General features: G+C 39.9%; 4 protein-coding genes, 1 non-coding gene and 2 pseudogenes across 13 annotated transcripts; 5 read left to right on the top strand and 2 right to left on the bottom strand.

The window, feature by feature from the left end:
* Positions 1-38,490: 38,490 nt before the first annotated feature.
* On the top strand, positions 38,491-167,252 carry Nars2 (asparaginyl-tRNA synthetase 2, mitochondrial). 5 transcript variants are annotated; one of them, XM_046442076.2, is made up of 14 exons: positions 38,493-38,946; positions 42,234-42,343; positions 45,121-45,241; positions 49,421-49,561; positions 55,907-55,987; positions 90,422-90,516; positions 126,193-126,325; positions 138,209-138,307; positions 138,423-138,460; positions 141,909-141,975; positions 145,291-145,428; positions 161,908-162,005; positions 164,230-164,256; positions 166,208-167,252. In XM_046442076.2, exons 1-14 carry the CDS (start codon positions 38,806-38,808, stop codon positions 166,350-166,352), a joined length of 1,434 nt encoding a protein of 477 aa, XP_046298032.1. In that variant the 5' UTR covers positions 38,493-38,805; the 3' UTR covers positions 166,353-167,252. The 5 variants fall into 5 exon arrangements, with proteins under 5 accessions (XP_058434553.1, XP_058434554.1, XP_058434552.1 ...); XM_058578570.1 differs by lacking the exon at positions 161,908-162,005 and having other exon boundaries at positions 38,491-38,946; XM_058578571.1 differs by lacking the exons at positions 161,908-162,005; positions 164,230-164,256 and having other exon boundaries at positions 38,491-38,946.
* Positions 48,156-48,316, bottom strand: LOC124091099 (apelin receptor early endogenous ligand-like; annotated as a pseudogene).
* A 17,120-nt stretch (positions 167,253-184,372) lies between the features above and the next one.
* Gab2 (GRB2 associated binding protein 2) lies at positions 184,373-384,979 on the top strand. Of its 3 annotated transcripts, XM_058578566.1 has the most exons (11): positions 184,408-184,529; positions 282,017-282,179; positions 318,476-318,776; positions 355,075-355,318; positions 373,613-374,187; positions 375,956-376,050; positions 377,170-377,434; positions 379,061-379,151; positions 379,402-379,504; positions 380,576-380,701; positions 381,548-384,979. In XM_058578566.1, the coding sequence occupies exons 3-11, from the start codon at positions 318,515-318,517 to the stop codon at positions 381,689-381,691; spliced, it is 1,905 nt and encodes a 634-aa protein (XP_058434549.1). In that variant the 5' UTR covers positions 184,408-184,529; positions 282,017-282,179; positions 318,476-318,514; the 3' UTR covers positions 381,692-384,979. The 3 variants fall into 3 exon arrangements, with proteins under 3 accessions (XP_046298028.1, XP_058434549.1, XP_058434550.1); XM_046442072.2 differs by lacking the exon at positions 282,017-282,179 and having other exon boundaries at positions 184,373-184,529; XM_058578567.1 differs by lacking the exons at positions 184,408-184,529; positions 282,017-282,179 and adding an exon at positions 264,013-264,137.
* Positions 222,734-238,827, top strand: LOC131424107 (non-histone chromosomal protein HMG-14-like; annotated as a pseudogene).
* On the top strand, positions 343,411-343,515 carry LOC124091270 (small nucleolar RNA SNORA44). Its single transcript, XR_006851316.1, has one exon. It is a non-coding gene; the product is annotated as a small nucleolar RNA SNORA44 (small nucleolar RNA).
* A 1,320-nt stretch (positions 384,980-386,299) lies between the features above and the next one.
* On the bottom strand, positions 386,300-409,750 carry Usp35 (ubiquitin specific peptidase 35). 2 transcript variants are annotated; one of them, XM_046442069.1, is made up of 11 exons: positions 409,428-409,750; positions 402,859-403,541; positions 401,756-401,888; positions 399,453-399,582; positions 398,947-399,048; positions 397,200-397,358; positions 392,757-392,950; positions 391,094-391,187; positions 390,134-390,240; positions 388,534-389,809; positions 386,300-387,479 (listed from the first exon to the last, which is right to left on the bottom strand). In XM_046442069.1, exons 2-11 carry the CDS (start codon positions 403,529-403,531, stop codon positions 387,312-387,314), a joined length of 3,036 nt encoding a protein of 1,011 aa, XP_046298025.1. In that variant the 5' UTR covers positions 403,532-403,541; positions 409,428-409,750; the 3' UTR covers positions 386,300-387,311. The 2 variants fall into 2 exon arrangements, with proteins under 2 accessions (XP_046298025.1, XP_046298024.1); XM_046442068.1 differs by having other exon boundaries at positions 409,452-409,750.
* Positions 406,647-430,358, top strand: Kctd21 (potassium channel tetramerization domain containing 21). Of its 2 annotated transcripts, none has more exons than XM_058578568.1 (2): positions 406,647-406,822; positions 427,541-430,358. In XM_058578568.1, exon 2 carries the CDS (start codon positions 427,571-427,573, stop codon positions 428,351-428,353), a length of 783 nt encoding a protein of 260 aa, XP_058434551.1. In that variant the 5' UTR covers positions 406,647-406,822; positions 427,541-427,570; the 3' UTR covers positions 428,354-430,358. The 2 variants fall into 2 exon arrangements, with proteins under 2 accessions (XP_058434551.1, XP_046298027.1); XM_046442071.2 differs by lacking the exon at positions 406,647-406,822 and adding an exon at positions 409,967-410,015.
* Positions 430,359-453,946: the final 23,588 nt, after the last annotated feature.

Below are 453,946 nucleotides of genomic sequence, written 5' to 3'. Positions count from 1 at the left end.
CAGGGAGGCCTGATCTTGTGCAGGCTCAGCTCTCCTGGCAGAAGCTGAGTTGCAGGTGTGTGGCAGGGCCTCGGCAGCCCCAGATTCACCCCCCCACACCAGAATCCCACTTTTCTAAATCTGCCTGTTGTTCTGAGGACTTCTGAACCCGCAGCTTCGGCAGAAGGACTGTTCCAAGCTGCCTCTGGACGACCAACACTGGAGACTCTGGCCTTACCATGTGGAAATAGTTTTCCTGAAGTCTGGAACTAATTTTGAGAAGTTTTTTTCTCAACACTTTTGTGTTTCTAACACTGTATTCTTGACTGTGTAAATACCAACAAGGCTGTAAATAAATGCAGATGTAGATACCTTCTAGGAAAAAAAAAGCATAAAAACAAAACCAGAAGTGATCCCGTGTAGCCTTCGTTGACAAATAAAAGAATATTTTGTGTTTAAAAGTGTTTGGTGGCCTCTGTTGGGCATAGTAGCTCTTCTCAGGATGATTGGGAAGAAGTCTCAGTCCAAGGTCCCACAGTCACTTGTAAACCTTCCAGGTCACAACTGTCAAAGAAAGGGACCTCCAGAGGGTCAGCACAACCCCAAGTCTCATCTTGCAACGAGCCAGGACAAATGTCCAAGCACCTCTGACACAACCTTGTGCTGCACAGCCCAGGCTACATCCTGCCCCACCGATGCCCTCATTGGCCTCAAGGACAGACTCTGAGGGGCAAGAGAGTCAGCCCCTGTCCTGGAGAGAGAGCCAGCACTCCACCACCAGGCACACTGCCATGTCCACTGTGCCACTGTCTTCCACAGGGTGCTGCCCTTTGAAAATAAAAGGATACACAGTTGTCATACGATGACTAGTTAGGAACTAGAACCACACACAACTTGGGAGGAAAGAAAGGAAATTTCTTTAGCATTGGGGTTTTCCCCTACCCTGTGTTCTCAATGGGGTTTTGTTGTTGTTTTACTCTAAGGTGGTTATTATAATCACAGCATACAGTAGTGTTTTGTTTTTTGTTTTTAACATGCTTTTCTCACTTAACCTCATACTTAATCTATCAGTCCTAGGAATCAGGGAGGACAGCTGGCTGCTTAGAAAAGTACATTTACTAAGCCTATCTCCTGGTGCAAATGGCAATATTGTGAAAATTCAAATAGATGTCTTTTGAGGGCAGAAGGCCTTATTTCGCTCCCTTGGCCCAGGACCAACTCACCACCAGGCCCTCAAGGAAGGAGCTCCAAGCTGCAATCCCCTTCCTTCCATGCAGGCTGCAGTGGGTGACCGGAGGGGTCCTCCAGCACCACAACCCAGACCACTGCACTGTGGTGGTGCCAGGAGGCACCAGCAGTGGTAGGAAAAACCCTGCTTCAAAGAAAGGGACCTCCAGAGGGTCAGCACAACCCCAAGCCTCATCTCGCAAGACAAATGTCCAAGCACCTCTGACACAACCTTGTGCTGCACAGCCCAGGCCACATCCTGCCCCCAGTCAGGCCAGACTGGGTGCAGACATGGCTCCAGCACTTAGAGATTTTCAGCAAGTCATTTAACCCCTGTATGCCTCCGGCCTTCCGTCTACATGCACGTACCGTGGTGCTTGAGTCCTTTAAAGGAAAGAGCACATTGCTCAGAGGTCATGGATTTGGCACATAAGTTCAGTGCCTCCCCACTTCCCACCCTCACCCAGGGCAGCCACCCACCCTACATGCCCACCTTTCTAGTATTCTTTCTACTAACAACACTGCTCCTCAAACGTAGGTCTGCATCAGAATCACCTTGAGAGCTTATTAAAGCAGAGTTTCTGGGCCCCACCCCCAGAATTTCTGAGTCAGTAGGTTTGTCCCAAGATTTTGCATTTCCAGCGGGTTTCTAGGTGATGCTACTTTGAGAATCATTACTAACTATACTACCCTTCAGGCTGTGTACAGAATAAGCTGCTTAGCCTGGCACTTCAGATGCCCTTAGCCAAGGCAACCTACCACTTCCACCAATGGGGAATCCCAGGCCCTCCTCCACCTACCTCTCTTGTCCCCACCTACACCACACTTGGCTTCATGGGAGAGTGCACAAGCCCCAGGTACGCAGTTTCACACCTGTGGGCCTTTGCACACACTTTTCTTCAAACCCAGATGAAATAAACTCCCAGAGCCCTCTGGTAAGTCCTCCCCTGACCCCAGAAGGCCCTCAATGCACATCTGTTAAGGGCCTGTACTTTTTCAATACTGGATTATTCAGGGCCTAAACTTCTCAAGGTCCACCAAGGCTGTCACTAATCTTCCATGTGTCCTCAGCACCCAAAACAGGTTACCAGCAGTGTGTCACCTAAGGCCAGCCTTCCCTTTGCCTTAGGGGTCCACTCCTTCTGATGTATCTGAGAAAGAAGGGCATCATCTCCTGTATGGAGGCCTGGCCTCCTCTTAACTAACTGTTCCACCTTGCTCAGCTGCTCTCTGGGCACAGCTGCTGCATCAAGGCCTCCAAAAAAGAAGAAGGGGCAGAGAACAAGGCAATCTCCTTCCCAGCATGCCCCAGGTCCTCATATCCCTCCACTGGCCTGCCCTCAAAGTTGGGACTTGCCCAATCCACTAGAGGCCTTGGAGAAAATTATAACATGTAAGGAAAAAGACTTTAAAAGTGAGCACTAAATGTATCTTTTCCCATATCTAAAGGAATATCGAAGAAGTTAAATCTCTTGACAGTGGTCCTCCACTTGGTCACACCCCACACCAAACTTGTTCCGGTCCTCATGCTGGCACGTCTATGGGAATTTCTTCTTCGAACCCCCATATTAAAATCTCTCTTCACCATTTGGGAAACTATCCCTGCCCAAGGGCTCACCCATGTCCTACCAGGCAACCCAGCATTTACTTCTCAAGCCTGATCAGTTTAGAATAAGCCCAGGTGGGCTCCAGCATCTACCTCCCTAGATCAGTGCCTTCCAAGGTCTCGTAGGCAATAAGAGTTGCAAACACATTCCACATCCTTTCCAGAGTCCAACACATATGTTGGAGATTCATACCTTGCAAGAATAAATATCCCTTCTCAGGGAATAAAAATCTGCCCTGTAAGTTGCAAGTCCATCCGATCCATTGGGACTCAGTAGCAGACCTTGTATGTAGATCTTTCAAAATGTGCTCCCTCCCAGGACCACCAGATATATAAAGGGCACCCACTCCTGGGCCAAGATCCAGCAGAAATTTTGAAACTCCTTCTGATGAACACCTACATTCTTTTTTTTATTTTTTAATTCTAATTTGTTACATATGACAGGAGAATGATTACAAATCATATTACACATATAAAGTACAATTTTTCATATCTCTGGTTACATACAAAGTATATTCACATCATTGGGACACCTACATTCTTATATAGGGTAACAATCTATATGGTATGGGAGTGGAAAAAATAGACTCATTCTTACAGATACTTTTATTATATGACTGAGCAGATGGATAGATGTAGAGAGAATGTCTGATGCATGAATAAATGCCAAATCCAGCCCCTCGTCAAGGCTTGAAGAAGTTGTAGTTAATCAACTGTATGTAAGACAGCTCATCCCAACCAGCCTTAGAAGCCCTTAAGATATAATAGGACCTTTTGGTTATAAATATCATCATCCAATCAAAGTCTAGAAGGACTCAGAAAATACTGCATTACCAAGGTAGGAACATGCTTTGTGTCACTACTTGAGAAGCCTAAGTGTCCAGGCTTGCCAGAACCCAGAAGTCACGGGGAGAGGGCAGAGGCCCAGTTAAGAGGCACCAGAAGTGTGTGCACCATCTTGTAGGTGTGGAGTTGCCAACTGTAGAACCGAAGCAGGGCAAGGATGGCAGGGCCTCCAGCAGCCCCAGGGAAGGGTATAAACTTGATGGTGTGGGGATACTGGGGGGATGAGAGGAGAACCCCATCAAGGGGCAGGCCTAAACCCCAAGGGGAGGTGGGCTCCAGCATCTACCTCCCTAGATCAGTGCCTTCCAAGGTCTCGTAGGCAATAAGAGTTGCAAACACATTCCACATCCTTTCCAGAGTCCAACACATGCGTCCAGCCAGAGGAGCTGGAGGGGCAAGCAAGGCAAGACTTCTAACCTGACAGAGAGATACCTAGGGGTGCACATTTGACTGACAGGTTTGATTATAGGAAGAACCAGGCCCTGGGGACCTTAAGCTCATCCCCTGCCACAGCCTTGATTCTATGACAGTGGGCTCACTCATGCCCTAGCTGCCATGGCTTAAGTTCTCCCTGGCAATCAGCCTCTGGTGTGGGCTAGAAACTCAGACTCCAGCTAGCTCAGGGGTGGACAGCAGGGGAAGGGGAGTGTCCAAGTGCTAAGAAAGTGATCCCAACAAAAACCTTTTTCCACAGGGCCTAGAAAAGAGAGCTCAGGATGGGCTGGGTGGGGAGAGGAAGGCATCCTAGAAAATATTCTTGGGAGAGGTGGGTTTAGTGGGAAGGGATTAGATAAGAGGGGAAGCCATTCCAGCAAAAGGAAGGCATGCTGCTCATGTGGGCCTCTGAACCCGGCTCCTGTGAACCTAGTCCAGGGACACACGAAGTCAAAATGTCCCAGCATGCCTCAACTTTTTCATACGACAAAATACACAGAGGTTGATGCTTACGTGGAGCATAAGCCCCTCCCGTCCCCGCACATGGGTGTCTCTGGGTTTGGTTTACCATAGTTGGCAGTTACATGCAAATCCCATCCAGTAGCAATGCCTCCTCCTTTTCCCCACTCATAAAGTATACCAGAGTACAAGTGAGAAAGAGTGATCATATTACAGGGACAATTTGAATGTTCCCCTAATTCATAACAAAAGGAACTAATTTGCAAAGCAGTACTTCATTACCCAAAATGACTTTCTTCTGACACATTGCATCAATTTATAGTAAAGGGGACAACTGCTAACTCCTCCCCCCCCACCACCACTTTTTATCTTGGGTGGGGGCATTCCCCCAAATAGACACTGAGATGAGGATTTGTCCCAAAGTTAGTTGTTGGGAAGTGGTCCCGGGAAAAATAGGTAGACTGATGAAAATGAGAGACAAGAAAAGAGGGCCAACCAAGGGAGTGAAATCAAAGCCCCAAGACAGTAACTTCAGCTCAGCCCTGAGGGGAAGTTGTGGAAACAATCTAAGTCACACCTGGGAGTTGTCCCCATCCGCAGTGGGCTGCAGTCATTACACCTCTGCACCTGTCAGTCATCAGTTAGGATGCCCCACCCCATGGCATTTCCCAGGCACTTCTGGTTCTCTGTGCTTAAGCAAAAGGAGCTCCTGCAGTCAAGGGACAGTCGGCCTAGAGATTTGCAGGTGGGGCTGTGAAGAACGAAAGCACACAGACTGCCTTCACCCATTTCCATCAGGAGGTTGGTAAGTCCTATTTCCTGTCTCATCATGGTAGGCATCTATTAAGTGCCCATTACCCATTAACTAATGAGGGATGAAGCTAAGAGAATAGGACACAATAATCACATGCACTAAGTTAACAGAGGGCAGAACCCCACCTGTTTTGCTTACCAGTATATACTGGCACCTGGCACAGGAAGTGTTTATACATGTCATTTGGATCAACGGTCACCACATCTCCCCACCACCCAACCCCATAGTAGTGATTCTGTGATCTAAAAGTTTCTCCAGGGCCTCCCAACTTTTCCTTTTCATTCCTTGCTTAACTCTATTGACACTGCCACATACTACAGAGTGCTCAGAAGGAGCACTCTCATAGGGGGACCTGCTTCACTGAGCAAGGGCATCCCAACATCGGCCTGACCTCCTTGAGCAGATATGTTTCTGAGGCCAAGCAATGTGACTCCCTGGAGCCAACTCAGTAGGCACAGGAGGTGTGGGCTCTAGACCCAGGTGATTTCTACAGCTAATCTCGGTTGAACTCGCAACACTGTTTGTGATTAGTATGATTACCTTCCATCTTTCGGATGAGCTGTATGTTCATGATTTGTGCTAGTAAGTGATAGATTCAGATTTTGAATCCAGGTTTTCCTAACTCCAAGTTCTAGGCTATTCATCTTATGCTGCAAAGCTAGGAGTCAGGAAATGTTCAACGTGAAAGGTTTCATACACCAAAAATCTGAGAATGAACAAGCACCTTTCAGCAGGTCCCTGACAACAGACACAAGGCTCACCTGAGTCAAATGCCAGGGCCAGCTGCTGAAGGTGAGACATTAAGGGTCACACAGGACTCTATGCCCAGAAGGGCCTAGCTTTCAGTTTACTGCTCTGCTCTTAAAGTTCTTAATTTTTGAACAAGGGATCCATATTTTCATTTTACACTGGGCTGTGCCATTTATGTAGCCATTCCTGTCCACATTGCTTACCCATCATGAACAAGCTCTGAGCACTCTAGGACATGCTCAAGGATCAGAGGCGGGGGGTGGTCCCTGAAACCCCTAAGAGGTGGGAAAGAGATGGGCAAGAAAGCCCTTACACATGTTGCATGAGGACTGAATAAAATCAGCAGAGATTTTCCTTCAAAGCCAGGCCATAAAATGCCCACTTAGTAAACATCTAATTCCATTAAAGTGATAAAGACCTATGAAAAGTCTTCATGGAGGTATAGGGACAGTGGAACACAAAAAAGCTATCAGCCCATTTTGCTACGGGGAGGACCAGGAGAGGCTTCCAGGAGGAGGCAACACCTTGAAGAGAAAGGAATGAAGGGCATTCCAGGTGGAGGTGTGGTGGGTGGCTCCAAGGTGCCCTGTGGGGTAGCTTGACACATCTCATGAGTGAGGCAGAGAAGAGGCCTGAGTGTCGAGACTGAATGTGGACAGAGACCACACAACCATGTAGGCCTATCTGCCTCCTTCTCTCCTGGTTTTCATGCACATTCTCCTAGGTCAGTCTCCATCCCAAAATCTTACCAGACGGCTGGAATGTATTTAGATGAGAATGCTGATTCTCTTCAGATAGCTGTTTATCTGCGGTTCCCCTTACACAGGATTGCAGTTACATGAAGGCTTCTTCACAGTGACAGCACCACCTAGTGGTTGCCTGCCATCCTTTCCCATGTCTCCAGACTGTCATGTGGAACTGGGTAAGATCATATAAAACCATAACGTCCTACCCGGCTCCTACACTTTTAGGATTCGGTCCACCTTTACACACAAAGGCCTTTGACCTGCAAAAGAGTCCCAAGGTTAAGCAACGACTCAAAAGACACTCCAGAATCACTATGCACACCAGAAAGGAAAGGGAGGAAAATTAGCTTCAGAGGTCTCTTCCTCCTCTGCCTCAGTGCTTCTGATCCTTGGGCCACTCTGAGAATCCTTCAGTTATGAAGGTGCTGACCCTGGAACCCCATGCAGACAATTGCAGAAGCCCTGCTGAGCCTGAGATCAGAAGAAAGTCAACACAGCACTGACTCCTCATAGAACTCAGAGACTTATATCAGGCAAACAATCAATGACAATAACCAGGAGGTGGAGGAACTGCTATTTCTTGAGATTTGTACCCTGTACCAAGCAACCGCATTAGGCCCTTTACATATCTTGCTTGCATGCATTTTACAAGTGTGTTAAATCTTTCTCAAAGTGAGGCAAGTTCCAGATGGCACATAATATGTTCAATATGCCTACTGTGTGCTAATTCCTCTAAATGCATTTGCTCATTTAGTCCTCAACACCCTACAACAGAAGAGGTATTCATATCTCTATTTTTCAGGTGGAGAAACTGAGACACATATGTAAGGACCTACAGCTGGCAGATGGAAGAACTGAGATTTGAACCTAAGCAATCCAGTTTCAGGAATTAAATTGCTATTAATCATAGTGACATGACCTGGGTCATGACCCAGGCTACCTCCTAGTCTCAGAGACAAAAAGAAAATGTACAAATATTGACCAGGGAAGAAGACTATATAATTGGATGCTCATAATACATTTACTTATTGACTCCTTTCAGTAAATTCTCCCTGATTGACATGTTACATCAGGTGTGGTAGGTGCATAGATGGGGAAGAGAAAGTGAGACAGGTTAGACTTTTGCACAGGTGACTCAGGATGAGGTGAGAGGTGTTGAGACTTTGGGACAAGAAACAAGATCCAGGCACAGTGAGCAGGAAGTGCTCAGAACCTGGTCTAACTGGGTCTGAGGACTACCTCTCTGCCTCGGCAAAATGTTAAAACTTATTATATCTAAAAAACTCCAACCATTCTCTTCCCTTAATTTAATGCCGCCTCCCAAGGAATAAAAGAGAAATAAATGCTGGCTGATGGGTGGTCAGGCAGGGATACAGCTTGTAGCAAAAACAGGACTCTGTCCTCATGGTGCAGGACTCCAGGTAGATGGACCAGAGCTGCCACCTAATGATCAACTGTGCACACTGCACCAGACATTTCCAGGGTCCCGCTTTCCTGCCCAGGTGCAGAAGGAAGGCCTAAGATAGCTGAATCCTTTGGTCCTTAAGCAGTCTTGAGAAGGGGACTAGTATCTCCCTGTTTTGCAAATGAAGAGGAGAATGAGACTCTGAGAGGTGACATGAGGTAGTAATAATTTTCATTTACCATTTGCCAGACACCGTGCTAAGCACTTTACATTCATTATCTCATTGAATCTTCTCTAGGATCCCATAAATACAATTATTTACCCCCTTTTTATTATTTATGTCTCTAAAGACCATTTATTCTATAATAGTGCCCCCTTCTTTTTGATGCCATTTACTCGGAGAAACCAAGTCATTCTAGAAAATGTCTCACGACACAACCTGGATTCAGCTGATAGCTCATCATAGAATCTCTTCACTTACCTTAAGCCCACATATTTCCTATATGCTAGCATGTAGCTCTAAAAGTTTAATTAAATTCAGGTTCGATTGTTTAAGGCAAGCTTAGTACATATGCACTTTCTCTTATATCTGATCAGGAGGCACACAATGTTTGGTGGTCCTAGGTCTACTGTCGATAAGATTTCACAATGTTAAAGCCATGAAAAAATGTTGACTTTCTAAGATTAGTGTTCCCTTATTGTCTGGAACTCTTCCTTAAAGAAGAATTCAGGTTCTGAGTATCAAGGAAGATGGAGCAACTATAAATCCTCTACAGAATACAGACAGCCGCTCCATGAGAACTCTGAAAAGCAGACTGTAGCAGCCAGATTGGGGAAGAAGACCAGAACATGGAGAACCACTGAATCAACAGTGAGTTGACCTCTTTTTTTCCTTCTCACCCCCACTCCCACACAGAGCAGTTGAGAATCCAGAAGTGGGCGCCCAGAAGCAGCTGCTATTTGGGGGCTTGAGGAATAGGAAAGGGGCCTCTTGAGAACAGCAGACTTGGTGGCAGAGGCCCACCACTCATACAGCTCTAAGAAAGGGAAAGCTCCTCTCTGATCAGAAAGGGATAGTCTCAAGAGCACAGGTGAATCTCACTACATCTTTTCTCTTTACTCTCCTACAAATTGGCCCCAAATGAAAGTGCTATAGTTGCAGGAAGTGCATGTCAGAGGGTGGTCAATAAAGGGGAATCTTTGGAAAGAAGAAAATGTCTGGGAGATGATGGTGACAAATGTGCTCAGAACAGTGAACCCATAAAATCATCTGTGAATGCCTAGTCTCACCCCTAGGCATCACCTGCTCAGATCTGACCTAAGCAGTATACCATCAACTTTGAGAACTAACCTAAGAAATAGACCTTGGCCCACGTCCCAGACTGGCAAATGGGTGGTATGCATGCAGAACAGATCCAAACAGCCTAACAACATCTTTAAAAAACAAACAGACTATAAGGCCACAGTCTACAGAAGGTTGATCAGAACTTGTGACTGAACTCAACTTGGTCAATTGCTGGCTTAGAAATAAATTTTCACTAGAACGTAAATAATATCTTTCTTACAATATTTAAAATATTTGAGATAATTAGCATATGAATAACTAGAAAAATCTCAATTTAGTCAATGTTAAGATAACACAGATGTTGAAATTACCTAACAAAGATTTTAAGGTACCTACAAAATAAGGAAGTGCTACAAAATAAGGATGAACATTTTTGAAGCAAATGGAAAGATAGAAGGTCTCAGATAAGCAATAAAAATATTTTTAAAAAGTGAAAAAATTAAAAATTGGAAAACACATTAACCAAAAGTTTAGCCTCAGGACGCTGAGGCAGAAGAATTGAAAGTTCAAGGCCAGGCCCAACAACAACAGAATGCATTACAATTCATATTAAACACACAGAGCACAATTTTTCATATCTCTGGTTGTATACAAAGTCAAGTCACATCCTTCTTGTCTTCTTACATGAACTTAGGGTAATGATGACCATCGCATTCCACCATCTTTCCTACCTCTATGCCCCCTCCCTTCCCTTTTCCCCTTTGTCCTATCTAGAGTTCATTTAATACACACACACACACACACACACACACACACAGCATATTATGGATCAGCATCCTTAAATCAGAGAAATCATTTGGCATTTGGTTTTTTGGGATAGGCTAATTTCACTTAGCATTATATTCTCCAGCTTCATCCATTTACCTGCAAAAGTCATGATTTTTTGCTCTTTTAATGCTGAATAATGTTCCATGTGTATATATACCATATTTTCTTTACCCATTCATTTACTGAAGGGTATCTAAGTTGGTTCCACAGTTTAATTATTGTGAATTGTGCTGCTATAAACATTGATGTGGCTATGTCCCTGTACTCTGCTGTTTTTAAGTCCTTTGGGTATAGACCAAGGAGTGGAATAGCTGGGTAAAATGGTGGTTTCATTCCCAGTTTTCCAAGGATTCTCCATACAGCTTTTCAGCTCCTGGTTGTAGCTCAGTGGTAGAACACTTGCCTAGCAAGTGTGAGGCACTGGGTTCAATCCTCAGCACCACACAAAAATAAATAAAATAAAGGTATTGTGTCCATCTACAACTAAACTTTTTAAAAAGAATAGCATTTACAATATCTCCAAATATATAAATCCAATAAAACATTCACAGAATCTCTGTGATGAAAACTGTAAAACACTGTTGAAAGAAATCAAAGAACTAAGCAAATGAAAAGGTATGCCATGTTTAAGGAATGAATGTTTCAAATAATAAAGATGTCAATTATTTTAAATTGTTTTTAAATATAATGCAATTTTGATCAAAATCTCAGCAGGATTTCTTGCAGCTAGAGATGAGTGGCTTCCAAAATTGTATGGAAGGCAAAGTTGAAAAAATATACTACATGAATATATAATTTTACTGAGAAAAAAAAATTGCATATTATAATTCACTCACTTCAAGCAATTTTATAAAATACTTTTTTAGAAGTTGATGGACCTTTATTTTATTCATTTATTTATATGCAGTGCTGAGAATTGAACCCAGAGCACACATGCTAGGCAAGTGCTCTTACCACTGAGCCACAACTCCAGCCCCCACTTCAATCAATTTTTAATAAATTTGCCAAATTATACAATCAAATGTTACTTTTTAAAAATCAATAGTAGAGATTGAACCCAGGGCTTCACACATGTTAGGAAAACACTGAGCTGGTTCCCACTCCTTTTATTTTTTATTTTGAGACATAGTATGGCTAAATTGCACAGGGTAGTCTTGAACTTGCGACCCTCCTGCTTCAGCCTCCTGAGTATCTGGGGTTATAGGGATGCACCAGCAACAATAAGGGGCTGGGGATGTGGCTCAAGCGGTAACGCGCTCGCCTGGCATGCACCAGGCGCTGGGTTCAATCCTCAGCACCACATAAAAATAAAATAAAGATGTTGTGTCCACCGAAAACTGAAAAAATAAATATTAAAAAATTCAACAATAAGAAAATAACCCACTTTTTTAAAGTGTGAAAACATCCAAGCAGGAATGTCACTGAAAAGGTATATGACGGAAATGCAAATTGAATCCATATACCTATAGGAGTACTATACACCATACACCTGTTAAAATGACTAAAATAAGAAATACTGAAAATACCAAGTCCTGGCAAGGATGTTTGTGGAGCAACTGGAATTCTCATAAATTGCTGATGGGAATCCAAAATAGTACAGCCACTCTGAGAAACAGCTCAGCATTTTCTTATAGTTACAGTGAGACAGGGCAAACCACTTGTAGAAATTTACCTTAGAGAAATGAAAGTCAAGGAAATGAAAGCTAAACCTGTGCAGGTATGTTTATAGTAGATTTATTCATAATTGTCAAAACCCAGAAACCACCCAAATATCCCTCAGGACAGAATGGATGATCAGACCATGGTGCCTCCATATGATGGAATTCTACTCAGTAATAGGAAGGAATGATGTTGATACTTGAAACTACTTGGATGAATGTGAAAAACATGCAGAGTGAATGAAGGCTAGATCAGACGGTTACACACAGAATGATTCCATTTATATGATATTCTTTAAAAAGATAAAACTGTAGTAACAGAGAACAAATTAGTAATTGTTAGGGATCAAGAGAAGGATGTGACAAAGGGATGGTAAAAGGGAATGGGGTGAGAGTGGGCATAACAGAACAGTTCTGCGTCTTGATTGTGGTGGTGATCAGATGAATCTATTCATATGGTAAAGTCTACAAAACTATACACCCAAAAAAGGCCCACTTTCACAGTACATTACTCTAAAAACTAAAATATTTTTGAAAGAAGCTGAATAGCAACTCATGTTGTGAGTTCTAATCTGGTATACTATTCAAAATACCAAAGAATTCAACAAGGAAAGTTTCTATTTATTTAAAGGACTACTTTTATAAATTGCCAGTATTTACACGGCAGCCTGGTAGATGTATGGCAGAAACAGCCCATCTCTCTGTCATGCCCCATGTCTGATTTGGGCAGCCAGTTACCCCAAGAAATAAATAGTCTGGAGACTAATGGCTAATTAGAAACATTGCTCTCTATATCATTAAACGCCTCTTGGCATTTTGCAGACTAATCATGAATCTGGGGGAGCCCAAGTTAATGACCCTGGGCTGAAACCTCTGAAAGTACAAAGTAAAAGAAATCTTTCCTTCTCTAAAGTTATTTATCTCGGATATTTTGTCACAGTTACACAAAGCTGATGAGCACAAGTGATACCAGCCTGTTTTCCCAGAGACCCCTATTATCACATAATGGGCTCATGATAACTAGTAGGCAAGCCCACATAGTAAAAGATGAGAATGAAAGTCAAATGTGAGGCGGGTTCCCAGTCTTATTGTTTGGCAACTGAATTGTGCAGTGGGCAGCCTAAGTTGATCAGTTTCATAAAGCAGTTCTTCAGAAATTAAGCACCTGTTTGAACAGTTCTTAAACTATCTGGGTTGTGACTTTGTACAAGATAGAACATGTGGACTATCTCACTTAGCCCCTGACACATACCACATGTACAATAAATAGTGGTTGCTATGATCACTGCAGTAACAGCTTCAACCTATGGAAGGGATTTCACAGGGTGGGTTGTGAGACACTGGACTAATCACACACTGAATCCATTGTTACCTTAATAAAGCTTTAAAAAGGAGAATATGGGCTGTGGGTGGAGCTCAATAGTAGAGCATTTGCCTAGCATGTGTAAGGCCCTGGCTTCAGTCCCCAGCACCCCACACACACACAGGAGGAGACTATTCCCCACTGTTTGGGTTGAATTTGGAGTGGAAACCAGGGATAAATTGAAAAGATCTCATTGGTTCATTCTTATGCTGATATTCTGTGGTCTTGGATTTAGAAAATTTCTTGGATGAACTGAGAAGGTAGGGACTAACTAAATGGATATTCAGCAGTTATAAGGGTGGGATCCCTGGTCAGCAAGCCTCTGGAGGGTATAGACAAAGTGTCTCATTTATTTATAGCCTGGTAACCAACACAAAATCTGGACTACAACAACTGCTCAGCAAGCAATTATTACATCTGTTAATAACTTCTACATCAAGTTCAACAATTGCTGAGGTCACCAGTGGTCCCCGTTTAGGATACCTTAGACTGAGAGAAGAATTATTGTATCCCATAAGCCTTATTTTTTTTAGAATTTTTTAATATTTATTTTTTAATTTTTGGCGGACACAACATCTTTGTTTGTATGTGGTGCTGAGGATCGAACCCAGGCTGCACACATGCCAGGCGAGCACGCTACCGCTCGAGCCACATCCCCAGCCCATAAGCCTTATTTTTGTTTGTAAAATATAAACATTTTTGTGTAGAATAACCCCATCATCCACTTTCAGCTTAATCTGATGCAACTTTTGTGTTTATTTATTTTTTGGATTGGGAATTGAGCTTAGGTGTGCACTACCACTGAGCTACATCCCCAACACTTTTATTTCTTATTTTGAGAAGGAGTCTCACTAAGTCACTGAGGCTGGCCTAAAATTTGCAATCCTTCTGCCTCAACCTCCTGAATCACTGGATTACAGGCATGTACTACTCTAAAAACTAAAATATTTTTGCAAGAAGCTGAATAGCAACTCATGTTGTGAGTTCTAATCTGGCATACTATTCAAAATACCAAAGAATTCAACAAGGAATTCAACCCGGGCTGCACACATGCCAGGCGAGCACGCTACTGCTTGAGACACATCCCCAGCCCATAAGCCTTATTTTTGTTATGGAGAAGTGACCCAAATGTTTGTAGCTACTGCTGTATTATCTTCTCTCTCCCAGCCTGCACATATGGCCCATGCATAATCTCCACCCCTGTCACTGTGGCCCAACTCCAATGCAACATTTATTGAACATCTACTATTACAAGTCAAGTTTTATGAACAACTTACCAAGAGAATTATTTTATTAAAATAAAACCTACCTACTAAGTACAAACTGAATACTCTTATCAAGCACAGATATTGTCAGTGCAGCTGTATTAGTTGCAGTTTTCCCAAGGCACAGAAAGACTATAAGGAATTATGGAAGCTGAAGTGTCCCAAGATCTGCAGGGCGAATCACGAAGCTAGAGAATCAAGGAAGTCAGTACTGTTGTTCCAGTCTGTCTGAAGGCATGAGACCTAAGAGACTGATAGTGTAGTTCCAGATTCAAAAGTGGCAGACTCAAGCCCTAAGAAAATCTTCTGTTCCAAGGAGAGAGAGCATCACACATTGAATGCTGATTTAGAGCACACACACCCACTTGTAGAACCTTGCCCTATCCCTGCAAGGTTTTGCCACCTAGAGAGCACTGTATTGAGTCTTCTAAAAGGCCATTCCAAAGTCCCATCCAGTTTCTTCAGGATGGTGGAAACATAGTAAGACCAGTGAATTCTATGAGCATGAGCCCGTTATTGTACTTTATTTTCTGTAGAGTAAGTTCTTTGATCAGAAGTAACGTTGCGTGGAATACCGTGACCATGGATAGGGCATTCTTAAGTCCACATTGTTAGTTTTGGTAGAAATAATTCATGCAGGGAAAATAAACAGATACCCAGAGTCAGGGTATTCCATTAACAACAGAATGCTGCTCGTTCCGTGATGACAGTGGTCCAATGTAATTAGCCTGCTATCAGGTTGACTGCCCAGTGAAGGCTGCGGTATCAGGGACTCATTGCTGGTCTCTGCCGCCGGCAGATTGGACACTCAGCTGCAGCGGTAGCCAGATCAGTCTTGATGAGTGAAAGTCCATGTTGTGGAGCCCATGCATAATCTCCACCCCTGTCACCGTGGCCACTTGTTCATGAGCCCATTATGTGATAACAGGGTTCTCTGGGAAAACAGGCTGATATCCACTTGTGCTCATCAGCTTTGTGTAACTGTGACAAAATATCTGAGATAAATAACTTAAGAGAAGGAAAGATTTCTTTTGGTTTGTACTTTCAAAGGTTTCAGCCCAGGGTCATTTGGCTTCGCTGTTTGGGGGCCTGTGGCAAGACAGAACATGTGGCAGGAAAGGCCTGGTGGAGGAAGCCTCTCACCTCCTGGTAGCCAGCAAGCAAAGAAAGAGAGGCCAGGGGTTCCAACATTCTCTTCAAAGGCATTCCCCCAGTGGCCCAGCTTGGCCCCACCTCCTAAAGCTTCCACCCCCCAACAACAGCACCACAGGCTCGGTGACCAATCCCTTAGCATAGGGGCCTGTGGAGGACATTTAAGATCTAAACCCTAACAGGTAAATCCCAACTACTTAATTATTAAAATTCTCCTTGCTGAGGTTACTCTCTGGTGAATATTCACATAGCATAAATATCTTCACATTTTATGCCCATTAAAATAGGTCTATCTCCGAATTCCCTTGTCACCAATTTTCCAATCATAGTTCTTCAAATCACTGGTCATTCAACCAGACCTTGGTTTCCAGCCCAGGAGTTGGTATACAATCACTTATCTGACCATTTTTTTTCTTCCAAGCAAAGTGAACACTGAGTGCATTTCTTGGAGTTCTGTCCATCGGGAGGACTTCCCTTCAACACTGTCCTTCAGGGATGTCCCAGAAAAGGGACTGTAGCACTGCAGTTCTCTACTTTCAGGGGAGGTCTATATCTATAAACCAGGCCCAAGTTTCTCTTCCTCTGTTAAATAATTGTAGGGAAGACTCCATGAGGCCATACGTGCAGGTTGGGAGAGAGAAGATGATACAGCAGGAGTCACAAACATTTGGGTCATTTCTTCATATAATTTATTTATATCTTCAAGGCCCTGATCAGGATCAATCATGTATCTATTTCTTTCATCTGATTCTGTTGCATATAACCAACTTTGTGACTTGGTGCATCTGCTATCATCCAGTTTGTGATCAGCAGTTCAGGTTGGATGGTTTGCCGTTGACACATGATTAAGCATTCAGTCTCTCTGGACTGCTAGCAGGCCATGAGATGTTTCTTAAAAAAAAGAGTAGTTGCTGGTTGTGGTGGTGCATACCTGTAATCCCAGCAGCTCAGGAGGCTGAGGCAGGAGGATCAGAGTATGAAGCCAGTCTCAGCAACTTATTGAGGCTGTAAAGCAACCTAGTGAGAGCCTGTCTCAAAAAAAGGCTGGGAATGTGGCTTAGTGGTCAAGCGCCCTTGGGTTCAATTTCTGGTACCAAAAAAGTGTGTATGGGCGGGTGAAGAGTAGTTATCCAAACAAGACAGAAGAGATATGTATGTTATGTATGTGTTAATTTGCTCACATAATGAAACCACATCTGTTACAGCAGCTGCAATTGGAAACATCACCTGGTTAAGTGTATAATTCACTGTCATTCTCCAAGATTCATCTTTCTTCTGTGCTGGCCAAAAAGAGCTAAATGGGGATGTGGTGGGAATCACCACGCTTGTGTCTTTCAAGCCCTTAATCATGGCATAGTCTCTGCTATCTCCCCAAGAATGCAGTATTGTGGTTTTTTTTTTTTTTAATTGACAGTAGAATGCATTTTGACATATTACACACAAATGGAACACAGCTTCTCATTCCTCTGGCTGTACATGGTGCAGAGTCAGTCTAGTAGTGTAATCATACATATATACAGAGTAATAATGTCCATCTCATTCTACCATCCTTCCCATCCCCACAGTCTCACCCCTCTCTCCCCTCTACACAAACCAAAGTTGCAGCATTGTTTTTGATTTACTATTTTCCTAGGCAGAGGCAGCTCTAATGGCTTCCTTTTGGCCTTTCCCACCATAGTAACCTTCTGTCCACAGGTTAGGAAGCCAAGGTAGGGCTTCTGTCAGCTGCTAAGCATATCTACTCCAATTACGCATTCTAGAACATGGGGAAATAACCACAGGGTGTGTTTGAGAACCACCGAACCATTTTGATATAGACCTGACTTCCATACCCCACTATTCTAACTATAGATCACAGCAAGGTGGGTCTCCTGATATTAGTGTCAGTTCAGAACCCCAGAGCCCAGTAATCCTTGATGGGTTTGATTCTTCTATTTCTTCCATGCACAGTTACTCAGGTAAAAAGCTATAGGCCCTTTGGGGGAAGGTCAGAGGAAAGATTAGCAATATAAAATTCTGGCAGTGCCCTTGAAAGTCCTTTCAAGGAGACTCAGCCTCCCTTCTTTCAAGGGGTTCTGGGTCTATAAACTGGCTCAAGTCTGGGAATTGATAAAGGGCCATGTTTCTCTGTTTTTTTTATAATTCAGATTAGACTTTTGTTCACTTGACTTAGAACTTTTCTGCTTACATAAATCAAGAAAAAAATTTAGTAGACTTCCTATCTAGCTAATGGAACAACTAGCTAATGGAATAAGCCTGTGTGAGTCAGAACTATTCCAATCACTGATTTGAGTCTGCTGTTCACTCTTATAACCACTCCTTACATTGACTTTGGTGGTTGAATGCCACCATTTGGTTGACCCCTGCCACCCTGATATAAATCTTGTTGTGTAGAGTAGCCTTATCACCCACTTTTAGCTTAGTCTAATTCAGCATTTCTTGAGCACCTACTATTGCAAGTTATTTATGAACAACTTAATATGAGAGCAAAGTATTACAAGAAAACCTATCTACTAAATATGCGTAAAACATTCTTGTCAAAAAAAGATCTTATCAATGTATGCTTACTTAGTTCTTCCTCTCCTTCACAGATAGCCCAGATCAGTCTAGGGGTCCTCAGCAAATTCTCAGCCTTCTGACTGAGCACAAGGGCCCTTGATTTGGTAACATTTTCCACTTACTCCGGGACTATTCATAATTGTTCCAAACCTCAGGTCCCTGGGTGCCATCTAAGCTCCTGACCTTTACATATTTTCTCCTTGTCACCAGGTTCTGAACTAAAGCCACACAATTGGAGATGCTATTTGCTCTGGTTTTGTAGCTCTGGTTTTCCTCCCACCTAATGCTTACTTTTCATTTGACTTTCTACAAAAGGAAAAGGGGAATGACTCTAGATTTCTTGAAGGGATCAGACCCTTTTACCTTCAGAACTCCTTTTATAATGTCAATATTTTAAAACTTTCAAACTAAACTGGGCAGATTTTAAGCAAGTTTACAGATTAGGATCTTTGCAATATGTTGCCATTAAATGTCAGAACTGGATAATGTCAACATTAATCAAAATGGCCAGCTAAGGATTGAAATGATGTGAAACTACTTGAGACCTAACATTCAGGAGGTAATGTTGCATTAGCAGATGTCAACGTTAACAGCATTAGCTAACTAAACATGGAACTTCCTGGGCATATGGAGGTTAGCTGGCCAGCATCAATATTAATCATGCTTTAGACAGTACACAGACAATCTATAAACACCCAGTTTGCATCAAGAAAGAACACTGGTTTTAGTTTCTTCTATTGCTGTTGAAACCCTTACCACATTTCTTGTCATACTTGAAAGAAGTTCATTGACTGTGTCCCGTCTATATTTTGTATATATTTCAGTGGTTAAAATTTACTACCACCTATTCTGATTATTTGCTTATCTGTTTCACTTCCACATTAATGTGTAAGACTCTTGAGGATTTGTGATTTGCTAATATCTGTAAGCCTACTGTGAAATAAGTAGGGAGCTTAGGATAAAAAGGGCTTGGGCTAACACCCACCATTCTATTCTGCCTCTGTGAGTTTGACTGTCTTTGACCTCACATCTAAGTGAGATCATTTCTTTCTATGTCTGACTCCCTTCACTTGGCCCAATGTCCTCCAGGTTCATCCATATGGTCACAGATGACAGAATTGCCTCCTTTTTGAAAGGCTAAATGGCATTTTATCGTGTATATATACCACATTTTTTAATCCATTCATTCATTGGTGGACATTTAGGTTGATTTCATAGCTTAGCTATTGTGAATAATTCAGTGGTGAACAAGGGGGTGCAGATTTTCTTGACATACTGATTTTATTTTCTTTTGGATATGTACCCAGAAGTTTAATTGCTGGAACATCTATTTCTTAAATTTTTAATTTTTCAAGAGAAACCTCTATACTGTTTTCCAGAATGGCTGTCCTCATTTACATTCCCCTGAATAGTCACCAGGGTTCCCTTTCTCTCCATCCTCACCAACACTTGGTGTCTTTTTTTTTTTTAATATCTTTATTTCATTTTTATTTGGTGCTGAGGATTGAACCCAGGGCCCCACGAGTGCTAGGCAAGCACTCTACCACTGAACCACCACCCCAGCCCTGTCTTTTGGTTTTTGATAATAGCCATTCTAACAGCTATGAAGTGAAATCTCATTATGGTTTTAATTTGCATTTCCCTGATGACTAGTGATGTTCAGCGTTCTTTCAGATGCCTCTTGGCCATTTGTGTGTCTTCTTCAGGGAAATGTCTGCTGCGGTTCTGGCCCATTTTTTAATCAGGTTATTTGTTTTTTTGCTATTTATTGTTTGAGTTCTTTTTATATTTTGGATATTAACCCTGTATCAAATATATAATTTACAGAATTTTTTTCCTGTTCTATAGTTTGTCTCTTCACTCTGTGGATGGCTTCCTTTGCTGTGCAGAAGCTCTCTAGTTTGATGTCATCCCATTTATATCTTTTTTGCCTTTGTTGCTTATGCTTTCTAGGTAATACACACACACACACACACACACACACACTCACACTCACACACACTGTCCATACTGTTATCACAGTACTTCTCCTGTGGTTTCTTCTAGAAATTTTAGTTTCAAGATTTACATTTGAATCTTTAATTCTTCTTGATTTAATTTTTGCATATTGGGTGAGATAAGGGTCTGATTTGATTTCTGTGTTTGTGAATCTGCAGTTTTCCCAGCACTGTTTTTTGAAGGGACTGTTCTTTCCCTGTTGTCTGTTCTTGGCATCTTTTCCAAAGATTGATTGACTATAAATGGGTAGATTTATTTCCCTCCTATTCTATTTATGGAGCACTTGTATTTTTTATTTTTTATTGGTTCTTTTTAGTTATACATGACAATAGAATGCATTTTGACATGATTATAAAAGTATCAAATATATCTTGTTCTAATTCAGTCTCCAGTCCCTCTCCTTTCTCTCCCTTCTCTCCCCTCCCTGTTCTCTTCCCTCTACTCTAATGCTCTTTCTGCCATTTACCTATAGTTATGTTTTTTATTAATTTCTTGTGGATGTACTAGATGTTGAAGTTCATTATGGTATATTCATATACGTACATAGGGAAGTTATGTCAGATTCATTCATTCCACTGTCTTTCCTTCCCATCCCTGCCCTTCCCTTCATTCCCCTTTGTCTACTCCACTGAATTCTATTCTTATTTTTTACCTACCCCCTATTTTGGATTAGCTTCCAAATATCCAAGAAAACATTCTTTGGTTTTTTGGGAACTGGCGTATTTCACTTAGCATGATAGTTTCTAGATCCAGCCATTTACCAGCAGATGTCATGAAGTTATTCTTCTTTATGGCTGAGTAATATTCCATTGTGTATATATATACCACACTTCTTTATACATTCATCTGTTGATGGGCATCTAGGACTCCATAGCTTAGCTATTGTGAATTGAGCTGCTGTAAACATTTATGTGGATGCATCACTGTGGTATGCTGATTTTAAATCCTTTGGATAGATACTGAGGAATGAGATAGCTACATCAAATGATGGTTCCATTCCTAGTTTTTTGAGGAATATTCAGAGCACTTATATTTTTAAAAGGCTGTAGAAACAAATTTAAAACACAAGAAATATATGTGATACAGACTGTAAGTGGCCTGTAAATCCTGGAATGATTACTATCAGCCTCTTACAGAATGAGTTTGTCCATCCTAACCTAGAAACTCAATCAAATGCAACTTTTATTTATTTGTTTGTTTTTATTTGTAAGATACCTCCTGCAGTGTACTAAGTAGTTCTTATTGTGTCACATTGGAAGGTATAAAATGTCTCATCTCTCTTTTAATGACACTAAAATCAATCATTGATTTCAGAGGTATTAACCTGATCCATTCCTTATGAATTTCCCTATAAATATTTCTTGTAATGGTTTTAGCATTCATTGGTGATTGTTGCCCAGATATTTCATTAATGATTGCAAAATAGTGATTCTCTACTTCCTCATTCACTTCATTTTTATTAGTTGTAATATTTTAACATAGAGTAACTTTTCATGAGCCAGGTATGGTGGCATACACCTGTAATCCTAGCAGATCAGGAGGCTAAGGCAAGAGGATCATGAGTTCAAAGTCAGCCTTAGCAACTTGGCAAGGCCCTAAGCAATTTAGAGAGACCCTGTCTCTAAATAAAATATTTATGACTATTTTTAATGTTATCTAAGTAAAATTTTAAAAATGGCTGGGGATGTGGCTCAGTGGTTAAGAGCCCTTGTGTTCAATCCCTGGTATCAATAATAATAATAGTAATAATAATAATAATAACTTTTCATGAAACACAGTTCAGGAAAGAAAAGACAAATGTTTGTTTCTTCCTTATTATTTATCAATTTTCAGAATAATGAATTGGTGTCTTTAAAAAATTTCTCGGGGCTGGGGTTGTGGCTCAGTGGTAGAGTGCACACCTAGCATATGTGAGGCACTGGGTTTGATTCTCAGCACCACATAAAAATATATAATATAAACTATTGTATCCACCTACAACTAAAAAATATTTTATTAAAAATTTCTCAAAGTGGCCAATTTTAGATTCCAAATTTTTTTGTGTTTGAAATATGCAGTATTTATGATTCTTAAAAGTTTATGTATTTGATATTTAAAAAAACAGCAGATGTTATTTGTATATATCTGTATGGATATACAAAGTGCTCCAACTCTGGGAACCCCTTAAGTTTGGGGGTTTTTTATTCCTTTGACAAGGCCTAATTGGTATTTGAGAGTTTTCTTGCTCTTTGACCCAGCAAGATGTCCCACTTTATACATTTCCTGTCTCAGACAATTAAGTGGTAATTTCTCCAGCAAGCCCTAGTTCCATTGGTGGCTCCACTCAGGCCAACTCCATTCTACTGGTCTGTTAATGTCCCAGACACACCAAAGTTCTAACGCCGGTGGTCAGTTATCTGTTCTCATCTGACTTGACCTGTCCATGACTTTCAGCATGGCTAATCACAGTCTCCTCCTGAAAGTGCTTCTTCTACTTGGTGGCAGACATGCTCTCCTGACTTTTTCCTCCCTCGTGGGCCTCTCCAGGGTCTCCTTTGCTGATTCTTCCTCATCCTCCTAAATTTCTTAATATCAGGTTTCCCAGTGGTCAGTACTGGAGCCTTTTTCAGTGTTTATCTACATTAACTGTTTTGAGATGTCACTAGTTTTATGACTTAATGTCACATTTATGTGCCAGTAACTGTTAAATTTGTCTCTAATCTAAGCAAATCCCCTGAGACTTATATATCCACCTGCCTACTAAACTTCTCCACTTGGATAACTAAGATATCTTAGACATAATAGGTCTGAAAATAAGGTCTTTGATCCTGCCACCCCAAACCCAACAAAATTTTGCTTTATCTGAGCCTTCTTTTTTTTAAACATATCTTTTTTTTAACCTTTATTTTATTTATTCATTTATTTTTACATGGTGCTGAGGATCGAACCCAGTGCCTCTCATGTGCTAGGTGAGCGCTCTACCACTGAGCCACAAACCCAGCCCTATCTGAACCTTCTTAATCCTGTAACAACTTCATCCTTCCCTCCATATTCAGTTCAAAATCATGGTGTCATCTTTGACATATCAAATCCTTTGAAAACTTCAAATAAATAGACTCTTTTCTCACATCCCACATCCAATACCTCAGGAAGTCCTGTTGGCTGTACTTCAACATGTATAAGATCAGAGCACTTCTTAAGACCCTGTGTTAGTTTTTCATCACTGCAACAAATACCTGAGAAAAACAACTTAGAGGAGAAAAGATTCATTTGGGCTCATGGTTTCAAGGTTTCAATCCACTGTTGGTTGGTTCCATGGTTTTGGACCTAAGATAGAAAATCATGGAGGAAGGGCATGGTGGAGGAAAGCTTCTCAGCTCATGGCAGCTAGGAAGAAGAGGGAGGGGGGAGAGATAGATAGAGAGAGAGAGAGAGACAGAGAGAGACAGAGACCAGAGGCAAGAATACCTTTCTAGGCATATTCCCAGTGACCCACATCCAAGCTCAGCCAAGTTCCACCTCCCATTTCCACCATCTCCCAGTAGTCCATTCAACTGTCAATGGATTAATCCACTGATGAGATTGTAGACGTCACGATCCAATCACTTCCCAGAAGCTCTACCTCTAAACATCACTAAATTTGGGATAAACTCTTTAATACATGAGTCTTTGGGGGAGGATAGATAGATAGATAGACAGATAGAAATATAGATATAGATATAGATATAGATATAAATAAAATAGAACTCTACTGCTACAACCCTGTGCAAACCCTTTCTCTTCTGGAATATTCTAGTAACCTCCTAATGCTCTCTGTTTTTACCCATGCCCCTCCCCTCCTAATCTATTCACAATATAGCAACCCTTGTATTTTTATATAATATGCACCAAATCGCGTTACTGCTCCTGCTGAAAACCTTCAGGTGGCTCCCCAACTTGCTCAAACTAAAAGCCAAAGTCCATCTTATGATCTACAAATCCCTAGGTACTCTGGCTCCTGGTTATCCCTCTGACCTCTACTTCCTGCCTACCCCTCTCTCTACCCATGTTACTTAAGTCACAGTCCTCTTCGTGGCTGTCCTTTGATCTTACCAGTCATGTTTCTCTAGCAGGGCTTTTCAGCTTATTTCCCCTCTGCCTAGGACACTCTTCCTTCATAATTACTCCTTACCTTCTTCAGATGTCACCTTCTCAGCAAGATCTTCCCAGTTACTCTATTGAACATTGCAATTCTCTGAGCATTCCCCAACCCCTCTCCTCATTTTAACTCCTCTCAGTATCTCTGAAGACAATTTAACACACTGTGTGTGGGGGGTTTTGTGTTAACTGTCTCTACTACTAGAAGGTATGTTCTGTGAGGGCAGGGATTTTTATCTAGTTTGTTAACTGCTATATGCCCAGACACAAGAGTGTCTGGGAGGAGTAAAAAATAAGCATTTCCTGGCTCTGTTGGTTCTATACAGAGGGAATGTGAATTTTAACTTGGATTTCTATGAAAGCAGTTATATATTCTCTACCGAATTTCCATCTTGCTTCACTCTTGTCAGAAGCAGCTTGTGGTACTCAGGATTTTTTTTTCTTTTTTGTTTGTTTTTTTATAAGAGGAGGCTTCTGCTTCATAACCATCACCTCAGAGCTATTGTGTGCCAATTCAGGTCTCAAATGTATTCACCTCAGATAAAATATCTCCCCTTGGGCTGGGGATACAGCTCAGTTGGTAGAGTGTTGCCTCACATGCACAAGGCATTAAGTCCTGGTTTCAATCTCCAGTATATATATATATATATATATATATATATATATATATATATATATATCCCCTTGCAGTTTACATATGTCACCACCAGGTGTCAGGAATGTTTGATGAATGCTCAAGAAATTCAAGTGGTTCATTTCCACAGATACACATTATTAATAACAGCAGTATTTTATAGCAAAATATAGTGAAGCATATTTCCCTGTTAAAATAATTAAACTATATCTGAGTATTCATCATTTTATTTATTTATTTTTATTTTGTTTTAGTTTTTTAAAAGTACTATTTTTAATTTAATTTTTTTATTTTTAAATTTTATTTTTTTTAATTACTTTGGGGGCAGGGTACTGGGGATTGAACTCAGGGCCATTCGACCACTGAGCCACATCCTCAGCCCTATTTTGTATTTTATTTAGAGACAGGGACTCTCTGAGTTGCTTAGCGCCTTGCTGCTGCTGAGGCTGGCTTTGAACTCCAGATCCTCCTGCCTTCCAAGCGGCTGGGATTACAGGTTTGCACCACCATGCCAGGCCTAAAATAAGTACTATTTATTTTAATAAAGAGTTGATCATAAAATTTCCCAGATCTAGGCATTTGTAGTAATCATTGAACAAAAGAACCTCAAAGATCTTTACCCCTGTGGCATTCACATAGTGATTAAAAGACTCTGGAACTAGAACACCTAGGCTCAAATTGCATTGTTACTGCTTACCAGCTAAGGGACCTAGGGCAAGCCACTCAAACTCTTGCCTCTTAGTTGCCTTAGCTATAAAATGAGAATGATGAAAATACCTACCTTTGGGGCTTACTGATTGCATAATCATGGTTTATTGTAGGCCTAATAGATATCATTCGCTCATTTTAACAACCCCGTGAATTAAGTATTACTATTATTTCACAAAAGTGGCTCACCCCTTCCTTACCTATGAAAGGGAAAGACCTTGCCCATGGGGAGCCGCCTAATACATGGCAGAGCCAGGATTTAATCCAGATCTGTCTGTCGGTGTAGACGGGCCAATGTTTTTTCAGTCTGTTCACTACACAGCCAACATAATACAGTGAGAATAATATTTTTTGAAGTAAATTTCAATTGAAGTTTAACATATATCTACACAAAAGCACACAAATAAAGAAATTACTGAGTAAGAACACCTGTGTATCTATCTCCCTTCCAGATCTAGAAATAGAACATTGCCAGTACCCCAGATATTCCTCATGATTTCTCCCATCTTTCCTCAAAGTTAACTATTTTCCTTGTTTTATCACCATGTTTTTTTAAATTTTGGTGGGATTTGCTGTTACATGTTCATACATGCACACACTATAACAATACAGTTTGGCCAGTATCACTGCTGAGAACTTTTGCCATTTTGTATACTGCCTATAAATGAGGCATACAGTATGGATTCTATGAATCCAATTTATAAGAGATTCTATAAATCTCTTGTGTCTGGCTTTTCTTTACACAACTTATATTTATGAGTGTCATCTTTGTTAGGGTACACAGCAGTCCTTTATACATTTTCACTGTATTTACATAAATATACAAGAATTCACTCTCAGTCCTTCTTTTATTTGTGAGAATGAGTACTATGTCCATCCTTGGTTTAATAAAAATCTACCCTAGATTTTTTCTCTATTTACCATCCAAAGAAGGACCTTACAGCACTTCAACTCCATTTACTACCTCCTTGCATTTTGTACCACTGAGATTATATAGTTTAATTTATTTTTAGCCTTGCAAGAAATTCTTACATTGTTCTACACCTTCAATATTTTTTCTACTTTTCACCCTTTCCCATGTTCTTTATTTCTTCATGACTTTTTTTTTTTTACTTCTATCTTGAGAGTATTTTCCTTCTACACAAAGAACTACCATTAGGGTGGGACTAAAGACATTGAATTCTCTCAGTTTCTGTATGAAACCCCATTTATTTCATCTTCACTGTTGAAGGATATTTCTAAATTATAGAGGTCTACATTAGCAGAAATTTTCTTTCAGAATTTTAAAGACACAGGGCTGGGGTTGTGGCTCAGTGGTAGAGTGCTCACCTAGCACGTGTGTACGAGGCCCTGGGTTCGATCCTCAGCACCACATAAAAATAAATAAATAATATAAAGGTATTGTGTACAACTAAAAAATAAAATATATTTAAAAAGAAGAATTTTGAAGACACTACTATTGTGTTTTAACTACATCATTTCTGTTGAAAAGTCACTTGTCAGTCTTATTCCTGGCTCCTTCGGATTTAATGAAAGATTTTAAGATTTCCTCTTTTCCTTTGGTTTTCAGTAGCTTTATCACATGACTAGATGTGGTTTTATGTTCATCCTCTTTTGGATTTATAGAAATTCTTGAATCTGTATTTTAATATCTTTCATTAGTTTTGGAAGATTCTTAGATATGGTCTCCTCAATCTTAACGCTGAGTATGTCTTTCTCTCCTCTCCTTTTAGAGTTTCAGTTACATAAATATTAGACTTTTTCACTATATCACATATGTTTTCCAAGTGGAACAATGAAGCAGAGATGTCTGCAAATTTAACAAGTCTAAGGAAATTACCAACCACTACCACCTCCTAAGCATTATGTCCTCTGCTTTCAACACTCATGAGTTCGTCGAGTTAGAAAATTCTAATCTGGAACCACATGGAGAAGAGAATTCTGAGAGTTCCTAGCTATGGATAGGAGCTGTAATGGCATTTGACAGTGTGTAATAAAGCACAGATGAATCCTTGTGAAGTATTGCTCTAAAATTAGACCTCAAACTGATGGGTAGAAAGAGCCAAGAGCAAGCAACAGTATATTGGTACAAACTGTAGCATTAATTTCAATACTTTCTTAAGCCTTCCACTATAACTATGAAATATGCCTATTTATCTTCTTCTTTCAAAAGGGGTAGAGGCCCTTTTTTCTCAAATAAGTCCAATTTTAAAGGAAAACCCTATATTGCTAGTGTTGGATATATTCACAGTATCAAAACTGTATTTGAAGGCAAAAAACCTTACATTTTTTCAGCTGTGTGTTAAGATTCTATATCATTGATTCCCACAAAATAAGAGGAAATGTTTATATCCCCCAAGGAAGTATATCTGAATCTTAAAGAATTATGACTTACTTTTTAAAAATTTTTAAAATTTGTTTTAATTAGTTATATGCATAACAGTAAAATGCATTTATGCACTTTGATATACATAGATGAGACGTGATTTCTCATTTTTCTGAGTGTACCTGTTGCAGAATCATATTAGTCTGACTTACTTTTCTAGGAGGAATCTCAAGGACTTTTGAATTCTTCCTCTCCTCCCTTCAACCACCATGAGCCAGTGTTATTAGTGAGTGTGTCTTATTCGGGGGGTTCGGTGGGGGAAAGTAGCAAGGTCCAATGTTCTACATAAAGGTGAAGAGAGATATATTTAACCAGTTTATAAGTTATTGATTGTGTGCAAGAAACTATCCCAAAACTTTTTTTTTTTTTTTGAGGGGATGGGTACCAGGGATTGAACTCAGGGGCACTAGACCACTGAGCCACATCCCCAGGCCTTATCCCAAAATTTAAGCATTAAAACAAAAGTAAATATTTGCTCTCCTCACAGTTTCTATGGGTCAGAAGCTAGTTATTGGCTTAGTTTGGTGATGCTGGCTCAGGGTCTCTCAGGAGGTTGAAGTCGATATGTCAGTGGGCACTATAGCAATCTGAAGGCCTTGGCTGGCCTAAAGGACTTGCTTCTAAGATGTCTCATGCATGAATCTGGCAAGATGGTGCTGACTGACAGGATGCCTCACCCCGTGGGCCTCTCCACTGGGCAGTTAGATATTTGTATGACATAGGACCTGGCATCCCCCAGAACAAGTGATCCAAGAGAGCTAGGCAGAAGGGGTGGTGTGTTTTATGACTTGTCATCAGAAGTGACACACCAACACATCTGCAGTATTATTTTGGTAATACAAACTAGTCCTGTGTGATTAATATTATAGAAAACTACACAAAAGTGCTAATACCAGGAGGCAAGGATCATTGAGGACATTGTGAAAACTGACTACCACAACCAGTCACTAAGAGAAGTCAACCAAATAATATAATTTTGTAGGGCTCCATCCAAATTGGCAACTATTAAAATATTACATAAATGTGCATTGTATCAATGCCTCTTAACTTTAATTTATGATTTGTGTATCTATATCATACTTTTTTTGTGACACAGACTCTAGAATGGAATGTTAAATTGCTTGATCTAATGTAATGAAAACTGAAATTTTTACATTTTTATACCTATCAACGTATATGATTCTGAAAGTAAAACCTGAAGAGGAAGACAAATCAGTTGTCAGTCTGTCTGCCTATTGCTGTTCTGAGGGACTGGCAGAATTCAGGAAGTTCTATTGTAGGAATAAATTTATTAAAGGAAACTTCCAGGTCTCTGAATTCTTAGGCATTACTGTTTATGTGGTAGAATCAACTAGCCATCTTTGCTCTCATACAGTTTTCACAGGAAGTTCAAACGAGTTTACAAAATAGCCAATCTTTTTTTTCTTCTTCTTGACAAACAAGGGCATAACATTATTTCCCTTTTGTGTTTATAAAGGCTTACACAATTGTCTGTGGGTACCGATGGCTACCCGGATTCTAGGAAAACCACTCTTCGGATTCTTTTTCATAAGGACAAAAGTGTCTCACATTTTGGAATTCACCGATTTTAAACAAGGCGTATTCTTTTTGCAAAGATATCCTCCATATTCATGACATTACGTAGCTAGAGACACATATACTGGGAAAGTATAATCCTTGAGAACATCCCTAAGTGAAAAGGTTGTTTTCTAAGTTAACAGAAAGTGTAGTTAATGCAGTGGCATACGTGGGTCAGCATATGCCGGGGTGCAGACAATAAGGAGATGTGTGACTATAGACAATTCTTAAACAAAAATAAAAAGTCAAACTGTTCTCACTAAAGCTATAAAGTGATAAAGTGTTGTTCCCTGACAAAATATCTGAACACGTGTGGATTTTACTATTTCTGAAGAATTTTCTTCTTTTTCATGTGTAATGCTTTTGGAAACTTTGGGGGGGAAATTGTCCATTCTTTTCACCTCACCCATCAATGCAAAAATACTGTAAAACATAGGCATAATAATAAAAAAGACTTTCCCAGAAAAGATACTCATTATGAAATCATGTACGCAGTAAAGACACATTTTCACAAACCAGTCTCAACCTTTGAAGTTCTGTATAATCCAAAAGAAAATATGAATATGAGAAGATAAATTCAGGTTTTGCTATCTGCTATATACGATTTTACTTTTTCTGAATTATATTATTTTATGGTTTGAAGTCTTAGAGGTTAATCACACAAAAAAAATATTTGCGAACAGCCAGATTCGGCCTTTAGCAATGTACAATAAAATTCCAAGATCACCACATAGAAGATCACTAACCAAGCAACAGAAAAAATATGTAAGAAAATAGATGTTTAAGTGGGAAAAAAAGAATTCATTTTTAAAGACTGAAGGGGAAATCACAAAAAATGCTGATTTTACATTGCCAGAAGAAATAGAAAGGGCCACACATGAGTATCTCAACTAAAGCAAATGATAAAATAATGTTGAGATTTGCTATCATTCAGCCATTTTCTCAAATTTACCATTGTAAGGTTGCCCCACAGAGTGGTTGAAGATTTTTGCAATGCATATAACTGAAAAGAGCTCATATCTAAAATACATACCTAAGAACTGAGATAGATCAGTAAGAAAACCAATATAAGAAAAAAGATCCCTTTACAGAAAAAATGGGCAAAAGCCTTAAGTAGTGAATTCACCAAAGAAGAAAAACCAATTAAACACACAAAAAAAGGTGCTCAGCAAGAATAATAATAGGTGATGTACAAATTAAAGCTGCAATGAAAAAAATAACTACAGATATGAGTATTACCCCACCAATATAGCTAAATTTAAAAGTCTAATTCAGACAAGAGGGTATAAAGCAACAGAATTCTCACACAATGGATAGATTCTTTGAAAAAAGTTTGGCTTTTTTAATTAAAATGGAAATTTGCATATCCTATAATTTAACTCCCAGATATTATTACCAACTTAATTGCATATGCATGTATAATGAGTTATACACAAAAATATTCATAGCAATGTTACTCTTAATAGCCCTAAACTGGAAACAGCCTAAATATCCACCAACAGATAGAAAATAAATTAGGTTATTGCTATGATTTGAATGTGCATTGTCCCTCAATAGTTCATGTACTAAAGAAAGGTTCAGGCCCTAGTGTGACAGTATTAAAAAGTGGTGAAACTTTAAAAGGCGAGGTCTAGTGGAAGATGGTTAGGTCATCATGGGGATCACCCACAGAAGGAATTAATTCTTGTCTTACTGAGTAAGTTCAGTCTTGAAAGAGTGAATTGTTATAAAACAGCAAGCCTGGCCCCTGAATCCCTCTCTGGCTTCCAACTTTATCTATCCTCTTTCTCTCATACACACTCTCACCATAGTGTCATCCAACGTGCTATGACATAGCCAAGAGGGCCCTTACCAGAAGTCAAACAGATGAGGCTTTCAGTCTCCAAAACTATGAGCTAAATAAACTTCTTGTCTTTATATAATACCCATCATGTATTTTGTTATAGCAACCAAATATAGACCAATAAAATTATAGTCATAAAATGAGATGATATGTAGCATGAAAAAATGAACAATCTACAGTAGTCCTCCCTTATGCTGAGGGATATATTTCAATAGCCCAATATATGTCTGAATCCACAGACAGTGCCAAACCCTATACATATTATTTTTTTTTTCAATCTGATAATAATATGGCTACTAGGTGACTAAGGGGCAGGTAGTATATATGGTATGGATACTCTAGACAAAAGGATGATTCATGTCCCAGGGATGGAGCAGGACTATAAGATTTCATTTTGATCCTCAGAAAGGTGTGCAATTTAAAACTTATTTCTGAAATTTTCCACTTAATAGTCTTGGATTGTGGTTGAACAAAGGTAACTGAAATGGTAGAAGGTGAAACTGCAGATAAGCTTGTGGACTATTGTATAGCTATAAGCAATGATATAGTTAAGCCTCATGAAAATAATACTGAGCAACAAAATCATGCACAAAATAACAACATAGTGTAACATATCCATTTATATAAGCTCAAAGCCAGGCATAATGTTTAGTTTACATACTTGGGTTGTTAAACTATAAATAAAAACAAGGAAATGATAATCCAAAAGGACAAGAGAGTAGGAAGTTGTGAATATAAAGAAGAAGGGGTCAGAAGAGTCCCACTGACAATATTCTTTACCTTGACCTGGATGGTGGTATGTAACCTGTACAGTTACACAGGAACTCATTTTGTAAATACCCATTAGCTATGCACTTATGTTTTATCAATTTTTCTGTTATGTGTGGGATAATAAAAACATTTAACCCCCCCCCTTAACCTCAGCAGTGAAAACCCAGTGCAATTATTTTACAAATTATCCCAAATAATAAGGCATAAATTGGTGTGCTTCACACATGAACCTATTTTAAGAGGATATTACAATTTACTTTCAACCCCATTATAGGAAATGCAAATATTTACCAATGAGCCAGCCAATTAATAGGTATCCAAACTTAATTGCACAAAATTAGAATTTGTAACCAATCCATCTACTGGCAATTTATGACCAGTCATGCAATATTTAAGTTTTAAAGAATGATTTAAAAAACACTGGGCACGTCCCAGGAGCAAGTATGTTTTCTTTAATCTTCACTAATTCACAGAACATTACTGAAATATATTTTCTAAAATTTTTAGGCTTTTCTAAGTATATAAGTACCATGATTAGCAAAAGTAAGGTGGTCAAGATTAAGACCTCAAAATGAAGGTGAAGAGAGTGATTAAACACATAAAGTAACATTCAATATATTTTTAAAATAAATTTTGGTCTTAATCTCATTTTATTTCTAGGCTTTATCCTGCATACATAAGCCATGTATGTACAGCATGTTCAGCACAGATTGCAACAAGGTGAAATTGAAAACAACTTAAATACTCACAGTAGGGAAAATAGTTAAATTAAGTATAGTTTTCCGTATAATAATGTAGCATACGTCTATCCTAAATAATACAGATGTTTTACATTGAGGTAAAATATAGTAAGCAAAAAGATGTAGAACAAGTAGATCATATTTAATGGTAAATGTACATATGCATACATATATGCATATACACACATATTTTATATGTCTAGAAAATTTAGGTAAAGATTAATAGTAGCTATCATCAGGAACAGTACATGGAAATAGGGCAATAAAGGAACTTCTTTTTTATGTCATTTGTTGCTGCCTAAATCTTTTTTTGTTGTTTCTGCAGTATTTTTATCAAAATAATAATAAAATTTGTTTAATTTTTTTCAGAGAAAATATTTTAAAATTGCTATATATAAAAGTACCATGACGTCTGTACTCTGAAATAACCAGAGGCTGACTAGGAGACTGAGGCTGCAGCCTTATTCTACTCATTGGTCCAACACGGTATGGTTCAGGGCAGTGGTTTTCAAATTCTTTCTTTGCCCATCTACAGAAGAAATATATTTTACATCTTGTCTACGAGAAGCTTCATCAAACAGCAATCACTAATATTACCTGAGATACAGACAGATTGTTTTTGTTTGGTTGGTTTTGGCTGTGCTTGGGATTGAACCCAAGGCTTCATACATGCTGGACCACCACTAACCACTGAGCCACATTCCCAATACCTTCCTATTCTGCTGGTCAAAACCCACTCATTATATTAGCTTCTGTTCTGTGGAAAGTATAAAGCATTCCAACCAAGGGTTTTAATGTAGACTGTTTTTTTTTTGTTTTTTTTTTTGCGCCCATTCTGTTGAATGCTAACTGTAAGAGTCTGATTATGATGCTGAATAAATGTGTCCTTTAAAAAAATACACACCACCAGGAGACTGAGGCAGGAGGATTGCAAGTTCAAGGCCAGCCTTAGTTCCTTAGTGAGACACTATCTCAAAATAAAAAATAAAAAGGGCTGGGGATGTAGTTCAGTAGTAAAGCACCCATGGGTTCAATCTCCAGTACCAAAAAAAAAAAAAAATCTACAAAATTGATTTGGTGAATCATCATTATGATTTTACTATTTCAATATGTAAGCCTACTACATCAAGACCACAGTTTTAAAATATTGGCTTAAGGGGGCTTGGGCTTATGTCCAGTTTAATTCTAAGTCTTATATCTAAAGAAAATTGAGGTTACTAAAATGCAGAAGGCTGGAAGGGTGTGGTTGGGTGTTGTGGGGAATGCAGAGCCAGCAGAGGGAAGGACTCCTTCTGTACTCAGAGGTCCTGCTCCACTCACTCCTCTCTGATGTTTCCCTCATTCACAACCTAAAAGGCAGCTTAACTGTAGGTTGCTACACCTTCTCTGAATATACATTAGAAGTTTAAAATAATGGTGATGGTGATGAAGATAACGTAGTATAAGAAAAGAAGTTCAGAGTAAGGGCTTCCTGAAATCAAGATAAGGACAAAACCCAATCACAGAGTAAGCAATGTTTCTCAAGGTAAGTCAGAATCAATTGGCGGGAGACCCAGAAATCTGTATTTTAACAGCCCTGTAGGTGATTCATATTCATATTCATTCATTCTCTCCCTCTCCATTTTTTATTTTTTTGCAGGTGATTCGTATACACTCTGAAGGACTGTACCTAAAAGAAATGTACATAAAAGAGATGAAATTAATCCTGAATGTTCTGTTTTGGAATTCAGACAGAGTTGGCTAATGACATTTAGAGGACTCCCTAACTCTAAAATGAAACTTGTAAATAATAGAGGGTGTTCAGTTAGATAAACCCAAATTTCTCTATGACAAATTTCACAGAATGCTTGTTATTATGGTCAACAACCTTGTGAGGGCAATCTAGAGTTTAAGTGACTGCACATAGGTTCCACGGTGGGTCCAGGATTTCTGATTGCCAGGCTATTGTTCCTTTCCATTATGGTATCCAAAAAAAGAAAAAAGAAAGAAAGAAGGAAAAGGAAGGAAGGAAGGAAGGAAGGAAGGAAGGAAGGAAGGAAGGAAGGAAGGAAGGAAGGAAGGAAGAAATTTGTGTTTAAGATGGAATTTTGTGAACAAAAGAAGAAAATCAAAACATAAATATCTGAAACACTGAGATACTCTCTCTGACCCATCATTGGCAAAAGTTAGAAAGTCTGACTATGAATTCTCACTGAAGGTGTGTAGCTTTGGGAAGTGTCATAAGCCTGCTGGAGAGTATATAAATTGGAGCCATCATTTGAGAGCAATTTGGCAGTACCCAATAACACTGAAGATGCATAGACTCTAGGCTTTGATCCAGGGAAAGCTTTGAAATGTATCCAACATGTTTATTGCCATGTTCTGTGATGAAAGGGAGATCCATTTCCACGGAATGTGAGCTTTCTTAAATTTGAAAGATTCTAAGAAAAAATATACGACTTTATAAATGTTAAAGTAAAAATTTATTTAGAAACAAAAGAACAAATTACAGTAAATTTATGAAGTAAGTTAAAATGAAACCTATCGTGCATAAGCTGATTAAAACATTCCCAGAGCTGATGAATAACACTGATACTATTTGTTGCATACCCCCCAAAGTATCAAAGAATAACATATGGAAGAATAACAATAAGGACATTTCACTTCTGTTCCTCACCCAGGACCCTTCACAGAGCTCCACGGATCAGAGAGATCCATGGGGAGAGGCTGGTAGGGCTTCTATAATGGCAAGTTTTCTTCATGTTACAGGGGGAGCAATTCAAGGGTTGTCTAATCACTGAACAAAATGGACCAGTGTATTGACTCTGTAACCAGACTGCTAGTGTAACTTGCTGCAAGCTATGAAATCTCTCTGAACTTTATTTTCTCCTACCCCTGGGAGTGGTGCTTCTAACCCTACTTGAGAGAGCCATTGTGATGATTAAATATGATAATACATCAAGAGTTCCTGCCACATAATAGGCATTCTATTTTTAAATATTTATTTTTTAGTTATACCTTTTTAAAATATTTTATTAGTTATTGCTGGACCTTTATTTATTTATTTGTTTATATGTGGTGCTGAGGATCAAACCCAGGACCTCACACGTGCTAGGCGAGCACTCTACCGCTGAGCCACAACCCCAGCCCTGTAGTAGGTATTCTATAGCACACTAGTCGTCATTATTGCTAATAGGGCAAGATATTCATTTTAGAAACGTCATTCTGACTACTGTCTAGAGTGTGATAAATCTAAACACAAAGATGCAAATCTAATATTGAAAACTAAACAAGAAGATACAATTTGATATAGTACAAGAGATAGGTGGTAGTTTGAACTCAGCACCAGAAGCATGAATGCTATAGTCAACTTTCTATATGCATATGTATTTTTTTAATTATCATTGCTGATTTTCAGATTCACCCACTGATTTCCCTTTTCTTTACCATATTACTAGGCTGTAGTTCCTGCTTACAAAATAACCCTTTGGCTTAAACAAGTGGGGAAAAAGAAGTCAGGATTCCCACTGAGACTTAAACCCCAGTTCTTTAAATGCACATCATCCTGTGGGGTGGGAGAGAGAGGGGAGAATGAAGGCAAGACAGAAAAATGTCCCGAGAAAAAAGTGAACCAATTCTTTGCTATGTTTGAACATTTGGAAAGGGTAGGTGTAGTTAAAAACAAGGTTTGCAATGGGATGCACATCAATGTGGGGAACATGCCTTGTTTTCCAGGTTTTTAAATCAACCCACCAAAGGCATACTTATTTTGTTAAAGCCCATCACTCCAAAGGCAGTAAGTTTCCAACCTTTTCTTTTTTCAAGGTTCAAGAAGTGTTCAAGATATTTTCTAGTCTGTCTTGAGAACAGTTGTACAATACTTTATCTATTTTTATTTATTTTGTGGGACTGGAGATTAAACCCCGGGGAACTCTATCACTGAGCTACAACCCATCCTTCCTATTTTTATTTTGAGACAGGATTTCTCTAAGTTGCCAATGCTGGCCTTGAAGTTAAGATCCTCCTACCTCAGCCTCCTGGGTTGCTGGGATTATAGGCATGTACCATCACAACCTGCTTTACAATCCTTTTAAGCTATTTGTCCCCTTGACAACTTAAAAAAAATTTTTTTTTAGTTGTAGATGGACACAATACCTTTGTTTTATTTATTATTTTTATGTGGTGCAGAGAGTTGAACCCAGTGCCTCACATGTGCTAGGCAAGCCCCATCTCTTAACAGCTTTTCCAGTTTATCTTTGGGCAGGAAATTTTCTTACTATCCATCTGGTAAAATTCTGATCCTTCTCAAAAATTCAGCTCATTTACCTCCTTCTATAGACTACCACTTCCACTCATTGCATTCATCTACATGTACTGGTTTATTTTGCAGTGATCTTTTTCTGGCCAGTCTCCCTTTCTAGACCATAAGCTTTTTAAGGGAGGGATCACTGTTTAATTTCCACCTTGAAATGACGTGTAGCATGAAAGTTTAGTGCATAGAGTCAGGACTTTTGGGTTTAAATCTTGTATCACTGAACAGGTCATTTATTCTTTCTCTAAATTTTCTTATCTGTAAAATGCATATAACAGTGGCAACTTTGAGTAATTAGTTCTCACTTCTACCTTTTATTGTTTAACAAGGTAGAAACATTTTTCACGAGCTTCACTGAGTTATGGGGAAAATTATTTTTTGGTATAAATTTAGAATATAGCAGAATATATTAAAGGGTCATTGTTTTCCGATGAAACAGATGCAGATAACTGTGTTGGAAAAAGGAGAGACTCAAGATTCTGGCAGGCAACGCTTGTTATTTCTCCATTCTGTCTCCATCATCGTTACCCCCTCATATCTCCTCTGACTCCTGTATTCAAGGTCTCTTTAGTTCCTCTTAGTTACTTCCTTTCATACGACTACCTTCTTCAGAAAGCCATTTCTGATATCCAGCTTGGGTTCTGTAGGCACCTGATCACTCTTTTTCATAATTATCTATTTGGATGTCTGATACCACCCAACTGTGATTTGATCAGGGACAGTGTCTGATTTTCTTCTGAGTTCACAACTCAGGAACGAATGACACCCTCGGGTCACTACTCTCATCAATTAAGTCTTCTGGATGCTTTCCCTCTGCATCAGTCACTCCTTGCCTTTCAAGTGCTCTCAGTTTTCCTTGAAAGCTTTAGGAAAGAGACTCTGAGACTTCACCCCAGCTGCACTCCCTTGCCCAGTCTGAAAACGCCTACACCAGGTTCTGCCTTAGCTCCGCCCCATCTTGGCTCCTGACCCCGCCCTCACCTCCGCCCCGCCTCCTTAGTCGAGCACACAAGTACGCATGCTCCGTTTTAGCCCTTCTTAGCGTGATGACACAGGCGACGTTGACGTGGTAACGTAGGGCCAGTGGGAGCGTAGATTGCAGCCGAGGGGTGTACTTTTGCTAGTAGTGCGCGGCAGTGGGTCGCGTGGTCCGCCTAGGCGCGCGGTTTGGTTTTGGCACTTGCTGAGTGTGCCTGGAAGTGGGGAACAGAGACGGTCGTTGGGTAGAGCTGGGGGCTGCAGCGCCTGAGGACAGGGCTGCGGCCGTGTATAGGGGAACAGCTGAGAAGGAGGGCCCTTGCCGGCAGGATCCGAACCCGCTGTGGCCGGGGCTGGTCCCGCGGTGACCTGGGGCGGCCGCGAGATGCTCGGGGCCCGGTGTCTGCTTCGAGCCCTGCGCTCCTGCTCCACTGCTCCCTGCCCCAGGCATAGGCCTTCCGCCAGACTGAGCGTACGGGACGCTCTCGGGTCCCAGAACGCGAGTGGGGAGCGCGTTAAAGTTCAGGTGGGTGTGGGGAAAGGGATTTTTCTTTCTTTCTTTAGGGACTTATGTGGCACATCCACACCTAGCGTTACTTTGTGTTGTTGGGTCAGACAGAACGACCAGCAGAGAAAAGTTAGAAAGTATAGGTATAGCGCGAGTTCCTATTTCTCCATTTCCTCGGATACCTGCCGTTACTTTTTGCAAAACTGCTCTAGTGACTGTGAACTTGGTTTTCAAGATACCTGTAAACTTGTTATTCATTCAGGAAAGTGTAAGCGAACAGGGCCCCTTTCTCTTTTTACATCTCATGATATCCGCGGGCATATAGTGGTTGCCTTGCCCTGGCCTCTTGAGGGGAGAAACTTTGTCTTACCTGACTTGATGTTGACGTGACTGGCAGTAAATATTCGTTCTAATAAATCGGGGCTTTGATTCAGCTTTTAGCCACCTTAGTGCCTAAAATTGGGCCTGCGTGTGATTTATGTTTAATAAATTAGGAGAAAGAGTGGAATGTAGCAGTTTGAAAGAGCCCTGGGGTGAAGGTGTGTAAGTTTAAATCTCTCCCACTAAGTAACTTGTTAATTATGAGCATGTTAAGCGCTTAAAACTTAAGTTTCTTTTTATGAAAACAGATAATAGTCCCTACTTTATGGGACTATAAAGAGTAGCCCACAGTCAATAAATGTTAGCCACTATTATTTCCTTCACTCCTTAAAAGAGCAGGTTAAGCAAGGTAGTTGACTGCTTTTCATTAGATTACTAAAACACATTGATAACAGTTATTTTGATATCATCATATATCCTTGCTGTTATTATGATCTGCTCCTCCATACATTTATTTGGGTTTCATATTCTTCCCATGATCCAATTCAAAAAATTGCATGTATCAGTTAATTTAGAATGTATAAATGACACCTTTTGTGTGCTGGTCAAAAGAGAAATCAAAGATGGAAAGAACAGAATTTAGTGCTTACCATCTAATATGGTAGATATCAGCCACTTGTGGATTCGAGCACTTGAAATGTGATGAGCCTGAATTGAGATATGTTGGAAGTTTAAAATACATAATAATTTTGAAGGACAAAAAAGATTGCAAAATCTCTATTTTTCTCTCTCTAAACACACATGCACACATGTGTGCATGTGTGTCTGTCTATGTATATACATCTGTGGGGCTTGTGTTTTTTGTTTATTTGTTTGCAGTACTGGGAATTCAACTCAGGGCTTCACACATGCTATGCAGGCACTCTACCACTGATACATCAACCGTTTTTAAAAAATTAATTTGCCCAGGTTGGCCTTGAACTTGTGATCCTCCTGCATCAGCCTCTTGAGTAGCAGGGATTACAGACAGACATGTGCCACCATGTTTGGCTTCAATATATTTAAATATTGACTTCATGTTGATAGTATTTTGGACATAATTGGTTAATAAAATAAAACTTGAAAATCACTAATGTGGCTCACATTATGTTTCTGCTGGACAGACCTAGTCTTCAGCAGTGTGATTAATATTAATGATCAATATAAGAAGCTGTGAGAAAACAGAGATAGAATTCCTCCTATGAGTAGGTAAGGAAGACTTCTTGTATGGAGTGACATTTGAACTGTGTCCTGAAGGATGTATTCCCCAGATAGAATAATCTAGGATGGAGTGGAAATTGTACAAGGATGTGTCCCCCAAGCAGAGGAACTGGGAATGGGGTAGAAATATCATTCCAGAAAAGTTCATTGAAAAGAACATAAACTTGAAGTAATAACTTGTATTTGAATCCCAGCTGAACTTGTGTTTTAACTTCTCTAAATGTTTCTTCATTTCAAAAAAAGATAATTATGGGACTGGGGTTGTAGCTCAGTGGTAGAGTGCCTGCCCAGCACAGTGAGGCACTGGGTTCAATCCTCAGCACGACATAAAAATAAGTAAATAAAGGCATTATGTCCATCTACGACTAAAAATAAATTTTAAAAAGATAAATATAACCATGTCATTTACTTCTTGCGATAATTAAATAGCATAATATTTATAAAGAACTTTGCACATTAAAAAGTGCTTAATGAATGTTGAATCTTACTAACGAGTAAAAAAGAAGAGAGCAGTGCTTTGGAAAGTACTGTTGATTGAGCATGCCCAAAATGCAGGTGCCTTTGGGAAAGTGTGACGAGGTGAAGTACCTTGTGCATGAGGCGGTGACAATTTATACTATTCATTCTATGGAGCCCTCACAAAGATCAAGGGCTTTCTAATCAAATAGACTTGGGTTCAAGTCTAACCCTTACCAGCAATCTTCAACAAATTACTTTCTCTGAGTCTCAGTTTTCTTGCTTATAAAATGGGTATGACAATCCTTAGAGCTATTATGTGAAGGAATGAGACACTATATGGCGATAGTAAAACATTTGCAGAATTTCAGCTGTGTACTTGGCAATCACTTCAAAATAAGTAAACAGTTTTCTTTCCCTTAAAGCATTATGGATATGTAAGTAAGTGATAGAGAGCTTTAATAAAAGCATCTGTAGGTTATGGCTACAACAGAGAATGGTCAATAGTTTTTCTGGTTAGAATCAGCTCTTGTTTTTCGTAAGCATGAATGTCAACCTGTATTCATTTACTTTACATTTGTGGGACACTTCACAATTGTTTGGTGTCTACTAGAAAACTAGTTATTCCCTCCTAACTCCTATAGTAGTTAAATTTAATTTGGGCATATCTGAGAGAGCTGTTTTAGTGTTACTGGCCTACTTAAAAGCATCTCTCATACTCTGATGTACCTATCATTTAAATTAAGACTATCTTTGAATGTTTGTGTATTACTTAATATGTGTTCATAATGAGACATTTGGGGGAGTTTTTTTTGTTTGTTTTTTTGGTACTTTGTGAATGAATAAAAATCCTGTAAAGATATTTCTAGTCTATATTACATAATCTGGGAATTTGATAAAAGGGAAAAGGCACCAAGATGTAAACCTTGTTATTTGTCATTGTCATTAGAAAAGCCAATATTGAAGAGATTGGTTATATAAATTACATACATCAACTTGATAATATTTGGCAAAAGTTGAAAATGATGAGCTTCATTAACAAAATAGAACAAAAGGTAGAATGGCAAAGGGTGTATCTCCCTATAAGAAAAACCATTTAAAATTATTTGTGCATATTGGTAAACTGAAAGCAGTTCATTTTACGCAGCTGATAATGTTAAGGCAAGATTGATTTTTTTCTTTCATTTAGCTTTCTTTGTATGTATAAAGAAAATATAGAATGTTTTAAGTATTTTAAGCTCACATATAGAAATCTTTCTCTTCTTTAGGGATGGGTTCGATCAGTCCGATCCCAGAAGGAAGTCTTGTTCCTACATGTAAATGATGGGTCGTCTTTGGAAAGCCTTCAGGTTGTTGCCGATTCAAACTTTGACAATAGGTAAGTTAAGTTTTGAGTCCTTTGATTTTTTTTCTTCTTCTCTACTGTTCCCCGCTTCTCTAATCCAATATTCACATTGCCCCTTTGACCTATCTTCCTAAACACATCTATGAAAAATAGCTTTGAAGAAAGTCCAAGTACTTGGAGTCAGTATCCTTAGCTCAGGCTTCTCCTTCTCTAACATCTTCACATGCCTGTAACCCGCCCCTCTACTTTCCATCAGTTTTCCTTCTCTTCTTGCAGCTCCTCTAAGCTGTTCTGCTCCTTTTTACATTCAGGCTTCTAGTCTTGTTGCCACTTCTGCCTAATAAACCTCTTCTTCCCTGTCTTTCCAATCCAGTTTAGCCATCATCATATGTTCCCACCCCTTGACTGTGGTAGGTGACTCTCCTCTTTGGTCCCATACATTCTGTGCCCAGCTCTGTCCTGAAGTGTATTGTATCAGATGGTAATCAACTGAATTATTATTGGATTGCTTCTTTGACTAAGAACTCCTTGAAATTATGAATGATATTTCATTCGTTTTTGTGTTCTCAGCTTCTGGCACAGTGCTGACAAAGTTACCAATTATTGTTTGTTGGATAAATTGAAGAAATTTATATGATTTTGTTGTCGGATGTTAAAACTAACACAATTTTTTTTTTCCCCTAGTACTGGGGCCCACTACCACTGAGCTGAATACCTGACCTTTTTTTTTTTTTTTTTTTGATACTAGGGATTGGACCCAGGGGAGCTTTACCACTGAGCAACATCCCCAGTCCTTTTTATTTTTTATTGTGAGACAGTGAGTTGCTGAGGGTCTCACTAAGTTTCTGAGACTGGCCTTGAACTTGTGATCCTCCTGCCTTAGCTTCCTGAATCACTGGAATTATAGGCATGTACCACTGCACCTGGCTTATTCCAAACCCTTTTTATTTATTTATTTTTATTTTGAGGTGAGGTCTAGTTAAGTTGCCTTGGCTGGCCTTGAATTTGCACTCTTCCTGCATCGGCTTCCCCAATAGCTTGGATTACAGGCATGTGTCATGGTGCCCAACAAAACTAACATCATTTTCATGTTAGGGTATAAGTTATGAAGAATAGAATATTATACTAATTTGTTAAAATAAGAGTGCTTTGGTATTCCAAACATGGTTAGGATTAATTCCACATATTGAATAGGCTCATGGGTCTGAGACAATAAAATTGTTCGGATGTGAAAAGTTTGTAATTTTTTTGATAATATATATCAGTATGGCAATTAAATGGGTATGTCTAATAGTATCTAAATTTTAGAGATTCTGGAAGATGACTACCCACCTCTTTGAGATATTCTCAATGGCCCCCAGGAGAAAATTCATCATATCAATTAGTGCATATGTGAAGTCAGAGCGTCTTAAAACACTTTCAGATTTGGTGTAAGATTTATCAGGTTTTCTCTCCTTGATGTAATGGTGGACAATCTTAAGTTATATAAATTATATATGGATACATTTTAAAAGGAAACAGTGATTTTGCTGAGAAAGAAATCGGAAAAAACCATTTCATTCACAATGACCTTAAAAGATAAAATACTTGGGAATTGATCTAACCAAGGAGATGGAAGATCTCTACAATGAAAACTATAGAACACTGAAGAAAGAAATTGAAGATGACCTTAGAAGATGGAAAAACCTCTCTAGGTAGAGTAGAAGACCGAGATTGAGAAGGAGGAAGGAGGGATGGGAAAGGGGAGGAAATGCAGAATGATTTAACAAAATCACATATGTGCATATATAAATGTACCACAGGGAATTTGGTCTCTCTCTGTGTGTGGAAAGCACCAGTCAAGGATGGATAATAGATGAGCAAGGGGAAGATTTTAAAAAATAAATTTTAAAATATTAAATGTAGCCAGCAAACAAAACTGGGGAATTTCCTGATAAATTTAGTTTGATACAGTTTATTGTATTTATTGTATTATATTTTAATACAGTTTATTAAGGTTTTAATTTATTTTTAATACAGTTTATCACAGCTTTTATAAGCATGCCCAGTCATCCACAATGCAGAGCCATACCAGAGCATTTATCATATTTATTGTAATTATGAAATGTTAGAACTGGAATAGATACATAATCACTTAGTTCACTCTCCTTCTTAATAGATAATTCTTAAAACAAATGAGTGTTCATCACTTTCTCTAAGAGTCATACAATAAATTTGTGGATAAACTTGCACTAGAACATAGACTTACTACCCTGAAGGTAGTCTGTGTGCTCAAGACCATCAGCTGGGTAAATTAAATAAATTGATTAATTTTAAAAAATACATTGTAGAAAAAGTACATGTACTTTTAATTGTCTTAGAAATAGTCTCATGTAATTTTTACCTGGCTTTCCCAAGGATAACATGTTGCTATAGTATGTTCTCAAAACCAGGGAATTATCAACAGAACTACAGACCTGATTTGGATTTCATCAGACCTTACATGTAATCTACAATATGTTAAAAAGCATTTTGACCAACTTATATTTGATACAGATAATTATATAACTTCTTAATTCTAAATAGCTATATGTAAATCCTCAATTTCTTTATTCCCATTTAAAAATGTATGGAATTCATTTTTAAGATTTGGATATACCACAGAGCATCCATAAACTTTGAAGATTCTTTAACTCACTTGAAGGTAAGTACTCTATCATTAATGTTCTAATAGCAAGATTTATATTAAGACAGAAGTTATACTTAATAGCAAGATTTTTATTAAAAGAAAAGTTATATATAATAATATCTTGATTTCTTTGTTATTATAGAGAATTGACTTTTGGGAGTTCTGTAGAAGTCCTCGGGCAGCTGGTACAAAGCCCTTCCAAAAGGCAAAATGTGGAACTGAAGGCAGAAAAAATTGAAGTTATTGGAAATTGTGATGCCAAGGTATGCTTTTGTTCAGGCTATTTAGGCTTAATTTAAAATAATAACAATCTGTTTTAAGTGGGATTATTGGAAAGATGGTACTTAGAACATTTTTCAGTTATGCTTCCCTGATAATTGAAACAGGGCATAGATCCTGTAGAGATAGTAGTAAAAGTATTACAAAGATGACTTAGTCTTATTAGAGAGAGTTGAGCATTAATCTGTGCATCTTTAGTGCCTGTCACAGTTGAACCTCACAGTTTTTATAAGCATGTCTAGTCATCCACAATGCTGGATATAGCCCATACCAGGGCTACGAAGTCCAGTTCTTCAGTGGCATTTTAAAAGGAAACAGTGATTTTGCTGAGAAAGAAATTGGAAAAACCATTTTATTCATAATGACCTTAAAAGATAAAATACTTGGGAATTGATCTAACCAAGGAGATGGAAGATCTCTACAATGAAAACTATAGAACATAGAAGAAAGAAAGTGAAGATGACCTTAGAAGATGGAAAGACCTCTCTAGGTGGAGTAGAATACCGAGATTGAGAAGGAGGGAGGAGGGATGGGAAAGGGGAGGAAATGCTCAAATGTTACTATTGTCTACCATATTGGACAGCATAAGTAGAGAACATTCCCATTTTTCACAGAAAGTTCTACTGATAGTGCTGACCTGGAATGTTGTAGTGCTGAACAGACAAGAAATTCTATATTAATGCGTGTTTATACCTGTTTTTGAAGACTCTGTTAGTGCTTTATATATATATAAGCCTGGTAAAGAGGTTAGAGGGAATAAAATAAAAAGTCATCAATCCAATTCTTTAAATTTACAAAGATGGAGAAAATAAGGCCCACCCTGGTAAAATTGGTGGCACATCTGAAATTTATTTTCTAGCTATTTGACTCCTCCTGTCTTTGCCATAATTACCTTCAAATGTTTAATATGCAAAAAAATGAGAAATTTTAAGAAAATTGCATCATTTAAATTCATTTTGGTATTTTAGAATAATAGGAAAAATTAAATGTAAGGAAGTAAGAAAGAAAATGGGCTAATTTTCTTTTAAAATGTCCTTCTGAATTATTTTCCAAGAAATTACAATTGAAAAATTGTGAAATAATTTAGAAATCGAGAGGAATTGAAAAGGTAAATATTTTTGCTTTTGCTTTCTTAGAAGGATCTATGATTGTTAAAAATTTACTATGTGTTTTATTGTTCTTGAATTATTCTCCCTTGGCTTCTGTTGCTGTTGTTACCTTCTCCTTGCCTTGTTTTTCTTTCTTTTTTTCAAGTCACCAACTGTTTTATTAAGCAATTATTAGGACCAGAAATCTATAGCCATTAATTACATTACTAAGACTGTTTTTTAGCTGTTTTTCTTTGCATATGAGAATTTATACTTGAAAAAATATAGGCTTTATTGAATAAGATGTTTCTGAATTGTAAAAGTATTTTTTATGCATGGTATACAAATGAGTTTATTTTAAACATAAATAAAATTGACAATAGTTTATATTTGTAGTCAAATGCATTTGTGGAAAGGAATTATAATTCATCCAGAAAATTATTTAGGAGTTCTCCATTAGTATCTAGTTTAAATAATGAGATAAGACATTTTGTTTATGTATAAATTTAACTTCAGAGCCTTATTAAGTACTTTCTATCCCAAAGACACTTTTAAATAAACTTTTATAGGCAAAGAAACTCCATGATATTGTCAGATTTTTCTATATCAATTTTTTTGCATATGAATACCAAACTTTAATTTTAGCAAAATAAAGTTTAACGATTTAATGGCTTCTCTGAGTCTATAATGTTTACAAAGTAAAACTTTTAGGCAGGGTATGATTTTGTAAACTCTTTACCTGGAAGTAACTTAAAATTTTATGGCACTAAGCTAAATTTCTTTCAATAAACAAAGATTAATAACATATTTAACCACTTGGGAACACCTAGTTATCAATACAATTTAGATCTAGATAGGATAGTTTCCTTTTGAGGTAATCATATTTCTAAATTTCTGATTTGTTGTTTGTAAATCTCACTACCACAGGTTAAGCAAAGCTTATCAGAATGATGAACACTCACCTATTAGATACAGATATTTCCATGTTAGGGTTTCACTGGCATAACTGTATTTTTTATGTAAACTAAACCAGTCTTTTTAAGGAACTATCTATACAAAATAATCAAGGGTATGAAACAACCTCCAAGGAAACAAACTTTGGGTTCTTACAATTGCATGATGAGGAAAAAAATTGAGAAATGAACATTTTAAAATAACATGGACTACAATTAGTACTTTATGCTTTCCTCTAGGACTTCAAATGGAGATTACTCATAAAATAAAAATCAGACTTTTATAAACACTAAAATCTGTCATATATAGATTGGTAACAACTAAGCTTCTTTCTTATTCTCTCAATATAAATAATTAATGAATCAATAATTTTCTTCCTATTCTGAAAACCAAGACAATGCAGTTGATTTTAGATTTAGCATTTATGTTTTTTAAGAATCACTCAAACATATACAACACTAATACTTTCAGAGACTCATAGGAATATGAAAAAAAAATTTTAATTATCGCAGTTTTTACCTTTAGAGAGTTCTAAGACTTAAAAAGATGGTTTTCTTTTTCATCAATATAATAATAATGTATAGAAAAAAAGATGAGAGATTTTTGTTATGCAAGCAAATAATTGTGCTTCAGACTGGAATCATTTTTGAATATGTTGTTTTTCCTCTAATTACAACCAGCAAGAAGGCAGTTTTGTGAACTAAAATATCATCCCCATACTTTCAGACAATTCTTTTTTGTATGATGAAGCCTAAGCAATCCCTCTATAGACACAGCTCTTTGGAGCAGTTGAAATCTCTCTTTCACTACTCTTCTTCTGGTAGACACAGTGAAATCAGCTGTAGAAGTCTATATCTCAGGGGAAGGGAGTTCATGAATGGAGAGGCATACATCTCCTCTAAAGGCAGTTGTATCTGTGCAGTTTTCTTCTCAAGGCCAAATTAGCTGGTGTCTGTCTGTTGATAAGGAGACTCGTCATAAAAATTAAAAACACAAAATAATTTGTTGAAATCTCATTTTCCTGCCACACGCAAGTGGAGCAGTTGCTCTTAAAGTAAACAAAGCAATCTGTAAATAGTCTCTGCAATCTGTGTTTCTGTCCTCACATTCTAATGACAAACCTCAGAGAACTGCCAGCTGCATTTTCCAGAAAGGTTAATGATCACAGCAGACACAGTTACGGTACACTGTGCGGTGGTCAGAGACTCCCTCCTCCTTCCCTTCTTCAGTTCAGCGTCATTTAAAGTATTTAGGCTTTAGGGATTCTGAACCCCCAACAATCCCAGATATATTCCTGTGGCTACATTTTCTTCTTGGCAAGCATGTTTTACTTGTTTCTGCGTACTATAAAAATCAGTGTGTGCACCAGACCTAAAAAGACGAGACTAAAGCAGTGTGCATGTGTAGCTCTTATTCAGCTTTTGTATTATCTTTCTTTTGAGTCTTTGGTTTCTGTCTGAAAGGATATGACTTTTTAATCTTATAAGTGTGGACATGGAGAAATATTTCAGGTTGGAGCCTTAAGTTCCTTTAAACTTTTTTTGTAGATTTTTAGTACTCTGCTAAATGAAAGATAGCTGTTGACTGTTCCTCATGTTCTTAGACCCAGTGACATGTTGATAAACAGTAATAAATTGGCACTAGCTGATATGATTGTGGGTTTTCAAGACATTTGTGTGATTTTAAAATTGAACCCCAGCTGTGTGTGTACAATGGTATAAAACGTAATCTTTAATATCTACAATATTCTGAACTCCTGTGTGCCAAACAGTGGATTGTTTTGCATAATTATATGCTTAACCTCTATTTGTAAGAAGTCACAGACAGCTAGTGGATAGAAACTTGGTAAATAATAGATAAGCCTCAGTGATATTAATTAATTTAGCTAATAAATACTAAAACTGGCTTCAAACCCACATCTCTCTGAATCCATCCCACCATTCTTCTACCTGGTAAAAATTATGTGGGCTATATAATCTGTTATATTAAAAAATAAAGGAGGAAAGCATCTTATTTTCTCTGAAGCGTTACTATTTAGGAAATGCTCTGGAAACTGGTTTTATAAAACAGGTTTTTTTGTTTGTTTGTTTAGCTTCTAATTTTTTCCTTGTTTATTGGCAGGCATTCCCTATCAAATATAAAGAGAAGCATCCTCTGGAGTACATGAGACAATATCCTCACCTTAGGTGTAGGACTAACGCTCTGGGTTCTATATTGAGGGTTCGCAGTGAAGCCACAGCTGCTATTCATTCCTTTTTTAAGGTAAGGTACCCTACTTCCAGGTATTCTGTCTTGTGAAGAGGTTGGATAATTGTAACACTGGAACATTTTCCTGAAAGTTCTGTTAGTTGTTTGTTCCAAGTACCTTTATTTATTTGGTTCAGGATCAAATGTCACAGGTGTACATATATAGTTTAAGAGCTTATTAAGGAATAAATGCTGTAAATATTTAAAGTATATAATCTGATAAATTATGAACCTATGAAATCTTCACCACAACTGAGATGATGAGCATATCCATGACCTTGAAAGTTTATGTGTCTGTAACATCTTTATTTTATCTTCATTTTTAAATGACACTTTTTCTGGATACAGAATTCTACATTGACAGGTTTTTTTCTTTAAGTACTTCAAGGTTGCCATGATACGTCTTCTCATTTGCATTACTTCCAATGAGAAATCTGATGTCATACTTATCTTTAATCCTCGATGCACGCCTTGTCTTTTTTTCTTTGTCTGACTTTAAGATTTTTTCTTTATCATTGATGGTTTAGTCAGCTTTTTTTGCTACTGTGACTAAAAGACCTTACAAGAAAAATTTTAGAGGAGGAAAAGTTTACTTGGGGTTCACAGTTTCACAGGTCTTGGTCCATAGATGGCCAACTCCATTGCTCTTTGCCAGAGGTGAGGCAGAACATCATGGTAGAGGGTGTGGCAGAAGAAGGCAGTTCAGAACAGGACAATCAGGAAGCGAAGAGAGCTTTACTCGTCAGAGAAAATATATATCCCAAAGGCTGTATATGTGACCAGTGACCTGTCTTCTCCAGCCACCACCCTACCTGCCTATAGTTACTACCCCATTAATCCACCTAAATGGGTAATGCACTGATTCAGTTAAGCCTATGCATAGCCCAATCTAAACTTTCTTGCATTGTCTCACATGTGAGTTTTTGGCGGACACCTCATATCTAAACCATAACAACTGTTTTGGGTTTTTTTTTATCAATTTGTGATGTGCCTTGATGCAGTTTTCTTTGTTTTTCATTCAGGGTTTATTGAATTTCCTCGATCCTAAGTTTATCATCTTCATGAAGTTTTTTTTTTTTTAGCAGTATTGGTACAAATATTTTTCTGTTACTTTCCTCTTTTGGGAACTGAAATTATCCATATATTAGTGCATTGATGCTATCCATAGCCCACTGATGTACTTTTCTTTTTTTAAAATCCTTTTTTCCTGTGTTTATTTCTTTTGGATATTTTCCCTCCCTTTTTGATGGTTTCTGTTGGTTTTTCTTTATGCTTACTAATCTTTTTTCCTATCCAGTGTATTTTTTTCATCTGAAACATTATACATTTCATATTTATTTTTATTTATTTATTTTTAAATATTTATTTTTTAGTTGTAGTTGGACACAATATCTTTATTTCACTTATTTATTTTTTTGTGGTGCTGAGGATCGAACCCAGGGTCTCACATGTGCGAGGCCAGCGCTCTACCACTGAGCCACAACCCCAGCCCCTACATTTCATATTTAGAATTCACTTTGGGCTTTTTTATTATTATTATTATTCCTTTTGTGTCTACTTAACTTTTTGAGCATATGGAATACAGTTTTAATTTGAAAACCGTTTTTATGTCCTTTTAATTTTAACATGTCAACTATGGGTCAGTTTTGATTGATGGATGGATTAGTTTCATGGCTTATATTTTCCTGTCTTTTTGCATATCTGCTGATTAATGCCAGACATAGTGAATTTTACTTTGGGTGCTGAATATTTATAAAGCTTCTTGAGCTTTGTTCTGGTATGCAGTTGTTAGTTGAAAACTGTTGATCCTTTTGGGTCTGCTTCTGTTTTTTGTTTAGCAGGTTTGGAACAGTGTTTAGTACTAAGTATTTCCTGCTACAAAGTACTATACCTAGTGCCTTATGAACTGAGTTTTTCTAATCTGGCTTGTGAGAACATCCAGCCAGCATGTAAACACTGTGTGCTGTTCCCTCTAATTTTTTCAGTTCTTTCCCCAGTTTTGGATAGTTTCCTCCATGTAGGCACTCACCAGTTCTCTACCTAATACTCCTGGGTGACCCTCTGCAGATCTCTGGAGTTCTCTGTCCAGTTCTCTCTTCTTTGATACTATGTCCCATGAACTTCAGCCACATTGGTCTCAACTGTCTCTCCTTGAATTAGGGATTCTTCTGGGCTTTACCTTATCACTGTCTCTCTATGCTGTGACCTGAAAGAGCTCAGTATCATAAGCTGGCTGACTGGTAGGGCTCAACATTCGCTTCCCATCCCTTAGAGATCAGTATCTTTTTTTTTTTAATATTTATTTTTTTAGTTGTACACAATACCTTTATTTTGTTTATTTATTTTTATGTGGTGCTGAGGATAGAACCCAGGGCCTCGCATGTGCTAGGCAAGCGCTCTACCACTGAGCCACAACCCCAACCCCAGATCAGTATCTTTTATTGTCTTATATCCACTATCGTGAAAATCATTGTTTCATCTGGGTTGCTTTTTATTTTTATTGTTTTTTTTTTTTTGCTTTATGATTGTTTCAAGTGGGAAAGTGAATTCAATTCCTGTTTCTCCATCTTGGTCACAGCTTCCCTTGAGCTATATCCAAATTCATGCAGTCCCAGTCCAGCTGTAGCTCACCAAGAGAGTTCATGCTCTTTAAAAAGCTCCATCAGCTGGGCACAGTGGTGCAAGTCTAAGTTTGAGGTCAGCCTCAGCAATTTAACGAGGCCCTAGCAATTTAATGAGACTCTATCTCAAAATCAAGAAATAAAGCTGGCACAGTGGCGCATGCCTGTAATCCCAGCAGTTGGGGAGGCTGAGATGGGAGGATCAAGAGTCCAAAGCCAGCCTCAGCAAGGGCAAGGCGTTAAGCAACTCAGAGAGACCCTGTCTCTAAATAAAATATAAAATAGGGCTGGGGATGTGGCTCAGTGCCTGAGTGCCCCTGAGTTCAATTCCTAGTACCAAAAACAAATACATAAAAGTTAAGAATAAGAAGCTCCATCAGAGTTAATTTCTGTTGAAACTGACAAAGAACACCATGCCTTTAAGGCACCTACTTAAAGAAAAATAAATCACATTATACAATGTTATCCCATTGTAATTTGAAAGAGTCTGTTTACATATGCTCTCAGACTTTCTTATGCAACTTCCATATGGCTTTTCAGTAGTGCTGAACCACACAAACATAAAATCTGTTCAGATCTAAAAATATAGTGTTTCAACAGTTGATAAATATTTCAACAGTTGATAAAGTGGACCTGCTTTAATACTGAAACAATTTTATGGATTTTTTTGGCCACAAGGTGGTAGTATTGGCAATCCATTGACAGGTTAGACTTCACCTCCTTCATACATTTCTTTATTACTTGAAGCCTTAACAGATATGCAAATAATTAAATAAGAGGATAAACTAGAAAATGTAAAGTAAGAAAAGTGCTTGAAAATAATTTGAATTTTAACACTATTGGTGATAGTTATAAAGGTAGATACTTTTTGAGTGCTATAAATGCATTTTTTAATTGTCATGCCCTGAAAAATATAATCCTGATACGTCATTCTATGTTATCCACTTGTATGTGAGACATTTAGGATTGACTTGTTTAAAGTAGTCACTTGTAGCGCTCTAGGACATATAAAATAATAATTACATATCATCTATTTGGTACAGTTTCTTCTACTTTAAATTCCCTAAAAGATGTTAAGCTTTAAAATGTAAAATTTTCATACATTTCAAATTTATCAATAAAAATTGAGAAATGTAGGAAGAAATAGAAACTTGAGAGGTACTTTAAGTTAGGATGTTTTGAAAATCTAGAGTTATCTTTTGGTTTTAGTATTGAAAATATTTTGTATTTAACTTGGTTTGCTCATAAAATTGATACACATGCCATGTGCTAAAACTTGGCTGTCTATGGTCCTCAAAATGTGTCATTTAGAAGAGCCAAATTTTTCAAATAACTGAAGTTTTTCTCTTTGGGCCCATTTTTTTGTAAGTGTTCCTAGAATGGATTGTACGCTTGCCTGTCTTTTTCAAATGAAGCAGTAAAAGACTGCTGTGCCTTTCAGGGCTTGTCTCCTCTGGATGGCAGTCCTTCAGAGCCTGCCATGGAGTGGAGTGGTTTTAAATCCCTATGTTGGATGGCCTGTGTATTGGAGTGCCTGTGACTGCTTTTTATGTTTTTTTTTTTTTTTTTTTTATGGTTTTTTTTGGACTCCTCTTGCTGTTGATTTTTGTTGCCAGTGGCATGCTAGTGTCTAGCAATTACTGTCACATTTCTGTTGATGGTGATTAAATAATGATATTTATTTCAGTTAAGTGTAAAGGGAAAATATCCACTAGTTTTCTGAGTGATGTGTATGGGCCTTAGTATGTGAATTTTGTAGTTTTTGGATACTCAGAACCTTCTAAAATACCTGTTTCTAGAATGTGTATCAAATTGTTTCAATCTGGAGGTGGCAGGTGGAGTCTAACAATTGGGTAAAGCATTTACTTCCACTTTTGGCTCCTTTTCTGGCCCTCATACCTCCATTTAGAAACCCCTTTGCTCTGGGGTGGTATAAGTACCTAATACTGGTAGCCTCTCTAGAGCAGATACTGACAGCATTCCTCCTTTCCTTGCACTTGACTTTCATTTTATCTGTTTTTCCTCCCACTTTCTCTTTTTTGGACTTTGTGTACACTGCTGTATTGTTCTTCCTTTGTATTCTCATCTATAGCTCTTTGGTAATGTTAGAGACTTCGATAAGCTTTGCTAGCAGCATTAAAGCTTAAAAAGCTATAGTGACCCATTTTGTAAAGGTTTGACGTTAAGTATTAAAAATGGTTCCTACTCCTGTGTGACTTTTGTTTTGAATCCCATAATTATTGACCTCAGGTTTACAGTGCTGTTCCTGGTGGCATTTGACCAGTTCTAACTTTGATAATTACATTCAGCAATTAAATTTTCTCCTCTCGCTCTACCTCCCCTTCCCCACCCTCATTTCCTTTGAATTTTTCACTTCCTTTCTTTGTTTACTCCACTCATGCTCATAGTTGCTTACATTCATGTGGAATAAATGATTCATGTTCATAATTCTTGGCTCCTAGGAGATAAAAATTTTATGAAGTAATGTTATTGATTGTATTTCCATGGTTCTCTATAATGTGCTCTGTGCAGCACTTCTAGGCACATTGCTCTCAGGTTAAGTACATATTTGAATACTTTCTGGGGCTTAATTTATAGCTTGACTATTTAATCAGCCTATATCATAAGTCATTGGCTAAATATAATTATAATTATAAAAGTTCATATTTGGGAGATCCCTGACAATGCCTGGAGATGTTATATTCTACTGGTGATAGGCAGAATTTAGCATAGATGTGAGTGTATTGTATTGATTTCAAGGCTAGAATTTTGCGTTAAACACATGCTATTCTGGCTTTGTATTACAAATTTATTTTTAGCTACCTTCTACATCTATACTGACTATAACCTTAGCCTTCATACATAGTCACAATGAAAGAAGTGTAGCCTTGAAGTTGATGGGTTATTTCAGTCCTACTAGCAACAGCTTTTGTGGTTTACTAATGGAAATAGTCTCAGTTTTGATCGGAAGAACTGCCGTTGGGCGCCTTGGTGATGGATGGACTTGATGCTGCTCAGAATACTCTTCAGGCCAAGGAAATACACTGTCTGTGCTACATGCAGTGCATTGTGCCATAGATCGAATGACAGAGACTTCCCACTAGTCATTTCTGCCTCTCTTGCTGTGCATTTCTTTAGTCCCTATTAGCCTTAATTTTTCTTTTTGATGGTTTATCACAGTTGAGGTTTTATTCTCACATAACTGAACTTCATATTGATCTCTTTGTATTCCCTGAATAATACAGGCAGCATTGCTATGCATTAACCTTGGTTGAGTGTGTGTGTGTGTGTGTGTGTGTGTGTGTGTGCGCGCGCGCGCGCACATGCGTGCATGTACATGTGTGTTTGTTGAACCATCACCAGTAACTTAGAGAAGTAGAAAATGGAGGGAATAGCAATACAGAGCCTGGGCGCGGGGTTACAACCTTGGCTTAGCCACTGACTATTTATGTGGCTTTTGGCAATTTACTAAATCTCTCAGGGACTCAGCTTTCTTATCTTTGAAATAAAGATATTGGAGAACTTAATTTCTAAGTCTGTTCCAAATCGAAAAAATTTTGTGCTTCTGTGCGTAGTAAAATACTCAACCATCTTTCAATAACCTCATATTTGGAAGGTTGGGGGGATTTGATGTGGCATTCTCAGAGTTCCATTTTAATAGTATAACAACACAGTGTATATTCTTGGAATTTTTTCATGTGCAGACATCTTGAAAAGAGTGTTTTTCTTTTCCTTCCAGAACAGTGGTTTTGTGCACATTCATACTCCAATAATTACATCCAATGACTGTGAGGGGGCTGGAGAGCTTTTCCGAGTTGAGGTGAGTTCTATTTCCCATCTTGGAAAAATATTGTTGTTTGATATTTTTCTCCTGAGGGTTTGTTTCAATTTATTTATTTATTTGTTTGTTTGCTTACTTACTTATTTATTTATTTTTGTAGTGCTGGGGATTTTGCATTTGAGGCAAGTACTCTACCAACTGAGCTATATCCCTAACCCCATTTTAAATTTAATAAGAAGACCATAGGTAGCACCTGAAATTGATTGTAGTAATTCTTAATATTCATTACAACTGCTCTGACTCCCTATCCTACTAGCCATATTACTAATACTGTGACTAAAAGGAGTAAATTTTTAATTTAGTACTCTACTTGCTTTCCTTAAGCCACTGAAATGGTTAATTAGAGAAATTTAGAGATTAATAAGGATTATAAGATATTCTGCAAATTCAACCATCAGTTGATGCTTGAACATAAATCATGTTTTTAAAGATGGATAAAAGGGCTGGAGTTGTGGCTCAGCAGTAGAATGCTCACCTAGCATATATGAGGCACCAGGTTCCATCCTCAGCACCACATATAAATAAATAAAATGAAGGTATTGTGTCCACTTACAGCTAAAAAAAGTATTTAAAAAGATGAATAAAATAGAAAAGTATACATACAAATATCATTTTCTTTTTCAGATTCTTTTTAAAAAATTACATTTTCATAAGAAATGATTTGTGTATATACCCCATTAAGGTTTTTAGTTTAATTCTTTGTTTAACAACCATTTTGGATTTCCTACTATGTGTCAGGTACTGTCAGCCTGCCCTTCTTGCAGGAAAAAAAAATTTCCAACTTTTCTTATAGTCAGTTGAAAGCCTTTCATTTATTAGTTTTACAGCTGAAAAAGTCATTAGCTAGTCACATACTGATAGACAAAGAGAACTAAATTGATGAGTTGTGCTTTTTGTATTTTATTTATTTGCTGAATTCTTTAACTCTAGTAAATATCAAGGTGGTTCTTTAAACATTCGGTTGATTTTATTAGCTGACAAGATGTGTATATAACTGCTTTCTCAGTTTTAGGGCTTTCTGGCTCTTGATAACCATGCTTTCTCTTTATATTTTTGAACAAAGTTTTCATTGGAAAAAGTTGTCCTGACGTATTAAAGTCATTATTATTAGGAATAGTAATCAAATGTTGTCTTTCTTCATACTTGAAGAAATCTGGATGGTAGTTAACCTTCTGGAAAAAGCAGAATTAAAAAACCTGTTGAATGTTTAAAGTGGAAGTGTTAGCATCCATATATGAGTTCAAAGAAGTTAGCAAATGACAAAATAATAGTGTATTCTAAAAAACATTCTTTTCTAGGTGTTTATTTTCTCTTTGTGAATATTGAAGGGAAGAAAAATTACTTAACCTTAAATGCATTTCATGATCCTTTTATCTAAACTATGGAATGTTAAAAAACAGAGAAGCAAAAGTATAATTTCAAGGAGTTTTTACAAATAATAAGGGAATTTTAAAAGAGACCCAAATTAAACAAACTTAAATAATGATAAATTGGGAGATAATTTCTATACTACCAGGAAAATTTAAGTAGATCTGAGTGATTACAGTCTGTGTATTTTGATTGCTAAACAACCAAAGGAAAGTTACTGCATAAATACGAATAGGAAGAGGAAAAAAATGTATTTCTAAAGCTAAATAAATGAAAAATGAAGTTCATATCATTTCAGGGCCAGAGAGAGGAATTTTACATAATGGAGTTAGAGTACTAGAAAAGACATGCTCTTGAATTCATTGATCCTACTATAGTCAGGGTCTAGATCAGATTTCAGCATCTGTGACTTTTGTGTTATGTATGGCCTGCTATCTTTGTTGCTTTCAGAAGTTCAGATACCAAGACTCACCTTTTGCTCTGCCTTTGTAAGCAGTATTTTTTCTTATTTTCACCTCATACACCTTACACACCTGTGTCCTTACAAGATTCATTCTTAATTTCCTCCTGGCTACTAGTAGAGGCATAGGGGTATGAATGTTGGCAACCACTTTTAGGGAAGTGGGTCTGAAGAAGTGGAACTTTTGTATTTAAATTCTTGAATTCTTGCTTCTCTACCAGGTGTGGTGGTGCACAATTGTAATACCAGCTATTTGGAAGGCTGAGGCAGGTTCAAGGCCAGTCTGGACAATTTAGCAAGAAGACCCTGTCTCAAAAAGAGCTGGGGACATAGTTTAGTGGTTGAGTGTCCTGGGTTCAATCCCCAGTAACACCCCGCCTCAAAAAAAAAAAAAAAATCTTGCTTCATTTAACAGCCTTCTTTTTTCCTGTGACAGCATTGAAGTGTCAGTAATCATTTTTAAGATAAAAATGGCTAATAGAAATTTAGGTTTGAGGGTATCAGTAAGAGGTGACCTTAAAACCTTAAAAAGTATAGTAAGAACTTAAACTTCTAATACTCTTATTGAGAACTGAATATATGCCTTATCATTTTTGTTTTCTTTTCCACATTTCCTCATTTACGACTGTGGATATTAAGATTTGGGGACCACTGAGTAGCTGTAAGAAGTCACATTCAAGGCATTTATTTGTTTTTCAGCAGACATTTGATACCTCTGTGTTCAAGTGCTATGCTAAATGTTATGAGGGATAGAAAGACGTAATTGAGGTTCTGGCCTATAAACCTGCTGACTTGGCAGGATTTGATAAAGTAAGGAACATGCTTTTTTTTTTTAATCCTTGATATTATTTATCATGCATTTATTATTTGTATACTTTTTCCTCTTTGTCTTAAGGTCCTAGCTGAGTTTCCAAAATTATGATTGGTTTTTACAATCCTGAAGCAACTATAGACTGTTCCCAACTTAGGATACTTCAACTTACTGATTTTTTAATGTCATGATGGTACAAAAATGATAGGCATTCAGCAGAAACCATACATTGGTTTTGGTTTTGTGGTGCTGGGAATCGAACACTGAGCTACTATTCTCCAGCACAGAAACCATACTTTGAATTTTGATCTTTTTCCCAGGCTGTCAATACGTGATACGAATACTCTCTCATGATGTTGGGCAGCAGCTGCAAGCCACAGTTTCCTGTCAGCCACACGATCTTGGGGATAAACAACGATACTCTACAATGTACTATGTGGCTCAGCTGTGATGTTCAGTGTATTAGGAGCATTGAATACATTTTCAATTTATGGTATCTTCAATTTATGATGGGTTTATCAGAGTGAAATGCCATCAGAAATTCAGACATATCTGTAATTTGTTTCTGAGAAGATACAAGAGAAGGCAAGAATTAGAGCTGTGGCAGATTAGAAGTTGATGAGGAATAGGTGAGACTATATATATTTGAGGTTACAGTATTACCAATTATAAATGATATGACATCTATAGCAAAATATTGTCAGGGAGAATTGAGTTGGTCAGAAAAATCTTCAAAATGAACATGTGATTTAATTATATCTTAGGAAAGGTATTCCCAGTAAGGGGAACAATGTGAGAAGAATTGGAAAGTTAAGTTGAGCTGAAGGGGTTTTATTAGACTCTGAGTGAACAGATTTGAAGGTTCATATTGGCAAATTATAGAAAATAAAGGTGGCTAGCTTTAAGAATGAGGTTATGGAGCAGTTTGGGGTTTTTTTTGTTGTTGTTGTTAGTTGGTTGGTTGGTTGGTTGTTGTTGTTTAAGGAAAAAAATGTTTTGAGACATGTTTTACATACTATGACAGTTACCCACTTATATCTATACCACTCCCTAGTTTTTAGTATATCCAGAAAGTGGTGCCAGCCATTCACCACTTTCTAACTTGAAGGCATTTTCATCACTCCGAAATAAGCCAATGTATTTATTAGCAGTCTCTTCTCATTCTTACTCCCAGCTCTGACCACAATGCTACTTTCTATAGATTTGCCTCTTCTGGAACACCTCATATAAAGGGATTCATATGACATATGGTCTTTTGCATCTGACATCTCTGATTTAACACAGTTTTTGAGGTTCATCCATGTTGTATATGTGTCCTTTCTTCATTCCTTTCTATATCAAACTGGTATTTCATTGTGGGGATGTACTATTTTTTTAATCCATTTATCAGTTAATGGACATTTGTGGTGTACTACTGCTGAGAACATTTATGAAAAGATTCTATGGATGGAGATAAACATTATCTCGTTTGTTTTGGAAGAAATTTAGGGGTAATATGGTAACTGTGTTCAACATTTTGAAAAATTTCCAAACTATTTTCCAAGGAGGCTATACCATTTTACATTCCCACCAGCAGCATATGAGGGTTCTAATTTTGTTGTATCATTGCTTATGCTTGTTATTTTTTATGTCTTTGATTTATAGTAATCCTAATGAATGCAAAGTGGTATCCCATTGTGGTTTTGATTTGCATTTGCCTAATGACTAAGGGTGTTGAGCATCTTTTCACATTGACCATTTATATATCTTCTTTGGAGAAATATCCAAGTACTTTGCCCATTTTTTAAATTGGGTCCTTTGTCTTTTTGTTGTTGATTGAGTCACAGGAATACTTTTATGTATTGAACATACAAGTCTTCCCAACCCTCAGCAGTGTAAAGGCTGTGATGTTGCCCTCAGGCACAGGCTTGGTGTACCCACAATCGCCCAGAGATGGCACTTCTTTGGACAGGGTTTCCTTTGGCTGTTTCTTCCCCTGACCACATGTAGTGTGATTGCTCCAATGTTTTAACAGTGTCCTAGAGCATAAACTTTATCTCAAACTGGATCCAGTCAATTTCAAACTCCTTTAAGGGGATAGTTTTCAAAATCAGTGTGTGAGATTTATTGTGACCTTGAAAGGGCTCTTTAGCTTTTCCAGTATGTCTCTGGCACACCAATAGATCTACAGTTTAACCTTTATCTCCAACGGATCTGCCAATCTCTGATTACCTTTTACCAAATCACCAGTGTTGGAGAGAACCCTTCAGTTAGAGAAGTTTTCCACACTCTTTTGCAAATAAAGTCAGTGCCTTTGAGGAGGGATCCAACCTCTATTTTATGGCCTGATACCCTGCCCAGGCAAAATCTTAGAGCCAGAGCTCTAATGCTAGAAGCATGGACAGTGGATGATTCTCTGCGTGACATCTTGATTTAGAAGCTGAATACTCAGTGGAGGGGGTGACAGCAGCCCCAGGTCTCCTGGGCTTGCCTCTGCTGACCTGGAAACCATATCCCATGCATGGTCTGGGGACAGAGCCTTCCACCTGGGATTGGCGTAAACAGAACCTTTGTTCTTGGCTATATCATCCTGGAGTGGAGTTTCTGTCATGCCGTGCTGTGAGGGGATTAGGAGGGAATGGGCTCTGGCTCAAACAAAGCAGACACCTTAGTCCTTATCAAGTTTTAGTAGATTTTCCTGAATAGATATTTCTTTATTTACTGCATGCTTTTAGGATCATGGCCAGAGAATTTAAATGTCTGTTGTTGTTGTTACTGTTCATTTTTACCAGTTTCACAGAGGAATGGGTCTGAGAAGCTTCCCACACAAACATACCAGAAATTAATGGGTCAGTTTTTGAGCCGGGTGAGGTGGCACACACCTGTTACCCCAGCAACTCTGGAGGCTGAAGCAGGAGGATCACAAGTTCAAAGCCATGCACAGTGAAAGCAAGGCTTTAAGACAAGGCCCTCTCTCTAAATAAAATACAAAAACAGGGCTAGGGATATTGCTTAATGGTTGAGTTGAGTGCCTCTGAATTCAATCCCCCACCTCCCCACACATGCACACAAAAAGACTAGTCATTTTTTGACTTATTTTTACTACCAGGATCCTCAATTTCCTCACTTGCAAAATGTAAATAACACTGTATTTATAGGTTGTAAGGTTTAAGTGGTTGATATGTATGAAAATTTCAAAGAGCTAATTAAAAATAAGGAAAATAGTATACAAGATCAGGCTGATGTAAACACTAGCATTTCTCCTTTCTAAACGAGTGTGCATTCTAGAAATGATAGTAAGAAGTTACCACCCCTCAGGAATTTGGGTTGTTGTAAATTTTATGGAACATATCATGTTTTGGATTCTGCTTGATGTTTTCACTTTTTAATTATTCTAACCCATTTTCTTTTAAACTTCCCCTCACCCCTCCCCTGTACTGGGCCTTACACTCTTAAAAACTTTTTAGATGATATGTAGGCTAACACAAGTCAGACCTCTTCTGAGAAAAACAAAACAAATAAACCACTTTTTTCAGCTAACATTAAACTCTTTATCTCCAACTCCTGTTGTACTCTTGTATTCAGTCACAGTGGCCTGTTTTAAGATTCCATTGTTTTTCAAAATGTTTCTTATTCATCACTTTGTTTCCCCATCTAGATTTTATATATGCTTCTTTGGGGGAAAAGCTGAGTACTTCCTAGAACATATAAGTACTTATTGATTGATATCTCCCCCACCCCACCCACGTGTCTGGCCTTGAACTTGGAATCCTCCTGCCTCAGCCTCCCAAATCACTGGGATCACACACGTGTGCCACTGTGCTGAGCTAATTAATAATTTCTAAAGACTGTTTTAGTTTTGCAGAACTTTCAACTTTAAGATTAGTCATTTTCAATCCTGTTGAGATGTCTGTTTCTACTAAAGAGGTTCAGATTCTACATGTGAAAAATGCCTAACCCTTGAACATGTTGAGGAAGATAGACTCTCAATTACATTAACCCTGGGGCATGGGGTCTACTCTTTTATATTCTTTGAATTTTTATCCTATTCATATATTACTTTTAGAAAAGATAATATATGTATAAGGTACACAATTCAAAAGTGAGAAAAAAAGCACAAAGTGAAATGTCAGATTCCTCTCTTCCCAATTCCCAGCTGTCCTGTTCCTCCTGTAAGTAATCATTGTTAACTATTTCTTATTTAGTCATCCAGATATATTGTTTGCTTACACAAAGATATACAAATCTTTTCATATATTTATTTATTACATATATGGTAGCTTACTAATTATAGTGCTCTAGGCCTTCCTTTTTTTATTTATCAGTAATTCCTATTGCTCCTTCCAAGGGTGTGTTTTGTTCCTGTGTATCAAGACATGTGTTTTAATGCATTGACCATATTCTTTTACTCATGGAATTTTGTTTCCATTCTTTTAATATTATCAGTAGTGCTGCATTGAATATTATTATATATACTCAATTTGCACATGAGTGAATATAGTTATAGGGTTCTAAAAGTAATTACTCAGAAGAGATATGTATTTTATATTTTGATTGACGATTTGTTCTTTATAGAGCTTGTACTAGTTTTTATTACTGCCAGTAATACATGAAGGGGTTATTTATATGAGTCAGCTTTCAGAGTATGTTACCAGTTTTTTAAATTTTTCTCAATTTTAATTTGATATGTTACTTTTTAATTTAATTTATTTATTTATTTTTGTGGTGTTGGCGATTGAACCCAGGGCATTCTGCATGCACTGCAAGTGCTCTACTACCTGACCTATGTCCCCAGCCCTATTACTTTTTAATTTTAAAAAAATTTAATTAAAAGAGGAAAAGAAAATACCACACTGGATTCAGAGAAGCAAGTTTGTTTTCTAGGACACTGAAAAAAGAACTGACTCAAGAAGCTATTGTGCTCCTGACCATGTTGTGTTTTTGCCACTTCCTCTGTGAAGTGAGAATCTTGTGATTTAACACCATGACTAAAAGAGAAAAAAGCCTCAGATTATGAACTGATAGAGCCTAGGGCTACTTCTTTCCAAAGACTGAACTATTTCTTCCATTCCACATATTCACCAAGTGGAGTACATTCTTAAAATGATTCAGCCACAAAACTGGACTAAAATTATAGGATTGATTCATCCTATATATATTTGTTAAGCCTCCTTTTTTTTTTTTTTTTTTTGTAAAAAGTACTGTGCTAATGCTCTTTGATTTACAAAGTTATTTCCATTTTCCCTCTCAACAATGTGAATTTATATTTTTAAGAGAAAAACAAGATCCTACTATAGTAAATGCCACCCAAACAATGTGAATGTGAAAGCTAGCCATATTAAAACCAAACTGTGAGCATTACAAGGATATATTTTAAGTCAAATCCTTATAAATATAAAAGATACTATGAAATCTGAATCTATTTATCCTTGGGTTCATAATTTTAAAGTACTTCTTATTTTATTTAGACACCAGCATTTAACCTGAGAATAGATCTAAGCTAATAGCAATATCCAACATTGTTATAGTATGTTATTAAGTCAAGTAATACTTGCATATAATTTTACTATCATTTGTGTTGCTTCACTCATGTGTATGTATATTATACATATCATATATAATATGTAATAATATATAATGTGTATGTGTGTGTGTGTACCACTAAACAGAAGGAACTTATTAGCTGTAATAACTCAAGGAGAAAAAAGAAAGAAAAGTAACATTTATTAAATACCAAATATATTTTAGATACCATGTCAAGTTACTTTATTTTACAGATAGATAGTATGTGATCTCTGCAGCAAGCCTTTGAAGTAGGAATTATTTGTCCTTCTGGGGGTCAGAAACAATATGTTTTCCTTGTATATCATACCTAGTATACTGGTAGGTGCTATAGGTGCTCCATAAATATTCATTGATGGATTATCATTGTTGTTTTAGATGAGGAAACAAGGTTCAGAAAAACTTGTCGAAAGCCATGCAGTAAAGGGCACAACTGTATTTTAAACAAAGTCTATTGTCTGTAGAGTAAATAGATAACAGACAACTCTAAAGAATGAGTGCCTCACTGAAATAAAGCTTCCTTGCTCTTTCTTTTGGGTCACTCTTTACACATAGCCTTTTATATTCCCAAGGGAGAAAAGATAACATTTACTCAGCCTACTGATGGCAGCCACTGTACAGTACTACTTTTGTTTGGTTTGGTTTTTGTTTTGTTGTGCACAAGTAACCTGTTATTAATGCTTAACTCATTTGTATTAAATATTGTAGATCTCTCAAATAATGCAAACTGTGTAGACAGTTTAGAGTACATACCTATACCAGTATTGAACTTAAGAACAGGGATATTATTAGTACCTTTGATCCCCTACTTCCCCATTCCATCTCTCTTCTCCCACTATCTTGAATTTTGTGTTTATTTTTCACATGCTTTTTCTTATTTTAAAAAGTTTTATCACATGAATATACCCCTAGGCTAAATATTTAGTTTTGCACATTTTTTAGTTCATACAAATGGAATCATAGCTTTTGTGGTGAGGTTCCCCCCCTCTCAGTACTATGTTCTAATTAAATCAGAATCGCTGGAAATAAGACTTAAGCATTAGATTCTGGGTGATTTCAGTATACCTTCCATGGTGTACACAGGGTGGGGGAAGTGCATGTTCTTAACTTCAGCTTTACTAATAAATAAATCCAAATTTTCACAGGAAGGGAAGAAAGAATTTAAACTCCCACCAGTAGGGTATGCTGTTCCACATCCTTGCCAACATCTGCTATTTTCAAAGTCTTTTAAATTTGCTAATCTCATGGGTAGAAAAAGGAACCTTAGTGTGGTTTTAATCTGCTTTTCTTGGATAACTATTGAGATTATGAATCTTTTCTTATGAATATTGGCCATTCATTTCCTCTTCTGTAATATTTTCTGTTGGGTTGTCTTTTCATAGAGATTTGTTTTCACATTCTGGATATTACTAATCTGTTGTTGATGGTGTTATGGCAGATGTCTTCTCTGAGTTTGTGCCTTGCCTTTTTCTCTATACTATCATTTAATGAAAAGAGTTCTAATTTTAAATGTAATCAAGTTTTAGTCTTTTATGGTTTGTACTTTGTTTAAGAAAACCTTTCTACATTACTTCCTAAAGTTTTGTAGTTTGTATGAATATGAATACATAGGTCTTCCAGTTTACCTAGAATTGAGTTTTGGATATTATAAGTCTAATTTTTTTTAAATGGATAACTAATTATTTCAGTACCAGTTATTGAATAGTTTACTTCTATCTGGTGATTGGAATGGCCAGCTGTATCACAAATCAAAATTCCACTTATGAAATATGTCTATTTCTGTATGCTCTGTTGTTCCATTGGCTTATTGGAATATCCCTGTGCCATTAGCTTACTGTCTTAATTGTCATTGCTCTTCGATAAGTCTTGATGAAAGGAAGACAAATCTTCCCTCCTTATTTTAGGAGTTTCTTGCCTATTCTTAATTCTTTCCCCTCCATATAAACTATGGAATTTCTTGTCAAGCTTCGAAAAACCCTATTTGACCTTTAACTGGAATAATATGGATTGTATAGAACAGTTTGGAAAATGTGGTGTTTTAATGGTAATGAGTCTTCTATCTCTGGACATGATATATCACTTTGTATACTTAGGTTTTCTTTAGTGGTTTTTCAATATAGTTTAATAATTTTCTTTATCAAGATTATTAATATCTTTATTATATTTATTTTCAGGTACTTAATATTGTCTTTTGGTATAAATGTTCTGTGTGCCGGGTATAATATTCAATATATGTCTATTAGAAAAAGGGTATTAATTGTATGATCAAATCTACAATGTGCTCACTGATCATTTTTTTTAATATTTTATTTTTTAGTTACAGTTGGAAACCTTTATTTTATTTATAATTATATGGTGCTGAGGATTGAACCCAGGGCCTCACACATGCTAGGCAAGTGCTCTACCACTGAGTCACAACCCCAGCCCTAATTTATTTTTATTTATTTATCTGTCAATTATTGATCTGTTATAATCCTTTGGTATGTTTTTTAGTTTTTTCTCATAGTGTTTGCTCTTTATATTTTTGAGGCTATGTTGTTAGGTAATGCAAGTATAGAATTGTTTCTTGATTAATCATCCTTTATCATGTAGTGGCCCTCTTTTTTAGCAATATTTTTTGCCTATGGTTTATTGTCTGATATTCATTTAACCATGCCAACTTGTTTGTTTCTACTGTGCTGGACAGCTGAACCCAGGGCTTCATGCATGCTTAGGCAAGTACTCTATCGCTGAGCTATACGCCTAGCCTCCAACTTGTTTTGATCAGTATTTATCTGACAATTTTTTACCATCATTCTTACTTTTCTTTTAAACCTTTCTTTGTCTTATGTTGTAGATATGTCCTGAAAACAGCATATAGCTCAGATGCTTTTCAAAATTAAATCTGAATCTTTGCTTTCTTGTTGATTTAACTTAGTCCTTATTGTGATTGCTTATGCATTTGTTTTTTTATTTAGCCATCTTATTTTGTGCCTTTATTTTAAAATAAATGCCCCTCCTTTTTTTTTTTTTGTCTCCTTTTGAGTAAATTAAAATCTTTTTTTAACTTCACTTCCTCTCCCCCTCCCCACCTTAGAACACTAGTGATTGGGATAAGGGAAAGGGAGAGTTTAAGGCAATGATTCTCAATATTTTTTTGGTACTATGGTTTGAACTCAGGGGCACTTAACTACAGAGTTACATCCCCAGCCCTTTTTTTTTTTCCCCATTTTATTTAGAGACAGGATCTCACTGAGTTGCTGAGGGCCTTGCTAAGTTGCTGAGGCTGGCTTTGAACTCGTGATCCTCCTGCCTCAGCCTCCTGAGATTATAGGCATGCACCACCACACCTGGCAATTCTCAATCTTTTTTTCTTCTAATCAGTTATACATAACAGTAGAATGCAGGATAGTAGAATCAACTTGACTGCATATTAAATTTACCTAGGAACATTAAGAAGTATGAATATCTAGATACTACCCCCCAGAAATTTGTATTTAATTGGTCTCAGATGCAGTGTGAGCATGGAAAATTTAGAAGCATACTAAAATGCTAATAGAAAGTCAATATTGAAAATATTAATGAACTAAATTGAACAATAACTAAATATAGACACAGAATTGATAGGCTAGGTGATTGTGATCAATACCTTTTTTTCTTCTCAAACTTCTAGCTTCTTTGCCTTTACCAATGAAGAGAATTCATTAGCTAGCTAGTTAATTTTTTTTCCTATTACATAGTAGTATGCACAAATGAGTATTGGGTCCTCTGTTGAAGTTTATAGGTTTTTTTTTGTTTGTTTTGTTTTGTTTTGGTGGTGCAGGGGATTGAACTCAGAGCCTTGTGCATGCAAGGCAAGCACTCTACCAACTGAGCTATATCCCAGCCTTTGAGAAGTTTATTTTAAAAATTGTTTAATTAAAATAAGCTGGGCCTCAAGAAATGTACAGTTTTTTTTTTATCCACACAGAATAATTAAATATTTAATTGGGTTTTACCTTTTATAATAGTAATTTTACAGAATAATTTATACAGAATAATTAAATGTCAAATCATGATTTGCTTTTTGTAAGTGCTTTAAGAGAGCTTTCTGACAAGGAAAAACTAGGTACTGGGGTGATCAGAGAGATGTCCACAGGACCCTTTTTGATGTTTCCATCTTTGATTTTTGTCTCAATTTTGTCTTTTACTGTTTCCAGAATTAGCCACATTCACCCCAAATCCCTTTCAGAAAGTTAAATTAGTAGGAGTTTGGATTGTGGTAAGAAGCAAGCAGATAAAATGAATTATTGGTGCATATCTAATTCAGTAGTTCTAATTAATATTGAGTACCTAATATGTTGAAAATATAGTACTGAACAAAGTACACAGAAGTCTTTTTCCTTGTGAAATGTACATCCTTGTAGAAGGGAAATAAAAAAATTAAAAACTAAAATAGAGAGTATGATAAATTTTGTTGTCACTATCTCCAAAGATAGCTTCCTAGCTAGCATACTATGCTTCCTAATATTTGTACTCTTCTCTTGTCCCCACCTACACTTAGGTTGGGCTGGTTTTGTATATCCTATAAAACATGGTAGAAATAAAGTTTCCTTGTCTAGGTCATAATCCCCACAGCTTCTTCCTTTGGTCTTCTGCAACATGAGTTCTGGGAGCAAGTCACTATCATATGAACATTCTGGCTATCCTGAGGCCATCATCCTTTGAGCACACTCAGACTAGTCATGTGGGAGGCTGTGTGGTCACATGCCTGGCTAGCCACGAACTGTTTGAGCTCTATCATCTGAGGTAGTACACTTATGATGGGAGAAGTTACTTTGAATATCTAGCTCATTAGAGGAGCCTCAGATGACTTCATTACCAGAACTCATTTGAGTAACCACATACAGAGAATCCATGCAAGAACCACCTTGCTAAACCCAGGTAATCCACTGAATTGTGAAAGGTAGTAATAGCAAGACAGTAATATTGTTTAAACCACTATTTTAGGAGGATTTTGTTTTACCAGGCGGTAGGTAATCAGAACAGATAAATGAGTAGTACTGTAGAGAAAAGTATACTGGGAAAAAGAGATTGAGTGGGGAGGGCATTCTAGTTTAAATTGGGTGGTCAGGGAAAGCCTTGCTAAGATGTTCAAACAAAAACGTGATGATTTGAGGAAGTAAGTAGTGTTGGTAACTGGGAAAGAACATTCCAGTTAAAAGGAGTAGCAAGGGGCTGGGGTTGTGGCTCAGTAGTAGAGAGCTTGCCTAGCACCCATGAGGCCCTGGGTTCGACTCTCAGCACCACATAAATAAATAAAAGTATTGTGTCTATCTACAACTAAAAATATATATATTAAAAAACTATTTTAAAAAAAAAGGAACAGCAAGTACAAAGTCTCTGTGCTAGAGCTACCTGAAAGTTTCAAGAAATAACCTCAAAGGCAGGTGTAAATGGAGCATAGTGAAGGAGGGCAAGAACAGTGGGAACTGACGTCACACAAGTATGGTCATACACCACCTAGTGATGTTTATGTCAGAGACATACTACATATATGATCTTATAAGGTCTCATAAGATTATATTGGAGCTGAAAAATTCCTATCACCTGGTGATATCATATTGTTTATGGTGATGCTAGTGTCAACAAATCTGCTGTGCTGCCAGTGATATAAAAATGTATTACATATACAATTATGTATAGCATAATACTTGGTAATGGTAATAAGTAACTGTTAAATGTTTTATGTATTTACTATAAGTTATTTACGCGTATACTCCTATTTAAAAAAAAAAAAAAAACATGTTTGCTGTAGCTGGGCACAGTGGTGCACACATAATCCCAGTGACTTGGGAGGCCAAAATCAGGAGGATTGCAAATTCAAGGCCAGCCTCAGCATCTTAGCAAGGCCCTGTCTCAAAGTAAAAAGGGGCTGGGGATGTGGCTCAGTGATTTAGTACCCCTGGGTTCTATCCCTAGTACAAAAAAAAAAAAAGTTAGATGGGGAAAAAAGAGGCCACTTCAGGTGGTCGAACTATGTCATCCAGGTTTGTAGAAGTATACTTGATGATGTTTGCGCCGTGATAAAATTGCCTAACAACATATTTCTTAGAATTTGTCCCCGACATTAAGCAACAAGTGACTGTATAGAAGGTTGGAAATATGTGCAGATTCATGTTCAACTTTATTAGGTGCAACACTTTTTAAAAAGTAACAAATATATTGAAATAATTCCTTTTTTCTCTAAAGATGAAATATCAGTATATATCATGAATTTTTTGTACCCATAAATAAAAGTACAGTGCTTACTCCTTAATAAAAAGAAGAAATAAAGTACCAATAATTAGTGTTTTTCATTGTGTAGAAGAATATAAGTAATCTTTATGTAGAAAGTTTATATAGTTGCTAACTGACAGCTATAAATTAAGGCTCATTATAGGTGTATTATGTTGGTATCTCAGATAGCATGAACAGTTTGATATTGGTAGTGAGACTTTAAATGGGGGATAATTCTTGATAGAATTCTGTGTCCAACAATGTATAGCTTTCCCTTGATTTTCACAGAGAATGCATTTTGGAAAATTCAGATTATATTAAAAGAATAAAATTCATGTACTTCACTAACATGAATGCTCCATGGGATATTTAACACTCAGTACCAACTAAATTCCGGTAGCTCTTCCCAGTTTTGACAATCAAAAACATTTCCACTAGGAACAACATTATAAGAACTTTAACTGGGATAGGAAGTCTTTGGAATGTTCCAAATGTATTAGTTCATTTTCTCTTGCTAATAACACAATACCACAGATCAGGTTAGGAGAAATTTATTTGTACTCATGGTTCTGGAGTGAGGGGTCAAAGGGTTGCATCCAGTGATAGTCTTTTTGGCCTTTTTGCTACAGAGTCCCAAAGTGATGCAGAGCATCATCTGGCAAGAGACTGAGTGTCCAAGTATGTTTGTGTCTGATCTGTCTCTTCTTTTAGAGCCACCAGGATTCTATCATGGTGGCTCCACCTTATGATTTCATTTAATCCTAGTCACTTCCCAAAGGCCCCACTTCTAAACACCATAGTGGGATTTAGTTTCCACCCCCTTAATGGGGAATCACATTTTAACACAGTAAAACTTTGGAGATTCCGTCAAACCATATCCAAATCATAGCAGAAGCAAAGTAATACAATTACTTATATTTTAATGAGATCATCCTAGCTGCTCTATGAAGAATAATTTGGGGGCAGTGAGCAGGTACAGAAGAAGAAAAGCTAGTTTAAAAAGTCTATCACTGTCAACCTGGTGGACACTTATTTTTGGCAGAGCTGAAGCAGTAGATCCTAAAATTTGGTTGGATCCTGAATATATTTAGGAAATAGTATATGAATATCTGCTGCAGTGGCATACTTTTTGAAAATTTATCTTCATTCCTGGCCTACATTTCCCCAGAAGTAGTAGTTGACTAGTTCATCTCTGCTAGAGGTCTTTGAATCTTTAATGTGGAGACAGTTCTTCTATGAATAGTTGTTTCCATTGCTAATTAAAGTAGAAAAATAGATCTGGGTTTGTTTTGTTGTTCTTGTTTAACTTAAACTTTGATGTTGCTTTTCTGGACATTAGAATTCAATTAAGTTGTCATACATTAAAAAAAAAAAAAAAGAAAATGTCAGCTGCATAAACACACACAAGCCTACTGAGCTTATATTTGTTAAGGCCAGTGCCAGATATAATTATTTGTGGAAATGGGGTTTTGTTAGAAATGGGGCATTTATTTTGTAGGAAGTATTTCATGGTAATATTGACTTCAGTAGATACCTTGATCCCCCCAAAAATTATAGAAATCTTTAAAATGGTAAAATTTATTACAATTTCTTATAATGGCTTATCCTTAAGTACCATAGCCAGAGGTGAAGGACAGTCAAGCCCTTCTATTCCATAGATCAGTAATTTACTTTCCTCCATGAAGCAAGTGCAAGAAAATGATGTTCTTGTAGTAACTGTTGGTTGAGATTAATTTTTTTTTATATTTGGGGATAGTATAGAGATAAGGGTTTAGCTTTCATAGGAAAAAATTTGATACAAAGATTCAGAACGCTTATTGTGGTTTTGTTTTATAGGTATTTATTAAGTACCTGTTGTGTTCAGTTAAGTACCTGTTGTGATTTGGGGACATAACTCTGCAAAGTAGGTTTCCCTTTTCCAGAAAAAGGCTGGGAAATGTGACTGTATCATATCTATCTTTGTCCTCATGTTATTAAAAGCTTGGTCCTTGTCCCAAATGCCAATGAGGACACAGTTTTTAGAAAAAGGAAAAAGAAGGTTTATTGCTTTACTAGCAAAGGAACAGTGCTGAGGATTCTTGTCCTAGAAGCTCTGATTCTCCTCAGGCTACATTCCGCATTCTCCCTCTAGAGTTGTAATTCACTTCTTAACTTGGGATAAAACCGAGGTGTACCACGACCAGTCAAACAAGTGCACAGAAGTTAGTCAGCAAGTTGAACTTGTACTTCTACAAAATGTTGCACCCCCAAAGGGAATCCGATGAACAAGCACCCCGATGAACAAGCACCCCGGGGCATGCAGTCAGTCCACCAGCATTTATCCCTAACAATCACTGCTCCTCCCTCCGGAGAGGAAGAGTTCAGGGGTACAGTCAATGTGATTAGCTAATTTCAAATTGGAGCAGACCCAGAAAAGGACTGAAGTTGTGACTGGATACCTGTTAGAGAATTTTTAAATGGCTCCATTCTGACTATATGGTTTCCCTAACTTAAGATGGCTCCATTAGCATTACAGGTTTAACTTTGATATAAAAGAAAATATATATATTACAATTCCCCCCCCCCCTTATATGATCTATATAAATTCTTTGCTTTAAATTTGGATAACATCTTTTGATATTTGTATTCAACTGTATCTAGTACAGAAGGATTTTTTTTCTTAATTTTTTTTTAGTTGTAGATGGACACAATACCTTTATTTTATTTGTTTATTTATATGTGGTGCTGAGGATCGAACCCAGGGGCTCATGCATGCGAGGCAAACACTATACCACTGAGCCAAAGCCCCAGTCCAGAAGGATTATTTTGATGTGAGACTGGACTTTGGTGAGAGCTGTTTCCATCAGTAGTTGAATAAGACCTCCCATACATGGTATTATGTAACATCTAACTATAGTCATGACTCCCAATGATACAGGTGTTGAGAATCAGGTTCCAGTCTTATTCCTTCATTGTTGAAGATTGAACACCCCCCCCTCCCAGAAACATTGAGGCAAGAGCAAAACGTTTTATTTAAAGGATAGATTTTAATCTCCTTTGTTCTCATACCCCCTACTCCCATCCTGCCTATAGGACCCAAAAGATAGAATGATCCAAGGACAAGAACAAAGCTGCCCAGGGGTACAAGCAGGAAGGGAGTCACCCAGGGGCTTCTCATTAACAACTCCTTATAGAGAGGAACAATTCCCTGGAGGCAGGTAACCTTGGTAACAGGTGGAGAAGGGGGAAGTACTCTGGGGGTATTAGCATTTTATTTCCTCTTGAATCAGCCCCCATCTTCCTGATGCAATTATTTGTTATCTACACTGACTATCCTTTTGCCCCTCCACCAATACAGCAATTATTGGGTAATAATAAATGTGATTAGTTCTTTACTTATCATTCTGTTAATTTCATCTATTTTTTTTGCAATTTCCTTGAGTTTATCTCATATAATTAATTATTCATTGTTGATTATGTTTGATTAATTAATCCAATTAACATTTTTATTATAGATCACCAAAAGAGAACTGATTCAAAACTTGCTGCTGATTCCTGTCTTTAAACTCTTTAGGAACCCCTTGAGGAATTTTTTTTTTTTTTTTTTAAAGAGAGGGGGAGAGAGAGAATTTTTTAAATATTTATTTTTTAGTTTTCGGCGGACACAATATCTTTGTTTGTATGTGTTGTTGAGGATCGAACCTGGGCCGCACGCATGCCAGGCAAGCACGCTACCGCTTGAGCCACATCCCCAGCCCCCCCTTGAGGAATTTTAATTAAATCTATAAAAATATGGGGATCAAATGACCCTGGGGAAGAGATTTATTTGATCTGAGAAAATGCCAGGGTGAAAGAGATAGCCAGTTGAACCAAAGTGCAGGTTCCACTTCAACTGACAGGTAAAGTCTCAATACCATCAGACACTGGCTCAGGCTATAGCAAGCACTGTTTGATTAGATATCTTCTCAAAGTATTGGCTTTCATTGCATCCAGATATAGTTCACCAAGAAGGTCAGTTGCACCCCCCCCCCCCACACACACACACAGAAACCCCTAGAGAGGCATGAGATGTAATTGGTTCCTAGGGAAGGAGGTCACGTGATCTTTGGGTGCTCTTGCTTGAGGCCCCTTAACTGCTGGGAATATCTGTGACACAGTTTTGCAAGAGTTCTTTACCCAGGCCATGCAACTCATGCCCGTAGGGTCTGAGATCCAGCTAGCCGGAATGGGACCATTTGAGCTTCTGCCCTCCTTGTTGTGCAGGTTTACAGTCCCTTTTATTTAATGCACTAACAGAATATTTAATCCCTTCCATTCAGGCATTTGTCTCATTGTACTCAATTTCTACTTTCAGAGTTTGTTGTAAATCTTTTACTTCTAAGTGGTAACATCATTATTAGATTTCCAGAGATTAATTTCCAGAATATGCTAGACAACAGTATTTATTTGTCCCAAGTAACTGCCTTTGATTATGTGAATTTCCACAGGGAAATACCTGACAGGCATCAAATTTAACAACCAGAGGGAAGGTAGTCTGGGTTATATTGATGATCAGTTTTCAGGATGTGATTTTTCCATATCACTATGAACATTATTAGAGTCTTTTCAAAGTGAATTTGATGAAACCTGGAGCTGAGATCCGTTGTTTCTCCCTATTAGAAATTAAGGCTCCCTTTACTTATGTGTAATAAATCCAACCTCGTTCTGTGGTCTGAACACCTATCTCAGTCATGAGCAGGACTTGGTAGGACCCTTCCCAAGCAGGATCCAGTTTGTTTTCCTTCCAAACATGGATTGGGATGTGGTCACCTGGCCAAAGTGGGTATGCAGGGAATTCCAGAGGTCGTATCTGCGCTAGGAGGTTCTATAAATCTCAGAGATGACAAAGTAGAAGAGAGATCTAATATATATAATTTTAAAGAAGTTGATCCTTTGTTTCAAAGGTGGGGAAACCCATTGTTTTCCCTAAATATGGTAACCCATGTAACATTTCATATGGGGTAATCCTACATCTTTTCAAGAAGCTGTACTAACTCTTCTTGGAGGGGGGTCAGCACTGTTTCTTCACCTTTTGTTTTGCACAGCCTCACCCTTGAATCCTGGGGACTCCAAGCTCCTTTTCTTCTTTGTTTTCTCTTTCTCAGACTGCTCAGCAGGAAAGCAGATGTTTACAAACAGTCTGAACTAACAACTTCCTTTCTTTTTGCTCAAATACTTTCCAGAATAAAACCTTTCTCAAGACTGAGAGTGGGTTTTCTAGTTAGTGAGTGTTCTGGAATATAATTGGACGCTTATTTTAAGAACAGTTACTTTTATTTGAGAAGTTCAAGTACACCAAAATACACATTTGTGATTAGAAAGTATGAGAACATAAGCTGGACTATTTGAAACTATTAGATCAGCAATAGGCCTACACTTATGGCTTGTTAATAATTGGAAAATCTTGAAGCTAACATACACAGCAAAGTAGAATGCCTATTTATTGAGCCTGTTTCCACTGGCTTTAGTTTTTATATTTGAGATGGCAGTCTAATGGCATGTCAGGACAATTCATTTAGCAAAGATAGTAACCCAATTTGTAGATTTCTTATCCACAGCTTGAAAACAGGAAACTACCAAACTGAAAATCTTTGGGGACTTTATGGCAGATTTAGTCCCTATGTTTTGTTTTATACAGAATCTGTGCTTTGAAATAATACACTTTTTAAAATATTTTTTAGTTGTAGTTGGACCCAATACCTTTATTTTATTTATTTATTTTTATGTGGTGCTGAGGATTGAACCCAGGGCCTCGAATGTGCTAGCCGAGTGCTCTACTGCTGAGCCAGAATTCCAACCCCTGAAATAATACACTTTTTAAAAAAGATAATTTGATGGGCTGGGGATGTGGCTCAGCAGTAGCGCGCTCGTCTGGCATGAACGGGGCGCTGGGTTCGATCCTCAATACCACATAAAAATAAAAAATAAAGATATTGTGTCCACCTAAAACTAAAAAATAAATATTAAAAAAAGATAATTTGAATACTGTGGATTCATTTCATGAATACAGGAAAAAAAATATAGGAACAACGTGGTATATAAAAAAGGTAATTGTAAGGGCTGGGAATGTGGCTCAAGCGGTAGCGCACTCACCTGGCATGCGTGCGGCCCGGGTTCGATCCTCAGCACCACATACAAACAAAGATGTTGGGTCCGCCGATACCTGAAAAATAAATATTAAAAAATTCTAAAAAAAAAAAAAAAGGCAATTGTAAGACTGAGAAACCTGGACTCTACTACAGATCTTGCCAAAAAATAGTGGTGTATGACATTTGGCTTAACATTTAATGCTTATTACTCTCTTTTAAGCTTTGGTTTTGTTTTGTTTTTGTTTTAAACCAATGGGAAGTTGAAGTAAGGTCTTATATAACTCAAAGGTTCTTGAATTCTTTACTATCTGCATCATGAAGGTAAAGCCTCATTATAAGCACTTACCTGGGATCAAGAAAGAAAATAGGGGCTGGGGATGTGGCTCAAGTGGTAGAGCGCTCGCCTGGCGTGCGTGCGGCCCGGGTTCGATCCTCAGCACCACATACAAACAAAGATGTTGTGTCCGCCTAAAACTAAAATAAATAAATAAATAAATATTTTAAAAAAAAAAAAAGAAAGAAAATAGAATATTCACAGGTGATGTGGAATACACAGATGGTGAGCATTCTCCTTTTCCTTCATGATCTTTAAAGGAAATTGCAGATTAAGATGAACTGAATGGTAGCATGCTATTTTGATTTTAGCCCTCTTAGGTTTCTGTGGCATGCTTCATATTTATATATTTTGTTCTCCACTTTTCCTCTCTAGGATTGTAAATAAATAGAGTGAAGGAAAAGGTGAGAGTGAGGGGACAAAGTAGAAGTTGGAAAAATCAAAAGGAGATAAAATATGCTGTGAGTGCTTTGATGATTATTGGGTCAAGTAAATTTTCCATTGTTGATTGTATTCCACTGCACAGCTAACTCTGCTTGCTCTCTCCTTGTTACATTTTATATGAAGACAGTCAGATTTGTGTGGGTTTTTCTATTTCATTCCCTTGAGATCATGAAACTACTTATCTATATTTGTTCTGCTATGAGAACAGATAACTGGAGGGCAATTCAAAATATTTATTTACTGTTTTCTTGGGAATTTTCAAATAAAAAAAAAGGATTTAGACCCCTGTGATATGAAACTCACTGGGCTACACACATTTTAAAATTTCTGCTTGTTCTTGGTTTTCCCTTTCTTGACTGCTGTTTTCTGTCTTCCAATGGCAAAACAACTTACCAAAGTTTTTTTCTGTTGTACATGATAGAGAAAGGCTGAACTAAATTGTATTGCTCCTAGAAATTTTATATGACCAGGAAAAGTTAGTTAAGTCATAGATTAAGATAGAAAAGATTCACAGGACTCTTAAGTAGTCCTTTGTATTGGTTTACGCCGAAAAGTCTCATCCAAACAAAATGCATACTGAAAATTATTATATAAATTAGATAAAAGTAATGGCTGTCAGGTGGCTCAGATCTGTGTTGTTTGATTGATTTACTCATCACCTATACAGACAGATGTCTGGCAGAACAGGAAAAACTTGAAAGACTGCAGTCTAAAAAGTCTTGTTTATTTAGGACTTTGAATATATTGCAGGACATCTTTGACTCCTGCCCACTAAATGCCCCTATAAATTCCTAATTATTTTCTAGGAAACATTTTCATCATCAGTGAGAAGCACTCATCCATAATCCATCCCCTGGTGATTTACCCAGTTTCAAGACTGTATGACTACATACTGACTTCTACCAACCTTTTATCTCCAGTTCCAGCCTCTATTTTCTGAGCTCCAGATTTATAGAACCAATTGCCTACTTGACATTTTCCCATTGATGTCTAGTGTGCATTCAGAATTAATATGTATTAAATAAAACTCTTGATTCCTTCCCTCCAAAGCCTCTTAGTCTTAACTTCATAAAAATGACTGCTATCTGTTTGTTTGCTTACGTAAAAAAACCTAGAAGTCAAAACGTAATTCATGGTTCTCTGGCCTGTCTCCCCAGATCCCACATCTAATTTATCATTTAATTTTTTTAGGGTTCCTTTCTATAAAAAATCCTTGATCTCTCCATTTGTTTACAGTATTACCAGTCTATTTCAAGATGCTCTTTACTTGCCTTTTGATTGATCTCCTACTTACAGTCTTATCCCTATGTTCTCTGTTCTCTACTCAGACACTAGAATAATCCTTTATGCACATTGTGCCACAACCCTGCTTAAAATATTTCAGTGGTTGCTTGTAATTCTTAAGAATCAAGCTCTTTATCATGATCTTTAAAGGCTCCAACTTGTAATTATCTTGTTAGTTTACCTATTCACTTTTTTTCCTTCCCATGAGAATGCAGGCTCTTTGAGAGTTCACATCTTCTCTTGTTTGTTCTTTGTGTGTGTTGGTGGTGGGGGAGGTTTGCTGGTGAACTAACCCAGGCCCTCACACATGTTGAATGTACCTCACTGTACCACTGAGGTGCATTCCCAACCACAACATTTTCTGTCTTAATCATTGCTCTGGCTCTCTGAAGTCTATTATAGTACTTTCATGAATGAATGATTGAGATATACATACATACATATATACATACACACGTATAATAATCTACATATGTGTGTGTGTGTGTGTGTGTGTGTATAGATTATTACAGAAGCACAAAGCAGTTTTATGTTTTCATAGCCCAAGCATGGACTTGGGGTTGGGAGGTTATTTTCTTAGCGGTAAGAGAGCTTCATGAGTAAGTGATCTCGGAACTAAAGTGTTGTGGATTTTTTTGTTGTTATTGTTTCCAGTGGTGGGATTGATACATCCCAGGCAAGCACCCTACCACTGAGCTACATCCCCAGCCCTGATCTGAATCTTGAAGGACATGCCAGCATGAATAGGATAGCGGACTTCTTGGTAGAGGGATTATGTACTATATGTACTATGTGCAAAGACCCAGGGATCAGTGAGAGTTGTTTTGTTTTTGTTTTTGTTTTGTTTGTTTGTTTTTTGGTGGTGCTGGGACTTGAACCCAGGGCCTTGTGCATGTGAGGCAAGCAATCTGCCAACTGAGCTGTATCCCCATCTGCCAAGAGCATTTTCTAACTGAACATCACTAGAGTGAAGAATGGAATTAGAGAAGGATTTGCGAAGGTAAAAGCCAGAAAATGCAGTTCCTGGGATGCCAGTCCAAGAGAGGCTATGGGGAAGAGGATTTTTATACTATTATCAAAGTAATCAAAATTGCAGTTTTATAAAGATTACTCTGGCAGTAGGCTTGAGGTTTGATTGGAAGACCATAAGACCATAATTTCTTTACTTGGACATGTATTTGTGAAGACTTTATTTTAAAATTTGATTATGTTAAACTCACTTTTCTTTCTGGTGAGAGAGACAGATGGTTTTGGTACAGCACTTCCCAAGATCCTTTTATTTTTTTTAATATTTATTTTTTAGTTTTAGGTGGATACAATATCTTTATTTTTTTTATGTGATGCTGAGGATCGAACCCAGTGCCTCACGCATGCCATTTGAGCACACTACCACTTGAGCCACATTTCGAGCCCCCCAAGATCCTTTTATACTAAAACTTTATGGTAGGACCTCAAGGTGCTTTTTTTTGGTGGGTTTTAAAAATTATTTATTTTCCATAAAAACATTTTAAAACATTACATGTTAACATGTAATAGGTTTATTATATTTATTTTTAAATGAAGTAATGGATATTTAAAATTAGGAGAATTTTCAGATTTTTGAGGTATTTTGTGATAGTTACACTGTACTTCAACAAATGGTAGTTTCTTGGGGCTGGAATTGTGGTTCAGTGGTAAGAGTGCTCGCCTAGCACATGCGAGGCCCTGGGTTCAATCCTCAGCACCACATTAAAAAAAAAAAGTAAGTAAATAAAACAAAGGTATCATGTCCATGTACAATTAAAGAAATTTTTATTTAAAAAGTGGTAGTTTCTTAAACATTAGTTACAATGTTTGAAGAATGGTATTGTTTCATGTATTTGTACTTCCCATTAATGTCTGGCACTATAGAAGCCAGCTGATTCTCTTTTTGTATGTGTATACATGCATTCAGTCTCTTATAGTATGTTGTTTTGGTTGGAGTATATTAATATAATCATATAGATTAGTTAGAAAAAGGAGTACTCTAATTGCCCTTTCAGATTATGGTAGCTATTTTGTGATAACTACACTGTAACTCAACAAATGATAGTTAGTTACAATGTTGAATATACATAACTTACTGATCTGTCTACTGGACATTCTTCAGGCCTAGAACACTCTTCCCATGACTTAGTATCATGAATTTATTCTGATCTTTTCATACTCTCTCTGTTACACTGAAATCCTTTGGTCTAGTGTATGCTTTGGATCTTTCACCTATACCTGATTTTGTAGCATCTTACATCGATTATCTGAATTGTGGAGAATTTCAGGTGGTGACACATCTCATATAATATTAAAAAAAAAATCACATTCATAAACATTGCTTTGCACTGTCATCAAAAATAAAGATTAGGAAGTTATCAAACTCACAGTGATGAGTTCACATTTTCCCAAATCTAGTTGTCAGCTGTTTTCTTTGAAATGATAGAAGACTCCCTATCGGTCATTTTTGAGAAATATCCACTTAATATTTAAGATGGAATAATCATGGTAGGAATGTTAGACATTCTTTGAATTAAAATTGGTATTTCATGAAATGAAGCAACTCGCTGCAGTCTCATCTCAATCACACAGGTGCTTTTACTTGATAAAGGCATCTGCAATAATTTGGATCTGGAATGTCCCCCAAAGACTTATGTATTAAAGGATTGTTTGCCAGTCTGTGGCACTCTTAGGAAGAAGTTGAACCTTTGGGAACTGAGGCCTACAAGAAGGGGTGTGGAGGGTGAGGGGGGAATGGCCTTGAAGAGTATGTTGGAATCCTGGCCCGTTTACTATCTCTTCACTTCCTGGCCACCATTAGGTAAGCAGCTTTGCTCTACCATGTGATGCTCTGCCTCAACACAGGTCCAAAAGCAACAGAGCCAACTGACCAGGGTCTAAACCATAAACCAAAACCTTTCCTCCTTTTAAGTTTATCTCAGGTATTTTGTCACAGTAACACAAACCTGACCGACACATACCATCATACTTCATTTTGTAGCACAAGTGTTTTATGTATACTTCCTATTGTGTTGCACCAAATATTAAAAAGATATATAAGAGACAGTATTTGATAAAATTTATCATTGAAATGGCTTCATCAAATGGCTTCTTAAGTGTAACTGGCTTTTTTATTTTTTATTTTTTCATTTTGAGTACATGATGGTACATGATGACTATACCTGTAGTTTGGTGCCACTGCTTTGATTTGAACAGTTTTATCCACTATTGTTGCATCGTCAGTGTAAATGTCAATCCAATAAAAAAAGACAGATAACTTGTTAGTTGTATTATGACAATGGTTTGATCTCATAAATTTCCTCAAAAGGGTGTTGGGAAATCTTAGACATCTACAAACCATATTTTGACAGTCACTATTTTGGTACAGTGTAGTGCAAAATCTTATGCAGTGCTGTGGCAAAGGCCATTGGTATAACCACTTAGGGAAACAGGCATAATGCTCATCAAAGATATGCACACCATATGATTCCACAAGTCTATTCCATATAAATACATATATCACTAGACATTTATGAAATGTATACAGCAGCATTAGTCATATTAGTTTCAAGTTGGAACAATTCAGGTATTTAGATATCTACCAACAACCACATGGATAAGTGATGTTTAACTATAACTTTTTCTGTGCTGGCCTTCCTGAACACTAGGCAAACACTCTACCATTGAGCTTCATATAACTATAAATTGAGAGCGAATTAAGTAGATATAAAATAATGCATACTTATGTTTGCACTTATATAAAATCAGAAACAGAAAATTAATATGAAGTTGATGGTCAGGTTACCAGTTACCTTTGGGGAGGGAAAAGGGATAGGGAGGGGTGTCAGTTTTCTGGGATGTTGTTTTTATTCTGTCTTGTCATCTGAGTTATAGACATAAAGGCTATATGTCTTTGTGATGAATCATTGAACCTTATATTGTCTTTATTTTATCAACTAGAAATAATTTGTAGGATTTTTATTTACATTGTGGCAAAATTACATGTTTTAAATTCACAAAAATGACAGTGTATTATGTATCTTGTTCTGTTTCCTTTTTTTTTTTCATTTAACTTGTTGTTTTGAAATTCTGTTTATGTTGTAGATACATTTGTCACCTTTAATTGCTGTAGAGTATTGAATTGTTAGGTTTCTGCAACATTTCATTTACACATTCTCCTAATAATGAACTCTTAGTTGTTTCCAGTTCTAACTTACACCTAGAAAAAAAATCCTGTGATAGTCTTATACATATTCCCTAATGGATCTGTATGAAAATTTTATCAAGGGTAAGGTGTGTGCAGTCTTAATTTTATTTAAGAATAGCAGTACTAGTTTATACTAGTTTATACTCTACCAGCATTTTCTGGAGGCCACCTATTTCCTGTGAATTCGTTTTCTATTGCTTGGTAACAAATTACTACAAAGTTAGTTTCCCAAAACAACATCCATTTATTTGCTCTTAGTTCTGTAGGTCAGAAATCCAAATTGGCCTGGCTGGATTCTCCTGGGTTCTCCTCTTTCAAGGCTAAAGCATCTGGCTGCATTCTCATCTGCATCTTGAAGTTCTCTACCAGACAGACTTAACTCCTTTTACTAGCAGAATTCAGTTCTTTGCAGTTGTTGGACTGAAGCTCCTATTTTCTTCTGGCTGCTGGCCAAGTTGATCTCAGCTCTTAGAGACTGCTGTCAGGACCTCTTCATGTGTTCCTTTCCATCTGAGCAGCAGAGTCATATCAGATCCTTATCTTGCAAATCTGTTGCAGTAGAAAACTTTGTACTGTTAAAGAGCTCATGTGACTAGTTCTGGTACACCCAGATAACCTCTGGAATCTTGGAGTCATCTGATTTGGAATTTCAATTAAATTTGCAAAATCAATTCATATCAGTAATTGGATTGGTATTTGATTAAATAGCCAGGAGGTGGGAATCATGGGAGCATATCTTAGAATTCTGCTACCATATTGAATTTGCACCTACAGTTGATATTATACAACTTTCTCATTTTTATCTATCTGATGTATACATTTTCTTAAAATATTTTCTTTTAATTTGCATTTATCTGATTCCTGGAGAGTTTGAGTTATTCTTCATATGCATCTTGATCATTTGAATATTCTTTTCTGTAACTCTATTTTCCCAATTTGGGAAGCAAACATTTTTTTTTTCTTGTTTTCTTGGCAGGTGGTATTCCTATATCTTCTTAATCACTTGCCAATTTTAGGTGTTACAGATATTTTATTCTTAAATCTATCATTCTATCCCTGTATCTTTCTTCATTAAAGTCCTTAGTTTTAATGTATTCAGATTTGTCAGTATTTTGGTTTATCACATGTGGTTTTAGGAACTCATTAAAGAAATCCTTTCCTTGGCAGTCACAATTTGGGTACTTAATTCATTCGTTTTATTATTTCTTCATTATTAGTGAAGTATTTAAGATCACAAATTTAATATTGTAGTCCTAAATTGTATATTTGCTATTCTAGGTTAGTAGTTTTTTAACTTCTCAGATTCAACTGTTACTTTTTTTTTAGACAAGTTCTGGCTATTTTGTCAAGGCTGGCCCTGAACTCCTGGCTTCAAGCCATCTTCCCGCCTTTGCCTCCACTAGCTGGGACTGTAGGCCTACACTACCACACCTGGTTAATAATTATTCTTTTATGTACACTTTTCACAAAGTTGAGGTAAAACTCAGTTAACATAAAATTAACCATTTTAAAGGGTACATTTGTGGCATTTAGTACGTTCATAATAACTGATAATTACCATCTCTGTTAAGTTCTGAAACATTTTAATTACCCCAAAAGAAAACCCTTTGCCCATAAGTAGTCACTCCTATTTTCCCCTCCCCTTAGATGACAACTCTTACCCATGTGTCTCTATGGGTTTGTCTGTTTCATATAAATTAAATCATATCGTTTTTGTCTTTTATGTCTATCTTCTTTCACTTAACATAATGTTTTCAGGGTTCAGCCATGTTTTAGTATATATATTTAATTTAAATAATGTATAAGTGTACATAAATTCCTTCTGTGGCTGAATAGTATCTATTATTGTATATACCACATTTGGGTTATCCGTTTTCCACTGATGGATATTTGAGTTGTTTCTACCTTTTGTCTACTGAGAATAGTGTTATTACAAATATTTGTGTATAAATATTTATTTTAAAACTTCATTTTAATTATTTTTTATATATACCTAGTAGTAGAATTACTGGGTCACAGTAAATATATTTCAACTTTTTAAGAAACCACCACTTTTTTCCCTGGTAAACACACTATTTTACATTTCTAGTTTTATTCCATTGTGGTCAAAGAAGATATTTTGTGTGATTTTAATTTTTAAAAAATTTTTGAGACTTTTTTATGGCCTTGAATATGATCTGTCTTAGAAAATGGTCCAGGTGCATTTGAAATGAGCATGAATTCTGCTGTTGGCAGGTGAATTCTTCCATTTTTAAGTTCTTGGTTGCTTTAAACCTTTAACTGTTTTTTAGAGTGCCCACAATGTCAGCTCTTTTTTTTTTTTTGGGGGGGGGGTGCTTTAATGTAGTGGGATAGGTCTTTAGAGCTATTTACTCAACCAGTTTTGCTGAGATCACTCTCAGTAATTACTTTTTAAAACAAATATTTTTAATATTTTGCAATTAAGTTTATTTGTAGTATAAGGTAATTCATCACATAAATAGAATTAAGGACAAAAATTACTCAAGTCAGCTCAATAAATGCAGAGAAATTCTTTGACAGAATTTGGCACCCATTCATGATAAAAGCACTGAAGAAACTAGGGATAGAAGAAACCTACCCTAACATCATAAAGGCTATATATGATAAACCCAAAGCCAACATCATAGTGAATGGGGAAAAACTGAAAACATTTTCTTTAAAATCTAGAACAAGACAAGCCATTCTCATCAGGCTTATTCAATGTAGTACTAGAAATAATTCTAGCCAGAGAAATTAGGCAAGACAAGAAATACAAGGGATAAAAATAGGAAAGGAAGAAGTCAAATTACCATTGTTTACAGATGGCATGATCTTAGAGTAGATCCAGAAAGCTACACCAAAAGAATGCTAAAGCTAATAAACAAATTCAACAAAGTAGCATATTAACAAAGTCAGCATACAAAAATCAATAGCTTTCCTATGCACCAATTATGAATTTGCTGAGAAAGAAATCAGGAAAACAATCCATTCGCAACAACCTCAAAAAAAATAAAATAAAATACTTAGGAATAACTCTAAGGATGTGGAGGTACTACAGTGAAAACTATAGAACATTGAAGAAAGAAATCAAAGAAGACCTCAGAAGGTGGAAAAACTTCCCATGTTCATGGATAGACAGAATTAATATTGTTAAAATGTCCATATTTCCAAAAGCAATATGTAGGTTCAATGTGATCCCCATCAAAATACGGATGACATTGTTTGTAGAACTAGAAAAAACAGTCCTAAAATTCGTTTGTTAGAAAAAAAGACCCAGGATAGCCACAGCAACTCTAATACCTGACTTCAAATTATACTACAGCACTATAGAAACAACTGCATGGAACTGACATAAAAACAAATATACCAGTGGTATAGAATAGAAGACATAAAAACAAACCATACGGAATCAATCATCTGATCCTTGACAAAGGTGCCAAAAACATACATTGGAGAAAAGCCTTTTTAACAAATGATATGGGTAAAACTGGTTATGTAGAAGAATGAAACATTTTCCTTATTTTTGACCCTGCACAAAAGCAACTCAAAATGGATCAAAGGCCTATTAATTAAATCAGAAACTGTGCAACTCCTAGAAGAAATCATAGGGTCAACATTTCAATATTCAGGCATAGGCAACAACTTTCTCAGTAGGACTCGGCTCAGGAAATAATGCCTAGAGTTAATAAATGGGTTGACATCAATAAAAAACTTCTGCACAGCAAAGGAAACAATTAAGAATGTGAAGTGGGGACCTACAGAATAGAAGAATGTCTTTGCTAACTACACTTCTGAGACAGAATTAATATAGAATATATAAAACTCAAAAAGTTTCACACTAAAAATTATAAGCATGGTGGCATATGCCTGTAATCTCAGCAGCACACAAAGCTGAGGCAGGAGAACTGCAAGTTCAGAGCCAACCTCAGCAATTTAGAGAGGCCCTGAGCAACTTAGCAAGATCCTGTCTCAAAAAATAAAGAGGGCTAGGGATGTATCTCAGTGGTTGATACCAAAAAAAAAAAAAAAAAAAAAAAATCAAATAACCCAGTTAATAAATGGGTAAATAAACTAGACAAACACTTCTGAAAAGAAGAAATGTATATGGCCAACAGATATTTGAAAAAATGTTCAATATGGTTAGCAATTAGAGAAATGCAGATCAAAACTATACTACAGTCAGAATGGCAAAGATTAAGTATACAGACAATAATAAATACTGGCTAGGTTGAGTGGGAAAAGGTACACTTGTACATTGTTGGTGGAACTGCAGACTAGTAGAACCACTATGAAAAGCATTATGCAGTCTCCTCACAAAACTAGGAATGTAACCAAGTATAACATAGTATAGCTGTTCCACTCCTCGGTATTTTGGCAAAAGAACTAAAATCAGAATGCTATAGCAGTACAACCACCTCGGTATTTATAGCAGCACAGTTCACAATAGCTAAATCATGGAACAACCTGGGTGCTCATCAACAGATGAATGGGTGAAGAAATTGTGGTATATACACAAAGGAATTCTACAACCATAAAGAAGAACGAAATTAAGGCATTTGCTAGCCACACTCAAAAACTCAAAGGTTGGGGCTGGGATTGTGGCTCAGTGGTAGAGCGCTCGCCTAGCACGGGCGGGACCCAGGTTCAATCCTCAGCACCACATAAAAATAAAGGCATTGTGTTGTGTCCATCTACACCTAAAAAATAAATATTAAAAAAAAAACTCAAAGGTTGAATGTTCTCTCTCTTACGTGGAAGCTAGAGTGAAATAAAGGAAAGGAGGAGGGAAGGAGATGATATAAAAAAGATATAGGAAAGATCAGTAGTGAAGAAGAATCTGGTGATCAAGAGGCAGAATGGAGAGATGGGAGAGGGGAGGCAATGCAGAATGCATTTTTTTTTTTTTTTTTTTGGTACTAGAGATTGAACCTAGCAGGGTGGCATCCCCACCCCACCTCCTTTTTTTTAAATTTTGAGACAGGGCCTTGCTGAGTTGCTTAGGGCCTCGCTAAGTTGCTGAAGCTGGACCTTAAACTTGCAATCCTCCTGCCTCAGCCTCCCAAGCCACTGAAATTACAGGCTTGTACCACCAAGCCCGGCCAGGATGAATTCTTTAAAAATCATGTTATGTGCACATACAAATATACCACAGGAAATTTCACCCTTATGTATAAGTAAAAAGAACAAATAGACAAGTGAAAAGAAATCTAGCAGAGTAGAGGAAAGAGAATAGGGGAGGAGAGTGAGGGCCAGAGGGAAAAGAGGTGATTGTGAACCAAAATCGAATCCAAGAAAGAAAGAGAGAGAGAGAGCGCTACACTGAGTCCAGGGGAGAGAGGAGAGAAGTGAAAGGAAAAATACTAGGGAATGATACTGGCCAAATTATATTGTTTTATCGTGTTTTACAAATATGTAACAACAAATTCCACCATTAACTACAACATAATAAACCAATAAAAATATGGAAGAAAAAATCAATTTAATAATTATAAGATAGAAAAATAATTTATAATAACATAGTTATTTCAATGATAAACAGTCACACATAATCTTGGGAGGTATAATGAAGTGGCATTATGTTTGTACCCATTTAAAAAAAATATTTTGTTTTAGTGTGGTTGGACACAATACCTTTATTTTATTTTTATGTGGTGCTGAGGATCAAACCCATGTTCTCCATATGCTAGGTGAATACTCTACTGCTGAGCCACAACCCCAGCCCTGTTTGCACCCATTTAAAATGGTTAAATATATAAGATCAGAATCCATTTTGTACTAGTGCTAATAAGTAAAAGATTAAAATCTAGAAATAAAGACCAGACTTTTTTAAATGTACAAGAAATGACAGAAATTGCTTTAAGTAAATTTGGGATAAATACCCTATTGCAAATTATAGACCAAAGAAGTGAAGGGGAGAGGGTATTATAGACTTACAAAGTTTTCAGGACCTTATTTGGAAAGCAGTTCTTCAGTGAATAATTAGTTATGAAATACCACAGAACATAGCTTTTATTTTGAGGTCAGTTAGTCTTGAGTATATAAGTCCTTGAAAACAATATTCTTTCATCATTAATGGGATCTAAAGTTTTTTGTTGTTATTTGAAATTCTACAGATTGAACCCAAGAATCTAGTACGTGCTAGACAAACACTCTGCCACTGAGCTACATCCCCAGCCCAAAGATGGACTTTTAAAAAATAATTTATGTATAGGATCTCTAGGGTCAATAGCAAAGTAAGTTTGAAAAAATAAAATGAAAATTTTCAATTGGTAATATTAACTGTACATTTCTTATTTAAATTCACACATCTACACATAATATGCAATAGTTTTAGAATAGCCAGTGAAATTAAATGATACCTTTATTTCATGTGTTTCCATAATTTAATGTTTGGTGTTAAGCATATTCAAAGGAGTCCTATGTTTTCTATTACATACTTAAAATCGACTTTATTGTTTAACTTCACTGTTACACTAAAACACTTTCAAATAAATGTGCAGTTTAAAATATGAGATTAGAAAATTTTGCTTTCTTCCAAAAAAGTAGTATGATAGTAATAAACTTGATTCAGAAGTTTTCTTAACTATATTGTTTAAATTGTACTTGGACCCCAAAATAGCTTTGTTTCTAAGCACACCTCTTACAAATGTTGGCTGGCTTGTTTATTACCTTTTTCAAATGGAATAATCATTCTCTCTATATAAAAGTTTATAAATGCCTAATTGCTCATTGTATCCTTTAAAGATTGGGTTAAATTATTTCTACTTCTTAACTGCAATGAATATTTAATAGAGCTTAATCCCTAGGTATCTGTGTGCCATTGATTGATTCCAAGACCCCAAGGATATCAAAATCTGAAAATGCTCATGTTCTTTATATAAAAATATAGCATACATTCACTTATTACCCATGTACATCCTCCATATACTTTAAATCATTTCTTAATTATTTATGACACCTAATGTAATGTAAAAGCTATGTAAATAGTTATTAAACTGTACTGTTTGGGGGATGATGACAAGGAAAAATTGTATGCATTCTGAACAGATGAAAGTGTTTCTTTTTCTGAATATTTTCAATCTGAGGTTGGCTGAATCTGCAAATGCAGAACTTGTAGATACAAAGGGTTGATTGTAATTTGTTTATAACTTTATAATGTGTTAACAAAAATCTCTGTTAAAAGCACTGTCACTGTCTTAGTAATGTGTTCCAAAGGCTATTTCCTTGAGAAAATTAAGCCTCAGCTGTAGGTTAGAAGTTGGAGAAATTATGTAATTCTTTGCATTTAAAATTATAAATTTAGAAACTCTAGCCTTGGTTTGCCCCTTAATCAGAATCACTTTTTAATGGAGAAGTATACTTTATAACAAAGGTACCTCATCCCTTGGTTTTTGTGTTTTAAAAATGTGGGGCAAAATTTACATGACTTTCGTACTTTCTAAATAGGCATTTTCTCTTTTAGATACGTGCTGAGAACCACCTTTATTTTCTTGAGAATGATCAGTCCTTGCATTGGTTGAATTGCACTGATTTTTAGTTCTGGCATGTGTGTAAATGTGAAAAGTAAAGCAAAATATGTAATAGCTTTCTGTGGCTTATGTTTTTCCTTTGCAGCCTTCAAGCAAAATAAAGTTACCTGAGGAGAATTTCTTCAATGTTCCTGCTTTCTTAACTGTATCAGGACAGCTTCATCTAGAAGTGATGTCAGGGTACAGAATTTTATTTTCTATTTTCCTTGTGCTGATTGTGGTTTGGGTGATGGGAAAATAGTGCTTCCCTTCCCAGTGCTCATACCTAAAAATTGAAAATAGCCTTTATAGTCTACTTGAATTTACCAAAAGTATATTTAGATTGACAGTTTGACAAAATCCAGGTTTCTTGGTTTAAAAAAAAAAATCCATATTAGTCTAGACTTTTGTTTTTAGTAAAATATGGAACACTGAAAATGTGAATTTGGGATTTTTTTCTTTTTACTAATCCATGTAATCAGACTTTAAGTAAAATTAATAATATGTATGGAGATAAGAACAGTTCATAATTCACATCTGAATCAGGTATTAACCTGTTTGACTTAGAAAAAGAAAGGTACCTGAAACAGATAGAAGGAAGCATTTTTTTTTCAACAAGTGGTTTAAATAAAGAAAATTTACCCATGGATCCATTGTGAGACCCATTAACAAGTCTTTAAAATAAGATCAAATTAATTTTAGTCACTGTTAGACCTCTAGAAAATCATTGTATTTCTTTGGGCTCAACTTCCTTTTCTTAAAACAAGGGATTAAGCAAGAAGATCTTTAAATCCTGTCTAAATCTTATGTTCTGTGATTCTGTAGATAGTTTATTTCTTTCCTTTTTTGGAGGGAGGTTATTTTGTTTTGCTGGTATTGAAATTGAACTCATGGGCACTTTACCACTGAACTATATCCCCAGCCTTTTAAAATTTTTTATTTTGAGACAGGGTCTCATCAAGTTGCTTATAGCCTCACTAAGTGACTGAGGCTGCCCTTGAACTTGGGATCCTCCAGCTTCAGCCTCTTGAGTAGCTGGGATTATAGGCATTTAGCTACCAAACCCAGTTGTAAGTAGTTTCTTAATGTTGACCAATAAGTACTGCTTTTCCTATATGAATCTTTGTTTTCTGACATAGGGATTGGGACTTAACAGTCTTTTCAGAAAATAGCTTGAGTGAAAAGAAAAGAATCTTTGTGTTCCCCATTGTTTAAAAATGCACAAGTGGGAAAACTTAAGGGAAATGTAATAAAATAGACTGCATGTTTATATCTATACATACTTTATGGGCAGGATGGAAAGTCAAGGGTAGAACAAAGATGATCTTGAAAATAACATATACTTAAATTGTTTTTTACTTTATCTTTGAGACAAAAGTTATTTGATAATTCCATGTAGTTTTACCAGATTACTATCCAGAAAAATTGTTATCATAATAGCTCTGCAAGACTAGGATTTGCAGGGCTGGCTGATTGTCGGTAAGGTGATGTCAGTCATATCTTAGAAAGCTTCTTATGCCTGTCAAAGTATAATTTTTAAAAATTAAAACCATCACTGATACAAATATAAGTGAACATGTATCAAAGACTTTATTTAATTAGTTAATTGCTTAGGGAACAATGAAGTAGGCTGTTTCAAATAGCACCTAAGGTGCTCCATATTCATAGGCAATTTAACATCTGGTGGAATAAGATTTCTACATTAGTTACAAACTGGTTGATGTCCTACAGACCAGTAGATCCTAGCCATGGGGATCATCTCTTCTCCCTGAAAGAAATGGCTTTCAACTCTAAAGGATAAAACTTATAAGTTAATAAGTAGCTTCACTTAATCTAGGATATTTAATTAGTAGTAAGTAGAAGAATAGAGCGAGTACATTCCCCTAAGTAATTAAATAACCTTTGAATGGGTGTGAATCCCCACATCGTATTGAAAGGACATCTCTGTTTTCCCTCCACATTTTTTAATTGGTGCATTAGTTGTATCAATTAATAATGGGATTTGTTGTTACATATTCCTTTGTGCACACAATACACAGTATAACAATATAATTTGACCAGTATCACCCCCAGTACTTCCCCTCTCCCTCCACACCTCCTTCCCCAGCCCCCTTTCCTCTTCTGATCCATTGGATTTTCATGAGATCGACCCCTATCTCTCTTCACCTTTTTCTCTCTAGCTTCTGCAGATGAGAAAAAACATACAACCTTTAACCTTCTGAGTTTAATTTATTTTGCTTAACATAATGGTTTTTAACTCCATCCATTTTCTTACAAATAACAATTTCATTTTTCTTTAGGACTGAATAAAATTCCATTGTGTATATATGTTCACCACATTTTCATTATTCATTTATTAGTTGATAGACATCTAGGCTGGTTGCTTAGCTTGGCTGTTATAAATTGTGCTGCTGTAAACATGGGTATGCATGTATCACTGTATCTGACTTTAATTCTAATTACTGACTTTAATTCTTCAGATTAAATATCAAAGTGGTATAGCTGGTTCATATGGTGGTTCCATGCCTAATCTTTTGAGGAACCTCCATACTGATTTTTATAGCGCTTGTATTAATTTACAATCTAACCAACAGTGTAAGAATGTTCTTTTTCTCCACATCCTCTCCAGCATTCATCATTGTTTGTATTCTTGATGACTGCCATTCTGATTGGTGTGAGATGAAATCTCAGTGTAGGTTTTGTTTTTTTTAAGTACTGGGGATTGAGCTCAGGGCCACTAGACCACAAAACTATATCTCCAGCTCTATTTTGTATTTTATTTAGAGACAGGGTCTCACTGAGTTGCTTAGCACTAAGCTATTGCTGAGGCCGACTTTGAACTCTAGATCCTCCTGACTTAGCCTCTGGAGCTGCTGGAATTATAGGCGTGTGCCACTTTGTCCAGCTCAGTGTAGTTTTGATTTGCATTTCCCTAATTACTAATGATATTGAACATTTTTTCATATATTTGTGGTCAATTGTATCTTTGCAGAAGTGTCTGTTTAATTCACTTACTCATTTATTGATTGGATTATTTAATTTTTTGGTGTAAAGTTTTTTGAGTTCCTTATATATTCTAGATATTAATCCTCTGTAAGAACAGTAATTAGCAAAGGTTTTCTCCCTTTCTGTAGGTTCTCTCTTCACATTCCTATTTGCTTCCTTTTCTGTGCAAAAGCTCTTTAATTTGAAAGACGTCACTTTTTATACCTTTATTTTATTTATTTATTTTTATGTGGTACTGAGGATCAAACTCAGTGCCTCGCAGATGCCAGGAGAGCACTATACCGCTGAGCCACAACTCCAGTCCCAGAAATCACTTTTTAAAAGCTGTCCACCTTTTTGCTTTATGTCCAGTGTTTGGATAACTTTTTTTAACCACCTTTCAGTATTCATTTCTTTATAAGGTACCCTGTTGATAACCAGAAGTATCATAAAAGGGGAAGATGTAAATTTACCAAATACTTATTTCTGTAGTATGATACTATGAATATATTAAACATGCCTCTTTCCCAGCAAAGTGACCTGAACTACAAAAGAGGGTACAGTGAAACTTAACAGAGTATTAAACTGGTGAATTATTAGGTCTTATTTTTATAATGTGTTATGAGATTTTTCTGATAATGTCAGTCATACGTTCCTAGTTTAATAAACATAGTTCTGGGACTATTAATATAAAGTATATCATGTTTCTGAATAATGCATGATTTAATATGTACTAAGAGATTGTTGGTCCTTTTCCCCTCCGCTTTGTTTTTTGTTTAATTTTATTTTAAAAGACTTTTAAAATGGTATAAATGGTAGTTAAATTTAGAAAGTTAGCATTTTCCAAAAGGTCATCTATGTTAGTTCGGTGGGTTTAAGGCTCCTTTTTGAAGTTAATTTTTAAAAAGTTTTAAAAATAAGCATTCTGTTTCAGAATAATTTTAGATAACATTCAAAAGTTGCAGAGGTAGTACACATTTTATATAGTACCCCCTACCCACTTTCCCCCATTACCATGGTGCATCTGTCAAAACTGAGAACCCATTATTAGTACATTACTAGTAACTAAATGCCAGACTTTATTTAGATTTCACCAGTCTTTCTATTAATATCGTCTTTCTTTTTGGAGGATTCAGTTCAGGGAACCATATAAAGCTTAGCTCTCTTGTTGCCCAAGTCTCTTCCAATCTGTGACAGTTTCTCAGTCTTCTTCTTTATGACCTGTTGAATGTACCCTAATTTGGGTTTCTTTATTTTTCTCATGATTAGACTGAAGTTATTTTGGTTTTTGGAAAGAATGCCACAAAGTGTTCTTCTCATCGTCTCAAGGAATATGTGATATACATATGGTGATACCTTACTTACTTGCAGTAGTGTTTGTTTTGTTTCTCCCCTGAAAATATTTTATTCTGTGGAAATAAGTCTCTAGGTCTTATCTCCTCTCACTGGGGATGGAAATTTGGAGGGTGGGAGATGGAATTAACTACCAATTTGTAGAGGGGGAATATTTGAAATTCTGTATGGAAGACTGGTTATCTCTTCACTTTTGTTTATTAAGTTCATTTACATCAGAATGGACTCATGTATATTTATTTTATAGTTGGGTTATCATTCAGTACTGTGTTATTTACTTTGTTGCTTAAGCCATTTTCACTTTTAATTATTGAAAACTCATGCAGATTGACTCTTGTGTCCCTTTGGCATTCGTCTATCCTGTCAATACTTCCTTATTCTCTGATATCACAGGATGCCCCAGTTTGTTGTTGTTTTGTTATTGTTTCTTAGGTTTGCTTACCTTTAAGCATTATTTTCTTTCCTTTCTTTCGCTTTGCTCCATCCTCAACTCGCTTCTCTCTTTTCTTTCAAGAGTTGTCATATCTACACTGACACATCATTATCACCCTAAGTCTGTAAGTTCACATTAGAGTTTACTCTTGGAGTTGTAAATTCTGTGCATTTTGACAAATCTGTAATGGCATGTATCTGCCTCTATAGTATTGTACATAATAGTTTCACTACCCTAAAAATTCTCTCTCCTCTACCTAGTCATCCCTCCCTCCTAATCCCTAGGACCATTGATCTTTTCAGTGTCTCAGTAGCTTTGCCTTTTCTGTTCTGTTATGTAGTTGGAAATTTAGTATCTAGCCTTTTCAGGTTAGCATCTTTTTCTTAGTAATATTCATTTAAAGTTCTTCCCTGTCTTTTAATTGCTTGATAGTACATTTTTTTTAGCACCAAATAATATTCTGTTATCCATAGGTAACACAGTTTATCCGTTTACCAATTAAAGGACATCTTTGTTATTTCCAAGTTTGGGCAGTTTTTCCAGGTTTATTTTACCTACCCTGGCCCTAAAATCAGCCATTTCTCTAAGGACCATGGTTTCTTTTATTGGAAACCAAGATTTGATCACTGGATATTCTTTCTACTACTGGGGTTGGTCAAGGGCAGTTACTGCTTTTGATTACCTCTCAGTAGATTTAGCTACACACACACACACACACACAGAGTTTTGTTTGTTTGTTTGTTTGTTTCAGGGATTGAATCCAGGAGCTCCTAACCACTGAGCCACATTTCCAGCCCTTTTTATTTTTTATTTTGAGACAGGGTCTGAGTAAGCTGCTTAGGGCCTCATTGAGTTGCTGAGGCTCACCTCAAATTTGTGATCCTCTTACCTCAGCCTCCCAAGTCACTCAGATTACAGGTGTATGCCACCACACCCCGCTTTTTTTTTTTTTAATTAGAAAACTTATGTTTTATTTGAATTCTTATAAGTGGAAAGCTCATTCTGAGAGTCAGTAATGCTCTAAATTGCAAAACCTGTTAAGAAATGTAATAAAATATCCTATTTTTTATCAGTTAAAAACAGAATGAGAGTATCAGCCTCATGTATTTGAAAGAATTATTTATTGTTTCTTTTTTTCCTCAACTTTATTAAGAATTTTGTAAGAACTTAAAGATAGTAAATCTAGTAGTAATTTTTATACTGCTTTATGGAGAAATAATTTACATAATATAGAATTCACAAATCTAAATTGTACAATTCAGTGGGTTTTCTCATTTTTGTAGTTGTTCAAATATCACTATAATAATTTTAGAATATTTTTACCACCCTCAAAAGAAACTTATTCCCATTAGCAACCACTCCCTATCCTATGCTTAGTAGGAGTCACTAATCAATTTTCTTTACAAATTTGCCTATTCTGGATATTTGATACAGATGGAGTCACACAATCTCGTAATTTGTTAGATAATGTTTTCAAAATTCATCCATGTTGCAGCATGAGTCAGTACTTCGTTCCTTTTTATTGGCAAATAACATTCCATTACATGAGTGTATCATGTTTTGTTTATTCCACTTATCAGATAATGAACATTTGGATTCTTTCTCCTTTTGAGCTATGATGAGTAATACTGCTGTGAACATTGAAGTAGAATATTTTGTGAGGATATGTTTTTACTCCTCTTGGATACATAGCTAGGAGGGGAATTTCTGGGTTATATGTTAACTGGATTTGTAACTATGAGCAACTTCTAGACTATTTTCCCAGTAGCTGTTCCATTTTACAGTCCCACCTACAATATATAAAGCTTCCAATTTCTCTACATCCTTGCCAATACATAATTATTGTCTGTCTTTTATTTCTACCCTGTTACAAAGGATTTAACCCAGGGCATTCTACCACTGAGTTAAATCCCCACACTTTTTATTTTTAGACAGAGCTTTCTAAGTTGCCCAGGCTAGCCTCAAACTTGAGATCCTCCTGCCTCAGCTTTCCAAGTAGCTGATATTATAAGCATGTGCCACTATGCCCCACATATGTCTTTTTTTATTATATCTATTCTAGGAGGTATGAAATAATATTTCACTGTGGATTGGATTTGCATTTCCCTAATGATGTTGAGCATCTTTTCATGTGCTTATTGGCCATCTGTTTCTTCTTTGGAGAAATGTCTGTATAAATTCTTGGCTCATTTTTAAAATGTGGTTGTCTTTTGTTATTGAGTTATGAAAATTTTTTACATATTCTGAATACAAGTCCCTTATCAGATAAGTGATTTGGAAATATTTTTCCCCATTCTGTGGGTTGTGATTTTACTTCTTGATGTTGACAAGCTCAAATTTTCATCCTCACATTTCTGGGTTTTAAAAGCACCCCAGTGACTCTGTGAGCCCAGCCAATACAACTTACTATTCATCACTTCCATTCTTGAACCTGGAAAATATACTAGCTTTTTTTTTTTTTTTTTTTTCTTTTAACCATGGATTTACCCTGAGCTACATCCCCAGTCATTTTATTTTTTATTTTGAGACAGGTTCTCTTTAAGTTTCTTAGGGCCTGGCTAAGTTACTAAGTTACTAGTCTCAATTTACAGTCCTCCTGCCTCAGCTACCCAAATTGCTGGGATTTCAGGTGTGCACCACTGCACCTAGCCTGTGCTTAATATTTTGACTTTATATTTCAAAACATATTTAATAGTTCTATTTCCTTATTATTTCTGGTACTTGCATTCACATTATTAAAATGGTATGGTCCAAGTTCTTGTTGCAAATTATTACATGATGCCAAATAACTAATTGGGTGAAAAATACTTTTTTGTCCTTTGAAAAGTGTTGTTCATTTAACAATTCTTGAGAAAATTCATTTAGGTAACCATTATCCAAAGCCTCGTCGTATATGAGTTTTTACTTACATAATTAATTTTAACATCTTTATTAGTGAATAGATTGTTGCTGTCTATTTGCATTCACTTTCTGATTTGTCTAATAACTGAGATGTTATTCTTTATCATTTTTTCTCTTTGGTATTATTAGTGAAAAATAAAATATCTGAATTTCCAATTGTGTTCTGTGAAAGCTACAAAAAGTCTAGTTATTGTATATTCAGGCTTTTCTTAAACTTTCTTGAAATATGACATAATATTTTGTGTAAGGAAACTGAAGACAATAAAGTGGTAATAGCTTATCTCACTATTACATCTTCTTGAGCACCCATCATTCTAATTAGTAAATTATTTTATTTACTTTTATTTTAATTATTTTAACATACTAGGAGCAATTAATGAGTAATGTTGAAGTCATTCCTAAAATCATGAACTAGTGAGATGTTTCAAGATATAAGAAAAATAACATTTCTAAAATCCCTTATGTACCTTAGATCTATGAAAGGATTCAGTGGGATTTATTCTACTTTTAAAATCCTAGAGATTTCTGTATTTTCCAGATGACCTCTTTAGTGGCTTGGATTGTGTCCCATAAAAGGATAAGTCCTAACCTGTAAATGCAGTCTTATTAGTAGAGTTTTTGTAAATGAAGATGAGATTATATAGGATTAGGGTGGGCCCTAAATTAAGGCTAGTATCTTTTTTAAAATTTTTTTATTTGTTTTAATTAGTCATACATGACAGTAGAATGCATTTATGTACTTTGATATACATAGATGGGATATAATTTCTCATTTTTCTGAGTGTACATGTTACAAAAATCACATTGGTCGTGCAGTCGCATATATATATAAAAATGTGTGTTTCCTTCCCCCCTCAACTCCCCTCCCTTCCCTCTACCTAATCTAAGGTAACTCTGTTCTTCCCTAGTTTCCCACCCCCTTAATTGTGAATTAGCATCCACATATTAGAGAAAACATTTGGCCTTTGACTTTTGGGGATTGGCTTATTTCACTTAGCATGATATTCTCCAACTCCATCCATTTATTGGCAAATGCCATAATTTCATTCTTCTTTAAAGCTGAGTAATATTCCATTGAATATATATACCACATTTTATTTATTCATTCATTTAAGTCCTTTGCGTATAAACCGAGGAGTGGTATAGCTGAGTTAGGTTAAACAGAGGTTCCATTCCAAGTTTTCGGAGCAATCTCTGTACTTCTTTCCATAGTGGTTGTACCAATTTGCAATCCCACCAGCAATGTATGAGTGCACCTTTTTCTCACATCCTCGCCAACATTTATTGTTGCCTATATTCTTGATGATTGCCATTATTTGATTAGTGTAAGATGAAATCTTAGATTAGTTTTGATTTGCATTTCTCTAATTGCTAGAGATGTTGAACACTTTTTCATACATTTATTTTGAGTTCTTTATATATCCTAGAGATTAATCCTTTTTCAGAGGTACATGTGGTAAAGATTTTCTCAAATTCTGTAAGCTCTCTTCTCACATTATTGATTATTTCCTTTTCTGAGAAGAAGCTTTTTTAATTTGAATCCATCCCATTTATTGATTCCTGATTTTACTTCTTATGCTTTAGGGGTCTTGTTAAGGAAGTCAGATCCTTGGCCAACATGGTAAAGAATTGGGCCTACTTTTTCTTCTATTAGGCACAGGGTCTCTGGTCTAGTGCCTAACCCACTTTGAGTTGATTTTTGAGTAAGGTGAGAGAGAGAGGTTTAATTTCATTTTGCTACATATGGATTTCCAGTTTTGCCAGCACCATTTGTTAAATAGGCTATCTTTTCTCCAGTGAATGTTTTTGGCACCTTTGTCAAGTATGAGATAACCATATTTATGTGGGTTTGTCTCTGAGTCCTGTATTCTGTACCATTGGTCTACACATCTAGTTTGGTGCTAATACCATGTCATTTTTGTTACTGTAGCTTTGCAGTATAGTTTAAGGTCTGGTATTGTGATGCCTCCTACTTCACTTTTCTTGCTAAGGATTGCTTTGGCTATTCTGGGTCTCTTATTTTTCCAAATAAATTTCATGATTGCTTTTTCTACTTCTATGAAGAATGTCGTTGGGATTTTAATAGGAATTGCATTAAATCTGTATCACGCTTTTGGTAGTATGGCCATTTTGACAATATTAATTCTGCCTATCCAGAAGCATAGGAGATCTTTCTATCTTCTGAGGTTTTCTTCAATTTCTTTCTTTAGAGTTCTGTAGTTTTCATTGTAGAGATCTCTCACCTCTTTTGTTAGATTGATTCCCAGGTATATTATTTTATTTGATAGCTATTGTGAATGGGGTAGTTTCCTAATTTCTCTTTCAGTGGATTCATCACTGATGTATAGGAATGCATTTAATTTATGGGTGTTGATTTTATATCCTGCTACTTTGCCAAATTCATTCATTAGTTCTAGAAGTTTTCTAGTGGAATTTTTTGGATCTTCTAAATATAGAATCATGTCATTAGCAAATAATGATAGTTTGAGTTCTTCTTAACCTATTTGTATTCCTTTAATTTCTTTCTTCTGTCTAATGGCTCTGGTTAGAGTTTCAAGGATTAGGTTGAATAGAAGTGGTAAAAGAGGACATCCTTGCCTTGTTCCAGTTTTTTGAAGGAATGCTTTCAATTGCTGTCTGTTTAGAATGATGCTGGGCCTCCTAGCTTTGAGGGTCTGGATTAAGAAATCTGTTGAGATCCAAATTGTTTTCCCCTAAACATAATTTGATTTTTTTCTCTCATGGCCTTTAAGATTTTATCTTTATTCTGTTTATTAGTCATTCTCATTATAATGTATCTTGGTGTGGGTCTGCTGTAATTTTATATATTTAGGGTCCTGTAAGCCTCTTATATTTGATTTTTCCATTCCATTTTTTAGGTTTGGGAAATTTTCTGCTATTATATCATTGAAAAGAGTGTTCCTTTGGTTTGTATCTCTGCTCCTTCATCAATTCTGATAACTCTTGGTCTTTTCATGTTATCTCATAATTCCTAGATGTTCTGTTCATGGTTTCTTTTCATCTTCTCTGCATAGACAACTCTACTTTCAAGATTATATATTTTATCTTCATTGTCTGAGGTTTTGTCTTCCACGTGATCTAGTCTGTTGGTGATGCTTTCTATTCAATTTATAATTTGGTTTATTGGTTCCTTCATTTCGAGGATTTCTGCTTGGTTTTTTTTCACAATCTCTAACTCTTTATTGAAGTGATCTTTCACTTTCTGTATTTTAATTTATTTATTTGTTTGTTTGTGTATTTATTTATTTATTTATGTTTTGTAGTTGTAGATGGATAGAATGCCTTTATTTTTTTTATTTTTATGTAGTGCTAAGGATCAAACCCAGCACCTCATACATGCTAGGCAAGCTCTCTACCACTGAGCTACAGCCCCAGCCCCTCACTTCCAGTATTTTTTCTTTTATTTCACTCCTTATACTATCCTTTAATTCACAGATCAGTTTATATACATTCTGAACTCCTTCTTGGACATTTCTTCTACTGTGTTATCAGTGGCTTCTGTGATTGGAGCATCTTGGTTTGTTTGGGTAGTTTTATTCCCTTGTTTTTTCATGTTGTTCATGTGTTTTCCCATTTAGCAGTATGGATCTAAGGCAGCACAGATTCTACCTGGTAGATCTATAGTGTCCCTGAAGGTTTCCAGTTCCTTGCCTTTAATGGTGAGACCAATAACAACAGTACCCAGTATAACAATATATAGCCTTAAACCTAATAGCTCCCACTAAGGCGTCTACTGCTTTCTCACATTAAGCCAAAATGATGAGTTCAATTAACTGTCTATAGTATAAACAGAAAATTTGCTAAAACAGTTTACAATTTCAAATGGTGGACAAGAGAACAGAAGTAGCATAGTACGCAATTTTGCAAGAGAGGAAGAGAGAAGCTAGAAGCAAAAATTCACAGGATGAGTGGAAGAGGCGCCAACAGAGATTGGCTGTTGGTTGGAGAAAAGTTGGAAAGAGAATCCAAGAAAACAGATAAGTGATAGGAAGAATACAAACTAAGAGAAAAAATTAAAGATATAAAAATAAAAACAAAAATGCAAAACAGCATTCATATATCCTTGTCCTCCATATACAGATGCATAAAAAACACCCAATATGGTAGATCCAAATACGGTAGAGGTTAGTGAATAGGAAAGTAAAATATAATAAATCTTGATGGAAAGTTGAACTATCTCTGTCAGCATTCAAAAGTTTGTCAGCCCTGTCTCTGACATCTCATGGGATCACCAGGCCCAGATCTGCCCTCGGAGATCCAGTCACTATCCCACCAATCTGGGCTTCAATACCTCAGGCTCGGATACAATGCAGTCCCAAGATCTCAATGCTACCCCTATTTGCAGAGAGACCACCAGGGATACACTTATGCAAAGGAGCAACCCTGAGATTCAGTAGCAAGCCAGGGGCCACCAGCACTCCTGCAGGAAGACCCCAGGCACCTCCCAACCTATAGGCATCCCTGCACTGGACTTGCAGGTCCCTGCTGGAGTCCCCAGACTCATGCTGTTGTGGTGGTAAACCTGCTGGTACCCTGGCCCCAGGCCCTGGTCAGCGCCCCAAGATTGCAGCCCTGTGCAACCAAACCTGGAGACTGCCCAAGTAGCAGTCCTCTAGGCAGTGGTAGCAGCGGTAGTGGCGGTGGTTGGTGGCAGCAGGTGGTGGGTCAGCAACAGTGGTACTGAAACAGTGTCTGCAGCAATGGCTGCAGTGGTGGCTGCAACTGTAGCTGTGAGGGAAGTGTTACCCAGGCGATCTCTGGGGGGCGGTATCGGTATGCGTCTGGGGCAGCAGTGTGTGCAGCTGCGTGGGCAGCAGCATCCAGAAAGAAGTCCTTCAGGTGACCTTGGGGAGGCAGCAGCAATGGTAGTAGCTGTGCAGGCAGCAACTGATTGGAGAAGAGACCACCAACTGTCAGCAGTAGCCACCTCAGAGATGGGATTGGAGGTACCATGGGCCGTGCCCAGAGAAAAGAAGGCTAGTATCTTTATAAGAGAAAGAAAAGAAAGATTTGGATACAGAGACACAGAGGGGAGAAGACCACATGAATGTATAAACAGGGATTGGATTGATGCCACCTGAAATTAGGAAGAGGCCGGAAAGAATTCTTTCCTGGAACCTTCAGAGGGAATATGACTCTGCCAACATCCTGATTTCAAACTTCTATCCTACACAGCTGAGGATATAAATTTCTGTTGTTTTAAGCCACCCAATTTTTCATGGCAGCCTCAGGAAACTAATGCAATCTCTAAGAGTATGTGAATCATGAAATTTTATTTTTTATAAATAATTTGAAGTGCTCAATAAAGAAACTCAAAACTTTAGAATTGGGTATAATGGAATCTGGCAAAATGCTTAGGGTTAAATTATGATTAATCTGTATGTTGGATTACTGTACAGCCTTTAACATTGGTGAGAAAGTCAGACTGATGGCCCATGTCTGTAATCCCAATGGCTCTGGAGACCAAGGCAGGAAGAGTTCAAAACCAGTCTCAGCCACTAGCGAGGTCCTAGCAACTTAATGAAATCCTGTCTCAAAATTAAAAAAATTTATAAAGGGAGCTAGGAATATGGCTCAGGGGTTGAACACCCCTGGGTTCAATCCCTGATACCAAAAAAAAAAAGAAAAAAAATTGTGTTTGATAAAGCTTTATAGCATGTATTTTAAAAAGTCATCATGGTTCCAATTTTTAAAATTGTGCATATGTGTAGAGGAAAAAAGTAGAATGAATGTACACCGATTTTCAACTTGTAAAAAGTGGCTTTGTATGCTAAATTTTTGTTTCCTTCCTTGAATTTATCTTTTCCAGATTTGGAAAATTAGCATTTGTCACTTTCTAATCAGAAGAAAGAACAAAAAAATAAAATAAAATAAAAATAAAACCGTTTCTATTGGAAAGGAGTAAATTAGCTTGGGATTTGGGCTGATTTCACTCAATTTTGATTAATTAGTAGGTTTGTGATTGGTATGAGCAATCCTCAACTCATTCCCTTGGGTTTGTTCATTAATTCAGATATACTGAGCTCAGAAGCCATGAAACATTCATATCTAGTATGCTCTGTTAGATGGCTTTGGTGAGAATATCAACATGTGTACCTGAGTTAAACTGAGTTACTCTTATAAGGGTACCCAGCTGCCTTCCCATCTGTTCATGTCTCTTTCTCATTCTTCACCCACTTGGTACTTTGTTCATTTATACTTATTTGATTATCAGTACCTTTTTGTTGTGATTCATGCCTACATTTTCATGCATATCTCTCTTCTAAAGCTCTACAGCATTAGACTGCTTTTTCCATATCTGCACATTCCTAAAGGCTCAGCTGAAATATGCCTTCTTGACACCCTCTGTTTTTTTTTTTTTTAATGGAAATTATTTTTCTTAGCCAGGCATGATGGTACGTGCCTGTAATCCCAGCAGCTTGGGAGACTAAGGCAGGAGGATTGCAAGTTCAAAGCCAGCCTCAGCAAAAGTAAGGCGCTAAGCAACTCAGCAAGACCCTGTCTCAAAATGAAATACAAAATAGAGCTGGGGATGTGGCTCACTGATCCAGTGCCCCTGAGTTCAATTCGTGGTACCCCCTCCAAAAAAAAAAACTATTTTTTTTCCTGCTCTCTTAATGTACCCACCTATTTCATGTCTTAAAAAAAAAAACAAAACAAAAAAACTTCCTCTTGTTTTTAGTGTTTAGCCAATTTGGAGGTTTTTTTCATATATGATTTTCTCATAGATTATAAATCCCTTGACAACATTTTTCTTAGTTCTCTATCTTCATAATTCATAGTTAAATAGTAGATACTCAGTTTAAATACTGTTAAATTGGATTCATGAAACATGAATTCTCATTCTTAATACTTTTCTCTGTTTCTACTATAAGGTTGAACTGACTGTAATAGTTCAGAATGAGTTAATCATTCCTTTTCCTCTTTTCATGGAGATGCTAGTGCCATGAGACTGAGATCTTTAATTACCCTATTCCAAATTGTTCTATTCCCATAGCTTTTGTTTCCTTTCCTGATTGTATATGAATAATCCTGAAGCTTCTTTATGCTGATCTCCTGATGTTGGGACCTTGAGACACAGAGATTTCATCTTTTAATGTATTATTTATGTTAAAAATGCACCCAATTTAGATATATACATGAATTAGAAGATGTTGGTATAAGTGACCCTGAAATTTAATTCATCATTACCTTGCCAATATTATATTTTTGTATAATATAACCAGAGGATGAGCATTTCAGGGAGATTGATTAGCAAGGGCAGAGGCTTTTTAGTAGGCATTGTTAGCTTTCTTGAGTTCAGGTACAGAGAATGCAGAGGTTTGAGTTAAATGGGTTGAATGTTGCTAAGTAAATTTAGTGAAAGTAGATAAGTTCTGAAGGTTATGATAATGGTGAGGAAGTGATAGAGGGATGCAGGGTGATGCTGGAACAAAGGTGCACTTAAAGAATTGGTGGTCTTCTTGAATTGTTGGTGTGGAAGGGCTAAAGTGAAAATCTGGACAACTATAAGGTGTTGATCAAAGAACAGTATTGTGAAGTTCGTATCTCTAACATGGACTCTTTGCCCAACTATCAAACTATAAATTGAAATTACTCTTTTTTGTTTTTTTTTTTCAATTGATGGTTGTACAAGCTTCTCAAATTCAACTCCTTTAATTCATTATCATAGTCATACAACTGTTTTTCCTTCTGAATTATTTGTCTCAGGAAATGGCATTACTAACCTTCCAGTTTTGTCAAACCAGATTATATGGAAATCATTCCAAATTGTTCTATTCCCATAGCTTTTGCTTCCTTTCATTAAATCACTTCTACTTCCCTTTGCTCCAGCTGTCTTAAACTGCTTGTAATATTCTAAGCACATCACCCTGTTTCACGTGTGTGTGCTCCTTTGCGTAAATTCATCTGCTGCCTTGACTGTCCTTTCCCCATGCTTTTGTCTAGCTTAACTACTCCTACTCATCAGTGCAAACTCAACCTAAAAATGATTACATCCAATACTCCATCACCACCATCTCCTTTTTCTTGTTTAAATGCTTACCTATTTTATTTCAGTGAAATCATTAATTTATTTCTCTAGCTTGGACTTCGGGCTTTTGAATATAAGGACTGTGTCTTATTTGATTTTATAACTATTACTTAATACAGAATAAAAGCTACCTATTGGAAAAGGATTTCTATCAACTATCAAAAATATCAAAATTATCATAATAAGATTATCTTCCCATTAGCCTGTAAATTCTGCTAACTCTATCTTGTTCCTCTTTGTCTCTGTTTTATTAGTACCACATTGCCTTGTTCAGGACTCAAAAATCAATCTCAGTTCAATTTAGCATTTATTGAAAATCAACTGTGTGCTAAACACTAGGCTAGATGCTGGGGTATAGAGATGAATAAGATAGATGTTATCCTAGCCTTCATGACCATATGAGGAAGATGGACATTAAATAAGAAATTAGAAGTGAGGTAGTCATTATAATGAAGGTTGTCCTAAGGGCAAGAGCAGGTGGCAGGGAACTTCACCTTGTCTAGGTTGAATTGAATCGAAAGGCAACATTATCAGTAGAATGATTTTATCTAAGTGCATTGTTAAATGTCTCTTGCATTTTATTACCACTGGCTATTAAATTTGACATAGATTCTATTGCTTTTGTATGCTTAACACAAAAGAAGTTCAGTTAATTCTCTCCCCATTATTATAGAGCATTTCATGAAATAAAATCTGTTATCCTAGTACAAGTTATTTGTTTTGGCTCTGGAAATGTCTTTCGGTACTTTGATCATGTGAGGCCCATTATCTTTTAATAAATTATATTTAGCCAAGTCATCAAAAGCTAGAAAACTGTGTAACTTTTCTGTCCTGTTTCCTTATCAACTTCAGAATACATAGACTCTTTCATTAAACTTTATATGAAAAACTTGTGACTTTGTATCCTGTCTGACTTTAGGAAAACTGCCAGGAAAAAGAAGGATCTGAATATCATGACCTAAGGAAATAATTTAAGATTCTAGGCGTGTTTATCATAGGGAAGACAGAGGGGAGACATAACTTGATAGGTGTTAGAGTGTATTTGGTAAGCTTCTGAGAGAGCCTTGTATGCAGACAAGTAAATGATTTCTTTAAGAACAATTTTATTGAGATATAATTCACATACCATAAAATTCACTCTTTAAAAGTATACAGTTCAGTAGTATTTGCTGTGTTCATAAAGTTTTATAATATCATAGTCATCTAACTTTACAACATCTTCACGACTCCACTGAATGTGGAGTTTTTCTAGATGTTTCTCTCCACTGTCATGAGGGTTCAATTTCTGTCCTTTTGCAGTTGCTAATAAAGTGACCATTTATCAAAAAAAAAAAAAAAAAAGAAATCCTGTACCCATTAGTTGTCACTTTCCATTCCCTCATGCCCCCAGGCCCTGGCAAACACTAGCGAATCACAAACACTGGGAATGGGACCCAGCAATCTGTGTCTTAACAATCCCTCTAGGTTTGATACTAATTATGAGAACCGCTGCATTAGAGAAAGACTGGTCCCTGGTTGCTGGGAACATCTGGCTTACAGCCATTCTGGTGGGAAGAGTGAAGGAGAGTTGACTGTTTTATGTGGAAATTCTTCACTGAATCTCCAGTTCCCCAACCCCAGTGTCACCAGGGTTCTGTGTGCAGGTCACTTCCCTTCTGCTGCAGCATACTCACTCTGTATTCCAGATAACAGCTTCCATGCTTTGCTACATTGCTCATCATTCAGCCATCTGTTTGCTGTCCTTCAAAAATTTATTTAGATCCCTTGTATACTGTTTCTTCCTTTTAAATGCTTTTTTTATTATCATTATTTAAGGCTGTCTCAGAAAGGAATGAATATAAGTATCTATGCTTAATTCCTTATTTTAACTTAATTTTTACTATCTTGAATGGTATTAATTTTCTTCTTGTTACTGGTTAGCTTACACACTATTTGCATGATGATTTAGTGTCTCTGAATACTGTGTTAACTTTAAAGTGTCTGCATACTGCCTTTGGAAGTCCAGACACAGAGTGCTGTACCCATTTCTACTATGGAATTCCTTTGTGAATGGGAATACTAACCTGCCTTTTCTCTGCTTCAAGTGCCTGGGAGAATAGCTCCGTTTTTCTGTTATTCAGCACACTGAGATTAGGTTAAGCAGAAAAAAATATATATATCTAAAGGAGTGAGTGCATTTTAAAATAAGCAAATTTTATGTGAGGTTTGTGTTTGTTTTTACTTCCCAGCCAGTCCTTTGAGTAGTGGTAGAAACAAAACTCTTAGAACTCATTGTGCATGAAATACAATACCCATTGGTGCTGTCTAGAAGCAGATGCAGGTTACTATAGTGAGACATGAAATTAATCTTTAGCAATCAGATCAATATGGACAGTGATTGGAGCTATAAAAAGCAAAGCTAATGTTGTTACTTCTTTCAATTTCTGCTTAACCTTGTCCAAGTTCTGTTTTGCTCAGGTAGTTTTAGTTACTTTTTAGGAGAAAGAAAAAAGAATCTGTTTGTTGCCTGTTTGCAGAATTTAGGTCAGATTGAGAAAAGAATTTTTGTCATTTTGACATTTTTTTTTCCCTAGCCTGTTTTCTTCTGCTAAAAATAACTATGGTTACTCATTTACTCAGCAGTAATTTGGGTCTTCAGCTAAATGGTGTATAACTGTATTGGACACTAAGAAGGACATTAAAAATGTTGAATGTTCCCATTGATGGGGATGTGGAGGGTTACTCGTGCTGTTGTGACAGTTAAGTAGCTATTAAGATAATGTTATCCCTGTCAAAAAGTACCGATCTTGTCCCCCCCCAAAATGGTTGTTAATTGAAGTGAATGCAGTCAGGGAAACTTAAATTGGGATTCTGGCTTCTTTATCTCCTAGTTTTATAAGCTTACTGTCTGAGCCTACCCTTTCTAATCGATTAAAATAAATTATAGAGAGCTATTGTGAAAATTGGACACCAAGTAAAGTGTTTTATCACAGTGTGGGCAGTGATTTTAGGTGCAGTGGCATGTTGGTTGACACAGTGATGATGGTAGTGATGAATCCTGGAACCTGGAAAACCAGGGTGAGTACAAAGAACCAGCAAAAGAGAGAAAAGAGAGAAGCTAAGGTGGTGTGACTAGGTGGAAATAGCTGAGGCTCAAGGTGTTTTACATCAATTAACAGAACTGGAGTTGACATGAAGCAAAGGTTAAGCCAGCCAGGATTCAGGACTCATTAGAAGGTTTAACCAAACCAGAGCCTGGAATGAAGGAAGGGGTGAGGACACAGAAATCAGATACCTGTGAGAGTTTGAAGACTAAGTCAGAATTAAACTAAGAACTAAAAGCAGATTAAGGCATAATCGTTTTTTAAATTTATTCATTTATTTATTTATTTTGGTGCCAGGGGTGCTTAACAATTGAGCCACATCCCCAGCACTTTTTATTTTTTTAACTTATGTTTCTGGTGGTGCTGGGGATCGAACCCAGGGGTGCGTGCTAGGCAAGCACTCTCCCAGCTGAACTATATCCCCAAGGGCACAGTCTTTTATAACAGCAAGTCAGAGGAGCTCCAGTGGCTCTTTCAGTTAATGTGCAGTATTTATAAGAGCTGGTCAGATATGTTAGGTGTCACTGTATTCTGGATTTTTTTTTTTTCAAAGGAGATCATTGTTGTTCCCCCTCTAGGGCTCCTAGGGTCTGACACATCATCTTTTATATTATAATTGGAACAAAATTAGGATTTGTATGATTAAATAACAGGAAAAAACAGTGTATGAATAAGCTGTTCTTGTTATATATTATTAATCAGCTTTATTGAGGTATACTTTATATTCAATAAAAATGAACCCACTTAAAATATATAATTCAGTAAGTTTTTACAAATTTATAAACCTTTGTAACCATTGCCATGATCAAGATACAGAATTATTTCTGTCACCCTAAATTCTTTTCTTCTCCTTTGAAGTTATTCTTCCTCCTACACCCTTGGCCCTAAACAAACCCTTGTCTGTGTTCACTCTCAGCCTAGATTAGATTTCCTTTTTCTAGAATTTCATATAAATGTAATCATACAGTATTTATTCTTTTTGTATCTGGATTCTTTCACTCAGTATAATACTTTTATACTTATTTATACTTATTCATACTTACTTATAAATATATTTATCCAGCAGGTTGTTCCCCTTTTTTGCTGAATATTATCCCACTGAATGGGATAATAATAATCTGTTGACTGTTCATTTTATTTTTTGCATTTTCATAGTAAACGTTCACCATTTTAAACATTATAAGTGTACAATTCAGTAACATCAGGTACATACACAGTGTTAGGCCATTTACCACCACACACACACAAAAGCTAATGAATGTGTATTTGTTTGAGTAGGTAATACATACACATATAAAAACGTCTCAAGCATTTCAAGAGTGTTCCTTGTGTGTCTGTTACATCTGGTTGGTTAGTTGTATTAAATACTTTTTCTTCTGTCTAGCTCATCTATACATTATTAAGAGGGGGAATTGAAGTCTCCAGCTATTATGGTTAGTCTCCCTTCAGTTCTGTCAGTATACTTTATATAATTTTGATGGGCTATCATTAGGTGTGTAAATGTTTATAATAGTTATATCTCCTTGTTGTATTGGACCTTTTATTAATATAATAATGCCCTCAAAAGATACATATATACATGACCCAACACTCTTGTAATCTTTTTGGATTTAAAGTGTATTTTGTTTGAAATTAGCATAACTACCCCCAGCTCGTCTTTGGGGTACTATTTGTATGGAATTTTTTTCCATTCTTTCACTTTCAGTCTATTGGTATCTTTGCAGCTAAAGTGAGTTTCTTGTAGACAGCATACACAGATAGTCCCTGACTTGTTTGCTTATGGTTTTTCACCTTGACAATGGTGCAAAAATAATACACATTCGGTAGAAACTGTACTTGGAATGTTGAATTCTGATCTTCTCTTGGACTAGCAGTCATTGCTCTCTCGAGGTGCTAGGCAACACCAATGAGCTGTAGGTCCCAATCAGCCATGTGATCAAAGGGTAAACAACTGGTACTCTACAGTGTTTTGTGTTGCCAGCATTTTCTGGATATAGGCATTCAATAAATTATGAGATATTCATCACGTTGTTATAAAATAGACTTTGTGCTAGATGATTGTACCCAACTGTAGGCTAATATAAGTATTCTGAGCATATTTAAGGTAGGATAGGCCAAACCATGATGTTCAGTAGGTTAGATATAGTAAATGCATTTTCCATATATGATATTTTCAACTTACCGTGATTTTATTGGGATGTACTAACCTGATCATTGTAAGTTGAAGAGCATCTGTCATACTTTTTAAAAATCTATTCTGCCTGTAACTAATTGGAACAAATTTTAAAATCCATCCTATTAATTTCTGACTTGATTAAATAGTTTAATCTATTTATATTTAAAGTAATTGCTGATAAATAGGCACTTGTATCATTGTACTATTGTTTTCTGCATGCCTTAGAGAATCTTTGTCCCTTATTTTCTGCATTACTGTCTTCTTTTGTGTTTAAAGTTTTTTAATAGTGAAATATTTAAGTTCTTTTCTTGTTTGCTTTTGCATATTTTCTATGAATATTTTCTTTGTTGTTACCATGGGGATTACATTTAATATCCAAACAATGTGTATCAATCTAATTTTAGTAACAGAGACTTTGCTTCTGTAACAGCTCTGACTCCACCTTTTTTGGTTGTTATCATATCTTAAACATTGAGTCCTCAAACCATAAAGTAGTAGTTACTTGAGACACATTAGCCTCTTAAATTATGTAGAAAATTTATGTAAATTTATCAACCAATTGCAATAATACTAGCTTTTAACTAATGATTTCGTTTCAATGTGCTAGTCTCTTAAATCATGTAGAAAACAAAAAATGCAATTATAAACTGTTACTACCCATGTTCATCCTCATTGAGATCTTTATTCCTTCAGACTACTTCAGATTACTGTCTACTTGCATTCCACTGAGGGACTACCTTCAGCATTTCTTACAGGGCAGATCTAATGGTAACAAACTTCTACCTTTTGTTCGTCTGGGAATGTTTTAAATTCTTTTCATTCTTTGAAGTTTCTGCCAGATACAAAATTCTTGTTTGACAGTTTTCTTTCTTCAAACACATTGGCCTACTCATTTCCAGCTTCCAGATCTTCTGATGAGAAATCTACAGATAACCATTTTTTTTCTTTTTTTTATTATTAGTAGTTCAAAACATTATAATCTTTTTTGTATATAATTATTTTATTTTTTAGTTGTAGATGGACAAAGTACTTTTATTTTATTTATTTATTTATTTATTTATTTATTTATTTATTTATGTGGTGCTGAGGAATCGAGCCCAGTGCCCCATGCATGTGAGGCAAGCGTAATACCACTGAGCCACAACCCCAGCCTTGCAGCTAATCTTAATGACCAATCCTTGTATGCAGTGAGTTGTTTCTCTCTTGCTACTTTCAACATTCTCTCTTTGTCTTTGAAAGTTTAATTATGTATCTCACTATGGGTTTTTCTAAAATCATCTTAGTTGGAATGTTAGGCTTCTTGAATGTTTACAGTCAAATCTTTAATCAAATTTGGGAACTTTCAGCCATTATTTCCTTCTGTCCCCCCACTCCTTCTGAGAGTCCCACTCACACATCATGATATCCCACAAGTGATGGAGGTTTTGTTCTCTTTTGCTTTTTTTCTTTCCATTATTCAGACTCCATCATTTTCATTATCTTTTCTTCAATTTTGCTGACTTATTCTTTTGCCTCCTCAAATCTGGCCATTGAATCCCAATAAGAAAGTTTTTTCATTTCAACTGTTGTACTCTTTATTTCCAGAATTTCCTTTTGTTTTCTTTTTAGGTTTCCTATCTCCTTAATAGTTGTCACAAATTCTCTTAGTTAAGTCTTTTTAAAGTAGATCTGTAATGTGATTTACTTTCCTTTTCCCCTGTACTAGGGGTTAAACCCAAGACCTCACACAGGCTAGGTAAGCAATCTTCAATTGAGCTAGATCCCCAGCCTTTTTAAATTTTTTTTATTTTGAGACAGTCACACTTAATTGCTGAAATTGGTTTCAAACTTGAAGTCCTCCTGCCTCAGCCTCCTGAGTGGCTGGGAGTATAGTCATGTGCCACAAAACTCGGCACGGTTTGCTCTTTTTTGTTGTTGTTGTTATAGACTGTCTCTGTGCCAAGGGTCAGTGAACTTAGTCTTCCCAGGCCTGGACCTTCCTATGGACAGGCATGAACACTTTCTAAATTTCCCCACAAATGTAGTTGTTTTTGAAAGCCCAGGTTTTTTAATATCTAACTCCCAAAATGCTAAAAGAGAAAAAAATGAAAGGAAGAGAAAGGGAAATGGTCCTTTAAATCCCCTGAAAGTCATATCAGAAGAGAGACTTGCAGCATTTCAAGAAGGTGCAACAAAGTAGCTGCCTGACTCTTTGTATCTCTGTGATCCAAACCAGCAGTCTGGGATCCAAGCCCAGATTCCCAGTATTTGGAGGACAAAATCCTTTTTGCCTACTATGGCTCCCACAAACCTCTGTTGCAGAAACACTTGCACAACTCCCTGCCTCAGGGTTGGGAGTGGGGAATGGATAGCTGCTACTGTGCTAAAAGCTAAAAATGATGGGGATTAACAAGTTTACTATCCTAGCCTTTCACCTTCAATAGATACCAGAATTCCTAAACAGTAACTGCAGACTGATTCTGCCATTGCTATTATCTAAGTAGGTAAACAGATCCTGGTGCTTTTTATTCCACAATCTTTCCAGAATCCTTTCTCTTCCTCATCCGTTGATAATATTTGATTGCTTCTAGTTTGGTAAATTATAATTAAAATTGAATATTCAGGTACAATTCTTTGTGAGCACATATTTTTTTATATTCCCCCAGATAAACACCTAAACATAAACATTGCTGAGTTGTATGGTAAATTTATGCTTAACTTCATAAGCAGCTGCCCGTTTTCTAAAGTAATTATATTCTTTCATGCCCATCAGCAATGGAAGATTTTAGAGTGAAAGGCAGCACTGATAACAGTTATTCTGGGGCATTTGTCATAAAGTGAAATGTCCTGGGCAAACCAGAACCTATGGCCCCCCAAAGATGATGAGTAGAAATAAATTAAATTTCTGCCTTCACTAGTGTTGTTTTAGTGAGACACTTAATAGAAATGCCTTGTAGGGTCTAGTAGACATACTATAAGAAATATTGCAAAAATTAGATTTTTTAATGTAAAATAAAAGGAAACTTCATCTTTGCTCCTTTAGAAGAAATTGCTAATGAAGGAACTTATTCATGGTTCTTTTGCTTCTCTCTCACCAGTAAAAGCTGATAACATATAAGTTTAGTCACCTATATTGGTTGCTATTAACATTATCTTTTATTTCTTTTGAGGTCACCCCACACACTATATCTTCCATGATATATTATACCCCCCCAAAAATAAAACGAATGTTTTGTCACATGAAACAGGTACATGGTACAGATAAAGATATGTGTGTCACATAAATCTTTACAATTTGGAGAATGTGCAGAACTCTAGCAAACCTTATTTCAGGTATAAGAGAGAGATTTAATATGTGAATTATGACAGAACCCTGTTTTTTGTTTGTTTGTTTCAGAAACATTTATTAGTGACTTTTACTTAGTTTCTTCAACTGGGTAATTATTCTTGGATTTTCTCCTGATTCTACCATGGGATAGTATGAAATAAAGTTCAATGAAAAAAATTGAATTCTAGGCAGAAGTACTTTAGGGACTACTGTACAAAGAGTTTTCTCAGAAATTTTCTTTCATACTTCTCTTAGCCAAAATATGTATTTGATTTGATAACATTGATATTTTATATATAGCTGTGGAGGGTTAAGTGTAACTTGGGATACATCCAGAATAATAGCTCAACCCAGAGTCTCTTGACCCTTTGTATAGGTCATACCATGATCCATATCATTAAGAGTATTTTTAAAAGTATTCATACAGCATTTACTATTTCTTTGTATCATTTGAAGCCATATTTATAAGTAAAACCAAATCAGAAGACAGAGGCACTAGCCATTTTATTATACATCCATCCTGAATGTTTCTTCTCAGGGGAACCAGGATCATTGGAGAATGGTAGGTTCATTATCATCTTTAGAGATAATAAATAAGATGGTTGTTAGTTTGCCTGTGGATGAGTTAAGAGCTCGGAAAAGCCTGATTCTGAGAATTTTTATGCATATTGATGGAAAGTTAATGAAAGCTACAAAATGTCATTTACTGAATATTCCTTAGGTATGCATCAGTACCTTTCTGAAAGACAGCCATTTTATCAGAAGAGAGAAGCTATACTTATAAACACACACACAAAAGTAAGACATGGGTTCTGTAAAGCACAGATGGCGGGGTGCAAGGGCAAAGAGGTCTGGCATAGTAGTGGCTATGAGGAAAATCAGATGTATATGACTAGGTCCTGGAGCAAATTCAGACGCTCTTCCCATCAACTCTGTACTCCATTAATCTCTTTCCTTCTGACCCAGTATCTGAACACTCATTTTCTTTTAGTTGATTATCTTCTGCATTGTTGAGATTTCAACACTCTACTTCAGTGCTGGGCAGTAGAACTTAAACACATGATGAAACTGCTCTATATGGAAGCCACTGACTGACTGTTGAGCACTTGAAGAATGGACAGTGTGACTGTCATATTTCAAGGAACTTTAATTAAATGATTCAATTCTAACTAAATTTGGAAAGCCATATATGGCTAGGAGCTGCCATATCAAACAATGCAGATCTGGTTGGCCTTGGTCAGGTATTTAAGGTATCTATGTCACATGCATTTTGGAGGTTTCTGTTGCCCTTATCATAGTAACCATGTTTGTTAGACCTAAGTTCCTAATATGTGTTAATATTTGTTGAATTAAATCAAATGGACAGACACTAATAAAAGAAAGTTAGGAAGCTTGAAAAACTTGAATAGTAGCCTGGTAAATACTTTGGACACTGATACCAATGCCTGCCCTTTACTTTTATTGTAATTTTGTCATTTTACTTTTTTTTCATTCCGTTTGCTTGTTCTTTCTGACTTGTTTTGGTGTCTACATATTATGTGAACACAAAATTAAAACTTTTAAAATACAGAGGTAAGATATTAATGTTCAACATCAGGGCCCCTCAAAATGTTTCATTTTCTTGGTGCCTTGTATGTATTTTCCTAATCCAATCCTTTTCCTTCCCCTGAGAACTTGTCCCTATCCTCATGTTGCATTGAATCATTACTTTAGTTTTTTTCTGTAGTTTTGTCACGGGTGTTTACATCTATGACCAGTACATTTAGTTTGAAAGTTTTTTGATTTTACATAAATAGAATCACTGTTTTCTTTGGTAACTTATTTTATTCATTTAACATTATAGTCCTCACAACATGCTCGTCGTTTCATTATGTTCTAAATTATATCCATGTTGTATAACCTGTTATTTTCACTAATGTAGAATAAATATTTCTTTGTGTGAATATGCCACATATTATTTAGCTATTTTAATACTGGTGGATGTCTTGATAGTATATACCCAGTACAGCTCTGAAATCCCTGTGCGTGTCACTTGGCACACAGAACAAGAGTTAGTGCAGGCTTCAAAGGATCATCTCTCTGCTATGCTTCATAACCAGTGTCCTAGTTGTCTTCTTTTCACCCCCTTCCTTTACCCTCCTTCTTCCCTTTTCTGCCTCCTCCTTTCTCTTCCTCTCTTCCTCCTTTCTTTCTTCTTCTTTTTCTTCCTCCTCCAATTCAAGGAAAATGAATAGGGGCTTTTCATGTTTTATTTCTGTGGTCTAAGTACGTCGTTAAAAGCAGTTTGCCTATTTCTAGACTGCCTTAGTGCCTTTATGCTTTTGTGTTCCTAAACCAAGCTGTTGGATTTGGAGTCTGTCAAGAATGTTAGAAAATTTTCATTCTGTGCAGATGGTACCACTGGTATGAAATAACACCTTTGTATTGATTATTTGTGTCTTTTAATTATAATTGGCAGTTAGAATATCTAGATCATTGTTTCTCAACTCTGGGCATTAGAATGTCCCAGGAGTTTGCCTTTTTTTTTTTTTTTTTCTTTTTCCTTTGTTTTGGGGAGAGAGGGTATTAGGGATTGAACTCAGGAGTGCTTTACCACTGAGCAACTCCCCAGCCCTAATAACTATTATCCATTTGTTGAACTATTTATATAGTTGATATTAGGTTAAGCTTTTGACATTTTATTTTATTTCATCTTTATAATAACCCTTGATAGATGTGTACTTAAACCCATGTTTGCATGGAGAAATTCAGAGACATTAAAGACTTGCTTAAGTTGAGGAACCAAGAATTCAACTTAGATCTTTAATACCCACTCTTCATCACTACCCTAACCTTAAAAACTTAAGAGTCCTGGGGCTGAGGTTGTGGCTCAGCAGTAGAGCGCTCACCTAGAACATGCGACGTGCTCGGTTCAATCCTCAGCACCACATAAAAATAAATAAATAAAATAAAGATATTGTGTCCAACTACAACTAAAAAAAAAAAAAATTTTTTTTTTAAGTTTAAAGTCCTGTGTGTGAGACTTGAGCCCCACAACTGTTGATGGTTCATGGCCATAGTCAGTTAACTATCTACTTCTCCAGTCTCATGCCTCATAAAAGATAAATCCTTAAAATCTTTTAAACTTATAATACACATCAATGTTTATAGCAGCTCAATTCACAATAGCTAACCTAGGTGCCCTTCAGCAGATGAATGGATTTAAAAAAGTGATACATAACACACACACATATGGAATATTACTCAGCCTTAAAGAAGAATGAAATTATGGCATTTGCAGGTGAAAAGATGGACCCAGAGACTATCATGATAAATGAAATAAGCCAATCCCACAAAACCAAAGGCCTAATGTTTTCTCTGATATGCAAATGCTAATTCACAGTCTGTGTTGGGTTCAGGGGCTAAGGAAGAATAGAGTTACTTTAGATTAGGTAGAGGGCAGTGAAGGGAGGGGAGGAGCCATAGGGCTAGAAAGGATAGTACAATGAATCAGACATTATTACCCTATGTACATATATAACTAGGTGACTGGAGAGATTCTACATTGTATAATCAGAAGAATGATAAATTATACTTCATTATATATAATGTATCAAAGTGCATTCAACTGTCTAACTAATTAAAACAAATTTTAAAAATGTATACAAAAAAATGGTACACATACCTAAATTAAAGTATTTACATATTGTTCTCGTTTACATGTAGTCCTCAGGGAAAGGGCCACTAAATGTAAGAAATATAAGGGATAGTCTTGACATGAATAGAGTTGAATAGACCTTTTTGGAAAGGTGATTTTAATGCTTTCCTGAGACATGAGGATAAATATTCAGTTAAGACGGACAGTCAGCAAATCACAGCCTTTGAGAATGTGATTTTTAGGCTGGGGAGATAGCTCAGTTGGTAGAGTGCTTGCCTCGCATGCACAAGGCCCTGAGTTCAATCCCCAGCACCACAAAAATAAAAATAAAACAGAATGTGATTTTCTGAGGCTTCCTGTTCAGTCAGTCCTCTGATGAGTCCACATTGCAGCAATGATGCAGTGGCACTTCCATCTGGCAGGAGCCAAAGAATCATGTGCTGCTATGTTTACATAGAGTAGACTTAAGGTGATTTTTTTTTCTTGTGGTATATTATATTTTCTCAAAAAAATAAAATCTCTCCTAACTAGAGAAGCTCACCCGATTTAGTACTTTTCAAAGATTTTTGTTGCATACAGACCAGAAGTTAAAATATGGGCAGCCATTGAGAGATCTGATTCTGTTATCTTCTAATGCCTCCTGTGAACAACTATTATAGAGAGCAGCACAACTCCTTGTTTGGTTTGTTTGGAAATGGATATTCTGTTAACCATTGTAATTCTTCTACCCTCACCCTCTCCTAATGCTGCTTGGGGATCAGCATATTTTAGAGAAAAAAATGAATTGTTTACTTATTTGACAAATAATACTTGTCCAGTTGTTCATGGAGGACACTATAAAGAACAAACAAATAGATGTAGTCACTCATGAAATTTACAATCTAAAAGAGAAGATGAACAATCACATCCATACTATATATATAAAGTTTCCATTTTAAAAGGTGCTGTGAACAATGGAGCATAGTATTATTAAAGAATATATTGGGAGGATTGACCGAAGAAGGTTGGAAGAAGATTGAAGCCAAATGGACCTGGGAGAACATGAGTTCAGTTTCTGATGAATGGAAGGATCAACTAAACAGATAAACAGATACACATATCTGGAGCTTAGAAAAGAGGTCTGAGCAGAAACTAAATTTGGGACTGTATGAAATCATTGGTTAAAGCAGATCATTTAGGGAGATAGTGTCTAATGAGAAAAGAGAGTTTTTGAAGTTTTGAAGAATGCTAGTGTTTAATGAACAGCTAGAATGAGATATGTGTAAAGAAGGTAAAGAGGTCAAAAAATAGAAGGAGTGCTGGGGCCTGGGCTCAGTGGTAGCATGCTCGCCTAGCATGTGTGAGGGCCTGGGTTCCATCCTCAGCACCACATATAAATAAATAAAATAAAGGTATTGTGTCCACCTACAACTAAAAAAAAGAAGAAGAAGAAGAAGGAAAACTAACGAAGTACAATATTTCAAGAGGCTGGAGTATTTCAAGGAGTATTAAATGAAATCCACTCACTCCTTACCATGGCATGTAGGAAGGCCCTGCATGTTCTGGTCCCTTCCTGCCTCTCTGACTCCTCCCTTGCCACTCATCCTGCTACTGGCCTGCTATTGTCTCTTTGCTGGCATGTTTTTTTCAGTTCATCTCAGAAGTAGCCAGCCTTCCAGCCCCTGAAGCAGGACTGTTGTCAGACCCTATCAAACTTTGAATTTCATTGTGCAATTAAGATTATGTTTTAATAAAATATTAAAAACAGGGGCTGAGGTTGTGGCTCAGTGGTAGAGCGCTCACCTCACATATGCAAGGCCCTGGGTTCGATCCTCAGCATCACTTAAAAATAAATAAAGTATTGTGTCCTCCAACAACTAAAAAAGAAATATTTTTAAAAATATTAAAAACATGTTAAGCCAGGCATGGTGGAGCATGCCTGCAATCCCAGCAATTTGGGAGGCTGAGGCAGGAGGATCGTGAGTTCAAACCCAGCCTCAGCAACTTAGTGAGGCCCTAAGCAACTCAGGAGACCCTGTTTCTAAATAAAAATACAAAAAAGGTCTGGGGATGTGGCTTGGTAGTTAAGCACCTCTGTGTTCAATCCTTGGTATTAAAAAAAAAAAGGTTAAATAAAATGAATTTTGCAGAATTGTTTAGCAATAATAGTAAAAAAGATTTTTCCTATTTTCTTTTATTTAAGTACAGGGCATTTAACACGGGGACACTTTACCACTGAGCTACATCCTTAGCCCTTTTTATTTTTTACTTTGAGACAAGGTCTAAGTTGCCTCAGTAAATTGCTAAGGCTGGCATTGAACTTGCAATCCTCTTGTCTCAGTCTCCTGAATCAGAACTTTTTCAACTTTAGAATGCATCCTTCCTAAGGCTTCTTAATATGAATGGTTGAAATGTTGAAGGCCACATCTCTTGTATGCCTTTTATAAAGTATATCAAATAAAATCAAATAAAGAAATAGGAGAAAACTGGAAAGGAAGTACCTGGAATCCACTCTAAGGCGTGTAATAATAACACATGACAAGTATGTTATGGTATTGATACTGATAATCCAGTGGACACAAGACAATAGTAAAATAGATGATCATTTTCTAGATGATGGGAAAATCACTCCACAAAGACTGTTAACTAAAGCCATGAGTTCTCTTCAATTCATTGAACGTCTTACTGACATGACAGTAGAGAAGTAATACAGAGGTTGGGGTACGGAAAAAGTTTTTGATCAGTCTTATGCCAAGTAAGTTCTTTCCCAGATAAAGAATAGCAGTTCCTCTATTCTTTCAGAATATGAAGCTTAGCTCTTAAATATCAGGTCCAGAAAGAATAAATGGCCAAACAACCAGTGACCATTTTAAAATAATTGACTGGCCAACTCAAGGGCTTCATAAAACTCCACACATGTAAGAAGGTGACTTTTATATAGAACACTTTGTCATTTTATTTTTTATTTTCCAAAAATCCATTTTTGTAGCTTTCTTGATTGATGCGTATTGAATGTAGTTTTGTTATCTTCAACATTGACGCCAAGCTCATGGTCTTTCCTTTTATAGCTTTCCTTTCTCTGTAATTTGGCAGAAGAATGGTTTTCTGGTGCTGTTTTCTTTTTCTGCTGGTCTCTTCTCACAGCAGTACTGGCCTTCCACCTGGCTTCGTATCTTGTTTTAGAAATAGGCTTTTTCTCAGATTTTATTTTAAATGTTGCTATAAGCCTTGCTACAAATGGTTCTCATGTCTGTAGAAGACTGAACAAAAGAAATCTGCATATATTAAAACAGAAGTGGGGTTGGGGTTGTGGCTCAGTGGTAGCGCTTGCCTAACACACATGAGGCACTGGGGATTCAATTCTCAGCACCACTTAAAAATAAATAAAATAAAGGCCTTGTGTCCATCTACACTAAAAATATTTAAAAAAAAAAAAAAAACATAGGAGGGGCTGGAGATGTGGCTCAAGTGGTAGCATGCTCGCCTAGCATGCATGAGGCACTGGGTTCAATTCTCAGCATTACATAAAAACAAAATAAAGATATTGTGTTCACCTAAAACTAAAAAATAAATATATTTTTTAAACGAGTGGTTTTTCTATGGACCTAGAAACAAAATTATTGCAAAAGATACTAGAGTCAATGCCAAGCCTCCCCATCCCCCATGCCTATAAAAATCTAAAGACTACAAAGACTAAAGACTTGCTAAAAGTTACAAAATAGTGATGAGAATTTATCATTCTCATTATTTTTATGAAGACAACACATCCTAGAGAGCTATGATTTTAACACATAAAGCAAACTATTCATAAGGCAGGGAAATATACCAGACTACTTATCTTAGTTATCTTTGAGAAGGGAGAGTGTACTATGAATTTTTCCTTCTAATTTTCTAAGGTTTGTTGTTGTTTATTTGTTAGTTTGTTTACTGCAGTTTTTTTTAAATTTTTATTTTTTTATAACTTTATTTTATTTGTTTTTTATGTGGTGCTGAGGATTGAACCCAGGGCCATTCACATGCAAGGCAAGTGCTCTACCACTGAGCCGCAACCCTAGCCCCTAATTTTCTGAGCTTTTAAATGTTTAGTTATGAGCATCATTTTTGTCAGTATCTAATCAAGGCTGTAAGCATGGGAGTAGATCTGCATTTGAGTCTGCCTCCACCCTTTAACTTAACTGTGGCTCTGTGACTTTTGAGAAAGCTTCTTAACCTCTGTGAATCAAAAGTTTCTTACTTTGGAAAACAGAAATAGTAATAATACTTTAAGGAATCAACTATGAAGGGGTTAGCTGTAAGGTTTTGACATTTAATGTCTGGCTTACAAGGATGGTGGCTCTCTACTGGTGATCACAACTTTTTTGGGGGGTGGGGGGGTTCCAGAGATTGAACTCATAGGCACTCAATCCCTTGAGCCACATCCCCAGCCCTATTTTGTATTTTATTTAGAGACAGGGTCTCACTGAGTTGCTTAGCACCTTGCCATTGCTGAGGCTGGCTTTGAACTCTTGATCCTCCTGCCTCAGCCTCCCCAGCTGCTGGGATTACAGGCATGAGCCACCGCACCCTGCAGTAATTACTACTTTATAATAGTACACTTGATGCTGATGTAGGGTGATAATTATTGAATGGGTTAAACATTGTTCTGCTTAAAGACTGGATGCTAAAGTAGGCAATTTTCCAACATACCTTCCAGACTATTTTTTCTTTCTGTTAATTCAAAAGAAGCACTGTGGTCATCAGTTCTTACTCGATTACAATGTTACTTACTTCAACAATAAAAAGAGGCCAGGTGGCGCATACCTGTAATCCCAGCGGCTGAAGCTGAGGCAGGGGGATCACAGGCTCAAAGCCAGCTTCAGTATTTAGTGAGGCCCTAAACAATTTAGTGAGACCCTGTCTCTAAATAAAATGTGAAAAGAAATGGAAATATGGCTCAGTGGTTAAATGCCCTTGGTTTCAATCCCTGGTACCAAAATAAATAAATAAAATAAAAAGAAATGAACTGAAAAAAAAAAGTGTTACTGAGCTCTTGAGTACCTCAGTCAGTGCCTGCTATTTACTATAATTAAAGTAAAAATTCATAATACTCTTCTACATTTTATACTGGAGAACTTGCCAAACATATCTAGGGAACCATTGTTAAATTTTAAAATCCCTATTGCTACTCATTCTGGAGCTACATATATAGAATTGCCATGTTGAAGCAAATGCCCTTATGCTTTGAATTTGGAGTTCTTGTATGAAACCACTATGTCTTTGTGCCTAGTACCTTAATACAAATATCACTCTTGAATAGCATTCTCATTAGCCTTCCTTGTATTTCAGAGCCTCCAAAGTAAATTTCAGCTATACCACATATGTATTTATGCCCTAAAAAAATTCAACACTTTAATGTTAACATTTATATATACAGTTTCTTACAACGTAGTACCAATAATAAATGCCATGTTTTAAATTTTGATATACCTATTGCTAGCCTACTTATAGATGTCATAGTCACAGATTGGAAACCAAAGGCCATGTAACTTTTGATTTTACTGTTTGGGACAGACTGAATTGATTGACCCATTTTTAGGTATCCATTTTAGGTTCCCATCTTAGGTACTGAGTGACAGCCCTAGTAAGGTGTATTTGAGTATTTTTCTATATTTGTAACATTGTTGTTTATGAGGATGTTGTGCTTTTCCACTTGACAACTGAGGAAGCCCGTCATCATCATTAGTTACTCATTCATTCAGCATGAGCACCTGTTTTATCTAGACACTGGAGATGCAAACATGAATAAAACATGATGCTTATTCTGGAAAATTTCATAGTTAATGGAGGAAGGGAGATATTTTAAAATATAATTACATTTCATACATATCTATATGATAAATATATGAACAAAGTATTATATACAGGAGGAAATAATGAATTTGGGATACATGGTCAGGTTTCCAAGAAGTAATGACATAAAAGCCCAGTCCTGAAGGTTGGATGGGAATTTGCCATTTAGAATGAGAGGACCCTGGCATGGTGTGCACACCTGTAATCCCAGCAGTTCAGGAGGCTAGGTAAGGCAGGAGGATCAAAAGTTAAAGCCAGCCTCAGCAATTTAGCAAGGCCCTAAGCAACCATCTCAAAATAAAAAAATAAAAAGGACTAGAGATGTGGCTCAGTGCCCTTGGATTCAACATCGGGTACCTAAAAAATAAAATATATAGAGAGAATCAGGGGACAGGGAGTACTGGATGGAAAATGGCCTTTGCAGACCCCAAAGGTGCAGGAGCATGCTAGGTGAGGGAGGAAAGGCTACATGAGGGGAATCCTGAGTTGAAATCAAGAGTTTGAATTTTATCCTTTTGGCAGTGGGTAATCATTGAAGATTTTAAAATTAGGGCTGATATAATCAGATTTGAGCCTGAAAACTCACAGTATTTTGGGCCAAGAGAAAGACAGGTGGCAAACATCAGTCAAAAGCTGTTTATTTTTTAAGCAAAATACAAGGGTTTACCGCCAACAGCAGCTGTGGAGATAAGAGTGACTAGCTTTGAGAGAATTTTCAAAGTGTAAACAATTGAGTTTTGTAATCAATATGTGGGACATGTGGGCAGTGGGGGTTGTAAGATCTGGCCTGGATGACTAAATAGATTAACTGAAATTAACAGCACTGGAAGAAAGGTAAAAAGAAAAGCAGAATTATTATTTCGTTTTTGGAAATGGGACAAACGTTTTTATTTTGTACAAGATAAGTTGTCTTTTCAGGAACATTCTAATAAGCAAGTCTGTGTCTGAATCTTGGGGAAAAAGTTAACCATAGTAATATTTCTGAGTTCCTACTGTTTTTTTTTTTTCCCTTAAAAGCTAAAGTTCTCTGAGCTTAACCGATTATGATCTCATGAAGGTGGCTATAGAACCAAATGTAAAATAAAGATATTGTGTCCACCTAAAACTAAAATTACTAAGCCCCTTACCAACTGAAATGAAATTTTGAAAGAAAAAAAAATCTCTTAGTTATTTCCCAGAATATCTTAAAATGAAACAAAACTGGTATGTTTATTTTTTATATAAAACATCTGTTTTCTGCACTGCTTACTGATCTTAGTTTTACTTGCCTAATAATGAACATATAAAGAGTATTCCAGATAATAGCTGAGGATCCCAAATTTCTTGCTTTGTTTCTGCAAAAACAAAATTTATAATTAAGTCCTAAGAAATATTTCTTACTTCGTATATGCTTGATCTGATCTCCATTTTTTTGCCCTGTCAAATATGAAGAACACTAAAATGTTCAAGAATGGAGATGTGTGTCTACTTCTTTGGGGGAATTTAAAATAAGGTTTGTTTGGGTTTTTGTTTTGTTTTCATTTGGATGGTTGAGCTGTAGTCTTTTTTTAAATCCAGGGGATAGACATTTCTTCAAAATCTGCCTCACCCCCAAATTTCAAGGGTCAGATTTCAGCATCTATTGGAATATGTGGGTGGTTATGAAGGGCTCAGATAGACTTGGGAAAAGGTAAATTGCTGCACATATCTGACATTTCTTTTTTCATGTATTTAAAAAATAAATTTGCACACCTTATTCACAAGAAATTCTAATTTTTTGTGTTTCTATCTAGAATTCTCTGTGTGGTTTCTTGGGTGGTGGTATTTTTCCTTTACTTTGATCTTGATTGCTGTGAAATGTAGTTGCCTGCTGTTTAAGGCAGCTGCAGTAGGATGCACCCAGAAGTGGTTGTGTATCTATATTTAGAAAACCGTAGGGTTTGTAAAGCAGTTGCAAATTCCTTTGGGATAAAATGGTTTCTATAAATGTAACATTTTTAATGAAACTATTATTATCACCCATTAGAGAAGTAGAGAGCTAATATGTGTGGGCTTATGAACATGACAGAGGTACAATTTTTTTTAAGAGCTCACAGAGTTCTTTAAATATTTAAAATTAATCATGTGAATCCTATTTTCATGATCTTCATCTTGAATTGCAGAGCTTTTACTCAAGTGTTTACCTTTGGTCCAACATTCCGAGCTGAGAATTCTCAGAGCCGGAGACACCTGGCAGAATTTTATATGGTAGAAGCAGAGATTTCTTTTGTTGAGAGTCTTCAAGATCTCATGCAGGTAGGTACACAGTTTTAAAATTTCAGATGTCTGTGACATTATATGGTTCTATGTATTTTTTATCCTGGATTTCTGTGAATTACAGATAATTATAAGATAAAGAAGATGGAGAGCTATTATTAATTTAATAAACATTTACTGACTGCCTTTACTGTAATAGCTGAACATATGAGAGTCAGGTTTAAGTTCCTATCTCTGCTCTTCCACTTGCTATGCTATGAAGTTACCTAACCTTCATAATCTTTAGCTTTCTCTACTGTAAAAGGAGAATAATTGTAGTTATTTTAAAAGGTGAAAGAATGTATATAATATAAAGCACCTAGCATGATATCTAGGAAATAAATATGCTTAGTAAATAGTAGCTCTTATTTGGTAGGAAAATAAATTTAAGACATCTGTAATATTTCAATAAACATCTATAAAGTTATTTTAGAAAAGATCTATAGGAACTGTCAGGGTTCATTTGAAGGGGCAAGGCACAAGGTTGGAGAGAGTCAGGAATCAGTTCATGAAAGACCTTGTATTTTAAAGCCATGCTAAGGAGTTTGAACTTTGTCCAAAAGTAAAGGAGAAAATGTTCTAGTTGGAAAAGGCATGATCAGAGTTATATTTTATATAAATCTCTCTAAGCCAGATGCAGTGGCACACACATGTAATCCTAGCAGCTCAGGAGGCTGAGGCAGTAGGGTCACAAGTTTAAGGCCAGCCTCAGAAACTTAGTGAGACCCTGTCTCAAAAATCAAAAATAAAAAGGGCACTGAGTGTGATAATGCAAGCCTGTAATCCCAGCAACTCAGGAGGCTGAGGCAGAAGGATTGTAAGTTTGAGGCCAGCCTTAGCACTTCAGTGAAGCCCTAAGCAACTTAGTGAGACTCTGTCTCAAAATAAAAAATAAAATGGGCTGGGGATGTAACTCAGTGGTATAGTACCCCTGAGTTTAATTCCTAGTACCAAAACAAACAAACAAATTGATTTTTAATCTAGTTTTTTAAGCATTGGTGATTAATTCAGAAATATTGTGAAGCAGAAAGCACAGAGTCATTTTATTTGGAGCATTTTCCTGCACTACATTTGCCGGTATTGTTTCAGATATATTCCAACGTAAGTCTAGGACTCATAAATAAGAATGGTCAACCCCAGAAAGATGGACAGTTCAGCAGCTTTAGATGGGATGGACATGAGAGAGGAGGTAGATTCAGTGCCATTGTTCCCTGAGGGTTGTATAACAGCTACCTAAAACAGTCCTAATTTATACCCACTGTATATTAATTTACCAGTTTTCTGTTTTATGGATCTTGCTGTTATGCTTGTCTTATATATTTTTTTTAATATTTATTTTTTAGTTTTAGGTGGACACAATATCTTTATTTTACATTTATGTGGTGCTGAGAATTGAACTCAGTGACTCATGCATGCTAGCCGAGTGCTCTGCAACTGAGCCCCAGCCCCTTGTCTTATATTCTTTTAAATTTATTTCTAAATTTACATACATAAAAATTCATATTTTGAGGAACACTGTACACTTCTCTAGTTAGAGAAGTTCAATCAAGATACAAAACAAAAAATTTTTTCAATACTGGGGATTGAACTCAGGGGCACTGTACCACTTAATTACATCCTCAGAAACACACACACATACCCCTTTTTTTCTTTATTTTTGAGACAGGGTCTCACTAAGTTGCTGAGGCTGGCCTTAAACTTGTGATCTTCCTGCCTTAGCCTCCCCAGTAGCTGAGAGTACAGATATGTGCCAAACAATTTGGTCATTACAAAATGACTCCCTCTTGCTGTCATTTTATATTCCAACCCTCCTCCTTCTGGCAACCACTGATCTGTTGTTCCTCTAAATAATCTTGCCCTTCCAAAATGTCATATAAAAGGAATAATTACAGATTTTTTTACTTTGTCTTCTGTCACGTAACATAATTATATGAGATTCATCCATGTTTATCAGTTGTTTGCTTCTTTTTCCTGCTAGGTATTCATAGTACAGATGCATCTCAGCTCATTTATCCTTTCACCAGTTGGAGAACATTTGATTCAGTTCTAGTTTTTTAAAATAATGAACACAGTTGCTGTAAACATTCATATGCAAGTTTTGTATAAATATAAAGTTTTCATAAGTTCCAGGGGTGAGATTGCTAGAAAAGTGTTTGGTGTTTAATTTTCATAGGAAACCAATCTGTTTTCCAAAATGACTGAACCATTTTGCATTCTCACTTGCAGTACACAAAAGTTTTGCATTTTTACTTCCTCACCAGCATTTAATTTTTTCAGGTGTGTGTGTGTGTGCGCGCGCACACGTGTGTTAAGACATTCTTATAGCAATGTGTAAGTATCTCATTGTGGTTTTACTTTGCATTTTCCTCATGCTCGTTGATGTTGAGCATCTTTTCATATGCTTATTAGCCGTCAGTTTATAGTCTTTGGTGAAGTGTTTGTTCAAAATGTTTTATTGGATTTTTGTTTTCTTATTGGATTTTGAAAATTCTTTATTCCAAATAAAAGTCCTTTTCAGATATATCTGATTTGCAGATATTTTCGCCCAACTGGTGGCTTGTCTTTGCATTTTTTTAACAGTGTCATATATAGAGAAAAAGGCTTTAATTTTTATGAATACTAATTTACCAGTTCTCTTGCTGTTAACGGCATTAAGAATGGTTTGAAGCCAGGTGCAGGGATGTGTGCCTATAATCCCAGCCACTCAGGAGGCTGAAGTGGAGAATTGTGAATTGGAAGCCAACCTGGAAGAAAAGAAAAAAAACTCAAGGTCACACAAGATTCTCATGATTTCTTCTGAAAGTGGTATCATCCACATTGTTGTATGCATCAGTAATTCATTTCTTTTCATTGCTGAGTAGTATAATATGTATGTTTTTACCACAGTTTGCTTAATTTATATATTTATATATTATATATTTATATATATATAATTTTCAGTTTGGGGATATTATAATAAAACACCTGTGTACAGTTCATGTACATTTATGTATAGTTTTTGTGTGTGCATAAATACAAGTCTTTATGTCTTTGCAATAAATTTGCAAGAGTGCAATTGTTAGGTCATATGTTTAATTTCATAAGAAATTATGTTATTTTCAGCAATTTATTGTACCAGCAATGTATGAATGTTCTAGTTTTTCTACATCCTTACCAGCATTGATGTGCTCACTGTTCTTTTCTAGGTATCTATTAGTACCACATTGTGTTTTTGATTTGCATTTTCCTACTGGCTGATGATACTGAACATCTTTTCATATACTTATTTGCCATCTATAAATCCTCTTCAGTGAAACGACTATTCATGTCTTTTATGGACTGTTTTGTTTTCACTGTTGAGTTTTGAGGGTTCTTTATATATTGTAGGTACTAGTTCTTTGTTGGATGTGTGGCTTCCAGATATGTTCTCCTAGTAAGTAACTTGCCTTTTCATTCTTTTAATTTTGGTGAGCTCTTTATCTTTGTTTTTTAACAGGTGGGTCATTGTATGTCTAGGTATGATTTTCTTTGAGTTTATCCTATTTATAATTTAGTGAACTCCTTGAATATGTCTTTAGCCATTTGGGAAGAATTTTCAGCCATTACTTCCTCACATGTTTTCTGTGTCTGTTTTCATCTTCTGATACACCAATAACACACATGTGAGGCCTTTGGATATTGTCCCGCAATTCTTCAGTTCTCTGTTCGTTATTTAATCCATCATTTTTCTTTCCATACTTCAGACTGGGGCATTCAACTAATCTGTCTTCAAATGCACTAATTCTTTCCTTTGTTGTCTTCTTTCTGCTACTTTGCACCTTCAGTGAAATTTTTATTTCAGATGCATATTTTCTCATTTCTTTTTTATCTCCTGAGAAGTCCTATCTCTGTTCATCTAAAGAATGTTTGTTTACCTTTATTTTGTGGAAGGTGGTTATTATACCTGCGTTAAGATCTTCATCAAATATTTTCCAAAATCTGGGTCTTCTGTGTGCTTACATCAGTGGATTGTCTTTTCCTCTTAGAATTCATCGAACTTCTCTGGTTCTTTTTCTGTCTGGTAATTTTAGACTCTATCCTAGATATTTTGAATGTCATATTCTGGGGCTCTGGTCCTGCTAAAATCCTGTGGAAGTGATATCATTTTGTAGTGTTGTTTTATCAGTCATTAAACCTAGGATCAGTAACCAATAAGATCTGTAAGTTCTGTCTCACTCTCTGTTGGCATTGGTTTCTATGTCAGTTTTCAAAGTCTTTGCTATGCTATTTGAGTCTGTCTATTGCATGTGCCACTCAGCAGTTACTCTGGAAATTGCACAGTGCTTTATACTGTAGTTCCTTGTTGGAAGGCCACCCTGTGCTTCTTTGGGTCGGTTGCACATGTACCATGCTTCAGGGTGAACCCTGGCTTTATGGAAGTTCATACACAAAATTAGGGGTCACCTTTTCCTGCTGTTCAGAATTTCCTTCATACTTTCTGGCTTCTTGAGACCCCTAGCTCTGGTTCCTCTAGCCAGAAAGACAGATTTCTTTCACATTTTTATCCTTCACCATGTTATTTCCAGGTGACTGTGGTCATCCATAATTAATTAGTTAGAAGTAGCAAGAGTAAAGGTGCTTAAATTAATGGAGATTCCCACATACACATTCTCTAAACAGCAGGGTCCTCCTCTCTCAGGTCCTATGATTAGAGAAGTGGGTCTTTGGTATTCCACAACTGGGGCTGCCTTCAAGATAGAACCAGAAGAGAAAACAAAGAAGAGTAGAATAACAACGTAAGATTTCCCTGTAAACAGTAAAACACGGGGACCTTTTCCCAGTTCTGTGGGAAGTAGCAACCTTCTCTCAAAAGTTTTGCTTCCCATGCCTGCAGACAGTTCAGTATTTCACTCCCAAATGAAAGCCAGAAGAAGGAAGAGTGGAATTGGGAAAAATCACCTTCACTACAGATTATTATTTAAGTCAGCCCATCACAAGGCTATCTATCACTGTTTACTTTTTTGAATCCTGAGGCAGTTGCTCTTTGTATTCTAACTGGATTTTTAAGTTATAATGGGTTAGAAAGATAGGGTGTAGTCAGCTTACTATAGTATAGCTAGAGAAACAGCCAGATTGAGAAACAAAATGGCTTAATTATGAATAATTCCCCTTTTTTATATTCCATGCAAACAGAAACCAAAAACAAGTCACAGTAGCTATTTTTATTTCAGACAAAATAATCTTAAAGACAAAAGCTGAGGGGCTGGGAATGTGGCTCGTTGGTGGTAGAGCCCTTACCTAACAAGCATGAGGCCTTGGATTCAGTCCCTAGTACCACAAAGAGACAGAGTCACTACATAATGGTCAAGGAATCAATTCAACAAGAACATATAACAATGGTAAACATATGTTTACCTAATACCAGAACATCCAATTTTATAAAACAAATATTAGATCTAAAAGGAGAGATAGTGTCCAGCACAATAATAGTAGGAGAGTACATCCCTCTTTTATCAATGGATAGCCAGTCAAAAAAATCAACAAAAACCAGAGTTAAGCTATACTATAAATCAAATGATCTTAACAAAGAATTGTAAAACATTTTGTTCAATGTCTGCAGAATCGACATTCTTTTCTTCAGTACATGAAACATTGTCTACAATCAGCAAGTCTCAACATCATCAAAAAATTAAAATCATATCTTCTCTGATCCAAATGGAATAAAACTAGAAATTAACAAAAGAAATGTCAGAAACTATACAAAATTCATAGAGCCTTATCAACATGCTACTGAACAGTGAGTCATTGAAGAAATAAAAATCTTCAGATTCTTGAGAAACAAATGAAATGTAAACATGATATGCCAAAACATAAGAACAGTACTGAGAGGGAAGTTCATAGCAATAGATGCCTACATGAAAAAATAGAAAGATTTCAAGTAAACAGTGATACGTATTAAGGATCTAGAAGAAAGTGAGCGCAAACCAATCTCAAAATTAATAGAAGGAAAGAAATGCAAAGATTGGAGCAGAAATAAATGAAATAGAGACTTTACAGATACAAAAATCAACAAATAAAGAGTTGGGTTTTTTTGAAAAGTAAACAAAATCAACAGATCTTTAGACATACTAAGAATAAAAGAACCAAGTAAATAAAATTGGAGATGAAAAGAAGACATTACAGCTGATACCACAGAAATACAAACTGTCATTAGATACTGTTTGGAACAACAAATTAGAAAACAAATTGGCTAAGTTTCTGAACACATTCACCCTACCAAAATTGAACCATGAAGACATAGAAAACTGAGACTAATTACTAGTAATGAGATTGAGTTGATAATAAAAAGTCTACCAACAAAGAAAAGTCCAGAATCAGGTGACTTCATTGCTGAATTATATCAAACTTTTAAGGAAGAACTAATACTAGTTCTTTACAAATTAAAAAAAAATTGAAATGAATTTTTCTAAACTCTTGCTATGGGGCCAGCAACACCCTAACCCTGAAACCAGTCACTCATTCACACACACACACACACACACACACACACACACACACCTGACAACTGTAAACCATTATCCCTAATAAACTTGAATGCAAAAATTCTAAATAAAAATACCTAATTCATGGGCTGGGGCTGTAGCTTAGAGGTAGAGCTCTTGTCTAGCATGTGTGAGGCACTGGGTTCGATCCTCGGCACCACATAAATAAATAAAATAAAGGTACTGTGTCCATCTCAACTAAAAATATTTTTTTAAAATACCTAATTCTGAATAAAAAGTTAGCAAATTGAATCCCAAACCATATAAAAAGAATACTTACCATAATCAAGTGGAATCTATTCCAGGATGCAAAGATGGTTCAACATATGCAAATCAGTAAATATAATACATCACATCGACAGAATGAAAGATAAAAATCATATGTTCATCTCAGTAGATACAGAAAAAGCATTTGATAAAATTCAACATTACTTCAATGCAAAGACTTTGGACAAATTAGGTACAAAATAAATATTATAAAAGCTGTATATGACAAACCCATACCACTGAGCAGGCAAAGGCTGGAAGCATTTTTCCTAAGGTCTGGAACAAGACAAGGTGACTACTCTTATCACTCTTATTTGACGTAATATTGGAAGTTTTAGCCAAAGCAATTAGTCAAGAGAGAGAAATAAAGGGCATACAAATAGAAAGGGAAAAAAATCAAGGTATCCCTGTTCACAAATGCTATGATTCTATATAGAAAAACCTAAAGACTCTACTAAAAAACTACAAGAACTGATAAAATAATCAGTGAAGTTGCAGCATAGAAAATTAATGTTAACATAAGCATTTTATATGCCAGTGATGAGATTGCTAAGAATAAGATTATGAAAGGAATCCTGTTCACAATAGCTATAAAAAATAAAATACCTAGGAATAAATTTAACCAAGAAGGAAAAGGACTTATACCAAAAAAAAAAAAAAATTTGCAAAACTCCTATGGAAAAAAATGACACAAAAAATGTTTATGTTATTTCCATGTTCACAGAGGAACAATTAATATTATTAAAAGGTCTATAATTCCCAAAGTATTTACATATTCAATACAATCTTCATCAGAATACCAATGACATTCTTCACAGAATTAGAAAAAATAATTCTAAAATTCATGGAAGCCCCAAAGACTCCAAACAGGCAAAGCAGTTTTGAGCAAAAAGAACAAATCTGGAGGTATCACACTTCTTGATTTTAGACTACACCTCAAAACAATAGTAATAAAAACATGATGTTGACATAAAAACAGACATACAGACCAAAACAGAATTGAGCATAGAGAAATAACCCCATGCATCTACAGCCAGTTGATTTTCAGTAGAGGTGCTAAGAACACTCATTGGAGAAAAGACAGTATCTTCAGTAAATCATGCTGAGAAAATTGGGTATACACATGCGGAAGAATAAAACTAGATCACTAACAAAAATCAACCCAAGCCTGGTATGGTGTCATATGCTTGAAATCCCAGCAGCTCTAGAGGCTAAGACAGGAGGATCACGAGTTCAGAGCCAGCCTCAGCAATGCAAGGTGCTAAGCAACTCAGTGAGACCCTGTCTCTAAATTTAAAAATACAAAATAGGGCTAGGGATGTGGCTCAGTTCAATCCCCGGTATCAAAAGAAAAAATCAACTCAAATTAATTAAACACTTAAATGTGTGGGCTGGGGTGTTGCTCAGTGTGGAACACTTGCCTAACATATGAGGCCCTGGGTTCAATCTCCAAACTTAAATATAAAAACTGAAACTAGCAAATTGAATCCTACTGGAAGAAAACTGGGAAAAACCTTCAGAACATCAGGATGGGTAAGGATTTTGTGGACTAAACTCCAAAATATAGGAAATAAAAACAAAAATAGGATTTTATCAAACTGAAAAGTCTCTACACAGCAAAGGAACCAAGCAACATAATGAAGAGACAGACTACAGAATGGAAGGAAATATTTGCAAACTATATACATATGACAAGAGGTTAATATCCAAAATATATAAGGAACTCAAAAGCTCAGTAAGAAAAAAGCAAAAAACTCAATTTAAAAATAGGCAATAGACCTGGATAGAGATTTCTCAAAAGAAGACATATGATGTCCAACAGAAAAATCATCAGGGAAATGCAAATGAAAACCAGATATTGCCTTATCCCAGTAAGAATAGTTAGGGATAAGGAGGGATGGGGAAAGGTTGACCAGTGGATACTAAGTTACAGTGAAATAGGAATAGAAGTTTGGTATGGAATTGCATATTAATGGTAACTAAAGACAATATAAATTATGTAGTATATGTCTTAGAAAACTGGATATTGAATATCTTCACCATGAACAAATGATAGATGATTGAGAAAATAGGTATGTTTAACCTGATACAAACATTACACGATATATACACATATTGGACAATCACCTAGCACTCCATTGTCATATTCAATTTTTATGGTTTTTTTTATAATAAAATATTTCTACTTTTCATTCTCAGAAGTACCCCAGTTTGGATAATTTGTTACATAATTACACAAAAAGTTCTTTGATTTTGTGAATTTTAATGCTAATCTCCTTGAATCTAATAATAACTAGGCATTTAAATCAGAAGAATATTCAAGTTTTGGTGTCACTGATTTGCTACTTGAATCATTGTACTCTACTGTTGGTATTTAAAGCATACACTGTTTGATGATTTAAATAGAATACAAACTTTTCCCCTAAAGAGAGAAGGAAAAAGTATACTGCCCCCAAAAGTAATGTCCCACTTCTCTTTTTCTTTTATAAATTATATTCTGTGGAAATTATCATCTTAGTGAAGAGTAGTCTCATAAATATTAAATCAGAATGTTGTAACTCAGAGTCATTTCCCCTCATGAGTTACAGAGCAACTAATAATAACTGTTTAGTGCCATTGAGCAATACATTTTTAAAACATCTTAAAGTTATGTTAACTCTTCAGTTGAGTTTCTGTTTTCATCAACTACATTTACAGAGTGTAGTCTAAAAGTCAAGGTTAGGGAAGTCAGTTATACTCATTTTCAAATGGGTGTTTACTTACTGCTCACAAATACACAAATTTAACTTAACAACCTCAGTGATCAGAGTCTTCATTTTTATAAACAGGTGTATTGTGTTTTAGTCAGCTTTTTCACTGCTGTGACTAAAAGAACTGACAAGAGCAAATTTAAAGGAAGAAAAGTTTATTTGGGGGCTCGCAGTTTCAGAGGTCCCATCCATATACAGCAGGCTCCTTTCCTTGGGGATTGGGGTGAGACTGAACATCATGGCAGAAGAGTGTGGCAGAGGGGAGCAGCTCACATGGTGATCTGAAAGCAGAGAGAAACTCCACTCACCACTTGCCAACTAGATACCCCAGAGGCACACCAATAATCTACCTCCTCCAGCCACATCCTACCTGCCTTCAGTTACCACTCAGTTAATCTCATCAGGGGATTAATCCACTGATTGGGTAAAGTCTCTTGTAATCTGTTCATTTCTCTTCTAAACCGTCTTGTACTTTCTTATACATGAGCTTTTGGGGGACACCTAACATCCAAACCATAACAGTCCCTTGACAGTACAGGTGTACTGTCCAATCCAGCTTCTTTTTTCCCTTCCAGTATGTGCTGGCTTTGTTTAGTAACTGAGGAATATAACCCATCATAAATTTCTTTATCGCACTTCTGGACTGGTAGGTGACATAGGCTTAAGGTAAAGAACCTTTAGCATATGACTGGTCTTCTTTCATCAAGTTATTTCTTACTGCTATTCTCCTCTCTGTTGATTTCATCTGATTTTCTTTATTTTCCTCCACTGGTTTAAATTCTATACATTGTATTTCTGTTATTGTAATAAATAGCTTGTTTTTTATGAGTTAAACATCTGGAGGGCCTCATGGGATCTCACTGATTTCAAACCAAAACTTTTAGTTTTTAGCTTTGGATTTTTATTTTTTGGTATAGGGCATTGAACCATAATGCTAAGCATGTGCTCTACCACTTTGATTAAAAAGATTTTAGACATATCTCCATTCCACAATTATCAAGAATATAAGCAACATTGTTGGCAAGGATGTGGGGGAAAATGTGCACTCATACATTGCTGGTGGGACTGAAAATTGGTATAACCACTATGGAAAGCAGTATGTAAAGTCCTCAGAAAACTTGGAATGGAACCATCATTTGACCCAGTTATCCCACTCCTTGGTTTATAACCAAAGGACTTAAAATCAGTGTTTTACAGTGACGCAGCCGCATCAATGGTTATAGCAGCTCAATTCACAATAGCTAAACTATGGAACCAACCTAGATGCCCTTCAACAGATGAATGGATGAAGAAAATTTGGTACATATACACAATGGAATATTACTCAGCCTTAAAGAAGAATGAGATTATGGCATTTGCAGATAAATGGATGGAGCTGGAGAAAGTCACTAAGCAAAATAAGCCAAACCCAAAAAACCAAAGGCCAAATGTTTTCTCTGATAAGCAGATGATAATCCATAATGTGGGGGTGAAGGAACTTTGAATTGTGCGGAGGGGAATGAGGGAAGGGAGGTGGTGTGGGGGTGGGAAAGATGGTGAAATGAGATAGACATTATTACCCTATATACATGTAATGATTACATTATTGGGATGACTCTGCACCATGTTCAGCCAGAGGAAGAAGTTGTGCTTCATTTGTGTAAAAGATGTCAAAATGCATTCTACTGTCATGTAGAACTAATTAGAATAAATTTTAAAATAAAAAGAAATATCTTCCATTCCAGTTACTATTTTCTTCTCAAAACAAGTTTCTCCCATGAGGCTTCTATGGATACCCTGGTAAATTTAATCCTAAATTATATGATGATTCATATTATTTTTACTTTATGCTTTATACCAAACAAAAATTAAACATTGATGTTTAGATATATCTCATTGCCTCTCGGATTTTAAAGTTTACTTCATTTACCAATGACTGACAGAACCCCTTTTCAAAATGTTCTTATACTTCACAACAGTTAATACTTCTGTGCTTCTGTGAGCCAGGTACTAAGCCAAGCCTGCTACATGGATTATCTCATTTTAATTCTCACAACAGTCCTGTAAAGTAGGCACTACTGTTGTCCTGATTCTACAAGTGAGCTTATAGATATTCAGTTGAGACATAAGTCAGTTAAAACTGTTCATTTCATATCTCACTTCAATACCAGTATTAAAACTGTTAGCACAAAATTCAAACTTCCTTTCCTTTTTTCTTCCTCTCTGAGAAGAAATTGAGCTGCCTGGAAAACTGAACTATTTTGCTACAGTATTTTCAGGGATTAAGAAGATTAATGGATTTATAGTCAGTGAAACCTGGAGAGCGGTCTTCAGAGGTATTTTGTATAAGTTGTTCACTTCAGGCAAGTCTGTGTCGTTTTCATTAGATTATGGAAGGACTCTTCAAGACCACAACAATGACTGTTCTTTCAAATTGTCCCGAAGATGTTGAACTCTGTCACAAATTCATAGCTCCTGGACACAAGGTAATTAGTTTTGTAGATAAAGCCTGATAAAGCTGCTCTCTAAGTATCTTAAATTACACATAATGAATATAATTACATTTTGAAATTTTTTTCATTTTTGTCTTTTCTTACCAAGGACAGATTAGAACATATGCTAAAAAACAACTTTTTAATGTAAGTAGACATTATTCTTTTTCTGAACTCTATTTATACTTTATCATTGAATTTATCACATTGAGTTATAATTTTTTTGTTTATGTATCTGTTTCCCACACTCCCCAAATTTGTGTCAAGACTCAAGTTCTAGTTATGTTTATAGCTCTTATGTCTGGTTTATTTATAGTTGATAATCAGTGTGTCATGAATAAATAAATTAATAAGTCATGCCAAGATAAATTAACATAGTAATTAATAAGCTATGTTACTACAATTCAACTTAAGTAGTCATTCTTTAGTACCTGTCAAGGATTTCATTGGAATCTCTATCCAGGACCCCCTATGGATAAAAAAAATCCATAGATCTCAAGTTCCTTACATGAAATGGCATAGAATTTACATAAAACCTATGCACATCCTCCTGTATACTTTAGATTACCTCTAGATTACTTATAATGCCTAATATGGAGGCAGGAAGGATACTCTACCATAAGCAACCACCACAGAAATAGAATGATTAGATCCCCAAGAAATTCTAATAACAATAGTGACAATAGGATGATAAAATAATATTTTCACATCGTTGGTTGGGGAGAGGATCCTTCACCTTAGAACTAAAATCCTGGACCTTAATATCATGTGACACCATATAGTGAAGTTGAAGTGTGTTAGTTGAAGTGTTAGTGTTAGTGTCCTAGTTGAAGTGTGTTAGTCCTTGTATTATTTGGAAGGAAGGGAAAGATACTGATTAACGTAGACTTCTTAAGTCAGACAATACTTTCGAAGTGTTAAGAGTGGGCACAGAAAGTGTAGTGGGGTGGTGACGGTGTGTTGGCAGTGAATATTCCATTAATGTAATGAGCGATGAGATGGGAAGTGGTCTGTATGGCGGTGCCCTCCCTACTGCCGTCATCACTCTGGTTGCTTCATGCTCCCCAAGGCATGGATTCTGAAGTTCCTGTACATTTTAGGTATAACTGAATCTACCTGTGACTAATCCTTTAATGTGAGCAAAAAAAGGGGGAGTTGGCAAAAGAAAGAAACTTGTCCTTTATGTGATCTACACCATTAATTGTCTAATCCATGCAGACTCCACATGGCCTGTATCATTTTGAATAAATAGAATTCAGTGTATCCTTCAGTTAAAACTGTTCTATATCAAAATGTGTCAAGGGACCTGTACAGTGAATTTATCCCCTATGCAGTAGAAGTTCAGGTAGGATTCAATTCTTTTACATTTCCTTTATACTATTAAAAGATTTCGAAAATATATAGAGTACTTATCTTATTTATTTGCTCTCAATTTATTTGTCTTTGTGAATTTAAGGCAAAGAAATGTCAATGAGGATGGGGGATTATTGGGGATTGAACTCAGGGGCACTCAATCACTGAGCCACATCCCCAGCCCTATCTTGTATTTTATTTAGAGACAGGGTCTCACTGAGTTGCTTAGCACCTTAGTTTTGCTGAGACTGGCCTTGAACTTGGGATCCTCCTGCCTCACCCTCCCGAGCTGCTGGGATTATAAGCATGCACAACTACAGAATGTCAATTTTAATCTCTTTACCTTGGCAGTTTTACTCTAACAATTTTAGAATAGTGTCTTGTCTTCATTCAACAATGAAAAATTTGAAATATGAAGATAGTTTGATGCTGTGTCATGCTATGTCAAAATGTCTCTTTCTCCTTTCTTCATTGGAAAGCACATTGGAAATGGTCTCTAGAAAGAAGAAATATTTATACATATTAAGAAAAATAGGGGGGCCAGGGTTGTGGCTCAATGGTAGAGCACTTGCCTAGCATGCATGAGGCACTGGATCCAATCCCTGGCACCACATAGAAATAAACAAATAAAATAAAGGTATTGTGTCCATCTACAACTAAAAAATAGAAAGAAAGTAAAATAGGGGGCTGGGGTTGTGGTTCAGTGGTAGAACACCTGCCTTGCACATGTGAGGCATTGAGTTTGATCCTCAGCCCCTTGTAAAAATAAATAAATAAAGATGTTGTGTTCATCACTAAAAATATTTTTTTTAAAAAAGGAAAAGGGGGCTGGGGATGTGGCTCAAGTGGTAGCATGCTCGCCTAGCATGCGTGAGGCACTGGGTTCGATTCTCAGCACCACATAAAATAAAATATATTGTGTCCACCTAAAACTAAAAAATAAATATTTTTAAAAAAGGAAAGGAGGGGCTGGGGATGTGGCTCAAGCGGTAGCGCACTCGCCTGGCATGCGTGCGGTCCGGGTTCAATCCTCAGCACCACAAACAAAACAAAGATGTTGTGTCCGCCAAGAACTAAAAAATAAATATTAAAAAATTCTCTCTCTCTCTCTCTCTCTCTTTAAAAAAAAAAAGGAAAGGAAAGGTATTGTGTCCACCTACAACTAAAAACAAATATATATTTTTTAAAAATAGTAGAGAGAGTTGATGTAGGCCACTAAGGAAATCCATTGTCAGACTATAATTTGAACTTGAATCTTTGCCCTAAATTAAGGTGTGGGAGAATTAGAACAGCAATATTTAGAGTCATTTTGACTTGATAATGGAATAGTAACAATGTTATAAAATCTTACTGCTTCCCCTTTTGACTGCTTTTAATATTTCTCAGTGTAATTGGTAGGTCATATAAAGTAATTGATGAAATAGAACAATAGAATGTCTAAGCAGGAAAGAACTCCAGACAAGGTAGTCCAATCTCCTTTTACAAGTATGAATACTTAATTTTTAATGTTTGTATAGCATATTACAAAAATTAATAACATGCTTTCACTGAGTTGAGGTGATTTACATAGCTAGTAAGTGGTAGAATCAGGGGAAGAACTCAATGTGTTGATTAAACATATGAAACTCCAAGTATCTTAGCAGTTGAAAACTTAGATTTTGGAGTTAAGAGATCAGTGTATATTACTTACTTTTTATGACTGATGTTTGGCAAGGTACTGATCCTCTCTAAGCTTCATTTTCTTTTCTATAAAGTACTAATTTTTAAATTCTACTAAACACTGCCATCAACATTATTACCTTAGATATTACCTATAATTTAATATTAAGTTTTAATTTGAATAGAATTTTCATCTTAAACATAAAACCTATTAAAACATAGCTTTGGGGATTTTATTTATACTATAAAATGAAACTCTTTCCAGTTATTATATTACCTTTGTGTTACTGTGACCAAAATACTTAACAAAACCAACTTAGAAGAGGAAAAGTGTATTTTGGTTCATGGTTCCAGAGATTGAGTCCATGGTCAGCCAAGTCCATTGCTTTGGGCCCAAGGAGATACAGAACATGATGGCAGAAGGGCATGATGGAGGAGTGCAAATCCATTTATGACAGCCAGAAAACAGAGGGAAAGGGGGGAAGGGGCCACTGGGAAGTTGAGCCCTTCTAGGGCACACCCCCAGTGACCCACATCCTCTAGCTTGAGTGTTAACCTTTCTCTGCTTTTATTTGTTCTACAGCATTTCTTACACGGAGGCCATAGAGATCTTACAGCGAGCATCACAAAACTTTACCTTCACTCCAGAGGTAGTATTGTAATGTGTGCATGTGTGTAATATATTTCCCTCTTATTGTGTGGTAGTACATGCCTGTAATCCCTGTGGCTCAGGAGCCTGAGGCAGGAGGGTCGCAAGTTCAAGGCCAGCCTCATCAACTTATCAGGACTGTAAGCAATTTAATGCAACCATGTCTCAAAAACAAAAAATAAAAAGGGATATGGGATGTGGTTTGATGATAAAGTACCCCTGGGTTAAATCTCTGGCACATAAAAGAAAAAAAAAATTCTTCAAAATAAACTTATTTCTCTTACTAGCAACATATAGTATTCATTCTTCTATACCTTTGCTGGACCTTGTTAAAATACTTAAGATGAAAAAAGTATAAAATTGTAAATTGAAATAAAATTGTAGCATTTGAAATAGCAGTGCCTGAAGGATTACAAAGGAGTATACCAAGTTGAGAAAGATGAAAATCCTAAAAAAAGAATAATAGTCATGTAATATTACTGTGGAAATCAAATGGTTAATTATTTCCCAAAATTTATTCTGAATGATGTTAAAAGGTAACAGATAAAAGAGGTTATATGATGAAATAAGGTTAGTCAACATATTAACCAAGTTTCTTTTTCAGTTGAACTTTATAGACTTAATTTTGAGCCTCTCCAAATAGCTCTTTTGGGGGAGGACTGGGGGATACCAGGGATTGGATTGAGGGGTTCTCAATCACTGAACCACATCCCCAGCCCTATTTTGTATTTTATTTAGAGACAGGGTCTCCTTGAATTGCTTAGCACCTTGCTGAGGCTGGCTTTGAACTCACAATCTTCCTACCTCCCAAGACACTGGGATTATAGGCCAAATAGCTCCTTTTTAAGAACTCCTTCATTTTTAACACTTAATTGCTTCATGTTGTATATATTCAAGGTACACAAGGTGATGATTTGACATGTATGCATGATGTAATGATCACAATCAAGTTAATGAAGATATCCATCATCACCCACCCTGTAATTTAGATCCCCAGAATTTGTTCAACTTATAACTGAAAGTTTATACCCTTTGAATGACAACTGTTCATTTCCCTCAGCCCCAAACCCTGGCAACCTCTATTCTATTCTTCATTTCTGTACAGGATCTCCTTTATTCTACTGGCAAAAATATAGGCCTAGAGAGCCCCAGTGTTAGAGGCAGTGTCTTTGTTTCTATTCCAGTCCTTTATTCCTGTACTTTAAATATTACCAGGCAGGTGCATATGCCTCTTCTTCATCTACCACTGCTGCCTCCTTCTACTGCTCCTAGCACTGTTCATGTGTGCCTTTGGTGTGGACCTGGTTCCTCTTTCGTTAAAACAACAACTGAAGAAACTCTGGAACTTGCCATGGCTGACAAAAAGTCCAAGAATGAACTCAAGACTATAACAATCATGTCAGTTTGAAGGTGGCAGGAGAAGGATGGTTCCATGGTGTGCAGTTTAAGATTAAGAGGCACAAACCATTTAGGGAACTGGTAAAAGCCTATTGTGGACAGGGTTTTTAATGAGGTAGATCATTCTAGTTTCATGAGCAGCAATTAGTGAAACACACCTACATAGCTGGAAATGGAGGATGGAGATACAACTGATGTGCTTCAGCAGCAGGCACAGGTTGTCTACTAAGAAGGGAACCTGCTACTTTATTCCAGAACTCTGTTCTTACAGACCAAGAATACATTCTCAATCAGAAAATTGCAATTTGGTTCCAGCATGTCCTGACTACTACAGTATTGTTTTCTCTATTCTATTCTTTTTTCCCCTTTCCCATTCCTTTATTGTACATAAAGTACTGGTGTCCTTGAAGGAATACGTTCCTTTTTTTTTTTTTTTTTTTTTAAGTAACTGGACAATAGTATGTTTTGGTTGGCATCAAATGGAAATATGATAGGGAAAAATATTGATTCCGTATTGGTTCTGTGAAAATACCTGTTTTCTCCATTACTGGTATGCTAATTCAACTCTTTATATTTGAGTAAGTTATTTTGCTCTCACTGTTTTCACAACAACAACATAAAAAGCTTTGTATACTTTGCTGGGTATGGTGATACACACATTGGGTATGGTGATACACAAATGTAATCCCAGCAACTCTGGAGCCTGAGACAGGAGAATCACAAGTTGAAGGTCAGCCTCATTAATTTAGCAAGACACAGTCTCAAAATAAAAAATAAATAGGTCTGGGTATGCAGCTCAGTCGTGGAGTTGATGCTGGATTTGATCTGCAATACCAAAAGGGGAAAAAAATTTTTTTTACATGCCTTGTTTAATTGTTAGAATTTTAGTGTTTTTTCATTTGTCATCTTAAAATCAAGAAGATTTTTATAACTTTTTAATATGTATTTTTAATATGTAGCTGTTAACATGTAGTACAATTTGTCTTTAGTAGTAAATTGCAATTGAAAAAAAAAAAAAAAAGCCTAGGTAGTTTTACTTTGAAGTCAAGCATGTTATTGTTTAAATAAATTTCTTGTTTAAAGTGAATAAAGAATAAAAGAAAAGTTACTGCCAGACAAGTGGGAATAATAAGGTAATGTTAAGAATGTAATGCCTTTGTCCTCAAATATCCCTTACTCCAGTTCCCTCCCAGATGTCAGATGCCTTTGTAAGTTTTAACATAACTCTGCTAGTTTGATTTATAATCAATTAATTCTTTGTATACTTTTAGTTTAAAGTTTATCTCACACCCTAGAAGTTTCACAAAGTCAGGAATTGTAACTATTTTCTTACCACCATATCTAATATCTAGATTTTAATAAGCACATTAGTATTTGCTGAGTAAATAGATTGAACAGTGCTATTAAATATTCATCAAAGTGCATCTGATATGAGTTGACGCTTTTATTAAAAAAAAAAAAAATCCCAAGAGAGACCATCTAGCCAAAGCTGGGCTCAATATTAGGAATTTTATCTTCCGTCATTTAATTTCCTGAGACTTAGGAACAGTGACTATGGGAGAAGCTCAAGGCAATATTAATAAAAACTAAAATTCTGAAGTCAGTTTTATTCGTCTACAAAGTGTACTTTGTTTTCTTGCCTGTGCTATTCACCTGCTGAATGCTGCTCCCTGAGACAGACAGAAAGCTTGGTGTTTTTCTGTGGGTTCAGCTTTCATCCCTCCAAGCCTTTGGCTGTTCTTTTTAACAAGTATCTTTCTTTAGTTTAGTCAGCTGTGTAACCTCAGCAGACAGCTCTACACATCACCGCGCCTCGGGGAAAAGAAGCCCTTGGAACTGATACAGATTATTTTGGGGGGCTTTATTGAGTATTTTAGCTCTGCCTTCTCCCATTATCATTCCTTTTTTCTCATTACAGTGGGGTGTTGATCTACAAACTGAACATGAGAAGTACCTGGTGAAGCACTGTGGCGACATACCAGTCTTCGTCATAAACTATCCGTTAGCACTCAAGCCTTTCTACATGAGGGATAATGAAGATGGCCCTCAGCACACAGTAAGAAGAGATACTAAATAAATTGGGGTGCATCATCTCAGAGTTTGGGTTTTCCCCTTATTTAATTTCATTTAGCTTTCGGCATATTTTTAAAAATCACTCTTTCAATATCTCAAAAATGATAGCTTTTCAGACTGGGGCCACAGCGTGTGCCTATATCCTAGTGATTTGGAAGGCCGGGGGCAGGAGGTTCAAGTCAGCAATTTAGACCTTGTCTCAGTATAAAAAATAAAAAGGACTAGGAGTATACCTCAGTAGTAAAGCAACCCTGTGTCCAATCCCCAATACTGCCAAAATTTTTTGTTTTTGTTTTTTTAATATTTTTATTTATTTATTTATTTTTAGTTGTAGTCGGACACAATCCTTTATTTATTTATTTTTATGAGGTGCTGAGGATCGAACCCAGGGCCCTGCACATGCTAGGCAAGCACTCTAGCCCCAGCCCCAGCCCGTTTTTGTTTTATAAAGGCACCTCCTGACAAGCATTCCCAAAGATTTTAGTGTTCTATTAAATTAAAAAAAAAAAAAAACTTGTTTCTATCTCAAGGTGTCCTTAGTTTAGCAGATGCAATTGTAGGGGGAGGTTTGTTTTGTTTTGTTTTTGTTTAAGTGACTGAGAAGTGGGCTTAGGACACTGTGTAGTCATGCCAGGTCTGCTGCGGAGTGTGGTACTGAATAAAAGACTCCTGGGAAGAGAAACAGGCTGGGCAACAGATGATATAGCTTTGGTGTGATCAGGCAGAGGAGCAGGCAGCTTCATTGGAGTACTTTGGTCTGGGCTATAAAAAGAAATAGTGAGGGGTGACTATGGAGGAATCAAGGAGTTCTAGGCAGAGCCTCCTTGTCCAGATCTCACAGATCTCATCTGTGTCTTCTCCATCTGCCTGTAGTTCCTCTGTCTCTGATCTCTACCCTTTTTTATTCTCTGTTCTTTTCATTCTTAATTTTAGTTGCTTTTTATTTTTCTGGTTTACTTTCCCCTTATTTCTCTTATTCTGTCTCTTTTCTCTCCTTTACAAAATTAGCTATAATATAAGAATATATTTTGACTTTTAAAATATTTATTCAATAGGTTATATTTAATACCATTAATTATAAAGGTCTGTGAGACAAATATATTTATTTCAAATTAGGCCCCAAAACTAAAGTTTGCTATCTGATACTTTTTCTGTGCCTGTCAAATACTTGTGGGAAATGAAGGTTAAGCCCCACTAGTAAACAAGATGCCCCATCTTTAGTATACAAGGTTATCTGAGTATATTTCCTGTTTCTCATATAGTATTAATAAAACAGTTCTAGCTATAATTTACTAGATTGCTGTGAGTCACGTACTATCATCTCATCTCAAAATCCTGAAACAACTAACAACTTTGCCAAGAAACTTAGTTTCCTCCATTTTATAAAAGAAAAACTACAGCACAGAGAGACTGATTGCAGTTCAGCCCCCTACCCTGTACCAACACCCTCCCCCCCCCCGCCCTCTCTCCCTCCCTCCTCTCCCCCTCCCCCTCATGTAATATCCCTAAATGGAGTACTTTAAAACTCAGTTCTACATCCCTTTAGGTTCTCTGCTTAAGACTTTCCTTCTCTGTAAACACTTTCCTGGGTTACCCAGCCACTTCGAATGTTCCTTTTCTAGATTTCTGCAGTGCTTAAAGAATAAATAAAACTTTGTAGCAATGTATTTTTCATAGTCTCCTTATAAGTTTTTCTTTCTCAAAGTAAACTCTCCTTCAGGGTTTTATAAAACTACACTATCTACTGCTCACTACTCATTCCCTCCAATATGGTTTCTGCCTCTATCATGCCACTAAAGTGGCCCTTGTTAAGATCAGAAATGATCCCCTGTTAAATCCACAGCCTTTTTTTTTTTGTACCAATATTGAACCATAGGGGCACTTAGCCTCGTGCCATATCCCTAGCCCTTTTTGTATTTTATTTTGAGACAGGGTGTCACTGAGTTGCCTAGGGCCTTGCTAAGTTGCTGAGGCTGACTTTGAACTCTGATCCTCCTGCCTCAGCCTCCCAAGTTGCTGGGATAATAGGCATAAGCCACTGCGCCCAGCCAGAGCTACTAACTTTTAATCCATCATAACCGTTAATACAATTGTAAGTTTGTGTCTATGTGCATAAATGTTTAATCACTCTTTTCTCTGTCTTGAGGTTTTCTTTTTCACTCACCAATGTAACCTTAGGACCTAGCGTAATGCCTGGGACATAGCAGGTAATAATATCTAATTGGTAGATGGATGAATGGATAAATAGAACCAAACACAGTTTTAGACACATAGTGGACACATAATCATGACTTGATTTGCTAAGGAAATTGGTAGGAAGCTTAAAAAAAAAAAAAAAAAAAAAAAGCTTCTACTCTAAATATTGTTAGTGATGACAACACAGTATAAAGGAAAAGTCTAATGGCCCTAGACTCAGACACTCTTAGGTTCAAGTCCAAGGTCTGTATAGTATCAACTATTTGATCTTAGATAAACTACCTAATCTCTTTGAATTTTAGTTTCCTGGCCTGTAAAAATGAAATGATATTTTCTGGAGTTCAAAGGATTAAATTAGGTAATATATGAAAAGTACACGTAGCCCAGTGTTTGGATGGTAAGTAATCAGTGAGTGTGAAGTTGTCTGTCATTACCTTCTAAATTGTGCTAAAAGCTTTATTGGAATATTAGCATCATAATGTTTGCATGTGTTGCCATATAACATGTTGCTATATAATGAGAGTTCTTAAAAGCCAGTTCTCTCAGAGACTGCACTCACACACACTTCTTACCTCAGGAAATACTGTCAGGCCTTCATTATAGCACAATCTTTCCGGTAATGTGGTCTGAAACTATGAAAGCATCACAGTGAACTTTTGTGTGCTTCCACAATTCATATAGTACTATGGTATACAGCTTATCATTGCTAAATTATTCAAATATCATTTAGTTAAACTGTTTACATTAGCCTTAGATTATAACATATCAGCCACCTAGATTTCTTATCATTCTACTGGTGTAAAGTGCCTGCTTCTACTCCATGTATTCCATGTTTTTTTTCAGCAATGAATACGTAGACTTTTGGGCAGATGACTAAATTCTGGATTTCTCTTAGTAAGGCTCTAATTACAGGTTGCAGATAGGGTTACAAGGGTTTCTGCAAGGGATGCAATGCAGTCTTAAAAAATAAGAAAGGTGTGTTTCATCAGTGTTTTCTCTAGGAAATCAAAAGAGAAAGCTAGGAAAATATTTAACCTACACATGGAACTCTGGGCTAAGAGGTAATACATAGTAAAATTGTATATTTCTACAGTTATAGTCTTTCTTCTTCCTTTCCTCCAACCCCTCCAAGAAAAAAGAAAAAAAAAAAGAAGATATGCACTGTGGGGTAATGAAAACTACCCCAGAATGAGAGCTGCTAGTTCTAGGTTTGAAATCCAGCTGTTATTACTCAAATGTATTACCATAGATGAGTCTCTCCAATTGTCCATCTGTTTCTCCTTCTGTAGAATCAGAGGATTTGGTTTGATTTCCTGTAAGGTACTAACCATCTTTAAGATTCTCTGAAATCATGTAGTCTTAAGTTTTTCTTCACTGGCATATATAAGGATATCTTTTAAATTACCAAGCATATTTGATCATTTGAAAGAGACAGATCAAGCCAGGCACAGAGGTGCACTCCTGTAGTCCCAGTGACTTGGGAGGCTAAGGCAGAAGGATCACAAGTTCAAGGCCAGCCTCCAAAACTTAGCAAGACCCTGTCTCAAAATTTAAAAAAAAATAAAAATAAAAAATAGGGGCTGGGGTTCTGGCTCAGTGGTAGAGCACTCGCCTGGCATGTGTGAAGCACTGGGTTCGATCCTCAGCACCGCATAAAAATAAATAAACAAACAAACAAAATAAAAGTATTGTGTCCATCTACAACTAAAAAAGAAATTCTTTTAAATAAGTAAATAGGGCTGGGATGTAGCTCAATGATAAAGCACCCCTGGGTTCAATTTCTAGTACCAATAAATAATAAGAAGAAATATACTTTGAATTATAAAGGTAAGAAATATAAGGAGGAGAAGTATGTTTATGTGTAATAGACTTTTACATTTCTTGCTTATCTACTGATATTTGTCTCCATTTCAGTCTTTCCATTGCTTCAGCCAAACAACTGTTTAGTTAAAGCAATCAAGATAAAAGTGAACATAGATGTCTTCTAAGCTTTCTCGTTAAATAAGAATATTGAGGAAGCTGCAATATTATGAAGAAGAGCAAAGAAGAGGAATTCAGACAAGTTGAGAAATTATTTGTATCATCTTATTTACCTAAAGAGAAACTGACTTTGCAAGATTAGAGAGAAAATGTGTTTATGGTTATAAGAAGAAAATGAAAGAAAAGATGAGCAAAGTAGATTAAACTTGAGATTCCAAATCGGCATGTTAGAGAGTACTTATTATCTGACAAGTATAGTATTGAAGCATTTGAAAGAGGAAAATTTAACATTTGTTGAGCGTATACCATGTGCCTTTAATCCCTTTCTTACAGAAGAGGCCTTTACTTCTTAGCACTGTGCTGTAGTCACTTGTGCACAGTCACAGAGCTAGTAACTGTTGGAGCTGAGATGGAGAGGCAGGGATGTGACATGTTTGATGGCCTTGCCAGAACACTGATATTTTTGGAATATTGTTTGGAGGAGCAAGAAAAGCAGTAGGTTACAGCCAGGAAATTTAGGTTTTGCTCATTTGTCCACCACTTAATCTTTCTTAGTTGCAGTATTCTCAAGGGATCGTATTCCTAGTCTCATTTGTTGACAAGGAAGTGCAAATTAAAACCATAGAAAGGTGCCACTACTTACCAGTTAGAATGGCTAAAATAAAATTGCCTATGGTTCCAATTGTTTGTAACAGTATTAGAAGATAAAACTTTCATACACTGCTGGTAGAAGTATAAATTGGTCCAATCACTTTGGAAACTCTTTGGCAGTAGCCATTATTAGTCAATTTTGTATTACTGCAATGAAATGCGTGAGGTAGCTCTCTTATAAAGAGAAAATGTTTATTTAACTTACAATTTTGAAGGTTTAGAGTCCAAGATCAGGTAGCCTCATTGGTTTGGCCTGTAGTGCTACATGGTGTGGTACATCATTGTGGGAGCACATATATGAACTAGTAAGTGGTCACATCTTGAACATCAACAGAAAGCACAGGTGGGGCCAGGCTTTACACTAACCTCTCACAAGGATTACCAAAGAGATCTCGCAAGAAATACCTCATTCCCTTAATAACCTTAGGACCTCCCACTGAGCCCCACCTCTCAAAGGTTCCACCACCTTTCAGAAGCATCAGAAGACCAAGCCTTTAATCACAGTGGACCCTTGGAGGACACAAACCATGTTGAAATCATAGAACTTTTTTTTAAAAAGAAACATTTACTCTTTAGTTGTAGGTGGACACAATACCTTTATCTAATTTTTATGTGGTGCTGGGGATCGAACTCAGTGCCTCACGCATGCTAGACCAGCACTTTTCTTCTGAGCCACAATCCCAGCCCCAAATCATAGAACTATTAAAGCTGAATATTTGCATATTCTATGATTCAGCAGTTTCTCTCCTGTTGAAATGTGGACCTATATTTGTTCCACTGTGAGTAGTAGCCTGTGAGAAACTGAGTAAGAAGGCATCCAGTTGTGTTTTCATCAATATTTGTAAATGCTCAGGTTGGGGGAAAGAGAAGTAGCAGAGGAAAGGACATGACATGTTTTCCTGCCTTTGACTTAGCATAAAAGAGGTTATGTGATGAGAAAAGGATAGTATTCCCTTCCAAATGTATCAAAAAGATCTTGTTCCTATCTAGCCTATTTGTTGTTGTTGTTTAAGTCAAAGGATCTGAGTTTTAGTTTTGGTACACCTATGTTCACCAAAATACATACAAGACTATTCATAGCAGCCCAGTTTTATAGCCCCACTCCAAGGAGTGTGTACTATCAGCAGTAGAATAAATAACTCACTTATGGCATATTTATATAATGGGATACAGCAGTGAGAGCAAACACTCAACCATGTAATGAATTTCCCTGTGTTGAGGCTGATCTGCATCAAAATAGCTAAGTCTCAAACCAACAGATGCAGTGAGGAAGACCCTTGTCAATAAACTATTGCTACATATATCCACATGACAAATGTCACAAATACAACTTTTGGTAAAAGAAACTAAACAAACAGTATACACTGTATAATACTATTTACAGAAAGTTGAAAAATCAGCAATATCACCCTGTGATGATATTAGACAGGAAAGAAGTTACTTTTGGTAGATGCAGTAACTGAAAGAGCATGAGAAAGACTTTTTTGGAAGCTCATCTTTTTTTCTTTTTTTAAATTGCTTTAATTGGTTAAAAAAAATTATTGTCCTTTTTAATTATACATGACAATAAAGTTCATTTTGATATTACTATACAAGCATGGAATGTATCTTGTACTGATTAGAAACCCATTCTAATTGATATACACGATGGTGGGATTCACAGTGGTGTATTCATGTATGTACATTGGAAAATTGTTTCAGATTCATTCCATTGCCTTTCCTTTTTCCTATCCTCCTCTCCTTTTTCTTCATTCCCCTTTGTCTAATCTACAAAATATCTGTTCTTCCCCTTCCCCCCTTATTTTGGGTTAGCTTCCACATATCGGCAAAAATATTCGACCTTTGGCTTTTTGGGACTGGCTTTATTCCTTAGCGTGATAGTCATCCTGTTCTTTCTTGATGTAGGTGATGATTCATAGTGTGTTCATTTCATAAAAGTCGATAGAATATATACTTGTTATTTTTATGCTTTGTATACTTTATTTTTATAATGTACATGTAAATAACTTAAGTAAAGACGTTTACTTTGGAAGGGAATCCTATCCTTTTCTCATTACAGGCTTGTTGTGGAGGTAAGATGAACAATGTTTATAAAATTGTTTTGCAAATTAAAACTATAAAAATATTAGAGAGTGAAATTTTGTGATAAAGATGGCTAGACAAGAGGGAACGAATTATGGAGAGGTTGGAATGTTTCATATAGCCTAGGATCCATCCAGCACAGTAGAAAGGCATTGTATTTCCTTTTTCTTGATGGCAAGATGATAAGATGAAGCTAACAAGTGGTACACAGGAGAGATTGAGGAAGGAGGGGACTCTTAGAATATGGAAAAGGAAAGATAAGATCTTAGACAAAGATGGTGAGGACAATGAAAATGGAGAAAGAAGTAAAACTAAAAAAAGATATTTCGGGCCTGGGTTGTGGCTCAGTGGTAAAGCACTTGCCTAGCACGTGTGAGGCACCAAAATACAATAACAAACAAAATAAAGGTATTGTGTCCATCTACAACTGCAAAAATATTTTTTAAAAAAAGAAAGCTTTTAAAAATAAATAAATAAAGATATTTTCAAGAAGTAATCAGTGAATCAGTGGACTCTGAAATAAACTGGAAGTAGAAAAAAAGTACTACAGGAAGGAATCATAGGTGACTCCCAGAGGTCAGACTTTGATTCTAAGAGTGGTGCTATTTATAGCAATGTTTATTCTCTCAAGGGGAAGAACTCATGTGAGTTTGTGGCCCCAGCTAATTTTTTTCTGCTGGCTCACTTGGAATTTAGAGCTCTCTAAGGAAGAAGGAAATGTGCAATTACCTTGGCCCTGAGGAGAAGGGAGTATGTGTCTAGGGGCAAGGTGAGAATTCTGTTCCTTTGAAGCCATTAATTCTTTGCAGTTTTGCACATTATAAAATGTTTGCCTCTTTCAGGCCACAGAAGTAATACAATTGACTCTCCATTCTGCCTGCCCAAGTCCATCTTCAGTCATTGCTACCTACAGCCCATCTTCATCTTCTCACTGAGGCATCTGGAAGGCTCTTTCCTCATTGTACCCAGTTGTTTTCAGAGGGAAAATAATGTCTATATCAGAAGGTAGAGAAAAGTTCATAGAGTCTGAGACCACAAATGTGTTTCCTTTGGTTTATTTAGCATTCTTTTTCTTTTGATAATTGAATGTAATGTTACTCCATCATGAGTAGTAGCCTGTGGGAAACTGAATAAGGAGGCATCCAGTTGTGTTTTCATCAATATTTGTAAGTGTGCTCAGGTTGGTGGAAAGAGAAGTAGCAATGGAAAGGACATGACACTTTTTCCTGCATAAAAGAGGTTATGTATCAAAAAGGTCTTGTTTCTATCTAGCCTATTTGTTGTTATTGTTGTTTTAATTCAAGATCTGAGTTTTATTTTTGGTACATTGATTGGATTCAAAGAGTCAGAGTCAGAAGGGAGTATCATAAATAGAAACCAGGGTTTGTTCAGATTGAATACTAACAGAAACTATTTCTAGACAGCATGTCACTGCAGCTGTGTGACTTAAGCAGAATCAAAACTCACACCCAAGGAGGAGGATGTGCCAAGAAGCATCCCGGGCCTAAAAGATGTAGCCAAAGTGAAATAGGTTTTGTTTAAGGTAGGGGAAATTAGGGGAACGTTTTACTACCTGGGGAGAGTGAAAGGATAGCAGAGCCAATGTCCTTCCATTTATTTCAAGTCTCCCAAGGAGCATAGAAAAACATTAGAGCTTTTTAGTTACAAAAGTGCTCAGATTTGGTCATCTTTAAATTAAGAAGGCATTTCACTATGCAGCTGGTGAATTCTCTGATGACAGAGCTTGCTCTGGTTCCTGTTCCTTATAGCTTATTATTCCCAGTAACTACCAGACCCACAGCTATACTATTCATATTTTCTGGTTCTACCTTCTGTTCCATTTGAATCCTATATTTTTCTTTCTTTTTTGGTACTGGGGGTTGAACCCAGGGGTGCTTTACCACTGAAGGAATCCTATATTTTTTCATAAAGTATGGATGGCCTTTAATTCAAAAAAACATTTAAAAATTCAAGGTCGTGGCTGATTTGGGGGTGTGATGTAATGAAATTCCAGAAACCTCATTAAAGACTAACATAGGAAGATTGAGTTACTTTGCTTTTAAACAGGAATGTAGACATATGCTTATATATGTATATTTCCTAAAGGAAGTTTCGGACACTTGCAGCTTCATGCTCCAGAGGAAAGATGGCGCTATGACTGGCTTAAGACTTGCCCTAAGAGTGGTATACAACAACCGACTGGGCAGAAAAGGAATGCTAACAGTAGTCCAGTTTTAGAGTCACCTTTGCAGGTGGCTGATTCTCTAAGCACACTGAAATTGCCTAGAAGAATCATTAGTAGTCAATCAGTATTTTTTGATAGTGGCTATAATCTGTATGATTATTCATCATACTTTATCTGTACATTTCTAGTGGCACTTAATAGCATAACTATGAATCATGTTTCTGGTTAGTTATGATAAAATCTAATGTCTACTGCAACACTTTTATTCATCCATGAACCTTTCCTACTTTACCTCATCAGAATTAATTCCTCCCATCTGCACTGCGTGGTCAGTATCAGCCTCACTTAAACCTCAGAACTGCCAGCCCATAAAGGCAAATTGTAATCCCCAGCAAGTAGCCAAGCCAGCTTGCTTATTGCCAACCATTTTGCATTCATCCAGCCTCCCAAACACTTGGCAAACCACATCCAAGTTTTTCTCATCACTTCTCCAATTTGTATGACTCCCTCCACATTTTGCATTTTGTGTATACTTATATCTTGTGTTGTATTGTATCTGTATGTGCCTTTTATCTCTGCTCGAGCCCTTGGAGAAACAGGTAGTGTCTGAAATAATTAGCCCAATAGATATCAGGAAGAGATACAGGCAGAAGAATCCTACTTGGAATCTCAGTCCTAACTGAAAGATATGGAAATTTGAGGGGATCATTCTAATAATCTTTAGAGAAAGAAGTATTTTTTATATCATACCAGAAGAAAATGAATCTCTGTATATACAAACTGTGTTTTTATTTGTAGTTGAGATATATATAAAAGGTCTCAGAAAGTGGAGGCTTCTAGATAGATTGGAAGAGCAAAAAGTATTAGAATATGGTTGAGGGAAAGTAAACTTAAGTAAACGAGGAAAGAAGAATCATATATTAGAAGAAGAGAGGAGAACAAGGCCTTTGTGCATTTTTTGCCCCACAAGTAAATCTCTACTTGCTCAAAGAGAAATATTTGTGTTTGGTCATAGAACGTTTGAGGCACTATAAAGGAATGCCTTAATTAAAAGGTACAAATGTATGTATAAAGAGGAAGCAACTTCACTAAGTCATAGAAACATAGAATTTCCTCCACTTGAGTTAGGCATGGTGGTGCATGGCTATAATCCAGGTAATTTAGGAAGCTGAGGCAGGAGAACCACAAGTTCAAAGCCAGCCTAAGCAACTTAGTGAGACTGTCTCAAAATAAAAAACAAAAGGGGCTGGAGATGTGGCTCAGTGGTTAAGTGCCCCTGGATTCAATCCCTGATCCCCCCCCCCAATTTTTTTTTACCCACTTCAGAATTTTCAGACCATCTAGAAGAAGGACATAGATGACAAATGTGTTTCTCTTACATACCACAAAATTAGTGTCAAGTAAAGCTACAATAGTGATATGGAACTTTTGTCTTCTAAAATTTTTATTCAACTTAAATATTCACTTTGATAAGTTACTTCAAACTAATAAGTATCTCCAAGACGATGTGAAAGAAAATAGATAAACTGACATTCTGGTCTTAATTCTAAGGGATAAAGAAGAATTTGCTGGGACAGTAGAAGTAAAAGGGTCCAAGTAAATGAGGAAAGAGCAACATGGCAAACTCTTTTTCTGTACACAAATAGTTTCTACTTGTGCCTCAGAGATTATATTTCCGTGCCCTGTTGACATGAGCTTGCCCTGCTGCATGATGAGCCAAAGTGACAATTGTACATTACTTCTAGACGAATGCTTATAGCATATAGTCTTCCCTGCTCTTTTTTATGTCTGCCACAAGACTTCAGAAAGAGGCTATTTTGTCAGCTTCAGGCCAGGATGGAAAGGTTAAAAAAAAAAAAAAAAAGTTCATTGTTGTAAACTAGTGATTCTTTTTTTTTTTTTAGAGAGAGAGAATGTTAATATTTATTTTTTAGTTTTTGGCGGACACGACATCTTTATTTGTATGTGGTGCTGAAGATCGAACCCAGGCCACACGCATGCCAGGCGAGCGCGCTACCGCTTGAGCCACATCCCCAGCCCCCAAAACTAGTGATTCTTAATCAGGAATTATTATGTCTTCCTCTTTCCAGCCTCAGAGGACATTTAGTAATGCCTGGAGACACTTTAGTTCTCATAACTAGAATAGGCAACTGGCATTTGTAAATAGAGACCAGTTATATTGTTAAGTATCCCACAGTGGCCCAGACACAGTGGCTCATACCTGCAATCCCAGCTACTCAGGAGGCCAAGGCAGGAGGATCACAAGTTTGAGGTCAGCTTGGGCAACTTTGACCTTGACTCAAAAAATAAAAGGGCTAGCTGGGTGCAGTGGTGCCCACCTGTAATTCCAGCAGCTCTGGAGATTGAGGCAGGAGGATCAGGAGTTCAAAGCCAGCCATAGCAAAAGAGACGGGCTAAGCAACTCAGTGAGACCCTGTCTCTAAATAAAATACAAAATAGGTCTGGGGATGTGGCTCAATGGTTAAGTGTCCCTGATTTCAATCCCTGGTACCCAAATAAATAATAAGGGCTGAGGATGTAGCTCAGTGGTAGGGTACCCCTGGGTTCAATCCCCAGTACTGGGGGTGGGGGATAGAATCTCACAGTGCATGATTCAGGTCTTCACAACAAAGGAGTGTATGGCCAAAAATGTTACTAATGCTGAGACTGAGAAACTCATGTAAGCTTTAGAGTGGTTTTTGTTATTTGTTTTGTTTTGTTTTTTAGTGGGGAGGGAGTTGTTTTGTTCTTTGGTTTGGGTTTTATTTTGTTTGTTTTGGAATAGGTAATTGAACCCAGGGGCACTTTACCACTGAGCTATATCCCCAGTCCTTTTTTATTTTTTGAGATGGGATCTGACTAAGTTGCTGAGGTTAGCCTGAAACTTGTGATCCTTCCAAGTCACTGGGATTATAGGCATGTGCCACTGCACCTGGCACTTTGGAGATTTTGTATGATGACAGTATAATCTAGCCTATGCTGATTAATACAGCAACTGTCACCTTAATTTTAAAATAGCCAAAGCAGAAATAGTTGGATATAACTAATTATGTAACCTAGTAATCAGGAAGGCATGATAGGAAGAAATTTTTTTTTAAATTATGTATAGGTCAGGCTGGGGTTGTAGCTCAGTGGTAGAGTACTTGCCTTGCATGCATTAGGCCCTGGGTTCGATCCTCAGCACCACATAAAAATAAACAAATAAAAATAAAGATATTGTGTCTGTCTACAACTTAATTTGAAAATTTTTAAAAAATATTTATGAGTATCAATCATACCAGGGCATAAGATTTTGGTACTAACTCAAAAGGTTCAGAAGTTTCCAGTTCTACTCTAGTTGCAAATATTCCAGATAAATAAAAACCAGACAGAAAGCTATAAAACCAGTATAGTTACACAGTGAATTATCCCATAAACCCAAATGTTAAAAGAGGTTTATAATCAAAGAAAAATAGATGTCTTTTAAACTTCTTTAAAAATAGCATTTAAAAAACTAAGATCCAGAATAGCCTAACTTTCTGCCAGAAGTACTAAGATCCCAGAGGAGTTTTTGTTTGTCTTAGTTATATTCTCAGCAAGACCAAGCAAGAAAGGGTTCTCTTGTTTGATGCTGAAGGACTACATAGAGAAAGCAGAAAAAAATGTCATTCATCACTTCATCAGTGGCCGTTGGCCTCTTATTTAGCTATATAGCCATTGGCCTTTTATTTATCCATGTCTCAAAGCAAAATATTAGGAAATAAAGATGCCAGTCTTTCTGTGTTCATAAAAACTCCCTTTGGCCTGGTGCAGTGGTACATGCCTATAATCCCAGCAGCTGCAGGAAGATCACCAGTTCAAAGCCAGCCTCAAAAAAATCGAGGTGCTAACCAACTCAGTGAGACCCTGTCTCTAAATAAAATACAAAATTTGACTATGGATGTGGCTCAGTGGTCAAGTGCCCCTGAGTTCAATCCCTAGTACCAAAAAAAAAAAAAAAAAAAAAAAAAAAAAACCTTTGGACTTTCTCCTTTTTCTAAAAATTGGAGGGTCCTAGTAGAGACTAATCATATTAAGTGTGCAGCCCATGAGAATTGTATCACATTAGTCATGCTCTCTTGTCTACCTGTCCACAGTGTTGATTGGATTTAATTACATGTTTATCATGTCTCAGTCACCAAACCCAAATTTTTAACAACCTGGATGATCATGTAGATACCCAGGTTAATGGAATTATTGCCCAATATCAACAGGCAGTGCTGCGGCAGAGCAAGGACCTTTTTATACTCTTAGTCCTCAACACCTCATTGAGAGGCAAGAGATTTAGTAAGAGTAGGAACCATTGGTGAATCTTTGTTCTCTCTCCCTATAATTCAGCCTCACGATGAGAATCATACCTGATGTTTTCTCTTTAATGATAGTAATGAGGATGAGATATACATCATTGGGAGCATATTCTAGAGTGATTCTTTATTAATCTCAAATGTCTGTAAAGTATCTCAGTCAACAGTTCTGAAATCAAAATGGGGTATGGTCTAATGGTAAAGTGTGACAAAGTTTAAAAAAAGAAATTACAGTATCTGTGACATTTAAAGAATGAAATATTTTATGGATTCCTAATCTCATTTGTTGCACTAAACCTTAGTGTTAACACCTCAGATTCTTGGACTCTCAAAAGCCCCCAAAGACAAAAGCCCCCGAAGAATTGATAAGTCACAAAGTAATACACATACCAAACTAACATTCTAAAACATTAAATGTTTCTGGTAACTAAGGAAATACAAACTAAAATATCAAGTTGTCATTTTTCTTTACCAAAAGTTTTTTGAGGAGCTGGGGTTGTGGATCAGAGATGGAGCACTTGCCTCACACATGTGAGGCACTGGGTTCAATCCTCAGCACACATAAGATAAATAAATAAAGTAAAGGTATTTGTGTGTCTACAACTAAAAAAAATTTAAAAAGAAAAAAAAAGTTTGTTTTGAAGCTGGGCACAATGGTGCACACCTGTAATCTACTCAGGAGGCTGAGGCAGAATGATTGCAAGTTCAAAGCTAGCTCAGCAATTTAGTGAGGCCCTAAGCAACTTAGCAAGACCCTGTTTCTAAATAAAATATTTAAAAGGGCTGGAGATATGGCACAGTAATTAAGTACCCCTGGGTTTATTCCCTAGTACCAAAAAAAGAAGAAGGAAAGGAACTTTTTTTTTAATATTTATTTTTTAATTGTAGTTGGGCACAATACCTTTATTTTACTTATTTATTTTTATGTGGTGCTGAGGATTGAACCCAGGGCCTTGCACATGCTAGGTGAGTACTGTACCGCTGAGCCAAATCCCAGCCCGAAATCCCACAATACTACAATCCCACTGTATCACAGGGGCAACACAATTAAATCATATTATGTACATATCAATCTTTTTTTGTATCCATGCCTAAAATTTATCTAATAGTCTCCTGTTGGTGTACACATTAATTTTTTATTATTATAAGTAATGCTGTAATAAACACCCTGTGCAGAAATCTTTTTATTCATCTCTGATTATTTTATTAAGACCAGTTCCTAGAATTGCTATTGCTGACTCAAAGCATATTACATTTTTAAGGCTTTTGATTATCTGTTGCCAAGTTGCTAACCAGAAAAGGTTATATCAAGTGCATGAGGGTACTGATTCATCTATTCTCTTATCTATATAATTTATATTGTTTTATCTTTGCTAAGACACTCCAAAATAGTATATCATTATTTTAATTTGTACTTCTTTGATTGATAATGAAAACTTACTATGACCTAATGAAATACCACAAATTAAAGAAATCTCTTAGCCAGGCATGGTGGTACATACCTATATTCCCAGTGACTTGGGAGGCGGAGGCAGGAAGATTGCAAGATTTATGGGCAAATTTATGAGATCCTGTCTTATAAAGTGTAAGAAAAACAGGGCTGGATTCATGAGTGAAATACTCCTTGGTTTAATCGTCAGTACCACAAAATAAAAGAAATGTCTTCATTGTAGGGACTAGAGGTACATATATCTCAGTGGTGGAGTGTGTGTACTTGGCCTTGATTTTAGTCCCCAGCACCAAAAAAGGAAAAAAAAAAAAAGAAGAAAATTCTTTATTGACACACTATTTATGAGAAAACAAATATGTACACACACGTACATAGCAGTTTAAGTAAATTGTGATATTTCTAAACCATTAAACTATATACCTATGTAACATTAAATATATTTTTCTCGACATAGAGAAAATATTCATTTTATAATATTGGCAAAGCAATTAGAATGGTGAGTTTTTAAATGTAATTTGGTCTCTAACTTACTCTTCTTAAATGTATAAAGAAAAAAATCCTGAAAGGAAGTAGCCAAAATGCAATTGCTTCTTCATAGTGATAACTGGGTTTTTTTAATATTTACTTCTTTTAGTTGCACACAATACCTTTGTTTTTATTTATTTATTTTTATGTGGTGCTGAGGATCAAACCCAGAGTCTCACATGCGCTAGGTGAGTGCTCTACCACTGAGCTACAACCCTAGCCCAAAGCTTTTTTTTTTTTTTTAAATACTTGTAGATAGACAGCATGCCTTTATTTGGTGCTAAGGATTGAACCCAGTGCCTCCTCACACATATTAGGCAAGCGTTCTGCCACTGAGCTTCAGCCCCAGCCTAATACAATAGAACAGCTTTTTTTTTGGTGGTGGTGGTGCTGGGGATTTAACCTAGGGCCTTGTGCATGCTAGGCAAGCACTGTACCTATTGAGCTATATCCCCAGCCTGATAACTGATTTTTTTTATAATTTGTAACTTTGAAGGTTTTTAATTTTTATAGTGAACAGCACATTTGTGAAGAAAATACACTCTTGACAGGAGGGGAGAAGAAAAACTGACCACCTGCAACTTGTGCAGCATTGTTTTGTTTTGTTTTGTGGTACAGGGGTTTCAACCAGGGGTACTTAACCACTGAGCCTGAGCCAAATCCCAGCCCTATTTTATTTTATTTTGGGAGAACTGGGGGTTGAACTCAGGGGCATTGACCTCTGAGTCACATCCCCAGACCTATTTTGTATTTTATTTAGAGACAGGGTCTCACAAAGTTGCTTAGCACCTCGCTTTTTGCTGAGCCTGGCTTTGAACTAGCGGTCCTCCTGTCTTTGCCTCCCAAGCCACAGGGATTACAGGCATGCATGCCTGGCTCTTCTATAGTATTATTCTAAAGATAATATTAAACATTTTATATTTATGACAGAAACAGATGTAAATAAGACACTGGTAAGCAGTAAAATAGCCAGTTATAAAGTTGTCTAAAAACACATTCCACTTGCTTGAGTAGCTGTTGCTGGAACCACCTGAAAATGTAATGCTGAGTATGACAATTTTTCCTGTTTAGGTAGCTGCTGTTGATCTTCTTGTTCCTGGAGTTGGAGAGCTCTTTGGAGGCAGCCTCAGGGAGGAACGGTATCACTTCTTAAAGCAACAGCTGGCCAGGTATTCTGACTTAAAAGAAGGACATGTCAGAAACTGGGATAGAGTTACCCAAAGATAGTTACAGAAAGTACCAGAAACACACATGGGACCTACAGACCTGGATCTCAGATTCTATTGCCTTAAGCAAGGTGTTTCTAACCTATCTGAGCTTCACTGTCTTAAAGACCAAACAAGCCCACAGCAGTGTTTGCCTGTACATAGGTGTGGAAAGTAGCCTTTTTAAAAATTAATGAAAGGAAGAGGGATGTTTCCCCCTCAGAGCTTGTCCTACATTTTTCTTTTCCCTTTTTACGTATTTTTAGTTATGAATGTCAGACTCCCACGGGAACATAAAGACAGATCAAACCAGGAAAAGGATAAAGATGGAAAAAGAAAATTACTAAAAATATCTGCAAAGCTAGCACTTGGAATAAGCAGATTTCCCTTCTCAGGTTGTCTCCTCTATATGGATCTTGATTTAGCTATTTGAATAACTTTATTTTAAACTGCTATTGGAGACCTGGGAAAGGGCTCCATAAACACATAGAAAATGTTTTGGAGATGGGAAGGAGGGAATCATATTTCTAATTGAACTACCACTCCTTGTGTATGCATGGTCTGCCAACAAACCACAGTGACTTCCTAAACTAACCAAGGTTATAAACCTCTGTTTTCCATGATTTCTACTTTGCTCTGCTAACCTTTAAAAAAAAAAAAGAAAAGACTTTCCCATGTCTGTATGCTAAATCCTTCTTTCCAGATACTACTAGGTTTCTTTACAACCTGGGAAAGCCTTAATTGTTTGAAAATATCCTATTGAATTAGCCATTTGTACGACCTCTACGACCTCTTTTCCAAATGGAGAAACGCTTTAAAAGTTGATGCTTTTCCAAGATCCCAACCTGTAAATCTCTTGGGTAGTGCAGTTCTCCGATTCCTATCTTCTGAACTGCTCTGCTATGTTAGGTTCCAACAGAAGTGGGGTAAATAGGTTCTGAGAAGACCCTTTATTACCTGTGCCCTCCTTACTCCTACTAAAGCATTAGAAAGTCCTGGGAAAGTCGTAGAATTGAAGTGAAGGTCATATTTTTAGATGGAAAGTATTTGAATGTTCACTGAGGTTTTTTTTAATATTTATTTTTTAGTTGTAGTTGGACACAATACGTTTATTTTATTATTTATTTTTATGAGGTGCTGAGGATTGAACCCAGGGTCTTTGCCGTGCAAGGCGAGTGCTCTGCCGCTGAGCCACAATCCCAATCCCATGAGTTATTTTTTTAAAGCACAGTAAAACTCACGTGGCAAGAAACCTCATCTGTTGAAAGATTAATTGGTCTGGTTTTTTTTTTGCTTGCTTCCTTCCTTCAGGAAACCTTTCCTCATAACATTAAATGTTTACCTAATATTTGATACTGTCCAAATTTACCTTTCCTAATGAAGTAGAGATATGTTTCCCTATATCAGGGATCTGTCTGTGGCTGCTGTTCTTATTTTCTATACTTTTGTATATTACATTTTTCAGCATTCTCATGACTCAGATACCCTGTGGCTTTTTTAATGATCTAAGATCAACTTTAATGAGCACAAAGAACTTAAAATGTTATCCATTTTTCTCAAGTTAAACAAGAAACAAATTGAAACAATATTATGAAGGCAGCCTCAGAATTATTGTTATTGCTTTAATAATGAGAATGAAGGTTTTGTCCATGTGTCCTTTGTTCATTCAGGTCTGCTGGACACCTTAACTAGTTATAATAGTGTCATGTCATTTTGTTTTGTTTACAGTAAGCAGAATTGAACACAGGGGCACTCTACCACTGAGTCACATTCCCAGCCCTTTTTATTTTCTATTCTGAGACAGGGTCTTGCTAAGTTGCCCATGTTGGCCTCGAACTTAAGATCCTCCTGTCTCAGTCTCTGGGATTACAGGCATGTGCCACCAGAATTGGCCTAATTATGACACGGAATAAGAAGCTCATTTCAGATGAATCTCTTCTTTGGGGTTCTATTTTCATTCTGTAGCACCTGTTGTTTGTACCACTTATTGAATAATACCTTGGGCTATTGGTTAACTTACTGTAAAGTTTCAGCTTCTTGACTCTGTTGTATAGAGAGCACGGGCTTTGTTGTTTACTTCTTTACAAAGAGCTCTTTATACACAACTCAGAATAAATATTTGACAATAATACATTTATGTATATTTACTTCCATTGCTTAAAACAATTCTGTTATTTTCCTTTTATAGATCAGGACTCACAGAAGCCTACCAATGGTAAGAATGAGACCCTTAATGATTCTTACTCTAGCCACTGAGCTGAGCATTACATAGAAGAGTTTTTATTTGTATTTCCATGACCCTGAACAGGAACTCAGAGTGTAGTCATTTCCTATTTTATGTGCCATGTGCAAATAAAATCTGTAACTAATCCCTCAAATTTTGTAGCATCTCTTCTATATCTGGTTACCCTAGAATCAATATAATAATAATCAGACATATATACATTGGCAAAATTTTTTCATAGAATTGAATTTTTTCATCTATTAATGCAAAGGCAAGAAAAATGTAATAAACTGAATCCCTCTGCTGAATGCAGTTTGCAGACATTCATGTCAGTGGTTAGATATCAATGTATGAGAAATTTAGAGACATCTGAAACTATTACTAGACTTCTAAGAGCCATCAGGTCCTAAAGGTATTCATGACAAAGTTTGGTATGCTTTTCATCTCATTTTTTTTTTCATAAATCGGAGTATACCCTGTCTCTGTGCCTTGTAAACTTAAAATGAATTCAGCTATCAAACATTTTAATTACTCAGACTGTGTTTCTTTCCTTTATTCCTTATAGTTCTTACCAATCTGGAGTTTATGCTAAATAACCTCTGGCATATTGTTCTTTCACCTGATTAAACTCATCTAGTTACAATTCATCTTTTATTTTAGAGATATAAGTTTTAATCTTAACTTCTTAAAATATCAATACATCCAGCCATTATTATTGATAGTGGAAAATAGATGATAGTCTTTATTCTTAAGGAGACAAATGGCTATCAGCTGTGCTGCTTAAGTTTTATTGTGGAATTGATTTACAGATCATTCAGGAAATAATAAACTTAGTTTAATTTATATTATATAGCCCAGTTTTCCCACCAATAATAATAATATTTGTAGTCTTTCTTTTCTTCTCTTCATAAAATAACTTTTTCCATACTGATATATTGAAATCTGCATTTCAGTCATGTTTGTACCATTTTTTAGCCATGCGGTTGTAAGTGGGAATAGAACATGCTAACGTATGGCTATCTGAGGCTGTCTAGCCTAGCAGAAAAATGATTTGGGGTGTCTTTGCTGGGCCTGAAGCAAAGAACTAGAAGTTTCTTTTTTTTTCTTTGGGGGGGGGGCTTACTGGGGATTGAACCCAGGGACATTTAACCATTGAGCCACATCCCTAGTTCTTTGTATTTTTTATTTTGAGACAGGGTCTTGCTAAATTTCATAGGGCCTCACTAATTTGCCACGGCTAGTCTTGAATTTGCAGTCTTCCTGCCTTAAACCTCACAAGTCTCAGGGATTACAGGCAGGCACCACTGCACCCAGCTTAGAAGTTTCTTCTTACTGAAGCCCTCAAGAATATACTTTTGTTCCTTTAAACAATCTTCATGTAGTAAGCATTTACTCTAGAACATTCTCTGAAGATAAAAGGCTGATTAAGACTAGTGCCTGCCTCTGATATAGCTTACAGTCAATCAAGGGCATATCTTTCTGTTATATGTCAGGTAAAACTCTTCATTCTCCTGCATGTATTGAACAATATGATTTGGATGACAGGGAGGAACAAAGATCATTAGCAACATAACAAGATATGGAAGAGAAATATATTTTTAAGAAAACTAGTAAAGCTATTATAAATTTCCTGCAGCCTCATGAGGCAAGTATTTTGTATATAAGTACATAAGTAATTTAACAAGAAAAAAGAAAACAGGTGACCAAAATCCACAACTACACAACAGGAACTACTGCTGCCTGTCTGGGTAAACTTGTATAGATAGATCACTTTAACTTCTCTGTTTCTGTTATCTCTGTGGAGGGGAAAGACTGGTCTGGTCTACCACAATGATGTGGACAATAACAAATGGTTGCAAAATACTTTTGAAACAAAATTGTAATCATAACATTTGATTTCATATAGTGCTTATAGGTAAAAATTCTTTGTTTTTAAAAACAGGTATTTGGACCTTCGTCGGTTTGGATCTGTGCCACATGGAGGATTTGGGATGGGATTTGAACGCTACCTACAGTGCATCTTAGGAGTTGAAAATATCAAAGATGTTATCCCTTTTCCAAGATTTACTCATTCATGTCTTTTATAGCTGAAAATTTAGTTAAGGAAAAGTACCCTAGGGCAGAGGCACAATACTTGAACAAATATGCAAGCAGAGAATACATGTTTGAACTTTAGAAATGTGGATTTTAATATATAATTATTCTGGGTTGACACAGTGCCACACTCCTGTAATCCCAGCTACTTAGGAGACAGAGGCAGGAGTCCAGTCTTGGCAACTTTGTGAGACCCTGTCTCAAAATTTTAAAAGATGGGGAGGGGGCTGGAAATGTAGCTCAGTAGTAGAGCACCCTCAGATTTAATCCTCAGTACTGGAAAAATAAATATATAATTATTCTGCCATAAGGTACAAAATGTTAAAAAACAGAAATGATCATGATTTTCTTAGAAAGCTGAGAGCGTTTCCTGGAAACACAAGCACACCCAAGAAGGGTTAATTACAGCAAGTGAACTTTCAAATCCATTACCTCAATTAAGAAAAGAGCAAGTCACCTGGATGCTGAGTCAGGAAGATCACTTGAAGCCAGACTGATCAATACAGTGAGACCCTGTCTTAAAAATAAATAAAAGAAGAAAGGAAGAAGCCAGGCATGGTGGCACAAGCCTGTAATCCCAGCACCTCAGGAGGCTGGCAGATCACAAAGCCAGTTTCAGCAAGGGCGAGGCACTAAACAACTCAAGTGAGACCCTGTCTCTAAATAAAATACAAAATGGGCTGGGGATGTGGCTCAGTGGTTGAATGCCCCTGAGTTCAATCCCTAGTACCCCCCCCCAAAAAAAAAGGGGAAGAAATTGAACTAGATGGTCTCAAAGTTCTTTTCAAACTCTAAGATGAGAGCATATTTTACTTTAACTTTAATCAGTAGATTACTTCCCTGTGTGACTTTTGAGAAACAACTAGCAGCTAAAAATAAAATGTTGGATCTTTTCTCCCTTGCTGTTTAATCTGTGATAAATGCCTATATTGTTCTCTGTGCTTTTCGGGGGATTCACTCATTTAACAAACTTGCTATTCTGAATTAAAATTTTCTTTCATTGGGTTGGGTAGAAAAAAATCACATCTAATAAATTTGATCTTGCCAGGCATGGTGGCCCATGCCTGTAATCCCAGCTGTTCGGGAGAGTGAGGCAGGAGGATTACAAATTCAAAACAGCCTCAGCAATTTAGTAAGGCCTTAAGCAACTTAGTGAGACCCTGTCTCAAAATTTTAAAAAAGGGCTAGTGATATGTCTCAGTGGGTAAGTACCCCTGGCTTCAATCCCTAGTTATTAATTAATTATTTATTAACTTAATATTGCATTAAATTATTTTGATATTGTATTAAAATATTTTATCACCATTCTGATTAGATGTTTATAACTTTTTGATAATTAATACCCTATCAAAAATTTTATTCTTAAATTCCTCTTGATCCTTTCCCAGTGAAGTTTGGAAGAAAGATCTCTTATACCCAGGATTGGAATAGAAATTTTGCTAAACCTAAAGGATAGGTAATTCTTGGAGTCAAAAAACTGGCCTGGCCTATATGAGACAAGCATTAATTTGGGAGTTTGAAACCTGACAATCCTAGTTCTTTGAATAAGCCACTTACTCTGTATATGCTCAGGCATAATTTTCTTCACAGAGTTGATACAGTAATCACATGAAAGTGTGTGTGTGTGTGTGTGTGTGTGTGTGTGTGTGTGGTATTTAAAACTGATTTGAGAACTGTGGGTGTAGCTCAGGAGTAGAGAGCACTTGCCTAGCACGTGGGAGAGCCTGGGCTACACACACACATACACACCAAAGAAAAAGCTGCACAGACATTTTTAAGACTCTTGTGTTAGTCTTTTAGTCTTCTTTGAGTTGCATTTTTATGGACCTATAGCAAACTGTATGTTCAGTAGAATGTTTATGTACCAAGTAATTGTAAAAGGGCATGCATGCCTGAATAATGAATTTTCTAAATCTCATTAGATAACTTAGATTATTTCTTAATGAGTTTGTGTATGTAATTTTTCTTAACCCAATTCAAAATCAAACAGTTGAAAAGAAACAAATTTCAAAACCTTAGGGTGCAAAGACACTTGAGATTGTCGAGATTGACCTGCCTAATGCAGGTACCTATATGTACCTAGGCAACTGGTGGTTTCTGCATCTTCTTGACAGAACTCGGCATCCTACAAAATTGTTCATTCCATTTCTGAATCTAATTGGTAGATTTTGCTGAGCTAAAAGTCTCAGCAAAATCAACTTCCCTGGAACTTTAATTCCCTGGGTTCACATACCAAGTTAAGGAAAGAATAAAAGGGATAATTACATTATGTATAAATGTGGATGTGTAACCGATGTGATTCTGCAATCTGTATTTGGGGTAAAATTGGGAGTTCATAACCAACTTGAATCTAATATATGAAATATGATATGTCAAGAGCTTTGCAATGTTTTGAACAACCAATAAAAAAAATAAATTAAAAAAAAAGGGATAATTAGTGTTTCCCTAAGGCTTGCCTTAACCATAATTATAGAGAGAAATTCATTTGTTTATTCAAAAAAATATATTTGAGCTTATATGCCAAGACTGTACTAGGTGCCAGATAAACAGTTATTAACAAAACAGAAATGACCTGTCTTCATTGAATTTAGAATGTATTGGAGAAGATTCATAATAAGTAAATAAATGTATTATTTCAAAATGTATGCTAGAAAGTTATATTTAAAAAAAAAAAAGAACAGGAAAAGCATAGGTAAGTACCAGAGAAGACATCTCTGAAAAAAGCAGTATTTAGCTTTAAGCCTAGAGGATAAAATGCAGAAAACATTTGCAACATCAGCCAGTATTGATTTGAGATTTAATTCTTACTTGATACTGTTAGTTTTTTGGAGCAAGGTTCACAGCATTCATGGACTAGGCAGCTGGAGGCACTCTAGTTTCTAAGGCCATTAGGAGTCACCTTCCATGACTTTTGAGAAACCAGACAGAATTGTAAACTTCTGAGCATCTAAAATAAAGTGGTGGGAAGAATGCTGAGTTAGACAAACCCCTAGGTTCTAGTCTTTGCACCACCATTAGTTTAGTAGTGAAGCCTTAGCCAAGTGAAATAATCCTCGTGACCTCCAATTCTTTCATTTTCACTATAATTTTGAAGTATATAATCTCTAAGGACCCTTCTATCTCTTAATGTTCTATGAATCTGTGCTGTACATAGTCCCTAAAAATAATTGATTTAGAGTCTAACCTTTAGACCACATACAATCCCACATAGTAGTACATGCACAGTCTCTGAAAATGTATAATTAAGTTGAATCACTGAAAATTGAACAATAGACTTAAACTTGTTCAATGTATGTGGGATGGGAAAAGATCCTTCTCAAGACATCAATATATTGTGGCTTGCCCCTAATGAAGCCTTCAGTATTTCCAAAAACTTCATGTGTATTCATTCATTCTTTGCCTTGACAGTTGATCACATAGTGATCAACTTAAAGTTATCTAGTTAAAGCCAAAACTTGCCACCTATAGCAAGCCTCAGTACTTCTATTTCACCAATAATTTCGGTGGCGGAGGGGGGGGGGCAGAACTGATGTCAGACAAAGATGATCAAAATGAAACTGTTGCAGGCAACATAATAGGAAAAATTTCAAGTGTCCACTCATCAGCTAATTATGAATATCTAAGTTCTAAATGTAAACAGCTCTGTATAAGTCTTCATATAAACTATGGGTTTAATCAAGGACTGTTTATATTAGTGCTTCATGAATTAAAAAGTTATTTGAAGGTAAATTGGTTTTTCACTTGGGTGACCAGTTTCCAATAGGATTCTATTTTCCCAAGATTTCCAGGCATTACCCCAAGATGGTAACCCCAGCAATCCAGGTAAGATTACATTTCAAATCTTAGAAATGTTTTCTCCACCATTAATTCCCATCCCCATTTCACATTTTGTCGTAACTTTCCATCTGGTCTCTTGCCTAGGGGGAAGTTGTGTTGTCATGTTTTTTGATCTGACAAGAACCTACTTGTGTGAATGATCCATTCCAGATCTAGACAACTCTTACCCTCTGACCAAACCCAGAGCCTTCGCCACAGGTCGGCAAAAGAACTGTTTGACCTTTTGTCCCTCTCAGACAGGATCTGCCAGAAGCCTCCCTCTAACAATGTTATGTATTCGTATTCTCTATAAATTGAATCTGAATATTCAAGCATGACTGAACAGGCATGGAAGATGCATTTGGTGAGATGGATTAACTACCCATCTTTAAATCTGTTACTTCAGATAATTATAAATGAAAGATGCATATTTGGATTAGATTGCTATTTATTCATATATTTATTTAAGTAATTGGTGAGACACGAACAAAAAAATGCAGAGTTGAAAGATTGGCTTGGATTGAAATGATAAGAAATGTGTGAGGTATTTTGGCTTCTGATCAATATTTGTATTCAGTCTGAAATCTAAAGTATGTATAATAAAAGGAAAATAGGTAAGAGTAATATCCAACTGTAATTTCTTCCCATTTTATAGTCCAAATTTTAAAATAGGAAGGACATTCAAGAAAATAGTGCTATGCAACCTTGATTACTCTCTACTAAAATGATTCAATAGAACTTGAATAAAACTGTCTTGCCTAGGAACTGAGGCACATTGGATAAGTGTCTCAAATTTTTTTAAATAAAGGACTGGGGATGTAAGTCAGTGGTAAAGTACTTCTGGGTTCAATTCCCAGTACCCCCTCCAAGTCCTTTTAGATCATGGTCAACACCCCTCCTGGAACCAGCTCATTCTAGCATTGCCAGGAGCCCTGTATTTCCCATCTAACCAACAAAGGCTCCATTTAGCTCTTAACACAGCTTGGTTTGGAGTCCAGTGAATCTACAGCCATTATTAGCATGGTGGGTAGTTTCCAGATGATCTTTGGAAAGAAGCTGCCAGAAGTTTAGGTGGTTCCTAAACTCATTCACAGAGCAACTCATTGAATTAACGTAGTTCATGACTCTTCAATAACTTTTGCTTCACCTTTACTGTTTTGTAATTGTTATTAGTAATGTGACTATCACTTGGACATTGCTTTTCAGTTTATAAATGTTTTTCACATATTTTCTTAATTCATAGGACAATGTATTGTGGACCTTGCTCTTTTGTATTTTATTTTATTTTTTGGTACTCGGGGTTGAACCCAGGAGCACTCAACCACTGAATTATATCCCCAGCCCTTTTTTATATTTTTTTGAGACAGGGTCTCACTGAGTTGCTTAGGACCTCACTAAGTTGCTAAGGCTGGCTTTGAACTCGATGATCCTCTTGCCTCAGCCTCCCAAGCTACTGGGATTACAGGAGTGAGCCATAGCTCCCGGCCTCTTTTGTATTTTAGTGGGGTTGAAATTCATTTGGTTTAATAAAGACTAGGTTTTGTAAAGAATGGAAATCCCTGATATTGAGAGGAAGTAGACTACAAGTAAAATTCACCTTCCCTCAGCCTCCAGAGAAAATGAAAATTGAACTTTCTCATAAACAAAGAATCTTGCATCTTAAGTCCTAGCATTTACTGGACATATTACATAACACTTTGGCCTCTAATTTCCTCATTCTTTGTAGGGAAAAGGGACTTAAGAATGTGAAGACAGATGTTGATTGAGCCCAAATACATTCTAGTAATGTGAAACACTAGGAATAAAGATAGCAGTGAATTTAATCATTATGTCTTATTTTTTTGGCCTCAGTTTTTTAATTACCCTTCTCTAAAGGATCACCCAAATATACATAGAACTTGAATGGGACTTATTAACATACTTACCACAGTGATAGACCTTTCGTTTTCGAGATAATACTCCGAGAAAGAAACTTGACCGACCCAAATAGTAAAAATTTTCGTTACAAGTACCTAGAACAGTATTTGGCAGAGCCTGAGCCAATCACAGCCATAACTCTACCTTTTCTGCATGATATCTCAACAAGAATTGCTGGTTTGCTATTTTCTTAGGATTCTAGTTTTGAAATTATCTCTTAAAAAAAGATAATTTTCAGGCTGGGGATACAGCTCAGTTGGTAGAATGCTTGCCTTGCATGCACACTGCCCTGGGTTTGATCCCCAGCACCACCAAAAATAATAATAATTTTCCTTCCTCTACCTATAATATATAAACAGTTCCCCTCTATTTCCCCCAGAGCTTGTGAGTAGGAACTTGCCATCTTTAGAGGGAACTTCTCCATCCTCAGAGAGCTCTAGTGGTTGGGAACTTTTACTGAAAATGACCAGACCTACCCTCTATAGCACACAAAAGTAGTAAGTTGAAAACAGCACTTTTTTCTTTCCAGCCTTCTCTAGTAGAGAACCTCTGCAGCTGCTTAGTTGGACAGTTTGTCCTTGATTTGAAAGGCTGCACCCTTCATGTTACTCCTTGGGCAGTGTGTCCTTAAAATGCCCCTATTAGACAGGCCCACACTTGTAGTGCCTTCTACTCCAGAGGCTGAGGCAGGAGAAGAAAAGTTCAAGGCCATCTCAGGCAATACAGCAAGACCCCCATCTCAAAATAAAAAAGAGAACAGAAACTTAAAACAGTCCTTTCTATTGGCAGGTGAAGCCTTCCTCCCCTGTTCACTCAGCTGCTGCTCAAATGTCCTGTGGTAATTGTCTTGATGTTAGAAGAGCTTTGAAGTCTCCAGTGCCTCCTTCCTATCTGCCTTACCACCTGTGGTGGTTGTTCCACTTCCTATAAATACTGCTAAAGAAACTTAATTACAGTTTCACAGTGTTCCAGAACAATTCCCAACACCCTTGTTAGGATTTAAATGAGTTGTCCCCCCAAAAGCTCATGTGTGAGACATGCGGAGGTGAAATAACTGGGTTATGAGAACTGATGCATCAATCCATTTAAATGGATTGATGGTAACTATAGGCAGGTGAGGTTTGGCTTCAGGAGGTAGGTCACTGGAGGCATGCTTTGGGGGCTTATATTTTGTACTCCTTAAGGGAAGCTCTCTCTTTCTGCTTCCTTGTACCAAGTCCTGAGCTGCTTTCCTCCACTGCACCCTTCCACCATAATGTCTGCCTCACCTTGGGTCCAGAGCAATGGAGTTGGCCATCTATGGACTGAGACCTCTGAAACCATGAACCACAAAATAAAATTTTCCTCCTCTAATTGTTCTTGTCTGGTCTTTTGGTCATAGTGGTGGAAAATGCTGACTAAAACACTCCTTCACTTGAGGATTATAGAAACGGGCTTGGATCATATACAGACAACATAAGATATTATTAAACCATAGTAAGTTCTTTTCACTGAAAATTGCCATTAATACCTACATCTTCTTTGCAGTATCCCAAATGGCAAGAGCTGACTCCTGTTGTGTTAAGATATGGCTGGCCAATCGTCTTTTTAAATGTAAATTTCATCTGCTGCATTCTGCATTTCAGGATTTTACATCAGGAAGTTGTGAGGTCATATTCCTTCCAGAAAATGTGGTGAGTATTTGGTGTCTTGGAAATGGTACTAGACATAGAAGACCCTAGCTTAAGTCTGACATTCCACTTCCTAGCTGTATTACTCTAGGCAAGTTATTTATTCTCAATCTGTATATCAATTTGCAAAATGATGATAGAGCTTCTCCTACAGAGTGTTGTGAGAAGCAACAAAGATTGTGTGAAAGGGTTTTATAAACCAAAAAGCACCGCACAGGTATAAGTTCTCCTAAGGGAGACCGTTTCAAAACTAAAAATTAAAAAAAAAAAAATCTGTGTGAACAAAGATATTTATTCATGTTGAATGAAATAGTTTACAAGTATTAAAAATAAGAGAGCTATTAGGCGCAGTGGCACATGCCTGTAATTCGAGCAACTCAGGAGGCTGAGGCAGGAGGGTCCCAAGTGTTGGGGATGCAAATCAAGTCAAGATGGCGCCTGGCACTTTGCCAGGAGGAGTGGTTTGTGAAGCAACACCATGGAGCCATTAAGATGATGAGGATTCCTTATTGGCTGACTGCTGTATCTAGATGATGTTAATTAAGTTAAGCGGTGTGTAATTAGTTAAGTATATATACCTCTTCTGCCTGGCAGAGAAGCAGCTCCTGCTACCTCGGGTGCCCGCTACTTTGAGTTCTCGCTCAGTTCCTGCCGAGTTCACTCGCAATAAAGTAGTTCCTGCTTCAGCCTTCAAGTTGCTTGTCACCTCTCGGTTATTTAGCCCAGCCGGACTACGGCACACAAGTTCCAAGCCAGCTTGAGCAACTTCACAGAACACGGCTTCAAAACATAAACAAAAAAAAAAAGGGCTGGGAATGTAGCTTAGTGATAGAGTGCCCCTGAGTACAATCCCCAGTACCATTAAAAAAGTTGAAAAGTTTAACAGAAATTTAAATTGCAAATATAACAGTATAAAATCTGTATCATAGATTTGAATATGGAAAAATGAAATCAGCTGTTGCTTGTGCAATGGCACAAGTGACTTTCTCATTAAATCTCTTAGCTCTATTCAGATCAGTGAACTTTAATTGGACACCTCACTATGTCACTCTCACTGCTAGATTCTGGGAATACAGAGAAGTAGGACTTGCCTCCTCATCTTAGGCACTCTCATTTCATACAAACTTTGGCAAGAGTTTACTGTGTATAAGAATCTGGATGGAGGTGTGGCTCTATACTTTTATACCCAGCCTGCGGGAGGCCCTGGATTTGATCCCTAGCACTGCAACAACAAAAATCACTGGGGAGCTTATTAAATTTTCCAATTACCCTGTTCTCATCCTAGAAGGTCTGATTCAGTAGATCTGGGATGGAACAGCCCATAATTTGCATTTTTTAAGTAAACAGTCACCCCAAGTAACTCTGGTGTAGGCAGTTTAATTCGGCACTGAGAAACCTACAGTGAGGTTTGGATATTTTTTATGGTAAAGTACAGGTAATAGTTACACAAACATCGTGATCCTTGAACAAGATACTGTATTTGATTGCTGTCTGTACTGCTGAGCAGGTTAGGGATAGTATTGGGAAAGCCAACATGCAGAGGGATTCCCTTGGGAACTGGTAGTATGCAGAGCCTACCACACTTCTCTTCATTCCCTTTCCTCACTCTCCACTGCAGTGCCCATGTTTCCCTCTCTCTGCATGTTTCTCTCCCCCTCTGGTTCCTCCTCTGCAAATGTCCAGGTGCTTCCTTCCTTTCTCCACCCTCCCCCAGACATGTCTGTTTTAATGAAAACAACAACAACCTTTCATTACCAACTCAGGCTGGGTAATGTGTCTCAAAGAATAGGAGTGGGCTGTTGGTTGATCAACAATCACCAAAAAAATCCCATGTGGAAACTTTTGTGTATTTATGTTTCACTACCACTGACATTTTTCCAGTGGGTTAGCAGCCTCAACAGAAAATTTTATAAATTCCCCCGTATAGATTGCTGTCCTGCCTGTAGAGTTGGGGTGTGTCCTGCACCCTGGCTCAGTACTGCTTGTCTCCACATGCTGTGAATGGTCTTGAGTGACTTTCTCAGGCTGCACACCTGTCACCTCTTAGTCATCCAGAATTAAAATGTTAACAGCTCTAATCGCACTGTCTGAGGCTACAGGACTTTATTTCAAGAGTGGTGACACTCCAAAATGCAGCTAGGACATCTATATTTTCACATGTTAGTGTTTATGTGATTTGGACTTGAGGAAGCCAAGGATTAGACAATGCCTTCCAGACTCGCTCCTCTCCTACTTTCTTGGCACCTTGGGCTATTCCTAGTAGTCTTATGCTGCCATCTTCTCAGAGGTAGAATGTTCTTGGGTTAAATCCACTGCTCAGCAATAATAATAATAATAATAATAATAATAATAATAATAATAATAATAATTTTAAAATAAAAAACATATAATTTCAGTCCCCACAGAGTTGGTTGATAATTTTTCTGATCTCCCTTGATCATACCTCTATTATAGCATTGCCCACATACAACTGGGACACCCACCTACCTACTTGTCTTCCCAGAAAGATCCTGAAATTCTTAAGAAACTGGTCTTATTCAATCTTGGCATTTCTGTGCTGCGTTTGAGCTAGTAGGTTCTCAGCAATTCTTTATTGAGAATTGAATAATGTGTACATAATAAGCATTCCTAAAAACATGTTTTAATATAAACATATTTTTATTTGAAAAGATACTTGCAGCTTTTAAGTCTTTTTGAAGTTTTGAGTAATAAATACCCAAAATGTCCTAAACAAAGGAAGATGGGTTTTGTTGTTGTTGTTAATGCCTATTAAAACTGTTTCAAGCTGTCTACTTATTATCAAACTGAGCTTCCTCTGGGAATTCCCCAACTCTTATCATAGCCAGTGGATCCCAGCAGACATTCTGGGGACCTGAGCTTTCTTTGCTGAGTCGACTTGGGTGGACACCTGGAAAACTTAGTTGGAACACACAAGAACTTTTGCGCAACCAGGTACTTCAAGAGACAAAGTATTCTACAAGAGAGAGGGGAGACAGAAATGAAGGCAAAATGCTCAGAGATGAAAAACCATATGGCCTGAGACACACACAGACACCACAAGCAAACTCATCGCCTACCTTTTACCCATGGCTATCTCCTGGTTACTATCCTTCCTGAGGCTATCAACTTATTCATGGGCTTCATGGGACATACCTCACTTTCTTACCAAAAAATTCCCCACTTGGGCTTAAGTGAGTTTGAAATGGGTTATCTGCTTTTGCAACTAAAAAAAATATGAATTAGTACACTGACTTACAAAAAGAATTTCATTACTTTTTTTTTTTTCTTTTTAGTCTTCTAACCTTTTTGTCATACCCTCAAGTTATCCCGGGACATGTTAATCAGGAAATTATTTAGATGGGGAATTGCTGATAAACTAAGGTGCAGTAAGAGGGTGACTTCTTTGCTTTTTTTTTTTTTTTAATATCTTAAGACACACATACACACACACACACACAAGAATGAAGGCTTTATTTACAGCAGGGACTGCATACGTATCAGAACTTTTTGGAATGATACAGCCGGATTAGAGAGGTTTTGAAAAACTGACACATTGGCAGTTTCCCAAAACATCTACTTTTGAAGATTCTGCTTTTCAGAACTATATTAAGAATGGCCTTTGTCACAGGTCTTAGCAGTGTCTCAGACCAGCCAAAACTAAAAACTGGAAGAGACTAAATAAACAAGAGTGTCCCAAGAGCAGCCCAGACCTTGCTATTGGCCTGGTGTAAACAGTGATGGCCAAACCCATGCAAGCAGGATAAAGACCTTGCTCTTCAGAAACGGTTCCAAATGTGTGGAGGGCTTTGTGGACCACATTCTTTCAACCCTGGTATGCCACTCCACCAGTTTAGTACTCAACGTAATTATTTTTGGAAACAAGCATGGAAAACAGGAACTGTTGACAACTCATCTGGATCAGGAAATTTTCAGAGAAAAATCTTCAGGCCTTTTCTAGAATGTTATGAAAATATTAAATTATAATGATTGCTGCCAACCTATTTCTTACTACTCTAGGAAAAGAAAACAACAACAACAACAAATACGTTTCCAGCTCTCGTGAGTCAACCCTGACCCCTGACCCCTGAAGATGCTAGCATACAATTTGACTGCAACCACTTTCCTTTTTTAGTTAATTGTGTTAAATGCGCCTCATAACTTCTAGTCCCAGTGGTGCTGTCATTTAGAAGGGGGCAGAGGGGAAGCTGTTTTAATTCTGGCTTTTGTTTCAGTCACTAAATGTAATGCCACATGATTGTTGACCCAACAGTAATCCAGTTAAAAAACAGCCTTCAGAGTTACTACATCGTCAAAATTAACCCTGATTACATCAAATTATGTTGAAACAGACCACAGCTGTTTGCCCTGTTGAAGCAACTGCTTGGGAGCTCCTCCCAGAGATACATCTGAGTGTCAGGAAGATACATTTTGGGTTTATTTTTCTTTCTCAACACAGATGTAGAAGGGAAACACCCTGTCCTGTCTGGAAACTGAAAAAATCACCTTCATTCCCAAAAAGAGGGAATCCAAGACCTTTTGTACAGTTTTCTATGAAAATGGTATAAAAAGAAGGAGTTTCAAATCTGTCGAGTATTGCCCTTGTTAGAAAAAAAGGGAACTTACTAGAAATAAGACAGTTGGATTTTCCTCAGTGGAGGGCTTAAGCTGGCTCAGCCCAGCCTGTGAGAATGGAGGGTTCATTGGAGGTATTTTGTAATCTTGTTTAAAATGACATTATTAAAATTAAATTATAATTAAAATGAAAAATAAGTATTGGGGAAGATGTGGACAGATTTGAACTCTCAGATATTGCTGGGAGGGATGTAAAATGGTGCTGCCACTATGGAAAGTTATTCAGCAGTCTCTTAAAAACTTCAGCATAGTCACTCTTATGACCCAGAAGTTCCACTCCTGGGTATGTACCTGAAGAAAACTAATAACATGTATTCACACAAAAACTTGAACCAAATGCTCACAAGAGCATTCTTAATATCCAAATAGTACAAACAACTGAGATTTCCATCAACTGACAAATGGATAACCAAAATGTGCCATATCCATTTAATGGAATATTATTCAGTCATAAAAATGAATGAAGAACTGAGAAGTGCTGCAATGTGGATGAACTTTGAAAACATACAAAGTGAAAGAAATCAGACACAAGAGGCCACATGTTGTTTGATTCTGACTATGTTGCATGTACAGAATTGGAAAATTATAGAGACAAAAAGTAGATTAGGGATGGGGATGTGGCTCAGTTGTTAAGTGTCCCTGATTCATCTCCAGTACCAAAAAAAAAAAAAATAGATTAGTTGTTGTCTGAGGAGGGGATTAGGGGAGTGAGGAGTGAGTGGTCATAGGTACAGAGTTTCTTTTGCAAGTGATACAAATGTTCTGGAATTAGATAGGAACCACTGAATTGTATCATTTAACATGATTCCTTATATGGTAGGTCAGTGATAGCTCAAAAATTAAGGCACATAAACTTGCAATTAAGTAGGTTATATTAAAAATAAAAGGAATAAGCCAAGCATGGTGGCACACGCCTGTAATCCCAGCAGCTCCAGAGGCTGAGGAAGGAGGATCGCGAGTTCAAATCCAGCCTCAGCAAAAGCACAACTCAGTGAGGTCCTGTCTCTAAATAAAATACAAAATAGGGCTGGGGGTGTGACACGGTTGTCAAGTGCCCCTGAGTTCAATTCCCGGTTATTTACATCTGCTGTATCTATCTTTATGTTGGAAATACTAAACAATGGTGTGCTGCTGTGCATCTCCTGACTGTATTCAGTGACATTAAGTTGATAGCTTGAAATTGTCCATTGGGGAGTGCAGTGGGGTGTGTATACCACAAAAACTGGCTTATACTATAAGTCAAGCTACCACCACCACCAGAGAGCCAGTTTTTAACCATTTAACAACACCTGACCCTGGCTGTGGGTCAGGAAATTATCTTCCATAAGGGATACCTGTGATAGAAACACAGTCAAATGAGATGATCACCTGAGGCCTTTGGATCCCCTGCAAAAAAAAAAGACCAGCAAGTCTGCACAGCCATGTTATAAGCAATTGATGCAGGAGGAAAAGGCATTTCTGGACATCTATCAGATGAGATCACTTTGAATTGGAGACATAATTTCTCCAGCTTTGCTAGATATGAGGGATTCAGTGCTAGAGCTGCCATTCAACTGTCACGGTGAAGCCTGATGTTAGAATAACCACAAAGGTCCTATTCTTGTTCCCAAAGAAGAGAGTATCAGTGTAGGGTTTGGAAATCAAAGGTCAACAGAGTTAGCTCTCTGGAGCCTTAGGATAGAAGTCAAAAGGTCAAAAGAACCAGGTTTTTGTTTTGTTTGTTTTGGTACTAGAGACTGAACCCAGGGTCACTTAACCACTGAGCCACATCCCCAGCCTTTTTTATTTTTTGTTTTGAGACAAGGTCTCAGTAAATCACTTAGCATCTCCTTAAGTTACTGAGGCTGGTGCCAAACTTGTGATCCTCCTGCCTCAACCTCCAAAGTTGCTGGAGTTACAGGCATGAGCCTCCAAGCCCTGCAAGAGCCACTGTTTTGGAACTTCCTGAGTGTTACAGCCATCTTTAAAAGTGGTACCACATAGGATTCCCTCCACCTGCTCAGCCTTTCAGTTGGGCCAGTAACTATGTTGTAAACATGCCAATTGTTTATAAGTACCGTCACAGATACTGTTCTCTGGTATGGATGACTCAGGGTTCTGGACACTCCAGTGGGCCACAGCCCTCATCTATTATCCTTTAAGGGTTGATTCCTTTGTTCTCACAGACAATTAATGATCCTTTATGGTGTGTCTGGCTCCCTTGCTCGAGGCTCTATGGATACAAAAACAAAGAGAACACAGTCCTGCCCTCAAGGAACTCATAGTTTGTAGACAAGAAAACTGAACAATTAAGTAGGAATGGTAAGTTTTAGGGAAAAGGGCATTGACCTACGTTTCTAGTCCAATTTAAGCTAGGAGTTCTTTCTACAAACGAGAGGCCAGAATGCACAGTGTAGTTTGGAGCACGGAGGCACTTTTCCAGGGGCTTTGATAGTCTGTTCTTGGAAGAATATAACAATTGAGTTTGCAGCAGGTTCTGTGCAACAGTGATGTTCTTGCCCTCTCCAGTGTCAACAGCAATGTCCTGGGAGCCTAATTGCCACAGCAATTAGCACTGGTTCTGGTTTTCACAAAGAGAAATTGGGAAAGTGGACTTACTCAAACTTTTTAAGGAAGTTTATTTCCAAAATATTTCCCACTCATTGTAGTTTCAAGTAGTTCAAGTAGACTGTTTGCAGCGACAGATAAGGAGGAACACCAGTTAAGTCTTTAACCACACCTCAAGCCCACTTCCACATCTCATCTTCAGCCTGATGCCGAGTGTTAACTTGAGTAAGTCCCAAGGTACTTTGATGGAGGGAACAAGTGGTCTCAAAGCAACCAGGAGGCACACACAATATGCCTGAGAGGTGAGTGTCCTGAAAGTCACCAAATGAGATGGATCAGCAGGTCACACTGACTTTGGCAAGCAGCCCTCAGCTCTGAAATTGACCTGTCAACTAGACTGAAAGGGAGAAAAGACAGAAGGGCTAAGACAGAAACATCCATCCCCACCCCCAGTCCAATCACTGACGTCAGGCCTGGAGTAAATGGTGTTAATCACTCCAGCCTGGTGTGCAGTTGAGGACAGCTCCCTTTCCAGCCCTCCCAGCCCATTTCTGGGAGCAGTCCACCAGCCATGCACCTGCCACTCACCACAAACCCTCAACTCTGAGACAGGCACGGATGCGGGTTGTTGCTGACGACATTCAAAGCCACACTGCACTCTTTAGAACCTAGGCTTTGTGGAGAAGGGGGAGAGAGGAGTGACTAGGAGCAGGGCAAAAGTGGTACCCATGCTTTCCTCCCAGGAGGGCATTTTCTCTAATCTCCTCAATGCTCTTCCCTGTAAGATGGTCATTTCCTGGGAATTTAATGAGAATATAGAATAAATGGCCCAAAGCACTCTTGGAGCTGGTCATTAATTCCCCCAGGAAATACCAGTGGTCTCTAATCAAAAATTGCCTACATTATAGGCTGGCGATACATGTCCTTACAGATTGTGGGGGGCTGTCACCCCAGATGTTTCCAATAGATGGCGCCCACTCTCATGTAAATAAATCATTCACATAATTTGTTTTCCATTTTTCCAGGGAGGGGAAAAAAAAAAAAAACACCCAGCAGGGAATGGAGAGGACTTAGTAAAGGTCCAGACAGGAACGTTCTGTTCAAGGGCTGTTTCCAGGTCTGACACGCCTCTCCAGCTCAGGAGACTGAGCCACTCCAGCCTATAGCCAGGGACCTCAGCCACAGTCTTTGCTCTCTGTGCAGCCGGAGCAAGGCAGCATAGTGACGAGGAAGGGCAGGTGGAGTGCGGGGCAGAAGAGCCCCTTTCTCTGACCTTTGGGAAAAGATGGGGGAGAACATACTCTGTAACTGTTGCATTCCAAAAACATTAAACTTTTCTCTTTCCATACAGAATTGGGAATAACAACACAGGGTCTTTTACCAAACAAAATCAGACCCTAAAGAGTTTCTGGCAGAATGCAACCTAACCCCAGCTAACTGTCGCTGAACAGTTTCCCAGTTTGTGTTCTGAATCATATAACTCTCAGAGGATATGTAAAAGAAGACTACTCTCCCAGGGAAACACAGGGCATATGTCTGTCTGACTTCCATCACAAACCTTAGCTGCAGCCAAACCATGCAGATTTCTCAGACTGCAATTCTGGAGACTTGGCACCATGACTCAGATGTGAATGAAGTCAGGATTGCTTTATTTTGGTTGGGAGTCACCGCCTCCTCATTAATTTGGAAGACAAAGTATTTTGATGTTGAAGGTCCTTAATGCCAGAAGTTAGACATGGCCGTTTTCTGATGGTGGTCCTTTGTGTTTGGTTTAAGGATACCTAAATTAAAAGGTTTAGGGAGCTTTTATTCCAGTCACACCTCGACTGCCAGGAGGTAGTGCAAGATGCTGGTTCTCCAACTGATCTGTCTCCAACACAATTCCCTACTGATAATATGTGTTACTGTCCAAGTATAAGAAGTTAGAGGAGGATCAACCTTTATTTTAATGTATTATTTGCGGTACTGGGGATTGAACCCAGAAGCTCTCTCCCACTGAGCTATATCCCTAATCCTTTTTATTTTGAGACAGGGTCTTACTAAGATGCTCAGGTTGGCCTTGAATTTGTGATCCTCCTGCCTCAGCCTACAGGGTCACTGGGATTACAAGCCTGTGCCACCACACTCTGTAGGGACCTACCTTTTAATGCTGCTTGTAAAGGCACTCTGAATTAAAAATGGCTCCTGGGACTGGAAATGTAGCTCAGTGGTAGAGCGCTTGCCTAGCTATGCCTGAGGCCCTAGGTTCATCTCCAGCAGCACCAAAAAAAAAAAAAAAAAAAAAAAAAAGAGCTCCTAGGGGAAAAATATTTTTAACCCTTCCCCCGAAGTACTGATGTTATTAGGTGTTCACTTTCACACACTTTTGAGTTAAACCTCACCGCAAAGCAGTGAGAAAGGTATCATTATATCTCAATTTACATATGAGAAGTCTCATAGGTAGCCTGTGTCCAGGAATTGAAACTCTGGGAATTTTTACTTCAATTTCTTGTTCTACACCGACTTGCCTATGACTTCTCTAGGAAATACATTGACTAATTTTTGCTTTGGCGCTGCAAATCATACGAATTTTCTTTTGAATCCTGCTTTCCCAGAGGCAATGGGGACAGAGCCAGCTGGACTTTGTTCCTGGCTATAAAAGGCTCCCAAGTTATCGGTAGACAGTAAAGCAGTTCTTCACTTTGAAAAGCAGGTGAGCAGGACCCTCCTCCCTTCCCCCACCTGAATTAGAAACTTTGCTTTGTATTATCTCTTAGACCTTAGGCTATCTGTAAAATAGGAATAATACTGCCTGCCCAATTTGTAGAGGTGTGAAGACAATCAAGTAAACAAGGGATGTAAATACTCCCCATACTTAGTAGGTCGGCTTCCGTTCCTTCTCGAACCACCCGGGTGGGTGCAAGAGTTAATAAACTCTCTGGGAAGCAGGTCACTAATTTCAGCCAGAACCTGACCTTGCTGAAACCTGAAACTATAGGAATGGATAAGTAACACAAGCAGCGCTCCGAGCCTTTCTCTGAAGACCCTCCCTGTAAAATCGACGTGCGAGGCAGGGTGCACAGCCTTCACACACCCCACCACCACGACCAGGGGCGAGGCGCTAGAGAGTGCAGCTTTGAGGCTTCAGGAGAAAAACAAGACCCAGGGGGCGTGCTGACTGGATTCCCGCCCCTCCCGGCACTCCGGCCTCCCGGGTCCCGCCGGGTGGTTTGCGTCTGAAGGCCTCTCTCCTGGGGGCGCGGCGGGCTGTGGGCGTGGCGAGCGCGCCGGCCTTCCTGCTGGGGCGCCCCCGCCGGGCTGCCTGGGAGTGCGGATCGCGCGCGCGGGGGGGCAGAGCGGGCGCGCGCGGGGCAGTCGGGCCCGCGCCGCGCCGCCTCGTCCTCGCCCGGGGCCGCGGGCCGCCCTGCCCCTCCCCTCCCCCGCGAGCTGCGCACCGCTGGCCGGCTGACCCAGCAGCCTGCGCCCGCGCCCTTGTCCGCGCGACCCGGCGGCGGGCTCCAGTCGGCCGTCAACATGAGCGGCGGCGGCGACGTGGTGTGCACCGGCTGGCTGAGGAAATCGCCCCCGGAGAAGAAGTTGAGGCGCTATGTGAGTGCGGGCGGCGACCGGGCGCGGCCGCCTTGGGGCGGGCTGGGGGCGTCCCGCGGCCTGCCGAGGGACTGGGGGCTCCCGGATACGCCGCACGCCGCGGACAGAGCGGACCTGGGGCCTCTGGGGGGGCGAGGGGCGGCCGGCGCGCCCCGCGGCTCTGGGGCGTGTGGGGCACCTGCACACCTGTCACAGGTGCGCCGCCGAGGGGCGGGGCGGCAGGTTGGGGCGGCAGCTCCTCGTCGGCTAGGCGGGTGTGTTGGCGGCACCTCCCCAGCCAGCCTCCCTGTGAACTCAATACTGTATCGAAGTTTGTATTGATTGTTTTTGGAGAACGAGAGAGTTGGCTCCCGGGATCGGGGGACCATGGTAGCCCCCAGTGGATTCAGCCTGCAGGATTGGGGGAGTGGGCGGGAAAGGGGGGCGTAGGCTGTAGGGCCGCGCCGCCCGGCCCCACAAAGGGCTAGGCGCCTCACGCCCTCTCCCCTTGCCTTTCTCCGCCCGCCCCTCCCGGGCGGCCGCCTGCTTCCTTCCAGTCCACAGCCGCCGCATCACGGGCAGCGTCAGCGGCATGTGCAGCCCTTGTATTAAGTGACTCATTTGTTTGTCCCCCTTCTTTATTCTGTATGTCTCTCACATACGCCGCCCCCCCACCCCGCCCCACGATGGTGACACTGCAGTTTGGTCCGTGCTAACTGGCCAGGGTTTTGTGTTGTGCAGCCCTTGGCGTCTAGGGTCGGGAGAGATCAAGGTTTTCAGTTGCCAGGTGGTGCTAACCGACAGTGTTTACTGAAATTGCTGGGACAGCCTCTCCCCTCTAGGTGAGAAACTGGCAGCATCTGGGGAAGGTGGTACAGACTGGAGCTGAGCGGTGTAGAGTTCTGGCTCGGCACAACCCAGAGGATGTCTCGCCTAGTGAGGTCAAAGTACAAGAGGGTGCCAGTTACTTAGGCTGAAATCGGTCCTGGAGTACTCTCAGGAATTTCGAAATGGAAGAAGGTCGCTAAAAAGTGCAAGGTCTTCCATCTTCTCCCTCCTCGCTTCCGTGAATGCCCTTGCTATACTGACTTGTGGGGCTGTACTCTGGGGATCACCCCCACAACCTGGAAGTGAGCTTTTGCTTTCCAGCTGCAGTGCATCAAGGGAGCTCTGAATACACCCTGTCCTCTTGTCCCTGCACCAGGGGCTGACCCTGGGGGAGAAGCTCACCAGTTTCCTGTCTTTGCTCCTTAGATCAGAATCAAGGGACTTCTGGCCTCTGGTCTGAGGAAGTGACATTCTGTTTTTCAAAGGAAGTGTTGTTGTTGGGAGTGCTTGTGTCAATGAAATCAGGCTCTTGCTTAGATCATTTGCTGGGAAAAAAACTAAGGATTTAGCACGTGACTTTTGAAAGGAGGCATAGATTTAACATAGTAGGGTGAGGCGGTGTTTTCTTCAGTTTTAAAGCTGATTTTCTGGGGTGCTGATGTAGCCCAAGTATTATAATTACTAAGAAACTTTTTTTTCTTGTTTAGAGGTGGATCAGATCATTAGGCAAATTTAATTTTTTAAATTAGGGGTAAGAAGGAGTAATTTGCTATTAACATTTTTATAATTTTTTTTAAAAAACTTCGTTCTAAAGAACTTCCAAAAAGTATCTGTAAAAGTAGATTCCATACTAGCTAGAGGAATAGAGTGTCCAGTTAAAAAAAAAAAAAGCCATCCTTAATTCTCAAATTAGAACACTACCCTAAAGAACCTTGAAACTTTGGTTTTGAAACAACTTGCAAACAAGTTGACGCTGTATCTATAATGATGACTGTTTCAACTCTATTACCCAGACTCAGTGACCCATTTCTTGGGTATTTATTTTTGCTCAAAAACAACTTTAACTTAAAATAACCAAGTTTAAAGGCTTTTGTGTTAAGCATCTTTTCACCCATTGGAATTACCTGACAGCTGGCGTCATATGATGACCTCAGCCTCTCTCTTTCCTGTGGCCCCCACCCATAAGGCATCTGACCAAACTAGTGATAGCCTTTCTTAAGCTGGGGTGTGATATGTTCCACTAGTACAACCAGAAGCCTCTTTTACTATGGAGTTCAGTTCCTCTTGTTGGAACAGCCAGTCTGTTTAACCCTAAACTTCTGGGGAGCAGCCTGCCTTTACATTTACCTTTAAAAAAATAATAATAATTTATGCACTCTATTGTAAGTTAGAACTCTGCCAGTTTCCTCAGTTTGTTAGAGGCCCAAATTCATTAGACCCAAACTTGGAAAGAATTATTTCCCAGCTCCATTGCTTCTGCTTCTGATATGCATAATAGACATGTGGTATTATAGACTGATAAATAAGTCCATTATAAGAATACCTCAGATATGTGAGATTAGGGGGAAAGTAATTTATGAAGTACATTTAAATTATTTTTGAAACCCTACTGCATTTAATTTGGGGAGGAGGTAGGTAGAGGGGGAAAGACAACGTGGAAGAAGCTATGGCAATATTAGAGATTGGTTTTTAGGAATTTTATTTCCTCATCATCCTTTTATAATTAACCAATCATAAGAAAGTGTAAAGGTCTTTGAGGTATTTGCTATATTCCCTAGGGGAATTACCAAAAAAGAAAAAAAGACTGGAAAATGCTGAGTACAGCCCTTGGGGCATCATGATTTGGTTGCACCAGAAGGCTGGTAGACAAAACAACCCTCTCAGTGTGCCTCAATGTGTGTGTGTGTGGGGGGGCTCACATGTGTGAATAGGCACAAACATGTACATGTATGTAAAGCTTAAACAGGATTTTCTTAGCAGGAAAACATAACATACACTGCAGTATAGTTTTCTGTTAATTTTCACTGTTAAACTATGGTGGGAGGGGGGTGAGATTTGTGGCAGCACTGCCCCCTAGTGGCGAAATTAAAATTTTTGTATCCTGATGAACACCTGCATGAGGTTAACACTAATTTTTTAAAATTTATTGAATGAATTTATTAAATATGCCTGTCCCAGGGACTATATTATATTCTAGGAATAAATATTAACCCATTTATTTAGAATTAGCTAATACTTTCCTTCTCCTTCATAAAGAACTGAGGTAATCAAGAAATAGCCCACAACACATTATAACTAAATTTCCAAAATTACCTGTGTCTACATGGTTCCTTTCCTTTTCCCCTCTTCTTAGAGCAGATTAGATGCCCCTTCTCTCTGAGCTAATCCTGCTACCTGTACTTGGAATCATATTCGCTCCTCCCTACTTAAATAATTCTCTCACTTTCTGTCATGAATCTAACTTCTCCCCTTCACCTATTCATTTACATTATCATTTAAGCTTAACTTCTTTTAACAGAATTCTCTCTTTTCATTCCACCCCTTCCTACTCAGCTTGCTTTCTGCTTCAGGGCTAAACTTGTTAACGGTTGTTTAAACTGTCTTCATTTCTCCCACCTCCCTCTCAGCCAGCTCTAATCCAAACCTATTTGTCATTTCACCAAAGCTATTCTCAAAAAGGCACCAGTGAAAACACCAGGTCACTATATTCAGAGGATGATGATTCATTGCTCATTCTAATTAATCTCTTCAGTGCTTGGTTGCAGTTGACCACTCACTCTTGAAACATCTTCCTCTGGTCTTGAGCAACACCATTTTTGTCTGATTTTTCTCCTTTTTTGGCTGCTCTCCATCTCCTACTCTAGACTGATCTCCTTTAGCCAGGTTGGAACTCTTTTACAGTAACAGTAGCTTTGTGATTTATGCCCTTGTCAATCTTGTCCATTGTTCTGCCTTCCACTATCATTTGCATTCTGGTCATTATCAAGGTAAATTTCCATCCCAGAGTTTTGTTCTGAACTCCAGACTTGAATATCCAACAGTTAACTGGGCTTTTCTATCTGAGTATCTCCCAGTTAACGCAAGTTCACCACACCCAAAACTCTGTTTCCCTCTTCTTCACTTCACTTCACTTCATCATCTGCTTCCACTGATGATGCTTGCTCAAATGAGAAACTTGAGGATCATCCTTGACTCTCTGTCAACCCACTGTTCCACACCTAATCCTTCAAAATCTATTAGTGCTATCATCTAAATATATTTTGCTTTATACTTCTCCATCCCCATTGTCAAGACTCTTGATTAGCATTTTATTAGCTATTTGTTGGACCATATTCTGTGCCATGCACTATATCTAGACCATTATTTCTTTTTAATTTTTTTTTTTAATTTAGAGATAGGTTCTTGCTAAGTTGCTGATGCTGGCCTTGAACTTGTGATCTTCCTGCCTTGGCCTCCCAAGTAGCTGGGATTACATCGATTTCTTAATTTAATTCTTTTAGCCCTGTGAGAAGGGAAGTGAATTGCCCAAAGTTGTCTAACTTTGTCTCAAAGACTAAGGCTTTTTAAGATACATTTTATTTTTAGGTAATTATAGATAAACATCTGGTTATAAGAAATAGTAAGGACTGTATGTGGGGTAAAAATGGGAGCTCATAACCCACTTGAATCAAATTGTGAAATATGATATATCAAGAACTATGTAATGTTTTGAACAGCCAACAATAAAAAATTTAAAAAAAAAAAAAAAGAAATAGTAAGGAAAGATCCATATACCTTTTTCCCAGTTTTTCCTAATGGTAACATCTTACAAAAATCTTATAGAATATCACAATCAGGATATTGACAATGATTCAGTTGAAATATAGAACATATCTATCATTACAGGATCGCTTGCACTTCTGTTCTTTTTTTTTTTTTTTGATACTGAGGATTGAACCAGGGGTGCTTTACCACTGGGCTACATCACCAGTCCTTTTTATTTCGAGACAGTGTTTTCATAAGATGCTAAGGGTTTTGCTAAATTGCTAAGGTTGGCCTCAAACTTTCGGTCCTCCTGCCTTAGCCTCCCAAGTCACTGGGATTGCTGTCATGGCCACAGTGTCCAGCATCCTTATGTTGGACTTTTTATAGTCACATCCATTATTATCCCCTTCCCACCACATTCTTAGCCCATGACAACCACTGGTCTGTTTTCCATTTTTATAATTTTATCATTTGTAACATATAGGCAAACAGATCCATGCAGTATATAACATTTGGGAATTGGCTTTTTTTTTAATTTCATTATAATTCTTTGGAGATTCATCCAAGTTGTTGCATATATCAACAATTTTTTATTGCTAAGTAGTATTCTATGGCATAGATATATCACAGTTAATTTAACTACTTTTTCATTAGTTTTAATCTGTATTTCCCTTATAGGCAATGATGTTGAACATCTTTTCGTATGATTATTTGCCATCTGTGTATCTTCTTTGATTAAAATTGCTCTTCTTTTGTCCATTATTCTTATATGGATTGTTTTTTAATACTATTGAGTTTTTTTGTTTGTTTGTTTGTTTTCCTGGTGGTACAGGGATTGAACTCAGGGGCACTTAAGCACTGAGCCACATCCCCAGCCCTATTTTGTATTTTATTTAGAGACAGGGTCTCACTGAATTGCTTAGTGCCTCACAATCCTCCCGCCTCAATCTCCCAAGCCACTGGGATTACAGGTGTGCACGACCATGAGTTTTGATTTATTTTTATGTTCAAAATACTAATCCTTTTTTGAATACATGGTGCATATAGTTTCTCCCAGTCTATATCTGTCTTTGTATCTAATTATTAGGATCTTTTGAAGTTTTTTATTTGAATGAAGTCTGGCTTATCAATTTTTTCTGTGTGTGTGTTCACACATACATTTTACCAGGGATGGAGTCCAGGGCCTTGTCCATGCTATGCAAGCACTCTTATCACTGAGCTACATCCCCGCCCTTTAAAATTTTTTAAAATTGGGCTGGGGATGTGGCTCAAGCGGTAGCGCACTCTCCTGGCATGCGTGCGGCCCAGGTTCGAACCTCAGCACCACATACAAACAAAGATGTTGTGTCTGCCGAAAACTAAAAAAAAAAAAATTAAAATTCATTCTCTCTCTCTCTCTCTCTCTCTCTCTCAATTTTTTTTAATCTCTTTCTCTTTTGACAAAGGGCTTTGAGCTTGCACTCCTTCTACTTCAGCCTCCCAAGTATCTGAGTGTGTGCCACCATGCCCAGCTCTTCTGTTTTTTTTTCCTGAACGCTTTATACTTTTCCTTTAAGCCCATGATCTGCTTTGAGTTAATTCTTATATAAGATGTGAGATTTGGAATAGAGGTGTTTTGTTTTATTGGCTAATGGTTGCCCAAACATTCTAGCACCATTTGTTGACAAAGGTCATTCTTCTTCCATTGGATTGGTTTTTCACCTTTGTCAAAAATCAATTGGCCATGTTTGTGTGGGTCTGTTTTTTCTAACTTAGCTATATGCTAGGTCTTGGAATCTACTGGACTAGATGTACTTTATTCTCTCTGTCTGTCTCTCTTTCTCTCTCTCTTGTTTTTTCCCCCCAGTACTGGGGATTGAACTCAGGACCTCACATATGCTAGTCAAGTGCTCTATTGAGCTACATCCCCAGCCATTTAAAATTTTATTTTGAGATAGTGTCTTGCTAAATTGCCCAGGCTGGCCCCAAATTTGCTATCCACTTGCCTCAACCTCTCAAATCACTGTAATTACAGGTGTGTACCATAATGCCTGGCTCCCTAATTTTTTTTAATTGACACATAGAAATCACATACATATATGGAGTACCATGTGGTTTTTTAAATTCATGTATACATTGTATAATATTCAAGTCAGGGTAAATAAACATATCTAAATCCTCAAATAATTATAATTTCTTTTTTTAGGGGTATACTGGGGATTGAACTCAATCTGGGTACTTTGAACTCAAAAGTGGGCACTCAACTTCTGAGCCACATCCCCAGCCCTATTTTTAAATTTTATTTAGAGAATGGGCCTCAGTCAGTTCCTTAGTGCCTTGCTCTTGCTGAGCTAGATTTGAATTTGCAGTCCTCTTGCCTCAGCCTCCTGAGCCACTGGGATTACAGGCCAGTGCCACTGTACCTGGCTAATTACCATTTCTTTTTAATTAAAACATTCACAATCCTTTCTTCTAGCTTTTTAAAAGTATACAGTACATTATCATTATCTATAGTCATATTACTGTGCAATAGAACACTTACTTTTCTTTTTCTTTTTTTTTAGAGAGAGAGAGAGAGAATTTCAATATTTATTTTTCAGTTTTCGGCGGACACAACATCTTTGTATGTGGTGCTGAGGATCAAACCCGGGCCGCACACATGCCAGGCGAACGCGCTACCACTTGAGCCACATCCCCAGCCCAGAACACTTAATTTTTTTCAAAGTATTTTTACTATTCTGCACCTTTTGCCTTTAATACACATTTTAAATAATCTTGTTTATGTCTAAAAGAAAGTCTTTCTGGGATTTTGATAGGAATTGCACTAAAACTATCAGTTTCATAGGAAATGACATCCTTACTATGTTAAGATTTCTAATTCAAGAATTTACATTTATATCTTCCTTGATTTCTTCATCAGTCTTGTATGAGTTAAAACATATAAATCCTGTATATGTTTTCATATTTTGCTATATTTCCATCTAAGAATTTCTCTGTCTCTTTGGTACTGGGGATTGAACTCAGGGGTACTGGGCAAATGAGCCACATCCCAGCCCTATTTTGCATTTTATTTAGAGACAGGGTCTCACTGAGTTGCTTAGTACCTTTCTTTTGCTGAGGCTACCTTTGAACTCCCAATCCTCTTGTCTCACCCTGCTGAGCTTCTAGGATTAAGGGCATGCACCACTGTATTTCTCTTTTTTAAAGCAGCCATAAAGGAATTTTTCCTTTGTATTTTTAATTTTATTGTTTATATGTCCATGCTAAGATATGGAAATATAATTGATTTGGGGGTTTTCGTTTTCTATCTTATGATCTGAATTATTCTAGGATTTTTGTTTCAGGGGGATTCATTGGGATTGTTCTGTATAGATTGAATTAAATCAGCTTTCTATTATTATAACAAATACCTGAGATAATCACTTTATAAAGAGAAAAGTTTTGTCTTAGCTCACAGTGTGTTGTTAGTTGGCCTCATTGCTTTGTACCTGTAGTGATGCAGCACATCATGTCCAGAGCACGTGATGGAGGAATCCCATTCACTTCATGGCCTGGAATGAAAAAAGCAAGAGGAAAGATCTGAAATCTCAATATTCCCTTCAAGGACACATACCCACAATGACCAGACTTCCCAGTAGGCCCCCCTTCTAAAAATTTCCAGCGTCTCCCAATCATGCCAACCTGGGGACTAAGCCTTTAATACATGGACTGTTAGGGAACCTTTGAGATCCAAACTATAGCCAAGATAATCTTTCATTTGCAAATGAGGGCAGTCTATCTGTCTTTCCAGTTTTTATAACTTTTGTTTTCTTGTCTATTGTACTGGCTAGATCTTCCATTACAATGTTGAGTAACTGTTGAGAGTAGGAATCCTTGCCTCAATCCCAGTCTCAGGAGAAAATCATTTAGTCTTTTACCATTAAGTACAACATTAGCTGTAGGGTTTTTGTAAATGCTCTTTATCAGTTGCAGAAGTTACCCCTCTATTTTTCTGAGAGTCTTTGTCATCAGTAGGTGTAGAATTTTGTCAAGTACTTGTTTTCTATCAATTGATATGATCATGCAATATTTATGTCTGTTAATATGGTGATATGCACTGATAGAGTTTGAAATATTCAAACAATTAAATATCTGGAATGAGCTCTAGTTGTAGTGTATAATTATTTTTATACATTGCTGAATTGTTTGCTAATATTTTGTTAACATTTTTTTCTATTATTTTAAGATTTTTGTGTCTGTAGTCATGATATTATCCTATGGATTTCTTTGTCATCGTCTTCTTCCTCCTCTTCTTCCTCCTCCTCCTCCTCTTCTTCCTCCCCCTCCTCTTCTTCCTCCTCTTCTTCTTCCTCCTCTTCTTCTTCTTCCTCTTCTTCCTCCTCCTCCTCCTCCTCTTCCTCTTCTTCTTTTTTTTTTGGATTTAAACCCAGAAATACTTTACCACTGAGATATATCCCCTCCAGCCCTTTTTGTTTTTTTATTTTGAGGCAGGGTCTCACTAAGTTGCTGGCCTCCAACTTGTAATCCTCCTACCTTGGTCTCCCAGGTCACTGGGATTACAGGCATGCACCACATACCTGGCTTACAAACCATTTTTAATGTCTCTGCACACACTGTATAGGTCCTTGCCACCTAGTCTCCACTTAATGCTTCCTTTGCCTGGAAAGCCTTCTTCTTTTGGCTTATTTCTTTTTAGTCAGGGGCCACCTTTCCATTAAGTGTTTTATTTTTCTTTCTTGTAGTCCCAGAACTTGGGTACTAGATACATGATTATTTGATAAATTATTGAACTAAATTATATTTTTATCTTCACATTCTCTATTAAATTAATATTCAATGTTAATTAATTACCTGTAATTCCATTAACATTCAATGTTAATGGAATTATAGGTAATTTTTATTTATACCTTTATAATGTCCAGATTTTCTTATGATGAGCAGACTTTTAAAATTTACTAATTTTTCTAAGTTTTAGAAATTTTAATGAGTAACCTGATTGCAATGGATTAAGGTTTTTTGTCTACCTCCCTCCCCAAAATTCAGATGTTGTTATCCTAATCTCAAAGTTATGATGTGAGGGCATTGGGCCTTTGGGAAGTGACTAGGTCATGAGGTTAGAGTTCTCACAGATGAAATTAGTGCCTTTATAAAAGAGGTCCCTGTAAAAACCATTTGGAGTTGACTGGGCCATCAGCAGGTTGACGGGAGGAGTGGGCTCTAAAGCTGGTAAGAACACCCGGATTGATAAGAAGAGAGGCAGAGGGAGGTCTTCAGAAACCAGAGTGTGTTTGAAGTTGTTTGTAGACCATCTGGTATCAGTTCCTGGTACAGATAAACAAATGGAAATTTCTTTTAGCAGCTTTCTGTTCTGTGGTCCTAATCTCTGGACTGACTCCTTGATTGTGTTCACACATTAAAGAGATTACTTTAACCCAATGCCATTCTCCTCAGCTTTTTGTCACTAACATTTGATCATAACTCTTCATTTGAGATGTGCATGGACTCCTGTAATCCCAGAAACATGGGAGGCTGAGATAGGAGGATGGCAAATTTGAGGCTAGCCTCACTGGGACCCTGTCTCAAAATTAAAAAAAAAAAAAAAAAAAAAAAAAAGAGGATGTTGGGAATGGTTAAGTGCCCCTGGGTTCAATACCCAGTATCCCCTAATCTCATTTGAAAAGCAACCCACATATTCACCAGTAGATGAATGTATAAACAAAATGTGATATTTACATGCAATAGAATATTATTCAGCCTTTAAAGAAAAGAAATTGTCACCAGGCTTGGTGACACACCCCTGTAATCCTAGCTACTCAGAGGACTGAGGCAGGAAGATTATAAGTTCAAGGCCAACTGGGGCTATGGCACTCAAAATAAAAACTAAAGGGTTGGATATGTAGCTCAGTGATAGAGCATATCTGGGTTCAATCCCTGGTACTTCCAAAGAAAAGGATGAAGAAAACATTGATATATGGACATGCTACAACATAAACCTTGATGATATTATGCTAAGTAAAATAAGCCAGTTCACAAAAGGACAACTAGTGTATGTTTCCACTCTTCTGAGACATCTAGAGTAGTCTAATTCATAGAAACAGAAGTTAGAATGGGGATTATTAGGGACTGAGGATAAGGGGCAGTGGAGAATTATTGTCCAATGGGTGCAGAGTTTCAGTTTTGCAAGATGAAAGTTCTGGCTATGGATGATTGTGGTGGTGGCAGAACATTGCAAATGAACTTAGTACCACTGAACTATACACTTAAAAATGGTTAAGATGGTAAATTTTATATCCTTAGTATTTTACCACAATTTTTTTTTAAATCTCTTTATTTAGTAAAGGTCAGTAATCAGGTCTTGCTAATAAGTCCAACCTAAGAGAAAAGACAGATGGAATCTCCACAGCCTTGCATGATTGTGGAAAATTCTCTCAGCAATGTCAAAGGACCAAAGGCACTGAAGTCACACAAATCAGAAAAGCATACCTGCTACTTCACTTAATGAAACAACTCTGGTGTTTCTATCTTTGGCTGAACTTTCTTTAGCTAGAAGGGGATGGTGGAATATTGTAACCTGCAGTTTATGAGAAGTGCAAGTTCCCAAGTGGGCTTTTGCCTGCATCCACATTAATTTTGTGAGGTTTTTCTAGAGAATGTATTGTATCTTTTCCCTTCCTAAAGGAATAAGTCTATACTCAAGAAATTTACAGACTAGGGAGATTAGCAGTGCACATGTAAAAGAAAATAACACCCTTATATGGAGTTATGTGATCTAGGCAATGAGTTGTGTGAAGGCCAGAGCTCTGTGTATGGAAGAAGATAGAGGAGCTTCCTGGAATAGGAGGTGGGGACCTGAACTGGACTCAGACGATTAGTACTATGGCATGTGGAGTGGGAAAGAGGTGGTACACAGGGGATGTGGGGGGATAGTAAACATACAATGGAAGAGCCTAGAGTAGAAAGCTGAAAGAACTTTGAGAGGTAAGTAGAGAGCTGAGGGGACAGTCCACAAAAGGCCTTGGAAAGTAGGATTACATTCACTGATGAAGAGCATCACTCACCAAGTCTTTGCCTCACAGATCACCACTCCTTCAACAGGAAATGTCAGTGTTATGTTGACAGTGTTTATCTTCAGAAAACCTCTCTCTTTGTTTCAAGGGCTTTTGGGTTCCTTGAGCCAAATGCTTAATTCTCTGATCTTTGTTGACTGTTAAAGTGGAATAATGCTTATTTCACTGAATTTGAAAATTTACTAGGATAGTGTATGAAATAAATCATGGTACAATGTCCAGCTCAGGCTAAGTATTTAGTATTGGGGAAGGTGGCAATAGTGTTGATTTATGCTTTTTAAACCTTTAACAGGAACTCTGAACAGAAACATGGGTGTCTTTGCATTCTTTCAACTTTGGGCCAGTCTAGAGTTTACAATGCCAGAATGTAAGTGAAATTCCCAAGTTAGATAATACATTAAGCTCTAGAGTTAAGTTTTCCTGAAAGGAACATCTCAATGTCCTCTGATCTCAGGGAAAGGAAACTAAGCTGCACAGTGATTTGTCTGAAGCTATGACTTTGGCCAGTCAATGGGAAATTTATGTGTGCTGGGAGATGTCAAGATCAGTGAGTGAGATCCTGGGCCCGTGTTTGAGAGTGGTTTAAAATGCAAAAACTTCCCTGAAAGTGGTAACTCTTCAAACTCAGCTCAGAGATCCTCCCCTACAGCCCCTCCAATGAGAGCCCACATCTGGACTTGCTTCTATGGCACTTTTCTTTCTTTCTTTTTAAAATATTTTTTAGTTGTAGATGGACACAATATCTTCATTTTGCTTAATTTTTTTTATTTGGTACTAGAGATCAAACCCAGTGCCCCATGTGTGCTAAGCAAGCACTCTACCACTGAGCCACAATCTCAGCCCTCCATGGCACTTTTTTTTTTCTGCCTCTAGATTGACATTCTCACACTGGATTTGTTAGTTTCCCTTTGCTAGATTCTGAGCACTTTTCACAGGAGTGTAAGCATCTCACTTAGAGCTTGGTGCAAGTCTGATGCCACTGGTCAGGTACCAGCTATAAGCAAGATACTTTGCAAGTCATTGTTGTTTCTTTTCTTTTTTTTAAATATTTATTTAGTTGTAGATGGACACAGTATCTTTATTTATTCATTTTTATGTGATGCTGAGAGTCGAACCCAGGGCCTCACACATACAAAGCAGGTGCTCTACCACTGAGCTACGCCCCAGCCCCACTGTTGTTTCTTTATTGTAACTAACTCTCCTCCCTCTTGGTTATTGTTTTTTGTTGTTGTTTTGTTTTTTGTTTTCTGCAGGGGGCATACTAGGATTGAACCCAGGGGCACTCTGCCACTGAGCTAAGTCCTAGCCCTCCTCCCACTTTTGTGTTTGCTTCTTTTTATTTACTACTTAAAATGTATCAAAGTGATCAATTAGGGTATTTTTGAGTAATGTGAACTCATATATTTAAACATTTTCACTGTTTTTTAAAAATATTTGCTTTCCTTATTACAGTTCAAATTGTCCTATTTTTAGCCAACGAGAGAGAATACAAGTTGGTGTTTAGATCCATCCTATTGACATGGCACTGCTAGTCTTGATAGCTTCTTTACTATCTGGTATGACAAGATGTACCAGGTTTATCTTTTATATTTCCTGATCCAGACCTGGAATTAGCCATTTCCTCAAATAGTCCTGGTTTCTTTCAATAAAAATTGTATAGAAACCCAATAAGGGCACTAAGGGCTAATTTGCTGTTGGGTTGGTCACACATTTATTATTTACATAATTATAATCAACATGAACTGTTGTTTTATAATGTGCTTCTTTTTCCATAAACTGTCATTATGAATATTTTCATTTACTTTCATGTAATATTTTTCCAATTTTTAATTTAAAATTTTTGAAGATAAAGAAGAATAAGGAAAGTAAAGAAAATGATATAACAAATAATAGATGTGCTTGGTTTCAAACATTATCAAGATTTCATCACATTTGTTTTTCTTTTTTTCCTCTTTGCTGGAATATTTTAAAGCAAATCCTAGACATGTACATAATAAGTCTTATAAGTATCATTTGAATGACTGTGCTATTCCTTATGTTAACATCCCCCAGGTTAGACAAGACACCTATGTTGTTTCCAGTTATTCAATACATGCCTAGTGTGTCATACAGGTGGCACATCTTCTGAACTTCACCCAAACTGATGAGCCATAGCATGTAGGTTTCCTTACACAGTTTAAATTTCTTTTTTATTTTAAGGCAATTTCTCACTGAGTTATTGAGACTGGCCTCAGACTTGCGATCCTTCTGCCTCAGCTTCCTGAGTCAGTGGGGTTATAGGCATGTGCCACTGCACCCAGCTTGTTGCTTTGATCTTTTCAATATAACTTTCTACAGAAAAAAAATAAGTATAGGTTAATGCATTTATACTTTTTTGGGATACAAACAGAGGCTACAATATGTTGAAGTTAAAACCTGTTAGAAATCTACCTAAAGATACTGTTATTAACAAATGGTAAGAGTCTATCACATACATGGTATTCCACTCAGCATTTCTAGTCTTATTGGGGAAGCAGCTTGAATCATAATGCTAGCAATATACACCACACAGATGGAAAAGACCATAGTGGGAGTCCAGCTGGGATGGGTCTAGTGTAGTCAATGAGTACAAAGTCATAAGACCTTTGTTTGAATTTTACTTACTGGATAATCTTTCATTTCACCTTTCTGTACTCATTTGCTCATAAGCTCTTGGGACTCAGTTGTTTGTTGCCTTGTGGTAGCCTTTCTGGTCCTGCCCATCAGAATGAGTTATGGAAATGCTTGAATTTCTTGTGTTACTGTTCTGCCTTGATGTCACTCAGTAACTGTTGGCTTGTGCTTCCCTCTGTACCAGGAGATTCTAGAGTGCATGGGGTTCTTTGTTCATCTGTAACCTTGGTACGTGAAACATAGAAAGTTATTGATTGACTAGTACTTTATATACTTTTAAGTATTAAACAAGGATTGGTTTTATTTCCTTGGAGAAGAAAGAGCATGAGCTAAAATTGAGTTGAAAAGCTTACTGGTTTAAGCTTTTCAACTCAAGGTTTTGGGACCCTTCATAGTTTAAACTTCATTCCTGTAATAAGGCTACTGGGAACACAGAAGATCACAAAAAAGCAAACGACAGTATTAAAATACTGAGAGGAATACCATGTATGTGATAGACTCTTACCATTTGTTAATAACAGTATCTTCAGGTAGATTTCTAACAGGTTTTAACTTCAACATATTGTAGCCTCTGTTGGTATCCAAAAAAAGTATAATTGCATTAACCTAAACTCAATAACAGCATGGCTACCAAGGCACATGAACATTGTGGTGTATTTCCTACTCTTGTTTTTCTGTAGCTATATGTGGTATACAGAATGAGACTGTACCACCCTTTGTATACCTTTTTTAAAATTTTTATCTATTTGGTACTGGGAATTGAGTCCAGAGGCACTGTATCATTGAGCTATATTTCCAGCCCTTTTATTTTTTATTTTGAGAAAGAGTCCTGCCAATTTGCCCAGATAGCTTTTGAACTTGAAATCTTCATGCCTCAGCCTCCCAAGTCTCTGGGATTACAGGTATCCACCACCATGCCAATTACCCTTTGTATCTTAAGTTTATATATGGAGAATATTTCCTTGTGTTACAAAATATTCTTCTAAGATATGGATTTTAATGATTACTTAAGGGATTGGTATAACACAAATCTTCTCAAGTATGTGTAATGCAAGAATACTTTAGACATTTTCATAAGTTCTTGATTTTTATTATTTTACCAAAATATGTATAAGCAAATTATGAGTTGTAAATAAGTAAGACAACTGTAGATTTACAAATTAAATATAAAACTTCAAAACCAATGTAATTTACATTAACACAAGATATTTTGCTGAAACTAAATTGGTGCTTAAAATGTGAATATGGCACTTATTCTTTTGGGACCTGTTTGTTCTCTCTGTCCCATTCTTCTTGTTTGAACTGCAGTGAAACATAGATTTCTGTAGCAAGCCATTTGGTTTTTAATTAGTATGCCTATGGTAATTATACATTGTGACCTCTGTCTTTTCTCACTAGTTTTTGTGCATGAAAATTAAAGAACTTGGTACTTGGTATCAGTAAAATTTAAAATGCAGTGCTGGCAATCAAGGAACAGCATTCACTTCTAAGGTGATCATTCACATACTCAAATATTCCTTATAAATTTTAAAATTCACCCTTAAGATGAAGACTTCAAGACTGAAAAAAAAAAATGAAGTGGATTTGCAGATTCCTGAGGATATGTTCTCTGGATCCTATTTTGAAAAAAAAAACCCCAAATATCTGTAAAAATCATAGGCTCTGAGGTTAGCCCTGGATTGGAATCCAAATTAATCCTCCCATGTGCTTTGTGGGCTTGAACAAGTTAATCTCTCTGAGCTTTAAATTCCTATTTTGTAAGATGGAGATAATGGTCATTTTAATCAGTTAATTGAATAGTTGTAGCTTAAAGGGATACAAACATGAATCATTTTGTTTTTCTCCAGTCAGAATTTGCAACTATGCTTTCTGAAAGTCTGTCTTCTCCTATAGAGGATAGATCCTTTGATGATACCTTGGGCAGAGTCTGTAACCATCTGGTCACTCTGGGTTATTGAAAGTCCACCTTTTAAAATTTTGTCTCATCAGGCATGCTGGCACCTGGAGGCAAGAGAATCGCAAATTGAAGGCCAGCCTCAGCAATTTACTGAGGCTCAAAATAAGAAATGAAGAGGACTGAGGATATAGCTTAGTGGTAGAGCACCTTTGGGTTTAATCCCCAGTACCAACAAAATAAGTAAAAATAAAAATAAAAATTTCAGTGTATCCTGTTGCTGGCCAGACTAGTGACTCTGGGGATACGAAACATAGTCTCTGATTATCAGGAGTAAGATTCAAATGTCACATGGGCAGCAAGCCTGTCTTTCTTCCTCCTCCTCCCCTCCTTCAGCCCCTCCTGTCCTCCTGTCCTCCATGTATATATCCATCCACTCATCCAAACTTGATTGAGTCCTCTTTATGTTCTTCATGCAGTAGAGCTGGGCGGCAGAGCACATCTGACAGGCTCTGCCTTTATAAATCTAATCTGTACTAGGAAGACTGATGATTTAAACAAGAGACTGCAGCACACTCCTGGGAGCCACAAGGCATTTTCCCAAACTATCAATGGAACTCACAACAACCTCATGAATGGCAGTCTGAAGAATAATCCATCCTGGGTGGGAGTTGTAGCTCAGTGGTAGAGCACTTGCCTCACAAGATCATTAACTCTTATTGAGCACTTTCTTTGTGTCAGGTAGTTATGTTTATTTATAATGACCTTGATGGAGAAAGTATTAATGTTACAATTTTTACAGAGCAGAACAGTGGCTCAGAGAGAGGTTAAGTACATTCTCTGATGTTTCCTTTGTAGCTTTTGCTTCTTAGAGATGACATTAAACTAGTTAACAGTATAGTGAGAACAACTTGGACTATGCTGTCAAGCAAATCTGGGTTTCAGTTTTCTTCTTGAAACTCTGTGATCTTGGTCAATTTACCTACTCTGAGTATCAGTTTTATTATCCATAAAATGAAATTAACAATTCCTATCTCATTGAGATTATTGTGAGGATTAAATGGTAAAATGAATACAAGTTTAGCACATGTTTGGTATACAGTAAGCATTCAATAAGTGCTATTTCCCTATGCTGACCGTTCAAGGACGTCAATCTGCTCATGAAGTGGTTTGATCAGTGGCTAGTACAGTGCTACATCGTTGGCATCCAACAAATCTTTTGAAGTGCAAGGAAGGCATACATGCAGTATTGGCTTTGGTCTTCAGTCACATTTTAGTTAAAGGCAAAAGTCTGTCATTTTTTATTGGCATGATTAACTTTTAGGAATTTTTATTTATTTGAAAATGTTAATTCTTACTTTTTAAAGTTATTGAAAATTTCCTTTTATTCTAATCTGTGATCCATTTTTTTGGTTAAGTGTTGTATAAATATGTGGAAGGAATGTGATATATTTTTGTGTGAAATAAAATCTGAGCTCTCCTCAGGTAATTTCAAAAAAAAAAAAAAAAAAAGAAAAAAAAAAAAAAACCGAAACATAGTCTCTCCCTGGTATTTCTTCCCTGTACCTTTCTAGGTTCCAGTTGTTCAGGTATGTACGGTTGGACAAAAGGGTAAGGAATAAGAATAAATGTCACTTAACTGGCTGCTGTTGAGGTCTTCTTGATAGCGTTTACTGGTTGTCTGACCAGCACTGCCTGTATGTATACACTCCTAACATTTCTAAGTTGTTGTTCTTCCTCTTCCTCCTTTTCCTCCTCCTCCCAGGAATTGAACCCATTGAGCCACATCCCCCAGCTCCTTTTTATTTTTTTTATTTTGAGACAAGGTCTCACTGAGTTGCTTAGGGCCGCACTAAGTTGCTGAGGCTGGTCTTGAATTTGTGATTCTCCTGCCTCAGCCTCCCAAGTTGTTGGAGTTACAGGCGTGCGCCACCATGCCTGGCTTGTAAATTCTTTTGGGGATTGGCTTCTCACTGAGTGGTCTACTGTCCTGGAGAAAAAAACTGGAATTAAGTTCTTTCAGTCTCTTTCAGGCTGTCCCTTCCCTAATTTACTTCCCTCCTCCCCCAGCTAGGATACCTTTGCTTATTGTACAGTCCTCTGGTGGGAAACTAGCGAGAGAGCTTAAGGCCAGCACTTTCCATGGGAATGTTTGACCCAGGGGACTCGTATGCATGTCAGACAGTGGGGTAACTGAATTGCTGCCACTTCTTGCTTATTTCCCCTTCCTCTGTCCAGATTGGTACAGGGCGTCTCTAAGTCAGCTGCCTAAGTGTATATTTACCAGGTATTACAGTCTTTAAAAGTTCTTGCCTCAATCCTTTGCTTCCTTTCTTCTTTTTTTCTTTTATTTTTTTCACCCCTAATCTCTGTAACCAATTATCTTAGAATCCACTAAGTCAAGTGGTCCAAGATTCCCACTCCCCATCCTTTCTTTTTGTAGACTGTGGCTGGAGAAGACCACACAGGGACACATATGGTGATTTAGTTAGAAGACCTTATAGTATAACTTCTTTAAAAGTCCTTGAATTAGCCTGGATCCACTTACTGATTGTTTTCTTTACCTTGTGGGAACTCACCTCTGCTCTGTCTTTATCTGTGGGTTCTATTTACCAATTGTGGGGCAACTGTGAAAGTCACACTCAGTTCACTCTAGCACAATTACCTTGTAGGTTGCTTTGATATCACACATCATAATGGCAGGCATGTAGGAAGCAATCACTAAGTGGTAACTTAAAGTTATTGCAGTGACAACTTTATTTGACTCTTCTTTGTTCTTGAATATTTAGGTACTTCACTATCTTGGGCCTCATACATACTAAGCACGAGCTCTACTACTGAGCTACACCTCTAGCCCTCCACAATTTTAAATAATGTTGTCGTGATCTTTGGAGCAAAGACTTTTATCCTTAGGATGATTTTTTAATCCTAAGGGTACACTTATTCATAAGGCTTTTGATACATCATACCAAAATTGACTCTCAGAAAATATAGACTTGATTTCCATGATTATTCTTTGATACGAGACATTATAACTTTTAAAAATACTTGACAATTTGATGTGGATTTCTGTGATTGCCACTGAGTTTGAATACATTTTCATGTATTATCTACTCATATTTTTAAATGAATTCCTTGTTCAAATGTTAGATACTTTACGATATAAATAGCTAAAGTAGTTGGAAAGACTGAGTAGCTTCAGGTGTTGTAAAAAGAAGACTTGGAACCAGTAGGAATGATGACTGACCTGGCCAGATATTCCTGTTACTTTAGTGGTTCTCTCTTGAAACCTTTTCAGTCGTGATTCCTAAGTTTTCCCCCATGCAGCATCTTAGTTTAGTTTCAGGGCCTACCTCAAATGTCACCTGCTTCGTGGTGCTTCCTGATTTCTCCGGAGGCAGATCTGTCCTCCCATAATATCCTGCCAGGCCTCTGTAAAGATCTTGTGATACTGCAGTATGACTGTTTTTAGAGGTCTCTCCCTGTAGTTACATGGATTCCTCAAGGATACCAGTTTTTCTTTTCTGACCTAGTGTGTGGCACCTAAGGAGATAGGCACTTCAAGCAGGAGATAAGGTTGTGGCAAGTGTTGCAAGAAAGTGGTATTGAGTGATTAATTCCACCTAGAGTGGGGCACTGTTGGACTGGGGGGAAGCTCCTTTGAACATGACAACTGGGCTAGAGAGAGTTTCATCAATAAATGGGAAGAGACTGTTTGGAATAATGAGAACAGCTTAACTAAAGGCCTAAAGGTGTGAGCACACAAATGTCAAGCAAAAGGTATATGAATGGACAGTGAGCCTCAGGCAACACCCTTTGGTTTCCCCAGGACTGGCTTCATTACCTCTGTTTACCATAATCCCTTTGCTGTGTCTGAAATATCTTCTTTCTCCCTGACTGCTTGTACCCTATTAGTTACTCCCAAAATACATGCACCAAGAGAAAAAAGCAAAAAGATGGGTTCATGAATAACTCCAAGTGGCATCGTGAGAGTGTTAGTTCCACACTGAAAAGCTAGGCTAGGGAATAATGCCTTATTCAAATTCCTTTTGGAGTACTCCAGTTCTTCCTAAGATCTGAAGCATTTTCTATTACAGCATTTGTAGATAAAATAGATATTACCAACAACCAGAAATGCTACAATGTATTTAGTCACCTGTGATGGGATAATGGTTTCTTTCAAACCAGGATTAGTCAAAGAAAATAATTTTATATTTTTCTATAACTGATCTACTACTTCTTTCTCAGTTCTCATCTGCTATCCTAGTTATTTTTGCTTCGTGATAAATCTTTGGGCATGATAAAACATGCTTGAAACTTAGTGGCATAAAACAACTATTTTGCTCACAGATTCTGTGGGTCAGGAGTTCGGACAGAGCACCACAGGAATGTAATCATGCTCCCCAGTGTCTGGTGCCTAACTGGAAAGGCTTGAATGACTTGGGTTGACTTGACTTCTAGGAGCTGGAATCTTCCTTCTTTACTCATAAACTGTCAACAGAGGTGAGGTGGTTCAAGGGCTATGCTCACCTGGGGTTGTCAATTGGAGTACCTATAAATAGCCTCACATACAGCCTAGACTCTCTCAAAATTTGCAGTCTCTAATCAGACAGCCTTCCTTCATGGTGGCTCAGGGGCTCCAAGGGTGAATAGTGGCCAGGATGGAAGCTTCATGGCATTTCAAAATTACCTGGGCTTAGAAGTCACATGTTGTTACTTTTGCCACACGTTTTTGGATAAAGGAGTCACAAATCTACTTGGATTAAAGGGAGTCTAGACTTCCAACCTCTTGGTAGGTTGTCAAAGAATTTGTGGGCTTTTTAAAAGAACTTCTACAATATTTATTTTTCAGGATAAACAGTCTATTTTGGGGGGGAGTGAGTACTGGAGATTAAACCCAGTGGTATTCTGTCACTGAGTTACATCCCTATCCCTTTTTATTTTTATTTTGATATAGTGTCTTGCTAAATTTCCTAATCTGGCCTCAAACTTGTGATTCTCCTGCCTCAGCCTTCACACCCATCGTGAGTTTCCTCTAAATCATTTTAAAGTTCAACTTCCTAATCAGGCTTTTTGAGAAAATATTTTATCTTTCGGAGTTCTGCCCACTTCCCTCTCTTTACCTCCAAATCTTCTTTGGTTGGGGCAAGGATTTTTATCTGCATTATTTATCTCCAAATCCTCATCAACCAAGAACAGTTTCTGGCAGACCACTGATGCTTAATACCATCTTAGTGGCTGCTAGAGGAGAGTGCTGCTGTGTCTTTGTGTGAGTTAGAAGGAAGAGGACATCTGTGTGTATCTATGTGATATCTACGTGACATCCTGTACTTTATTATCTAATTTAGAATGTATCCCTAAGTCATCTCTTGTGTCATAACTAATTTTTTGTCTTTGGGAGTCATGGGCAGGAGTCCACGATGAAGATTATAGTACTGGATATTTACCTCTAAGTCTGAACACACTTGAGAACTCTCATTCCAGCCACAGGCCTCTGCTGGTTCACCCATCTCTTAGCAACTTCTAGATGCCCTGCATGCTGTACTCAAGCTGTGGAGAGCCAGCAGCGTTGCCCCAAGCTCATCTTTTTGGACTCCTCCATCTGTATCCAAGCACTTGCTCTCATACCACATATTGGTACAGAATGAATCAAAGAATGAACTTCAGTAGCCTATTGCCCACTCTCATGTTATGTTTGGAAACATGGAGTCTCAACATTTTTAAAGCTCTCTTGCTTTCTGAGCTGAACCTGCTCTGATGAAAAGGAAGAGTACATGTGAAGAGAGGATATATGAATGAGGACCCTGTCTTTATTCTACCTCCTTCCTGTTCCCATAGGGCCACAGGGGCAGGCTTCTCTTTTACTTCTTCCTGAATGGCCAAGTTTTCTAGGCAGTATTCTCCTTTCCAGCTCCAACTCAACTGCAAATAAGGAGGCACTTCATATATGGACTACATAAAGAGAAACTGCCCTGTAATATAAGGGCACAAATTAGGAAGACTTTCAGAAATATTTTAGCAGTTATTCTCCATTTTTACCAAGGCCCAGAGTAAAATGACTGAATCTATGGTAAGAGGGTAATTATATACTAGCTTCTGTCTAGCAAACCACAATTCCAGCACCATAAGGGAGTTTGAAAAATGTGTGCAGGAAGATGTAGGGCATCACCAGGACTCAAGAGCTGGTGTCTCCTTGTTGCTGACTTTTAGGAATAAATCCTTGAGCCTTGGTTTTCTTTTCAATAAAGTTAGGATATGCTACCGGTCTTTTGACTGGCAGTTATTACAAGTTTAACATGATTGTTAAGAGTATGCTTGGATGATTTGCGTGGAAACTCATGCAAAACACAGTTTCACATTGCATTTCTAAATGTTCCTAACATAAAATGTTTCCAAATGACCTGGTGAGCTTTTAAAAACACAAATGTCAGCCTTATTTTCATCTAAGTAAATCAGAACCTTTGAGAGATGGGCCTCAGGGATATGTATCACTAAAACATTCTTCATGTGACTCTGATTAAAAACTCTGAAAAATAAAAGAAAAGTACTGGAAATACAATTTATGGTGTTTGGGAACAAGACTTTTTAAGAGACTATCTAAGACTCTGTTTAAGTTGAACTTGACCAAGTTAGAAAGTCCTTGTTTATAGCTTGCTGTTGTTGGCTCTAAAAGAATAGGCTTTCCAAGTCCTTTATTGTAAATCCTTTATATACTAAGGGACAGATTCAGAGTATCTCCTTATTTGCATGAACTTCCATATCAAGGTTTTCTATTAACTGGATTTGTGGTTGGGGAGCTTTAAGCCAGTAAGTCCTGTGTTCTTTTGTTACTGCACATGGTATATGTGGTGTTAACCTAAACTGTACCTTTAAAGCTGCCTTGTCTGAACTACTGAATTTGTGTGATGGTGAATATAAAAGAATCTATATCATCCTGAAAAGAACAAAGCAGTATTATCTTATTTTTGTACAAAACTATTATGCACCAAATGCCTAACGTGTTTATTGTATGCAAGAACCTGGGCTAGGCATTGTGAGAAATAAGGTCTTTTAACAAGGAGTCAGACTAAATGGGTAACATTGATGACCCTAGGGACTGAGGTAGGTCAAAGGGGCTTCAACTTTATAGTGTCTCAGTTCTTTTTTAAAAATAAAAGTTTTATTGAGATATAATTCATATATCATAAATTTCACCATTTGAAAATGTGCGGTGTTTTCAGTATATTCATAAAGTTCTACAACCAGCACCATTAATTCCAGAATATTCTCACTGTAAAAGGAAACTCCCTACCCAGTCAGTCTCCATTTTCCCAGTCCCTGGCAACCACTCTGCTGCTTTCTGTCTCTGTGGCATTTTCTATAAATGGAATCAGGCAGTATGTGGCTTCTTTCACTTAGTGCAGTGTTGTCACGGATCGTCTTTGTTGTAGTGTGTTTCAGTATTTCATTACTTTTTGATTGAATCCCCTGTGTGGATATGTCACATTTTGCTTAATCACTCATTGATTGATGGACATTTGGATTGTTTTCACTTTTTGGCTGTTATGAAGAGTGGTGCTATGAGCATTCATGTATAATTTTTTGCATGGGTATGCTTTCAGTTCTCTTGGTTATATGCCTAGTAGTGGAGTTTCTGGGTCATATGGTAACTCTTTGAGGAACTATCACACTATTTTATCTCAGGATGTGTGTGTATGAGAGAGAGAGAGAGAGAGAGAGAGATCCACATACTATTTTGTACTTTAAAATCAATTTTAAGTACTTTAAAAATAGCACAGAAAGTATTATAGGGGATGCTAAGAAGAATCTAAATTTATATTTGATTGTATTTTTTTGAAACGTGCCAAGTTATGTTTGCTCTTAATTTTTTTTTTTTTTGGTGGGAGGAGCGATACTAGAGATTGAACTCAAGGGCACTCAACCACTGAGCCATCTCCCCAGCCCTTTTTAAAAATTTTGTTTAGAGACCGGGTCTCACTGAGTTGCTTAGCACCTCGCTGTTAATGAGACTGGCTTTAAACCTGCAATCTTTCTGCCTCAGCTTCCCAAGCCACTGGGAATACAGGCATGTATCACTGCACTTGGCTGCTCTTAATTTTTTTTTTAATATTTTTTTTAGTTGTTGATAGACTTTTATTTTTTTATTTACATGTGGTGCTAAGACTCAAACCCAGTGCCTCACACTTGCGAGGCTAGTGCTCTACCCTGAGCTACATCCCCAGCCCTTAATTTTTATATAGTCACTTATGTTTCTCCAAAATTTGAAAATGTACATTCCCTGTTCTGACCTCAGAGCCTGAGAATGGGAATTCTCTTATGGCATTTAACACCTTCTGCAGAGGAATTAGTAGCATGCATCCCTCTTTAATGCTGGATTCTGAGGACCCTGAAAGCAAATTTGTACCACCTATAGAACACATGCTTAGTTTATACTCTTCAAATATCAGTTTGACCAATGTTAGTACATTCTTAGACTTTTCAAGTTGGTTTTAAAAGAAAAAATATATTTTTTTAAAGAGAGAGAGAGAGAGAATTTTTTAATATTTATTTTTTAGTTTTTGGTGGACACAACATCTTTGTTTGTATGTGGTGGTGCTGAGGATCAAACCCGGGCCGCACGCATGCCAGGCAAGCGCACTACCATTTGAGCCACATCCCCAGCCCCGAAAAAATATTTTTTGACCAAGGCATCCTTAGTTCACTTATCTCTAGGTAGAGTTTCTCTTTCTTCTGTTTCTACCTAAATGTGTTGGTCAGCATTTTGTCACTGACCAAAATACCTGACAAGAACAACTTAGAGGAGAAGTAGTTATTTTGGCCCACAATTTCAGAGGTTCTGTCCATGTTCAGCCAGTTTCATCATTCTGGCCTGAGGTAAGGTCAAGCTTCGTGGTCCAAGGGTGCAGTGGAAGAGAGCTACTCAGCTTATGGTGTCCAGGAAGCAGAAGAAGAGAGTGGAAAGAGCCAGGGGGTCAAGATATAGTCCCCAAGAGCACACCCCAGAGACCCACCTCCTCCAGCCCAGAGTTAGCATTCAATACAAAAGTCCTTTCAAATTATCAGTCAATCAAATGGATCAATCCACTGATTACGTTCAGGTCTCATAATCAAATTATTTCACCTCTGAATATTTCTGCATTAACACATTTGGGGCCACTTCATATCCAAATCATAACACCAACATTCTTCTTCCAATATCTGGCTGGTCTCTGTTTATAAAATGAACATTTGTTTGAATCAGACAGATCTGAGTTTGAATCCTGCTTCTGCTATTCAATAGAAACATGACTTAGGACAAATTTATTTTTCTGAGCCTCACTTTCTGTCTGGAAGTATTTGGCAAAATGTGAATAAAGTTCCTTACTCCATTTTAATCCCCATCTTCTTTGTGGATTTTTCTTTGCTAACATTGACAGTGGCAGGAAATTAGAGTGATGGCAGGTTTCAGCTCCAGTCATGTGCTGTGTAATGTCTTGGTCAGTAGTGAAACACATGTGGGAGGGTCCCTTAAGGTTACAATGGTGCCACATAATTCCTGACATAGTCTTTTCAACTTTTCTGTGTTTAGGTACACAAATAATTGATATTGTGCTTTAGTTGCCTACTGAATTCAGCACAGTAGTATGCTATACAGATTTGTAGCCTGGGGTACTGCGCTAAACCAGATGGCTGAAGCATGAGGTAGGCTATACCATCTAGGTTTATGTATGTGTAAGTGATGTTCACTCAAGGATGAAATCACCTAGCAGTGAATTTTTCAAAACAAGCCACCCTCATTAAGTGACATATGATTGACTGGATTTGGGGGGCATTTGATTATGTAACAAGCTATTCAACACATCTACTACTAGTCACATTGATAACTTTGTTCTTTCAACCCACTGAGGGAGCACTGTTAAAGTGAACCTAATTCTGACTCAGTGGGAAAGATTTGGTAATCTAGTGAGAACTTGAGTTTGTAGCATCAATTTAGTTTGCTAGCAGTGAAAAGAGAAAGGATTGCACTGTAGGCTTAAGAATGCATATTTCAGAAAATATGTATTTTAAAACCTTGACCAATGTTAGTACATCTAGAGAAGATGCCAGCCTAAGAAGTCATGTGCAACCACATCAAATAAGGAGTATTTGGCACCTAAGAGTATATTGGTGTGAGAGAAAGAAGAGTTTTTGTTTCTGTTTTAACACTCATTTATTTCTTGTGCCTGAGTATTTGAATTAATTATGTATGTCTACTACCTGTGGAAATGATAGTATTTGCTATTTGCCAGGCATGACTTTACTATCTTTTCTAGAAGACTATTTTTAAAGTTAGATCAAAGTTATACTAAGTGTATTTACTGAGAAATATTAGTCCAGAGAATCTGAGGCCAGAAACATTGACTCTGAGAAGGTCATGGCTCATAACCACTTAGGTTTTATTTGGAGAGAAAGTGTACTGGGGGATTGAACACAAGGGGTGCTTTGGCATTGAGCCACATCCCCAGCTCTTAATTTTTTATTTTAAGGTAGTGTCTTACAAAGTTACTGAGAACCTTGCTAAATTACTGAGGCTGCCCTCTAATTAACAATCTTCATGTCTTAGCCCCCTGAGTTGCTGAAGTTAAGGATTGTGCCATCATGCCCAGCACATAACCACTGGCTTTATTTTTTTTAACCCACTAGTTTAAAAAAAAATTTTTTTAGTTATAGTTGGGCACAATACCTTCATTTTGCTTATTTATTTTTATGTGGTGCTGAGGATTGAACCCAGGGCCTCGTATGTGCTAGGCAAGCATTCTACCACTGAGTTACAACCCCAGCCCTACCCGCTAGTTTTGATCTCATATTATTAATCAATTGGAGTTCCTTATTATTAGTAGACACAAACAAAATACATGTATTCTGCTCCCAAACCTACAGGGACTTTATTAGAATTGGAGGAACAATATTTTTCCTTTGAGTAGTTAGGAAAATAGGCTTTGTCATAGACAAATCTAAAGGAGCTTGTAATTACAGTTGACTTTGGAAAGGAAAGAACAAATTGTTTCCCATTCATGGTGACTTAACTTGGTGTAGGGGATTCTGCAATACATGCAGACTTACATAAATATTGTTCCTGGAAGGTCCATTAGGTATAAAGATGTAAGTATCCCTTGTTAATTATGCTAGAAAAAAAGCATAACTTGAATCTTACCTTATGAGGAACCAGGAAAGCTATGTATGGAAATTCTGTGTCCCCAGCAGAACCGGGTGTGGTAAAGATAGACTATTACTGCATGCATATAGGATGCCTCCCTCTCACTGGGGATGTAAGTGATAATATGGTCCTTAGCTTTCAGGACCCTGGGCTAGAAGGGAATCCATCAATCAATATGTAATGGAGAGCCACAGTGAAAAGTGCTGCAGTGCAGATGTAGAGAGCACAGGGGAGAATACAGACAACTGATGGGGATGACCAGAGAAGGCTTCAGCGAGGTGTCACATGAACTAGGTCTGGAAGGGCCAGAAAGTTGGACTCCAGGGAAAGAAGAAAGGTATTTCTGTCAGAAAGATATACCTGTGGGCTGGGGACGTGGCTCAAGCGGTAGTGCACTCGCCTGGCATGCGTGCGGCGCCGGGTTCGATCCTCAGCACCACATACAAACAAAGATGTGTCTGCCGAAAACTAAAAAAAAAAAAAATTAAAAAATTCTCTCTCTCTCTCTCTCTCTCTCTCTCTCTCTCTCTCTCTCTCTCTCTCTCTCTCTTAAAAAAAGAAAGAAAGAAAGAAAAAAAAAAAGAAAGATATACCTGTGAAACCTGGCCCCTGACATGGTGAATGGTCAGGATGGAGCCGACACATGGGTGGAGTGGTAGGTTTTGCAAGGTAAATGGGTTACAAACACTCTTATATGTTATGTTAAGGAGTTTGTAGCTTTTATTATTTAGAGATCAGGAAAGTGGAGTTATGGCTTGACATGGCACATCTGTATTGCAACCTCTAGTTTTATAATTAAATAATTTGGGAAACATTCTATACTATATTTCTTTTTCTTGGAGGCCTTATATGTATATAACTGCCTTGAAGGTTCTGGAATGATAAACCCATTTGTTTAATACATGGTCTCTCTTACCTTTTTTTTTAATTTTTTAATTCTAATTTGTTATATATGATAGCAGAATGCATTACAATTCATATTACACATATAGAGCACATTTTTTCTTATCTCTGGTTGTATACAAAGTATATTCACACTATTTGTGTCTTCATACATGTACTTTGGGTAATGATGTCCATCTCATTCCACCGTCTTTTTTTATACCCCTTGCCCCCTCCCTTCCCTTCCCACCCCTCTACCTATCTAGAATTCATCTAATCTTCCCATGCACCTTCTCCCAACCCCAGTATGAATCAGCCTCCTTATATCAGAGAAAACATTTGGCATTTGTTTTTTGGGGGATTGGATAACTTCACTTACCATCAGATTCTCCAACTCATCCATTTACCTGAAAATGTCATGATTTTACTCTCTTTTATTGCTGAGTAATATTCCATTGTGTATATATGCTACATTTTCTTTATCCATTCATCTACTGACGGGCATCTAGGTTGGTTCCACAGTTTAGCTATTGTGAATTTTGCTGCAATTAACATTGATGTGGCTGTGTCTCTGTAGTATGTTTAGGACATACGATTTAGGGGAAGGAGGCGGGAGAGACAAGTTTCAAAGAAAATTTTAAAAAGAGCCTTTCTCACCAATCTATCAGTATTAGTTAGGGACTAGAGGTGGAACCTTTCATAAACCTAAAGACAGCCTGGTACTGGGGGTGAGGAAGTCAAGGCTCTTATTCTGTCTTTACTGTTAAATGAGTTTTGTGCCCTTGGCCAGTTCACCATGTTTTTGAGATTGACTCATCCTCAAGACCCAGATAATACTGCCTGACCATTCCATATTAAACACTTAACATATATTAGCTCATTAAGTCCTCAAATTAAACCTGAAGTTAGATTCTCATTTCAGAAATAAGAAAACTGAGAAACTGAAAGATTAAAGAAATCATTCAGGACCACCTTCCAGTAGATGAAGGTGCTGACAGACAAGGATGGGCTGTGTTCAGGAGAAAGAATAGTTTGGAGGCGCACAAATGAACAGGGGCAGGTAATCTTCAAGGAATCACAGTACAATCTGGTATGTAGAAGATAAGAATGGAAAAGGTAGGTTTAAACCAGGTTGTAGAGGGTCTTTGAATGCTGTTGCATTTGCATTTTATTCTGTAGCCATTAGGAGTCACTACCCCAATTTTCAAATGAGGCATTAGAAATGTTCTCATTATATGTTCATTAAATCCAAATATATATATATTTAAACATACACCATTATTTTATGTAGCATTAGCAAGAAAAAAAATCCACATCATCTTATTGAAAGAGGATTTTTAGACTTACTTGGTCATGAATTTCTGGTCTGTCACTTTTCTGCATGCATAAAAGGGAAAATGTAAATAAAATTTACTGGTAAAGGATTCCTAAAATCCCTTCATATTCAATTCCAACTTTGAATCATTTTGACTCATCATATTTATTTATGTAACAACCATCCTATTGCCTTCAGGAGCATTGATAGTGCAACATTTCTTAAAAATGCCTCATCGTTGTTTTCAAATTTTTCTTCCGAGTCAATGAAACATTCTGTGAATTCCAATACTGGTACTCTTTAAGATTTTTTTTTTTTTTGTACTGGTGATTGAACCCAGGAGTGGTCAACCACTGAACCATATCCCCAGTCCTTTTTATTTCTTTTGTTTATTTATTCTTTTGGACACAATACATTTATTTATTTATTTATTTATTTATTTTTTTATTTGTGGTGCTGAGGACTGAACCCAGTGCTTTACACATGCTAGGCAAGCGCGCTACCACTGAGCCATGACCATAGCTCTTATTTATTTTATTTTGAGACAGGGTCTCACTAATTTGCTTAGGGCTGCTAAATTGCTAAGGCTGGCTTTGAGCTTGCAATCCTCCTGCCTCAGCCTCTGGAGCTGCTGGGATTACAGGTATGTGCCATTACACCTGGCTGACTAGAAGATTTTTTTTTAATATTTATTTTTTAGTTGTAATTGGACACAATACCTTTATTTTATTGATTTACATGTGGTGCTGAGGATTGAACCCAGGGCCCCGCATAAGCGAGGCAAGCACTCTATTGCTGAGCCACAACCCCAGCCCCCTAATTAGAAGATTTTAACAAAAATGTTCATATTTCTTCCCAAAATGGCCTTTGAATTATTTGTTCAGATTGTATTTATTTAGTCACACCACCAGATGATAGTCAGGTGAATCCTCATGCAGGCAATGATGGGTGTGTCCTGACTGCAGTTTAACAGAAGTTGCTGTCAATAGCAAGAAACTTTCTTTCTTTTTTTTTTTTTATTTTTTTTTATTTTGAGCAGGGTGAGAGTTACTGGGGATTGAACTCAGGGGCACTCAACCACTGAGCCACATCCCCAGCCCTATTTTGTATTTTATTTAGAGACAGGGTCTCACTGAATTGTTAGTGCCTCCCTTTTTGCTGAGACTGGCTTTGAACTCCCAATCCTCAATCCTCCTACATCGCCCCCTGAGGCACTGGGATTACAGGCATGTGCCACCATGCCCAGACAAAACTTTCTCATTTTGATGCTAAAATTTTTGTTTATTTATTTATTTGAGGTACTGGGGATTGAACCCAGGGGCACTCTAACACTGAGTTACATCCCCAGTCCTTTGTATTTTTTGAGACAGGGTCAGCTAAACTGCCCAAGATGGCCTGGAATCCCTGAGTTACTGGGATTACAGATGTGAACCAACATGCCTGGCTTGATGCCTGGCTTAAATTAAATATAATGGCCTGCAGAAGGTCACACAGGGGTAAAATTATCAGGACCAGAATTTAAAAGTAAAGAGTATGGTTCCTGGAACTAGACTGCTTAGCTTCCAGTCCTAGCTCCTCCACTTAAAAGCTTTGTGACTTTGGGTAAGTTTCTTCACATCTCTGAATCTGTAAAATTGAGATAATAATATTAGCTTTATAGAGTAGTTGAGAAGAATAACTACAAAATACTTAGAATAGTGCTTGGCACCTATTAATCGTCCCTCCCCTATACAGAATCAGCTTCTGAAGAGGACTATTTAATATAAACTTGAGGCTCAAAGAGCCCAATTTTTTCATAGTGTCATAGCTGCTCAGCAACAAAGTCCCTTGGGACTTCAGCTCTTTCCATTGTTCTGCATCCTCTGCTTTACTGGTTTTACCGGAAGCATGGATACAGGAATGTGAATAGTGGTCTCCGAGAAGATGGTCACTATTGCCTCTTCCCTTGCAATCCTGGGACAGTTATCTCTCTGATTGCTGGATGTATGTTTTTATTTAAGGTATTTCTAGATGTTGTAGGATGTGAGAATAATTATGGCCCCAGTACTATCTATCAAAGATTGGGCATGCTTTATGTTTTCCTAGGATTGTTAGCTTTCTGAAATGAGGTTAATGTACAGGCTTTATTCACCTGGTGTGAATGTTTATTACTAATACTAAAAATATAGCAGGGAAGTTATAAGCAAAATATAGCAGGAAAACTGGCATTCCATATCCATAGTTGGATGGACCTCTGACCTGAAGAATGGGGTATATCAGGGTCCGTCCAGTCACTGAGGAGGCTACCATAGTATGCTCCTTGTCATACATGTCTAAGAGCTTCTATATCACCAGGGGATACCTGGTTGACTCTATCAGTATTTCCTAGCAGAGTTAGGAAAAGATGGAAGAAGTCAAGACAAAGTCCCTGAAAAGCACGATTCAGAGAAGAGCCTCTTCTTTCCTATTCCTTAGTCCCAGGCATAGGCTTAGCTCTTGCAAGAGGCTTTTTCAGAATAAGCTGTTTCTGTAGCCATCTTTCCTTTTCTCTGCATCCCTGGACATGAGGTATAATTCTTTATCGGGGATCGCGTCTTCCTCCATTGTTACTTTACTCTCTTCTTTGTCCCTTTTTACCAGGATCCTTTATTGCGAGACTGTACTTTTTCCCAATTCAGAGAAAGAAGGTACAGGCCAACACAGGATACCAGGGCTAAGTTGAGGACCTGAAAAGAGTCTTCCTCAGCAAAAACAAATGATAACAAACATATTGACACAAGTCTAAAATGTAGATTCATTTTCAGAGCCAAAGGACTAAACACAACACAGACAAGAAGTAAACAAGAAACTGATTTGCTGGGACAAAGCCAAGCACAAAGACAAGGTAGTCCTGATTTAAGATCCCACAGCATGGAGCATTTCTCTCCAAGCTGCATTCCTCAGCAGAATCACTCAGACACTTAGGTGCATCTTCTTTTTATAGCCACGTGCCTCTAGGAAGGTGGAGGCTGTTCTTGGGTAATGATTATTTTTAGCTTGACTCAATGCCATGTGTGGTTGTGGCCTGAGATTTAGAGTCATGCCCACCTGGTTTGAACCCTGGGTCTTCTACTTAATTGGTATGTATCATAAGCAAATTTACTTAGTCTCTTTAAGCCTCACTTTCCACAACTACAAAGTGGGGAGGGAAATAAAACATATTAAAGGACTCTTGTATTAGGAAATTATATAATGTAGAGTCAGTATAAGGCATTTAGTTCAGCCCCTGATACACCATAAATAATCCGATAAACTACTTGATGAGGCCTGTAGTGCCTCCCAAATTCATTCTCATACCACTCTCTGATGGTCAACTACCGTTGAGCCACACTGGCTCTTCTGTTCTTCAAAAGACCCAAGTTCTTCCTCACTTAAGGCCTTTGTGCTTGCTTTTCTTTCTGTCTAGAATATATCACCTCCCCCACAACTTCCACATATCTGGATTCCTCTCATCCTTCTGATATCAACTAGTTCCTTCAAACAACATAGGTAGCTATGAGCATGGACTCTGAATTAGCTCTACCACTTATTGGCTCTGTGGCCTTGAACTTGTTACTTCTTTATTTTTTTATTTTTGATCCTGGGGATTGAACCTAGAGGCATTTTACCACTGAGCAACATCCCTGACTGTCGCGACCCCTTGCCCGCAAGGAAGACGCAACTCGAGAATCTTCTTTCAACAGTTTATTCAGGCCCTTGATATTTCTTCTTCTCTCTCTCGGATGCCCCTCCCAGCCTTAATAAAGCATCCCAAGCCCCAATGCAAAGCTGCCGCGTGGAGCTTTCTCACAGGGTGGTGAAAAATCATGTGCCAACTTTCCCAGATAAGGAGTTGTTTGTCACAGACCACAGCGGAGCCAGCGTCATCTTGTAATGGCGACCATAATCTGCAGAAACGGCAGAAGCGGCTCACCACAGTTCCCCCTTTTCTGTTTTCTAAAAACAATACAGGCGAGAGTAGAGGTCCTATCCCACTGTGCAGAAGTGGCTGCATAGTATGACTCAGTCCTAAGGAGGCGCCTTCCCCAGATCTGAAGCCATATCAGCCGACGCCTTTTTTCGTGGGGCGGGGCGTGAACGCGTCTAACCCGCATGCAATAGGACATGCTCTCCTTGAGGTCCACGTCAAGGATCACTCAAGTGCAGTGCCTTGCCTCGCATCCTGTATCGTGACGATGGTGGACGAAGGGGGATAGCTGAGGCTGAACCGTGGCTGTTTATAATGACAAACAAGTTGACAGCACCCTGAAAGAAAGGCACGGACTTTAAGGCGATAGAAAAGCACTAGTGTGGAAACCCATCTGCGTGCAATGGCAGTAATACCGGCAGAGTGCAAGGGCTTTCCAACACTAAGAGAATAACAAGGAAAGTCATGTCGATCCCAGTGCAATGTTATAATAACTTGGGGTGTAACGACCATGACAAAGGTTTACTGCTTAAGATGCGCAAGCCAGACTTGAGGCGAGTTGCCATTTTCTAAAGCTGCAAGAGCTTGTATGATCATAGCCTTTTCTTGTGCATGGCGAGTTTTAAGGCGACAGAGAAGCCACAAACAAAGTACAACACCGAAGCAACACATAGCACCAAAAATGCCTACCCCCACCCACTCTTTAAAAAAGGAAAAGGCAGAGGATAGCCAACTGGTGAATTGACCCAAAGTCACTGGTTCGACACGGGTGCTATTCAGAACAGCAATCTGAGTTAGTTGAGACTGGATCAAGTTTTCTGCTTCCATGGACCAGGTTCCGGATAAATATTCCCCGATGATGCGGGAGGCATTTCTGGAATCATAAAATCTGACAGAGGTTATACATAAATGTGCACGTTGATCAACACAACCCAAATGTACTAGGTCAGACAATTCCTCAACTTGAGCTTGAAGCAGATCTATCCTTTGATTAGCAGCTAGAATCCCAGATAAAATGTGTTGATTAATTCTACTTTGAGATTCAAGTATGGTGGATGTTTGTTGAATAACCTGATTAATAGTGGCAGCAGTTTGTACCTGGCTGGCCATGGCTACTCCAGCTATAACTGCTGCAGCAGCAGATACCGCCACAGCTGTCACTATGGCTGCCGTAATGTCAAAATCTCTACGGGCTCTAATCAGTTCAACAATAGGAAATGACTCTGGATCTGCAGTAACCGGGATCGGGACAAAAGTTGGAATTTTCATAACCATTGCCGTAGTCCAGGAGCCATTCCAACACTCAGACAAATAACAGGTAATATTAGAACAATTAAGCATCCCCTGTAATGTAACATTAGCCAAAAGAAACAGGAACGGAGATTGGAGACGGACTGCTGCGGAGGGTAATGTAGCATTAGATAATTGTGAATTATTTGCAGAAATTTTAAGCCTCCTACCTCGCTCCGAGTCTTGGGTACTGCCAGAAACATTAAACAGCCAACTTTGGACTCCTAATATTTCCCTGGGGAAACACAAGCGCGGACTAGACTAGCCCAATCTGAGGGAGTCATGCAAAATCTAGTAAGTCCCTCCACCTGAGTGAGAGTGAAAGCGGCATCTATGCCATAAGTGCGGACAGATTCTGCCAAGGTTTTAATTAGCTTAAAGTCTAAAGGCTCATGATATCTTTCCCTGTTATTGTCCTGAAATACAGGGTATGCAAGTCCCATATCTGTATTAACTGTCCTCCAAACTTGTGCATGAAAAGATCTCCCGGAACCTTGGCTCCCCCCCACATACGGAGGTGGGGCAATCGGCACCATATCTTCTTCTAGATATTCTACCTCCTCCTCCTCAGAGTTTTGTTGACCAATGTTAACTCCCTTCCCCTTCTTACAGTAGGCCTGCGTGCCCTGTGTCTCCTTTTTCTTCTTTTTCATTTTTATCTTATGTAGTTGTTGTAACAATATATCAAGGTCCTCAGAACTCTCTGAGTCGCTTGTGTTCTCAGGCGTTTTTAATTCGGTCAAGTCTGGGTAGAGCCTTCTCCTATTTTTATCTTCAGGCTCTTTTGCCTTCTCACTACTGTTACTTTTAATACTCTCTGCCACTTCACTACATGATCCTTCAGATTTTTCCTCATGCAGTTGCTCAAGAATAGCTTGACCCTCACTCACAGCTTCCTGGCATTTACCATCTGTAAGGCAACCACGGACCATTTTCCAAAGGGGTATCACCCCACCCTCTAATATGCCCTGCTCAGAAGCAAAGTCAAGATCTTTGCCTAATTTATCCCAACTAGGCACAGTAAGGCTGCCCGAAAATGCAAACCACGGTGCAGCGATATCTATCTTCTGTGAAAATCTCTGTAAAGTACTGTGTTTCACTTCCAGTCCCTTGGAACGTAACAGGCCATCTAGGGCCAGGAGAAGCGGACTTGAAGATGCGGCACCCATGACACAACAACAAAGAAAGCACAAAAAAAAGAAAGCGAAAGTAGGAGCGAAAGTACACAGTGCAGCTGCAATAAAATGTAAGGCTCTCTCTTTCATTACAGAGGAGCTGTCCCGCTTTGGTCGCGGATCCCACTTACTAGGGACTAACCCCGCTTTGATCGCGGATCCCACTTACCTGGGACTAACCCCGCTTTGATCGCGGATCCCACTTACCTGGGACTAACCGGTGCACCACCCCTGACTGTTGAAAGTTCTGGTTCCCGGGTTTCGGCACCACTTGTCGCGACCCCTTGCCCGCAAGGAAGACGCAACTCGAGAATCTTCTTTCAACAGTTTATTCAGGCCCTTGATATTTCTTCTTCTCTCTCTCGGATGCCCCTCCCAGCCTTAATAAAGCATCCCAAGCCCCAATGCAAAGCTGCCGCGTGGAGCTTTCTCACAGGGTGGTGAAAAATCATGTGCCAACTTTCCCAGATAAGGAGTTGTTTGTCACAGACCACAGCGGAGCCAGCGTCATCTTGTAATGGCGACCATAATCTGCAGAAACGGCAGAAGCGGCTCACCACACCTGACCAATTTTATTTTCAAACAGGGTCTCACTAAATTGCTTTAGCCCTTGCTAAGTTGCTGAGCCTGGCTTTCAACTTGCAATCCTCCTGCCTCAGCCTCCTGAGCTGCTGAGACTACAGGTGTGCCCCAGTGCCAGCTCATGTTACTTTGTATTCTGATTTTTTTATATAGGGTAACAATGTCTCTTTCATTAGACTGCTGTGAGAATTAAGTAATTCATACATATAAAGCATCTAGAATGGTGCTTAGCATGATGTAGTGACCCTCTGTAAAAGTTATTGCTGTTTGCTGGGTGTTATGGCACACACCTGTAATCCCATGGCTTGGGCAGCTGAGGCAGGATCATGAGTTCAAAGCTAGCCTCAGCAATGATAAGGCACTAAACAACACAGTGAGACCCTGTCTCTAAATGAGATACAAAATAGGGCTGGGGATGTGGCTCAGTGGTTGAGTGCCCCTGATTTCAGTCCCCAGTACCGCCCCCCAAAAGTGATTGCTGTTGTAATAAAATGTCAGAATCTCGTGGAGAGCCTCCTCAACCACTTTATTTAGCAATCTCCCCCAAACTGCTGTGATTATTTACAAATTTAGGTATATTCCTACCATCTTGTTTCATGCTATTTATCCTGCTTTCTCCCCTTCGATTAGATTTATCTGGTTTTTTTTTTCCTCTTCCTCCCATGGTTTGGAATTCACATATTCTACTTCTATTATTTTAATGATTTGCTTTATCTCTTTTTTTAACCCAAATTCTTTATTTGCAATCTCATTTGGAGGGGGGACAGTACTGGGGATTGAACCCACGAGTGTTTAACCATAGATCCACATCCCCACCCTTTTAGTTTTTTTGATATTTATTTTTTAGTTTTAGGTGGACACAATATCTTTATTTTACTTCTGTGTGGTGCTGAGGATCGAACCTAGTGCCTCATGCATGCTAGGCAAGCACTCTACCACTGAGCCACAACCCCAGCCCCCTTTTAATTTTTTTGAGACAGGATCTTGCTGAGTTTTTAGGACCTCACTAAGTTGCTGAGGCTGGTTTTCAGCTTGCAATCCTTCTGCTTCAGCCACCTGAGTCACTGGGATTGTAGGTGTGTGCCACTGGGCCAGCTTCCTTATTTGGAATCTAAAGTAAAACACCACCTCTCTGCTATTTAGAATTCAAGATCTTTAGAAAGTTCTGCTTTAGAACACTATTATACTGTTGGTGGGATTGTACATTGGTACCGCACTATGGAAATCAGAAGGAGGTTCCTCCAAAGATTAGGCATGGAACCACCATAGGACCCAGCTATCACACACCCTCAGTATTTGTCCTAAAGAATTTAACTCATCATGCTGTAGTGACATAGGCATATCCATGTTTATAGCAGCACAGTTCACAATAGCCAAACTATGGAACCAGCCTAGGTGTCCATCAATGGACGAATGGATAAAGAAAATGCAGTATATATACACAATGGAGTTTTATTCAACCATAAAGAAAAATGTAATTGTCATTTGCAGGAAAAAGGATGAATCTAGAGATCATTATATTCAGCGAAGTAAGTCAAACTCAGAAGGTAAGGAAGGTATGTTTTTTCTCATATGCAGATGCTAGAGAGGAAAAAGTAAAAGAAAGGTGGGATCAGATCTCAAAGAGATCAAAGGGAAGTCAGTAAAGAAAAAGGGCCAAGAGGTGGGAGGGAGGGAGGGAAAAACTGGCATTTGAGTGGAAACTGAAAAGAGGAGAACAATTGGGGAGTGATATTGACCAAATTATATTGTTATATTGTGTGCATCTACAGATATGTAACAACAAATCTCATCATTTATGTACAACTATAATGCACCAATAAAAAAGGTGAAAAACAGAGCAAGTTCTGCTTTAATTCTGTTATTTCCTCTACATTGGTCTTTATTGTTGTCTAATCTTTTGATTCCAATTTGTTTTCCACCCTCTCTTCCCAATTTAGCTGTCATTACTATTTTATACTGTCAGTGCCTTGGAAACCCACATGTTCACCAATTTCTTTCACTATATTAGATATGCATGTTGGTTGGAAGGATAAATGACCACAGAAGTTAAAAGAGTGAACCAAGAATGCAGTATAGCATAGCAAGACATCTATAATAAATGCCACTAGCAAAAGTGGAAACATCATAAGATTTACCTGATCATTACTTAGTATTTAAGTACTGTCTTGTATCTAATCATATTTAGCTAATTCAGTCAATGTTTATGCCCCTACTTAGTGTATAACCTCAATAGATTACATCAAGAGGCAATAGAGGAAAAGAAGATTCTGGCCTTTGGAAAATCCTATATGTTATAAATGAATAATAAAAGCTAGTGCTTCTTCATAACAGTATCTAGTAAGCACCTAACTATATATGAAGTTACGTATTTTAGTCAGTGGGAATGACACTAAGACAAAGAAACTGATACTGGTGTTTCCATTCTAGTGGGTGAGGTGAAGGAAGGGAAAGCCAAATTAAAATCAGTTAGCAGTAGTTATTTAAATAATAAATATTGTGCACACCTATAATTCCAGCAGTTTGGGAACCTGAGGCAGGAGGATCATAAGTTCAAGGCAGCCTCAGTAACTTAGCAAGACCCTGACTCAAAAAAAAACACAAAGAGGGCTTGGGTTGTAACTCAGAGGTAGAGTGCTTACCTACCATGCATGAGGGACTGGGTTCGATCCTCAGCACCATAAAAAATAAAATAAAGATATTGCATCCATCTATAACTAAAAAATAAATATTAAAAAAATATAAAAACAGCTAGGGATGCAGTTCAGTGGTAGGGCATCCCTGGGTTCTATCTCAGTACTACCAAAAAAAAATTTTTTTTTTACTGATCACCCACCAAGTCAGAGTTAGCTATAGTAGATGCTAGGAATACACCACAGAATGAAAACAAAAGTCCCTGTCTTCATGGAGTTTACAGTCCTTTGTGGGAAAGACTGACTATAAGAAAATATAAGATGTTATGGAGAAAGAAATGCAGGAGTAGAAAGTGTATGTGTGTAAGGTACAGTTTTAAGCAAGGTAAGGAAGGCCTCTAAAAATTTGACATTTAAGTGGAAACTGAAAAGAGGAGGAGAAGAACCATTGGCTTCTGGAACAAGAATGTCAAAGAACTGCTAGGACAAAAGCTCTGAGTCACAGAGCACTTTGGATAGCCCCACTATGGGGATTGTGATAGGAGGTGAAGTCATAGATTACAGGGGAACAGAAAACTTGGGCCATTTTGAGAAATGTCATATTGACTGAGTGAAATAACATTAGGAAAAAATTAAATGTTAAAATTATTAAATAAAATATGGGTTGAATTATATGTCTGAAGCCAGCTGGGCAGCATACACTTTATATCAAAGAGAGAGAGAGAGAGAGAGAGAAGGCATGAATACCCCAAACACTTTTCCTTGTACCATTTTATTTTTGTCCATGTCTCAACTAAAGGTGATTTATCTTACATGATTTTGGAGTTTTTCCTCCCAAATTTTGAGGTATGAGAAGTTTTCAATTCCAGTAACAGTAGAATAGCTTATATTAGATCAAATCTTGTACAGGAAAAAAATTATAAACTTAAAATATGTAAAATAAGTGTCTGAAGTCACCAAAGAACAACCAGAGTAGGTAAAAACTAAAGAAATTTTGATTTTTAAAATACAGGAAAGATATGTATCATATCTTGCCTTCTGAAGGTATCTTCCAGTGTACACAAGGAACAGTAGTAATTAGAAGCCAAGCAGAAAGTTGTACATTTGGCCTAAAGAGTTTGAGATCTACAGAGCAACTAGAAATTGAACAGAAAAATCCTGGAAGTGGGGAACAACAAAAAATCTGTGTCTAAACACAACTGATAATGGTACAGCTACTTGTATGGTATGCACAAGGCCCTGGGTTCAAGGCTCAGTCCCTAGCACTGCAAGAACAAAAAGATTTAGTTGACCCTTGTACTCTGATGAGTAAGACTTTCAGGACCCAAGGAGGAAACAAGGAAGGAGAAACTGCTGAACTTTCAGCTGCTACCCACCACCGGGAGACATGTTGCAGTTTGAGACCTGCCAAATTAGAACAGCTTGGTCAACACCTTGAACTTTCCATTGAAATCTAGAGGAGTACAACCTAGAATAAAAAATTGTGTCCCCACACTTAGGGAATGACCATAGGACTGGGCACCATACCAAAATAGATCTGTTTCAAGAAAGCTATAGATTAATCCTCCATAAATTCAAAGTTATCCTTCAGAAAATGCCTGCTAAAACAGAAATCACTCTGCAGAGAAAGATAACAGGACCAGAATCTCCTCGATGTATCATGCTCAACATTTGAAGAAGCACTTCCAGCTGGGCCCAGTGTCACACATCTATAATCCCAGTGATTTTCAAGGTGGAGGCAGGAGGATCACAACTTGAGGATAGCCCCTGCAGTTCAACAAGATCCTTGCTAAATTGCATAAGCTAGCCTCAAAATAAAGAAAGAAAGAAATAGATAAATAAGGACTAGAATGTAATGCAGTGGTAGAGCCCCTGGGTTCAAGCCTCAGTACCACAAAAACATTTTTTTAAATGAAACTTTTCCAGTATGTCTTTTTATATGCAAGAGAAAAATCAGTTTTTAGAGACCCTCTAACAACCCACATGTTGAAATTAGCAAAGACTTTTAAAAACTATGATAAACACGTTAGGGTCTACTGTAAAAAAAAAAATGGATATAATAGGTGAACAGATGGGGAATTTCTGAAGAGATTTGGAAATTGAGGGCTGTAAAACAATAGAAACTTTGGAATTAAAAGTTATGGTATTCAGTAAACTAATTGGTGAGAAGAATAGAAGACAAAATGAGGGAATATGATAGACCAAGATAAATCATTCAAACCAAAGAACAGAGAAAAAGATTGGGAGGAAAAAACACCAAAGCTCAGTGATTAATGGACTAGTGTCAGGAAATCTAACTTGTAGTGGAGTTCCAGAAGGGGTAGGGGAAAGGGAGAAAAATACTTGAAGAAATATTAACTAAATTATTTCAAATTTTATCATAAATAGCAACCCACAGATCCTGGAATTTCAGTTAATTTCACATAGGATCAACACAAAAACATACCAAAGCTCATTATCATCAAGGTGCTAAAAATAAAGATACAGAAAATATCTTCAAAGTAGTTAGAGAAGGAACACACACACACACACACACAGTTTCTTCCAAGGTGATAGCTGCTTTTATCTGAAATAATGGAGACTACAAGATGATGTAGTGACATCTCTACAGTCCTAAAAGGAAAAAAAAAACTATTATCCTAGTTTCTATACCCAGTGAAAATTTCTCTTTTTTTCTTAAATATAAAGGCAAAATAAAATTGTCATTTTTTTTTTAAACTGAGAATGTGTTACCAGACAACTCAGAATATAAGAAATACTATAGGCCCCTTGAGACCAGGAACTGTGGCTGTCATCCTACGTACTTCTGCCTAACACAGTCTCATCATTGTAGGAATGCATTTTTCTCCATGCTCCATACATACTTGCTAGGTATAAGGCATGATACCAAGACATTAATTTTATTTCATATCCTCAGAATAGCCTAACAGGATAAGCATATTATTGTCTTTATTTCTCAAGTGAAGAAAGAAGGCATAGAGAATATAAGCTGTGATACAGTAAAGTGGTGCATCATCTTATATTATGTCCAGTAAAAAATTCTTTTTAAATATGAAAACAATTTTTTTAAATGCATTGCTGGGGATGGGACCCAGGACTTCACACATACTATATCCTAAGCAAGCTGTCTACACCCCCAGAACTCATATATATATTTTAAAGCTGAGAAACTGTGTTACCAAACAACCCCTAATATAAGAAGTACCCCAAAAAAGTACTTCAATAGTGTGTACCTCTGTGGATACAGAGTTATTTCAAATAAATTATAATGATATAAGAGAATGGCTGTGAGAAGGAAGGCTGGAACTGAGTTATCAACAGCTTTTAAAGATCTGGCTTACAGGTTTGGGAAATTGTGTTATATTATCCATGCAACTCTGTCTTTTTAGGGCCATCCATCACACCATTTCCCCTCATCTACTTTTATACCAGTTATTCTTATTGGGGTGGGGGGAGGCAGCAGAACCTTGCATTCTGTGTTTGAAGTCTGACTCTGCCAGTGTCATGACCAAGGCATTTATATAAGGAATGCAAGGATTAACATTTGGAAACAGTGCAATTCATTGAATTAAGAGAACAATGGAGAGCCGCAGCAACCAGGCAGCAGAGCTTTGGAAGGCTCTGGTACCCACCAGGATGCCCAAAAGAAAGGTCAGCTAGGGTGAAAGAGGAGCCCAAGAGGAGGTTGGCCAGGTTGTTAGCTAAACCTGCTCCTGACAAGTCAGACACCAAGCCCAGGAAGGTAGTGGGCAAGGCTAAATACTCAGACAAATATATTCAAACAAAAGAGAAAAGGATAGCAAAGAGAATACAGGCTGAAGTGGCTAACCAAGAAACAAAAGAAGATTTACCTGCAGAAAATGGAGAATTTAAAAATGAGGAGAGTCCAGCCTCTGATGAAGCAGAAGAGAAAGAAGCCAAGTCTGTTAATAATATGCCATGTCTTTTTTATCAACTATTTTGTAAAAGCAAGTTTTTTAGTTGCTCTAAAAACATCTCTAAAAAAGAGGGAATCCCATCCCACCTCCTCCCATTTTTTTTAAGTGTAAGTGCCTTTTTTTAAGAAGTGAAATCATTTGCCAGTTGTTTAGTTTGGGATACAACCATAAAATAGTGGGATATTGAATTATGGGCGGCTTGGACCATGTCTGGTATCAGCTTAACACTTCATAAGCGGGGAGTTAGTTTTATATCCTACAATACAAAGCATATTAAATGGCAGTTTGGAGTCACAGTCCTGCATTTAATGTCTTGAACATTTTATATTACTTCTATTCCTGTGTTTTTTAATAGAATTTCCTATAGAATTTTTAATAGTGGTTTCCTAAAGAAGACCACTCCTGGATTACTGCTGTCAAATTATGTGTACTCTGTAACATCTTCGGTCATAGGAATCTAGTTTTCCTAATAATTTTTTTAATGTGATGTGAAAGATGGAAAATTTGAGTATGTAGTATATATGACAAAGTTATCAATTAATGAGACCTAAATAACAGCAGCATTCAAAGATAGTGGTATTCGCTATTCTCTTAAGGATAATTTGCCTCCAAATTCAAAGCTGGAAAGTCATTGGAATAACTGAAAAGAATCAGTATAAGTCTTTTTTTTTTTTTTTTTTTTTGTACCAGGAATTGAATTTGTGGGCATTTGACCACTAAGCCACATCCCCAGCCCTATTTTGTATTTTATTTAGAGTCAGGGTCTCACTGAGTTGCTTAGTACCTCGCCATTGCTGAGGCTGTCTTTGAACTAGTGATTCTCCTGTCTCAGTCTCCAGAGCCACTGGGATTATAGGCATGCACCACCGCTCCTGGCTAGTATAAGTCTTTTTAGATTTATGGTACATGTGTTAAGAATTGTGTACAAAGTGAAATGTCTCAATATAGCCAATAAAATCTCAGTTATGAAGACTAATGGAGACAAATCACTTGATCGTATGATTTTTTTTTTTCTTGAAAAGGAGCAGAAGGGAACTTTCAACAGGGTGTTAGAAATATTTGGCATCTTGGGGCTGGGATTGTGGCTCAGAGGTAGAGCGTTCGCCTAGCATGCGTGAGGCACTGGGTTCGATCCTCAGCACCACATATGTATAAAATAAAGACATTGTGTCCACCTATAACTAAAAAATAAGTATTAAAAAAATATTTGGCATCTTGTTGTCAGTAGTGTAATATGGGTGTCTACAGTTCTCAGAACCCCCTATCTGAACACCTAAAATTACGCTGTGTGCCTTTTATCATAAATATGTATACCACAAATTTTTAAAAAATATTTGTCTTTTAGGTTGACACAATATCTTTATTTTACTTTTATGTGGTACTGAGGATCGAACCCAGTGTCTCATGCATGCTGGGTGAGCGCTCTACCACTGAGCCACAACCCCAGCCCTACCTCAAATTTGTAAAAAGGGAAAAAAGGCTTGTATACTAATGTTTATAGCATGTTTATTCACAGTAATCAAAAACTAGAAACAACTCAAATAGGCACTGTATTTTACAGTTGCAGAAGTCATATTCTTTTCAAATATTCAAGTAATACATGTAGGCCCCAGCCACACTTTGTTTAATTTTCTTATGAATCTAAAGAGGAAGGTTGTTTTTATGTTAGGAAGTGGGGTTCAAAAGATTGGTCTTGTTCAAGATGGTAGCATTATGAGAGGTAGGTCATCTTTTACCATGACGGTAAACAGTGACTATCCATTCAACTCAAAACCCAGGTTGCCAGAGTCCCAGCCTAGAGCTAAGCAACTTCTCATTGAATTAACAGAAATTTTTGTAAAAATTCACTTCTCACTGTTATCAGCCGGTAGGAAATCTGTTATGTTTGTCAACTTGTTGATAAAACCCTTTTCTAAAGAAAAGCCTTACCTTTCTTATTTCCCTGTGATTTTGAGTTTACAGTTAACTAGGAGGATGCCAAGGCAAGGAGATGGCCAAAGACATTTTAATTAAGTCAAGAGAGACTTGCTTTTAATCACGTCTTCAGTGTTGCAACTTCTAGAAAGTATCTTGGGATCTCTTGATCTTGCCATATCAGCACTTTAATTTGGTACTCAGGATAAGTGTTTGGAGAGTCAGTGATAAACTAGCTAGCTTCCCTGTGGAGAATACTAAAGCCTCTGGAGATCAAGTCTCAAATTAGACTACAAACATGTGCGATTACAACTGGAAGTAATGTGTACAGGAGGAGTTATGGAGTAGATGGTTGAGAAATCTGAATAGTCTTTTTTTCCCCTTTGTTCTTTTTAGATATACATATAGTAGAGTGTATTTTGACATATTATACATACATGGAGTATAACTTACTCTGATTAGTATTCCATTCTTGTGGTTGCACATAATGTGGAATAGACAGTCTTAAAAACTTATTGATTCTGATTTTTCTTGTATGTACTGAGCATTTACTGATGGTCTCCCCTGAAGCATCCCCTTTTCCTCCCTCCTAGCATCACCTTAATTTCTGTTAAGACAGCTGTGTGGGTCTGAGGAAGCTGGCTCCATCTACCGTATACATCCAGTGTGGCCAGGGAGCACATTCCATTCTCCTGGGATTGATTATTTGGATTGGATATGTAACCTAAGCAGGTACAGCCTGAATGTATACTAGTTGGTGTGATGTGTGGATATAGATCTTTATTCTGCCGTGATTTGGTTAGTATAAAAAATGATGATCAATTTTATGATCTCACCCTGGGCTTACAAAGAGGTTCATACTATTACAGATGAACAGTTTGGATGAAGGGGAAAGATAAGCTATGCCGTTCCATTAGGTCTGCTCTGAGGATTGAATGGGATCTTCACTACAAAGTACCTGTAGAAAGTCTGGAATAAAATATAAATGAAGTTTTAAAGACTCTGAATTACTGATGACAAAACATACACAGAATATCTCAAGAAATAGAAATGTATTGGAATGATACTTCTACCACAGAATAAAAGCTCAGAAAATTGAAGGAAGAGTTTTAGTTATCAGGGCAACTCTGATGGCCTTGGGCACACAATCATATTTCAGTGTCCCCAGAGTTCTTTTTGTGTCTCTTTTGCTTATCTGTAATTAGCTTTCCTTTCTTGTGTAGACAAGCTTTCTCCAGAGATAGGAGAGGTCACCCTTAGCCTCTAGTCTCTGACCCAAAAGACAAGGTTCCTTCTCTTGCAACTCCAAATTAAAATCCTAAGGTAGGACACACAGCTTGGGTTATACTTCTACCCCAGAACTAATCAGTATGACCTAGACACTGGAGAACCCTAGTAGTCAGCCTAGGGACTACATGTGTTCCACCTGACACTGCCAGGGTATGTGTGCGGTGGTCTGAGGGCAGCCCCACCCTAAAAGCAATTTCCCCCAAGAGGAAGGGAAATGGTGCTGAGTAGTAAAACACATGTCCATAGTTATTTAGTATTGCTTTTTGTCCTAAGCAGATTGTTTCTCCTTATTTCTCTAATGGGATGGGGGAAGGGAAAATAAGATTAACAGGGGAAGAGAAAGAAATGAGAATTTCATTGTGTATTTCTATGTAGTAAATAAAATTCCCATGCATCCACCCATTATATCTTATTTAATATTTATTATAATACTGTGAGGTAGTTAATATGCCCATTTCAGCCAGAAACAAGCTTAGCCTAAGAAACTAGCCCAGGACCATAGAAGTAATAGAGCTGGGAGCTGAAGCTGGGTCTACTTTTCTCCAAAGCCTACTGGGCTTCTGCTGTACTATGGTCTTCAAAAATAATTGGGCTAGGGGCTGGGGCTAGGGCTCAGCGATAGAGCACTCGCCTAGCATGTTGGAGGCACTCGGTTCGATCCTCAGCACCACATAAAAATAAATAAAATAAAGGTATTGTGTCCAACTACAACTAACTAAATAAATTATTGGGCTGGTGCTGAGGCTCAACAGTAGCACACTTGCCTGGCATGTGTGCAGCACTGGGTTCAATTCTCAGCACCACATATAAATAAATAAAATAAAGGTCTATTAACAAATAAAAAAATTTTAAAAATAATTGGGCTAAACATATCTGGTTAACATGACAGGCCCCCTTACTACCTTCTGTGAACTCCATTTTGTGTCCCATCCAAGATTCTCATGCTGAAACCCTAATCCCCAATGTGATAATATTTGGAGGCAGGGCCTTTATGAGGTAACTGGGTCACCAGGGTGGAGCCCTCAGGTTGCCATTAGTGTCCTTATAAGAAGAGACCCAAGAATTTGCTTCCTCTCTGTTCTCACCATGTAGGAAACAACAAGAAGGCAGCCTTCTGTAAATGAGATCTGGTGCCCCCTTGATCCTGACTTTTAAGCCACCAGAGCTGAGAACAATGGATGTATGTGGATGAAGCCACCCAGTCTATGGCAATTGATGACAGCAACTCAATCTAAGATACCTCCCTAGTCACTCTCCACCGTCTCTCCCCATCACAAGCCTAGATTAGAATCTTAAACCTGCTCCAAACCTGGTCTCATCCCACAGTAGACAAAGGAAGTGTTCTTTTACACAAAAATACTTGTGATTGACCTAAAACTTTAGAACACACTTCTAAACATGACTTTTTACTTAAAAATGAAGAAAAAAATAGAATATGAGCTGTTATTCTTTATCTGGACCCTACTATTTACTAACTATGCAGTATATTCTGTGTCTCAGTTTATTTGTCCTTAGAGAGGCTCATGATAGAACCTAGCTCATAGGAGTTATTGTGAGAATTGAAAGAAATTTAATATATAAAGTGCTTAGAACAGTATCTAGTACATAGCAAGTAGTATATCCATTTAATTTCTTTATTAGAATTAGTGCTAGTAATAGTAATAGCAGTGGTGCAATAGTAGTAGTAGTAGTAGTACTGGGTATTTAACTTAAGGACTGTTTACCATTAAGCTACATCCCCAGCCTTTTTTATTTTATTTAATTATTTTGATGCCAGATATTAAGCCCAGGGACACTAAAGCCACATTTCCAGGCCTTTTTTATATTTTATTTTGAGACAGGGTCTCACTGAGTTGCTTAGGGACTCACTAAGTTGCTGAGGCTGGCCTTGACTCACGATTTTCCTGCCTTAGCCTCCTGAGACACTGGGATTACAGGCATGTGCCATGATGCCTGGCTTATTTTTTTATTTGGAGACAAGGCCTCACTAAGTGGCTTAGGACCTTGCTAAATCACCCAGGCCAGCCTCAAACTTGTGATTTTCCTGCCTGGGCCTCCCAAGTTATTGGGATTACAGGTGTGCCCTCATAATAATAATAATATGAGTAGCAGACTCATATTAATAGACTCTTCTGCTTACTGAAAAACCAGGAAGACTTTTTGCTTGAGGAATCTTCATTGTGTTGCTTGGATTCACATCCAGAGCAAAGGAGCAAACCCCATTATACTATAACCAAAGGCAGAAACAAACTACTACTTATGGACCTGGGAGCACAGTTGTAAGGGGAAAACGGTCTCTTTACATATCTGGTCCTGTATAAGCACATTTGATCAACATTTCCCCATATTTTAGACATAGAGTTTAAATCAGTTTCCCTGTATCACAGTGGGCCATGGATGAGTCTGGAATGTAGAGTTTTCATCTCTGAGGTACTGAAGCTGATTTGTTAGAAGGCTGATACGTATAGTGGGAGGGTCTGCATATTTGAGGCAGGGACCAGAAGCCATACAAAGCCTGTGTGTGCAGCTTCAGGATAAAATGGAATATGATTTCCTCAGTGAGATGTGGGGCAACTTGGCAGAAGTTCAGTGTTACAAGGCCCCTACAGAGAACCTGAAGAGTAATCTGTTTGACACACATCAGTCAGTGGGGCAAAGAGGGAAATGGAAGGTTTACCAATGACTATGTAAACTTGATAAGTTTTGGGTCACCCAGTTTTGGGGACCCTTCTCTTACCCTCTCTAACTCACTTCAGAGTAGTACCTGATTCTTGAATTGGATCTGAAACTCATTTGTAATTGATAAATCTTGAGATTTTGCCTCTGTATCAATGGGCATATTGGAATTATGCTTCTGTTAAGTTCTTCAGTAATTGTAGTCTGACTTTTGTATGTCTCTGTAATTTTACTATGTGTTTGCTATATACTAAATGACTTTTCATGTTAAACAATTTAAAACAAGTATTTCAGACATGTGAACAACTACTTCAAAATGAAAGTGAATAGTCATAGCCAGGTACTGCAACACATGCCTCCAATCCTAGCAACTCAGGAGGCTGAGGCAGAAGGATCGCAAGTTCGATGCCAGTCTGGGTGACTTAGCAAGACCTTGTCTTAAAAAATTAATTAAAAGGGTTCAGTGCCCCTTGGTTTTATCCCCATTGCCACCCAAAAAAGAGAGATTGAATAGTTGTGCCTTTGCTTTCAAAATGTTCAGAAAATGGACTGAGAATATTATGTAGTAGTAGTAACTGAATTCAAATACCCAAACATTCCAGAGTATACAGTTCATGGGCTTTCCTTTGTTGCAAATGTCCCTGGGTATGTGAAATAGAGTTTTCATTACATGCTGTAATTAATACAACAGTTAAATAGCCGATGCTGTTCTTGTTTTGAAGATTCAACTTAGAAACTGCATTCTAATATTTGTTTTCCTTCCTACCCCCGTGCCTTATTTTATGTTTAGAATGTTAAAAACCGCAGCATGTTCTTTCTTAGTTCTTAGTTCCCTGGTATGTCACCCACTAAAAGATAATGGGTATCACCTTTGTAACTTCTCTAGTACTATGTGGCTCCTTTTGTTATGGAACTTATCTCCTTGTATTAACAGTTATATATGATCTCTCTACAACTCCACTAGAATATCAGAACCTTGGGGAGAGGGATTTTTAAAAATTCATCTTTGTACTTTTTAGCATTCAGCACAACCCACCACATTATAGGTTTTCTTTTTCTTTTTTTGGTACTGAGGATTTAACCCAGGGGCACTTAACCACTGAACCATATCCCCATCCCTTTTTGGTATTTTATTTAGAGATAGGGTCTCACTGAGTTGCTTGGGACTTGCTAAGTTGCTGCGGCTAGATTTGAACTCACAACCCTCCTGCTTTAGCCTTCTTGAATAGATCTTTATCTTACACATTAAGAGATGGATCATTAGTAAAGTAGAACAACTTGACTAAAACATCTAGGAAGTGGCAGAACTGGGACTAGAACCCAGAACTTTAGAACTCTCCTCACCCCCAAGTCTTTCCGTTAGAGAAAGTATTTGCTAACTTAGATGATAAGGTTATACACAGACATATTTTATAATGAGTTCAGAAATGGCACAACAAAAGCAAACCTGTGTTAAGTATAGATTATATGTATTGTAGTCTCTTTAAAATTTTGTTTTTCTTTGAAGGCTGATGACAGGGTCATGAGATTGGAGAGACACAATTGTAAAACTGTGTGGAAAATATGTTTTGAGGAAGTGGTATTTTTGGATTACAAAACTAAATTGGGATCAACTTGACTTTTTAAGTCACTTGTTGGAATGTATGACTAAAATTGGCCTGTTAAATGTGTAATAATACAGTATAGGTTCAATCAAACTCTCTGATTTTATTAAATCATTACAAAAAAATGGGTCTCATGGAAAGTTAACAGAGACTGGAATACTTTTAAATGTAGAAGTCTCAGATTCTAGCCAGACATGATGGCACACGCCTGTAATCCCAGTGGCTCACTCAGGAGGCTGAGGCAGGAGAGGAGAATCGCAGGTTCAAGGCCAGCCTCAGCAATTTAGGCCTAAGGAATAACACAAAACTTAGGTATCCACCATTGAACCCTAAGAGGCTGGTCAAATTTATTTGAAATTTCTTCCCATATCCTTGACCAAGACATGTTGTTTCAGATATAGTCCCCATTTGCTCCAGGAGCTCTGGAAGCCTCTGAGCTCTCTGCCCCTCACCTGTTGTCTCTGGTGGGTCTAAAGCAGAGGCAGGTGGGTAGGAGGTGAGACAGACAGACAGACTTAATAATATGAAAGGACTTTGCAAACTCTATAAAGAATGTATTCTGAACAAAGCCTAGTACAGAGCTGACATTCTGTAAAAGTGTGTTGGGTGAAGAGTAGAGGAAAGAAACAGATACTTTCTGCTCAGGCCATAATTTATATTCTTTAATTCCAGTCTGTATATTATCACTATAAAATTTTATTTTATATGGTTATTTTATGGTTAAAGTAAATTTTTATAAGGTTTACATCATGTGTCTAATTGTTGCTAGTATAAATAGTAGAGATAACTGAGCTTGGAATGCAAATCTTCAAAATTTTTTTTCCTACCTTTTGGGCAAAAACAGCTGTCAGACTATATTTAGGAAGTCTCATGAGTCCTTCAAGTGACTTCACTAATGGTCATAAGACAGTTCTCTCTCCTAAGAATTGTTGTTTGAAGTTCCTTGTTCATTCAGCAAACACCTGCTCAGCACCAACTCTGTATGTAAGCCATGCTAAGCACCAAAGGCAGAAACTACAGAAGCAATGACAAGGCTGTCCCCACGGGACTCCCAATGTCCTGAGTGGTCATAAATACAATAATGCTGGGAAGAATGATGTTTGAAGTGTGACCCAAGGTTGTCCTGGAAGGAGCTCAGGGAAGGGATCAAATGAGGGAAAGAAAAGGGCCAGCCTCTCAAGGCCCAGCCTTGTCCATCAGCCTCAGAGCTCTTTGGCCACCATAGCTCATTCACATCTTTACATTAGCTGTGTAGTGTCCTCATGGGATCACCAGTATCAGGCAGATGAGATTCTCAAACTCAAAAGTGTTTGACTCTAAATCCCTAATCCTTTTCATTAGACTACTGTTTTTTCTAATGGTTTTAAAAATAATACATACACTGTAGTAAACGTTCCCTTGTAATAACAATTTTCTTGTATTATGGGACTCAGTATATATATCCAGATTCTCTTGGCTCTTCCTGCCTCCCAGGCCCCATTCAGCTTGCTTGGTGGAGTGTGTCTAGCCCCCTGCTTTGCTCTGTTTCCCAGCACTGTTGTCTGTTGCATTCCTCTGGGTGGATCACTATCGTGCGCTTTGTGGTGAGAGCCACAGCAGCTCAGATGCCCAAGCCCCATCTGACTATACGCTGGCTTCTCCAACCACTTCCAGGTTCAAATGTAGGCTGTGTTCACCCACGACTGTGTAGAGGGCCTGAGAGACAGTCTGTTAAGTAGAGGTGGAGGATCATGGTAGAAGTTAACACCTTTGACCAGTTAAAGGCTGGAGAAGGGAAGGAACAAGCAAATAAATTGCTTCCTTGTCAACCTTTCTCCTCCCTCCTACCCCCTGGGACACACACACACACAATTTTCTGATACAATAATTCTATCCTGAGAGGCTAGGGTTGTGACTCAGTGTAGAGCATTTGCCTAGCATGTGTGAGGCCCTGGGTTCAATTCTTAGCATCACATATAAATAAAAATAAAGTTCCACTGACAACTAAAAATATATATTTAAAAAAAATAATTCTATCCCAAAATATTCTGCATGATTAAGCATTGTCCGGATTTTCATGGTAAGCTGTGGCAACTTTATTAATACCCAGCTTTATGTTTGTTTTCCCTTCTATACTGCCTCACTAATCTTTTCCCCTTCTCTCTCCTTAAGATTACAACATCTGATAAAGAAGATAAAATTGGCTTCAGGCTCTGTTTTCTAGGGAACCTAGGCAGGTAGTCAATGAGAAACCGTTCTTTCCCACCTTGGGCCCTTGCCCTGTTTTGTATTGTTATTTTTCACTTAACAGTATACTAATAGGTAATTTTGGATGTGTATGTGTCAGGTACTCTGAATCCTTAAAATTGATGTGCACCAAAACTCCAGGAGATATAATAAACCATGGCAACAGATCTATATCAGCATATGCAGATCAACTGTATTTGTTTTAGTATTTTTAAGGAATGATTATAGCTTTTGTTGAAATGGTACATGTTCTTTATAATTTTTTTAAAGGCTGAAAAATTCATAGAAACAAAAACTCATCCCAAATCCTGTATCTGGGAATAACATTCCAAACAGAATTCATGAACTTCAGTTTTTCTCAATGTCTCTATAGTAACGTATGAGGATAGTACTATTATAATTTAACCTGTCCTCAGTTGGTAAATGTCTTAGTCTGCTTTGTATTTCTGTAACATAATAGCACAGATTGGATAATTTTTATTTTTATATTTTTTTTATCAGTGCAGACTGGGTAATTTTTGAAAGATATTTATTTCTTATAGTTTTGGAGGCTGAGAAGTTCTAGGTCAATCAGCTGTATCTGTTGAATGTCTTTGCTGCATCATAATGTGGCAGAAGGCATCACACTGTGAGGGGTTCGGATTGTGAATGCTCAGGTCTCTATTGTTCTTATAAAGCCACTAATTCAATCCCAAAGGCCTCACCCTCACTTCCCTCCCAAAGTTCCTACTTGCACATACCATCAACCTATAAATTTGGGGATTAAATTTTCAACATATGGACTTGGGGGGACATGTCTAATCATAACAATAAGCATTTACAATTTTTTTTGTTGTTGTTTTAGTTTGGGGTTTTGGTTTTTGGTTTTAGTTTAGTTTTTTGTTGTTGTTGTTGTTTTGTTTTGTTTTTGGTATTTTTTAAATGCTGAAATGACTATCCTTACAAAGGCCTTTGTGTTTCTGTAACTTGTTGTGGTATATGCATGTTTCTCCCAAAAACTGTAATCAGGTATTACCATGTGTCAAATGTGCCCATTTTGCAGATGAATGGTTCTGGGCCAAAACTAAACTAACAGCAATATGGTCTGACCCAGTGACTCCTTAAACAGAGAAGAATGGGAACAGAAAATATAACAGAAGTGCAAGTTTCACATCCTAGAGTTTCAGTAACCAAAAGAAACCATAGGCCACACTGCTGATCAGAGCTACATTTTGAACTCTTCTACATTTCAGGTTTTATTTTGCTACCCTAAGTTATGGCTTAAGCATAGTGGAGGCACTGATTTTTATCATTAAGTTCATAAACACTGTAAACTATCCCAGTTAAAAGGCCACAGAACCATATTTTGAAGATAAGGTGGCACATTTTCTAATATGGTGAGTGTCATTGATCAGTAGAATCAGTTGGAGACCAGGGATAATTTATCTAAATTTGAAGGTGATTTTCTAAAGTCTGAGGTTAAAAATCTAAACTTATATAATTTCTTTTTTATTCCAGTTTGTTATGCTATGTAGTATATTTATATGTTCTGCCATATAAATATGTAGTCATATTCATTAACCAGCTTTTATTAAGAATTTGGTTTTTTCTTCTCTTACTTGCTATGTTCTAATATTTAATTCTTTCTATAATATGTTTTGTTTCAAGTTTTTATTCAGATGTTGGTATCATGACTGTCTGTGTAGCAATTTATGTAACTATTTTAAATCCGTAGCTTGCTTTTTGATCATGATTACCATATTTCAGTGGTTTCTGGGCAAGTAGGATCTACTAAAGGGATTTATTTATTTTGCCCAGAAAATTAGTATAAAGTCCCTGCCTTAAGCATTTTGAGGTAACCAAACCTTCCTGAGAATCATTCCAGAATAGCAGTCTCATAGTAGAGCAGATGGTAATTACTCATATTAATGAACAGTATTAATCTGTTAAGCAACCTGACAAACCAGCAGGGCAGTGCTCTGGGAGTGTTGCTGCTTATGACTCTCTGACTGAACAAGGCGGTGTGGCCCTTAGCAAGGAAGAACCTAAGCAAGAGGCAGCACATCCATGCAGCCAGATAGTGCTATGAGAAATGAAGAAAGTAAGGAATTAAGAACTGAAACTGAAAGGAAAGTGAGGAACTAGGAGATGGGCAAGTAAGAAATGAAAGATGGAGACCAGACACAGATACACACGAGTTTATTTGTCAGAGCTGACAAATAAAGGCTATCTCACCACAGACATAGAGAGGCAAAACAGGCTTGGGTTCAGCTACTTTTATGGGGCAGGCTCAGGGATTAGAGATAGGTGGGTCCTAATGTGGCGGTTAAGGATTGAGTTGATATGAGGAGCTGTGAGCCTTTCTCAGAAACACCCTTGGGCTGGAAAGTGAAATTTTTCTTAAAATGGTGGCTGTCACTTAAGATGGCCATCCAGATGCTAATAAGCAAGGACCTTACAGAAAGTTCCGGGATGTTTTCTGAGGGAGGCTCAGGATCAATGGTCCTCATCTCCTCGATGCTGACAAAGACTACTTCAGTTGGAACTGTTGCCTCCTCAAGTCCAGTAGCACCTACTTAATGACCTGGTGTGGACTGCTTGTGTCTAAACCAATACTCAAGTTACATGTTCTGACACAAACTGATACCATTGGCCTAAATTCCACCCAAAAGAATTTTTGTTACGGATTTTTAAAAGCTAGTCAATTGTTGAGCATTAAAAACTGAGATATTTTACATAAAATTCACAAATTTTCAAACTTCCAGATCTAGGAACACTGGGCCCAAATTTCTGCTTAGCAGCAATCTACTTTAGCCAGAGCATATGATTTCCAGTTTGTCCCCTCCCCCAGCAAACACCAGTCACTTGTACATGTGTTTCTTTGCACCTCTAGAATACATGTCCCTTTAAAATGGCAGGATTTTTGTCTGTATCAATCATTGCTTTTTCCCATGACTAGAGTATTCTTTGGCACATTGTAGGTTAAAAAATCTTCTCTGAAAAGCTGTGGTTGTGGCTCAGCGGTAGAGTGCTCGCCTAGTATATGCGAGGCGCTGGGTTCAATCCTCAGCACCACATAAAAATAAATAAATAAAATAAAAAGGTATTGGGGCTAGGGATGTGTTTCAAGCGGTAGCGCGCTCTCCTGGCATGGGTTCTATCCTCAGCACCACATACAAAACAAAGATGTTGAGTCCGCCAAAAACTAAAAAATAAATACTAAAAAAAATTTTTTTTCTCTTTCTCTCTTTTAAAAAAATAATAAAAATAAAAAGGTATTGTGTCCAACTACAACTAAAAAAAGTATTTTAAAAAATCTTCTCTGATGTTTTCAGGAAAAAAGAGATAGAATTTTTCAAATTTGAATCTATTCCAGAAATGAGGAATGTTTTTTACCTTTGAGGTATGAATCTCTCTTAGTATCATAATTTTGTGGGGGGAGAGGAGTAGCAAGGATTGAATCCAGGAATGCTTAAGCACTGAGTCATATCCCTCCCCCCCTCCTCTTTCTAATTTTTCATTTTGAGACAGGATTTCACTAAGTTGCCTAAGGCCTTGCTAAGCTGCTGCTGAGGCTGACTTTAAACTTGTGATCCTCCTGCCTCAGCCTCCTGAGCCACAGAGATTACAGTTACAGGTGTGCACCACTGTGCCCAGACCATAATTTTCATATATACCTTTCTCTCTCTTTTTTTTTTAGAGAGAGAGAGAAGGGGGGGGAGAGAGAGAGAGAGAGAGAGAGAGAGACAATTTTTAATATTTATTTTTCAGTTTTCGGCGGACACAACATCTTTATTCTATTTTATGTGGTGCTGAGGAATGAACCCAGCACCTTGCACATGCCATGCAAGTGCGTTACTGCTTGAGCCACATCCCCAGCCCATACCACTCTCTCTTGCTAGATGGTACATTCACTGGGTTCAAGGACATATCTTGTAATAATTTGTATCCTTAGGAATGGCTTGCACATAATAGATGCTTAAATATTCCTTAAATAGTTGAAAGAATTTTGTAATTATTATGAAAAAGAACTTTGTGAATAAAGGCAGGGAGATATTAATGAATATGTTTGGTAGAAGATCCGAGATGATTCATTTAATTTCCTTCATCAACTTTATTTTCCCTATACCCCCACTCTAATTGTATTCTGTTCACCATGAAGGCTATAGAAGGTTTGGGTATTACTTAGTATTTTGTTTTTTGTTTTTGGCACTGGACTTTAAACCCAGGGGTACTTTACCACTGAGCTATATCCCCAACCTTTTTTTTTTTCTTTAGTTGTTGATGGACCTTTATTTTACTTAGTTATATGTGGTGCTGAGAATCAAACCCAGTGCCTCACACATGCTAGGCAAGCACTCTTCCTCTGAGCTACAACCCAGCCCCTCTCCAACTCTTTTATTTCTCACTACATTGCTTAGGGTCTCCCTAATCCTTTGAGGCTGACCTCAAACTTATGATCCTTCTGCCTCAGCTTCCTAAGTCACTGCAATTACAGGCCATGGGTTTTTAATAAACCTTATCCCTGCTTTTCAGTAGCAGAATAAACTAACTCCTCCTTCCTCACTGTGAGCATACTCTATTTCAGTATTCATTCTGTTATATTAGTGATTTTATCTCCTACACTAGACTATGATTTCTACATCAGTTAGAAACCCAGATGGCTTGTTTTGGTGTATCTAAGAGCTAATATTTGTGTTATAAAATTTGTGTGCCAACTCTGTGTAAGCATTCTTCTAGAAACTCAGTAAATGTTTGAGTTTAATTGAGTTTGTTAGGAGTTGTATTAACACTCTACATCACAGTATAGTTTATAGAACATTTGTATATTTATCATCTCATTTGATCTTGAAATCAACTCGTGAGAGCTGCAAATGAGAAAATCAAAGTGCAGAGTCCGGAGGCAGTTAATGGCTGAACACCCAATCTGGGTTCTCACTAAGTTGTGATGTCCAGGGAGAGAGGAATAGATTGTGGAGGATTTGTCATTGTTGGCTGAGGAATTTGGACCTGTGTGTTGAAACAAGGAGAGAAAGGGAAATGTTTTTTGACGAGTTATTTTTGGATTAGTCTTTTAAGATTCAAGGCCTGGTCCCTCAACCTGGAGGACAATAGCATTCCTTAGGGGAGTGACAAGGATGGTGAGTAGTATGATTAGTTTGTTGCCTCACCCAGATTCCATTCCTTCCTCCCAGAATTTTCCCTGTTTCCACCCAGCTCTGCAGTAACAATCAATCTTGATCAGTAGCTGTATTTTATTTTTTGGATCAAGTAATACCCCTGCCCTCTTGTCTTACTCTTTATGGCTTTGGATAGGAGTCTTTTAATTGCTGTTGACTGAAGAACTGGAGGCCGGCCACTGCATGCCTGGAATGCCAGGGGCTTTGTTAGTTGAGGAGGGCACTGCTTTAGCACTGCCCTCTAAATCCCAGAGCAGGTGGAGAAAATCTAATTAGCATTTAGCACTCCAAGATCCCTTGGGGGAATTTCTGATAAAGAGGAGGTCAGTGTATAGGAGAAGGAACAATGATAGAGAGGCTTAGTTCTGACATGGTTAGGTAATCAGATGAGCTATATTCTGATCTCTGATCTATCAGTGGCTCTTTGATCACTGGTGAGTCCCTCTACTTATCAGATTTCATTTTTCTCTTCTGTGCCTAGTCCTTTGCTAAACCCCTCTTCCAAAATAAATATTTGTTTTGTGAGAGTGGAAAAGACCTCAGATCATCAAGGCTCTGTCACCTGGGAAGCCTTTCCTAACATTCACATTTCAAATCTTACTCTAGAAATACAGTAAATATGTATACTGTGGGAAAGATTTTCCACAAATTTTTTTTTATAACTTTATTTTATTTATGTGGTGCTGAGGATCAAACCCAGTGCCTTACGCATGCCAGGCGAGCGCTCTGCCTCTGAGCCACAGCTTCAGCCCCTCCACAAAAATTTTATAAGTCTTTGATATATGCTTTTTGAAGATTCCAAGGAGGCCTAGCACAGTGTTTGCTCCACATGTAGTAGTTGATCAACAATGTGTTTGAAGGGGGCTTTTCCTGGGCTGAGGACCTAGAGGTGAAATTCCAGTCTGGAAAAGCCTATTATAATGATCATAAACAATAAGCATTTTACAAAATGGAGTTCAAGAGCTATTAGTGAGTGGTGAAGTTAATGGTAATGAGTTACTACCAGCATTTTAAATGGAATAGAACAAAAAGCATGAATTGTATCCACTAAGAGTATCTCATAAAAATTTTAAATTCAATGTATTTATAGGTATTGTGCTGCAATTTAAAGAGCATTTCTGGGTTGGATTGTGGTCAGAGGCCTTTGATCTAGACAGGGATCTATATTGGAATAAAGAAGGTTCTAGGGAGAAGGAGTGTTGAGAAATAGGAAGGAAAAGACACTAGGGAATATAGGTTCTGTTCTTTACTCAAGCTGTTGGGTTTTTTTTTTTTTTAAGAGAGAGAGAGAATTTTAATATTCATTTTTTAGTTTTCGGCAGACACAACATCTTTATCTGTATGTGGTGCTGAGGATCAAACCCGGGCCGCACGCATGCCAGGTGAGCGTGCTACCGCTTGAGCCACATCCCCAGCCCCAACAAGCAAGCACATTTTCTCCTGAAACTTACAGTCTTCTTTCTCATTGCCCTGCATCCCTGTGTCTGACTTCACCCTCAGAATATGCACTAAGATGTTCCTCAGAGATCCTACCTGATTCTGGCCTACAGTGGGTGCTTACAAATATGTTATAGTTAAGAACCTTTCCTGTAGATCTCCAGGTACTTTGTCTAGGTTCCTTTACCTACTATTCCATTCAAACCCTCTGTTTATAGGTGGTGGTGGTTTTTCCAGTTACTAGGGATCGAACCCAGGGGTACTTTATCACTGAGCTACATCCTCAGCCATTTTTAAATTTTATTTTCAGTCAGGGTCTTGCCAAGTTTCAAAACTGGCCTTGAATCTGTGATCTTCCTGCCTTACCCTCCTCCTGGAGTCCCTGGGATGCACCATGGGTATGCATTATAGGCATGCACTATTGTGCCTGTTTATAGTTGTTGTTGTTGTTGTTTTTTAATGTATGTTTCTTCTAGTAGGTTGTTAGCCCCTGAAAGCAGACACCTATTCATCTGTATATGCTCAGTAAACAATGCCTGGTACACAGTAGGTACTTCTTAAATGTTGGAGTAAATAAGTGTTTTTAAAAGGAGTGTATAATGTATGATTCAATAAAGTACTTGTTGAGATTTACTATACCAGGCACTGTGGTAGGTGTGTGGCTAGATGCAAATATGTGTAAGAAACAGTATCTTCTCTTGAAGAGATTAAAAAAATCAAGCATAAGCACATGGAGTTGCTGACATAGCCATTAGTCTCAGTGTCTAGCTGTATGGTTGCTTATGCAGTCTGTGTGTAACTTCCCATTTCTGTGTTTGTGAGTATTACTCACCAGAACCAGACAGGAAGCATGTCTCTCCGACCTGATGAATTTTCTCAGGAATTAAGTAACAAAAAGAAAAAAGAAAAACATTTCTGATCTGGTGATCTAGGAGTTCTAAGGAAGGTTAATTTGAAGTTTCTTCTGTCTCATTCTCATATCAGTTACTAAGAGATTGTTTAAAACCTTCCATTATTATAATGGACTTGTCAGATTGTACTTGCAATGAGCAATTATTGCATTAGAGATTTTTTTTGGCTGTTTTATTAGGTGCATATAGAATTACAGAATTCTATATGCAGAATTCTATATTACAGAATTTCAGAATTACATATCTGCCTGGACCTTTGAACCATCTGTCTTTGTACCCTGACCCTTTTTACCTTTTAGTCTTCACATCTTTTTTATTTGATTGTCACATAGATAAAAGCAGCTTTCTTTTGAGTGGTATATATATACCTCATACAGTTTTTTCCATCTTTCAACTTTCAACCTACCTGTGCTGTGCTGTTAGATTTTAGGTGTATCTTTTAAAAACACTATGTTGAAGGATTGTATTTTTGTTTAATCTGAGAGTCTCTCTTTAACTTGGGAGTTTGACTAATTCACAGGTACTACGGTTAACCCCGGGAGATTATCTTTTAATTGGTGAGTTTAACTGATTTACATTTATTGTGTTTATGGAAATATTTGGACTTTTTTCAGCCATCTAGTATTGTACTTCCTGTGGTACTGAATTTGCTATTATTTTTTTTCTTCTTCCTTGTCTTAGGCTAAGTGTTTTATTTTCCTTTCTCTCATTTTATTTTTATGCCTCCACTAATTTGGAGATTATACTCTACTTTATTGGAGGTTATCCTAGATATTTTGTTATGCATACTTGATATGGTTTAAATATATTTCCCAAAATTTGTAAGTTGGGAACTTAGTCCCCAATGCAATAATCATAAGGTCCCAACAGTAAGACCTTGAAGAGGTAATTAAGTCATGAGGGCTCTGCCCTTATGAGTGGATTAATGTTGTTATTGTCAAAATGATTTTTGTTATAAGGGCAAGGTCAGCTGCTTTTTGTTTGCTCACATGTTCTGTCTTGCCCTCTGTCTTCTACCAAGGGATAATGCAGCAAGAAGGCCCTCACCAGATACAAGCCTCTTGACCTTGAGCTTACCAGCCTCCAGAACTGTAAAAAATGATCTTTTTTCTTTATAAATGACACACTCTCAGGTATTCTATTATGGCAGCACAAAATGGACTAAGACGATACTTAATAAAAATTTTAAATGTAATAGGAAATACATGCATATGGCTTAAATATCAAATATTTGAGAAGTGTATTGTAAAAGGAGTCTCCTACCTCCATCTGCTTAGTTCCAATCCCCAGGTATATCTGTATCTATAATATATATTAACCTATATATTCTGATACAGATTATAAATATAAAACCAACATGTATATGTTTTCTTTATTTTTATACAAGTGATAACACAAAGGCATAACTTTCTCTATATTTGCTTTTTTCACTTTAGTGTATCTTGATGTTCTTTCCATATTGATAGATGAAGATTTTTCTTTCCTATCTCTTTCTTTTAAATAGCTGAGTAGTATTTTATCAGTTGGTGGAAACATAAAAAAAATGTATTTCCACCAGCCTTTCTTTAAGAGAGAAACCAGGGTCTCATTATATTGCCCAAATCTCTTGGGCTCAAGTGGTTTTCCTTCCTTAGCCACCCAAGAAGCTGGGACTTCAAGGATATGTCTCTGTGCCCAGATAAATGTTTTTTGGGTTTTTTTGTTTGTTTGTTTGTTTGTTTTGGTACCAAAGATTGAACTCAGGGGCACTTGACTACTGAGCCACATCCCCAGTCCCATTTTGTATTTTATTTAGAGACAGGATCTCACTGAGTTTCTTAGCACCTTGCTTTTTGCTGAGGCTGGGTTTGAACTCTCGATCTTCCTGCCTTAGCCTCCCCAGCCACTGGGATTATAGGTGTGTACCACTGAGCGAGGCTTCCAGCTAAATGTTTGTAATGATAGACATTTACATTGTTTTCAAACTTGCTCTTTTAAAAACACCTGCAAAATGTACATATGTCATTGTGCACTGTGTTGGTTTATCTCTAGAATAAATTTCTAGGAGTTGCCTGGTTAAAGGATATATGTACTATTATAATTTTGACAGATTGTATGTAATTTTGCCACCTTGCCTTCCAAACTTTGTAACTAGGACTTCTGCTGGCAACAGTGTGTGTGTTTTCCCATACTCTTGGAAGCTTAATTATCAAATTTCTGGATTTTTGCCAGTCTATTGAGTAAAATAGTTTTTTAGAGTACTTTTAATTTGGATTCCTTTTATAAGTCAGCATTTATTATCTTTACATATGTTTAAATATCTGTTCATATCCTTAGCTCATTTTTCTACAGGGTTGATTGTATAATTATTGATTTGTAGAAGCTCTTTATGTAAGAGATTAGCCATTTATAGTAGAAATTTCAAGTTTTAACAAAATATAAGTTCTAATCCAGTTTATCATCCATTTCCTTGCTTTGCCTATAGGAACTTGGATGTACATGCACATGTGTGTGTGTGTTTCCATGCAAGATTTATAGATTTTTGTGTAGTCATTGTAATGACATCAGGTAATAGAAAGACTTTCCCACTCAGAGCTCATAAAAGAGCTTATAAAACTATGCAAATAATATAATAAAATGTAAATGTTTTATTATATTATTTGTATAGTTTGATTTTATATTATATTTGAATTTCTTATCCATTTGGATAAGATTTCTTATCATTGATTTATGACTAGAGGTATATATTCAACTGTCACAGTGTCATTTAAATCTCAGATTTCAAATGCCATCTCAAATATTTTATCCATGGATTTGAGATCCCACCTCTACCATAATTTAAGTACTTAATGCATAAGTAACCATTTGTGGACTTATTATATTATTAAGTTCTATTGGTTGATCTATTTATGTATATATAACAATACACTTTAATTAATGAGGCTTTGTAGTGTGTTTATCAGATGGTTGAAGTAGTCTCCCCTTATTGCTGTTCTTATTTTTCTATATGAATCTTAACAATTACTTTTTCTTATGTAAAGAAAATAAACCATGGAATTTTTATTAGTAAGTTCAGGTTAAATTAAGAAATTCACTTAGAATGGAATTTTTTTTACTAGTACATATATTTTCTTCATTTGTATTGGTACTAGGGATTGAACCCAGAGGTGCTTAAACACTGAGCCACATCCCTAGCCCTTTTTATTTTTTAGTTTGAGTCAGGGTCTCACTGATTTGCATAGAGTCTCACTTAGTTGCTGAGGTTGGCTTTGAACTTGTGATCCTCCTGCATCAGCCTCCCAAATCACTGGGATTACAGGCAGGCACCATCACAACTGGTAGTACATATATTTTACCTTGACCTAAAATAATTTTTACTGTTTGTATTAGTTTCCCATAGTTGCTGTGACAAATTGCCATAAACTTGTTGCCTTGAAACAATGGAAATGAATCTCCCATGGTTCTGGAAGTCTGAAGTTCAAAATCAAGGTGTTGCAGGGCTGAGCTCCCTCAAAAGACTGTAAGGGAGAACCTATTGCCACTTTTAGCTTCTAGTGGCTCTAAATGTTTCTTGGCTTCTGGCTACATCATTCTAGTCTATGCCTCTTTGGTCATACTATCCTCCTCTGTGTCTTCTCTGTGTATCTGTGTCTGTTTTCCCTCTTGTATAAGGACACATTGCATTTGGGACCCATGTGGATTATGCAAGTACCTGTAGCAGTCTGTTTTGTCTGAAAATGTCTGTTTTGCTTTTGTGTGTGTGTTTATTGCTGGGCATGAACCCAGGGTCTGTTGCATGCTAGGCAAGTGCTGTACCACTAAGCCACACCCCTAGCCCTATTTTGCTTTCATTACTTAAAAGAGTTTCATTGGCTATAGTCTGCATTGAAAATTATTAATTTTTTTTCTTAGCACATTGAAAGTATTATCCTATGGTTTCTAGATTTTGCTACCACTATTGTAAAATCGGCTGATAATCCATCCAATCGCCATTCTTTTGTACGTGATCTCTTGTCTGTCTGATGTCTTTGGTAGTGTTCCATTTAATTACAATATGTAATTCATTTCCACTTATCCTGCTTGAGATTTGTTGAGCTTCCTGCACCTGAGGTTTGGTATTTTGTCAATGATTCTGAAGAATTCTCAGCTAAAGGCACTGAATGATACCTTTCTCCATCTACTTTTCTTCCCTAGGGCCTCACTAAGTTGCTGAGACTAGTCTTAAACTTGCTATTCTCCTGTCTCAGCCTCCTGAGCTGCTGGGATTACAGGTGTATGCTGTTGCACCTGGTTCCATCCACTCTTAATATTTTAATTCCTGAATTTCAGTTATAGGATGTTATAACTTAAGATGTTGTATGTTAGACTTTCTTATTGTATTAGCCAAGTCTCTTAAACTCTCATATTTTTATAACATTCCTTAGCCATATTTTTTTTTAGGTGTAGGTAGACACAATACCTTTATTTTATTTGTTCTTTTTTTTTTTTTTTTTTAATGTCATGCCAGGGATTGAACTCAGTGCTAGGCAAGCACTCTACCACTAAGCCACAACCCCAGCCCTCTTAGTCATATTTTATGAAGTTTCTTTGTATTATCCTTACCATCAACTATTCCATTAGCTGTATCTAATCTGCTGTTGAACCTGGCCATTGAGTTATTTTTCCCCCATTATGTTTCTTGTTTCTAAAGGTTCTTTTTGGTTTATTTTCAAATGTACTTGGTTATTTTTTTATGCTCTCTTTGATAATGTTTTTTCAGCCTCTCTTTTAAATCTTAATACAGGTCTGGGAATATAGTTCATTGGTAGAGCACTTGGCTAGCATGCACAAGGCCCTAAATTCCCATAGCTGAAGTCTTTGAGCATCTGTTTTTTCTGGTTTTCCTAACTGTCACTTGTGTAGCTTATTTCAGTGTGTGTGCATTTTGTTTTGGTTTGGTTTTAGAGCATATGATCCTTGGGACTTTATCTATAAAAATTATCCGAGGCCTGGGTTAAACAAGAATTCCATCAGAAAGGATCAGGGGTTGTTTTTTGTAGTTGCCTGGGTCATTACTATTTCTGTATTAACTTTTAGATTTTCAGTTGAGGCAGCTTGGCTTTGCTCACACACCTGCAATAGAGCCAGCTTTGGGCTACAGACTCTTAAGGAAGACATTTCTCTTCTTTATGGTCAGGGCAAACCAGTTTCCTCATGGTCCCTTTTAGTGTTATAAATTTATTCATGGTTTAACCCTACACTGATGGTAGAGTCCTTTAATATCCCAAGTTTATAAGGGGGTCTTGTATAAGATTGTCTACTTTGGGTGGGCCCTTGGCTTTGTCTTCTCTTTCCCAGACTCCAAATAGTCATCACAGTTGTCAGTCACTAGCATTTCATTTCATTTATTTTCTTTGTCCCTTCCTTTTGCAGTACTGTGAATTGAATCCAGGGGCACTCTGCCTCTGAGCTACATCCCCAGCCCTTATTATCTTAGGACAGTGTCTTGCTAAGTTGCCTAGACCTGCCTCTAATTTGGGATGGTCCTGCCTCATCCTCCTGAGTAGGTGCAATAAAGGTGTGTGCCATTGCAACCAGCTTGTCACTGGTATTTCTATGAAACCGTGGGGAAAAATAATTTTGGTGCTCTCTCTATTTTTAGGATTTCTGCTTTTGTTTAATGGTTTTATTGTGGCAGGTATACATAATATAACATTCACCATCTTAACCATTTTTAAGTGGAATTAAGTGAAGTTCATTTGTTGTGCAACTGCCATTCCCATTCATCTTTAGGGACTTTTCATCTTACAAAACTGAAACTCTGTACCTGTGAAATAGATACCTATTACCCAATGATTCCCAACCCCCAGTAACCACTGTTCTACTTTCCATCTCTATGAGTTTGACTACTCTAGGTGCCTCATGTGAGTGGAATCATATATCTGTCCTTCTATGTATGATTGGCTTGTTTCACTTCATATAGAGTCTTCACTGTTCATTCATGTTGTAATTTGTATCAGAATTCCATTCCATTTTAAGGCTGAATATATATACACACACATACACATTACATCCATTGTGTTCATCCATTGATTGTCAGTATATTTGTGTACACTTGGGTTGGTTCCCTTTTTTTCCACTTAATCGTTATCTACAAATTCCTTACTTTCTTAATAGTTCAGAACTATGCATTTTATTTATTATTTTGGGGGATGGGTACTAGGGATTGAACTCAAGGACACTCAACCACTGAGCCACATCCAGCCCTATTTTGTATTTTATTTAGAGACAGGGTCTCACTGAGTTGCCTAGCACCTTGCTGTTGCTGAGGCTGGCTTTGAACTTGCAATCTTCCTGCCTCAGCCTCCCAAACCGCTGGGATTACAGGCATGCACCACCATGCCCAGTTAGAACTGTGCATTTTAAAAATTAATTTTAGCTTTTAAAATTAGTTTTCCTTGGGTGGGACATTCATGGTATCTAGACTACTTTATTGCTGGAAAGTAGAATCTTATACCGTCTATATGTGGACTAGAAGACAACTGGGAAGAACCAATTTTGACCTTCTTCCCTTCTGGTCACTAGAAAGGGAATATTCTGAGATATGGAATAATTAGTATATAGTTTTGTATGTTTCAGTTCTTTCTCTGAAGCCTGTTAGATAATATTTTTTCCCTTATGTATGAGAAAACCTTTAGAATATCACAAGAAAATGCATCTTTTTGGCATTGTTAGCATGTTGTTTGTATTAGCCTCTCTCCTACCCTCAAGTTCCCCAGTATCCCACAGAAGCATTTCAAACTTGTACAGAGGTATCAGAATCATATACTGCTTCATCTGCAAGAGTCAATTCTAACCTTCCCCCTGCACCGTGGAGCCATAAAGACCCAGTGGCTGAGGTTAAGCAATTGACCAGGGTCACCTTGATTACCTCACTTCTATTCCAATATATCTTGCACTTCTACTTTTTCTCTTTGGAAGACTTCTTATGATAATTTAGTGAATTCTGAGCTTGGTCTTTTGGAGAGATGCTGATGAGAATGATCTGACACTGATGGAGGCAAGAATCCTCATCTAATTGGAAAAGACCAACTAAAACTGGCCTTCCATATTTTACTTCACTCCTGTCTCTCCTGTTCGTGGGTCTTTTTAGATAATAGACTTTAGAACTTGTTGGAAAATCTCCTGTGGTCATATTGTCCAGTCCCAAATTCCTAACGGGACATTTTGGGATTTGCTACTGTTGTGGTTTGGATACTAAATGACCTCCAAAACTCATGTGTTAAAGGCTTGATCCCCAGCTGATAACACTATTGGGAGGTGGTGACAACTTTAGGAGGAGGGGCCTAGTTGGAGGAAGTTAGGTTACAGGGAATGTGCCCTTGAAGTATATATTGAGGCTCTAGTCTTACTCTTTCCTCTGCTTCCTGGCCATCATGAGGTGAACAACTTTGCCCCACCGTGCTCCTCCCCACCATGATGCCCTGCCTCACTGCAGTCCCCAAAACAACAGAATCAGCAAGCATGGACTGAAACCATGAGCCAAACAGATCATTCTTCCTTTTAAGATGTTTATCTTGGATATTTTGTCACAACAACACAAAGCTGACTAACACAGCTACCCAGAAGCTTTGTTGTTCTTTATAAAATAACTTTATAGAACAGAAACGTCTAAGCTGCAAATAATTTCCTCACTGTCATGTTAAGTGTTCATAACAAAGCCAGAGATGGACCCAGACCTTCTGATTCCTGTTCCAGTGAAGGATTTTCATTATACTAATCCGTTAACTTCATTCCACGTCTTCAACTAAGCTCCACCTTTGGTCTCTGTTTTAAACTTGTGAAATGTCCTAAAGGTGGCTTCTCTTTGAAAATAAGCCAGGACCTAGAGGGTTAATAGAAATCAAACAGCAAAGGGGAGCCCTTGTCTCCTCTCAACTGGGGAGCTGCTGAGCTGTTTCACTTGCTTGGCGTGTGTTCCATTATGGCAAAATGATGTAATTACCAGTAATGCTGCTGCTGCTTGAGTAGTGGTGGAGAGGCGGCATTAAGGAAAAGACTAGCCCCAGTTCTCTCCTAAGAGCCATTTCAGCCCACTTCAGTCTATTAGATTGAAGATGCTGGAAGGCGAATGGCTTTAGCAGAGGAAAAGGTCAGATTTAAAAGCTTTTCTGGGCTTGGTATTTATTGTTGCTTTTTTGACCTTCGAAAAGTCCCCTGTGTGTTTGTCCTTGATTTTTGCCTTTCCCATTAGTGCTTGAAAGCTGCATTGCTGGCCAGACCCAGTCTTTGGCATGGATGGTTTCCTATGGAGTGTTATTTGAGAAGGCGTAGCCTCCATCCAGATCACCAGTCCTGCTGCTTTTCACCACCATTGTAATGTCAAAAATCTTTTTGATTCTTGAATATTTCAGTTTTAGTAATTCTGTTCCCTCCTCCCTCCCTTCCCCCACCCTCTTTCTCTCTCTCTCTCTCCCTCTCTCTCTTTCTCAAGCATGCTTAGATCTTAAATAATGTATGAGTTAGTATTTTAAAATACAGAAAAGTGAGAAATAGGATGGAGTGCCTGGGGAAATCACTTAACCTTCCCATGAACCTCTTCCAAAACATACAGCCTGCCACCTGATGATTAAAAGGAGGCAATCAATCACAGTGTCTGGAACACAGTAGGCCCTTCCAAAGATTTTCCTCTGTTAGGGATAACCATCATTCTTTCAGTATTATCAAGCACCTGCTGGGCCCAAGGCATGAACAAAGTTTGCTTATTTCAGTGGTTCTCAATCAGCCAGCCTTGGACCAGCAGCATCACATCACATGGGAACCTATTAAAAATACACATTCTTGGTCCCAAGCCTACTGAATCATAAATGCCAGTGGTGGGAGCCTCAGTCTGTATTGTATGTAGTCCTTTAGTGATTCTGTTGCACGCTCAAGTTTGAGAACCACTGACTTATTTTAGAGTTTAGTACCAGAACCTATTAGATAATGTAAGATTTAGAGCAGTACTGTTCAATAGTAACCACTAGTTTGGATGGTTATTTAAATTTTAATAAATTAAAACTAGGTAAAATGAAAGATTCAGTTTTTCAGTTGCATTGGCTACTTTACAAGTGCTCAAATAGATACATGTTCCTAATTGTAACTATTCTGGGCAGCACAGATATAAACATTTCTGTCATTACAGAGAATTCTGTTGCATAAAGCTGGGCTTAGAAAAGTGGGCCTCAAACTTTAGCACAAATCAGATCAACTAGAGGACTTCATACAATTTAGATTGCTAGACCACATTATCACAGTTTCTGGTTCAGTAGCTCCTGGAGTGGGGCTGAAGAATTAACAAGTCCACAGATTCTCCTGCTGCTGATTCAGGGACCACAGATTGAAAACCATTGGTCTAAAATAAGGACTCTTGATCTGAAATTTGCAAACTTCCTAAAAATTGATGGCAAATAATATAAGTATCAATATATAGGCTAATAAAGTTTACAAAATATAAGACCATAGTTTTAATCTGATTCTCAACTGAGTTAGCAGAAGAACTTTTTAATATAATTAACAAAAAATCTGACCAATAGTGAGTTGAATCACAAGGACACGTCTGTTCATTTAGCAGAGTAAGGGGCAGGAAGTTTGAGGGTTCTTTCAGCGGCTTAAGCATGTCATAGGAAAACTAGGCACCTTCCTTCCCCAGAAAACCACTTATTTGTTTATTTATTTATTTTTCTGCTATAACTAGGTCACATGCCCACCTCTCTAGAATAGTCCTGGCCAAGGGAAATTGGATTTATGTAATTGCTTTAGACCAATTATGATTCAACCCCTCTGGCTGGAAGAGGGGTCTGCCTTCCTTGAGGCCCTGGATTATCACCAGTTCTTTGAACAAAATATTAATTTTATAACAGGGGTGAAGGGAGAAATAGCTGTTGGTCTCTCAGTGAGTGACCTCAAAGAAGTTAAGAGTGTCTGGTCTGCATCTCTTCAGCTCATGGCTTACTTTTAGCCTGCTTGGCAAGCAGAGCCCAGACTGTTGTGACATCCTGCTGGTCTCTGTCCTCTCTGTGCCTTGGACAGGTTCTGTGAAACCATTATGACTATAATAGGGTGAGATGGGTGGAGTTTGAGAACTTGATCTATGCCTTGGGAATCAGCATCAAGTTGGCCCCCCCTCTGGCAAAGCTCCCAATTCTAAAAGGAGCTCTTAGCTGGTTCCTTTTGACCAATTCTTTGCCAAAGTACAATGTCTTATGCTTTGATTCCTTGGTCTTTATACTTTGATCCATTGTTCTTTCCTGTCACCAGCCCTCTGAGAACTGGTCTTGAATTTTCAGGCCAACTGCTTGGATTCTGCTGTCGACTTCTGGGTCCTGGTCTACTTGCCTGGACCCCTGCTTGTTTCCTCCCACCAGTGTGTTTTATTGGAGACTTCACTTTTGCTAAGTAGGGAGATCATGTCTAAAAATGTATAATGTGAAAATCTTCCATGTGGAAATGGTAAATGAATCATTGGGAGTTATTGAGATCATTGAAGGAGAAGATGTGAGGAAAAAAGCGGAGAGCACCCACCAGAGCCTACTGAAGCAAGCTAACAGCTTGACCATCTAGGTTTTTATCTGTAAACTCCACAGTACTCTGAATCCCAGGCTGAGAGTCAACAAAATCAGTAGACCTAGTACTATTCCCTGTGGTCCTGAGAATCTGGAGAGGTACCTGATCAAAGGGGTGGTGGCATCTGAGCAGGGAGAGTTCTTAGTTTTTTGTCCCCTATTTCCCAGAGCTGGTCTACTTTTACTTATAAGTTATGGTTCTGTACAAAACCTTGAATATAGATATAATGGGTTCTACTTCTTCTTCTTTTGAGAGAGAGAGGGAGAGTGTGTGAGCAGGAGCACCCCTGGCTAAATGATGTCTAGTGCTTCTTCTAAAATTGGCATTGAGCTAAGGCCTAGAATACAGGTACAAAGAAGCAATAGTAAGTGAAACAGAATCATAGGATTTTCCTATCTTATTTATTTATTTATTTTTCCCACATTTTTATTGATGCATTACAATTGTACATAATGGTGGGATTTGTTGTTACTTATTTGCACATACATACATTATAACAATATAATTTGGCCAATATCATCTGCGCTTTCCTATTTTAGAAGGAACTCTGACTCCCTTGTTCTCTGCATGATTTTGAGCAGACAGTTGCCTCAGTCAACTGCTGGATACAGTACCCAATTGTTTGCAGCAAAAGTCTTGTAAGTCTGTTTCCTCTAAAAGCTAATCTTCCGCAACTTCCCTCCCCCCATTCTCCCAGGACAGAAGTGGACACAAGGGGGAATGTTTCGGTTCCCCTGTAGGGTTGTGTGTCTTTCTCTAACATCCTTGTTCAGAATGTCTAAGGAATTTTTATTTTCCAAAGTTTCTTACCAGAAACAATTTGGCAGAGCACAGTTTGGGGAGGAGGCTTTAGTTAAACGAACACAAAAGCACATGTCCCTGTGGTGAATTCTGAACACAAGTGAAGGGGGAGCAAAGGAGCTTTCATAAAATTGCAGTTCAGGCTAAATCAGGAATGGAAATGAGGAACAACCCAAAACACCACAATTTGCTTAGAGCACTTTATCCCTGACCCTGAATAGCACACACCAAGGATTGTGACAGAATGTCAGTGTATGCCTGTATATTTTTTTAAAGTTTTTATTTGGTATTATAATTTATAGTGAGATGTTGAAAAGCTCCCTGTTTTTATAATACCAATTTCAGAAACTGAAGCTTGGCTGTTGGGAAATAAACAGGCAGCATGGTGATTCTCAAAGAGGAAGTATATGAGAATTTTAAGGCTTAGGAAGAAGATTAGTTTTGGTTAGAAATGGAGTGTCTTTGTTGAAAGTTCAAAAACATGATGAGAGCTGGAGTTGTGGCTCAGTGGTAGAGCACTTGCCTGGCATATGTGAGGCCCTGGGTTCGATCCTCAGCACCGCATATTAATAAATAAAGTAAAAGATCCATTAAAAATTTTTGAAAAAAAAAATGATGAGTCCAGCTTTGGAGGTTCTGAGAGGGAATGTGGCTTGCTCGAGTCTCACAGATGATTGCACAGTCAATCCCAGAGCCCAGGTTTCTGCTCTCATCCACAGTGTTGGTCTTTCTTCTGAACAGATATCTGTACTCAGGGGATGAAATGGCCTCCAGAACCTCATTTCCCAGAGTTCCCTGCTGGGGTCCAGTTTTCTGCAGTTCAAGCCATATTCTCCTTGATCTGTTAGCCTAGCTTCAGGGGAGATGGACTACAGCTGCTCTGAAATAAAAGACAGTAAATTTACTTAAACTTTCAACATGAACCATTTGCCTAACTTTTTCCACTGTGATGAATGAAAATATAGACAACAGAATGTTTCACAAGACAGACAAAGAGAATAAGAATGAGCAGTGTGCAGTTTGGTTTTGCCTTTAAAAAGAAACACATTACAGAACTTTTTTTTTTTTTTAAACCTCTGTCATCTGTGATCCATTTGCCTGTTCAACCAAGATATTTTGGCTTTTTGACTCTGGGAAACCAGTGGGTGGGTGAATTTGGAGGAGCCAAGAGTTAGCAAAATACCAGCGAATACTGGAACCCATGAGGATTCTCCTTGGCCCCTCAAGCAGAGGTAAACCTTATCTCCTGCTCTCCCAGACTCCCTTGAGAAAGACTGCTAAAGCTCCTCTTCTTGAGAGGATCCCCAGACCTGATGAAGTTAATGTCCAGGAACTCTTCTTGTCCCTGTACCATCAGAAATTGGCCTGAGGATGCCTCAAGCACTGTAGGAAATAACAGCATTGTCTTTAAGGTCCCCTGATCTGATTCCAGATCCATCATTGAGACCAGATCTACCATTTACCATTGCTGTGACTTTTGATGAGTTTTCAAAACCTCCTGAGCCTATTTCCTCAGTAATCATACCTATCAATCATTAATCATGCCTATCTCATTATATGTTTATTAAGAAATAAATGAGATAGCATGTATGAACTGCCTAGCATGAGGGCTGGGGTTGTGACTCAGTGGTAGAGTGCTTGCCTAGTATGTGTGAGGCACTGGGTTCAGTCCTCAGAACCACATAAAAATAAATAAATTATCTACTAAGACTTTTTTTCTATTTTTAAGAAATATTTTTTAAAATAATAAATTGCCTAGCATCTTGCTGAATTCTGGTTTGGTACTCAATAAATTGAAAGTTTTCATAATCCCACTCCTTTTTTCAACAATTCATGCAACTTTCTGTTTTTCTAGGGACCATGAGATCAGAGACAGTAGCAGAAGTGCCAAAGGGATTTACTTTAATTTTTTCTTATCAACTTCAAGGAGTAATGTATATGTAATGATACAATAAACTACATCTGTTTAAATTTATAAGTCTGACAGATATCTGTACTCAGGGGATGAAATGGCCACTTCGGTGAAGGTGCAGAAAGAACATTGGTACCATCCCCAAAATATTCCTTTTGCCCTTTTGCAGTCTGTCCCTTCTTTTACCCCCAGGCTCATGCTCACTATAAACTAGTTTTGCTCCAAATGAGTAGAATTATACAGCATGTACAATTTTTCTCTGGCTTCTTGCACTCAGCATAATGATTTTTACATGTGTCCCTGTTGTTACATGTATCCTTTTTATTACTGATTAGCATTCCGTAGTGTGGATATGCCATCTGTTGGTGAACCTGCTCATATTGTAAGGGTTTGTTAAATTTTTTAAGAAACTGCCAAATTGTTTTCCAAACTATAGTTAAACGAAGTCATCAACTGTATCTGTGGATTTTCCATTGCTCCACATTTTCATCAACACAAAGTACAGTAAGCTTTTTGAATTTTAGTCCTTCTAATGGGTTTATAGATAATGGCATTTATTGTGATTTTAATTTGCATTTCCTTAGTGTATAACAATATTGAAATAGCATCTTTTCATGTGATAACTGGCTTTTTATATATCTTCTTTTGTGTTATATTTGTTCAAACCTTGTGCTCATTTTTAATATTATGTAGTTTATATTCGTGTTACTGAGTTTTAAGAGTTTTCTATATGGTCTGGATACTAGTTCTTTGTAAGACAGAAATACAAGGCAGTTTTTTTGGAGTGTGTTGCAATGTGGACATTTTCTCCCCATCTGTGGCATGTCTTTTCATGTTCTTAGTACCAACTGACAAGTAAAAAGTTTGAGTTTTGATGAGATCTGTTTTAAAATTTTTTTATGTGTGATTTATATTTTTCATTTACTTCAAGGTCATGAAGATCTTGCTCCTATATTTTCTTCTGGGAGTTTTTAGTTTTAGCTTTTACATTTACATCTATAATCTAGTTCAAGTTAATTTTTGTATATTGTATGAGGCAAAGGTTAATATGGGAATTATCTTTTGAGTGTCTATTATTGTATAAGGAACTGGGTTTTGTTTTTTGTTTTGTACTGCAGATTGAACCCAGGGCTGCTTAACCACTGAGCCACATCCCAAGTCCTTTTTATCTTTTATTTTGAGACGGGGTCTTGCTAAATTGCTGAGACTAGCCTCAAATTATCAATCCTCTTGCTTCATTCTCCTGAGTTACTGGGATTACAGGTGTGCACCATACTCGGCTATATCAGAAACTTCATTTAGTTTTCAAGAAATAAGTATTCTAAGGTAGGTAGTGATTATGCCCCTTTTAATGATAAAGAAAACAAGTCTCATATTAAGTTGCTCAAATCATACAATTAAGATTCAAACCCATGGTTTCCCAATCCAAAGCCCAGGTTCTTTCTACCTATTATGTGGGCACCATGTTTCCAACATTCAGTTTGGTTCTCTATGGGGGAAAAAAAAATCCAGCTATACCTTGTAAGGAGGAGACAGAACTGAGGTGGCACTGGTGCTCTGATGACATTCACATCCCCAAGCCTAACCTTATGCCATTAGTCATGGTGAGAGTGACGGCCAGGGTTCCCATGTCAGTTAATTTGCTCAAGTGTGTATCTCAGAAGCTATGAATGTAACTTTTTTGGCACTCTCTTGATAAGGGACTTATTCTAAGTTCTTTTTCCATTTTATAGCTGGTCTATCAGAAACATGAATTTAAATGCCTGGCCACACAGATAGTTAGTTAATCCTTAGAGCATCCAGCTGGATGACTGACTCCCGCTATGTTTGTGTGAGTTTTTATTTTTGGAAAACAAATAATGATTCAGTCTCCCTCCTTCCCCCTTTCTCACCCCTCCTTCTGGATTCTCTTAGATGCTGTGGTCACACTAAGTAAATAGTCTTTTCCATAAAATTTCCCCTGAACCATGCCAGAATCAAGGGGTCCTCTGCATTCTGATACCTAGGTTACCTCTTTAAAGAGAAAAGTTTTTTTTGTCATCTTGAAAGTGTCTCTGCATCTCACTTAACAGAAAATATTTTTTTTCTTTAACCTGCCTCCTGCAACACACAATGGAGAGGGTAAAAATGAAACCACCAGTACCTCTCTATTCCACTCCCTTCTTCTTCCTTTTTCCTGTCAGGCATTGTGGTATAGGGGAAGGGTGCGGGGCCCTAAAGTGAAAAGAACCCAGGTTTGACTCCAGCTCCAGTGTTTATATAGCTAGCAGATCACTTAATCTCTATGACGTTCAACTTCCTCATCTGTAAAATGGGAATAACAGTTACTTTATGGGTTTGTTATAGAGTATTTATACAATGTCTGGCACCTGGATACGCTATATTATTTCTTGTTGTTCTCTTTTATTAGATCTCTTTCTGGGGAATAAGGATATGGGATACTCATAAAAAGTCTGAATAAGGGGCCGTTTGAATCTTACAAAGGATATTTTTGAGTACAGAGCTCTTCTTTCGGCACCTCAGCAGATATACTGCTTTCTCTTTGGCTGGTCTGGTCAGTCAAATATCAAAGCCCAGCCTTTGTCTGTGAAGCATTATAGTCATTCTGCCTATTATTTTCTTTGTAGCTGCCAACTAGATTGTCCTAGGTCTCTGGAAGCAAACTCTAACATCTAGCAATTATTTGCTAGTGAGGATCTTGTGAACAAAAGTGTGAGTTGGGAAAGGAGTATATGAGAAAAGAGAAAAGACAGTTGTCTGTTTAGTGTGGAGTACCAAATACAGGTTGGTAGGGAAGAGTGGGGAATTCAATTAACCTATCTGTTTTTTGAAATTCAGCCCTGAGAAGCATCTATCTGTGTGTAGACTGGTAGGATGAGATCAAGTCAATGTCACTCATTACATACTGGACATGCCTCCCACTTGGTCCTTTTCTCCCTTCCTGAGAGTCTCCCTTGCATTTATTTCAGTCTGGGAGGCTGGCCTCTGTTTTCCTTTTGTCTACTAAGGATTCTATGGACTTCAACATTTTCAAACCTATTTATAGGCCTTCCTACATCATCCACATAGCCTTGAGAATCTGAATCTGGATATTCAATGAGGTTTGGTTACAAGAGATGTAGAACAGAGATAGGACCAGCAACAAGCACTTATACTTGACTCTTCTTTATACCACTTTTTTTTCCCCAACTAGATTCTCAAACATCTTTTGGATTGCCTCTCCGAAGCCTGGTGACTACTTAATTCTAACCTAAATCTCTCCTAACACATAAGTATAGCTCAAATTTTATTCTATTTTCCCAGCCTTCATATTTTTTGTTTTCTTTGGGGTTTCTAATTGCCTTTTTTTTTCCCAAATGAAGAAAGATGCATCGCCAAGGTCACTTATCTTCATAATCATACCATTGGTTATAGGGAAATGACTTACATCTTGACACATTCTTCTCTAAGTTCATAAAACTCCTGTTCTAATTTCAAGGACTGCAACCATTTCACTGAAGTTTTAGGTTAAATATTTTTACTTGAGTTGCATGTCATCCTCTTTCTTAAGATCCTTTTAAATTTTGCTATAAAGCATCCTTAGTAATTTTTTCCGAAGAGCACTTGGAAGGTAAACGTTTTAAGTCCTTGCATATCTAAAATGCTTAAATACTTTGCCATGCTATTCATTAAATAGTCCTCCAGGTATCACCTCCTCCACCTCTGTATTTCCAGAGCCAAGGACCAAGCTTGGGGCCTTGAGCATGCTATCTGCTACTGAGCTAAATCCTCAACCCCAAGGAATCATCTTTATTTCTGTTCATCTTCCTGCCCTACTTTTCTTCATCTCCAGTCCTGCTCTATCCAAAGTCACTAGGCACATGTGTCTTTTGAGTACTTGAAATCTGAGTTATCTGAATTAAGATGTGTTTAAGTATAAAATACATACCATGTTTCAAAGACTAAGAGCCAAAAAAGGAAAAGAAAATATCTCATTTTTATATTGATTATGTGTTGAGAATATTTGGATATATTGGACTAAATAAAATATATTATTATCATTATTTTTTTTAGTTGTAGTTGGACACAATACCTTCATTTTATTATTTTTACGTGGTGCTGAGAATCGAATCCAGGGTCTCGCACGTGCTAGGTGAGCACTCTACCACTGAGCCACAACCCCAGCCTTAAAATATATTATTAACATTAATTTCACCTGTTTCTTTTTATTTGTTAAATGTGACTACTAGAATTTTTTTAATTATACATATGCCTTGCATTATTATATTTCTGTTGGACAGTGCTGCCAAGGTCAGCAAGGAGAAGTGTGGGCTGTATGTGTGGCCTTACCTCATGCCTCTTCACTTGGGGTGCCTGCAGATATGTTGACGTTGTAGTGACCTGCAGTGTAGTACATCTACCAATATCATGTTGTCTAGTTCCCTTCTTTTGAAGTGTTAAAGTTTCTAGTCTTGTATTTTTCTTCACTTTTCCCTCTCTATTCACCCTAAACGCAGTTATTCCTTTATTTCTTCTTGTACTATTTTGCCACTTCTTTGGGATTTAGGAGGATGGAGAAATAAACATTTTCAGTCTTCCAACTGGAAAATAGATTTTACTCATTTCAATCAGTATTTTGAACAATATTATGGTCATCTCTATATAAGTCTGTCTACATCTCTAGATATTTTCTTTAGATAGAATTCTAGAAGTAGACACACTGGTTTAGATTAGATGAATTTCTTAAAGCTCTTGATATAAACATCAACAAATGGATTCTGCCAAAAAATACTAGTGTGGGTTGTTAGTGGGTTATTCCATGAAAGATGGGAGCAGTTACCCAAGAAGTACCCACATTCACATCTGCTTTTGTGGAAAGCATGACCTCTTTTCTGAATCACTTAACTTTTCTGAATTTTCATGTAGAATTAATTTTATTTGTAGAATTAAGACAGCCAGGCATGGTGGCACATGCCTGTAATCCCAGCTGCTAGGGAAGTAGAAGCAGTAGGATTGCTTCAAATCCAGTCTCAGCAATTTAGCAAGACCCTAAGCAACTCAGTGAGACCCTGTCTCTAAACAAAATACAAAATAGGGCTAAGGATGTGGCACAATGGTTGAGTGCCCCTGAGTTCAATCCTTGGTACCAAAAAAAAAAAAAAAAAAAGAAAAGAGAAAAATTAGGATAATTGTTTCCTGAAGCAATGTATAAGAAAGCTCACTGAAAATATTATTTTCAGTAATTCATGTCAGCAGGCATTTGAGAGCTTCTTATTTGTATCAAGTCCATGTGTTCTACTAGAACTATGGAGGATATGGACCCTGGCCTCAAAAACTAATTGTTCTTGAAGGGAAAGAGTGGAAGATAAGTCACATTCCTAAGAAGCTACTATGAGTCTTTTTGTGATACATGATAAGAGGTGTAGACAATGTGTTGAAGGGGTTTAGATAAAGAGTGCTTGCATTCTAGTTAAAAGATCAGGGACAGCAGCCTGGAAGAGGCAGCATTAAGGTAGCCCTTGAGGGGGCAGTATATTTCAACACAGTCGGGGAGGAAGGTGGGGCTGCATGAGGTGTGGATAAGCCTGAGCGCAGGTGCAGGGCTGGGCTTAGGGCAGGTCAGTTGAGAGCGTTCCCTAGAGTGTAGGCAAAACAGAAGGAGAACTGAAATTGTAGGTTGAAATTTCTGTCTCTGTGAATATAGTTATTTGTGCATGCCACAGGAGGGAGTGATTCCTGTATTTATTTCTATGGGGCTTCCATAGAGAAGGCGGAGAGAAACGATTTCCTTTAGGTTTGGGTCCAACCAGCATTTGTTAGGCAAGAGATTGTCTTATGCATAGGAGCAAGAGCACAGTGTACCTAGCCTTTGCTTCCTTTCTCAGAGGCTGGGGATTCTGAGGTTCTTCTAAGCAGTTCTAGGACCATTTCACATTGTACTTACCCAGTCAGATAAGAACTTAGATCTATAATTTTGAGGAAGAAAGTTCCTGAAGAGAAGGACAACAGAGACAAGGACAGGCTGGCAATGAGAGAGAATACTGCTGGAATTAGACCTTTGGTATCGTCGTGAAAAGGTGAGGAGTTTGTTTTCTATCCATCTTTCTGTCCTCCTTACTGGAAGTTCATTGTCATCTCACAGTTGTTTGGTACCATCGGGTTGTTCTCCAACAATCTAGAATCCTTTGGGGTAGCACTCTCCCCCCATGCCCAAGATTTTTTCATCATTAACAACATTCATCCTTTCCTCCCTTCCTCCCTTCCTCTTTTCCTTCCTTCCGTCTTCATCCCCAATCTAATAATTCTCTTTCTTGTTGCCTGTGAAAAATGAAGTCAGATTCCCAGGCCTGGTTTTCAAGGTGGCCCCAGCCTGGCAGGTGGCGTCAACTTGCCAGTACCATCTTTTTTACATTGTATTCTGTTACCTTGAGTCTCTGCGTTAACATCTCTCATCTGCTTCTCACATAAGCATCTGCTTCATTTATTCATGTACCCAACACTTATTGAATGCCTCTCATGTGTCATTTTTTTCCTGGAAACTTACTGAGCAATTGCTGTCTTGTAGGCCTTGTTGTAGAGCTTGTGAACCGAGAAATAGGAGAGGGGATCATCTTGGTAAATGAAGAATTACTATGAAATATAGTTGAGGAATCAGTGTGACATACTTAATGTGGATATAACAAGAGGCATTTCTGCAGTCTAGTCTCCTTGAAAAATCATTGCCTTTGGATGTGCTGATCTGGATCACTAGTAGACACTGGAATCTAAGCATTTCTGTTAAATTCAAGTATGTGGCCAAGTGGAAACTCTAGTGGTCCAAAACTAGGGTCATCAGCTCCAGGACTGGATGATGGTTTCTTAAAGGATGTGACTCACATGTGTGAGGCAAGCGCTCTACCACTGAGCTACAGCCCCAGCCCCCCTAGCAAGACTTTTGAAGAAAGAGTTCTAAATACTAAGGTGAATGGCACAGAAATGACAGAAACCTGAAGAAAATTGCACCCTGTTTGTAAGAAGAAAAATAAAGACCAGTAAGAGGCAGTGTGCAAATGGTGTAAATGAGGTATCTTGTCATTCAGTGCAAGGTGATTCTCAGCCTTATTTCATCCTACTAGGCCTAAGATAAAGACTGTCTCCAGTTGCTGTTATTAGCCACAGAAAAATAGCCACTCACTGTTCTTTATTCAGTGGGGGAAGCTTACCCATCTCTCAAAATCCTGAGGTTTTAGGATTTGATGGTATATTTTGATTCAAATTGGACAGTCAGATTACAGACTTTTCTAAGAAGACCTAGCTTGGTCAGCAGAATAGAAAACATCAAGAATGACATCAGTCTGTTGATCTTTGAAGGGAACACCCAAAGATGTTCAACACAACTGTTTGTTCTTTTTTTTTTTTCATTTCACACCTGGTGCAGTCAGGAAGTTACATTTAGAAAAAACAATTTTCTCCTTCAAAACAAAAATCTCCCGGTCAAAAAAGAAAAAAAAAGCACTTATTCATCCACTATCCGGAAGAACTCATTCATTGGAGCTGATTGTTCACATTTGTAGAATTTTGAATTTTGTAGATGGAAGGGGACTTAGAGTTGAATAAGGTCTTCAAAAGGAAACAAAAGGCTCTTGCTTTCAGTATGAACAGAGTTCATTCACAAGACAGTTTTTCCTAATCTATGAGGAGTGATTTCAGACAATTAGCTAATTGGTTGAGGGAGGTGACCTATCCCTTTGCAAAGGGCAGTCTGCTCTAAGGGGTCCACATAAAGAACACATCCTAAGCTTTCCAGGACAGCCAGGAGCAGCCCCATCAATCCTCCCATGTAACAGCCAGTCGTAACCACAGAGGAACAGTGCATTTCACTGGAGAGCAAAGCCATGAAAACCCTAGCAGCTGCCAACAGCTGATCGCTGCCACCACCAGCTCAGTGTTGTTTGGGGCTTTGAAATATTTCCAAACCATCTTCTAATTTGTGCTATTGTAAGGAGATAAGTGACCTTCTAGAAATAGTCTGCTGTTTTATTTTTTAATTGTTATCAGATGCTTAGTCTGTTAAAATGACATTCATCTATTTAGTAGAAAACAAGAGCAGGACTCATTTGTGACCATCTTGAAACCTCAGATGGGTACAAAAAAGAAAAGGAAGGAAGGGAAAATTCCTGTAGGAAAGGTTAAAATTTTTTGGATTTGAAATGTGAAGAAATTGAGAATAAAATATGGTTAGAGATTTCAAGAAAGAAATCAGGAGAAGATAACTGAAAGGATTACATAAGGTGAATTCCTCTGTCCCTAGTCTGAGAGGCAATGAAACTGAAGTGACTTTAAAAAAATATATATATATATCATTAAGAGGTAGTCAGAATGTGAAGTGTTATGAGAATGACCAGGACCATCAAAAGATGACCAATCCCTCAAATCAAAACAACCCCAGGTGATCAAGAGACTTGGTTTTTGTAGCACTCTGTGTGTCCTTGTTAGTATAATAGTTAAAACTCAGGACTTTGGACCTGTCAGACATGGGCTTGAATTCTGTTTCTGTCGCCTATTTACTTTATAACCTTGGCTGAACACTTGGTAAGGATTTATCTCAGGAATACTTCCAGTTTATGTAAGAGAAAGCTGACTGATAGTAGTTTAAACAAATAGTTCATTTTTCTCATATTACAAAAAGTCTATAATAAGCAGTTGCTGCCTTTGGTTTGGAGAACCAGAGTTGTGATCAAGGATGCTTATTCTGTCTTCCCATCCATTGTGTTGGCTTTCAACCTCATGGTACCAAGAAAACTTAAAAATTTTTCAGGAGCCCCCAGAAGATTTCTACTTGTGTCTTCCTGTCCAGAATGGTAACATGTGAGTTCTAACCCTCAGTTAGAAAGGAGGAAAATTTGACTGGGGTTGTGGCTCAGTGGTAGAGCGCTTGCCTAGAAGGTGTGGAGCACTGGGTTCGGTCCTCAGTACTACATAAAAATAAAAAGTAAATTGGAGATATTGTGTCCATCTACAACTGAAAAATATATTTAAAAAAAAGAAAGGAGGAAAGTAAATGTTCTATGTTTCTAGACTCTAACATGGAGGTAAACAAGGAAAAAGGGGGCGGGGGTTGTGAATAGCTATCACATTATCCAGCCAGCAGTGTAGTGTCTGGTGCATCATTTAATTAATATTAAAGTTATGATGATGATGATGGTAATAGAGAACCTGTCTCATTGTGCTCCTCTGAAGATTCAAGAATGATATTTAACACTTTTTACTTTATGAAGTACTTTTTCTGTGAAATAAGTTTGTTAATGGTTATTGTCATTATTACATGTTTAGGAATTTCTTGATGATTGATCCAAAGAAAGGTCAATCATTAAGGAAAGCATATGTACTCTGTGTCTTCATACTGTCCTGGCCTAGCACCAGGTCTAATGCCTACAAAGTCTTCCCAGCCCACTCAGAACCACAGCAGTTGCTTACTCCTTTAAATTCCTAATATCACTTCTGACACATACTGTTTGTCTCCTACTTTATATGTATGGCTTCTTAGCTAGGCTTGAAACTCCTTAATTTTAGGATCTACAATAGAAAGTGCCCTATGTAGGAGGAGTTCAGTTGCTGTTTGTTTATTGACAGAATATTTTCTACTTTTCACTGACAGCTAGACTTGAGGTAGAGTAAGGATGGAGAGTAATTAGAAAGATGGTTTCTTCTATGGGTAGAAATTTTATTTTCTCTTGCCCAATGTTCCACCATTCTTTCTCCAGCTTCTGTCTTCTTGATTTTTTTTCCCCACTAAGAGGAAAGTGTACTTCATTTCATTTTTTATTTAACTTTCTAGCCATTTCTTAACTAACTCTTAACTCTGACTTAGCTGTGGCCCTGATTCTGGTAGGGCAAAAAACTCCTAACTCCTGACTGCCATCTCTTTTTTTTTTTTTTTTTTTTAGATTCAAACAGCAACTCTTTATTCCCGAACTCACACCAGCCGTCTACAATCACGTTCTGGGGAAATCCACGTTCTCTGCCCAAATCCACCTCCACTGGGCTTCTATCTCCAAAATATACTGTCTGAATCCCGTGACAACTCAAGGGGAACTCAGGCAGCAGGATACGCCCTATTCCCAGCAGGAATAATCTTAAACCTTAAACCTGGAACCTAAACCAGGAACCCCCTAATCCGCCTTGGTCCTTGAGCAAGGTCACCTACATTCAATGTCACTGCAACATGGGGTACGCTGGCAAGGAAATTGTCATACCTACTTGGCTAATGGCTCCCAGCATCTCCCCCCTTCTGATTAATTAAACAACAAGCAATGTGGCTTAAGGACCGTGCCTGGTAGGTTGTCCAATTCAACATATGGTTCTTACCCGTCATCGGAAAACTGACCTTTAGGCGTCAGCCTCCTGTCTTAGGTTGATACCACTGCAATTGAATCATACCCGTCACTGACTACCGGTCCAGCATACAGCCATACTTGTGGATAGGTCTATGCACCAGTGGGGGGGGGGGGTGAGGTTCTTTGCCTCACCTCTGTTGGCCCCCAAATTTGGCCTTGGTGCCAGTGGGGGAGTGAAGTTAATGTGGCTTAAGGACCGTGCCTGGTAGGTTGTCCAATTCAACATATGGTTCTTACCCGTCATCGGAAAACTGACCTTTAGGCATCAGCCTCCTGTCTTAGGTTGATATCACTGCAATTGGATCATACCCCTGACTGCCATCTCTTAAGACTACAGCAGAAGGCAAATCCTTGCAAAATAGCTTCTATGGTGCTTTGTGCACACTCTGTCACTGTTTGGGGAGGCATAAGAGTCAAGTAGTATTGGGTGAGAAAAACAAATCCATTCACTGAAATCAACACTGAGGAGTAAGTGATTTTCTGATCTTTGATTAGACCAAATGCTCAGAATGTGTAGGGATCTTGGAACCTAACTGTATTAGATGAACTTTTAGCAAGGAATGTTTACTAGCAAAGATAGCTGCCCAGTCCTACATTCCTTCCATATTGTTCGTTGCTACTTCTAGTTTTAAAAGCTGCCCAGTGGGAGCTAGGGATGTGGCTCAAGCGGTAGCGTGCTCGCCTGGCATGCGTGCGGCCCGGGTTCCATCCTCAGCACCACATACAAACAAAGATGTTGTGTCCGCCGAAAACTAAAAAATAAAAAAATAAATAAATATTAAAATTCTCTCTCTCTCTCTCTCTCTCTCTCTCTCTCTCTCTCTCTCTCTCTCTCAAAAATAAATAAAGAAGTACATTTTAAAAAATAAAATAAATAAAAATAAAAGCTGCCCAGTGAGCCAGGTGAGGTTGTGCACACCTGTAATCCCAGCAACTCAGAAGGCTGAGACAGTAGGATTACAAGTTCAAAGCCAGCCTTGGCAACTTAAAGAGGCCCTGTCTCAAAATTTTAAAAAAGGGCTGGGAATATAACTCAGTGGTTAAGTGCCCCTGGATTCAAACCATGGTATATAAAAAAAAAAATTACACAGTGAAATACAGATATCAGAGTAATCACAGGCCTATATGTGGACTGGAAGTGTAGCTCAGTGGTAGAGTACTTGACTAGTACGTGGGAAGTCCTGGGTTCAATCCCTGGTACCTCCCTCCCCCTGACACATACAAAGAGAAGAAAATTTAAAAAAACAAAAAACAAAACAAAACAAAAAAAACCAACCAGCCAAATTTCTGAATAGTCAAATTCATTGATTTTCTTCTTTTTACCATGACCCTTAGATTTTAGAAATAAAAATGAGTACCTGCTAACATATTTAGTTAAATTTATATTAAGTCATTAATCCAATTATTTTGTTTGTTTATTTAGCTCTTAAACTGTACAAATACCATAGATTTCCTATCATCATATTTCTCATACTTGTAGCCACTTAGTTTTCCCATACTTTTAATTCCTGTCCATTTTTTTCTCTGTTCAATGATGGTTGTTTAAACATACCAAATGAAATGCCAGTTGTGGTACCTGTATTTCCAAGGTTTAAAATTTAAAAGCAAAACACAAAATCCTAATACCTATAAAGCAGTTTGCCAAGGCTGTAGAGGGTTACTGTTTCAGTGAATTAATCTTCCTCCCTTCTGTTGTAGAGAATAGGAAGAGTGAGCCAAAGTCAGGTGGAGCTGTCCACTTTCCCCAGGACTACCTGGTAGGTCTTATAGTGTAGTTTGCAAATGTGAGTCCGGGAGTACACTGCACAGTGAGGGAAAGCCAGATCTCCAGGGTGGGTAAGATAAGACAAGAGGAAGCTGAGATGAAACCCCTAGACCTTAAAAAAACCTTGTGAAGACCAAAAAGCAGTACAGAGATACAGGAAATTGTGGTGTCACATAATCCAAAGGATTTAGGAGGAGCATTTAGGAAATAAGGAATGCTCAGCTGCCTCAAACACTGCCAAGAAATAGCAAAGATAAGAGCAGCAACAACAAAAGTGTCTGTGGGATTTTACCACCAAAGAAAGATCACCCATGGTGAAGTCTTATTGTTCTCCTTACCCAGTCTCCCTAGGCCCTAATCACATAGGACCACCTGCATCTTGTTTTCCAGTGTTCTTGCACATCTGGCTTCCATTGGGTATAAAAATATAATTCTAAAAGATCTTTGGTCTCTAATTATTCATTTTGATTCTAAAAGAAGGACTTAGTCCTTATGTTGTCTGCCCATTTGGAAGATGATTAGTGATAAGATTATGCTTTCTAATTGGGATCCAAAACCTCAGGGTGTATGGATGGGATGGCAGAGTGAGCATGGTTAGAGGTCTACCAGGGCCCCAGGCAGGCTCTGAAACATGTCCAATGCCCCACCTTACCCGCCACTTCTATCATTCGGAGGGCTTGCCTTTCCCATTAAACCATGTTCAGTACTGCAGGGAATGCCCTGGTGCCTGGGCTCAATAAATGGCATAACTAGGCCTTTGTAGTTCACCTACAAAGGGAAAACAGGGAAGGCTCTGAAAACAAACTCCTTTTTCCAATTTCTTCTCAGACCCCAGGGCCTGGGGAAACTCCACATGCCTGTTTCTGCCTCTGGGCACCTACAGAAAGGTTCTTTCTCCACTCCCCAGTTGCTACCTTTTAGTCTCCTGATGTTGCGTGTTCGTTCCCTGCTGTTCGTGCTCTATGTGTTGCATTACTCACACGTGCCTTCAAGCACAGATGAATTTCCTGCATTCCATTGCCATTTCTGTGCAGGCTTTCCAATCCTTTAAATCTTCCTAGACAGTCAAATTGTGGGGTTTATTCCTTGATAAATAAAATTCACTTAAACACAGGCTATCGTTTGTACTACTGATCCATTTCTCCTACCATTTGAATCAAGCCCTGTGTGTGTGAAGGGCTGGGGCTGCTCCTTCTTTCTGTGCAGAGACTTACATGAATAGGGTGCCTGGAACACAGTGAGGATTGATAATTGTTGCACTAAAATTTAAATCATACCAGGTACCCTGGTAAGATTTTGCTGGGCAAGTGAAGCTGGCATGAAGTGGGCCTCTCTAGCTTGGTGTGCAGGGAGAGTCCCAAGTCTGGTAACTTCCTGAGCCACTTGTTGAAAAACTAGGGGCCCTCACCACTTGCCTCCAACAGCTTGTATATTTTTAGTCCTGCTTTTCATGTTAGTTTCCCGTTAACTGCTTGCAGGAAATCTTTTCTTGGACATAATCTGCCCATTTCCTGAAGTCTTCCTCTCCACATTGTGTCAGTTTGGGTATGAATCAAGTCAGCAATTTTGGAGAGGACTTGTTCTCTTCCCTGCTACAGCCTCCCCCCTTTGTGGGACACCAAAAAGCTGCCTTTCTTGTCTTTTCTAGGGGTGAAGGGAGGAGGGGCAAGCCCTCCATGTGTGTCAGCCTCTTAGGCTGCCTGACACAAATGTCCTTTTGTGTATGGAAGGGACATGTGTGTGTTTTCCCTTTCCAATGGACACTTTGATTTCTTAGGTCCGGATGGTACCCTCTGAACTAGAAGCAATGGTGTGGCATACAGAGCGTGCTTAGTGAGGAGGCTGTAGTGGCAGCCACCATTTTCTCTTTTCTGCCTCTGCCCCTACCCTTTGTCCATTGTGAGTCTGGTCTGATTAGAACCAGCCTAAGATAATCCCTTCTAGGCCCAGAGCCTCCTGGGCACTTTCCTTCTTACCTGGAGGACTTCAAACCTGGAGACAGGGATTTTCCATGATGAGGATAACAACTCCTAATATTTCTGTAATGCTGGTTTTTAAACATGGTCTGTGTTTTTAGGAACTAAAAATCTGACTTTGTTCACTTTTGGATGAAAAGATTCCCATTTCAGTTCTGGCCCTGCTGTTTAATAACTGTGAGACTTCAGGCAAGTGATAGGACTAATAATAGCTCCTACTTCATAGAGTATTTCACAGTTTAAATAAGAAAATATATGTAAAGTGCCTGGTGTGTGGGAACCATCCAAATGTCAACCAAAAAGGGAAAAGGGGAGAGGTTATTAAGTGAGACCATTGTAAATCAGTATGCTATGCGCACAATGCTGAGCATACTAGTTGCCTTGTGATCTGAGGTCTCAGGGCAAGCCTTTTCCCTTCCCTCTGAAGCTTCGCCTTCACCTGGATAATCATTCTGACTATTCCTTTTTTCCCTCCATCATCCTGCAAGGTAATATGTAAGGTATTATTCCTTGTAAGGTAATATGGCTCTCTTATCTCAAATCCACCCACTTTCTCTTGGGGCACCCCCTAGCCCAGTGCTCAGCATCACGTAAGGCCCAGCATCTACTTGTATTAGGTACTTGCTGTGAAAAACTCCAAAATGCAAACCCATTCCCCAAGGGCCTGCCTCCAGGCACTCAAACTGATTCCTTGATTTATATACCCAGGTATCAGTGCAAGAAATGGAAACCAAGGTAGAAACTTTAAACAGGAAGGAATTTAATACATGAAATTCAGCAGTTAGCTGTTTTCCTAGTCTAGAAGTCCATGCCCTCCCAGGACACCACTAGAGTGATCAGCTTAACATCCCACCTCCATTCCATGAACTGCAGTTCAGGACTGGGAAGGTCAGACTTGGGAAGCTACTAATGCAAGTGCCCCACAGCACTTGGGAAGCTGGAGAACACTTCAAATGTGCTTGCCAGCAGAAACAAAAAATGGCCAAAAGAGCAGGAAAAAGGTCTTTGCCTCACTTCCAAGTCTTGTATGAATGCAAATATTTGGCAGATTAACTGCAAGTGAATATGGTAAAGGTGATTTTTAGTTTTCCAGAATTTCTAACTAGAAGGGGAGTGGAGTAGAGGTCGAGGGAGCCAATGTACAGTACACAGCAGCCAGCTTCATCTAGAAAGTATTTTATGGAGCAGTGCCACAGGATGAAAGCTGGATGAGAAAATCCAAACAGCTCCTCTACATCTAGTTATTACCTTACAAACGCAGACTCACTTCCATAAAATCATGTTGTCCATGGGAAATCCTCCACGTCTCCCCGTGGCCTCTAAAGTCTCATTGCCCCTGCAGCTTGCCTTGTACTTATTCAGGACACCTAATATTCTTAACAGATGTTTGAATGAGCGCCTTCCCTGTGTGTCAGATGCTGTCCTAGACAAAGGGAGACAAAGTCAAAAGAGAAAAGCAAGGCCTGGCATCCAAAAGTTCATGGTAGTCTAGTGGGGGACAAAGTAATGAAAATAGTTGCAAAATCATACTATAAATGTTAAAGGGATGGTTCCTCAGAAAATAGATGAAATGCACATATACCAAACTGGGGGAGAAAATGAGGATGAATGTGAAAGGGCTGCACATACTCATGTAAAGACTAAGTGTAAAGGACTTTTATGAAAAAGAAAAGCCCGAGTCTGGCCATATAAACTCCATGATCTACTTTTCTCAAATTATCCATTCTAGATACAAGATCACAAGATGTTCTTTATTTTTCCTCACAGTACTTAATGGCAGTTTTCAAACATACAGCAAAATTGAAAGAATTTTAGCTGGGTGCAGTGGTGCATGTCTGTAATCCCAACTACTCAGAAGACCAGAGCAAGAGGACTTCAAATTCAAGGTCAGCCTGAGTGACTTACCAAGGCTGTCTTCAAATTAAAATAATAATAATAATAATAATAATAATAATAATAGGTGGGAATGTAGCTTAGTGGTGGGTGGAAGACTTGCCTGGCATGTGTGAGATCCTGGGTTCAATCCAAGTACTGCGATAAATAAATAAACAGATAATTTTATAGCTGATACCCACATATTAGTTATATAAATTCTGTCATTAATATTCCACCAGTAAGGTAATAACTAGATGCAGAGGAGCTGTTTGGATAGGTATACTTGCTCTCGTATACCTATCTATTTATCCCTCTCTCCATCCATTTCCCATCTTATATTTTAAAGCATTTAAACTAAATCAAACACATTATCCTTTTCTCCCTAAATAATTTAGTATGCATGTCATTGACTGCGATTCCATATGTGTTTAGTATTTCTTTGAGGTAAAATTTACATGGAAATTTTTTTGAGTGAAATGTTCAGATCTTAAGAGAGAATTCTTGAGATTTGACAAGTGTAATTCAAGTTCTTATCAAGGTAGAAAACATTATTATCCTGGAAAGTTTTCTTATGCCCGTTCTAAAATAGTAGCCCCCTAGGAGCTACCACCATTTTGATTTTTTTCCTATCTACCATGGGTTGATTTAGCATGTTTTAGAATACCATAGAAACAGAATCTTATGGTGTGTACTCTTGTACAAGGCTACTTTCATTCATTATAATACTTTTTGAGATCCCTCCATGTTGTTGAATGTATTTATAGACCAGTCCTTTTTATTGCTGCATACTATTCCATTGCATAAATATACCAGGTGATTTATGCATCTTCTGGATTGATACCTGTGCTGTTTCCAGCCTTCAGCTACTAAGAATAATTCCATTCTGAATTTTTTGTGTCCTTTTTAATAGACTTATTTTTTCCCAACACTTTTAGATTTACAGAAAAACCAAAAAGATAATACAGAGTTCCCATATGCCTCACACCTAGTTTTCCCTATTGTGTTATTCATTTTTTTATTACCATAACGAAATACACAAGGCAGGCTGCTTATGAAGAAAAGAGGGTTATTGAACTCAGAGTTTTGAAATTTCAAAGGCCTGGCACTGGCAATGGCTCAGCTCCCCTGTGCTATGTCACATCGTGGCAGATGGAGATGGTGGCAACACATATGGGGCAGATTGAACAAAAATAGGAAGCCAGAGAGCTGCTGGGTGGGGCCAGGCCTGAGTTTCTATAATAAACCATTTTTTTATGTCACCAGGGATTGAACCCAAGTGTGCTTAACCCTGAGCCCCAACCCCAGCCCTTTTTAATTTGGGGATAGGTCTTGCTAAGTTGCTTAGGGCCTCACTAAGTTGCTGAGGCTGGCCTCAGACTTGCAATCCTCCTGTCTCAGCCTCCCAAGCTACTAGGATTACTGGCAGTGTAACCACTGCACCCAGCTATAATAATCCTTTTAGGAGAACTAACCAGGGTTCCGCAGGAAGCACTTGAATCCCTTCTGAAGGAACACCCTCACTTGACCTAGGACCTCTCGCTAGGCTCCACCTCTTAAAAGTTCAGTCTCTGACACCACTAATCTGCATATTGGGCCTCCAGCATGTGAACATTGAGGGGACATCCAACACCTTAGCACCTGTTGTTAACATCTTACACACAATGTACTCCCTTTAAAATTTTTTTTCCTTAAAGTTCTTTTTTTTTTTTTAGTTGAAGATGGACATAATACCTTTATTTGTATTTTTATGTGGTGCTGAGAATCAAACCCATTGCCTTCCACATGTGAGGTGAGTGCTCTACCACTGAGCTACAACCCCAGCTCTTTAATGTTCTTTTTAAGGCCCCTTTTGGCTTAGTGTTTTTAACAGATCATTATTTGGGAAGACTGCAGATGTGGAGCTATCAGTAAATATCCTGTTTGTCATCCCCTTGAGATTATCCACCCAGAACTTGTTCTATCAAGTAAGCTGGACACACAAGTGCCTAGCAGTTGGGTTATATATCATTCCTGAGAGTTTTGCTCAGGGAAAGGTCCTGGGTCTGGTCCTTAAGCCTGCAACTGAAGGGGACAGGCTTTGTCCTGATCACCCTACCCTCACTTTCTGGCTTTTCCTCTTCTGGGCCTTCCTCTCACCTCAAATGAATTCCCGACAAAGTTAAAATGCTTTTTTCCAAAGCATAATTTACTGTTAGAACAACAATTAATTTTGGTGTTGTACTTTCTAGTTTATAAAGCTCTTTAGCATTAATTGCTTCTTCATTTCAATGTATATGTTGTACCCATCTTCTGAAAACTAAAGTTCAAAAAAATTAATTACTTCTCCAAAGTCACACTTCTAGTTATTATATCTAGTTTGGGATGTAAACTTAACACTGTCCTACCCTTGAATCCTGATGTTTTTCTCTATATTCTTTCTATTAAAAGTTGTGAACTACCTATTGCTTTTTAAGGCAAAGTTCAAACCATTTAGCACATCAGGTAAGGCCCACTGCAGTTGGCTTCAGCCTGCTTTTCCATTCCCATGGACGGCTTCCCTGTGGGCTCCAGGAATGGCTGTATGGTTTTTCCCCAGCACTTTATGACTGTTGCTCCCTCTGTGCATTTTAATATTTTCCCATTTATGTTTAGGATATTTTTTTCTTTCTTCCTATCTAGATTCTGAACTTTGCTTCTGGGAATATTTTCCATCCTTAAGACTCATCTCAGATACTGTGGTCTTTATATGAAGCATCTCCTGATCCCTTCTCTGCTTCCCTCATTTGTCCCTAGCTTTGAGGTGCTCAGGGCCTCATTCTGTTCACAAATTAAACTTTCAGGACCCAGGAGACCCATTCCATATTAAGATGCAAAAAAATAATTAAAACATGATCCCTTGAAATTACTTCTAGTCCATTAGGGGAATGAGACATGTAGAGGAGTGTTGATAAAATATCATGAGGATAAAAACTGACTCAGATATAGATTTATTAAGTTCCCACTGTATACCCAGCACAGATGCTTAGTGCTTACTTGTAGGCTTCTATTGAATACTAGACACTGTGCACTTGGACTAAGTAGGAATGATCTTGAGCACAGTGGAGGGGGAGGTTCGTTCTCTCTGATTAAAGAGTATAGAAGGGGTCTCTGCTCAGTTAACTTGCTACCCAGTTTCTCCTCTTTGTTATCTATTGCTCTGCTAACACTTTCTGGCTTTTCCACTTCTAGGCCTCCCTCTTGCCTCCAACAAATACTCAACAAGGTTTTAAGACTTTTTTCCCCCAAAGCATACCTTATGCGAAAACCTTGCTGGTTGTTCTTTGGACATATTTGAGATAGCAAATTACAAAATGAATTCTCAGGTGATCTAAACATTCTCTGTAATAACATTTCATTAACTCAACAAAAGTAACCAAGGTCTTCTTCTATGAGTGTGTCTTTATCTGAGAATACAAAGATGAACACACTGTAATCCTTGACCTCTGAAGTTCCTAGCAGAATGCAGACACCTTCAATGGCAAATAATAGCAAATAACATGAATTCTGTTTTGAAAAACATGGGACCATAAATAATTTAAAGTAACACTTTTTTATTCCAACAAGAAAGTCCTTCAAAGTACTTCCATGGTCATAATTTCAAATAGTCACTCCTCATTTAACTTTTTTTTTTAATTTACAGAAAAAGAAATTAGTACAAATTTAATTCAGTAGAGTATGCTACTTTTATCTTATTGACCTTTGACCACAATATATTATTTCATTTTATAAGGAAATCTACACAGATGCACAAACAAATCCCCCCAAAATTTGATCAGTGTGACGTTAAGTGATTTTCTCTTTTGACTGATGTTTGCTTCTATTGTCAAGTTGTAAAATGATTTTAAATGAGACACTCTTGTAACAATATGCATCTTCTATGAAAGATAGTGAAGAAGTTCTTTAGATGCAGGTTTGAAATAAACTTCAAAATATAATTTAAATGGGAAAAGCAAGGTACATATAACATATTATGATGTTAAATGGTACTGTACTTTGTATTATAAAAGGGAGATACATATATTTACTTTATAAAGTATCTCTAAAATGAAACACCAGAAACTGAAGACAATGATTATCTCTATAAAGCAGAAGAGGATGACTGGGATTAGGGTAAGGGGAGACTTGTTATTGTTTGCCATTTTATACCACTTGATTCTTGAGTCATCTTACTTCTTCAAAAATACAGTATTCATACCAGACATGGTGATGTGTACTGGTAGTCCCAATGATGTGGGAGGCTGGGGCTGGTGGATTGCTTGAGCCCAGGAGTTCAAGGCCAATCTGGGGAACACAGAAAGACTCTAATAAAATAAAATGAAAATGTTATAAAGAACAACAACAAAAAAAGGTTTGAGGATAGTTTATTGGAAGTTTATAGGAATAGAGTGTTATGAATTTTTTTCTTATTCATGTTATTATTACTGTCATTTTTTTTCTGGCAAAATCATCCTTAAAATATAATCTCTTTATCTTGTGATTTGACTGCTGACAATGTAGGGGTTATCAGGGTGTCGCTAAGTCATGTAGGATTCTTAGAAATCCCACACTTTAGGTTGGTAGTTGTTTCTGTGATCAGGAAGAAGGCACTTAAGAGCATAGATAGAGTTCTTAGAAACCTACCAGCATTACTTCTCAGGGCTCAAAGAATCAGAAGTTCGTTCTAGCACACCGCTTAGTGTGTGTTTGAATGCCCTCTGCAACAATGTGCACAGTGGTCCTTGTCACTGCAGGGCTGCTTGACACAATCAACAGAGCCACCAGCTAAGCTAGTCAGGGAGCACCCCAATGCCAGGGTTTCTGTGCTGTCTTGGGAAGATCACTGGACAAGTCGTCGGATTGCACATGGCTTCTAAAGTCTCAGCTCTTCCTCCTCTGAGTCTCTGTCTCTTCCTTTAGGCATTGGACTGTGTTGAGGATGGTAGGTACATGGCAGACTGCTACCACTGTCCCCTCCCCAGCTGTAATGGACATCACTTCTGGCAGATTTTATGATGGATAATCATGAAAAGGTCTCAGAATCCTTCTCAGCACCGTCTTCCAGGCAGTCAGAACACTTTCTGGCTTTTCTGTGCTGTCTGAGGTTATAAACACACTTACATCTTGGCAAAAAGATGGTAGTTATTCCCTTGCATTCTAAGGTTCTCAAGCAGCAGTGCCCTGGTAGGTATTTAACAGCAGGTTCTCAGGAGGAAAAGCAGCAGCAGCCACCCTCACCTGCAGCTTTGCTCATTTCCATGGTGTAAACTTTCTTATCATGGCTGATTTCAGTCTATCAAAGTGAAAATACTTGGGTTACATAATTTCTGAAAAATTAACAAGCACCTTTCATGACTAATAGAGGTTGATCCTAGCCATCACTGTAAAATTGATGATTTTGGATTAACTGGCCAAAGCCATAGTGAAAATGAAAACCACCATTCTCACTAGGAAATTTTATTTAGGGTCACAATTCCTATCTTGCAGTCTTTGGACCTGGTTGTCATTAAGACCTTGGTGAAATTATTTTACTTCCCTGTTCCTCAGTTATACTATCTGGGAAGTGGGAGTAACGATTCTTTGTTCTTAAGATTATACTGGGGGTGGGGCGTTGGGGTGTTGGGGCTGTGGCTCAGTGGTGGCGTACTTGCCTGGCATGTGTGAGGCACTGGGTTAGTTTCTCAGCACCGCATATAAATAAATAAAATAAAGGTCTATCAACAACTAAAAAAAATATTTAAAAAAGATTATAGTTTGTAATGAGAGAATGCGTAAAAACACTTAATAGAGTGTCTAGCATGTGGTTTGATCTCCAGACTGTTCCCCTTCCTTTAAGGGTAGGAAGCTGTTAGATTAGGCTGTGTCTTTTCTCTTTCCCACATGTGAAAGGCTTTTCTTTCTTTTTCTGTTATACTCACTTGACATTCCCTTTTCCCTTGCCTCTCACCTCTGGTCTAATGTGCTTAATCTTTTGAGTGAAATATGAATATTTAACCTTATCTGTTCTGGATATTTTATCCTATGTATGATCTGTCTAATCTTTGCTTAGTTTTCTGTGCTGTCTGAGGTTATAAACACACTTACAAATAAAGACCATCTCTGTACAAGCTTCTTGGACTGTCTCCAATCATAGTACCAGGAGCAAATGAATGCCAATAATTCCTGACTCTTAGGATCAAACTCACATCAGAGCTGTGACAGGAGCTGTTGACAGGAGGAATATTATACCTGGCAGTACACACTCATGACCAAAGACCTGGCAGCAGGTAGAAATAGCTTCACATTTTAAGAACACATTTGTTTCCCTTATACAAGTGGATGCTTCTCAAAAGTTGTTCCAAACTAGATTTTTTTTGTGTCTGTTTGTTTGTTGGTACTGGAGATTGAACCCTGGGGCACTCAACCACTGAGCCGGCACCCCTAGGCCTTCCCTTATTATTTTTTTTTCTGTATTTTATTTAGAGACAGGGTCTTGTTGAGTTGCTTATGGCCTCACTAAGTTACCTCAGCCTCCAGAGCCACTGGGATTAGAGGTGTGCACCACTGTGCCCAGCTCCCAAACTAGATTCTGACTAAAGTATATATCTAGTCTCCTCCCTTCTCTGGTATAGTGGCTTTAGGAACTGTGGGATCTCCCATGCAGTGTCTCTGTGTCACAGGAGTCAGTTCTCCAGACACTTACTAAATACGCATGTTGTGTGCTCTAGGCACTGCTGTGGGCTAGGAGCAAAAAAAAAAAAAAAATGGGAGACACCATTCTTGCCTGTAAGGCACTTATAATCCGCAGGTAGGGGACATGACTCAGCCAGCAGATGTAGCCTAGGGAGGTGTGTAGGAGAGCATCCTGGAAGAGGTGGCAGGGAAAACTGTTCCCCTTCTTTCCTCCCTCACAATACTTAGTAGGGTGCTATGGTTGCTGAGTCCTTGATCCAGGGTGATCCTGTCTACTCCCGCTGCCTCAGCTCCATTCCCATATGATGATCTGTGTCTCCCACCCATGTGTGAATTTTGGGGAACAAATCTGTGGCCTGTAGTTCACCTCTTTCAGAATGTTTTGAAGACCTGCAATTCTAAGTGTCTGCAGTTAAACCCAGTATCTCTGCTCCGGACCAAATCTCCCTGTGCTTCAAACCTGCTATAGATGTCACTGTTGGCTCAAGCTCTAAAAGCCTGCTGGTCATTCTTTGTTCATCTCACCGCCACATTCCAGTAATCACTAAGTTGTTTCCAGCCATTAAATACCTATTTGCATCATACTCTCTCTCCCCACTGTAGTCTAAGCCACCATCATTTCTCACTGGGACAATCGTCTCCCAGTTGACATACTTGATTATATCCTTCTTTATTTTCATATTTATAGAGAGATACATATATAGATACATATATATTTTTTTAGTTCTAGATGGACACAATACCTTTATTTTGTTTATTTATTTTTATGTGGTACTGAGGATCAAACCTAGTGGCTCACATGTGCAAGGCAAGCACTCTGCTACTGAGCCATAACCCAGCCCCAACTGTAGTCATCTTCTCCAACTTTTCACAAAACAGCCAGAGTGAACTTTCCAGAATCAAAGGCATAGCAGTCCCTTTTTCTATTGTCTTTAGTACAAAGACCAAATGCCTTGATTTCTTCCCACTGGCTTTTTCCAACCCTTTCAACCCCTCCAGCCCCTTTCTTTTTCTGATACAGTCCCTTGACCATCTTGCCATTCATTCTCCTGGCATACTGGTTTCACCTTTGTCATAATATTGATCATGCTTTATCATAGTTACTTGTTTCTTGTTGACATCTCTGCTAGATACTAGGCTCAGAGACCACAGACCAAATCTATATTGTTTATGCTATACCCTCAACCCATACCATAGTGCCTATTCAGTAGAACACTGAATGTGTGAATGAGTTCATTATTTTAAATGCAGTTTTTATAACAGATTTATTTATTTATTTGTTTGTTTGTTTGTTTTAGGTGGACACAATATTTTTATTTTTACATTTATGTGGTGCTGATGATCGAACCCAGTACCTCATGCATGCGAGGCGAGCACTTTACCACTGAGCCACAACCCCAGCCCCAGTTTTTATAATAATTTTCTATAAAATGAATAAAAGGCCTCTGACATAGCTCTTTGGTAAGTACAGATAGTCATATTGTAAATTATTTTTATAGCACATCTTCTTTAGATTATGCACATGGGTAAAATATTCCAATTTCTGCAATTGTATCTGGTTCTGTCATGAGCCATAGAGATCAATATTACAAAGCTTAAGAGTAAGTTAAGAGAGGAAGATGTAGGAGCGGAAAAACCTGAAGAACAGAAACCTTACCACTTTTTATCCTTACTAGTGCTGAATATGTATCTTCATGCATATATCTTTTTCTTTCCTTTGAATCAGTTGCCAGAAATGAGAATTATTGGGAAAAGGGGGAATAAATGTTTTCACGGCTCTCAAAATACTGCCAAATTGTTTTCCAAATGCATCATACCAACAGGGTACACACAGGGTGGCTGCTTTATCACACTCTTTCCACCACTGGGCAGTATCATTAAAATCTTTTTGCTAGTTTACACTTGATCTTAGCCAAAAGGCCGAGAAGCGATCTCTTTTTGCTAGTTTAATCGAAGAAAAAAATTGCTCTTCCCCATTCTTACTATGGAGAAAGCTGGTCTTTTTCAGGCTCATTGTTCCTACAGCTCCCTCTGGAAGAGCATCCTGATCCTCCTGGACAGTCAGAGTCTGCGAGGCTCACAGCCTCAGCAACCCCTGGGGCACAGCATCGCCCTTGTGCAGCGGCAGGGAGGGCAGTGGTGGAGGGAGGCCACACAGACCACACCATTGTTGGGGGATGCAGTCACTGGGATAATGCTGTGAGAAGGGATGAAAAGAACGATTCTCCATTCTTGATTGTTGTGATTTCCAAGGATGAGCCAGCAGCTCCAGTCCAGGAAGGGATGGGTCTTTACTGCAGCCAGATGCTCCTTTTTCCAGTGCTGCCTCCCATTGTTCCTGGTGAGAAGGGGTGGGGGACAGCACAGCAGCTGAAACAGATTAACTTCTATGCTAGTTTACTCCCTTTGAATGAGTGCCCTGGACCTAGGACATTCCAAATTAGTCAGAAACCATTTAGAAATAAGAATATGGTTCAAGGTCCACAGTGTATAGGAACCAGCCTTCTGGAGTGTGTACATCATTCCTGCCTTTATCTATGTGAACTGCTTGAGGAAGAAAGAGCTTTCTTTCCTCCCCTTCCCCACTGCCACTGCCTTGGTTAAGGCCCCCATCCTGTTTTGTCTGGGCTATGGCAATAACTTCCTGCTTCCCTTCATCTGTCCTCCTCTGCACTGTTGCCGAAGTGATATTTCTTCATGCATGTTGGATCTTAACCATTCTCCAATTTAAACTGTGAGTACTTCCCCGCCTTCAGGATAAAACTCAAGCTCTTTATTCAGCTTTTTTTTTTTTTTTTTTTTTTGGCATTTAGCAATCAAATCCCAAGCTGCTTTTCCAGACTGGCTTCCACCTCTTCTCTGAACTATTCTGGTTCTCTGGTCCCTCTGCCTTGATGCTCTTCTGCTTCCGTTCTACCTAATTAATTCCTGATGCTCACATCCCTCCTCAGAGAGCAGACCCCTTCAAATCATCACTTCCTTGTTGGATTTCCCCGACAGTTAAGTTACCTCCTGTTCCTATAAACACTTATAAGTAGCACTTACACACAAGATTGTAATTTCTCTGATTGTTTCCCCCCAAATCAGGAATTATCCCCTTTCCTTGGATATTTGCATTTGTGAATCCCCTGCATATAATAGTTTTGCATATAATAAGTCCTCCAAAATGTTTCCTTTCCTTCCTTTCTATTAGCTAGTCTTAAGCTCTTTAACTTTTGGTATGTTTTTATTTTTGGAGCCAAAGGAGAATGTAATGTAGTTTAATTATTTTTTCTTCTTTTTTTAATGGCTGACGAAACCAAAAGCCAATGAAGAAAGGAATTCACCCTGGGATGCACAGCTAAATTTATTGACAAAGCTAGGGAATATGATTAGAACTGATCTCCACAAGTAACTTTAAAAGAACCTTGAAATAAAGGTTACATTAGGTAGAAATGAAGGAATTAAAAGTCATTTTCAAGTTCTTTGGTGAGGGCTTAAATATGTTACATTTCTTAAAAAAATATATATTTTTTTTATTTTTAGATTGTGGCAAAGTACATATAGCTTAGTTTGACATCTTAACTATTTTTTAAGTGTATAGTTCAGTGGCATTGAGTACTTTCACATTTGTGTACAACCATCATCACCACCACCCATGTCAAAAACCCATTCTCCCAAACTGAAACTCTGTACGCATGAGACAATAACTTCCTGTTCCTTCATTCCCCAAACTCCTGGCAACCACAGTTCTACTTTCTGTTTCTGTGAATTTAACTCCTCTAAGTACCTCTAAGAAACTGTAAGTGAAATCATACAGTATTTGTCTTTTTTGACTGCTTATTCATTTAGCATAATTTCCTCGAGGTCCATTCGTGTTGTGGCATGCATCAGAATTTCCTTCCTTCTTAAGACTGAATAATATTCCACCACATGTATATATCAAGTTTTGTTTCTCCATTCATCTACCACTGGATAGTTGGCTTGCTTCCACCATTTGGCTATTGTGAATAAAGCTGCTGTAAACATAGGGGTAAAAATATTTGTTCAGGTCCCTGTTTTCACTTAGGAGTCTACAGCTAGAAGCAGAATGGATCGTATGTTATTCTATTTTCAATGTTTAAAGGAATTGCTGTATATTTTTCCACAGTAGCTGTACCATTTTACATTCCCACTAAGAATGCACAGGGGTACCAATTTTTTCATATCTTCATCATTTCTATTTTCTTTTTTAATTTTTCAATTGATTTTTTAAAAAAATAAATGAAAGCAGAATGCATTACAATTCTTATTACACATACACAGCACAACTTTTCATATCTCTGGTTGTATATAAAGTATGTTCACACTAATTCGTGTCTTCATACATGTATTTTGGATAATGATGTCCATCACATTCCACCATCATTTCTAACCCCCGCCTCCTCCCTTTCCCTCCCACCCTCTGCCCTATCTAGAGTTTGTCTATCCTTCCCATGCTCCCCCTCCCTACCCCATTATGAATCAGCCTCCTTATATCAGAGAAAACATTCAGCATTTGGTTTTTTGGGATTGGCTAACTTCACTTAGCATTATCTTCTTCAAAGCCATCCATTTACCTGAAAATGCTATGATTTTATTCTCTTTTATTGCTGAATAATAGTCTCGTGTGTGTGTGTGTGTGTGTGTATGTGTATGTATATATGTGTGTATATGGTGTATATAGTGTTTCTGCCCTGGACTCCTGAGAATGCTCATAGCTGCTTCCAATTTACATGCAAGTCCAATGCAAAGCACCTTGTGATGCTTGGTTGACAAATGGTTCCTTTATTTCCCTTCCTGGCTTGGTGCTTTTATGAGGAAATTACATAGGACTTAATATGCCTAAATTGAGAATTCAGAACTCTACCCTATTTTTCACACTATGACTTCTTTTCACTCACTCTTTCTGCAGTCTGTAGCCTTTCCCCTGTGTTCTCCTCTCTCTCTTTTTTTTCCCAATTTTTAAATTTTATTTATTTATTTATTTTTGTGGTAAGTGGATTTAAGTTGGTAAGATAACTGAGGCATGTAAAAACTAATCGTTACTGACGTCTTATTGTATGGCCCCAGGGCACTTGCATGATAAATGGTGCTTTGTAAATTAAAATTCAACCTAAAAATCTCTTCAGTGTTTCTTAAATTAAGTTTATTATGTGTGATAATTTGTACCTAGAGGCTTCTGTTGTTATTTGTTGTAGTGACTGTGGCAGTAATGAGCCTGGCTCCCAGAAAAGCTTGGCACATGCTACACATTTGCATCTGGCAGGACTCCATGTTGTATCCTGAACAAATGAATCAGCCTGTTTGGGGGGTGGGGAAACTGAATCATTGGGAGGCTGTGGATCTTGCTCATGATCCCCAGTGATCCTTGAATAGGGAAATACCAGAGAATTCTGTGTTCTGTTTGTAGCTGGATTATTCCTTAGGCTCTAGATTTAGGAGTACCAAGGCTCATGTAATCACCTACAAAAGCACCACACGAGGAAGGGAAGCAGAGGAACCATTCATTGACCACCAGGCATCACCAGGCGCATGCTCACATAGGTCTCCTACGGAAAGCAGGAGCAGCTATGAATATTCATAATAGTCCAGGATCCTAATCAGTCTAAGTACTATTTACTTTATTGTGGTAAGAAACACTGTTTTTTTGGTTTTTTGTTTTGTTTTTTAATATTTTATTTAGATATAGGATATCTCTGAGTTTCCTAGGGCCTCACTAAGTTGCTGAGGTTGTCTTTGAACTCGCAATCCTCCTACCTCAGCCTCCTGAGCTGCTGGGATTACAGTTGTGCACCGCTATGCCCAGCCAGGAAACACTATTTATCTGGCTTCTGTATCTATCCAAACCATTAGAAAAAAAGTGCTGAAAAATAAGAGAGATCCCAGAGCCAAGGCTTGTACATGTCTATTCTCATGACAGCCTTTCAAGTGAACAGGAAAACAGAGCATGTGATAGTTTCTTCATAATCTTAGAGAGGTCAAGAAACTTGTAAGTGGTGGAAAGGCAGGTGTCATCCAGTAAATAGAAGGCTGAGGACTGAACACAGGGTTTTTGATAGATCATCATTCACAGGTTTTGAATTCTAAAATTTAACATAAAATAGTATATCATGTCATCATTTCTTAACATTGAGTTCCTGCATCTTCCGCCTTCATTGGGAATTGGGACTTAAGACCCGGAAAGTTGACTTCTTCATCTATCTGGAAGATGTGGGGCAGGTCTGAGGCAGATTTGGTTACCAAAGAGAGCCCAGAAAATAATCAGAAGTTCCTACTTTGCTATTTAGTAACTTTTTATCTACAGAGATAATAATTGTAACTACTCACAGAATAGTTACCAGACTGAAATGAGCTGAAGTACATAAAGTGTTTGTTGTGGTGCTGGTGCAGAGTAATGTGTGCCTTTGATCTGATAGAAACCCTACAGCTTAGAGAAACCCCAAAACCTCCCTCTTGCTTCCCCTGTGCTTTCTTATTGAAAAACTAAAGATATAACATGGGTTTTTTTGTTTGTTTGTTTTTTTACTTACAGGTCAAACTGCCTCACAGTTTTCAATAGACTCCAGGGAGCTCCTAATTAGGTATAGCCTCAGTTCAGGGAATCTTTAGTAATGTTCTGCCTTGTATAGATGTCCCCCCTCAAAATTGTTCCAAGCCTAAACTTGAGGGGGAGGTCAGTACTCTTAACCATCTGCATCAAGGCTTGAAGCTGACTTTCTGTCAGTAGATCCAGCACTGGACATCAGTGTTCATTAGATTTAATTGCCAGTACAACTTTCTCTCCCTCCTTCCTTGCATGTCCACCTTGTCCCAGGGGTCTGGCCTCCTCAAGAGCTGGCCTGTTTGCCAGTACCTCCTCTCCGACCACTGTCTCCTTGCCTGCCTGAGGTCCAGTTGCCTCAGGCTTTCTAAGCAGCTAGCTACTCTGGTAAACTAATTGTATCTTAGGTATTTAGGGAAAGAATAAACAAATAAATATACTGGGGCAATGTGAAAGCAATATAATAAGCAATACTAACTCTTACTGCCTGGCCCAGGGCCTGGCCCAAAACCATGCTCAATTAAAATTTGTTGATTAAACCATTACTTTTGTCATAATACATTTACTATCCTAAACATACGCTTGAATCCTAGTTCAAATGCTGCCTACTTTGTTGAACTGTTCACATTCAAATATAAATTCTCCCTCTTCTAAAATAAAGCTTTAGCTGGGCACAGAGGCACACATGTGTAATCCCAGTGGCTCGGGAGGCTGAAGGAGGGGATCAAGAGTTCAAAGCCAGCCTCAGCAATGGTGAGACACTAAATAACTCAGGGAGATCCGGTCTCTAAATAAAATACAAAATGGGACTGGGGATGTGGCTCAGTGGTCAAGTGCCCCAGTACCCACCCACACCAAAATAAAATAAAGCTTTATAGGAAAATTTATATTTCTTACATAGGGAAAGAAATAAAAACAACCTTTTACCTCTATTTTCTAATTTTATTCTCACAAGCACCCTGTCAGGGTTTTCATCTTCATGCTACAACTGAAGAAACTTAGGCATAGGCCTGTGTAGTTCTTAAGAAGTACGCCGACCCCAAAATTTACTTTCAGCTTTTGCATTTTTCTCTCTCAATTATGATACAAGCCAATGTTTATTTTAGTTATTGTGTCCAAATTTTAACTTCCCCACGAGAATGGAAACCCTTTTTTTTTATTGGTTGTTCAAAACATTACAAAGCTCATGACATATCATCTTTCATACATTTGATTCAAGTGGGTTATGAACTCCCATTTTTACCCCAAATACAAATTGCAGAATCACATCGGTTACACATCCACATTTTTACATAATGCCATATTAGTGACTGTTGTATTCTGCTACCTTTCCTATCCCCTACTATCCCCCCTCCCCTCCCCTCCCATCTTCCCTCTCTACCCCATCTGCTGTTGTTCAATTCTCTCCCTTGTTTCCCCCCCCTTCCCCTCACCACCTCTTATATGTAATTTTGTGTAACATTGAGGGTCTGAGAATGGAAACCCTTTTAATCTAAGGTCTGTCTCATGCTTGTGCTTCCCAGAGCATCTCACATAATAAGCATTTGGAAAATAAATAATTAGTTTTAATCATCAATGCAAGAATCAAAGGAGTGACCAGTGGCATCATTTATATAAAATCAGGGAGAAAAAGGTTTGGTGTAGAGACAAGCATTTTTTTTTTCTATGTGGAAAATTCCCCAATGAGTTGACTTAGTTTTTCTTAAGATGCACTGTGGGACATGGCCCCCTGAGTCTCTTTCTGATGGTTTTTGCCAGATGCAGACTCGTAGCACTGAGTTCGGCTTTTACCCTTTCCCACCTGAAGCTGCACAGCTGACACACAACATAGACTTGAGGACAGTGACGTCGGAACACTACAGGCCATGGCTCTCCATGGCTGAGATTCATTGCTATTAATATCTAGATTTCTATTAATACTCCCCTTTCACTGTGAGCTAATTTAAATCTGCTGTTCTCCCATCTATTCTTAGCCTCATATTCTTGGGCCTAAGCCTGGTTCCCATTTACAGATCATAACTCCATTTTGGTTTTTGTATTTTCAGACATATAAGGTTTGCTGTCCCCATTATTTTTCTGAGAAGGGGTGGGGTCTGTTGGTGTTAGGGGAGAGGGGCCACTCTTTGTTATGCAAGACTGTGCCATGCATGACCTGAGGTTAGTATACCTGTCCCTGGACCTCTGGTGCTTATGGTGTTACCCCATCATTATGACAGCCTATGCGCCCACCACCACCACAATGCACATTCCCAAGCCCCCTGAAGGGTGGGCAGTGATGCCACTGGTTGAAAGCCACAATGACCAGATACCTATCTCTGCCACCCTTGATCCCTGTTGACCTGAGTCCTACTCCAAGTTGGAAGAGGAACAGGGATGGTCCCCTCTGTCTTGAGAAAAGACCCTTTTCAGCTGCCCTGGAACTCCCATGCCTTTGTGAAGCAGAGGGGCAAATACTAGCTCTGAAATAGGATCTCCTTGAGGATTGGGCTGCCTAGACCAATGGAAAGTCATTGTTTCTCTGTCAAGACAGGCTGATCTGTCAGACAAGGTTTTATTCATTATAATTACTTGAGGACTGAAGGCAACGGGTAGAGAGTGGTGACTATTAGTGAGTATAGGTTTCTCTTAGATGTTGAAAATATTCTGGAATTGGATAGTGGTAAGGGTTGCATAACCTTGCATGTACACTAAATCACCTGAGCCTGCTGCTTGTAGTAGTCTGCTGTTTCCCCACCTATTGTACAGTTTCCTAAGCTTGAAACAGAAAATTCTACAGTCACTGCAGTTTCTTTTCTTTCCCTCAATTTCCATTACTTTTTTTTTGGTACCGAGGATTGAACCCAGGGGCGCTTAACCACTGAGCCATACTCCCAGTCCTTTTTTATGTTATTTAGAGACAGGGTCTCCCTGAGTTGCTTAGGGCCTCATTAAGTTGCTGAGGTTGGCTTGGAACTCTTGATCCTCCTACCTCCGCCTCCCCAGCTGCAATTACAGGCTTTCCATTTCTAATGGCTGATTAAGACCTAACTCCAAAATAATTCTCAAACTCCTTTCTTCCTTGTTGACCCTACTATCGTTGACCTTACTCAGGCTGCCTTCCCTGGCCTGTAATATTGTGACCAACTCTTAGCTTCTCTGCTTATCTCTAGACTTTCTCCACCTTCATAATCTTTCCAGAATGCTTCAATTATGTCCTCAACTTTTTATTGAAAATACAACATACATACAAAAATTGTATAAAATATAATTCTGTAAAGGAAACATCTATGTATCTATCACTCAAGTCAAAAAAATTGCCAATATTCTAGAAATCTCTGTATATCCCTTAACAATCATGTTCTTATTCCACCTCTATTCCTCTGTCCAAGTAGCGTGACTCTTCAGTTATCACTTCCTTGCTTTTGTATATAGTTTCATCATAAGTTTGTGTATCCTTCTGAAATATTGTTAGTTTTGTCTCCCTTTGAACTTTATTTAAATAATATTTTCAGCCTCGCGTCCTTCTCTCAATTTTATGTTCGTAAGATTTGCTTATAGAGTTTTGTGTAGCTCAGTTATTTTTTAAAACCTAGATCTGATCCTATTCCTTTCAGTCATTTAGATGTGAAGTCCAAACTTAAGACAACTTAAGTATGCTTCCAGAACCAGAGGCAGCAGTATCTTTTAGAAACTTGTTTCAAAATACAAATTCTCAGACTCCTATACCAGACTTTGCAAATCAGAAACTCTGGAAGTCCAGGAAATCTATGTGGTAACAAGCACTCTAGGTAATTCTGATGCAAACTATAGGTTGAAAATTACTTCTAGAAGATAAGGGAGCCATTGATGAATTTAGCTTTCCCTTACAAGCTGAAATATTATCTTGAAACATACTGTTGAACCCCCATTCTAGTTCTACTTGGTCAGTGTACATGACCACCAGTGTTTTTCAACTGTCGGAGCACTGTTTTTATTGTTATGTATGATCCCTGATGATGATCAGTCCATCTGACTTAATCATTCATTCCTTCATTGTTTCCACTTCTCCTTCTACAGATAGAAAGAGGTACACATCTATTTATCAGCTATCTTGTTTTAAAAGAAAAAAAATTCAATGGGTTGACTTTTTTTTCTTATTAAAAAATCAAAGTACCAAATAAAATTTTGTTTGTACCAGTCAGAATTTTCCAGAGAAATAGAACTTATAGGATGGATGGATGGACGGATGGAAGGATAAGAAGAGATTAATTATGAGTATTGACACATGCAGTTATGGGATTGAGAAATCCTATGATCTACCATTGCAAGCTGGAGAACTAGGAAAGTCAGTGGTGTAGTTCAATCAAAGGCCAAAGGCCTGTGAACCACAGGAACTGCTAGTCCAAATCCTGGAGTCCAAATGCCGAAGAACGTGTGTGTGCGCGCGCTCACATGCGCGCGCATATATTAAATATGGATGAACTTTTATTTTATTCATTTATTTATATGCACTGCCGAGAATCAATCCCAGTGCCTCACACATACCAGGCAAGTGTTCTACCACTGAGCCACAACCCTAGCCCAGAACCTATATTTTTGATGTCTTAAGGGAAGAAAAAGATGAGTGCCCCAGCACCAGAAGAGAGAGAAATTCAACTTTCTTCTGCCTTCTTGTTCTTTCTGGGCCCCCAATAGATTGGACAGTGGATGAGTATGATCTTTAAAAAAAAAAATGTGTGTGTGTGTTTGTGTGTGTGTACTTAGTTGTAGATAGACACAAAACTTTTATTTTATTTATTTTTTATGTGGTGCTCAGGATCAAACTCAGTGCCTCACACATACTAGGCAAGTGCTCTACCTCTGAGCTACAACGCCATCCGGAGGGTGATCTTCTTTACTCAGTCTCTTGATCCAAATGTCAGTCTCATCTGGAAACACCCTCACAAACACACCCAGAAATAATTTTTACTATCTATCTAGGTATCCTTTAACCCAATAAAAATGATACTAAAAATTAACCATCATACTGTTGTGGTCACTTTTCTTTTCTGCATTAAAAAATGACTTGTATACTTTATTCTTTTAAATATCATGAACTCTTTTCACAGGTTCAAATTACTGATAAATTTTAAACATTACATCTTGGGCAATGAGAGCCTCTTTAAATTAAATCCTTGTGACTTTCATTAGTTCTTTTTTTAAAATTTTATTTTTAGTTGTAGATGGACATAATATATTTATTTTTGTTTATTTCTATGTGGTGCTGGGAACCGAACCCAGAGCCTCATGAGTGCGAGGTAAGTGCTCTACCACTGAGCTACCACCCCAGCCCTTTCATTAGTTCTTAACATTATCTTCTTTGATGTATTTTAAAGCACTCTTGCACTTATTATTGAATAAGCAGAATGTGTAGGCCTATTTTAATTATTATTTTTTAATTGCAGATGGAAACAATACCTTTATTTATTTATTCTTATGTGATGCTGAGGATCAAACCCAGTGCTTTACACGTGCCAGACGAGTGTGCTACCACTGAGCCACAACCCCAGCCCTAATTACTTTTTTATTCCACAGCATGTAATCAACCTTCTCTAAAGAGTTCTGAACCTCTTGGCAGAGAATAATATAAAGGACCCACATCCAGGACTGTGGTACACATGAGGTTGTCACGTTTGCAGGTCACACTTGGTGACTAAGTTGGATAGTTATGAACTACAGCTCATAATTTTTCAGTTATAAGTTTATGTATGGATGCCATACCTAACTTTCCTTAAGAGTTTATTGATTTATTGATCAATAAGATTCTTCTACATAAATATCAGAAAATATTCTTAATTGCCTACTCTGATCTCTTGCACTGAATTATGCCCAAATAGAGGAACAGTAAGAGACACATGTTCAAAACAATTAGAAGATAAAATTTATATTTGTATATAACATTTTTAAAAACATATGTCTTGTTTTTTTTTCCTGCTCAATTATGTGATATGGGGGATTTGGTGGAATGCTATCCCAAGTGGGTTAGATTCAGTATTGTAGAATGTGCTTCACAAAACAACAGCAACTCCTCCTCCTCCTCCTCCTCCCCCCCCTCCTCCCACTTCTCTTTCTTTTTCTTTTTCTTCCAGGTACCAGGTGGCCAGAGGTAACTGGCCAGGGACTACAGCTTTCCCAAGGGCTAAAGAAAGAAAAATCTTTCTATAATGTGGCATGTTCTCACTGATTAAAAAAAAAAAAAAAACGATAGGCAACAAGGAACCTGTTTAACAAACTTCAGGAAAGTCTCTTATTTCTTTCTTCCAGAGTTGTAGTCTGTGATGTGACTTCAACTGTTCAAGTTCCTGCTTTGGAAGTTGAGTCTTTGCTGAAATAGAGTATACCTAAAATAGGTCAGCCCATCACTACAGATCATACAGACATTAAAAAATTATAGGAGATAAGTAGTTACCAGTCTAGAAGGGAAGAATGGGGCTTGGTGATGTTTGCATAACTTTGTTAATACACTAAAAACCATTCAATTATATACTATAAAAGGGTGAATTTTATGGCATATAAATTAGTTCTCATTTTTTAAATAATAGGATAGTTGGAGAATACTAGGAATAACTTTACATATATAGGCTTAATAATATAAATGATTAAATTCTATGAAAGATGTATTATCAAAACTAATGTGAAGAATAAAGATCTGAATAGCCCTATTAAAAATGTAAATAACTTTCTTTATCTGTTAAAAGAATTTAATTCTAATTTTCAAACTCCCACAAGGAAAACTCCAGGTGTGGATGGCTTCTTTAGTTTTATCCAACATTTAAGAAAGAAACATTTCCCAAATTGGTCTCTAGACTGAGTACAGTACTCATCAAAATCCCAGCATTCTTTTTTAAAATTAATTTTTTAAAATTTTGGACAGCATGCCTTTATTTTATTTATTTTTATGTGGTGCTAGGCATCAAACCCAGTGCCTCACACATAGTAGGCAAGTGCTCTGCACAGTTATGGCCCCAGTCCTCCAGCACTCTTTTTGTGTACAGGCATTGACAGGCTGACTCTAAAATTTATATGGAAATGTAGAAAACCTAGAATAACCAAAACGACTTTGAAAACGAAGAACAAAGTTCAAGGACTCACACTATCTGATTTCAAGACTTAGAAAACTAGTAATCAGGATTGTGTGGTATTAACAAGTATACAAAAAGAGATCAGCTGGACATAATATCAGTTCTAGAAATAGAACTACATTTATTTGGTCAATTGATTTTTCAACAGAAATCCAAAGGCAATTTGGTAAGGAAAGGATATTTCCTTTCAACAAATGTTGCTAGAACAAGTGGACACCCATAAAGGAAAAAAAGACCCATGATCCTTATTTCATACTCTACACAAACAGGGCTTATAGACCAAACTGTAAAATGTCTAGAAGAAAACAAAGCAGAAAATCTTTTTAACTTTGACGTATGCAAAAATTTTGTTTTAGATCAGGCAGACACAAAAGAGTCTGAATTGTTTTAAAAATTGATAAATGGGGCTTTATCAAAATGTAAAACGTTTTCTCTTTAAAAGATACCATTAAGAAAATAAGGACAGGGCTGGGCTGGTAGCTCAGTTTGTAGAGCATTTGCCTTGCACGAGAGAGGCACTGAGTTCAAGACTCAGCACCACATAAAAACAAATAAATAAGATAAAGATATTGTGTCTGTATAAAACTAAAAATTTAAAAGAAAAAGAAAATGAGGACTGGCGTTGTGGCTCAAAGATAGGGTGCTCGCCCAGCATCCATGAGGCACTGGGTTCGATCCTCAGCACCACATAAAAATAAAATAAAGTCTTGTGTCCACCTATAATTAAAAAATAAACATTTTTTTAAAAAGAAAAAGAAAATGAATATATGTAATATTGTCAATTAAAATTTCAAATAAAAAAATGAAAAGGTAAGCCATGGAACTGAGAGAAAAAAATCTTCCTCTCCCCCATTTGATACATATGTTGTGCATGGTTTGTGTGTGTGTATATGTATATATATATGTAAACTCTAACAAAAACTCTAACAATGGACTCTATCCAGAATATATATAGAAGACTCTTAATAACTCATTAATACAACAAAACATTTCAACTTTTAAAAGGGCTAAAAGTTTAAAACAGATTACATAACAAAAGGAGATAAAAGACCACTAAGCACATAGAAAGTTGTTCAACAAATAAGTTATCCGAGATATGCAAATTAAAACCATGGTGAGGAGAGAAGGAAGATGGCGGCGAGGGAGTGCATTACCCCCGTGTGCTGCTTCACTGTGTGGGAGTATGACAAGTCAGGACGGCTAAAGGATATCTTGTTAGGAATTTCCAGCAATAGTGGGGTGCGCCGGAACCTGGAGGAAGGATTTCCATCGCAGGAGGATCGGCTACGGGGACTCAAACGCGAGAGGTTTGTCGCACGGAGGGTAACACTGCTTATTCAGCAAATCACCCCGCGGCTAGAGTCTGCAACGCGCGCTGGGATAGAGACGCAGGGTTACAGTGCTGCAGTTTCTGCCAGCCGCGCAAGCACCGCACTCAGGGCTGAATTCTGGGTTCGAGACGGGGGAAGGAAGCGGTCCATCTCGGTTCTCCACACCGGTCAGACCACAGAGGAGGCCAGCAGCCACCATGTTGGTAAACTGACGTCACCATACCTGTTTTCGACTGACCGCAGCTCATTCAGCCATAGAACAGGTAATTTCAGGCTGCAATTCGCCTGCGGCTTGCAGACAGATTGCTAGGGTTCAGAGCCTGGGTGCTTCTTAGAATCTGATCTTATCGGAGCGAACACCGAGCACGGGGCGGCCGAGTTCTGGCTCCCGGAACCGTCCCGGAACCGCCCTGGCTCAGGGCTGGGGAGCCTGCGGAGGCTGCTTCTTGGACCCTGCTACTATCAGAGCATACACCAAGCACTAAGCAGCCGAATTCCGGCTCCCGGAACTGAGCCCGCGGGGACTGCTTCTTGGAGCTTACACTTACAGGAGCTTACACCGAGCACGGAGCGGCCGAGTTCCGGCTCCCGGAACCGTCCCGGAACCGCCCTGGCTCAGGGCTGCGGAGCCTGTGGAGGCTGCTTCTTGGACCCTGCTACTATCAGAGCATACACCAAGCACTAAGCAGCCGAATTCCGGCTCCCGGAACTGAGCCCGCGGGGACTGCTTCTTGGAGCTTACACTTACAGGAGCTTACACCGAGCACGGAGCGGCCGAGTTCCGGCTCCCGGAACCGTCCCGGAACCGCCCTGGCTCAGGGCTGCGGAGCCTGCGGAGGCTGCTTCTTGGACCCTGCTACTATCAGAGCATACACCAAGCACTAAGCAGCCGAATTCCGGCTCCCGGAACTGAGCCCGCGGGGACTGCTTCTTGGAGCTTACACTTATAGGAGCTTACACCGAGCACGGAGCGGCCGAGTTCCGGCTCCCGGAACTTCCCTGGACCGGGGCTAGGAGCCCGCGGAAACTGTGTCTCGGTCCGGGTCCTGCTGAGGGCCGGTCAGGACTCACCCGTTCCTTGGGTTGCCCGGCAAGGGGAACGAAATGCTGCCATTCGCATAGGATACCAACATGGCAGAGATCTGATGTCAGCAGAAAGCGGTGGAGGAGAGATCTTCATCAATACCAGCGGTGACATAAGCAGTTGGTCTCCTGGTAGGGGGGGTGAGGCTCAGTCACCCGAGTCTCCTCAATTTGTCCTCGAGCCAGAGGGAAGGAGCCGGGCCGCCGCCAGCCCCCGGAGCAGGCCCAGCGGCTCGCCAGCGTGGTGACCGCGTGACCCCAATTGGAGAGGGGGCGGAGCGGAGCCGCCACCCACACCCGCCAGGTGGGCAGACCCACGACCCAGTAGTACATGGGCGTGGTAGGAGGGGCAGGGCAGAGCCGCCCTTCGCGCTTGCAAGGTAAACAGACCTGTGACAGCCTGGCGGGTCAGGCCCAGTGGCCTGCCAGTGTGGTACACACGTCACCCCAACTCGAGTAGGGGCAGAGCAGATCCTTCTCCCACGCCCGGATCAGGCCCTGCCGGTGTGGTGGTCACGTGACCCCAATTGGAGTGGGGGCGGAGCGGAACCGCCACCCGTGCCCGCAGGGTGAGCAGACCAGTGATCAACCTGCAGATCAGGCCCAGGGGTCCGCAGGCGTGGTAGGAGGGGCAGGGCAGATCCGCCGCCCGCGCCTTCAAGGTAGGCAGACCTACAACAGACTGGTGGATCAGGCCCAGGAGCCTGCCGGCGTGGTACAAACACCACCCTAATTGGAGTAGTGACAGAGCAGAGTCGCCTCCCGTGCCAGGAACAGGCCCAGCGACCTGCAGGCGGGGTAGTCACAACACCCCAATTGGAGTAGGGGCAGAGCAGAGCCTCCACCCGTGCCCGAAAGGTGGGCAGATCTGCGACCGACCAGTGGAACAGGCCCAGTGGCCTGCCGGTACGACAGACACGTCACCCCATTTGGAGTAGGGGCAGAGTAGAGCTGCTGCCCGCGCCTGCAGGGTAGGCAAACCTGCAACCGACCGGCGGATCAGGCCCGGTGGCCTGCCGGCGTGGTACACTCGTCACCCCAATTGGAGTAGGGGCAGAACAGAGCCGCCGCCAGCGCCCAGAACAGGCCCAGTGACCTGCCGGCGTGGTAGCCACGACACCCCAATTGGAATAAGGAGAGAGCAGAGCCGCCGCCCGCGCCTGCAGGAAAGATACACAAGCAGTATGAAAAGACAAGGAAAGAAAGGACCACAAGCAATGCAGGTCAATGCAACTTTAGAAGAGGTAACAGCTGCAGCAGATGGAATGTCAGATAAAGAATTCAGGATATACATGCTTCAGATGATCTGGAGAATCAAGGAAGACATTAAACAGCAAAATCAGACAATGAAAGATCACTTCGACAACGAATTACGCAAACAAATCCAGGAAGCAAAGGATCAACTATACAGGGAGATAGAGGTTATAAAAAACAAGCAATCAGAAATCCTAGAAATGCAGGAAGCAATAAACCAACTTAAAAACTCAATGGAGAATACTACCAGCAGAGTACAACACTTAGAAGATAGAACATCAGACAATGAAGACAAAGTATTTCAACTGGAAAAGAACATAGACAGCTCAGCAAGACTGTTAAGAAACCATGAGCAGAACATCCAAGAAATACGGGATAACATTAAGAGACCAAACTTAAGAGTCATTGGGATACAGGAAGGTACAGAGCTCCAAACCAAAGGAATGAGCAGTCTATTCAATGAAATAATACAAGAAAACTTCCCAGACTTGAAGAATGAGACAGAATCCCAAATCCTAGAAGCCTACAGGACGCCGAATGTGCAAAATCATAAGAGATCCACACCTAGACACATTATAATGAAGATGCCCAACATACAGAATAAGGAGAGAATTTTAAAAGCTACAAGAGAAAGGAAGCAGATTACATTTAGGGGTAAGCCAATCAGGATAACAGCTGATCTTTCAACACAGACTCTGAAAGCTAGAAGATCCTGGAATAACATATTTCAAACACTGAAAGAAAATGGGTTCCAACCAAGAATTGTGTATCCAGCGAAATTAAGCTTCAGGATGGAGGATGAAATTAAAACCTTCCACGATAAACAAAAGTTTAAAGAATTCGCAGCTAGAAAACCATCTCTTCAAAACATCCTCGCCAAAGCATTACAGGAAGAGGAAATGGAAAATAACAATGAAAACCAACAGTGGGAGGTAGGACAGTAAAGGGGGGGGGGAAATAATCAAAGAGGAAAACAAACCATGTTTAGTAACAGAAATAAACAAATATGGCTGGAAGAACAACCCATATCTCAATAATAACCCTAAATGTTAATGGCTTAAACTCACCAATTAAGAGACACAGGCTAGTAGAATGGATCACAAAACAAGACCCAACAATATGCTGCCTACAGGAGACGCATTTGATAGGAAAAGACATACATAGGCTGAAGGTGAAAGGTTGGGAAAAATCATATCACTCATATGGACTTCGGAAACAAGCAGGCGTGTCCATACTCATATCAAATAAAATAGATTTCAAGCCAAAGTTAATCAAAAGAGATAAAGAGGGACACTACATACTGCTTAAGGGAACCATACACCAACAAGACATAACAATCATAAATATTTATGCCCCAAACAATGGTGCAGCTATGTTTGTCAAACAAACTCTTCTCAAGTTCAAGAGTCTAATAGACCACCACACCATAATCATGGGAGACTTCAACACACCTCTCTCGCCACTGGACAGATCTTCCAAACAAAAGTTGAATAAGGAAACTATAGAACTCAATAACACTATTAATAACCTAGACCTAATTGACATATATAGAGTATACCACCCAACATCAAGCAGTTACACTTTTTTCTCAGCAGCACATGGATCCTTCTCAAAAATAGATCATATATTATGTCACAGGGCAACTCTTAGACAATATAAAGGAGTAGAGATATTACCATGCATCTTATCTGATCATAATGGAATGAAACTGAAAATCAACGATAAAAGAAGGAAGGAAAAAGCATACATCAATTGGAGAATGAACAATAGGTTACTGAATGATCAATGGGTTATAGAAGACATCAAGGAGGAAATTAAAAAATTCTTAGAGATAAATGAAAACACAGACACAACATATCGGAATCTATGGGACACATTGAAAGCAGTTCTAAGAGGAAAATTCATTGCTTGGAGTTCATTCCTTAAAAAAAGAAAAAACCAACAAATAAATGATCTCATACTTCATCTCAAAATCCTTGAAAAAGAAGAGCAAAACAACAGCAAAAGAAGTAGAAGGCAAGAAATAATTAAAATCAGAGCTGAAATTAATGAAATCGAAACAAAAGAAACAATTGAAAAAATTGACAAAACTAAAAGTTGGTTCTTTGAAAAAATAAACAAAATCGACAGACTCTTAGCGATGCTAGCAAAGAGAAGAAGAGAGAGAACTCAAATTACTAGCTTACGGGATGAAAAAGGCAATATCACAACAGACACTTCAGAAATACAGAAGATAATCAAAAACTATTTTGAATCCTTATACTCCAATAAATTAGAAGATAGTGAAGGCATAGATAAATTTCTTAAGTCATATGATCTGCCCAGATTGACTCAGGAGGATATAGAAAACCTAAACAGACCAATATCAATTGAGGAAATAGAAGAAACCATAAAAAGACTACCAACTAAGAAAAGCCCAGGTCCCGATGGGTATACAGCAGAATTTTACAAAACCTTTAAAGAAGAACTAATACCAATACTTTTCAAGCTACTTCAGGAAATAGAAAAGGAGGGAGAACTTCCAAATTCATTCTATGAGGCCAACATCACCCTGATACCTAAACCAGACAAAGACACTTCAAAGAAAGAAAACTACAGACCAATATCTCTAATGAACCTAGATGCAAAAATCCTCAATAAAATTCTGGCGAATCGGATACAAAAACATATCAAAAAAATTGTACACCATGATCAAGTAGGATTCATCCCTGGGATGCAAGGCTGGTTCAATATACGGAAATCAATAAATGTTATTCACCACATCAATAGACTTAAAAATAAGAACCATATGATCATCTCGATAGATGCGGAAAAAGCATTTGACAAAGTACAGCATCCCTTTATGTTCAAAACTCTAGAAAAACTAGGGATAACAGGAACATACCTCAATACTGTAAAAGCAATCTATGCTAAGCCTCAGGCTAGCATCATTCTGAATGGAGAAAAACTGAAGGCATTCCCTCTAAAATCTGGAACAAGACAGGGATGCCCTCTCTCTCCACTTCTCTTCAACATAGTTCTCGAAACACTGGCCAGAGCAATTAGACAGACGAAAGAAATTAAAGGCATAAAAATAGGAAAAGAAGAACTTAAATTATCACTATTTGCAGATGATATGATTCTATACCTAGCAGACCCAAAAGGCTCTACAAAGAAACTATTAGAGCTAATAAATGAATTCAGCAAAGTGGCAGGATTTAAAATCAACACGCATAAATCAAAGGCATTCCTGTATATCAGCGACAAATCCTCTGAAATGGAAATGAGGACAACCACTCCATTCAAAATATCTTCAAAAAAAATAAAATACTTGGGAATCAACCTAACAAAAGAGGTGAAAGACTTATACAATGAAAACTACAGAACCCTAAAGAGAGAAATAGAAGAAGATCTGAGAAGATGGAAAAATATACCCTGTTCATGGATAGGCAGAACTAACATCATCAAAATGGCGATATTACCAAAAGTTCTCTATAGGTTTAATGCAATGCCAATCAAAATCCCAAAGGCATTTCTTGTAGAAATAGAGAAAGCAATCATGAAATTCATATGGAAAAATAAACGACCCAGAATAGCAAAAACAATGCTAAGCAAGAAGTGTGAATCAGGCGGTATAGCGATACCAGACTTCAAACTATACTACAGAGCAATAGTAACAAAAACAGCATGGTACTGGTACCAAAACAGGCGGGTGGACCAATGGTACAGAATAGAGGACACAGAAACCAATCCACAAAACTACAACTATCTTATATTTGATAAAGGGGCTAAAAGCATGCAATGGAGGAAGGATAGCATCTTCAACAAATGGTGCTGGGAAAACTGGAAATCCATATGCAACAAAATGAAACTGAATCCCTTTCTCTCGCCATGCACAAAAGTGAATTCAAAATGGATCAAGGAACTTGATATCAAATCAGAGACGCGCCGTCTGATAGAAGAAAAAGTTGGCTACGATCTACAGTCGGTGGGGTCGGGCTCCAAATTCCTCAATAGGACACCCATAGCACAAAAGTTAATAACTAGAATCAACAAATGGGACTTACTCAAACTAAAAAGTTTTTTTCTCAGCAAAAGAAACAATAAGAGAGATAAATAGGGAGCCTACACCCTGGGAACAAATCTTTACTCCTCACACTTCAGATAGAGCCCTAATATCCAGAGTATACAAAGAACTCAAAAAATTAGACAATAAGAGAACAAACAACCCAATCAACAAATGGGCCAAGGACCTGAACAGACACTTCTCAGAGGAGGACATACAGTCAATCAACAAGTACATGAAAAAATGCTCAACATCTCTAGCTGTCAGAGAAATGCAAATCAAAACCACCCTAAGATACCATCTCACTCCAGTAAGATTGGCAGCCATTAGGAAGTCAAACAACAACAAGTGCTGGCGAGGATGTGGGGAAAAGGGTACACTTGTACATTGCTGGTGGGACTGCAAATTGGTGCAGCCAATTTGGAAAGCAGTATGGAGATTTCTTGGAAAGCTGGGAATGGAGCCACCATTTGACCCAGCTATTCCCCTTCTTGGTCTATTCCCTAAAGACCTAAAAAGAGCATGCTACAGGGACACTTCTACATCGATGTTCATAGCAGCACAGTTCACAATAGCAAGACTGTGGAACCAACCTAGATGCCCTTCAATAGATGAATGGATAAAAAAAATGTGGCATTTATACACAATGGAGTATTACTCTGCATTAAAAAATGACAAAATCATAGAATTTACAGGGAAATGGATGGCATTAGAGCAGATTATGCTAAGTGAAGCTAGCCAATCCCTAAAAAACAAATGCCAAATGTCTTCTTTGATATAAGGAGAGTAACTAAGAACAGAGTAGGGACGAAGAGCAGGAGAAGAAGATTAACATTTAACAGGGATGAGAGGTGGGAGGGAAAGGGAGAGAGAAGGGAAATTGCATGGTAATGGAAGGAGACCCTCAGGGTTATACAGTGGAAGGGGTAGAGAGAGGAGGGGAGGGGAGGGGAGAGGTGGGGAGGGGGGAGGGTGGAGGATGGGAAAGGCAGCGGAGCACAACAGACACTAGTATGGAAATTTGTAAATCAATGGATGTGTAACTGATGTGATTCTGCAATCTGTGTATGGGGTGAAGGTGGGAGTTCATAACCCACTTGAATCACAGTGTGGAATATGATATGTCAAGAAATTTGTAATGTTTTGAACAACCCACAATAAAAAATTTAAAAAAATAAAATAAAAAAATAAAACCATGGTTAGGTACCACTATCCACCCACTAGGATGGCCGCAATGACCAAGCTTGGTGAAGCAGTTGGAATTCTCATACATTGCTAGTGGGAATTTAAAAAACAAACAAACAAACAAAAAATGTTCCAACCACTTTGAAAAACAGTGTCTTATAAAATCAAACATACATTCACTGTGTGATGCAGCCATTCTACTCCTAGGTATTTAATCAAGAGAAACAGGTTCACAAAAAACTTGTACAAGAATGTTTATAGTTAACTTTTTCAAAATACTTCCAAGCCAGAAACAACCTAATTTTCCCTTAATAAGGAAGGAAAATAATGGTACTTCCATAACATACTGTATTACTCAGAAATTTAATAAACCACTAACATATTCAGCAATGTGAGTAAATTGTGGAAACTTCATGTTGTACTTAAAAGGTGCAAAAGAATACATTCTGTATGGTTTTATTTTTGATAGTCTAAAAACTAAATAAAATGTGTAATGATAGAAAACAGATGAGTGACTGCCTAGGGCCAGCGTAAGGAGTGAAGATTAACCTGGAAAGGACACAAAGGAACTCTTTGGGGAGATGCAAATGTTCTGTCTTGATTGTGGTGGTGGTTATATGATAGATACATTTGGCAAAATGAATCCATCTGAATTCTTTATGATGGATGGATTTTATTGCAAAAAAATTATGCCTTTTTTAACATAAGGAAGTTTTTTTTTTTAAAGAGATCAGATCAGGAGCTGTTCTTCTATTGTTCTTTTTGGTTATACATGACAGTAGAATATATTTTGACATATTTATACAAACATGGAATAATCTTGTTCTAATTAGGATCCTAGTCTTTTGGTTGTACATGATGTGGAGATTCACTGTGGTATATTGTACAGGTACATAGGAAAAATAGGTTCATTCCATTGTCTTTCCTATTCCTGTCCCCCCTCCCTTCCCTTCATTCCACTTTGTCTAATCCACTGAACTGCTATTCTTCCCTTCCCCCACCACTCTGTTGTGTGTTAGCATCCATATATTAGAGAGAACATTTGACCTTTGGTTTTTGGGATTGGCTTATTTTGCTTAGCATAATAGTCTCCAGATCCATCCATTAAAATCAGCATACTATAGGAACTTTTCTTCTAATGCTATATAGTGATCCCCTTATATATTAAACAAAAACCTTTTCAACTGCTCATAGAGGAGCTATAGAATAGTCTCTGTGTGGAAATATTTTTTTAGTTTTATGTACTCCTGGCTCCTGAATTGATATAAATTGGGGTTCCTCAGAGTCACACAGGCCATTTATTTTATCACCCAAATTAATCTTTGGAATTAGGTTCAGTTTCTCCTGCCATCCTTTAAATGACTTGCCTGCATTATTATCAAGTGGTGTGAGAGAGGAGAAGCCAGTTTCCAAAAGGGCCCCTTGCCCAGGTCATTATGTACTTTGGTAGCAGATTTTCATATCTTCCCATGACTAGCAAATCCCATGGTGTCCTTGACTCCAGTGGATAGTACAAAGCTCTCCAGAAGGCACCAGATTTTGCCGGGCATGGTGACATACATCTGTAATCCCAACAACTCAGGAGGCTAAGGCAGGATTGCAAATTCAAGGCCAGCCTTGGCAATTTAGCAAGACCCTGTCTCAAGACAAAATAAAAAATAAAATGGGATGGGGATATAGCAGCTCAGTGTTAGATGCCCACAAGAAAGTCCCAGATTTTGTGCTTTTGCTCATGTGTATCTACAGTCTGGGTACCTTTGGAAGAGTTCACTGAGTACCATCCAGAAGTCCTACCTGATGTTTCTAACCCTCTGTCTTTATTTGTGGACTTAAAATGTCCAAAATTAAACAACAAAGTCAACATTTGTAATTTATATAGATGAGTATACATTGCCCGGGACCAGGAAGTGTTTTTCCCCCTAGTATGGGAAGGAAAATAATGGTATTTCCATAACATACTGTATTACTCAGAAATTTAATAAACCACTAACATATTCAGCAATGTGCATAAATTATGGAAACTTCATGTTGTGCATAAAAGGTGCAAAAGAATACATTCTGTATGGTTTCATTTCTGATAGTCTAAAAACTAAATAAAATGTGTAATGATAGAAAACAGATGAGTGACTGCCCAGTGACTTCACATTCCAGAGACAGCTAGAAGTACAACCAAATCTCCAAATTTCTTTTCCATTTATTCTTACTAAGTCAAGACCACATCATATGAACCACCACAATTTAGTGCAGAGTTTCTCCAAATGGTATTCTTGGACATTCTGTAATAGAATCATTTGAGGTTTATATCCCTGGACTCCATTCTAGACCTACTGAGTCTGAATCTCTGTTGAGACTGGGACCTAAGAATGCATTTGAAAAGACGTCTCAGTGATTCTGGTGCACACTAAAATTTAATTACCAGGTGAAGACAGTTGTGAGTTAATGAAAGAGTTTAAGCAAGGAAGGAACACAGATTATATTTAAGAAAATATGGAACCAGTTCTTGGAGGAAGGGGTGAATAAGAAGCCTTTGTTCTAGAGGAAAGGAAATGGTTTGTATTTGTGGGCATTATTTATCTATTCTTTGTCCATCTTTGCTTAGGTTTTTCTCTTATAACCTTTGCTTAATTCCATGTTTTAAATATATCTTAAATCAGAGCGTTCAAGGACATGAAAGCAAGGTCCTTCAATGGATTGAACTTTGTTTTTCCAGAATTCGAAGGGCTGAAAGAGCTCATTTGTTTCTTTGTCAATGGGAGAGGTAATTCTACTAATGGATTTTGATTCCTCTGCAGAAAGGTCAACTTGGTCTTTTGGGAATCAATCTCATAGAACTCAGTCAATGTAATTACTGATACAAAGTTCTTTGGTTTCCCAGATGTGACCCTCTCCCCTTCACACATGTCAAATTCATCTTGCCCCTTTGTCTTTGATGTGATAGAAGCATGGATAGAATGCCCCATAATGGATTTGTCAGAAAGATGTAGCTGTGATTCTCTCCCCCATTGTAAGTATAACACAGCACACCTACTTGTTCAAGCTAGAAATCTTGTTGTCTGTCTTTACTCTTCCTTCACCTATATCCCTCCACACCCACTACATCATCAGGGTTAATCATTTCAGACTCTGAAGTATATCTTTGATATATGTGTCCTGATCCAAATGACCATTATTTCGTGAGTGGTAATTTATACAGACTCCATTGTCGTGCTCTTTCCTGACATCAGTTCAATTGCTGTAGGCTGGAGTGATATTTTAGAACTATAAATATAAAAACACCTGAAACCATTCTGGCTCATGTTCTTTGCATTTAAAAAAAAATTTAGTGCTGGGCATGATGGTGCACATCTGTAATCCCAGTAACGTGGGAGGCTGAAGTAGGAGGATTACAAATTCATGGTCAATGTAGGCCTAATAAGACCCTGTCTCAAAAAATAAAAAGGGCTGAATGGTGGAGCACCCCTGGGTTCAATCCCAGTACCAAAAACAACAATGAGTCAAAAGTCTGGATTAAAATGTGAAAAGTTCCCTTATAGCATGTCTCTTTTACATCCACTTCCCTTGACAGGGAACCATGAGAAATAGTTTGGAATGCTTTTCTAAGCATTTGTAAGTCATATATGGTTATACGACCCACACACATGTGTGTGGTTGTATATATATTTATGTGCACATAAACATACAGGATATGTACTATATCATGTACATTGTTCTTAAGCTCATTTCTTCGGTCACCAACATATCAATTTATTAGTTATTCCCCTATCGAAGAGCCATATTCTATTTATGATTAAAAACTAAGCTTCATAAAATGTCCAATAAGACCCTGCACAATCTTCCTCTGCCTTTTTTTTTTTTTTTTTTTTTTGCTTACTGTGCTTTAGCCAGGACCTCTTGTCAGGTCCTCCCCTAAGCCAGCTCTCTTCCTCCACCAGCCTTGATACAAGCTGTTCCCTCTACCTGGGCTGCTCCCAAGGGTATGTGGCAGTAGCTCCCACACAGTGGGCTGGTGAAGCAGGAGAAAGAGGTTGGTTAGACAGACAGGAAACTTGGGCCTCCTCCAAGGTCAGGTTTCTGTGTAACAGAACTGAGAGACCACAGACACAAGCCAGGCCTCATCAAGGTCAACCAGATTCCTGTGTAAGCAGAAAAAAAACTGATAGTGAGACATCTGTTGCATAGTACTCAAGCCCCATCCAAAAAAAGGCACAATAACCTGATTGGACCAAATAGCACATGGTAGACACTGAGTGCCTTATCCAGTATTGGATAAGGGGATGATTTCCTCCATCCTATAGATTTATTTAAACTCAGACACAGACACCCATTGGCAACCCTCTCTTGAGACCCCTCCCGCTTCCGGAGCTCTTCTTTCTATTACTCAAATAAATTCCGATACTTTACTCTCAACCCTTGTGTCCATGGATTTCATTCTTTGAATTTGTGAGACAAAGAACCCATCCATGCATCATGCTCTATGATCCATGCTAATACAAAACACACACTTTCCACAAAGCTTTGTTTTGGAGTAAATGAGTGTTTTTTATAAATTTGTACTTTTTCCCAAAAATATGTGAATATTGTGATTAATAATTGAGTTAATGAATTCATAGTAACTTTTCTTTATTAACAAATACTAAAAATGTATGTCTGTGGGGAAATCTCAATTGATATTAAAGTCTCAATTGATATTGAGATTTATAGTAATATTTGGCATTGACAACAATTGGCCTAGCATGTGGGGCCCTTCTTAAAAGAGCCTGTCAGTGATTTCCTTTCCACACTATTTTTTACCCACTTCGCCATCAAGCTTTACCAAATTTGACTTTATTGTTTGAGTATACCATAATTCTTCCTGTACAGTCTTCACATTCACTTAAATTCTGTATTCACAAATTTATCTACTCACAGAAATTTATTCATAATCCCCACGTCAATACTTTTGAGAAATACTTTGGTATCTGAGTATTTGTGTTCCTCCAAAATTCATATATTAACATCTAATCCCCAATGTGTTGGTATCAAGAGGTGGGCCTTTGTGCAGTGATTGGGTAGGTCATCTCACCACCCTCACGACTGGGATTCATGCCCTTATAATAGAGACTGGTGGAACCATTTGGCCCTCATTGATCATGTGAGAATACATTTATTATGAACAGGGCTTTCTGGTGTCTTGATCTTAGACTGCCAGCCTCCAGATCTGTGCAAAGTACATTTATGTTGTGTATAAATTACCTAGCTAAAGATATTTGGGAATAGCTGGTCAAGTGAACTGAGGCACTGTGTTTTCATGGTCAACCACAGATCATGTGCATATACAGAGAAGTGGAAAATTTGAGTCACCTGATGTGCATGTTTCCCACTGACATGGGACAAGGCAATATTCTGCCCTTTTCAGCTCTCATACTATAAATGAGTGTCTCTCTTGTGACATACTTAGTACTGTGTTTTTGGCATTTTCATGCCTTTTTTTTTTTTTTTTTTTTTTTTTTGTAATTTCACTGCTTAAATCACTCTCAAGGATAATGCTGAGGGCTGTCTGGAATGTTTAAGCAAAAGAAAAAGCTGGGGTGTGCCTTAATGAGAAAATACATGTATGGATAAGCTGTGTTTGAGTATGTTTTATAGTGTTGTTGATCATGAGTTTAGTGTTAATGAATCAGTAATAATGTACATACTAAATAAGATTTCTTTGAACAGAAACACACTTATAACAGTTGAAAAAAATGTGACCAGAAGCTCACAAAAACGACATCTTTATTTCCCTAGAAGAATAATTATTAACTGGTTCAGTGTTTGTGTTAACTTTATGACCTTAACTATCAGGAACAATAAGAGTCAACTATTCATTATTCTCTTCACCTGAAAAGTTCTCCCTCTAGTAATTTTTCTTGGACTAGCAAAACTCTCCATATCCTTTAAGACCCAATCCAAGTGTCACCTCATATGTTATAAGTTTCCCTACTCCTCTCAGGCAAAGTAGTACTCTCCTCTTATCACCCACAAATTGTGTGTATATCACTATTTAAACACTGACCTCTGTGTACTAAGTTACCTGTTGACTGCACCAGCCTGTCCCTTCCATAGATCATGAGGCCCTGAAGGCTGGCCCTGTCACTAACAGGTTTAATAAATGTTGATTGAATGGATGGAAGGAAAAAGAGAAAAGTTTTGTATGAGTAGGAAAAAATACTATGGAAAAGAAATTGAATTAAGGAAACAGCAAATGAGTCAAATAATAAATATGGCAGGGCATATGGAAGGGACTTCCCAGTCTGGGAAGTCTGGCTCTGGGTCTCAGCATAGTACCATGTTTGAAGCTTGTATTGATCAGATAGTGATCTGGGTTGCCTTAAATGAGAAAACATTTTGAGTCACCTAAACCAGATGATCTAAGGGGAAACCTGGCTCAAGGGTTAACTTTATTTAGGACTCACATTTCCCCAGGATCCATCTTTGAACTCTGCTCTTTCTGGATTGGCTGTTCTTAGGCTCCAAATAGCAGTTCCGACAACTTCAGGCCAATAATGTCACAATCCTTTGTGCAGTTACAGAAAAGAGCTTAATTTGAATGACACAAACAAAAATCCTAGAGTTGAATCTTAATATCTCTGAGCTGACTTGTATTGTGGGCCCATTGCTGAACCCATCGATGTGGCCTAATCTATGCTCCAATGATCTACCCGTCATTGCAATCAGCTTTTTATAAAGAATGTGGGCTTTTCCAGGATATCCTTTGTTTATAGTGTCTGTATACTGTCTCAGCCAGGAGTGGTGTTATACTAGCAGGTATAAAGCTTTTGTGTATTTGTTTTTAAACAAAAGAGACAAAAAATGGGTGTCCTTTCCTTTTATTCCTTTGCTATAATTATCATTGAAGGCTTACATAATGCAAAGCAATTACCAAATACTGTGCTAAATTCTGGAGATACAAAAGCCTTGACCTGAGAATATAACAGTCTTGTGTTAGGTAAAGTTCATTCTGTGTTCTAGGAACAAATAAGATTCATTTGAAGTCGGAGAGACTTTATTACTGAGATGAATGAGTCAGGAACAAGTAACCATGCTTGCCATCTACTAGGGGATTTACATTTGGGGAGTGCAGGTAACTTGGACTAAGAGCTGAGACTTAGATTCTAGTCCTATTATTGTCCACAGCCTCCACCATAAACCAGTAAACATGAATACCTTCCATCCACTCTGCGGTCAGTGTTTCTCAAAACATAGTCAGAAATTCATCTGCTCTAGCTTTCCCTCAAGCTCTTTCTGGGCCCTATCCTAGATCCAGGGGACAAAAAAGACATAGGGCTGTGATCTCTGTGAGTTGTTTAGCCTCTTCAAGCCTCATTTTTCTCATCTGTGAAAGGGTATCACATTGACCTTGCAGCACTGGCTTGGGGATTAAATGTGATCATGGATAGAAAACACATGGCATGGTGTGAGTATTCAGGACAAGCACCTTTTAAATTCCCTCATGTATTAGTCAACTTTGTGTCATTGTATCCAAATACCTGACAAGCCCAATTTATCAGAGGAAGTTTATTGTGGTACACAGTTTCAGATGTTTAGTCCACGGGCAACCAAATCCCATTGTTCTAGGTCCAAAGTGAGGAACAACATCATGGCAGAAGAGCATGGCAGTAGGGCAGTAGAGATAAAGGGGAAATGGGCTATAGGGAAGATGAACCCTTCCAGGGCACACTTCCAGCGACCCACCTTCTCCAGCCATGTTCCACCTGCCTACTGTTGCCACCCAGTCCATTCTAACTAGGGTGGACTGATTAGATTACAGTTCTCACAATCCAGTCATTTCACCTGTGAACATTTCTACGTTAATCCCGGAGCTTTGGGGGGATACCTCATATACTAAGAATATACCTCATATACTAACACCTCAGAATACTAAGTCCATATGGTTGAGAGTAGCTAAAGGACTCCTAAAGGAAAGATAGCTTAAGAACCCTTCATCACTTAGGACTATTCCATGGACGTGTGTGACTGGTGTATGACAACTCTGGACTCTGAACCATTACTCTGAACTATCACAGGTCACAAGACAAGCCTAGTGTATTTCACACTGAAACATATTAGGATATAATTTTGCATCAGAAACTCTGAAGTCAGGTCAAATCCTCCTGTATCTTTGAGATTTGTTAGAGCTGGAATTCAAACCACATCACTACCGGAGAGTCTCACTAAGAGAAATGTGTGTATGCATGTGTGTTATTGGTGATTTTTTTAATAAAGCAAAGAGTTTTAAAGATACACATATTAATATGTTCTTAATATATCTGACTAATAGTTTCAATATATTGATATCATTTAGTAACATCAGTTAGATTCCAATGGACTATAATCCTCACTTGAAAGGACTCTCTAGTTTATTGGCAGTTTTTTTTTTTTCTTACCCTCATCAGAAAGAGGGAAGTTAAAAGGACACACCCATTTCTAGGAGTTATGCAAAACCCTCTTCCAAGAAATGCTTTGCCCCTTCTACAATTTTAGCCACAGGACACATAAGATTTGACATCTGGAAAGATGATTTGAGGGTATACAAAAGTCCTTAGTCATCAAAGAAGAGTTCTGTTATCTTTGGTATAAACCTAAGTCAGGGCAGAAGTTTCAGGGCTGGAGTTTCAGGGATAAAACTCAAAAGGGGTTCTTTCTAGTTAATACTTGGTCATTCAGAAGAACACAACCCTCTATTCCAAGAATCTGAGTAATCTGATTAGTGAAGTGTTCCCATGTCAAATTTTCATAGGGAAAAATACATGAGGCTCTGAAGGGTTGGAAGAGACCTGAGTGTCCTGTCCATCTGTTGACCACTCCTTAAGCTGCTCTACAGTCTCCCCCAACCCCTCTTCCACCCTTGTCCTAGGGGTCAGCAAGAGGTCAGCAAACAAATTGGAACATAATTATGTGGGTTTGCTGACAGATCGTCTGTGGCTACTTTGATGACTACTATGGAATTGATTAGTTATGACAAAGATTGTGACCTAAAAGATCTAAAATGTTCACAAGAAATTGCTAACCTTTAGCCTAGGCTGTCTCCTTTAGAATCTCCAGTGCTGAACATTCTCCAGTTTCTAAGTGATCTGCTTTGGGCCACTTCTGTAGGAAGTACTTGGTTTATTTAGGGAAAAAAAAAGTCAGAATTTGCTTTTCCACAGCATTCCCCTCCTGGTACCAGACTAGTTCAACTTCAGTATGCAGAGTCTCCTGAAATAAATCAACTTGCTCTTCCACATGCCAGCAGCCCTTCACCTAGAACACTATGATTGTGACCCCAGGCAGAGTCCCTCGGAATGCATACATGAGAGGACTTCAAGTCCCTTCAATACCACCCCAACAGAACAGAACACTCCTAGTATAATTTGGTCATTGTGAAGCTAAATGGGGACCCACTTAAGCTTTCTGGGTGCCAAGAGCATTAGGAGGAAGCCATAGCCTTGTTCTGCACACTTGGGGATCTTTGGACCTAACCCAAAGGACAGACAGGTTCATGTGACATGTACAACAGCTCAACAGCCAGAAGTGATGCAACTTTCAAGACATGTGTACCCATATTTGTGCCTCTGTGGTCTGAATGATTGTGAAATGTTTTGTTTTCTGACAGGATTTGGGTACACAAGGAAAATAGTCACTTCTGTTTCATCAGAGAAAGTGGCAGCATACCCCTGATTCTAGACACAAATTTTGTGTTGTAATTTTATTGACAACAGGCCCCATGCTGCATATACTTTCTTAAGCCCTATTGTTAAGTACATTGACTTTGCATGTCTTCCCCTCTCTGTCTCCATTATTGCTGTTCTCATTTAGACCATCTTCTTTTCTTACAATTGTTGAATATTGCAAGTTTCCTAGTTTTTTTGTCTCTTATTTTTCCTTTCTCTGGTTTGTCTTCCTCACTGAAAATGGAGAGCACAGTAACATTTAATACATCTCCGTTGGTCTGTACTCTTCAGTGTCTCCTGATTACTAATAAAGAAGGGACAAAACTTCTTAGGGGGACATTGGAGGCTTTCCAGGACCTCCAAACTCTTTCCTTTCCACCTTTCCATATTCCAGAGAGACTATTTCACATTCTCTGAAACTTTCTTATGTTTTTCCAGGCCCAGGTCTTAGTCATACTGTGTGTTCTTTTTTTAAAAAAGTCCTTTTCAAAACCATACAGCAAACCCTACTTTCCTCATTGTTCATAATCATTCCTCTCTCTCTCCTCTTTCTCCTCCCTCTCCTTTTCCCTCTCCCCTTCACTATTCCCTTTTCCCTTCCCTTTCTCTCCCTTCTTTCTTGACTCCATCCCTTTAAGTTTGAGTTTCAGTGGTCTAATAACATATTATATCTCTTTGTTTTTTTGGTACTTAGAAAAATCCACTTTTTATGTTAGGGATATGTATTAATATCTCATCTTCTTGCAACTTTATAAATATTGTAATTCATTCCAAGGAAATATTTGAGTCTTCTGTCTTGTCTTTGTCCCCCAAAGCACTCAGCAAAATTTATGCTTTTTTTTAAAAAAAAAAATTGAATGCTATGGAAGAAGCTTGTTGATTTGTCACAAAAAAACAAAGATTTCCACCAATTTTTCTAAACATTATATAGTTTTACATTTTACATTTAAGTCCATGACATATCTCCAGTTAGTTTTTTTATAAGGTGGGAAACTTAGATTGACATGTTCTCCCATCCCTCCTCTTATCATTCAACTGCTTCTGCAACTTTTTGTTGCAAAAGCTGTCAAAAACAGTTGGGCAAGCCCAGAATGTAATCCCAGCAACTCTGGAAATTGAGGCAGGAGGATTACAAGTTCAAAGCCAGGCTTAGCAATTTAGCAAGGTCCCAAGCAACTTAGTGAGATCCTGTCTCAAAATAAAAATTAAAAAGGACTGGGGATGTAGCTCAGTGGTAAAGTGCCACTGGTTCAATTCCCAGTACCAAAACAAAAAACAGTTGGGCACGTTATATGGATCTAATTCTGGGTTCTCTTTATTACTTAGTCTTCATTACTATATATAATGAGTCTTAAAATATGGTTTATTGATTCCTCCCATTTTATTTTTATTTTTCATACTTGTTTTAGCTATTGTGCTTCCTTCCTTTGTCTTTCTAATCTTGTCTGACCTCTACAAAAATTCTTGCTGGAATTTGATAAGACTTGTAATAAGCCAGTACATCAATTTGAGGAGAAGAATTATGTTGAGTCTTCCAACATAGTCTGTGATCATGGTATGTCTATTCTCTTAGCTTTTCTTTGTTGTTTTTTTAATAAGAATTATAAGGTTTTCATCATATGAAATTGCTGCACGTGTTTTACACTTTTTTCATTAAAAAAAAGGTTTATACTTTTTTCATTTAAAAAAAAAAGACTATCATAAATGCTGGGCTTCCATGCACACTAAGCAAGTGTTCTACTCCTGAGCAACAACTTTAGCCCACTTATTTTTATTATTCATTCCCACATGTTCATCACTATTTTTCTGAGAGCTTTGTAATAAATTCATTTATGTTGAATTTTGTCAAATATTCTTTCCTGTATTGATATGATCATGTAATATTTTTTTCTCTTTTCTTTCAGCTGGTTAATATGGTACATCACATTGATTACAAATATCAAATCTACCTTACCTCTTTAGAATTTACCCCACTTGGCTTTGTGTTTCCTGGATTCTCTCTATATTTTATATTTAATTTCATAATCCATTTTGAGTTAATTTTTGTATGAAACTTTGTTTAGGTATTAGAACAGACTCAAAGAAGCTTTCTCTTTAATAGCATATTCAGGATCATGTTTTCATATTCTCTTTGCATTATGTTTTAGTAGTCCAACAGTCAAGAGTAACTTCATTTCTGTATTATTGGGCACTTTTCAGCCAAATCTCCCAAACCTATTTATAAATATTATGTAGTCACTGCAACTATCAGAATGAAAGGTACAGATGCTAAAGAGCTCATATCACAGAGCATAAAATGCATACCTTTATCTTATTCTTTTTTCTGTAATCCTCTTGCTGTCTTCTTTCATACTTCCTACTATGACAACTTACAATATTTTAAAATTGCAGTTATTAGTTTGAATAAATTAACATATTAATCAAATGGAGGGAAAAAGTCAACAGATCTTTACTGAGTTCCCATTTGTTTGTTAAGAACTCTGCCAAGTAGCTGTTTACCACACAAGACCCTAACCTCAAGATGCTCAGAGCTTAAAGAGGAGAAAAACAAAAGGAACTGAAATCCCAAATTTGGAGAAAGAAATGACAAAATAGAGAAAAATGTAGGTTATTAAAGGGACACAAACTGGGCAGGTGGTGCCCACCTGTAATCCCAGCTACTCAGGAGGGATGCCCTCAGTGATCTAAAACCTCCTACTTGGCCCCACTTCTCAAAGGCTCCACACTTCATCATAGCATGATGGACTGCAGAACAAGCCTTTAACACGTGGGGACACCTGGAGAACATTTCAGATCCAGACTATAGCACAGATGTGGGCCATTGTGAGGATGAGACTTTTATTCTGAGTAGATGGATAGCCATTGGAGACTTTGTACAGAGAAATGGCATTCTGATTTACATCTTGCTTTCTGGCTTCTATGTTGGAAATAGATTGCAGGATGGAAGGGGAGAAACAGGAAGACTGCAAAATGGTGAATGATACCAAGTGAACAGCAGTGGAGGTGGAGAGACATGATCAGCTTTTGGATATATTTTGAATTATTTAAACTGATTTGCCAATGAATTGAAATGTAGAGTATGAAAGGAAAGAAGCAACTATGACATCAAGATTTTTGGTCTGAGCAACTGGAAAGCTGGCATTGCTGTAACTATGATAGGAGAAATTGCAGGAGGAAATGGTCTAGAGAATATAAGAAGCTTGGTTTTTAACACAGTTTGAGATGCCTGTTAATGAAAAGTTGGATATAAGATTTGAGTTCAGCAGATGGGTCTGGGCTAGAAATACAAATTTAGGAATTTCAACATTTAGATGGTTTTAAAGCTGTTCAACTGAATAAAACAACTTGAGTGGGTGTAGAAGATAATGAATTGTACAACTAAGCATCGGGCCATCTCAGTGCTTAGAGATTAGGGAGAAGCAGAAGAACCAGCACTGGAGTTTGAAAAACAGTGCTAGAAAAATAGAAGGAGAATTGAGAATAGGTGATGAAGCCAACTGAAGAAAGTGTTTCATGAAGGACAGAATAATAAACTGCTATCAGATGTTCCTGAGAAATCAAGTGAAGGCCCAAGAGTTGATTTAGCAGTATTGAAATCTTTGAGATCTTTGAGGAGCTATTTCAGTGGTGGTGGTGGTTGGGGACAACAGAGCTTGATTAGAGGGCTTTCAAATGGGAGAGGAAATAAAAATGAGTAGTATAATAGAAAGCTCTATTAAGTTTTAATTGTAAAGAGTAATAGAAAACAATCATAGTTGGAGAGGAATATGGGATTAAGTCAGCATTTTTTTTTCTTTAAGATGGGAGAAATTGGTATCTTCATGGGAATCATCCTAGTACTACGAAGGGAAATTAATCATTATGGAAAGGGAGCAGTTGTTAAGTGAAATCCCTATGTATGTGAGAGGATGTGCACAAATAGAAGGTTGGCCTTAAATGGATGAACTGTCTCTGCTCTAGAAACAGAAAACATGGCTACAATAGCAGGCAGATTGGTAAATGTGGGGATTGAGGATATGTGAGTTTCTTCTTGATTGCCTGTATTTTTCTTATGAAATAAGGAGTAGAGATTTTGGAGATGTAAAGAGAGAGAAATCTATAGCTGCACTGGGAGCAAGTGGGATAGACAGAGCATTAGATTAAGCCAGAGGTTCTAGTTTTGCCAGATAAGTAAGAGAAATGGGAGAAAGAAGCAAGGAAATGATTATAGTGATGGATCAGAGACCAAAGTTGGATAGGAGAGAAATGAAGACAGTAAAAAAAGGCAAGGGTGCAAAAGTGGTAGAATCAGTGGAGTATAGATACCTTGGGGTCTAAAGAATTGTGATAACAATTAAATCCTGGCATTTGTGTTGCTTTGGGTTTGTATGCAGAGTGCTTTAGTTGTATTTGCATAATAAAGACCCTATGTGGTAGGTCAGGTGGATGGTGAAGTTGGTGATAATGATTCTCATTATGTAGATAAGGCAAGATCCAAAGAGGTAAAAGATTTAGTCAAAAATCATGCAGCATGTTGGTGGAAAAGCATTCACTCACCAGTGTAAATAAAGTTCTCCAGTGTAAATAATCTTTTTACCACTCTGTGTGGTGTCTGCTCACAGATTACTTAGTCTTATTGAAGAGAAGAGATGTAGAACATAGCATAAGGGAATATGTAACTAAGCTTTAGATTCTATAGTATGGCATGATATAAGGAGTTTATTCATTCAGTTGAGTGCTTGGTATTGTAAGTCCTAGAGATATATATTGCAGTGGGAAAAAAAAGTCCTGAAGTTACGAGATTCAAAGAAGTTTTAGAAGCATTTCTCTAAGACATCATAATTTGATAAAAAGCACATTGTAGGAAGTTAGGAAACTTACTTTTCCACTACTTGCTGTGTCACATCATTGCTTTAACTTACCATACTTTAGTGGGGTTCCCCATCTAAAACAGGAATTCCACATCCTATTTTTTGGTAATAAGATTGTTTACACAGTGAAATGCTGAACTAATGTGCATTTTTAAAATCATCCTTCATTTTTGAAACTCTGGGGAAATCTGAAATGGAAATGTAGACTGTGAGCAAGCAGTAGGTTTAGGGGTCTCCATTCTTAACCTGATATTTGAGGACCTAAAACAAGTTTTGAAATTGAAGCACAGTGGTGTGCATCTATAATCCTAGCTCTTCTGGAGACTGAGACAGGACTGCAAGTTCAGGGCCAGCCTGGGCAATTTAGCAAGACCTTGTGTCCAAAAAAAATGTTTTTTTCTGTACTAAGGATTGAATCCAGGGGCATCTACCACTAAGCTATACCCACCCCAGTCCTTTTTAATTATATTTTGAGATAGGATCTTGCTAAATTGCCCAGGCTGAACTTGAATTTGTAATTCTGCCTGAGTCTCCTGAGTGGCTGGGATTTTAAGCACATGCCACCATGCCCAGCTTCAAAATAAATATTTTAAAAGGGCTAGGAATGTAGCTTGATGGTAGAGCACTTACCTAGTATGCATGAGCCAAAAATATTTAAAAAATTTTTTTAAATACCTAATGGCATTTTCCCCTTCTTGCTCCTACCTGATGTATTTAGGCCTGGAAGAAACGCTGGTTTATCCTGCGGAGTGGCCGGATGAGCGGCGATCCAGATGTTCTGGAATACTACAAGAATGATCACTCCAAGAAACCCCTGCGCATCATCAACCTGAATTTCTGTGAGCAGGTGGATGCAGGCCTCACCTTCAACAAGAAGGAGTTGCAGGATAGTTTTGTGTTTGATATCAAGACCAGCGAGCGCACCTTTTACCTGGTGGCTGAGACAGAGGAGGACATGAATAAATGGGTCCAGAGCATCTGTCAGATCTGTGGCTTCAATCAGGCTGAAGAGAGCACAGGTATGAGAGCAAACACAGGCCTTTTCCAGAAGGGGCAACGATGAGGCGGCCAGACTCAAGCTAAGGTTTCCTCTTTGGCAGGAGTAATAAGCAAAAGATTAAAATGTGAAGGAATTGGCTAAATATTAGAGGGATACCTGGTGATAATAATGTTCCAGTGGAAAAACCAAGAAATGTTGGGTTTATGAAGCTAAAAGTATTTTGTGATGTTTCTTCAAGTATATTGATTACCACTGCCATTTCTCAGACTTCAACCTTTCTCCCTTTCCCTCAGCTCTCTAGCACCCTGTGCTGTTACCTGTCACCCACACCATAGGAAACTTTCACCTGACCCCTTCTCTAGTCCATCTCTCTTTCCTAGCCCATTTTTTCAGACCACCCTGCACAGTGTGCTCATTTGTTTATTTGGCAATTTTTGTGGGTTATTGATATATAATACTGTTTTCATTTATATTCCCTTAGAAGGGGACAAGTGAGAAGGTGAAATACTGATTTTATGTTCAGGCTTTAATAACTGTCACAAAAAAAATAGCTCAACTTTTGAAATGAATTTTAAATTGCAAAAATGCTCCTTGGCACGGGCATTTGTTTGGGTTCATATCAAGCTCTCCAGGATGGCTGAGGAGCAGATTTTTTTTTTTAATAGGTAGGCAGATAGTCAAAATCAGTAATTCAAGCTTTGGTTGCCTAACAGAAAATGGAGGAGCAACATTTAAAAACATTGGTGCCAAGGACCCATGCCAGATGAATTAACTAAGAATCACTGACTAGTGCACCTAGGCAGTAGTATTTTTTAGGTTTTTTTGTTTGTTGATTGAGGCTGGGCTTGACTACTGGACCTGAATACAGAATGCACATGCTAAAGCATTCTACCACTAAACTATCCCCTAGCCAAGTAGCAGCACTGAGTAACAAGGGTCCCGTCTCAGCAACCATTTCCACTGACTATTTTAGGCTTTGAAGGCCAGATACAATCTTTTTCATATTCCTGTAATTGTTTTACAATTCTTTGAAAATGGAAGATCATTCTTAGCTCATTGACAGCATCAGCATTATCTAGAAAGTTCTTAGAAATACAGATTCTTGGGCCTCGCCTCAAACTATGTGAGTTAGAAACTCTGGAAGTAAAGCCCAGCAATGTGCTCTGGAAAACCCTTCAGGTTGTTTTGATGCATGGTTAAGTTTGAGAACCACTGGTCTAATCCCTTGCCACTCAGGATGGCGTTTGTGGACCAGCAGAATCTGCCTCTATTGGGAGCTTGTTAAAAAGCAGAGTAGAACAGAATACTTTCAACCAGGTTGTGAAAGTAGTACAGCAGCTTCCTATATACCTTTCACTGAGCTTTCGTTAGTGTTAACATCTTAGTTACCATGGTACAATTATCAGAACTAAGTGATCAACATTGGTACAATACTGTTAACTACAGGTTATATGGGTTTCACCTATTTTCACTCATTTCCTTGTTCTGTTCAGGAATCCATCCAGAATGCCATGTTGGATTTATTGTGTCTGAGTCTCCTCCAGTTTATGACAGCTTCTTGGTCTTTCTTTACCTTTCATAACCTTGACCCCTTTAAAGAATACTGCCTAGGCATTTTGTGGGTGTGGATGATGTTTCCTCGTGGTTATACTGAGGTTATCAGTTCGGGAGATTACTACAAAGGTGATGTCCTTTTCTCAGCACATTGGGTCAGAGGCAGATGGTGTCAAAGATTTTACTACCAGTCTCATTGACCTTGACCACTTGATGGAAGTAGAATCTGCCTGATGTTTCAACTGTAAGCTAATTATCTTTATTTTTGTGACTAATAAACATTTGGGAAATACTCCAGTGATATACAAATACATTTTTCTCCTTAAAATTTGCCACTAATTTTTGCATTCATTAGTGGATAATATTTGCAACAGTGACTACTGTTATGGGTTTTTGTTATTGTCGTTGTTTAATACAGTGTCTCACAAAGTTGCCCAGGCTGCCCTTGAACTTGCAGTCCTCCTGTATCAGCCTTCCAAGTCCCTAGGGTTACAGATGTGCTGCCGCAGTCCGGCTGCAGCAAAATAACCCGGGGGGTGACAAACAACTTGTGTACATTGATACAGCAGGAGTAGGAGCCGTATATTGTAGGACCGGAGGGGTATATATACATTCCACACAGCTTATCTTAATTAACATAAACTAGATACAGCAGTCAACCAATAAGGAATCTCCACGCTTAATGGCTTGCTGGCGTTATTTCACAATCCACTCCCTCTGCAAAATGCCAGGCGCCAGCTTGACTTGTTTACAGACTCTAACAATGTGCAACACTATACCTGGCTTTTTTTTTATTTTTATTTTTTTAGTTGTTGATAGTCCTTTATTTATTTTACATGGTGCTGAGAATCAAACCCAGTGCCTCACACATGCCTGGCAAGTGCACTATCGCTGAGCCATAGCCCCAGCCCTCTTTTTTTTTTTATTGTAGAAATTTTATATTCCAGTATAGCAATATCCATAGTCAGTCTCTTAACAGAGTACAGCAAACATATAATATATTTAAGTACTAAAAGGTATAATTGACTCAGTAGCAAAACTTTAAAAAAATAGCACATTTTGCCCATATCAACCTGACTCTTTCTATGATTTACCATTCAGGAAACTAGGACATAATGATTTTCCCATCAAAATCAGTTTGTTCATTTATAAAACTGTAAGTAATTTAAGATCCCTACCTGCTGAATCAGATAGCAGAGGGCCCTCTTCTGTAATATACTGTTCCAGATAGTAATATTAATGTCACCTTAAAAAAAAAAAAAAAACTTGTGAGGGAAAAACTGAAAATTACCATTTTGTCTACAAAATAAGTGTAATTTATACAGACCTGGAGATAATTCAAAGGCTCAAATTCTTAATGTGAAAGCAAGTAGAGAAAGATTCAAAATGGTAAATTTTTTCCTTTACATAAATGATAAGAGGAGCTGAGGTTGTGGCTCAGTGGTAGAGAGCTTGCCTAGCATATGTGAGGCACTGGGTTCAATCCTCAACATCACATAAAAATAAATAAAACAAAGGTATTGTGTCCATATATAACTAAAAAAAGAAAACAATTTTTAAAAAAATAAATGATAGCTATGATAAATAGGTGACAAGTCAAGTTTATAGCTAGTTAATCACTGAGAAGACAATTGCATTCATTCATGATGTTAGAAAAGATATAAGTACATGTACATGTCCCTGAGCTAGCCAAGAATCAACATGTTATTGGTTTACAGTCCCAAACTATGGCTATGTGAATTTGTCTAAATATAAATGTCTAAATATGCTAAATATTTAGAGCACTTGTTAGCAGCAGAAACCAAAACATTGTCATACTAAATACACAAGATATTTAGATAGGATCTCATTTGTTGTCAAAAACAGTGACTGGGGCTGGGGATGTAGCTCAGTGGTAGAACACTCACCTAGCATATAAAATGCCCTGCATTCCATCCTCAACATCATCAAAAACAAAAAAAGCCATGATTATCAGATAATTAAATCTGACTTTTTTTTTTTAAATATTGCTCCAGGTCCTCTCAGAGAAACATGAAAATAATACTGAGGCTCTTAATACTGTTACTTTATAATTTACAGAAATTAAAGAAAAGCCAGAAGATAGAAATTTATGAGTGTCATACTCTTTGAATAGTAACAGTAGGATATATAATTAGAGATATTCTTGTTTAAAATAATGGAAAAGTGCTCATAGAGTAAACAACACTATATATATTTGGCAGGGGGCACAGGGGATTGAAGCCTGAGAGGCTTAATAACTAAGCCATATCTCCAGCCCTTTTTATTTTTTATTTTGAGACAGGGGCTCACTAAGTTGCTAGGGCCTTTCCAAGTTGCTAAGGCTGGCCTCAAACTTGCAATCCTTCTGCCTGAGCCTCCCAAAATGCTGGGATTACAGGCATGTACCATCACACCCGACTGTAACTGAGTCTTTTTAAACCAGATGGAGTTGATTGCTGTTAAAACTAGTTGAGGTTTACATTAGTCCATCTTATACAGAAAGTGACCTGCCTATGAGGAGCATGAGATGACATGATTTCACTCTTCTCAGGAGAAATGTACTGAAAAGCCTACCATTGCCGCTGAAATCACATGTGCTAGGTAGAATCAGGATCAGATAGACCATTGAGCTTTTCCTTGCAATTTGAGCAAGCAGCAAAGTATACTGATACTGCTCTTAAAAGTTCTTTCACCACTAAATTGGGGCCTGAACCTCTAAACAAGGAATAAAGCCCTTCTTTTTCCCAAGGTTACCTTTAGGTGACAGAGTCCAAGAGACATGACTAGGTTGACAGTGACTCCACCCATGTATCAGTTGAACTTAAGAAATGGAAAGCATCAGAGAAGATGATGGCAGCAGTAGTTTTACAACTTCAGCTGACAGGTTGGAATAGCTCCCTCTCCACCATCATATCCCCAGCAAACAGATGCACCATCATGCCCCTATGCCTTACTCTCTCCCTCATGTCCTCCAGACACTGAGACACAACATGGATCCATCTGTTAAGTTTTGCACCCAGATGGAAACACACATGCTCCAGGGACATTGAGGGGAGCTGGCAGAGAATGCAGCTGCAGAGAGCAACTGGCACAGCCCCCCCCACCCCGGGCTAGTCCAGCCATGCTCCCTTAACTGTGGGGTTTTAGTGGTGATTTTTCTCTTTCCCCAAGAATCTGCATTTTATGGAGATTCTCAGGTGATTTGTATGCACACTAAAATTTGAAAAGCACTGGGTTAGATCATTGATTCCCAAACCTTCAGAATCACCTGAAAGTTTTTCTTTTAACTTAGATATGCTGAGTCAGTAATTCTGATTTAGGCTTAGGAATTAATAGCTTTTTAAAAAAAAAATTATCCCACAGCATAGGAAAATATATTTTCAAATCTTTATATCTGATAAGCATTTGGAATTAAGAATATATTAAAAAAAACTTGTTTTAGTTAACAACGAGACAACTCAGTTTTAAAAATGGGTAAAGCTCTTAAATTCTCTGAATAAAATCCTTTGTCAGATAAAGAATTTGCAAAAATTTGCTCCCATTCTGCAGGTTTTCTCTTCACTCTGTTGATTGTTTCCTTTGCTGTGCAGAAGCTTTTCAGTTTGATATAATCCCTTGTGCCTGTTTTTGCCTACACTTTTAGGATTATATCCAAAAAAAAATGATGGCCTGTACGAGTGTGTGTATGTGTGTGTGTGTGGCTACAGTACTGGGGATTGAACAGGGATACTCTACCACTGAGCTATATTCCCATCCCTTTTTCTTTTTAATTAGAGATGAGGTCTCACCAAGTTGCCATGGTTGGGCTTGAAGTGGCAGTTCTCCCACCTCAACCTTTCAAGTAGCTGGAATTAGAGGTGCGTGCCACTCCACCTGGCTTATACCAATGTCTTGGAGTGTCTCCCCTATGTTTTCCTCTAGTAGTTTCAGAGTTCAAGTCTTATATATAGGTCCTTGACACATTTCAAGTTGACTTTTGTACAGGGTAAAAGGTGGGGATAAAGTCTCAGTTTTAAGCATGTATCACACATTTATCACAGCACCATTTGGTAAAAAAGCTGTTCTTCTCTTTATTTTTGGCACCTTTGTAGAGAATTCACTGACTGTAGATTTGTAGATTTATTTCTGGGATCTCTATTTTATAGTCTATCTATGCATTGGTTTTTATGCTAATATGCTGTTTTGGTTACTATAGCTCTGTTATATGCATTGAAATCAGTTGTTGGAATGCTTCCAGTTTTGTCCTTTTTGCTTGAGATTGCTTTAGCTATTGGGTATTTTGTGCTTCCATATTAATTTTCAGATTATTTTTTCTAGGGTTTGTTTTGTTTTTTCAGTGTTAGATGTTTTTCCATTGTGAAGAATGTCATTGGTATTTTGATAGGGATTGCATGAGATCTGGAAACTGCTGTTTAGTATGGGTATTTTAACTATTGATTCTTCTAATCCACAATCACGGCAGTCTTGCCATTTTTTGTGTGTGTGTTCTCTTCAATTTCTTTCATAGGATTTTTTTTTTTAATTTTATTGTAGGAGTCTTTTCCTTCTTTAGTTAAATATATTCTTAAGGTTTTTGTTGTTCTTGTTTTGTGGGTTTTGTAGCTATTATGAATTATTTTGCTGTCATGATTTCTTTCTTATCAAGTTCATTACTAATACATGGAAATGCACCTACTGATTTTGTAAAATAGACATTATTAAAGGCTGGGAATGGTAGGAAGGCAAACAGAGGGAGATGGGATAATTGTTCCAAAACACAATTAGGTAGGAGTAATAAACTCTACATCCTAGTAGGGTGATTGTAGTTCACAATAGTCTATTATTTATTTTATGAATAACTAAAAGATACTCAAAGACTCCGAACATAAGGTAATAATGAGATATTATAAATATCAGTTATCCTAATTTAATCAATGTACACGTATACACGTACTATATCTCATAAATGTTTATTACTAGTTAATCAAAAATTTAAAGATATATTTAAGAAGATAGAAATACTGACTACTCTCATTTTATCATTACACATTGTATACATATATCAAATTATCACACTGTAGTTCATGAGTCTGTACAATTAATGTTTTTAATTCATTTTTAAAGTCCTAAAAACAAACACAAAATGGGCAAAGAATCTGAGTAGACATTTCTCCAAAGAAGATATATGAATCGCTAATAAGTACATAAAAAGATGCTGAGTGTCCTTAGCCATTAGAGAAGTACAATCAAAACCACAGTGATTTCCTATCTACTAGGGTAGTGTAATTTAAAAGATGTATAAGACAAGATTTGGGCAAGATGTGGAGAAACACATTGCTCAGATGTCCCACCTTTACTTTGCTCATGAGAAGCAAAATAGTACAGGCACTGCAGAAAGCAGTGTGGCAGTTTTCCCAAAGCTAAGCATAGAATAACCAACTATAAGACTCACAAAATATATACCCGCAAAGGCATACCCCCTGCCAGTGACCCACCTCCTCCAGCCACACCCTACCTGCCTTTAGTTACCACGCAGTTAATTCCATCAGGGGATTAATTCACTGATTGGGTTAAGGCTCTCACAACCCAATCATTTCTCCTCTAAACCTTCTTGCATTGTCTCAAAATGAGCTTTTGGGGGACATCTCACATCCAAACCATAACACCCTTTATTTATTCCTGATGAATAGTAAAACATGCTTATTTGGGAGGTATAGTGGGGAGTAAAGGAATTAAAAGGTAGGGGGAAAACTCCACAAACCCACTAGTCTCAAGAGTTTTTTATAAATGTATAAGAAATGGATTTGAAAATACCTTCAATTTTTAGGAATTAGCAAATTTATTTTAATGGGATTATTTCCTTGTGGGATTAGAGGTGTTTCCACCAAGAAAAACATTCTTGAGAAAAAAAAATAATTCTTGAGGCAAATATCTTTTTTTAAAATCATAGAATTAAAGGATATTGTCTGAATCTTACTCTGACTATATAGGATTTAAATATAATGAAAATGTAGAGACAACGTTCTTTGGACTTGCTTTCTTAGGTAGGAAGATTCATTTCTCTGTTTGCACATTATTATTCACTCATTCACTCAGCAAACCTTCACTGAGCACTTACTTCATGCCAGTCTCCATCATAACCAGGGATGCTGGAGATGGTCAGTAGGGTTCCTGTGCTGACCTCACAGCCTGGTGGAGGAACGGTTGTAACCACACAGTTGCAGAGGGTGCTGCTAACACCCTAAGGGTATTATCAAGGTCAGAGGCAGCAGCTGGGCACCACCAGCTCAAGGAGGAGGGACTGAGTAGGCAGGAGGTGTTACAACTCTGTCTACTAGAAGATAGACTCCCTTAAGCCTTTGGTTTAAAGGGATGATTTTATAAGATGTCTGGTAGTTTAATTACCAGAGCAAGGGTCTTGGTTGTCAGACAGAGGTTTAGGGTTCTTTGTGCAGTCTTTCCGAGAAAGGCAATAGGCTTTTCTTCTCACAAGAGAATCTAGTGTGTTAAAAGATCCAGTCACTTATTGGGTTATGTCTTACTTTATTAGCTTTCTTTTTTTTTTTTTTTTTTTTTTAATTTTTTATTGTGGGTTGTTCAAAACATTACAAATTTCTTGACATATCATATTCCACACTTTGATTCTAGTGGGTTATGAACTCCCACCTTCACCCCATACACAGATTGCAGATTCACATCAGTTACACATCCATTGATTTACAAATTGCCATACTAGTGTCTGTTGTGCTCCGCTGCCTTTCCCATCATCCACCCTCCCCCCTCCCCACCTCTCCCCTCCCCTCCCCTCCTCTCTCTCTACCCCCTCCACTGTATAACCCTGAGGGTCTCCTTCCATTACCGTGCAATTTACCTTCTCTCTCCCTTTCCCTCCCACCTCTCATCCCTGTTAAATGTTAATCTTCTTCTCCTGTTCTTCGTCCCTACTCTGTTCTTAGTTACTTTCCTTATATCAAAGAAGACATTTGGCATTTGTTTTTTAGGGATTGGCTAGCTTCACTTAGCATAATCTGCTCTAATGCCATCCATTTCCCTGTAAATTCTATGATTTTGTCATTTTTTAATGCAGAGTAATACTCCATTGTGTATAAATGCCACATTTTTTTTATCCATTCGTCTATTGAAGGGCATCTAGGTTGGTTCCACAGTCTTGCTATTGTGAACTGTGCTGCTATGAACATCGATGTAGCAGTGTCCCTGTAGCATGCTCTTTTTAGGTCTTTAGGGAATAGACCAAGAAGGGGAATAGCTGGGTCAAATGGTGGCTCCATTCCCAGCTTTCCAAGAAATCTCCATACTGCTTTCCAAATTGGCTGCACCAATCTGCAGTCCCACCAGCAATGTACAAGTGTACCCTTTTCCCCACATCCTCGCCAGCACTTGTTGTTGTTTGACTTCCTAATGGCTGCCAATCTTACTGGAGTGAGATGGTATCTTAGGGTGGTTTTGATTTGCATTTCTCTGACAGCTAGAGATGTTGAGCATTTTTTCATGTACTTGTTGATTGACTGTATGTCCTCCTCTGAGAAGTGTCTGTTCAGGTCCTTGGCCCATTTGTTGATTGGGTTGTTTGTTCTCTTATTGTCTAATTTTTTGAGTTCTTTGTATACTCTGGATATTAGGGCTCTATCTGAAGTGTGAGGAGTAAAGATTTGTTCCCAGGATGTAGGCTCCCTATTTACCTCTCTTATTGTTTCTTTTGCTGAGAAAAAACTTCTTAGTTTGAGTAAGTCCCATTTGTTGATTCTAGTTATTAACTTTTGTGCTATGGGTGTCCTATTGAGGAATTTGGAGCCCGACCCCACCGACTGTAGATCGTAGCCAACTTTTTCTTCTATCAGACGGCGCGTCTCTGATTTGATATCAAGTTCCTTGATCCATTTTGAATTCACTTTTGTGCATGGCGAGAGAAAGGGATTCAGTTTCATTTTGTTGCATATGGATTTCCAGTTTTCCCAGCACCATTTGTTGAAGATGCTATCCTTCCTCCATTGCATGCTTTTAGCCCCTTTATCAAATATAAGATAGTTGTAGTTTTGTGGATTGGTTTCTGTGTCCTCTATTCTGTACCATTGGTCCACCCGCCTGTTTTGGTACCAGTACCATGCTGTTTTTGTTACTATTGCTCTGTAATATAGTTTGAAGTCTGGTATCGCTATACCGCCTGATTCACACTTCTTGCTTAGCATTGTTTTTGCTATTCTGGGTCTTTTATTTTTCCATATGAATTTCATGATTGCTTTCTCTATTTCTACAAGAAATGCCATTGGGATTTTGATTGGCATTGCATTAAACCTATAGAGAACTTTTGGTAATATCGCCATTTTGATGATGTTAGTTCTGCCTATCCATGAACAGGGTATATTTTTCCATCTTCTAAGATCTTCTTCTATTTCTCTCTTTAGGGTTCTGTAGTTTTCATTGTATAAGTCTTTCACCTCTTTTGTTAGGTTGATTCCCAAGTATTTTATTTTTTTTGAAGATATTTTGAATGGAGTGGTTGTCCTCATTTCCATTTCAGAGGATTTGTCGCTGATATACAGGAATGCCTTTGATTTATGCGTGTTGATTTTAAATCCTGCCACTTTGCTGAATTCATTTATTAGCTCTAATAGTTTCTTTGTAGAGCCTTTTGGGTCTGCTAGATATAGAATCATATCATCTGCAAATAGTGATAATTTAATTTCTTCTTTTCCTATTTTTATGCCTTTAATTTCTTTCGTCTGTCTAATTGCTCTGGCCAGTGTTTCGAGAACTATGTTGAAGAGAAGTGGAGAGAGAGGGCATCCCTGTCTTGTTCCAGATTTTAGAGGGAATGCCTTCAGTTTTTCTCCATTCAGAATAATGCTAGCCTGAGGCTTAGCATAGATTGCTTTTACAATATTGAGGTATGTTCCTGTTATCCCTAGTTTTTCTAGAGTTTTGAACATAAAGGGATGCTGTACTTTGTCAAATGCTTTTTCCGCATCTATCGAGATGATCATATGGTTCTTATTTTTAAGTCTATTGATGTGGTGAATAACATTTATTGATTTCCGTATATTGAACCAGCCTTGCATCCCAGGGATGAATCCTACTTGATCATGGTGTACAATTTTTTTGATATGTTTTTGTATCCGATTCGCCAGAATTTTATTGAGGATTTTTGCATCTAGGTTCATTAGAGATATTGGTCTGTAGTTTTCTTTCTTTGAAGTGTCTTTGTCTGGTTTAGGTATCAGGGTGATGTTGGCCTCATAGAATGAATTTGGAAGTTCTCCCTCCTTTTCTATTTCCTGAAGTAGCTTGAAAAGTATTGGTATTAGTTCTTCTTTAAAGGTTTTGTAAAATTCTGCTGTATACCCATCGGGACCTGGGCTTTTCTTAGTTGGTAGTCTTTTGATGGTTTCTTCTATCTCCTCAATTGATATTGGTCTGTTTAGGTTTTCTATATCCTCCTGACTCAATCTGGGCAGATCATATGACTTAAGAAATTTATCTATGCCTTCACTATCTTCTAATTTATTGGAGTATAAGGATTCAAAATAGTTTTTGATTATCTTCTGTATTTCTGAAGTGTCTGTTGTGATATTGCCTTTTTCATCCCGTATGCTAGTAATTTGAGTTCTCTCTCTTCTTCTCTTCACTAGCATCGCTAAGGGTCTGTCGATTTTGTTTATTTTTTCAAAGAACCAACTTTTAGTTTTGTCAATTTTTTCAATTGTTTCTTTTGTTTCGATTTCATTAATTTCAGCTCTGATTTTAATTATTTCTTGCCTTCTACTTCTTTTGCTGTTGTTTTGCTCTTCTTTTTCAAGGATTTTGAGATGAAGTATGAGATCATTTATTTGTTGGTTTTTTCTTTTTTTAAGGAATGAACTCCAAGCAATGAATTTTCCTCTTAGAACTGCTTTCAATGTGTCCCATAGATTCCGATATGTTGTGTCTGTGTTTTCATTTATCTCTAAGAATTTTTTAATTTCCTCCTTGATGTCTTCTATAACCCATTGATCATTCAGTAACCTATTGTTCATTCTCCAATTGATGTATGCTTTTTCCTTCCTTCTTTTATCGTTGATTTTCAGTTTCATTCCATTATGATCAGATAAGATGCATGGTAATATCTCTACTCCTTTATATTGTCTAAGAGTTGCCCTGTGACATAATATATGATCTATTTTTGAGAAGGATCCATGTGCTGCTGAGAAAAAAGTGTAACTGCTTGATGTTGGGTGGTATACTCTATATATGTCAATTAGGTCTAGGTTATTAATAGTGTTATTGAGTTCTATAGTTTCCTTATTCAACTTTTGTTTGGAAGATCTGTCCAGTGGCGAGAGAGGTGTGTTGAAGTCTCCCATGATTATGGTGTGGTGGTCTATTAGACTCTTGAACTTGAGAAGAGTTTGTTTGACGAACATAGCTGCACCATTGTTTGGGGCATATATATTTATGATTGTTATGTCTTGTTGGTGTATGGTTCCCTTAAGCAGTATGTAGTGTCCCTCTTTATCCCTTTTGATTAACTTTGGCTTGAAATCTATTTTATTTGATATGAGTATGGACACTCCTGCTTGTTTCCGAAGTCCATATGAGTGATATGATTTTTCCCAACCTTTCACCTTCAGCCTATGTATGTCTTTTCCTATCAAATGCGTCTCCTGTAGGCAGCATATTGTTGGGTCTTGTTTTGTGATCCATTCTACTAGCCTGTGTCTCTTAATTGGTGAGTTTAAGCCATTAACATTTAGGGTTATTATTGAGATATGGGTTGTTCTTGCAGCCATATTTGTTTATTTCTGTTACTAAACATTGTTTGTTTTCCTCTTTGATTGTTCCCCCCCCCCTTTACTGTCCTACCTCCCACTGTTGGTTTTCATTGTTATTTTCCATTTCCTCTTCCTGTAATACTTTGGCTAGGATGTTTTGAAGAGATGGTTTTCTATCTGCGAATTCTTTAAACTTTTGTTTATCGTGGAAGGTTTTAATTTCATTCTCCATCCTGAAGCTTAATTTCGCTGGATACACAATTCTTGGTTGGAACCCATTTTCTTTCAGTGTTTGAAATATGTTATTCCAGGATCTTCTAGCTTTCAGAGTCTGTGTTGAAAGATCAGCTGTTATCCTGATTGGCTTGCCCCTAAATGTAATCTGCTTCCTTTCTCTTGTAGCTTTTAAAATTCTCTCCTTATTCTGTATGTTGGGCATCTTCATTATAATGTGTCTAGGTGTGGATCTCTTATGATTTTGCACATTCGGCGTCCTGTAGGCTTCTAGGATTTGGGATTCTGTCTCATTCTTCAAGTCTGGGAAGTTTTCTTGTATTATTTCATTGAATAGACTGCTCATTCCTTTGGTTTGGAGCTCTGTACCTTCCTGTATCCCAATGACTCTTAAGTTTGGTCTCTTAATGTTATCCCATATTTCTTGGATGTTCTGCTCATGGTTTCTTAACAGTCTTGCTGAGCTGTCTATGTTCTTTTCCAGTTGAAATACTTTGTCTTCATTGTCTGATGTTCTATCTTCTAAGTGTTCTACTCTGTTGGTAGTATTCTCCATTGAGTTTTTAAGTTGGTTTATTGCTTCCTGCATTTCTAGGATTTCTGATTGCTTGTTTTTTATAACCTCTATCTCCCTGTATAGTTGATCCTTTGCTTCCTGGATTTGTTTGCGTAATTCGTTGTCGAAGTGATCTTTCATTGTCTGATTTTGCTGTTTAATGTCTTCCTTGATACTCCAGATCATCTGAAGCATGTATATCCTGAATTCTTTATCTGACATTCCATCTGCTGCAGCTGTTACCTCTTCTAAAGTTGCGTTGACCTGCATTGCTTGTGGTCCTTTCTTTCCTTGTCTTTTCATACTGCTTGCGTATCTTTCCTGCAGGTGCGGGCGGCGGCTCTGCTCTCTCCTTATTCCAATTGGGGTGTCGTGGCTACCACGCCGGCAGGTCACTGGGCCTGTTCTGGGAGCTGGTGGCGGCTCTGTTCTGCCCCTACTCCAATTGGGGTGACGTGTCTGTCGTACCAGCAGGCCACTGGGCCTGTCCCGCTGGTCGGTCGCAGATCTGCCCACCTTTCGGGCACGGGTGGAGGCTCTGCTTTGCCCCTACTCCAATTGGGGTGTCGTGACTACCCCGCCTGCAGGATGCTGGGTCTGTTCCTGGCAAGGGAGGCGACTCTGCTCTGTCACTACTCCAATTAGGGTGGTGTTTGTACCCCGCCGGCAGGCTCCTGGGCCTGATCCGCCGGTCTGTTGTAGGTCTGCCTACCTTGAAGGCGCGGGCGGCGGATCTGCCCTGCCCCTCCTACCACGCCTGCGGACCCCTGGGCCTGATCTGCAGGTTGATCACTGGTCTGCTCACCCTGCGGGCACGGGTGGCGGTTCCGCTCCACCCCCACTCCAATTGGGGTCACGTGACCACCACACCGGCAGGGCCTGATCCGGGCGTGGGAGAAGGATCTGCTCTGCCCCTACTCGAGTTGGGGTGACGTGTATACCACACTGGCAGGCCACTGGGCCTGACCCGCCAGGCTGTCACAGGTCTGTTTACCTTGCAAGCGCGAAGGGCGGCTCTGCCCTGCCCCTCCTACCACGCCCATGTACTACTGGGTCGTGGGTCTGCCCACCTGGCGGGTGTGGGTGGCGGCTCCGCTCCGCCCCCTCTCCAATTGGGGTCACGCGGTCACCACGCTGGCGAGCCGCTGGGCCTGCTCCGGGGGCTGGCGGCGGCCCGGCTCCTTCCCTCTGGCTCGAGGACAAATTGAGGATACTCGGGTGACTGAGCCTCACCCCCCTTACCAGGAGACCAACTGCTTATGTCACCGCTGGTATTGATGAAGATCTCTCCTCCACCGCTTTCTGCTGACATCAGATCTCTGCCATGTTGGTATCCTATGCGAATGGCAGCATTTCGTTCCCCTTGCCAGGCAACCCAAGCAATGGGTGAGTCCTGACCTGCCCTCAGCAGGACCCGGACCGAGACACAGTTTCCGCGGGCTCCTAGCCCCGGTCCAGGGAAGTTCCGGGAGCCGGAACTCGGCCGCTCCGTGCTCAGTGTAAGCTCCTATAAGTGTAAGCTCCAAGAAGCAGCCCCCGCGGGCTCAGTTCCGGGAGCCGGAATTCGGCCGCTTAGTGCTTGGTGTATGCTCTGATAGTAGCAGGGTCCAAGAAGCAGCCTCCGCGGGCTCCGCAGCCCTGAGCCAGGGCGGTTCCGGGACGGTTCCGGGAGCCGGAACTCGGCCGCTCTGTGCTCGGTGTAAGCTCCTATAAGTGTAAGCTCCAAGAAGCAGTCCCCGCGGGCTCAGTTCCGGGAGCTGGAATTCGGCTTCTTGGTGCTTCGTGTTTGCTCTGATATTAGCAGGGTCCAAGAAGCAGCCTCCGCAGGCTCCGCAGCCCGGAGCCAGGGCGGTTCCGGGAGCCGGAACTCGGCCGCCCCGCGCTCCATGTTCACTCCGATAAGATCAGATTTTAAGAAGCCCCCAGGCGCTGAACCCTAGCAATCTGTCTGCAAGCCGCAGGCGAATTGCAGCCTGAAATTACCTGTTCTATGGCTGAATGAGCTGCGGTCAGTCAAAAACAGGTGTGGTGACGTCAGTTTACCAACATGGTGGCTGCTGGCCTCCTCTGTGGTCTGACCGGTGTGGAGAACCGAGATGGACCGCTTCCTTCCCCGTCTCGAACCCAGAATTCAGCCCTGAGTGCGGTGCTTGCGCGTCTGGCAGAAACTGCAGCGCTGTAACCCTGCGTCTCTATCCCAGCGCGCCTTGCAGACTCTATTAGCTTTCTTAAAAGTGGATTATACCTCTAAAACCTCCAGGTAAGGATTTAGGGTTTAATCACCAAGCCAATGTTTTTATAGCTGAGAGTTGGGATCTGAGGAGAAGAAGGAAGTTAACATTTAACTCCCAACTTTTGATCAAAAACCTATTTCATTTAATCACTTTGTCAACTTCATTTCCCTTTTCAAGTGAGGACATAGTACTTTTTCTTCCCTGCCTAACATTTCAGTTAATTCCATCAGGGGATTAATTCACTGATTGGGTTAAGGACTTAAAGATCCTCTCTGTCTACCCACCCCTGACCTGGGCTGGGCTAGACTCATGCTACCCAACTGACATCAACCACCCTAGATTCTTCCCTGTGGCAGCTCTGCTCTCCTTTTTCTGGTGCCTCTTGTGAACAACCTACTCAACTGGGGCTTTGGGTCAGCATCTGCTTTAGGTGAGGAGCACCCTGGACTGACACCTAAACCTCACCAGCCACAAAAAGAAATAATAGCAGCTATATACTGACCATCTGCTCTATGAAAGTAGAGACTTGAAATAAACTGCCACTAAAAATTTACAGTAATGGGCTGGATTGTAGCTTAGTAGTTGAGCACTGCTTTCCTCACATGCGTGAGGCACTGGGTTCAATCCTCAGCACCACCTTAAAAAAAATAAGTGAATAAAACCAAGTTATTGTGCCCATATACAACTAAAAAAATGTTTCAAAAATATTCATAGTAATCCCTCTAGGTAGCAAAAAATTTGACCTACGGCCATGCAACTAGAAAACGACAAAACCAGGATTCTAGTCTAAACCAAATCTGACTTTTCATTATAACATGATGTCTTTTATTCCTAGCATTTTTTAGTACAAATATTTGCCAGAACTAAGCCTAGATATTTTTGCCTCTTTGGATACTCTGTAGGAGGTGGGAGTACTTCTAAACACCTTCCACTGGAGGCCCTAAAGCTGGCCAGGTTTCCCACGTCACCACCCCAAATTGTTCAAGTCCATGGGCTGCAGTAGTCCTAATTTAGTAACTTCTAGGACTTTAACCAGTCCTCTAGTTCTTTCAGTGTGTCTGTAGGCTCACAGGGAGAAGGTAACTGGTTCATATCACCATTCTGTGACTACATGAGCATATCACTGGATCAAAGTTTCAGTTTTCTGGTATAGAATAAGGATAAAATACTTTGTGATCTTACCCCAGTGCTTCTGCTTCTTGCATGGGTGCATCTAGACAAACCTCACCCATTGGCAGCACTCAAGCTGCATATTTCCCAAAGGACTATGAGCATTGTATTCCACATTAGGTTATCCCCTGGAGTTATCCAATCCAACATCCCTGCTTGCTGCTTGATCCCATAGAGATTCCTTCATAAGGGAGCCTCTTGCAAGCAAATACTCCTTTTTTGTTTTCTTTCTTTTCCTTAAGGGTTGTGATGGGACTCATCGAAAAATTTGTTTTTCACTCTCAGCTGGAAGGGGTTTTGTGGCAGATGGGAGTCTATCCTTTTTTTTTTTTCAACTTTCTTACCACCCCCAGATTCTTATTTCTACTGCCACCCTCCAATTTCTCACATATTCCAGCCAAAATGTTTAGGATAAAACCTGCAGGATCAAGACCAGACCAGGAGTGAAACTGAGTCTGAATATTGACATAAGGTTGGAGGCGATACCAACCTTCTGATAGAAAACTCTTTCCAAAAGGAAATCAGGGACAATTTCAAGAAGGAAAAGCAACTCTCAAGAATATATATCAAGATTTCACATCACATGCATTGAGTCATCAAGTCTGTTGAGGGGAAGTAGGGGGATACATGCATGCAGACAAACAAAAGTAAGAACCCCATCTCCCTCTAGGAATCAAAATAGCCTTCAGTCCTCAGAGTAAGAAAGAAAGATGCTCTAAGCTTTGTTTACCAGTAAACAGGTCCAAGTCCTCACATTTGTGGCCCAGTTGTGGGCAGCTGTCCCTGACCAGATGTGCCACACACAAAAAGAGCCAGCAAAGAGCTTTAATGAATTATTTATATGCTCAAGATCATCCGCTGTTAGGAAAGCCTTTTGAATCCTCAAAGCTGAGGACTTCTTCCCTTTTATCCCCTTCTTCCTTCATTTATTCAGTGGCTATCCCAGCACAGCCACTATCACGTGGCAGGCTTGCAGCACTCAAGTCTCAGTGCTACCACTTACTTGCTGTATCATGTGAAATAAATGACTTTACCTCTGTTTTTTTTTTTTTTCTGTAAATGGAGTTGATGCCCTTCACAGAGTTGTTGGGAGGTTACACAAATGTAAAGGAAAACATAGGTACACAATGTGAACAGTAGCTGCCCGTCGTACTGTTTCCCATGTAGTGATTACGGCAATAAAGACAGTTGTTATATCTGTAGAAGAGGAACAGAATATGATTTAAATATCTAGCATTTTTTAGAGAACTTCCCAGTCTACAGACCGTTCTGCAGTCTCATTTGAGTGTAAAGAAACAAAATTAGATAGTCATGGCTGCTGGCATTATTCCTATTGCACAAGTAAGGAAACTGGAGTTCAGAGACACTGCCAGAAAGCAGAGCTGCTGGTCCTGGATGCCAGGGCTTTTCACTCTATTCCATGGCTGTTTGTCCTAACCCCTATTCACAGACCTATTTACTGTGGCTGTTTCTAAGCCACAGAATAGCAAGAAGGAAGAGCATTAAGATGTTTTTCAGGGCTCGGGTTGTAGCTCAGTGGTTGAGCACTTGCCTCGCATGTTTGAGACACTAGGTTCAATCCTCATCACCACATAAAAAATAAAATAAATTTAAAAAAACAAAGATATTGTGTCCATTTACAATTTAAAAAAAAATTTTAAAGATGTTTTTCAATCACTGAGAACTGACTGCTTTGAAAGTAAGGTGCTATTGCACATTAACATTAACCTCTGAGGGATAAATTAGCAGGGTAACATGGTCTCAGATTTTAGAGTAGCCAACAAATCACTGTGAATCTGAACCCAAGGAGTTTAACTCACCAAAACCCTGTTTTATAACTCTTGAAGATTTTAAAATAAGATCAGAGCCTCCTCCATATTCTTTCCACTATTTTAGCTTTTCTCTTCTTCTTGAACTCCTTGGAAGGAATTTCATAATAGTTACATGCCTAATTCTGTGGAATGAAAAGTTCCCAGAGTTCCAATCAATTATTCTTTATCTCTTCTCCACATTTTCTCTACTAAAAATTTTGGTGAGGCTGCTTCCTTTTAAATATTTCATAAATATTTAAATTTCTAGTAATCCTTGTGTTTTCTAACTTACTCCTCAACAGAATATTTTAAGTCCTAGGTTTTCTCTGGGGTCAAGCAATACCCAAAGGGACACTTTTGGGGAAATCTTCAGCATCCACTGGAAGAATGTTATGGGGGTGGGGGCAGAAGTCTTCAAATAGCTCCTTCCCCTGTGGAGAGAATGCTTGGTGCCTTATAGGTCAGGACCCCTTATTCCTCTGGGTTTCTGCCAGCAGGGAGGGATGCAATGGAGCTCAGCAGTTCACTCCAGTGCCTTCTGATGACCTTGGTCCTTCCCCGATGAAAAATGAGTGGGTGAGCTGGGGAAAAAGCAGGGGCCAGAGCAGGGTGGGGAGGGAAGCAACATTTCTCAGAGGACTCACCCTCCCCTCTTCTCATCTCTGGAAGGGCCTTTTCCTCTCCATACCCTTCTGCCTTCTACATCGATGGTGTTTTTAACTGAGATCAGACTCCCACCTCCTCTGGGACCCCTGTTGGATGCTGAGCGCAAGTGTGGGAGGTGAGAGGAGCGTCTCCCCAGACCCAGACCAAATCTCCTGCAGAGCAAAAAAGACTGACCCAGGCCCCAGCCCAGAGGCGGAGGATGCTGTCTGAATCACCCACCCTTTTTTTCCACTGAGACAATGAGGAAAATAAAACATCCAGACCAGTTTCCAGCCAGATCTGAAATCCTCATGCCTTTAAAAAAAAAAAAAAAGTTATTCTAGCTAACCCTGAAACATCAGACCTTCCTCCTAAATCTTTTGCTTGCTTGTTGGTTTTTGTTTACAGCTGGGTCTAGTCACCCCCAGAGCAGGCCTTGAATTGGAACATGAACTCCATAAAATCCCCACAGACTCCTCTGCATTGTCCTGGAACAGGCTCCAGCCCTGACCTTCAGGACACTCCAGACTCTGGAGGAGGAAAAGGAGACAAGGAGAAACCTGACCCTGCTGTCTTCATTCTAAACCTTGATCCCTCTTCCTGTTCTGCCTTTTATACCAGACTCTCCCCCTTGCCATCCCAGCCAGCCAGCATAGATCAAATCTAGTATTACCTGCCAGAACCCACAGACTGTTAGAGAAGGGAGCATCTCGTCCAACTCCTCAACACCAGCAGCTTTGGATGGCTCCCCAATGTCTCTTGAGATCCGCCCCCTCTTTACCCACCCACCCCTCTTTATTTCTGTTTGTTGGTTTGTTCTTTGAGGCTTATCCCTAGTAAAGGAAGGCAATAAATGATTGTTTAATTGGCCCCAACCCAGATTCCAGAGCCTACTGTAACGCTGATTTGGGGCTAGAAGTAGGATTAGAACTTTGTATTTAGTAGTAAAGCCATCTTGAACTTCTGAAGGCTCTTGATTATGGCTAAACATCCTATTACAAGTAGCTATACATAGGGTTCACTCTGGGTGCTACAAAATCAGTAGATATGGCTGTCTTTCTCTAGGATCTGAATTGTAAAGTCCCAGTTTTAAATTTCATTTTTGTTACTAATCTCACTTTCTTTAACCCTAAACTAGGAGTGATTTCCAACCTTATTTTAAGTATACCCTTTTAACCAGATCTTACGTGGAACAGAGTATATGAAACACATGAGTGTAGCAGCTCTGGATTGCAGGGGAGAGGGAGGGTGCAGTGCTGCAAACCGGAGCTGTGCCTAGTGCCTACCCCTCCTCTTTTCCCATGCTTGCCTGGGAAAGCTGGAACACAATGTGAAAATCTTGGCCTGTGGCAGATATTTCAAAACAGGGACCAACAGAGCAGTGCTGAGCTATGAAAATTTTTTTCATCAGTGTACAACAAAATGAAAAATATGAAGAAGAAGATAGTGTCAGTTTTCATAAAGCTAAATGTAATCAGATATTAAAACTTCCCTTTGTTCATAGATACTATATGTGCATATACTAACATGTTCTTTTATGTGTGTGTAAAATGACAGTCCTAGTAAAGAGCAGTTTGTACACATTTGACATCATTAAAAGTTGGCAGCCCCATGTGGCCATTTCTAAAAGAACACAGATGAAGAAGCAAAGAGGCAGTGCTTTAATTCATTTGTAAAGTGGGAGTGTCTGGAAACAATGAGCTAGAAGTGATTCTAGTCCCCAGCCTCTGGTGCACTCCTGGCCCAAAGCCTCTGAATTCTACCCTCAAATTCAGGCCCACCCTGCACCCTTGTATTATGTCAGTGCTCAGGATCCTTTGTCCCTTTGGCTCAATTCTGGCCCTGCTCTTGTGTGTCACCTAGGGTCAGCCCTGGAATTATGCCTCATTTTCCTGTTCTTCAGTCTCTGCCCTATGACTCTGCCTGTTGTCTTGAATTCCACCCAGGATTGGACCATATCATGCATTTATGTAACTCCTCTCATAGACCAGAGTCTCCTAGATGTTGAACCAGTGACTGGAGCCCACTGCCCACTGGAAAACTGCTGTTGCCAGTGAGCTGTCTGCCTGAATTTCTGAAAAAAATTCACTTCTGCTCCTCCTGAACATGCTGTCTCCTCCTCTTGGACTCCTGCCCACATTTCTAGGTGATGCCCCAGTTTCTGTTTTGTGTTCACTCATTCAGGACACACGAGGGAGTACCTGTTTTTGTCAGACCCTGTCCTACAGTCAAGGGCTAGCGAAGGGCACAAGAAACAGACCTGTTTTCAGTGAACTCCTGAGCCTTGTTTATGTTCTCCAGTTTAACTTTTCTCTATCAAATGGCTTTTGGAACCCTAGTGACTCTATGCCTTCTCCATTTTCACAGGGTTTACCTGTTTTTAATTGAAGTATGCCTCGCTCTCTGCCAACATATATCTACCAGATAAAAAATTTGAGGTTAACTTCAAGTATGAAAATTTGATTTTTTTTTTTTTTAATTTCTGAAATTAGCTTCAATAGCAAGGCTCCATCTGGGCAGTAATAGACATAGAAGATTTAATCAAATCAAGGTAAGACTGGTCAACTCAGCATTTTTTCAATTAATTCAAGCTTCTCCTACTTCCTCTCTGAAAAGCTATTTTAAGTTTTCAGAGGCTTAGGAAACTGGGAGCAGTTTGTCGAGCTAGAGCACAGGCTTTGGGAATAGGGGAGGAGATGTGTGAAAGACAGGGTGAGAACATGTCTCGTTCTGTCTTCTCAGTCTTTCTGTCTCTACCACATCAGAAGAGACCTGATAAAAATCAGTTGCATACCTGTAATCCCAGAGACTTGGGAGGCCGAGGCCAGAGGATTGCAAGTTCAAGGCAAGCCTCAGCAACTTAGTGAGTTCTTAAGCAACTTAGTCTCAAAATAAAACATTAAAATTGCTGGGGATATGGCTCAATATTTAAGTGCCCCTGTGTTCAATTTCTGGTACCTCCCCCAAAAAAAGTTGCCCAATAAGTAGCTATTCAAATAACTTATTTGAATTATTTAGTTACAGTGTTTGGCTATAAATTTATTTATAGTTATACAAAATTTTGTTTTATGCCTTCCACCTTATTTTCAGATATTTTTGTTTTTGAGAAACTCACTGTTGAGAAGAGGAGAAAGGAAACATCAAAAACAGTCTAACTTTATTCACAGGAGTTAAGAGACTGAACTATCCAAAATTCTGAATATTGAAACAATGGTTTAAAATTGTTGTGGTATAAAACAAAGAAAAACTCAAAATGGAGGATGTACTAACTAGGCTGAAGAGATGAGGTTATACTAATGACCTAAATTTTATATTTATGTATCTACTGTTTGATTTTGTTTGCCACCTCCTCACCCCTTTTCTGGGTGAGGTCAGTGAATAAAATTCATTTATGACTGATGAATCATATTGGCCAAAACATCCAGCCAAGACAGAAAGGAATAGATTGCATAGTATGAGAAACTTCTGAGAATGAGAATGAGATCTTGAAGGATTCTCGGAGAATGTTTAGTTCCATACTCCTCAAATGACAACATATCCGGAGGTCAAGAGAGGAGCTAATTCAATATCATACAGATCATCGGCAAGGCTAGAATTAAAACCTAGGTTGCTTGAATGTCAGTTAGTGTTCCCAATGATGTTGGTGATGACAAGCTCTCATATCTGTGTAATAAGACTGTGGTTTATAAAGTGTTCATGCCTATACAATACATATATCATATGCATAAAAGGCCATTGTAATACATAGAGTGTTAGAATCATATAAACACATGAACCCACAATGATGAGTTGAATCAGTGGATTAGGTCTTCTTAAAAAATTTATATTGGTATCTTATAATTTTATAAAAAGTGGGATTTATTATGCCATATTTGTACATACATATCACATAATTTGATCAGTCTCAATCCCCAGTATCTTCCCTTTCCCTCTCCACCTCCCTCCCCCAATCTGCTTACTTTACTCTACTGATCTCTTTTTATTATTATTATTTTAATTAATGCATTATAATTATATATATGTAAGGAGGTGGGGGTGATGGATTCAGTCTTAATGATAATCTTAGGTAAGTTAGTTGACTTTCCTGTATCAACTTCTGAATCAACAACATAAAAACAAAGCATTCTTCATATTTTGAAGATTAAGAATTTATTTAAAGCATATAGCATAATGTTTAGTACATGATAAACATTAAATATCTGTTGAATGTATAGCTAATTGTTGCTGCCTTCTTATGATCGTCACAACCCTTTGGTTTTCTTGTTTGTTTTGAGGCAGTGTCTCTCTATATTGCCCAGGCTGACCTTGAACTCTCCCTTCAGCCTCCAGAGTAAACTGACTACAGGTTCACACCACCACCCAGCTCTCACCAGACCTTTGAATACTATGCTACTCTCCAAAACTAAGATAGCATACTTAACTTTAACTTTGTTTTGCCCAAACTAAAAAATATTTCTTTTATAGTACTGTGATTAATTATATACCAGATAAACTCTGCTGACTTCCTTGATTTAAAGTGCATTATACTTAAGTAATTGAGGTACTTAAAAACAAAGGTGTCTTTTTATTTTGTTAAATTATTTATTGTTTATTTGCTATGCTGGGGATCAAACCCAGGGCCTCCTACATGGTAGCTCTACCACCAAGCTACATCCTCAGCCCCAAGGTGTCTCTTAAAATACATTACTACTGATAATAAAAGCTAATAAGAGTTTACTGTGTGACAGACAGTGTTCTAAGCATCTTATTTTCTTCTCCTGCAGTACAGGGATAGAGCCCAGGGGCACTTGATCCCTGAGCTACACTTCTTGCCCTTTTTATTTTATTTTGAGACAGGGTCCTTCTAAGTTTCTGAGGCTGGCTTCAATCTTGCCATCTTCCCACCTCAACCTCCCAGGTCACTAGAAGTACAGGCATACCTCAACCTCCCAAGTCACTAGGATTACAGGCATGTACCATTGCATCCAATCCAATGAGGTAGATACTTTTTATCATTCCCATTTTACAAAAAAGGAAATTGAGGCACAGAAATGTTAAAAGCCTTTCCCTCATTCCCTCAGCTAGTAAGTAAAGGGACTACATTTCAAACCCAGACAGTTTTTTAAAAATATTTATTTTTTAGGTGTAGATGGACACAACACAATACCTTTATTTTTATTTGGTGCTGAGGCTCGAACCCAGGCCCCGCCTGTGCTAGGCGAGCGCTCTACCATTGAGCCACAATCCCAGCCCCTCAAACCCAGACAGCTTGGCCCCAGGATCCAAGCTCTCAACTATTAAGCCATACCTTGAAATTCTAGATTATAGGTCCTTGTCTCATACTGTCACAAGACCTGGTGGGTGGATGGGGACCTGGAAGAGACTCATTGCCATCTCTGTTCTTTTTGAGGTGGCTGTCTCTGGCCTTCCTAGCACATGGATCCTCTCCCTGGATTCCTTTAAGAGAGGGCCTCACAGAGTTCTTATTGCCTTTAGTTTTAACCTACGCCAGCTTTTGCCATTGACTAGACCTTAGCTTCAGTTTTCTCTGAATCTAGGAGAGATGTGCAAGGCAAGCACATCTCTCCTAGAGTCCACATAAACAGAGCTGAGAGGCCAGGCGGGCACTCCACCATAGGTAGGTACACTTTGTGGGGAAGAGAGGCCATCATTAGTTCATGAAGCACTGTTTTGGACAGTGGATGTAATAATTTGGGTTCCTGAGAAGCAGACATCAAGAAAAGTTTAGACCATGCAAGAACAACTGGAGAGACTTTGACAGCTCAGGTCAGCACAATACCTGCAGCTGCCACTCACCTTTCCTATAAAGTAAAAAAAAAAAAAAGAAAAAAAGAAAAAGAAAAAGAAAAGTTTAGACATGCCAAGAAATTTACTCGGTAAAACAGCTTCAAGGATAAGGAAAGGAACCCAGAGAACACTTTCAGGACTGACATGTGAAGGAGAGAAGGCAGGAAGGAGGATCAGGCTGTTACACAGTGCTAAATAGGCCCAACCACGTCAGTGCAGAATTTCCAGCCAAAGTTTCTGTTAAAGAAGTTCCATGTCTCACAGGCTTGTGTTAGAATTGCTGCCACTAGATGGGAACAGCTCACAGGAAGTTCATCCATGTGAATGTGGAGAGTTGAGGGGATACAGAGAACTGGCAGCTGGGCTTGTCTGTCAATTATGTTACCCACATCAGGAGTACAAGAGGGACATTTTTATAGCCACTGAAGCATCATCAGTGGTGAACAGGACATGGAGGGTTTAGACTCTTTTAAGAGCTTATAATCAAGTGGAAAGAGACAGATCAAAACCAGAATGTTTACGTGATAGCAGTAAATGCTTTGATAAAACATAAGGCCTAGTAATGTGATAAGGAATGACTAGAAAGCTATTTAGGTCAGATGGTCAGGAAAGATCTCTTGGGCTGTGGTTTCTTTATTAGTCATATGTGAATAGTTTTGTGGATATTTATGTAGTCTTCTGTGATTGTAGAGCATATTCTCCTCACCTAACCTCTAACCTTCACATGGAGCCACATAATGGAATGAGCCCTTACCTTGGTGTAAAATAGACCTTGCTGTGGGTCCTGGCTCAGGTGCTTCCTAATAGCTCAATAACATTGAGTAACATCATTTCTCTGAGGCTTAGTCTCTTCATCTGTTAAGTGGGTTTGTAAAGATTACTCCCCTGCCAACTTTTTTAGGGTTATTGGAAAAGGCAGAGTTGAGAACAGCCTACAATTGGAAAACAAATTTTTTTATAAATTCCTTTCACAATAGCATTAATAAATAAAATACTTAGGAACCAATTCTTTAAAAATACTAGATCTTGGGCTGGGGCTGTAGCTCAGTGGCAGAGTGCTTGCCTTGCACATGGGAGGCACTGGGTTCCATCCTCAACACCATATAAAAATAAACAAATAAAATAAAGGCATGCTGTCCATCTACAACTACAAAAAAAAATTAAAAATAAAATAAAAATACTAGATCTTTGTGGAGATGCTGAGACATCAAGAGGCAAAACTGGAAGATGAATAGAGAAGCTATTGATGTGAAGCCAGGAGATTTTTGTGGCAACAGCACTGGTTGCAGTTGTGGAGAAAAAACTTCCATCTGCAAGCTGGGTCCTCCCAGGCTCTCTGTGCCTACAGTCCTCCACCACATAGGTCAGTGGACTCTATTTGCACCCTCTGGGACAGATCTTGGCTCTGGTCAAAGCCTGAAGGTTTGGAAACGGTGTTCAAGATTTCCCATACCAGGCTCCTCTCACCATGGAGTGCTAAGGCATTTCTTATTCCCTAAAACAACTCCACAGGTAGCAATTTTTTAAATGTTACAAATTAGGGTTCTTGGATTAAAATACCATCCCTGGTGTTCATAGCCACCTCTCATCACACTGAGATTAGGGTTCCAAAGCCCATCTTTCTTTCCCAGCATCACATTGCCTCTCCTGAAGCCTAAGTTGCACTTCAGGCAAGTTCTACAGATCTCATAATTTCCTAGGCAAACCTACAATGCTTAGAATCCCAGCCTCACCATCTACACTAATCAGTTTAAGATATTATTCTTGTGAATATTCCACTGATTTTTTTCTTTTCTTTTTCAATACTGGGGGTCAAACCTAGGGCTTTGTATATGCTTTACCACTGAGCTACATCCAGACCTCTCTGCTAATGATTATTGATAAGCTGCCATGATTATGTCTGAGGTTTGTGTTTTGCAGCAATGGCCAATTGTCTGTTAGTTAGTGAAAGTCATTATAAAAGAAGGAGAAAGCTTTCCTCTTATAGAGTTAGGTTAAAAGCATGGTGATATATTTTAATTTTTTGTGAAAAGATTATAAGAATCAAGTGTATTGTTAAAATATGAACTTAGGGTACTTAATGGATGTATATAAATTCCAATGGGAATACCAATGGGTTCCACCTTGGAGAAAGGTGAAAGTGCTGCCCTGAATATAAATTTGTTCTTTTCTTTAATATTTATTTTTTAGTTGTAGTTGGACACAATACCTTATTTTTTTTATTCATATATTTTTATGTGGTGCTGAGGATCGAACCCAGGGTCTCGCACGTGCGAGGCAGGTGCTGTACCGCTAAGCCACAACCCTAGCCCATAAATTTCAACTGCAAGGTTCAGCTCATAGAACAAAAACAAGATCCACGCTTTTGGGCTGGCCTGCAGTTCCTACGATGGTGCCTGCAGTAAATGCTTATGACCCTAAGGAAAAGACAAGAATAAACCTTTGAGGGGGACCACCTAACCAACTCAAACCCCCACAGGGAGTAGGAGAGATACCTGCCACAATTAAGGTATATGGTGGGTGTGGTCAGGTAAGGAGACAACAGAAATTGTAACCTGATCTCAAATGAACAAGACAATATATAGCTAAATATAGACTTGCTGTCCAAGAAAAGAAACATAGGACCCAGGAAACCTCAGTGCCACAGTATATTTATTGAACACCTTCTTGTTCAAATCCAGGTGTTTACTAGGCATAGAACATTGTGGTAGACACTGTCAGAGAAACGGGGATTGTCTAAATCCCAACTTCTAAACACTCCCTGCCTCATTTTATGTGACATATTTGTGAATTCTCACTACAATAAATGGCAAAATCAAACACCATAAAGATGTCACAGAAGGCCTAAGTAATTCCAACTAGAGGCCTAAATGAGATGCTTCTGCCAGGAGTGGGGTGCATGCCTGTAATCCTGATGACCCAAGAGGCTGAGGCAGGAGGATTGCAAGTTCGAAGCCATCTTCAGCTACTTAGTGAGGCTCTAAGCCACTTATTGAGACCCTATCTCAAAATAAAACATATAAAGGGCTGGGGATGTGACTCAGTGGTTAAGTACCCCTGGGTTCAATTCCTGATACCAAAAAAATAAAATAAGATACGCCAGTGCAAATATCTGTAAGGATCTATGACCAGGAACTGTGCCATGCCACTAAGCTACAGCCATTCATTCCCTGTCTTCTGTGCCCTTCCCAGAATCAATATCTGCTAAGTATACGGTGAGATCATATGCACCAAGGTCAGGATGTTCTGACTTGGCTCTCCCAAGCTCTGAGATGTTCTTTCTCAGGTTCTTCCTTGAAGGGGCAGGGGAATCATAGTTGCAGAAAGTCCCATGGGATCTCATGTTACTTCCTGTCACTGCAGCCTTTTTCTTCTTCCTTTGCTTTATAGTTTTGATAAACAGTAGGAAACTTATATTTTTGAACTTGGATAATTATTTATACTAGTCTTTAATAGTTTGATCTAGCAGATGTTCACTTGCCATGAAAATGTGATTTGCACTATAATCTCACAGAAAGATAACCAGCCAGTCAGCCAGAGTCCTAGTGATTAGACTTATGACTTGATTCACACACACACACATGTAAACAAATCCTCATTCACAATGACACAACTTTCTTTTGGTTTAGGGAAAGAAGCCCTGGAGCAGGAGCTCTGAATTCTGATTCTAGGGTTCACTTTTGGTCTAGTACATGGCTTTGGACAGTAGTCTCACTTTGTGGGCCACAGTTTCTCCAACTGAAATAAGATTTGGGGGCCAGTGATGAATTGACCTCCAGAGACCCTTCCAATTGCCACTTTGTGTGAGTCACCATGTACAGTGAAGCTATTTTTTTGTTTGCCCTAAATTTATGAGTTCTTCCTTCAATTTTGAAGGAAGACCTTTTTTAGATTTATTCCTTCTTAAATAATTTTAAACTTGAGCCAGGCACAGTGGCACATACCTGTAATCCCAGCTACTTGGAAGACTAAGGCAGAAAGACAGCAAGTTCAAGGCCAGCCTCAGCAGCTTAGCAAGACTCTGTCTCAAAATGAAAAATAAAAAGGGTTGGGGACATAGCTCAGTGATAAAGCACCTCTGAGTTCAATCCCCAATAGACTTGTGATTATGAGTTCAAGTGACCAGGAACTATGACCCTAACTTGCCCTCAGCTCCTGTCAGCGTCCTTTTGGTTTTAGACTTCTCTACCCATCCGATCCTTGCTTTTCAACTGGCCTTCTATAGGAAGTACCACTCCTTATGATCCTATACCATTCTATTTTCAAAATACTTTCATCAATCACATTCTCCTCATTAGAATCCTTAGAATTTTACCATCATCCACTTCTAAGGATAAAGGAAGAGACAGGGATCCAGCCAGCAGTCATTACTTAAGTATTTGATAATTATTATTTATCTGAATTTCATCTCAGCAAATACTCAAAAAATCCCCTTTCTCATTTGACAATATGGAGAATGAGGTTTACAAAGAGAGTAAAGTTTCCATACCAGGACTGGGGAAGTGCACCCCAGGATTCTACTTGGCCACAGATAGGAAGGACCATTGAGAATATGGTTTTAAATTTATAATTTTGATGATATAAAGAAGAGTCTTTGGAAGCATTTGTTTTTTGTTGCTGGTTTTTGTTTTGTTTTGTTTTTTTCTCTTAACCTTCAGAGGCTGCTTTGCCCTTGAACTTTTAAGTAGATTCTAATCCTTCCATCTCTGCCCTGGAATCAAGAACCACAGATTATTAAAAATCAAACCTTAATCTTAATCTTGTGAATCTTAATCTAAATCGTGTGTCAATATGATCTGTTAGCTCTTTAGTGGGATCTGCTTTCTGTATTCAAGTTTCTCAAAGATAACTTTGATGTGTATGCTTGATCTAATCCAAGTTCTCCTTTTATAAGTAGAGAAAATAAGACCCAGGAAGAAAAATGGGCATGCCCAAATTCACTCAGCCACTAGATAATAGGCCTAATCCTAGACCCTCATTCTGTTACCTGACTCTGCTTCTCGAAAGGCTAAAACCATTCAGCTCATTGGAATTTTCAAGGAACTCCTTCCCCTGTGTAGGATTTGAAGACAGAGCTTTTTCAGATCTAGGCTTTGCTACTTTCTAGCTGTGTAATTCCCGGAATCTCTGAGCCCGTTTCTTTATCCTCTCTGTGTGTATGTGTGTAGAGAGAGAGATAATATCTACCTCACAGGGCAATTAGGAACACATAGTAGGTGCTTAGTAAGTGATAATTGTGATTATTATTATCAATATTGGCCTTGTGGTTCTTACTAATCTCCCATATAACATCTATACAGGATATAGTTGTAACTAAAACAGTGACAATTGCTTTCCAAGTGCCCACTGTGGCTTGGAATGAAACTCATACCTCTTCAGCCCTACGTTCTCAGCCAACTCCATGGGTAGGTACTCCAGGTATAGAAGCAGCTTAGTATCGTAAGTGCTTTACATAAAATGATCTCTAATCCTCATAGCAGCCCTACAAAGTATGTATCATCCCTGCTGAACAAGTGAGAATCAAAGAGGTTTATTAACATGTCCCACGCCACAGAGCTAGGAGTTAACACAGGCTCTGAGGGCAGCTGGGCTCCATCATGTTCTTTGGCCTACCTCTTTATGGGTCTTGAGACCCTCTGAGGCTTTTGAGGGTGGGGAGTATTTTGGGGAAGGGATAAAGATAAAAAGGGCATTGAGATAAGAGAACTAGTCATTATTTGGCCAGTCATCTTTTCCAGAAACTCCCGCCAACCTCCCCTTTCCTGCTCCTGTTATCATTAGCCAGTTGATGGCTGGTCTGGTCTGGGCTGGGCTCCTCTGCGAAATCCTTCAGAGCTTTCCTGTTCTAGAGTTTTGCAAGAAGGTGGGGGGGAGTGTTTGTATGCTGGGCAGGCTTCCCAGGGGTGGTTGTGGAAAGGAAGGGGAGTGATTTCGTAGGGCCCTAAAAAGAAGCCAGGAAGAAAAGGGAAAAAATAAAACCCTGCATAAAAGAAAACAAATGGACTGAGGCACTCAGTCATTATCTTTAGTCTAGACTTAGGGATAGAAACCCAGGCCAGGAGTCTGGAAACCTCCATTTTCTTCTTGCTGTGTACTTGACCTTCCTAATGACCCAAGCCACATCATTATAACAGCCTTGATAACAAGAGAATACCAGAAACAGCTCAGGCACACTAATTTAATGTTTTATCAGTATCATTTTTATTTTCTTCCCTTAAATGGTACCCTGGCAACAACAACAAATCCTATTAACATTTTTCACATGTGCACAGGTTTGGTCTCACCCTTACCTTATTCAATTCTGCAAACAGTTGGATGAGTCAGATAAGCAGGCTAGGGCTTACCCTCCCAGCTGCATAGGTAGGAACTGAAGCTGAGAGACCTTTGCCTGATCTCACAGTTACTTAGTGGCACAACTGAGCCTGGGTTCCTGGTATCATGACTCCTATGGAGGCATGAGGTTCACTCACTGAGAGATGGAATTTCAGCCCCTTGGGTCTTTTGACTCTAAAACATGTGTTCTTGCCTTTTTGTTTTACTAAAATTCACACTGCCCTGTCGGGATTGTGGGGTGAAGGCCTGAACAGTGAAGGTGGAGGAGGGTGGAGGAGGTCTAGGAAAGGAAACTCTTACTCCAGTGTATAATGCTTTAGCAAGGATTTTGTATATCCTGAGTGTTCACTTTTCATCCCAAAAGGGGAAAAAAAAAGAAAAAGTAAATCCCAGGTATATTTTATTAATGTCTTGCATATGTTTAACACTTGATAGTTTGTAAAGGGCTTATATGTATGTGTACATGTCAATGATTTTTGGTCATAGGATTATGCAACCATCACACAATCTAGTTTTAGAACTTTTTTTTTTTTTTTTGGTACCAGAAACCCAGGAGTGTTTAACCACTGAGCTACATCCCTTTCCCTTTTTAAAATTTTGAAACAAAGTCTCACTAAGTTGTTGAAGTGATCCTCAAACTTGCAGTCCTGCCTCAGCCTCCCAAGTCGTCTGGGATTACAGGCATGCACCACTGTATCCAGCAAAGTTTTAGGACTTTTTAATGTTTTATTAGTGCATTATAATTTGACATAATAGTTGGGTTCATTGTGACATTCATATATGCACATAATTTATTCCTATTTATTCCCCAGTAGTTCCCCTTTCTCTCTCAGTCTCCTTCCCCTGTTCCTTTCCTCTACTCTTCTAGTCTTCCTTTTCTTTGTTTACATGTATTTATTTTTCATTAGTGCATTATAATTATCCCACAAAAGTGGGATTTATTGTGGCATAGTTACGCATGCATGTAGCATAATTTAGTCTATTTTATTCCCCAGCTCTTCCCCTTTCCATGCCTTTCTCCCCTTGGATCCTCTACCTTTCCTCTAGTGATCTCCCTTCTATTTTCAAGAGATCCCTCTGACTTTTTTTTTAATTCCTTTTATTCTCCCTCTAGCTTCTGCATATGAGGAAAACATTTGACCCTTGAATTTCTGAGTCTGGCATATTTCACTTATCATGAGGTTCTCTAGTTACATCTATTTATCTGCAGAGGACATTATTTCATTTTTCTTTATTGCTGAGTAGAACTTGATTGTGTATACCTACCATGTTTTTCTTATCCATTTTTTGCTGCAGATAGAACATGTTTGTTACCCCAACAAGAAACCCTATGCTGATTGGCAGTTATTTCCTACTCTCTCATCTTTACCCCAGCCCTAAGAAACAACTAATCTACTTTTTGTCTCTCTATTTCACAATTATAAACATTTTCTTGATAGAATCTGGCTTCTTTCCCCTTAGCATAATGTTTTCAAGATTAATACGTGTTGTAACTTGTATCAGTGTTTTATTCTTTCTACTGCTCTCTATATATTCCACAGTCCATCATACAAGGATACCCCACATTTTATTGATTGATTAGTTGATAGGTATTTGGATTGTTTCTACTTTTTGGCTATTATGGATAATCCTGTGAACATTTGTGTGCAATTTTTTAAAAATATTTTTTATCTGTCAAAGGACCTTTATTTTATTTATTTTTATGTGGTACTGAGGATCAAACCCAATGTTTCACACATGCTAGGCAAGTGCTCTACCACTGAGCCCCAGCCCCAGCCCCAGCCCCTGTGTGCATTTTTGTGTGTGTATGTGGACATACTTTTACATTTCTCAAGGGTATATACCTATGAATGGAACTGCTAGGTCATGTGATAATTTAACTTTATCAGGAAGAATCATCAAACTGTGTGTTCATACCTCTGATATATTGTTCACATAATATAAAACTCACCCATTTAAAGTATATAGTTTAGCTAGGCACTATGGCACATACCTGTAATCCCAGTGACTTGGGAGGCTGAGGCCAGAGGATTTCAAGTTTAAGGCCAGCCTCAGCAACTTAGCAAGATCCTAAGCAACTTAGTGAGACACCCTGTCTTAAAATTAAAAAAAAAATTAAAAGGGCTAGAGATGTGTCTCAATGGTTAAGTTCCTGGTACCAAAAAAATAAAGTGTTCAGTTCAGTGATTTTAGTATATTCACGGGGTTTTGCAACCATCACCAAAATCTACTTTTACAAGTTTTTCATCACCCTAGAAAGGAGACTCATAATCATTAGCAGTTACTCTCTATTTCCACTACCCCATGCTCATTTCCAGGCAATAACTAATTTACTTTCTGTCTGTCTGGATTTACCTGTTCCAAACATTTCACATACATTAAATCATGCAATCAGTGGTCTTCTGTGACTAGCTTCTTTCGCTTAGCACACTATTTTGAAGATCATTTTATTTGTTTCATTTGTTTATAGGGCTACATAATAGTACACTGTATGGATGAATTGCATTTTGTTTAGCATTCATCAGTTAATAGACTTTTTGGCTATCATGATAAAGCTGTTATGGACATTCAGGTACAGAATAAGCAGGTTGTGACACACTGTCCTTTATTCTGAAGTCAGTGAATATTTCTGAGAGACTAGTTATGCATTAGAGTTTGTTGATCAACAAATTTCAATGAGTTGTGTCACACATTGGGCTTGATATTGGGGAGAAAATCATCACAAAAGAAAAAATCTGCCTTCACTGAATTCACAGCCTAATGTACAGAGTGGTGAGAGAGAGGTTCCTATGTTCCTAGAATTCCTCTGAAGGATAAGGAAGCACTGGTAAGCAACAAAGTTGAAGAAATACACAGGATAATGGTTTTAGAGAGAAAGAACTTTGTACATCACCTTAAGGATAACAGGAAGCCAATGAAGATGTTTCAGTAGGGCAGTGGCATGGCCATGATGTGGTTGTTGAAGAAGGCAAAGGCCTAGAAGTCACCTGGGCTCCGGGCTTGAAGAACTGACATGATGATGTGTTTCACTGAGAAGGGACACAGACTCGTTGAGTTCATTTAGACTGCTGAGCCTGCCTGCCTATGGGACATCTGAATGGAAACGCCCAGCAGGTGGAGGGATATTACAACAGGGAGCCCCGGAAGAATCGAACTAGAGGTAAAGTTTGAGAGTTGTCATCACATTAGTAGTGACTGAGCTTGGGAATAGATGGGGATGTCCCTGCAGAGGCTCCAGGGTTAGAATGAGGCTATAAGAGGGGCTAGAGCTGAATCCTGAGGTGTGGGGGTCGGCAGAAAGACCACAGAGCATGTAGGACCTCACCTGAGGCTTTCTTTTCATTCCTCCCCTGGGTCTTTTCAGGCAGCAGCTTGTGTTCCTCCCCTAGCACCATGGCTACCATGTCCCCTAGCATAAACCCTCTCCCTCCTATTAGAGAGTTCATCTTGCAAACCTAATGGAGTAATAAAGCTATTGATTTTGTTAACAAACGTCTGGGTCACTATGCGACCTATAATGGGAATTCATTTGGAGGTCAGTACAGCTGTCAGTGGAACAGTTTCCCCAGAGGCCCACTGGCTTTTTCTCTGTAGACTAGCAAAGACGTCCTTCCCAGCATCAGAAATGACTGGAGAGAAATGAGAATGGTGGGGCATTTATAAGCTGATTGTCCTGCCTAGGGCCATGAGAAGTGCACAGCCAGAAATAGATCAGGTAACCAGGAGCAGATAGAGATCTGTTTCACCTCTGGTATGATTTGAATAACACTAGAAGGTCACCATCATCACCACCACCAGCTAGCACATCACCTGAACTTCTATCTTTAAACCTATATTCCATTAGAATGAAAGTTTCACTATTGAAAATTTTGAATGCTTAATGATTGTTTTTGCTTATTCTGCAGTCATGGACTAAAAACCTTCTAGGTAGGACCTCTATTAGGCAAATGCTGAAGGTATGGAGATAACATCATGATCATAGCTCATAAAAACCCATGGGCTAGACAAGGAAACAGAGTGACCATGGATATAGTGAAAGCATAAACAAAGTACTGTTGGCATCCAGAAGAAAAACCAGTCCAGGAAAGTTTCAGAGAGGTTGTGATGTCTGTGCAGGGTCTTAACATCTGCATATGCATTTTCTAGGAAAGTCAAAGTGAAATCCAGGTGGAAGAAACAGCATAAGCCAAAACAAAGAATTACAAGAAGCTGGTGTGTTCAGGGACTGATGATGCTTCCATATGACTTGTTTATGGGTGGAGAAAAGCAGGAAATAGGTCAGTCTCTGAAAGGCCTTGTATGTTATGCTAAGGAATTTAGACTAAGCTTAGCCAGCCACATGAATAATACCTTTGGCTTGAAGTGTAGAACTCTAGACTATTATCTGTCCTTAATACCTCACTTCCTTTCTAACACAAAAAAGGAGAGTTTGAGATAAGAGAGGAAGAAAGACCAATGGACGGAGAGCGGTGGGGAGTGGGAAACTTAACAGCCCTCAGAGGACTTGCATGAGCAGGCAGCAGGAACTGGGGTTCAATCTAAAGGAACAGTTGCAAGTACATTTGTGCTTTTATTATTAATATAGTAAGACACAGTCCTGGGTCTCAGTTAATGAGTCTTCGGCAAGCAGTGCCTCATTTAACAAAGCCAGCATAGCTTTTAAGGGCGGTGACCACAGCTGGAGCAACCACTGAGGAGGAGGACTGTGTTACTATGCTCAAGAGGCTAACCTTACCTGACTTCTGGACCATAGGTAGCCATACTTCTTGAGCTAGAGCAGATCAGCCCCAGGTTGTGATAGGCAGTGTCCTTCAGGAGCAGTACAAAGTTACAGAGCACCTCCACCAAGATGGCCCAGGCTGGGTATGGTCGTACATACCTATAATCCCTGCAGCTGGGGAGGCTGAGGCAGAAGTTCAAAGACAGCCTCAGCAAAAAGCTAGGTGCTAAGCAACTCAGTGAGACCCTGTTTCCCCTCAAATACAAAATAGAGCTGTGGATGTGGCTCAGTGGTTGAGTACCCCTGAGCTCAATCCATGGTACCCCCCACCAAAAAAAAAAAAGATGTCCCAGAAGCCCCAGCCCTCCTCTCTGGGAGGTGAGAGGGAGCAGGTATATGAGGGAATGAATGCTACAGCTAGATTAGTCCTTCCGATCTTCATATTTTTCCTTCCTCTGACAGCCATCTTTAGGATAAGGATACCTTTTCTGCCTTCTTCACTCACAGAATTCTTTCTCCTTTTCACAGACTCCCTGAGAAACATTTCCTCAGCCAGTCAGGGGCCCCGCTCTTCTCCAGCTGAGCTCAGCAGCTCCAGTCATCACCTGCTGCGAGAACGAAAATCCTCAGCCCCGTCACACTCCAGCCAGCCAACTTTGTTCACATTCGAACCTTCTGTGTCAAATCATGTGCAGCCCACCTTGTCCACCAGTGCACCTCAGGAGTATCTCTACTTGCACCAGTGCATAAGTCGGAGAACGGAAAATGCAAGGTAGGAGGTGGCCACGACCACTCTCAGGCAACTCCTATTTTTCACTGCTTTTTAATTTTAAAGAAAAGAAGGTAAGGGCTGAGGATGTGGCTCAAGCGGTAGCGCGCTCGCCTGGCATGCATGCGGCCCGGGTTCGATCCTCAGCACCACATACAAACAAAGATGTGGTGTCCGCTGAAAACTAAAAAATAAATATAAAATTCTCTCTCTCTCTCTCTCTCTGTCTCTCTCTGTCTCTCTGTGTCTCTCTTAAAAAAAAAAAGAAAAGAAGGTAACATATCTTTTCGGGTAAATATGTATAAAACAAAGGAATTTTTTGTTTATGTAGCCTTCACATTTGTTGGTTTCATCTATATTGCTACAAAGTAACAATTGGGTTCTCATTATCAAAAATTATACTATAAAATTTTTGTTTGATTTGGGGGTAAAAGGCATTTGACTACAGTTTCAGAATTGCAAACTGTAGATGATTTACTTGTTGGCTAAGAGAGAAAAGTTAGAGAACTTCAACATTGTTGAACAAATCCATATCTCACTTTTGCTCTGGAGCTGCATTGTTCCATAAGGTAGCTACTCTGCACATGTGGCTATTTAAATAAAATTGGGTAAAACTTAGAATTCATTTCCTCCCTCATACCAGTCACAGTTCAATAGTCCTGTGGGAATGGGGACTACCATACTGGAAAACACTGACATAAAACATTTTTTCATCACCGAAATTTTTCGAGCAAGGACTCACTGCTCTAGAATAATGGTCTGTCTGGCTTTCTAACATCATCAGCTGTGTCATAGGTACAGAACCTGTACCTATTTTTATGAGCTTTTCTTCCCATTGTTAGGCAAAATGAGCACAGAGCTCATAGGCTTTGTCAGAGCTGGTTCTGAATTGCTACCATAGCCAGCAGATTACAGATCATGTTCCTGAGTTGATTAATTTAGAAATATCTGATTTATTTCATAAGAATTAAGGCAAATAGAGAAATGGCTATAAATATATTTATTCACAATATCTGTGAGAATGTTTTCATGATGTCACTTGAATAAGCACACTGAGAGATGGCCAGTGCAGATAATTTAGCTCCATTTTATCACAAGGAAACAGGCTAACAGCTAACAAGGGGCAGGACAAGAAACCAGGTCTTCACAGTTCTGCTCCTGTACTCATCTCTATTCGACTGTGCTTCTGTATATATATATATTTTTTCTGCTACTAGGGATTGAATCCAGGGACACTCTACCACTGTACTACATTCCCAGCCATTTTATTTTTTATTTCAAGACAGGGTTTTGTTTAAATTGATCCTAAGTGGCCTTGCTCCCACCGTAACATTCCTGAGTCGCTGGGATTAGAGGTGTGCAGGATCATATCGGCAAATTTAAATTTTCACAATGTACCAGAAAATATGGAATACTTAGGAAAAAACTGATTAGCAGACATGTAAGACCTCTTCATTGAAAACTATCAAACATTGGTGAAAGAAATTAAAAATAGAGAAATATATAACAAAGATACAATATAGTTATGAAATAGAACTAACTTTAATAAAATGGCAGTTCTTCCCAAATTGATCTATAGTTTCAACACAATCCAAATAAAAATCCCAGCAAGGTTTTCATGGGTATTGATAAAATAATTCTAAAATCGATGTGAAAATGCAAACAACCTACAATGCCCAAAGTAATTTTAAAAGAACAATAAAATTAGAATAGCCAAAGAAATTTTTTAAAGAACAACAGTAAAGTTAAAGGATTTATACTATCTGATTTCAAGACTTCCTATCAAATATTGGTAATCATGACAGTACTGTGGGAGATTGAAGATGGTGTATTAGAGGAAGGCTGCATTTCTGGTTGCTCCAAATTCCTACTGCTTGAATTTCAGCAGTAAGTGGTGAAAGAGAAAATTCACTGAAATTCAGTATCAGACAGTCAGACTCTTAGAGATCCAGAAATTCAAGTTCATTGAACAAAAGACAAGAAAGAATAAATGGTAGCCAAGCTAGTGGTAGCAGTAGCACCAGTTCACTGCAAAGGTAGGGTTAACAGAAACATATGGGACAAACCTGTTGAACAGAAAAGGTCTCTGAACTTAGCTGAACCAGAGGCTACACAGTAAACTGGTGTTTGAAAAGCACTGGCAAGCCAGGCACAGAGACACATACCTGTAATTACAGACGCTTGGGCGGCTGAGACAGAAGGATTGGGAGCTCAAATCTAGCCTCAGGAATAGTGAGGCACTAAACAAGTCAGCAAAACCCTTTCTCTAAATTAAACAAAAATACAAACTAAGGCTGGGGATGTGACTCAGTGGTTGAGTGCCCCTGAGTTGAATCCCCAGTACCCCTCCCCGCCACCACCAAAAAAAGCACTGTTAAGTAGAGAGCCATATTGAGAAGGCCACACTGCAGCTTGGCTTCAGGAGCAGCAAAATTGCCATACTGTGTGCCCTTGAATTTACCTAGCAGAATATGATTAAAAGAGGCAGAGAGGAGATTGTACTCAGGGAGACTTGCATCCCTTTGACTCTGGTAGCTCACATGACCTGATGAAGAGGATTGGAAAACTGAAAAGGCAGGTGTCATTATACTCAGGGTCTGAATCTGGAAAGGCCACATTCTTGGGTGTAGAGTGAGAAACCTGTGGAGGGTTGGCTTCCTGACCCTACAAATAGAATCCATGGGAGGCCCCTGAGATGCAGAGATCAGCATCTGCCCAGCTCTAGGAGTATGCTGGATCTGATCTCTTCCGAGCAGATGCCATCCAACATAGACCCAAAGACCTGATTAAAGCTAACCCCCAGCCACCAGACCTTCCCATTAAAAACTCTGCAACAGTCCCACCCTGGAAGTGCATTGACAGGATTCCAATTGACTGTACTTGCCATTCCATCCTACCTTCTACTGGTTAGAAGGAAAGCTGAGAATTATTTCAATCACCTTCAGTTCCAGTCAACTTCAGCTGTAGCTTGGTGAGCAATATAAAAATAAACATAAAAATAGCCCTCAGCCCTTGCTCAAGACAAAATGGAAGAAAGGCTAACCTGGAATAGGCACTGGACATCCAACCTTTTTTGACCACCTCAGTGGGATCAATTTTTTCATTTTTCACTAATATTATTTCCTTCTTTTCCCCCGTGGTATTCTTGCTGTGTTGATCACTGGGTTGATACACACACACACACTTTTCTTTTTTTCTCATTTTTTAAAGTTTATTTTTCTAGTTTGTCTTTTGAGAGTTAGAGTTTTTGTTTTGATTTTTTTTCACTCCTTTCTTCTCCCTGTCATAGCCAAATTCTCTTATTCTGTCTTTACTTACTTATTTTTTTTTTCTCCTCCTCCTTTGTAGGAATCACTGGCTACATCTCTTCTGCTCACATTTTGAACATTTCAAATTTTCTCTTACCTTCCTACTACATTGTCTTTTCCCTTAATGAACAATATTTTTACCATCTTCTAGAACTATTTGGTTTATATAATTCCTATACTCATCGTTCATGTTGTTGCAGTTATTAGTACTGTGGTTGGCAAGTTGACACCTGCTATTTACTTTAATGTCATACCTAGTTCATGGTTATTTGTTTTTGCTGTTAGCAATTGCTGACCCTACCATTCCTGTTCTGTGGTAATTAGCATTATAGATGTCATTAGAAACGTGGTATTTATTTTAATACTATGTATTGTTCAGTGCTATTATTTTCCCCCCACTTTACATGAGGTTCTGAGAATCTATGGGGACACTGTGAGAACATAGGGTAGAGACTGCTGTGCTAAATCCAAAATCCAGCCAAGAGACAGCCTATCTTGTTCATCAAAATTTAAACATGCTTAAACTTCAATGATACTTTAATACTAAGAATAGAAAAGACAAAACCCCAAACCAACCAGGCCTAAGTAGGAATGGGGAGGCCTCTAGGTTCCATTCATGGATATTTGTTCCTACAGCAAAAACAAAATTAACACAAAAACTGTGGGCACCACATCTACAAGGGGTTTCAATCTAAATCACTCTCATATTCCATTAGAACATACAGATTTGTTAAGCATGGAAGCACAGTCACAGAGGATGTACCCCACATACCCTGCTGTGTACAGTACAATTGCTGGGTCTACAAGAAGGACCCCATTCTTGTGATACCAAAAGGGAAAGTGGGATCCTCAGTCTCTGACACAATACACATTGTATCCAAATATGCTATTTATCACCAAAGAGCTACCAGGGAAACTATATTCAAATCCCACTTGGAAATATATTGAAAAATTTACAACAATCTGATATCCCAGAACACATTACCAAGAGAAGTGCTCTCAAAAGGCCCATATCCAAGAGTGGAAGAGAAATCCTTCCCAACAGATGCATAAAACCCAACACAGGAATACAAGGAATATGAAAAAATAAGGTAACATGACACTTCCTAAGGTTCATAATTCACCAGCTACTAACTACAAAGATTTGGAAATGGATGAAATAACAAATGATGAACAATAATAAAAATGATCAATGAATTCTAAAAGAACACAGAGAAACATCTAAATGAATTAAAGAAGTCAGTACCAGATATGAATGAGAAGTTAAATAAGGAGATAGAGCTATTGAAAAAGAACCAAACAAATCTTGGAAATGAGGGTACAATAAATCAAATAAAAAGTTCAGTTTAAAGTCTTTGCAATAGAGTAGACCATGCTGAAGATAGAATCTCAGAACTAGAAGACAAAATGGCCAGTCACTAGAAGACAAAGTAAACATTCATACTCCATGTTTGTATATCAAAATACATTCTACTGTTATGTATATCTAAAAACAAGTAAAAATAAAAACTCACTAAACCAGAAAAGATTAAAAAAAATTATTAACTATGATCAGAATATTCAAGAACTCTGGGACAACATTAAGAGACCAAATTTAAGAATCCTTGGAATCTAAGCAAATTGTGAGATGCAGCTTAAGGGCATGGATAAACTCTTCAAGAAAATAATATCAGAAAAACTTCCAACCTTGAGAATGAAGTAGACATTCAGATACAGGATGCATTCAAACCCCAAAGACAAGATCCAAAAAGAACTTCTCCATAGTACATTATAATCAAAACACCCAACATACAGATCATGATAGAATTTTTAAAAGCCTTAATAAAAAAAATGTCAGGTCACATTTAGAGGTAAGCCAATCAGAATCACTTATGATTTCTCAGCAAAACCTGTGAATTCCAGAAGAGCTTGGAATGATGTGTTCCAAGCCCTGAAAGAATATAACTGATCAAGATTGTTATAAACAGCAAAGCTATCCATCAGAATTAAAGCAGAAATAAAAACTTTCCAAGATACACAGAAACTAAAAGAACTCATGACTGCTAAGCCAGCACTACAGAAAATACTTGAGGAAATATTACACAAAGAAGAAATAAAAGGGCTGGGGATGTGGCTCAAGTGGTAGCGCACTCGCCTGTCATGCGTGCGACCCGGGTTTGATCCTCAGCACCACATACAAAGATGTTGTGTCCGCCGAAAACTAAAAAATAAATATTAAAATTCTCTCTCTTTCTCTGTCTCTCTCTCTAAAAAAAGAAAAAGAAGGAATAAAAAACAAACCCCAGAGCTTGCAAATAGACAAATCTCATTTGAAGAGTAGCTAAGCAAATGAGAAATGGAACCAGAATTAAACATTAGAAATAAATCGCAATGAGAGGAATAGACATATGATATAAACACCAAATAAAAATGGTCTTAACTCTCCAATTAAAAGACATGGTTTAAAAAACAAGACTTAACTACATGTTGTTTTCAAGAGACTCATCTTAACAGGCAAAGAAAAGTCACAGACTTATGAAAGAATGGAAATTGATACACCATGCAAATTGGAACCTAAAAACAAACAGGAGTAGCTACTCTCATATCCAACAAAGTGAACTTCAAGCTAAAATTAGAAGACAAAGATCACTTCATACTGGTAAAGGGAACAATTCAATGAGAAGATATAATAAATATTTATGCCCCAAAGATCAATGCACCTAATTACATAAAACAGATCTTAAAGACTTAGATAAACTCTAGTACAGTAAAACTGGGTGATTTCAACATACACCTTTCACCAGCAGAGAGATCATCCAGACATAAACTCACTAAAGTCTCTTAAGATCAAAAAAAAAAATAATAAAAATAAAAATAAATAAATCAATTTGACTTAACAGATACCTGTAGAATATTTCATCCAACAACAGCCAAATTTGCTTTCTTCTCAGTTTCTCATGGAATCATCTCCAAAATATAACATATTTTAGGACACAAAGCAATTAAACAAATTAAAATGCAAGGGATTATACAGATTTTTTAAAAATTTTTTTTAGTTGTAGATGGACACAATACCTTTATTTAATTTATTTGTTTTTATATGGTGCCGAGGATTGAACCCAGGGCCTCGCACTTGCTAGGTGAGCGCTCTGCCACAGAGCCACAACCCCAGCCCTATACAGATTTTTTTTATCAGATCAAAATGGAATGAAATTAGAAATCAACATTCCCTCCCCACAAATGCAGAAATTATGTAAACATGGAATTTGAATAATACACTATACTTTGGGGGGTGTTGTTTCTTTGTCTTCACTTTTTTGTTGTTGTTATTTGTTTGTTTGTTTGTTACTGGGGATTGAACTCAGGGGCACTGAACGACTTGAGCCACATCCCCAGCCCTATTTTGTATTTTATTTAGAGACAGGGTCTCAATGAGCTGCTTATCACCTCGCTGAGGCTGGCTTTGAATTCACAATCCTCCTATCTCAGTCTCCCAAGCCACTGGGATTACAGGCATGCACCACCATGCCTGACTTGTCTCCACATTTTTTATTGGTACATTATAGTTGTACATAATTATGGGATTTATTATGTATTCATACATGCACTCAGTATAATGATATAATTTGGCCAATATCACTTTTCAGCATTGACCCCTTCCCTGAACAATACACTTTTGAATAACAAGTGGGTGATAGAATAAATCAGGAAATTTTAAAAAATTCTTAGAATCAAACAAAAAAAGTGATGTAACATACCAGAATCTCTGGGACACTCCGAAAGTGGTTCTAATAAAGTTTATAGTTATGAAGTCCTACATAAGAAAGATCCAATAAACAACCCAATGATGCATCTCAAGGCCCTAGAAAAATTAAGAACAAACCAATTCCAAAACCAGTAAAGAAGAAATAATTAAGATCCAAGCTGAAATCAGAGAATTAAAAAAAAAAAACTACAAAGGATCAGTGAAATGAAGAATTGGTTCTTTTAAATGTAAATAAAATTGATAAACCTTTAGCCAAACTAATCAAGAAAAAAGAGACAACACAATTAATAAAATTAGAGATGAAAAAGGAGAAATCACCACAGACATCACAGAAATCCAGAGGATCATGAAGGATTGTTTTGAAAATTTACACTATAATACAGTGGAAAATCTGGAAGAAATGGAGACATTTCTAGACCAATGTGATCTGCCAAAATTTAACCAAAAGGATGTAGAAAACCTAAACATACCAAAAACAAGAATGATATTAAAAGCAATATAAAAAAGGTCTTTCAACAAAGAAAAGCCCAGGACCAGATAGATTCTCAGCTGATTCTCCCAGACCTTTAAAGAAGAAATAATGCCAGTACTCCTCAATTCATTCCATGAAATATGAAGGGATGAAACGCTTTCAAGTTCATTCTATGAAGCCAGTATCACCTAACACAAAACCAGATAAGGACACATCCAGGAATGAAAACTACAGACTAATATCACTGATGAATTTAGATGCAAACATTAGCAAATTGTATTCAACAACTTAATAAGATTATATGCCATGACCAACTTTTTTCATTTCAGGGATACAGAGATTGTTTAACATAATACAAATCAATAAATGTAATTCGCGCCATAAATAAAATTAAGGACAAAAATCACATTGATCTCAATAGATGCAGAGAAAGCCTGTGAACAAATTCAGTATCTATTCATGATAAAAACACTGAAAAAACTAGGGATAAAATAAATTACCTCAACATCATGAAGTCTGTATACAGTAAACCCAAAGTCAACATCATAGTGAATGGGGGAAAACTGAGAGTATTTTATTTAAATTATTAAACAAAACAAGAATATCCACTATTGCCATTCCTATTCAATATAGTACTAGAAAGTCTAACCAAAGCAGTTAGATAAGAGAAGGAAATTAAAAGTATAAAAAAAGGGGGGGTCAAATTATCACTGTTTGCAGATAATATCATTCTATTCTGAGAATATCCAAAAGGCTCCACCAGAAGACTGCTAGAGCTAATAAATTCAACAAAGCAGCAGGATACAAAATCAACATACAAAAATCAATAGCTTTCTTATACATCAGTAATGAATCTGCTGAGAAATCAGGAAAACAATTCCATTCACAACTGCCTCAAAAAGAAAAAAAAAATCCTAGGAATAAATTTAACCAAAGAGTTTGATTAAATTAAGAGTTTGATTAAATAAGCTTAACCAAACCGTAACCAAACCTCCTCTACAATAAAGACTATAGAACACGGAAGAAAGAAATTGAAGAAGACACTAGAAGATAGAATGATCTTCTATATTCATGGATAGACAAAATTAATGTCGTTAAAGTAACAATAATACTAAAAGCAATATACGTATTCAGTGCAATCCCCATCAAAATACCAATGACATTCTTCACAGAACTATAAAAAACAGTTTTAAAATTCATTTGTAAGAATAAAAGACCCAGAAGAGCTAAAGCAATCTGAACAAACAAACAAAAGCAATGCTGGAGTCATCACAATGCCTGACTTCAAATAATGCTACAGAGCTATAGAACAAAAACTGCATGACAGTAGCATAAAAAACAGACACATATACCAGTAGAGAAGTATAAAAGACAGACAAACCACACGGATACAATCATCTGATCCTTACAAAGCAGTCAAAAACGTATGTTGGAGAATAAATAGCCTTTTAAACAAATAGTGCTAGAAAAACTGGCTATCATTATGTAGAAAAATGAGACTACATTCCTGTCTCTCACCCTGTATAAGTCAACTCAAAATGGATCAAAGACCTAAGAATTAGGGCTGGGGTGTGGCTCAGCAGCAAAGCACTCACCTCGAATATGCGAGGCCCTGGGTTTCGATCCTCAGCATCACATTAAAAAAATAAATTAATTAAATAAAGGTATTGTGTCAAACTACAACTAAAAAATAAAATACTTTTTTAAAGACCTAAGAATTAGACTACACAACTCCTAGAAGAAAACATAAATTCAACACTCCAACATATAGGTGCAGACAATGACTTTCTCAGTTGGACTCCTAAAGCTCAGAAAGTACTACCAAGAGTTAATAAATGACATGGCATCCAGTTTAACAGCTTTTACACAACAAATGAAATAATTAAGAACATGAAGAGACCTACAGAATTGGAGAAATCTTTACTAGTTACTCTCTTAACTGAGGATTCATAAACAGAATATATAAATCATTTAAATAATTTACCACCACCACCCCCAAAAAATGACCCAATTGGAGCTGGGTATGGTGGCATATGCCTGTAATCCCAGTGGCTCAGGAGGCTGAGATAGGAGGATTGTGAATTCAAAGGCAGCCCCAGCCCAAGATGCTAAGCAACTTAGTGAGACCCTTTCTAAAAAATATAAACTAGGGCTGGGGATATGGTTCAGTGGTTGAGTACCTCTGAGTTCAATCCCCAGTACCAAAAAGAAAAAGAAAGAAAAGAAAAGACCCAATTAATAAATGGGCAAATGAACAAAACAGACACTTCTTTTTTTAAATTTTTTTTTTAGTTGTAGGTAGACACAATACCATTATCTTATTTTATTTATTTTTATGTGGTGCTGTGGATCAAACCCAGTGCTTCTCACGTGCTAGGTGAGTACTCTACTGCTGAGCCACAAACCCAGCCCAACAGACACTTCTTAAAAGAAGAAGTATATACAAGAGCCAACAAACAAATGAAAAAAAAAGTTCAACATCTTTAGCAATTAAGTAAATGCAAATCAAAAAAATACACAGATTTCATATCACTCCAGTAAGAATGTCAGTTTTCAAGAATACAAACAATATTAAATGCTGGAGAAGATGTTGAGGGAAAAATAACACTGTTGGTGGGTTTATAAACTAAGAAGCACTATGGAAATCAGTATGGAGGTGTCTCAAAAGACTAGAAATGAAATCATCATATGACCCAGTTATACCACTTCTTGGTATTTATCCTAAAGAATTAAAGTCATCATACTATAGTAATATATGCATGCTTATGTTTGTAGCAGCACAATTCACAAAACCAAATTACGGAATAAGCCTAGGTGTCCTTCAACAGATGAATAAAGAAAATGTGGTATCTATACACAATGGAGTTTTGTGCAGCCATAAAGAAGAATGAAATTATGTCATTTGCAGGAAACTGGATTGAACTTGGGAGCATTATGTTAAGCAAAATAAGCCAAACTCAGAAAGCCACATATGTTTTCTCTCATATGTGGGAAACTAGAGAGGAAAAAAAAAAAAACCCAAAGGTGAGGGTTGGGAATATCATGAAAATCGAAGGGAGACTAGTAGAGTAAAAGAAGGGGACCCAGTGGAAGGAGGAGGAGAGGGAAAGGGAAATATTGGGGTATTGTATTAACCAAATTATATTGTTAAACTGTGTGCAGGTATGCATATGTCACAACAGGTCCCACTATGGTGTAATTATAATACACCAATTAAAAATATGTGGAAAAAGATGTGCTGGTGAAAGGATGATCTTACAGATCACTGAACAGAACAGTGAACCCAGGAAAATGCATATGTACAGGTGCTACTCCACTTAGGATGGGATTATGTCCCCTTAAATCCATGAGTTAAAAATACCCTAAGATAAAAATGCATTCAGTATACCTGAATTACTAAATAGTTTAGCAACATACAGTGTAGAGTGTTGGTTGTTCACCTTTGTGATCATGTGGCATGCTAGAAACTGCCCTGCATTACAAAAAAGTGTCCTGAGCATATAACTAGCCCAGGAAAAGATTAAATTCAAAGCATGGCTCTACTGGATGTGTATCACTTTTGTACCATCGTAAGTTAAATTGCCATAATCTGAAAGTATGATTCTATGTATGATTTCACATACATTGAATGGAGAAAGGAAAACTTTTTCCACCAATGATGCTGAAACAGATATCAATATAGGAATGATCTTTAAAAGAACATCAACCCTTAAATTGTATCTCATCACTCAAAATGATAATATATTAGAGACCCAAAAGTAAAATGTGATAATACTATTACTGTTTTAGAAGAAAAGATCTCTGTGACCTGGGAAAAACAAAGATTTTTATATAAGACACAAAAGAGAAAAAAATACAAAGTAGTATTAGCAATTTTAAAACTTCTGCTCTTCAAAAGACCCCATTAAGAAAACAAAATTGGGGTGCTGGGGATATAACTCAGTTGGTAGAGTGCTTGCCTTGTGTGCACAAGACCCTGGGTTCAATCCCTAGCACCATTGAGAGAGAGAGAGAGAGAGAACACAAAATGGGCCAGGCGCACCAGTGCATGCCTGTAATCCCAGTGGCTCAGGAGGCTGAGGCAGGAGGATCACGAGTTCAAAGCCAGCTTCAGCAAAAGTGAGGTGCTAAACAACTCAGTGATACCCTGTCTCTAAATAAAATACAAAATAGGGCTGGGGGGATGTGGCTCAGTGGCCAAGGGCCCCTGAGTTCAATCCCTCGTATCCCCTGCCAAGAAAAAGAAAACAAAATGGTGTGTGACTTGGGAGGCAGGAGGATCTCAAGTTCGAGGCCAGCCTTAGCAACAGTGAGATCCTGTCTCAGATTTTTTTTTTAATTTTTTTAATATCTGGGGATGTAGCTCAGTAATAAAATATTCCTGGATTCACTCTCCAGTACCAAAGAAAGAAAACAAAATGATAAGTCACAAGATTTGAGAAAATATTCAGAACCCAAATATCTGGCAAAGGATTTGTTTTGTAAGTACATAAAGAACTCTTACAACTCAAGAAGAAGAAGACAAAAATATTTGAATAGATACTTTAAAAAAAAGATATAGGAATGGCCAATAAGCATGTGAATAGATGCTCAGTCATCTTGGAAATGCAAATTAAAACCTCAGAGAGATTCTGCTTAAGCACCCTTGAAATGGCAATGGCTCAGATAAAGGTAAGTATGCAGGTAGGCTTTACTCTTATACTGCCTCCAACAGCCACATCACATACCAGATTCCAGAAAAAAAGGAATCTTTAAAACATACATACTTTTACATTACTTACCTCATATGATCTCCAAAGTAACCTAAAATTGCTTTTAAGTAGGACCTGAAGAGAGCATCAGCTCATCCATCCATGACTAGCATTAACTAGACATAGATCTGTCTGGCTGGATTGCTGTAGTGAAAAAGTACTGAGGCTAGAAATAACAGCCTTCTACCTCTTCCTTTTGCACTTATATGTGGTCCTGATATAAGGCTATAATAAGCATCTCAAAGATAAAACAATGAATTACTTCTCATCACTTTTACTGTAATAGCCACTGTTCTTCCTTCAAGTACCCAATAATATGTATTCCTGCTAAAATAACTCCAGTTTTCAAAATCTAGGTCTTCTACTGAGCTAAAATAAGTAGCTATTCAGAAAAGTATCTATTTGCCAAAGGAAATAGTTGTGAACTGGAAATGTCGAGACAGAATTCTTTTTGTCTTGACAACAAATTAGTTGCACTGGATTTATTTTTGCCCTCTAGCCTTTGGGACCTTATTCCAGATTCTAGCTAGTATGGGTCTTCTTATTTCAAGGAGGTCATTAAACCTGTTTGGGGTGATACATTGAGACAGCTCACACACCTTGAAAAGACATAATTCTAGTGAAGGTAGGTTGAAAGGAAATTTAAAGCGATGAGATTCCAACATCCCAGGCATAGCTTAGTGTTAAAGTACTCCCTAGCATGCACAAGGCCCTGAGTTCCATCCCCAGCACCACAAACACGCACACACACCAAAAGTGAGACAGTCACAGAACTCTAGATGGTGGTTTATCTACTTCTAAGCATTTATATATCAAGTTTCCCTTAAGTCAGAAACATACCCATTAACAAATCAAACTGGGATCTTTGTCATTAAGGTATTAAGAGGGTACCTAGGGGGCTGGGGTTGTGTCTCAGCGGTAGAGCACTCGCCTAGCACGTGCGAGGCCCTGGGTTCGATCCTCAGCACCACATAAAAATAAATAAATAAAATAAAGTTATTGTGTATAACTAAAAAATAAGTATTAAAAAAAGAGGGTACCTAGGTGGGTAGAAAAGGGCAAAATCATGGTGTAGTATGGGACATACAATATTTGAAAATGTGCTGAATAACAAGTGTGAAATGAAGTGGCTAGAAAAACTAGGAACCCATTTCTGAAAACCAAGGAAGAGTTTTGAGTTGATATTAAAGCCAAAGCATGAGCAAGAGATGATGCAGTCACCCCCACTCACCAGAAGCCTCTGGAGCAGCCAGCAGCAGGCAGGAAAGATGTGTTGAGCTGCTGCCTGCACAGAGTATTTTCTCCCAAACTTCTTTTTGCCTCCAGGGAGCTCCCTGCCACACCAGGGTTTTCTTCCAGCACCAACTCTGTCATTTGCTGTTTTCCTCATCTGACAATGTAAGGGTAATTAACACATGTCTCTCAGAACTGTTAGAGGATTTAGGATGATGTCCCAAGTGATGTGCCTGGCACAAGATCTTGTTTATTTTATGATACTTCTGCCAGCCAGGTGCCCTGAAGAAAAGCCTCTCTCCAGACCCACTTGTCCAGGGATCAGTCCCACAGAGGTCATGGTAACAGACATCATTTAAGGTTTATGTGAAAGTTGGAAAGTAGGGCTTCTAAGTACTGGTTGTCTTGTTTCTCTTTTTCTTTTTTGGTAGCGCTAACAAGCAGAGCCTCATGTTCTCTGCACTGAGCTACATCCCCAGCTATCCTTGTTGCTTCTCTTTGTGAAGCAACAAAGTGTGAATAGGAGGTCCAAAGACCTGGGGCTAGAATGTGTTCTCCTGCCATCTAATTATGTAACTTTGGGGGAGGTTTGTTTCCCTCATTCAACTTGTCTTACGTGACTATTGAAATACTCATCAGTCCCCTCAACCTGCATCAGTATTGTCCGTCATCTGCAAGGCCCTGTGCCAGGATTCAGGATGTGACCCTTTGCCATCTAGAACACGTGGTCTGGCAGAAGTGGAAAGGCACTGGCAAAAATAATGAACATAAGGCAGAGAAAGGTGAGTGTTAGGACAGAAGCATAGGAAGCTGGCATATAGAGAAAGAGGGGGTTGAAGTGAAAAGGAGAACTGGGGAATCTCTCATGCCTTTGTGAAATGAAAGGCTTCTTTTGGATTTTGTCTAAGATTTGATCCATCAGGAAACATTCCAGAGAGAGGTGAGTAATTCAGGCCCAGGGCTGGAAGTTGGACTACATGGGATGTGTTTGGGAGTGCGTGAGTAGTTCTGTGAACTAGAGAGGAGGCTGCTGGGACCCAGGAAGCTAGACCTAAGTTTGTTCAAAAGAGGAGAGATTAATCTTCTGGTCAAAAGGATTTAGCCAAGCTCAGGAAAAAGGATGGCAAGGAATGTAGTAGCACTCTTCTTGCATTCATTTGTTTGCATATAAATTCACTTGCTTCTTTGTTTGATAAGCAGTGTTTACTATGTGACAAAACACTAATCTGGATGCTAAGGAGAGAAAAATTTGTAAGACACAGTTTCTTTCCTCAAGAATGTTTGTATAATGGAGGAGACAAGTAGCAATGGTATATAATACAGATAACAGTTGCATCCAGCTCCCAGAACAGCTTTTAGTTAGTGATTATGCTCAGAGAGAGAGGATGGATATAAGAAAACACTTTAAAAGATGTGCCTCTGACGAGGCTAGGATTGTAGCTCAGTGATAGAGTGCTTGCCTCGCACATGTGAGGCCCTGGGTTTGATCTTCAGCACCACATTTAAAAAAAAAAAAAAAAAGAATAAACAAAGTTATTAAAAAAAGAGAGATATGCCCCTGAGCTGAATTTGAGGGATTTGGAACTTGCCAGATTGAAGTAAGGAGCCATCCAGAGTTAGCAAATGACACAACAAAGCCCAGATGCTGGACAAAGTGGGGCCTGCTGGGAACATTGCAGAGTTTGAGTTTAGTACATGCTAGATTAGGAAAGGGAACTAGGGAGAAAAGATTGGAGAAAGGAGTTGGAATACACCTAGGCATTTGAGCCTAGTCCTAAGGCATTGAGATGGTACTGAAGATGTTTGAGGAAGTTGGGAAAGTAAATATCAGTAAGATACAGAGGATCACAGAGGTCCTGGGAAGAGGGAAGGAGACTAATTACTGGTCTTCTCATTAATCCAGAAAAAAAAAATCAGAATTGAATCTGGATTCAGGACCCATTGGGTCAGTGAAAAGTCTGAATGTGAGTAACTCCTTGGTTTCTGACTTCCCAAGAGAGGAACCAGGAGATTTCAGTATGAAGATGAGTCCATTCTTGAGTATGTTCGAAGTTACTCAGGACACCTGTGATGCTCTCCCCACCCCCACCCCACCCACATTCCCACCTTCACATCCTTCAGATGCTTCCTATTTCCCGAAGCCCTGGCCAGGCCCCTCCACTGTCCCTCTCAGCCTTACCTTTTTTGATTGGTTGGTTTGGGGTTTTATGTTTGGATGGTTGGGTTTTTTGTTTTGCTTTGTTTAGTTTGCACTGTGCTGGGTATTGGACCCAGGAACTCATGCATGTTAGGCAAGTGCTCTATCACTGAGCTATATCCCCAGTTTTTAATTTTTTTAAAACTTGACAGATACCACTGTGATTTTATTGTGCACAGTGATGTCTTGTTGTGTACATTGTTAAATGGTTAAATATAGCTAATTAGCAAGTGCATTACCTCAGCTCTCATTTGTGTTGCAGCTGCATAACATCCAGGCTATCTTTCAGGAATACAGTATGTCATCATTAACTCCAGTCATGATGTGATTATGTATCCTTTAACCAAGATCTCCCCTCCCCTTCCCAGCCTCTGGTAACTACCATACTTTCTGTAAGATCAACTCTGAGATTCCACATGAGTGAGATCATGCTGTTTGTCTCTTACCTTTTAACAGGCTTCCTCCAGCCTGTGCAGATCAGATCCTTGCCAGATTGTGTTAGGCTTCTTTGTGTCTCCAGCTGGAGCACCTTTTCCTTTTCTTGCTGTCCCTCATTCCAGCCTTCCCTGACCTTCTCTACCACCACCACCACAGGGAGGGCCAGTACAAATCTGTCAACAGACCTATACCCATCCTCATGCAATCGTAATGATTTTCAGGTGTGTCTCTTCCCCAACTATGACACACAAACCCCACCACACCCCAAAGGCAAGTGGCATCTCTTTACTCATTGTACCTGGCCTCGACATAAAGTAGGACATCAATAAATGTTTCTTAAATGAACAAATCTAAGTGGGGACATCCAACAAAGTTGCAAATCTCAAACGACAAAAAGCACCAGAGACAAATGTGAACACCATAAACACTTTATATCTACCCAACTTCCCCATCCTCTTGCCCAAGCACTACATTGTGTAAAGACTAGATGTTCAATTATCTAGGCCCATTGCTGTTGGCTTAGTTGTGTGTGGAGCAGATTAGAAAGGGAGAAGGAACATAGAGGCCTAGGGGAGAGGGCAGGTGAAATGCAGCTCCCAGCCTTGAAGGGCCAAAGGAAGCCTAGCCTAGGCTCCTTTCCTCTTTCCAACCATTCGGGCCCTAATCTCTATCACCACCTGGTGGCCACACCTATGAATAACAAGTTTCCCGGGCTATAGGCAGAGAGGATCTGTGGATTGGCCTCTGAGGGTTCTGACACCACTTCCTGGGAATAGCCACAAATCTGTATAGCTATGAGAGTCACCTTGTTCTGAGAAGCTCCACGAAATCACTATCACATTCTTAAAGATACCTCCGACCTCCAAAGGCTGAGGATCGCTCCTATAAAGGATTCATTCTTTTCTCCCCTCTTTAATGAAGTCCTCTGAATAATTATAATAAAAAAGAAGCAGACCTGGATCCCTACTGCTCAGAACCTCAGCCTCCAGTTTCCCAAAGAACTTACACAGAACATAGAATCCAGCTTGAAAACCATTCTTGTACAGCCAAAGGCTTAGAGAGCCTCAGAGCCAAATGGCCCCTTAAAAATCATTGAGACCTACTAGGTCACACCTGGGAGGGATGTGATGATACTCACAGAGCAGAGAGCAGATAAGTACAGTACCAGAACTTGATGCAAATGGCCCTCTTTTACCACTCTTCACTTTATTGCTTGCCTTATTTCCCACAACTGAAATTTTTTAGGGGGCTTGTCGCTCAGTGGTAGAGCACTTACTTTGCAGGTGCAAGGCCCTGGGTTTGATCCTCAGCACCACATAAAAATAAATAAACAAATAAAAACATTGTGTACATCTACAACTAAAAAAAATTAATAAAGGAGCAGCTTTCATATCCTAAATGTTCCCAAGAAATCACTTTTCCTATATATTCTTAGTTTCTAGAATAAACTATAATACATAAAAAATGTAATACTTACATTTAAATAAGTTTTTTATAATTTATTTTTGGGGGGAGGGGGGGTTCCTGGAGATGGAACCCAGGGCCTTGTGCATGCAAGGCAAGCACTCTACCAACTGAGCTATATCCCCGCCCTTAAATAAGTTCTTTATACATAACTTACATCAATATACATAAACTGGTTTATTTTATGAGGAGAAAATAGACTCAGATTAAGTGATGTGCACCAATTTAACAATCCTTTCCATTATCTCACAGCCTTTGTATTCAAATATGTGTATTCTGTGGTGCTCAAAACACTGACCAGTAGTCAGTGTAACTAATTTGTTATACCTGTTTCCGTGGTGAGCTTAAGACTGACCCCTGCTGACAACAGCCATTTGGAGACGGGGAGGGATAAAGGAACATTGACTGAATATCTGTATACTGGAGTATATATACTGGAGTCTATTGCAAACAACCTTCAAAGTATGTTTTTAATCAACATTTTGCAGATGCCTAAATTGGAGTTCCAAAAAGAAAGTGCCTTGCTCAAGGTCACACAGCTAGCACATAGTAGATCCTTGGTAAACCTTGGGTCTGCCTGACTCCTCCACCTGTTTGTTCCACTCCAGCTGGCTGCATGGAGTTTGGGCCATTCAGCTTGCCTCCCCAGATCTCCTCTCAACCCTGACCCTTTCTTTCTTTCTCTTTAGGAGTGCCAGCTTCTCTCAGGGCACCAGGCAAAAGAGTGACACAGCCGTACAAAAACTGGCCCAGGGCAACGGACACTGTGTCAATGGGGTCAGTGGTCAAGTCCATGGCTTCTATAGCCTTCCCAAGCCAAGCCGGCACAATACAGAATTTAGAGACAGTACCTATGACCTTCCCCGGAGCCTGGCCTCCCATGGCCACACCAAGGGCAGCCTCACAGGGTCTGAGACAGATAATGAAGATGTGTACACCTTCAAGATGCCCAGCAACACCCTGTGCCGGGAGTTTGGGGATCTCCTGGTGGACAATATGGACGTTCCAACTACTCCACTCTCAGCCTACCAGATCCCTAGGACATTCACGTTGGACAAGAACCACAATGCCATGGCAGTGGCCGCTCCTGGAGACTCAGCCATAGCTCCCCCACCCCGGCCCCCCAAGCCAAGTCAGGCAGAAACACCTCGATGGGGCAGCCCTCAGCAGAGGCCTCCAATCAGTGAAAGTAGCAGATCTGTCGCTGCCACCATCCCCAGGCGCAATACCCTCCCTGCAATGGACAACAGCCGACTCCATCGAGGTCAGTATACACCCTGGCTGAGACCCAGAGGGAAAGGCAGGTAGCTCAAGGGTTCTCGAACTTTGCTAGCCTTTAGTCCTCCACAAACAAGTAACTTGAGGATCACCCGGGTCACCAATATTCACAAGTTCAGGCATCTTCTAGCCTATCCCCTTACCAGTTGGTCTTGCAGCTGTGAGTATGAGTGAGAAAAGTGTCGCAAATCCTGCCTCTGAGAAGTCAAGTGTTCTGCTAAGGGATACAAGATATTCTTGGTCAACCACAATACAACATATTATGGGTTTGGAAATCCACATCATAGTATTTTAGTCACTTAAAAGTCAAACCAAAGATTTTTAAAAATAAGTTTAGAAAACCAGCCTAAGCTTTGAGCCAAACGTATGAGGACTAACAGACTGATAAAACAAAATGAGGTCATCAGACTATTTTGTAAGCTATAACTAGAAGCTCTTTGGTTGAAGTCTGAACTTCTATTTGAAGTACCTCAATTCTGTTGTCATTTGTTTACTGAGTGTATTCCAACTCTACATATAACTTTTTCTGATTAACAACAACAAAAAGAACAACATTGATTCCTCTCAGTTTGTATCTTGCTTTACAGCTTGCAAAGCCTTTTCTTGTCCATCCTGTCATTTTAGGCCATGCAGAGTTTAGTAGGACAGAGCTTCATTGTCTCCTTGCAAACAAGGCCTGTGGTAGTTAAGAGACTTACTCAGAGTTGCAGCGTCAAGGGCAGAGATAAGCCTCTGACCCCGGGGGTCCTGGTTTCTTTAGAACTCTTTGCAGTCATTCCATCAATCAAAAATTTGAGCAGTCACCCTGTGCTTGGAACTGAGTTAAGACATAAAACATGTCTCTGCCCTTGAGAGTTCTCATCTGGCTGGGGGGAAAAAAACAATGTATAAATTAGTGCAAGAATTGTTACATACTATTCAAAGAGGTGGTATCTGGGGTGAGTAGGACAGGTGGTAAGTGCTAGGGGAGGCTAAGGAGAGGTGAGGTTAAGTCATCAAGGAGGACTCTTCACAGATGCCAACACTGGAACTAGATCCTGGGGCCTGGGAGGAACACAGTGTTTAAGTAACCCCTTAATATACTGATTTTTAAGACCTTACAGTGATGCAGCCACATCAATGGTTATAGCAGCTTAATTCACAATGGCTAGGCTATGGAACCAACCTAAGTGCCCTTCAACAGATTAACAGGTAAAGAAAATGTGGTATATATACACAATGGAATATTACTCAGCCATAAAAAAAGAATGCCTATGACTTTTGCCAGTAAACAGATGGATCTGGAGTCTATAATGCAAGTACAATGAGCCAATCCCCCAAATCCAAAAATCCAAAAGTTGAATGTTCTCTCTGATATACAGATGCTGTCACACAGTAGGGTGGGGGGTAGAAGTTCAGTGGATTAGACCAAGGGGAATAAAGGGAAGGGAGGGAGAATGGGATGGGAAAGACAGTAGAATGAATCAGACATAACTTTCCTATGTTCATATATGAATACACGACCAGTGAAACTCATCATGTACAACCACAAGAATGGGATTCTAACTAGAATAAGTCGCACTCCATGTATGTATAATGTCAAAATGCACTCTGCCCTCATGTATATCTAAAAAGAACCCAAAAAAGTAACAAGATAACACTGGGCTGAGAGCTGTACCTTCAGAAGTATCAGGAAACTGAGCCACACTGGAGGGGATGGGGAAGAGTCAGCACATGGGTCAGCAAGAGTCCATATGATCTTCCTTCTGTCACAGCTTCCTCCTGTGAGACCTACGAGTACCCCCCACGTGGTGGAGAGAATGCAGGCCGGTCTGCTGAGTCCATGAGTGAGGGAGTCAGTCCTTTCCTGGTGAGTGGGGTTTGACCAGGGTTCCTCGGGCCAGCTAGGGTAAGGAAAAGGTCACATGGCAAGGTACCACAAGCACAGCTCCAAAAGAGTGGTGGCATCTCCTTCGTAGGACCCTGCCTGGGTTCTTGCCTTGGTTAGAACCCTAGGTTGAGCTTTTAGACAAGTAAAACACAGGTACCCTTGTTTGAAGGGAGTGTGAGTCCTCAGATAGGCTGGATTATAAGACTCAAAGCCCTGTGGGTCAGTGGAGGGGGTCTAGAATGCAGCAGACCCAGGCTCAGGGGTAGTGGGTCTTCTGCACAGCAACCTTAGCCACCAGTTCTCACGTGGAAGACAGACCCTGAAAAGTAAGACTCTGAGCAGGACTGGTACTCAGGGTCAGGCCAGCCAGAAAAATTGCAGCTTGAACACAGGATCCCAGGATGCCCTCTAGAAGGGACAGATCACCATTGTCCAAGGTGCAGGTAAGTACACCTGGGCCTGATTTTGAGCCAGCTGGAAAGACAGTGGAAGTTAGGTAACCAAGGCTGTGGTAGCTCGGGTATGTGACAAGGCGGACGATGCAGGAGTTGGAGAATGGCTGCAGCCCAGGCTACTGCACTGTGCAGGGGTGAGGCAGCTCTGCTTGATCCTGGATGTTACTTAGGTATCTGGGGTAAGCTGTGCTTCCCCCACTGCAAGCTGCATGGGGGCACAGCTGGCCCCAGACCTCAGCTGCCAGGGCCAAGACTCCTTACATGCTCTTGTCACAATCAGGATCTAGAGGCGAACTGCCACCCCATCACTACCTGGTGGTCCTGAACCAAACCTATGCACTTCACAGCCCATAGTGCCCTCTGCCTTGGCCAGGCATCCAGAAATCTTGAGTGCACCCAGCCATCAAGAATATTTATGCTTTAAATTGATCATAAATTGTAGGTGGGTCCCAAGCTAGAAGGGGGCTCATTGGACCCCATTTCTTCTATTTCCCATGCTGTTTTTATTAGGTCAGTCTAAGGTCTCCCTTGTGGCCTCAAAGTATAACAAACCACTGGGAGGGCTGGCCTTGTGCATAGATTCTCACCTTGTGCTTCTTCGTGCTAATGACAGATCTGTTTCTTTCCCTCTTCCTCTCTGTAGCCAGGGAAAACACTCGTGGGTCGGTCGGATAGTGCCAGTTCAGAAGACAACTATGTGCCCATGAACCCAGGTTCTTCTACCCTGCTGGCCATGGAGCGGGCAGGTGATAATTCCCAAAGTGTCTACATCCCCATGAGCCCAGGGCCCCATCCCTTTGACCCCCTTGGCTACCCATCCACAGCCCTCCCTATGCACAGAGGCCCCAGCCGAGGAAGTGAGATTCAGCCCCCTCCTGTCAACCGTAACCTCAAGCCTGACCGGAAAGGTAAGCCCACTTTCCCCTGCCCCATTCTCTGAACATCTAGGGACTATTTGCATTTGCTCAGGAATGTGTTAGTTTTTTGTCACTGTGATCAACATACTTGACAAGGACAGTTTAGAGAAGGAAAGATTTATTTTGGATCCTGGTTTCAGTCCATTGTCAGCCAACTCCATTGTTCTGGGCCTGAGGTGAGGCCGATTATCATGGGGGAACAGTGTGGCAAAGGAAAGCTGCTCAGCTCATGGCAGCTGGAAAGCAGAGTCAAAGAGAGGAAGGAGCCAGGGAGGAGATAAACTCTTCCAGGACATACGCCCAGCAGGTTCCACCTCCCAGTAAGCCATTCATCTACCAGTAGATTAATCCATTTGGCAGATGTGCTCAGAGCCCTCATGACCCAGTCATTGCCTAAAAGCCCCATCTGTGAACCTTGCTGCACTGGGGACCATGCTTTCATGGTGAGACTTCAGGGAACCATGACAAGGTGGATACTAGACTAGGAGCACATGATTTTGTGCAAATCATGTAACTTCTTCAGCCTCAGTTTTCTTACTGTGAAATAGGGATGGTGATTCCTACCTCCCACATTTATTTGGAAGGATAACATGTCAGTGCATCAGATCCCTGGAAAATGGGTAGTAGTTAGATCTACGATGCTGCCTGACAGCCAGAAAGAGGTGCTAGAGTTCAAGTTCCAGGTCACCCACTGCCAATCTTTTGTCCTTGGCTCCTGCACGATAACCTGGCAGAGATAGGGCCCTATAGAACTGAAACCCAGGTCCTTTTGGCTTTTCCCTTCCTCCACTGTGGTTTACACAGCCTTCTTCAGTATCAGCAGGAGTAGTCATGGTGGCCATCTTCATTTCAAATATAGTCTCTTGTTTTTATATAAAGTCATAAATCTGTTGTCAGACCATGTGTCCCATTTTGGATTCTGCAAATCCAATCACCATAGATACAGCAGGAAGGATATATAATTTGGAATCTAAAGATATGATTTCAACATGGAAAAGGATTATACTGTCAGACCTCGGTATCTGCAGGTTCTGTATCTGCAGATTCAATCACTGCAGATCAAAAATACTTGAAAAAAAACCTGTACATTGTGCATATCTTTCTTGTCATTGTTCCATAAACAATTTAACATCATATTGGGTATCAAATAATCTAGAGATGATGTAAAGTATATAGCAAGAGGGGCACATAGGTTATAAGCAAATACTATGACTTTTGTTGTACTGGGGATTGAACCCAGGGCCTTGCACAAGCTAGGCAAATACTCTACCACTGAGCCACATCTCCAGCCCCTTTTTTTAATTTTGAGACAAAGCTTCACTGAATTGCCAAGGCTGTCCTCAAACTTGTGACCCCTCTTGCCTCAGCCTCGAAATTAACTAGGATTGCAGGCATCCACCACACCTGGTTCTGACATTTTACGTAAGAGACTTGAGCATTCAGATTTTTATATCCAGAGGGATCCTCTACAGATGCCAAAGGAGGCCTGTCTAACCCTCCGGAGCCTCAGATTCCCTCTGTTGCCAGAATGACTGGGAAGGCTTTTGTAACTGTGCTTACATGTTACATATAAGTGTATCCCATGTGGCTGACTCCTGTGTTCTGTTTCTGCTCCAGCAAAACCAACACCACTTGACCTGAGAAACAATGCTGTCATTGATGAGCTCCCCTTCAAGTCTCCTGTCACCAAGTCTTGGTCCAGGGCCAAGTGAGTGTCTGTGGAGTGAGATCTTAGGGTGTGGGCATTCAATATGAATAAAGTGGTCTCTGGCCTGGGGGTTCAGGGTAGCCAGATCCTACTGCTGTCACCAGTTCATCATGGCACTTGGTCCTCATCTGTAAAGGGGGAATATTATTATATCATTACCAAGCTGATAATGGGAAGCTGTGGTGACCCAGGTCTGGGTGTGAGAGAGCCAAGGGTCTCCCAGGCTCACTCTGTCTTCTTCCCACAACAGCCATACCTTCAACTCTAGCTCCTCCCAGTACTGCCGCCCCATCTCCACCCAGAGCATCACCAGCACAGACTCAGGAGACAGTGAAGAGAACTACGTCCCTATGGTGAGTCCCCTGGGGTTGGCTGGATGATACCTTCTGGAATCCTCCAGGACATTCTGCTCAGTTCAGTACTTCTCATCTCAGCCCAGGGCCTCTCTGTACTATTGTGGCCTTCGGCCGCAGACCCTTCTTGAGCACATGTGCAGGAAGCAACATGAGTTGTCAGCGGTAGGAAAGACATGGTCCCTGCCCAAGTAGGTCAGTCTTAAAGGGCAGAGGCAGCCTGCCTCTCTCCCCTGACACAGGGGGCATGATTAGTGCTCTTGGAAGAGCAGCACTGGAGATATCCGCTCAGCGTTAGGGAGACACACCTGCACACACTCACTGGGCTGACAGCTGTAATAGGTGTGAACACGGGTAGTGCACCATGTGGTTCCTCCCTGAAGTTTTCATTGGAAGAGAATTGCCTCCCAGCACCTGGTCATCCTTGAAAGGAAACTTCAACTAACCATTATATAACCAGAACCCACGACTGTCACCTTTCTCATTAGAATCAGGCTTGGAGACAGTCCTAGACATGCAGGTGCTTTCCCACAGCAGTAGCCTGGCTGGACATAGGCCCCAAGAGCCTGTTACCTGGAGAACCAAGAAGGAACAGAGGCTTTGTGCACCTGGAGATGAGGCAATTGTTCAGTCGGAGCAGTTGGGGGGCCGCTGCCTCGGGACCTGCTGCTCTAGGCCATGGGCAGGCAGTATAGAGGGGGGCCACAAGAGGAAACAGGCTTGTTCTTAGGGTCCCACAAGCAAAGGCTGGGTCTCTCAGAAGACAGTAGGTGAGATCTGGCTTGAAGCCCTAAGAGGGAGGCCACATGGTACCTGGGATAGGTGCAGGTTTGGAAGTCAGACAACAGCCCAGGTTCCGTCACACCGCAGCCTCACAACCATGATGAACAGTGATAATATCTACCTCACAGGATTGTTGTGAGGACTTAGAGAAGAAAGTATAAAGTCCCTGGCTCAGTGTGTGGCTCCAACAGGACACTGAATGAGTACCTTACCCCCTGAGCTGTGTTTTCCTGAGTAGGGGGTTCATCGATTTCCTAGACTCACTCAGTTTTGTCTTTCCTATGTTAGCAAAACCCAGTGTCTGCATCTCCAGTTCCCAGTGGCACCAACAGTCCAGCCCCGAAGAAGAGTACTGGCAGCGTCGATTATCTGGCCCTGGACTTCCAGCCGGGCTCCCCAAGCCCCCACCGCAAGGTGCCTGGGGTGGAGGTGGGGGATCAGTGAGCGCTGCCAGAGCCTCAGGGAGAGGGCAGGGAGGCCAGCACTGCTCAGCCTCTCTCCATAGCCAGCTCGTAGGACTCAGCTGTGCTTTAGGTGGGGGTCTCTGAGGCTCCTGTGCTTTCTCAGGGCACAGATTCCCCTCTGATACAGAACATCAGTCAGCCCATCCCTTTGCAGCAGACATGGGTACATGATAGTACACACAGACCCGAGTTTTTCAAGGTTACAGAGTGAATCAGTAACAGATTGGAGACACAGAGATCCTGCCTCCTGTCCTGAGCTCTTCTTTGTGAATTCATTGGGTGGGGCCCAGAACCCTACCAGTGATAAAGCAGCCTTTGGAAAGGACCTCCAGGCCTAGGAAAACCTCCCCGGAAGCACCCAGCCACCCTGTCTACACAATGGGGGGCAGGGGGGTCCACCTCAGTGCAGGATCCCTCACAGGCCCTTGTGAGGGATCATGAAGGGGACACACCTAAAGCCCTAGAGCTGGGGCTTACTGACACTCAGCACACTCCCCTTGGAAGAGTGGCCAGAGGGAAGGGGAGGGGAGGATGAAGACCCTTCTACCAATTTCAAGAGAAGGCCTGGGTCCTCCCGAGCCTTGGTGGGAAGGAAGGGCTGGCAAGGTTGTTGTGTCTGACAGGAAGTCAGTCCACAAGGACCTGCAACTATAAAGCCCACACTGAGAAAGATGGCAGGTTCTTGAGTCTGGTCAAAGTAGCAGCAAAGACCATCTCTCCTCCCCTCCCCTTGACCCTGCTTGGGAAGACCCCACCTTACTGGTGACTCACAGTCACTCCTACTTTGTTCCCTCAGCCATCCACGTCATCTGTTGCATCAGACGAGAAGGTGGACTATGTCCAGGTGGATAAGGAAAAGACCCAAGCTCTGCAGAACACCATGCAGGAGTGGACAGATGTGCGGCAGTCCTCGGAGCCTTCCAAGGGCGCCAAGCTGTGATGTGGGGTCCACCAAGCCCAGAGAGGGCCCGGGAGGCAGATGCCCAGAGCTGGCTCCTCCCGTCTCCCTCCTCTCCCAGCTCCCTCCCTGCCTTTCCACTCTGCCACTCTTGGCCTTCAAAGCACTTGACATCAGGGACCCTGACCCTTCCCCTGGGAGGTGAGGCCCTGATGGGGGCACTTTCTTTGCCCACTTGGGGTCCACCTGTGACTTTTATCAATACTGGCTGTGCCTCCACCCACCTTAGTTAGGAGCTGTTGCCAAAAAAACCTCTTCTTGGCCTGGAGACCTGTCTACTGAATGCTTGGAGGGAGGGCTGGGACTCTGAGCCAGACTTAACACCTCCTGTCAGTCACAGCCCTCCACCCCCTTTCATTGTCCTCTGGGCTACCTCTCTTCAGTCCCAGAAGAGGACAACCCAGGGAGCCAAGGACCAGCAGACCAAAGTGGACGTGGACTTTCTTATTCCTGTTTTTCTCAACAGGCAAGAGGCAAGGCTGCCAAAAGATTAAATTAGTTGAGACAAAGATCAGAGGTAATCTTGAGGACAAAGGAACTGGATCCCCAGAAAGAAGGGCAGTTGATACCTACCAGGGTCCCCAGTTTCAAGCCAAAGCCACATAGACCTACTGCTTGAGAATGGGGGACACAGAAGGCTAAGAGACAAAAGGAAGGGAAAACTGGTAATGATGGACAACCAGGAACACCAAGAACAGGGCTTAGCATGGCAAGGACATGGGGCAGTCAGGGCCCTGGAACTCTGGTGTTGCAGGGCCACTCTGGGACAGAGAGCAGTCCTTCCTGAGCACTCTGCAAGAGAAGGCCTGGGCTGAGCAGGGCAGCCAGCATGGTGAGGGGGTGAGGGAGGGGATGCAGTGGAGGTGATGCAGGGGTTGAGGGGAACCCTGGGGCAAGGATGTGCCAGGCATGGGGCAGTGCAGGGACACTGCAGAGGGGATGGTGCAGCAAGTGAGTTTCTGGGAACTGGGAGGGCGCAGAGGTAACCTGATGAAGGGAGGCAGGTGTAGGCCATGCAGCAAGTGAGGAAACTCATCCCCAGGGCCCAGTGAAGAGCCCAGGGCAGCAAGTGGGGGTTCGGATGGACTAGAAAGTGAAGGAGTGATCCCTTGAACAAGGGCATTCCTAGGACCAAGGATGGTGGGTTAAGTAGGGAAGAATCTAAATTTCTTATGTTGAAAGTTATTGACCAAATTTTCAAGTTTTAGAGGCAACAGGACAGACCAGACACTTCATTTTGCCCCAGGGTAAACAAACCTTACTCCTCCAAAAGTATGACTTCCCACCATGCTTGATGCAGGTGGAACCACTCACCCCTTAGCTCCTAAGAGCACGCACACCTCACCAGACCAATGGCCTGGCCCTTCTATAGGAAGTCCCAGCCTGGGAGCTGTCTTTTCCTCAACAGTAGCTCTTCTCCTGGTGTTGAAGGCAACTCAAGGATAATTTGGGTCCCTGAACTTGAGAAGGTCACAATCAATGAGAAAGGACAAGGACACAAGACAGATGCAAATACTCATGAAGTGCTAAGGAAATGAACACCACTTCTCAAGGGGCCAAGGCCAGAGTGGGGAGCGGATGCAGCCATGGAAAGTGACTCTAGGAAGATGAGTCTCTGAGGAGTTTAAGAGAAAAAAATGGAGGGAGCAGGAAGGAGAGATTTGGAAAAACTTACTCTTTGAGAGCAAAAGAACTTGGAGGGCGGGTATAGACCTCAGAAGTTCAGAGGCCATGTCTCAACGTCCCATGGTTAAATGGTGGCTGTGGCTACACCAGACAGGGTTTGCAGGGTGCTGGTTCACTCTGCACACTGACTGCCCCTTTAAGGCTCTCTACAGGGGTCCCATATGGCTGAGGTTTTAACTGGTGCCCCCCCACCACTGACCCCAGGGTGCCATAAAATTGTTAACATGTTCTGAATGTGCCGTGATATGGGTGGAACTTGTTGGAGTCTTCAGAGACTTCAGTGTTCATAGCTAGTTAGTCTTAAACAGGGCTTCCAGCTCTCTGCTCCTGTGACCACCCAAGCCCTCAGGGTGGAAGGATGGATAAAGAAGAAAGGACTAGAGGAGATGAGCCTGTGGAGAGCAGAGCTCCGTCTCACAAGCCCCAAACAACCAGCCACATCTAACACATACCCATTTTGCACCCCCCCAAAAGAGGAAGTCAACTCAGTTTAAAAAAACTGGTCCTTTGGCCTACCCAGGGTCAAAGTTCACCTCCTGGTGATACCCCAGAATGGGGATACCTCTCCCCTAACAGCCAGGGCTCTCCAAAGGAGCCTTCTTCACCCACCTCCAGCTTCATAACTGCAAGGTTAAAGAAAAGTTGAGTGGGAACAGAGAGGGAGGTGGTAGCTCCTTGGGACCATTTGTGAGAAGGGCTGATTGGTCAGATGGTCCCGAAGCAGCTGGGCTGTGGAAGAGGCTTTGAGGGGCGCTCTCTGCTCAGCAACCTCTCTCTCAAGGGCCTGGGTCGGCACCCAGAGCATTAGCCAGCTCACTCAGTCCCCTCCCTAGCTTGATTTTGGTGACTTCTGCATTTCAAATCATTAAAATAAGCCCCATTCTTAGAACAGAAGCACAACCATTCTCCAAGTTTTCAGGCTCAGTTCTGTTCTGCCTTTGTCCCCTTTACCTGCCACCAAGCTCTGGCCTCAGCCTCAAACTGTGTCCCCTCCCCCCACCCCTTTGACAGAGCTCTGGAGGAATGCGAGACTTTGGAAGGCAGCTCTTCCTTCCCTTCCCGGCCCTCAGCTGCAAAAGTGCTGGGGACTGAGGCGTCCTCATGGGCCATCTTCTGGGGACTTGCTAAGTTCTTTGGGGCCTGGGACCAGCAAACTACCTGTAGAAGGGACTGTAGAGGGTCATGCTGTCATATGATATCTGGTGATGTGTGTTCTTGTGTAATTTGTTGGCTACTTGTATCTTGAAACTTAGAATCATTTCGCACAGAATTGTCACTATTTGTTAGGAAGAAAAACTGGGCCCGAGGCAGCCCAGTCTTCTTGTCTTGTTACCATTTAAAATTGACATTTAATTTTCAAATCACTGTTGGTGCCTAATCACTTAAGTTATTAATTTATTCTGTTTTTTTAAAAAATTTGTAACACGTATTTATCTTGTGAGCAGGTCTGGGGGTGGGATGGGAAATATGTTCAATTAGGCTGTGTTTTTGCTGTGGTGACACATGGTACAGGCCTGGAGCTTGCAGGTCCCTTTTTACTGTGGTATTGGAGCAGGACAACAATAAAGTCCTTTAGAAATGCAACCCAGAGAGGACTGCTTGCTTGAGGGGTTGGGGAGGGGAGCAATACTCACTCAAATGCCAGCTTGAGGCGAGTGGTGGACACACAGCTGCCCTACCTAGGCATGAACACACCTTCCCCAAGAGTTTCAGCCACGTGCAATGGTGCACACCTGTAATCCTAGCAACGCAGGAAACTGAAGCAGAGGATTGCAAGTTTGAGGCCAGCCTCAGCAACTTAGCAAGACCCTGACTCAAAAGATGTAGCTGAATGGTAGAACACTCCTAGGTGCAATCCAAGTACCGAAGCGGAAAAAGCGTTTCAGAATCATCACAGTCATTTCTTGAATGATCCCAGGAAGGCCTGTGCTGGGCTGCTCCATTTTCATTGGGAATAATTAGGGACTTTTTTTTATATATCTTTTATTTTTATGTGGTGCTGAGGATTGAACCCAGGGTCTCACACCTGCGAGGCAAGTGCTCTACCACTGAGCTACAACCCCAGTATCTCATTTGGGACTTTTCTTGGCTAGGGGGCAAGAATGAATCCTCTGTACCTCAGGGTAAAGAGGCATCTGCCAATTCACCTTTCCTGGAAGTCCCCCATTATTGTGTCTCTTCTGACCTGCTTACACAGGTCTCTCTTGTCCAGAGTCCGACATTTGGACCACAACAACTTCTCTACCAGCAGTCCTTGAAACCCCCAGTCACACCCCTGCACCACCTCTGTCCCTGCCTTTCCAGCATCTTTCTTCTCCTAAAGGAGACAGGCAGGATTGGTGGAAAGTGGCCCTGTACACACAGCCATTCCTATGTCCCTCTCCAGCTCCAAGGAAAGGATGAGCCCTGGAGGGAGCTGCCTTTTGTTAGTTCAGCTTCTCAGAGGGAAGGAATATAATATCGGCAACAGATGTTTCTGGGCAACCCAGAGTTCTAGGGGTCTGTAAAGTCTCAAGACGTTGGGGTTCCAGGCCCACCTGATAAGCGAGTCCCCCAAATAGCATCCCACTGGGCACCTCCAACCAGTGACCCTTCCTTCTAACAGCACCTCAATTTTTTTTTCTTTTTTTTGTGGAACTGGGAGAGATTGAACCCAAGCACCTCATCTTGTTTTGTTCTTGTACCTAATCCCAGCTCTGCCCTCTGGGTTCTCCCAGTGGTGGCATTTCTGCACTGAGGGCTTTCACCTCCATGCCGCGTCCCACAAGTCACCAGGGGCAGGGGCAGAGCCTCACCTTACCAATCAGGAGCCCAAGTCACTACCTGGGCACAGTGAGAAACCAAGGGCACAACAGACGTCACCGCAAGGCTCATGAGACGGGAAGAACAACATCTTTCACAGGCTTCAGAGAACCTAGTTTTATTCTGTTTGAGAACATGAATCATTTGTCTCCATTTAGAAGGGGCTAGAGCAGTCTCAGGGCACAGTGAGGCCTGTCTGCTTCACAGTGCCCCCCGCCCAGCCCTCACTTGGCCCGCTGATCCGAGGAGCCGAGCCAGCCAGCTTCCTCGGAACTGTTGATGGCTTCCTGACAAGAAAACATCTTTGCAATAAAATAAGAATTCTCGGCCTTAACCAGGAGGGAGATACAAATGGTGGCATCACAGGCACTGAGGCAGGCTAGGGGACACTGAGGGAGGGTCTCTCCTCTCCTTTAGTGCTGTATAGGGGGACAGCTAAAGGAGTGAGGCCAGGGAGATCCTTCATCTGATCCTGTGCTATGCTGCTTTGCCATCTACTCTCCTCAAAAAAGTACAGTCAGTGCAGGTGTCCCCCAAAGGCACCCCAAGCCTCGCCTCTGAAACCCCTTAGAGAAACAAGGCAGGCAGCCAGAGGCAACAAGCAGCCCCTTTCTTGGTGCAAGGGCTTGGATCCCACTGTGCTTTTTATCTTATTGAGCAAGAGCTGGAAGAGAAGTGCTAAGTGCTACTGGACGGCAGGACGCTTGAGCAGAAGCTCGGCCCTGGCTCCAGGGCCAGCTCAGGGTCTCTAGGATGGGGCCTGCAGGGAAGTGGGGGAGGCAAAGCTCAGCGTGTGTCCATCCAAGCTGCTCCAAGTGAACCAGGACACTTGGGTGTAAAATCTTAATGGAACTGATCCCAGTACCAGGGTCTGAGGGCCCAGTTTAAGGGGGTCAGGGATCCCCTCCATATTTGGGTTTCTCGTACCCTTCAGCTCAGGGCCAACATCCTAGAAGCTCCCTCTCCATCCTTCCTGCCCTTGGAAGGGCCCACTTCAGCCCTGGGCTTCCACCACCCTCAGACCCCACCTGGCTCCCAGAAGGAGGGGCTCGAGGCCCCCTGAGGTTGGCTGTGGTGCCCCCGCACGAAGGAGCAGGCTGGGGAAAGTTTCACTTCAGAAGACCAGTCTGTGGAAGTCACCTCCATTGCCACCTGCAGGGTTGCAGCCTCCTGGAGAGCCTTCATCCTCATCCTTGTCTTCATCAAAGCCCCTGCCCCAGTGCGGAGAGGCAGGGAGGGCCGAGATGTAGGCCGCCCTGCTACGGGCCTCCTTCTCCTGCTCCTGAGAACACGGGTGAGGGTGAGGGAGTCACTTAAAAATCAGACCCCTACTGCCAGATCCTCCTTTACTCCCCTCCCAGTGCCACCTAGCTCAGCACACCGGAGTGTCCCTTCTGGGTCTCCAGGGCCAGGCCACTGAGGAAGCACAGCTTCTGTCTTGGGGCACGATGGGTGAGGCAGACCCTTCTACCCTAGATCTAGGCTTCAGAATCCTCCCCTTCCCCACCACCTCCTCTCAGTAAAAATTCCAGTCCCTTGAAGGAAGGAACTCATTTATACTAGACTAACTAGCTGACAATGGCCTGATGTGGAAGCAGAAAGTCCAGGGACCTGTCATGTCACACCACTTGGGAACTTGTCCACAGGCTTCCTGACCACAGGGGTCCAAATGATTATCTCTCAAGGCATGAGCAGTGTCTGCCCATAAGCAAGTTCCTTCTCCTGCCAAAATGAGATCAGCCCCACAGATCCCTCACTACCGCACTGTCTCCCCCCAGAGTCTCCCACAAAACACCAATTCTAGGTGCAGGATCTGAAGGCCCTGGGGTGGCTGCTCTGGCCATCATGGCTAGTGCCTGTCCCATCGGTCAAAGCCCTTGCTGTCCCTGTTGCTAAATATTGATGCTACTCTCGACTCTGAAGAAAATCAGAAAATGTTATATATGGGGGTCACAGGTAGGTGGCCCCTCCAAAAGCTCCCAGTGGCATTCCCTGCCCACTGACTCTACTACCAGGCAGCTTTTTCAGCACCCTAACACTGCAAAATCAATTATTTAACATCTGCTTCTCTGAAGGAAGGGATCTGTCAGGGCCACTGACGTTCCTGGTCCTGAGTGATGGACGGTGAATGGGTTTTAAGAAGGAAGCAGCCGGGTGTAGCGCAGTGGCGGGACTCTTTCACAGTATGTGAGGCCCTGGGCTCGATCCCCAGAGCCACAAAAAATAGAGAAAAGGAAGCAACTCAAAGAGATAACCAAGGACTGATCCAAGCTGGGGGCTCTGCTGAGACTGGACCCCACCACCCAGGTCACAGCAGAGACCCGGGGTCCACTCACCTGCAGGTAGAGGATGTTGTCTTTGGAAATGGCTTCCATCAAGTCCTTGTGGAGGGTGGGCTCTGCTCGGGCTCTGGGAGAGCCCGGTTCAGCCTCAGGCACCTCCCCAGGCCGCTGGCGGTAAAAGAGCACATAGGCTGTGTCCTTGGGGAAGAAGGAGGTGACATTGCTGACAGACTCAAAGGAGGAGAAGGACACCCGCGTGTCATTGAACAGGTACCATTGGTTCTCAGGCTCCGGCCTGTCAGCAGTTCCCAGAGACGGGGCCGGGCGGGCAGCGCCCTCCCGGGCGTAGCAGTAGTAGTGGCCACTCTCCGAGGACACCCCAGAGTGCACCACAACACTGCACAGGTCATAGGCCTGGCCCTGGCCACCAGCCAGCGGCAGGCGGAGCAGGAGGGGAATGGTGACGTCGTCCAGGATCTTGCGGCGCCGCATGGTGCGCAGGTCGAAGGAGAAGCGCAGCAGCGTGAGCACGAGGTAGCGCGGGCCCTGGCTCAGCTCCACCACCTTCTCGGCGTCCTGCAGGGAGGCGCACGACTCACAGTAGTAGCGGTTCTCTGCGGTCAGCCTCTCAGGGGACAGGAAATAGTTGACGAGGTCCAGGACAGAGCGGGAGCCCTCGGGGCCGCACGTGGGCTCCCGGGTGGGGGCGGGATCCCTGTGGGTCCCTGGTCCCAAGCTGTCATCCTCCTTCTCCTCGGGATCGGCCTCCTTCTCCTTCTCCTCCTCCTTCTCCTCTTCTCGTCCCTTCTCCTCCTCTTCCTTCTCTTTCTCCCCTTCCTCCTTCTCCAGCGTCCCCCCCTCCTCCTCTTCCTTTCCTCCTTCTTCCTCTTTCCCCTCCTTCCCTTCCTCCTCCCTCTCCGCCTTCTCCTCCCGGCCACTCTGCCCACCAGCTCCCGAGGAGCCCGGGCCTCCGATGTCCAGCACGGCGGGAGGTGCGTCCCCGGTGATGCAGTGTTTCCTTTGCCTCCGGGGACACGCCCTGCTGGGAACCGGGGCCGCGACATCTTCTGCAGGGAGCATCACCGAGCCCAGGCGGCGCCGGCGACAGCGCTCGGGAGGAGGGAAGGCAAGAGAGAGGTCCGTGAAGGCCTCCTCCCGGGAGGAGACGTTGAGGCAGTGGAGGCAGCATATCCGGGTCACAATCTTGCCTCCAAACATTTTCTCCACAGAGGTTGAGCTGGGACTAGGGGGCTCCTCGGGCGGGGAGGGCAAGCTGGACTGCTTGAGCTTCTGGCAGATCCGCGTCCCGGTTTTCTCTTCTTCGTGCAGCCTGGGGCAGGCGACAGCACGGGGTCTACGTCTGCACACCTACAGTGCACCCGTCTTCCCGCCCAGCCACCCTGCCCACAACCACAGGATTGATGGACAAATGCAGGAGTCTGTCCGGGGGACACATGCTTACAAAATGGCACACTAACATACCTCCAGACTTCCAACACTGAGGCCTCGCCCGCCCTTGGTGCACACCTTCCCTGCCTGCCACAAGTGGAAGCCGGCTCCCTTTCCAGGAAGATGCCACCCAGCTGGTAGGGGAGGAGTCTCCCCCACCACCCTCTCTGGACCCAACCGGAACCAGGGCCCTGGCCTCCCTTACCGATCCAGCAGGTACTTTAGGTACTCAGAACAGTCCTGCTGGGTGCCAGGGCTGAACCAGGGTGTCCAGGACGCAGAGAGGAAGTTCTCAGGGGAAATAGCCGGCCTCTAGGACAAGGAAGGGGAAAGTGAAGCCAGAAGCCACCAGTCACATGCCCACCATTTCTGCACATTAGGCCTGAGGGCTCCCTGGACTCTGTTTCAAACATCCCGGCCTCCTCTCAAGTCCTTTTGTTTCCTAGCTGTCCCTCACCTGTCCCAGCCCACAGATCCATGCAACTCAAGCAGGGGACAGGATCTTGGAGATGCCCCCTCCTCTGGGGATCTGCTCTTCCCTCTCACACCTGCTTGGTCCTATGCCCACCTCCCGTGCTGCCTAGAGCACCCCTCGCCCTTGTCAAAATGAGATCCCAGTGCAGTGTGGCCTTGTCTGTGACACCTTCCCAACACCATCTTCTCCATCATTAACCCCTCTCCCTCCCCACACATGCCACACTTCCCTTCCCTGTCCTTCCCTTCCCTTCAACTGTCCCCTGCAGGTCCCTCTGCCCACAGCTCCGATGAGGCTTCCTCATCCCTGAGCCCACAGAGCCATGCAGAATCCCCGGCCATGGGATTTAGGTTCCATGAGGGCAGACAATATTTGCTCTGTTTAACTTAGTACTTTCAACAGCCCTCAGGGTACCTGGCAATACAGGTGTTCACAAATGGCAGTAGATGAAGGAAGCACACCTTAATGCAAGCAGCTGCATGGCTCCAGGAGCCACTCCTGCCAGGCAGACACCTCCTTCCCAGCGACTTTGACCATGAACCTGGGCCAGACTGGAAGGGGCTCAGGTACTCACAGCGGGAGCTCACAGCCAGATGCAGCCAGATGCAGGCAGGTCCCAAAGCCAGGAGGGCAGCACTGCAGGGCCTGATGGCACCTCCCCCGCCCCGTCCCCCAGGGCCCTGCGCACACCTGGCTGTGCTCCAAGAAGGCAAAGAGCCACTGCAGCTTGGTCATCAAGGGCTGCGAGTTGTTCTCAGTCAGGCGGAGCACACAGTGTCGAAAGCTTCAAAACAAAGCAGGAGCACCCAGGTGAGCCGAGGGCCCTGGAGCCTCCACTCACCACACAGCAGGCAACCCAGAGCCTCCGGATGGAGGCTCCAGGTGAGGCCAGAGGCCGGGGAAGAGATGGTGAACAACTCGGCCTAGAGTGTCTGAGGTCAGGACACAGCAGTGGTCTTGGTATGACAACAAAGGATACAACAAGGCCACCCATCCCTGCAGTCCCCTCCGGCTCTGACACCCCACAACTCCAGGAGTCAAACATTCCAGTGTTCCAAGGTTGGGACTCCAGTGTGCCCCAGTGTCCATGCCACCATCCTCCCAGCCACTCGGACAGTCTGCTGGTTACTTTCCCCAGGAAATGCCATCCACGCCCGTCCAGAACAGGACTCGTCCACACTTCAGCCCTGCCACCCCTTCCCGAGTTACTCTCCTGCCTTCAAATGAAGGAGGAGGGAGGGTCAGTGTGAGGGATGTACTGAAAGAAGAGAACACCACAGGGGCAGACTGGCTCTCAGTGACAGGGGTCTGATTCTATGAGACCTCCTGATGGCCTCTGTCCCTGGAACAAGCCAACTTCCAAGGTGCAGCTTGGCTTTGGTTCTCACAAGCATCTTTGGGCAGATCAGTCACATTGTCCCACCCAGCCACTGCACAGAGCAGCATGACTCAAAGCATTGCAGGACCGGGGCTGAAACCCAGGATCTCACACATGCTAGGCACATGTTCCTCCCCTGAGCTATGTCCCCAGCCCTTTTAAAATTTTGAGGCAGGGTCTCCCTAGGTTCAAAGCTGGCCTCAAACTTGTGATTCTCCTGCCTCAGCCTCTTAAGCAGCTGGTATTAGAAGCATGTGTCACCACACCCAGCTTGTGCAGCATTTTAACACGACAATGATCATAGAAGCACATGATCATGTATCCGGCAAATCATTATTTTACAGAAATAATGGTCTGCACATACCAGGTGAGGCCAGAGGCCAGGGAGGAGATGGAGTGTCTGAGGTCAGGACACAGCAGTGGTCTTGGTATCAGAACAACAAAACTAGTCCCTCACCAGGCAGTTTGAGAAGAATAAGCAGCAGTGCCTAAGGAAGCCTTAGAGACCAGCTCCAGCTTCCTTCCACTGAACCTGAAGCTCAGAGAAAAAAATCGACCTGAGGTCACTGTAATATCAGAACCCAAGCTTCCTCTCGCTGAATCCAAGCTGAAACTTGGAGTAATTTTTAAGCAATCCATGAAACCCATAAAATGGTCACGGACAACTAAGACTATGCTTGTTTCATTAAAAGCAGGAGAGTGAGAGGGAGTCCTGATCTAAAGACACACTGCACCCCCAGAACTCTAGGAGAAGAGCCAGTGGTACCAGCCAGCCCAGAGCAGCCCCTCCCGCTGCAGCCCTCCTGTGGTTCCTGTCCACGCTCAACACCTACTGCCACCACAACGGCCTGGGGCCCCCTGGCCACAGACCTCAGAGAGTCACACCGACAATGCAAAGCAAGGCTCACCCCCCACCTTTCACCAGAGAGCCCAAAGGGGAGAAGGGCACACAAGGAATTCAAAAGCAGCACCTACTCAGACGCCATGAACAAGGCCTGGAGGATGCTGTTCACGTAGCACGTGTTTCCCAGGTTGATTAAACCAATCTTGCCCGTGTCTGACTTGGCCATGAGCCGGGGGTAGAAGCCAGCCAGCTCACTCTTCTGCGAGGTCCAGGCATCCTGCCCCAGCAGCTGCTTGATGCGGTCCTCATTGGGAACGTGGAGGTCCTGAGGAGGGAATAAGCAGGCTGGACAGTGGGCACCCAGTCAGCTCAAAAAGCCTCCTCCCCTGGGAAGCCTTCCCGGGCTGCAGCCTGCGCCGGCACCTCCCAAGCCCACCACTCAGAGGCGTTCCAGAGACGGTATGGACAGTCCTTGCTCACACTTGTGTCAGGCTTTCATTTTGACACGTGGACTTCTACAGAATCTTTCAGTGACAACTGCCTCCAGGTAGCACATCCCCATTTAAAAGACGAAAAAACTATGGTTCAGACAGAAAAGAACTGTTCAGGGTCACAGAAGGAATGAAGAGTGAGCATGTTCCTGGCAGAGCCCAGGCTGTGCCAGACTGAGCAATGACAACACGTGCCCACAGGTCAGATCCAGGGGCGTCGAGACCTCACGCCTAGCCCTAGCGTTCATCCTAACTAGCCGCCTGGCCATGGTCAGTAAGCCTCTCTGCCTCGGCCAGTTGACCTCCTGGGCCTCGGTTTGCTCACCTAACATCAGTGTGGCATCCTGTGCTCCATGGTGCTCACTCACGGTGACGTTCCCACTTCACCTTCCACTTTTGGATTCGCTAAGTCACCTTGAAAAGCATTAGTCACCACAGCACCTGAGCCCAGTCAGGATGGTGGGAGGGTCCTGGGCTCTGAAGTCCGGGCGCTCAGCCGTGGGCTCAGGCACTGTCCCCCGCACTGATCTTTGTTACGTCAAACAGCTACACCTGAAGACCACCAGGCAAAGGTTCCAACGACGACATAAAGAAACCCACCCAAGCACATGGGGGACTCTACAGACTTCAGCAGTATTCTTAGGGGTTGCTCCAGCTGTCGCATATTCTGGCTCCTAAGCACAAGGCCCTAGATTTGTCCAAGATGCCAAAGGGCTTCAAACCCTTAGCACCCAAACCCTCCCCACAGTGCACGTCCTCTGGCTAATGCCTTGCTCAGCTGTGGTTCAACACTTTCGCTCACTCATTTCCTTGGATCATTTATCAGATAATTTAGAGGATTAGTGAGTCACCTCTCACAGATGATTAAAAAAAAATGCAGCCAGTGGGGAGAGCAGTAGATACAATCTCAGCATCTTCCGCTTCCTCCCTATTAAGCCTGACCTAATCCCCCACCACACAAGAATAGGGACGAAAGGCAGACAGAATCCCACATGCAGACGTGCACGGAGGACTGCAAACACAGCCATACAAACATGCCCATTTTTCCAGATAACTTCACACTCTTAGGAAATTAAAATTTCCAAATAACTCTCAAATCCCAAGTGATACTGAATTAGATATATCAACTCCCTGACAAGGAACACATCTCCAAGAGAAATTGCTATAACTTAACAATCTATGTGAGAGATCTTTCCAGAACTTATTTACAAAGGGAAATGTGCACAAACAATATACATGCACAACACACAAGAAAGAATTTTATTAAAGTATCGTCTGCTGTCTCGCCTTTCACATGGGCTTGGACCAAGGGGTACTCAAAGCCACAGGACAAATGTGGCACAGCTAATATTTAAGGACAAAAAGTACGTTTACATTGAAATAAGTGTTTATAATTACGAAGTATATACTTAGGCCTTTAAGAAGCAGAGGAAGAGATCATGTCAGACTGCTCTGGGTAGGTAAGTCCCCTCCTCTGAGGGCAGTGCCTTGGTGGAAGGTTTGAAAAGCCTAGACCTACTGGATTAAGCAGTGCCTCAGCCTGTTCTCCAGGTCTGACTCTGCCAACCTTTGTGATCCCCACCCAGCCCCATGTGCGGGCGCACGCACGCGCACACACACACACACACACACAATTACTGTCATAAAGGACTTAGAAGTTCCCCCGCTCTGGGCCTTTCCCTCTGACTCACCTGGAGTGTCCTTCTGCCAGTCTCCACTGGCCCAGGTCTAACTCCAACACCCCCTTCCCATGAGGCTTTCCAGAAAGCATCTCCCGGGCATCCCTGCACCATCTGCCTGTTTTAGAAGCCTAACTCCCTGCACCTACTAAAGCAGGGATCTGCAGATTCACCTTGACCATCAGCCGCAGCCTGCAAAACTTGGGACTCGCTCATCTCAGGTCTCCTTCATGCCCCAGGCAGCTCCAGCTCTCTTCCCTGTGTCCACCCTTACTTTACAGCCACAGCGCTCCTCACACTGGATCACATGGCTTTTCCATGGCATTTTGCAGTACTGGGGACTGAACCCAGAGGCGCTCTACCACTGAGCTGCACCTTTTTTTTTTTTATATTTATTTTGAGCCAGGGTCTCACTAAGTTGCCCAGGCTGGGCTTGAACTTGAGATCCTCTTGCCTCAGCCTCCCAAGTTACTGGGATTCCAGTCGTGTGACACTACAGTCATACTGTAGTGATACTCTACTCATTCACTCCCAGTCCCTGGGCACAGAAGACAAAGATCAAAACAGCATGGCCCCTGCTCACCGGAATCTCAGTCTGGCAGAAAACAGGTGCTGACAGTCCCATAAACTCAGCACATCCCCAACAAACAGGAGTCCCATCTCCTCACCGTATCCACCCCAGTGCAGGGAGCCTGCGCCCTGCGGAGGCAGCCCCCCACCCACTGCGTGTTCACTCTATGAGAACACTCTCCCGTGTGGAGTCCCAAAAACAGAAGATTCAAGAAATTGATAGAAGGTTTGGTTTATTGTAATTTACCCCCAGAACTGGTGGGCTGCCCCCATTTTGTGATTTTGGATTAAAAAATCCAAATAGATTCATCTTCAATAGAACTTCAGGACTTTTATTTGTGTCTCCTAAGCAACCCATGGGTATGAATTTATGAATATTTTTAATGTTAATATCTGAGATTGGGCCCTACAAACCCCAAAATGACCTGAATTAGAACCCCTAAACCCACATGAAAGCAGGCAGCTGGTTGTAAAAACTGTTTTTTTCCCCAGTCCAGAGTCCAGACCAAGACAGAAGTTTCCTTGATGTTTATTTTGGACCATTTGTATATTTCTCCAGATTTTTTTTTTCATTATTAACAGTAAAGCCTCTAGTGGCTTTCAGTGGGCTGCACAGGGCCAACTCCCTGTGCAGCCCTGAAAACAGGCGCTAAGCCTCGTCTCTAGTCCCTTCATGGCTGAGGTTGGCCATCTCACCTCGTACCCTCTACTGTCCTGCCCCTCCACCAAGGCAAAAGAACATCACCCTCTCCACGACAGAATTCAGTTTTCTAGTCCTCTTTGGCTCCTAGGGATCCTCCCGCCCTTACTTTCTTGCAAGCTTACCTATTTAATTAAAAAAGATATTATATCTTGACAAGTGTTTCTAGATGTTCTGTGGGGGACACTTTCCAGGGGGATCTGGAGTCAGTGCTACAGTACGAAGGGCAGAGGTTCTACAAGGGCCACCAACCCAGACATCCTCCCCAACACCTGGGCCTGCCTCTGTGTCAGACATGGGAAAGGCTTCAGCAATCCCGGGCTCTGGCTGTCTCGGAGACTCAACGGATCCCCAAAGCTCTCCAAACCTCATTTTCCTCATCTATGAGGTATCATCTGCTTCACAGGTTTCTTGTGAATATCAGACAAAATCATGTGGGAAAACACCGTCGGTGCAGCACTACCTACAAGTGCTGGCGACACTCAGACCCTAGAGACCTACCACAACAGCCGAGAAACCTTTCTTCACATAGCCTCCTTCTCAAATAGAGAGGCTCTCTGCCTCCTTGGCACCACCCCCATGAACATGGCAAGCTCTTAGATCAGCCTTCCTTACACACAGGTGTGTCACCTGCTCTGGGCTGAGAGGCCTCAATAAAGGAGGACATTTGCTTCATTCTCATGTCCTCTCTTGGTTTGGCACAGAGAAGGCCACCCTGCTCTGGAGTGCTCACACTGGTGGGGGACAGACACACAGTGACAATGTGTGACAGCATGCACCAGGGCCATAAGAGCCCAGAGAGGCCCTGGCCCAGACTGGTAGCAGGGTGGTATAGTTACAGGGAAGGCTTCAGGAGGGAGCGACACTTGTGCAGAGGCACGAAGGACAAAGCAGTCGAGCAGATGGGGAAAGGTTCACAGGAGAACAAGGGCTCAGGGTGGCCATGACAGCACGACCCATCTGAGGAACAGTGGGTAGCTCAGGGTGCCCGAAGCACATACTGGCCTGGGGAGGTGACCGGAGACAGCCAAGAATCAAATGACAGGAAGCTGCCACCAACCCATGGAAGACCCAAGAGCTAGAGCAGGCGGGGGGGGGGGGGGAGGCGGTGGCAAGGGGAGGACCGTGACTCACCTTGATGGCCTCCATGACAGGCTCATACAGGTCTGGGAATCCCGGGAACCTGAACACCATGCAGTGGACCAGCTCCGCCAGCTGCTCCAGGCAGCTGGTCCCCGAGTTCGAGTCCTCCTTGACCAGAGAGGTCACCATAGGGGGGATGTGAGGGAGAAGCTGTGAGAGCAGGGGGGGCCAGGTCAAGCTCCTTTTAACCTCTGGGAAGTGGGACTGTGGTCACGGCTGAAAGCACCCAGAGCCCTTTGAGGTACATGACCACTGTCCCCTTCATCCAGATGGGGGAGCTCTGCGGGCAGGTGATATCCTTGTACAAAACACACCCCAAGACTTCGTGCCTCAGTTTCATCTGTGAAATAGGATAAATACCCTCACAGTGGAAGGGAGGCCTGAGCCCAAGCCCCTGCTGTTTAGCCTCAGCTAAATGACCTGCCCCGAGATCCTGAAGGCCTGAGCGACCAGGGCTACTCTACCTTGAAGTGATGCTGGAGCCACCACACAGCCAGCTGGGTGGGCCCTGATAGCATGTGCACAGCTTCTAGGGACAAACACCCTCATTCCTCCAGCAAACATTTGCATGCCAAGCTTCATCTTCACAATGACTTTATGTATCCACGATCACCGCATCCTACAGATGCAGACACCGAAACTCCAGGCTACGTAACAAAAACTTCTTTGCAGTGCTATGCACTGAGCCCAGGGCCTTATACATACCAGACAAGTGCTCTACCACTGAGCTACACCCCCAGCCCCAGGGAGGTCACAGAATTTGCTAGCATTTCACTGTGGGTTACGGAGGTTGGTGTCTAAGCCAGGTCTAAGTCCAAAGCCCATTCTATTCCCTGACCCACGGGGTTTCAATCTTCAAGCTCCTTGGGTTTGAAATAATATCATGACAAAGTTGGGCCACAGGAAGGAGGAAGCCAAGAAGGATGGAAGGAAATGTTCTTGTCAAGCCCCCAACAGGTGACAGGCTCCAATCAAATATCACCTTATCCAATCCCCTCCCCATTCTAGGCTCTGAGCTTAAGTGTCCAGCCCAAGGTCACCACATCAGGTAAATGGCAGACCAGGGCTCAACCCTGAGTCCCCCAAATTCTGGCTTAGCCCACTGCAGCAAACTGGGCAGTGTGAAGTGTCACTGCCCTGACCAGGGCCACCAGAATCTGGGGCCCCACATGCAGGTCCCAGGGAAAACAGGCAGAGTGAGGCAGCAGCCCTGCCAAGGGAGGACCATGAGGACAACAGGAAGGGCCCAAGCTAGAGGCCAGGCCACCTGGGTGCTGGGGGACAAGGGGTATAGGAAGGACAGTGGGTTGGGAATCAGACCAACTTGGCTCCCTGTTCTGCCACCAGCTGTGTGGACAGGACAAATGACTTAACTTCCCTGAACTTCCCTTTCTTCATCTGAAAAAAAACTGGCAGAAACTCTGTCTAGGAATTGGATGAATGAACGTGATACCATCTTCAGCTCTGTGCCCGGCAGACCCAGGCCCAAGGAATACTAGTGGTCATAGTCGAGGCTCTGTCACTCTACTGTGTGCCCAGGGAAAAAGCACACAAATGCTGTGGCCTCGGCATCCTGTCTGTACAGTGGGTTTCCAGCACCCCCTGTGCTAACATCCAGGGCCTCAAGGTCTGGGGCATCAGGCTCCACCCCTCCTCCCCAACAGAGAAAAACATCCATCTCCAGGCTGGAGGGGAACACAGGGCCACCCACCCTGGGGCAGCAGACAGGGACACTTACCAGGTGGAAGGCCTCGTGGGAATGCTGGAAAGTCAGGAGCATGTACCTGAGGACAGACAAGGCGGCTCCCCGGACAATGGGGTACAGCAGCTTGGAGAAGACCTAGGAGAAAGGGCCTGATCAGGAGTCCTCCGGCCTGGGCCACCCAAGGCCAAGGGCAACACAGGCCGAGAGGGGACTGAGACACGGCAGAGCTGAAGTGGCAGTCCAGACAGGAGCAAGAACACGGAGGTGCTCACAGACCCAGATGAACTGACAAACAGCAAAACAGGCAGCAAGAAAGTTAGAAATCTGGTGGATGGATAAAGACATCCTCACTCCAGTGGGCGATCAGAGGAACCAAGCAATGGGGGGAACAGGAGGCCCAGAGAGGGGCAGTGAACTGGCCCAAGTCACACAGTGGGCTTGGGTGGGAGCCTCAGTACTCCGTTTCCCAGATCTGCATGGCCCCAGCAAGAGACCAGAAGGAAAGACTGCAAGCCTGGGCCGGGACAGGGACCACCAACCTTCTCGATTTTGGCAAGTGAAACCTCAATCAAGATGCTGAACTTCTTCACAGCGGCCAGGCCCTTCAGCAGTGCAATGATCCACTTGTCAATGTTCTTCCCCAAGGGCCAGGACACCCAGTCGATCATCCTAGCAAGGGGGAGTCACGGTGACATAGGGACAAGTGAGGCCCAAGTGCAGGGGTGAGGGCAGCCCAGAGACTAGCCATGTCTTCAGTTCCCAGGGACCCACACCTGCACGGGGCAGCTGCGGGGTCTGTGAGGTGAAGAGACAACTCCCAGAAAATGCAAATGAGCCCTGCACAGACACCTCACAGACTGAGGCTCACCCCACCAGGAAAGGAGCCTCTCAGTGCCCCAAACCTCACCCCTCCAGGCTGGGCTGCAGTGGGGGAATGGGACCTCCAGCCCCTCTGGGATTAAAGATCTGGCTCCAGCAGGCCCTCACCACGTGACCCAGAGCAAGACACTTCCCTTCTCTGGGCCTCAGTTTCTTCCTCTACAAAATGAGGAGGATCTCTCTTTCAACCAATATGACAATTCTGTGAGGCAGGTAACAAAAGCCAACACCAAGTAGCATCGGCCTGCACAGGGCGTGCTCTGCTTTATATGGATTATCTCATCTGATCCTCACAATGCCACTCCTTGGATTAGGCTCAATGCTGAAGCAGAAGGCACTCAGGAAAATACTACTAGGCTTATTATTTTATTTATTTATTTATTTTATTTATTTAATTTTTTGGCAGGGGGTACCGGGGATTAACTTGGGGGCACTAGACCACTGAGCCACATCCCCAGTCCTATCTTGTATTTTATATAGAGACAGGGTCTCACTGAGTTACTTAGCACCTCACTTTTGTTGAGGCTGGCTTTGAACTTGTGATCCTCCTGCTGCAGCTTCCCAAGCCGCTGGAATTACAGGCATGTGCCACTGTGCCCAGCGGGCTTGTTATTTTATACTCAGACTGTGCCATAAAGAACAAAGAAAGTGTATAAAGACCCTACTTTGTGTACAACCAGACATGAAAAATTGTGCTCTATATGTGTACTATGAATCGAAATGCATTCTGCTATCATGTATAACAAATTAGAATAATATTTTTAAAAAACAAAGAAAGTAATGTTAATGATTTTTTAAAAAACAAAGAAAATAATGTTAATGATTTTAGTTGTCAATGGACATTTATTTATTTATATGCAGTGCTGAGAATTGAACCCAGTGCTTCACACATCTTAGGCAAGTGAACCACAACCCCAGCCCAGTAACGCTAATTATAAAAATAGTTTCCATAACACTATTCTAGGCATTTTACATGTCTGTCATTTCATCCAATTTATCCTAAAAACCCTATGATAGGCTCAATTATATACCACTTTATAGCTGAGGAAATTGAAATAGGTTGGATTACTTATGCAAAGTCACCAGCAAGAAGTGGTTGAGGCAGGATTGCATCTGGGGCAATTTGGCTCTAGTAGTGCCCACGCTCCTACCCGCTAGTGACAAGGAATCCAGGAAGGCCCTGCAGAGATGGTGGGCCTGCACATGGGCATGAGAAGAATGGCAGAAAGAGGCAAGCCGAGTGCCTGGGGTCTGAGTAGTCAGCAGTATACTCTGGGATTCCCAGACAGGCCCGTTAGGATAGATCACAGGTATGACAACATTCAAATGAGGGAGGAGGGATGTACAAGAGCTCAATGAGCTGGAAAGGACCAGACTGTTGTTGGTATTTGCCAAACTTAGAAAGCATGTCATGAAGTACTCTGTTGTTGTTTGGGGGGCTACAGTACTAAGTACTCTACCACTGAGCTACATCTCCAACCTATTTTTTATTTTGGGACAGTCTCACTAAGTTTCTGAGTCTGGCCTTGAACTTGCGATCCTCCCGCCCCAGCCTCCCCAGTAGCTGGGATTACAGAAGTGCACCACCATGACCAGCCATTTTCACCTGCTTATACAGCCCCATGGAAGCCTGGAAGTCTGGCAACTTCTCATACCACCACCACCTCCACTTTTACAGAGGAGGAAACAGTTCCTTGGCACTTCCAGAGTCACACAGCTGGTACCTAGCCTGACAGCATCATTATAGCAGGATTTTGTGTCCCTCACATCCAGCCCAAGGCCAAGCACAGAGAGGGCTGGAGAACGGTTGAGTAACTAAACAAATTTGAGGGCCTGGCCTCCAACCCCCAACCTAGCACAGCATCCACACCCAGCGGAAGGGGCTTCTGGGAGGAAGAAAGGGAGGGGCCCTAGCCCTGCCCACTGCCCAGCCCTCCCCACTGCCCAGCCCTCAGCTTCCCACCTGCTGATAGCAGTCAGCATCTGGGAGTCCGTCACACTGTCATCATTGCTGAGGTTCCGGACCACACCATCCATGAGCTCCAAGGGGAGGTGCTGGACCACACTGGCCAGGGCGCTAGATGGCGGCTCCTCCTCTGGAACAGGAAAACAGCCTAAGCTTAGCCAGGCAGGCAATCCTCTTCCCTTCCCCACCACTCCCTGCCCTCATGCTGCCACGGAACTACAAGCTAGGCCTCTGCAAAGAGCACATCAGGGCCACCTCCTCTCCCCCTACAGCATCACAGCCTCGGATTGCTGCTCACTCATCCATTCACCACCTTGCCAGGTCCCAGCCTGGTCCAGCTGTGTCCCCAAGACAAAGCACCAACCCCCAACTGTGGTGCAGGGGAAAGTCCTTTAGAAGGCATAACACTAGAACTAGCCAGAAAAAGTAGGAGGGGAGGGTGCACTTGGGAGGAAAGGCATATAGACATGGGCCTACAGTTGAGTTATCCAGATTCATTGCCCAGGTGTTGGCTATACACAGAGCTTTGGTTCTGTTTCCTGCCTGGTGTAGTCCAGTTCCTTTCCCTGTCTAGCCCTAAGATCAGGGAAGGCAAAGGTCTTCTTTCAGTCATTTGCCCTAGAATTCAGTTCCACAGCTGCCAAAGGAGGGACAAGATTCTACAGTACACCTGCAAGCTTCTTAAGGTCTCCAGACCCTCACCTCATCATCCTTGCTGCCAGGTGCTGCCAATCTCTCAAGACCAGGTTCAAGAGCCTAACTTCCAGGCAGCCCACCTGACCCAAAAGCCTCGATGACCCACCACTCTGTGGCTTCCCCTAGCCCATTCTTCCCTCTTGCTCCTGTGTATCAGGCAGCCCACTATTGCCTGCATTTCCAGCACCCGCCATGGCAGAGGATCCACAGTGGTGCTCAGGACAGGACTGCTAACTAAGTGAAGTAACAGCGCAATCCCCCACCTGTGCATCACCCCTCGCACACACTTGCCGCGCTACTGTGCCGCCTAATATGCAGACAATCCACACAGACAGACAGCCTCCTGCCCCAGGACCCATCCAGGACCTCGGCGGGCCCGTGCTCTGGCCCCGCCGCACACGCACCTGTGCAGGAGATAACTGCAAACAGCTCCTTGAGGCAGGGCAGGATGGCGGCAGGCTGCGCGCGCCACAGCTGTGCCAGGAGCCCGCTCACCTGCTGGGCCTGCTCCAGGAACTCCACCGCTCCCTCCTCGCCCTCCGCGGGGCAGCGGAAGCGGCCGAGGCAGCGCACCAACTGCTGGCAGAAGAGCAGGCGGTGCGGGCCGTCGGGCACGCAGCGCGGGTGCCGCGCCAGCAGCCGGGCCACTTGCGCGCAGGCGGCGGGCCCCGGGCGCTCACACACGGTGCGCAGCACCTCGCGCCGCAGCAGCGCGAACACCTCCTCAGCCGCGGGCCCCTCGGGCAGCAGCTGCAGGCCCAGCTGCACACAGGCCAGCGCGCGGGCACCCGGCGGGCCCGCGCCACCCTGCAACAGGCGCAGCACGCGGCGCGCGCTGAAGAACTCGGCGAAGACGTCGGGGTGATGGCGGCCGGCCACGTGCAGCAGCTGACAGCCCACGCGGCGCGGCAGCTCGTCGGCGCCTCCCACATAGAGGCGCGCGCCCAGGGCCAGCAGGGCCAGGCACTGATCCCGCTCCAGTGGCTGCCGTGCCGCCTCCAGGACGCGCCGCACCAGCCCTTGCTTCACGCTTGCAGGGTATGACGAGGTCACCACCGCCTCCAGGATCTTGTCCATGACGGTCTAGCTGCAGGGGACAGGAAGTGGGGTCATACCGTGCCCAACAGTTGTGGGGCTCAAGAGCTATGGTCCGTTTTCTGCTGTTGTCCCTTCAGTGCTGAGCGACTCAACCTTTCTGGGCCTCAATTTCCTCATCTGTGAGATGGGGTAATGATACCTACCTCTCTGGAAGGAGTCCTGACAAGGTAAAGCTCAAAACCTGGCACACAGTAAACCCCAGGGAGTCAGGGGCTCTCACTGCAGCACACCTGCCCACCTCCTCTCCCCATGCTTCCCTGGAGACCTCAGCCATTCCTGGGGCAGGTAGATAATACTGGATCTAGAAGCTGCTGTGTGGAGTCCTGGTCAAGTCACATCTTCTAGGGGAGAGGACTCACTGCCTGTGGGGGCCAGCCCTGGCTATCTCACACAGTGTATTCTGCCCTCACTCAAATGCCTTGCCCTTCCCAAATTAGTACACCTTTGCAAGTCCCCACTTCTTTATGCTGTGCCTTTTGCCTGGCACATCCTAGTTCCAAGTCCCATCACCACATGAGCCAGGCAAGCTCCTATTTTTCTAAAAGTCTATCTAAAACACTGTCCTAATGGAGGCCATCTTGAGGCACTAGGCATGAGCCAATCCTGACCCTCGATTCCTATGACCACCTGTAGCCTGTTCTTTTATGACAGCTGCAATCACTTAGTGCTGGTCCCCATCCTCTCTACCAAGGCCCAGCATCTCCTCTCTATGCTCAGCCCTCCCTCTGGGTCAGGGTCCACAGTCCTGCCCACCTAGAGCCCTGCCTGCCTCTCCAGCCCTAACTTACACTGGACCGCTCATTCCTGGTGTGTCATGTTCTCTCTGCCACTGGGCTTTTGTGCATGCTCTTCCTTCTCCTTGTTTGGAGACCTCAGCTGAAAACTCACTTCATCAAGGAAGATTTGCCTGACCTCCCTGCCTGAGTCAGACCCTCTTGTTAAAAAATCCGAACATCTTGTCTCTCTTTATAGCATTTAGTATTACTTGATTGAAGTCAGCCTCCCCAACAACATTATATGTGGTTCCTGAGGTCAGATTTTGTTCCCCACAGTATCCCCAGCACACAGCAATGCCTAGCACATAGTAGGCATTTCTTGGGAGGGCAAATACAGAGGAGAAAGCGAGTTACCTCAACCATACTCCTCTGAGCCACAGAGCCTTCCTTCTGCCCTTTCCTGGAAGCTCTTGCCCCATGCTCATCCATTTGGATTCCTGGTTCTCATGCTCGTTTCCATGGGTACAGCGTGCTGTCTTCATACCTAACTCTCAACTTCTTTGTGCAACCCCACCTTAGATAGGACCTGATACAAGGCTCAGCATATAGTAGGTGTTAACTAAACTTACTGGCTTGGTAAAAACTTCTGGAGCTTCATACCTGCAGCTGGTGTGAAGACCAGCCACACACATCCTGGATAACGGGACAGAAAACTTGATTCAGAAGCTGAGATATTCTGGGACCCCAACAATGTGCCAGACCCTAGGGACACACTATGCTCCCTTCTCTGTTTGACTGTGACCAGAGTTGCACTACTGCATTTTATTGTGTAAGAAGCCCATTTGTTTAAGAAGAGTCTGTGTCTCTCACCAGGCTGTGAACTCCTTGGAGCAGGGACAAGAGTCTACTTCTAGGTGGTTGGTGTCTCCTGTGCTGAGAAAGTGAACTCTTAAGAGTTTTCTGTGGTTAGAGGATGCAGCCATGACACAGCTCAGTGATTCCCAGATGCTGGCCTGGCTGCTTCAGAATCACCTGGACACGTGTTAAAAATTCAGGAGCCCTTAGCATCTAACTGTAGGCCTTTGTATGCTTGACAGTGCTGGGGTTTGAACCCAGGGCTTCATGTATGCTGTGCAAGTGTTCTACCAATGAGCTACCCAGCCCCTTTATTTTTTAAATCTATTGCTTAGCTAGCTTTTCAAATATCACTTGGCTTCTATTTTTACATTTTGTTATTAAATGGAATGCATCTTTTTGTTGCTTGCTTTTTTTTTTTTAAACAAAAACCTGTCTTGGGGGAAAAAAAAACAGTTGCCCAGGGTCCACCTAGGTCTCCTGAACTAGGAAGCGGGGCAAATGGTGTGTCAGACTTAGCCTTTTCCCTCTTCCAGTGAGGCTCATCTGGGATGCATTCTGGCTACCATGAAGGTTACATATGCTCCTCAAGCTTATTTCCACCTTGCAGGGCTGTGAAGACAATCCTTAGCATGATGCTAGGCACAAGAAAGTTCTCAGAAAATGTCACTTCCTGTTGCTTTAGGAAGCAAAGTCCCAGCCACTTAAATGTGTCTGGTGGTGGACAGACACATTTGTAAAGAGTGCCAGTGCAAGGCGTGATCCCAAAAGGACTTTAAAGCATCTTTTGAAACTCTCTCCTGGGCTGGGGGGACAGCTCCATGCAGGAGCACTTGCCCAGCCTGTGTAAGGCCCTGGGTTCAATCCTCAGCACCACAAAAAAAAACAAATAGATTTCCCTTCAGCCTTCTTTCTTAGGCAGGGCCTGTGACACGGCAGTTGGTGTGGCCCACTCTCAGATCCCTGCGATGGCCTCCACCTGCCCTGTAGGCTAGTGGATTTAACATGTTTTCAAACCAGGTGCCAAGAAACCCTGGCCCTCAGGCAGCTAAGGAGAAGCCCTCACCAATGAGATGCTAGCAGCCGAGTGACCCAACCGCAGCGATTCCATATCGTTCTAATACCTACCACAGAAGGTGGGTGGTGCCTGGCAGCTGGGAGCCCAGGCCACAGTGCTGTTCCATGTCAGGGCCAGCCTCAAAGCCCAGCTCAGTCTGTGGCCCGGCCACACCACACTAGCTCTGCTTACCTGCCCCCACTCCTACGCCAGCAGTCAGGTCAGCAGTCACCATGGTCACCAACAAACCCACTCAATAACATCTCAGATGCATTCGTGCAAAAGGGTTTTAAAGGCTTTGACCTCACCTGACCCCACAAAAGGCCAGGGAAGTCTGCTACCCCAGCAGGAACAGGGAGGCTGAGGCTTAGAGAGGGAGCGTCATGTGACCTTACCAGGGCAGCATTAGGCCCTGAACTTTCTCCCTTGGGGAGGAAAGAGCAGGCCGCCGGCATTCCTCACGGGGCAGGATTACCCTGCCAGGCCCTGGATGAAGACATGGCCTGTCCACACTGGCTTGGACCCAAGAGACAGCTGTCCCATGCCAATTGCAGCAGCAAGAGCAGCTCTCCTCCCTCAGAAGAGCCTGCACTAAAAGCAGGAGACCAGGTTCTCTCATTTGGAATCACCAGGTGACCTTGGGTGAGTTCCTGCCTGGCTCCTCAGCCTTCTGTTGGAAAATGGGGTCTGCTGTGGGCCTGCCACTCACAGGGCTGGGACAAGGTCTAAAGAACATGAAGGCCAGGGCAGTTGTGAGTCTATTATTGGGCCATTTGGCAGTGAGGGGAGAAACAGACATGGTTTGGAGAAGGAGACAGGTGCCGCTGATCTAGCTGATTCGACAAGGAAGTCCCTCTATTAGCCCGCCCTCATGTCAACTTAGTGTTTCCGCCTCTCTCCCTGAGCTCCAGCCCCACCCAGGGTCAGCTCCTCTTTCCTCCTTGCCTGGACTAGTGCAGTAATCTCCTAACCCATCTTCTCATTCCCTCCCTCAACCTGTCCTCCAATAGAGGCTTGTGTCCTGGAGGAGAACAGAGTCCAGGCTTTGACTCTAGTTCAGACACCACCTGCGTTGGTGGCCACAGCTGTTGAGGTCAGTGCTTTCTCAGCTTTCTGAACCTCCAAATTCCAAAATGGACATGACTACCTGCCCACCCCTTAACCTTTCCCAGCAAGCATGCCTGCCTCACCGCCACCCAAGCCCTTAGCTTGCACCCTCAGCCTGCTGGCACGACAGCCCGAGAGTCCCAGCAACACCAGAACCCCCCAGGGCTCACAGTAAGCACACAGGAAACTCAGTCCCTACCCAAGGCCAACATCCATTTATCAGTCTTTCTCGGATGACCCTTGGCACTTCTACTATGTGCCATCTCCATCATCCACAAACACCCAGTGGGTATATGTGTACATACGGGTGTGTTTGTCCCCACAGCTCCAATGCTTGGCTCCAACCCCACACCCTGGGCCCCAGCTCGGCCTTCACTACTCTCCACAGATTAACCTCATGGTATCACGAGCTCCATCCTGCCATGCCCTTCAGGATAAGGTCCAAACTCCTGAGCCTGACACTCAGGCTGTCACAGATGGGTCTGTGACACCGTGGGGCAGGGATGGGCTGAACTTGACACTGTTCAGAGGCCGCTCAGGAGACATGGGCAGTGGGCTCTTCTTGATGTCCTCTCTGCCGGCTGTCTCCCTCTTCTCTCCTACAAATTCTGGCTCATCCTGCAATGTCCAGCTCCCAAGCCCCTCCTCTAGGGGGCCTTTCCTTATCCCTCCATGATTGAGGCTTTGAGCTCAGACCTCAAGGCCCTCTCAGCTTCTTTTATCCTTCTGCAGTACAGCTGGATTCCATGTCTCTCTCCATGGGTAGGAAGTATGTCTAATCCCCGTCTCTGTGCACAGTGCCCAGGAGAGGACCACAGAAGCGTATGTGAAGGTGTGCCAAGTGGCTGATGATATGTGACAGCAAGACAAGGTAAACCCAAGAATACAATCAGAAAAGGACCTCCAGAGACAGTCCTAACCCTGGGTCCATTCACAGCCCCTCCCCGGACCAGGCTGGGACTTGCATGTCCATAACGCTGAGAATCTTAAATATCAGCCAAGAAAGCCCCTACAGAGGCCACTGGAGTGGGCTGAGACAGGCTTTAGCCATTCTAGAAATAATCCAACCAAAACAGAGGGAAAAAGAAAAAACAGAACAAAACAAAAAACCTGTCCCTGGTTAACCCTCAGGTCAAAAGCTCACAGAATCTTCTCATGGGGGAGAGGGAAGAAGGGGTCTTGCTCCCCCACCTCAGCACCTACAGTGGAAGAGCCCCTTTCCTCTCCTCTGGGACCCTCACAAGGAGCCGCCCTCTCCTGACTCTCCTGGGCGTGTGGGGGGTGAGGGGGGGAAACCAAGCTGTCCCTCCCAACAGGAAGTGCCCTCCCTCTCTGGCCCCTCCAGGTCTCAGGGCAGCTGTCTCTCTAGGTATTTTTAACTGAACTTCTTCTAGTCCAGGCAGTCCTGGGAAGGAGCCCTTCACCCTACGCAGGGAGCCCTTGTCTGGGCCAACAAACTGCCTCCTGGAAAGAAAGGAGGAAAAAAAAAAAAGCTTTTACTGGTGAAAAGCAAGTGCTCTTTTATTGAAGGGAAATGAGAGAGAAGAAGGTTGGAGCAGCTGTTCCCTCCTGGGGAACACACTCCACCACTCCTGAGGAGGCCACCCCTCACAAACCTCTTTCACCGCACCCCCACCCCCATTCCAGGCTTTCTGGAAGGGAAGGCACCAAGCTGACACATCAGGTCGCCAAAACGCAGGGGCCTTTATAGATGAAGTACCCCAGGTCCAGTATGCTGAGAACAGCAGAAGTCTATTCCAAGTAGTGGTGGCCTCTGTCCCTCCCCCCCAGTTTGTGCCCCAACTCAGCCCCCTCCCTCCAATTATATCAATGCACCCCTATCTAGTCCAGGCTGGGGCCCCCACGAAAGGATGGAGAGCTTATGGAACTGCGCGCAGTTACTCTCAGCCCTGAGGAGCTAGACCATCTCAATATACAATTGATGGAGGAGGAGGCTGAGGCCCAGAGAGGGGTAGCTACTGGCCCAAGGTCACACAGCGAGGCCCAGGATGCACTCAGACCTCCAGCCTCCCAGCCCCGGGCTCGCAGAGCCCTAGGGCAAGTCCGGGATTTTTGAAACGTCAGAGTGCAGACACCCCCCCCCCCAAACCCCCAGCACATACACATTCAGCCCCCTTACCTCCCGGACCTCAGCGGGCCCTACCTCAGAACCGGCTCCTGGGCGGGGTGCTCAGGCCGGGCAGGACGAGGCTGGGCCAAGCCAGGTCAGGGCGGGTCCTCTACTCCCCCCAGGGTGGGGTCGCCCTCCGCCAGGTCCCAGACCGCAAGGATGCTGCAGCCACTGCAAAGTCCAATCTTCCCACCCAGCTCTGCACTACCCTGTATGGACCCAGGCAGCCCGACTCTGCGGCGCGGCCCCGGGGCTGCGGGACGAAGCGGGGGGAGGGGCGAGGTGCGGGAAAAAGGGCGGAGCCGAGCGGGGGCCACCCCGCGAGCCGCCACTCGGTCTGCGTCCCCTTTAAGACCAGCTGGCCTGTGCGCCGGCAGGGGCGGGGCGAGAAGCTGGGCGGCCTTCGCAGCGCCTTCTGGGAGATGGAGTCCGCGCCCAGTGCGCCGGGCCCTGAGAAGCGCAGAGAGAACTACAAGTCCCGAGCGCGGCGCGCAGACTCGGAGCCGCCACGCCCCTGGGTTGGGCCCCGGCCCTCCGCCTCCTCGCAAAGCTGCGCTGGCCGCCCGCGGAGGGGAGGCTGCAGAGCGAGGGCAGGAGGTGGGTGCGGTGCGGGCCGGGGCGGGGGGCTCGAGACCCACGGTGAAGGACGCGTGTCCCTTAGGGCACCCGTCTTACCATGGAAGGTCACCTACTCCAGCCTCGCCGTCCTCGTCTGTGAAATGGGATGCCTATGCCAGTGGCTGCGGGGGGAGGGGCGCGTTTCGGGTAGAGGAGAGCGGGGGCAGGGGAATAGAACTATAAAAGAGGGGCGGGGCTGGTGGGAGGAGCTAGGAGGAAGGTGACGGTGGGAAACCCCGGATCAGAGGGTCGGGGCTGTGGGAGGAGTCTTTGGAAGGTGGGGCGAGGAGGGGCGGGGTCTCTAAGCGAGAGGAGGTCTCAGGTCAGGTCGGAGGGAGTCACGGGTTGAGGAGTGAGAGCTGAGAAAACCGGCGAGGCGAGCCTGTTTGGACAGGGTGGAGGGGCTTGGCGAAACGAGCAGGGACCCGAGGATGAAAGGGACCCATCCCAGCTCTGGAGAGCCCAGGGTGCGCAGCGCTGTTGGTGTGAGCCAGGGCCTGTGGATGTACAGAACACCTTCCTTTCCTTGTGACTAGAAATAAAGAGCCCGTCCCTTGAGCTCAGTGCGTCATACACATGATCTCATTCAGCTCTCACACCCTGTAAAGACCAGACGTCATCATATCTGTTTACAAGTGAGGAACACAGGAGAAGCGACTTGCCCAAACACTCAGGAGTCCTTGCTCCAGAGGCCCTGCTTTTTTCTTGTACTCCAGAGAGGCAGAGGTTTAGCCTGGGGTGGGTGGCAGAGAGGAAACAAAAGTTCTGACGACCTGCCTTTCACAGGTTGTTCAGCAGGACTAGGTCCCTCAATTCTTCAGAATGCCAAGCCATGGCGTTGTGAGGATGAAAGGGAGAGACTAATTGGAAAGCTCTTTGTTTATAAAATTATCATTGTTAGAAGAAGCAGGAAAGCCATTGGGACAGAATGGTTCAAATGAGGTGCTTATGCTAGAGGAAAACCACAAGGTGAAGCCTGAGAGTGAGCTAAGAGTGCAAAGGAAAATTCTAGAAGAGGATGGGGGATGGTGGTTGTTGGGACCTTGCACCAGGTGAAAGAATATTTTGCTGTGCAAGTAGGGCAGTCTTGCCAGGTCAGGTGTTCTACCCCAGGTTTCCCCCTTCCCCTACCCTAATGGGCTTCTCACTCCAAGATGCCTTGTGTCTGCCTTGGGAAGCAGCCTGTAGGCTTAGAGATACAGCCTGGAGTTGAGCATGCTGACACATGCCTGTAATCCAAGCGGAGGCAGGAGTATCTCAAGTTTTGAGGCCAGCCTGGGCAAACATAGGCAATCTAGTGAGACCGTGTCTTTAAAAAAAAAAAAAAAAAGTGGGGCAATACAGACCTTACAAAATGGGACTAATGATGTAGCTGTAGGGTGTAGGATAGAAAGGGCAATGTCCCTACATAGTTCCAAGGGCTGTAAGTGAGAGTCTTTATCCTAGTGGGCTAACTGAATAAGATGGAGAAATCTCTGGTTTATTGGAAGGCATATTATTCACTCTAAGCATTGACATCCTTGAAATTTACTTGACCATGTTCTGTTCATTCTGCTACATAGTGGGAACTCTCCTTGCGTTTACTTTCAGATGATCTACTGGTCCTTTCCCCATACCCTAGATTCCAAGTTGAAAATTCAAGAGTGTATTTTTTAAAAAATTTTTCTTTTTTAAAGTGTGGTACTATGGATTGAACTCAGGGCCTCATCCATGGTAGACAAGTGCTTTCCCCCTGAGCTGCATCCTCAGCCCTTTTTTCATTTTGAGACAGTTGCCCAGGCCAGCCTCAAACTTGTGATCCTCCTACCTTAGCCACCTGAATAGCTGGGATTACAGGTGTGTATCACCATCTGTAATAAGTTTTAAGAACCCAAGAGAGACTAGATCTTCTTATTGGTAGGTGACAGCCTGGGGTGGGTTTCTGGAGACAGAGGGAACATTCCTAACCTCAATAAGGAGGCCCAGCAACCATCTACTTATTTGGCTATTGTAAGGAATGAGAATAAAATGCTCAGAAGTTAAAGAGGAGGAAGAATCCCAGTTGAGAGGTGTGGCAAATGGAGATTTTCCTTCCCAGAACCTGCAGAGGGGATGGCAGATGCCAAATTGCAGAAGAAAGACAGGGCCTGCCATGGTTACCTGTGAAGCAGGGATATAATAGTGTCTACCTATGAGATTAAGAGAGATTAACATGACTGCAATACATAACACAGTAGTTACTGCTCAGTAAATGTTAATTCTTATTATTACTATTATGGTAGTGATTATGATCATCATTATCTGCCCAGGAAGTGGCCTAGGGCCACACAGTAAGCCAAGCCTCAGAACCTGATTCACATACAAGCTCAGGCCAAAAACTATGTACTATCCTCTACCCTGCAAAGCCCCACTGGTTCTTTCTGCCCATCCTCAACATTTCTGAGGCCCAAAAGTGACCCTCTCTGTGAACATCCTGAGTGAAAGCCATGGCAGGAGTTTCCTGCTGCTGCAGTAGCAGACTCTGGATTCAGGAACAAGGCCTCTGCAGCCCTCTTTCCCCAGCCTGGGTTTGGTGTGGCAGACAGGCAGTCCAGTGGCGAGGTTTCTGGGAGTGGTGCGTCCATCTAGAGAGATCACCCAACTTTAAATTCTAAAACTTCCAATTCTGGGCCATTTTAGCTTAACCCTGGTTGGCTTGGTCAGCCTCCAAAATGCAGCAACATTTGGGGATGAAAATGCTTCTTAGTAGCAATAACAAATCTGTAATTTATTGATTCTGGCTATTCATTGGGGTCTGGCACTCTGGCTGGAATTTCATGTCTGTGGTTTTATGAGGCAGATATTCCTTTCTTTACCCTTCTCAAAATATAAATATTTCTTAAATTTCTAAGCCTACAGAAAAGTTTATAGCCCTTCACTTAGGTGCACTAATCCACACCTGGCCACTTTTGCTTTTACTGTATACACTTATTTTCCCCCCAAGCCAAGTATGGTAAGGTATCCCCATAGTTCCAGGTACTTAGGACGCTGAAGCAGGAAAATACTTGAAGCCAGGATTTTGAGACCAGTTTGGCAACACAGTGAGAACCCATCACAAAAACAAATTATAGACATGCTGACACGTGGCCCCTGAATTCTTCAGCATACATGGGTCTCCTGATGACATTCTCCTATGTAACCACAATTACTGGTATCCTACCTGAGAAAAATAGCAAGTCAGTAATACTAATAAGCAGTTAAGACTAAAATGTTTCCAATTGCTGAAAAGTATCTTCTGTAAGTCTTTGGTTTTTAAAAATCAGATCTAGTCAAGATTCACGTATTATATCTGATTGTATCTCTTTTAGCAATCCATTGAATCTTTTTTTTTTTTTTTTTAAAGAGAGAGTGAGATAGAGGTAGAGAGAGAGAGAGAATTTTTTAATATTTATTTTTTAGTATTTGGCGGACACAACATCTTTGTTTGTATGTGGTGCTGAGGATCGAACCCGGGCCGCACGCATGCCAGGCGAGCGCGCTACCGCTTGAGCCACATCCCAGCCCCAATCCATTGAATCTTAACAGAGCTCCTCCACCTGTTTGAATCTGTTTGGTTAGTTCTTTGATGATTAGATTCAGATTATTTTGCTGTTCTATCGATTAAGGTCATGATAACCTGATGTCTCCATTGCAAGGATAAAATTTTCTCTTTCTTTTTTGTATGGTGTGTGTGGTACTCGGAATTGAACCCAGGGTGGCAAGGTCTCTACCACTGCATCCCCAGCCCTTATTTGCTTTTGTTGTTTTGTTTATTTTTGGAGACGGGATCTTACTAAGTTGCATAGACTGGCCACACACTTTCAGTCCTGCCTCAGCCTTCCCAGCATCTAGGATTGTACATACATATCACTACACTTTGCAAATCTTACTTTTTAAAAAAAAAAAATTTTTAGTTGTATATGGACACAGTACATTTATTTATTTATTTATTTATTTATTTATTTATTTATGGTGCTGAGGATCGAACCCAGTGCCTCACAATGTGGCTCACACATGCTACCACTGAGCTACAACCCCAGCCCAAAATTTGACTCTCTTGTAATTAATAAATAAATATGTGGAGTGATTCTTAGGAATTGTAAAATTGGGTATTTCCGATAATCTTCCATATCACATCCACTGATGATTTTTGCCTAAATTGTGGCATCGAGGGTTGCAAAACAATAATTCTATCATTCCTTTTATATTTATTATTTGGTGTTCTTTTTTTTTATAGAATGACTTTTTTCTCACTCATTCCCCCTCTCTTTCTCCCTTTTGTTCTTTGGTAAGGTATGTTGTAGTCTGACCTGGATCCTTTTCTGTCAAAGTCTTGAAATCATCAGTTTCTCCAGGAAGCCCTGATTTTGGGGATTGGGGGTGGGGAGGGGTGTAGGAGAGGATATATAGAAAGAAAAATCCAGGGCCAGGTGTACTCAGGACTCTTGAGTATTATTTCTAGGCTCCTTAGTGAGGAGAGCCAGGAAATGATGGAGAGAGAGAAAATTATCATTACTTAGTAGATTTATTATTTTACAACAGCTGATAATCGCTGATGGTGCAAGGGGAAAACTGTATTTGAAGTAGCTTCATTCTGTAAGTAATGTAGTTCATTATGGAAGTGGGCGGTAATGGAGGGAAAGAGGACGCTGCACAGAAGGAACCTGTGCCTATATCAGGGCTCCATGAGTGTACAGGCTAGACCCTCTGTGGCTTAGTTTAGCTGCCTGCTGAAGACAGATTGGAGAAGACACCAGGTTGCCACAGAGGACTTGTTCTCTGAAGGGTATCCAAATCTGGATCCTCCCACAGTTTGTGACTCTGAAGTCAAGAATGCGCATGGAGGGGCTGGGAATGCACCTCCATGGTAGAGCATCCAAGACCTAGCATGTGCAAGGCCCCAGGTCTGATCCCCAGCACCACGAAAACCAAGAAGAATGCATATGAAGCGCTGGGCAAAATGATTCATTCATCCTTATTTCAGGTTGTAAAATAAAGATAATGTGGCCTTTCCTGCCTGGCTCCCAGAGTTATTGTATGATCAAAATATATTTTTTTAAGAATTGTCACCAGTCTCTTCACATTTATTATAAAATTCCTTCTCTTTTTTAGTGTCCTAATACCACAGTTTGAATGTCATTGTTTTGTCATCTAATGTATTACACTAAGATGTTGCCTCTTTTTCAGAGATTCTTTGGGGTTATCACTCATTCTTCCAGATTCATATTTTAATTTTTTTGTCTTTAATAAAAAAAAATACTCTTGGGATTTGGGTTAGGACAGCATAACAACCACACGTGTATATTGTGTGTGTATGTGTAGTGCTGGAGATTAAACTCAGGACCTTATATAAGGGAGGCAAGCAAATACTCTACCATTGAGCTACATCCCCAGTCCCTATAATTAATTTTAGAAGTACAACTTTAATATCTTTTGTATTCCTCTCAGAAATAGTCATGGGTCTCTATTCAAGTTCTGTTTATGCTTCTTAATAAAATACCATAGCTTGCATTACTGGTTGGGACACAGACTCTAGACAGACCTCACTTTGGAATTCCTTTTTTGTTTGTTTGAGACAGAGTCTTACTAAGTTGCCCCAGGCTGGCTTTGAGCTTGCAATCCTGTTTCCTTCTGCCAAGTTGCTGAGATTATAGGCATACATCACCATGCCCGGGTCTCACTCAGAATTCTAAATCTGTCACCTCTAGTTTTGTTATCTTAAGTAGCTGCTTTCATTATTCTGGGCTTCAGTTTTATAATCCTAAAAACTGGGATGTTAATCATACCTACCTTACAGCATCAGTGTGGCTTTTTAATGAAATAATCTACAGGAAAATGTCTCACCTGGCTCAGGGCCTGTCGTAATACTCAGGAAATGTTGGTTCTCTGCCCCTTGGTCTTTATGTGGGTCAGAATCAAGTCTTTGAGATGGCAGGTGTGAGTGCATCTGGCACGAAGTAGGAAGGGTACAAGTGATAGACCTTCAGGGGCCCCTGCTGTGAATGCCCAAAGAGGAGTGACATTGTTCATAATGGTCTTGCAGTCAGACAAGCCTAGGCTGACATCCTGGCTCTGCCACTGCTTTGGGCAGGTTACCTGACCTCTCTGAGCCTCAGTTTCTCCTTTGTAAAGTGAAGGTAATACTTTCTTTGAAGTAGTGTTATGGAACTTTTGGGAGCTAACATATATGAGGCACCCAGCACCAGTTTTGCTGCACATTAGGCACTCAGCATTAGCAATTTCTCTCATAAGGCCTGCAAGGACTGAGGGTGCCAGGACATGGTAGTAATCTCTAGAACAATATCTTGGACACCCTTCCCCATAGGACAACTTGTCTCAAAGATTTCTATTTTCTGTGGCACAATTAGAGGTTGCAAATGGCAATTTTCAGACCCTAGATGAAATTGCCCCTTCCCAAAGTGCCAAGCTGGACACCCTCCCATCGCAGCTGCAACTCTAGGCCCAGGCACCCTGGCCTCCCCCTTCCATGCCAGGTGCACTATAATCTGGTTTGACGCTGGTGGTTTTCTCAGGGAGGCAAATGGTGCTGATTTTCCGGCTTCGTTTCAAGTCCAGGGGCAGACTAGAACATTAGATTTACCTCTTGGAACGTCTCCTTAAGAAAAATAATGCACACAGTGGTGGGGTTTAACTTCTACTTCCTTGTTTGGTTTACATTCCCATTCACCCTTTCAAATCTAACTTTAAAGAACCTGGCTTTTTGTGCTTTATTGCTTTATCATTAATGTCATGGGTTGCTGTTGAAGTAGAAAGCTTTAGGCAACTTGGTGGACTTGCCTTATGTCAGCTATAGAGGGACTCTGGGCCATCCTGGGATCTTGTCCTCTGATGCAAGTGAACAGAGTCCTTGGCCAGCAGTGAATGACCCCAGTCTAGTCTAACTAGATAAAAAGGGGATATGTGAATCTCTTGCTTGCATTTCACATTGGAGGTCCTGTGGAGGAAAGGGAAATGAGAAGAGGGTTGAACTCAGATCTGGATTCAAATATCAACTCCACCCCTGACTGGGTATGTAGTCTCCTTTTCTGAGCCTCAGTTTCCTCATCTGCAAGATGGAGATGATAATAGGAGGACAGATGGCTTCCTTATACTTGGCTTGTTGGCCGATATAAAACAGATTAACATGCAAAAGCCCGTTTTAATCATGTGTACACACCTCACAGATAGCAGACTCAAAGAAATGGCAGGTCATTGAAGTTTATTCATCATCCTGAGCAAAAGAAAGGAAGAGGGGCTTGGGACTTCTAAGGATTTTGAGATAAAATTATGGGAAGGTGAGGAGAAGAAATGTGTGTTAGGCAGATAAGTCTCTCGGGTGATAAGTTGTCTCAGAGTAGTTCTCTTCTTGTACACATAGGTTTGCTAATGAAAGCTTCTTGTATAGAAGTGAATTTCCTTAACAAAGGGGAAGATTTTCAGAGCTACTCCTGTGTTTGCAGTTTCTGAAAATAACCATCTTGAAATGATCAATATGCCAAAGAGGAGGTAGCATATTTTGGTCTCTTGCAGCCATTTTGGGTGGTGGTTTGTCCTGGACCCTGAAAGTATCCACCTCAGAGTGTGACTGTGAAGACACTGAGGTAATGCATGAAAAGCATCTAACACAAAAGAATCGTTCTCTATGCTTTTCTACATTTTTTTAATTAAAATAGGTGTGAGACTATAGCTCAGTGGTAGAGTGCAATCTTAGCATGTACAAAGGTTCTAGGTTGGATCCCCAGCACGAAAAATTTTTAAAAGTAAAAGGTACCAAGTGTTAGCTGGCACTCAGCAGATGGTACCCCTTGTCCTGACAAGTGAGCTGCAGAGCAGTAAAAAGGCTGCTTCAGGAGGTCATTTCAGTCACCAGTCTGAGTCTGTTTTCTCATCTGCTCTAGAGGGAGACTGGCACCTACCTGCATTTCAAGACTTCAAAAGTTGCTGAGTGCAAAGGCCTTGGATATAGTAAAAGGCTTAGTAGATATTCAGTTCTTCTCTCTTAAAACAAACAAAAAAAAAATGGTGGGGGGTGGGATGTTCACTGTGCAGGGATTGGAACCCAGGGCTTCATGCATGCCAGGTAAGCACTCCACCACTGATCTATCTACCCCAGCTCCCCCAAATTACTTTATTTACACTCACACCAACACCACATGTGTAGGACTTTCCCCATACCTACTGATTCTCTGACACTGTCCCACCTTAGTTAGCACAGACCCTACAGGTGAAGGGCTCAGTCCAACAGGACTGCCCCCACTTAAGAGGCCAATTCCAAGTCTAGGTTGTCACCTGTGATTCACACCATCTGGCTATAAATACAAGGTTCCTGCAATCCCCTCTCAGACTCAGTAGTTTATAAAAACAGTTCACAGAACTCAGGAAAGCAGCTTGCTTTCTAGACTCCTGTTTTATTATGGAAGGATACAAGTCAGGAACAGCCAAATGGAAGAGCTGCACCCGGCACAGTATGGAGAGGGTACACAGCTTCCATGCCCTGTGCTCTGCCCTCCCTGCATCTTCCGGTGTTCACCAACTTGGAACCCTGCTTTTAAGTTTTTAGGTAGGTAAACTGGACATGGTGGAACCTGCCTGTAATCCCAGAGGAGGTTGAGGCAGGAGGATCACCAAGTTTGAGATGAGCCTTCACAAGACTGTCTCAAAATTTTAAAAAGGGCTAGGGAAATAACTCAGAGGAAGAATGCTCCTAGGTCCAATCCCCAATACTATACAACACACACACACACACACACACACACACACGGAACAGTGTTTGTGGAGGCTTCATCATGTAGACATGGTTGACTAAATCATTTGTTGGTCATTAGTAACTAAGTCACTTTCTAGTCACTCACTTGGAGATAGGGGGTGAAGTTTTCCAACCCATGATGGTGGTTGTTGGGCAACCAACCCCTAATCCTTTAACAAACTGGTGTGATTGATTGGATGACAGGGGCTTGTTATGAATAATAAAAGATGTTCCTTTCATTGGTCACAGTGACCCAGGCCTGTAATCCCAGCTATTGGGGAGGCTGAGGTAGGCGGATCATAAATTTGAGGCTAGCCTCAGCAACTAAGTGAGACTCTGTCCAAAAAATTAAAAGGGCTGGGGATACAACTCAATGGTAGAGTGCCCTGGGTTTATTACCTAGTATCGCAGTGGGGGGAAGAATTTAAAAGTTCTCCTTTCACCTTTATTTCAGAAACTCGGGACAAAACCAATTATTATAACAAAAGAAGTTCCAATAGCTTTTATCATCTAGGACATTACAAGGGTTTTAGGAACCCTGGCTGAGAGCTGGGAAGTAAAACCAGCTCTCCATTTCTTCTTGTATCGCGGTTTCACACAGCCCCTCCCTGCGTTGCCACCAACTCTAGGCAGTGAATAAGCAGACATGAGACATGTCATTGCTCTCAGCTCACAAACCAAGCAGTGGTTTTCCACTTTTGTTTTTGTTTTTTTCTTTTATCATTTTGGAATTCAGAAAACAATACCCCCAAAGTATGGCACTTCAGCATGCTGAGTGTTTTGAATTGGGGAGATCCAAGGTCTCTCTGCCACCCCTCTTTCTTTCCCAACTGCAGGGAGGGGTTTTCTCTGAAGATCCCTGTCTGACTAAAGACAAGGAATTGTCGTGAGTCCCTTTCCCAGGAATCTCATCAACCCAGGAAGATTAACTGAATCAGAAGAAATTGAAGCACACGCAAACTGTCACAGGCTGTCACCCATTCTTCTAAGGGGTGTTCCTAGACAACTTTCATTACCTGAAAGACTTAATCTGCATAACAGTACCACCTTTATGTCCCACACAACTCTCAGGGCTACCCTCCCCAGAAACCCCCCAGTCCCTTTTCTTTCCTGTTGCTCAGGGCACTGTAGAGACTTAAGTCATCCAACCTTCTGGTTTCCCACGCATATATACATAATTAAAATGGTTTTTCTCTTGTTAATCTGTCTACTCTCAGTTTATTTCATAGAGTCAATTATCTGACCTTCAGAGGGTAGTTTTTTCTGCCCCCCTACAATCACAACCCATGATGTACAGATATATTTGATGTCATGATCCAGTTCACAAATGCCCACAAAACTTCCACAGCAATATTTATGATATATTTGACTGGTAACAATACCTTCATTGTACTGATTTCTTGATTTATTAATAATTTACTACCTTCATTTTTTTCCCAGTTTTTTGGAGACAAAATTTACATATAGTAAAATTTGTCCTTCTCAGGTATATATGAATTTTGATAATATATAGTCATTTGACCACCATAACATCAAGATATTTCATATTTTCATCACTTCAAAATATTCCCTTGCACCTCTATTTAGCCAACATCTTTTCCCCAAACCAGCCTCCTGCTGTGTTCTGTCTCTGTACTTCTGCTTTCTCCAGGAGGTTTTTGTGGTTTTGTTTGAGGGAGGGTACTGGGGATTAAACATAGGGATGCTTTACCACTGAGCTACATTTGCAGCCCTATTTATTTATTTATTCATTCAAGAAAGGGTCTTACTAAGTTACTTAGGGCCTCATTAAATTGCTGAGGCTCCACTTGAAATTTACAATCCTCCTGCCTCAGCCTCCTGAGTCACTGGGATTACAGGTATGCGCCACCACTTTCAGAAGGTTATACAAATAGAATCGTGCAACATGTAAATTTCTGAGGCTGGCTTCTTTCACTTAAGGTAATAACTTTTGTAATTCATCTATATGGGTGGGAGGGTGTGTGTGTGTGTGTTGTTAATATATATTGCTGAGTCATATTCCATTGAATGTATATACCACAGTTCATGTATTTACCATTTACATTTTGGTTTGGGCAACTATGAATAAAGCTGCATTCAGACTTTTTGTTTTAGTATTAGGGATTGAACACGGGTGGTTTACCACTGAGCTGCACCCTCAGGTCTTGCAAAATTGCCCTGGAACTAGTGTGTTAGGGTTAGGGTTAGGGTTTAGGGTTTAGGGTTTAGGGTTAGGGTTAGGGTTAAGTTAGCTTCAACCTTGCAATCTTCCTGCCTCAGCCTCCCAGATAGCAGGGATTACAGGTGTGTGCCACCATATACAGTTTACATATAGGCTTTTGTGTGGATATATATCTTCATATCCCTGGGATTGATATCTAGGAATGGGATCACTTAATTGTACAGCAGTTGTTTCCACTTGATAGAACCAATTTGCTTTCTCAGCAGCGTATCAGAGTTTCCATTTTTCATTAGCATTTGGTTTTGTCAGATTTTTAGATAAGCCATTTTCATAGGTATATAGTTATCACCATAAGGGGGTCCGAGATCTCTCCAGAGGCAGAGGAGACTTCTACTCAGAATTTCCATGCTCTTGGGCTGGGGTGTAGCTCAGCAGCAGAGTGCTTGCCTAGCACGCGTGAGTCACTGGGTTTGATACTCAGCACCCTGTAAAAATAAATAAATAAAATAAAGGCATTCTGTCCATCTACAACTACAAAAAAATTCTTTTTTAAAACTTCCATGCTCTTCATGAGAAGAAGATCACCATTAAACAGGGACAAGAGTGGGGAGGGAAAGGGAGAGAGAAGGGAAATTGCATGGTAAAGGGAGGAGACCCTCATTGTTATACAAAATTACATATAAGAGGAAGTGAGGGGAAAGGGGAAATGAATTACAGTAGATGGGGTAGAGAGAGAAGATGGGAGGGGAGGGGAGGGGGGATAGTAGAGGATAGAAAAGGCAGCAGAATACAACATACACGAGTATGGCAGTATGTAAAAAAGTGGATGTGTAACCGATGTGATTCTGCAATCTGTATACGGGGTAAAAATGAGAGTTCATGATCCACTTGAATCAAATGTATGAAATATGATATGTCAAGAGCTTTGTAATGTTTTGAACAACTAATAATAAGAAAAAAGAAAACTTCCATGCTCTTGACACATCATAGAAAAGAATTTAAGGACGCATCAGTGATCAGTAGCAAAACAAGACGTGTTATAAAGGGACGGTAACGCTAGAGATTGAGAGTACAGGGGAAGAGCCAGGGTGAGTCACATTGCTTTGGTCTGGGGAACTAGACTAAAAGTGTAGCGTGTCTAGGGGCCTGGACTAGAGGTGGAGTCAGGGTGGGATTAAACAATTTTGCACCAGTTTCCCTTGGGCTTGCCCATTGCCCTTGAGTGTTTTAATCCAGCATCTTAGTTCCTACAGATGCCTTGTGGTTATCTTGTGGTTTTTGTTGCTTTCTCATCAGCCAGTCAGCAAGCTTCTGGCAAGGATGCAGACCGGGTTTTTGGGAGTTGTTCTATTCCAGTAGTTCATAGACATTTCTCTTTGGAGACTCAGTGCTCTCTTTGTATCCCTCAATTCCTATCTCATGGTGTCTAATTGTGGTTTTAATTTTCATGTCCCTAATGACTAATCATGGTGAACATCTTTTCATATTGTTACTGTTTCAAGATTCAGTCTTCTTGCAACTCAAAAGCTAATACTCGGATACAAGAGTTGGTGGGAAGGAAATCAGGTTTATATTCAAGGGCCAGCAGCCTGAGAAGATGGAGGAAGATATTGTCCCCCCAAAAAGACCATCTGTGGGAACTCAGGTACATGAGAGGGCTTTTATATGGAGGTAAAAGAAGTACAGAGGGACAGTAGGCAGGAAGACTATGTACTAGACCAGGTCATTTGCATCCAGGGCTTGGCTTTTTTCCTTTGGCTAGAACATTGCAATCATCCCGGGCCTCCTGGGACTAGTTCCTGTAATTCTTTAAACAAACACATTACTTTTCTGCAAGTTAAGCATTGTCTTACACATTGTGATAAAAACTGAAAGTTACCAGATCTTCTGGGTTCTATAAATCTAAAGAAAGATTATTTAGCAGTTAACATCTTAATTATTTAGGTGCACCTTTTATTTAAATTCAAGATGCTGAGCAAATGTAGGGGAAGTAACTCTACAAGGACATTTTGCAAAGGAGTGGTCACTATTACAGTGTCATTATTTGTCACACACACACACTTTCATGAAGTATTTGATCTTTTACCCATATTTAAATTTTTGTTTTATTGTACTATGCTGAACTCAGGACCCTGTGTATGCTGTGCAACTGCTCTGCCATTGAGTTCCATCTCCAGCCCTGCACATTTTTTAAACTGAGTTGTTTGTTTTCACATTATCTTTTATATTTATCCGGCTAATCCTTTATAAGATTGGTATTTTGTAAATATTTTCTTCTAGTTTATGTCTTAGTCTTTCATTTTCTTAACAGTATCTTTTGAAGAACATTTGCTTTTTTTTTTTTTTTTTTTTTTTGGATGACGCTACTAAGTTTCTTTCTTTCTTTTTTAAATATTTTTAGTTGTATGTGGACACAATACTTTTGTTTATTTAGTGTCATGTGGTGCTGGGAATCAAACCCAGGGCCTCACACATGCTAGGCAAGTGCTCTACCGCTGAGCTACAGCCCCAGTCCCCCCACCTTTTTTTTAATGGTTTATCCCTTTTGGGTCCTATTCAAGTAATCTTTGCCTAACTAACCCAAAGTCATAAAGATTTCGTCTTAGAAATTTTGTTTTGTTTAGTTTTCAGGGGGGTTTCTGGAGATTGAATTCAGAGGCACTCAACCACTTAGCCACATTCCCAGCCCTATTTTGTATTTTATTTAGAGACAGGGTCTCACTGAGTAGCTTAGTGCCTCACTTTTGCTGAGGCTGGCTTTGAACTTGTGATTTTCCTGCCTCAGCCTCCCAAGCTGCTGGGATTACAGGTATGCACCACTGTGCCCGGCTTCTCCTAGAAATTTATAGTTCTATGTTTTACATTTAAATCTATGATCAATTTTGAGTTAATTTTTCATATATGGTGCCAGAATTTCCTCATATAGATGTCCAGTGACCTTCATTTTGCTGAAGTAGGGAAGAACACTGTGTGCAAAGCAAATCAGTAATGACAGAGGGGTGGGTGCTGCCAAGAAAATCTGCACAAGGTTCCAGGAGTCTCTTGAGAGGAGAACCCTTAACTTTGGGAAGATACGGGGACAGTCTTCTAGAGATTGTGATTCCTAGATTAGGCCTTAAAAGTTAACAGAGGAGCTGGGCGCTCTGGCGCCTGCCTATAATCCCAGTGGTTCAGGAAGATCGTGAATTCAAAGCCAGCCTCAGCAACGGCAAGGTGCTTAGCAACTTAGTGAGACTCTGTTTCTAAATAAAATACAAATAGAGCTGGGGATGTGACTCAGTGGTTGAGTGTCCCTGAGTTCAATCCCCAGTACCAAAAAAAAAAAAAAAAGTTAACAGTAGAGGAGGTGGAAAAGGTAGGAAAGGGTGATATAGGAGAGCAAAAGCAGGACAGGTGAGGGTAACTCAGTGGTGTCTGCAGTGCCAAAACCTGGAGTGTGTGAGGGGCAGGGTTGGAAGTGAGTGGAAGAGCAAGGTAGTTTGGGTGGGCAGTAATGCTTCAGGATGGTCAGTCTGCAGACCAGAATGGAGGATGGACAGAAGGTAGGGAGCCTAGTGAGATTGCAAGTGTAGAGGAAGAAGGAATGAGACCTGAGCTCCTGTTAGAGGAGCTCTTACAGGAGGAGCTCTAGGAATAAAGACAGAGTCAAGGTGCCATCGGGCTGAAGAGATCAGTCGGCCTCCTGGCTCTTGGGCTCATGTAGTTGCATGAGTGAGAATAGCTCACAGCAGGGCTGGGGGAAGAGAAATTTTATTAGGCTGCGGTACCTGTGGGATATCCAGATAAAGATGGCCAGGAGATAACTGGACACAGATGAAGGACTGTAGCTCAGTAGTGTTGGTTCATTACCACCTGACTGCAAACCCTCTGCCTTATTCAGGAAGCTCCTCAGACCCCCGCCCAAGGTGCCAGTTCCTGCCTCCTGTCATTGTGTCTTCTGTAACAGGGCTATGGGTTTGTGATGGTGGATGCTGTGGCCCTGTGACAAGAACACAGGGCCTTGGGGACTGAAACTCTGTGACTCAGTAGGTATGGGGTGAACACCAGAGACAGCACATTGGATTATAAACAGGAGACCTGACTTCTAGCCAACCTTTTCCCTTACTGACTATGACTCTGTGCTGGCCTCTCCAGAAAAATGACTAGAGCCATCATGTCATGATAAGGACAGGAAAGCAGGTGCTCTGCTGCTCTTCCAAGTAGAGAAACAGGAGTTTGGGCACCTACACAAGGATCCCCAGAAATGTCCTATGGCTGTTGACCACCTCACCCATCCACAGTGTCCTGAGCACTTCAACACTCATGCCTGGAGGAGATGTGGGGTCTGCAGCCTGCAGAACTATGAGGAAAGGCAGCTCAACCTGATTCAGGGGCCTGCTTGGAGCTAAGCTACTTCACAGAGCCTGGGCCTGAAATTCATTGTTTTGGAGAGGGAAGAGTTTATTTGGCTTTTTTTTTTTTTACCCCCACGAGAGAGACTAAAAACTAGAATTTGCAAATTATTATCTGGAGAGGAGAAGAGATAAAGGAGACTAGAGTCCTGGAAAGAGGGAAATGAGGAAAAAGAAGGTTCTGGAATCTGATTCCAGATTCTGCCTAACTAGGCTTGAGCCCCAACACCCTGCAGCTGCTGCATCTGAAAGCAAGCCTCCACCCCAGCAGCTGCCGCCTCCCTTGCCCACCCCCCTCTATTGTACCTCCCCACTGTCTCGCAGCCCATCTGCTCCAGGCCTCTGTTGACGGTTTTGTAACTTTGTCATGGGCTTGCTTCTCTTCAGACACTCCAGATGGGATGATCAAGTTCTACAATACCAAAGTGCCCCATTATACTGGGAAAGACTCACAAGGGGTTCCCTACCCCCCAGAATTGGATGAGGCAGCTGAGCATCTCCCATACTCAGCATAGCCCCCATTCTCTGAGGAAATGGTGTCTCAGTGCAGTCATCTTCTTCAGAAGGCAGACACATGGTGAGAGGTTCTTGCCACCTCTACTGGGTGACTCTGGGAAAGCCCCTACCACTGCCATGGACCTCTGTTTCCCCATCTGGACAGTACATATGTTTAGCAAGATGTTCTTTTTAATCTTTTTTTTATATATATTTTTTATTTGTTCTACTTACATGTGCATGACAGCAGAATGCATATCAATTCATCAAACACAAATGTAGGGTAACATTTCAATTCTCTGGTTGTACGCGGTATAGGGACACCCCATTCATGCAATCATACATGTACCCAGGCTAAATAATGATGTCCATCTCATTCCACAATCTTCAGCAAGATGTTCTTTATGTGCTAGGATTCTTTTCCAGCCTACTCCCCCGGCTCCTGGTTCGCTGTTTCTTATCTCCCCCAACAGCCTGGGCTCCTTTGGAGGGCAGCATTGGGAATGATTCCTCTTGGTGTCCCCTACCCTCGTGACAGATTGCTGAATATATTCCACAGGCTGGCTCTGGGGAAAGTAGTTGGAAACTGAGAGGATATATCTCAAGCTTTCTAGAACCTTAAAGAGAAGTTAGAATCTAAGATTTCAGGTGGAAGGAGACTTACCAGTCCTAGACACGAGACTCTTGAGATCAGAGAGGGATTTTGTTAAAGAATAGGTATAACACATTCAGGAAGATGTTCCGGACAGAGTCCTACATTTGCACTGACCCTACAATCAGTTTCAGAGAAGTCTGGGAAACTGGATCATGACAGGAAAGGAGTAGCCAAGAGCATATTCATGACAAGGCAAGTTATCACAGGAGCAGACAGAGTCCCAAAAGGATAGTCCTTTGGAAGCCAGAGGACTGAATGATCCATGTGGGTCAGGAAGGTAGATGGAAGTGGCACTAATTACAGCCATTCATTGTAAAATCTTGAAGAAAAAATAATTAAATTTAGAGAGAACATTGATGTAGTAGGAGTACTGGGCCCAGAGTCATGTTTCAAAGTATGTTAAATACTAGAGTACCAATCTTTTGGCTAGTAAGCATTTACACATTTTTCTTTCATAGAAAGGAAGCTGCGTTTGAATCCTGCCAAGGCATTGCACATCTCTGGGTGTGGGAATGAATCTTGGCAGGTTTCCTCATCTGCACGACAGGGATGGATAATGGTATTGTCTATATTAGCAGGTGATATGACTGTTAAGTAAGCAAATACATGTAAGAGCCTGTAGTGTAGCTTTCAGTTCAGGAACATTTTCCTTTCTTCCTTTAGGCCAGTAGTGGTTCTCTATTCTCAATGAACATCTGCAATTACCAGGAGAACTTTTTTAAGATACCAGTGCCGGGGCCATGTTCCCACAGAATCTCCAGGGGTTGGGAACAAGGCTTTGGGTTTCTTGTTGTTTTCTTGCTTGCTTGCTTGCTTGCTTTTTCCTTCTTTCTGTCTTTCTTCCTTTTTCTCCCCTCAATTCCCAAGTGAATCTAATGTGCTTTATGCATTGTGACAATTGACAGTAATCAGTCATTCATCAAGTATTACTTCATTAATTAAAGTTCAAGTCATATTAGTTTGGTCTAGATTAAGGAGTTAAGAACTGGGACTACCCAGATAGGGTTGTAATAGTCATTTCTCATTTTCTCCCTCTAGAACTATTTCCTGACACCCCAGCCTCCTGCCATGTCTGACCCCATTACACTGAATGTCGGGGGGAAGCTTTACACTACGTCCCTGGCAACCCTGACCAGCTTCCCTGACTCCATGTTAGGTGCCATGTTTAGTGGGAAGATGCCCACCAAGAGGGACAGCCAGGGCAACTGCTTTATTGATCGTGATGGCAAAGTGTTCCGCTATATCCTCAACTTCCTGCGGACTTCCCACCTGGACCTGCCTGAAGACTTCCAGGAGATGGGCTTGCTCCGCAGAGAGGCTGACTTCTACCAGGTACAACCCCTAATAGAGGCACTGCAGGAGAAGGAGGTGGAGCTCTCCAAGGCAGAGAAGAACGCCATGCTCAACATCACACTGAAGCAGCGTGTGCAGACGGTCCACTTCACTGTGCGCGAGGCACCCCAGATTTATAGCCTCTCGTCCTCCAGCATGGAGGTCTTCAATGCCAACATCTTTAGCACATCTTGCCTCTTCCTCAAACTCCTCGGCTCTAAGCTCTTCTACTGCTCCAATGGCAATCTCTCCTCCATCACCAGCCATTTACAGGACCCCAACCACCTGACTCTGGACTGGGTGGCCAATGTGGAAGGCCTGCCCGAGGAGGAGTACACCAAACAGAACCTTAAGAGGCTCTGGGTGGTGCCCGCCAACAAGCAGATCAACAGCTTCCAGGTCTTCGTGGAGGAGGTGCTGAAAATTGCTCTGAGTGATGGCTTCTGCATCGATTCTTCTCACCCACATGCTCTGGATTTTATGAACAATAAGATTATTCGGTTAATACGGTACAGGTAAAAAGATCCCAGTAACACTGGAGAGGGGGTTCCCAAGAAACTCTATATTAGCCAAGGCTTTGGAGAGTGTCTCACCAGTAATGGTGAGGCAGGGTACTAGACTAATCTATATTAATTGCATTGCAGGACTTGATTCCCTTATGATAAAGTCCACCTTTTGGAATCCACATGTCCTCTGAACAGAACCACCTTTTTCTTACCATTTTGAGCTGGAGCTGGGCAATTTATTATGACAAGGGAAGAGTTGGCTGATGTGAATGAAAGGAGTCCACAGGAGGACTTTCTGGTCAGGGTAGAGGAGCAGACGTTTTCTCATGGACTCCATCTCTGCACCAGTCGCCAGTGCCTCATGGACCCATGTGAAAGAAAAAAGTTCCTGGCAGCAAAAGGGGTGGAATGAGAAGCAAAGGTTTTCTACAGTTTCCCATGACATAAAGTGCCCAGGAGATCCCATCACATCTGTTCTTCTTTCTCTGGGATGTGTCCAGGGGCTTGGACTTATTTGCCCAGGAGGAACCATGTTTAGCCAATTTGGAATGCATTGTGCTTCCAGCACACTTTAGTGGCCCCCACTCAGGAAAGAGTTGAGCTATGACACGGCCTCGAGGAGTGAACACCAAGCAGGGTTCAGAAAGTAGGGACTTCCCTCTCAACGGGACTGAATCTAGGGATTTCTGACTTCAGAAATGTGCTGCTGACCCTATAAAATATCTGGAGCCAATGTACTAAAAGACACTTCGTAATCCAGCCTGTTGCTTAACTCTTATAATCATTTTCCCCAAAATTTGAGGTATCACTAAAACAAATACATATGGATTCTCAGGGTTGGAAAATATCCAGTGGTTGTTTAGTCCTCCCCAACCCCTAGGACACTCCAGCATATTTGAGGATGAAGACCTGTCCTTGAGTACCTCCAAGGGATCACCTATGCCTGCCTACATACCTCTGGTGACAGAAAGCTCACTGTCCCTACGGCAGCTACTGCCATGGGTGGACAATGCTGGCTATTAGAAAGTTCTTCCTACATTGAGCCAAAATCTGTCCTTCTGTTTTCATGTGCTAGATCTTGATTTTAGACCTTCCTTCTCACCCATACACACATCTTTGCTTTCAAAACAGTCACCTCAAGAAGCCAGACACTTATTCTGAAAATATTACACAGAATTCAGATTGCCCTTTGGGATCTGTCTTGGGAACCAAAGTTAGCTCCCGAGTGCTCTGCAAGCCAATGCCTTTTTGTTACGACTTTGCCTTGTTTGTGATCCCCACTTCATCCACCTTCCCCACCAGCCATGGCTCAGCATCCCTTTTCATCATTTCCAGTTGGGAGATGAAGAGTCACCGCTGTGGAGATCCAGAGGAAGGAGACAGGGTCTTGGAGAGCAATGTGCAGCAAGGAGTCCAAGAGTGGTCTGATCTGTAACATTTCCCTTACAGTAAGTGTCAGCTCGTAAGACATTTCTCTCAAGAAGGTGGCCTTCCCATGTAGTAAGTACTGTGTCTGCCGCTAACCAGACCATGGGCTTCCGTGAGGTACAATCCAAAGCAAGAATCCCAAAGCCCTACTCTTCCCACCTTGGGTGACAAACCTTGCAGGGCTCCAAACTGCATCCCTAAAGCTTTTGGAGTCCCAGAGTCTTGCCCACTATGGACCCCCCAGACACAGCCTGGTGGCACAGCCAACCTCAGGAGCTGGGCCAAGTAAGGGACTCTCCATAGCTATACCCTGAGAAGATGCTGGCTGTGGACAAGGCCATTCCCTCCTATAGGAGGACCCAGGAGTCTCTGACAGCTGTTCCCCAGCCACCAGGCCAGTGCTACTCTAGAAAGCCCATCAAAACAGACCCAGTTTAGAAAGGCCGCAGAAGCTCTGACCACAGGAAAAACAATTTGAGGAAGAACTCTCATAAGTCACCACTGCTCTTTTTTTTCTCCATACCTTTCTCCATCATTTTGGTGCTTCCTAATTCAAGCAGCTTGACTAGAGAAAGTACAGAAGCTGTGAAGCCACTTTATGAAAGTCACTCACCTCACTGAGCCACCTCTGTTTCTGCATCTGTGAAATGGGCATAACAGTAATACATAACCCTACCTACCTCACAGGGCTGTTGTGAGGATCAATGAAATAATGTATGTGCAAATAAATGATAAAAAAATAATGATTACTTTGTATCTGTTTATAAGGGAGAGAGAAAATCCTGTCTTGAATCAGACTGACTTAGGTTCAAATCCTGTCTACATCACTTGCTGTGTAACCTTGGCCAAGTCACTGAGCTTCTCTGATTTGTTTCCTTCATAAATGAGGGGGTTTATGGAAATTCCCAGCTGGGCCTGGCAATTAAAGCTTAGTCAGTTCAATGAGTGCTCTTTCAGGAAGTAGTTAGGTGGACTGCTGTGCGGAGGAGGAGGAGTCCCAGGAGGATACAATTTAAGGAGCCATATAGGGCATGTGGTGTGTGGGCCCTAAGGGTGGAAACGGCCACAAATACATTCAGCCCAGAAAAGAAGGAACACTTGACACAGTGCTATGGGAACCTAGGGAAAAAAGCACAGTTCTTCTCAGGGCTTTATGGGTGGCCCAGCTGGCCCTTGAGGGTAGCTTGGATATTGACAGAATAAGCAAGGAGGTTTAGGCCCAGCAACTGGCAGAGACCTGGCAGCCAGGCAGGGAGGGTGGTCCAGGACAGTGTGCATTCCCAAAGAGCCACTGCACAGGGGAGCGTCAGGGGGACAGGTGGTGTGCTCAGTGCAGTTTCATTGTGCCTACGTCTGACTTGAGTTCAGCCATCTGCTTAGCAAAAATGTGAGAAAGAAGGCACACAAAGCAATGCAGGTGGTGCCATGCCATGGGTGAGGGAGTCAGGTGAGTGTGGACTGGAGTGGGGATGTGCTGCTTATGAGCCCCTCGCTGCCCTTACTGAAGCCAGTGACCTCACCCGGACTCAGTTTAGCTTTTGTACTGGGGGGACTTCATTCTGGCTGATGCGGCAGCTCCAGGCACATGCCAGCTCATCATTTCTGTTCCTGCCCCAGGTATGGACCATGTAGGCAAAGCAACAGTCAGAAGTCTGCTAGAGGGAACTTTGAGGCACCTTGAGCAGGACCACCCCATGACACCCATCCCAAACAGGGTCCCTGCAAGCTTGGAGGCCAGCAACAGCTGCCACATCATCACCTCTCTGACCTCACCTCACACTCCCAGGACCACCCAAAGCCCTTTGCCCTTTTAGGAAGGACCAAGTCTCACAATCCTATTCTGCTTTGGGGCCAGAGCTGCCTGTGCAGGGTGGCCATGGTACCCGCTGGCCATACCTCAGTGCCCAGCCCAGCTCTGTAGCCCAGGATATAACCACCCAGTTCTGTAAACCACGGTGTGGCCTAAGTTATAGCATTTGTGTAATTGCCTATTTATTCACCCTAATTCTAGCTTCCTTTTGCAAATTATTCCAGAAACAGTCTGCTGTGAATAGGGGCTTGGCCAAGATCAGCTGTGGCCAGAGCACCAGCCCATCCCTTTCCTGGATCGCAGTCTCTTCACACTGACCATCTGTGTCTGCCTGTGTCCCGGGGGCTCAGGACTGATGCAGGCGGTTGGCAGGGAAACGAGGCCCCGTGATCATTTCCCAGAACAAAACAACCTTGATAACAGGCCCATCAAAAGGAGGGGGTGAGGCTGGTTTCCAGGCCCTGCAGGGTCCTGGCTCTGGCAGCTCCATCTGCCCAGACAGCCCAGTGCCCTCAGTCTCCTTCAGAACATTTGGGACAATGTGGCATAAGCAAAGCTGTAGAAGCACTCTGGTGACACAGTTGCCCAGTCTGGGGTACAAGGACCAAAGGAGCTCCTGAGGAGAAAATTTGATCCATGGAAGCCAGAGGATCACTGTGTACCCATAGCAGCCAACCCCCAAAAAGGATACAAACCTCCAAAAAGGCTTTGAGGTAGCAATGCCTGGCTCTGATGCTCACGAGCAGTGTATCTCAGCCTAATGCATCTGGCCCTGCTACTCCCCCAATATACAGGGAGTTTCAAAACCTTTGTCAACATATTCCAGTTAAGTGTTCTAGCCCATTGTCTTCCTTATGCCAGGTCCCTCCCCCAAAGCCTAGACTTCCTTTTACTGGGAGTTGGGTAAAAGCCCAGTTAAGCCACATTTGAAATCCTTTAGGGAGCAGGCCAGCTGAAGAACAAAGGGTACTTTCTCACCAACCCCAGTTAGTTCACTTTATAAATCTTGTACTGAATTTGCATAATAAACACCCTTTGGTAACTTACAGGTCACCTCGCTCCTTCACATCCATAGTTTCCTTTACAGAGCCATAGAATACATGGCACCATTTTATACTTTTGTCTGGCTGCCCTTTACTACCTCGTCTTCATAGGAAACATCTGCTCAGCCTTCAGCATTACATAAGCTCTGTCTTCTTGGCTTCAGGAAGCAGAATCAGTCCAAACCCCCTTTATGCCGCCCTGTACCTGAGGAAGACTTTTGACATCAGATTACAGTTGTTCACAGGCAGAATCAGCTCTTTGGGGGAAAGCACTAATTTGTAGCATTGGCCAATTTCTGTGGTGTGAGTATGCTCATTGGTGTGGGTTTCAGACCACGAATGTTATGTCACTGATAAGCGGGGAAGAGAGGCACACAGTGGGCTTTGGAGAAACCAGAGTGCCACAGTCCAGCACACCTCCAGTTCTGTCACTGAACTGCATGCTTGAAAGAGGAGGAGCTCCGCCTTGTTCTTGATATCCCAAGTGCCCAGCACACAGAAAGGGCTGAAAACAGGTTAGAGGGACTCCTGCCACCTGACAAGTAAAGTATTTCTAGTCCCACGATGTTCTCTTTCGCTCAAGAAACAAATTAAAGTTCTTAGCTTTTATGGTAGGTGTCAGGTTAAAGAGAGCATAGATTCTGGAGTCAGGCTGCTTGGGATCAGATTCCAACTTTGCCACTCAAAGGCTTTGCAAACTTGGGCAAGTTTCTTGACCTCTCAGTTTCTTTGTCTGTAAGAGACAACACTACCCACCTCTCAAAGTGTTGTTGTAAGGCTTCCATAAGGTAACCCTCTACAGTTTTTGAACAGTACCTGGAGTACAGGAAGTACCAAGTGTTAAAAATCGCAATGATGATGTTCTGTCTCTGTTCTTCATTGCTATTCTACTTAGGTCTCTTGCATAGTACAAGAGGATTTCTACTTCTTGACCTTTACTCAAGCCACTCCCACCACTTACCATCACACACCTTCAGTGACTCCCACCCTGTCCATCCACAGTGGACCCTGTCCTCACACTCACCCTCCCCTCAAACTGAGCCCTTCTTCCTCCAGTCTCCCAGTGCCTTCTGGCTCACATCATGTTAGGTCTCAGAAGCAGATTTCATTAGACATTCTGTAGACTGAACATTTATGTTCTCTTAAAATCCATATGTTGAAACCTAAACCCCTCTGTGATGGTATCTGAAAGTGATCACTTTGGGAGGTGATTAGATTGAGGGAACTCATGTGAGTAGGATTAGAGTCCTCACAGGAGAGACCCCAAGAAGCGATATAGTGAAAAGATGGCTGCAAATGAGCCAGGAAATAAGCTTCTGTGGCTTGGAGGCTGAATGTTCCCTAAAGACCCATATTAAAGGCCTGTCGCCCAGGACTGGGTGCCATTGTGAGTGGGGAGGCCTTTAAGAGCAGGGCCTAATAAGAGGTCCTGAGGTCATTGGTGGCATGTCCTTAAAGGGAATTATGAGACCGCCTCTCCCTCCCTTTTTCTCTGCTTCTTGGCTTGAGATGTGAGCCCTTGCTATGACACGCACTCCCGCCAAGATGTGCCACTTTCAACAGAGACCCAGATCAGTGAGGCCACCCAATCTTGGACTTGAACCTCCAGAACCAGAACAAAAATAAAACACTTTTTACTTCAAAGTAGCCTGCATCAGGTATTTCATTAAAGTGATGGGAAACTGTATAATACACAATTTCTCACCAAACAATAAATCTGTCTGGGCCTTCATCTTGGACTTCCCAGCATCCAGAACGGTCAGAAATAAGTTTCTATTCTTTAGAGGAAAGGGGTGGTAGCTCAGAGGTAGAGCACTTACCTACTATGCACAAGGCCCTGAGTTTAATCACCAGCACCAAATCTTCCTCTTCATCATCATCATCATCATCATCATCTATAAGGTACTATTTATTATAGCAGCCTGCACAAACTAAGACATTTACAAATTCTGTTAAGCACCTGCCAATGCCAGGCCCAGGGTTATGTCTGGGAAATCCCAGATGAATCTTGCATATTCCTCCTTTGGGGAAGATGGTAGAAAAGAGAAGCAGAGGACCTGGGAATGTAGTTCAGTGGTACGGTGCTTGTCTAACATGCACAAGGCTCTGGGTTCTATCCCCAGTACTGCAAAATTAGAAAGCAGGAGGGCAGGAAAACAAATTCCAATATGGTGACCAATGCTTCAGTGGCTCCAGGCAGAGTCCTTTTCCCCATTTAATCCTCTCAATAGGGCTATGATAGAAGCCACTTAGAAAGTACTTTATTTCATAGATGAGAAAATCAAAGTTCAGGATGTAAAATGACTTACCTATTGTTATACTGCATATAAGTATAGTGCCTTGAATACAGTATGCCCTTAACTAATATTAAATTGAAGTAAGTATCATTTAACTTAGAGTAAGCCTCCACACTAAGGCAAGAACCCGGTCTGAATTTTCCTTCAGGATTATTTCTACTCAACTACAGGCCAAGGATAAAACCAGCCTTCCAAATGTTAAGACTCCAATCTAGGAGTTTCTATTGGGTGTAAGAGAGACTTTGCCTTTTGGTTTTATTTCCCCCATTGGGTTTCTCCTGCTGAAGTTAAGTTCTCCTCTCACGAGAAGAACATCACATAATCCCTTATCCCTCCCTGTCCTCTCCAAAGGGCGCCAAGCAGAAGGGTGCCAAATTCAAAAGTTATCTTAACCAATCCTCCAGGATCACAGTGACCACTCGCTCGTTCCTGAGACACCCTGCCAATCAGCACCCACCAAGTCACCAAGCAACCCTTCTTAAGCTGAAGCTTGCAAGCTCACGCTCTCTGCTGTCTGCTCTCTTCCTCTCCTTTTTGTGCTCTCTTCTCCTTTTCTTCCCCTTTGGGCAGCCTCCCCGCAATAAAATCTCTTGGTTGAATCTCTGTGAGTCACTCGCCTTTCAGTTTCCACTGATGTTTCAGGTGACCTTGAGCAAGTCCCTTCACCATTCTAGGCCTAAAAGCTTCCTTGGGAAAATGTAGCATGGTAGAGTTCAGTTCTACCAGCTGGAAGTCTCTTTTAGCCAGAGCTGGACAGACAGATGGTCTTCTTACCCATGTAGACATACCTACAGAGACCAGAAGATCCTCAATGAGGCTGCTACAGGGGCTCCAGACCTGGGGCTGGCCCCTCATATCTTCTGTCACCTTTACTCTTGTGGCAAGAATCTGACATAAAAATGAAGTTCAGTGACAGAGCAATTCTGTGATTTCTGTATTTTCCAGTGTGAAATGCTGGACTGTGTTAAGTTCTACTGGGGATAGATCAGGAAAAAAATGGAGTCACTCTGATGGCAGGTCACACTACTGGCACTCCCATGAGTGTAGTTGGAAAGTTCCATGAGGGGGCGTCTCACTCCACTGAAACAAGCTGCTCTCACCTCCTTAGAAGAGAAACCAGGGTAGAGAAGCTAAGCCTCCCCCTCCTTCCTGAGCAGAATTTCTCCCTCATATGGCTGCTAAGAGAGTAGAATTATCATACAAGCCAAGCAAGGTGGTGCATGCCTGTAATCCCATCGATTTGAGAGGCAGAGGTGGAAGAATCATAAGTTCAAGGCCAGTTTGGGCAATTTAGCGAGAGTATCTCAAAAAATAAAAAGAGCTGGGGATTAGCTCAGTGGTAAAGTACCCCAGGTTTCAATTCCCAGTATACCAAAAAAAAAAAAAAAAAAAGAGGGGCGACTACTACCATAATGTGGCAGTCACTGGCTATTTTTTTTTTTTTTTTTTGGCATGGAATCTGAGATTGTTGTGGTAGGAAAAAAAAAAAAAACCTTGTGACTCACCATCAAATGTGGAGAAGAAAAAGACCTGAATAGCCAGGTATGGTGGTATACATTTGTAATCCCAGCAACTAGGGAGGCTGAGGCAGGAAGACCGCAAGTTCAAGGCCAGCCTTAACAACTTAGTAAGACTCTGTTTCAAAACAAAAAATAAAAAGATGTAGCTTGGTGGTAGAGTTCAATCCCCAATACTGGAAAAGAAAAAAGAAAAGAGAAGAAAGAAAACTGGCTTTGAGCTAGCAAAGCAGATCCAGATGCTGGCTCTGCCATACAACCTTAGCAAGCAGCACCATCTCTCTCTATCTCAACGACTTTATGCATGAAGTGGGGATAAAATACCTGTATTACCTACTTGTATTACCACACAGTGATGATGGGGTTAGGAGGAGAAAACACATGCAGAGTGCCTGACTGCCTCCTTTCTGCTCTCTCCTCTCCACCCTGTTCAGGGACCTCTCTATCCCCAGTACTTAGCACTGCCCTCAGTTGAGGATAGAGAGGTCCACAGCTAGTTAAGTGACTAAACTCCACAGCTTTACCCATGAGGAAACAGCCTCAGAGAGGTAGAGGGACTTGCCCAGTCTACAGCCAGGGAAGGAGGAACCAAAGCCAGGCAGGCCTAGGATCCCTGACTCCCAGCCCTCTCTCCCACACACTACCTTGTGGGCATACAGTACACTTTACATGTTGGAGTCTTTCTTCTTTCAACACCTTGGCTGGTGAGTAGCAGCTTTAGAACAACAGCCCCAAACCATGGAATCATTTTTCAAGGTCTATCAAAAAGTCAAATGGGACCTAAGCAGCTTTTTGAATTTGTTTCCCAGCCATGGGTTTGGCTAGTTCTGCCTATGATGAGCCTCAGTTAGGATGATGCTTCACTACTCTGCATTAATCTGATATTCAGCAGTAGCCAGAATCTGACGCCCCAGACAAATGGCTCTTCCTGATCCCCCTTCAGTAGATCTTTGCTGCCAAAAGCCAAGAAACAAGATTTTTCATCAATTCCAAGACACATTTTTTTCAGATTCCAGAATCTCTGAAATTGGGATGAGACTTAACCATGAATAGTTCTTTTTTTTTTTCCCATCAGGATTGAATCCAGGGGTGCTTTACCACATAGCTACTTTCCCATTCCTTTTTTATTTTTTGAAAGAGTCTCACTGACAACTGAGGCTGTCCTTGAACTTATGATCCTCCTGTCTCAGCCTCCTGAGTCACTGGGATTACAGATGTGTGCCACCTGGCTGGGCAATAGCATCTCATAATTGCCTGGATTTATTCTTATGTGGTGGAACATAAAATAAGATTATGTCTTCAAATTTTCTTAGATGAAATGAGATCCAGCATTGACCAGCTGGGGCAATTACACTTCAATTCTGTGCACTGTTTCCCCCGGCTATTTTGACCATGGAGGCTCACTTTCTTCTAAACTTGCTGTCCTTCATTTCACTGATAGGAAAAATAGCCAGGGCCACAAAGCTATCCATCTGCAAGCCAAGAAGACAGGCCCTCAGGAGAAACCAACCATGCTATCACCTTGATCTCTCAGACTCCAGCCTCCAGAACTAGGAGAAAATTAATTTCTGTTGTTTAAGCTGCTCAGTGTGGGGCGCTTGTAATAGCAGCCCTGCAAACTAATACAACGAAGAGGCAGAGACACAGCAGTATAATATCTAGGAAGAGGCTGAGGGAGGATTTTGTACCCAAAGTCCTGAGACAGAGAGGAGTCATTAAGCTGCATGATAGAGCAAGAGAAGACACGCCTGGAGCTTATTTACTTTTTTAATCCTCAAGAACTTGGTGAAGGGCTGGGGTTGTGGCTCAGTGGTGGAGTGCTTGCATAGCATGTGGGAGACCATGGGTTGGATTCTAAGCACTTCATTAAAATAAAGGTCCATGGACAACTGAAAAAAAAAAAAAACTTGGTGAAATTTGTCAGTTTTCTGCTTTGCTTTAAAGAAAATCCAGGTAGACCCAACATGGCGGCCGGCGAGGAGGCAGCACTTTCAGTACCTCCACAGTAACAGGATCAGAGAGACCCATTAATACGCCTAGATTCTACCTGCTGAGAAACTTCTAGCAAAATTCCGCTGAAAGGAGACCTGCCGGGAATTAGTAAGTTTATTGGAGGTGTCAGTTTGTCCCAGACAAGTGAATCTCGGCCACGCGGCGCAGAGGTCCAGTCCCACTGGCCGCCACCGAACAGCCGCCGCCCGCCCATTGCGGCGAACGTTCGAAAGGCCGCTGCCTGCCCGGCTCTGCAAACGGCCCCCGCCGGCCCGGCTCTGTGAACCGCCCCTGGCGGCCGGGCGCTGCGAATGGCCCCCGCCCGCCCAGCTCGGGTGAACAGCTCCCACCCCCCCCGGCTCAGGAGACGACGTGAAGGGACTCTAACCAAGCCTTTATGAAATAGCGAACTGGGAACTAAAACCAGAGATTGAGTCAGACCAGAGACAAGCCAGTCTCACTCCTCCCTTCGGACACTCCGGCAAGGAGCCAGGGGCCCGCCATAGCAGAGGGGGGAAGTCACCAGAGTTCGGCCAATGAGATTCCTTCCCAGCGGAATCTACTTTAGCAGGTGTGTGACTCCCAACCACACCAGATACAAACAACCGGGAAACTTCAAAAATCTCTCCGTGGGTGTGACCGTAAGGGCCAAGGGACTCCCGACCCCCAACTCCCCCTACCGCCAGTGACTTGGGCGTGACTGTAGGGGCGGAGGGAAGCAGAGAAGACTCCCCACCCCCAACTCCCCCAACCGCCAACGGAGAGGGCGTGACGGTAGGGGCGGAGGGAAACAGAGGGCACTCCTGACCCCCAACTCCTCCTACCACCAGTGGAGTGGTCGTGATTGTAGGGGCTGAGGGAAGCAGAGGGGATTCTCGACCCCCAACTCACATTACCATCAGTGGTGACACTCAAGGTCTTAGCCGCCAGTTTCCGAGGGGGTGCCCACCAAAGGGGTCCGGAAAAATTAAACTATTGACTCCCAGACCACAGCTCCACAGCACTGGGGCTTAGATGAATGACAGAGAGAGTGCTCAGTCGTTTGGGAAATAAGGCACGCAGTGGGGCTGAAAGTGTAACCAGATCCTTGGGGAACCGCCTCCGGTGAGCAGGACCTGGCTGGCTGGCAGGAGGAAGGGGAGGAGGGGCCCGTAGAAGTGAAACGGCTCTGGACTAACAGGATTGAGAGACTCCCAGGAGCCGCCTTACAGGGATTGCTGTCGACACATAGAGGGCAAAACGCAGCTCAGAGGGCACAGCTCTGCCTACGGGAAGAAAAGAAAATGGATCTCTAAGACCTAATTTAATTTCTTATTTTATTTTATTTTATTTTTTCTCTCCCCTTTTCCTTCTTTCTTTCCCCTTTCAAGTTTTATTGTTCTTTCCATTCTCCTCTATGCTATCTATCTCCCTCTCCTTCTTTCTTTTTAAGAGCACCTTCCTTCCCCTTCCCCCCAACTTTCATCCCAAGCATTACGTCCTCCATTACGTGTAATTGTCTAAATGCTAATAGGTGAATGTTTTGAGGCTGTCTATAGGGCTCCTAAATACCTAGCTACTACCAACACCCTGATCCAATTGACGGTTAGTATCTCCCTTCAGTAGAGCAACCTTCTAAAGTATCCAAGACATACTAACCCTTATACCTTCATAGCACCTAACCTAAACATAAAGTCCTAAGAACAAACAACAAATCACTATATGCATACAGAATCCGGAAGCCCTTTATAAATTGAATGAATCAGCTTTAAAGTACAATAAAGCCCAACATCTCTAGGCATAATCTCCCACCACAAAGGAGAGACAACAGAGATATACAAAGCCAAAACAAATTTATAGGAGAAAGAAAAAAACACAGCAGTCAAACAGAGCTGGAAAGTAACGTGAACATCATGAAAAAACAAGGGAAAAAAGGAGTACAAACAATGCAGGACAACTTAAATCTACAGGAGGACCTAGAAGCATCAGAAGCATGGATAGGGAAAGAACTCAAGGCATACCTAACTCAGATGGAAAGGAATATTAGAGAAGACATGAGACAGCAAGTCCAAGCAATAAAAGTATATTTTGAAAATGAATTAAACAAACAAATTCAAATGGCAAAGAATGAGCTTTACCAGGAGATAGAGATCTTAAAAAAAAATCAAACAGTAATCCTAGAAATGCAGGAAACTATAAACCAAATTAAAAAGTCAAATGAGAATATTACAAATAGACTAGATCAAGTAGAAGTCAGAACATCAGATAATGAAGACAAGTTTATCAACTTGAAAAGAATATAGTCAACACAGAAAAGATGCTTAAATCCCACGAGCAATCTATTCAAGAGATATGGGATGTCATAAAAAAAACAAATTTGAGAGTTATCAGGATAGAAGAAGGCATTGAGATTCAAACCAAAGGAATGGACAACATATTAAATGAAATAATTCTAGAAAACTTCCCAGAGATGAAAGATGGAATGGATTGCCAAATCCTGGAAGCCTACAGGACCCCAAACATTCAAAACCATAATAGACCAACTCCAAGACATATAATTATGAAGATGGCCAACATACAGAACAAGGAGAGAATATTAAAAGCTACGAGAGAAAGGAGGCAGATTACATTCAGGGGTAAACCAATTAGGTTAACGACTGATTTTTCATCACAGACTTTGAAAGCGAGAAGATCCTGGAACAATGTATTTCAAACACTGAAAAATAATGGATTCCAACCAAGAATACTGTATCCAGCAAAATTAAGCTTCAGATTTGACAATGAAATTAAAATCTTTCACAATAAACAAAAGCTAAAAGAATTCGCAGCCAGAAAACCAGCACTGCAAAGCATTTTGAGCAAAATACTACAAGAAGAGGAATTGAAAAATAGTGCCCAAAACTAATAGCGGGAGGTATCTCAGTAAAGGGGGAGGAAAATAACCAAAATGTAAAAACTAGCCAAAGTAAAATAAATAAATAAATAAACATGACTGGAAGTACAAATCATATTTCAATTGTAACCTTAAATGTTAATGGCCTAAACTCACCAATCAAGAGACATAAGCTAGTAACCTGGATCAAAAAAAAACAAATCCAACAATATGCTGCCTTCAGGAGACTCATATGATAGGAAAAGACATACACAGGCTGAAGGTGAAAGGTTGGGAAAAATCATACCACTCACATGGCCCTGGGAAGCAAGCAGGAATGGCCATACTCATATCGAATAAAATCAACTTCAAACCTAAGTTAATCAAAAGAGATAAAGAAGGACACTATATACTGTTAAAAGGAACCATCCACCAACAAGACATAACAATTATCAATTTGTATGCACCAAACAATGGTGTGGCAACGTTCATAAAACAAACTCTCCTCAAGTTCAAGAGTCAAATAGATCACAACACAATAATTATGGGTGACTTCAACACACCGCTCTCGCCATTAGATAGATCCTCCAGACAAAAGCTGAATAAAGAAACTATAGAACTCAATAACACAATCAATAACCTAGACTTAACCAACATATATAGAATATATCAACCATCATCAAGTGGATACACGTTCTTCTCAGCAGCACATGGATCTTACTCAAAGATAGATCATATATTATGCCATAGGGCAACTCTTAGTAAATATAAAGGTGTGGAGATAATACCATGCACCATATCTGATCATAATGGAATGAAACTGGAAATCAATGATAAAAGAAGGAAGGAAAAATCCTGCATCACATGGAAAATAAACAATATGTTACTGAATGATCAATGGGTTACAGAAGACATAAAGGAGGAAATCAAAAAATTCTTAGAGATAAACGACAATACAGACACAACATACCGGAATCTGTGGGACACAATGAAAGCAGTTTTAAGAGGGAAATTCATTTCCTGGAGTTCATTCCTCAAAAAAGGAAAAAACCAACGAATAAATGAACTCACACTATATCTCAAAACCCTAGAAAAGGAAGAGCAAAACAACAGCAAATATAACAGAAGACAAGAAATAATTAAAATCAGAGCGGAAATCAACGAAATTGAAACAAAAAAAACCATTGAAAAAATTGATAAAACTAAAATGAAAAAATAAATAAGATCGACAGACCTTTAGCCATGCTAACGAAGAGAAGGAGAGAAAACTCAAATTACTAACATACGGGACGAAAAAGGCAATATCACAACAGACACTACAGAAATACAGAAGATAATTAGAAAGTACTTTGAAACCCTATATTCTAATAAAATAGAAGACAGTGAAGATATCAATAAATTTCTTAAGTCATATGATCTGCCCAGATTGAGTCAGGAAGACACATACAATTTAAACAGACCAATAACAAAGGAAGAAATAGAAGAAGCCATCAAAAGACTACCAACCAAGAAAAGCCCTGGACCAGATGGGTATACAGCGGAGTTTTACAAAACCTTCAAAGAAGAATTAATACCAATACTTTTCAAGCTATTTCAAGAAATAGAAAAAGAAGGAGCTCTTCCAAATTCATTCTATGAGGCCAACATCACCCTGATCCCGAAACCAGACAAAGACACTTCAAAGAAAGAAAACTACAGACCAATATCTCTAATGAACATAGATGCAAAAATTCTCAATAAAATCCTGGCGAATCGAATACAAAAACATATCCAAAAAATTGTGCACCATGATCAAGTAGGATTCATCCCTGGGATGCAAGGCTGGTTCAATATACGGAAATCAATAAATGTTATTCACCACATCAATAGACTTAAAAATAAGAACCATATGATCGTCTCGATAGATGCACAAAAAGCATTCGACAAAGTACAGCATCCCTTTATGTTCAAAACACTAGAAAAACTAGGGATAACAGGAACTTACCTCAACATTGTAAAAGCTATATATGCTAAGGCTCAGGCTAACATCATTCTAAATGGAGAAAAACTGAAGGCATTCCCTCTAAAATCTGGAACAAGACAGGGATGCCCTCTCTCACCACTTCTTTTCAATTTGGTCCTTGAAATACTAGCCAGAGCAATTAGACAGACAAAAGAAATTAAAGGCATAAAAATAGGAAAAGAAGAACTTAAAATATCACTATTTGCGGAAGACATGATCGTATACGTAGAAGACCCAAAAGGGTCTACAAAGAAACTACTAGAACTAATAAATGAATTCAGCAAAGTGGCAGGATATAAAATCAACATGCATAAATCAAAGGCATTCCTGTATATCAGCAACAAAACTTCTGAAATGGAAATGAGGAAAACCACCCCATTCACAATATCCTCAAAAAAAATAAAATACTTGGGAATTAACCTAACAAAAGAGGTGAAAGATTTATACAATGAAAACTACAGAACCCTAAAGAGAGAGATAGAAGAAGATCTTAGAAGATGGAAAAATGTACCCTGTTCATGGATAGGCAGAACCAACATCATCAAAATGGCGATATTACCCAAAGTTCTCTACAGGTTCAACGCAATGCCAATCAAAATCCCAACGGCATTTCTTGTAGAAATAGATAAAGCTATCATGAAATTCATATGGAAAAACAAAAGACCCAGAATAGCAAAAGCAATTCTAAACAGGAAGTGTGAATCTGGAGGTATAGCGATACCAGAGTTCAAACTGTACTACAAAGCAATAGTAACAAAAACAGCGTGGTACTGGTACCAAAACAGGCAGGTGGACCAATGGTACAGAGTAGAGGACACAGAGACCAATCCACAAAATTACAACTTTCTTATATTTGATAAAGGGGCTAAAAGCATACAATGGAGGAAGTATAGCATCTTCAACAAATGGTGCTGGGAAAACTGGAAATCCATATGCAACAAAATGAAGCTGAACCCCTTTCTCTCGCCATGCACAAAAGTTAACTCAAAATGGATCAAGGAGCTTGATATCAAATCAGAGACTCTGCGCCTGATAGAAGAAAAAGTTGGCTCCGATCTACATATTGTGGGGTCGGGCTCCAAATTCCTTAATAGGACGCCCATAGCCCAGTTAAATACAAGAATAAACAAATGGGACTTACTTAAACTAAAAAGTTTTTTTCTCAGCAAGAGAAACAAAAAGAGAGGTAAATAGGGAACCTACATCCAGGGAACAAATTTTTACTCCTCACACTTCAGATAGAGCCCTAATATCCAGAATATACAAAGAACTCAAAAAATTAAACAATAAGATAACAAATAACCCAATCAACAAATGGGCCAAGGACCTGAACAGACACTTCTCAGAGGAGGACATACAATCAATCAACAAGTACATGAAAAAATGCTCACCATCTCTAGCAGTCAGAGAAATGCAAATCAAAACCACCCTAAGATACCATCTCACTCCAGTAAGATTGGCAGCCATTATGAAGTCAAACAACAATAAGTGCTGGCGAGGATGTGGGGAAAAGGGTACACTTGTACACTGCTGGTGGGACTGCAAATTGGTGCGGCCAATATGGAAAGCAGTATGGTGATTCCTGGGAAAGCTGGGAATGGAACCACCATTTGACCCAGCTATTGCCCTTCTCGGACTATTCCCTGAAGACCTTAAAAGAGCATACTATAGGGATACTGCCACATCAATGATCATAGCAGCACAATTCACAATAGCTAGACTCTGGAATCAGCCTAGATGCCCTTCAATAGATGAATGGATAAAAAAAAATGTGGCATTTATACACAATGGAGTATTACGCAGCACTAAAAAAACGACAAAATCATGGAATTTGCAGGGAAATGGATGGCATTAGAGCAGATTATGCTAAGTGAAGCTAGCCAATCCTTAAAAAACAAATGCCAAATGTCTTCTTTGATATAAGGAGAGCAACTAAGAACAGAGCAGGGAGGAAGAGCATGAGGAAAAGACTAACATTAAACAGAGATGAGTGGTGGGAGGGAAAGGGAGAGAGAAGGGAAACTGTATGGAAATGGAAGGAGACCCTCACTGTTACACAAAATTACATATAAGAGATGGTGAGGGGAAAGGGGAAAAAAAACAAGGGAGAGAATTGAATAACAGCAGATGGGGTAGAGAGGGAAGATGGGAGGGAAGGGGAGCGGGGATAGAAGGGGATAGGAAAGGTAGCAGAATACAACAGTCACTAATATGGCATTATGTAAAAATGTGGATGTATAACCAATGTGATTCTGCAACTTGTATTTGGGGTAAAAATGGGAGTTCATAACCCACTTGAATCAAATGTATGAAAGAGGATATGTCATGAGCTATGTAATGTTTTGAACAACCAATAAAAAAAAAGAAAGAAAATCCAGGTAAATTAGAAAGCACTTCCTCTCTCAAGCCTCCACCATTTTAAGAAAGGGAGAGAAAGATTCATTTAGTGAATTCTGTCCCAGTTGACTTGGTGCCCTGCTGGCCAGAGCCCCAGATTGGGTTTTGAGTGTGTTGTTCTGCTATTTTTTGAGGCCTGGGTCAGCAAAATACATCCCAGGATTGTTTGTCTGTTTTTTCCTGTTGCCTCATGACTTCCAAACAAGATTGCCAAAATTCATTCTCCCATCAGCACTTTCAAAGAAGTCCTCTTTGGGATGAAAAGTAAAACAGAATTAAGAAAGGCTCAAAGATGCATGAAAGCTTTCCCAAACATTCCATGCCCAGACCAAGTGGTGTGACGGACAGCAGGATTGGGAGTGAGGAGTCCTTGGGTCCAGATTTGGCTCTTTCTTTCACTCACTGTGTGATGTGAACAGGTCCTCTGCCTCTCTGGATTTGTTTCCTTGCACATTAAGTGGTAGGATCAATTACTCATTACAAACACAAAGGACCTTCCACATGCAGGCCCAGTACTGAGGGCTGGGGATACCATAGCAGGAGCTCAGTGTCAGATCCATTTAAGAACAACTCCTAGGACTGGGGCTGGGGCTCTGTGACAGAGAGCTTGCCTAGCTCATGTGAGGCACTCAGTTGGATCCTCAGCACCACATAAAAATTAAAAAATAAAATAAAGGTATGCTGTCCATCTAAACTACAACAACAAAAAAAAACCTAAAAAAAATAGCAACAACAACAAAAGAATAGCTCCTGGTCCAGAGTTGCAAGCAACTAGTAAAGAAAACAAAACAGAGAGAGAGCAGCAACCTCCCTTCCCTGGCTGGAGAGACAGGTGGGACAAGGGAAGCAAACTCTAAACTAGCTTTAGAGGACAAATGGAGTTAGCTAGAACCCAAAATTGGGGAAGGACACTTCAAGACAGTGAAGGCTGAGCCAACTCTGCAACTGGAGAGGAGTGGCTAAGAGTGGCTAGAGTGGCTAAGGGACTGGGCTGATTGCCTGGCTTCTAGTCCTGTCTCTACCATTTGCTGTCTATGTGACCTTCAGCAAGTTATTTCACCTCTCTGAGCCTAATTTCTCATCAGACAAACAGGGATAATAAATATACTTACCTGGTAAGATTCTGAGAGGAGTAGATGAATAAATGAATGTAAAATTCAATGAATGGATTGTTAAACATTCAATGAATGGTAATTATCAAATGACTATTATCTTACATAATTAGTCTAGGCTCAACACTAGCTAGAGACTATAATGAGAAAATAAGCTTAAAAACAAAAGTATTCTGCAGCTCAGTGGTAGAGGATGTGCTTAGCATACAAACAATACCAGAATCAATCCCCAGCATGTGCAAGCATACCTGCACACACACGTATATATGTGTGTGTATATATACATATGTGTATATATATATATATATAAAATAAAGTATATATACATGTGTATGTGTATATATGTATACATACACATATGCACATTGGAATAGACTATAAAGAGTTTTGTATGTTTGTTGGTTCAATTCTAAATTGCACTGGGGAGTCAATGCTAAATTGGAGGCACATCCTGCCTCTGAGTAAGTGCCCTGGAATAAGGATGCAGGCCTGTTGAGGGAGGAAAGGCAGCAAAGTGAAATGTAGTAAAACCAATCCATGCAGTGTGTGCCCTTCATCATCATGCAGCAATTGCATAACAGAAAAAGGGACTGCCCTGATAGAGCCTGCATTCAAAAGTAGGCAGATAACCCCTCACATGGCACAGCTGTGACCAGACTCACAGTCAACACAATTTTCCATAGGCAGGGTGGCCAAATTGAAAGAAACATCAAGAACAATATGAGCTAGATTATCTTCACAAATCTAGATTATCTTCCCATAGGGGGCTCCTTTTCCACTGGGAGCACCCTATGGGAAGGCTCCCTGCCTACCCCATGCTATATGTTTCAGAGGCCATTTCCCACCCTCACTCAAAAAGCTCTGCACAGTCCATGGAGATTGCTTAGAACCCCAACCCCAGAAAGAGACCCAGAGAGATAGCTGTTTTTTCACTTTTCTGTATCAGGTATATCTCTCACATTGATGTTCTCTCTCGTATTCTTCTCTCACAATTGTCACAGCAAATCATCACCCCCTTAAAAGAGAAACTTGCCCTCCCACAGGTCATGACCTTACCCTCTGGTTTCAGAAATCTAGTCCCTGAAGATAATTGATGATCCTCTGTTCTGATCTACTTTCCCTACTTCTTTTAGTAATAGAAACTCACAAATGTTAATTAGGCACTAGGCCACCCAAAAGAGGCCCTTTTCCACTAGTTCTAACCTTATTTTTTTTAAAAATATTTATTTCTTTTAGTTATTGGCGGACACAACATCTTTGTTTGTATGTGGTGCTGAGGATCGAACCTGGGCCGCACGCATGCCAGGCGAGCGCGCTACCGCTTGAGCCACATCCCCAGCCCCTAGTTCTAACCTTATTATTGAAGAAGTCGTAACTTCTGGGACATGTCCCTAAAGTGAGAGTGTGCGCCTCTCTTTATCCCTTTTGCCTTTCTACTTGCTGGAATGACAGACATGTGGCAGGGAGAGACATCAGGGAACATGATGTGAAGGTTACTTGCTGATGATGTGGAGCTACAATAAAGGAGGATCCTGACATCATGGAGTGCTATGCCATGGGATATGGATATATATATATATATATTTTTTTTTTTTTTTTTTTTACCAAGGATTGATTCCAGGGACACTTTACCACTGAGTTCATCTCCAGTCCTTTTTGTTTATTTGGAGACAGGGTCTTGCTAAATTGCTAAGGCTGACCTCAAACTTAAAATCCTCCTGCCTCAACCTCCCAAGTTTCTGGGATTACAGGTGGGCACCACAACACCCAGCTCTACACTTTCTTCTTTGAGAGATGATCAATATTGTCCTAATCAGTTTGGGCTTCTATATCAAAAATACCATAGACAGGGTGTATACAATCATTTCTCACATTTCTGGAAGCTGGAAGTCTGATGAAGGTGCTGACAGAGCCAGGATTTGGAGAGCACCTCTTTCCAAGTTTTTAGACAACTGATCCATGAACTCCACCCTGTGGGCTCACTCTCATGACCTAATTACCTCCCTCCTAATTACCTCCAATTACATTCACTTGGAGATTAGGGTTTTAATATATGAATTTTGGAAAGACATATATATTCAGTCTTTAATATCATTGCAACAAAGTTCTGGGGATCTGTTATTGGGAGAAGTCTGTCATGTTGCAATGGATGATTGGGAGAGGGTGTATTTGGGGAATGGAAAATATACTCCACTGAGCTTAGTGGGAGATTTCCAGAGCTTTCTCCTGGATATCAATAAGTATTATGAGCCAAGGTCAAGATATCAATATATGGCACTTCTTCATACTGTCCTACAGATCTCAAAGGGGGCTCCTATTGAGGAAAAATATTTTCACTGCACAGAAACTCCTGCCACCAATAGGCCCTACACTCCAATTTAAACCCTAAATGCCTGCCAGGCATGGCAGCACATACCTGTAATTCCACTTGCTGAGGCAAAAGGATCACAGGTTTGAGGCTAGTCTGGGAGACCTAGCAAAACTATCTCAAAGTAAATTTTCTTTTAAAAGGCTGGGGATATATCTCAGAGGTAAAGCGCCAGTGGGTTCAATCCCCTGTTCCTCTCCCCAACAATAAATGCCAATGTTATTGTAAATACCACTCAAGCTAAGACTCTAGGACTACTGGGCAGGTTCTACAGTGGGACCATAGCCTACTCCCATTTTTTTCCACAGTGGTCTACTGCTGAGGCCCCACCAATGTTTGCTGATCAGGCCCAGGAAGGTATTAGAATGTTTGCACATAAATTTCATTCATTGCAATGTGCCGAATCATCCCAATTATTCAAGATCTAGCTCAAAACAGTCCTTCCTTCAGGTCCCTTAACTCTTATTTCCTTTTTGAACCCCTTTTATTATTAATACTGATACTAATAACAATTCATCAGGCCATTACAAAGATCTAGGCATCGTGCTAAGTTATTTCCAAACATAATCATTCAATTGATTCTCACAGTGACCATCTGAGATAGGTGTTATTGTTACTAGAATCCTAGGCCAGAAACCCATCTCTGGGGTCCCAAGAAGTCACTCACCCCAAAAAACAAAGGGAAAAGTAATAGTGAAAAGAAGGAAAGATTCTTTGACCAGTATAGGTATACCAGAAAGACAAAAGGGATCAAGTGTTACCAGCCCTATCTTTAAGGTTACCAACATAAGTTCCCAGAACATATAGACAAAGGGGACTAGAAGTATGCATTATTAAGTAGTCTTGGTCACATGGTGGGCAGGTTGACATTATCTCTGGACTGGTCAGGCAGGGCCTCATCTGAAGCCATAAGAAAGTGGCTGTTGCCTGGAATGCTGTTTCTTTCTGTTTGTTTGGTTTGGTTTTTGTCTTTTGTGTGTGTATATGTGTGTGTGTGTGTGTGGTTCTGGGGATTGAACCCAGGTCCTGGAGTATGCTAGGCAAGCATGCTAGCCACTGAGCTAGATCCCCAGCCCTGGGGTATAGTCTGGATTCATCTCACAAGATATTTATTGATCAGATTCCATAGTGCCTAGAATCCAAGGTGACTGATTCAGATCAAAGAAGACAGATGCAAAATGGGTGCAGAAATGCCAAGCTTTTTATATTTGTAGACCCAAATAAAAGTCAGTGTTTTTAGCAAAAACAGCCTCTAAGTTACATTATTATCATCTGCATTCTATAGATGAAGAAACAGACTAAGAGAAGTGAAGCACTGTGCCCAAGGTCATGACCTTGCCAGGATTTGAGCCCAGATGTACCACTAACTCTTGCCCTGCACTGTCCCACTGGAAGTGAGCACTTGCTTCTTGGAACTCCCTTAGCTATTTACCTGGACTCTTGTAAAGTGAAATAATTTTCCCAGATCTACTCTAGCTCTAAGGGTGCTGGAATCGTCACAGGGAGTAGCAAAGAGACCACAGGGCCTCCTCAGTGGCTCTTTAGGATGTATCACTAAGAGGCCTCTGATGTTGTTTTTTTTTCTAAAAAAAAGTCCTCCCCACAAGTCAGCCCTTTTTGTAGGGTACATCTTTAGAATTCCTCTCTCAGCTTCTGAATATTGATTGTTTGTAAGAGCAAGTCAGCAATTTGTGGTTTCCCGACAATGGCTCTGTGTTCTATTATAGAATTTGGCTTGTTTGCATTTCCATCATCATGCAGGGCACCAGCCTTCGTCTGGCTTACCCTTTTACCTGTGACTTGAAGCTATTCTGGTTAAGTGCTCTGGTCAGGGCACCTAATTCAAGCCCTCACAGCAGGGACCACAAGACAAGCAGAAGGCTCAGCTCTGCTATCAGAAAGATAAAACCCAAACAAAATTGTAGCTCTTGTCCAGAGTAAGGATCATTATGATGCCCAATTTTTAGAGTATGCATTAAAGGAAAGCAAATAGGTTTAAAACCACAGTGGTAGAGAAGGTGAGGAAACAAGCACTCATATGCTATTGGTAGGAAATAAACTAATGCAATCTCTTTGAAAGACAAATCGGTACTATTTATTGACTTTTTCAAATGTGCAAGCCCTAATGCAACACTTTCCAGTTCTAGAAATTTATCTTACTGATATTCTTATACACTGTACAAAGACATATTGTATGAAGATGTTTCCTATGTTATTTATAATAGCAAAAAAAGTTAGTAACCTAAATGATCATCAGCTGGGAACTTACCAAGAAAATTACTGTTTAGCCATACAATAGAATGATGCAGTCATTTTAAAAAAGAAATAGATTCACATGTACTGAAATGAATCATTCTCCAAGATATACATTTAAAAATAAACAAACAAGGATCTGGGAATACTGCTCAGTTGTAGAGTATTTGCCTGGCATGAACAAAGTCCAGGGTTCAATTCTCCACTATGAAAGAAAGAAAGCAATACAAGGGGTTAAAGCCCAAGTGTAATAAAAGCTGTGTGTGTGTGTGTGTGTGTGTGAGTGTGGGTGTGTATGTGTATGATGGTTTGGATATGAGGTGTCCCCAAAAGTTCTTCTGTTAATTCAGGAATGTTTAGATGTAAAATGATAAGATTATTAGAGCTGTACCTAATCAGTCCATCCCTAATTTGAATGACTAACTGGGTAGTAAAATGGGTAGTAAACTGTGGGCACATGGGGCATGGCTGGAGGAGATGGATTGTTGGGTGTGCCCTTGAGATTTGCTTGCCCCCCTGGCTCCTCTTTCACTCTTGGCCACCATCAGCAATGCAGTGCTCCTCTGCCATGCCTGTCTGCCATTGCTCAGGCCCAGAGCAATGGAATCAGCAATCATGGTCTGAAACCTCCAAAACCATAACCCCAAACAAACTTTTCCTCTTCTAAATGGTTCATATCCATGAAAAGCTGACTAAAAGAAATTGGTACTTAAAATGGGGTCATTGCTATGACTAACCTTACCAGGTGGTTCAGAAACCTTTGGAACTTGTTTTCAAGAGGAGTTCAGAAAAGTTTGGAAATGCAGGCTAGAGAAGTCTTTTTTTTTTTTTTTTGCAGACACAACATCTTTGTTTGTATGTGGTGCTGAGGATCGAACCAAGGCTGCACGCATGCCAGGCGAGTGCACTACCACTTGAGCCACATCCCCAGCCCCTAGAGAAGTCTTGGAATATTGTAATCAGAGATTAATGGGGGATTCTGGTGGGAGCTCAGAAGACCAGAATGCCAAGAAGAATGTGGACAGTAAAGATTGTGTTCATAAGGTTTCAGAGGGGAACAAGGATTCTATTGTGAATTGGACTAAAGGCCATTCAAGTTATATTCTGGCAAATAATTTGTCTACATTTTTCCCATGTTCTGAGACTGCTGAGGTAGTGAGACTATGTGAGTAAATTTAATGAATTTAAAGGTGATGGACTAATTAACTTGGCAGAGGAAATTTCAAAGCAGCACAACATTCAGGGGTGACATGGATATTGCTATGGGCTTTTAGCCAGTTTTACTGTGAGAATCCAGAGTAGAAGAATTTTTAAAACTTGCAATTTGGCTAGAAATGTGAAATTGGAGCCAAGGAAGTTGCGGTTGTAGAAGAGATTACAGCCACTAATGAGATATTAAATACTCTGCACAGAGTTCATATAAAAGATGTCTGGAGGGCATCTCAGGAATTAGAAAGACCACACCCACTGCAAACTCAAGGATATAAAATAAAAATTCCTATGAGAAGAGACCACAGGGGCACACTGTTCACATAGCAGAACCTAGGAAGTTGTTTCACTGTGCTCCAGTTGTACCCAGACACTTGCGATTCCCTGAACACACCCCAAGCTCTTCTTCCTCAATGCCTTTTTCCTGTTATTCTCTCTGCCTAAAATGATATGCCATCCCATCTTCCATCCTAAAAACATTACCTTTCCTTTAAAAGCATCACAAATAACCTCCAGAGAACCTTAGTGGATACTTGCAACTGAATTATTCTCTCCTTCCTCTTTGTTTTTATAAAGATATTTTTGTTTCAAAAGGGAAGATTTAGCACATTTCTTCTGATATTATGATTATTTAAGCACTCAACAGTTTCTCCTTACCTGTAAATTCCTTAAGAGTAAAGGTAATAAATCAATTGTTTTAGTCAGCTTTTTTGACACTATGACTAAAAGATCTGATAAGAACAATTTGAGAAGGAAACACTTGTTCTTCTTATTATTATTTTGGTATTGAGGACTAAACCTACAGGCACTTTACTACTAAGCAACACCCACAGTCCTTTTTATTTTTTATTTTCAAACAGGGTCTTGGTAAGTTGCTTAGGGCCTTGCTAAATTGCTGAGCTTAGCTTCTGACCTGCAATCCTCCTGCCTTGACCTCCCAGGTCACTGGGATTACAGGCATATGCCACTATGCCTGGCAGGAAAAGGTTATTTTGAGGCTCATGATTTCAGAGGTCTATAGGTTGCTTTGGGCCCAAAGTAAGGCAGAACATCATGGCAGAAGGATGTGGAGGAGGAAAACAACTCAGGACATGGCAATCAGGAAGCAGAGAGAGAGAGCTCGGCTCACCAAGGACGAAATATGTACCCCAAAGACAAGCCCCCAATAACTGACCCCATCCAGACACACCCTTCCTGCCTACAGTTACCACTCAGTCAATCCATTCAAGCAGATTAATGCATTGACCAGGTTAAGGCTCTCATAATCCAACCATTTTACCTGTAAACTTTTCTTGCAATGTCTAACACATGAGCATTTGGGGAAACC

The sequence above is a fragment of the Marmota monax genome, unplaced genomic scaffold (assembly GCF_021218885.2).
Source record: "Marmota monax isolate L192 unplaced genomic scaffold, Marmota_monax_Labrador192_F-V1.1 WCK01_AAM20220418_F8-fsc00068, whole genome shotgun sequence".
Lineage (NCBI taxonomy): Eukaryota > Metazoa > Chordata > Mammalia > Rodentia > Sciuridae > Marmota > Marmota monax.
This window is presented reverse-complemented; position numbering and strand designations above follow the sequence as displayed.

Bases quoted from the DNA above. Each gene is read 5' to 3' on its own strand.
- Nars2 (XM_046442076.2), top strand. From the start codon at position 38,806: ATGCTCGGGGCCCGGTGTCTGCTTCGAGCCCTGCGCTCCTGCTCCACT. The intron at 145,429-161,907 runs GTAAGAAGAGAT...TTTCCTGTTTAG, and splicing joins AAGATGGCCCTCAGCACACA to GTAGCTGCTGTTGATCTTCT. The intron at 162,006-164,229 runs GTATTCTGACTT...TTCCTTTTATAG, and splicing joins TTAAAGCAACAGCTGGCCAG to ATCAGGACTCACAGAAGCCT.
- Gab2 (XM_046442072.2), top strand. From the start codon at position 184,455: ATGAGCGGCGGCGGCGACGTGGTGTGCACCGGCTGGCTGAGGAAATCG. The intron at 184,530-318,475 runs GTGAGTGCGGGC...TGATGTATTTAG, and splicing joins AGAAGAAGTTGAGGCGCTAT to GCCTGGAAGAAACGCTGGTT. The intron at 379,505-380,575 runs GTGAGTCCCCTG...TTCCTATGTTAG, and splicing joins AAGAGAACTACGTCCCTATG to CAAAACCCAGTGTCTGCATC.
- Usp35 (XM_046442069.1), bottom strand. From the start codon at position 403,531: ATGGACAAGATCCTGGAGGCGGTGGTGACCTCGTCATACCCTGCAAGC. The intron at 392,951-397,199 runs GTGAGTCACGGT...TTCCCTCCTCAG, and splicing joins CTGTCATGGAGGCCATCAAG to GACCTCCACGTTCCCAATGA. The intron at 389,810-390,133 runs GTAAGGGAGGCC...CGCCTGCCCCAG, and splicing joins CTAAAGTACCTGCTGGATCG to GCTGCACGAAGAAGAGAAAA.
- Kctd21 (XM_058578568.1), top strand. From the start codon at position 427,571: ATGTCTGACCCCATTACACTGAATGTCGGGGGGAAGCTTTACACTACG.